This window comes from Microcaecilia unicolor, chromosome 4, assembly GCF_901765095.1.
Source record: "Microcaecilia unicolor chromosome 4, aMicUni1.1, whole genome shotgun sequence".
Classification (NCBI taxonomy): domain Eukaryota; kingdom Metazoa; phylum Chordata; class Amphibia; order Gymnophiona; family Siphonopidae; genus Microcaecilia; species Microcaecilia unicolor.
Genome location: NC_044034.1, coordinates 67330228 through 67795831, shown reverse-complemented (window position 1 = coordinate 67795831; position 465604 = coordinate 67330228). Strand labels below are relative to the sequence as shown.

Below are 465604 nucleotides of genomic sequence, written 5' to 3'. Positions count from 1 at the left end.
AGTTAAGGTGTGTTAAGTGCACAACCTCTGTGTTACTTGTTGGAGGTGCAGAGTAACAGATGCTACTAAATAGTTAACCAACATATTAATGCAGAGAAGGTGTATCTAACTGGTCCCACATTATCTGCCACATTAACAGTTAACACACAGTAACAAGCTCTGTGTTAACTACAAGGACAGTCCCTGCCCATTATGTGCTTCCTAATAGAAGAATCCATGTTAGTACATGATAGCTGCCGTGTTAAAATATTAAACAGTTAACACACTGTTAATGCAGAGCCACATGCACTTTTAGTGCACATTAAAAGCTGCATTAAACATCTAGCTCTGCTTAGTAAATATGCCCTTAAATGTTAAAAACCTGACTATAAGCATTGGTTTAATATGCCAGTTTAATAAGTAATTTTAACACTAGTGCTGGGGTTTACTAAACCGCTAGTGAGCTGACTGTGCACTAGTGCTGCTGACACAGCCCATTTACTTTGAATGGCTGTGTCGGCAATGCCGCACGGAAGCCGCTAGTGTGGTTTAGTAAACAGCCCTCTAGGTGTTTTTATACTCAGTTTCAGGACTTCCAAGCTGGAATTCCTAATGAAGTTTGACAAAAGTTTTGATTTATTTAGGGAAGCAAATTGGTTGATTTTTTTTTCTGGTATTAAAAAGTGATTAGAGGGCAAATTTAAGGATGACTACACATGTATAAACAAGTACATAAGAAGCGTACCTTGATTTTTCACTTCAATATTGTTTTACTAGAAATTGGATTTGTTTTGCATATGCTTTATTTTTTCTTTTAAATTGAGGGTTAGTGTGAAGATAAAGTGTTAATAGGCCATGGAGCTCATTTTTTAAAGAAAAAAACGTCTAGCAAGTGGCTTAAAGCAGCATTTGGACGTTTTTCTCACAAAAACATCCAAATCAATATTTTCAAAACCTATTTTTTAGATGTTTTTCTATGCTTTTCATCTGCAGTGTGTCCAAATCTCAAGGGGGCGTGTTAAGGGAGGGATTTCCTAAGTCTTAGACGTTTTTCAGCCATAATGGAACAAAACAAAACTATAACTAAGATGTTTTGAGCTACACCTAAATGACTAGATGACCACTGGAGGGAATCAGGGATGAGCCTCCAATACTCCCACACTGACTCCCTCCCACCCCCCCCAAAAATGTGAATAAAAATATGACTTACCAGCCTCTATGACAGCCTCAGATGTTATAACCAGGTCTATTAGAGCAGCATGCAGGTCCCTGGAGTAGTCTAGTGGTCTGTACAGTGCATTATGGAGTGGGGGACCCAGGTCGCTATCTCCCTATACCTGTCACACTTGTGGTAGAAACTGAGACCCCTCCCAAAGTCAAAAAACCCTACTAAACCCACATATAGGTACCCCCTTTACCCAAAAAGGCTAGTGTACAGTGGGGGGGCAGTAGGTTTTGAGTGGGTTTCGGAGAGCTTAGGGGACAAGATAAGGGAGCAAAGGTTATCTGTTCCCTTCTCCACTACTGCCAACTCCAGACTTCGCGCCTTCTGTCTCACTGCACCCTACGCCTGGAATAAACTTCCTGAGCCCCTACGTCTTGCCCCATCCTTGGCCACCTTTAAATCTAGACTGAAAGCCCACCTCTTTAACATTGCTTTTGACTCGTAACCACTCGTAACCACTCGCCTCCACCTACCCTCCTCTCTTCCTTCCCGTTCACATTAATTGATTTGATTACTTTATTTTTTTGTCTATTAGATTGTAAGCTCTTTCAGCAGGGACTGTCTTTCTTCTATGTTTGTGCAGTGCTGCGTACGCCTTGTAGCACTATAGAAATGCTAAATAGTAGTAGTAGTAGTAGTAGTAGTAGTATTAGATGAGTGTACCTGGGAGCATTTTTATGAAATGCACAGAAGTGCCCTCTAGGGTGCCCCATTGCTCTCCTGGGATGTCTGGGGTCCAGTCTGCTAAAATAAATGCTGGCTCCTACATCCCAATGGCTTGATTTTCTACATTTTACACTGATTGGGGGGGGGGGGGGGGTCAAAAATAGACCCCCCCCCCCCCAAAAAAAAATGTCCAAAGCACAAAAGCTTGTTCAAACACTGTTTTGGGGAAAAAAAAAAAGGATAGACGTTTTTCTTTTCTTTTTTTAAATAACTTTTCCTATTCAGATTTTGGATGTTTTTTGCAAAACATCCAAAGTCGAACTGAAGACGTCATATCAAAAATGCCCCTCTATATGTATTTAAAATTGCAACCACTGTAAAAGTTGGTTGACGCTATCGGCTCTATCTTACAGCGCAGTAAGATTTTGCAGTTACCACACAATTGCCAAAAGTAAGATGCAGTAACTGCAAACCTCTGCATTAACTGTTAGAGGTATCCCCAGCAGTTTCCTATTCAGTTAACACATTGCAGATAACGTAACACAGTTAGCTACACCTGTTGATCCTCTATGCATATAAGTTTATGTGACCTGAGCTGAGGCATTTCCAGGGTGAAGTTTGAAGTTACATGCATTAACCTGAAAATTTGTGGAAGTACAAGTGTGTGTTTTGGATAAGTTTCAAAGAGAAAATATGTGCTTTCCCTGTGCACATACCTGCTACACAAGTTGGCTGGCCTGTTTAATTACCCTCATAGGGTGTGTGTCTGTACCTGCTATGCGACATTCTGAAATATTTCAGTATCCATAGAGGCATATTTTCAAAGCACTTTGGGAGGCTAAGTTCCATAGGTTTCTATGGAACTTTGGGAGGCTAAGTGCTTTGAAAATATGCCTCATAGTATGTTTTAGAAGTTTTTTTTCCCAAAGGATTTGAAATATTTGGCAGTTGTATTATCACATGAAGTATAAAGTTGTTCAATATAGAAACCTGCTTCCAACAGCTGTTCATAATTTCTGTAGATTTATCAAACTGTTGTAATATTTCTCCTGGCATTTTCTAGTGGTCATTGCATCTTTTAAGTTTGCTGTAGCATAATGTTAATAATTGACCTGTGAACAAAAATATAACTATAATATACTTTATTGGTTATCTTTATGCATTGTTGCACATGAAATTGGGATCTACAATACCCTTCCATACTGTTTGAGCAAATGAAACGATAAACCAACAGAGAGCTCTGAAGTGAATTTTGCAGGCAATATGATTTAGACACAAGAAAGAGGATGTCGAGATTCACTTCAGGATGTTTCCAGATCAGAAATACAGCATAGCTCCTTAAAATGAATGTGTGTTAGAATGGCACGGTTGATGCTTAATCAGCTTACGGGGTTTCTCGGTTTAGTGGATTAACAACATTCCAGTGTATCAAACCAAAACATATTGTATAACATAGGAGATTGTGTTTTTTTAAATGTACAAATGCCTAAGGAAGTAGTGGAACTATGAAGGAACTAATATTTTATGCAGTTAAAAGCATTCCATTATATGGGGGTCACATATTTGAATTCTAATTTTGTTTATTTAGAAGTAAAAGTCAAATTAAGCATATTTTGTATCAAGAAGAGCAGTAACATTTAGGAAAAATGTCCAAATAGATATCATCAACTGAGTTCATGTAAGTTTCAAAAAAACAAAAAAGAGAACAGAAATTAAAAGTCTGGCTGCTAAAGAGTTGTTAAGCTGAGCTTCTGATGCCATTTACCCTGTGTACTTCAAGCACAACCGTTTCAAGTGTAATGGTTCGATCATTTCAATGTCGTACCAAGGACTTGCTCCTAATTTAAATGACAGATCTTCCTCTTTTAATGGCCTTTCTGGGGTTTTTTTCCATTTGTATGTTCGACTGCATCAACTATTTGACTGCAGAAGTTGCTCTAGTAACAGTAAACTCATAACCCAGGGAAGCAGAGCCTGAGAAGAGACCTTTCATTGCACTGATCAGAGCCCAGCATTCGCACAAAAGTCACCAAAGCAAAATAAATCATCTTTCAAAGAATTCCTTTAATACAAATTCCATGGCATCAGACCAATTTTAATCTCCTCTACTGTTCTTTCTTCTGCTCCCAGATAAAAAAAAAACCCTAGTATAAAATGTTCTGATATTCGACTTTGTATTAGTTTATCTGTTTATCCTTCTGTGGAACTTTAAAGCCAAAGGGCATTTTGCCATAAGAAGCTCTTCTATTCTCGTTCTCCAATTTTGTACATCTGGCAATTATATTCAGGAGCTCCTCTCTGGATGGGTTTTGTAAATATTGGGACTTGCATATAGATGTAAATATATGGACAATATTTTGGCAAGTCGTTTTTTAAACGAATTATGCATTGGCATATGCATCTTTAACATGTGAGTGATGTTGTATTTGTACAAATCAGGATACAGTGCTACAGGATATTCATTGGCTGTTGACAGCTGAAGCATGGTGTTGAGCTGTTCAGTAATTTGCTCTTTATTTGCTGAAGTAATCTGGTGCAAAAACAAGTTGCAATGAACATGTTACTGTGTAATAAAATTAATCTATTTTCTGGAAGTAAACTCAAGATTGTTTTTGGTCTTTTATTTTATACGCTTTCCATTAAACAATGTGCAGTGCAGAAGTCTCACAGCCATACATTCTTCTGAGCACATACAAGTATATAATATTGATCTGTAGACGAAATTAAATATCACAACATTTTCATGCCTGTTTTGCAAACCACTGTGCAGCAAATATTAGCTGGCTTAAACATAATTGCCTTTGCTGATCTTATGCTCCCCTATACATGTGTATATTTGGTTGAACCATAGAATGTAAGTCACATAAACATACAGTCCCCATATCATAAGATTTAATCTCAAACCTTTATTATCAACTGTGCTTATTACAAGATGAAAATATTATTTATATGTGCTCAGAGATTCTCTTAAAGACCATCACAGACCGATCAATGGTCTTATATTGTCCAACAGCCTCTAATCATTGCATAAGTTTTATTTTTTTGTGTGTGCTAATACATGCCATATTTTTATAAATTCTCAGTGATAAAAATAAACCACAAGATTTTATCATTGAGAGTTTATAAAAATATGGCATGTATTGACACAAAAAAAGAAAAATTATTCAATGATTAGAGGCTGTTGGACAATATAAGACCATTGATCAGTCTATGATGGTCCTTAAGAAAATCTCTGAGCACATATAAAAAATATTTTCATCTTGTAATAAGCACAGTTGATACTAAAGGTTTGAGATTAAGTCTTATGATATGGGGACTGTATACATATGTGATTGATGTTTCTCATATATTAAGGCCTTCCCTTGATTTTTGTTGGTGTATTGCAAAAAAGAAAAGTGGCATACCACTTTATATATATTCCAGGAACTGTTCTAGATATTAGAATATTTAAAGCCCAATTTTGTATAGGTCAAAACAGAGATAGTAAGCCTTTTGTAAAACACACTGCAAATTGTTTAATGAGGGCCTCTTCTCCCAGTGCAGTAATGCTGACAAAGCCCATTCACTTTGAATGGACTCCATTGGCATTGCCATGCGGGAACTGCTAGCTTGGCTTGATAAAAGAGGCCCTGAATGCAGAGCCTTCTGTAAAGTACGTATATAGCAGACTTGCTAAATCATTGGGACTGAGGGATACCCCTGAGGCCAGTGTGCGAACAATTAAGTTTCAGGTCTGTGGCTAAAACAACTCAATTCTCCCAAAAACCTTCTTTTCTAATGCACGCAGACTAAAAGCGGTCCCCTAATGGCACGCTTAATGTTGATAGTACTAGTAGGCACAGCAAATTCAAAGGCAAAACCATGGCTGAGAGTGTTCTGAATTATAATGAGGAATGTCAAGTCAAGGGGATCCACGCCTTCCACAAAAATACCAAAGCCCAACACACAAGGGTGGAGGTGAGCAAATTCCAAGAAACCAGTCCAAACAAGGAATTAGAGCGTCAAAGTGAGTTTATTAGGACCCTACAGGGTTCTTGTTTCAGCATACAAGCCTTCCTCAGGGGTCAAATTGCATCAGATTGCAATGGCACTGCTGGGAGCATATGAGCCTTTATAATGGCACAATAGTAAGGCGCTGCATCTGTGAAGTGACAGGTCTCGAGATATGCTCCCAGCAGTGCACTCTGATGCAATTTGACCCCTGAGGAAGGCTTGTATGCCGAAATATGGACCGTGTAGGGTCCTAATAAACTCTGACGCTCTTATTCCTTGTTTGGGCTGGTTTCTTGGAATTTGCTCACTTCCACCCTGAATTCTAATGAAGCATAGGTATCACAATGAGGTGGGCTATAGGGGCCATGGTCCCACCATTATTTTTTGCTAACACGGTATCAGCAGCTAGAGAGCCTGGGAGCAGGGTAGCCTCTCCAGTCAAAAAGGTGTATCTCCACCCCTGAGAAGAATAGATAAACAATGAGGCAAGTAGTCCATAAGAACAAAGTGAAATAGTTACAAAAAGAATCAAAATGTTTTCACAGGTTTCACCACTCATGGAGGGGCATTTTCAATATGATTGAATTTAGACATTTTACAAAAACATCCAAATTCAGAACAGAAAAGTAGGTCATTTCCAGTGTGAGGTGGTTCCTCCGGGATCCAAGATGGCTGCTAGCACTTATGGTTAACTGCACGCTCTGATTCCTCTCTGCCATTATGCCTAAACGAAGAGAGAAGAGTATTGCCCGATTTACCCCACTACCTCCCTCGATTTCCGGACCGATGGATCGGTTTGTGAGCCAGCAGGGGACTGCAATGCAGATCGGAAGAGGGCCCTCGCTGGACGCCGTTGTTTTGGAGGAGTCGATGGCGTCCTCCGGGCTGGATACAACTTTAAGCCCCGATCATAGAGCTCCGCCCCCGCAACCGCCGATCACAAGTTCGCTGCTTCAGGGAGAGCAAGGCCTGGCGCAAGAACGCACGGTATCTGCACTGGGTAATCAGTTTCAACTAGATGAGGCGCGACGAACAAGATCGAGTGAAGAAGCAGGGGAAAGAGACGAAAGCGGAGAGCCGGTGGAAGACTGGGAAAGCATATTTCCGGCGGAGCTGTCTAACAAGCCAGTGGAGGTAACTCTAGATTCCCTTTGGGAATTAATGTCCCAATTGGGGAAATTATTTCTTGCTCAAGCAGTTAAAGGAACTCAGAAATTAAAATCCTTAGAACAAAGGGTGGAACAGAATGAAAAAACTCAACAAGTTTTGGTAACTCGTATGGATAAGTTAGAACAAGAAACAAAAAAAATTGAAAATCTCCAAATGACTATGGTAAAAGATATTACTAATTTAAGACTGAAAGCTGAAATATATGAGAACCACATGAGAAACCTTAACTTGAGATTCGTAAATTTCCCAAGAATTCAGATGATTCAACCGGCTGAAATGCTGAAAAGATATTTGAGGGAAAATCTGGGAATTCCTCAGGAGAATATTCCACCCTTTACTAAAGTTTATTATCTCCCTAACAAAAATACTACTCAACAAAATCAACAGGAACAAAGACCTGAAAATTTATCACAATTTCTAGAGACTTCAGACACTGAATTAGCCACAGCGGCCACTCTGGTGGCAACTGTGGCGTTGCAACATGATAAACAGTGGTTGTTCTCAATGTTTTTTCAACATAGGGATACACTGTTTTTGGGTTTAAAAATTTCCTTGTTTCCTGATCTCTCTAGAGAAACTCAACGTAAACGAAAACAGTTCCTTATTATGAAACCAGCAATTCAACAGTTAGGAGGGGTATTCTTTCTGAGGTATCCATGTAAATGTATTGTTAGGTTTGACTCTGTTAAATACGTTTTCTTGGAACCCCACCAGCTATTGGCTTTTATTGCGTCTAAAAGATCTTCTAGACAGCTTTAGAAAAATTTAGCACTCCCTTCATAAGTGTTTTTTCTTTCTTATAACTATTTCCTTGTTTTTCCTCTTAGTTTAAAATCTTGGATCCCTTTGTTAGGACTTGAGTGTTTTGCTAGAATATTTCCATTTGGAAGAATGGTAATATTGAATTTTGCCTGTTTGATTTACAATTGTAGATGTACACTATCCTTCAAGTTGTACCTTGAATAACAGTTTGTAAAAATATAAATAATAAAAAAAGAAAAAAAAGAAAAGAAAAGTAGGTCATTTTCTACAAAAAAAAGAGTCTCTTTTTTCCTTTTGAAAATGCTCTTTGGAAAAACGCTTTATAATTTGGACGTTTTATTTTTTGGTCCATTTTCAAACAAAAAACGTCCAAATGCAAAACGTCCAAAATACACAAGAAAATCCACAATAGAGTGAAACCATTCACATATTCTAAGTGTGGTAAAAGCTTTGGTTGTAATGTAAATCTCAAAGTGCATCACAGAGTCCACATAGGAGAGAAACCATTTGCATGTATAGAGTGTGGTAAAAGCTTTGGTCAGAAGGTAACCCTCATAATGCACCAAAGAACACACACAGGAGTAAAACCATTTACATATTCTGAGTGTGGTAAAAGCTTTGGTTGGAAAGAAAGCCTGACAGCGCACCAGAGAATCCACACAGGAATTAAACCATTTACATGCACTGAGGAGGTAAACGTTTCAGCTGTATTGGGACAGGTAATTAGGGAATGTACCTCTTGCTATGAAGTATGGAAAAATAGCACTCTGGTATTTAGATATATGTAATGAGACCTCCTTTTTATCTATAGATCTGAATTCAAAGCCCAAATCAACTGATAAACAATACAAAAGGCTCAGATGTTGTAAAAAAAAAAAAAAAATACAAAGCTTGGCATCAGGTAGAACAGTGGAAAAGTGACATCCCAGGAAAGTAATAGGGCATCCTTGGGGGCACTGCAGTGGACTTTATAAAATGTTCCCAGGTACTCATCTCACCATTGCTCCCTTACCTTGTCTGCTGAGCCACCCAAAACCCACTACCCCCAACTGTACACCACTACCATAACCCTTACAAGTGAATAGGGCACCTATATTTGGGTACAGTGGGTTTCTGGTGAATTTTGGAGGGCTCACAGTTTCCTCCACAACTGTAACAGGTAGGGGGAGGTAGAAGCCTGGGTCCACCTGTCTGCAGTGCACTGCACCACTACTAGACTACTCCAGGGACCTGCATGCTATTCTAATTGACCTGAGTATAACATCAGAGGCTAGCAAGTAATATTTTTAATCACACTTTTTGGGGGGGGGGAGGGGGGAGAAGGTTAGTGACCACTGGGGGAGTAAGGGCACCTTTTTGTGTGGAGTGGAGGAGTAGCCTAATGGTTAGTGGGTTCAATATAAAAACAGGTCTAGCTCAAAACGGCAAAGTTTTAGTCCTGGATGTTTTTGTTTTGTTTCATTATGGCTGAAAAATGTCTGTCTTAGGAATGCCCAAGTCCCGCCCTGAACATGCCCCTGAAATGCCCCCTTGAGATTTGGACGTACTTCTGACGGACTTCAGAGAAAAACGTCTAAAAAGAGGTTTGAAAAATCTGATTTGACAGACATGTCACTTTTTGGACGTTTTTCTCTTTTTAAAATTAACCTGATGGTCTCCTCTGTGAAGTGTGCTCTACTTCAAACTCATACATCTTAAACACTTCTCTGCAGATTGGACATTGGGCACATTATTGAGGAGTATAGATTGGAACTTCAGTCTCCTCTATGTTGGTCAGTAGTTCATCTCCACTTTATTAGTCTTTTAAGTGTATTCTTGAAGAACATACTTTAGCTTCTGGGCATAGGTTGAGTCCTCTACTTCGCTCCTCTCACTTTCCAGGCAAACAGGTCTTCTGTGTACCACTTCTCTCTTGTGGATCCCCCGTCAGAAGCATAGCCAGGTTGTGAAGCCAAGGGGAGCAGAGAGGCATGCATACACACTGTGTAGGTGCAACAGACACCTGAAAAATAGGCACCATCACTGTCTGAAGTTCACTTGGGGGTGCAGTTGCTCCCCTGGTACCCCACCTATCTACACCACTGTCCAGAGGCATAGCTTGGTGGGTCGCCAGGGGAGCTGCTGCTCCCCCAAATAGACTTCCAAAGGTATAGGCAACTATTTTTCACATGATCCCTCACATTTAAAATACGCACCTGCACCCTCAACCTGGCTACGCTACTGCCACGGTCCCCAGTGCTCCTTTGCTCTTAACATAGGAATGCTGATCAACATCCAAGAATGGGGCCCTACTCTTGTCTCATCTTCCCAATAATTACTCTCTCCTCTTTTATGGCACTCTGTGCCTCAAGGTACAGCTGTGGATCAAACTGACAACCCCTGATTACTTCAGTCTTTTTGAGAAGAGGCCTCTCTCAGTATGTACCAAGGGCCAGATGTGAACCAGATTGGCAACCCTTGTGCCTTTCTCCATTTGCCTTAGCCTCTAGACCAGAGAGTCAAGGATAAAAATAATAAGATGTAAAAAAGGGAAATGAAAGGATATATTTGGGGAATTACATTAACCTGCACTGTCAGGTTTAAGGACATGTGTGCTCAGAACATAAAGACCAGATATTTAACTTTAAAAAGTTTATTTACAACACAGGTAATGCAATAATATTAAGAAGAGGCAGTTTTTAGGGATCTTACACAAGGGAAATGTGCTACAAGATAGAAAGTCTGAATTATAAATTAGGCTGGATTAATAGTCACTCACTTTGATGGAGGCTGCTGGTTGGAGTGATGAAGGAGGTCCTTGCTGGAAAAGAAGTCTTTTTGTTGCAGAGTTGTTGCTGGAGCCTGGAGAGAGTCTTATCTTGGATGTGTGTGAAGTCCAGCAAGGCCCAGGGATTCAGTGAAGGTCCATAGAGGTACAGACCAGGAAGCAGCAGAGAGCAAACTAAAAATGTTCCAGGCTTTTTATAATTTTTTGTTGGACCATAAGCTGAAGTCAGGTGGGGTGTATTTGATCCAATGAAAACTCACGGATAGCTGAAAACTAGTTCCATCTAGTTTTGAGATGGAGCATGGTAACTAGTCACATGTTTTAATGACATCATAAGAGTTTCTGTCTGGCTCCAGAAGGTATCTGACAGGATTAAAAGAGTCATGGGCTCCTGTTGTCAGATTAGGTAGGTAGATGGGCTTTTTCAGTCTCTGAGTCATTGTGAGTTTCATCCAATCCTTTTGATTGCTCTCAATATGCAGACTTTTGTTCTTTGGAGATGTGGTGATTTACGTTTTAAGTATCCACCCAGCTAGCTTTTGTTGTACTGATATCTGTGGTCTTCAGGAGGAAGGGTGAAAATCAGACCAGTTTATCTGATACTGCTCCAATAAGTCTTTGCAGCTGTATATTTTATATATATACATTTGTATCTGATTCCAGCAAAATCAATAACTCTGAAAATTCCTCATATCATGCTACAACAGCCCCTGATGACTTCAGTCTTTTTGAGAAGAGGCCTCTCTCAGTATGTACCAGGGGACAGATGTGAACCAGATTGGCAACCCTTGTACCTTTTTCCTTTTGCCTTAGCCCCTAGACCAGAGAGTCAAGGCTCATGTGGGCCCCAGAGTGGGGTAACCCACCTCCAGGGAGGAAGGAACATGGCTCCTCACTTAACTCAGTTTATACTTCCATCTAAAAGCTTAAGCTTCAATTCTATTGGGCCATTTTCTCAGGATAAGCCACTCCTATTCAGATTTGACTGACACCTTTCTGGAGTAGGGGCCCAGAATGTTCTTCCTGCAACTGTGCAAGAAAGCACATTTTGGCAGCATGTTACATTTATCAGGCTGTGTGGGAACAAAAACCACATGTTTTGACAGCATCTGTTTTAAGAACAGCTATTTAAAAAAAAAAAAAAAAAAAAGTTACAAAGGCAGTATCACTTGAGCAGTACTTGTGCAAGTGGTAGATTTTTGCCATACACATGGAAGCAGGAGATTTTGCAAAACTGTACATCAAAGGGGAGCCAATTAAGGAGCCAAGCTCTTTAATGTTGAAGGTGCTTTTGAACATCAGAAGGATAAGTGCACCTCCTCCATCCCCTCCCCTTTCACAATCACTCTTCCAAACCCCAGGTCCAAGCAAGCATTTAGCTGACAGTTCTGCGTGCCACGAAGGAGGTAGAAATGCAAATAGAGGAATTTTCTGACCTATGTATGTGTTTCCAATGCAAAATAAGAAATACACTTATATAATTTTAACATCCAGTCATAACACATAGCCTTGAAATATGTGCTACCATGGAAATGCATGTGAAGTAGCTTTTCTAAAAATTACTATTTATACATGTCTACATATTTATAATATGACCCTTCTATAAAGATGTTCTGTATATGGCTTACAGAAAGATGTAGTTGGCTTCTTTGTAGCTCCTATTTCATATGTTGTGGAAAAGATTAAAAAATAACCAGACACATCACCAGTGATTAAATATTGCTATAAAATACTGTAATAAGCTATTATACACAAAAACAACTAATGGAACACATATCACACTTCTTACTTCACTACACACAATCAGGATTTAGACCCAACTTCAGTACCGAAACTGTAAATTCAGACGAATCTTAAGCACAGGTAGGAACATTATCTTACTACAATTCGACATTTTCAGTGCATTTGATGTGGTAGATCACAACATCGTATCTACAATTCTTGATGCAGTGGGTATCTGCGGAGTTGTTCATAAGTGGTTCATGGGGTTCCTCAAATCCAGAATATAAGTTCTGGATTTGAGGAACCCCATGAACCACTTATGAACAACTCCGCAGATACCCACTGCATCAAAATGGGAGGATCCACCTCTCCAGTCTGGTCCCGACTCTAGAGTTCCACAGGGTTCTCCAATATCTCCCATTCTCTTTAACATCATGATGGAACCCCTAGGTCGCATCCTAGAGCCTAAAGGTTTGCAATCTTTTATACATGCTGACGTGACTATCTTCACTTTGACACTCAAATTCAGGATATCCTCGCCAACATTCAATCACAGACCAGTTTTACCATAAATCAGACAAACTATCCATTGGAACATAATTTGAAAATTCTTCGGTTCATCATCAACCAACTTTTATCATGTGAAGATAAAGTTAATTCTGTAATAACCAGAACCTTTAGAACTTTATGGAAGCTGAAAAGAAACAGATCTTTCTTCCCATTTTTTTACTTTTCATTCCCTTGTACAAACATTAGTCATCTCACAATTGGATTACTGCAACTCAGTCTACTTAGGGAATAAGGAATCCCTCATCAAAAAAACTTCAAACTATCCTAAATACTGCTGCTAGACTTGTATGCAAAGCGTCAAAATTTGATAGGGCATCCCCACTATTATCGAAATTACATTGGCTACCAATCAAAGCCAGAATTATCTTTAAAACATGTAAGTTCATCTATAAAATTATCTATGGCATGAGCCCAGATTACATGATGAAGCTGATAAATTTTTCCATTGATAGCAATTAACTAAATAGCAAATGTTATGATATCTTTATTTGTTTGCTCTTTTCAAAATTTCACTGTTTATGTTTTCTTCATACTTGTTAAAATATATATTGTTCATACTTGTAAAAAATATATTGTATGTATTTCTAGTCTTAATTATTGTAAGCCATATAGAACTGAATAATTAGCATTCGATTATGTGGGATATAATCTCCAATAAATAAATATATTAATTAGAAATAAAACAAATGTGCAATAGGCTCATGGCTATATTCATACTGCTAATAGTATTGGTTCTGTTTTTAATATACCAACTTTTGTGGAGGTTGAGAATGTGGTTTCCATAATGTGTTCATGTACTGCCCCTACAGATCCCCATGCTAATTACAGTTCTGGGTGGGATCTGCTTGCACTGCTAGACTATGTTCAGATCAATGTAGACAAGGGTCAGTAGGTCTCTCTTCTGACCGTCAATCTCTCAGCTGTCTTTTGGTCTTCTTGACCATTCTTTCTTGCTTCATAGACTTTTAGATCCATGACTCTCAGGTACTGCGGTACTACACGGAGCATAGATCTTTCAAAGTACACTGGTCTGGCTCCTGCTCCACTCTCTATAATCTGCCTTGCAGTGTCTCTCAGGGCTGTTCTTGGCCCTATTCTTTTTAAATATCTTTCTAGCCCTTCTTATTCAGTCCCTCAGATGTCACCCAGTTCCTTCTTTTCTTGGGACTCTTTGTTCCCTGGATTAATTTCTGACAAATCTTTGAAACTTGATAAAATTGCAGATTGGTTTGCTGCAAATGATCTGAAGTTTAATCCATCAAAGATAGGTGCTGTTCTGTCTTCCTGGTATATGCCTTTTATTATTAACATAAGACAACTAGATCCAGATTTGCAGGACAGGGTTGATCCAGTCCTGGGTTTACCCCCACTGCATGCAGGGACTTGTAGTTCTGAGTTTTCCCCATTGCATTCCCTAAGAAAAACAAGACTACAACCCAAGACTGGATCAACCCTGACCTGCAAATCTGGGTCCAGTTGAGAGCCTTACATTAAAAACATAAGAATAGCCATACTGGAGCAGACTGATGGTCCATCTAACCCAGTATCCTTTTTCCAACAATGGCCAATCCAGGTCACAAGTACCTGGCAGCATCTCAAAGAGTAGCAAGATACCATTACACAGACCTCAGAGATAAGTAGTGGCTTTCCCCATGTCTATCTTAATAGCAGATTATGAACTTTTCCTCCAGGAACTTATCCAAACCTATTAAAAGAACCCCAGATATGCTAACTGCTGTTACCACATTCTCCATCAGTGAGTTTAAGGGCTTAACTATTCTTTGAGTGAAAAAATATTTTCTCCTATTCACTTAAAAAGTATTATCATGTAACTTCATGGAGTGTCCCCTAGTCTTTATACTTTTTAAAAGAGTAAACAATTGATTTATGTTTAACCATTCTACTTCACTCTGTATTTTGTAGACCTCAAGCATATCCCTCCTTTGTCTCTCGTCTCCAACCTCTTAAACCTTCCCTCGTATGAGAGAAGTTCCACCCCCTTTCTTTGAACCTTTTCTAATTCCACTGTATCTTTTTTGAGATACAGTGATTAGAATTGAAGATTCTTGGGTTAACCCTAGATACACATTTAACATTTGATCCACATAAATCCAGCCTGGTGAGAAAGTGTTTATTTAAAATCAGACAGATCCATTCTGTTAGTTAATTCCTAGATTTAAAAGAAGGCACTACATCTTTTCATCCATGCTCTTGTCATTGCCAGTTCAGATTAGTGCAATTCTCTGTATCAGGGATTAAAACTTGCTCAGATTAGGAGGTTACAATTTATTCAGGATACTGCAATGAAGCTATTACTTGGAGTTATGAAATTTGACAGGGTTATGCCTTTTTTTGCAGATCACTGGCTTCCGGTATTCTTCTGGAACCAAATTGCTCATATTGATCAACAAGTTTTCTACAGTAGAGTATTCCCTTTCTTTTACATTGTGCTTTTACCTTAAATTACTTGAACATCTTTGCATTCTTCCAATCTCCTCACTGCTCCCTCCCATTTGCACATTTTTACCTTGATGACACTACACAATTGTGTTCTAGTGTTACTGCACCTTCTCTGTGGAACAGTGCCAAATAGCCAATTTTGGTTGGGCCTGAGCCCAAAGTAGATAAGCATCACCCTCCTCCTACTCTTCATCCCCTTCCCCGCCCCTTTTCTAGCACCCCCCCCCCCCCAACAACTCAAAATCCCCAAGCTGCTGATGCTGGCATTCTGCACATACTTAGGGGATCTTTTACTAAGGCGCGCTCACGTTTTTGGCGTCCGCTAAAATTGTAGGTGCACTAAACATTAGAGACGCCAATGCATTCCTATGGGTGTCTCTCATGTTTAGTGTGCCCACAATTTTAGTGCGCACTAAAAATGTGAGCACGCCTTAGTAAAAGACGCCCTTAGTTTTTGTGCATACATGAAAACTGCGCATGCATGGAGTACCAGTGTCAGTGGCTCAGGGATGCTGCTGCCGACTGCTAAACTTGATCGAAGAGAGTTCTGGATGCCTTTGGAGGAAGTCCTTAACTGTCATGGGCCAATGTTAGACAGACATGCTAGGACCCAGGTGAGAAAGTAAGGGTGCCCCCCCAACCCTGATCTTCTCACCTCCCTGCCATCACTGGCGGACTCAACAAATATGGAACAAAGGATCATAAATTAGAAACAAAAATATGTAGACAAACACTGAATTGAGAAGCTCAAGAAATTAAACTCGACATGCACGGGGGAAACAAAATCAGTAATGTGTCTTCTTTTATATTGAACACAATAAAAAAGCTATCTGCAAGGCACATTTCCCAAAGCTATATAACAATAAGGTGAGTGAGGTGTATACAAAAATAAATCTAAAAAAATAACCTACTGATGAAAAAAATGCATTTATCACCAAACAGTCCTAATATTAATTTTAATTTTAGGAAGGAAAAGTCTCAGAAAACACGGTTGGAGCACTAAAGCAAACAATGCTTGTTTATTTTCTATCATGGGCAAAAACCTTCCAATTCTTTTTGTGAAAACATATGTATCAAACCTTCAAAAATAATCCATGTGTTCTGTTCTCAAAAATGTTCAGTCTAATGCAGAGAAAAGGCTCCAGGGTGGGCTACACACAGCGTGAGTGAATCACTGCTGTTACCAGCCCCTATAAACAAGTACACGGAGGGGTGGCGGTTGGGAGAGAGAGTTGAACAGGGGGTGAAGGCAGAGAGGAGGATGCTGGACCATGGAGGCCCCTTGTAACCCTAAGGCCCAGGCAGCTACTCAGTTTGTCCCCACTCATCAATCTCAGGGACTGAGATTGGCATAGCCTTCAGAAACACTGGTTAAGCACAAGGAACCGTAGAGACCTCAGAGCAGTGACTGGGAGATTATGACCCCCAAGGGAAGTGGTGTTAATATATGCAGCAAGGGGAGCACTTGTATATGCAATGTTCAAGTTCTGGGCTAGCCACTCTCTTATTTTGATGTTTCTGTTTTCTCTGGATGTTCAGCTCCCACTCTAAGTTGCTGTGTGTACCTAACAAAGGCTCACATAAACTGTATTGGCTCCAACTAATATTCTACATATTCAGTACGATTCCAATTATATGGACTATCCTCGGCAGGGTGGGGTGGTCTTGATAATCGTAAATCCGGATGATTGGACATATATAGAGCACACAATAGAACACTGTATATTGTGTGCTGGGGAAATGGAGACAAGGAGGTCATGCGCTGCTACTGTTCCCACTTCAGCACTATATACAGTACTCCGTTGAGTGCCGGTCCGGATAATTGGAGATCTGATTAATCAGTGTTCGAACAATTGGTGTCTGTGACAGAACAGTGTGTTATAAGCCTATAAAATTGCTTTTATTAATTCTTGAAGTGCATTTCTCTAGTGTGAACAGCAGGTGGTGCATGTTATGTTTTAAGCTGTTACAAAGAACTGACTTTTCTTTCTTTTAGTTAGCACACAGATAAAGGAAATGCCTATAGTGATATAACCAGCTTTTTGTTTTTGTTTTTTAAACTTGTTGACTGGGTTCTGATTGGCCCAGGAGCTTTTTTTATTTAGATTGTACTGTAGTCGTCCCCCCCCCCCCCCCCCCCCCCCCCCCCCCTGTTTCAGCCTGGGAAAAGAGAGAGAGAAAACTCTTTGCTGAAGCCCTGTAAAACTGTTATATTTGATATCTGGTGAGCAGCTATATGTCCTGATCTCCACAGGTACTTCTTAGAAAGTAAACAAATGTTTAGTTAGTGTTATAATTGATCCATATTTCACTTACCTTTTATTGTTTGCTGATTGCACATTTTTCTGTACACTGTTCAATTTTTAAAGACAATAAGCAATTTAGTTTATTACCTCTTTGTATGGACTGTTTATCGGTAGGAGTCTTAATTGTAAATCGAAGAATCATTCACAAATACTCAGAGACAAGTAGCTAGAGAAAGATGGGAGCGTTTTCAGGTGGCTTTTGAGAAAAGTAAATATCAACGAGCATCATGTTATCTTCAACCTCCCTCTGGTGGTAAATGGAAGAACTACGTTTGAGAGAATACAGCTTCCATAGCTTTGCTAACAAAGAAGCCTTTTTACTGAAGATTAGCAGTCGCTAATAAAATTAGCATGCTCTAAATACTGCATTTCCTATTTTATATCTATGGGTCTTAGCACATACTAAGCTTTAATAAAAGGACCCCAAAATAAATTATTTTGCTGTTCACAAGGGGCTGATGCACAAAGCTTCCCACATGGCTACGGGTTTAACATTCTTTTACCACAGTATAGAAAAGCAGAAAGGGTTTCAGCGTGGGTGTTAACTTGCGCAGAAACCTAAACCACACACGGCATTAAAATGAATGGTAATGCGGTCTTTAGCTATTCTGCGGTATGCAAAACTTAAAAAAAACAACACAGTTCTGGCTGCATGGCTACCACAGGAATTTAAGGGTCCCAAAAAACAACAAGGCAAACGATCTGCAAAATCCAATATGGAAAAAGAAGCCAGCAGATCAATATAACATCAGAAAGATTTTATTGAAGATACCGTATGTGAACAAATTGCCCGACATAGGCCCTGGTGGGCGAAACACGGCCTGTGTCGGGCAATTTGTTCACATACGGTATCTTCAATAAAATCTTTCTGATGATATATTGATCTGCTGGCTTCTTTTACCACAGGAATTTAGCCTGGTCCAGGGCAGCATAGAAGGATTGTTGGAGCCTCCAGCCCCTGTGTTTGACAAGTCCGGGCTTTTGACAGCCCGGACCTGTCAAACAACTGCAGGAGGATTGTGCTCAGGCACAATACCCTTATGATCAGAACTAATAATGTGCTTAAATTTGCATGCTATGAGCTCTGATCATAGCGGCATTAATGCCTTGTGCTATACCGGCACTAATTTTAGAGCACTGTTTGGAACAGTGCGAGGCTTCTGATCATCTGGTCCTTAGTGTGGCAGCAACTACTCCTCAATCAGCCTGAGTTTATTTAGCCACTTTGGGATGCCCCTCTCCTTCAAGAGTCCCAGCAGGGGTACAGGCAACCAGAGACCACTTTCCCCCTCAAGTCAGAGCCTTTGTTACTTCTAGCTCCACCTCTCTTGTCAATCAACTAACAAATGCACTTTCTTTCTACAACACACCCCTTAGGCTGCACTTTCTTCCCACTAGAGTTGCCAATTCCACAGGTTGCCCGCAGAATTGGGTGGGTTTCGTGCGACCAAGTTTTTATTTTAAAGACGCAGGTCGTGGGATATTGAGCGTTTTTTTCTGCCATGGTTGCTGGTTGGGTGGTTTTCCTGTGGGGCTTCTATTGGTCCAAATTGGACCAATAAAAAAAGAAATGGTGTGGCCATTTCCAGAGGGAGCCCTTTCTGCCTCCTATTTAGGTAAGCCCATGGCGCTAAAAAATTAAAAATAATTTTTTGGCACCAGAAATGCCACATGTTGGGTGTTACGCTGTGACCAGGACATGGCTCCGGGTGTGGGAGGTGATAAGCACCCAGGCATGGAAGGCAGGTGCCATAGCCTTACCTTGAGGGCACGGACCACCGGATACAGTCTCCTGTGGTGTTTCCCGCGGTCAGCGGGTTCCGCCAGTCGCTCCAGTGCCTCCTCTGTTTCTGGCCGACGCTGCTCCTGCTTCTGGCTTATCTTCCTCCTCTCTGTGGCTGGCAGTAGGTTTCCTTCCCTCTTCTTCACCTCTCAGGTCTGGCCCCTCCCTGTGATGTCAGGCGCGAGGCTGCTTCAACTCTCGGCGGCCATTTTGAAACGCCAAGAGCCGGACTCACACAGGATGCAGTAGGGCAGCTAGCAGCAGCGCTCCGGGCAGGAAAGAGGGGGCTCTTTCTTTCCTGCCCCGAAGAGCGAAGAGGTACCTCTAGACCACCAGGGATAGTAGCGTAAGGGGAGGGGAAGGGAGTCCCGCGCCCACCTCCGCCCCCGCCCGTTGTCCAGAAATCCGGACAAACGGGCAGGCTGGCCAAATCCGTCCGGACACCTGGACATGTCCTAAAAAAGAGGACATGTCCGGGTAAATCCGGAAGTAAGGTAACCCTAGTCTCTAGTAGCTTTTGAGTGCCCACTTCCTCTCTAGTCCTGTTGGCCACCCGAACCCAGGGGCTCAACTGCTGGTGATCTCTGCAGGTGAAGCGTTGGGCTTGTTGACTGCTGGTCCTTCTGGACCTGCTTAAGTGCTCACTTAACCTTCCATGACAGTGGGAGTTCGCACTACCGCTGGGTTCCCACGGCAGCCTGGTGGTAGGGCCGAATCACCACAGGCCAAGCCCATTGTACCGTCTTAGACTATGAGGATCATTTGTGAAACAGACAAATGTCCAAAAAGTGTCATAAACCACTATTTGAACGTTTTTCTTATCAAAATGTCCAAATCGGTATTTTCAAAACCTATTTTGCAGAGGTTTATCTATGCAGTTCGTCTGCTGTGCGTCCAAATCACAAGGGGGCATGTTGGGGGCATTTTGACGGCGGGATTAGGGTGTGCCTAGCACTTGGATGTTTTACAGCCATAATGGAACAAAGCAAAAACAACCAGGACTAATACTAAGAAGTTTTGGTCTAGACTTGTTTTCAGAACGAATACGGCACAAAAAGGTGCCCTAAGTAACAAGATGACCACTAGAGGGAATCAGGAGTGACTCCCCAATATCCCCCGGTGGTCACTGACCCTCCCCCCCACCAAAAATGTGAATAAAATATGACTTACCAGCCTCTATGACAGTCTCAGATGTTAAAATCAGGTCTATTAGAGCAGCATGCAGGTCCATGGAGTAGTGTAGTTGTTAGTGCAGTGCACTATGGAATGGGGGACCCAGGTCTCTATTTCCCTCTACCTGTCATACTTGTGGTGGAAAGTGTGACCCCCCCTCCCCAAAGTCACTAAAACCCTACTGTACCCTCATATAGGTGCCCCCTTCACCCATAAGGGCTATTGTAGTGGTGTACAGTGGAGGACAGTGTGTTTGGGTGGGTTTTGGAGGGCTCAGGGGACAAGGGAGCAAAGGTGAGATGTTCACCTGGGAGCATTTTCATGACCTGCACAGGTGTCCCTCTAGGGTGGGATGTTTAGGGAACCAGTCTACTAAAAATGCTGGCTCCTTCTACATCCCAATAACTTGAATCTCTACATTTTGCACTTTTTTTTTTTAATGGACCAAAAAACAAAACATCCAAAGTTTGAAACCTTGGTCGAAACAGTATTTTTGAAAAAAAAAAAAAAAAAGATAAGTTTTTCTTTTTTGAAAATGACCTTCTTTCCTATTTAGATATTTGATGTTTTGTGCAAAATGTCCAAAGTTGGACTTAGATGTCATATTGAAAATGCCCCTCCATGTATCTTTGTAAGTCTAAGGGCCTCTTATTAAGCCACCCTAGCAGTTCCCACCTGGCAATGCCGACGGTGCCCATTCAAAGTGAATAGGCTTTTGTCGGCTTTACCGCACTGGGAGCCGCTAGTGCGGCTTGATAAAAGAGAACCTAAGTGCTTTGAAAATATGCCTCAGACTTAAAGAAATAAATACATACAACAGAACTGGATAATGTTGGCATATTTAGACTGACTCTGCACAGGATTTCTGCATGAAGGAAGTTCTTCCCTCATTATTCAATACCTGTCTTTGAAGTAGTAATAATAAAAAAATATGAAATGCATGTTTATAATATAACATTACATTCCACAAAACAAAAGGAGCAAGTTCCCAAATACCATCTTTTTCTTTTGATGTACCCACAGGAAATAAGATATTAAATGCTTCCAGGTTTCAACGTGATTAATGTAAAACAAAAAACAACATTGTACTTATAAATAGAAACTCTGAATGTTGAACACCTGATTCTCATGTCTGTTTTGGGGGCCCATTACTAGGTGAAAACAACTCTGCACAAATACATGGAGTCCCTATAACCAGCCCCTCCAAATGACACAATGCTTATGATTTAGAACTAATTACTACTCTAACCGATGAAACCGATACTTCCTCTGTGTACATCAGTATGTTGCAGAAGTCGGCATGTTTGAAAATATGTAAGATAAATAAAAGTGCTACCAACAAAAAAGAATGACAACATGGATATAGCAGCTCACAGGTTTTTAGGTTTGCTTTGTTTTGGGTGTACAGGGATGACGGCTACAGGGGTGGGGGGAGGGTGAGAGAAAAAAAGGGGAGATTACACTCCTTGGCTTCAGTTTTTTGATGTCATGTCATGTCATGTCATGTCATGTCATGTCTCAATCTAACCTCCTTGGACGCGATGCTATTGACTTTATGATGTCACTAACCAAAAAGGTTAGATAAAATAGGAGACAAAGTAAGCCTATTTATTTATTTTATTGCATTTGTATCCCACATTTTCCCACATATTTGCGGGCTCAGTGTGGCTTACAATACATTGTAAATAATGGAAATGCAGTTTGTTACAATCAGTTATGGATTCCATTGTGAGAAGTTAAGCAAGACGAAGTCAAGGTGTCGTTAGGGAATAGGACAAGGAAAAGAACAATGGAACAATGGAAAGAGACAACGGGATCATCGGGTCCTTTTATGAAGCTGTGGTAAAAGGGGGCCGCGCTGGTGTCGGCACATGTTTTTGGCACGTGCTGAGGCCCCCTTTTATTGCAGCAGTTTAAAAAAAAAAGAAATGGATGGGCAGCAATTTAAGCTCTTGCCGTGCACCCATTTTGGATGGAAGCATTTACCGCCACCCATTGAGGTGGTGGTAAGGGCTCCCATGTTACCCCAGTGGTAACTGGGCAGTGCATAGAACTGCACGATTACTGCACACTGCCCAGTTACCGCCGGGTACACACCGGTGGCTCAGAAATGGCATGCACAGGGGTTGGGAACCACCGTCTGGTGATACTTCCCTTTTAGAGAGCGGTAAGCCTGCATTGGGCTTACCACAGCTTTGTAAAAAGGCCCCTATATGAGCTGAAGCCAGTAGGCAGAGCTTGCCGGTAGTAGACAAAACTTGCCGTCATTTTAGTATACCCAAAACAATAGCAAATGCTATTGAAAACAATAGCAAAAGATTATTAGAAATAAGGGACTGCCTATAACAAGTCTAAAGCTGTTCCAGTTGGATAAGCAGTACCTTAAAAGGTGGAGTACAAAGGATTTTTTAATGTATTTGAAAGCTTCCCATATCTAGAAATAAATATCACTAAAACAGCTTCAAAAATTATGGTAGCTGGTAGCAAAAGCAGTCAACTCTGTATTTTGTGCTAAGTTTTCTAAACTATTCTATATAATACAGATGGCCAAATTTCACTGATGGGTTCATCATAACTGTTGTTGTAATCTGCCTTGGGAAGCCTGGTGTTATAAAGATGGAATAGACTAAAATATCAACCAGTAATAAATAGTAGAAATAAACAATATTAAGCACATTTTAATAATATACCATGGCATTCCACAAAACAAAAGGAGCAAGTTCCCACAAACCATCTTTCTCCTTTGATCTAGCCTAGGCACAGGAAGGAAAAGATTTTAAATGCTCCCAGGTTTCACCTAATTTTGTTTAGTATGGGATAAAAATGTCATAAATAAGTAAATAAATAAATAGAATGAAACTCTGAATGTTGAGCATTTGAGTCTCATAACATGATATCTGTTTTAGTGGCCCTTTACCAGGAGAAAAAAAAATTCTCTGCACGAATGTAACACACATGCTAGAGTGTCCCTATTACCAGCCCCTTCAAATGACCCATCGATTCCGACTACTACTCTACCTATGAAAAGTTCTTCCGTTATTATACTTCCTCTATGTATAGCCGTATCAAGGAGGTTTGATCCGTATACTGAACAAGCCAGCACGTTAAAAAAAATATTTAGATATTGGAAGCTTTCAAACAAATCGAAAAACACTCAAATAAGTAAAAAAAAAAAAAAAAAAAAGGAAAAAATATTTTTCCACCACCTTTTAAGGCACTGCCTATCCAACTGGAACAGCTTTAGAATTTTTACAGCTGGATCACGCATTTATTTTTTTAAAAATCTTTTGATATTGGTTTGGCGTGAGCTAAAGCTCCGCCTACTGGCTTCAGCCTCTATAATGACTAGATAAGCGTAAGACCACCTCTTCACCACTTTGTTCGTACCGTCTGCTGTTTTCAATCTAACCTCCTTGATATAGCCGCTGTGTCATTGTTTGCGACGGACGGACGTAAGAATGGGTCACGTGATACGGCAGCCCTTCCGGGCCGGCACGTAGTGCCCATGTTGCCTTTGCCTTAGTTGCGTGTATTTAATCCGGTAGTTTTTTTTTTTTTCCTTCGCGAGAGTTGTAGGCTGGTACCGGGGACGAGTTTTCCGCTGTGGAGAATGCTGGGCAGCGGGCGTGTGTTGGCGGCCGTGTGGCGGACTGGTTCCTGCCGTTTGCTTAGCACCAGCTGGTACCCGGTGGGTGCCGCCTTCAATGCCCGAACGACCCAGAGAAAGCTGGAGCTGTCCAGCGGCAGCAAAGGGGTGAGAAGTGGCCAAGCCGTGGTGGACAGACAGCAGGAGGCGCTCTAGAGCCTACCTGACCAGCACCTCTGTCACCTCGCATACTCGTAACAGAACCAGCAGACTGCAAGGTTTAGGTTGTTTATGTGAAATTCTATTCAGGTCTATTTAATTCCTGGAAATGTTTAAAGTGGTGGGAATCTTTTTCTGCTTGGCCATCCCCACTATTTATAACCAATGAAAGTAATCGGTGTCTTTGATCAACTACCAAACAGGAATGAATGAGCATAGCAAAAACTGAAAAAAAAGACTTTAAAATAGTATTTGCACATATCTTACTAATTTTCTCCCAAAACGTGTAAAAACTGGATGACAGAGGAAAGAAAGCCAATTGAAAAGGAAAAAAAAAAAGGCAAAATGCTTTCATTATTTTGAAGAAAAGCAATAGAGAGTGCGCTTTTTAAATGTAGCTGCTTACACAGCTCAAGGCTATTGCATTATTAACAATTCCAAAGATACCAAGTCGTTTAGGTCCAGGCTGGAGACTTTTCAGTCAGTCCTGGCTTTGAACTTGCATCCCAAAGCAATGTGGGATTTGTACTTCTTGATCCTGTCCATTTAAATCAGTGCTGTAATGCACCAGGGTGGGTTGGTCAGAAATCCAGGACTGTCCTCAAATCTCCAGCCTGAATATGGATAACTTGGTAGCTTTGCAATCTAGGTACAGTAAATCCCTTCTGATAGAGCCTACGGTCTAAGTGGGTACCTACAGGGCCGTTCTGGGGGAGGGAGGAGATGAGTAGGTCCAGCTGGGTGGGAGCTGCATTTTAGGGGTCCATGTAGCACTAATTTTCTCTTTGCTTGGCAAAGACACAGATGCATTCCACTGCTCAGCATCTCCCTAAGGTCAGCCTTGGGTACTTGAGGCAACAGGCCATGAAGTGAGTTGCCTAAGATTGGAAAGAAAGGAAATGGGTTTCATTTCAACCTTACTTTCTGTTTGTTGTGGGGGGGGGGGGGGGTTTGGCACATTGCTCTAACTGCTAGGTTATTTTTTTAACCCTTTTGTTTCCCAAGAACCAATTTACAAAATTGGTGCTTGAGCTAGAGTTTTGGTAATCGTGCTAATCCAAAATGTATTTTAATAATCCTGCCTGGTACTCTACCTTGTACTATCATTACAGTTCATAGGTTGGGGCACATGTTGTCTTAATGTCATTTTTGCAATCCAAGTCTTACACCTATGGAACTTACTTCCTACATCTCTACGACTTCAGTTCTCCCTTACCGGATTCAAACCCATTGCATTTTTGCTAGCACTCTCCTTTATTTGCTGGCCCTGGGGTTCCCTGAATAGATGGTTTATGCCCGCCTTATGTTTTCCCTTTCCTCTCTATTCTTGTCAATGGAATTCTACCCATTTCCCTATACACATCACTGTGTTTTGCTGTTGATCACAATATAATTCTTAATTTAAATGGTTCTCGTTTTGGCAGGAAAGCAAATATTAATAAACTTGGATAGCTTGTTAGGTGCTGCTGTCTGTAATTCGAAAGCCATTCACTTGAAGAGTGGCTGAAAGCAGAATTCTGGAATCAGCCCTGTGTTATATAACAGCTGGTCTGCACATATATCCCCTTTAAGATGCAATGTGTATTAATTTATCACCAGGAATTGCATCTCTGCTGCAGATTCTCACCTAGTTCTGTCTTAAACACCTTAGGGCACAATCTTTTTTTCATATTCCCATGCACCCTAGGAAGAGGATAGTGATCGTACTTCTTATCCCATGAGCCTTTTATGAGGAACTTAGTCAAATACCTTTGAGGACTAAACTTGAACAAGCTTGGTTTATGGGGATTATTTTGATTCCTATGGATCGTATATGGTATTTTATTCTGATGTTTATTATTGTTAACTATATAACATTGTAAGCCATTTTAATTAGAAAGGCAGCATGTAAATGATTTTAAATAAATAAATTGATTCACCTTTGTACATGTGTTTATTAGCCCCTCAAAAAAAAATCACCTGCAGATCTGGCTTCTGCTATTTTTCAGTGAATGAATGTGGAGCAGTTTAAATCAGTAGTGCTAGTGTATGAACTTGCATTCTTCGTGTTTCTTCCCTCTGGTGCTTATTCTTAAAGTCTCCTTTCTTTCATACATTGCATTACTTGTACTTTACGTTGCTTTGGAATAAATGTCATTTGCCTTTTATTAAGCCATACCCTCTCTTTAAAAATCATATTCTATAGTTAGCTGTTGATGTTCTATCACAGCAAGGCAGAATTATTGATATGGGCTGGCTGTTAAGGTTGCCTGTCCTTTAACACTCCCATTTGGGTTTGTGTCCTTTAATGCTAATGGAATCTTTTTTTTTTTTTTTTTTTTGTCATCCTGTTGAGACACTGAGCATTGGCTTTCCTAAAGTTCAGTGATACATAGTTTAAACTCTTCTAGTATCTGGATTAAAAAAAAAATTATCAAGCAACAACATTTTTTAATTGCAATAGTGTACTTAAAAGTGTTTTTGAAATTCCTTCAGCTGGAAGTACTAGTAGTGCATAGTGAGGCACCTTTTGCAATAGCACTGATTTCTTGATGTTAAACCTTTATGTGTAATGAATAAGTTCATTCAATTCTATTGATTTGGAAGTGATTGAACTTGTTCATTAGAGTCGCTCCGAATATGAGGGTCCCTGATGTAGAATTAATTATTTTTGTATTGCCGGAGTGTACCTGGTGGTAATTGGGCAGTGCCGCACGCTGCCCTTACTGCCTCCTCAATGGGTGACAGTAAGGGCTCCCCCCTGAAATGGCTGTGTGGTGAGTGCTTTACTTGCCACCCGGCCATTTCCTGTCAGAAAGCAAGACTTCCCTTTTACCAGCTGTAGTAAAAGGGGGGCATTGGTGCACGTGTAAAACACTCGCCAATGCCGGCCCCCTTTTTGCTGCAACTTGCTAAAAGGGGACCTAAACCCTGGCCACCTGTCAAGATATGTTAAAAATGTTTTTGTTTCTTTAGAGCAGGGGTGGGCAACCACAGTCCTTAAGGACCACAACCTAGTCGGTTTTAAACATTTCCACAATGCATATACATGAGGTTGATTTGCATGTAATGTTTCCATTGTAAGCAAGTAGATCTCATGTATATGCATTGTGGAAATCTCGAAAGCCCGTCTGGATTGTGGCCCTCAAGGACGTTGTTGTTGCCCACCCCTACTTTACAGTGTACTACAAGAAGTCAAGCGATTGAATGGATTTGCTACTGTAAGGAAAGTGTTTGTAGCTAGTGATTACAAATAAGTGAATGTGGTTTATTTCTACTACTACTACTTAACATTTCTATAGCGCTGCTAGGGTTACGCAATGCTGTACAATTTAACATAAAAGGACAGGCCCTGCTCAAAGAGCTTACAATCTAAAGGACAAGTGAGTAGATGATACGATGGGGGCAGTCAATTTGGGGCAGTCCTGATATCCTGAAGGTAAGAGTTAGGTGCCGAAGGCAGCATTGAAGAGGTGGGTTTTAAGCAGAGACTTGAAGATGGGCAGGGAGGGGGCTTGACGTAGGGGCTCAGGAAGGTTGTTCCAGGCATAGGGTGAGACGAGGCAGAATGGGTGGAGCCTGGAGTTGGCAGTGGTGGAGAAGGGTACTGAGAGGAGGGATTTGTCCTGTGAACGGAGGTTTCGGGTGGGAACATAAGGGGAGATGAGGGTAGAGAGGTAGTGAGGGGCAGCAGATTGAGTATGTTTGTAGGTAAGAAGGAGGAGCTTGAACTGAATGCGGTAACGGATTGGAAGCCAGTGAAGTGACCTGAGAAGAGGGGTGATATGAGTATATCGGTTCTGGCGGAATATAAGACGTGCAGCAGAGTTTTGAACAGATTGAAGGGGGGATAGATGGCTAAGTGGGAGTCCGGTGAGGAGTAAGTTGCAGTAGTCAAGTTGGGAGGTAATGAGAGCGTGGACGAGAGTTCGGGTGGTGTGTTCCGAGAGGAAAGGGCGAATTTTGCTGATGTTGAAGAGGAAGAAGCGACAGGTCTTGGCTATCTGCTGGATGTGTGCCGAGAAGGAGAGGGAGGAGTCGAAGATGACTCCGAGGTTGCGGGCAGATGAGACGGGGAGGATGAGGGTGTTATCCACTGAGATAGAAAGTGGAGGAAGAGGAGAAGTGGGTTTTGGTGGAAAGACGATGAGCTCAGTCTTGGACATGTTCAGTTTCAGGTGGCGGTTGGACATCCGTGTAGCAATGTCGGTTAAGCAGGCCGATACCTTTGCCTGGGTCTCCGCAGTGATGTCTGGTGTGGAGAGATACAGCTGGGTGTCGTCTGCATAGAGATGGTACTGGAAGCCATGAGATGAGATGAGGGAACCCAGGGAAGAGGTGTAGATTGATAAGAGAAGGGGTCCAAGGACAGATCCCTGGGGAACACCAACAGATAGCAGAATGGGGGTGGAGGAGGATCCATGGGAGTGAACTCTGAAGGTGCGGTGGGAGAGATAGGAGGAGAACCAGGAGAGGACAGAGCCCTGGAACCCGAATGAGGACAGTGTGGCAAGGAGTAGATCATGATTGACAGTGTCAAAAGCGGCGGATAGATCGAGGAGGATGAGGATGGAGTAGTGGCCTCTGGATTTGGCAAGGAACAGGTCATTACAGACTTTAGAGAGTGCTGTTTCTGTCGAGTGTAGAGGGCGAAAACCGGATTGAAGTGGATCAAGGATGGCATGCGAGGAGAGAAAATCAAGGCAGCGGCTGTGAACGGCACGCTCAAGTATTTTGGAGAGGAAGGGTAGGAGGGAAATGGGGCGATAGTTGGAGGGACAGGTAGGGTCAAGTGATGGTTTTTTGAGGAGAGGTGTGACTACGGCGTGCTTGAAGGTGTCAGGAACAGTTGCGGTGGAGAGAGAGAGGTTGAGGATAAGACAGATGGACGGGGTGACAGTATGGGAGATGGTATTAAGTAAGTTGGTGGGGATGGGATCAGAGGAACAGGTGGTACTTTTCGAGCAGGAAAGAAGGCGAGTGGTTTCCTCCTCGGTGATGTCTGGAAAGGAGGAGAAAGAGGCCTGGCTTGGTTGGTCGAGGGTTAAAGGTTCTCCATGGTTCTCTGATGCTTCTTCCTAATTATAAGAAGAGTTACTTGCTGGTTTCCTTTCTTGTATGGATTACTAGTTTATTTTTTAGTGAAGACTAAAACTTTTTTCTTTTATGTTGATATCTTACTTTTCGGAGAATAAAATGCAATACTTCCATAGCATCCCACAGATCAATCCAGAGACTTGTGGGTTATATCCCTGTACCAGCAGGTGGAGATAGGTGGAAGTTAGACAATAGCGTCAGGGGAGTTTGAGAATTGTCTGCAGCAGAGTGCACTGGTCAAGCAGTGTGCCGCAGGATCTCAGTCGGGCGATGGCGGGGTAACGCTGGATAATGTTTTGGTGTGAGTCTCAGGGCCATCTTTGCTGCGGGCGCCATTTTTTCAGTCCCGCCGCATTTGGATCTGTTTTCAGCATGGTTAGATCTAAGCTGGGGAGATGATGCTGTAGGTGCCTCTGGAACTGAGGCTGCTCCCTTTTCTCCAGAATTTGTGCTGTTGATGCACAAAGTTTTCCTTTTAAAATGCTCTGGGGGAGGGGGGACGTCTTAGGGTTCTACTTCTTTACCATCTCAGCCAAGGCCTTCTTCCTCTCAGTTTGGAGCTGGAAGACGCTGCAGATGCAGAAGAGGCCCTTTTTCCTGAGCTGAAAGGGCTGAACTTATGACCGAAAGTGGTGAACTGGATAGAAAACTGGTTGACCGAGAGGTGGCAGAGGGTAGTGGTAAATGGAATCCGCTTGGAGGAAAGGGTGGTAAGCAGTGGAATTCCTCAGGGGTCGGTGCTGGGGCCCATTTTGTTTAATATATTTGTGAGAGATATTGCTGAAGGGTTGGAAGGAAAGGTGTGCCTTTTTGCAGAGCCTTTTTGCGGATGACAGGAAGATAGCCAATAGAGTGGATACCCTGGAGGGAGTAGAAACGATGAGAAGGGATCCCTGAAAGTTAGAAGAATGGTTGAGGATCTGGCAGTTAAAATTTAATTCCATATACACAGCTGAAACCGTTGTACTCTACTTCAATTACTTATTATTTTTTTGTTTTTATACTTGCAGTGAATCACACATCAAAAAAGTGATAGCATCAAAGAAGTGATAGCATAAAGCTAATGTGATTGAGTGCTCAGTAAAAACATGCTGCTATGGCTGGGCTGCTGGAAAGCAAGCATGAAATAATCAAAACATCATTGCACTCCTGCCCTACCACCCGCCAATATGCAAAAAAAAATCAGCTGTGTATATGGAAGCATATTTGTGAAACCAGAACGTTGTGTTTACCCCAGAGTTATCTTAGTTAAAATTTAATGCCAAGAAGTGCAGAATGATGCATTTGGAGTGTAGAAACCCAAAAGAGGGATACCGAATAGGAGGGGAGAGATTAGCAAGCTCGACTCAGGAGAGAGACCTTGGGGTGTTGGTGTCGGAGCATATGAAGGTGAAGAAACAACGTGACAAGGCGACGGCCATGGCTAGAAGGATGCTAGGCTGCATAGAGAGGGATATTACCAGCAGAAGAAAGGAGGTGTTGATGCCCCTATACAAGTTGTTGGTGAGGCCCCACTTGGAGTATTGTGTTCAGTTTTGGAGGCCGTATCTAGCTAAAGATGTAAAAAGACTGGAAGTGGTGCAAAGAAAAGCTATGAAAATGGTATGGGATTTGCGTTGCAAACCGTACGAGGAGAGACTTGCTGACCTGAACATGTATACCTTGGAGGAAAGGAGAAATAGGGATGATTTGATACGTTCAAATATTTGAAAGGTATTAATCCGCATACGAACCTTTTCCGGAGACGGGAAGGTAGTACAACTAGAGGACATAAATTGAGGTTGCAGGGGGGCAGACTCAGGAGTAATGTCAGGAAGTATTTTTTCATGGAGAGGGTGGTGGATACGTGGAATGCCCTCCCGCAGGAGGCGGTGTAGATGAAAACGGTAGTGGAATTAAAACATGCATGGGATAAACACAAAGGATTCCTGTTTAGAAGGAATGGATCTATGGAATCTTAGTGGACATTGGGTGGCAACGCTGGTATTTGGAGAATAAAACCGGTGCAGGGCAGGCTTCTATGGTGTGTGCCCTGAGAAAGGTAGGGACAAATCAAATTCAGATATACATATAAAGTATTACATACCATGTAAAATAAGTTTATCTTGTTGGGCAGACTGGATGGACCGTTCAGGTCTTTTTCTGCCGTCATTTACTATGTTACTATGGATCTCCCTCAGGGTCTACAGAGATTACGGAGGAGGCTGATTTGCCACCTGAGGAAGGCCCCACCGTGGCACGGCTGTTCTGCAGGGAGGAGCTTCCCACCCTTATTGTTTGGGCACTGGAAATTTTGCATATTTCCTTGCCGGAAGCCTCTTCTGGTCCTACTACTTCTCCCTCTATCATGTCTGGTACTAAATCCCCAGCCAGATCATTTTATATTTCAGCCCAGTGGGACATGCCGGACAGTGACCTCAAGGTGGCACGGTCAGTGGGTCACCTGTATTCATTTCTGATGGCGGACTTTGAATCCCTTAGACTTCCCACAGTTGATTCTTTGATTACAGCGGTCACCAAAAAGACCACTCTGCCGGTAGAGGGAGATACGGCACTTAAGGACCCACAGGACCATAAACTGGAGTCCTTAAGCTTTCTTTTGAGGTGGCAACGCTAAGCCTTCAAGCTTTGGTGTGCGGATCCTATGTGTCTCGGGCGTTTCTGTCGTGGATTCAACAAGCCTCCCCAATGGAGGAGCTTGTTAGCTTTTTGCCGGCGCATGAATCTGGACTCATGTACTTAGCAGATCTTCTTTATGACCTTTTGTGAGCCTCTGCCAAAGGGGTTTCCCTGGCAGTCATGGCACACCGTTGGATATGGTTGTGGCCTTGTGCGGCGGACGTGGCTTCCACATCTCGACTGGCGAGGCTGCCTTTCCGTGGGGAGACATCTTTTCGGAGAAGATCTGGAAAAGATTGTTAAAGTGCTGGGTGACTCCAAAGGTCAGGGCCTCCCGGAAGATAAGCCTAGGTCAACATCGAGGGAAGGAATGCCCCACTCTTGGTTCAGAGAGACAAGGTGCTACCGCCCAGGCTGAGTTGGTCCCTTCCAGAAGGCTTGTTTTGCCCATAAGACGCAGCTTTTTCGCAGTGAATGCTGTGCCACGACCTCAGGCTCTAGAGCACAGCCCGTGACCACAGCTTCCCAATGCTGGGGCCTTGCCCATCCCTTCCGGTCATCTGGGTACATTTGTCTCTCTTCCTGGGGGAATGGACCAGGGTAACCTGACGAATGGGTCTTGGAAGTCATCCGAGATGGCTACAAACTAGAGTTTGCACGCCCATTGGCAGATTTCTTCTTCGAGTCTCCTTGCAAGTGCCTTGCCAAAGTGAAGGTGGTTCAGCAAACACTGGCAGGCTTGCAGTGATGGGGGGTGGTCCACCTGGTACCGCTGTGGGAGGTAGGGTAAAGATGTTACTCCATTTACTTCGTGGTCCCTCAAAAGGACAGCTCTCTCAGACATGTTCTAGACCTCAAGTACATAAACAAGGCCTTGTAGATTCACCATTTTCGCATTGAAACCTTGCGTTCGGTGATTGCTGTGGTGCAACCAGGAGAATTTTTGACAGCCCTCAATCTCAAAGAAACATATCTGCACATCTCTGTATTGATCTGTGGGACACTATGGAAGGGAAAATGAGTTCTCACCTGATAATTTTCTTTCCATTAGTCCCAACAGATTAAGCCAGAGGCTTGCCCTTTGTTACTTCCGTTGTCTGTAGGGTTTCAATTATATGATAGTTTCTGTACTGCAGAGGTGCCTTTGTTTGGTTTATTAAAAAAAAAATAAGTTAGTGAAAGTGCATTGATGTTGCTCCTGCTGCAGTGGTTGAAAGTCCTCATGATGTTTCTTAGGCAGGAGAGCATTGTTTCTTTAGAATTTCCTTCCACTGCTTTGGTATCAATCATACTGAGGTTCAGATGGCTGCACATGACTACACAAGGAGGTTTAATAAACAGGTATGGAAGTGAGCCTATCTAGTCCACTGTAAGCAAGGAAGCCAATTTGGACAGTTTGTTTCCCCTTCCCAGCGCAGCCGTCATCCCTGTTTACTCAAAACAAAGCAAGCAAACCTATAAGCTGCTGCATCCACATTGTCGTCTTTTTTTATTGTTGGTCCATTTGTAACAAGTGTAAAGCTGTTTCAGTTGGATAGGCAGCGCCTTAAAAGGTGGAGAACAAAAGTTTTTTTTTTTTTTTTTAACCTATTGGCCAACTTTTTAATTTATTTGAAAGCTTCCCATATATACCTGCACCCTGGTTCACAAAATCATCTATGGTGAATATTTTTAAGCTGTTTTAGTGATATTCAATTGTTATTTCATGATATTTACATATATATATATATATATATATATATATATATATCAATTCAATATCACTAAAACAGCTTAAAAATATTATAGCTGGTAGAAGCAATTTTAAACTCTGTATTTTGTGCTCATTATTCGACACTAAATAAATAACACTGTATACAATACAGATGGCCAAATTTCAGTGTGGATATCCTGTTTCCTAATGGGTTCATCTTAAATGTTGTAATCTGCCTTGGGAAGCCTGGTGTTATAAAGATGATTCTACGTATTAAAGAGAGTTTGCAGGTGTCTCAATAAACAGATTAAAGACCATGTATCAAAAAATGAAAAATGTTGTCATTCAGTGGTCTCGTGGTACTTAGCTCTGGGCTGTGGTGGCTAGCAGAAGTAGGCTGTTGATAGTGTACCCAGAGAGATGTCTAATTGTTTCAGTGAAAATTCATGACACCATCCCGTGTCACCCTTCGACAAGTGCGCCTATCATTCTGGGGTTGGAAGTTTTAAGTGGCAGACAGTGCAGGTTGGAGGCGTGATATAAGTGTGTGTACACAGAGGGATTCTTAAGTTATTAAATGTTGATCTGTGTATAGCTTTTCCAGGGTTTTTCCCGTTTTTTCAGTTTTGAGGGTAAAGGTGTCTCACTTTAATTAATAATATTAGTGTAGGAGAAGGAGAGTTTTTATACCACTCGTTTTTCTCATTTATATATGAGTTTTTGCTTGTGGCTTTTTTTTTCTTTTTCCCCTCACTCGGACCAATGATAGTACTCCTACTCCTGACTATAATAGTGGATGCTATAATACTTCTAGTATTTTCCCTATTAGGAGCTCTGAGGTTCCCTGTTGGTTAATTTTGAAAGTAAGGATTTCAGAGGTTTAATCCTAGAATTACAAAGGGAGTCACATGCAAAACTTTGGTTTCAAACTCTCTTTAATACATAGAATTTACATTGAATTAGTTGAATATCCCTGTTCAAATTTAGAGTGGTTATAAAGATGATGAAATATATTGAAATTAAATGGAAGTAGAATTAAACTCTCCTTTCATTGGGGCACATGGAATCACATCTTCATCTGTTTTGTAGAAGTTTACCTTTTAGATACACAAATGGATTATTCTGTTGTTTGAGCATGTTTTAGGGACAAGTGGTTTATAAGTCAAAAATAATAAAAATATTTTCTGTCCAACAGATTTCTCATTTATTGAAACATAACTAAATGGGCTATAAGCCCCTAATGAAGTCCATTGGTTTTCTTATTTTGTTCTTGTGATGGCTTATACTGTGCTAAAACTGGAAATACAGTGAGACAGAAAAATAGAATTCAGTAACATCCAAAACGTATTTTTTATGTTTTAATTATCTTTATTAAAAGCAAAACATGTTGGTTGATAAGCTTCATACAGAACAAGAAAAAAAACAACAGTAAACCATCCAACATGGCACAACAAAAACTTTTACAGGGAACATACCCCAAGAAAACTTCCCCTCCCGTACTTCCCTCCCTCCCTATAAGCCCACCTGCCTGTTTCCACCCACCTGAATAACACAACAGATGTACAGATCAGTAGGACTCAAAGCATTTCATAACAAGCACTGCCTCCACTGTGTGCAGATCTCCCTCATGAATATTCATTGTCAATATCCTGACAAACCTGACTGCCTTGGGTTACTCTAAGATCAGGTTATCCTAACTACCATAAGAAACAGACACAGTTGTATAATTAACATAATTTTATTTGTATTTGGGTAATAACTGAGAAAATGCTATTAAAAATTATATTATAAAGCATGAAGTTGACTTGGTTAACTTCTGCAGTATATCACCCAGTAGTAAATAACAGTAATAAAAATATTAAGTGCATTTTTATAATACATCACTGCATTCTTCAAAACAGAAGGAACCAGTTCCCACAAACCATCTTTCTCTTTTGATCTAGGCACAGGAAAAAAAAAAAGCTTTCAAATGCTCCCTGATTTATTTATTTATTTGTTACATTTGTATTCCACATTTTCCCACCTATTTGTAGACTCAATGTGGCTTACATAGTACCGGAGAGGTGTTTGCAGACTCCGGTGTGAACAAATACAAAGTGATGATGTGGTAAGATAAAGTTCATGTGGACATCCACACTAGGGAATCGTAGAACGGAAGAGTTGTGTTATGTCCATTACGTGCTTTAGTTTGGTTGTGTTGCAGAGGTCAGGCATTTAAGTTGGATTAGTAGGGTATGCCTTTTTAAACAGGTTAGTTTTTAGTGATTTCTGGAAGTTTAGGTGGTCGTACGTCATTTTCTAGGCTTTTGGTAATACGTTCCACAGTTGCGTGCTTACGTAGGAAAAACTGGATGCGTAAGTTGATTTGTATTTAAGGCCTTTGCATCTTGGGTAGTGCAGATTTAGATATGTTCGTGTTGATTCGGATGTGTTTCTAATAGGTAAGTCGATCAAGTCTATCATGTATCTCGGGGCTTCACCATAGATGATTTTGTGAAACAGGGTGCAGGTTTTTGAAGGCGATGCGTTCTTTGATTGGGAGCCAGTATAGTTTTTCGCGGAGGGGTTTTGCACTTTCAAATCGCGTTTTTCAAATATAAGCCTAGCTGCCCTGTTTTGAGCGGTCTGAAGTTTTTTTAAGGTTTGTTCTTTACATCCCGCATAGATTCCATTGCAGTAGTCTACGCGGCTTAGTACCATTGATTGTATCAGGTTGCGAAATGTTTCCCTCGGGAAGAATTGTTTCACGCGTTTGAGTTTCCACATTGAGTGGAACATTTTCTTTGTTGTGGATGCCACTTGGCTGTCTAGTGTTACGTTACGGTCCATTGTAACGCCGAGGATTTTCTGGCTGTCTGAGATAGGAAGAGTGTGATCTGGGGTGTTGATGCTTGTGGGGTTGTCCGCGCTGTGTTGGGATGAGAGGATGAGACAATGTATTTTTTCTTTATTTGAGTTTTAGTTGAAATGCATTTGCCCATGAGTCCATGATGTTCAAGCTGAGCTCGATTTCATTGGTGATTTCTGTTTGGTTTTGTAAGGAATGTATGTTGTGACATTGTCTGCATATATGAAAGGGTTAAGGCCTTGGTTGGATAAGGACTTGGCAAGTGGGTTCATCATTTAGTTGAATAGGATTGGTGATAGCAGTGATCCTTGTGGTACTCCACAGCCTGCTTTCCATGGTGATGATATGTTTGAATTTGATTTTACTTGATATGTTCTTGTGGTTAGGAAGCCCTTGATCCAGCTAAGTATGTTTCCACCAATCCCGAACTTATCTAGTAATCTTATTAATATATTATAGTTTACCATGTCGAATGCACTAGACATGTCGAATTGGAGGAGAAGGATGTGTTTGCCTGTTGCTATTTCTTGTTTGAATTTGGCTAGAAGAGTGAGTAATACTGTTTCAGTGCTGTGTAGGGGGCAAAAACCTGACTGTGATTCATGTAATATTGAGAATTTGTTTATATAATCTGTAAGTTTTTTTTGTTACCATGCTTTCCATCAGTTTGACCGCCAACGGAATAGATGCTACTGGACGGTAGTTAGTGATTTCATTTGTTTTTTTTTCTTGGTATCTTTTGGTATTGGGGTGAGTAGGATATTGCCATTTTCCTTAGGGAAGAGGCCTTGCTGAAGCATGTAATTTAGGTGGGATGTGAGGTCTGCTATGAAGCGGTTTATGGTGGACATCATTAGGTAGCTGGGAGAGGTATCTAGTTTACAGTGAGTATTGGAAAACCTAGTAATTGCCTGTGTAACTGTTTTGACGGTCAGGAGGATGAAGTTTAACCAGGTCTGGTCTGCCGGGTATTTCAACCTAATACATGTTAAATGTGGGAAATGAATGTCATAAATAAATAAATAGAAACTCTGAATGCTGAGCACCTGATTCTCATAACATGATATCTGTTTTAGTGGCCCATTACCAGGAGAAAAAAAATCTCTGCACAAATATAACATGCTAGGGTGTCCCTGTAACCAGCCATAAGTACATAAGTATTGCCATACTGGGAAAGACCAAAGGTCCATCAAGCCCAGCATCCTGTTTCCAACAGTGGCCAATCCAGGTCACAGCCCCTCCAACTGACCACTGGTTAAGATTTATAACAAATTACTACTCTACCTATGAAAAGTTAATCCGTTATTATACTTTCTCTGTGTCCATCCGTATGCTGCACAAGCTGGCATGTTTGAAAATATAAGTGAGATTAAATAAAAATTCTACCAACAATAAAGAACGACAAGCTGGATGCAGCAGCTCATAGGTTTGCTTGCTTTGTTTTGAGTGAACGGGGATGACAGCTGTTCTGGGAAGGGGAAACTTAGACCAAATTGGTTTCAGCGTTCTGACGTCACTTCATCTCCTGTCTATTAATGCTCCTTGTGACCACATATAGCAAACCTCTGAAGTTCTCTCTATCTCCACCTGCTGGTAGAGGGACATAACCCACAAGTCTCTGGATTGATCTGTTGGGACTAATGGAAAGAAAATTATCAGGTGAGAACTAATGTTTCCTTTATTTATTTATTTGTTACATTTGTATCCCACATTTTCCCATCTGTTTGTTGGCTCAATGTGGCTTACATAGTACCGGAGAGGCCTTTGCAGGCTCTGGTGTGAACAAATACAGGGTGGTGTTGTGGTAAGATCAAGATCATGTGGCACAGCCACATTAGGTAATCGTAGAACGGAAGAGTTGTGTTATGTCCATTACTTGCTTTAGTTTGGTTGTGTTGTAGAGATCAGGCATTTAAGTTGGATCGGTAGCGTATGCCTAGTTTTTAGTGATTTCTGGAAGTTTAGGTGGTCGTTTTCAAGGCTTTTGGTAATGTGTTGCACAGTTGTGTGCTTATGTAGGAAAAACTAGATGTGTAAGTTATTTTGTATTTAAGTCCTTCATCCCTACTGAACTGGTTTGTCAGACATAATATAACTTGTGTACAGCAATTACTAACTAATATAATTCTTATGCATGACCTTTGTCTATAGTTAGGACATGTAGTAAATGCATATTTAGAACATGCAGTAATGGGGGTTCTCTATGGGCAACTGGAAGCAGCCTCACTATCCCTCCTGCTATCCCTGCTGATGTATTTTCCATCTCTATTATGAACTGAGAGGAAGAAGGCAGTTACTGGTGTGGAAATGCCTGTGCATAAGTAGGAAGACACCCCCACCTGACAGGCTTCCCTGGGCTTTTAGAGGAGATAGACATCCCATGTGGGAGTTGTCATGGTTGATGTCCAGCAAAGACCCAGTAGTGTGGCTGCTTTCCCTGCCTGACCATGGAGAGCAGACTTGAATAACACTGGAAAATACTTCTTCATGAGAGGGGTAATGGATGCACTGAAAGACATTTTTTGATGGGCAATATATCAAATACTTAATAAACTTGAAACTTTAAAAGATTGAAATAGACTCAGGATTCGTAATTGCAGAGAAATGAATGGAAAGTCCAAGATTAACTGTGGCTTATGGTCAGTGATGGATTTATAACCTTGGCTGCCCTTAGCAACAGCATATGTGGGTTTCCCCCTTTCATATGTTTAGAGAGCAACAAGGAAGAACAGCCATAGTGGTATAGTGCTGCAGCTGATGTAAGATAAAGGACTTGTGTGAGCAGAGTGGTGGCCCATAGATACTTGCTGTCTTTGTCTCCAAGTAACTCTGCCCATCCATTGGCACTGCAACAGGAAGTGAATTGGGCAGACCACAATCTTTATTTCCTGCCTGTTTGTTTCTTTGATGCTTATTTTTATATGCCTTAAAGAGAGACACATCTGACATACTGAGATCCCAGTCTGGAATCGCAGGTTCCTCTCGGGAAATGTACGAGTGTGTAAAACAACTGAGCTGCAGCTTCCCCAAAATGGTATCAAATACACAAGACCTAAAAAGGTTGAACACATACATTGTATCTCTTCGTATTTCAGGGTCTTTTTGGAGTTCCTGAACTCAGCACCCCAGAGGGATTTCATATAGCCCAAGAAAGAGCACTGAAGGAGTCGGAAGTGTTGGTGGAGAAAGCATGTGGTGTGTCTCCAGGAGTCCAGACAGTGCGCATCTTTGATCAGCTTTCTGATGCACTTTGCAGAGTAGCTGACCTAGTAAGTGATTCATCTCAGTAATTTGCTGATAATTTTGATTGCTTTCTCTTTCTTCTAATTTTGCTAAAGCTTAGTTTCGGCCCTACAGTAACAGTAAAATGGCATGCATGAAAAATAATGACATGGTAGATTTTACAGTTGCTTTAGGTCAAAGAATGTTTTGATAAATACAGTAACCCCCCCCCCCCCCCCCCCCATAATGCGTTCCGCAATAATGTAAATTTGTATATAATGTGATCATGCCATGGCTCCCTTTTTTTTTTTTTTTTAACATATGTTTTGTATTTTCTATAGCTTGTCTTTTCAGCGCTTCATTTAGGGCAAGGTCTGGCTATGCAGCTGAGGCCTGCTCCCTGTGCATGTGTGAAAACCAGTTTGGTTGAGGCCTGGATATGCAGGGGAAGCCTGGCCCCCTCCCCCCCTCACCCCATGCATGCATAAAAAACACTTTGAGGGAGGTCTGGCTATGTGGCTGAGGCCTTCTCCTCCACTTTGAGCGGGGGAAGCCTGGCCCAGTTCAGCCTTCCCTTCCCACCCCACTCCACCCCTGTGCATGCATGAAAACCACTTTGAGTGGCTGAAACAGAAAATTCAGCATTAGCCATCTCATAAGTGGCAGTCTTTTTACTACTCAAAAAAAAGTTATCCACCCTCAGTCAACTGAACTGTGGTAAGCAGCAAACTCACTTGGACAGAGAACTTAATATCAATGAATCTATTATAAGAGTGTGGAAGAAAGAAAAAGAAAAGCTGTGAAGTTTACCCTATGTTTTTGAAGAGGAAGCTAGATTACAGAAGAAAAAAATTAAAATAGGTAATGATGAAAACTTGGATTTCTGGCTATATCAATGGTTTGTCCAAGCTTGGTCCCAGTAACAGATGGCTCGATAGATTTATCAAACAGCATGCTATCAGTCAAGCCTTTGTCTCGGGGGAGCTCTGTTTAGTTGCCAAGGATGCAGAAATTCTTACTCCAGTGAACTTAAACAGCTGGAAAAAGGTGAGTACACTGAGGATCAGGTGTACATCTGCAGTAAAACAGGACTGTGTATCAAAATGTTATATGATCATATGCTGGAAGCTATGACTTTAGCAGGAAGGCCTTAAACAAAAGAAGGACAGAGTGACCATTTTTGTGTGAATAACTCTGGCAGGCATAAAAGTAAATGAACTGTCCTGTCAGCTCTGACGTTTATATAAGCAAAGATAATAGCTGCATACCACATGTGAAAGATGCTTGTATATCATACAATTTAAATTTTGTATCTTGAAAACCTCAGTCAAACGGAGCTGTGGTGCATTTGTTGGTTCAAGCAACCACTCTCCTATCGTCACCAGTCTTAATTTTTTTTAATTTAATTTTTTCTTTTGCCGCTTTATATTTTTATATATATATAAAGGTACTTCACCAATTCCCAAATACTATTGTAGAGAAATAAAAAAAAAAAAACCTTAAGTCAATAAGATAGCTTTCACTTAAATTAAATGTATCAACTCCAGGAGTTATGTTTTGTCCAACATGTCATGTTTCACCACTCGGCTGTGTCAAGGATTCCTCCCCTGAAAAAAATATATAAGAAATCAATTCTGCTCTTCCATATCATCAAGCTGATCAATCCATAGACTGGTGGGTTGTGTCCATCTACCAGCAGGTGGAGATAGAGAGCAAACTTTTGCCTCCCTATATGTGGTCATGTGCTGCCGGAAACTCCTCAGTATGTTCTCTATCTCAGCAGGTGGTCGTCACACACAGCAGCAGCAGCTCTGGCTAGGCCTCCAAGCCTAATTTTTAGGTTTTGTTGAGTGCCTGGGGTTGAGGGCTCTTTTGAGCAAGTGCAAACCTGGTGGTGCCAGGTCCCTCCTTTTCTCCCCCCTCCCGCTGGCTCCGTTAAAAAAAAAAAAAAAAAAAAAAAAAAAAAAATTTTAAACGTCTTTAAAGGCGTTTATTTCGACGTTTATTTAAGCGTCTATTGCAGCTACTCACTGGGACACCAGGTCGTTACAACTCGGAGCGGACAGCAGGTACTTTTACCTTTTTATAGCGGGCGGGGGTTCCCCGATTCTTCTCCTCGTGGCACATGGCGTCGGAGGGCGAGGGCGCAAAGGGTCGCTCCCCGGGTCGCTTGAGCGCTTCTAGAGGGGATGCGGGGGTCTTAAAGCCTGATTCGCCCTTGTTGGGTGGCAGTTTCGTGACCGATGAATGTCCCGGTCCTTCCTCCGGCGTGGCGGTTTTTCCCGCCATAAACGCCCATCCCCCGCTCCTCGCCTCCGCCATTTTGGCCGGCCACGCGGCTCGGACGGCTTCTTCTTGGGCCGCCCTTGAGGTTGGAGACATTAATGCCATGAACGCCCTTAATTTGGGCGACGGCACAGAAGCGGCTAAAGTTAAGAGCCGTTCTTCCCGCGCGGCTCCTTCGCGGAGTTTCGCGCCGGACGCCATTTTGGATGCGCAGCAGGCCTCTCCCCCGCTGTTGCGAGCGCCGGTTGAGAGTGCGCCTAGGGCTGTTGCCCAGGCTGCGGAAGTGCACAGTCTGGGGGGTTTCTCCCCCGAGTTTGTTTTGCTGCTGCATCAGGCCTTCCTCATGCACAACGCTGCCCCCGCTCCCTCGTCTGGTAAAGAGGTTGAGGTTCCCAGAGGTAAACGCCCTCGGGTTGATTCCCAGGCCTTGGAGGAATTTGTCTCCTCCGATGTAGATGAGGGCAGCGTGTCTGAGGTCTCCCAACGGTCCTTTGCGGATTCCTTGGAGGAGACGGATCCCCGCTCGGATGGAGCGGATGACCCCTCTGCAGCGCGGCTTTTTCGCCCAGAGGATTTGCCCAACCTGTTGTTACAGGCCATGGACACTTTGAAGATTTCCTCTCCGGAGGACGTCTCTCCCTCAGCCCCTGTTGGCTCTGCCATTATGCTGGGGACGAAGCGCCCGCCTAGAACCTTCCACGTGCATGATGCCATGCACACCTTAATTTCGGCTCAATGGGATGTCCCAGAAGCGAGCCTTAAAGTGGCTAGGGCTATGTCCCGCCTCTATCCTTTGGCTGTGAGTGAACGTGAGGCCTATCTGTGGCCTACCGTGGATTCTTTAATCACTGCGGTGACTAAGAAAACGGCATTGCCGGTGGAAGGTGGCACGGCCCTAAAGGACGCCCAAGACAGGAGATTGGAGGCGGCCTTAAGGTCGTCCTTTGAGGCGGCTGCTTTAAGTTTGCAGGCCTCAGTTTGCGGCTCCTATGTGGCCAGGGCGTGCCTGACTATGGTGCAGCGGGCTTCCCCCTCGGATCATTCCTTGAGGGATGATTGGCCAGCCCTGGAATCGGGCTTAGCCTATTTGGCAGACTTGCTGTATGATGTCTTGAGAGCCTCAGCTAAAGGCATGGCTCAGACAGTCTCTGCGCGGCGGTGGCTTTGGCTGAAACATTGGTCTGCTGACCACGCCTCTAAATCCCGCCTGGCTAGGTTGCCTTTTAAAGGCAAGCTGCTCTTTGGGGTCGAGCTGGACAAAATCGTGACCGATCTCGGCACGTCTAAGGGCAAGAAGTTACCAGAGGTCAGGGCTCGGGCTAGTGCTCGTCCCGGTACCTCCAGAGGACGGTTTCAGGAAGCCCGTCGGTACCCGCCCGGGCAGGTCGGGTTCTTCTGCCCCCTCTTCCTTTAAGAGGCATTTCTCCCCCAAGCAGCGTTCCTTTCGCAGAGATCGCCGTCCCGGAGGTGCTCCCTCCGGTCCTCCCCCAGGGTCTCGTACCCAATGACGGGGTCTTGGTCCACGCCCCAGTGCAGATTGGAGGACGGCTGTCCTCGTTTCTGGGCGAGTGGACCACAATAACTTCAGACGCTTGGGTGCTGGAAGTCATCAGAGACGGCTACAAGCTAGAGTTCTGCCGACCCTTAAGAGACGGGTTTGTACTCTCTCCCTGCAAGTCTCCGGTCAAAGCTGTGGCAGTGCAGCAGACTTTGGACAATCTGATCCGCCTGGGTGCGGTCGTTCCGGTGCCAGAAAGTCAGCTTGGCAAGGGGCGTTACTCCATTTACTTTGTGGTACCAAAGAAAGGAGGTTCTGTCCGGCCTATCCTCGACCTCAAAGGGGTCAATCGGGCCTTGAAAGTGCGGCACTTTCGCATGGAGACTCTCCGCTCTGTTATAGCGGCAGTGAAGGCAGGGGAGTACCTGGCTTCCTTGGACATCAAGGAAGCGTACCTGCATATTCCCATCTGGCCTCCTCATCAACGCTTTCTGCGTTTTGCAGTCCTGGGCCGACACTTCCAGTTCAGAGCCCTCCCGTTCGGGTTGGCTACTGCTCCGCGGACCTTTTCCAAAGTAATGGTGGTCATAGCGGCCTTCCTGCGAAAGGGAGGAGTACAAGTCCATCCTTATCTGGACGACTGGTTGATCCGAGCCCCCTCTTATGCAGAGTGCGGCAAAGCTGTGGACCGGGTAGTTGCTCTTTTGAGCTCCCTGGGATGGATCATCAACTGGGAGAAGAGCCAGCTGCGCCCGACTCAGTCCCTGGAGTATCTGGGAGTTCGATTCGACACCCAAGTGGGCAGAGTGTTCCTGCCAGACAATCGGATTGTCAAGCTTCAGGCTCAGGTGGACCAGTTCCTGGTAGCCTCTCCTCTTCGGGCTTGGGACTATGTGCAGCTGTTGGGCTCTATGACGGCCACGATGGAAGTAGTGCCCTGGGCCAGGGCTCATATGAGACCACTACAACACTCTCTGCTGCAGCGCTGGACTCCGATGTCGGAGGATTATGCGGTGCGTCTTCCCTTGGATCCAGCAGTGCGCAAGGCGCTGAGCTGGTGGAGGCAGACAGACAAGTTGTCTGCAGGAATGCCTCTGGTGACCCCAGAGTGGATTGTCGTCACGACGGACGCCTCATTGTCGGGCTGGGGAGCCCACTGCTTGGGAAGGACGGCGCAGGGGCTCTGGTCTCCTGCAGAGGCGAAGTGGTCTATCAACCTCCTGGAACTCAGAGCCATTCGGTTGGCGCTTTTGGAGTTCATCCCGGTACTGGTGCTGAAGCCTGTACGGGTACTGTCGGACAATGCCACGGCTGTGGCCTATGTCAACCGCCAGGGAGGTACCAAGAGCGCCCCTCTAGCCAAGGAGGCTATGAGTCTATGCCAGTGGGCGGAAGCGAACCTGGAACAGCTGTCAGCGGCCCACATTGCCGGAGTCATGAATGTCAAGGCGGACTTTCTCAGTCGCCATACCTTGGAGCCCGGAGAGTGGCAGCTATCTGCTCAGGCGTTCTTGGACATCACGAAGCGCTGGGGCCAGCCGAGCCTAGATCTGATGGCGTCATCGGCCAATTGCCAAGTGCCGCGCTTCTTCAGCAGAGGACGGGACCCTCGATCCCTGGGAGTAGATGCTCTTCTCCAACAATGGCCGACACAAGAGCTTCTCTATGTGTTCCCACCCTGGCCCATGTTGGGCAGGGTCCTAGACCGGGTGGCAAGACATCCCGGCAGGATAATCCTGGTGGGTCCGGATTGGCCCAGACGTCCCTGGTATGCGGACTTGATCAGGCTCTCAATCGACGATCCTCTGCGGCTGCCAGTGGAGCAGGGCCTGTTACATCAGGGTCCCGTGGTGATGGAGGATCCCTCCCCCTTTGGTCTTACGGCCTGGCTATTGAGCGGCAGCGTCTGAGGAAGAAGGGCTTCTCAGACAAGGTCATCGCCACTATGCTGAGAGCGAGGAAACGCTCTACTTCTACTGCTTACGCCAGGGTTTGGCGTATCTTTGCAGCGTGGTGTGAAGCAGGCTCACTTTCTCCCTTCACTGCTCCAATTTCTTCAGTGTTGGCGTTCCTGCAAGAAGGTCTGGACAAAGGCCTGTCGCTCAGTTCCCTTAAGGTCCAGGTAGCGGCTCTGGCTTGCTTCAGGGGCCGCCTGAAGGGTGCTTCCCTGGCTTCCCAGCCAGATGTGGTGCGCTTTCTCAAGGGAGTTAATCACCTGCGCCCTCCTCTGCACTCAGTGGTGCCTGCGTGGAATCTCAACCTGGTGCTAAGAGCATTGCAGAAGCCGCCGTTTGAACCCTTGTCGAGGGCATCTCTGAAAGACCTGACGTTGAAAGCAGTCTTTTTGGTGGCTATCACTTCAGCCAGAAGAGTTTCCGAGCTCCAGGCGCTCTCATGTCGAGAGCCTTTTCTGCAGTTCACTGAGGCAGGAGTGACTATTCGCACAGTGCCTTCCTTTCTGCCCAAGATTGTTTCTCGCTTCCATGTGAATCAGCAGCTCTGTCTCCCTTCCTTTCGTAGGGAGGACTACCCAGAGGAGTACTCTGCTCTTAAATATCTGGATGTGAGACGAGTCATCATCAGATACTTGGAAGTGACCAATGATTTCCGGAAATCGGATCATCTGTTTGTCCTGTTTGCAGGTCCTCGTAGGGGTCTGCAGGCTGCTAAGCCTACAGTGGCAAGATGGGTCAAGGAAGCCATTGCAGCGGCTTATGTGGCCGCAGGGAAGGTGCCGCCTATCCAGCTGAAGGCTCACTCCACAAGAGCTCAGGCGGCCTCGATGGCAGAGGCCGGTTCCGTCTCCTTGGAAGAGATATGCAAGGCGGCAACTTGGGCTTCGGCCCATACATTCTCCAAGCATTACCGCTTGACTGTGGCTGCTCGGGCGGAGGCCCGGTTTGGAGCTTCAGTGTTGCGGTCAGGGATTTCTATGTCCCGCCCTGGGTGAGTACTGCTTCGGTACATCCCACCAGTCTATGGATTGATCAGCTTGATGATATGGAAGGTAAAATTATGTATAATCATACCTGATAATTTTCTTTCCATTAATCATAGCTGATCAATCCATAGCCCCTCCCAGATATCTGTATTGTTTTATTCTGGTTGCATTTCAGGTTCAAGTTTACTCTTCAGTTACTTCAGAAAGACTTCGTGTTCAAGTTTTTTCACTTGGATTCTTCAAGAGTTAAGACGAGTTTGTGTTACAGTGAGCTGCTGCATTCCTCTCCCCTCCGTTTTACGGGGCTGGATTGAGACTTATAATTCTGCCGGCACTCCCTCCCGCTTCGTGCGGCTGTAGGGCAGTTTTGTACCCCTCCCGCTTCGGCGGTGTTCGGGTCAGTCAGCTCCTCCCGCGGTTGCGGTTGCAGGATAAGCCAGATCCCCCCGCATCGGCGGGTGTGGTGTCCCTCCCCCGCTCCGCGGGGATGAGCTGGACGGATTCCCCTCCCCCACTTGTGTGGGGATGAGCTGGGTTAATTCCCCTCCCCCGTTTCGGCGGTGGTGAGCTGGGCAGAGTGTCCCTTCGTGGGTGTAATTCTCTAAGTGCTGAGTCCTGCGGATGGAGCTTTGATATCGACATACTGAGGAGTTTCCGGCAGCACATGACCACATATAGGGAGGCAAAAGTTTGCTCTCTATCTCCACCTGCTGGTAGATGGACACAACCCACCAGTCTATGGATTGATCAGCTATGATTAATGGAAAGAAAATTATCAGGTATGATTATACATAATTTTACCTTAAAACCTTGTAGTCAAAATTTTCATTTTTTTTTATTTACCAAATAGATAATTCCTTCATCCATGGTGGCACTATGTACTTCTGATCCATTAAAGATGGTGACATTCTTTAACAGCTAATATATGAGATCAATTCTACTCTTAAAACCTTATAGTTAAACTTTTCATGCTTTTTATTTACCAGAAATAACCAGTGAAATCAATGATGGTCTGAACATCATGGACTCTTAGGCAAACTCATTCCAAAATACTGAAAAAACACACTGCCTCATCCTCTCATCTCAACATAACAATTACAAACCCACAACCATAAACACCCCAGGACACACACTCCCTACTTCAGACAGCCTAAAAATGCTCGGCATCACAATCGACCGCAACCTTACTCTCGAGAGCCAAGTAAATACCATAATAAAGAAAATGTTCTACTCAATGTGGAAACTCAGACAAATAAAACCTTTCTTCCCGAGGGATACTTTTCGAAACCTAATACAATCAATGGTCCTAAGTCATGCAGATTACTGCAACGGAATCTATGTGGGATGTGAAGGACAACTCACAAAAAAACTCCAGACTGCCCAAAACACAGCAGCCAGACTGATACGGTAAAACACGATTCGAAAGTGCTAAACCCCTGCGAGAGAAGCTGTACTGGCTCCCAATCAGAGAACGGATCATCTTCAAAATCTGCACTTTGGTCCACAAAATTATCTATGGCGTAGTCCCAGGATACATGACAGACCTCATAGATCTACCAACCAGAAACAGAATTGGATCATCACGATCATACCTAAATCTACATTACCCAAACTGCAAAGGACTAAAATACAAAACAACTTGTGCATCTAGCTTCTCCTACATAAGCGCACAACTATGGAATGGACTCCCAAAAGCTGTGAAAACAACCCATGACCACCTAAACTTCAGGAAATCACTAAAAACTCACCTGTTCAAAAAGGCCTATCCCACGTAAATCCCCACACCCAGCAACACAGCATAACCAATGATCATACTGAACAATCTACAATCTTCATTCCCTTTGACCCCATGATGCCTGATTCACACCTACCTCATTTGACCACAGCATAAACTTGTATTTGTTATCGACCGAATTGGCAAATTCCTTTATGGTACTATGTAAGCCACATTGAACCTGTAAATAGGTGGGAAAATGTGGGGTACAAATGTAATAAATAAATATGGACTTTTAGCTGCATTGATTGTGAGACCTCCAGGGACAAGGAAATACAAAAGAAAAGATCTAATTTTCTGTACTTTATCAACAAAATAATTAGCCAGTTCATTAGCAGAAGGATAGTAAATTTCAGAAACCTCAGTTACCGATGATGATCTGGTAAAAATTGTAAAAAGCATTTTTAAATTCAAGTTATTCTTTCCTATTAAAGCTTTATAATACAGCTTTTTGCCTCAAACTGCCTTTTGAAATTTTTGAATCATTTTATGCCATAACATCTTCCTCTGTGGATCATCTGTCTTTCTCCAAGCTTTTTTTCCAGCTTGTGACAGGATCTTTTTAGATCTCTTAATGAATCTCTTAATAACTTCCATTGGAAATTGATCCAAAGCCTCTCCCACAGTTGTATTCCAATCTAACAACATAGTAAATGAGGCCTCAGCAGAATCAGATTATCACAAATATATGATTAAAATTTATCTACTGCAATTTTTCTTCTGGGAGCCAGATTGGGGCTTAGTGGTTAGAGTGGTGGACTTTGGTCCTGGGGAACTGGGTTCGATTCCAGGCACAGGCAGTCCTTGTGATTCTGGGCAAGTCACTTAACCCTCCATTGCCCCAGGTACAAATAAGTACCTGTATATAATATATTAATCCGCAAACGAACCTTTTCCTGAGATGGGAAGGCGGTAGAACTAGAGGACATGAAATGAGATTGAAGGGGGGCAGACTCAAGAAAAATGTCAGGAACTATTTTTTCACGGAGAGAGTGGTGGATGCTTGGAATGCCATCCCACGCGAGGTGGTGGAGAGGAAAACGGTAACGGAATTCAAACATGCGTGGGATAAACATAAAGGAATCCTGCTTAGAAGGAAGGGATCCCCAGAAGCTTAGCCAGTGGTGGGAGGCAGGGCGGGTGGTTGGGAGGTGGGGATAGTGCTGGGCAGACTTATACGGTCTGTGCCCTGAAAAAGGTACAAATCAAGGTAAGGTATACACAAAAAATGGCACATGTGAGTTTATCTTGTTGGGCAGACTGGATGGACCATGCAGGTCTTTTTCTGCCGTCATCTACTATGTTACTATGTTATATTCACCTACACTGGGTAACTTACCTTGAGCTAATACTGAAAAAGGTGTGAGGAAAACACAAATAAATAAATAAAAATCTGTTTAGATGGCTGATTAGCATGTGTAAATTGTATTTTTTAGCTGTGCAAATCACCCTCACTGAATAGCAGCTGAACCAAAGCTTAGTTAGAAACACATGAAACTGAGGGGAAGGAGAAAGTGGTCCTGTCAGGATTGTGAACATGGTTGTTTCCATGATAAACAAAACTGAAAAATCAACGCATTCCAAGTATCCAAATAAACAGAAGCGTGAGGCAGCTTCAGTATTTATATGTATAGAAGGAGATAACCATAGAATAGTAGAATAAACTTCCCAGAGCTTACATGAAAGAACAGACTTGAGAGATGTCTCCAAAAATGATATAGAAATAAAGGCCTGCAGATATTTTACAGGACTAACTTAATACATTTCTGATAAGCTTTCTAAGAGCTACAGTTCTTGCAGCAGGCCACTGCAGAACGAGCTAAGGATGATATTGCCTGAATATCTGAGTAATTTCTAGGTTGGATTACACCATTACTGTTTGTTTTCAAAGCTCTCATTTGAAAGGAAGGCTGGATGCGGTAATGTGTTTAGAAAAGGGTGAGAAAGTTAAGAGAGAAAAGAGCAAAATTTACAGCGAAGTCTTATAATGAGTGAGAGGAGTAGTGTCTTATTGAGTCCCTTTGTGTTTGTTTCAAAGTGTTTGTTTGATCACTTTAATTTCAAATTCCTTATGTTGGCAGATAGTTCAGGTCCCTTTTCAGTATCTTGCTCATAAGGTCATCAGCCCTGGTAGTGCTGGAACCCACTGGACCTAGGTAACATTTGGGAGTGAATTGAAACCACTAAATCTTCAGGCTCCCAGGAGCCGCAAGGTGCTTTGGCAGTGTTATATGAGCTTTAAATCAAGATATTTGATCAAGCCAGCTTGTGACTCTGTTTTCTAAACAACACATAAAATCTATACAACCGAAGATCTTAGTCTGCAAGAAGGGAATTTCTCTTAGCGTTGGTTGCTTTAAGCACTGCTAGCCAGTATTGATATGCTGCTTTTGAAGATTGCAGCGTATCATGATTGATACAGGCTGTTTAGAAGCAGCTAAAACACATATTGAGTTGGAGTCAGTTTACATTTTTATTCTTTTTAATCCAGTGGCAGTTGGAAAGAATTATAAATAAATAAATAAATAAAAAGGCAGCAAGACTGTTTGGATGGCAAAATAAGTCTTTCAAAATGTAGCTGGAATGGGATGAAACTTGGCAGGTTGGAAAAATTGGTAAATAGACATACTAATTTCAAAATTAGTAGACTGAGGGTTCTAGAGAAATAACCTCCCTTCCATATCATCATGCTGATCAATCCATAGACTGGTGGGTTGTGTCCATCTACCAGCAGGTGGAGATAGCAATCCTTTTGCCTCCCTATGTGTGGTCGTGTGCTGCCGGAAACTCCTCAGTATGTTCTCTATCTCAGCAGGTGGTGGTCACACACAGCAGCAGCTCTGGCTAGGTCTCCAAGCCTAATGTTTAGGTTTTGTTGAGTACCTGGGGTTGAGGGCTCTTCTTGAGCAAGTGCAAACCTGGTGGCGCCAGGTCCCTCCTTTTCTCCCCCCTCCCGCTGGCTCCGTTAAAAAAAAAAAATTTTGGGCGTCCTTAAGGGCGTTTATTTCGACGTTTATTTAAACGTTTATTGCAGCTACTCACTGGGACACCAGGTCGTTACAGCTCGGAGCGAGAAGCAGGTAATTTTTACCTTTTTATAGCGGGCAGGGGGTTCCCCAATTGATCTCCACGTGGCCTATGGCGTCGGAGGGCGAGGGCACGAAGAATTGCTCCCCGGACCGCGTGTGCGCTTCTAGCGGGGATGCGGGGGTCTTAAAGTCTGATTCGCCCTTGTTGGGTGTCAGTTCGGAGGCCGGTCAGTGTCCCGGGTCTTCCTCCGGTGCGGTGGTTTTTCCCGCCATAAACGCCCATCCCCCGCTGCTCACCTCCGCCATCTTGGCCGGCCACTCTGCTCGGATGGCTTCTTCTTGGGCCGCCCTTGAGCTGGGAGACGTTAATGCCATGGCAGCCCTTGATTTGGGCGACGGCAAAAAAGCGGCTAAAGTTAAGCGCCGTTCTTCCCGCGCGGCTCCTTCGCGGAGTGTCGCGCCGGACGCCATCTTGGATGCGCAGCATGTTTCTCCCCCGCTCTTGCGAGCGCCGGTTGAGGGTGCGTCTAGGGCTGTGGCCCAGGCTGCTGAAGTGCACAGTCTGGGGGGTTTCTCCCCCGAGTTTATTTTGCTGCTGCATCAGGCCTTCCTTATGCAAAACGCTGCCCCTTCTCCCTTGTCCGATAAAGGGGTTGAGGCCCCCGGAAGTAAACGCCCTCGGGTGGATTCCCAGGCCTTAGAGGACTCTGTCTCCTCTGATGTAGATGAGGGCAGCGTATCTGAGTTCTCCCAACGGTCCTTTGGGGATTCCTTGGAGGAGACGGATTCCCGCTCGGATGGAGCGGATGACCCCTCTGCAGCGCGGATCTTTCGCTCAGAGGATTTGCCCAACCTATTAGTGCAGGCCATGAGCATTTTGAAGATTTCCTCTCCAGAGGACATCTCTCCCTCAGCCCCTGTTGGCTCCGCCATTATGCTGGGGACGAAGCGCCCGCCTAGAACCTTCCACGTGCATGATGCCATGCACACCTTAATTTCGGCTCAATGGGATGTCCCGGAAGCGAGCCTCAAAGTGGCTAGGGCTATGTCCCGCCTCTATCCTTTGCCTGAAAGTGAACGGGAGGCCTTTCTTTGGCCTACCGTGGATTCTTTAATCACTGCGGTGACTAAGAAAACGGCGTTGCCGGTGGAAGGTGGCACGGCCCTAAAGGACGCCCAAGACAGAAGATTGGAGGCGGCCTTAAGGTCGTCCTTTGAGGCGGCTGCCTTAAGTTTGCAGGCCTCAGTTTGCGGCTCCTACGTGGCCAGGGCATGCCTGACGATTCTGCAGCGGGCTTCCCCCTCGGATCCTTCCTTGAGGGCTGATTGGCCGGCCCTGGAATCGGGCTTGGCTTATTTGGCAGACTTACTTTATGATGTCTTGAGAGCCTCGGCTAAAGGTATGGCTCAGACAGTCTCTGCGCGGCGGTGGCTTTGGCTGAAACATTGGTCTGCGGACCACGCCTCTAAGTCCCGCCTGGCTAAGTTGCCTTTTAAAGGCAAGCTGCTCTTTGGGGTCGAGCTGGACAAAATTGTGACCGATCTCGGCACGTCTAAGGGCAAGAGGTTACCAGAGGTCAGGGCTCGGGCCAGTGCTCGCCCCGGTATCTCCAGAGGACGGTTTCAGGAAGCCCGTCGGTACCGCCCGGGCAAGTCGGGCTCCTCTGCCCCCTCTTCCTTTAAGAGGACCTTCTCCCCCAAGCAGCATTCCTTTCGCAGAGACCGCCGTCCCGGAGGTGCACCCTCCGGTCCTCCCCCAGGGTCTCGTACCCAATGACGGGGTCCTGGTCCATGGCCCAGTGCAGATTGGAGGACGCCTGTCCTCGTTTCTGGGCGAGTGGACCAGGGTAACTTCAGACGCTTGGGTGCTGGAAGTCATCAGAGACGGCTACAAGCTAGAGTTCTGCCGACCCTTAAGAGACGGGTTTGTACTCTCTCCCTGCAAGTCTCCGGTCAAAGCTGTGGCAGTGCAGCAGACCTTGGACAATCTGATCCACCTGGGTGCGGTCGTTCCGGTGCCAGAAAATCAGCTTGGCAAGGGATGTTACTCCATTTACTTTGTGGTACCAAAGAAAGGAGGTTCTGTACGGCCTATCCTCGACCTCAAAGGGGTCAATCGGGCCTTGAAAGTTCGGCACTTTCGCATGGAGACTCTCCGCTCTGTTATAGCGGCAGTGAAGGCAGGGGAGTTCCTGGCATCCTTGGACATCAAGGAAGCGTACTTGCATATTCCCATCTGGCCTCCTCATCAACGCTTTCTGCGTTTTGCAGTCCTGGGCCGACACTTCCAGTTCAGAGCCCTCCCGTTCGGGTTGGCTACTGCTCCGCGGACCTTCTCCAAAGTAATGGTGGTCATCGCGGCCTTCCTGCGGAAGGAAGGAGTACAAGGCCATCCTTATCTGGATGACTGGTTGATCCGAGCCCCCTCTTATGCAGAGTGCGGCAAAGCTGTGAACCGGGTGATTGCTCTTTTGAGCTCCCTGGGGTGGATCATCAACTGGGAGAAAAGCCAGCTGCGCCCGACTCAGTCCCTGGAGTATCTGGGAGTTCGATTCGACACCCAAGTGGGCAGAGTGTTCCTGCCGGACAATCGGATTGTCAAACTTCAGGCTCAGGTGGACCAGTTCCTAGTAGCCTCTCCGCTTCGGGCTTGGGACTATGTGCAGCTGTTGGGCTCTATGACGGCCACGATGGAAGTAGTGCCCTGGGCCAGGGCTCATATGAGACCACTACAACACTCTCTGCTGCAGCGCTGGACTCCGGTGTCGGAGGATTATGCTGTGCGCCTTCCCTTGGACCCAGCAGTGCGCAAGGCGCTGAGCTGGTGGCTGAAGACAGACAAGTTGTCTGCAGGGATGCCTCTTGTGACCCCGGAGTGGATTGTCGTCACGACGGACGCCTCTTTGACGGGCTGGGGAGCCCACTGCTTGCGAAGGACAGCGCAGGGGCTCTGGTCTCCTGCAGAGGCAAAGTGGTCTATCAACCTCCTGGAACTCAGAGCCATTCGGTTGGCGCTTTTGGAGTTCCTCCCGGTTCTGGCGTTGAAGCCAGTACGGGTCCTGTCGGACAATGCCACGGCTGTGGCCTATGTCAACCGCCAGGGAGGTACCAAGAGCGCCCCTCTAGCCAAGGAAGCCATGAATCTATGCCAGTGGGCGGAAGCGAACCTGGAACAGCTGTCAGCGACCCACATTGCCGGAGTCATGAATGTAAAGGCGGACTTTTTCAGTCGCCATACCTTGGATCCCGGAGAGTGGCAGTTATCGGCTCAGGCGTTCTTGGACATCACGAAGCGCTGGGGCCAGCCGAGCCTAGATCTGATGGCGTCATCGGCCAATTGCCAAGTGCTGCGCTTTTTCAGCAGAGGACGGGACCCTCGATCTCTGGGAGTAGATGCTCTTCTCCAACAGTGGCTGACACAGGAGCTTCTCTATGTGTTCCCGCCCTGGCCCATGTTGGGCAGGGTACTAGACCGGGTGGCAAAGCATCCGGGCCGAATAATCCTGGTGGGTCCGGACTGGCCCAGACGTCCCTGGTATGCGGACTTGATAAGGCTATCAGTGGACGACCCTCTGCGGCTGCCAGTGGAGTAGGGCCTGTTGCATCAGGGTCCCGTGGTGATGGAGGATCCCTCCCCCTTTGGTCTTACAGCCTGGCTATTGAGCGGCAGCGTCTGAGGAAGAAGGGCTTCTCAGACAAGGTCATCACCACTATGCTGAGAGCGAGGAAGCGCTCTACTTCTACTGCTTACGCCAGGGTTTGGCGTACCTTTGCAGCGTGGTGTGAAGCAGGCTCACTTTCTCCCTTCACTGCTCCAATTTCTTCAGTGCTGGCGTTCCTGCAAGAAGGTCTGGAGAAAGGCCTGTCGCTCAGTTCCCTTAAAGTCCAGGTAGCGGCTCTGGCTTGCTTCAGGGGCTGCCTGAAGGGTGCTTCCCTGGCTTCGCAGCCAGATGTGGTACGTTTTCTCAAGGGAGTTAATCACCTGCACCCTCCTCTGCACTCAGTGGTGCCTGCGTGGAATCTCAACCTGGTGCTAAGAGCCTTGCAGAAGCCGCCTTTTGAACCCTTGTCGAGGGCATCTCTGAAAGACCTGACGTTGAAAGCAGTCTTTTTGGTGGCTATCACTTCAGCCAGAAGAGTTTCCGAGCTCCAGGCACTCTCATGTCGAGAGCCTTTTCTGCAGTTCACTGAGGCAGGAGTGACTATTCGCACAGTGCCTTCCTTCCTGCCCAAGATTGTTTCTCGCTTCCATGTGAATCAGCAGCTCTGTCTCCCTTCCTTTCGTAGGGAGGACTACCCAGAGGAATACTCTGCTCTCAAATATCTGGATGTGAGACGAGTCATCATCAGATACTTGGAAGTGACCAATGATTTCCGGAAGTCGGATCATCTGTTTGTCCTGTTTGCATGTCATCGTAAGGGTCTGCAGGCTGCTAAGCCTACAGTGGCAAGATGGGTCAAGGAAGCCATTGCAGCGGCTTATGTGGCCGCGGGGAAGGTGCCGCCTATCCAGCTGAAGGCTCACTCCACTAGAGCTCAGGCGGCCTCGATGGCAGAGGCCGGGTCCGTTTCCTTGGAAGAGATATGCAAGGCGGCAACTTGGGCATCGGCCCATACCTTCTCCAGGCATTACCGCTTGACTGTGGCTGCTCGGGCGGAGGCCCGGTTTGGAGCTTCAGTGTTGCGGTCAGGGATTTCTATGTCCCGCCCTGGGTGAGTACTGCTTCGGTACATCCCACCAGTCTATGGATTGATCAGCATGATGATATGGAAGGTAAAATTATGTATCATACCTGATAATTTTCTTTCCATTAATCATAGCTGATCAATCCATAGCCCCTCCCAGATATCTGTACTGTTTATATTCTGGTTGCATTTCAGGTTCAAGTTTAGTCTTCAGTTCCTGTTCAGGAGGACTTCGTGTTTAAGTTTTTTCAATTGGATTCTTCAAGAGTTGAGACGAGTTTGTGTTACAGTGAGCTGCTGCATTCCTCTCCCCTCCGTTTTACGGGGCTGGATTGAGACATAAATTCTGCCGGCGCTCCCTCCCGCTTCGTGCGGCTGTAGGGCAGCTTTGTACCCCTCCCGCTTCGGCGGTGTTAGGGTCAGTCAGCTCCTCCCGCGGTTGCGGTTGCAGGATAAGCCAAATCCCCCCGCATCGGTGGGGTGGTGTCCCTCCCCCGCTCCGCGGGGATGAGCTGGACGGATTCCCCTCCCCCACTTGTGTGGGGATGAGCTGGGTTAATTCCCCTCCCCCGTTTCGGCGGTGGTGAGCTGGGCAGAGTGTCCCTTTGTGGGTGTAATTCTCTAAGTGCTGAGTCCTGCGGATGGAGCTTGGATATCGACATACTGAGGAGTTTCCGGCAGCACATGACCACATATAGGGAGGCAAAAGGATTGCTCTCTATCTCCACCTGCTGGTAGATGGACACAACCCACCAGTCTATGGATTGATCAGCTATGATTAATGGAAAGAAAATTATCAGGTATGATATATAATTTTACCTTCCCTTCCCCCTCCCCTCCCCCCCCAAAAAATTCCTAATACATTTTTGTGAGAGAAGGTGTTCCATTTTCTGTAGCATAGAAACTTATATACAATGAAACATAGCAGTTTGGAATTTTTCCTTTCAAACTGCCTCACTGGTCTCTAGTCTCCCAGTCCCCCAAACAGCCTGTACCCAAAAAACTACCTCCTCATCACTGTTCCCATACCCCAAAATATTCTCTCATAACTGTTTCACCACCCTGAAGACGGACCCTACCCCTAAAAATTACGCCTCCCCAACTATGCACTGGATGCTGCACTACCTCGCAAAAAGCCATCATCCCCAAGTCTCTCTCCACACATACACATAACACATACAGAGCACACTGTGAACACATCACAAAGAGTTTACACAACAAAAATATATACACATAGAAACACATCTACAGTGCACAAGGGCAAAGTTAAGGAGGTGGCAGACCTAATCAAAAAGTTGGATACCATCAAATCCCATGCACTGCCTCCACTGTATGCAAATCTATCTCATGAATATTCATTATGGATATCCTGAAAACCTGACTGGCTGGGATGCCTCCAGGATCAGGCTTGGGAATTACTGGCATAGAGTTTGCAACTCTGCAGCAGCCTCAGTGTTTCCAAGATCCTGCTGGCTTCCATAAAAGAGTTTACTAAAAGATGTTCGATTTTTAAATGGAGGAGGTTTGCCATCTGATGTGAGGGCAAGACCCTAGAATCCTCTCACTTGCATTACACAAAACCTGCTTGAATACCTCCAACACTTCTGTTTGAAGACCAACTCTGTAAGGGTTCACCTCAGGGAATCACTGCTTATCACTGGGTAGGAGGTAAGCTCATCTCTGTTTAGCCTCTAGTTGTCCACTTCATGAAAGATTTGCTGTTGACTACTACTACTACTACTATTTAGCATTTCTACAGCGCTGCACAAACATAGAAGAAAGACAGTCCCTGCTCAAAGAGCTTACAATCTAATAGACAAAAAATAAATAAAGTAAGAAAATCAAATCAATTAATGTGAACGGGAAGGAAGAGAGGAGGGTAGGTGGAGGCGAGTGGTTACGAGTCAAAAGCAATGTTAAAGAGGTGGGCTTTCAGTCTAGATTTAAAGGTGGCCAAGGATGGGGCAAGAAGTAGGGGCTCAGGAACTTTATACCAGGCGTAGGGTGCAGCGAGACAGAAGGCGCGAAGTCTGGAGTTGGCAGTAGTGGAGAAGGTAACAGATAAGAAGGATTTATCCATGGAGCGGAGTGCATGGGAAGGGGTGTAGGGAAGGACGAGTGTGGAGAGATACTGGGGAGCAGCAGAGGGAGTACATTTATAGGTTAGTAGAAGAAGTTTGAACAGGATGCGAAAACGGATAGGGAACCAGTGAAGGGTCTTGAGGAGAGGGGTAGTATGAGTAAAGCGACCCTGGCGGAAGACGAGACGGGCAGCAGAGTTTTGAACCGACTGGAGAGGGGAGAGGTGACTAAGTGGGAGGCCAGCAAGAAGCAGATTGCAGTAGTCTAAACGAGAGGTGACAAGGGTGTGGATGAGGGTTTTTGTAGAGTGCTCGGAAAGAAAGGGGCGGATTTTACGGATGTTGTAAAGAAAGAAACGACAGGTCTTGGCAATCTGCTGGATATGAGCAGAGAAGGAGAGAGAAGAGTCAAAGATGACCCCAAGGTTTCGAGCTGAGGAGACAGGGAGAATGAGAGAGCCATCAACAGAAATAGAAAACGGGGGGAGCAGGGAGGTGGGTTTGGGGGGGGGGGAAATGAGAAGCTCGGTTTTGGTCATATTTAATTTCAGGTGGCGTTGAGACATCCAGACAGCAATGTCAGACAAGCACGCTGAAACTTTGGTTTGGATGCAAGGTGAGATATCAGGGGTAGAAAGGTAGATTTGGGAGTCATCAGCATAGAGATGGTAGGAAAAGCCATGGGATGAGATTAATGAACCAAGGGAAGAAGTGTAGATAGAAAAGAGGAGGGGACCAAGAACAGAACCCTGAGGTACGCCGACAGGCAGAGGGATAGAAGTAGAAGAGGATCCACCAGAGTGAACACTAAAGGTGCGGAGGGAGAGGTAGGAAGAGAACCAGGAAAGGACAGAGCCCTGGAATCCAAGTGAGGACAAATCCACTTGTCAGACTTCCACCTGTATCATGGGCCCTCAGCATCATCCTCACCCAACTGATGAAAGCATTTGAGCCACTTGATTCCTGTCATTTGAATTACCTGTCCTGGAAGGTCTTGTTTTTGGGTGCGGTCACTTCAGCTCGCAGGATCAGTGAACTTCATGCCCTAGTAGTGGATCCACCTTTCCTAAGGTTTCATCATAACCGAGTATGGTTTATTCAAATTTTTTGAATTGCCTTTTTTACAAAGTACTTTAAGGTGATATACAATAAAAACAAATCTTAGAAAAGAACTCCATGAAATCATAGGAGAGCAAAACTATTCATAAAAAGAAAAAATTCAAACATCTTGGCAATAAACAATAGCATTTCACATTTTTATCCAGAAAAGAATGCATGTCATTCATTAAAAGCTTCCATGCAGAAATGGGTTTTGAGACAAATTTTAAAATGTTTAAAATAGGTTTCTGCATGGATTGCAAGGGGCAAATTGTTCCAAAGGAATGGAGCCATAAAATAAAAGGCACTTTTTCACCTTGACTCCAGTAGGTCTGAGATGGATTGGGTAGAACAAGTCTATGGTCATTATTAGAACGAAGGAAGGGGATTGTTAATTTCAAGAGATAGTCGGGTGGTCCAGTACGGAATGCCTAAAATGCCAGTGTGAGTATTTCAAATTAAATCCTATGCTTTACTGGGAGCCAGCACAATTTTCAAAGGAGCAAGGTGAAATGATCGCCTTTTCTAGCATGACATAGTACACATGCCATGGTGTTTTGGAGTGTTTGAAGTCTTTTAAATTCTAATTAGGAATGCCTGCATAGATAACAATTTAGTAATCAAGCCGTGATCCTATAAATGTGTGGTACAATGTATGTAAAGAGTTGAAATCTAAAGAACCTCAAACTGATCTCATTTTCCAGAGAGCATGGAACCCAGACTTTATATTTGTGAAGCTTAATTTTGAGTCAGATGACTCCCAGATATCTAAATTGACTTACTGTACTGAAGTACCAAATAATATAGGTGTAATCAATGTAACAGGGGCATGGCCTGTAATCCAGCATGCCATAGTCTTTTTTTGGATTTAGAACTAACCAATGGTTTTGAAGCCATCTGGCTATGTCATCCAAGCAACTTTGGAGGGGACCAAATTAAGATTGTTTTTTGTGGTGTAGTGAAAAAGTAGTTGCCCATGCCTGAAGAGTGAATTAATGCAGCAAGAGGGCTCAAGAAGTATTGAAGAGAATTGGAGAGATTATGGAACCTTGAGGGACCCCACATGATAGAGAATAGGAATCAGATTTATTATTATGCATTGAAACCTTTAATGAACGATTTTGAAGGAAGGAAGTAAACCAATTAAGGACTGAGCCTTAAAGACCAATAGAAGCAAGACGGTTAAGGGGCAGATCATGATTAATAACATCAAAAGCAGAAGATACGTCTAGTGAAATTGCCAAGGCAATAAATCCTTCATCCAGTGTACTATAAATCTAACTGACAAGAGAGACCAGCACCATTTCTGTGCTAAACCCCTGCCTGAATCTGGATTGATGACCATGGAGTATCAGAACGGCTTCTAAATGAGTTTGAAGTTGAAAAAAAAATACAACTTTTTCTAATAATTTAGACAAAAAAGGCAGATTGAAATGGGACAATAATTGGAAGGAGTTAGAGGGTCAGCTGTTGGTGTCTTGAGAATGGGCCTGACCATGGCTGATTCCAGAGAAGCAGGAACAGTTCCTTCTTCTAGACTGTTTGTTACTAGAAGCTGAACTATAGGTAACAGATCAAGGGGAGGGCACTTTGATCTAGGATGAAGGTATAGGATCAAGCAAACAGGTGGTAATATACCTGAAAAGATGTAGTTCTGTGCACACATAAGTTTCTTTCTAAGGTGGTGTTGGGAGTTCCACCTTTATTGCAGGACAACTGACTGATCATTATTCCCAAAACCTCATGCCCATTCTGGCGAAAGCGCACTGCTACATTGTTGCATGTTTTGCTATGAAAATAGAATAAATACACTCAATTCCTGATTGAAGTGATGATTTATTTTATATATTTTATTCCTCCTATATTAGGCTGACTTTGTGAAAGTTGCCCACCCCAATCCTGCGTTCCGAGAAGCTGCTGAAGATGCCTGCAGAAGCATTGGCACCATGGTTGAGAAGTAGGTTATCTTTACTCTTGATTTAGATTCAGACAGAAGTATGTGGCAACTACTATTGGAAGCTTGGAGAAAACGATATTTGGTTAGTTTGATTTTAGGTTGATTGTGTATCTTTTGTTCAGTGAACATTATGCAAAGTCCTATTTTAATAATCATTTGTTATTGATGTGGAGTGAGACAACAGGTTTATAGGTAAAACTATTGGTTTTCATTGTACTACATCCTCCTGAAGCTCTAACCTAGGGGTGGCCAACCTCGGTCCTCGAGGGCCACATTCCAGTTGGGTTTTCAGGATTTCCCCAATGAGATCTGTTTGCATGTATTGCCTCCATTGTATGTAAATAGATCTCAAGCATGTTTATTGGGGAAATCCTGAAAACCTGGCTAGGTTGCAGCCATAGGGTCCGAGGTTGGCCACCCTTGGTCTAACCGATAGACCTTTCCTTTTTTTTTTTGCAGTAAATAAACTATAGTTTGCAGTGTGCTACTGTTTATCATGAGGTTTGGTTGGCTCTCCCAGAAGTTATCACAGATCCAGTTCTCTGGAGATATTGTAGAATGTGGGGCTTGCTGTAGAGGAGATTGAATGTCTGTTCAATTTCTGGGTGACCATGGTGGCATTCTAAATGGTAAAGGAATGACTCCATACATATAATTATTCCCTCTCACCTGTGATGACATTTATCATGGGTTCCTATTGACAAGAATCCCTTGGATAAAAATAATCTTTGAGAAAGCTGTAGCTTTACCTCTCTACCATATCCTGATGTGATATTTACCCATTCAGTATTGGGGTAATTAAAAGCATCTATTATTGTGTTGCCAAATTAGCTTCCATAATTTCTGTTATTTCATAAGAACAGCCATACTGGGTCAGATCAATGGTACATCTAGCCCAGTATCCTGCTTCTAACAGTGGCCAATTCAGGTCACAAAGTACCTGACAGAATACCAAATAGTAGAAAGATTGATGCTACTGATCCCAAGGACAAGCAGTGGCTTTCCCCATGTCTATCTCGATATCATCATCTTTCTCTTCACACATTGCCTTATACTAATGTGCATTATCATAAAATGACACACAATTTTACTATTTAATGTGCATAAAGGGGTCCTTTCACTAAGCTGTGGTAAAAAGTGGCCTTAATGCACTTACCATAACCAATAAAAATGGTCTTTTTCTATTTTCTGTATTAATGGCCATGTGCTAATGTTACCATTAGTGTATAGCCATGAAAACAATTAGTGCCTGTACGCTTAACACCACCCATTTTGTAGGCGGTAAGGGCTTGCACAGTATTTCTGTGCTAATTAGTTAGCGATGTAGCTGTGCTGAAGGGCGGGAATGTCTGCTTTCCACCCTCCACAGACATGACCCCTCAAAAAAAAAAAAAAACGTTTTTAGCTCACAGCGCATGCACATTTGGCTCTTTCCACAGGACGCCTGCGGGCATCCCACAATACATCATTTTAAGCTGCGTTAGGTGCGTGTTAGTGCCAGTCACAGCTTAGTAAAAGGACCCCTAAGAGACAAATGTTGTGTGTTATTCCCTTAATGTGATTTAGTAAGTACACCGATTAATCCTCAGTTTGGTCAGGCTCTATATGTTTGAGTACTCCAGTTGCTTTGAATGACAGTATAACACAATCTTTTTTTGCAGTTGAAAGATCAAGAAAGAACTGTTCTTAGCCTATGTTCCAGATGCTGTATTTGATCTCAACCAAATGATAGGAAAAATGGTCCCCATCTGTTAGCTTGTTTGCTGGTTTCATTCTGAAACTAAGCAGTTTCATGTCCACAGTGGTGGTCCAGTGGCCAAGTTCCAGGTTCTCTGCCTGAGATGAAGGGCCAAATAGGAACCATCTTCAACCTATGACTCAAAACTTATATTTGATTATAGCTGAGAGAGATTTATGTGTATATGAAAGATGTGTTTAGCAATGTGTATGTTTTTTTTTTTCCTGGAAAAGGTTAATTTGTTTTGGATTGTATTCTGTGTAACAGTGATGCTTTGCTTTATAGCTTACTCAGTGCTTGTGGTAACCTTTTCTAATTCTGGTATTACAGGCTTAATACTAATGTAGAGTTGTATCAAAGTCTAAAACAGTTGCTGTCCAATGAAGAAATTATGAATTCCCTAGATCCAGAAAGCAGGTAGGTTTTTTGGTTTTTTTTGTGTGTGTGTGTGTGTTTTTAAAAATTTTGGTTTCAGTAACTAGGTTAAAAAAAAAAGATGGTTCAATAAGTATTGAAGTCAATTTCTAGAGACAAAGGGGCCTCTTTACTAAATCTTAGCATGCGTTATTGGACATTAGCATATGCTAAGCATCACGTGACTTATAGGTATAAAATAGGGCACGCTGTGCTTTAGTAAAAAGGGAAAAGGCATGGATGACGTCAGAAGAAGGCGGGACACTGAGCGAACCAATGGAAGGCTAGAGACGTCGGGACTGGGAGCGCTGCCTCCTTCACTGACGCTGTGCTGCCGGAGGAAGGTAAATTTAAAAGAAAAAAAAAGGAAAGGGATCTTGGGGGGGGGGAGAAGAGGGCGGGCAGTTCCTACATGGGAGCGGGAGGGGCAAGGTAAGCACGCAGTGGCGGCGCCCCCCAGAGGATGGCGCCCCCCCTGCAGCGCTTACCCCACTTACCGCATCGGCACGGCCCTGCCCACAGCTCTCCCCCCCTCCCCCGGACACAACACATGCAGTGCACACAACAGAGATATTTTATCATGAGCCATGCTCTGCTTGTTTTCCCTACTTGTTTTATTATTATTATTAATTTATTTTTTTAATTTAACTCATGCCTTTTCATTGGTTGTTCAAGGCAAGTTGCAGTCAGGTACAGCAGGTAATTCCCTAGCCTTAGAGGGCTTATTATCTAAGGGGTCCTTTTACCAAGCTGCAGTAAAAAGGGCCCTGCCCTAGTTGTGGAGGTTATTTTTGCCACACGCTGCGGCCCTTTTTCCTGCAGCAGATAAAAAGGCCAAAAAATGGCATGGCCATGTGGTAAGATTTCACCTACCATGTGGCAATGCCGGGGGGTGGGTGGGTGTGTCACTTACCACGCATTGAGGTGGCGTTAAGGGCTCCCGTTCCAACCCGACTACTGCTGGGTTAGCTCAGCGATAGAAAATTGCTTCCTATTTTCCCTAGCGGGACAAATGGCGCGTGCTGGGGCTGGAACAACTACTGTGCCCGCGTTGGGCTGGTGGTAGTTCCAGATTAGCATGTGGTAAGCCTGCGTTGGGCTTACTGCCACTCTGTAAAAGGGCCCCTAAATTTGTATATTATAATAGTAATCACAAACCTTGTGCAACTAATATCCAAACCAAACAAGATTCAGGTATTTCTTAAAGATATAATTCAAAACTATTAATACAAAAACAATTTCTTTCAAAATGAGATAAAATATGTTTCTCCGAGGACAAGCAGGCTGCTTGTTGTTACTACTGGGTGATGTCCACGGCAGCCCCTTCAATTGGAGATCTTCACTAGCAAAGACGTTTGCTAGCCCTCGCATGCGCACGCACACCGCGCATGCGCGACCGTCTTCCCGCCCAATCGCGCTCGTGTTCGTCAGTATTCTTTTTTCTGCGGCTCGGGACGGCTGTGTTTTCGTCGTTCTGTGCCCTTAGGAGACCCTCGCGCTTTTGCCGCTTTCTTCCGTTTGGAAGTTTTCTTTTTCACTTTAAAAGTTAATCGCGTTTGGTTGTTTAAAAAAAAAAAAAAGCCTTATTTTCGAGTTTTTTTTCCCCGTCAAGTTTACTTTCGCTTACGAAAGTGGCCCTTTTGGCCACCCGTATGGGTTTTCCTTGTTGTTGTTTGGTGCCCTTTGCCATCATCGCTGATTTTGACTTTGCCGTCGTGATTTTTTCCGCCCATTTCTTCGAAGCCTCCCAGCGGCTTCAAAAAGTGCGCCCAGTGCAACCGGGTTATCTCGCTCACTGATAGGCACGCTTCGTGCCTTCAGTGTCTGGGGGCTGGGCACCGTCCTCAGGCCTGTAATCTCTGTCTTCTGTTGAAGAAGAGAACTCAGGTGGCGAGATTGACCCAGTGGAACGTCTTGTCCGGGGCCTCGCCTGGTGTTTCGACGTTCACAGTATCGAGGTCATCGGCCGGTGCATCAACGTCTGCGGTATCGAGGTCATCGACCGGTGCTTCGGCGTCTACGGAACTGGGATCATCGTTTGTACTGATGTCGTCGGAGGGTGCCTCTTCGTCAGCAGCGCAGGTGAGGGCTGTCCATTCCCCTGCTGGTGGCAGTGAGCCCTCGAGTAGGTCTCCGCCTGCCTCGAGGGCTCCTGCGGTACAGCCCCCCCCCCCCCTCCCCGGGGTCAACCTTCTTTGGACCCGGCCCTGAAGAAGAGACGCTTGGATTCGACGTCCTCCTCGTCGGTACCGGGAGGTTCTGGTGACATGCTTCGTGTGAAAGCAAAGAACCATCGGCACCGGTCACCTTCCCGACGTGGTACCGAGAGCTCTGGGTCGCCGAGGGATTCGGCACCCACTAGGCATCGACGCCGGGAGGACCGCTCACCCTCCATTCAGGAGGTGTCGATGCGCTCTACCTTGGACAGCCCGGTTCCGCCTCCGCGCCCCGGACAGATTCTCGGCCGGACTCCCTTCCTTCCTCGACAGCTGCTCTAAGCGAGAGCCTCCGGGCCATCCTTCCAGGGATCCTGGAGGAGCTGTTGCGACCTTCTCCTCCGGTACCGGGGGTGCTTGCGGCGCCGGTGCTGTCGAGTGAGACGACGGCTGGCCCCTTGCCCGTCTTGAGGTCTCCGATACCGGTACCGCTTGTGGTGCCTGCGTCGGCTGCCTTCCAGGCAGACTCCCCGACGACATCATTGGAGGGAGCTTCATCGCTGCCGCTGCGGGAGTCTTATTCTCGACGTTCCCACCGTGGCCATGCGTCTATGGAGTCGAGGCAGGCACGGTTTTGGACCAAAGTTCATGAACTGGTGTCCGACACTGATGGTGAGGCCTCGTGGGAGGCAGAGGAAGACATCAGATATTTCTCAGATGAGGAGTCTGATTCTTCCTTCTGATCCCACTCCCTCCCCTGAAAGACAGCTTTCTCCTCCCGAGAGTCTATCTTTCGTGGCCTTTGTCTGGGAAATGTCTATGGCCATTCCCTTCCCTTTGGTTACGGAGGATGAGCCAAGGGCTGAAATGTTTGAGCTTTTGGACTATCCTTCGCCACCTAAGGAATTGTCCACAGTACCCATGCATCATGTCTTCAAGAAGACACTGCTGGAGAACTGGGCGAAGCCGCTAACTAATCCCCACATTCCCAAAAAGATCGAGTCCCAGTATCGGATCCATGGGGACCCAGAGTTGATGCGGACTCAGTTGCCTCACAACTCTGGGGTTGTGGATCTGGCCCTTAAGAAAGTCAAGAGTTCTAGGGAGTATGTTTTGGCGCCCCCGGGCAGAGACTCTAAAACCTTGGATTCTTTTGGGAGGAAGGCCTACCATTCCTCAATGCTCATAGCCAAAATCCAATCTTACCAGCTCTACACGAGTATTCATATGCGGAACAATGTGCAGCAGTTGGCCGACTTGGTGGATAAGCTCCCTTCTGAGCAAGCCAAGCCTTTTCAGCAGGTGGTCAGGCAGCTGAAGGCGTGTCGTAAATTCCTGGCCAGGGGTGTTTATGATACTTTTGATGTCGCGTCCAGGGCCGCTGCTCAATGTGTGGTGATTTGCAGACTCTCATGGCTGCGTGCCTCCGACCTGGGGAATAGGATTCAGCAGCGGATTGCGAATTCTCTTTGCCGGGGGGATAATATTTTTGGAGAAAAGGTCAAACAGGTGGTAGAGCAGCTCCACCAGCGGGACACCGCTTTCAACAAATTCTCCCGCCAGGCGCCTTCAGCATCTATCTCAACTGGTAGACGTTTTTATGGCGGAAGGAGGACTGTTACCTATTCTTCTAATAAGCGTAGGTACAATCCTCCCTCTCGCCAGCCTGCTGCCGAGGCCAAATCCCAGCTCGCTCATTCTCGTCAACAGTGTGCGACTCAGCAGGCCCCTGCGGCTCCCCAGCAAAAGCAAGGGATGGGCTTTTGACTGGCTCCAGCAGAGCATAGCCAAAATCAAAGTGTCCGTGCCGGACGATCTGCCGATCGGGGGGGGGGGGGGAGGTTAACATTTTTTCACCAAAGGTGGCCTCTCATAACCTCCGACCAGTGTGTTCTTCAAATAGTCCGGCTAGGATACTCCCTCAGTTTGGTTTCAAAGCCTCCAAATTGCCCACCGGGAGCTCAATCCTTCAGCTTCCAGCACAAGCAGGTACTTGCAGAGGAACTCTCCGCCCTTCTCAGTGCCAATGCGGTCGAGCCCGTGCCACCGGGTCAAGAAGGGCTGGGATTCTATTCCAGGTACTTCCTTGTGGAAAAGAAAACGGGGGATGTGTACCATCCTAGACCTAAGGGCCCTGAACAAATATCTGGTCCGAGAAAAGTTCAGGATGCTTTCCCTGGGCACCCTTCTTCCCATGATTCAGGAAAACGATTGGCTATGCTCTCTGGACTTAAAGGATACTTACACTCATATCCTGATACTGCCAGCTCACAAACAGTATCTTTGATTCCGTCTGGGAACACGGCACTTTCAGTATTGTGTGCTACCCTTTGGTCTCGCCTCCGCGCCCAGGGTGTTCACAAAATGCCTGGCTGTAGTCTCTATGCAGACTGGGAGTGCACGTGTTCCCTTACCTCGACGATTGGTTGGTGAAGAACACCTCCGAGGCAGGAGCTCTATAGTCCATGCAGATGACTATTCGACTCCTGGAGCTACTAGGGTTTGTGATAAATTATCCAAAGTCCCACCTTCTTCCTGTTCAGAAACTCAAATTCGTAGGGGCTCTGCTGGAATCTCAGACTGCTCATGCCTACCTCCCGGAAGCGAAGACCGACAATCTTCTGTCCCTTGTTTCTTGGGTACGAGCGTTGCAGCAGATCACAGCTCGGCAGATGTTGAGATTGCTCGGCCACATGGCCTCCACAGTGCATGTGACTCCCATGACCCGCCTCCACATGAGATCAGCTCAATGGACTCTAGCGTCTCAGTGGTACCAAGCTGCTGGGGACCTAGAGGACGTAGTCCTACTGTCCACGAGTTTTCTTCAGTCCCTCCATTGGTGGACAATTCGGTCCAATTTGACTCTGGGACGTGCTTTCCACATTCCTCAGCCTCAAAAGATGCTGACAACGGATGCGTCTCTCCTGGGGTGGGGAGCTCATGTCGAGGGGCTTTACACCCAAGGGAGTTGGTCCCTTCAGGAGAAAGGTTTACAGATCAACCTCCTGGAGTTACGAGCGGTCTGGAACGCTCTAAAGGCCTTCAGAGATTGGCTGTCCCATCAAATTATTCAATTTCAGACAGACAATCAGGTTGCCATGTATCAACAAGCAGGGGGGCACCAGATCTCGCCCCCTGTGTCAGGAGGCCGTCAGAATGTGGCTTTGGGCTCGCCGGAATGGCATGTTTCTTCAAGCCACGTATCTGGCAGGCGTAAACAACAGTCTGGTCGACAGATTGAGCAGGATAATGCAACCTCACGAGTGGTCGCTCAATTCCTGGTGCGCAAGATCTTCCAAGTGTGGGGCACCTCCTTGGTGGATCTCTTTGCCACTCAAGTCAATCACAAGGTCCCTCGGTTCTGTTCCAGACTTCAGGCCCACGGCAGGCTAGCATCGGATGCCTTTCTACTGGATTGGGGGGCGGCCTCCTGTATGCGTATCCTCCCATACCTTTGGTGGGGAAGACTTTGCTGAAACTCAAGCAGGATTGAGGCACCATGATCCTGATCGCTCCCTTTTGGCCGCATCCGATATGGTTCCCTCTTCTTCTGGAATTGTCTTCCGAAGAACCGTGGAGATTGGAGTGTTTTCTGACCCTCATTACTCAGAACGAGGGGGCTCTTCTGCATCCCAACCTCCGGTCCCTGGCTCTCACGGCCTGGATGTTGAGAGCGTAGATTTTGCCTCCTTGGGTCTCTCTGAGGGTGTTTCCCGAGTCTTGCTTGCTTTCAGGAAAGGTTCCACTAAAAAGATTTACTTCTTTCTATGGCGGAGGTTTGCCGTCTAGTGTGACAGCAAGGCCTTAGATCCTCGCTCTTGTCCTACACAGACCCTGCTTGAATACCTTCTGCACTTGTCTGAGTCTGGTCTCAAAACCAACTCTGTAAGGGTTCATCTTAGTGCTATTAGTGCATACCATTACCGTTTGGAAGGTAAGCCGATTTCTGGACAGCCTTTAGTTGTTCGCTTCATGAGAGGTTTGCTTTTGTCAAAGCCCCCCATCAAACCTCCTACAGTGTCATGGGATCTCAATGTCGTTCTCACCCAGCTGACGAAACCTCCTTTTGAGCCACTGGATTTCTGCCATCTGAAGTACTTGACCTGGAAGGTCATTTTCTTGGTGGCAGTCACTTCAGCTTGTAGAGTCAGTGAGCTTCAAGCCCTGGTAGCCCATGCTCCTTATACCAAATTTCATCATAATAGAGTAGTCCTCCGCACGCACCCTAAGTTCTTGCCAAAGGTGGTGTCGGAGTTCCATCCGAACCAGTCAGTTGTCTTGCCAACATTCTTCCCCCATCCGCATACCCGCCCTGCTGAACGTCAACTGCACACATTGGGCTGCAAGAGAGCATTGGCCTTCTATCTGGAGTGGACACAGCCCCACAGACAGTCCGCCCAAATGTTTGTTTCTTTTGATCCCAACAGGAGGGGAGTGGCTGTGGGAAAACGCACCATATCCAATTGGCTAGCAGATTGCATTTCCTTCACTTACGCCCAGGCTGGGCTTACTCTTGAGGGTCATGTCACGGCTCATAGTGTTAGAGCCATGGCAGCGTCAGTGGCCCACTTGAAGTCAGCCACTATCGAAGAGATTTGCAAGGCTGCGATGTGGTCATCTGTCCACACATTCACATTGCATTACTGCCTTCAGCAGGATACCCGACGCGACAGTCGGTTCGGGCAGTTGGTGCTGCAGAATCCGTTCTGGGTTTAGAATCCAACTCCACCCCCCTAGGCCCGTTTTTATTCTGTTCCAGGCTGCACTCTGTTAGTTGGTTGTTAGGTCAATCTCAGTTATGTCCTCGCCATTGCGAGGCCCAATTGACCATGTTTGTTGTTTTGAGTGAGCCTGGGGTCTAGGGATACCCCAGTAGTGAGAACAAGCAGCCTGCTTGTCTTCGGAGAAAGTGAAAGCTACATACCTGTAGTAGGTATTTTCCGAGGACAGCAGGCTGATTGTTCTCACCAACCCGCCCGCCTCCCCTTTGGAGTTGTCTTCCCTTGTCTTTGTCTTTGCTATTTACTGGACTGACGAACATGAGTGCGTTCGAGCAGGAAGACGGTCGCGCATGCGCGGTGTGCGTGCGCACGCAAGGTCTAGCAAATGTCTTTGCTAGTGAAGATCTCCGATTGAAGGGGCTGCCGTGGATGTCACCCAGTAGTGAGAACAATCAGCCTGCTGTCCTCGGAGAATACCTTCTACAGGTATGTAGCTTTCGCTATATGTGTTAATAAGTGTACATGTGCCCAGTGACATTTCAATTAGAAAGCGCCCTATTTTCCATCATAGAACTTCACATAATAATTATTTCAGTTTTCCACAAAAATAAAGAAAATAAAATCTAAAGATCTAAGGGGGTATTTTACTTAGGCGCGCTGGCGTTTTTAGCGTGCGTTAAAAATAAGCAAGCACTAAATGCTAAAGGCACCCATAGGAATACTTTGGCATCTTTAGCGTTTAGCATGCGCCTATTTTTAATGCGCGCTAAAAACGCCAGCGCTCCTAAGTAAAAGACCCCCTAACAAACTTATTTCAAGTGTGCCACAGATTTTACCATAGGAGCATCTTATTTTTGTTAATGATGAAAACAAGTCAGTTAAAAAAATCTCAAAAGAAATCAAGAACTTCCCTGATGAGGATCCATATTTCACCTAAGCTTCTTCAGGGGGATCATGAATCAACAATAATATATCTAAAAAATCAAAAACCCCAAAATGTATGTTCAATAAAACGCTGCTCATGCAAGAAAGAAAATCGTGGTTTATTGGATAAACTCAGAAAAAACATCACCACTTCACATAGTATGCTGTTGCCTCTCCTCTTGACTGCTTTGGATTCTTTATTCTTGTACCTCTTTTTTCCATGCCGACTATTCAGATGGACAAAATATATGTATTTGGTTCATCTACAAAATATGCCATGAAATCACTAGGGGTTTTTGTATCTTAAATGGCTGGAAAATAACACCTAAATTTCAAATTTATAAACACTTAAGTGCAATATAGTAATCCTAAACATACTCTTGACGCTGCCTTTCATTTTCTTTCTTTTAGAAGAGTAGCTGAACTTTTTATGTTTGACTTTGAAATCAGTGGAATTCATTTGGATGAAGAAAAGGTAATGTTTCCCTTTAAACCAGGATAAGCAGTGGTACCAGGTAGTTTAAACTCACTCTTTTTAAACTGAAAATAAGTAGTTGCTCGACAAATCTCTTTTATAGCAGACAAGTAAAAAAGGCCCGTTTCTGAGACCAATGAAATGGGAGCTAGCAAGGTTTTCATCGGAATGTGTATGTTTGAGAGAGTGTGTGTGAGAGTGACTGTGTGAGAGAGAGAGAGACAGAGTGAATGTGCGAGTGTGTGCGTGGCATAGAGTGAGGCTGTGTGTGTGAGAATGAGAGTGTGCGGCAGGGGCCCCCCCTCCATCTCCCACCCTCTTTCCCCCTCCCAGTTTCAGTGTCGTGGCCCCCCCATCCCTCCACCTTTCAGGGTCGTGGCCCTCCCTCCTTCCCACTGCCACGTTCAAGCTGGTTCCTTCCCTCGTTCAGGCTGGCAGGCTCTTTCCCTCCCTTCCTCCGACGTTCAGGCTGCCTGCCTGCCTGACTCCCTCTCTCCCTCCCTCCCACGTTCAGGCTGGTTCCCTCCCTCGCTTCCTCACGTGTCAGTTCTCTGCCCTCGACGTCATCGCGTTGTTAGGGTGGGGCGATGGTACTCCTGCCTTATTTCTTGCAGGCAATGTGTGTGAGGTCACGATCGGGTGGGCGATGCGATTCGTTGACCTCCCCCCTCCCAGCTTCACTGTCGTGGCCCCCCCCCCTCCGCCTTGCAGGGTTGTGGCCCTCCCTCCCTCCCACTGCCACGTTCAGGCTGGCTCCCTCCCTCCCTCCCACGTATAGGCTGGCTTGGTGGCTGGCACGTTCCCTCCCTCTCTGCGACGTTCAGGCTGGCTCGCTCCGTCCCTCCCACGTTCATGCTGCTTTCCTCCCTCGCTTCCTCCCATGTCAGTGCTCCGCTCTCGATGTCTCGTTGTGACGCGAGGGCGGGGCGATGGTAGTCCTCATTTCTTTTTTGCAGGTGATGCGTTTGATGTCACGAACGGGTGGGCGATGCGATTCGTGGAGTGTAACTGCTCCGCCCTCGACGTCATCACGTTTGACGCGAGGGCGGGGCAGACACTCATGGAGAAAAAGCGATTTATACCATGACATTTTAGAACGTTGGGAGACTTGAGGCTTCATTAGAACGTTGGAGGTGCATTTTATATAGAGAGATTTTGGTGATCAGAAACAGTCTTATCCCCTACAATAATTCTCATAACACGTTTGACAGGATTTAAGTGGTGTGACAAATTATCTTTGTAACAGATGTGTTGATTCTCAGAGACTTGTCTCCTCATGTGCTTGCAGAATAATTCATATGATTACACTGTGGGGTCAATATTCAGCAGCAGTTAACCAGGTAGGAGCAGCTCCTGCTGACAGGATCCAGCACAGATATTAAGTGCCATAAATTCTGTGTCGACTCGTGGTGGCCTTGAACTATGTTTAGTCTTCAGTCAGGCGGCTAATCGTTGAGAGAGTGGCGTCCATAGCTGCTGTTATTGTATCGATCCATTGCATTGCTGGTCTTCCTCTTTTCTGTTGATCTTCAGCCTTTGCCAAGCATGATGTCTTTCTCTAATGATCTTTCTGTTTGTATAATGTGTCTAAAGTACAAATATCAAGTTCTTGTCATTTGAGCTTCCAAGCAAAACTTAGGTTTGATCTCTTTCAAAACTGATTGTTATTCGGTCAGTCCAGGGTATACACACTATTTCTTCTCCAGCACCATAATGTGAAGGCATTGATTTTCTTCCTGTCTTGCTATTTTACTGTCCAAACTTTCACATCCAAATGGCTTTATTGAAAATACCACAGCTTGAACAAGTAGAATGTGGAGATAACATCTTCTAAACTTGAAGATCTTGTCTAAGTCCTTCATAGTCGTTCTGCCAAGCATAATACATCAGTGGATTTCTTAACTGCTTGTTGTCTCATTATTGATCCATCTTATACCCCTAAAAAACTTTTTTTACTTTTCTTTTTTTCTATTTCTTTAAATTTTATACAAATATATAATAATCATAGCACTTAGCTTTTAAGTAACGTTCAGCAGCGATTTTTCTCCTGAGTCCAACCCCCGCCAACATGGCCAGGTTTCGAAAATCTTCATCAGGGAACAGGTTCGCTAGGAAAAAAAACCCAAACATAAGTATTCAACTAACTCACCAACTTGTCTTGCCAACTAACCTATATTAAAGTTACCATTTGAAAACTTGTGAACACATATAAAAAAATGGCTGCAGCGTCTCTCTTCATCACAGCCACTTAAATACGCTACAGCTGATCGTGACCTACCAACTCTGATAGGACCACGTAATCCTTCTACCAGCCAATCAAATTAAAGACCACCAATCTAACTCCGAATTTAATCCTTGAGGATATAACGTATTCAGTTGAAAAATCCATCTTTGCTCCTTATAATTTAGCAATGAAACAGCATTCCCACCCTCCCAACCCAATTGAATATGATCTATAATTCGCCACTTTATATCTGTAATCTGATGATCTTTATCAATCCAGTGCTGAATCAGAGGAGCTGTTAATACCTTGTTCTTAATCCGGGATTTATGTTCATTGAGTCTGATCTTAATCACCCGACTCGATCTTCCTATATATATCAGTTGACACGGGCATATGATCGCATATACATTATTATGAGAATTGCAATTAGTTCATGTTCGTGCAACAATCGGGCGTACAGAACTTATAGGTGTCCATATTGTTCCTTCAATGGTCAAATCACACCATTGATATGATTGACATTTATAATGTCCAATCTGAACAGAGGATTCCATCGTATAGTCCAACCTCTTATAGGTAAACATTTCTCCTAAGGTTTTACCCCGTTTAAACGCACAGATTGGATGTTCAATAAAACATGCATGGACCTGCAACATTGTCCAATTCCTGTGTATGATCTTATTCAACTCCGAACTCAAGGTAGAATATGGAACCACCACAACCAACTTATCCTTATCTTGTGTCATCTGATATTGTAATAACAAATCTCGGCAGGAATATTTTGCTCTCAAATATGCCTTCTTAACAACAGAACGAGGATACTCCCTCTGGCTTTAGCTTCTCTACGTTTCTGAGCAATTTTGAAAGTTCTTCAGTCATCCATTTTAACCATATTTGATTTTTCAATTTTTGCAGGGATTTTTCACTTTCTTCTAATACAACTTTCTTGATGTCCTCCCACAACTCTTTTGATACTCTGTCATTAGTATCCAGTGTGCTTTCATGGGCAGTCTGTTATCAATAGAAATCAAACAAAATAAAACATGGAAAAGAAAATAAGATGATACCTTTTTTATTGGACATAACTTAATACATTTCTTGATTAGCTTTCGAAGGTTGCCCTTCTTCGTCAGATCGGAAATAAGCAAATGTGCTAGCTGACAGTGTATATAAGTGAAAACATTCAAGCATTACTATGACAGTCTGACAGGGTGGGAGGATGGGGGTGGGTAGGAGGTATGCATGGGGACATCAAAGCATATCATTGATATTCTAACAGGATGGGTGTGGATAGGTGAGGGGTGGGGTGATCAACAGAGACATACAGCTTTATGGTTTATAATGGGCTAGGAACTCCAGATCCTTGTTAAGTCCTTTCTGTTGTGTGTTAAAATATTCAATCATTCTGACTTCAAAGGTCTTACGTTCTTGTATGGTTTTAAAGTTACCTTTCAGTGTTCTCACTGTGAAATCACTGGTACAGTGTCCTGGTTCTGTGAAGTGCTGTGGGGTGGGGGCCCTACTTGACTGTATTGTTCATGTGATGTCTATGTAAATTGAATCTTGTCTTAAGCATCTGGCCTGTTTCTCCAATATAGCATCCTTCGTTACATTTTTTACACTGAATGATGTATACCACATTGGATGATGAGCAAGTGAAAGATCCCTTTATGTTGAATATCTTTCCTTTGTGGGTAACTGTGAGGTCCTGTGAAATATTTTGGCATAGTTTGCAACTGGATAAATTACAGGGACGTGTGCCCTTCTGTTCCTTTTCAGTCTGTGATGGAAGTTTACTTCTGATTAGCTTGTGTTTTAAGTTGGGTGGTTGTCGGAAGGCCAGTACTGGTGGGGATGGGGATATCTCTTTCAGTAATTCATCCTCCTGGAGTATAGATTGTAGATCTCTTATGATTTTCCTCAGTTTTTCCAGCTCTGGATTGTATGTCACTACAAGGGGAATTCTGTCTGTGGATTTTTTTCTCCTTGTACTGTAGCAGATTCTCCCTGGGTGTTTTGAGGGAGGAGGCAATATTCTTGGAGATTATTTTGGGGTTGTAGCCTTTCTGTTTGAAGGATGCACCAGGGGCGTAGCTACGGGTGGGCCTGGATGGGCCCAGGCCCACCCAGTTTGGCCTCAGGCCCACCCACCAAGATCCTTACCCTCTACCACTGTTGCCGCAGCGCTTCATTTAATGCTGTCGGCGGTGCTGTTGCACAGTCTTCCACCCCCCGCAGCAGCGCTTACACTTTGCAACTCTACAGATGCGGCACTGACGTCCGACGTCCTGCTCCGGTGCCTTCCTTCTGCCGCGCTGATCTAACTTCCTGTTTACGGAGGCGGGACGCGGAAGGCCCGGAGCAGGACGTCGGAGCTGCATCTGTAGAGTTGCAAAGTGTAAGTGCTGCCGCGGGGGTGGGAGACTGTGCAACAGCAGCGCCGACAGCATTAAATGAAGTGCTGCGGCAGGGGTGGGAGAGGGTGAGGAAGTCAGTTGATATTCTCTGCGGATAGATCCTAAGCGCTCTTGTACAATCTAACATATGCATTTTTCTTTGACTTATCAATGCTAAATAGTAGTAGTAGTAGTAGTAGTAGTCTGCGTAACGTGGTGGGTAAAATACAGGAAGCAGTATTGTCTGATTGAGGTGAAAATTAGACACTACTTTAGGTAGGAATTTCAGATGGGTGTGAAGTAACACTTTGTTGTGGAGTATTTGTGTAAATGGCTAGTAATATACCAATGCTTGTATTTCCCCTATTCATCTCACAGAAGTTAGAGTGAAAAGACTATTTTCCTAGTCACATATTTAAGATCTGTAGTGTCCATTGGCATTGGCTCAAGGGGTGGCCAAGTTAATGCACTGAGGACTAAATTGAGATCCTAGGGGTGGAGTATAAATTGGAGGGTGGAGATGTAGTAACCCCTTCATGAAGCGTTTGGTGATAGGATGTTGCATGTGTTTTGTGTTATCTGTTGCATCATGAAATACTGTCAATGCAGCAAGCAGAACCTTTATTGAAGAGTAAGATAGTCCCGATCATGACAGATGAAGGAGATAGTCTAAAACTTTTGTTACGAGTGGTGCAGGGGTCCAGTTTGCGTTGAGTACACCATTTTGACAAATATGATCATTTGGTCATTTGGAGTGGAGGAGTGGCCTAGTGGTTAGGGTGGTGGACTTTGGTCCTGGGGAACTGAGGAACTGAGTTTGATTCCCAGCACAGACAGCTCCTTGTGACTCTGGGCAAGTCACTTAACCCTCCATTGCCTGCCGCATTGAGCCTGCCATAAGTGGGAAAGCGCGGGGTACAAATGTAACAAAAAAAAAAAAAAAAACTTTTCTGGATGCCAAAAGAACTTGAATGACATTCTGAGGAAATTCATCTTGTGTTAAGTTTCGGCTGCAGGACAAGCCATGCCATCAAATGAAGTAGCTGGCCTTGGTTCTTTGTTATTAGATCTGGATCCTGAGGTAGGGAGAATAGATGTTGAGAAGCTGGAATAAAGACACTGGATGGAAGGATGGGGAGAGAAAGAGGGGAGACATTGGAAGGATGGGGAGAGAAAGAGGGGAGACACTGGAAGGATGGTGAGAGAAAGAGGAGAGCAAGAGGAAGGGGCATGGGGAGAACAAGGGTGAGAAAAAGATGAAAAGCCATAGGCAGATGAAGGAAATTAAAGAATGGATAGTAAGAATGAATTAAATCTGGACAGAGAGAGAGGCTGAAAAATATTGAAGAAAGCAAAGAAAAAGAAGAGAAAAATGACAAATGGTGCAGAAGAGTTAAGCGAAAATGAAGGAAAGCAGAATCTAGAGACTGGGAGCAACACAATGAGAAAAAGTAAATGGCCATACAACAAAGGTAAAGAAAATAATTTTATTTTTAATTTAGCATCAAGTAATATGGTACCTGTGTTAATAACGTTTCAGAGAGCAATACTTCCTTAGGTCAGGAGAGGATACCATAACAGCATTATACTGACCTGAGGCAGGAGGTTTTGGCCTCTGAAAGCTCATTGAAAAGGGTGTTAGGCTATTAAATAAATTATTTTCTGAAACCTGATGCACTGAAAAGCAGCACTTTACCCCTATGTGACAAATGCATCTGATTAGTGTGACTAAATTTTGATGGGGGAGGGGGATAGAGAGAAAATTTTGTGCCCACCCACTTTGGGTTCAGGCCCACCCAAAATTGGCAGTCTGGCTACGCCACTGGGATGCACTCAGGCTTTTAAGGTGTCTGTCTCTGTCCCCTGGGTCAGAACAGATACGGTGGTATCTTGTGGCTTGGCTGTAAATGATGGATCTTTTTGTATGTGAAGGATGGAAGCTGGAGTTGTGGAGGTAGCTGCATCTGTCTGTGGGTTTCTTGTATATAGATGTTTGTATACAGCCATCACTGATTGAGACCGTGGTGTCCAAAAAATTGACTTTTTCTGGGGAGTAGTCAATTTTGAATCTGATTGTAGGATGGTATGTATTGAAGACAGAATAAAATTGTTTCAGAGTTTCTTCACCCTCCGTCCAAGTCATAAAAATGTCATTGATGTATCGGTAGTATTTTAGAGGTTTGGTCTGGTGTGTCCAATAAAAAAGGTATCATCTTATTTTCTTTTCCATGTTTTATTTTGTTTGATTTCTATTGATAACCTTAAGAGTGGACTAACACGGCTACCACACTCCTCTACTTAAGATGGGCAGTCTGTAAATTCCAGTGGTATTAATCTAGGGCTAAAACTTTATCTTTTCTAAATTTTTCAATATTTGATGTCCTCAAATTCATTTTTGCTTATACCCTAGAGTCTGTGTGTAGTTTGGGGAACTCACTGGGGAGGGGGAGTGGGGGATGGAAGGGGGATGGGTGGGGAGGGGGGTAACAGGGAGGGAAGGGGTAATAAGTAAAATGCTGTGGAGATCAGATAGATATAAAGTTATTATATATAGTTGTATAAAGAGTTTTATTATGACTGTATAGGTTCTGTTATGATGGAGACATATGCTGTATGGTGACTGACTCCTCACGCAATAAAAAATATTAAAAAAAAAAAAAAATTTTCTATTTCATATTGTGGCGATATTGTATGTAGTTTACTATACCATACTTTGTATTGTTGTTTGAATATTTTTACTGCTGTAATTCTCTATTGCTTCTATTTGATTTATTCTTACTGTACACCGCCTTAGTGAATTCTTTCAAAAAAGCAGTAAATTAAATCCTAATAAATAATAATTAAAATTTTAGAAGATACTTGAAGGAAATATTACTTTTAGATATTGCTGACATTGTTGTTTTTGATCATTATTATGTTATGAAGTCTCTAACTCAAGTTGGTCCCATCCAACTTACTCTTTCCTGAGAAATTCCCCTATCTCAGCAAAGTTAGTTCTTTTGAAATCTAGGACTTTGTCTTGAATAAGCCCTCTCCTCCTTTGTCTTAATAGTGAACCACACCATTCGGTGGTTGCTAGATGCCAAATGCTCTCCCATTGTAACATCAGAAACATTCTCCTCGTTTGTGAGCACCAGGTCTAGGATAGCTCCATCTTGCGTCGGTTCTGTTACCTACTACTGAAACAATTCTTCCTATAGAGTATCCAAGATCTCTTTGCTTCTAGACGACCGTGCAGCTGGGACACCCCAATTGGCGTTCCCCTTTCCTAGCTATTTTGTGGATGTCTTCAATTAAGTGTCTGTCCATTTCTTCTGACTGTGAAGGTGACCTGTATATTACACCAAAGTAAATACATTTTTCTTTCCCTCTTACAAGTTTAACCCAAAGTGCTTCTTCCGTACCCCATTCGTCCTGCTATTCTGTCACTTTAATATTATTTTTAACATATAATGCCACTCCTCCACCCTTTTTTCCTACCCTGTCCTTACTTAATTGATTATAGCCAGGTATGACTAACTATATCCCAGTCATGGCTCGCTGTGTGAACCATGTCTCCGTGACTGCAACTAAATCCAAGTCTGCTTCTATCATTGCAGCCTCTAGAACCAGAAATTTGTTTCCCATACTATGGGCATTGGTGTACAAGGCTCTCCAGATGTTAATTTTTTTTCTCCCTTTTCTATAAGGGTATTTGATGTCTTACCTTCCTCAGGGTTATTAATCACTTTGGGGCTTTTCTCATCCATCCCCGGAAAATGTAGTTTAAAGCCCTGTTTAGTAGTTTAGCTAGTCTCTTACTGAAGACACTGTGCCTTCCTTGAAAGATGGACACCATCACTGCACAGTAGCTCTTGGAAAATCATACCATGGTTTAAGAAACCGAAGCGCTTGCATTGGCACCATCCACGCAGCCACACATTTAGCTCCAGGATGCAAGCTTCCCTCAGTCATCCCTTTCCTTCAACAGGAAGGATCAATGAGAACACCGCCTGAGCATCTAGGTGCTTTACCCTCTGATCCTGAGCCAAGAAGTCACATTCGATATGTTCAGTAGAATACCTAGCAGTGTCATTTGTGCCAATATGGATGAGCAGCATAGGATAGTGGTCATTAGGCTTGATGACTCTAGGCAGTCTTTCGCTACAGCTCAATTGTTGGCACCAGGCAGACAGCAACCATTACCTTCCACTTCTTATTGGCCACCAATCTAGTGGCTTTGGGATTATTGATCATTGTCTCCTCTTGTTTTTGAGATATTTTCATCTCTTCTGCCTCCAGGGCTGCGAACCAATTCTTCAGTTCAACAGAAGATGGAGGTGGGGGATTGATTTTGCAGGATCTGGTGACCTGTGTCCAGCTGTCCTCTTTCTGCTCAAGATCTTCTCTCCCTTTGCTTGAGATCCCCAATGTTTCAACATGCATCTCCTGGATGAATTTCTGGTTGTCACATATGCTTCTTAGTTTTGCCACCTCCTCTTTTAGTTCTTGTACTTCTTTCATGAGGGATTCAATATGCATACATTTATCGCATGGAGCCAGAATCTTGCCTTGGACCAAGCATTCAGTCTGCACAGGGGCAATTGCTGTAATGGGAACCACATCTTTAGGGGTACGGTGTTGCTTTGCCATATTTCAAGTGTAGGAGCTTTTGTGCCTGTGAATCGAAGGAAATGAAAGGGCTACCGATTTTTCTTAACACCTGTTCTGAGGGATACAGGAAGCAGGTAGATTTATTGTGAGATATCTAGGAACTTGCTCAGATTTATTCTGTGGGTGTAGTTGCAGGAGGAGGTAGGGGAGGCAGCAGGCCCGGCTGGAGGGAAGGTTCTGGTATGTGCTGGAGCCATGCCACCTCACCCCAAACTTTGTCGCCTTAGGCAGATGTCTATCCCACATAGTGACAGAGCCAACCCTACTGATATTACTGGGACACAATACAAAATATTTCCTGAAGCTTTGCATTGTGTATATTCTCCTGTTCCTTTTCCTAGAAGGTAGTCTTTTCCTGCCAAAGTTTATATCCTAGGTTAATAAATCTGTTACTTTGTAAAAGTCAAAACCAGCTTCATTTTGGTCAGCTTACATTTACTCTAGTTTTTCAGTTCCCTAAGTTAGCCAGGGTTGGGGTCGGCCATTGTGTAATGGCGACACCCAGTGGCTGGATTTGTTGCAAAATTCCAGAATGAACCCTGGTTCCTGGCTGTGAGTTGAGGACTGTCACTGCTGTGGCTGGATTAATGTAAACTGGGAGGGGATGTAAAACACAAGAAGAAAGTCCTTAATAGTTGTGAGTGAGGCAAAAAGAGAGACAGCAACAGCTATTACTGCCTGTAGTGTGAACAGTTCTACTTCCTCTTCTCACAGATACTATTCTGATTTTATTTCCAGAATAAGCATGAAATCCTAAGGACTACCCTGAGTTGTTGTTTTTTTTTAATCTTAAAACAGTGTGGAGCGTGTTAAGATTCAGTGGCCTTTATTGTAGACTTTTCCATAATGGGATAAAGGCCTTTTTGAGTAAGCTCCAAAGTAGCTTCAGCTGCTGCATGGTATTATTAAGACAGTTGCAGGCATATTTTCAAAGCACTTAGCCTTCCAAAGTTCCATAGGTTTCTATGGAACTTTGGAAGGCTAAGTTCTTTGAAAATATCCCTGTTGGTTTACATTATAGCCTTCTGAGTTTTGAAAAATTCCTTCTGCCATCCCATTACATCTCCTGGAGTCAGCAGCAGCAGCTTTGGTTCTGACAACTTTGATAAACTTGGAGCAGTCATTTCCTTCATGTCTCTGGCCCTCCTTGTCTTTCATTTAGTGTACTAATGTTTTTCCTGACATTTGTGTGTTTGTGTGGTTTCAGGTTGTCATGTTTTGCGTGCATGTGTAGACTGGTTCATTCGTGCAGGTGTGAGAGAGCCTCTGCAGCAGCTCAGAACTAACAGGATGGCCTTTTGGCTAAAGCTGTAGAGAGAAAAAATAAAACAAAATTAAACTTGACTGAAAGCTTGAATGCATGTTCTTGGCTTTACTGGGTCTTGCTTGTGAAGTAAACTTGCTGGCCAAATACTGTTGCTGGCAGTTACATTTACAGATAAGTCCAAAAGCAACCACTACTACTAATCATTTCTATAGTGCTACTAGACGTATGCAGCGCTGTAGACATTATATACAGGTATTTTCTCTGTCCGTAGATGGCTCACAATCTAAGTTTTTTTTATACCTGGGGCAATGCAGGGTTGAGTGACTTGCCCAAGGTCACAAGGAGCTGCAGTGGGAATTGAACCCAGGCCATCAGGATCAAAGCCCACTGCACTAACTATTAGGCTACTCCTCCCATTTCAGCAGTGCTGAAATGGGCTCTTGAGACTTTTAGAGATTTGATCTGAAACTTGAATTGTTTATTCATGGAGGTACGGCAAGAAATGCATGATAGTCAAAGAGAAAAGAGTAAGAAAAGGCTTTTTAGGGGAGAGGTAAAAAAAAGGTTTGGGTTGAAGAACAGAGAGAAGAGATCAGAGAGTTGGCTGAAGAATAAAAATATGGCTAGGGCTTATGGTTAATATGATCACTATCTTGTTGGTCCAAAATTTCCATTTGCCAGTTGTAGCATTTTTAGATGCAAAGAATGTACTCAGGTAACTTGATTAGTCTTCATGCTCAGAATCTTATTAACTGGACAGAATGCTTTTAGCCTGATAAAATAAACATTTTACTTCTGGATATAAAATAGTAAAACATCGTTTAGCACTTTGGGCACAAATCTGTGAATAAGAAATGAAAATGTTGGCCTTTAATTTCAAGTCAAGACTGTGGTAAATGCATTGCTTTCCATCTCTCTAGATTAAAGTAGGGCCTGCATTATTCTGGCTGAAGCTCTCCAATTAAGTGTGGTATGCATAAGGTTATTAAAATGGTACCGTTACTCAGAGGCATAGTACGATACTGGAAACAGATAATACAATACGTCTCTGGCATTTGGCAAACCAGGTGGCAATATAACTCGGGACTGTTTTTGGGCCATCCAGTATTTGTTCACCCTATACCAACTGGATTTACAGCTTTCGTGCAAAAGACTATCATAGTTGCTAAGCAAGTGATCCTGTCGGAGTGGTTATCACATCAGTACCCATCTTACTCCCAGTGGTGGGCTCGTATGATATCGCTTATGCGAGTTGAACGGATGGGAGTGATAGACTTTAAATCCAAGACTGGGCTGCAGTTCCAGAATACTTGGAGCCCATTACTAAGCACCATGACCTCGGCTGCCAGGAGCAGATTGTTGAACTTTTAGCTGTGTCCTGGTTTATGAATGGTAATAGAGGGTGGGGGGAGGAGAGGGGAAGGGTATGGGAGGTGGGAACTAAGGGAGAGGGAAGGGAGGGAGGGAGGGAGGGGGGGTGTTAGTAGGGGCGGAAAGTATGTTAAAGCTTGTTGACAATTGTTGGTGATATCTGTACCTGTAAGGAGTCGCATTTGATATCCTGTCATGTAACAAATTCTTTAGTGGTGTATGTACAGGTTATTGATCTTTAATAAAAATGATTTATCACTAAAATGGTACCGTTACCTTTAAGCTTTTTATTTTTTATTTATTCAGCAGTAGAAATGTGGAGTAGCATTTTAGAAAGGACTTCCAACTCAGAAAATGGACATCCATCTCATATGTATTTTAGAACAGGATACAGTCTATTCTAAAATATATGTGAGATAGACATCCATATGCTGGAAACATCCAGCATGAACTTCCATTTTACAAACTGAAATGTCTAAATTATGAACATGGCAGCATAGGAACGTCCATCTTATAAAATGGCCACGCACGTCCATTCAGATCAGAGGAGTAGCCTTATGGTTAGTTGAGAATCGAGGGACCAAGGATCAAATCCCACTCCAGCTGTTTGTGACTTTTTTTTTTTTTTTATTTGAGCCCTCCAGGAACAGAAAATATACTTACTGTACCTGGATGTACACAACTTCAGTAGTCTTCAGGCCTTCAGTTGTCTTATATAGTCAGGTACAATAGGTATTTTTCTGTCCCTGGAGGGCTCACAATTATATTTAAAAAAAATAAAATAAAAGCCTACTGAAGTGAGATTTGCACCTGGGTCCCTTGGTCCTCAGTCGACTGCACTAACCAGTAGTCTACTCAGATCTGTATATTATTATTTGTTATTTGTAGCATTTGTATCCCACATTTTCCCACCAATTTGCAGGCTCAATGTGGCTTACATTTGCCGTAATGACGGATGCCATTTCGGGTAGTAGAATTGCAAAGGTTATTGCGTATGGTGCCTACATACATGATAACATATATGGAACATAACTTATATGGAACAGATCATGGTATATATATATACCATGTGCGTACATACATGGTAGAGGAGAGTAAATATGGTATTGCCTGAAGGTTTCAGGGTGATACATTGCATTATAATCTACATTAGGTCATCGACTGTAGAGAGATCTTGTTTTGCATAAGGTCCATAGTACCGGAAGCTGTCATAGAGCCTGGTATCTCTTGCCAGTTTCACATTTGGGGGAGAGGAAGGGGAGCAGCAACCTCTGGGAGATTAAGGAGGTGTTGTGCCTTAATTTCTCCAGTGGAGAGCTGCTCAATCAGAGCACCTTTCTGTAACCTGGCTATGACAAGTACCAGCTCTAAATACAGATGTCCATCTTTTTAGACATGGATGTCCCTTCCCCTTTTTGATTGAAGTTGGATGTCCGTATTTTGGGCCCTCAGCTCCGCCCAGAACATACCCAGACCATTCCCCTTTACCATATGGACATACTGTAGTGTTCAACATCCATATCCAGCTTTTGCAATATGGACATCTAAATGCTAGTTTTCAGATGTACTTAACAAGACTAGAGCTTCTAAAATAACCATCATGGTGTCTTTGTGCTGTGGCCTTCTCTGGAATAATTAGCATATTCTGCCTTTCCAGTTAATGCCTACTTTGTGTATTTTTTTCCACTACAGCGCACAAAGGCAGTCGACCTTAATGTTAATATTTTGGACTTGAGCAGTGAATTTCTGATTGGAACTCATCTTCCCAACAAGATTGACAAGCAGGTCTTGCCTGATCACATTTGCAATAACTTCGCATTTGATGGGAACTACATTCAAGTTAGTGGTCTCCATGCTGATTCCCCAAATGACCTGGTGCGTACCTTCTTGTTAAAATGTGTGGTTAGATATTCAAGTTTATATTACATTAGATGAGGGCATATATGATTATGCCGTGGCAGATGTCTAGTCAGAACAAACGCATGCTGGACTAGAAGGTACTCTTAATTACGGGTGCAGGGGGACATTCTATAAATGGTGCTCAAAAGTGGGCGCGGGAAAAGATATGCCCTAAGCACTATTCTAGAAAGGGTGCAAATTCTTTATAGAATAACACTTAGCACCGGATTCTGGGTTCTAGTCTTAAACTTGCTGACCCATTATTCTATAACTGCGTGCAATGTTTTGGAATGCCCCTGCCCCTCTCATGGCCACTCCCCCTTTTGGGTTGCGTGCTATGGGATTTAGGCACCCAGCATTATAGAATAGTGTGCAGCCAGATGTGCACACAAATCCTAATTAGTGCTAATTAACATGAATAATTGGTTGTTAGCATCCAGTTATTGGTGGGATGAACAACTTGTTGGCCAATTAATTGCACAATCATCTCAGAAGGGGGGGGGGGAGGGTTAATGTTTACTATGATTCTGTAACCCATGAACTTACCACAGAATCTCTCCTTTTTTTGTGTTTTTCATTCAAAAAAACTCTATTTTATATTACTAATCACCTTACCTAGTTTTGGAGATTGTTCTGTAAAGTCTAACATTGATTTAAGCACATGGAGCAGGCAAAGCAATTGTGAGCATTGGAACCAACTTTTCAGAATTATTGGGAGTGCTAAACCCAATGAAAATTTCCTCTCCATGGACACAGAGTTTATTCAATATTGGAGGTGCTCAAGCACCCACAGAGCTGGCTCCTATGGTTGTGATCCTGTAAATTAGAAGGAAAACTGTCTTCTGTGAGTAATTAGGGTCTAAGAATATTGGTGCGTGGGTATCTGAAAGCAGTTAGCTGGAGGGGTAGTAGATTTAGAATTCAACATTACTGTGTATGTTTAACAAATGTAATTTAGCAATGGATGAATGTGGACAGGTGAAGACCATCTGCTTTTCTTGGAAATTTGCACGTTAATAGTATTTTAAACACCATCAATCACTACCATTAAGTCAAGGATCATTTATAAAGGAGATTCTAAGAGGTTTGATATCAGTACATTTGAGTAGCTAAATAGTTGCAACAATATTCTTTTCAGTTTTGTGATACTTTTATTTTTGACATGCGCAGTGATTTCCACTATTCATGACATATTGTAAGCCACATTGAGCCTGCAAAGAGGTGGGAAAATGTGGGATACAAATGTAATAAATAAATCTACTATAATAAAATGCACCCTCAACGTTCTGAGGACACTGACGTCACTGCAGGCACTCACACACCGGTTCGTAAGTTCATGATGGTGAAGCCACAACACTCACCATGTCTTCATGCCCCGCCCTCACATCACACGTGATGATGTTGAGGGCGGAACACGTATACAACAAGGCAAATGAACGCACGGGGAGCAGTAGGGAAACAGGCGGAGCGTGTTTCCCTACTCCTCCCCTTCCAACAAATCGCAGCCGCCGAGTACGTGCCCATCACCCCGCCCCTTTAAAGGTACCGCCCCGCCCCCTCTTCCCCTCATCACCTTCCCTCCCCCCTGTCACCTCCCCTCCCCTTACGCCACTATCCCTGGTGGTCTAGCGGTACCTGTTCGCTCGGGCAGGAACGAAAGAGCCCCCGCTTTCCTGCCCGGAGCGCTGCTGCTAGCTGCCCGGCTGCATCGTGTGTGAGTCCGGCTCTTGGAGTTTCAAAATGGCTGCTGAGAGTTCAAGCTGCCTCGCGAGACTTCAACTCTCGGAGGAACGGGCCTTTTTTTACTAGTAATGTCTTCCGATTTAAGTGCTAATACACAAGTGTATATTAATACTGCAGGTACACCACAGAACCTGCCTCAAGCTGCTGGAGAAAACTAGATCTCTTCATTATTTCTGAAAATATTTTATTAATCATTTCAATATCTGATCAAGAGGGAAATTTAAAGCGAAAAAAGAGGTTATATAGAAAAAAAGAAACATTATTATATCACCTATAAATAAGATCTGTTTTAAGTTGCAAAGTCCAGAAAAATGAGAGGAAAAACAACTTTTTGGTGTACGCTCTTTAAATCGCTAGGCAGCTTATCTTAAATAAATAATTCCAAATTGTTTCTTTGCAATCTTCTTGATTCTGGATAATACTTTAGTTTTATGTTTTGTTAATTTCCGTGCTTAAGTTTTGAACTGTTTTATTTCAAAGCCAAAGGCTGCAAGTATTTCCTCTTCTTGCTTCTGTCATTCAAGTGCCAGGAAGAGCCTTAGTGCGGAATTTTTCTGAAGTATCCTTAGTGAGGATGCCTGACTTTAGTTGGGCGCTATGGTAAACTGGACATGCCAGATATGAGGAACTCTGAACATTCTTATTTCTTGAATTTGGAGTGTTGCGCTTTGCATTACAAAATCAGATTCTAGAATGCTTATAAACAGCAATTAAAAAAACCAAAAAACACTGGCCCTTTGGCTTGGAGTTAGCATGCCTACAGCATACTAGTTTTTAAACTGTACATTTATTGCATATTTTTCTGGTTGTGTCGTTGAAATCTTGAGTGTTCAGGTTAAATAAAGTCATTAAATAGAGAAAGCATTCCTGATGATAACTGATGTTAACAAATGCTCCATAGCAAGATATACACGTTCAGTGCAGGAGTTCATTTTTTTAAATTAAAGTTTTATTAAACTTTTATATAATAGAATAAGGAAACAGTACCAATAACCAGAAAAAATTCAGTAACATAACATACACATGAAGTCAGGTACATTATCCCACGTCGAGAAGGGTAAGCATGCAATTACAAAGAAAAAAAAAAAAGGGAAATCAAAATAGAACCAAACCTAACTATGCCTGGCCTTCTTTGCTAGCAAAGGAGTTCCTAAGATTATAAGGACAAAACCCACACCCTTATCTTACATTACACTATTCAATTCCCTTAAGAAAACTCTCCAACTGAGTAACATCAAATGCAGTGTGTAATCTTTCTCTTGTCAACACTTACAGGGGTACCTCAAAGAAAAAAAAAATAGCTCCCATGAACCTGTCTCTTTAAGGCCAGAAATTGTTTCCTACGAAACTGAGTGGCACAAGCCACATCAGGAAAGATTTGAGTCCTTGGGCCACCAAAAAAAAAAAAGTCAAGAATAAAAATGTTCTTAACATCAACATTTTTTGGGTCTCTGATGCAATGATGTAATAAATGCGTGTTTATTACATCATCGGAACTTTCAAGGAAATTTGTCAAGTACAAACTGGGCTCAACCAATTTTATCAAAGCCTTCTTCCTGTGATCCTGCAGCCCATGAATGCAGAGAGACATAATAACTTTGTGAAATCATGATGATATCAGTGTGTGACAGTTTCAACACCTCTTTAAAATACTATCTCAACAAGAAACCAGAAGACAATCTGGAACGCAATGAATTAAACTCTGGAATTCATTGTCGGAAAATGTGGTGAAGGCGGTTAGCTTAGCAGAGTTTAAAAAGGGGTTGGACGGTTTCCTAAAGGACAGGTCCATAAACCGCTACTAAACAGACTTGGAAAAATCCAAAATCCCAGGAATAACATGTATAGAATGTTTGTACGTTTGGGAAGCTTGCCAGGTGCCCTTGGCCTGGATTGGCCGCTGTCGTGGACAAGATGCTGGGCTCGATGGACCCTTGGTCTTTTCCCAGTATGGCATTACTTATTTACTTATGTACTTATGTACTTATGAATTTTCAAACTTCTCCATACCAAAATGTATAGAAAGGCTGTCCTTAATTGCCAAAGTCCCAGCTGCCTGTACGGTGACAACTTGAGGTTCCAATCTCTGAATCCTCTTATTCATCATAATAAAGTGCTTATCAAGCTCTTCAAATTTCTGCTCAGACTCTGGTGTGAAATTACACAGTTGATGTACCTGTGTCATAATCTTAGTCTCAGTCTTGACGACTACAGCCCATATGTACTGGAGAGTCACATTTTGGGTGCCTTGCAGAGGAGGAACCTCCCTTCAAGGAACCAGAGAAACAGACTTGGATTTAACCATCACCTGGAGAGTTACCAGATGCTCTGTGCATCATTCCCTGCTCCTTCCACTTCCACTAGACCAGCAGTTTGAAGAGAAGGTATTCGGGTAGGTAGAGGAGTCCTTTCTGGTGAGCTAGTTGAAGCTCCATCAGGGGAGAAAGATGTATCAAGATGAAATAATTTACAACAGGCAATAAATGTTTGTCCATAGGTCCTCACACAGGGGTACTTACAGTAACTGAACTCTTTGTCTTTGCCTTCCTCTTCCTATCCCATCATTCATGGAGAGGTCTGTCGCTCCTCGGTGCTCCAAGGGCACACCCTGCAGCCGCATGTGGCAGGCACTGCTGCCTTTTAAGATGTTCCAGGGGCACCACCAAATGACATCACTCTCCACTCTGGGGTCCTGAATTAAGCTGGAAATACTTGGGGAAGCAAAACCAGCGGGTCTCCTCCTACCAACTCCTCTTTGGGTAGCACGCAGCCATCAGGAGTAAATATTTATGAAAACATTTAGAGGTCCTTTTACTGAGCCATTCTAGAAAGTGCCTGGCGCACCTAGCGCATGGGTTTGCTATGTGCTCCGGCCACTTTTCTAGCATGACTGAAAAATGGCCCTCAGCCAGCTTTTTTTTTTCTTTTTTGAATAGCCACATGCTAATTTCCCCATTAGTGATTGGCCATTATCACCATGAACCCTTACTGTCACTTATTTCGATGGCGGTAAGGGCTCCCCCACTAACCATGTGCTAATCGGGTAGCACACGATAATATGCCCGTGCTACCCCGATTAGCGCAGGCATGCCTACTCTCCGCCCCCAGACATTCTTCCTGCGATAGAAAATAAAAAATATCTTCCAGTGTGGAATTAGCATGTGGTAAGCGGAACACTACTGTGGGATGCCTGAGCGTGTCCCACTGTAGTGCTCTTTCAGTCAGTGGTAGGCTCACTGCGGCTTACTAAAAGGGTCCCTTGCTGAGTCAAGATAGTACTCAGATGTGAACCATCATTCTGTCTTAAGTATTGCGAATATGTACGGGGCCTTGAAAGTCTTCCTACCTTTGCACACATTTCTTTTGAAGAGAGCAATAAACTAGGAAAAATGAGAACAGTTTATCAATGTATTTGTGAAATGAAAAAGAAATTCTAGTCACAAATAAGTATATTAAATGATGCCCGTGGGCGGATACTAATGGATGCATCAAAAATCAAAGATGGAAAGAATATATAGAAAATCTGTTAAAAAAAGAGACTAATACGTATCATAAGTGGACATTATGTACATACCAGAACCATCAATTTTTAGAAGAAGAAAGATCAGCCCTAGGATCACTTCCAAGAAGGAAGGCTACTGGAAATGATGGTATTGTAATTAAACTACTACAGATGATAAGTCTGTTGAGGTGCTCACCAAACTTTGCCAAGAAATCTGGAAGACTGTGCAATGGCCATCTGAGTGGAAAAGATAAGTCTACTTAATTACCAATAAAAGATCTGATAGTTTGCAGAAGCTATTGAACAATTTCCTTAGTGCTATATGCATTAGAGAATGACACGGGGACCCACGGTAAACTGCGGTAAATCCGTAATAAAAATATTTTTTTGCCAAGGTTTACAGCAGGTGTGGGAGCAAAACCTTTTACCACCTCAGCGGGAGCGATAAAAGCTTTGCTACCACAGTAAAAAATAAAATCCGCGATTACCACGGGTCCGGCATCTCCCCTCTCCCTCCTTCCTTTGTTCTTACTGTCATGACACTAAGGAGATTCCCCATAGGCCTGTTCTGGGGGCGTTCCCTCCTCTGCTACTCCTTCCTTATGATCAACTATTATCTTTAACTATGACAGTAGGAGCAAAAATGAGCTTCGGAACTCATGGTGAACACACTGATGTCATAGACAGTTTCTGCCTTCTAGGATCAATCATCAACAAAGGCTCCAGTAGTCAAGAGAGATGCTGCAGGATAGCACTTGGTAGAGGTGCTATGAAGGATTTGGAGAAGATTTTCAAGTCATGTGATGTTTGTTTACCAACAAAGATTCAAATTATGCAGACTTTGGTTTTATCTATTACACTGTGTGGATGTGAAAGTTGGACCATGAAAAGCAGGACAGAAAGAACAGTGATACATTTGAGTTGTGGTACTGGAGACAACTGTTACAAATACCATGGACTGCCAAGAAATCAAACAGATGGGTCCTTGATTAAATAAAAATTTGAATTCTCACTAGAAGCTCACATGACTAGACTGAAACTATCATATTTAGGCCATATTCTGCGACAGCCAGAGTCCATAGAAAAAGCAATTATGCTGGGAAAAGTTGAAGAAAAAAGAAGGTATGGAATAGAGAATGACACGGGGACAAAGTTTGTCCCCATCCTTGCCCTGTTCCCATGGGCTCTGTCTTCATCTGCAGAAGCTTGGAACAATTATGATTTTATATTTAATTCTTTGTATCAAAGTATTAAAAGGAACAATATGCTGGGAACTATTGTGTATAAATTACAAATTGAAAAAAATAATAACTGTGAGCATCTATAATAACCCTCCTCAACACCACCCTCTAACCTTCCAACCCCAACAATAGATAATTTCTACTACCCCAAGGAATCCTAATCCACCCTGTTAAAAATGTCCAGAGGTACAAAATACAACCCATTCTGTATGCCTTAGAGAGGAGATGTATGCCCTCTGACGCACTGTTATGATTTTTTAATCTGTGGATGAATACATCATCAACAATCTCAGGATTCTGTCTAGCTTTCCTGTCTTCCACAGTCCTTCCTGTCCCCATTTCATTCTCTAGTATGGAAGACCAGCAATAAGATGGATTGAAACAATCACAACAACAATGAATGCTACATTAAAAAGCCTCTGTACACAAATAGAAAGCAGGAGTTTCTGTAGAAAGTCAATCTATATTGTCTGGCACACACATGCACAAGGTTATTCCTGCCTCAGAGCAAATGTAACTTCTGCAGGAGCTTTTGGGGAGGCAGGTTGTACCTATGCGCCTTAAAAAAAAAATAGGCACAACATATGTGCCTAGCAGGCTTATTTTCGAAAGAGAAAGATGACCACCGGAGGGAATTGGGGATGGCCTCCCCTGACTCCCCCAGTGGTCACTAACCCCCTCCCACCAAAAAAAAAATAACTTTAAAAACTTTTGCCAGCCTGTGTGCCAGCCTGAAATGTCATACCCAGCTCCATGACAGCAGTGTGCAGGTCCCTGGAGCAGTTGTTAGTGGGTGCAGTGGACTTCAGGCAGGTGGACCCAGGCCCATCCCCCCTACCTGTTACACTTGTGGTGGTAAATGGGAGCCCTCCAACCCCCCCCAAACCCACTGTACCCACATGTAGGTGCCCCCCTTCACCCCTTAGGGCTATGGTAGTGTTGTACAGTTGTGGGTAGTGGGTTTGGGGGGGGTTGGGGGGCTCAGCACACAAGGTAAGGGAGGTATGCACCTGGGAGCAATTTTTGAAGTCCACTGTAGTGCTCCCTAGGGTGCCCAGTTGGTGTCCTGGCATGTGAGGGGGACCAGTGCACTATGAATCCTTGCCCCTCTCATGACCAAGTGCCTTGCAGTTGTTCGTTTTTGAGCTGGGCGGCTTTGGTTTCCATTATCGCTGAAAACCGATACCGCCCATCTCAAATCCGCCCAAATCCGATGCATTTGCCCGGCACCAACCGTATTATCGAAACAAAAGATGGACGCCCATCTTTTTCAAAAATACGGTCTGTCCTGCCCCTTCGCGGACCTGTCCTCTGAGATAGTCGCCCCGTCCGCGTTCGATTATGTCCCTCTATGTATCTTTCCTGCCTAGGGGTTCAGTTATAAAATTACCCTCTTAATATGTTTTCTGGGGGGTTTTTTAAAATAACTTTTATTCAAAATTTTCAATATATAAGAAAAGATAAGTAACATTCAATTAAGTAAAATTTTCAACCCCCCAATACAATCGTCAACTCAACCCCCCCCCCCCCCCTAGAAGAAACCCCATCCCCCTAGTTCCAGAACTCTGCAACTGAGGGCGCCCATTGATGTTTTTTGATTTTTAATAAGTATGACATAGAAACAGAACATAATCTCCATCTCACATCCACTTATCACAGACCCTAATTGATCCTTTGCATTACCATCATTTTCCCCCACTTCCAAACATTGGCTGAACCTACCACTTAAAAATATTTTTTGCCTTTTGACTGCCAGTACTCCATTAGCCAGTGATGGTGGTGTATAACCAACTGGTCTCCAGTGGACACAACTTCGAAACTTTTGAGCACAATATGCCTTTCTTCATATTACTTACCAAGGCTCCATTTTCATAAGCAAGTGCATTGCTCAATGCATGCTGAACAGAAAGCTGGTGAATTTTGTAGCAGTCACCAAATATTGGGCCCCTTTTACTAAGCAGTGTAAGTGTCTACGCGTGCCCAACGTGCGCCAAAACCACTCGACTATTGTGTGGCTCTTGCGGTAATTTCATTTTTGGCACGCATCCGATACGCACGTCTGAAAAAATAATTTTTATTTTCTGGTGCGCGTAGCGGACGCACACAGGTCATTACCACCCAAATTCTTTACCGCTAGGTCTATGGCTGGCGGTAAGGTCTGAGACCCAAAATGGACATGCCACAATTTTGCCGCACATCCATTTTCGGTGGGGGGGGGGAGGACTTTTTTTATAGGTGTGCTGAAAAATGATTCTGCGTGTGTTCAAAACCCGCGTCTACACTACCACAAGCCATTTTTCAGCACGCCTTTATGAGGTGATGTTATTAAGCTGCAGTAAGCGCTAGGGCAGCTTGAAAGGGCTTATTGCGGTACATGCTGAGGCGTCCTACAGTAAAATCCCAATGTTCATGTGCAAACTATGTGCTAAAACAAATTCCTCAATTTTTCTTGGAGCATGTCTGGGGGCGGAGAGTGGGCATGACAGCGCAAACCAGTGCAGCTACATTAGTGCATGCTGATTAGCATGGGATTATCATGTGAGCTCTTACTACCTACAAATTTGGTGGCAGGAAGGGCTCGCACACTCATTTTTGTTAATGGCAACATTAGCGCATGGCCATTAATTGGGAAAATCAGTTATTTTCTGGCTACTGTAAAAATGACCTTAGCACGTAAGAGAAACCCTTGTAAGAGTGCGCTAAGGCCATGTTTTACTGCAGCTTAGTAAAAGGACTCCTGCATCAGTAAACAGCAGAATTAGGGTACCGTGCACCCAGTTCACTCTGGCTTTTCTCTCATTCTTAGTCTAGGAGAAAAAAAAGCTTTGGTGAATGAAGTCCACTGAGTGGTTTCAGAGCACATCATTCCCTGCTGATGTCATAATGCCAGTGATATAAGAATTGCCTTTATGAAGCCAATTTGTGACATTTCAGGTGACACGTGCTATAAGGTCTTGCTTATTTCTAGCTTATCATCATTTAGCGATGCGGCTGCCTGTGCAAATGTGTGGCTTTTCGTCAGTGTCTATGAGTGAACTGTATGGTAGGTACATGTTCTTAAATGTAAAATGGTCATTTATCAATTTAACGTAATAGATTTTAGTATATGTTTTGAATTTTTCTAGAGTAATTGAATGAAGTTACTAGAATTGGAGGAAAGCAACATGAGTAATGTCCTAGTCAGTGGGACACTTTTCTGAGTTTTTCAGTTTACATGGATTGAGGGAGTTCCAGAAAACAGTCTGGCAAGCGGCCTGCAAGTTCCAAAAGGAATGAAGGCATTGGCGCAGACAATGGTGATTGATAGCAAAGGAGACTTTATTGGTAAACTAACTATGAAAAATAAAATGCCCAAGATGGCCATGTTTCGTGGCCCAACAGATTTATGATGTAAATCATTCACTTCACCATAGGTATTACAGGACCTCCAACCTTCGGGGGGGGGGGGGGGGTCAGCATAGTGACTACTCTGGAGGTTGGAGAAAAAAGAAGAAAGAGATGCCAGCCTCTCCCTTATTATCGCCACCGTGTCTTGCATGGAAGTTATTTTTTTGTAGTGAGAGGAAGGGGTGGCACGAGTCTGTTTTTGTAATTTGTGCCCTTTTGTGGTTTAATCGACTTCATATACCATCTTTTCTTGACACATTTCAAGGTGGTTTACACGTCAGTTTAAAATAGAAAGGATATAGGAGCGCCACTTCAAAGAGAAGAAAGTATAAAATAAAAGTAGCACATTGACACATAACATGGTACAAATTATTTTAAACAAAAAAAAGCAGAAGTGTCCCCCAAACAAACAGCCAAAACAACAAAACAAAAAAAGATGAGAGTAAACCACTGTTGTTCTAACACTGGATATTTATTAGCAGTCAATCAACTTCATACAGTAAAATAACTTGACGCAGTCCTGCGCTTCAGCGCCATAGGCACCTGCCTCGGGAATTGAGTAAATTCTGCAAAGATGGCACAACATACATACATGTTAATAATATGTAAAAAAAATAATAATAAAAAATATGTATAAAACACAACCTAAGGGCCCTGTTTACTAAGCCGAGTTGCAGGCGTGCTACAACTTTAGCTGAGAACAGCTGTTGGAATAGCACGTTTGTTCTTATATCACTCATTTGTATTCTGATACACGTTCTCCTAAATGTATAGCTTTTGTATGTTGTTTCTCAATGTTCAATAAAGACTTCTAAAAATTAAAAAAGAAAACCCCACTATTAAATGGAATTAAAATTCTTAAATAAACACTATATAAAAGAACATCATATTAAAAAAAATACAATTTATTTATTTGTTGCATTTGTATCCCACATTTTCCCACCTATTTGCAGGCTCAATGTGGTTTACATAGTACCGGAGAGACGTTCGCAGACTCCGGTGTGAACAAATACAAAATGTTGTTGTGGTAAGATAGGTTCTCATGGAACAGTCTCTTTAGGCTATCATAAAGCGCAAGGGTTGTGTTATGCCATTACGTACTTTGGTTTTGATGTGTTGGGGAGTTTGAGCATTTAAGTTGGATCGTTAGGGTATGCCTTTTGGAACAAGTTAGTTTTTAGTGATTTCCGAAAGTTTAGATGGCCGTATGATGTTTTCACGGCTTTCAGTAATGCGTTCCACAGTTGTGTACTTATATAGGAGAAACTGGATGCGTAAGTTGATTTGTATTTAAGTGCTTTGCAACTTGGGTAGTGGAGGTTTAGGTATGTTCATGATGATTCGGATGTGTTTCTGGTTGGTAGGTCTATGAGGTCTGTCATGTATCTTGGGGCTTAGCTGAAGATTATTTTATGACCTAGGGTGCAGATTTTGAAAGCGATACGTTCTTTGATAGGGAGCCAGTGTAGTTTTTCAAGGAGGAGTTTTGCGCTTTCAAATCGTGGTTTCCCAAATATAAGCCTGGCTGCCGTGTTTTGAGTGGTCTGAAGTTTCTTTAGGATTTGTTCTTTGCATCTCGCATAAATTCCACACTAATAGGGAAAATATTAAAAAAAATATGAAAAGGCTATATAATTTCCTATGTAAAAGAAATGACGAATAACCGTGACAAAATTAGCCATTACAAGAAAGGCCTGTAGTCATTTTCTGTGTTTAAACCATGCGGTGTCATTGAATTCAATGAAAAAATCCACGTTTGTTCTGAATCAAGGTCACCTCGTCTCCATCTTGGTCTAATGACCTTAAAAACAAAATTTTAAGATCCCTAATGGAATGTCCAAATTGGTTCCAATGTTCAACCAGGGGTGCTGATTCAATATTCTAACTTATACAGCTATGATGTTCAATTACTCTTATTTTAATCAGACGTTTTGCTTATATAAATATGACAAGGACACACAATAATGTACACTACATTAGACCTGTTTTAATTTAAAGTGTGATTTAACTTATATATACATTTTGTAATTGGATGAAGGGATTACTTTATATCCAAAGAGACAGACATTACAAGGCCGACACTTTTGATAGCCCCGAGGTTCTTGTATCTCTACTGGTAAAGTTATCTTAGGAAGTAGAGAGGACTCTAAGGGGCCCTTTTACTAAGCCGCGTAGCCGCCTACACTCACCCAATTTGGAGTTACCGCCCGGCTACTGCGTTGCCCGGGCAGTTATTTCATTTTTTATGCATGTCTGCTACAGGCACCTGAAAATAATTTTTATTTTCTGGAGCGCGGCAGAAACTGGGCGGTAATTGTCATTCTACGTAAGTGCACATAGATGATTACTGCACAGTTACCGCATGAGACCTTACTGCTAAGTCAATGGCTGGCGGTAAAGTCTCTGACCCAAAATGGACACGCGCCTGTTATTATTTTGTTGCACATCCATTTTTGGCAAAAATGTTAAAAAAGGCCTTTCTTACAAGCATGCTGAAAAATGGATCTGCATGCGCCCAAAACTTGCGCCTACACTAGCGCAGCCCATTTTTCAGCGCACCTTAGTAAAAGGACCCATAAGTAATTCTTCAATTTCTTGGCTCTAGAGTAAGCTACATCTGTTTATTGTTCTTAAAGTAGTTGTACCCCTCAAGTATATGCCAATGCCTGTATATAATTCTGCATATATTTTTTGCTAAATAAATATCTAAGGGGGGCATATAAAATCAGGACTTGCCTTGTGTCAGTAAAACTTCTCTATCAGTGATTGTTGGCTCTGTGAAATTCTACAACAATGCTATTTGTTGGGATATTCCTTTTGTTTTAAACCGAGAAGCCATGGTCACAGCCTGTTCTATTATGAAAACTGGTGTAATGCAGATATGTATTCCAGGCTGTAGGTTTCTTGTATATTATTGTCTCAATAGTGTTGCCAGTCTTTTTAACAAGTGCATCTAGAAAACTGATCTGATTGTGATATGACATTTTAAATTTTAAGTTGGAATTTCTGGAATTTAATCATGAATGAAAAAAATTCCAACCTCTCTATGCTGCCCTTCCATATTATAAATATATAATCTATATAGTGTTTGAACAGATACATCTTCATTTTCAAATGGATGGTCTTTTAGAAAGGTGGTTTCAAAAGTGGCAACACAGAGGTTCACTAAATAAGGAGTTGAAGTGCCTTTAATCTGCTGTTAGTATCGGTCTTCAAACTGGAAATAATTCTTGGTAAGAGCAATTGTAGCAAAAGTTAAAATCATTAATTTGGTATCCTCCCATAGGTGGGTCCTGCCTTTCACAGTGTTCTCAACATTTAACAAGGCTTCCAATTGGGGTATGTTAGTGTACACATAGTCAATATCAGGGGGTCACCAGAAAGGGTGTCTGATAAATCACAGTACAAACTATTTAAGATGGTTTAATTGTTTTAAAACTTGTGCATCAGACTTATTCTAATGTTACTATACCACTTTACACCTCCCTCTGCTTCAGGGGTGGACAACCATGGTCCTTAAGGGTCACAACCCAGTTGAGTTTTCAAGATTTCCACAATGAATATTCATGAGATCTATTTGCATACAATGGAAGCAGTATATAGAGCATATAGGCAGGGCACCAGATTAATTTCAAGCAGGCACTAGTGTCCTGACTGTTTCATGTGTTCAGTTCTGCTATAAATGAGCAGATAGTCCTCTTGGCTTGGAAGTGAAATCTCATCACATTGCAATCTCTATAGACAATGCGCTGTAAAGGCCTGCCTCACCAGGTATTACCTTCAAAACAGCTGTGTGGTCTTCCCTTTTTTACTTTTCAACATAGCATTAATTGGACCAGTCCTTGGCAAAACACAGGGCCTTAAGTCAATAGCTGCTGGTTTACTTGAGTATGAGCTAACAGCTCTCACAACAGACTTTGTGGGCAACTCAATAGATGAAAATAATATGAAACAGTACAGCTATAATCTTGGGAGTCACCCGCACTGTTCATGGCAAGGACATGATGTCGGATGACATCACTCACTTGTGTGCTGTCTATGGTAAAACTCCTGTTACAGGTAACATTGCGTTTTTTTTTCCTTTTTCCTGAGCAGGTTGTATAATCTTATTAAGGAAGGCTTTATTTTCTTATGAACTTAGGTGCGAGAGGCAGCATACAAGATTTTTCTGTACCCAAATGCTACCCAGCTTCGCTGTTTAGAGGAATTGCTTACCAGCAGAAATCATCTGGCCCAGCTGGTTGGATATCCTACCTTTGCCCACAGGGCTTTGAAAGGAACAATGGCAAAAAATCCAGGTATGGTTTATGTAATGTTGTGGGGGGCATCTTATGGAAGCTGTAGTACTGGTAAAATGATTTGCTTTAATACTTCATGATAAATCTTATATGTGATTTTTTTTGTTTGTTACATTTTGAAATCAATTGACATGAGGAAATTACATTGTTCCTAATGAAATATACCTGTTAATGTTTTAGTCAGATGCACTGTAAGGGCCTGATTTATTAAGCTTTTTTTCCATAGACACAGAATGACAGAAATTAGAATGTGAGGGGCCAATAGCGAGTTCACTGATTTTTATATAGATAACTTTAACTGGATATTCCGTGTAATTAACTGGTTAAGTTCCATTGGATGACTTTTATCCTGCTGCTTTTGCACCCTGACTTAACTACCTAAATTTACCTGGACAGCACCGTCAGCCTAATTTAGAACTGTGTTCCCCAGAGCGCCTCAGCGTTCCTCTTGGAGAACTGGCCCCTGGCTATAATATCAAGACCTGCAGAGTTCTTCCCCTCTGTCTCCTGTGTCCCGAAACCTGGCCATGGCAGCAGCACTCCTTGGCTGTGTCAGTGGGTGTTAAGCAACAGCTGAGACTCCCTGCTCATGCAGGGCTCCCTGAGCCTTGTTCTCACTGCGACCCAGTTGAGGTTTTTGGATTTTTCCACAGATTTATGTATGAGATTTGCATACACTGCCTCCATGCAGATATAGAAACATGACGGCAGATAAAGGCCATATGACCCATCCAGTCTGCCCATCCTCTGTAACCCCTAATTTTTCCTGTTCCTAAGCGATCCCACATGCTTATCCCATGCCTTTTTAAAATCTGTAACAGTTCATTGAATAGCTCATGTAGTTGCAAAGTCCACATGTGCTTTTGACTCATGGATCTTGTAGATAATCTTGAAAGGAAAACCATATAATTTAATTTAATTGCAGTACTTATTTTTGGCCTTTTCAACCAGTATGAAGATATAAAGCAGAGCATAGTGCATAAATAAAACTGTCCAATTAAAATAATCATCTTAACATAACACAAATACTTAAAACATTAAAAACAAAAGAACACCTTCCCTCCAAATTAAATCCCTTTATGAAACTTTAGAATGCTGTTAAATCATCAGGTTTTCAACTACACTGGAATTGTAGTATTCTTGGATCCCCCTAAATTCGAAAGGTAATTCATTCCATAAACTAGTCATTACTCCTGAAAAAGAATGATTTATAGATTGAAACAATTCAGACTGAGGGAAGAACTAATTTCTGTGCTTCATCTGAGCATTAAGTTCTAAAAAGAGTATATTTGGGCTCCCCTCAAATGAAAGAGTAGTTTAAACCAAATACGATCTTAATCTTGAAAAGCTGTAACCAATATAATGAAACTAACAAATGGGTAACCTTGTCCCCATTGTGAACTATGTGCAGTTAAGCTTCCTGCAGCATGTAAATATTCATCAAAAGTGTAGACATGTCCTTTTCCTGTGGTGCCATCTTGGGTTATCTTTTTATTTATTATTTATTACATTTTTAGTCTTCATCTACAATTCTGAGTGGAGTACAAAAAACATACACAATCATATACATCAAATATGACATTTTACGACTATAAACCTCACATAAAAGCAAGAAAACTATTTTCAAAGCGCAGCAGTCCTAATCAACAATTATCTTTTAAGAAGATTAAACGCTCGCTGAAACAGCACAGACTTTAAAACCTTTGTAAACTCATTCAAATTCTTCAAGGCCCTTACCTCTAAAGGTAAGGTGTTCCAAAGCCTTGGTCCTGCAGTGTAAAAAATTGAATTCCTATATTCATCAAGATATAAATGATGGAACATCTAAAGTATTACAAGATTCAGATCTCGGTGATCTTGATGGGTGATGCAAATGTAAACTAGATGCAATGACAGGAGAGATTTTATTAATCATCACTTTAAAAACTAGCAACAAAATTTTGTATTGGATCCTATAATCGACTGGGACCCAATGCAAATGAACAAATGCAGGAGTTATATCCCTAGGTGTATGTTTTTTAATATGAGCAGAATTTTCATGCAGAACATTACATATAGGTTTTAAAATATAATCTTCACATGCTTTTTTTCTTAACTAATTTTCTCCCCATTATCAGTACCATCCGTCCTCTGCCCAGATCTGCACACTGAGGAATTCCACACATATAGTTTCAGTTGGACAAAGTGTGGCAAATTTCAAACAAACAAATTTTAGTTGGGTAAATGGCTTTGAAAATGGTCATCTCCATTCCCTAAAAAATAATAGAATACAATTGTCTAAATATTTGTTTGAGGAAGACAGTTCATCTGTGCACAGCTTTCCTTTCCTTCCCAACCAAATGTATAGCATTATAGGGATAATTTTAAAAGGCTTTCCATGGATAAAACCATGTTTTAGATGCAGAAAGGGCCTTTTAAAAAAAAATTACCAGAGTTTTTATGTAATCTTATGTGCAGTGTCGTGATAATTGAGTTAATTATCTTATGTGCAGTGTCATGTGAAAATTGAGTTAATTTACTGTCGTTAATTACTTTCTTGCAGTTAACTACTTATTCATGATACCAGTAACTGTAATTAATTACTTTTGAAGAATAACTAGCACAACATGACATGACAGAGGATGTGGTTGGCATGAGTTGGTCAAACCTCCTTGAAATAAGCATGAAGAGGTGAAGTTGTGTAATATTCACATTGGGGTTGTGTGTAAGATGGATATTTTACCTCTTCATGTGCCATAAGACTTTTACCATAAGTATTCTTGGATGTGGTGTCGGTAAAGGAAAAGCAATTAGTTATTCTAAGCAGGTAACTGTAATCAATATTCAATTATTTTCCTAAATGGGCAATTTAATTACTGTAGCTCAGTGGTTCTCAAACCTGGTTCTGAAGGTACCTCAGCCAATCAGTTTTTCAGGATATCCACAATGAATATTCATGAGAGATTTCTATGCAGTGGATATGGCTGGGGTGCCTCCATGACCTAATTTGAGGATAACTTTAAGCTGAGAAGTAATTAGTAACTGTAATTTATTTTTATTTATTTGTAGCATTTGTATCCCACATTTTCCCACCAATTTGCAGGCTCAATGTGGCTTACATTTGCTGTAATGGCGGTTGCCATTTCCGGGTAACAGAATTATAAATGGTATTGCGTTAAGGTGCATACATACATGGTAACATATATGGAACATAACATATATGGAACAGATCACGGTATATATATACACCATGTGCATGCATACATGGTAAAGAAGAATAAATTATGGTATTGCATGAAGGTTCCTGAGTAATAAATTGGATTGTAACAAACATTAGGTCATAGAGAGACCCTATTCAACATAAGGTTTAAAGTGGTATTGCTTGATCTGGGTTGAGATCCACTGCCCTAATGGTAGTACTGTATGAGCCACCATTTTGAACCCTGGCACTTAATGGAGGAGCAGCAACTGGGGATTGCTTCTGCTCTCCACTAGATCACTAGGGAATCTCCCAGTAAGAGCTAGGGGGTAGGGGTCTGGTGAAGGTGCTGGACAGTGCTGAGAGGTGCTTTGATCATATCAGGGGTTTTGGAGGCCTCTCTAAAACCTTGCACCTAACCTTGGAGTTGGCATTTGTTCATGCCTTGGGGCTAGTGGAAAAGGTGACTTGTAAATTTTTTTTTAGGCATGGCTCATTTGAAGCCTCCGCATTTCAAGGATCTCCAGGGGTAAATAGCAGCTTTCTAAAATAGCATTTACATGTGTGTACCACTATTTATTGTGGAGATGCTTTTAGACCTTCTTGGCACCTCTGTTGTCTTTATAGAGCAGCCCCAAAGTAGGCACCTACTTTGCCTTTCAACGTAGGCAACCTGATATAAAATTACCCTATATATTATTACAATAAATGATGTTCATTTTGTTTGTGTTGTGTTTACATTTTAATATTAGAGAATGTGATGACTTTCCTGGAGGAACTGTCTGACAAGTTGTGTGAGAGGTGAGTCTGTTTTACTTATTTAATTTCTCCCCCCCCCCCCCCAAGTAGATTGTTTTTTAGTACAACAGATTATATGTGTTTTCTTTAGAGAACTATTTCTTTAACATGCGACAGACTTTTTATAGAATCGCTTTGTACTGTGAAGTACTGTAGATATGTACCTACTTACTACTACTACTTAGCATTTCTATAGCGCTGCCAGGGTTACGCAGCGCTGTACAAGTTTAACATGGGGAAGGACCGTCCCTGCTCAAAAGAGCTTATTACTTAGCGGTAATTCCCTTTTTTCTCAGTTACAAATCTTTGTGTGGTGTTACTGTTTGTTATATTCCTAAAGAAGATCATTTGCAGTTCTAAAATCCATGGGAATAACCATATTACCAAGAGAATCATTACAAACTTCAAACTCAATGGGTATGATAAGTCTATTTGTGGCCAATGGCATTGCACAATGAATGAACCAATCGGATCATGTTTCATAAAATTGTTTGCTATATTCTACCTGTTTCTTGGTGAAATTTTATTTTACAAATGTTTCTATTAAATGAAAATAGACCATTCTTAGTATATAGTTTACAGCTAACCTTTTGATATAGTAAATTAATGAATGAAAGAGCAATTAGAGTTTTTGTCCCCTTAACCTACATAGAGGGGCCCATTTAGTAAGGGGTTGCCACTTGGCAACCCAGAACTACTGCCGGCCTAACATGGCCGCAGCAGTAGTTCTGCCTCGAGCTCGTGCCATTTCCTGCACTACGGAATTTTTTTTCCATAAATATTAGCACAGTGCTAACCTGGCCATTCGCTGCCCGGTTACCATGGGAGCCCTTACCACCTCAGTGGGTGGCGATAAGTGCTCCCTCCTGCATGTCCATGCGGTAAGTGCAATTTTACCGCATGGCCATGTCAATTTTCGGCCTTTTTTTTACCTGCTGTGGTAAAAAGAGCCCTGATACACAGCAAAAACAACCACTGCTGCTACCGCAGGGCCCTTTTTACCGCAGCATGGTAAAAAGGCCCTAGCGTGCCCACTACTCATTACTTTTCCTGCTAGTGTGAATTTATTTTTCCTTTTTTAAAAATTTTCTTTTGGCCTGTCATTTTGATGCTAGTTATCTGGAAATGCAGAAATGTAGGACATAAAAGCAAATCAAAGTACATAAGTTTAACAGGTATTTCTTAAAAGTCCAGTAGCAAAGTCACATTTTTACCTTGTATCAGGTTATGGCTGATGTCCTCCTAGTTTTCTGTACTGAAGGTAAATCTTTTGATGATAACATTTGAAAATTTTGTTTTGCAGGACAATGACTGATTTTGAAATGATGGAAGAGATGAAAATGAAGTTAAATCCCACTAGTTCAGTAAGTTAAATTTAATGTTACCTCTGTTTTTATTTCTTCAATTTAGGTTTGGAGAAGTACAGCACTGAAAGTGCACAGAATGAGAAAATAACTGGGAAGCTATTTGCTTGAACTTGCCCTGTACCTCAGGCTGTGGTGTACAGTGTTGTAGTATAAGGAGATCTGGATACAGATCCTCCATCTGTCAAAACCAAGGAGTGAAAGAAGACAGCTGCTGCTTAGGAAATTAGGCCTAATCCCCCAGATTCTATATAGTGTGACTTGAGTTGCACATGCAAATCCCGTTGTAGTCTGGATTTGTGCACACAATCAGTCGGCACTGATAATTGAACTTAAGAAACAATTATTGACACTATTTGGCATTAATTAGAATTTCCATATCATCAAGCTGATCAATCCATAGACTGGTGGGTTGTGTCCATCTACCAGCAGGTGGAGATAGAGAGCAAACTTTGCCTCCCTATATGTGGTCATGTGCTGCCGGAAACTCCTCAGTATGTTCTCTATCTCAGCAGGTGGTGGTCACACACAGCAGCAGCAGCTCTGGCTAGGCCTCCAAGCCTAATTTTTAGGTTTTGTTGAGTGCCTGGGGTTGAGGGCTCTTTTGAGCAAGTGCAAACCTGGTGGTGCCAGGTCCCTCCTTTTCTCCCCCCTCCCGCTGGCTCCGTTAAAAAAAAAAAAAAAAAAAAATTTTAAACGTCTTTAAAGGCGTTTATTTCGACGTTTATTTAAGCGTCTATTGCAGCTACTCACTGGGACACCAGGTCGTTACAACTCGGAGCGGACAGCAGGTAATTTTACCTTTTTATAGCGGGCGGGGGTTCCCCGATTCTTCTCCTCGTGGCACATGGCGTCGGAGGGCGAGGGCGCAAAGGGTCGCTCCCCGGGTCGCTTGAGCGCTTCTAGAGGGGATGCGGGGGTCTTAAAGCCTGATTCGCCCTTGTTGGGTGGCAGTTTCGTGACCGATGAATGTCCCGGTCCTTCCTCCGGCGTGGCGGTTTTTCCCGCCATAAACGCCCATCCCCCGCTCCTCGCCTCCACCATTTTGGCCGGCCACGCGGCTCGGACGGCTTCTTCTTGGGCCGCCCTTGAGGTTGGAGACATTAATGCCATGAACGCCCTTAATTTGGGCGACGGCACAGAAGCGGCTAAAGTTAAGAGCCGTTCTTCCCGCGCGGCTCCTTCGCGGAGTTTCGCGCCGGACGCCATTTTGGATGCGCAGCAGGCCTCTCCCCCGCTGTTGCGAGCGCCGGTTGAGAGTGCGCCTAGGGCTGTTGCCCAGGCTGCGGAAGTGCACAGTCTGGGGGGTTTCTCCCCCGAGTTTGTTTTGCTGCTGCATCAGGCCTTCCTCATGCACAACGCTGCCCCCGCTCCCTCGTCTGGTAAAGAGGTTGAGGTTCCCAGAGGTAAAACGCCCTCGGGTTGATTCCCAGGCCTTGGAGGAATTTGTCTCCTCCGATGTAGATGAGGGCAGCGTGTCTGAGGTCTCCCAACGGTCCTTTGCGGATTCCTTGGAGGAGACGGATCCCCGCTCGGATGGAGCGGATGACCCCTCTGCAGCGCGGCTTTTTCGCCCAGAGGATTTGCCCAACCTGTTGTTACAGGCCATGGACACTTTGAAGATTTCCTCTCCGGAGGACGTCTCTCCCTCAGCCCCTGTTGGCTCTGCCATTATGCTGGGGACGAAGCGCCCGCCTAGAACCTTCCACGTGCATGATGCCATGCACACCTTAATTTCGGCTCAATGGGATGTCCCAGAAGCGAGCCTTAAAGTGGCTAGGGCTATGTCCCGCCTCTATCCTTTGGCTGTGAGTGAACGTGAGGCCTATCTGTGGCCTACCGTGGATTCTTTAATCACTGCGGTGACTAAGAAAACGGCATTGCCGGTGGAAGGTGGCACGGCCCTAAAGGACGCCCAAGACAGGAGATTGGAGGCGGCCTTAAGGTCGTCCTTTGAGGCGGCTGCTTTAAGTGTGCAGGCCTCAGTTTGCGGCTCCTATGTGGCCAGGGCGTGCCTGACTATGGTGCAGCGGGCTTCCCCCTCGGATCATTCCTTGAGGGATGATTGGCCAGCCCTGGAATCGGGCTTAGCCTATGTGGCAGACTTGCTGTATGATGTCTTGAGAGCCTCAGCTAAAGGCATGGCTCAGACAGTCTCTGCGCGGCGGTGGCTTTGGCTGAAACATTGGTCTGCTGACCACGCCTCTAAATCCCGCCTGGCTAGGTTGCCTTTTAAAGGCAAGCTGCTCTTTGGGGTCGAGCTGGACAAAATCGTGACCGATCTCGGCACATCTAAGGGCAAGAAGTTACCAGAGGTCAGGGCTCGGGCTAGTGCTCGTCCCGGTACCTCCAGAGGACGGTTTCAGGAAGCCCGTCGGTACCGCCCGGGCAGGTCGGGTTCTTCTGCCCCCTCTTCCTTTAAGAGGCATTTCTCCCCCAAGCAGCGTTCCTTTCGCAGAGACCGCCGTCCCGGAGGTGCTCCCTCCGGTCCTCCCCCAGGGTCTCGTACCCAATGACGGGGTCTTGGTCCACGCCCCAGTGCAGATTGGAGGACGGCTGTCCTCGTTTCTGGGCGAGTGGACCACAATAACTTCAGACGCTTGGGTGCTGGAAGTCATCAGAGACGGCTACAAGCTAGAGTTCTGCCGACCCTTAAGAGACGGGTTTGTACTCTCTCCCTGCAAGTCTCCGGTCAAAGCTGTGGCAGTGCAGCAGACTTTGGACAATCTGATCCGCCTGGGTGCGGTCGTTCCGGTGCCAGAAAGTCAGCTTGGCAAGGGGCGTTACTCCATTTACTTTGTGGTGCCAAAGAAAGGAGGTTCTGTCCGGCCTATCCTCGACCTCAAAGGGGTCAATCGGGCCTTGAAAGTGCGGCACTTTCGCATGGAGACTCTCCGCTCTGTTATAGCGGCAGTGAAGGCAGGGGAGTACCTGGCTTCCTTGGACATCAAGGAAGCGTACCTGCATATTCCCATCTGGCCTCCTCATCAACGCTTTCTGCGTTTTGCAGTCCTGGGCCGACACTTCCAGTTCAGAGCCCTCCCGTTCGGGTTGGCTACTGCTCCGCGGACCTTTTCCAAAGTAATGGTGGTCATAGCGGCCTTCCTGCGAAAGGAAGGAGTACAAGTCCATCCTTATCTGGACGACTGGTTGATCCGAGCCCCCTCTTATGCAGAGTGCGGCAAAGCTGTGGACCGGGTAGTTGCTCTTTTGAGCTCCCTGGGATGGATCATCAACTGGGAGAAGAGCCAGCTGCGCCCGACTCAGTCCCTGGAGTATCTGGGAGTTCGATTCGACACCAAGTGGGCAGAGTGTTCCTGCCAGACAATCGGATTGTCAAACTTCAGGCTCAGGTGGACCAGTTCCTGGTAGCCTCTCCTCTTCGGGCTTGGGACTATGTGCAGCTGTTGGGCTCTATGACGGCCACGATGGAAGTAGTGCCCTGGGCCAGGGCTCATATGAGACCACTACAACACTCTCTGCTGCAGCGCTGGACTCCGATGTCGGAGGATTATGCGGTGCGTCTTCCCTTGGATCCAGCAGTGCGCAAGGCGCTGAGCTGGTGGATGCAGGCAGACAAGTTGTCTGCAGGAATGCCTCTGGTGACCCCAGAGTGGATTGTCGTCACGACGGACGCCTCATTGTCGGGCTGGGGAGCCCACTGCTTGGGAAGGACAGCGCAGGGGCTCTGGTCTCCTGCAGAGGCGAAGTGGTCTATCAACCTCCTGGAACTCAGAGCCATTCGGTTGGCGCTTTTGGAGTTCATCCCGGTACTGGTGCTGAAGCCTGTACGGGTGCTGTCGGACAATGCCACGGCTGTGGCCTATGTCAACCGCCAGGGAGGTACCAAGAGCGCCCCTCTAGCCAAGGAGGCTATGAGTCTATGCCAGTGGGCGGAAGCGAACCTGGAACAGCTGTCAGCGGCCCACATTGCCGGAGTCATGAATGTCAAGGCGGACTTTCTCAGTCGCCATACCTTGGAGCCCGGAGAGTGGCAGCTATCTGCTCAGGCGTTCTTGGACATCACGAAGCGCTGGGGCCAGCCGAGCCTAGATCTGATGGCGTCATCGGCCAATTGCCAAGTGCCGCGCTTCTTCAGCAGAGGACGGGACCCTCGATCCCTGGGAGTAGATGCTCTTCTCCAACAATGGCCGACACAAGAGCTTCTCTATGTGTTCCCACCCTGGCCCATGTTGGGCAGGGTCCTAGACCGGGTGGCAAGACATCCCGGCAGGATAATCCTGGTGGGTCCGGATTGGCCCAGACGTCCCTGGTATGCGGACTTGATCAGGCTCTCAATCGACGATCCTCTGCGGCTGCCAGTGGAGCAGGGCCTGTTACATCAGGGTCCCGTGGTGATGGAGGATCCCTCCCCCTTTGGTCTTACGGCCTGGCTATTGAGCGGCAGCGTCTGAGGAAGAAGGGCTTCTCAGACAAGGTCATCGCCACTATGCTGAGAGCGAGGAAACGCTCTACTTCTACTGCTTACGCCAGGGTTTGGCGTATCTTTGCAGCGTGGTGTGAAGCAGGCTCACTTTCTCCCTTCACTGCTCCAATTTCTTCAGTGTTGGCGTTCCTGCAAGAAGGTCTGGACAAAGGCCTGTCGCTCAGTTCCCTTAAGGTCCAGGTAGCGGCTCTGGCTTGCTTCAGGGGCCGCCTGAAGGGTGCTTCCCTGGCTTCCCAGCCAGATGTGGTGCGCTTTCTCAAGGGAGTTAATCACCTGCGCCCTCCTCTGCACTCAGTGGTGCCTGCGTGGAATCTCAACCTGGTGCTAAGAGCATTGCAGAAGCCGCCGTTTGAACCCTTGTCGGGGGCATCTCTGAAAGACCTGACGTTGAAAGCAGTCTTTTTGGTGGCTATCACTTCAGCCAGAAGAGTTTCCGAGCTCCAGGCGCTCTCATGTCGAGAGCCTTTTCTGCAGTTCACTGAGGCAGGAGTGACTATTCGCACAGTGCCTTCCTTTCTGCCCAAGATTGTTTCTCGCTTCCATGTGAATCAGCAGCTCTGTCTCCCTTCCTTTCGTAGGGAGGACTACCCAGAGGAGTACTCTGCTCTTAAATATCTGGATGTGAGACGAGTCATCATCAGATACTTGGAAGTGACCAATGATTTCCGGAAATCGGATCATCTGTTTGTCCTGTTTGCAGGTCCTCGTAGGGGTCTGCAGGCTGCTAAGCCTACAGTGGCAAGATGGGTCAAGGAAGCCATTGCAGCGGCTTATGTGGCCGCAGGGAAGGTGCCGCCTATCCAGCTGAAGGCTCACTCCACAAGAGCTCAGGCGGCCTCGATGGCAGAGGCCGGTTCCGTCTCCTTGGAAGAGATATGCAAGGCGGCAACTTGGGCTTAGGCCCATACATTCTCCAAGCATTACCGCTTGACTGTGGCTGCTCGGGCGGAGGCCCGGTTTGGAGCTTCAGTGTTGCGGTCAGGGATTTCTATGTCCCGCCCTGGGTGAGTACTGCTTCGGTACATCCCACCAGTCTATGGATTGATCAGCTTGATGATATGGAAGGTAAAATTATGTATAATCATACCTGATAATTTTCTTTCCATTAATCATAGCTGATCAATCCATAGCCCCTCCCAGATATCTGTATTGTTTTATTCTGGTTGCATTTCAGGTTCAAGTTTACTCTTCAGTTACTTCAGAAAGACTTCGTGTTCAAGTTTTTTCACTTGGATTCTTCAAGAGTTAAGACGAGTTTGTGTTACAGTGAGCTGCTGCATTCCTCTCCCCTCCGTTTTACGGGGCTGGATTGAGACTTATAATTCTGCCGGCACTCCCTCCCGCTTCGTGCGGCTGTAGGGCAGTTTTGTACCCCTCCCGCTTCGGCGGTGTTCGGGTCAGTCAGCTCCTCCCGCGGTTGCGGTTGCAGGATAAGCCAGATCCCCCCGCATCGGCGGGTGTGGTGTCCCTCCCCCGCTCCGCGGGGATGAGCTGGACGGATTCCCCTCCCCCACTTGTGTGGGGATGAGCTGGGTTAATTCCCCTCCCCCGTTTCGGCGGTGGTGAGCTGGGCAGAGTGTCCCTTCGTGGGTGTAATTCTCTAAGTGCTGAGTCCTGCGGATGGAGCTTTGATATCGACATACTGAGGAGTTTCCGGCAGCACATGACCACATATAGGGAGGCAAAGTTTGCTCTCTATCTCCACCTGCTGGTAGATGGACACAACCCACCAGTCTATGGATTGATCAGCTATGATTAATGGAAAGAAAATTATCAGGTATGATTATACATAATTTTACCTTACACGCACTAATGTCTAAGCGTAATCTCTAAAGTGATGCGTGTAAATTCTAAGACATGAATCTGAAAGGGGGTGTGGCCATGGGCAGGTTGTGGGCGTTCTAGAATTTATACGCACTGTTATAGAACATGCCCATTCTGCACTTAATTTAGGTGGCAGCTCTTACACCAGGTTTACATTGGCGTAAATGGCCACCATTAAATATAGTCGCAGAAAACGGGTGTTGGGTGTATTCTATAAACTACACCTAGATTTGGGTGTATTCTATAAACCATGCTTAAATTTGGGCATGAATGGAGGAGTAGCCCAGTGGTTAGTGCAGTGGACTTTGATCCTGGGGAACTGAGTTCGATTCCCACTGCAGCTCCTTGTGACTCTGGCCAAGTCACTTCACCCTCCATTGCCCCTGGTACAAAAAATAAGTACCTGAATATATGTAAACTGCTTTGAATATAGTTGTAAAAACCTCAGAAAGGCGGTATATCAAGTCCCATTTCCCCTTTCCCCTTTATAGAATACGCCTAGGTGACCAAGGCTTTCGGTGACTTTGTTTTTGCTTATTGGGGTTCGAGTGGGGAAGGGGAAAGGGTTGATTATAAAAGTTGGTGAGGCTTGTATGTATTGCAGTTTATAGTTGTCCTTGCTGGGCTGTGTTATTTTCTTTGCATCTGTCTCTGTTCAGTTTGCTTATACAGCACAATGTTTACATGTTGGCTTACCAATAAAAATTGTTTGCTACTAGAATACGCTTAGGCATATTTTTTTTTCGGCGACGATTTTTTAGGTGTGATATATAGAATCTGGCCCAATTATAATAATTTTCCAAACTTTCTTCCATTTTATCTAGCATTATAAAGATGAGAATGTGATTGTTATCTCACTGTGAACTGCTTTATGGGTTATCGGCTTGATATACCATTCTTCATCAAGAGATAACAGAGTGATTCACAAATTAAAATCAAATAATTAAAAGTCATAGTAGAAAGGAATGCCAGTGTTTGACAGGAAAGAAATTAAGGTAAAGAGCATGAAAGTAAAAATTTATATGAGACAATAGAGGACTGACAGAAAATAGACCACACAGAGATTCGCTAGAGTCAGTGGATCCTGGAAGGAACAACCATGTCCACGTTCAAATTAAAATCCCTCTCAAATAAGTCTATCTTCAGCAAGGACCTAAGTCTTGGATAAGATGGCTCTAAATGTATATCACGAGGAAGGGAATTCCATAAGGAAGAGGCCAAATAGGCAAAGGCTTTATTTCTTGTTGATTGGTAGTAAACTTCTTGTACTGAAGGGATCTGAAGGCACAGGTCACCTTATGCCTAGAATAGACTTCCTGAGCCCATACGTCAAGCCCCCTCCCTGCCCATCTTCATATCCTTACTCAAAGCCCACCTCTTCAATGTTGCTTTTGGCACCTAACCATTATACCTCCATTCAGGAAATCTAGACTGCCTCAATTTAATTGACTACACGTTTTTGTCCTTTAGATTGTAAGCTCCTCTGAGCAGGGACTGTCTTTCTGTGTTAAACTGTACAGCGCTGCGTAACCCAGGTAGCATTTTAGAAATGTTAAGTAGTAGTAGGTCATCAAGAGCGAAGGGCTCTAGATAGAGTGTAACTCTGTATTGCTGGTGACGAGTAAGAGAGTGTCAGAGTATAGGAATTCTTGCATGAGTATAAGGATTTTAAAGTGAATGCCTAAAGCAATGAGTAACCAGTGGTGTTGAACGAGCAATGGGGTGATATGGTCGAATCAAATGGCCTTTGACAGGATACGAACAGCAGTATTTTGAACAGTCTGAAACTGACAAACAACATGTTTAGGAAGGCCTGAGTAAACAATATTACAGTAGTCTAATCATCATATCAAGAGAGAATAGTGAATAGTCTTTTCGGAAACTGAGTCAAGGAATGAACATACAAGCCTGAATTGATGGAGAGAAATAAACTCTAACAGCAGAGATATGGTGAGGGGAAGTAAAGTTCTTGATCCAGGATGACTCCTAGGTATCTAAAATGTGTGGCCAGGTTGATAGGGGCACTGTCAAGAATTGGGGCTAATGAAGGCAAACGAGTCGCTGGTGATCCATTGAGCAGCAATTTTAGATGAATTAAGAATAAGATCATTGTCTCTAAGCCAAGAGGCAATTACAGATAAGGAATTAAATTTAGTGAGATTGGGTGAAAGGGTTGACACGACATAAGAGCAAAATGCCTTCAACCAGCATTAATACCTAAATCTTGTATAATGGTGGTCAGTGGGCTCAAGAAAATATTAAAGAGAAGAGAACCTTGGGAACACCTCAAAGAATAGGACATGGGGTAGAGAACGTTGAAGAATGAGACACAGAGAATGAATGGTCAGTAAGAAAAGATTGAAACCAAGAAAGAACAGTACCAGTAATCTGAAAGACATTTGGTTGCCTATGATAAATACAGTGGTAGTCTGAGTCCTGTTACCACAATTTAGCAGTAATTGGTATCCTTCTTTGCAGTTTTCTCTGGGAGTCATTATGATAGAATTGCCCTGGAGCTCATCAGATGATTTATGCAGAAGATCAAGGTTTCATTCCTGGGCCAGATTCTGCATCTAGGTTTGACTGTTGAGGCTACAGAGGGCACTGAGTACCTAGGATTGACTGTTGAAGCTGCAAGGGGGATGGATGGAGTCTCGGCTATCTCTCACTGGTAGCACTTTCTGACCAGACTTGAGGCATATTTTCAAAGCACTTAGCCTTCCAAACTTCCATAGAAACCTATGGAACTTTGGAAGGCTAAGTGCTTTGAAAATATGCCTCTTTAGTGTCCACATTAGCCATGTTCTGGCCATGAATAACTATCATTGTGATTGCTTAGAGGAGGGTTGTTTTTTTTTTTTTTTTGGGGGGGGGGGGGGGTTATGGATGGAGTGGTATAAAAATGTAGAGCATTAAAGCTTAAGTAGTTATGAATGAACACTCGTGGTACCATAGCCCTCAGGCCAGTGAGGGTTCCAAGCACATCTGAGGCCTGTTGTCTGTAAATGTGGTTGGATGTCAAAGATGGGGTAATAAAACGAGTGGGAGGGAGGTTTGAGAAGGAGAAAAAAAGGCTGTTTGATATTTTGATTTTTTTTTGGTGGGGGGGAGGGAGGAGGTGGTGGTACCGTGAGCCATTCCGTTTTCTTCTGCTGATTAGCTTCTGGAATATCCTTTTAACAGGCTTAGTAGGAAACTATGGCGCAGAATTGTCCTGTAGATCTTCACTTGCATTAGTCATTGCTTTTAAAGCAGCTGACAGCTATGGGCAGAATTAGACTTGGATATTCAGTGCTGGGCCATATTCAGACCCTGGCATTGAATATCCTAGTTCTCGCTGGACCCGGAAGTTGCAGGTGCTGCCCTGATATTCAGTACTGGCATCGGCATACCTAATTGAACAAAGATAGGACCACATAAAAAGCAGTCCTATCTGTTCAGTTTGGTATGTGGCAGGGGTTCTCAACCCAGTTCTTGGGACACACCTAGGTTTTCAGGATACCTACAATAATAAATTTGCACAAACAGTATTAAAGTGCTAGAGTTCAAATTGTCTCTGTCGTAGGCAAAATATATTGTTTTATGTTATGCAAACCTCAGTAGTGCATCTAAAGCCTCAAATATTCTGCCATGAGAATTAAGCACTCAGTTTGTCATCGGTCTTCTTATAAACTGTATTGTTCTTTTATCTTTATAACTCACATATTGTGATTAAGTATTGAATATGTTTTTGTTATATGGTAATAATAAACTTAGCTTTGTCGGCCAGGGGCAACAGTCCGGCATGCTGCATGTTTCGCATAAAGCATTTTGAAGGACATACCCCACATCTAGCCAATGCTCCTCATCTTGCTGACCAATCACTTATCTTTAAAAACCAGAACCACTGCTGACATAGCCAGTGTTTCGAAACCACCTTCAGGGAAGTGGCCTATTCTATCTGCTAAAACATGAAACAATGTTTTAGTATCCAGCAGCATTCCTTAAATTCACATAACACTAACAGAGCGGTTCTTACTAATCTTTAATCCAACATGCTGTTGCTCCTTCAAATTCTCAAGAAAGATGGCACTGGTGTCTAGTCAGCGTCTTAAGTATTTGTCATGTGACACCAGACACAACCTGATTGGATAACAGTACTCTTGATATTATCAAATCAAAGACCACCAGTCCAGTTCTGCATTAGACCCATTGAGCTGTACTGAATCAAACTGAAATATCCAACATTATTCTTTATAGTTCAAAGAATATTCTATGTTGCCACCCTCCCACACTACGTGTATGTTATCAATGACTCTCCTGCGAATGTCTTCTCAGGAATGATTCAAAAACTGCAACTTCAACAGTGGAAGAAAGTCCACTCAAAGATTTTAGGTAAACTAGCATTATTAAAGTTTAAATGGCTGGTGGTAAGGAGGTTTTTCAGACCAGTGATTAATTCATCGCTAAAAAGTAGTTATTTTGGATCATGTCTGAGTTTGTGGCAGAAAACTCTCTGCGATTTCTGAGGTCTTTTCCTCCTGCCATACCACTTGTGAATATTTATTTTGATTGAAATATTCTTTGAGTGGACTTTATTCCAGTGTTGGGGTTGCAGTTTTTGAATTATTACTTGTGGGAGGTTTTTTTTCCATTTTTTGTTGTGTTCTCCCAGCAATGATTACATTCCATTCAATGTTGGACCAGTGGGGCAGATAAAACTTGATTCACAATACAAGACTTTTGTTCAGTCAAGCGATTTTTCACTGGTCTCGCAGATTGCCCCACGGGAACAAGGGCAAATTATGATATACAAAATATTCCTAGGTGTACAGGTGTTTGAACGTTCTAATACCCGTTGATGTGAACATAGATGAATCCATTCAGCGCCTTCAATTGTAAAGGGGCACCACTGACAGCCACTACATTTAAAATGTCCCAATGCAACCTCATCCTGCTCAGGATAATTAATTATTTTATAAGTAAGATGTTCTCCAATTGCTTTACCCCGTCAAAAAGCATATATGGATTGCTCATTGAAATATTCATGTACCTGCAATATATGTCAGTGCTCACATACCAACGATGCAATTTTGGGGCTCAGTGTAGAAAAAGGTAGCACCATCACTAGCACATTCTTATCAGATTGTATTTCAGTAGTAAATCCCTCTGTGTATATCGTGCCCATAAATAAGTTTGCTGAAGTATCTTCAAAGGGTATCTTGATACAAACTTCTTGTAGAGCTTCACAGATTGCAACTTAAAATCATCCAAGAAAGAACAAATCCTATGCAAACGTAGAAATTAGCTTATAGGTAAACCTTAAGGTGGTATGGGTGGAAACTTCCAAAATGTAAAAAAATGTTTCTAGCAACTGGTTTTTGAAACAACGTAGTACAAATTCTCCCTCCATCACCAAGCAACAACACATCCAAGAATTCCAGTGAAGTAGGATGAAGCTGCATAGTAAATTTTTAAATTTTGCTGTAAAAAAATTTATCCATTGAAAAAAGGTATGTAACTTCTCTACACTCCCACTCCTGTCTATTAATGCAGATGTCTCAAACTTCAAAAGCAAGGGCAGTAAATTCTCAAGATGCCTGAAGAATTGCCCTTAGTGCCCCTGGTGCTATAGGGATGAGCTGTGACCAGAGACGGCCTGTGCAGACCTTGTTGGACCGGCTGCTGCTTTAGAGATGTGTTGGGGTGGAGGGGAGGAGCAAATAAGCACAAATAAAAATCCAAACAAAAGAAATATATACAAATGGCAAGCAGAAAAGTGAGAAAAAAGGACCAAAAAATGACCCTTAATAATATTTGAAAAGAAATCTGAAGTACAGACAAAATACTTTTAAAAATTCTCCCCTTTCCCTCCACACAAAAAAAGGAAGGAAAATTATTTTGCCACGTTGCTAAACAAATTTTATTAGGCACCTAAGTATCTTTATCAAGACACTTGCCAAGTCAGAGGCAGGTTTTAAACTAGGTTCATGTAGGGATGAGGGACATGTGTCATCACAGTAACAAGAGTGACTAACCAGAAGAAATTCCTTGACAATGTGCACAGTAAAGACACAGGTTGCCTGCAGGGCCCGCAGCATTGGGCCCACTGCTTCTCTGGGTATGAAAGTGGCGTTGGGTTTGCGTGCTGCCATTAGCACTGCCTGACCCAGAAACAGGAAGTTGCATTGAGCGCCGATGTAACTTCCTTTCTGGGTCAGACAGAGCTAGGCAGCATGCACACACTGACGCTGGTGCCACAGCCACTTTCAGACCAGGAGAAGCAGCAGAGCAGGAGACCAGGTAATTTTGTTAATTGCAATTTAAATTTTTGTCACTCACATTAAATATTTAGCACTTTAATCGCTAAAGTGAATGGGCTGTGTCAGCATTAGCGCACGGCAGGTACTAGCGTGGCTTAGTAAATAGGGGTAAATCTTTAGCCCTAATATCAAATCAAATAAATTTGTTCCTTGTAGGGAGTGTAATATGTTTTAATAACAGCAGAGGGAGTCCTTGGCTAACATTACTTTTCCAATATTAAACCATCAGTAAATAGTAGTATTAGAATGTCTTGTCATGGTTCATGATATGCTAAATACAAGTAAGTCTTTCAAGGTAATACATTTCCAGGGTGTTGGGTGTCAGGTTCATGACCAGAGTAGAATGATAGTTCACTCTGTTTCAACAATATTTTATTCTGTACAAATTTAATCCCACAGACACACTGACTCTTTCCACAGTAGTGGCAATAGTTAAAGAAAACATTTTGGTGAATACTGAGGTGCGGACACAGTCTCAGTCTCTGAAGCACAGAATCTGATGTCTGGTAGCTTGCTAGTGCTGTGGTGTGTCTAGGTGCCAGTAACCCCTTTTCTAATCCCAATGACCATTCTCATTCAGATGTATTCTGTACCTTGTCCAGATAAGTGCAACAGAGTCATTCAGGTCTCAGCTGCAGGACACTGGCCTCTATTACAGCAAGTCATTGGTTGAAACCATGCCAAGCCTTACATTTTTGTTTTTGCGTGAAGGATGTCCCTGACAAGCACTTGGACTTTTTTTTTCCATTCCGATTCCCTCACAGCAGCCCCAACGAGAGGTGCAGACCTCCCGTTAGGTTTTCCACAGTAAGAGGATCGGAAAACGGTAGTGCATCCCATACACATAATATTAATTTGCTCATTTGCATTCCGTTTTCGTTAGCTGCTACCATGACAGGAAAATGACTCGGAGAACCCTTTTGTGCATGTCCTGGTTTACTACTTGCGCGTTAAACTGGCTAGAACCAGTTTAAAAACCACGTTGCTGGCTCGTTTAGTGCATCTGTCCCTAAGCCCATTTCTAGTGTGGCCATCAGAAAGAGCTTTTTTTTTTCCTATTTGTTTTATTAATGGTAGTGTACTAAATGGTGGCATTAGTGAGCGGCTGTTTAAAAAAAATTATCATGGGAGCACTTACTGCCTGCTATTTAGGACATTAGGGGCACATTAACCAGTTAACAGGAGGTAATGTGTATACACTGGCAGATTAACATAAGAATAGCCATACTGGGTCAGATCAATGGTCCATCAAGCTCAGTATCCTGATTCCAACAGTGGCCAATCCGGGTCACAAGTACCTGGCAGAAACCCAACTAGTAGCACCATTCTATGCTGCCAATCCCAGGGCAAGCAGTGGCTTCCCCCATGTCTTATCTCAATAGAGGAGTATAGTATTTTCCTCCAGGAACTTTTCCAAACCTTTTTTTAAGGGCAGACTTCTACTGTCTGTGCTCTGAGAAAGGCAAGGAAAATCAAACTCAGGTATACATATAAAGTATCTCATACCATGTAAAATGAGTTTTATCTTGTTGCGCAGACTGGATAGACCATACAGGTCTTTCTCTGCCGTCATTTACTATGTTACTATGTTACAGTGTTGGATAAAGTCACAATTATATTTTATAGACTGTTTTGAGAGGATGTAAGTTTGTATTTGTCCCATTTAATGTATAATTCCCTCATTAAGTGGCTAACAGCATAAATTCATTTTCATGTGAGCTACCTAACATGAAAGTGTAACTTATCTCTGCATTAACTGTTAAAAGTGGCAAATAGCCCAGGGCAGTTACCTAAACCTTTTGAGGTGGTGTCAACTTCATCACATTTCTGCCATGGCATATTTAAAAATATGTTTTTCTCTGCATAAACTGAGTGGAAAAATGTTAATTTAGAGGTTTTGTAATTAACTTGTGTTAATTTTGGCAGTTCACATGTAGTGACTGCAAAGCCTTACCTAACTTTAGTAAATAGGTCCTTAAATTGGCTTGCCTGTAACTTAGGTGGGCAACCAGCGGCCTGCAGATCATTGAAAGTATACACAGAAAATGTCATTATCCAGAACATTGGCAATTTTAAATACTATATTTTCAGAATAGTCACTCTAACAGTTTGTTGCTATCATTTTTAGCCCAGTTTCTACTTACTTATTTGAAGGTCTATGTTTACATTTCCAGTTCTGACATTAGGAGGCATATTTTCAAAGCATTTAGCCTTCCAAAGTTCCATAGAAACCTATGGAACTTTGGAAGGCTAAGTGCTTTGAAAATATGTTAGTAACCTTGTGACCCACCAGGGATAGTACTGACATTCTATTCTGTTGTATTACAGTTCTTCTATACCGCTTTCGTATATTTCTCAAAGCAGTTTCCAATAACAGTAAATATCGCATATAAATTATAATTCGTATCTTATGTCTTCCAACCCTAATTCTACAAAGTGAACAAATATGTTTTTAAAACCTTACGAAAGAGACTATAGTTGGATATTGTTCTAATTGATAATGATAATCTATTCCATACTTCAGGACCCTGAAATGAAAAAGATCATTCCCAAACAGATTTCAATTTCATTTCCTTTGTTCCTTTGTCAAGTATCACATATTTTTTGCGCTTCTCAACTGTCCTCTTGTACCTAAAGGAGGTACTAATTGCCCTACCATAGCTGCATTCATGCCATAGACAGATCTATATACTTGACAGGCTGTCTTAAACTGAATGTGGGATTCTACTTTCAGCCAATGCAGTTTTTCCAATAAAGGGCTGACTTCACTAAATTTCCATAAACCCATATATCAAGCGAACAGCTCTAATCTGCATCAATTGAAGACTGTACGTTTGTTGTTTATTGATATTATAATATAATGAATTGCAGTAATCGAGTAAAGGTGTCAAAGCCACTTGTGCAATCTTGATAAGCTTAGGGATGATCTAATTGCACGAAGTCTAAGTGATAAAAGAACTTCTTGACAAGGGCATTGATCTGGAATTTGTAAGTGAGTCTAGTATAATGCCCAGTACTTTAGATTTAGAATCTATCTTTAAGGATATATCTGAAGAAAAAAGTTATTTCATTAGAAATTTTTGATAATCTCCTAGCCATGCTAACTTGGTCTTTTGAGTATTGAGCTTTAAGAAATTTTTATATATTGTTTCAACAACATAAAAATATATTCCAATGTTTTCTGAACAGGGCAAAGAACAAAACGTTTCATCAGCATATGACAAGAAAAATATACTCAATGATTGCAAATAATTCCCCAAGTGACTTATGTAAACATTGTAAAGATATGGTGACAATGGGGATTGCCATATCATTTATAAATATGTTAAATAGTACCGGTCCCAGTACAGATCCCTGCAGCACTCCACTGTTCACTCTCCTCCATTGAGAGAAATGACCATTTAACCCTACCTTCTGTTTTCTGTCCAATAACCAATTCCTTAGGTATCTTGTTATAAAATAATCCTCTTTATGCTAAATGTAGTAGGTAGCACTTAAGTATCACATTAAAGCATTAGTGTTTCATAGATTTTTTTTTTATGGGTGAGTTCTTTTATACTCCATGAGACTTTGTGTGACTGTAGCCATAATTCCATAGTCTCTCACACTGTCATTACATCATGGAGATTCCCTGTGCAATTATTTGACTTGAAGAGGGTTCAAGGACTCTCGATTGAAATACCACAGTGCAGGATATCATTACAGAAGTGTGAAGAAACAAGCACACCAATGTGAAAGGAAGTGTCTGCAAATTGGAAAAAGTCAATTGAAGGTTATTAAAAGCAAACTTCAGTTTAAAAAAAAAGTGCTTATATGGTCCTATCGGTCCTATCATCTCTATATATAAAAGGCACCACCAACGTTCTAAATGAAGCCTCCAGCCGGAAGTGTGAAGGGGGAGAGATATCCGGTTTCCCCATGAGTGTCTGCCCCACCCTCGCTCTCTCTGTAACACAAACAGTGAAGGAAAACACAGCAAAGCACGAAATCAAATCGCTCTCTCTGTAACAGTGAAGGACTCAGAGGGGGAAGGGGAGAGAGGGCAGAAGCCCTCACTATCTCTGTAACACAAACGCAGCACAGCAAGAAACTTAACACTGAAGGACTCGACTCCGAGGGGGGAGGGGACAGACAGCACGGGGGAAGGGAGAGAGGGCAGAGGGCAGGGACACACACACTCCCACATGCACACAGAAGAAAACCTTGCTAGCCCCCGTTTCATTTGCATCAGAAACGGGGCTTTTTTTACTAGTGTGTTAATAAAAACCCAACACGTTTCAGCAGCAAACTGCTTGCATCAGCAGCATGCTTGATCTTTTTTCTTAAGGACATATAACACACCTTAAAACAAGATACTTAAGGCATAAAGGTTGCTCACACTGGACTCCTCGAGACCAGTATGAGTTGCTCTAAAAACAGCTGAAAAACACTTGTTTTGATGATTGAGGCTGGGTTCATATACTGTCTGTATGTGTGGATCATAAAATTAAAAACTATAATAAGATTTTAAATGTTTAAAATGTTTAGAACAACTCGGTGCTCTCTGTTTGCAGTTGCCAAGGTTTTTGTGCTGTAGCTTGTGTTCTACAGTCCTCTAACATATTCTGTTTCTAAATGGAAAAGTTTTGTAACATTTTGTATTCTACATAATTGTGAGACTTGGACCTTCTTTTAGAAAAGTAGAACATGCTCCTGGAAAGCTTGAAACAGGCCACATAGCAAGCCATTTCTGCTCTTGCTATTTGGTTTGAATTCAGCATAGTCTGAATATTTTCCAACACCCACTTTCTTTTGGAAAGCAGTCTTCCTTGTGTGTGTTTGGTCCTCCTTTCCCCCACTTTTTGCACCAGAAGCTGTGCTTGGGTGACTCTGCAGAACTTTTGACAACCTGAGGGCTGAAGAGAAGTCTCATCTGAGACCATCCCTCAATATAGCTGTGTAACTGGTTCTCCATTGTAGCGTTGGTAAGTGTCATCGCCTCTACTACCACCACTACAATCTTCCCTACCTCCCTGAGCCTGAAAGTGACATCTTAACATTGCCCATAGGCACAGCCAGGCCTGAGATATAAAGGGCTCTAGTTCTGATTGCTGTTCATGTGGGCCCTTTGTCAGCTGAGCACTGCTTGCTTTCTTCTTTGTAACCTTGTCATATGTTTTGCACACCTTGTTGTATTTTTATATTCATTGCCGGAGTAATTTTTATGAAGAACTTCTGATTTTCACTCAGATGTAGGCGTTTATAAAATTGCCTGGGGTACATGTGAGTAAAAGGTATGCACTAACCGCTTGTTGGGATTAATTTTATAAAATCACTTTCACGTGTTTGTGGGCTCATATAAAATAATAACCACCTTGTCATGATGGTCCATACTTTGCCAGTAGACATGTACAAGGACAAAGTTTGTTACTACGTAGTATGTAGAATATAAAGAAGGACATTTTCGATATGATGTCTAAATCTGATTTTGGACGTATTGTGGAAAACATCTAAAAATCCAGTATTGAGAATGGCCATTTTCAAACCAGAAAAAGGTCTAGCTTTTTGTGTTCAAAAATGGCTGATAGATCTTTATGTGCTCCGTGTGTCTATCTCTTTGGACCATTTTTGAAAATAAAACATCCAAGGGAAAAACACACAAAAGCAAGCCATTGGGTGTATGGGGGCCCAGCATTCTTAGTAGACTGGCCACACAGACATCCCAGCAGAGCAGTGGGGCACCCTAGGGGGCACTGCAGTGGACTTCACATAAAAGCTCCCAGGTACACATCTCACAATTACCCCCTCACAATATATGGTGAGCCCTCCATAGCCTACCACAAACCTACTGTACCCACCTGTGCATCAGTACAATAGCCCTTGGTTCTGCAGGTATTAACTATATGTGGGTGCAGTGGGGTTTTGTAGGACTCACACGTACCTCCACAAGTGTACCAGTAAGAATGGGATATGTACCTGGGTCCCCTTCTATCTAGTGCACTGCACCGACCACTAGGCTACTCCAGGGACCTGCTTGCTGCTCTAATAGGACTTGCCATAACATTGGAAGCTGTCATAGAGGCTGGTATATTTCGCATCTTTGGGGAATGGGAGGGGGTCAGTGGCAACTGGGAGACGAAGAGGGGGGTTATGCCTTGATCCCCCTCCAGTGGTCATTTGGCTATATAGGGTACCTTTTCGTGATAGTCATGAACAAAATAGGATTAGACCAAACCATCTAACTTTTAGCCCTGGATGTTTTTGTTTTGTTCCATTATGTCAGAAAAATATCTAAGTTTTGGGAATGCAAGTCACAAACAATACCTTTCTCATATAGTATGCAAAGTACTATCCCTGTGGAGTACAAAAAAGAATGAAAGAGAGAGAAATCTCAGCACCCACGCCTCCACCCATACAGAAACACTTACTGCGTAGAAAGGACTTGAACAGGGTCAAATCTCTTCACTGGCATAAAAAAACCCTTTCTACCCAGTAAGTGTTTCTGTAAGGGTGGAGGCGTGGGTGCTGAGGCTTTTTTTCCCTTTCATACCTTTTTGTTCTCCATAGGGATATATATAGTGTTTAAATAGTACTTTGCATACTATATGAGAGAGGTATCATTTGTGACTTGTATATATACTCTTTCATCCTCTTTATTACTGAACACGTTTTGGGAATGCCCATATCCCACCCCCAACATGCCCTCTGTCATTTGGATGCACTACATGAACTGCTTAGAAAACTGTCTTTAAAATAGGTTTGAAAATAGCGATTTTGATGTTTTGGCAATCAAAACATTATCTATCTGACGCTTTGTGCTGCTTTTTGGACATTGTTTTCTATTTTGAAAATGAGCCCCAAAGTATGCTAATTTACATGGGTCCTTGAATAATGTGCGGACACTTACAACTGCTCAAGAATAGGCGTAATTTCTACTGATAGGCATCTGTGTCTTTATAACATAGCACCTAAGTAGGCGCCTGCTTGCCTTCTTAAACCAGATTTCCATATCATCAAGCTGATCAATCCATAGACTGGTGGGTTGTGTCCATCTACCAGCAGGTGGAGATAGAGAGCAAACTTTTGCCTCCCTATATGTGGTCATGTGCTGCCGGAAACTCCTCAGTATGTTCTCTATCTCAGCAGGTGGTGGTCACACACAGCAGCAGCTCTGGCTAGGCCTCCAAGCCTAATTCTTAGGTTTTGTTGAGTGCCTGGGGTTGAGGGCTCTTTTGAGCAAGTGCAAACCTGGTGGTGCCAGGTCCCTCCTTTTCTCCCCCCTCCCGCTGGCTCCGTTAAAAAAAAAAAAAAAAAATTTTCAACGTCCTTAAAGGCGTTTATTTCGACGTTTATTTAAACGTTTATTGCAGCTACTCACTGGGACACCAGGTCGTTACAGCTCTGAGCGGCAAGCAGGTAATTTTTACCTTTTTATAGCGGGCAGGGGGTTCCCCGATTCTTCTCCTCGTGGCATATGGCGTCGGAGGGCGAGGGCGCAAAGAGTCGCTCCCCGGATCGCTTGAGCGCTTCTAGAGGGAATGCGGGTGTCTTAAAGCCTGATTCACCCTTGTTGGGTGACAGTTTCGTGACCGATGAATGTCCCGGTCCTTCCTCCGGCGTGGCGGTTTTTCCCGCCATAAACGCCCATCCCCCGCTCCTCGCCTCCGCCATCTTGGCCGGCCACGCGGCTCGGACGGCTTCTTCTTGGGCCGCCCTTGAGGTTGGAGACATTAATGCCATGAACGCCCTTAATTTGGGCGACGGCACAAAAGCGGCTAAAGTTAAGCGCCGTTCTTCCCGCGCGGCTCCTTCGCGGAGTGTCGCGCCGGACGCCATTTTGGATGCGCAGCATGTCTCTCCCCCGCTCTTGCGAGCGCCGGTTGAGGGTGCGTCTAGGGCTGTAGCCCAGGCTGCGGAAGTGCACAGTCTGGGGGGTTTCTCCCCGAGTTTGTTTTGCTGCTGCATCAGGCCTTCCTTATGCAAAACGCTGCCCCTGCTCCCTCGTCTGGTAAAGAGGTTGAGGTTCCCAGAGGTAAACACCCTCGGGTTGATTCCCAGGCCTTGGAGGACTTTGTCTCCTCCGATGTAGATGAGGGCAGCGTATCTGAGTTCTCCCAACGGTCCTTTGCGGATTCCTTGGAGGAGACGGATCCCCGCTCGGATGGAGCGGATGACCCCTCTGCAGCGCGGCTCTTTAGCTCAGAGGATTTGCCCAACCTGTTAGTGCAGGCCATGGGCATTTTGAAGATTTCCTCTCCGGAGGATGTCTCTCCCTCAGCACCTGTTGGCTCTGCCATTATGCTGGGGACGAAGCGCCCGCCTAGAACCTTCCACGTGCATGATGCCATGCACACCTTAATTTCGGCTCAATGGGATGTCCCTTAAAGTGGCTAGGGCTATGTCCCGCCTCTATCCTTTGACTGAAAGTGAACGTGAGGCCTATCTGTGGCCTACCGTGGATTCTTTAATCACTGCGGTGACTAAGAAAACGGCGTTGCCGGTGGAAGGTGGCACGGCCCTAAAGGACGCCCAAGACAGAAGATTGGAGGCGGCCTTAAGGTCGTCCTTTGAGGCGGCTGCTTTAAGTTTGCAGGCCTCAGTTTGCGGCTCCTATGTGGCCAGGGCGTGCCTGACTATGGTGCAGCGGGCTTCCCCCTCGGATCATTCCTTGAGGGCTGATTGGCCGGCCCTGGAATCGGGCTTAGCCTATTTGGCAGACTTGCTGTATGATGTCTTGAGGGCCTCAGCTAAAGGCATGTCTCAGACAATCTCTGCGCGGCGGTGGCTTTGGCTGAAACATTGGTCTGCTGACCACGCCTCTAAATCCCGCCTGGCTAGATTGCCTTTTAAAGGCAAGCTGCTCTTTGGGGGTCGAGCTGGACAAAATCGTGACCGATCTCGGCACGTCTAAGGGCAAGAAGTTACCAGAGGTCAGGGCTCGGGCTAGTACTCGTCCCGGTACCTCCAGAGGACGGTTTCAGGAAGCCCGTCGGTACTGCCCGGGCAGGTCGGGTTCCTCTGCCCCCTCTTCCTTTAAGAGGAATTTCTCCCCCAAGCAGCATTCCTTTCGCAGAGACCGCCGTCCCGGAGGTGCTCCCTCCGGTCCTCCCCCAGGGTCTCGTGCCCAATGATGGGGCCTTGGTCCACGCCCCAGTGCAGATTGGAGGACGGCTGTCCTCGTTTCTGGGCGAGTGGACCACAATAACTTCAGATGCTTGGGTGCTGGAAGTCATCAGAGACGGCTACAAGCTAGAGTTCTGCCGACCCTTAAGAGACGGGTTTGTACTCTCTCCCTGCAAGTCTCCGGTCAAAGCTGTGGCAGTGCAGCAGACTTTGGACAATCTGATCCGCCTGGGTGCGGTCGTTCCGGTGCCAGAAAGTCAGCTTGGCAAGGGGCATTACTCCATTTACTTTGTGGTACCAAAGAAAGGAGGTTCTGTCCGGCCTATCCTCGACCTCAAAGGGGTCAATCGGGCCTTGAAAGTGCGGCACTTCCGCATGGAGACTCTCCGCTCTGTTATAGCGGCAGTGAAGGCAAGGGAGTACCTGGCATCCTTGGACATCAAGGAAGCGTACTTGCATATTCCCATCTGGCCTCCTCATCAACGCTTTCTGCGTTTTGCAGTCCTGGGCCGACACTTCCAGTTCAGAGCCCTCCCGTTCGGGTTGGCTACTGCTCCGCGGACCTTTTCCAAAGTAATGGTGGTCATCGCGGCCTTCCTGCGAAAGGAAGGAGTACAAGTCCATCCTTATCTGGACGACTGGTTGATCCGAGCCCCCTCTTATGCAGAGTGCGGCAAAGCTGTGGACCGGGTAGTTGCTCTTTTGAGCTCCCTGGGACGGATCATCAACTGGGAGAAAAGCCAGCTGCGCTCGACTCAGTCCCTGGAGTATCTGGGAGTTCGATTCTACACCCAAGTGGGCAGAGTGTTCCTGCCAGACAATCGGATTGTCAAGCTTCAGGCTCAGGTGGACCAGTTCCTAGTAGCCTCTCCTCTTCGGGCTTGGGACTATGTGCAGCTGTTGGGCTCTATGACGGCCACGATGGAAGTAGTGCCCTGGGCCAGGGCTCATATGAGACCACTACAACAATCTCTGCTGCAGCGCTGGACTCCGATGTCGGAGGATTATGCTGTGCGCCTTCCCTTGGACCCAGCAGTGCGCAAGGCGCTGAGCTGGTGGATGCAGACAGACAAGTTGTCTGCGGGAATGCCTCTGGTGACCCCGGAGTGGATTGTCGTCACGACGGACGCCTCTTTATCGGGCTGGGGAGCCCACTGCTTGGGAAGGACAGCGCAGGGGCTCTGGTCTCCTGCAGAGGCAAAGTGGTCTATCAACCTCCTGGAACTCAGAGCCATTCGGTTGGCGATTTTTGGAGTTCATCCCGGTACTGCTGTTGAAGCCGGTACGGGTCCTGTCGGACAATGCCACGGCTGTGGCCTATGTCAACCGCCAGGGAGGTACCAAGAGCGTCCCTCTAGCCAAGGAGGCTATGAATCTATGCCAGTGGGCAGAAGCGAACCTGGAGCAGCTGTCAGCGGCCCACATTGCCGGAGTCATGAATGTCAAGGCGGACTTTCTCAGTCGCCATACCTTGGAGCCCGGAGAGTGGCAGCTATCGGCTCAGGCGTTCTTGGACATCACGAAGCGCTGGGGCCAGCCGAGCCTAGATCTGATGGCGTCATCGGCCAATTGCCAAGTGCCGCGCTTTTTCAGCAGAGGACGGGACCCTCGATCCCTGGGAGTAGATGCTCTTCTCCAACAGTGGCCGACTCAAGAGCTTCTCTATGTGTTCCCGCCCTGGCCCATGTTGGGCAGGGTGCTAGACCGGGTGGCAAAGCATCCCGGCAGAGTAATCCTGGTGGGTCCGGATTGGCCCAGACGTCCCTGGTATGCGGACTTGATCAGGCTCTCAGTCGACGATCCTCTGCGGCTGCCAGTGGAGTAGGGCCTGTTACATCAGGGTCCCGTGGTGATGGAGGATCCCTCCCCCTTTGGTCTTACGGCCTGGCTATTGAGCGGCAGCGTCTGAGAAAGAAGGGCTTCTCAGACAAGGTCATCGCCACTATGCTGAGAGCGAGGAAGCGCTCTACTTCTACTGCTTACGCCAGGGTTTGGCGTGTATTTGCAGCGTGGTGTGAAGCAGGCTCACTTTCTCCCTTCACTGCTCCAATTTCTTCAGTGTTGGCGTTCCTGCAAGAAGGTCTGGAGAAAGGCCTGTCGCTCAGTTCCCTTAAAGTCCAGGTAGCGGCTCTGGCTTGCTTCAGGGGCCGCCTGAAGGGTGCTTCCCTGGCTTCGCAGCCAGATGTGGTGCGCTTTCTCAAGGGAGTTAATCACCTGCGCCCTCCTCTGCACTCAGTGGTGCCTGCCTGGAATCTCAACCTGGTGCTAAGAGCATTGCAGAAGCCGCCTTTTGAACCCTTGTCGAGGGCATCTCTGAAAGACCTGACGTTGAAAGCAGTCTTTTTGGTGGCTATCACTTCAGCCAGAAGAGTTTCCGAGCTCCAGGCGCTCTCATGTCGAGAGCCCTTTCTGCAGTTCACTGAGGCAGGAGTGACTATTCGCACAGTGCCTTCCTTCCTGCCCAAGATTGTTTCTCGCTTCCATGTGAATCAGCAGCTCTGTCTCCCTTCCTTTCGTAGGGAGGACTACCCAGAGGAGTACTCTGCTCTTAAATATCTGGATGTGAGACGAGTCATCATCAGATACTTGGAAGTGACCAATGAGTTCCAGAAATCGGATCATCTGTTTGTCCTGTTTGCAGGTCCTCGTAAGGGTCTGCAGGCTGCTAAGCCTACAGTGGCAAGATGGGTCAAGGAAGCCATTGCAGCGGCTTATGTGGCCGCGGGGAAGGTGCCGCCTATCCAGCTGAAGGCTCACTCCACTAGAGCTCAGGCGGCCTCGATGGCAGAGGCCGGGTCCGTCTCCTTGGAAGAGATATGCAAGGCGGCAACTTGGGCTTCGGCTCATACATTCTCCAAGCATTACCGCTTGACTGTGGCTGCACGGGCGGAGGCCCGGTTTGGAGCTTCAGTGTTGAGGTCAGGGATTTCAATGTCCCGCCCTGGGTGAGTACTGCTTCGGTACATCCCACCAGTCTATGGATTGATCAGCTTGATGATATGGAAGGTAAAATTATGTATCATACCTGATAATTTTCTTTCCATTAATCATAGCTGATCAATCCATAGCCCTCCCAGATATCTGTACTGTTTTTATTCTGGTTGCATTTCAGGTTCAAGTTTAGTCTTCAGTTACTTCAGAAAGACTTCGTGTTCAAGTTTTTTTCACTTGGATTCTTCAAGAGTTGAGACGAGTTTGTGTTACAGTGAGCTGCTGCATTCCTCTCCCCTCCGTTTTACGGGGCTGGATTGAGATTTAAATTCTGTCGGCACTCCCTCCCACTTCGTGCGGCTGTAGGGCAGCTTTGTACCCCTCCCGCTTCGGCGGTGTTAGGGTCAGTCAGCTCCTCCCGCGGTTGCGGTTGCAGGATAAGCCAGATCCCCCCGCATCGGCGGGTGTGGTGTCCCTCCCCCGCTCCGCGGGGATGAGCTGGACGGATTCCCCTCCCCCACTTGTGTGGGGATGAGCTGGGTTAATTCCCCTCCCCCGTTTCGGCGGTGGTGAGCTGGGCAGAGTGTCACTTTGTGGGTGTAATTCTCTAAGTGCTGAGTCCTGCGGATGGAGCTTTGATATCGACATACTGAGGAGTTTCCGGCAGCACATGACCACATATAGGGAGGCAAAAGTTTGCTCTCTATCTCCACCTGCTGGTAGATGGACACAACCCACCAGTCTATGGATTGATCAGCTATGATTAATGGAAAGAAAATTATCAGGTATGATACATAATTTTACCATCCTGTTATAAAATTGTTCTCCATGACTGCTTTTACCTGGAATGCATATCGGTGTTCCTGAGGTGGGGTTGTGACTTAGATGTATATTTGTTAAAATATATTTGCAGATTTGTGTGCTACTGGGGCTGGTTCTAGGAGCTTATTTATAATGGTACCTATGAGCCTGTGTTGCCTTTATAAAATAAATGTAATGTAGATGCCTCTTTTGGCATGCCTCACAGTCACCCTGTTATAAAATTCAAGCTACTTATGTATATTTTGGAGGAATTGGTGGGTAATACTTTCTCTTACTTGTTTTATGTGAACTTTTTTTGCAGCTAGTATTGCCAGCCTGCTGCTGTAGTTTGTTTTTTTTAATACAAAATATTGTTAAATATTTAAGCTTAGTCTAAGATTAATGGTCTTTTTAGACTGAAAATGTTTTGTACCAGATAAGGAGGTGTAGCTCAAAGCATCTGTATCACACATTTTCTCTATCTTCCACCCCATGAATCACTGGCCAAAAACTGACCTGTCTATAGCTCAGGCTGTAAAATTATATATTGGCTCTTTGTGATATATGTAGGTTTTTATTTCAGAAATTAAAGATTAGATTTTGTTGTTGCAGAACCTGATGCCTTGGGATCATCCATACTATAGTGGTGTCTTGCGTGCTGAAAGGTGGGTTTCATGATTGTGCCACTCCTGTAATCATATATTTGTATGTTATTAGCTTTGCAATACACAAAGGATTGGAAAATAAGTATTTTCTAAAGAATTTTTTTTTGTATAAATGGGTTAGGATTCTAAGTGAAATCATTTCCTTTGCAACAATCCTAGAGAAGAGCAGCTGTTTCATCATAGCCAGCATTCTGGTTAGCAGAAGGGTTTCCTATTAACTACACAATTACAATTTGCAAACTGTAGACTATGGAAAAGGAAAGTCTGACTTAACTGGAATGATCTGTACTTTCTTGGCACCTGGAATAAAACAAGAGAAATGCTTTTATCTTAAAAAGGAGGCAAGGCTTCAAGTGTAAAATTACATATTAAAAACTTGTGTAGCTCAAAACCACCAACCTACCAGCTGTTTGGATTTCTTAAGACTCTTCCAGTTTTCCTAATACCATCACTAATTAGAAAAATTCTTAGACCACTTGTGGTCATTTGCTGTAAACGTCCTTTAGTCAGCTCTGTAATCCATTCAGAAGAATCTTATTATTAAAAAGCCCGATATAAAAAAAAAAAAAAGCTGAGCTCCTAAATTTGTGCTCCTCAGTTAGGTTTCTAAGTGTGTGCTCCATTTTCTTTTTTTTTCCCTTTAACCTTTTCTTTTTTTAGCTAAATTTTTATTTAACTTTTCTAAACAGAAAACTCCACACTCAGCAGATGCACTTGGTTTCTTCAATGAATCCACCCCTGACACATCCAACATAAACAACCAGCTCTCTACCCATTCCCTACATGTTTGCCCCATTTTCATCCAGATTTAGAAGCATTGGTTTTCAGCTGAAAATTCATCTTAATTTAGGAGCTTAAAGTAATGCTCATAAATTTAGGCCTGCCATTCATTTAACTAGACTTATGAGCCCAGTTTATGAGAGTTTTCTGAAAATCAGTGCAAAGTCGTAACTATTTTTCTTTGACCTAAATCCACCTCAGTTGCCATCCATTTTTTTATGCTCCTAAATTTGGGAGTTTAGTGAAATTTTGAGTATTAATTTAAGTACTTTGCCCTAGTAAGTTTTCAAAGAGGCCAAGTTATAAGCATAGCTCTCAGAGGCTAGGAGTGTAAATCATTTGAATATTGAGCCCATTTTATTTGCTGTAATGTTTGGTTCAGTTTGAATCAGAGGTGCCTCATGTCCTCCCCAATAACTCTCTGATCTTTTATGTACTGCCAGAGAACTTACTGTACAAGTTGCTGTCTTACAGGCGAGATTCTGATGTGTTCTTTTCACATTTGTATAAATTGTATTTGGTAGCAGTCAGTGGCTGCTCGTAATGGTATGATGTTTTTTTTTTTCTGGTTATTGGGGGTGGGGGGGGTTGTATTCACATAGAAAATCAGTGAAAAACAAATCTAGAATTTAAGTAATAGTCTAGGGACCCTGTTTACTAAGCTACGCTAACATTTTTATCTCACGCTAAATGCTACAGTTGCCCATATGTTCCTATTGGCGACTTAGCATTTAGCGTGTGCTAATCATTAGAGCGCTAAAAACACTAACGTGCCCTTAGCTCCTTAGTAAACAGGGCCCTTAGATTCTTCAGTACAAAACAATTCCGTTAGTGTGCGCTAAGCTTTAGTAAGAGCCCCTATGTTAGGACCAAGAACACTTTAAGAAAGAGAATTCTTATCTTACTGTGGACAGTACAAATTAAGCTGTGAACACCTGATAGCTGTAAAATATTTTAATCAGCTATCAAACCAAATAAGCAAATTACATTTTTTTACAATGGACACATTTTGTTAGTGTGTTACTTTGCTCATTTCTTTGGATTCTACCTACCTCCCTTCATCAGAGTAAATTGAGCTTCTGCATAATACATTAATTAAAATTTCATGCAAAGTGATACCAGTGATCTTTTTCTCTCTGTGTGTTATTTTCTAGTGAACATACTCCTCTGTTGTTTGGTATGTTAATTAGAAAATTCTGACTCAAAGTAAAAATACCTAGCACAGAGAATTGGAATGGATTTTGTTGGGAAGTTATTTCTGTCATCATAGCTAGCAGCCCAGTGTATACTTCCCCTGCCCAACGGAGTCACTTGATATCATTATTTTTATTCATTTTTAAGGCCAAGTTAAGAGAAAGGAGACCACTACCTAAAATATTTGCTGTATTTGGACAGCAGAGGGTGCTTTAAGATTAATACATGGAACACCAGGCTTTAAAGATAAGATACTTTTAATTTTTTTCGGTGGTTTGTTTCCCTGTGTGCCGCTACTCTCTCTTAATAGAAATTTGAGTTTGTTTAGGATTACTGAGGAACTCTAGCTTACTTTCTGAAAGGAAAGTAGCTTCAAGTAGCTTTATAATCAGATTGAGCAGGTTGAACAGTGTTGTATGCATTTATAAAACTGCCACAGATGAGGGAAGATATGATTGAGGACCTGGCTTGGCCACTGTTGGAAACAGGATACTGGGCTAGATGGATCATTGGTCTGACCCAGTATGGCTATTCTTATGGTTTTTTTTTTATGGAGTGAGGGTTAGATTAGTGGTTAGAGTGGCAGTCTGAGGATCATGGAAGCTGAGATACAAATTCCAGGATGCTCTTTGTGATCTTAGGGAAGACACTTACCTTCCATTGCCACAGTGCTCTGCGAATATATAAAGGACGTTTACATGTCCATTGCTTGTGTAAATGTTTAGAATACTAGCCAGTATGCTGCCTAAGCGCTATTCTGAAAATGTGCACAGTATGTATTTTCAAGGAGCGCCTATGCATGGGTGGTTCATAGGTGGGACTCCCACTTACACAGGTCACTTATAAAATACTTATGTGCATTTCCATTGTGTTTAGGTGCCTGCATTTACACCAGCTTTATGGCTTGTGTAACTGCAGGTGCCTAAACGTTAGGCACACCAATACTGGGCTACACTAGTATTTCTTTAATGGACCCTAGGGTCCAATACAGGATAGGCTCCTGCCACCTACTCTCAGGACACCAAACTGGAGGTGCCCAGTTAGACAATTGTCCCCATAAACATAAAAATGCATAAATGTCTAAAATAATAGCACTTAACTGTGTATGTGCACACATACCTGTGTAAGTGCTAGCATGGCACCTTGGAGCTATTCTACGAATATCTATATTGCATAGCGTGTGTATTCAATAGAAAAGTTAGAAAATAAAAGTACATAATAAGAAAGAAAGGAGAGGGAGGTAATTGATTGCCTGGTCTGTCTTGGGGGTCTTCCCTTGACCAAAAGCCTTGCTGTAAAGGTGGAGTTTTAGGGCCTTGTTAAATTTAGGGAATGATGACTCGGGTTGGATTGTAGTATTCGAAGACTGTAGAAGACAAGACTGAGAATAAGGTGTAATAAGCGAGGCCAGACCAGATAGGCTGAATTACTAGTATAGATGACTTTGTGGGTAAGTGTCTGTCAATATCTTAAACTAGATGCAAAATGAAATTCGAAGCTAGTGGTGCTGCTAAAGCAGTAGGGAGATGTGATCAGATCTATGGGCATGGCAAAGGAGGTCAAGATAACCATGGCAGCTATGTTACTTTCTAAGAAGGGAGGTAAATCCTCCAGGTTATACCCCAGCAAACACCTCATAGGGTTCCCCACCCATGATTTGTCTGTCCAAAAGTATCTTCCATACTTGTTCTCAGAACTCCTATACTGCCCTGCACTCCCACCACATATATTCAAATGTTCCCAGGTCCCCTCAGTCTCCAACATGCCCCCTCCCCCACCCAAGCCCATAACATACCCTTTTACCTTCTCTGGTATCTCACAATTGTAGAACAAGAGTGTATGTAGCAGTGAATGGCCTCCTATACATCCCTGTCCAGTCCTCGTCCTAGCCATTATTCCCGTAACTCATATGGTTGCTATACCCCTTTGTAACCTCTTTGTCCAGTTCGTTGTAAATTTTCCACATAACACCCTTAGTAGTATCGCATTTAAAAAGAAAAGTCTCTAGTGCCACAGATTCTCTGTGCAAGGTCTCCCTGACAGATCCCATAGCTGAAGTATTGTAAAAATGGTATTCTCTTGCATGCTAATGTCATAGCTCATGTTAGTAACCTTGATCTGTGAATTCCTCTGCACTGCATCTCCCTCCATTTATTATTTAGATTTATAAACCGTTTTTTAAATAATAGCTCAGAACAATTTGTAGTAAAACAAAATAGTGGTTCTAACTTGCATTAATTCATGAAGGCATATTATTGTATTTCATGCACATTATTAATACAGCGTTTTTCAACCGGTGTTCTGTGGCAGGTCCACAAGTGTGACGCGGGAGTTGAGGGTCAAAGTTTTCTTGTCTCTAGTGGTGGGTGGCAAAGAGCAGTGATTCATATAGCATGCTTTTACCAATCCCGGAGCCTTCTCCCTGATGTAACTTCCTGCTTCTGCATAGGCGGGAAGTGTCAGAGAGAAGACTCCGGGGTTGGCGTGAGGAGGCTGAATGAATTGCTACTCGCTGTTGCCGACCACTAGAGACAAGACAGCTTTTTAAAAGGTACACCAGGGGAGGGGGGTACAAGAGAGACCAGGGTAGATGCCTGGCTGCTGGTTGGAGAGGGCACAGAAGGGAGAGATGCTAGATTATTTGCGAGGGGTGAGGGGAAAAAAGGTAAATGCTGGATTTTTTTTTTTGGGGGGGGGGGTAGAAAAGGTAAATGGATTATAGATATAGCAGAAAATATCGGTCTCTTCTCTCTAGTTAAAGCTGTGTCCTATATTCTTGTACCTTCTGGCTCCAAATCTGTGTTATAGCGCTAGTCTGTTGCTTAAGCTTGCTTAAACGTAATCTAGATGTCCAAAAATATTTTTAAATGCATTCTGTTTATATCAAGCCATTTAAATGTTTCAGAAATTGTTGCACCTTCACTTCCGCCTACCTCCGCCCACCCCTTACTTCTCAGGACAGTTGCCCAAGTAATCCTGATGCCCCTTTCATGCATGAGCCAGAGGAGAACTTTAGTCCAGTGCTGAACCCTTTTATGCCATTTGAATGCGAGCAGGGTCTCCCCCTTTTGTGTACTTTGGATGCCATTAGTTTGTCTTTTCTCTCCCATGGCCCTGGTACGTCACCTCTGCAATATTCCTGTACTCCATTGACACAGTGGTTTTAGTCAGCAGTCTCCTGAAGCACCAAATTTCAGAAATATTTCATTCTCAAACTAAAATAGTAATTTCAAAATGAATTCCACTAGAAAACTGTATATCATTACTCACTGACACATTTTGTGGTCAATATTCATGCTGTGTTGGTCCAGAGGGGTCCTAAGGGCAGGAGCACGCCCACTCTTTCCTACCTGTAATGGCTGCCTCAAAAAAAAATGGCTGCCTCCACTGGCGATCCTAGGTCGGCTGCCACCTGGGGTGGATTGCCGCTGCCCCCCCCCCCCCAGCGCAGCGGCGTCTTCCCCCCCCCCCAGGGTGCTGCAGGACACCCCCTCCCCCGGTGCATCAAGCCCCCCCCCCCCCCCCCCGGGTGCATTCTTGTCTGCTGGAGGGTGCAGAGAGCAGCCGCGCGCCTGTCTGCTCACTGGCTCCCTGCTCCAGAACAGGAAGTAATCTATTCCAGGGCAGAGGGAGCAGGGAACCAGCGGAGCCGACAGGTGCACGGCTGCTCTCTGCACCCTCCAGCAGCATGCACCTGGGGCGGACCGCCCCCACTGCCCTGCCCTTGCTACGCCACTGGCTGCCTCAACCTGTAGTGGCAACTTCGTGCTACTTGTGAGTAAAGTAAGATTGCCGCTAGAGATTGTGGCAGCCATTTTTTTGAGGCAGCCACCATGAGTAAGAGCAACTGGGCATCACTCCTACCCTTGTGACCCCACTGATCCACCAGAACTTGTCAAGGTAGGCTTGGGAAGACTTATGGGATATGATGAAGGGTTGAGGTGGGCTCAATTTAGCCTTCTTGTCCCCAAGGAGGTGAATCGGAAAGGGGGCTTGTGTTCTACTGAGGGGGGGTATTGGAAAGGGGGTGGAGACAAGAAGGAGGATGGCAGCACTTTAGGCAAGTAGCCAGAAGTTAATCAAGCACAGGCGATATTCAGAACTTTAGAGCAGCATGTTTAGGGGAGGAGTTTCAGCAGTGTGTGTGGAGTCACAACTTGCTAACATTTTCTCCTGAGCATATGCAAATGGCAGTGGCCTCAGTTTAGGTGCTGTATCTGCAGGATTCATTCTAGTATTTTATAAGGCACAGTGGTGAAATGACTGCATTGTGCATTCAAAAAGGAATGAGGACAACTTGCACATGCCGGTAGTTACAACTCTAACCACATTGCTGGGCAGAATAAAAGTACTGAGTGGATTATTTAGCTAGGGGATAGATCACGGTTTACTAAGGTGTGTTTGCTGTTAAGTTAGTATGGAAAGGCATGTGAATTTGATGGAGACTGTGTCTTAGAGGTAATGCAGAGAGTTTACTGCACTTTAACTTTAATGCAGCAAACAACATGGCACAGTTAGTGCCATCTGAAGAAGTTTAACCAACTGCATCACATTAACTGCAATGCATTTAGGGGACAATTGTATAAGTAGTTACCTCCTTTCAGGCACCCCAGTGCTATGTGGTGAGAGCCTATTCTATAATGGCATCCAGATACCCAGATTGCATTATAGAAAACTAGCATAACCCAGCATCTGTGCATCTTACGTTTAGATGCCTGCAGTTGGGTAAAACTGAGGATAGAAAATGTGTCATTTGTACATAAAAGCACATTATACACAGGCTTAAAAGCCATAAACATTGCTTATGTAAAAAAAAAAAAAATCCCACCTATTTTTTCCCTGAAATTTATTGTGGACATTATCCAGACTTAGGTGCTTTTATTTTACAGCCTTTCATGACTTAAGGGAAGAAATGGAGCATTGCATGGCTGTGTATAAAATACACTCCACTGCAACATAAAACATGTTCTTAAAAATAAAATTCAGACCTTTTCTTAGCAGTAATATTTATGTATGTAGTGGCACCAGTGCTTTTTTTGTGCCGGTACGCAACGGTACGGCGTACCGGCACCTTTCTCCTCCTCCCCTCCCCTCCCATTACTTCCAGCGATTCTCCGCCTCTCTCATGCCCTCCCATCGACGTGCAGCGATTTTTCCGTCCCTCCCCTGCCCTCACCTCTCTCATATCCAGCGATTCTTCGTCCCTCAGCGTCCTCCTTCACTGCCTGCCAGCCAGTCGGACTCAGAAGCGAACGGTGCAGGCAGCGATTGGCTGGCAGCGTCGTAGCTTCCCTGCGCAAGTCCCGCCTACAACTTCCTGTTTACGCATAGGCGGGACTTGCGGAGGGAAGCTACGACGCTGCCAGCCAATCGCTGCCTGCACCGTTCGCTTCTGAGTCCGACTGGCTGGCAGGCAGTGAAGGAGGACGCTGAGGGACGAAGAATCGCTGGATAATATGAGAGAGGTGAGGGCAGGGGAGGGACGGAAAAATCGCTGCACGTCGATGGGAGGGCAATGGGCATGAGAGAGGCGGAGAATCGCTGGAAGTGAGGGGAGGGGAGGGAGAATCGCTGGAAATCAATGGGAGGGAAGGGCAGGGGAGAGAGAATTGCTGGACATGGGATGGGAGGGAAGGGCAGAGGTGAGAGAATTGCTGGACATGGGAAGGGCAGGGGAGAGAGAATTGCTGGACATGGGATGGGCTGGGAGGGAAGGGCAAGGGAGAGAGAATTGCTGGACATGGGAAGGGCAGGGGAGAGAGAATTGCTGGACGGGATGGGAGAGAAGGGCAGGGGAAAGAGAATTGCTGGAAATCAATGGGATGGGAGGGAAGGGCAGGGGAGAGAGAATTGCTGGACATGGGATGGGAGGGAAGGGCAAGGGAGAGAGAATTGCTGGACATGGGAAGGGCAGGGGAGAGAGAATTGCTGGACATGGGATGGGAGGGAAGGGCAGGGGAGAGAGAATTGCTGGACATGGGAAGGGCAGGGGAGAGAGAATTGCTGGACATGGGATGGGAGGGAAGGGCAGGGGAGAGAGAATTGCTGGACATGGATGGGAGGGCAGGGATGAGATAATTGCTGGAGATGGAGGGGAGGGCAGGGAAGAGAGAATTTCTGGACATGGAGGGGAGAGAGGAGAATCGCTGGACGGGGAGGGGAGGACAGGGAAGAGAGAATTTCTGGACATGGAGGGGAGAGAGGAGAATCGCTGGACGGGGAGGGGAGGACAGGGAAGAAAGAATTGCTGGACATGGATGAGAGGGGAGAGAGGAGAAATGCTAGAAATGGATGGAGAGGAGAGCAGGAGATAGAGGAGAATTGCTGGACATGGATGGATGGAGGAGTTGGCTAGGAGAGAGGAGAAATGCTGACTTGGATGGAGGAGAGGGGAGAGAGAATTATTGCTTTATATGGATACAGATGAGGGAAGAGAGATGAGAAATGCTGGACATGGATGGAGGGAAAGAGAGAGGAGAAGTGCTGGACATGAATGGAGGGGAGGAAAGAAAAAAGAAGATGCGCATGGATGGAGATGAGGGAAAGGGAAGAGAGGAGAAAAACTGCACATGGATGGAGAAAATAGGCAAAAGCTGGAACCATGTTATACCTCCTCCAGTCAATTCCATGGAGGAGGACCCAGCTTTTACTTATGGATGCAGGGCAACAAAAGAAGAAGAAAGGAGGAAAGTAAAGAAATAAATGGAAAGGAAGCCCTGGAAACGGAGTTAAGAGAACAGATAGAGAGCAGCAGAATCAGAGACTGGGACCAATATGGATAGAAAAACAAAGTCACCAGACAACAAAGGTAGAAAAAAATCATTTTATTTTCATTTTAGTATTTGGAATTTGTCTTATTTTGCACTGGATATACTGGAGCTGTAACAGCTTACAGAAATTATTTATAATGAAAAAAAATCACATTATTTTTTCTCCTATACTAGTATAATATTTTCAATGATGTCTGTTTATATGCGCTATGGCTGGTATAAGGGGTGTGGCTAATGTGGGTGTGGCTATAATAGGGGCGGTGCCATGTGTGGTGACCCCGCCCACAATGAGTACCGGCACCTTTTTTTCTACAAAAAAAGCACTGAGTGGCACACAAGACAAGCCACACGGTTGGTCACAGTCTTGGTACAAAGTAGTAAAGCTTAAGGTCTTGAGCACTGTACTAAATAACAGCCAGGGTGTTTCTTTTCCAGGGAGGGGACTAGAAAGTCCTAGTAAGGAATATGGAATCTAGAAATGGAGTAGATCCATACTTTTTGTTTTCAGATGTCATGGTAGTAGAAAACTACTGCTGGAATGGATTGTAAGGATATCATTTAGCTATTCCAGAAGAGGCAGGTGATTATTATTTATTTATGACATTTATATCCCACATTATCCCAAACAAGTTTGAGTTCAATGTGGCTTACAGTAAACAGTATTGGATACATAACAAAGAATAGTGCATAAGAAGGTAATTTGTTGTAAGAATCCAATTTTACAATACAGTTTCATAAACGTACTGGGATAGCTATGGATGTTTCACAATTAGAAAATCTATTATGAGTGAGAAATTGTACATAAAGCAAAGAGAAAGTTAATGGTAAATAGAGTAATAACCAGGTAATAATTAATTGTTTGAGATATGGTTGTTCTTTGTGAGGGTTTGTTTGAATAGGAATGATTTGAAGATTTTGCGAAATCTAGTATATTCCTGTAGATTTCTTAATTTGGTGTGTAAGGAGTTCCACCATTTGGTTCCTAGGTAAGTGAAATCTGCAGAGTGGACAGTTTTGTAGATCACGTTTTTTTGCAATTTGGGAGGTGTAGTCTGAGATAGTTTCTTGCCTCATATTTAGTGTTTCTTTGAGGTAAGTTTATTAATGGTACCATATGGTCTGGAGCTGTGCATAATTTAAAAGTGATTTCTTGCTTTTGATGGGAAGCCAGTGTAGTTAGCTTAGCAGAGTTTTTAAAAGGTTTGGATGACTTCCTAAATGAAAAGTCCATAGACCATTATTAAATTGGACTTGGGGAAAATATTTCTGGGATAAGAAGCATAAAATGTTTTGTACTTTAAGGATCTTGCCAGGCAGGGCTTTTTTGAGGGGGTACTTGGGGGTACTGAGTACCCGGCACCTTTTCCATTGGCTGCTAAAATTGACCCATGGTCCCCAAGTTTTAATGAAAGAGCTCAGGCTCTACACACCAATTCTGCCTTGTCATAGGTTCTGTGACGGGTTGCAGGGGGCCTGGCTATTGTGGGGAGGGTCCCTCAGTGATTACCTCCACCACTGAAGGGTGGCCTAGCATTTGAGTACCGGCACCTTTTTCACTAGAAAAAGTGCAGTGTTGCCAGGTATTTGTGACCTGGATTAGCCACTGTTGGAAACAGGATGCTGGGCTTGATGGACCTTTGGTCTGTTCCAGTATGGCAATATTTATGTACTTACTAGTAAAAAAAGGCCTGTTTCTGTGAGAGATGAAACGGGCGCTAGGAAGGTTTTGGTGTCCACGAGCCTGCTGTCCCCCAACCCCCCTCCAGGCACCTGTCCGCTCCGTGATGCGGGTTCCATATGAAACATGGCCGCTGAGGGGCATGGGGAGATCGCGTTTCATGGAATGTCAGTGCTCCGCCCTCGTCGTCATCACGTTGTGACGCGAGGGCGGGGCACACAGTCATGGGCAAAAAGGATATCTCGACGCTTCACACTTCCGGTTGAGGCTTCATTTAGAACGTTGGGGTTGTGAATTATGTGCAGATGGGGCGTGGCTGAGGGCGGGTCTATGAGTGACAGTGAGTGGTGCATGAGTGAGAGTGAGTGTTGCTGACAGCCTAGCCTACCAACAGTGCAGGGCTTCAGAATGTTGCAGGTGAGAATTATTTATATACATGTACTTATGATTAATAAAGGGAAAGCACTTTCAAAACGAGAGATTTTGTATATGAACCTGGCTGCAGTGTTCTGAGCTGTTTGGAGTTTTTTTAACAGGTACTCTTTACAGCCAGTATATATGGCATTACAATAAACAAATTATTTTTTGCAGGTGCGTTCTCCAGAATTTCACACAGTATTCTAGATGGGGCCTCACTAGAGATTTATACAAGGGTACCATCACCCTTTTTTTTCCTGCTGGCCATTCCTCTCCCTATCAACCCAAGCATCCTTCTGGCTTTGGCCGTTGCCTTTTCACCCTTTTTGGCCACCTTGAGTTCATCAGACACAATCACCCCCAAGTCTCGCTCTTCTTTCGTACAAAGAAGTACTTCACCCCCTGCACTATACCTTTCCCTTGAATTTTTGCAACCTAAGTGTATGAACCTGCATTTTTTAGCATTAAATCTGAGTTGCCAGTTGCCTGGACCATTCTTCAAGCTTCACCAGATCCCTCCACATGCTATCCATGGCCTCCCAGCTGTCTACTCTATTACAAAGTTTGGTATTGTCTGCAAGGAGACAAACCTTACCAGATAGTCCTTCCACAATATCACTTACAAAGATGTTAAAAAGAGCCAGCCCAAGGACTGATCCCTGCAGTACACCACTGATAACATCCTTTTCTTCCGAGCAAAGTCCATTTACCACTACCCTCTGTCTCCTTCCACTTAGCCTGTATTTAACCCAGTTGGTCCCTTTTGTGCCCATACCAAGGGCACTCAGTTTATCAATCGCCTGCGCGGAACCATGTGAAAGGCTTTCTAACATCCAAGTACACCACATCTTGTGCCCTTAGCCAACTGTTTGGTAATCCAATCAGATTTGTCTGACAAGACCTGCCTCTAGTGAAACCATGCTGTCTTGGGTCCTGCAGTCCATTTGATTATAGAAACATCACCATCCTCCGCTTTAGAAGTGGCTTCCATTAGTTTATTCACCACTGAGGTCATGTTAATAGGTCCGTAATTCCCAACCTCCCACTCTTATGCAGATGGACCACCTCCCACTCTTGTGCAAATGGACCACATCCGCCTTTCTCCAGTTCGCTGGGACCACTGCAGACTCTTAAGGAAGCATTGAAGAGGTCAGACAATGGAGCCCCCAAAACTTCCCTTTGAGCACCCTCGGATGTATCCCATCAGGCTCCATCGCTTTGTCTGTTTTTAGTTTAGCTATCTCCTCATGAACACAGTCTTCTGAGAACCAAAGTGGCTGTCTTTTCCTCTTACTTTTTCATAGTTTTCTAACATGAAGGTTTGTCGCCTTTTAAAAGAGTTCCTTTCAGTTTTGCCCACTGCCGTTCTAACCTTCAGCTATTCCTATCCAACTAACCTTTTCTTGAGATATTCCCCCATCTTGGTAAAGTTACTTCTTTTGAAGTCTAGAACCTTCAGTCTTGAATAAGCCCTCTCCTTCATGTGTATTACTATTGTGTTAACATTGATTTGGTGATTGCTAGATGCCAAATGATCATCCACCATAACATCAGAAACACTCTCTCTGTTTGGTAAGCACCAGGTCAAGAATAGTTTTGTTCCTCTTGGGTTCCATTACCAACTGATGGAACAATTATTCCTGTAGAGAATCCAACATCCCCTTGCTTCTGGACGATCCCACGGCAGGAATGTCCCAATCAATGTCCAACATATTAAAATCACCTATCAGTAGTACTTCCCCTTTCATGGCTATCTTCTGAATGTCTTCAATTAAATCTGTCCATTTCTTCTGATGTGCACCACCACTTAGCACAAGTTCTTAGTAAATGGGACTTGTTATACAGGGTATCCGGTGAGCAACCACCTGGACAATTTCCACTCGCCAATTGCCCTCTCCACAATTGCCATCTAGGCCAAATCCCCCCTGACCATTTCCCATCTTGAGGTGTCAATTGCCACCTCCAGAATCCCGTCCAGTAAATTCCCACTCAAAATTATATATTCTTACATTTTTCGTTGCTTGATCGGGCTGTCCCGGCAGGTTTTGCTCCATCACTATTGACCACGACAATCTTTTTTAAAGCTCTTACAGAGTATGCACAGTGTTTCTTGCTATACAGTTTAGTTCTTGGTAGTACAGTGTTTCAAAGTAAGGCATTTTTTATATTCTTCTATATCAGCGGGGGACTTTCCGTTACTTGCTGTTCTCATGTTTCCTTTTTGGGTTGTGGTATAAGGCAGTGATTCCCAAAACTAGTCTTGGATTCACCCCAGCCAGTCAGGTTTTCAGGATATCCACTGTGAATATTCATGAGAGAGATTGTATGTACTGCCTCCACTGCATGCAACTCTATCTCACTGTGGGTATCTTGAAATCCTGACTAGCTGGGGTACCTCCAGGACCAGGTTTGGGAACCACTGGTATAAGGTGTATGTCATTTGTCATCTCGTGCTCTTTTATATACACACACATTCACCGTGGGTGTTTTAGTTTTTTAGTCTTTGATCATCCCTTGATGTTCAGTAATAACACATTTTTCCCCACTTTTTGTTTAGAAGTATGTGACTATTTTTTTTGGTGTTGCTGGACTTTTGTTTGTGATTTTCTTTTTTTTTTATTATATGTATATTAAAGTTGCCTTAATTATGTATTATTTTTGGTTATTCTCTATTCATATTTTTATTCCATTACTGTTTCTCATATGGTTAATAGTCTCGATATACCACCTTTCTAAAAATCAAAGTGGTTTACAATCTATAATAGAAAAGAATGCCAATAAAAACAGGAAAGAATCATCTATACATGCCTTCCATCCTAACATTCACACTGCTATAACATTAACATCAGCAAAAAGGCAGTACTGGTGGCAGGTTAGCAGAAGCACACATGTGGATTTCATTTTTAAGTCCTCTTGCTTTAGTAAAGGATTTACTGGTATTAGGTAGTTTTCGGGTTTTTTTCTTAGATATATTAGCGTGTAGAAGTATATTTAGTTATCCAGAGGGTAATTGGTGGGTGGGGACTGTCTGATGAGAATTATCCAGGAGGGAACTCATCTAGAACTGTTGTACAATCACACGCATTAGCTGTCATGTGTGTTAATAATCTTAGCTGGAAGTATTCATGTTTAACTTTATGGTAATTTCACTTTTTCTTTTCCCAGTGGAAAGACTCTCATTTATTAATTCTCGCAATCCCTCATCTTTTTTAACCATGTCCAATATAGTACAAACAGCTACTTGAACTATTTAGCTTCAGAATAACATGATACTGCACACCCTTGGAAAAAATACATTTTCAGTGGAGACATTTCTCAAATTTTGATATTTTTGTTTTGTTTGGGTCAGAAAACATTTGTCCTATCTTTCATTTGTGTTTGAATTCATACACCCCTGCACTGTTTTCCTCATAGCATTTAAAATCCTGTGTTTAAACTTTAAACTTTTGTATGGCAGTTTTCTGCCTTATATGATTACAGCGTTAAAGATAAGACATATTTTGGTATCCAACCAACTCTTATTAAAAAGATTGAGATCCCTAAAGCTTCTTTGATCCATTTGTTTTTATCATAAAAAAAACCTTTTTACAACAATAATTCCTAATCTTTGGGATTCATTGCCTTTTCATATTCGATGTGAAACTAACTACATGCGTTTTTGTAAATTGTTTTGTTTTCAAAATATTTTTATAAGCATGGTTAGGTCTGTTGAATAAGTTTCTATTGTATTGTGCCCAAACTGCAGCCATTCGACTGCTTATTTGTGAACCATTTAGACCTTTGGGTAGAGGCGGTATATAAAATTTCATATTGTATTGTTCTATAATTAGTTGTCATTTATGGGAGGGGGAGGGTGACATTTCATGCTTAATAAAGGTGCTGCTACCATTTCTCAATAGAACAGGTGCAGCACAGATGGACAGTGGCAGTGGAAGTGTATGTTTTCTCACACTGCCCTGCCAACATGACCCATCCTTGCTGTGGACTGACTGGGTCTAAGGGTAAGAGAGTTTCTGCCAGGACTGCTCAGTACTTACAGATTCTGTTTTGGGCACCTGTTAACTAGAACCAGGACCAAGACCACCAGTGCATTTAAAAGTTATTTTTTTCTAAATATATGTAATGCTGTGTGGAAAATTTCAACCTAGTTGACTCTGTCACTTGATTAGGATAAAGTACACCATAATATTTGCACCAGTTTGTATACTCCTTTTCATTTTTTTTTTTTTTGGGGGGGGGGGGGGTTAGGGTTGTTTTTTACACTCCTTTTTCTTAAGAGGGCAGTCTTCAACTTTCCCACTAATTTTGTAGGCTTTCAGGTACTGTAAACAGTTTTCAAAGTGAAGCTTGCTTTCTCTCGGGACAAGCAGGCGTATTTATTCTCACAAGTGGGTAATGCGGCACTGCTTTGCCTGGTCTGGAGCTTATAACAAGCTTTACAGAGCTTTGTGAGCGCGAGACACGCTCCACCATGTTTTCGTGAGTGCCTTTTAGTTCTCTCCATAATATTCATTGCTAAAGATCCTGCTGCCTGACTCTTTTCCATGGCTTATTGGATCTTCTCTATTTTGATTTGAGTATTGTTATAAACTACCCTAAGTCTCATCTTCATCCTGCTCAACAATTGGAATTCATTGGAGCCCTGTTTGATACACAGCAGGTTCGAGCTTTTCTCCCAGGACCGAGAGCTGACACTGTAGTTGCTCTGGCTTCTCAGGTTCAAACCTCGCAGTAAGTCGCAGCTTGGCAGATGTTGAGGTTGTTGGGCCACATGGCTTCCACAGTTTGTGACACCCATGCCTTCACATGAGATCTGCCCAGTAGACCTTAGCCTTCCATTGATGCCAAGCTATGGGACATCTTGTGGATGTCTTCCTAGTGTCTCCCGAGGTTCTTCACTCTCTGTTCTGGTGGACCATTCAATCCAATTTGGGACTACTGTTCCAAATTCCTCAGCCTCAAAAGGTACTGATGACGGATGCATCTCCCTTGTTTGGGGGGGTCATGTAGATGGGCCTCAGGGAGCCTGGTCCGTTCAGGATTCAGGTCTTCAGATCAATCTTCTGTAGCACCAGACGATCTGGAATGCTCTAAAGCCTTTCAGAGATCGGCTGTCCAACCAAATTGTGCTCATTCAGACAGACAACCAGGTTGCAGTGTATTACACCAACAAGTAGGGGGCACTGGATCACGCCTTCTGTGTCAGGAGGCCATCCGAATGTGGTGCTGGGCTCACCAGCACGGCATGTTCTTTCGGGCCACTTATGTGACTGGCAAAAACAACAGTCTGGCCAAGAGGCTGAGCAGGGTCATTCAACATGGGAGTTGCCTGTGAGATATTCTGAGTGTGGGGCACCCCCTCAGTGGTTCTCTTCACTACTGAGCTGAATCACAAAGAGTGGCATAATCGAACGGGGACCACCATCTCTAAGGGCGCCCATCTCTAAGGATGTCTCGGTGAAGGGGTGGGGAAACCCGTATTATTGAAACAAGATGGGCGTCCATCTTTCATTTCGATAATACGGTCGGGGACGCCCAAATCTCAATATTTAGGTCGACCTTAGAGATGGTCAACCCTGGTTTTTGGTGATAATGGAAACCGAGGACGCCCATCTCAAAAACGGCCAAATCCAAGTAATTTGGTCATGGGAGGAGCCAGCATTCATAGTGCACTGGTTCCCCTGACATGCCAGGACACCAGCCGGGCACCCTAGGAGGCATTGCAATGGACTAACTGATGCACTAACTGAATGGAAAAAGGCATGCAGTGGTCACTAACCACCTCCCAGCCTGAAAAAAAACAACTTAAAAAAAATTTTTTTTTTTTTTTAAGAGTATGGGTGAAGGATGTCCTTCACTACGCCTCCACGACGGCAGTTGAGGACATCCTTCGCTATTTATTTAGATTTGGCTCACACCTTTTTCAGTAGTAGCTCAAGGTGAGTTACATTCAGGTACACTGGATATTTCTATGCCTCCATCCCTGCAACGGCAGTTGAGGATGTCCTTTGATATGCCTCTGTCCCTGCGACGGCAGTTGAAGACGTCCTTCGCTATGGCAGTTGAGGACGTCTAAAATGTAGATGTTTGTGAGAAGATGTCCATGCCTGGATGTTTCTGTGAGAAGGACGTCCATGCCTGCTATACTTCTGACACCCCCTTTATTTATTTGGATTTTGGATCACAAGCAGCAACAGTGGGATTTCAACTGGCCACCTCTGGATTGCAAGACCAGTGCTCTAACCACTAGGCCACTCCTCCACTCCTCTTCCTTGAAATTTGGCCATCCCTGTGGGGGGGGGGGCAGTTGAGAACGTCCAAAATGTTTGAAAGAAGGACGTCCACGCCCTCATTATGCCTCTGCTGACACACACATACTGCTCTCCAGGGACCTGCATGCTTCCCCCCCCCCCCCCACAGGAATGGCCAAATTTCAAGGGAGTGGAGTGGAGCAGAGGAGTGATCTAGTGGTTAGAGCACTGGTCTTGCAATCCAGAGGTGGCTGGTTCAAATCCCACTGCTGCTACTTCTGATCCAAAATCCAAATAAATAAAGGGGGTGTCAGAGGCATAGCAGGTATGGACGTCCTTCTCACAATCATCCACATTTTGGACGTCTTCAACTGCAGTTGCACGGACGGAGGCATAGCAAAGGAGGTCCTTCACCCATACTCTTAAAAAAAAAAAAAAAAAAAAAAAAAAAAAGACAAAAGTTTTTAAAGTTGTTTTTTTCAGGGTGGGAGGTGGTTAGTGACCACTGGGGGAGTCAGGGGAGGTCATCCCCGATTCCCTCCGGTGGTCATCTTGTCATTTAGGGCACATTTTTGTGGCTTGGTCGTAAAAAAAAAAAAAGGACCAAGTAAAGTCGGCAAAGTGTTCGTCAGGGACGCCCTTCTTATTTCCATTATCGCTTGAGGATGCCCATCTGTTAGGCACGCCCCAGTCCCGCCTTCGTTAAACTTCCGACACGCCCCTGGGAACTTTGGTCGTTCCCGCAACGGGAAGCAGTTGAAGACGCCCAAAATCGGCTTTCGATTATACTGATTTGGACGACCTTGAGAGAAGGACGCCCATCTCCCGATTTGTGTCGAAAGATGGGAGCCCTTCTCTTTCGAATATAAGCCTGATAGTCCCTCAGTTCTGTTCCAGACTTCAGGCTCATGACAGACTAGCATCGGATGCCTTCCTACATTGGGGGACAGGTCTTCTGTATGCATATCCTCCCATTCCTCTTCTGGGGAACACTTTGATGAAACTCAAGCAGGACCATGATCTTGATCGCACCTTACTGGCTGCAGCAGATCTGGTTCTCTCTTCTTCTGGAGTTGTCCTCTGAATATCCATGGAGATTGGAATGTTTTTTGACTCTTATCATGCAGAACGAGGGATCTCTTCTGCATTCCAACCTTCAGTCTCTGGCCCTCACAGCCTATATGTTGAGAACCTAGAATTTGCTTCTTTGGGTCTGTCAGAGGGTGTCTCCTGGATCTTGCTAGCTTCCAGGAGATTTCACTGTTATTTTTTCAAATGGTGGAGGTTTGCCATCTGGTGTGAGGGCAAGGCCCTAGATCCTGTTTCCTACCCTACACAGACCCTGCCCACACCATCCTTAAGACACCCCGCCCCCATCTGGCCTACTGTTATAAAATCCTTGGTCTCTACTACTACTACTTACTACTGCTTATCATTTCTATGGCGCTACTAGATGTACGCAGCGCTGTACACTTGAACATGAAGAGACAGTCCCTGCTTGACAGAGCTTACAATCTAATTAGGACAGACAAACAGGACAAACAAGAGATAAGGGAATATTAAGGTGAGGATGATAAAATAAGGGTTCTGAGCAAGTGAATAAGGGTTAGGAGTTAAAAGCAGCATCAAAAAGGTGGGCTTTTAGCTTAGATTTGAAGACGGCCAGAGATGGAGCTTGACGTACCGGCTCAGGAAGTCTATTCCAGGCGTATGGTGCAGCAAGATAAAAGGAATGGAGTCTGGAGTTAGCGGTGGAGGAGAAGGGTGCAGATAAGAGAGATTTACCCAGTGAACAGAGTTCCCGGGGAGGAATGTAGGGAGAGATGAGAGTGGAGTGGTACTGAGGAGCTGCAGAGTGAATGCACTTATAGGTCTTCATGTTCAAGTGTACAGCGCTGCGTACATCTAGTAGTGCTTTAGAAATGATAAGCAATAGTAGTAGGAGTTTGAACTGTATGCTGAAACAGATAGGAAGCCAGTGAAGTGACTTGAGGAGAGGGCTAATATGAGCATAACGACCCTGGCGGAATATTAGTCGTGCAGCAGAATTTTGAACAGATTGAAGAGGAGAGAGATGGCCAAGTGGGAGACCTGTGAGAAGCAAGTTGCAATAGTCTAAGCGAGAGGTGATAAGAGCGTGGATGAGGGTTCTGGTAGTGTGCTCAGAAAGGAAAGAGCGAATTTTGCTGATATTATAGAGAAAGAAACAATAGGTTTTAGCCGTCTGTTGAATATGTGCAGAGAAGGAGAGGGAGGAGTCGAAGATGACCCCAAGGTTACGAGCTGATGAGACAGGAAGGATGAGAGTGTTATCCACAGAAATAGAGAATGGGGGAGGAGGAGAGGTTGGTTTAGGGGGAAAGATAAGAAGTTCAGTGTTGATCATGTCTCTAGTGGTAGTGGTCCAGGCAAAATCAATCCCTAGTCACTCCTTCCTTTACCAGTGCCATCATCCAAAATGGCCCCTACAATCCTTAACAGTATTATCATGTTACTACCATAGGGGTCATGTTTCTATATAAGGGCAAAGGGAGGGGTTCTACAACAGGTTTCCCTTCATGTTGGGGGACAGTTCTGTTTGGAGGTAAGGGACTTGATTGAAGGAGCCACTAAAAGCGGTTTCTGCTTGAGGTCATGCATGCTGTGGCTTCACTTATTTGCTAAGTTTGCCACCCCTTTTAAAATGTGGCCTGGAAGCATTAGGCTGCAGCTTGTCTGCCCATTGCTCTCAGGCGGTAAAACCGTAGCTTTTTGCTGCAATTATTTTACTGGATATAATTTGGCTTGTGGTGTAATCCACGTTTAGAGTATTTATATAGTATCGAGCTGTTTTACATGTATTTGCATGTTTTCCATGTCATTATTGTGTAACATGGGGTAATCTAAATAACGCTGTGTTATGGCACTACAACCAGTATTAGAGTCCTTTAACATGCATTATATGGCAAATAATATATGTTGATATCGTAAATAAACTAGTTTGATGGAAATTTTATTATGAATAGCAATTTTGTAGCACTGTATAGTATATGTACTGGCAGTTTTCATGTCCTTTCATTTGGTTGAGCGTTGTTTCTCTTTGTAGGTATAATATAGAGCCGAACTTGTACTGTCCATTTTTCTCTCTTGGGGCCTGTATGGAAGGTCTGAGCTTGCTGTTCAATCAGCTCTTAGGAGTATCTCTGTATGCAGAGCAACCTGAGATAGGAGAGGTCTGGTGTGAGGATGTCCGCAAGTTGGTGAGTCAAATATGGTCTATATTGAATTAATGGCTTCTGGAACATATGACTAAACATATTTGAAAATTGCTTCACTTGCAATGTATATATCACAATATGCAATCTGCATTAATTATTGTATTTGCTTTCAATTTTCTATATTTAAAATTCTTTAAGTGGGTTTCATGAAGTTCACCTGAAATTTCAGAACAGTACCTTAGTCACTGAATATAATTGATTTAGCTTGACTGATTTGTCAAATGGCTCGAATACATCCATACAGGTGCTGTTGGTGAAACTGTTCAAAACATGGCAATTGTTATGTCATGGAGAAACTTAAACAGATGTTTTGATTACTTAGCTTCCCACTATTCCAGAAACTGTGGGATAGTTGCCCATCAACCAGCAGGTGGAGATAGAGAACTGAAAACTGAGCTGAGACCTCTCTCTTGGCATCCAGTCCAGCTCCTCAGTATTTTCTCTCTCCAGCAGGTGGGTGGACCTCTGGTTTTGAGTGATTTGCTCTTGGTCCAGTTGGTCAATTGGTCCCCAGTTGAGCTTTGCATGTGGTTTGAGTCTGCAGTCCTATCTGGATGTCTTCAGATCCCTGTCTCTGGTGCCCCGTGAATTTACTTGTTCCCCCCACCCCCTTCACCTCTCCCCTATTTCCTGTGGAGCTCTCCTTTTTCCAGCACATCAACTTAAAAAAAAAAAGAAAGAAAGAAAGAGGTTTAATGGAGAGCTTGGGACAGAGTATCAGTCCTGTTCCTTTCTCATCTGGGTTAATACTTGTGGAGACTGAACTTGGGGGGAGCAACTTGCAGTGGTAAGTCCGAGTAAAGTTTGACTCAGAACTGCTTGGAAAGCTGCAAGTTCTGCTTGGTCCTTAGTAGTGGGTAATGTTATTTCATAAGTGGGTGTAAATTGGGGTAGAGAATTTGCTAGGTACTGTGTTCCAGGTAGCATGGGTGTGGTGAGCACACATAACAGGAGGGCTAAGCACTTCATGTTGGTAGGTGACATCCCTAGTGTTTTAGCGAGAGATGTATGAGTATGGGGGGTAAATTCTAATAGCCCCTCTTTCAGTAGGATCTGGGATTTCGAAAAGACCATATATTTCCAAGGGTTCCAATCCAACCTCTCTGATGAACAGGATAGGAATCTCAGCAGTGCCCAATACGGTGTATGTAATTACCCAAAAATCTACGACGTCACCAGTCTGTGGTCTTATTAGGAGGTCGTCTGTTTGTTCAAGGTGTAAGCCGAAGGTGCCTCCAAACAGTACCTGAGTGTGTATAACCGTACGGCTAGGACCTAATGTCCAACTGTCAAACAAAGGCTCACACAGTATGTGGTATCGGGTGAAGGGGTCCCAATTGGGATCGTCTTCTGGAGCAGGGTCCCAATGAGGATGAAGTAATTCTCTTAGATATTCTGGGGGTTCGGGGATCAAGTGTGCACTTAAATTTAAAGGCGACGGTGGGGGAGAATCTGGTGGAGAAGGCGGGGTGTCTGGAAAAATCTGGGACATATATGGATGGTCAGTTAGGCGTGTTGAGCTGTCTATGAGGACGAGTGACTGGGACGGTGATGTGTGGCGTAACTACAGTAGTATTCGTGGGAGGAGGAGTGTCAGTAGTATGAACCAAAGAATAAGGAGGAGGGGTGGGTCGTAAATCAAACAAGGTAATATTATCCTCAAAAGTACTTGTACGATTGGGGACAATATAGACCGAGCTACTAATAGGAGTGGGAACACTTGTAAAATACAAAACAGGAGGATCAGTGAGGCAAGGAGTAGTTGCAGTGGTTTCTGAAGGATAGCGTTTCCGGCAGGCAAGGTAACGTTGCCAGTGGGAAAGGCGGTAAATGTGATCCAAAGATCAAAAAGGTAACTGTCAGCAGTATAGGTAAACAAGACAGTGAGAAACAAAACCAAACCCATACACAGTAGAATCATGCACAAGAGTCCATCAGCAAACAGTCTGGGCGATGGGAAGCAGAAGAAAAGGGTGTACTGATGTAACACCGTAGCTGAAGAGTGTCAATTTTCACAGTTGTAGTACAGCGAAATTAGCTGGCTTGATTCGGAAAGTACAAATGTAGAATGTCGAGCAGCTCACAGGCGTTACTGTGCAAAATGGTTACTGTTGAAAACACAATGGACTGTTGGTGTACCGGATTCAACTGTCCTGCTAAGTTGCGGATTTGGAGAAGATCTTCTGCCAGATTACGGATCCTGATGAGACGGATGCGAAGATCCACGTAGGGAAGTGGAAGAGCAGGAACTGTGGGAGGTGGAGGTGAGGATGGCAACTCACGTACGGGTTCGGATATGGGTGGTTGTTCAGAGGGTGAGTCTGGAGAATCTGTGAAGGTTTGGAGGACTATATCAGCCAGATCAAGGAGTTGCGATGCAGGAGATTGGATAATGTGGTTGAGTCTTTGGTCAAGTTGATCCAAAAGTGTTGGGTGCGGGGTCGGTGGTCTCGGGCTCAGTGGCGGAGGTGATCGGGTTCGTGGTGAGACTGGTCTCTCCAGTGGCTGCTGTGCTGGAAACAGTGGCGATGGAGATGGGGTTCGTGGGAACATCAATGGAAACATCCAGGAGACCTGATGGGATATTCGGATAAGCTCGTATATCTTTCAGGTGGACCCAAGATGTGTGGTCCTCCAGCTTTGCTGCTGTGGCTGACAAGGCTTCTATCTTGAAGGGCCCAACATAGATGGGATCTCGCCAGGTCTTGTGCGTATAATAACGCCGGTGCACTAGATCACCCACTTTGTAAGGGGGGGATCTAGTGTCATCACAGGAGGGTTCCTGACACCGCTTGGAACTGCATTGTGCTGCATTTGTGACAGTTGGGGGGTGAATGGCAACTCCTGCAGAGGCAGTTAAGCAGTATTCCTGCTGTGGAACCCACTGGCTGGCATCAGGGTGTTGCAGTACGTGCAAGCCAGGAATCACGCTCGATGCAGAGGAAATGTTCAGCGGCAGCATGTCTTCGGATTTGGCACAGCATTCGAATGTGCTGGGGACTTCAGACTCTCCGGCAGGGCCAGTGCACAGTTTGATGCAGGAGCACGTGGGAACGGGCGCCATTTTCTCGGGGCTGACTGGAATGATCACGTGCTGAGCACAGCCACCATTTTACAGCCTCAGGACTCGACAGAGCATTCAGCTTCATCAGGATCTTTGTTTTCTCCTGAGTTTATATTGCTCTTACACTTGGCCTATTACTGCAGCAGGGACAGTTGGAGTTGTTCTGAGGTGCTTCAGTTTCTCATCTCACTTATGTTACATTACATCCAGGCTTGTAGCCCGCTAACACTTTACAGTTCTAAGTGGGTTCCAATCAAGGAGACCAATACAAAAGATAAGAGAATCATATTGGATGCAAAATTTTCAAAATAAAATGGGTTTTTAAAAACTTCCTAAATGACGGATAGGACTGTGATAAAAACAAAAGAAACAATCCTGCAACATCTTTCTATAAGCATATTCCCTGAACTGCTAGTAACCCTTCAAAAAAATCCTAACATTTTCTTTCCTTTGACATTCGGAAATGTAAAGAAATTATCAACATTACACCTCCGAGCTCCATTTAGGGGTGCAAAACAAAAGTGAGCAAGCATATAATTAGGGATCTGCCCTTGCAACACTTGAAAGAGAAAAAAAGCTAGTTTAAATGAAACTCTGACTGCAATCAGCAGCCAATGAAGTTTAAGGTAAAAAGGAAGGACACTGCAAACTTGGATTAACCAAAAATCAATCAGTGTTAAACCTTCTTAACAAACCCTGCGAACAACCACAATAGTCGAGATCAGAACAATAAGAAATCACTCACATGGCTGGGTTCAAAAAATTTCCTATTTGTACGAAGCTTCTTCATCAGAACCGCCCCCCCCTTCAACACACACACACTTTTTAACTATAGAATTTACCTGTGGTTCTAGTGAAATTGAACTATCAATTTGAACCCATAAAATCTTAGTATTTGAAGAAATCTGGAAATCAACATTTGATAGTGAGCGACTGAAGAATTTGTTCTGGTCTGGAATGAAAGCATAAAAATTGTGTTTTCTCTGTATTTAAGTTTTAACTTGTAAAGATATAGCCACCCTTCCTCATGGAATGCAGGAGGTCGAAGCTGGCTCAACAGATTCATCTTCTCCTCAGTCAAGGCAGGCCCAGTGTCTGGGACTACATCCAGGTTCTGGGGTCAGTGACAGCAGCGATGGAAATTCTGCCATAGGCAAGGGCTCATATGCGACATTACAGGAGTCTCTTCTCAGCCGCTGGTCTCCGGTGTCAGAGAAGTACACCTTCATCTTCGTTGGATTCTGATTGCCAGGTGGAGTATGCAGTGGTAGTTGTTGCCCAGGATTTGACCATCAGAGCTCCCTTTCTGAAGCATTTTATCGCCCTTTGGGAATGGTAAAAAGCCTTGTTCTTGCGGTAACAAATCCTTTCCTCCATTCCCGTCCTCCTCCCTGCAGGCGTCATTTACATTTTCCTGCAGCTGGTAGCGATTCACAGGCCAGCACCATGTTCTTCCTCTTGCTGTGTCCTGCCCTCTCTACTGCAACTTTCTGTTTAGTGTCAAAACAGGAAGTTGCAGTAGAGACAGCAGGATGTGGCAGAAGGAAGGCCATGTAGTCAGCCTGTGACTGTGAACTGGTGCAGGAAATTTTAAGTTTCTGGGCTTCATGTTTGTTTTTCCTCATAGTACACAGAGGGGGGCTGGGGTGACCTGCAAAAGAGAGGAGAAAAATAATATTCACATTCACAAAAAAACAAGTTCCATGGGTGGCCTGCCATCCCTTCCTATGCAGCTTTTACAGTACTATTCTACCGGGTCCTTCTGCTTGATGCATGGGATAATTAATGCACTAGAGCCACCCTTTTCAGGGATGGGGACAAACTTTGTTCCTGTGCCATTCTCTAGTTTGGAGCTCAGGGCAGTGCAGAATCCCTTATGCATCTTCACTTCCTTTCTGGCCTAATCCCTGATCTTTCTCCGACAAAGTGAGGGTGGTGGCTTATATCAACAAGCAAGGTGGGACCTCACCCACATTCGTCTGTTGCAGTGGTAGCGGCCTCCCTCTTTAGTTGGGTAGAGAAAAAAATCTGCTTGTCGATAGCTCACATCTCTGGGTTCTGGAATGTGGAAGCATATTTTCTCAGCAGGCACTCCTTGGACCTGTGAGAATGGGAACTATCCATCCAGGGTTTTTAGCTGATAGTGGACCGATGGGGTTCTCCGCTTCTGGACTTGATGGCAATGAAAAGGAATGCCAAAGTGTCCAAATTCATCCGTTGGAAAGAAGTGGGCTCGATGGGGGATTGATGCCCTACTGCATCCCAGATTGGAGACATATCTACTGTATGTCTTCCCTCCTTGTCCCATGGTAGGCCATGTGTTGAAAAGGATCACATTGTACCAGGGTTGAATAATTTTTGTAGCCCCAGATTGACCACAGATCTGATTCAACTGTTAGACAGGGGTCCTCTCCATCTTCCACAGGTACACTGCCTACGGAAGCAAGGTTCGGTGCGCATGGAAGATCCATGCCCTTTGGTCTTTTGACTTGGCCAGTGAAGGGGCTCGGTTGAGATGAAATGGTTATTCTAATTCGATCATTGCTACCTTGCTTCAGGCTCTGAAACACTCTACATCCATGGTGTATGTGAGAGTTTGGAGGGTGTTCAAGGGCTGGTGTTCTGCGCATGAACTTTCTCCATTCCCTGCTCAGATCCTCATATCTTAGCGTTTCTCCATGCAAGTCTTCAGAAAGGATTGGCATTGGGTTCTCTAAAAAAAAAAAAAAAAAAAAAAATTCCGGTTGTGGCTTTGGCCTTTTTCGGTGGCTGACTACAGTAGAGAATTCTTGCAGGTCACCTGGAAATCGTTCGTTTCTCGCAGGGAGCGGGCCTTTTGCAGCCTCTCTTTTGTATGATATGACCGGAGTGGAACCTTTAATTTAGTTCTTCGTGCTCTTCAAAAGCCTCCTTTTGAGCCACTCTTGAAGGCCTCCTTGAAAGTTCTTACGCTGAAGACAGTGTTCTTGGTGGCTGTTGCATCGGCACCTAGGGTTTTGGAGCTTTATTTTCTCTCTTGTTAGGATCCCTTTCTCCGCTTTTCAGAGGCGGGGGTCTCCCTATGCACGGCTCCTTCCTTTCTTCCGAAAGTGGTATCAGCATTTTATCTCAGTCAATCTGTGGAGCTTACATCCTTTCGCAGAGAGGACAAAGAGACTTGGTATTCTTTCTTGAAGCTTCTCAATGTGTGTCGAATCCTCATTAGATATCTGGAAGTCATGAATGAGTTTTGCAAATTGGACAGACTGTGCTTTTTGGTAAACAGAGGCTTGGCCTCATGGCTTCCAAGTCCACAATTGCATGATGGCCAAAGGAGACTATCGTGTCAGCTTACTTTCTTGCAGGAAAGTAGGCTTCTCAGGTCTTGCAGGCTCATTCTATGAGGCGTACCTCGATATCCTGGGTGAAGACTTCCCTATGAGGAAAGGCTGAGAAGGTTAGGGCTCTTCAGCTTGGAGAAAAGGCGGCTGAGGGTTGATATGATAGAAGTCTACAAGATAATGAGCGGAGTAGAGCGGACAGATGTGAAGCATTTGTTTACATTTTCAAACAACAACAAAACCAGGGGACACAAGATGAAGCTAGAATATGGTACATTTAAAACAAATAGGAGAAAGTTTTTCTTTACTCAGCGTGTAGTGAGACTGTGAAACTTGTTGCCGGAGAATGTAGTGACAGCAGCTGACCTTACGGAATTTAAAGGGGGTTTGGACAGATTCCTGAGGGAAAAGTCCATTGAACATTATTAACTTTTTTTTTTTTTTTTGGGGGGGGGGGGGGGGGTTGTTGCCGGGTTCTTGAAGCCTGGATTGGCCGCTGTCGGAGACAGGATGCTGGGCTTGATGGACCCTTGGTCTTTTCCCAGTATGGCGGTACTTATGTACTGTTTTCTGCAGATATTTGCAAGGTAGGGACATGGTCGACACTGAATACTTTTGCCAAGCAGTACAGGGTGGATATTGCAGCACGCTCAGAGGCCAGTTTAGGGCATCGGTCCTCAGGGCAGCAGTGCCAGGATCCCACCCACTCTAGGGATTTCTTTTAAACATCCCACAGGTTCTGGAGTAGTGGGAAGCTGCGTAATGGAAGGAGAAATTGTCATACCTGATAATTTTCTTTCCTTAGCCCTTCCTATTATTCCAGAGGCCCAGCCAAGTTTTTTGAGATGTTTAGTCGATTGTTACCTTGCATGGTGCTTCCTGCATGTCTCTTGTTCTCTACAAGTTGTCCAGAGATGAGAGAAGTTCTCAAGTGTTCGTTCATGTGGTTAGTGTTAGGTTAGCGAGTTGTTTAAGGTTGTTGTGTTTATTCTGAGTTTCTCCTTACTGCTTGTCTATGTAAATACTGAGGCGCTGAACTGGGTGCCAACAGAGAGATGTCTCAGCTCAGTTTTCAGTTCTGTATCTCCACCTACTGGTTGATGGACATAACTATTCCACCTGTCCTGGAATAGTGGGAAGGACTAATAGAAAGAAAATTATCAGATAAGTCCTAATTTCTCTTTCTAAAGTGTTAATTGGAATTACTAGTTGCAGTATGAAATACTGAAATTGGAAAGCAGTATGGCATCAACAGATTAATTTACTGGGTTCTTGACAGTTATGTTTATTCAACAATAGAAAAAAAATTAACACACAAAACCCACCATGGCTAAGTTTCACCTGTAGGTGCTGTATCAGGGGTCATAAAACACACTTACATATTTTTCTTCTATTATAGTTACAATGCAGCAACGCTAGTAGTGGTTGAATTTATTCTGTTTTGTGCAGATTCTGACACCTCTGATTGTTAGGAGGTGGAAAAGTTCTGGTTGCTGACATGTTTGTTTATTGTGTACTTGGTATACCGCCTTTCTTGCGCAGTCAAAGCAGTTAACAGTAAGCAATACATGCATCTAGCAGAGTGGAACTAGATAGATGGGAGTCAGTGAGATCTCTGATCCCTTCCATTCCCCCTCCCTCCTCCTCCTCCAACACCTCGTGCTTATGGTGATATCTACAGTAGGCAATGGTTTTGGGGACTGAGCCAACATGTACTCACATGCTCCACTTCCTATATGGTAACCTGGAAGAGGATAGGGCCCATGAATGCATGCCAGCGTATTCCCTGTGCTTGCTTTTTACCTGCTACTATGACTACAATTGAGATCTTGAGGGATGAGGTTAGAATTCCACAGCAGGAGAAAAGGATGAGAGAGCAAAATTAGATTAGAAGCCTGAGGCCCCCCCCCCCCCCCCCCCCCCCCCCCACACACACACACACAGAGTACTTATTGTCTTTACAGAGTTCTGGTTTCTTCAACAGCACCTGTGGGAGGATCTGAGAACTCCTGCAGGATCATACTTCATGCAACCGGAACAGGCTATTCGATAGTGTGGCCTACCTTGGTTAGTGCATTGAAAATTAACAGCAATTCCTAAAACTCCACATGGCTCATGAACGGAAGCTAATGTAGCTCCTTCAGAATTCTGCTCTTCAGTGGTAGTAGGAAGTAGGTCCATTTTGGCTGATTTGTGGGGAAAATGGGAATATTGTTCTTGATTGCTGATTCCCCTGAAATAAAGGTTCAACACAATGTACAAATAAAACTAATCCTAAGTTAAACATAGCACAATTGATATAAATGATAGGCATGCTAGTGTGTTTAGCACGTGTGAAAAATTTGCGTGTGCTAACGCTAGAGACACCCATAGGAATATATGGGTGTCTCTAAAGTCAGCGCGTGCTAATAATGCTAGCACACCTCGGTAAACAGCGCCCATAGTAATTAATTACAGCATTCAAAAAGATAATTTTTCATCTGTCTACGAAATTTCAAATAGTTCACCTCAATTCTAATAGTTAATGGAAGAAAATTCTATAGCGGTATGATGACAACTGTGAAAATGGTATTAAGTATCCTAAAAAAATGTATTTTACCATAAGACAAAGGACATAGATTAAGCTGTTTAAGCAGCCTAGAAGATGAATTTTGAAATGCGAAGTAGAACCATAAATAATCTGATACAATAACAAAATGCTTTAAATAAAACACCGCTCCCAGAAGTCAATGTAACATCTTCATATAGCTCAAAACGTTAGTAAATCTCATCACTTCAATTAATCTCACAGCAGTTTTTTGTATGAGTTGAAGCTTCTTTAGATATTTAGGGCTGAGCCCCCAAATACAGTATGTTATAATAAGATGTGAACCAGAAGAGCAAGTGCCTCCTTAATGAAAAAAACATATCAATCTCAATCGCCTCATGCATATTTATTGTGGGTATCCTGAAAACCTGACTGGATAGGACTAGGTTGAGAACGCCTGGTCTAGCCTATATGTGATGATGGAAGGAATCAATATGGCATAATTTTTTTGTTCCAAAAATAGCTGATCCAGTAAAAAGTTACTTCATAACTCTTGCTATCTGGAAGTTGCAGCAGCCATTTTGACTGTGTAGACAGCATGCGCAGGAGAAAGTGGTGATTGCTCCTGTCCTAATTTGCCACTAGGCCATAAATGTGGTACGGTAGGCCTAGGAGGGGGTTCGTCTCATCATGATGAAGGAGCTCTTTCAGTTGGGGGGGGGGGGGTGGCAGCAGCAGCGGAGGAGGATCAGCACCATGGAGGAGGGAGGGATGGAACGGAAGGGCAGGAATGCCAGACACCACCAGGGAAGGGAGAAGGCTTGAATGTAAACAGAAATGCAATTTTGATGTTTTTTTAGCCAAAAACTCTGTTTATATTTGAGTATATACAGTACATGCATATGTTGCAGCTCTGCTTCAGCTTTGCCCCTGTGCCCAGATCATGTAAAAGTATACCTGCTCATGTCACTATTACTACTACTACTGCTACTAGACATATGCAGCGGCTGTACACTAAACATTTAAGAGAGAGTCCCTGCTCAACAGATCTTACAATCTAACCAAGACAGGCAAGCAAGACAAATAACGGATAAGGGAATTATTTAAGGTGGGAATGGTGAAACAGACAAGTGGATAGGAATTAGGAGCTAAAAGCAGCTTCAAAAAGGTGGGTTTTTAGCCTAGATTTGAAGACTGCCAGATCTGGAGCTTTTAGAATAGCCTTTTTCTGTATAGAAAACATTTGTCATAAAATTGACCCCAAATTGACTGCAAAGGAAGCAAGGCTGAAAGCTGTTTGCTTGGGAAAATGGCTGTTTGAAAAGTACCAACCCATCCTGTAGACAAAAATGTGCACAATTCTGTGAATTTAATTAGACTATCAGGCCATATTGTTTCGGTTTGATTGAAGCTGCCACCCTAAGTCATTACTTAGTTTGCCTAATAGTTATGCTGTCCTTGCCTTTAATTTTTCCTCACAACTCCCCCTCCCCAATATGCAGCAATATTTCTGTTCATTTCTCACTCCTTTCCTGTCTCTGCACCTGAGGGGTGGGGGGAGAGGGGGAGGAAGGAGGGGACAGTATTCCCTCTTCCATTACAGTCCTTTCCCCTTTGTGTTCTATTACTCTCTGTCTCAATCCATTAGCCCTCTCGTTCTCCTTTCTTCAACCCAGCTCAAATCATTCAGACATTCTTCTCATACTTCTGAAGCCCTATTGCAGCCCTCTCTCCTCCTCAAGTGCCTGCTGCTGCTGCTTCTGAGGCCCTGACTAAAATGCATCTTTTGAACCTTCTCCAGACCCTAGTCAGGGTCAGAGTTCCCCCCCCCCCCCCCCCCCCCACCACCACTACTACCATTTTGTCCCAGTTGGGATGTTTCCTCCCAATCTGGTCTTTCCCCTTTGCTTCAGGGGCCAAAATTTAACTGAACAAGTGGAATATTAAAAAAAAAATTCTTTTGCAGTCTGCACCTGATGCTGATCACACAAATGGTTTTGAGTATTGGCTTCATAATTTTAGGTACAGAGACAGGGATTTGGGTGAAGCTGTGTAAAAATAATTACAGACCTTCCTTAGGTTAGCTACTAATTATCTTTATAAAATTGCAAAATGAATGTTAAAGTTCTGGTAATCAGAAATTGGTGCAGGATTCAGAAACCAGGTGATTGTGTTTCATTTGGCTGAAATTGCTGCTGGTGTCTCACCCAATTGATATTAAGAGGTGTCCTTGCAACTAAGATGCACAACTCATCACAGTATGGATTTGGTTGTTTGGTCCAGGGGAAGGTGAGGATGATGGAGCTCTGCATGCTTACTCTGTTGAACAGTTGGCCAGATGGAATCAAAGCAGGATTTTTAAGCACAACTGGTGAATGGCTGATGCATATGGTTATATCACAAAAAACGTTCTTCCTTTAAAATATTTAATTTCTTTTATTACAATACATATATCACATAAAACCACTTATGCTGTGTAAGTTCCGGAACTTGCCCAGTCACACCCTTCACTTCACCACCCATTCACATAAACCTTGTGTGGGCACATTTCTATATATCCATAATCTGTGTACATGCTCCCCAATTGTTGTTTCCTCAATTTCAAATCTTCCACTTGTGTCTTAGATATCGTCCTTAAAGGTTCAAATTATAGTCCTTTTAAATCATAAAAATCTTCTAAATCACATCAAGCAGGAGCACAGTGTTCACAACAAAGTCTCTCCAGCACTCTTCTTGGAGTAGTGTTAGTTCAGCAGAGTGAATCAGTGCAGTGTGTCAAGGGCTTCCTGGAATTTACATACTGTTTCCAGACTTTAAGCACCTTCTAACTCTTCACACCTTCTCTCTTTTGTTCCTCGATGCGAGACCGCATTTCGAACACTCCTCCTTCTGAACTAACACTACTCCAAGAAGAGTGCTGGAGAGACTTTGTTGTGAACACTGTGCTCCTGCTTGATGTGATTTAGAAGATTTTTATGATTTAAAAGGACTATAATTTGAACCTTTAAGGACGATATCTAAGACACAAGTGGAAGATTTGAAATTGAGGAAACAACAATTGGGGAGCATGTACACAGATTATGGATATATAGAAATGTGCCCACACAAGGTTTATGTGAATGGGTGGTGAAGTGAAGGGTGTGACTGGGCAAGTTCCGGAACTTACACAGCATAAGTGGTTTTATGTGATATATGTATTGTAATAAAAGAAATTAAATATTTTAAAGGAAGAACGTTTTTTGTGATATAGTTTTGGGATCTGTTCTTCTAGTTTAAATATTTATCCCCAGTAATATATATATATGATGCATATGGTTGACATTGTTGAGCTGACGTTACAGCTATGGAAGAGGCTGTTGCTGTGCTGCAGAAGATAACTCATTGACCAAGATGGGGTTTTGGTTCAGTCTTCTCAAATCCCATTCTGGTAGACTGTGGGCCCTGGATACCAGCGATAGTAAACATCTGCCTATATGCAACTTGGAAACTTTATACAGTTGTAGCAGAAATATGGGATGCTGAAGTTGTTACATATTTAGGGGGTTCTAAGACAACTGTACTTTTTTGCTGGTTATTGGTTGTTGCTCTGAGATGGAGTTTGCAAAGCTTGGGGTGATGTGGTGGTTAGCTGCTGCCCAGGTGGAATTGCTGAACATGCTGGTAGATTCAGTATTATGCCAATTAGATGGCCCTGATACATAGCTTGTTGATCAAATGTGACAGCAGTACCTGAAGGTATTTGCCTGTTGCCATAATTCAACAAGCTCTAAGCCTCAGGACTGTCTATTTGGCAAAGTACAAAATCTACAAGCATGTTTTCAGCGGCCACTTCCCCCTCTAAGCTGCAATGAAGGATTCTTTTCCTGCTCACCAGCACTCAAAATCAGCTTGTTGGCAGTGAGTGTATTTTAAAAAGCTTGGACATGAAGGTACTAGAAAGAACATATTTATTTCATACCATAGAAGTGATGGTTGACTGCATTTGGTTTCAACTGACTGAATCTTATTGGCATCTTCTTGGCTGCTATCCATGCTACGTGTCATAAGATCCCTATATTTCTCTTGGCAGTTGGTGAGAGGGAGCAGAAAATTGGTTCACCCTGGAAGCTGAACAACTTTCCACTAAATAAGATTTCAGAAGATTCTGATAAATGGGACTTCTGTCATTTAAATCTGTTTTTCTTTCAGTTCCAAACATCTCCAGCCATTCACACAAGCACAGGACAAGAAACATCTGGAACAGAATGAAAGTGGAGGACATGCACTTCTGGGAAGAATAACGTAGCACTACCTTATGTCGCTGATTTATGGTTTGTTTAACATGTGTGTGTATTTTTTCTTTGCTAGGCGGTGGTGCATGAAAATGAGGGATTACTGGGATACATTTATTGTGACTTTTTTCATCGAGCTGACAAACCTCATCAGGTAATAACTTGCTCTAGTAGACAGCTGAAAATATAGTCAGGATGCAAATGTTATATTTTAAGACTAACCGTTTCAGATACCACCACCCAAGTTGGTTTTGTACTTTTTAAGGAACTTAAACAGATGTAGACCAGTTCAGAGGTGTCAGAGTTCTTAGTCCCTAGATTCTGTTTTTTTTTTGTTTTTTTTTAAGAGAAATACTCACAATGCAGCTTTAAAATCTAGGTTAATTGAAAAGAATATTGTCCCAGGAAATCAGTGTATTTTACACACTTTGATGTCATGAGGAATATAGGCTGAGTACAAAGAAACATATCTCTTTATTTTTAATATAAGAACTGCATATGCCATAATCTATGGGTGTTCATCTTTTTGTTTGAGAGAGGCTATATGTGAAGAAGTGGAACAGATAATGAACATCTTATCAAACAATGGACTTTGGGTTCCTTGAGATAGCAACTTGCAAAACATGGTCCGTTTCTGGACCCTATAAGATGTCAGTTGCACAATTTTGTTTATTCCACAAATTGATAGACGATTGTTACATTTGTATCCCACCTTTTCCCACTTATTAGTAGGCTCAAGGTGGTTTACATAGTTCTAGAGAGGTGGTTACAGACTCCGGTGTGAACAAATACAGTATAGGGCTTCTATTACAGTGACAAGTAGAGTAAAGAAGTATTGGTAAATAGGTTGGGGTGACTCAGACAAAATGTTAGGGTGTGATCATGCATCGGGGTTGAAAACTGTCAGTTTCCTGATTAAAATGCCATATTTCATTATTCGGTGTTTGTCAGATACTGTGGGGTATGCCTTCTTGAATAAGTGAGTTTTTAGTTTTTTTCGGAATTCTAGATGATTATTCCTAGATTTCAGGCGTTTTGGTAGAGAATTCCAGAGCTGTTTGCATATGTAAGAGAAACTTGACGCGTATGTTGATTTATACTTCAGGCTTTTACAACTTGGGAAGTGAAGAGTTAAGTACATTCTGGCTGATTCAGTTGTGTTTCTAATAGGTAAGTCGATTAGTTCAGACATATAGCTCGGAGCTAGACCATGTATTATTCTGTGAACAAAGGTATAAATCTTGTAAGCGATATGTTGCTTGATTGGTAGCCAGTGTAGTTTTTCCCGGTGGAGTTTTGCGCTTTCAAATTTAGATTTTCCATAGATAAACCTGCTCTATAGTTTCCTTAGGATTTGTTCCCTGCAACCCGCATATACTCCATTGCAGTAATCGACATGTGTTAATACCATTGTTTGAACCATGTTGCGAAAAGTTTCCCTTGGGAAGAATTATTTTATCCGTTTGAGTTTCAACAATGTGTCAAACATTTTCTTTGTAATGGCGGTGGCTTGGTTCTTTAGCGTTCGGTTGCTGTCAATAATAATGCCGAGGATTTTCAGGTTATCTGAGATTGGAAGAGTGTGTTCCAGGGTATGTATGTGGGGTAGTTTATAAAATGTTGAGATGAAAGAATAAGGCATTGTGTTTTTCTTTGAGTTTTAGTTTGAATGTCATAGCCCAGGTATCCATTAGGCTTAGGCTGTTTTTTATTATATTGGTGATTTCTGAAAGGTTCAGTTTGAAAGGTATGTATATTGTGACATCATCCGCATACAGAAAAGGGTTAAGGCCCTGATTGAAAAGAGACTTGGCTAAGGGGGTCATCATTAGGTTAAAAAGGATGGGTGAGAGAGGTGATCCCTGAGGTACTCCGCAGTTGGTTTCCCAGGGTGGAGAGATGTTGGAGTTTGGCTACTTGATATGACCTTGTGGTTAGTAACCCCTTGATCCATTTGAGTATATTCCCTCCGATTCCTATCCTTTCGAGTATACTTAGTAGTGTATTTTGGTCTTCTATATCGAATGTGCTAGACATATCGAATTGAAGTAGGAGAATTTTTTTACCTAGTTCAATTTCTTGCTTGAATTTGGCAAGAAGAGATACCAGTACAGTTTCTGTACTATGGAGGAGTCTGAAACCGGATTGTGATTCATGAAGTATTGAGAATTTGTCAATATACTCCGTGAGTTGTTTGGCTACGATACTTTCCATCGATTTGGTTATCAGTGGGATGGATGCCACAGGACGATAGTTGGTGATACCATTTGATTTCTTCTTGGTGTCTTTTGGTAATGGTGTAAGTAAAATGTTGCTTTTGTCCTTGGGGAATAAGCATTGTTGGAACATGTAGTTCAGATGGGATGTAAGATCTGCAATGAATTGGTCAGGTGGTGATTTCATTAAATAGTTGGGACATGCGTCGAGTTGACAATGAGCAGATGAGAGTTTTCTGGTTACCTGTGCAACTATTTCGTCTGTAGTCTGGATGAAGTTTGACCAAGACCGATCTGCAGGGTATTCTCCAGAGTGTGGGTCTAGTTCATCATGGAAGGTATCAAGGTTAATGTTTTCATGAGACATGGTTTTGCGTATGTTAGACATTTTTTCTTTAAAATATTTGGCAAGTTCTTCTGCTGGTGGAATGTCTGTATTTGATATGGTAACTGGTTTGGTGTCTAGTAGTTTGTCCAGTAGTTTGTATAATTTCTTCATGTCCTTGAAGTCAGTTCCAACTTGTGCTTTACAGTAATTCCATTTGGATTTATTTATATCATTTTTGTATTTTCTTTGTGATTCTTTCCATGTGTTTAGTGTTTGGGCATTTCTATTTTTTCTCCATGCTCTTTCAAATCATCTAGATATTGTTTTTAGTATTTTCAGATTGTTGTTGAACCAAAGTGTTTTATTGGGTTTGTATGAGGTTTTTGTTCGTATAAGTGCTATTTCATTTAAAATGCATCTCTTTTCCCATTCCGCGAGGAAGTATTCAGAATCAGCTAAAACTGACCAGTTGTTGTCATATATCGATTGCCAAAATGTTTTTGCATCTACGCAACCTCTTATATTGTAAGTTGTTTTTTCTGCTACTTGGTGATGTCCCTTCTTCAGCCAATGTAAGATTAAGTTTAGTTTGAAGTGATCGGACCATGGAATGTCCAACCATTTATATTCTGTTGTTATGAAGTTTCGGTCTGTTGTAAATTTATGTACAAGTAAGTCAAGTGTGTGATATTTTATGTGGGTGGCCATTTGAAGTCCCACAACTGGAAGAATTCCATGCATTCTTGTACACCATTTGTGTTTGGGTCTTCTAGGTGGAGGTTAATATCTCCTAAGACTAGTACATTTGAATTAGATGTATAAGTAGTTGATATGAAGTCCATGAAGTTTGTCTGGGCATCGTTTCATTTACCTGGTGGTCTGTAGAACATGATTCAGATGGTCAGATAAGGTTTTATGTTGAATCTTGATTGAGGCAATTTCGAGTTGAGATGTCATTGACTTTGCAGTGGTCTCAGTGATGAAATGAGATCTGTAAATTAGGGCGATACCTCCTACTCTTTTTCCCTCTCTGGTCCAGTGTAGGATTTTGTATCCTGATGGGCATAGGTTCAGGATTATGGTATCATTTTGGTCATGAATCCATGTTTCGTTGATGAACAGTAAATCAGTCTGTTAGTGTTTCTGTTTTGTGTACTGCAGATCTGGCATCAATGTAATCTATTTTAATTATATGGTATAATTCTACTATATTAGGGATTGTGGTGACTTTTATTAGTTGTCGTTTTTTTACTGGTTTAGATTTTGTTAAATCCTTTTTTCCCAGTTTGTACAGTTTGATCGTAATCAGATGATTTTCTGTTGTAGGTTCTATTGTCAGTTTGATGGAAGTTGATGCATCTGGTTGTGTAGTATGGGTATTATGTTATATTCATTAAGAGGTGTGGCCATTATTGTTTGGATCAGAGTTATGGAGAAAAATCCTAAGAATAATTTTACTGTGTTCATATTGGCTCCTGTAGTGGTGTATTGATTCAGCAGTTCCCTAAGGTCTGTGAGAGTGGTAGATTGCGGTCCGGTGGTGTCGCTACTTGGAGCTCCCAGTTTGATATAAGTTGAGGGGCGTGGTCCAGCAGATCCAAGACCGTGATCTGGTGGTTCCCAGTCTGGTTTATATAGGCCGCTTTCTCCTGTCTTGAGTGCTGGAAACTGCTCTCCCAATGTACAAAGGAGCAGACCGAGGATTTTGAGCAGGTGAAGAGCTCAGGAGGCAGCACACATTCAAATAATAATAAAGTTAGTGATGTCACCCATCAGTATCTGGTTTATAGAGGACGCTTTCTTCCTGTTCTGAGTGCTGGAAACTGCTCTCCCAATGTGCAAAGGAGCAGAGGGCTTGAAGCAGGAGAAGAGGTCAGATGGCAGCACACATTCAAATAACAATACAGTTAGAGATGTCACCCACCAGTATTTGCTTTACAGAGGCCAATTTCTCCCTGTTCTGAGTGCTGGAAATTGCTTCCCAATGTACAAAGGAGCAGAGGAGTTGAAGCAGGAACACACGGAGTTGAAACTCAGCTATGCCAAGAGTTTTGAGACATCCAGTGATGACAGAAAATTTGAATTCAAAGTCCCCAACAGCTTTTATAAGTAAAAACTTTTGATGTGGTATACACATTTCAAATGTGAGAATGGTGATTGTTGAGACAATTCGTTGTTCATTTTCAGAGTAGATGGATATCTTAAAATGCCTAAAAACATTGAAATCCTGATTTTGGGAAGTCAGAATTGTGATGATTCTCACAGCAGTTCGCCTAAATAGCAAGGGGGTGCATGTTGTGGGCATATTTTGGGTGGGATTAGCAAGGGCCCAAAAGTTGGATATCCAACAGGGATTTTCGAATGGGAAGAAATGTCCATGTCTAAAAAGGACGTTTTTATCTAGTTCTGTGTTAGTCACTTCCAAGTTACAAAAAGTTGCTCTAATTGAGCAGCTGACCCCTGAAAGTGAAACTGGAAAGGAAAACCAGGCTCTGTCAGCTGCATGTATTATGGCCATTCTGAACAAAGCAGTAACCAGGTCAGAGGAGCAACCTAGTGGTTAGGGCAGTGGTCTGTGACCCAAATGACCCAGATTCAAGTCCCACTTCAGCTCTTTATTTTTATTATAATTCTGAGCCTTCCAGAAACAGAAAAATAATCTAAATATATAAAACACTTGCAAACCTGAAGGCTATTCAGGTACAGCATGTATTTTTCAGATTAAAAAAAAAGCTATAGTGAAGTTTGAACTACAGCTGTACTGAATATTCATATTCGATTCAATTCAACCTTGATTAGTGCCCTGAATACATTATTCATATTCAGCTGAATAGTGATTTAAATGAATACGAATAATCCAGGGCTCTACTGTGCTAAATCCTACTGAAATAAACACTTGATCTGTGATTTCATTTTGCTTCTTTTATTGTTTGTTAAAGCTCACTTCTCGTTATTTGTATTTGATATTCGATTGCATAATATTTTTCATTATTCATATTTGGCCAAATTATTGGCGTTAATTGGCTTAATTGGGAGTTATGTGCACATTGGTACCCAGTCAAAATAGCCCCGACAAAAAAGCTCCCAACATAATAGCCCTTGACATAACAGCCACTGTCAAAATGGCCTGCCTACAATATAGCCCTTGACAAATTAGCCCTCCGACAAAAGGGCCCGATCAGGCTGCCCAGAAGATGGCACTGCATTTTTTTCCTAATAATCTTACCTTGCCAAACAGGATAAGGTTGGTAAGACTATGAAAATGATGACAATATTGGGGGTTTTTTTTTTTAATTAGCATGTTGATGGAAGAATAGTTTCCTTAAACAGCAGAACAGATCATGAATACCAGTTGGTAGCTATAGAATTTTGTTTATATATGCTTTATACAATGCAAAATTGGTAGGAGTCTTTATCAGTGAAGATTTCACTAGTAGTTTATCAACTTTTTTTGTGATGTTATTTTTTTCTAAGGGGCTATTTTGTTACAAAGCTGTTTTGTCGGGGCTATTTTGTCAGGACAATTATGTCGGGGTGCCATGCACATCGTATTCTATAATGTGTGTGTAACTCCTGTACTGCGTAATTTCAAGGGGACATGTTTAGGGGCGTTCCTTTGAGTTGTGTGCATTTTTGTAGAACACGCCCACTGCACGCCTAATTTAGGCACCGGCATTTACCCCTGGTTTTCAATAGGCTTAAATGCAGGTGACTTAAGTTAGGCGCTATTCTATAAAGTTCGGATGCTCTTTACAGAATAGAGTTCCATGTATAATTTTTTCTGTGCTGATTTTTTTGGTGTGATTTACCGAATGTAGTCCAGTATGGAGAAACAGATGATCAGTTTTTAATCTATGGTAGTTCCACTTTATACATATGAGCACACAATAACATCAATATTAAATGAATTTCTTGAACTGTTATATAGCAATAATAATTACTTGGTAGTACCTGTAGGATATTTCATATCAGTTTTAGTGGTTTCCTTCAGGACTTACAATTGATTCCCCTTCTTTTGGTATTTTAGAACCTATTAAATTGACAAAAAGTAGTAGTAATAATAAAGGACACATGCTTTCTGAGGATGGGTTGCAGCCAAAGCCAGTATGTTTTAGTGTTTAAAATTACCCTTGAAATGTTGATGTATATCTGCGAAGAACAAACCTCCTTATGAAAATAGCAAGCTCAAGCTTGTGTGGATGCTATATTTAGCCCACTTGCTGCTGTTCTATAGAGATGGGGTTTTGAATACCATATTAAAGGAGGAAATGTAATGATCTGTAGTTTCTGCGTTTACTATAAAGCATCGGGGTCCTAATGCATGATTTAGCATGCAGTAACCTTAAAAATACACAAAAGCGGTTAGCATGTTTGTGCATTAGATGTTACCATGCCCTAAACCGTGTGTTATCAGCCTAGTGAACTTTAGTAAAAGGGCCTCGTAGAGTGCATACAGGTGTTTATAGTGATTTTAGAGTACTGCAATTCACAAATGTAGGTATGTTGGAGTGCAGTTTTAAAGAGGTCACATTCAGGATATGGTTTGGGTGATACGAAAGATTACATGTGACTTCCCATACAATAGAAAATATATGTGTGTTTAAAAAAAATGTCCTTATCAGCTTTTGCAACCACTTCTGAGGCATGCATACATTTCAGCAAAGTGCTCATTTCTGACAAAGCTTGAAGTGAATGATTGTGCTTAGCCCTTTGGTAATTTCTATCACCTCTTAAAATGTAAAACCTTGCCTGTTGGAGTTTTGCTTCTTAATTTGCTGCACTTACTATCAGGGCTGGCTTAACCTAAGTACCAGGTGAGGTACTGATAATAAAAGGCACCAAATGCTCATACCTGTGACATCGGCCCCATAGATTAAGCCAGCCCAGAACTTGGATATAGTTTGCCACCCCCCTCCCCCAAACGGTACAGAACACTTACTTGCACCCACCCTCCCACAGACCTGCCCTTCTTCCTGTTGCTGCATCTGTCAACCTAAAAAAAAAAAACAACAAACACAGCAGCTGGCACAGAGCCCTCTCTATCATTCAGCCAGGCTCTACCATTCAGCCACTCCTTCTGATGCATACTTCCTGCTGCCATGGGGGTAGGCCATGGGGGTAGGGGGCACAAAAACAAAAATTGGCTCAGAGTACCACAACCTCTTAAGCCAGCCCTACTTATAATTGCAAAAATCGTCACCTACACATAAAAATGGTTGGAGAGATGCTGCTCTTTTTCTGCACATGTAGCTTTACGAAATTGAAGCTCCCACTGTCTTCACACTGCTTTACAAAATGCTCCATGTTTGACAACACCTTTTGTAAAGTCCTCTGGGAAAAGTGAACATCCCAATCTAGACATTCCATTTCCTGTGTAGAGTCCCTATGCAGCATTGTTTATATTGTCCCAGACGCCCTACTGGGACGTCAGTTCATTAACTAGAAGATAGTGTCACATCGTGGAGGCATCCAGGCCTCCACTCAGCTTCTGAGTTATCACAGGATCTTATGTTAGAGTACTATGCAAGCATATGATATATGATCTGTTAGTGGATTAGTTGAGCACTTGAGCCAGTATTGCCCCCCCCCCCCCCCCCCCTTCTTTTTTTTTTTTTTTTTTAAACAATACATGCATGCTGATTTTGTTATTCTGCTGTGTAATTGTTTAAACCATTTCCAGCATTTGGAGAGTGAAGATGACATTGAAGTAACACATGTGGATGTTTTCTGTCTTTGGCAGGATTCCTAGGCTAAACTTTTTATGCTCTGCAAGTGCCTGTATTTTTTCTTCATAATTTTCTGGCTCTCTTCTGAGTCTCTGGAGCCATGAATTTGGGCTGCCTCTTTTGGTATGCATCGATGTGCGTAGAGGTGGAATTAGGTTGTGAAGCCTTTTTCAAACGAACAGATTTCTGTAGGATGCTGAACTTCCTGTGTAGCAGTGTGTTGTTTGTGCTGCTATTGGTGGTTCTTCCTGTTGTGCTGCTGGACATGGTCCTGCTTGTTCTTCATATTTTCTTTACAGATCTGAGCTCAGTGTTTGTTCTTGGCATGTGTGTTATGCAGACAGTGGAGTTGGCCATGGACCCTAGCTGTATTAGTGGCCCTATTGTGTGCTGCACTCTACATCATTGTCTTTTGGCACGGTTTTGTGAAGTCTGCTGCCCAGAGGGGGTTTTCAGGTATAGATCTTGCAAGCTTGCTTGTTTGGATTTTCTCAGCATGCTGACATTTGCTGCACAACTGAGGAAAACAAGTCTATCCTTGTTCTATGAGGCATCCTTAGGAATCAGAAGAACAAGGGAAGGAGGATATTCTTGGTTCTGATTTTGAAAATCTGGTAAAGTATTTTAACTGGAACTGATTCTGGAAATTAGGCTTGTGCCTCCAAGACAAATTTGATCCCCCTCTGATTTGGAACCAGGGGTTGAAGGGTTCCCTCGACCGAGGAGTGGATGAAATTGATAGGCTTGTCATGAAAGATGGTGTAGCAAATTTGAATAAACAAATATGTATCTTTACTGTGCTCCTTCTCCATTGCTAATAGAAGTGTCTATATTGAACCCCATTTGAAAGTAAAGCTATCAAGATGTTGTTTAATCTATTTATAGACCACGTAATCCCAACAATTGGTCCAAATCGGTTTACTTCCCAACTATTAGAGTTGCTGTTGAAGCCCAGTCCTGCCCATCCTGATCTCTCTTTGCCATTTTGGGACGCAGATCATGGAAATCTGCCTGGTACCATCCTTACATCCACACTGCTCCTGCCCATCACATCAACTGCCATGAGGTTGTTACATTTAGTTTTGAATCCATCCTTCTGGTTATAGCTACTGTCTTGTCACGTTGTTTTGCCACCTTTGGATCCTCAGACACTGTCATCCCAAGATCCCCCTCTCACAGTCTGTGCATATCAGTCTCTCGACTCCTAGCAGATTCAGCTGCTTTCATTTTTACTTCCCAAGTGCATTACTCTGCACTCCTTCACATCAAATTTTAACTGCCAAACATTAGACCATTCTTTTAATTGTTGTGGATCACTTCTCATTTTGTCCACTCCCTCTGGGGGTGTCCACTCTGCAAATTTTTGTGTCATCTGCAAAAGGGCAAACATTGCTTTGAACCCTTCAGCAATGTTGCTCACAAATAAGTTGAATAGAATTGGCTATAGTTCAATCCTTGAGGCACTCTGCTACTTGCCGTTCTTTTCTCCGAGTGAATTCCATTTACCACCATCCCGTATCTTCTGTCAGTCAACCAGATTGCTTGACAGGGTTCATGGAGGAAGAGAACCAATTGTACCTGATGTCAGAGAAGACAAATCACATGAACTGAGATCTAGTTGTGTTGACCTCATCTTGAAAGAATGTGTTCATAATCTAACTTTCTAAATATAACAGTAATTGAAAACATTCTCAATAACTGAATCCTCTTTCATGTATTCGCTTATATAAATTAGCCGGTGTGGCAAAACAGGGAATTTTCCTGCTTTTAAATTGTATAGCTATTTTTTATGATGTGCATTTCCCTTGTTTGGCTAGCAGATGGTGTCTGTCCTTTGTTTGTAAAGTTGTTACAGAAGTAACATTTTCTTCTTCCTGCCTAAGCTGAGAATTAGTCTGTACCTCTGTTGGTCAGAAGCCCCTCAGTGTTTATGCTCTGGGCTCTGATTGAATCTGCTGGAAATCTTTAATCTCAGAGTTGGAGTGTGGAAGGTACAGACCTCTATACAGAGACTCTGTCCAGACTGTGAGCAGTTAATTTTCTTGAACTCCCCAGGTACTACTCAGGTAGTGAATAAATGTTTAGTTAGTTTAGTATTGATCCCTGTTTAATGTAACTGTTATTGTCTGCTAATTACACCCTATTCATTCATTCACTGTTCTAATTTATTATGATAATAAATCAATTCATTTATTAGCTCTGTTTGTCCTGGACTGACTAAGAATCCTGGTGATTTGTGTTTTGGGTCTGTGGGTGCTTTCTAGGAACTGTGGGACCCCTGGAAGTGTGGCCCCCTTGTCCTTAGAAACCACTTGGGAATTAAGTTGCGGGTGGGAAACTCGCCCAGAGGCAAACGAAATCCAGCAGGTGGGAGGAAGGGTATGCCAGAGTAGAGCACTACACAGGTATTAGTGGGCCTGAGCAGTGCTGGGACAGACCATCTAGGTGGCCGCAGGGTTAGCCCCAGGTGGGTGCTAAGCGTTCCATGATAGCCAGACTTGAGATCCTTGAAGTAGTAGTTTTGCTGTTCCAAATACCTAATGTATTTTATTTGGGCCTTTCCACTGAAGTATTCCACCATGTAATTACTGTATCACTATCACAACTGTTATATATTTTCTCTCTTTTGTCTTTAAAGGATTGCCACTTTACAATTCGAGGAGGCAAATTAAAAGAAAATGGAGAATATCAATTGCCTGTAGTGGTTCTTATGTTGAATCTGCCCCATTCAACCAAAAGCTCGCCAACATTATTAACGCCTGGTTTGATGGAGAATCTGTTCCATGAAATGGGCCATGCAATGCATTCCATGCTGGGACGTACACGTTACCAACATGTGACTGGTAAGGTTCAACAACAGTGAATTTGAACGAAGAATTTTAATAAAATTTGGTTTAATTTTTTTTTTTTAAAGATCTAATGTGGTAGATCTGATGGCTTTGCTTTGTATTACTTTTTCATCTGTTTTATGATCTAACCTGTAAAGCCTAATGTATTCAAGGGACAGTGAACGAGCAAAACACTTTCCTAAGTCAAGCTCTAGATCTTCTGTAGGGCTTTATACTACGAGGGCCATATTCAAAAGAGTTTTCTGGGTAAGTTTGGAAATTGGGTTTCAACTACACCCCTACTGAAGGGATAAATTTTGTCTGGGCAAACCATTGAATGCACAGAATTTACCTTTATAAAACGAGGCTTTGTCAGGGTTTGTGGTTAGACTTTATCCTGCTATTGCTGATATTCAGTACAAATTGAATAAACAGTAAAGTATGGTTGAAGTAAGGGCTGTGCTGAAGTTATCTAGATAATTCAGCAGTAGACTTAGCTGTAAGTCCTGCTGAATATTCAGATCAGGTTATCCAGAAATCTTCCCTGCTGACTGGCTTTTTGAATATAGGACTCTAAAGGTTAAATTTATTCAGTGGAGGTTTTCCTTCCTATTTTCAGGTATGGCCTCTCATCTCCCCTCCCCCCTCAAAGCTTTCAGATATCTGTTTTCAGTGGGGAAAAACAGCTGCTCTGTAATGTGGGGTTGTATCCATGGCTTTTGGACTGTCTCTTGTAGGGCTCTTTCACCAGCTGCCCTTATGCTAAGACACCTCCTTATCACACTACTTAAAGAAAATAACTTTGTAACACCACCAGAGTGATGCACTTCCATCTGTTACTCTCACTGGCAGAACCTAAACACAGTTGACATCTGGCTTCAATCCAGTTTTCAGCTGATGTATCCATTTAAGGAGGTCCGCTGAATATACCATCCTAAATTTTGAGGAGTAAGTTTTTAATTTAAATTAGGAAAGGTATTTATGCAGTTCTGCTAAAACAGGTAACTGAATATCAGTACTGTCTGCTTACCCTTTAGCCTTACCCCTGGAACAACCTGACCCTCCCTTTTAAGTCTGGATAACTTTTGCCTGGGTGTTAAGGTGTCAGGGCCATTGTTATGTAGCTAGTGGTCCAGGATTTTTAAAGCCAGTGACTTTTATGTGTAAATAAATGTTTTCTATATTGATCCCATCTTTGATTGGCCCATAAAATTAGCATGTCTCTCTCACCACCTTCCAGTAACTATTAAAATTGGCCTTGTTGCTCTTGTAATATTTCTGTTTTTTTCAGAATAATTAGATCTACAGAAATCATGTGGACCAAAGATCACAAATGTCTTGTCATAGGGAAGATAATTTTATAACAGGGTGTCCAGGTAGGAAAAGCACATAGGTGTGTATTTTGCATTTATTTTATAAAGGCGACATATGCACCTATGTACCTAAGTAACCCACCAGAAAGTAGGTACAGGCATTGGTACCTGGAGAAATGACCCACTTCAGTTGGCACAGATGCATGCATATTTTATAACATATGCGCTTATCTCGCCTAACCTCTGCTACTGTGAAAAATTATAGGAAGACCTTAGGAAATTGGAAGACTGGGCATCCAAATGGCAGATGAAATTTAGTGTGGACAAATGCAAAGTGATGTGCATTGGCAAAGAATAATCCAAATCATAGTTACCCGATGTTAGGTTCCACCTTAGGAGTTAGCACCCTAGAAAAAGATCCAGGTATCATCGTGAACAAATACACTGCCAAAAAAGCAAACAGAATGCTATCAATTATTAGGAAAGAGAGAGTAAATAAGACCAAGAATACTATAATGCCTCTATATTGCTCCATGGTATGACCTCTCCTTAATGTGTGCAATTCTGGTCACCGTATTTAAAAATAGGGGAATCAGAAAAGGTTCAGACTGGCAACCAAAATGATTAAGAGGATGGAACTCCTAGCATTTTTTTGGCTGCCAGACTGGAGGACTCTACAATGTCCCTGTAGGCTTCCTCTGTGTACCTCTCTGTCTCCCTCTGCTCCTCCAAGTCTGCTACTCTAGCCTCAAGAGAATGGACTCATTCTCTGACAGCTAGGAGCTCTTTGCATCGAGCACACATGTATAACCTCTCACCAACTAGGAGATAATCATATATGTGACACTCAATGCAAAAGACTTGATAGCATCTCTCTCGCTGCTGGACTGCTGTCTGCATCTTAGTAAAAGGGGGGGGGGCACTAGACCACCAGGGGGAGGTCTCTTCTGTTGTGGGGTAGGGTGGTTCATCAAGTCATCTTCCGTCAGAGGGGAGGTCATTGGGTATGGCCTGGGGGGTGTCTTCTCTGTCGGAAGGGAGGGGTCTGTAGTTCCACTGGACCTCCAGCCCCTTGGAATGTTTGACAGATACAGGCTTTTTTTTTTTTTAACAGCCTGGACCTGTCAGACAACTTTTGTGGTAGGATTGTGTCTTGGGTGCAGAAGTATCCCTATGATCAGGGTGAATAGCATGCCTAAATTTGCATGCTATTAGCTCTGATTTTAGGGGTGTTAATGCCCCATACTGTTCTAGCACTAATTTTAGAGCCTTGTGTTTGGGTGGGCAGGCTTAGGTTTGACAGGTCTGGGAGAAAATCCCAGACCTGTCAAACCTCTTAGTCTCCACCATTCCTCCAAACCCTAATGCCAGCTCTGTAGTGGTGTAAGGTTTGCATCAGGAGCAGCACTCTTTTTTTTTTTTTGGCATGCTGCGCGCTGATTATGAGGGAGGAATGCGCGAGACCCTCATTTGCATGCATTTGCATGCAGTTAATGATCAGAGCCGGCGACTGCGTGGCTCTGATCCTGGGGCAAAGGCTAACATGGACCATTGGCCTCTAGTGCCCGTTTTTGCTTCTGATGATCTGGGCATAAGTCACTCCCAATCCCTTTCAGGTTGAGATTCTGGGAGTCTTTAGCTGGCGGGGCTTGGGGATCCCCACCAGCCACATTGCTTCTGTGCCGCTATAGGGTGGGTCTGAGTCCAAAGCAGCTGGGCCTGTGTCCATCGGTTCCACTGCTATGACATACATTTTTTAACACTTTATTGCTTCTTATTTGCACCACATATCAAATGCATTTGAGCAAAAACAGCACTTATCTGGAAACCCGAAGGGTCCACGGTTTCTCTGAACAATGCTGGCTTCCTCAGGGGTTCAATCATACATCATAATTGTGCTAATACTTAACATTTAGCATTCATCTTGTGTCGCTCTTGCACAGAGATGAGTGCTAAGAACAAACATTGAGTATGAGCACGATTATGATGTATGATTTAAATATTTATTTAAACATAAGTTTCTGCACAAGCAACTTAATTTAAAAATGGAAAGGTTTTTAAAAGATGACTGATGAATGAAAAACAGAGAACCGCGTGTAGAAAGACAGTTATCTTTCATTGCACTTGCTGAGGTCTCTCTTGCCTCTCTATAAAATAAAAAAAAAAAAAAAAAGTTGTGCTTTGATCCAGTTTAACCAGAAGAAATTAGGGTGCACTGTTTGTGTAGAGTTCACTAAAGGCTCTGTTTACTAATGTGTGCTAGCGTTTTCAGTGCGCGCAAAAAATTAGCACACGGTAATGCTAGAGAGACCCATAGGAATACATGGGTGTCTTTAGCATTAGCATGCATTAAAACACTAGCGCGCCTACAGCACACCTTAGTAAACAGGGCCCTAAGTATTTACACTTTGTGATTTCACTGAACAATTAGTTGGGTACTATTTTTTGGGTGTGACAGGGGTTTGGGAGGTATGGGATTGGAGGATCAGGGGTCATTTTGGGGGGGGGGGGACTGGGAGTATCGTGGATTTCAGGGTGTCACTAGACACCAGGGCAATTTGTTTGAAGGAATTGGGGGAGGGGGTACACTAGATACCAGGACATTTGTGTAAGGGATTTAGAGGATTGGGGGGATGCATTGTGGAGATGAATCCTTGCCTAGCAGCAGGATTTTTTCTTTTGTCTCCCTTCCTGTCACTGGCCTTCATGATCCAAAGCCCCGCGCTATTCCGAACAGCGCTCTAAAAATAGTGCTGGAACAGCGCAGGGCTTTACTGCATAGATGATCAAAGATAATTCATGCAAATCTAAGCAGCGCAATTATCTTTGATTATCATGTAGAAGTGCAGGCGAATTGTGCCGAGCATGCGCTCAGCACAATCCTCCCGCACTTGTTTGACAGGTCTGGGCTGTCAAAACCCAAACCTGTCAAACAGCCTGCCCCGAGGCCCGAACAACGGGGGCTGGAGGTCTGGTGGGTCTCCAGCCCCCCCCAAACCCCCTGAAAACGTCGTGGCCGCCGCCAGCCAAACTCTCTCCCACCCAGCTCCAGCCCACCCCAACTCCTCCCCCTCCCCCAGCGGTCTCCTTTCAATCCCTGGTGGTCCGTGGTGACAACCCCCTTCCCGCCCCCCCTACCTTTCGTTGGAGGAGGGACGCAGCCTGCCTCCCTCCTCTTCCAGTCGCCGCCGCCGCAAAATGGCGCCCAGCCCCGCCCATTGCATCCTGGGATGCGCTGGGCGGGGCTACAGACCATGTAAGGGAATCGCTGGGGTGGGGGAGGAGTTGGAGTGGGAGAGTGTTTGGCCGGAGGCGGCCACTTCACAATTTCTGGGGGTTTGGGGGGGGTGGAGACCCACCAGATCTCCAGCCCTCCCTGAACATGGGGGTGGGGGGGTGGGATCGTCAGGGGGACCGGAGGTCCTCCGGACCTCCAGCCCCCTGTTCGTGTTTGCTTTGTGGGGGGGGAATGGTGGCCTGCCAGCATGCAACTGCATGCTGGACAGGGCTCACCATTCCTCTCCAATGATCCGCAAAGTCTAACGCCAGCTCAGAGTTGGCGTTGATTTGCCGCGGCCAGCAACCCAATCTTTGGCACGCTGGATGCTGATCATTGGGGATGAATGCGTTAAGCGCTGATTAGCATGCATTTGCAAGCTACTTGCGCTAAGAGCCCTGTTTAGCATGCATTTGCATGCTACGTGCGCTAAGAGCCCTTGAGTGCATTGTTTCAGGCGCTCGAAGGCTCTTATCATGGGTTGGCAGCAAACTCCGGCGCTAGTATGGCGTTAACAGCCTCTAGCGCCGGAGTTTGCTTTTGATCATGAGGGCCTGTGTGAGCCAGCCACCACTCATGCACTAACAGGAAGGGGGATGTTTAAAAATGCGCAGATAACTGCTGGGGTGTGCATTGTATTTTTCTGAAAGTGCACACTTCTAATTTGGCAGTAATTTGAAAGCTTGCTGATTTCTGTATCTCCATGCTATATTTTTGCATTAGAAGCCATGCGCTCAGCAGCTCTAACCCGTGGTTTTCTGCTTCATCCCCTTTTTTACAATCATTTCCCACCATCATAGCAGGTTCAGTATTTTTTGTTTTATTCATTTTTTTTGTGAGGTGATTTTTAATTTCTTACAATTGAAATGATTTTTAAGTCACAAGTATTTATTAATTCAGGTTGCTTTGTTTGGGGGGGTGGGGGGGGGGGGGGGAACTTGCATGGAAGCAAAACAGTTCAGAGTGGAGAAGTAGCCAGTTCTGAAGATAAGCACCATGGATGCTTCTCTATTGACACCTTGGGAAAATCAGTTAGCCCTCCATTGCCTCAGGTAAGCCGCATTGAGCCTGCCATGAGTGGGAAAGTGCGGGGTACAAATGTAAAAAAAAAAAAAAAATTAGATTGAAAGCCCTCTGGGGACAGAGAAACATCTACTGTACCTGAATTGTAACTGGTCTTGAGTTCAGATTTGAAGGTGAATAATTAACTCCTTAAAAAAAAAAAAAAAAATCCACACCCAGCTTGTGAACTGTAATCTGATACAAGCATGATAAAAGATACCCTTAGGAACAAAAGAATTCAAAGAGCTGCTCTCCCCACTTCAACAGATGGCTGCTTGAGTCTTTGCCCCAGGGGAGAGAAGAGATCATACATTATTTCTGCCCATACTAGGGGGAAAGGGCAGTGCTTGTGGGAATACATAATCTTAACATACTCAGGGTAATTACAGCCTTCTTTGCCCTTTGATGAATTGCTATTGGTAACAAAATCGGACTAGTGCTTTTCTTGAAGAAAACATCAGTAAAGGATATAAAATCTAGTTTGATTCTTTTCTGTATCATTTGATTGACCTTTGAGTGCTATCGCTTCTTTCTTTTCTCTGGAGTTTAACCTGTACAGTACTAGATGAACTTACTTTTGGCATCAGCTTTTTTTTGTTTTTTTTTAATACAATTGTCTGAGTAGTGTCCTTTTGGGCACGAGTATAAATATGTTGTTTTTAGGCTTCTGCGAATGGCGTCATGATTGTTGCAGTTCTCTGGGTCTTGCCACATCTGAGTAAGTGGAATTGACATTTCAGCCATCGTGTTGTGGTCTTCTTCAGAGTATGCTGTAAAGTCTGCAGTATCTTATATATAGTGGATTCTCAAACCTGATTGGCTAGGGTTTGAGATGGGTAACTTTAATGGAGACAAAGGGCTCATCCTAAATAAAGCATGGCAACCGCTATTTCAAAGAACTTTGGCGTAAAAAAAGACTAGTGCTGAGAACAAATGATTTTCATTCTCATTCCCACCAGAATTTAAAATTGTGGCCAACAAACTTTCCTTCAAATTCAAATTTGTGACCAGCGAACTTTCCCACCTCAATTTCCTGCCAAACTCTCCTTCTTTCCTGAGGAAACCACCCATCTCAAACTCTGGCCAATAAGGTTTGAGAACCTACCATATATAAAAACAGACTGCAGAAGTTGCCAGGTGGGTGGTTTTCCCGCCCAATTGGGCTGGTTTTTAAGAGAGAATGTGGGAAATTTTCGAAGGCTGCGGGAAATTGGGCTTCTTTTTCGCTGCAGTTGTGCTGGTTTGGGCTCTTTTCCGGGGCTTCTGTTGGTCCAATTTGGTCCATTAGAAGGCTTTTCCGGGGCGGGGTTGACATCGGGGGCGGGGTTAATGACATCAGAGGTGATGCCAGGGGCGGGGCTGATGTTGGAGGCGGGGGTCGATGGCATTGGAGGCGGGGGTTTGACTTCGGGCTGGTTTAGGGCTGATTTTGGGTGGGGAAAATTTTTCCCATCTGGCAACTTACATCAGTTCCACTTACTGAGATGCAGCAAGAACTGAACAGCTGCTAATTCTGTTTTGCTCTTCTACCACCTATTTCAGTATTCAACAGGTACCCAGCACACAGCTTCTAACGTAAGCTTTCTGCAAAATTTACCACGGAGATGCAAAAAATCAATAAGCATACTGCGGCCTTAAAAAGTGAGCAAACTGACCCTAGTTCTCAATATTTTGATCGATAAGAGTCACATGATTTCTCAACTTGAGATTCAAAAGCCTCAAGTGAATTTTTGGAGCTTTTTTATAGTTTAGATTTTTTAAAATGTAACTTAGCGTGTCTGCCAGGTTCTTCACACTCCTTTGATTTTTCAGCTAACCCAGGAATGAGATCTAGATCATGAGCCTTCATTTTCTTCTATTTCACATCACCTCCCTACTCAATTAGCCCATTCATTGCTGCAGCAGTCTTGAACCTGGAGCCATGAACCAAGATTCCTTCTAAAATTCTGTAGGCTCTGTCTAGCTACTAGCCCCCAGATTCTGCATAGGTCATCCAAATTTGGGCATGGATCACAGATGAATGCGTAAACTAATCAGATGGTAATCAATTATTGGAGTTAATTGACACTTGGCATTGATTAGGAGTTAAGAATGCATTTGCCCTATGCTCTATTCTATTACATACATCTCAGTGTGCAACTCAAAAAGGGGTGTGGCCATGGGAGGGGCATAAGTGGGTCTAGGGTGTACCCATAAATTAGGTGCAGCGTTATAGAATACTTGGATTTGCATGCCTAACTGCCATCAGTTGGGCGTGAGCATTTACACCAGCTATTTGGCAGGCGTAAGTGCTGATGCCACAAAGTTAGGCAATCCAAGCTACAATTTTGTACTCAGTCTGGCCCTAGATGTCATTGTCATTGGGCAATAACTGAGACTCCCTCTCCCATCTCCTCATAGCATCTCCAGGTCCCACTGGCCCAGGGAAGAGTGTCTTTTCCCAAGAGTTGAAGCCATGTCCATGGGCCAGCACAAGACAAATATTTGAATGTTCAGTTAAAAGTAGAATTTTGGAACGCCTCTCCATTCTAGTACGGTACACAGAGTGGCAAAGTTTGTTCAAGTGCATTACCATATTTTACTGGTACTTCACAGTTTAAAGGTATAATACAATGCCTCGTTCTGGTTGGTCTTACTTAACAATGTTGTCAAAACTTGTCCTAAAGACATAATAGACCTGCAAACAAAAGGGATAGCTACACCAGGTGTGCTTTATTTATTTCACAGCTAATCAGAACAAAGTTGCAATATTTTCTTTTTGACCTTTGCCATTCATGAAATGTTTTTATGCCCTTAGCAAAAGAAACTTTAAGATCAATTACTGACTTCAAAGAGGAGATGCTTTTTTAACTGTCCATTTCATATCATAAATATTTTCAGAACTCCTTCAGTAAACTTGCATGTTCAGTAATACCTTAGTTTTGTGGGAAAATTCCAGGTGAGAAAAATAGCATAATTCACACTTAATGAGGCTTTTTTACTAAAGAACTGAATTTGTGTTAGGAACCACCTTGTGCACATTTTATCCATGTGAGACATAGTGCACCAAGAAACCTGGGGGTCCTTTTACCAAGCAGGAAAATGGGCCCAGCGCTAGTGGCAGGGGCTGTTTTTCCCGCAGGCTGGGCCCCTTTTTTACCGCAGCGGGTAAAAGGATCCCAGGTATACATGGCCATACAGTAAGAGAACTCTTACCGCATGGCCATGCGACAGGGAGCCCTTACTGCCACCATTGAGGTGGCGATAAGGGCTTCTGCGCTAACCTGACAGTAACTGGGCAGCACACAGCGATGCCCAGTTATTGCTGGGTTACTGCCATGCATGCCATTTCCCTGAAAATGGCATGTGCTTGGGGCAGGACTACCACCCGCAGCTGTGTTGGGCTGGCGGTTGTCCCAGAAAAATGAAAGATAAGCCCACGTTGGGCTTACCGCCGCTCTGTGAAAGGCCTCCTGGTGAATAATTTTGGTTCTTCTGTACTCCACCATACGTAGGTTTCTCATTAAACCCTTTTATGGGATGAATGTGAGATGGTTTCTTGCTATTTTCTATGTGGTAAAAGTTCATATCTGAAAAACAGAGAGGGAATCCAAAGCACACCCAAAGGAGCAACCAACCAAAAGAAGCACAAGAAGCCTTCAAGGTAAGGAAGTGTCAACTCAGAATTCTATTGGTCAGACCCACAAGAAGCCTTCAAGAGAGGAAGCGTCAACTCAGAATTTTATTGGTCAGACCTGACACTGTCCGTGTTTCGGGGACACCGCCTGCGTCAGGGGTCTAAACATAAAAAATTAAAAACAAATATGCAAAAAAATCTTTTAAAAACACATAAAAGTAGGGAACAAGTAAACTAATATCAAATACATAATGGTAAGCGTAAAAAATATATTATAAAAGCACAAAGAATGAATAACATTGATAATGTATAATAAACAATATTAAAAGATAAAAATAGAAAGCTGCTGGAAGTAGACGTATATAGAGATAACAAAAATAATAAATGGAATTTACATGTGAGCTCATACTTTTCAATGATCACAAATCCAAGGGTGTCAAATCAGTGAAAAACGCTAAATCTGAATAAGAAAAATGCCAAAACTAATTATAAACGGAAAAATGAGATTGGGTGTACAGATAGTGCAAAAATCTTATCTAATGAATAAAAGATATTGTAAAGTGAACGTGAATGCAGTGTTAGAGATTCTGAAGATTCTTAATTGTGCTTCAAAGTGAGCGTGAGTGCAATGTTGCACGGTGGCTAATGAGAACGAGTATACAGATGGTGAAAATCTGGATTTAATAAATGAATGAGTTCAAAAAGAATGTGGATACATTATTACAGAGAAAATAAATATTCTTAACTGTTGCTTCATGTGAACATAACATGCAATGTTGCAAACAGTGAAAGGGAACAAAATGAGACCATCTATTGAAAAAAGCTTCAACTGTGTTAAGGGAGATGCCAGCAAAGAGTGGTACAGTGATTAATGAAGAGCTAGTGCTGTGCCTGTAAATACTGAATTAAATAATGCTGTGCTAGAAAAACTAAAAACAAAATTAATCACAGAGCAATACCTGAATTCACACAAATGAGCTGAAACCGGCGCAGGTACTAAAAAAGATGGAGGACAATGAGTGTGTGATCATGTTTTGCAGCTGGAATTCACACTCCTCTCGCCGCTGTTTCTCTTCCCGTCCCATTTCTCTCACCGCAGCTGGTCTAACTCTATTGCTCTATCATGTAGATCTGCCTAGTGTGGCATCTGGCCCTGCCAACGCACAAGCCGTTGTCCACAAGGATCTGGCCTCCCCTCAAGAGAAACTCTGCGCAGGCCAGTCCTGCATTGTCTGCTTGCTGAGACCTTCTGATGCTTTTGTGTTATTTCAGGCATCTCCAGTGTCTGCTGGCTGCTGCCAGTTGCCATCAGCATGCTACTAATCTAATGCTACCAAAAAAAAAAAAACTGGAAGGGACCCTGTTACGTGCTGTACTTGTTTCACTGTGCTGTGTGTCTGGAGGTTACAGATAAAAGACTCTGAACCACTTAGTGGATGGTGACCCTCACGCCACACACTGAGACTGACAATCCCACCGCCAAAAGCGGTTAGGTGCACTACTGCCATTTACATTTATGATTGTACACTTACCCTCATGGGTAGTAGTGTTCTATAAATTCAAATGTGCAATTGGCACTTAAATTAGGCAATCTGTTACAAAATGAGGGGGATATTTCTTTATAAAATAGGACCAAGATGGTGCCGTGAGAGAATGTATGGTACGGCTGCTCTGCAGTAAGTTCAGGCTGTTTGAGGCCACGATGGGGAAAAGGAAGGCTAAGCTGTGTATGTACCCTTCTGGATCCAGTGAACACCCCCCCCCCCCCCCCCCCCCCCAGTATGGTCTAATCGACCTTGAATCTTTCAGCAGTTCAGCCATCTTTGGTGGAACTGACCGCTTTGGGCTGCCCTGGCAACATCACGGGGCTTAGCTTGGAAAGGCCATCATTGAGCCCCATACTGCATGCTGTAGTGCCTCAACCTTGAAGTGGAATTGTAGGTTCATAGAATGTGTAATGCTGGAGGAATATGTCTGACGGTCATCTGTGGAGGGGTCCCATTGGTTGTGTCTTCCCTGCTTGGATAGGGAACACCATTGATCAGGGGAAGGATTGAAGGTCTCCAGCCTGGATTGCAGGGTCAGCTTCCTTCTGTGGAGTTGAAGTGTTTGCCAGAAAAAACCATAGTCACTTTGAGCACTTTGTGGGAGGCTCTTAAACAGCTATATAACTGTATTCAGCTTCACATTTTTCTGTTAAATTTGATAATAGTTCTCAGTTATTAGGTCAGACTTTAATGCAAGCTCAGCAGACAATCCGAGTGAACAGAGAGTCAGGTATCTGATATGCAAAAACTAAATGTCCAGCCGTCTAAAGAGAGTAAAATGTTAAGAAGACTAGAATATTTAGAAACTGTTGGAAGAAGCAAGAATCTCTCATTTTTGAGCTTCCCAGGTCTCCCATTAATTTCATCAGTGTGCATGGTTAAGAGATACTTGTATGAGCTATTAGGAGTCTCAGAAGATAACTTACCATCTATTGAAAGGGTGGTGTATTTATCACAACCTGGTAGAGGAGCATTTGGTGTTAGACCACAGGAAAATTCTCAAGTAAATCCTCTAAATCTGACAGAAATTTTAGTCATCTTTGAAGCTGGTAACTGGACTACGTTATGGGGTAACATTTGCATTAGAGTCTTTAATGATAACAATTTGGGGGGTCTCATGTCCGTATACTTCCAGACTTATCTAGATGAAAGGAATTCCTGGCATTGATGCCAAGAATTCTCGTCTTAGGCGGTACTTTTATGTTTAAATTTCCTTGTCCATGTTTTTTTTACTTATAGTAGTTTTTTTAAAACCCTAAATAGCTCATAGATTTTCTTGTTGCTAGGGAATTTAGTATAGTGGAAAGTTTGCCCATGAAATTATATCCTGTACCAGCTGCTGTTGACTCACTAAAGACCCTCTCTTAAGTGTAAGATTTAATCCTCCTCTTTGGTTTTTTTTTTTTTATTATTTTCTTTCTTGGTCCCATCCATTTTAGGCTAAAGTGTGTTTATTTTCCTGTAGTTGATTGATTAACTAGATTTCTGATTTCTGTTTACATTTATTGTGATTGTTAACATTTTAAATTGATAAAATAAAAATATTAGGTACATCAAATGCACCTGTGTTCTTTCTGCTTAGATGCCCATTTATACAATTACACGCCAACATCTGGACTAAGGGCCCTGTTTACTAAGGTGCACTAACATTTTTGTTCACACTAAAAATTAGCACTCATTAATGCTTGAGACACCCATAGAATAAATGGATGTCTCTAGCATTACTATGCTCTAAAAATGTTAGGGTGCCTACAGCGTGGCTTAGTAAACAGGGTCCTAAATCTTTTTGCCTCCAAATTATTCCTTGGATTGTTTCTTCACCAACTTTAGGGGTCCTTTTACTAAGGTGCCCTGAATATCAACCTGTGGTAGTGTAGTGCGGGTTTTGGGTGTGTGCAGGTCCATTTTTTTAGCGTGCCTGTAAAAAAGGCCTTTTTAAAATTTTTGCCGAAAATGGACATGCAGCAAAATCAAAATTGGTGTGTGTCCATTTTGGGTCTGAGACCTTTTCCTGCCAGCCATTGACCTGGCGGTAAAGTCTCACGTGGTAACCGTGCATTAATGACCTACGCATGTCAAATGACAAAGCAGATCGATATAAGACAAACAATAGTTTATTATTGTAAATGTAATGTACAGATCAGCCCGACACAGGCCGTGTTTCGCCCAACAGGGCTGCTTCAGGGGCTACACAATGATCTTTTACTGCCAAAATATGGTGAATATGTATTGATGAAAACAAATGTACAGAAAACTGCAACCATTGGTCTTCTAAAATATGTTGGAGAGTGTTTGAACGGCGTTCATGTTACTACTCCTTTTCGTTTATTCAATTGAGCTTTTTTTTTCAACATATTTTAGAAGACCAATGGTTGCAGTTTTCTGTACATTTGTTTTCATCAATACATATTCACCATATTTTGGCAGTAAAAGATCATTGTGTAGCCCCTGAAGCAGCCCTGTTGGGCGAAATACGGCCTGTGTCGGGCTGATCTGTACATTAGATTTACAATAATAAACTATTGTTTGTCTTATATCGATTTGCTGTGTCATTTTTCCACCTTGGAGTTTGCAGATCGTCTGCCCTTTTGTTTTCTTGGACCCTATGCATGTCAAATGCCACTTGGCATATGTCCGATATGCGCGTCTGAAAATAAAAATTATTTTTTGGACGCACACCAAAATTGAAATTACCACAAGAGCCATGCGGTAACTGGGCAGTAACTTCATTTTGGCGCGTGTTGGGTGTGTGTCGACGCTTACGTAGCTTAGTAAAAGGGCCCCTTAGTTTCTAGATTCAGCTTTTGTTAATACTAAAATTGAATCAGCCGATATTTAGTATGGCTCCTGGCCCCTTTTAAATAGCACTTAACTAGCTAGGTGCTAATATTTGGCTGGTTATCTTCTGGATATTAGCGCATAGCAGCTAACCAGCTATATCGCACGATATGACTGACTAGCCATGAATATTCCACGCATTGCCAGCTAAGATTGGCAGCCAAATCAGTCCACCCAAATAGTAGGCCTCTCTTTGGCCACAATAACCTAACCGGTTTATTGTGCTGAATATTGACTTGGCCAGTTAAGTTTAAACTGGCTAAAAAATACCGGGTATTCAATGCCAGTCACCGGAAATGGCCCTGCATTGAATATCCAGGCTTAGTGCCGATCGGCGGGACTTAGCTGGCCTGCTTCCCTGTGGGCTGAATATCGGCTGGGGAAGAGTTTAGGCTTTAAATGTTTGTTTTTTTCATTTCTGTAAGATATAGATCAATAAATTTTAGTCATTCAGGCACCACAATGCCTTTTAAGTCAGTTGAGAAGTCTGGACTTGACAGGGGCCTCATTAATTTATAAAGGGATAATAGCAAGCAACAAATCCCTAATGAAAGACAAATTGCATCAGAATGTATTTTCTCTGTTTTGCTTGTCTTCAGTTATTTTTCATGTCCATTTAATTAACAGGAACTCTTTGGGGGGGGGGGTTGTCAGGTTATCTGAAAAAATATTGCTTAAGCTATGCACATTCATGCTTCAGAAGGGGATATCCTGTAAAATGAATTTAAAAGAACAAATCTTGTAAAATGCATGCAAAGTTGCAAGCAGTTAAGAAAAACAAATGAGAATTGTGTTTTGTCCAGACTTTGATTTTAATTATGGTTGAAGTTATATTAAGAGCATTTGAAATATCATTTTTGTTCCATTTTAGGTCAGTTTGTCTTGAACCTAGCTTTGTTTATAAAGGGTGTGACTAACGGAATTAAAAGATGCTTAGCCCAGCTGTACAAATATTTTCTCTTACTTTTTGCTTGTGATTTATAGAAAAATTGGGAAGACTCTCTTTAAAAGCTTCCCAAGCAGTGTGGACAATAAAAAGTTAAACAATGAGATATTGACACTGTGTTACATTGGAGAGATATCACAGTTCACTGAAAGCCATAAAATCATTAAGCAATAATCATGGCTTTTTTGATTACAGTAATAGTAATATAGTGCATTATTTTATAGGAACCAGATGTGCCACTGATTTTGCTGAAGTTCCATCTATCTTGATGGAGTACTTTGCAAGTGATTACAGGGTGGTCAATCAGTTTGCAAGACATTATCAGACTGGCCAGGTATGACAATCTTACTTATACCATTGTTTGAGAAAATTTGCCTAAACAAAATTGGCATAAAAAAAACACACACTTAGCATGATTCTATAGACTTTGCCTAAAGTTAAGCACAATTTATAGAATATGCTTAAGTGTCCGATGCCATGACTAAATTTAGATGCAGCCATTTATACCAACTGAAACCTGGTGTAAATGCCTGTGCCTAAGTTCCGCATTGATCGGGCATAGTCTGTAACCGTGTGCTTTTTAGGAACGCCCACAATACACCCATGGCCATGCCCCTTTTCAGATCCATGTATCGCGAAAATACTTACCTGTAGCAGGTATTCTTTGAGGACAGCAGGCCTTATATTTTCACAAGTGGGTAACAATGTGCTACGTTGCCCTGTCTGGGCTTTATAATAAGCTTAAGAGCTTTGTGGAGCGCGAGACACGCTCCACCTCGCATGCGCGGGTGCCTTCCTGCCTGCCGCAAAAGCGCAGTTACAGCAGTTAAATACTACAGCAAGAAAAATAAAAATAGGAGGCAATGCCTAGGAGAGGCGGGAGGGTTTGAGAGAATATAAGACCTGCTGTCCTTGGAGAATACCTGCTACATGTAAGTATCTTTGCTTTCTCTGAGGACAAGCAGACTATTAATTCTCACAAGTGCGGTATCCCTCGCATCCAGGCTCACCGAAAACAACAAACTTCGGTCAGTTGGGCCTTGCAATGGTGAGGACATAACTCAGATTAACCTAAAACTATATACAACTGAGTGAAAGTACAGTCTGGAACAGAATAAAATGGGCCTAGGGGAATGGATTTAGATTCTAGACCCCAAACAGATTCTGCAACACTCGTGCCAACTATCGCATCGGGTATCCTGCTCAAGACATTAATGAGATGTGAATGTGTAGACTGAAGACCACGTCGCAGCTTTGCAAATTTCTTAAGTGGAGGCTGATCTCAAGTGGGCTACTGACGCAGCCATAGCTATGACATTGTGAGCCTTGACATGACCCTCCATTGTCAGCTCTAAGTGAAAGAAATGCTATCTGTCATCCAGAGATTGTGCATTTCCCGATGGCGACCCCCATCTTGTTGGGATCAAAAGAAACAAAAAGTTAGGTGGACTGTCTGTGGGGCCTTGTCCGCTCCACGTTGTAGGCCAGTGCTCACTTGCATTCAGAGATATGCAAGGTGCAATTGCCAGGATGGGCATGAGGTCGGGGAAAGAATGTTGGTAAGACAATCGACTGGTTCAGATGGAACTCCAACACAACCTTTGGTAGGAACTTAGGGTGGGTGCGGATGACTACTCTGTTATGATGAAACCTAGTATAAGGTGCATCCACTACTGGAGCCTGAAACTCACTGACCCTATGAACTGAAGTAACAGCCACCAAGAAAATGACCTTCCAGGTCAAGTACTTCTCATTGCATGACCCTGCTGAGTCTGTGGGCTAGACTGCTGTTTTTGCCATCACAGCATGTGGCCTGAAGGAACATGCTGTGTTGGCAAGCCCATCGTCTCATCCGAATGGCCTTCTGACACAGAGGGTATGATCCGGTGCCCCCTGCTTGTTGGTGTAATACATTGTAACCTGGTTGTCCATTTGAATGAGCACAATTTGATTGGACAGCCGATCTCTGAATCTCTTTAGAGCAATCCAGAGCTCCAGGTTAATCTGAAGACCCATTTCTTGGAAGGACCATGCTCCCTGAGTGTGCATCCCATCTACATGAGTTTCCCAAACCAGCAGTGATACATCGGTCGTCAGCACTTTTTGAGGCTGAGAAATTTGGAATGGAAGTCCCAGGGTCAAATTGGATTGAGCAGTCCACCAGAGTAGAGAGTGAACAAGGTCTGGAGACACTCTGATCACATCTTCCAGCTTTCCCTTAGCTTGGTACGACTGGGAGGCTAGGCTGATCTCATGTGAAGGCATGTTATGGGTGTCACATAAACTGTGGAAGCCATGTGACCTAACTGCCTCACATCTGCTGATCTGTGACCTACTGAGAGGTTTGAACCTGAGATGCCAGGGTGACTGGGATGTCTGCCCTCGGTCCCAGGAGAAAAGCTTAAACCTGCGTATCTAACAGGGATCCAATGAATTCCAATTGTTGTGCAGGGTGAAAATGGGACTTTGGGTTGCTTATAACAAAACCTAGGAGCTCCAGCACCTGAATAGACCTCCGCATGGACTTCCGAGCACCGTCCTCCAACATGCTCTTCACCAGCCAATCATCGATGTAAGGGAACACATGGACTCCCAGTCTGCATAGCGACGCTGAAATGCCCTCCCGCGGGAGGTGGTGGCGATGAAAATGGTAATGGAATTCAAACATGCGTGGGATAAACACAAAGGAATCCTGTTTAGAAGGAATGGATCTATGGAATCTTAGTGGACATTGGGTGGCGACGCCGGTATTTGGAGAATAAAACTGGTGCAGGGCGGACTTCTACAGTCTGTGCCCTGAGAAAGGCAGGGACAAATCAAACTCGGATATATATATAAAGTATTACATACCATGTAAAATGAGTTTATCTCATTGGGCAGACTGGATGGACCGTTCAGGTCTTTATCTGCCATCATTTACTATATTACTATGGTAAAGGCTCTGGAAGCTGATGCGAAGCCAAAAGGCAACACACTGTACTGGTAGTGATGTGTTCCCAACCAAAATCAAAGATACTTCCTGTGGGCTGGAAGTATCGGAATGAGAGAGTATATGCATCCTTTAAGTCCAGAGAGCATAGCCAATCATTTTTCTAAATCATGGGGAGAAGGGTGCCCAGGGAAGCCTTCCTGAACTTTTCTTTGACCAGGAATTTGTTCAGAGCCCTTAGGTCTAGGATGGGACGCATCCCCCCTGTCTTCTTTTGCACAAGGAAGTACCTGGAATAGAAACCCTACCCTTCTTCCCCTGGTGGCCAATTATCGGCGCTGATTGGCTAGTTAATTAAGTTGTGTGCATAAAACAGAATATTCTCCACTGCATGGGCCTGTAGAAGGGCGGAGAGTTCGACTACATGGGCCTGTAGAAGGGCAGAGTGTTCCTGTGCAAGTTCCTGCTCATCCTGAGAGCTGAAGTAATGAGCTCTCGGTGGGCAATTTGGAGGTTTTCAAAGCCAAGACAGACAATTTGGAGAACCCACCGGTCAAGGTTATAAGGGGCCACCTTTCATGGAAAAACTTAAGTCTTCCCCTGAATGCCAAGTCATCTGACACACACACACTTTGATAGCGGCTGTGCTCTGCAGGAGCCAGTCAAAAGCTCACCCCCTGCTTTGACTGGGGAGCAGCAGGGGCCTTAGGCACATGCTGTTGATGAGAATGAGCGAGCTGGGGTTGGGCCTGAGCAGGCAGTTGAGAGGAAGTGACGTACCTACATCTCTGTGAGTAGTAGGCCACCCCTCTTCAGCTTGCAAAAAGACCTCTTGACTGAAGAGGCTGATGCAGAAGGGGCCCTGTGGGAGAGAGAAGAGATAGTATCACTGTCCTTTTTGATTTGGTCAGCGACCTCCTAAACCTTCTCTCCAAAAAGGTTATCCCCCTGGCATGGGGCTTTCACCTACTTCTGCTGAACAGACTGTTCCAAATCAGAAACACGCAGTCATGAGAGTCTGCGCATTGCTATACTTTGAGCATAGATCCTGGAAGCTATGTCAAAGGTGTCATAGGTGCCCCTGGCTAAGAGCTTTCGACACACCTTCTTCTTGGCCAGCTGGCACACTACTGACTCGGCCTGTTCTGGTGGGAGAGAGTCCGCCAAGTCCATCAGCTTGCGCACTGAGTCCCGCACGTAGACGCTCATGAAGAGCAATGAGGCTTGGAATATTTTCCTCCCAAAAGAGTCCAAGGTTCTAGCTTCTCAGCCTGCGAGTGCCGAGGCATAGTTCTTAGAACTCCTGGCTCTTTTGAGAGCGGATTCCACCACTATGGAATTGTGAGGCAACTGAGGCCTATCAAACCCAGGTGTGTAGTGGATCCAATACTGGGTGTCGATCTAATTAGGCATGACAGAGGAGACTCCCAGTTCCTGTTGAAGACTTCCTGGAGTACCTCTTGGAGAGGGACAGTCACAGGCTCCCTAGGAGGAGACATATGTAGCCCAGGACCTCAAGCATCTTAGCCCTGGGCTCGTCCTCCACTTCCAAATGAAATGGAATAGCATCAACCATTTCCTTCACAAAAGAGGGAAATGAAAGGCTCTCTCCGGAGGAGATTTTCTACTTTCAAGCAGAAGGATTCAGAGGGGATGCCATAGGACTTGTCCTCCAAATAGTACCTTGGATCCTGACTCCCAGGAGCATTCTTCATCAGTGTCAGAAACTCCTCATGGGAGGGCTGAGACTGAACCTGCCTTGACCTTGAGAAGCCATGTCCTTGAGAGGGGCGTCAAGGAGTTGGCTCCTGCCTCGACTCCAGCGAAGCTTCCTCCACCGATGTCGAAGGGGTACCGGCTTCGGTGGCAATCAACACCGGGGCTGCACACAGAGCCTGCGTCAGAAGCTGAGGACAAAGTGGGGCCACAATGGCTGTATGGCAGGCACAAGCACCCCTGATACTGATGCACATCGTTGCAGAATGCCATCCAGCAGCTGAGGGAGTATGGCCCGGATACACTCATCAAGTGCCGGCTCCGAGACAGGCTGCAGAATTGATGGGGCCAAGATGAGAGCCAGGTCCTGGCTGCCTGGAGACAGGCGCATAGGCACCTCCTGGATAGAGGGAGAGTGATCCTCCTGGCACTGACGCTTCTTGGGTGCCGAATCCCTCGACACCCCAGAGCTCCCAACACCATGCATTGAGGATAACCGATACCGATGCTTCTTGGCCTTTGCCCGAAGCTTGGAGTCAATACTCCTCGGTGTCAACGAGGATGACATTGAATCTTCACGTTGCCTGAGGGTTGGGTCCCAGGGGCCCTGTCCAGCAGCTGGCATAGAGAGAGATGGAGATCCACTCGACACACCACTGCTCCCAGTGCCAGTGGGTCTCAAAGCAGCCATACGGAACGACGCTCCTAATGCCGATGCAGTCTTCAGCCTCGATGCCAAAGTCGAGGACCCTGATCTGACTCCAAAAATTCTCTCGCATTGAGCCTGTCTGGCAACCTGAGTCGTCGTCATCCAAAGACATAGTTGGCAGGGCTATGGTCGGGCCCTAAGCACTGAAGACACCATGAATGAGTGTCTTTGCTAGAGATTGTCCGATTGTACCGGGAACAGTGCTTAAAGCCACTGGGAGCTTTAGTGGACATGGAAGGGAAAACTTCCAAAGTGAAATGAAAACACGTGATGGTGCATGAAAAAAAGGCAAGGCACCACAGAAAAATACACAGGAAAGACCCGACTGGAGAGTAGGCCTAAACACAGCCTAAGACACGGAAAACAAAGGAAACCTAAATCCTGGCAAAAGTCAACTAAAAATGTACGGAAGAACAAAAGGTAGAAAAGTCTGAAAAGGCACAGTGAAGTGCTCAAAAAGAAGCCAAAAAGGCACCAAAAAGAAGCTCTTCCGAACCGGGCATGAAGAGAAACCACAGATGCAGTCCTTTCTTCAATGCGGTAGAAAAACAACTGCGGTAACCACACCCTCGTGGCAGATGGGAAGGCACCCGCATATTTGCAGTGTGTCTCGCACTCCACAAAGCTCTTAAAACTTGTTATAAAGCCCAGACCAGGCATCACGGCACGCGTTACCCACTTGTGAGAATTAATGGCCTTCTTGTCCTTGGAAAATGGAATTTACATACACCACTTTATAGAATATTCTTAGCAAGTTGTGTGTGTAAATTCTAAGTGCCAATTAGTGCCAGTAATTGCTTGTTGAAAGGCCAATTATCGACGCTGATTGGCTAGTTAATTAAGTTGTGCGTGCAAATCAGAATATGCTCAGATCGCACTGTATAGAATTTGGGGTTACATGCTTATTTTTGCACAGTTAATGAATCCTGTGAAGCGATGATTTTGATTTATGCTTATCTCAGAATTAGACTGCAGTTTGAATGCACCATTATTCTTATCCTGTTAGACCAGCCCAGACTAAAGGGGGAATGTATCAATGTGGGCTACCATTAAGATGTGTTATTTTGCTTTTCACCCTAGTTATTAGTAACCAGGATGCATTGCATAAAATGGGACTTGTGCTAAAATAACATGCGTTAGTTACTTTTTGCTGGGGCGTTATTCGCCTGCTCCCAGCCAGGGCCCACCTAGCCTTAAGGTTAGGTAAGCAGCGTAAATCTGACTGTGGCCCAAGGCTCACCTACCCTGAGTCATGACAGCTTGGCAGGTGAATATTTCATCTATCCTAGTCTTTTTACAGTAAAGCCTCAACCAAACTTGGCCCTTAGCACTCTCAAGGTTTTGATTGCAGCCCGGGTCTGTTTTAGAAGCAAAGTTAAGGCCATTTAGTTGGTGGTGCACTTAGACATTTCCCTATTTTTGTGAGGTGTTTGGCCTCCCATTCACCAGGTAGTAACACAATGGGATGTTAACTTGGTCCTGAATTCCTTGGTGGGTACCCCATTTGAGCCATTAAAGTGGGTGACTGTGAAGGACTTGACCCTAAAGGCAATATTTCTGGTGGCTATTTGCACCAGGCATATTCAGAGTTGTAGGTGCTTTCGTATTGGGACCCATGTCTGTTGGCAGTGACACGATGTCTCTGAACAATTTCATTCTTCTTACCAAATGTCTTCTCATGTTTTCATGTGAACAAATCTGTCTCCCTTCCAGCATTCTCCAGAAGGATGTGTCTCTAGGACCTTGTACAAGCTGGACATCTGCAGGACCATAATTCAGTATCTGGAAGTTACAAACTCTTTTCAGAAGTCTGATCAACTTTTTTTTTCCTGTTAATCAGAACTCATAGTGGCAAGACAGCATCAAAGTTTTCAGACTGATTGAAGTGATATATATTCTGAATTGGAGGGTGGTTCCAGGATGTCTTTGGATGCACTTTGAGGTTGCAGGTGATGACCTAGGTGGAGGCTGGTGCCATTGTCCTGAAGGGAATCTATAAGGTGGCAACTTGGTGGTTGTGAATACTTCTTTGTTATGCACTACGGGATCATTGTCTAGGCTGGAGAGGATATCACTTTTAGTAAGGTGGTGTGGAAGGGAGTCATCTTCCACACGGAAAGTTAAAGCTTGGGTACATCCCATCAGTCTGCACTGGTCTAACAGGATGATAAGGAAGGTGAAATTCATACCTGCTGGATTCTTTTGCTTGATTCCCACTGGACCAATTCAGATCCCACTTTGGAAGACAGTAGAATTTGTGGTTTTTCTCATCTTTGGCTGTCTTGCTGCAGCTATTTCTGCAGAGGTATCTCCTTAGGGGAAATTCAGTCTCTGCCTCCATCTGCTGGTTTAGCAGGAATCAAGGAAAGGAAATTAGCAGATAAGAACTTTCATCGCTATATGGCAGACCCAGCTAAAGAATGCTATTCACTGAAATACTCTTTCCAGTGATGAGCTTTGTCCACAACGTTTCTCCATAACAGCTCTGTTGCTGCTAAGTATTGATTGCAGCAGTGCACCTAGTTCCACTCAGCGTAAGTGGGGAATCTATAGTAGATCTCATACCCTGCAGACAAATAGCACAGATCACAGGCTAGCTTTTATTAGTCGATTACAAGTGGGATTTAAAAAAAAACCTTTTATTTTGAACATTTTGCATCATATCACCTTTTGTCTGTCATGATTTGGATGTGTAGTCTACTACAAGGTAAATATTAGAGCATTACGTAAGTAACATTCAAATGTTTTTCTTTATTCAAGCCACTGCCAAAAGCCATGATCTCTCGTCTCTGTGAGTCTAAGAAAGTGTGTGCTGCAGCAGATATGAAGCTTCAGGTATGTGCATCTTTAATGTAGTATTCACAAAACACAGTGCAGTGGAATGAAAGTGCATTGTACTAACCAGCATTAAAACTGGGTGGTAAAACAAGGTACCTGACAATCTTAAAATTGGCATCAGATCAATATTCAAAATGTGACGGCATTACCATAGCTGTGCTAAAGTTGAGTTACATTGACCCTAAAGGCTGTTCCTGCAGGCCTTACAATCTAAGTTTGTATCTGAGGCAATGCAGTGTTAAGTGACTACCCAGAATCACAAGAAGCAGGAGTGAAATTTGAACCAGGCTTCCCTGGTTGTCAGCCGAGTACTCCTTCACTCTAGGCCATGCTCTGCATATCAGTTTCCCGGAGTTAACTGGACCAGAGTGAAACAATAGTTGCTACAGGGAAACTTGTATTCTCTAGTCTTGGAAAATGATCAGTTCTGTAGTCCATGATCTCACTCCTCCCAACTGCCAGAAGACTTGAGCCTTCACAGCCTTTGAAGAATCACAGTTTCTCCTTTATTTCTGAAAGTTGCAGACCATTAGATTTCCTCCTTTCTCAAAAGTTGTGGCCCAAAAACTGCTCCAATATGGCTTTATCAGCGGATCGTCCCCCCAGATATGAAAGAGTGCCCAGCTGCCTACACCCATGCTAGCAGCTGTCAACCATCATGAAGCTTATGTGGATATGTTGGGAAGTCATATACCACCCATAGAGGTGTTTAAACTCAATCTCCACCAAGTTTACAGAGATGGAAATTTTGTTGGTGCTATAAATAATCTTATTTCATTGCCTTTGCTCCAGAACTTCCCCCACATCTTGCTCCCACCTCTTCGTGCGCTTGGGCTTCACATCTTCCCCATTCCTCAGTGCTTTATGTATTCTTGAGCGCAGACTGCACTGCCCAGTACCTCCTTTGAGGATCACCTCAAATGTTGGCTTTAAGACTATGTATTCAGAGTTTCTCTAGTTGCTATAAGAATATTTTCTATTTTGGAAAAATATATATTTTAAGACCTGATATTCCTTTTACTAAGCTGTGGTAAAATGTGACCTTAACATACCCTTATGCGAGTCTTTCTCACGCATTAAGGGGCCATGTTACCACAGAAGATTTAAAAAAAAAAGGCCGAAAATTGACGTGGCTATGCGGTAAAATTGCATTTACCGAGTGGCCATGCAGAGAGGGAGTACTTACCACCACCTATTGAGGTGACAGTAAGGGCTCTTGCAGTAACCAGGTAGCGTATGGTGCTGCCCGATTACTGCCAGGTTAGCACTGCACTAATTACGTAAAAAATTTCTGTAGAGCTTGAAATGGTGTGTGTTCAAGGCAGAACTACCACCGGCAGCCACGCCGGCAGTAGTTCCAGGTTGCTATGCGGCAACCCTTTATTAAAAGGGCCCCTAAAGCTATTTTTACCACAGACAAAAAATGGCCCATTTTCCTAATTAATAGCCGTGCTCTAATGTTGCCTTTAGCGCATGACAAAAACACAGAGAAGAGGAAACTCTGCAGATTATACAGGAAACCCAGAAAGAGCAGAGGTGGCCAAAAATGTAGACAAAAAGTTGTTTCCAAAGCTAGGGAAAAAGATAAAAACACATATGCATATGAAAGGGCATATTTTTTTTTTCAAAAAATATTCCCTTTTAAATACTCAAGAATAAAAGAAAACTAATCATAGTACAACTTGAAATATGCTATACTAAGGAAAAGAAAAAAAAAGGAAGAAAGGAGGGGGGAGAAGGAGAAGGGGGGAACATGGAAAGGAAAGGGGAGTGGTAGGGGAACAGAAGAAAAGAGTTACAATGTAAAAAATACTTTAAATCTATACCACTTTAAAAAAATAAGCACACTAAAATATCAAATTGTCATAAAACCCAATATATATGTGTGTAAAAAATGTATGATCTAATGGATGTCCAGCAAACAAAAAGTATAATCATTTATTTCTCCAGAAGCTTTCTAAAACACAAATAGAAACCTAAATAAGCTTTGAAGTAAATAGTAAAAGTGGATGACCAGTGTCAGCTCTGCTGTCGGCACTGCTCTAAACTATATCTGTTTGTGTGCCAAATTAGCAAGCCATGCTCCATAACAAACAAACAAGAAAAAAGGGGAAGGGGTGGGGAACTAGTGTCGGTTCTACTCTTGGCACTGCTCTAAGCTATCAAATATAATCATTTTGTTTCTCCAGAAACTTCCTAAAACTAAAACAAACATAAATAAACCACAGCTCCGCTCTCGGCACTGCTCTAAAATATATCTGTTTGTGTGTTTGCCAAGGCAGCAAGCCGGGCTCCATTACAAACAAAGGAATTTTGGTGCCGTCTAATATTAAAATTACGAGGTGTACCAAAGATGTCACAACATATCTTGAGGCAGTACTGTACATAGATATGGTCCCTTTTTGTTCACAAGCCACTAAAGACATTATCCATCCCTGCACACTTCTTTGGAGATACCACCCGTGTGATCGGCAATGAAATAATAAAAGAAAATAGAAATCATATCAAATAACCGGCCAATAAAAATTAAAACTGTTTTTATAGATAATTACTTGTTTTTGAAAATGATTCAATGTGGCACGAAGACAAATAAATGCTGCGTTTAGTGAAGCAGTATGTGTGTATATGCTTAAAAATTAAAAAAACTGCCCTGCTCAATACATCCTAGAGATCAATATTAAAGGCAAGTGAGCAACTTACAATTCTTTGTTAAATTGTGAGCGGTTAAAGAAAAAATATCCCTACCTACCTCAGAGCAGCGAGGTGTTCCAATAGACACTATACCTTTCACACTAAGAGGGTCTTTTACTAAAGTTTAGCTCGAGTTATCTGCAGCAGGGCCCATGGGAATAAAATGGGCACTACTGCAGATAGCTTGAGCTAAGCTTTAGTAAGAGACCCCTTAACATTTATGAATGCTTCACATGCAACACTTGCCTTTTAAGGAACCAAAATGCACCAAAACACTGTCAAGGGGGTGGTTTTTAACCCATAACTGGAGGATAAAAATTGAGTATATCGAACAGTTATTTGCCAGAGATTTTATTTATTTATAGGAGTGGGAAAAGTGAATAATAGAAAACAGACTCTAACATAAGTTTATTTGCCTAAATATGAGCGTATCCATCTAGCAAACATATTATGTAAATATGTTTAAATTTTCTGCATTCACAAGATCACTCTTATGTACAAATAATGAGATATTATATACTGACGAGCATGAAAAAACAGGTAGTCATCAGAAAAAAGTGTTGGGTATACATAGAGGGGAAAAGGAGAGGAGGGGGAGGATAGGGGAAGGAGAAAATAAACAGAGGGAAGGTAAGAAAAAGGGGAAAGGGGAGGGGAGGAAAGGGAGAAGGAGAAAACAGGAGAGGAAGGGAATGGGAGAGAGGGGAAAAAGGAGGAAAGGGGGAAGAGAATGGGGAAGGAGAACAGGAAAAGAAAGAAGAAGAAGGGAAAGCGGGGAGGAAAGAGAGAGCAGAATACAGGGAAGAAAACCAAACTGGGGAAAAAGGGTCAGGGGCAAGGACAACAACAACAAGAGGTAGCCAGAGAGGAAAGGGCCAGATTGAAATTACTAGGTAATTAGCGAAAAACTGTCAAATCCAATTTATGATTTAACCCTTTAGGTACAACTGTATCAAGATTAAAAATAAACCTTGCTTGTTCTCTTAAAGGTTGCTGATCAGTGTTGCCGCCTCTTCTAGCTACATTAACTTTCTTAATCCCAAAGAACTTTAGAAATCAAAAGTGTGGTCAGGCTCCAAACAATGTTCTACAAGTGGAGTTGATCTTATAGTTCTCTTGATGCAACATTTACGTTCAAGTATTCTAGTTTTCCCTGTTCTCTTAGTTTTCCTGATATAATAAACTACAGGGACAAATGCTGATGGTTGGTGTAACAATGTGAGTAATGTTTTATGTGAAACTTCTGTCAAAACACTTTAATAAACAGGGAATATGACATACACTGCAATTGTCACAACAATAATGACCATTTCTTCAACTCTCTCTACTGTTAATTCTGGAAGTAATTCTGGTATAAGCCTTTCTTTAAGATTTCTATACCTTGAGTATACTGTGATAATCTTTTTATTCCTAAAATGTTTGTGTTCTCCTAGTATGTACCAATTTCTTTTTATAATTTTCGATATTCGATTAGCCAGGGTAAAAAATCTTAGGGTACACACAATGTCAACATCGTTATTCTTTTTATGACCTTTTAGAAGTGTTTCCCTACATGCACTTTTAGCTTTAATATATCCATCACTAATGTGTTTACTCGGATGCCTTTTATTTTGAAATGTGTCCATCATGTCTCCAGCCTGTTCATATTTGTTGAAATCAGTTCACAATCTAAAGCTGTGAATATGGTAAATTTTTTCAAGATAATAAAGGATTTCTATTTGGCTCTATGGTTTTGTCTCCTTTTTTGGCAACCTCTGCTCTTTCTGGATTCTTCGCCATTGCATGTGGCCATGAGCAAAAATTAGCACTTGAGCCCTTACCACACTAACGAGTTAGCATGTGGTAATGTGGCTGTGCTAATTGATTCACACTGTCACACCTACTCTCTGTCCCCAGATCCCCCCCCCCAACCGAGAAAAATTCAGCTATGTTTTTTAGTGTGTGGTTCGCATGCGCACATTGGGATTTTACTGCAGAATGCCTCAGTACATCCCATGGTAAGTCCTTTCAAGCTGAGGTAAGCGCTCACTAGTGCTTACCCGCAGTTTAGTAAAAGGACCCTATAGTTAAGTGCCAGTACCAGTGCTTAAATTTGGGGTCCTTTTACTAAACTGCATGAGAGAGGGGCACACGCCAGGGGCCCTTTTTACTTCAGCGGGTAAAAAGCTCCCCAAAAAATGACCATGCAGCAAGATAACTCTTACTGAGTGGCCATGCGGTGGGGAGCACTTACCACCACCCACTGAGGTGACAGTAAGGGCTGCCGTGGTAACCCATCAGTAACCGGGCAGTGTGCACTGAAGCCCAGTTACCGCCTGGTTAGCACCATACGATTAAAAAAAAATTCTTCCTGGCATGCTGGAGATGGCACACACTCAAACCAGAACTACCACTAGTGGCCATGTTGGACTGGCGGTAGTCCCTGGTTAATGTGCAGTAAGTCCGTGTTGGGCTTACCAATGCTTTGTAAAAGGGCCTCTTGTGTATCGAGCATACATCTAAGCAGCAGCTGCGTCACTGTTCATACACATAGGTTAGGTCTGCAATTTTGCAGGAGTGACTTGTGTGAATAACAAATGCTGAAATTTGTTACTACGTATGTAATTTTCTTGCTGGTCTCTGGTCACTGCTACTCCCACCTCCTGATATATGCATAAGTTTAATGCATAGAACCCATGATGTGGTCCTACACATAAAATTATATGTATATCTGGTATAGATGAAAAAAGAAGGGCTTAAGCGTCCAATATCAATGCAGATAATTTAAGCCTTTTTTTCAGTATCAAGTCCTTAGTGAACAGCTTCACTATTTCTTAAATTCTAGGCAAAAATGCATCTATATTTTATTTCCTATGTAGGTTTTTTATGCTGTTCTTGATCAAATCTACCACGGAAAACATCCTCTAAAGAAATCAACTACTGAAATTTTGAAGGAAACGCAGGAGACATTTTATGGACTGCCATATGTGCCTAATACTGTGAGTAGAAAGTTTTTAATCCCAGCTTTCAAAAGATTAAGTCGACGCAGGTGTAGACTGACAGTGATCTGGGCCCCCGGGTACTAAGGGTCATGGGACCCTAACCAGTTATCAAAATTGATTAAATTAGATGGAAGCTAGGGGAAAGAGGGCCCCCTACTATAGTTGCTGGAACTTTGTTCACTTCTCTATTGTCCTAATGGTCAGTCTGCCACCAATTAGAAGTGTTGGGTGAGGGATGGTATGGGTGTTTTTTAATTGACTAAGGCAGTGGTTTCCAAACCTGGTCCTGGAGGCACCCCAGCCATTCAGGTTTTCAGTATATTCGTAATGAATATTCATGAGAGAGATCTGCATGCATTGGAGGCAGTGCGTTTGAATACTCATTGTAGGTATCCTGAAAACCTGACTGGCTGGGTTGCCTCCAGGACCAGGTTTGGGAACCAGTGGACTAAGGTAAATAGAAACAAAAAAACTGATGTTTGCTCACTTTCCCTAGTGTGTGGGTAAAATGATTGTCACTATCTTAAATCCTACACAAGATATCAGTTCTCGGCTTCAGTTAGGGCTTTATGTATCACTGCCGTGTTTCACATGAAGCGATCTACCAAAAATGGGGAATAACTACAAATGTTTGTTTTTTGGTGAATTATACGGTGGCAATGTATAGGGTGACATCATTTTCCCTGTCCTTCTCATAGACCCTATTTGATTTTCAGCATTACTGCCACTCTTATTTGTAGGGATCCTCAATGCCTGTCTTACACTTTTGTTGAATACAAATTTTATTTTTGCCCTCCATTACTGCTACGAAGAACTGATCCCATTCATCCACCGTGACTGAACCAAAATTAATTTGGGCTCCGAAAGGCAAATTGTGGGGAAAAAGTGAATATCAGTTGTCATACGAACAGATCTTTAGAAGGTGTTACATAATATAATTAGACCTACCACCTAGGAATGCCAAAAGATCATCCCGCACATTCCTTGATCTGCATTTCCCCAGTTGCAAAGGAATGAAATACAAACTAATGCATGGGTCAGACTTCACGTACCTGAGCACACAGTTATGGAACGCACTGCCGCGCAGCTTGAAATCGATCCACAAAAGAACGAACTTCCGCATATTACTGAAGACCCATCTCTTTGATAGAGCATATCAAAAAGATCAACCCATGTGAATATGCACAACTCGCCTATCTAACTTCAGAACTGTTTCTTAACATCTGCTTGTATACTATTACTTTGCTTTTATCATCATGCTACCAAGATCATGTAATACTAAATGTTTATTTTACTAACATTCTTCCACTAATGATGTATTGTAAGCCACTTTGAGCCTGCAAAGAGGTGGGATAAGGTGGGATACAAATGCGACAAATAAATTACATATATATATATATATATATATATATATATATATATACAAGTGTTAAATGAAAAGTAATGCCTCCACTTCCATAATTCACCAACAGATGAAAGCACTGATGTGCTATTCCTTTTCTCTTTATCTTTTAAATCTCTTCCTTCACCTCAGATGGTGAGACATGTCTGTGTGAAGAAGCTGTTTTGCTATTGTTTGTGAAATGGAAGCATGCAGTGAACACTCATTGGTGTGATTTAAGCAATTTGCTGTGATAGAATTTCTGACTGTTGATGAAGTCCATCCAATGTAAATTCACTGCCATATGCAGGTTGGTTATGGTGGTGACAGTGTTGATGTGAGTACTGTGAGTCACTAGCTAAAGTATATAAAGATTGTGGACCAGGAAAGGAGGATTAGTGTGATCAGAAACAAAGTAGGTGACAGCAGCAGATGAGTCTCACGTGAGAAAGGTTGATGAACTCATAAAGGACAATCAGAGGATCATTCAAAATGTTACATTGCAACCCTGAAAACTTTGAAAGGAGAATTGAGAAGAGTTTGGACAGTTCGTTGCAACATGACAATGCTAGACATCACACAGTACGAAACACCACAGAGGCAATTGTGAAGATGGGTGTCTCAGTCTTACCCTGTCCGTCATACAGCCCAGACTTAGCACCATGTGATTTCCATCTTTTTCTAAAATTGAAGGAATACCTTCGGGGGCATCTGTTCAACTTGAATGAAGAGGTGGAAAGGACTGTAAGTAACTGGTTGAAGAGAAAATGTGTGGTTCTGTCATGACTATTGTCCATCATTGGCAGAAATGTGTGGCGCATGGTGGCGACTATGTAGAAAAGTAAATACATGTAATAAAAGAGCAAGTTTCAAGCATTTTTTTATTCATGACAATATTTTCCTTTAAACATAAGCTATGGAGATGGAGGCATTATTTTTCAATTAAACCCTGATACACTTGAGAGAAGATTATTGGCTATGCAACAGGAGTAGCCACCATTGGTATTCTGTTAAAACCTTCCTCTCCACCTGCAGTGCTGCCTGTAAAAGGTTTTTAACCAAAACATATACATGACTTTTATTTGCCACCTGGAATCCTAAACTTGAGTATATTTATTCCTGCCTACATTCTGCAGTAGCTGTGCAACTTCTATTCATTCATTTGCATGTTTGTTTAAACACTTTTGAGGCCTGTTTACTGATGTGCGCCAGACAGCGTGGGACTTAGTGTGCTTTGTTATTGCACAAGCATGATGATTGTGAGGTATGAGAGCAAGTTATGCCTCTCCTGAGCGGCATTAGCAAACTGTGCACATGAATTGTGTTTAGGATTCAGAAGGTCGGGTTTGTCATCTCACCACTGCCTTGAGCAAGGGATACCTGACGTGACGGCCGGTTCAAGCAAACTGTCCTGCAGAATTTGTTTGGTGTGTAGAATCCCGTCTAGGCCCAGTTTTGTTCTGTTCCAGGCTTCATCTCCACAATTGGTATATAAATAGTTTCAGGTTAATTGATTTACAGGCCTCGATGTTTCAAGTCCCTGTTATCCTAGCATTGTTGTTTTCAGTGAGCCTGGCAGCTAGGGATTCCCAGCTATAAGAATATGAAGGTCTGCTTGTCCTCGGAGGAAGTGAAGTTACTCACCAGTAGCAGGTGTTCTCCGAAGACAGCAGGCCAAGTATTCTCTCATTCCCTCCCACTTCCCCTTGGAGTTGTATTCTTTAGATTTCTGAAATGACCGCGAGACCCGCATGTGCATTTTGGGTGGGAAGGCACCAGTGCACGCGAGGTGGGATGCTGCTAGAAAGTTCTCTGTTAATACCACTAATCAGCATCCGCACCAGACTCCATCTGATGATGTTGCCCAACTATGAGAATACTTGGTCTGCTGTCCTCTGAGAACACCTGCTAGAGGTGAGTAACTTTGCTTTACTGTCCGATGGTTCAGAACCAATTAGTATCAGACATGTACACATTAAAGAAGTTGAAACCTCAACAGAGAAAGTAGGGAAAAATTATTTTAAAAAGTATTGAGAGAAAAGATGAACAAATAAGGAGTGAGGAAAATAAAATAACGTAATTCTTCCACGACCCTCCAGACCGGTCAAGACGCGTGGGTTATGTCCTCCTACCAGCAGAGGGAGACTGAGAAACACTGAGCTTTTGAATACTGTATACATAACCTGTGCAGTACATCCACTAGCCAGTATTTTCTCAGTCTCATCAGAGGTAGAAGGACAGCCTGTGCAGTCTTCAATAGTCTGGTGAGGTAGTTTGGATACTAGGTCACGGGGACTTGTTGGTTTCCTGACCATTTTCTGTTTCTTGGCATACCCTGTACGTGTGTTTAAAAAAAAAATCATATTAATAATTAAGTGCTTCGGGGCCCTGGGTCCGGTGGGGCCCAGTGTTTTTCCCCTGGGATGTCACACCTATTTTGGGTCCCTCCCCCTGTGCTGCTCTCTGTTTTGAGATCCTGGCAGCTTTGTGCCTCGGCTGCTTTCCTGGTACTGTAGCCTTGAGTGCCTCACAATTCTCAGCTGCCAATTTATGTTCCTGTTTCTTTAAGAGCAACAGTGAATTTTCTCCTGCTCGGAATGAACGGAGTTTCAGTTCTTGGTTAGAGCGTGAGAGCAGCGCGAGTGTGTTGAGTGTGTGAGAGATTTTGGGGCCGTTTTGCGCAGCAGTGGTTTTTGCCCTCGTGTTTAGATGGCGGGCAAATTGCTTCGGTGTCGTGCGTGCCGCGGTGTTGAATCCCCAGGAGCACAGTGTCGTCTTTGTGGCGAACCAAAGCAGGCGACGATGGCGGCGGCTCCCCCCGAGTTAACTGCGGAGGTCCCGGCAGTTTCGGGAGTTGCTGGGGCAGCGGAGACGCCGCTCGGGACATCAGCGGCGGTTCCGGTTTTGGCGGGAATGTCCGCCATTTTGTCGGCGGTGCGCACTGCGGATTCAGCGGTGTTTGGGCCCGCTCCCCCTGTTTTGGTTGCAAAAGGCCCGTCGGAGGCTCCTGGAGGGGTTGGCTTTTCCCCAGAGTTTGTGTGGACCCTCTATCAGGCATGGAGGACGGGACCCCCCCCAATTGGAGGAGGGGGCTAGTACCTCGCTAGCAAAAAGACCACGGGTGGATTGGTCGGATGACGGGGAGTTCTTTTCTCCGGGTGGTTCTGACGTGGCGCTTAGTGAGCTTGGGGACCTAGAGGGGTTTGAAGGCTCGCAGGATGCGGAGTGCTTGATTCCTGGGGAGAATCCCTCGGTGGTTCGTATTTTCCACAGGGATGAGCTGTCGGAGCTTATAGATCAGGTGTCGGCCACCCTTAAGTTTGATCAGCCAGAGGTGGCCATGGGGGAGGCTAGACAGGTGGACCCCTTAGTTAAAGGTATCCAGCGGAAAGCCCGGTCCTTCCCCATGAACACGAATCTCCGGGATATGGTTTTTCAGGAGTGGAATGCTCCGGATGCGCCATGTAAAGTCGCGAAAGCCATCCTCTTTTATCCTCTTCCGCAGGAGAATAGGGATTCCTTTAAGGCTCCCACAGTGGATGCCGTGGTGACGGCAGTTACTAAGGCCACGGCAATCCCGGTAGACGGAGGTACCGCTCTCCGTGACCCCCAGGATAGGAGGCTGGAATCATTTCTCAAGCGTACTTTCGATCTGTCAGCTCTCGCCTTGCAGGCCTCGGTGTGTGGGGGCCTGGTAGCTCGGGCGTGTTTTCGCTGGGCCGAGAAACTTCTGGATGATTCGGTGGAGGTTGGTTCCTCGGGGGTTCAGGAGTTAGCCAAGCTGGAGATGGGATCGTCCTTTTTGGCGGACGCTCTTTATGATTTATTGCGTGCTTTGGCAAAAAATATGGCTATGGTAGTGGGGGCGCGTAAGGCCCTCTGGTTACGCGGTTGGGTCGCGGACGCGGCCTCTAAGGCTAAGCTGTGTTCTCTTCCCTTCAAGGGGTCCATGCTTTTTGCTGAGGAATTGGATAAATTGGTGAAAGGTCTCAGTGATGCCAAGGCCCCTCGTCTTCCGGATTTTCGTCCTAAGGCGGCTTCCAGGGGTACTTCCTCCCGAGGTCGGTTTAAGGAGGCTCGTCGGTATAGGCCAGGGAGGTCTAGTAGTGGGTCTTCTAGAGGTCGGTTCTTCCAGCGCACCCAGTCCTTTCATGGGAGTCGTCGCAGAGGGCGTGACATTTCCGCGGGAGGTCAGGTTTCGGGGCGTAATTCACAATGAAGGTGTGCGGGCCCAGGCTCTGGATCGGGTAGGGGCTCATCTGAGTCTTTTTTTTTTTTTTTACCAGAGCTGGGCCCAAATCACTTCAGATCAGTGGGTTCTCGAGGTGGTGCGAGACGGATATGCACTGGAGTTCGACAGTTCACCGCCCGAACGGTTCTTGGAGTCGCCTTGTCATTCGAGGCTCAAGCGGGCAGCAGTGCGGGACACTTTGGCTCGTCTTATCAGGCTGGGGGCATTGGTACCAGTTCCCCTCGCTCAGCGCGGCTCGGGCTGCTATTCAATCTATTTTGTGGTTCCGAAGAAGGAGGATGCCTTTCGGCCTATCTTAGATCTAAAGAGAGTCAATGCATCCCTCAAGGTTCCCTCGTTTCACAAGAAAACGTTGCGGTCAGTCATTGTCGCGGTTCAGGACGGAGAGTTTCTAACGTCTTTGGATTTGACGGAAGCTTATCTCCACATTCCTATTCGTGCCGCTCATCAGCCATTTCTTCGCTTTTCGGTATTAGGGAAGCACTTTCAGTTCTGTGCTCTGCCTTTCGGACTAGCAACGGCTCCCCGAACCTTTTCCAAGGTTATGGTGGTAGTGGCGGCGGCCTTGCGGAGGCAGGGTATTCTGGTGCACCCGTACCTGGACGATTGGCTGATTCGGGCCAAGTCCAGGTCGGAGAGCGAGATGGCTACTGCTCGAGTGGTACAGTTTCTTCAGTCTCTGGGCTGGGTAGTGAACTTCGGCAAGAGTCATCTGGTGCCGTCGCAGTCTCTGGAATATCTGGGGGGTTCTTTTCGATACCAAGAAGGGTCGAGTATTCTTGCCGGGTCCCCGGATTCGCAAGTTGCAGGGTCAGATTCGTTGGTTTCTGGAGGAATCAGCACCGACAGCCTGGGAGTATCTGCAAGTCCTGGGGTTGATGGCGGCCACCATAGAGGTAGTTCCATGGCTCCGGGTGCATATGAGGCAGTTGCAGTTAGTTCTTCTCAGTCGTTGGTCACCACTGTGTCAGGAGTTGGACATGCGTCTTCAGCTGTCAGTAATCCCAGGCCTCAGTCTCCGGTGGTGGCTAGACACAAGCAATCTGGAAAAGGGAATGCCGTTGGAGGCCCCGCAGTGGGTGGTCCTCGTCACAGACGCCAGTCTATCAGGCTGGGGAGCTCATTGTCTGGGGAGCTCATTGTCTGGGGCAAGTGGCTCAAGGTCGGTGGACTCGGAAGCTCAGTGGTCCATCAATCGGTTGGAAACTCGGGCCATTCGGTTCGCGCTTCAGGCCTTTCAGAGTCTTCTGTTCCGGAAAGCGGTCAGGGTTTTCTGCGAAAACGCCACCGCCGTAGCTTATGTCAACCGTCAGGGGGGCACAAAGAGTCAGGCAGTTGCGGAGGAGGCAGCACTGTTGTGCCAATGGGCGGAGATTCACCTTCTAGCGCTCTCCGCGGCACATGTGGCCGGAGTGGACAACGTGGACGCAGATTACCTGAGCAGGCATACTCTAGACCCCGGAGAGTGGTCTCTGCATCGGTCGGTGTTCGATCGCATTGTGTCGGTCTGGGGGCTTCCCATGGTGGACCTGATGGCAACAGCCCGCAATGCTCAAGTTCTGAGGTTTCTCAGCCGTCGGAGGGACCCTCGAGCGGAAGGGATCGACGCTGTTCTGGTGCCCTGGCCTCAGGAGTTGCTGTATGTTTTTCCTCCATGGCCGTTAGTCGGACGCGTAGTTCAACGCATAGCTTGGCACCCCGGACGGGTGATCTTGATAGCCCCGAATTGGCCGCGTCGGCCGTGGTTCGGAGATCTGGTACGGCTGGCGGTAGCGTACCCTCTTCCGTTGTCAAATTCAGTGGTGTTGTGTCAGGGACCGATAGTTATGCCAGATCCGGATCGGTTCTCGCTTACGGCCTGGCTCTTGAGAGGCACAGGTTAAAGCAGAGAGGTTTTTCGTCCAGAGTCATCGCCACGATGTTGAGCTCTCGTAGGCAATCTACTTCGTTGGCTTACGTCCGGGTCTGGAGAGTTTTTGAGCATTGGTGCGCAGGTAGACAGATTCCTCCTTTTCGTGCGTCGGTGACGGATGTATTGGAGTTTTTGCAGGATGGTATGGACAGGGGTCTGGCCTTGTCCTCCTTAAAAGTACAAGTGGCAACTTTGTCCTGTTTTCGGGGGAGGGTTCAGGGGAAGTCTTTAGCTTCTAGTCCTGATGTTGTTCGTTTTTTGAAGGGTGTTAAGCTGCTGCGGCCGCCTCGGTGGCGGATGGTGCCTCCATGGGATTTGAATCTCGTTCTGGATGCTTTGGTTAGGCCACCGTTTGAGCCCTTGGTTTCTGTTTCGGACAAGGATCTTTCCTTAAAGACAATTTTCTTGGTGGCTATTACTTCGGCTCGGAGAGTGTCGGAACTTCATGCTTTGTCTTGTAGAGAACCCTTTTTGACTTTTTCCAAGGAAAAGGTTTTGTTGCGGCCAGTACCGTCCTTTTTGCCCAATGTGGTTTCAGAGTTTCATGTTAATCAAGTCATTTCCTTGCCAGTTTTGGGTAATTTTGCGGGGGATGCGGAGCAGCGTCGTCTGGTAAAGTTGGATGTGCGGAGAGTCTTGCGTTGTTATATTGCCAGAACTCGGGAGTATAGAGTTTCTGATCGTTTGTTCGTTCTTCATGGTGGTGCAAAAAAGGGCGCGGCAGCCTCCAAGGCAACGATAGCAAGGTGGTTAAAGGAGTCGATTGCTTCAGCTTATTTGCTAAAAGGTCACTTGGTTCCTAAGGAGTTTTCGGCCCATTCTACCAGGGGAATGGCAGCCTCTTGGGCGGAGAGTAGTATGATTCCTCCGTTGGATATTTGTCGAGCGGCGGTTTGGTCTTTGTTGCATTCCTTTGTTAAGCATTATAGGATTGATGTGCATGCCAAGGAAGAGGCAGGCTTTGGGGCTGCAGTGTTGACCTCTGGCCTTCGTGGATCCCGCCCGTAGGATCTTTACTGCTTTGGTACGTCCCACGCGTCTTGACCGGTCTGGAGGGTCGTGGAGGAAGGTGAAATTAGATCTTACCTGCTAATTTTCTTTCCTCTACTATTACTACTACTATTTAACATTTCTAAAGCGCTACTAGGGTTACGCAGCGCTGTACAATTTAACATAGAAGGACAGTCCCTGCTCAAAGTGCTTACAATCTAATGGACAAATGTACAGTCAGTCAAGTAGGGGCAGTCAGATTGGGGCAGTCTGGATTTCCTGAAAGAGTTAGGTGCCGAACGCAGCATTGAAGAGGTGGGCTTTAAGCAAAGACTTGAAGATGGGCAGGGAGGGGGCTTGGCGTAAGGGCTCGGGAAGGTTGTTCCAAGCATAGGGTGAGGCGAGGCAGAATGAGCGGAGCCTGGAGTTGGCGGTGGTGGAGAAGGGTACTGAGAGGAGGGATTTGTCCCGTTAGCGGAGGTTTCGGGCGGGAACAGTAAGGGGAGATGAGGGTAGAGAGGTAATGAGGGGCTGCAGACTGAGTGTATTTGTAGGTGCATTTCCAGGAAACATACGTGAACCTCTAGACCCTCCAGACTGGTCAAGGCTCGCCCTGTCTGTCTGTATGGATTTTAGGCCAGGAGGTTTGCTTTGTCTGTTGATATTTCTTGGCAGCTGTTGATTGTTGTGTCTATGGTTTCAGACTCTGTTTTACCAGTTTGGTTGGTTTGAGTCTGGACAGGTGTGACGGTGTTTGGTAGTCCACCTGTGGAAGCACACACAAAAAGGGACACAGTAAGAGAAATAAAGAAAGTGTCCAGTTGGCAGTGACCATGTACAGGGTTGCTTATTATAGTTAGTGTTTATGGTTTCTCTGCTTTGTTAGTTTTATACTGGCTGGTGGATGTACTGCACAGGTTATATATACAGTATTCAAAAGCTCAGTGTTTCTCAGTCTCCCTCTGCTGGTAGGAGGACATAACCCACGCGTCTTGGCCGGTCTGGAGGGTCTAGAGGAAAGAAAATTAGCAGGTAAGATCTAATTTCACCTTGGATTGTTGATGAAGGGCCTGGCTAGCTTTCCAGCCAATGTTCCTATCTTTTGTCAGATAAAAGATTTATCAAGAGAGAAAAGCATAAAGGGGAACCTTTCGATCACCAGAAGCAATTGTGGCTGCATTTCTGCTCCTTCGCAGGATCTTGAGGAGAAGGGGTTTACTCTTTTGAGCACACACCTCTGGCTACCAAATCACTTGCTCACTCTATAGCTTGTCATTCTTTATCTCATTTGAATTGCATCATTAGTTTTAGTCTAGTGTAATTTTGTTATGTTCAGTTGATATTAATCATAATATAGCTTTATCTGTTGAGCAACCTTACTAGCAGGATTCCATTCAGTACAGTGTCCTAATGCTCCCTGGAGGCAAAATGTTTGGGAGGGTTAAGAAACGGAGGTTAGTTTGTGTCTTTTTTTTTTTTTTTTTTTTCCCCACTGATGTTTATTGAATTTTTAATAGGAACTCGAAATACAAGCCAAACTCCAGTAGCAAGACAGTTTTACAAAACCAACACTACATAGTCACAATAAAGTGCTAACCCAAACCTAATTTAGTATGCTATGCCATACTTACGGAAACAGCTTACGGAATACTTGGATAAGTTCTCAATACTGCACGATTCACAATCAGGATTCCGCTCCCACCATAGCACTGAAACTGTCCTAGTCACTCTCCTGGCCAAATTCAAGCAGGAAATAGCCATACGCAAAAGCATATTTCTCTTCCAATTTGACATGTCGACATGGTAAACCACAACATAGTACTGAGACTCCTTGGCCACTTTGAGATTGATGGAAACGTACTTAATTGGATCAAGGGCTTTCTAACCACCAGAACATACCAAGTAAAATCAAACTCAAACATATCACCACCGTGGAAAGCAGCCTGCGGAGTACCTCAAGGATCACCATTGTCACCAATACTCTTCAACATGATGATGATCCCACTGGCAAAGTCCTTGTCCAATCGAGGTCTCAACCCATTCATCTATGCAGATGACGTTACAATCTACATTCCCTTCAGACAGGACTTGACAGAAATAACCAGTTAAATTAATGAGGGCTTCAACATTATGAACTCCTGGGCAAACTTATTCCAGTTGAAACTGAACACTGAAAAAACACAGTGCCTCATCCTCTCATCACAACATAGCAAGTACAAACCCGTAACCATAAGCACCCCAGGACACACACTCCCTACTTCAGATAGCTTAAAAATACTCGGCGTCACACTCGATCGCAACCTTGCACTCGAGAACCAAATAAATACCGTAATAAAGAAAATGTTCTATGAAATGTGGAAACTCAAACAAATAAAACCTTTCTTCCTGAGGGAATTTTTTGAAACCTAATACAATCAATGGTCCTAAGCCATGCAGATTACTGTAACGGAATCTACGCGGGATGTAAAGTACAACTCACAAAAAAACTCCAGACCACCCAAAATACAGCTGCCAGATTGATATATGGTAAAACACGATTCGAAAGTGCTAAACCCCTATGAGAAAAGTTGCATTGGCTCCCAATCAAAGAACAGATAGTCTTCAAAATCTGCACTTTGGTCCACAAACTTATCTACGGTAGTCCCAGGATACATGACAGACCTAATAGATCTACCAACCAGAAACAGAATCAGATCATCACGATCATACCTAAACCTACATTATCCAAATTGTAAAGGACTAAGATACAAAACAACTTACGCATCCAGCTTCTCCTACATAAGCGCACAACTGCTGTGAGAACAATCCGTGACCACTTAAACTTCAGGAAATCACTCAAAACACCTCTTCAAAAAGGCCTATCCCACCGATCCAACATAAATCCCCACACCCAGCAACACAGCATAATTAATGATCGTACTGGACAATTTATAATCTTCACTTCCTTCGACCCCATGACGCCTGATCCACACCTATCTCATCTGACCACATTATAACTTTGTATCTGCTATCACCCGAATTGGCAAACGCCTCTACAGTACTATGTAAGCCACATTGAGCCTGCAAATAGGTGGGAAAACGTGGGGTACAAATGTAATAAATAAATATTGTTGTTTGAATATTTTTACCGCTGTAATTGTCTTTTGCTTATGTTTGATTTATTCTTACTGTACACCGCCTTGAGTGAATTCCCTGAAAAAGGCAGTAAATAAATCCAAATAAAATAAATTATCACTCATTTTAATGCAGTATGCAGCCATGTTTCCTACATGAGTTAACACCCATGCTCAATCCCTTTCTGCATTGCTCAGCTAGTAATGTGCATGTTAGCCCTGCGATAACTGCGTAGTTAAGCACATGGTAGCTTTCTTCATTGACCCTTGAGATTTGGTAATTCAAAGTACTCAGCAAGACATGGGAGAGTAACTTATTCTTTCCCCCTCAGAGAGGCACAGCAGTTCATCAGCTTTGCTACTGCTGAATTTTATGTTCTGCCGTCTGTTGACATATAGGAGTGTCTGTGGTATAATCAAAGCTGTTTCTCGCTGTCAAAACTTTTATCTGTAACTCCTGTCATCCCATCTCTTTGCTTTTGCAAACATGCCTCTTTCAATCTGTAATACAAACCTTCTGTTTTGTTTTGCGATTTTGTTCCTTGTGGCAGGGCTGTGGTGTTTCTGCTACTGTGTGACATTCTCACCATCTCCTTTTATCTCCTGCTTGGTTCTAGCACACAGTCTTTGATTTACTGCCAGCCTTGTCTGACACTTGTCCACAAAGTAGATTTACAGGGCCCACTGCCTTCAAAATTAGGGACAGGACTATTATACTACCATACTTAACACTCAGATGCACAAATCCCTTGGTTACTGTGGTCTTGCTTGTGATAGGTCACAGATAGATGGACATAATCTCTGCATAATCCATTCTTGCTTTAAGTTGTTAAAAATGAATAAATATCAGTGCTTTTTCATTAAACAAAGTGCAATGAAGCACTGAATTTCCATCTATCAAAGTGCTTCTTACCCTCTTTAAATAGTTTATTATTTTCTTTGTTTTCTACATCAGTTTGCACTGTTCTGAGACTATTGACGTGTATTGGCTTCATTTGTTTTTGCATGCATAAATATTAGTTTTTGATTTAAAAAGTGGCTGCACAGCACAGTGCCATAGCTGCACAGCACTCTCGATAAAATGAAATTGATGCTGGAAAGCTGTTGCTGACTGGGAACTATTGAATAGGGTCACAGGAACCTAGGCAGCAGCCTCATTTGTTTTGGTGGAAGTTTTGGTTATTACAAAGCACAAGATAAGATTGGGGGGGGGGGCAGGGGGCAAAGGAAGGGATGTGGGATTATGTGAGAATTTGTATGCCCATTTAGCCTGGACTGAAGAAAACAGGTGCAGAAGACCAGAGATTCTGACTTAGATGAACAATATCGTGCTTCTAGAGCTGGCAGCTGGGATACATCCTTAGCAGTGTGTATTGGAATAACTGGACAGATTGGATGAGTCACATAAGGGTCTTTTTACAGAACACACTACTGATTATCAGCACACCGAATGCGAAGAAGCTCATTCAGTTCCCATGGGCTTCTTTGCATTCAGCGCACACTTATTGGTAGCACCACTTTGTAAAAGGAGCTTATAGTCTTTATTTACCATCATGTAGTATGTTACAGATATCTAGACTTTGATGTTATTTTTTATATTTTACTCGTGCACATCTGCTGTTTTATCCTATCTAGGCTCTCTTAGTGGGAGACTGACAGGCTAAACTGTGCACTGGTTTTGTGAGGTGACTAATTTTCATTGGCGGGTACATTAATCTGTGAGTAAGAATATTCACCTCACCTAGATTTCAAATTAGGATTTGTTTCCATTTTGAAATATACCAAGTTGATTCACTAATAATGTATGGAGCAGTCATATTTCCAACAGATCATCCAGCATAACTACAAATCATCAAGCAAATACATGGAAAGGAGAATAGGTAGGGGGATAGTTTTGTTGGCATGGGGGGGAGGGGTTCGAAACATGCTGGAGGTAATGGTTTTATCTGGTTTGAGAAACTTTGTTTTACTGTGACTTGTATGTAATGTTTATTATCATTTTTGTTGTGTTTTTATGATGTACACTCTAGGATATTACTTTAAAGAATGTGATTTATAAATGCAAATATATGACAGCAGCTAAACATCCAAGTGTATTATTACTAGTAAAAAGGACCATTTCTGACACAAATGAAACGGGCGCTAGCAAGGTTTTCCTAGGAGTGTGTATGTTTGAGAGTGTATGTGAGAGTGACTGTGTGAGAGAGAGAGAGTGAATGTGCGAGTGTGTGTGTGAGAGAGAGAGAGTGAGTCTGGGTGCGAGTGTGTCTGTGAGAGAGTGTGTGTGTGTGAGAATGAGAGTGTGTGCAAGTGCGTATGTGAGACAGTGTGAGAGAGAGAGAGAGAGTGTGTGTGAGACACAGACTCTGTGAGACTGAGTGTATGAGACCAAGAGAGTGTGTGAGTGACTGTGTGACACATAGAGAGTGAATGTGGTACAGTGTGAGACAGAGTGTGTGAAAGACATTGACTGTGAGAGAAGAGAGAGTGTGTGTGTGACAGAGATGCCCCCCCCCCCCCTCTCTGGTGCCTGAGCGTTACTGTGCAGGACGCTGAGCTCTGGCTGTGCTTCAAGGAACTGACCAATCCTATTTAATAGAATGCACCTCCAACATTCTGAAGCCGAGAAACCTCGTGTGGTTGGTCACTTCTGCTTGTGACGAACACGGAAGTACGTGATGTCAGTTCAGGAGATGGATACAGAGAGCAGGAATGCCTCAGCCATGCAGTCAGCTTCAGAATGTTGGAGGTGCGTTTTATTATATAGGATGCAGCAAATGATGTTAATATAGAGATAATGACAGCAGGGATATTCTCTCATCTCTTGGTAACATTAAAGCATTATCTATGCCTGTGATGCAGTTTAATATGATCCAAAAGAACATCACAATGCAGAAAATAATGTTAGTGCAACAGCTGGAGAATTGGTCTCTTAAGATCTGAGTGTGGCTTACTCAGTTATTTGAGATCAGAAGGAAAAGTAGCCAAAAAACACATTGTGAAATCTCTGGAGTGAGTTTTCAGCAGGATGTCTAGCAGACAATTTGAAACCTCTAACCTAAGTATTTTGAATTATATATATATATATATATATATATATATATATATATATATATATATATATATATATATAAGCAGCGCTGCATGTTTAGTTAGCACCACTGAATATACTGGTATGTATATAAGCTCTGCATGCAAGTGCTGAATATCAGCCACCATATGTTTAAGTTATATGTCTTGAAAATACCACCAAAGTGGAGAAACCAGGACACCACTATGAAAAGTCACAAAGGAAGCAAGAGAGTAGGGTGTCTGATGGCACTTTCAACCCAAGGAACAAAATGAGAGGCGTCAGATCCTAATCCAATCCGATTGTTTATTGCAGTCAAAGACCTCTAAGACTTAACATGGTGCCATGTTTCGGCATTTCTGCCTGTGTCGGGAGTCTGTTTTTTTGTTCTAACATCAGACAACTGAACATCTTATTCTCACAAAGGGGCTCTTTCTAGATGAAAAACAAAACAAAACGCTTATGCCTTATGGAGGCTGCCAATAGTATAAGTGCTTGATAGAGCAAAGTCTATGTTGTGCTGAAAAATTTGACTCCTTGTTTTGTTCCTTGGGTTGAAAGTGCCATCAGACACTCTAATCTCTTGCTTCCTAAGTTATGTGTCTTGCCAGGTTGCCTGAGTTATACTTAGTTTTCAGATGAAACAACAAGACGTATAATCTATATTGCCCGAATATCGATTGGGGCAATTTTATAAGTGAACACCTCCTTTTGGGTGTCCCAATGCCACACGGTAAGAGCCTATTCAATGATGTCATCTAGCGCCCAGATTCCATTATCAAATAGTAATGCAAACGGGCATCAGTGCACCTTACATTTAGGTGCATGTAGTTACACCAGCCATAGACCTGGAGTAACTGGGCACACTTAAATGTGGCAAGGGCACGCAGAAATGGGAAGCATTCTCATATCCCATCCATGCTCCACCCATGTGTACACACCCCTTGCATTTGCATGCTATACCACTTAGGAACACCCTTACAGAATGGCACTTATGGCTACATAAGTATTGCCATACTGGGACAGACCAAAGGTCCATCAAGCCCAGCATCCTGTTTCCAACAGTGGCCAATCCAGGTCACAAGTACCTGGCAAGATCCGAGAGCAGTACATTTTATGCTGCTTATTCTAGAAATAAGCAGTGGATTTTCCCCGTCCATTTTAATAATGGTCTATGGACTTTTCCTTTAGGAAGCCATCCAAACCTTTTTTTAAACCGCGCTAAGCTAACCACTTAAACTAAATTCTCCGGCAACAAATTCCACATGTAAATGCTAATTTTTTTTGTATATTTATGAGCACAAAGGGACGCACACTCCTTGAGCGCCTTGTCTTTTATATGTATAAGAAGCGCCACCCTCGGTATGTCCCTTTTTCTCTATGTGGTATTTCAGATGTGTAATGCATTATAAAGATTCCGCACTGTCTATTGGGCCCCATATTTCTAATGTTCTTAGATGTGGATTTTACAATCTATGCCAATTACAGATGGTCTGCATATGTTTCAGTAAGGAAATCATGCACATGTAGATTCATGCATTTTATATTTCTAGAACTGGATTACTGCAACACTGTTTATGCTGGTATTCCTGCATATCGCTTGAAGCAGGGGCGTATCTGAACTTCAACGGTAGGGGGGGCCAGAGCCGAGGTGAGGGGGCACATTTTAGCCCCCCCCCCCCACTGAAGACGACACCACCACCACCTCCAACTACTTCAACCCCCCCCCCCTTGCCGAAGACGACGACACCACCACCAGGCTCCAACTACTTTGAACCCCCCCTCCCGCCGTCACTCCGCTGTCGCGCCTCACCTCCCTTTGCTAGCGGGGGAACCCAACCCCCGCCAGCCGAAGTCTCCTTCCTTCCTTCCTTTGTTTGGGTTTGGTTTCTGACGTTCTGCACGTTGTACAGGGGGTTGGGGTCCCCCACCAGCAAAGGGAGGTGAGGTGCGACGGCGGAGTGATGGCAGGAGGAGGGGGGTTGAGAGGGTCATCGGTAGGGGGGTCCAGGGGCAAATCTACAGGGGCCAGGCCCCTGTGACACCATAGCAGATATGCCCCTGGCTTGAAGTGCTTACAGACCTTGCAAAATATGGCAGCGCATTTCTTATGCCGAGCCTGTAAGTTCGATCATACCCATCCTCTGGTTTTGGTTACACTGGTTGCTAGTGTCCTTTCTATTTCCATTTAATATACTTTTATTGATTTGGGGCCTTGCGTGAACATTCTCCTGGCTACCTGGCCTCCTTAGTGATACCCCTTCTGTATTACGCTCACAGGGTAGCCCATGTTTGGTTCTTCCTTCTGCTGTGGCTAGACTTGAAATTACAAGACATAATGCTTTCTTCTTCTTGGCACCATTTTTGCGGCATAATTTTCCGCAATGCCTATGGGAGGAAGGAGTCTCTTACAAGATTTAAGTCTTCATTAAAGACACAATTTTTTCATCTGGCTTTTGGTGATGGGGACAGGAGGTTTGACAGTGATTGCGGGTACTATCTCAGGTTCTTGTCCCTCATCCTTTTCTCTTTTTGTTTGAGTGTTTATCTTTCCTGTGATTATATTGTAGTTATTTTCTATTTTTGTATTTGTAAGCCGCTTTGGTCTGCAAGTCAGTTAACAGTGAAATATCAAGAATAAATAACCTAATCTAATCTAAAGAATTATACATCTAGGGGCAATTATACATATGCACTAACATTTATACGCCCATTACACACATGTTTCAAATAATGGTATTTATGCACAAAAACATGTGTAAATGGCAAAATTCCACCTAAGCATTATTTTGCAAAGACTCGCTTAACTTGCATACCAGGTTTTTGCAAGGGGGGTTATATACATGGGTGGAGCATTGGCAGCGCTACCACTTTGTGTAATTTATAGAATATGGTTCCTACCAGCCATCCTTCAGATGCCTAGTTGTGGGTACCCTGTTATAGAATTGCCCTTATAATTGTGCTGCATTGTTAGAAAATAAAATTGTTTGGTGCAGCATTGAACATATATATATGTGTATGTGATGCCCTGAGCGAGAGTTGTGGGTGGGCCAGTGAAATAACACAGCCGGACAAAGGGATATAAATGAAAACAAGTGTTTATTTAATTGAATAGTGAGGCCTGTTATATCGCAGGGCCAGGAACACAACGTAAAATGTATCTGTAGTTCAAGAAGCACAGTCTTAAGCAGGCCTCTTGCTGGCAGGCCCAGAACACAGTCAGTTCATCTCCAAGTTCTAGGGTCTGGCTCCAGTCTCAAACAAGAAACAAAAGTGGCTTACCTCAGTCAGGTCACAATCATTAAATGTAAGTTGTAGTGAGCGGAGCTTCGATTCATCCTTCCCTGGGCCTCCTTAACCTGAGTCTGGCCTTGTCCTTTATATTACCTGGTTCCGACTCCACCCTTCCCAGTTCACTTCCTCCCGGGGCAGAGCTAGTATTCTTAATGTGGCTCAAGCTATCTAAGGAACTATCCTTAAGGGTGAGGGGCAGTGTTCTATAAACCCCCTTACATTGTGCTTCTGAATATCAAATCTTTCTGTCTGTCCATGCCTAGCCCTTATTCTGTCTTAAGCACTTTAGGCCTGCCTGGAAAATCTTTAAACGCTCTATTTCTTTTTCTACTACAAGTAGCTGATTGAGATATCTTTTGCATCTTTGAGTAATGTGCATCGCTTGAGCACTTGAAATAGTCTCTACACACTGGAGAATTTCTCCTATTACTTTATTTCTCTGTGACTCATGTCTTTTGTGGCTTCTCTTTTCCGTCTTGGCTTGCAGTTCAAGTGAAGTTTTTGATTTTCAGCCATTCTTAAGCTTTGAAGATTGTTCTTCAGCCTCTGTCTTTGCAATGTTCCCTCACTTTGCTACCAGGGGAATTCTGCCTCAAACACATGTTATAAATAGATGAGAAGGATATTGTTGCTAAAAGAACCTCAGTTACTGCCCATTCGTGCCTGTACAAAGTATAACCACTTTTTATAAAATGAATTACCAGCACTTGTTTTATGTCTTTTTTTCAGCTGTAATGGAAGTTACTATACATCTAATTTGGATCATTCTCAAAATACAAATAAATAGATATTATAATTGTTACAGATATAACAAAGTATGTAAGGTTTGGTCTGGCCTGCTGCACAACATATGGTAGAGAGGAGATCCATGTCTAATCTTTCAGTGATTTTCAAATTTCTTAGAAGGAGGGAGGCAGGAAAAGGGTTTCCAAGGATTGGCAAACAATCGTACCCACAGCTTCTCTTCTTTCCATAGCATCTGTACCCTGAGGAAGTGGGATGTGGGTGGATTGGAGGGGGGGGGGGTAATGAGGGAGGGATGATGCTCTCTTGCATTTTGCACCATCCCGTATAGTCTCCTCTCATCTATCTCCCCTTTTTCGCCCCCATCCCCTCTCATTCCACTCTTGCCTCTTACTCTCCCCTTCACCCCTTTCAGTCTTATCTTACTCCCCTCTTTCATTTGCATCTCTTCCCTAGACCTGGAGCCCCAGAAAAAGTGCATTGCATACACACATACTCTAGCCTTGCAGTCCCAGGAACTAATGCACTGTGGATTAAGAATTGGTTATTGGACAGAAAATAGAGGGTAGAGTTAAATGGCCATTTTTCTCAATGCAGGAGGGTGAATAGTGGAGTACCACAGGGATCTGTATTGTGACCGGTGCTATTTAACATATTTATAAATGATCTGGAAATTGGAACGATGAGTGAGGTGATTAAAATTGCAGATGACACAAAACTATTCAAAGTTGTCAAAACGCATGCAGATTGTGAAAAATTATAAAAGACCTTAGGAAACTGGAAGACTGGGCAGCCAAATGGCAGATGAAATTTAATGTAGACAAATGCAAAGTGAGGCACATTGGGAAGAATAATCCGAATCATAGTTTTCTGAAGCTAGGGTCCACTTTAGGAGTCAGTACTCAAGAAAAATACCTAGGTGTAATTTTCTGTCTGTTGTGTGACTGTGGCCAAAAAGCAAACTGGATGCTAGGAGTTGAGGAATGCAAAATAAGACCAAAAATATTATAATGCCTCTTATTGCTCCATGGTGTGACCTCACCTTGAATATTGTGTTCACTTCTAGTCACCGTATCTCAAAAAAGATATAGCGAAATTAGAAAAGTTTCCAAAAAAGAAGAGCGACCCAATCATAAAGGTGATGGAACTGCTTCTATATGCGGAAAGGCTAAAGAGGTTAGGACTCTTCAGCTTAGAAGATAGCTGAGGGGGGGATGTTGAGGTTACAAAATCCTGAGTGGTGTGGAGCGGGTAGAGGTAAATCGATTTTTTTCACTAATTCAAAAAATACAAAGATATTGCGTGGAAATACTTTTAAAACAAATAGGAGGAAATATTTTTTCACTTAAAGAATAGTTAAGCTCTGGAACTTGTTGCTGGTGGATGTGGTAACGGAGGTTAGCATATCTGGATTTAAAAAAGATTTGGACAAGTTCCTGGAGGAAGAGTTCATAGTCTGTTATTGAGATGGACATGGGGGAAGCCACTGCTTGCCCTGGGATTGGTAGCATGGAATGTTGCTACTAATTGGGTTTCTGCAAGGTACTTTTGACCTGGATTGGCCACTGCAGGAAGCAGGATCCTGGGCTAGATGGATCATTGGTCTGACCCTGTATAGCTATTCTTATGTAATATTCTAGGTCCTGCAGCACTTGAGCAGGGAAGAATATACATTCTCTGCCCTATAATCACCTTGAGTAGGAGCTTCTCTCTTGGTAACAAAGGTACCCAACCCATGACAGCTACAAGCCAGAGCTGGGCTGTGATAGGGATCAGGGATGGTTGAACAGATTCACTTTTGGCAGTCTGAGGAGTCCTGGATTTTGGAGCTGTGGCTATTCCCAGCTACATTTTTCTCTCGTCTTATTCCTGAAGCTACTGCCAGTTTTATGGCAGAGAGAAGAAGCAAGAGGCAAATCTGAGCAATGGGAAAGCTTGGCAAGGAAAAAGAGAGAAGGAAGGAAAACTGAGAGGCCAATACAAAAACTACCCTGGGCAACAGCGCAAGGTTATTGAGAGCTATATGTGAGCATTAGACTTCAAAAAAAACTAACTTTATTCAGATGGGGTTTACCTCAAGGAATTATTGTCTGGATGGGAACATCTGAAAAAAGTTATAAAGCAGTGGGCAAAACTGAAAGGAGCTATTGTAAGGGCAACAGACCTTTTTGTAAGGAAAGTAAATAAAAATAACAGGAAAAGGAGGCTACTTTGGTTCTCAAAAGTAGTAGCTGAAAAGGTAAGATATAAAGTAGGCTAGCCTTTATAAAAATATAAAAATACAAGAGAGTGCAGAAAGAAGAAGACAGGGGACTGTCACAAAATGCCTAGCCATCCGCCAGGGGTTACCCCACGGCCACTTAGAGGGTCTGTCCCCAGAACAGCTCAAGTCCGCCTGCACCTGCCGCTTGTGCTCTGTACTAGCACCATCCTTCCACCGACTGGGTCACAACCGCCTCTGGGCAAGTTTACCGCTCTTAAATTATCCCCAGTGATTTCTGGGTTACTGGAGCCACACTCCCAGTGGCACTCACAGGCCCAACACACAAACCACCAGTATTCTATATCGGTCCAAACAAGCAGAAAAATGTGTTTATTCCCAGAACTCACTGTTCCAACAGTAAAAAGTAACTGAAAAGTGGATCAGTTAGAAAACTAACTAAACATTTGTATACTTCCTAGAAAGACCTGGGGAGATCAGGACATATATAGCTGTTCACCAGTTATGTCTGATAACTTTGTGTTTTACAGGGCTTCAACAAAGCTTTCTCTCTGTCTATTCTCCCGGGCTGAAACTGAAGCAACAGCCAGCATCTGCTGAGTAATTTCAAACTCCAGGCCAATCAGAGCCCAGAACAGTCAAATTTCAAATAAAAACTGTGGTTACATCACTACAGGCACTTCTTTTTATCTGTGTAGCAACTAAAAGAAAGAGAAGTCAATCCTCTGTAACAGCTTTAATCATAAACATGCACCATCTGCTGGACAAACAGGAGAAATACACATCAGACATATTTAAGATGGAAAAATATCCAAAACATTTTACAGGCTTAAAACACACTGTTTCTTCACAGGTACAATGTTTGGAAAAGCTAAGAGAAGCTAATAGAGTAGTCAGGAAAGCAAATATGCAAATAGAAGAAAAAATCACCAATACAATTAAAATTGGGGGAGGGAAGACATTTTTTAGATATGTTAGTGATAGGAGGAAGTTCAAAAGTGACTATGTGAGAGACTCAAAGGTGAACGGGAGGAATATGTAGAAGCTGATAGAGAAGACAGAATTTCTTAACAAATATTTCTGTTGTGTGTTTGCTGCTGAAGGGCCAGGAGCAGGACTGCAGAAGACAATCACAAATAGGAATGGAGGGGTGGTAGTCCCTGAACAATTTTCAGAGGATTGTGTTCGTGAGGAGCTGGCTAAATTAAAGGTGGACAAAGCAATGGGACCTGATGGCACACATCCGAGGGTACTGAAGGAACCTAGGGAAGTTCTAGCAATTCCGCTGGCTGACCTTTTCAATGCTTCTCTGTCGGGAGTGTTCCCAGAGGACTGGAGAAGAGCAGATGTGGTCCCTCTCCACAAAAGTGGAAGTAAGGAAAAGGTTGGGAACTATAGGCCAGTAAGTTTGATTTCTATGGTAAGTAAATTAATGGGAACGCTTTTAAAACAGAGAATAGTAAAGTTTTTAGAATCCAATGGATTACAGGACCTGAGGCAACATGGTTTCACTAGAGGCAGGTCTTGTCAGACAAATCAGATAAATTTCTTTGACTGGGTGACCAGAGAGTTGTATCGAGGGAGAGCACTAGATGTGGTGTATTCAGATTTTAGCAAAGCCTTTGACACGGTTCTGCGTAAATGACTAATAAATTTATTTATTTATTTATTTATTTGTAGCATTTATATCCCACATTTTCCCACCTATTTGCAGGTTCAGTGTGGCTGACATTGTTCCGTAATGGTGATCACCAATTCCGGAAAAGAGAAAATACATAGCTAAGATGGATAAATAATCCGAGTGCCCTCGGTATGGGCCCTAAAGTGACTGGGTTAGGAACTGGTTGATTGGAAAGCGACAAAGTGTAGTGGTAAATGGAGCTCAGGTAAATGGAGCTCATCCTGAGCAAAAGGATATTACTAGTGGTATGCCACAAGGTTCGCAATATTGCTGAAGGGCTATCTGGTAAGGTTTGCCTCTTTGTGGATTATACCAAAATATGTAATAGGGTAGACACCCCTGATGGTGTGGTAACATGAGGAAGGACTTAGCAAAGCTAGAGGAATGGTCTGGAATTTCGCAGCTAAAATTTAATGCAGGGTCATGCATTTGGGCTGCAAAAGCCAGAGGGAGCAAGAGAGTTTAAGGGTGAAAAATCTTTGTACACGAAAGAGGAGTGGGACTTGGGTATGATCATATATGCTGATCTTAAGGTGGGCAAACAGGTAGAAAAGGTGATGGCGAAAAGCTAGAAGAATGCTTGGGTGCATAGGTAGAGGACTGGGCAGTAGGAAAAAGGAGGTGATGAGGCCTTTATATAAGACTCTGGTGAGACCTCATTTAGAATATTGTGTACAGTTTTGGAGAGTACACCTTCAAAGAGATGTAAACAGGATGGAGTCGATCCAGAGGGTAGCTATTAAAATGGTCAGTGGTTTTCATTATAAAGCATTTGGGGACAGGCTTAAAGGTCTCAAGATGTATACTTTGGAAGAAAGGTGGGAGAGGGGAGTTATGACACACATTTAAATCCTACAAATGCACGGGAGGGAGTCTCTTTCAGTTGAAAGGAAGTTCTGGCATGAAGGGTGGAAGTGATGGAGATTAAAACAATATCTGAATTCAAGAGAGCTTGGGACAAGTACATAGGATCTCTAAGGGAGTGATAGGGAGAATAGATGGCATGGATAGGCAAACTGGATAGGCCATATGGTCTTTATCTGCCTACATTTTTCTCTGTTTTCTATGATGGCAGATCTTCCTCATGAATCTTTATGCCAAGAATAACTATTAAACTATCCCCCTGTGAATGCAGGGACCTTTCTGGAGTGTAAAGTGTCAGTCTAAATGAATACAATTATATAGTCAAATACATTAATAGTGGAATGAAAGAAAGTGTAAGTCTATCCGTACATTTCTTTCTCTGGTTTGTTTCTCCATTTTCATTGACTATAATAAATTATTCTTGGCACTACAATGCATTTCTCTGCTAACCTAAGTACAATAGATGTTTCTTCAAAGTGTAAAGCACTTGGTTAAATAATTTCCAGATTGTTGAGCTGAAGAATTCTGTAAGTAGAATATTACTACATTTGTTCAGCAGATTTTGTGTGAGGAAACCCATGGTGGGGCCTACAGTTACTAAGACCCAGGTGAGCTACTGTTCAGGGCAGGTTTTTAGCAGAGCGCAGGTAGAGTGAAAATTTACACATGATTTTTTTAAATGACTTGCACTTACTTTTTTCACAGATGGTTTACGTAAAGTGGTGTAAATGTATGCCACTTCAGTTTTTATGTGAGTTTTGCAAGATTTATGGGGCACTTTTATGGAGACACGTGGAGGGGCATTTTTAAAGGACATCCAAGTCAGAATTGGGGTGTCCTGCTCATAATGTTAAAAAAAGAAAAGTCATTCTTTCAGCCATTTTCAAACAGGAAGTACGTCAGGGTTTCCACTTTGCAGATACTTGAGAACTTCCAAAATGAGTGCTCATTTTACAAACCAAAATGTCCAAATTATGAACACTAAAAATTCATGGACAAGGACATTTGTCTGGCAGTATTTTTACAGAAATTGCCACACAGATGGCCTTGCAGAGCATAGGGGCAGTTCAGTGGTCAGCACAGTGGACTGTAAACCAGGGCACCCAGGTTCATATCCCCCCTACAGCTTTTTTATTTTAGATGCTGAGCCCTCCAGGAACAGGGAAATACCTACTATCACTGACTGTACACCACCTCATTAACTTTCAGGCTTGCAGGTGCCAAAAATATTTAGGTACAGTAGGCATATGTCTGTTTCTGGAGGGCTCACAATTTGTAGAGAATGCCCATAATACCTAGTGCTGTCATAGAGGCTGCTATTCCTTTCCGGTTTCACTTCCAGGGGAATGGGAGGGGAGCAGCAGCCTCTGGGGGATTCATGAGTGGTCATGAGGGAATCCTTTATAGAAGGCATGGAACCAAAGAAGCTTAGTGGTGATTAGATGGAACGTTCTGTGCAGACTTCTGTGGTCTGTGCCCTGATCATTGCTGGACAGATTTGGGCTGGAGTGCGGCTTCGATGACAGATTCAGAAATTAGAGAGCAAGGCCAGTGCCTTCTATGGTCTGTGCCCTGAAAGTGTCAAGGACAAATCAAGATCAAGTATACATATCACATCATACTTTATAATATGAGTTTATCTTGTTGGGCAGACTGGATGGACCGTACATGTCTTTATCTGCTATTATCTATTATGTTACTATGCCTTAATCCCTCCAGCGGTCAGCCGCTCAATCGCAGCATCTCTTTGTACCTTGGGTGTGACTGAAACAGGTGTAAATAAAAACATCCTTTTTAGACTTGGAAGTTTCTTACTGTTCGATTTTCGCTGTTGGACGTCTTCATTTCAGCCCGCTCTAGTCTCGCCACCCAAAACACACCCACAACACATCTCCTTGCTATCTGGGCGAACTGCAGTGTAGGACATCTAAATTCTGCTGTTCTAAAATTGCAATTTAGATGTTTTGGCAGATGGATTTTTTTTTTCCCATTTTGAGACGTCCATGTGCTTAGGCCTGAAATAGACAACACCCCCCCCCCCCCCAACCTCCCCACAGATGACTTTATATAAAATTGCTCTCTGCATGGACTGTTTATATCCATTTCATCTGCTTAGTTAAAATATTACTGCCTACATATGGCTCCCTTTGTATTTATTGGTTGAGACATTTAACAAATAAAAGCATTGATAGGACATGGATGGACCTAAGGTCTTTATCTGCCGTCATCTATTATATTACTGTATCATGAGTGACAGACATTTTTAATTGCAATTTTCAAAAAGATTTACAAAGTAAATAATTAAGAAAACATAATGTATAATAGAGTACATTTAAAAAATAGTTAATAACCCCAACTTCATCCCCTATCCGCAAACATCATCATATGGCTATATAGCCCTGACAAAACCCCCAGTCTAGTTCTTACCATCTCTCTCTCCCCCCTCTCCCCCCCAAGACATACAAACAGACTTCAGGCACAGGCAGTTCCTTGTGACTCTAGGCAAGTCACTTAACCCTCCATTGCCCCATATAAGCCGCATTGAGCCTGCCATGAGTGGGAAAGTGCGGGGTACAAATGTAACAGAAATAAAATAGATACTATTGGAGATTCTACAAGGAATGTTGCTACTATTGGAGATTCTACATGGAATGTTGCTACTATTGGAGATTCTACATGGAATGTTGCTATTCCACTAGCAACATTCCATGTAGAAGGCTGCGCAGGCTTCTGTTTCTGTGAGTCTGACGTCCTGCACGTACGTGCAGGACGTCAGACTCACAGAAGCAGAAGCCTGCGCGGCCACATTGGTGATCTGCAAGTGCCGACTAGGGTGGTGGACTTTGGTCCTGGGGAACTGAGGAACTGAGTTTGATTCCCACTTCAGGCACAGGCAGCTCCTTGTGACTCTGGGCAAGTCACTTAACCCTCCATTGCCCCATGTAAGCGGCATTGAGCCTGCCATGAGTGGGAAAGTGCGGGGTACAAATGTAACAGAAATAAAATAGATACTATTGGAGATTCTACAAGGAATGTTGCTACTATTGGAGATTCTACATGGAATGTTGCTACTATTGGAGATTCTACATGGAATGTTGCTATTCCACTAGCAACATTCCATGTAGAAGGCTGCGCAGGCTTCTGTTTCTGTGAGTCTGACGTCCTGCACGTACGTGCAGGACGTCAGACTCACAGAAGCAGAAGCCTGCGCGGCCACATTGGTGATCTGCAAGTGCCGACTAGGGTGGTGGACTTTGGTCCTGGGGAACTGAGGAACTGAGTTTGATTCCCACTTCAGGCACAGGCAGCTCCTTGTGACTCTGGGCAAGTCACTTAACCCTCCATTGCCCCATGTAAGCGGCATTGAGCCTGCCATGAGTGGGAAAGTGCGGGGTACAAATGTAACAGAAATAAAATAGATACTATTGGAGATTCTACAAGGAATGTTGCTACTATTGGAGATTCTACATGGAATGTTGCTACTATTGGAGATTCTACATGGAATGTTGCTATTCCACTAGCAACATTCCATGTAGAAGGCTGCGCAGGCTTCTGTTTCTGTGAGTCTGACGTCCTGCACGTACGTGCAGGACGTCAGACTCACAGAAGCAGAAGCCTGCGCGGCCACATTGGTGATCTGCAAGTGCCGACTAGGGTGGTGGACTTTGGTCCTGGGGAACTGAGTTTGATTCCCACTTCAGGCACAGGCAGCTCCTTGTGACTCTGGGCAAGTCACTTAACCCTCCATTGCCCCATATAAGCCGCATTGAGCCTGCCATGAGTGGGAAAGCGCGGGGTACAAACGTAAGAAAAAAAACCCTGATTTACCCCCTTCACCCTCTGTCCCCCACATACATCATCAAGGAGCCTCTGTGTCTAGATTTCTGCCTGCTGGCTTGTCACCCACTTCTGTCCTTTCTGATGAATGGTATGATAAAGACTGGAACAGAAGACAGCATGGCCCCCCCTTCTCTCCACTCAATAAATCTAATTAACCAGTCAAAAAAATCTTCAAACAGAGGGGGTTCGAGTTATCAAACTAGTCGTATGTGCACCCAGCCCTGCGCTGATATACTATTTTTATACTTCTCAATTTAGCAACAAACACACTTCCATTTTTTACCTCAGTGCTGACTCATTTCATAAGAGCTAGACAACTCTTGGCTCATTTGCCGCCTCATTGGTCATTTAAACATTTATTCATAGTACAAAAACCTTTTTGAACTTTTTTTGTATATGTTTAAGTCATAAATGCTACTTAATAGTAGTTGCTGGAACTATAGCCAACATGTGGCATATTTCACAGAAACGCATCAGGGTTCAGTCCACTGCCAATTTACCACATCTATTTACTGCTTTACTCAGCATCTGTGTGGTGGTGCATTTTGCAGTCCATTGCAAAATTTGTTTTGTCATAATATCTGGAGTAGAGAGTTTCCTAAATCTAAGGAAATACATTTTCCATACTTCTGTATTTTTAAGAGGTGAGAAATCTGGATAAGGTTCAACTTAAGCAGTGGACAGAAAATCTCAAGAAAAGAATTAAAATTGTTTTGGCAATCCTGGCTGGTACAGAGTTTCATCCAGGTACCCAAACTCTGAAGGATAGTTCTGAGTTGTGCCTATTGGGATTCCAAGGAGAGAGAATGAAAGATTAGAGGCACAGTTTCAAGGAGTAAAGTACGAAAGTTCCTCTAACAGCAATAGGATCCTCTTAATCCCAAATAGGGAAGGGACACCTATTGTGTAAATTTCATCTCATAGAGATTCTGTGGCTTTATGTAGAAGACTTCTAGTTGTGTTGATAGCTACTTCTACAGGAAAGTGTGTACTTCCCAAAGTATCACAACCCAAATATTCTACATCAGTAAACTTTGTTTTGATCTTGAACATCCAAATCTGTATGGAACTTGTTTTTGAAAGAAATTGGAGCGTCACAAGAACACCAAGGGCCCTGAAGCTTTGTTTCCCCTTAATGAAAGAACTCAAGGGGCTGCACTTCAGTGGCATAGTCACGGGTGGACCTGGGTCCACCCAAAATTCTTGCACACTTGTTATTGGCTGGTGGGGCTCCCCAAGCCCCACCAGCATGCAGGGGGTCCTCTGGCAGCAAGAACAGCTCCCTTTCCTACTTGCTTCAGCTGATGGCACTGTGTACATGCTGCTGTCGCTCTCGCCTCCGCCTGCCGCAAGTGCTCAGTTTTCATGCATGCTTGAAAACCAAGCATGCACAAAGGGACGGGGCAGCAGCAGCATGTGGAGCGTGCCACCAGTTGGAGCAAGAAGTCTATTCTTGCTGCCAGAGGACCCCTGCAGCTGGTAGAACTTGGGGATCCCTACCAACACAGGTATTGACTGTAAAGTTTTGACGGCACGGGGAGGGGGGGGGAGTTGTGGAGATTACAGTACATGGGCCCATCCAAAATTTGAGGTCTGGCAATGCATCTGCTTCACTAGGATCACTGCAGTCAAGTTTGCATGACTATTGTTTAAGATTGTGCCTTTTCTGTGATAGCTCCTTTCTGCTCCTTTCTTGTGGACATTCATCTAGAATGGGACTATCTAACATTTTGGAATTTAGAGTGTATAGTTTGAATATCTGGTTTGTTTGTTTTGTCTTTGTTCTATGTTGTTTTACATTTGTCTATTTTTGAGAAAAACTTTGAACAACTTTTTTTTTTTTTTTTGGGAAGGGCACTGTATAAATGTTGAAAATAGATGAATATCAAGGCTTGTGAATATTTGTGATGAGCCTTCATAATGCATTATTTATTTCTTTGGATTTTGTTCACACCTTTTCATCGGTACACTAACTGAAAGGTTGGTGTCAGCGGCCATGCATGAGATATGTACACTTGTTCTCTGCCACTTGCGCTAGTATTCTGTAAAGTAGGCACCTACTTTATAGGCTTAGGATAAATGCCATAACCCACCCTATAATAGGTGTCCTGTTATAGAACTCTTAATATGGTGGGAGAGCAGTTCAAACATGGCCATCTCTGTTGAAACTTCCAAAAACAGGGTTAATTATTACCAGTTTTGATTACTTACAGTATAATGTAATTTAATTCTGGCATTAATAATCCACTTAACCATCATGTTCAAGGCGGAGGACAATCACATATTATAAGCAAGTACTTTCTCTGTCCCTTGAGTGCACATAATCTCAGTTTTTGTACCTAAGGTAATGGAGGGTTAAGTGACTTGCCCAGCGTCACAAGGAGCTGCAGTGGGACTCAAACCCTGGATGCTGGGATCAAAGCCCATTACATTAACCATTAGACCACTCCTCCATTCTATAATAGTGTTCTCAATATAGACCAGTAAAGGGATGTCCCCATTATATGTGATCAGAAAAGGTACGTGAAAGACTAGAATGTTTGCAGATATTCTAAGGGCAATTTTGAGTAGCCTACCTTGTTTAAGTACCAGGCACTTTAAATCCGTGCACACTGTAGGTAGTTTCCAAAGAGAAACCACCCGCATTGTTTCCCCTTTGAAAATTAGCAACCACAAAGTTATGCATGTTAAAAATCCCTGTGTACTTTGCCCGTGCTATTGTATGGTAATCAAGCAGGGGCAAAAGAGTGTGTCTACAACTGAAACTAAAATACATATGCTATTGTTTTACTCCCCTGAAAAAAACCCACCCATACTAGGTTAAAAGCCTGCATGTGCTTTAGCTACACAGAAGGAGCCAGATTTCTGCCAGATAAATTTACTAGGGCAAATGAGATTGAAAATTGCCTCCTAAGTTGTGAGCTGAGCAGTATGCTTATACGTAAGAAAAACTAGTAAACTGCTATCCCTACTAGTTTAAGTATATTTGGTAAGTTATTCAGATTTCTGCCTATTGAATGACCAGACTTTGTTGCCCACTTCAAAACATTTTTTCATGGCAGATATATTAAAGGTATGCAGTTCAACATGAGTATTAAATTATCTGGCTTTCTCTTTCATGTTAGTGTAGGACAAAGTACAGAGAGACCAGGACATGGTGGGGTAGAACCTCCATTCTGTGGTTTTGCTGAAAAATGGTTTAGGATGGTAGCCAGTTGGTGTCTGTGTACTGTGATGAGAGAATTTATTCAGTAAGGATCAATATGCCAGCTTTCGGCATACATTTCCTCTTGCAAAGGTGTATAGCAGTAAAGTTCACCATTAAACCATAGCTTCTCTTCTGTGGCTAGTTCAGTGCAGAAATCACACTTCAGCCCCACTGCGTTGACACAGTGCAGTAAAGAGAACTATATTTTGAAGAAGCAGAACCACAGTACTATGGTATACTGTCATCTTAAAAAAAAAAAAAAAAGTGCTGCACCCACATCAGAATGAAGGTGTTTCTCTGCCAATATGCCAGCTGCTGACTGAATACTCTGGCTCTTCCTCATATAGACACTTCATTAGAGGGATGATTTTCCTGTAATGTTCAAAATCTAGGTTTCCATCCACATTCCTCTATTTTTATAAAGACTAGGCTAGCGCGTGCTTACCGCAGGTTAGAAACACCTAGCACAGGTTGTACTGCGGCATCCTGCAGTAGTTTTGGCATGCTTCCCACTTGCTAAAAAAATTATTGTTTTTTTAGTGCTGGGAACATGTTTGGGATTGGAAAGTAGGTGGGGGCATTGCCATGTGCCAACCCATTAGCGTGTGAGCCCTTACTGCCTAGAAAATAGGGTAGTTAAGGGCTCATGCGTTAATGGAAATTTTATCATGTGGCCATTATTGCCAATATACAAAAATCAGCCATTTTATCCCCATGTTAAAAAGGTGGCCTCAGCTCACAGGCTGCCTTTTAGCGCAGCTTAGTAAAAGGGCCCCTTAGTTTGCATTGCACTGTTTTCAACATTTTGGGATGATTTTGAACAGTCTGCCTAATTTCAAGGTATGTGCAAACCTGTTAGCACATCTCTTGTATCTGATTTTCAAAGAGAAACTTCCTAGGGGATCTTAGATGGCGTCTGGGAAGGTCGCATGAACGCCAGCTCCTGTACTTCCTCCGCAAATCACAAGCGGAATTCTTACCTGTTTAGCGATGGGGAAGAGAAAGGGAAAGCCTGGGGTACCCTGCTCCACGGGTCAGGCGAGTTCCCTTGCCGCTCGTCAGACGACACTGGAGGAGTTGGGTCTGGTTCTTCAGAGGACTCAAGCTGGCGCTTCGAGGGGCCCGACTGATATCTCGGACCCCAGTGCAGAGGGAGTGACATTGAGTCCCCCTCTGAGGATAACCCCCCCCACCGAGGCCCGGAGGAATTCTGTTGGCGACGGAGAGCCAGCTGATAGCGGCGTCCGGAAGTGAGGCCCCTGCGGTTGGTAGTGGAGACCCCATGGCTACCTCGTCGCCGATCGAAACATCTTCACAAGCAGGTCTGACGCCGAGGGCATCTCAGCCTGTACAAAGTCAGGACGAGTCCTCCGAGGGAAATCGGGAGATTGTGAAACCTGCGGTTATCACAATGGACTCTATTTTGGAGGCAATTCAAGGTTTAAACGGCACACTACTCCAGGTTGCAGAATCTTTAAGAGGAGATCTTGGAAAGTTATCACAGGCTCATCTTGAGCTATCCGGTAAGGTGACTGAGCAAACATCTAGGATGGACTCCATTGAAACTGAGGTAAACTCCAATAAGAACTTTATTCAAACTATTATGAAGGATAATAATGTTCAAAGGAAAAAAATTGAATATATGGAGAACCAGCAGAGGAGGAATAATCTTCGTTTTTTTTAATTTTCCTAAGTCCCCTTTAATTCCAGCCAAAGAGATGTTGAAAAAGTATTTTATTGAAGTTCTGGGGATCCCCCAGAAGCTTTTCCCCCTTTGACTCGAGTTCTTTACATCTCTGGGGCAGGAGTTGGGAATATACAATCCCCTCAGCTAAATTTAACACAGTTTTTGGAAAATTCAGTGGAGGTTATCACAGAGAGGACGACATTGCTGGTATCGTTTGCTTTGGAACTGGACTGTAATAACATTTTCAGGTTGTTTTTTCGCCACATCTCCACACCTTTTCTGGGCTCGAAAATTCAGGTTTTTCCTGATCTCTCTCGAGAGACACAAAGAAGAAGGAAAGATTTTCTATTATTAAAAGCAAGGGTTCTACAATTAGGTGGGACCTTTACTCTTAAGTTTCCATGTAAATGCTATATTTCCTTAGAATCCACTAATTATATGTTTTTTGAACCCAGAAAGCTTACAGCGTTTATAGTAAGTAAGGAGTAAGGTGTTGTTAACTTGGATTGTATAAATCGGCTGCCCCGACTTGAGTCCTTGCTCTTCCCTGTTTATTAAGATTTATTTGTATTTTTGTAGGTTGAGGTGGGATTCCACTTCATTCCTGTGTTTATGTACCTATATCTTGGATTAATAGTTTGTGGACTAATATAATATATTGCTTTTCCTAGATATATGATTATGAAAACTAGATTTGTGTAATATCAATTTATGTTTATGACATAAATGTAATGAAAAATCAATAAATAATTTTTAAAAAAGGAACTTCCTAGGTAGATTTGCAGTAAAAATTAGCTCATGTTTTGCACCATCTATTTCAGTGCTTCTCAACTCGTCCTCGGGGCACACACTCAGCCAGTCAGATTTTTAGGATATCCACAATGAATGTGCATGAACTAGATTTGCATGGATTGCCTCCTTGGTAAGCAAATCTATCTTATGCATATTCATTTTGAATATTCTGAGATCCTGACTGGCTGGGTGTGCCCCAAGGACTGGTTTGATAAGCACTGATCTATTTATTTGTTTAAAACACTTAGAGGGGACCTTACTAAGCTGCAGTAAAATATGGGTTTATTTGGCAGCTTTAACCATAGTGGTAGTGCTATGATATTATCACGAGGGGTTGAGGGGTTCTGTTTTGAACTTGGGTGATCCCTGCTCCTGCTCTTCCTCCCATCCCCGACTAGCCAGCAGGGAAACCCCCTAATAGGTGCCAGAAGGGATAGGCATTTCACTGTCTGGAGGGGAGGGGAACAGAGATGGTGTTTATAAAGGGTCAAATGCAGAGACCATCAGACCCCATGTTTGTGTCCCAATGCTCATCAGGGAGGAAAGTTAATCTTTCCATGAATAAAGCAGCATGAAGCTAAATACAAACTGTTATTCGAGTTGCATAATAGTGACGTGCTTTGTTCTTTGTATCTCATTTTTCTTGTGTTGACCTGGCAAAATGCATGTTAAGGGCAAAATTAATCAGTGTTACAGTAGTTAACACATTTAGGACTAGATTCAGTAAATGACGCCCAGATTTGGCACTGAAGAAAAAATGCACGTTGAGCACTATTTTGTAAACGGCACTCCAAGTTGGACGCAGTTTAGAAAATAGCACATAGCACTGTGATGAACTCCCAATTTTGGGCATGAGGATTTACACTAACTGGATCCTGGTGTAAATCCTCACGCATAAATTAGGCACAGATTCCCCCAAATTCTGTAATACCGAGTGCATCTTCAGTGAACACCCCTTACCCACCCATGCCCCTCCCATGGCCATGTCCCTTTTCAGTTGTCCGCAAATCCAAATTGTTGCCAATTAGTGCCAATAATTGATAGTACCCAATTATTAATTGGCTCATTCCTCAAATTTCATTTGCAAATTGGGTGCACACCCAAATCTGCGCATGAGTTTTTGAGCACCGTATGTTGAATCTGGGGGTTAATAACTACTCCTCCTAGATCCCATTTTTCTATTTCCAGAAATGTTTAAAGTGGTATACAGTCCTGTTGGCCAGTTTGGAGTTTGGTGGGATTGTAAGCTCTTTGAGCAGGGACTGTCTTTCTTCTATGTTTGTGCAGCGCTGCGTACGCCTTGTAGCGCTATAGAAATGCTAAGTAGTAGTAGTAGTAGTAGTAGTGGTGGGAGGATGTTTAAACAGTGTTATATATGAATTTGAAAACATTGATGTATGTGCATTGTTAACTCACTCAGTTTAACCTTTTACATAGTAATATAGTAGATGACGGCAGAAAAAGACCTGCACGGTCCATCCAGTCTGCCCAACAACATAACTCATATGTGCTAATTTTGTATATACCCTACTTTGATTTGTACCTGTGCTCCTCAGGGCACAGACCGTACAAGTCTGCCCAGCACTATCCCCGCCTCCCAACCACTGGCTCTGGCACAGACCGTATAAGTCTGCCCAGCTCTATCCCCGCCTCCCTACCACCAGCCCCGCCTCCCAACCACCGGCTCTGGCACAGACCGTACAAGTCTTCCCAGCACTATCCCCGCCTCCCGATCTTGACCAAGCTCCTGAGGATCCATTCCTTCGGCACTCCTTTTCTGCTCCCACTCCTTCCCAGAAGAGCTCTTTTTATTCTAGGTAAAAGTACATACACCAGTGTTCTTCAGTGCAAGGGCCAGGGATCAATGGGTGGCACCTGGAGACTTCTGGGGAATTGTCTTTCAGGGGGGGAGGGGGTTGTGCTGCTGTCACGTATCCAGACTCAGAATAGAAAAGGGAAAGTGAATTGGGGGGGGGGGGGTGAGCCACATGCTTTTGAAGGGCAAGGCATTTCTCAATAGACAAAAGAGAATGTACATGGAAATGCTCACAACCTCTCTTCCCCAATGAAGTGGTAGGATTGGATGTCATTGATTCATTCTATTCAGCAGTATCATGGCTCCACATGGGAAGATATTTGGCAATTTGGCAGGTCTCCCAGCTTAAAAATTAATGAAGACCACTGACATATACAATAAAAGCTTGTGTCCACTTTTAGCCATTCTGAGGTGCATGTACCCAGCCAGTCCAATCTACCTGGGTAAATACTTATTTACAGTTGTATGCAAAAGTTTATACACCCCTAGTCAAATTGTTTGTTTAAATGAATCCCTAAGTAAACAGAAGCGAACACAACCTTTACATAATACACATTCCAAATGCAAGAACAGATTCTCATTATAGGGAATGTTTGGAAGTGTTTTTTCTATCAAAGGGAGGGGCTAACAAATTATTGACAGTAGAGTGTCCAGACTTTCATCTGCCATATTCAGTTTTCTAAAACTGAAAATGTATTAACATTTATAGAAAGATGTCATATTTAACTTTCAGTCCCATTTTAGACAGAACATAGAAATCAAAATTGAGACATCTAGGTCGAAACATGTCAAAGTCTGATAGTATTTTAGAAAAGAATCTGCTGACATATGGCCTTTTGTAAAATACATGTAGGACTGCATGTGTATGTGCTGGCTATGTGCAGCAGGACAAGCATTTTACATTTTTCAACGTTTAAAACATCAGCAGAGACAACTAGGCAACATACATATCTATGTATCATCATGCATTTCTTTTCAAAGCCTGCACGTCTAAATGTACCCAGTTACATACAGAGCCCACAATCGTTGAGCACAGTCAATTTTGGGGAGAAAAGAAAAACCCACTAGAGGATTAAGAAGTTGACCTCTCCTAATCCTACCTGTAGAGTGCTGCCTAAAACAAGCACCTTTACAAAAGCTATACATACCCGGGAGCAGCTATAAATCCTAACATTGATCATGATGATCATAGACATGTATTCCATTCTGAAATGGGGAATACACCCCCTTGCCATTTGCATGCATTGGATTATTGAATATAAACATGTAAATTACAGTATGTACATGTCTAGATAAGAATAGGACTTCTAAAATAGGGCCTTTGCATTAGCAGATCTTTCCTTAGGGATTCACAAGTTACCTGCCGGTGAGCCTAAGGTTTTGTACACAACTGTACCTGAGTAAATGCTTTTCAAAATTGGCCTTTCTGCTGTAATATATGTGCTTACCCCTAATAAAAAGAAAACTGCTAACTTCTATGGTTGTAGGCCAGTCGTGTCCAGATGATTAGCTGTGCAGGAATAGCAGTGGCTATACATGGTGGGAGCATTCCTCTAGTGATTTGCTTTACCTGGTAAGTTTAAAATGGAAAAACTAATATGAATTTTAAAAAATGCATTAGTCTCAAATTGTTAAAAGGGAGCACTACAGTACTAAAAGAAGGCAAGTTGAGAGGGGTATATTTTATTAATTAGGTGGATAGTCCATTTTCAATAACCAACACCCAGTAAAGATGTCCAAAATACAATTTTTTAAAATGTATGTATAGATTTCAATATAACTCTCAAAATGCTCTAGCAATAGGAATGGTTATTCCAAGAAAAAAAAAACCCTGAAAATTATAAAAACTAACGGACAAAAATCAAAATTATAAAAATTCATGCATTTCCATTAGACCACAACTTATAAGGGGCAATGAAGAACAGACAACAAAGGAGAAATAAAACATGGAAAGAGAAAATAGGAAAAGGCGTGAAGGCTCATTTTGTATAGGTCATTGAGAGGGGAATTAAGACGTACCAGTGGGACATGCTGAATTCTCAGCTGATCAGATGCTAGCAAGCAGATATGATTTATCTGGTGTCCCAACAAGAGCAATGATTAAAAAAAAAAAACTGCAAAAAAGTGTGCCCTGAGCCCTGCAATTAGTATAACTGCAGCCTGGAACATCACAGGTTCCTAGTTGTAACATAGTAGGTGATGGCAGGTAAAAGACCTGTGCGGTCTATCCAGTATGCCCAGCAGTCACACTTATTATCAATTCATGATTAAGTCAACAATGAATGTGATATTGTATACTTTATCGTGAGTCTTTCTTTGGCATTTCTGGGACATAGACCATAGAAGTCCGCCTGGCTCTATCCTTATGTTCTACCTACTGGAGTTGCCATCAAAGCCCACTCCAACCTATCCAAATTCATCTTGTCATAAAAGACTGCCCAGCACTGTCCTCAGTTCCAGCTACTGAAGTTGCCATTGAAGCCCTTTCCAGCTTATCCTAACCAGATTGTCATATACACACACAGACCTACAAAGTCTGCCTGGCACCGGCCTGAGGGCCCCTTTTACCAAGCTGCAGCAATAACACAGATTGGAAGGAATTCAATAAATGATGCCCAGTTAGGTGCTGGGATGATCCATGGTAAACTAATATTCTGTAAGGGGTGCTTTTGGGTGAAGTGGAGGAGTGGTGTAATGGTTAATGCAGTGGCCTGAGAACCAGGTTTAATTCCCACTGCAGCTGCATGTGAACCTGGGCAAGTTGCCTAACCCTCTATTGTCCAAGGTCAGAAAAAAAAAACCCCCTTAGAGTGTGAGCCCACTATGAATAGAAAAAGTACCTGTATTATAATGTGTAAACCATTTTCATTGTACTGCAGAAAGGCAGTATATCAAATCTCTTCCGCCCTTATCAAACATATCTTAAATTGGCCTTTACAGAATACTTGCTTAGTGTGTATTTAGGGGGAGATTCTATATATGATGCCTGAAAAATCTGCATGGAAAACAATTACACCTAGGCGTATTCTCTAAAGTACGCCTTATAGAATTGGCTTACATTTCTGCATGATATGTAGAGTATGCTGAGCGTTTTGCATTTGACCAAATTTAGTCGAGGCCATTTGCGCCAAGTGAAACCTAGTATAAATGCAGGTGCCTAAATTACACGCAGAGCAGGTATATTCTGTAACCATGTGCGTAGTTTTTTGGAATGCCCATGACATGCCTATTTCCCCGCCCATAGCCATGCCCCTTTTGGATGTGTGCATTAGAATTTAGGCGCAGTGCATTACAGAATACGCTTAGCAAGTTATGTGCGTAAATTCTAATTATTGCCAATTAGTGCTCATATTTGCTTGTTAAGCACTGCTATCAATGCTGATTGGCTTGTTAAGTCAATTAGCTTGTGCGCATTGTTATAGAATACGCTTGGATTTTGGTGCGGAACTCTGGGCACAATATATAGAATCCAGGGATTAACGCATAACTTTGGGAGCAAGCATTTACACCTGCCTTTGGCCTAATGTCTTGGAAGCCCTCCTCCCCACAACCCAGTGGCTGTATGGTCAGAAACTAGAATACCTTCGATATTCATTTCTAAAACATTGGGCATTAAAGACTTTAGATATTAAGAAATAATCTATCCTAGTATAGGTTGAATATGGAGTGATCAAATATCCTCCAAGGATTAACCAATCTACATACATTCCTTCATAGTAAAATGTAAGACCTTGCTTTAGTAGGTTTAATTTTACAGTTAGGACTCCAACATGGCATCAAGGTACACATGGATCCTCCATTTTGACTGAAGGTTTCTGGAAAACTGTGAATTATCTACATGTACGGCTCACATATTGATAGGTGTGTATTTGGATACACAACCTTTTTAAGAGCCTTTTCTCGTGCTTAAAATATGTTTTACACTCAGAAAATACTCTATATCTCCACTCTCCCAAAGTGTGGGAAAAGTCCTGCTTGTAGAGCTTGTATGCAAGTAACATTACCCACGGGTTAAGGAAGCATTCTCAGGGATGAAGTTGGGGGTAGGGGCGTTGCGCGTACCTACATTCATTTGAAAATTAAAATTTAACTTTCAGTCCCATTTTAGACAGAACATAGAAATCTTTTATTGCTTCTTTTACTGCAGGGATACTTTGTCCCCTCAACTGTGTCTTTTCAGTAATCTTTTAGCTTGAATGCATTTTTACCACATTTCTTCATATATCTTGCTTCTGAAGACCTCTCTTTTTTTTTTTTTTTTTGACCCATACTAGCTTCTAATCCAAGAATAACTTGTGTGTAGGACAATGATATAATCGGCACCCATATTTAAATGCCGCTTGCACACATAACTATACAGAATACTACACATGCGTGAAAGTGCCAACAGGGCCCTAAGCACCATTATGTAAGGGCGCATATAAGTGGTACAGCGGGTAAATGCAAGGGGGCATGCACATGGGTGGAATATGGGCAGAGCTCCCACTTATACATGTAACCTCTAGAATATTGTAAGTTACATGGGTCCCTGCTGCATTTACATGAACGCAGTTACACCAAGTCTATGGCTGATAGAACTGTGGAAATGTAAATGTAAGGCATGCCAATACCGAATTACGCTAGTATTCTTTTTTTAATACTTTATTTATTGTGCACTAATTTGGTGTACATAGAAGTCACAGTACAGCAGTCAAACGGGAAGTGCTACAACTATACACCAATGTCGCACTAGGAAACAGTCTTCTCATAACCAACTAACAAAACAAAAACAACAGGAAAGCCGAAGAGTAAGTGCAGATCATGCCCACCTCCTCCCAATTCTGTCTTATCAGGGACCTAGGGAAGGGTATTCCCCCCCCCCCCCCCCCCATCAGTGCCTCTTCCTTGTTCTTTTCCCCCCTTTCCACTGAGTAATTCACCACCCCTTACTCACATATTCGCAGAACCCTGCACACCCACCAGCTCCCTACCCCTATTTACACTAGTATTCTATAATTGAAACTAGGTACCCAAATGCAACATCAGGACACATAAGAACATTAGAATAGCCACACTGGGTCAGACCAATGGTCTATCTAGCCCGGTATCCTGCTTCCAACAGTGGCCAAACCATATCACAAGTACCTGGCTGAAACCAGATGGAGGCCCCCGCATAGAATTGCCTCCATAATATCTAATTGGATGAAGCTACTGGCCAGCCAGGAACTGAAATTGAGGAATTTTAAAAACAAGCAGGACTGGTGAAGTAGACTTCTGCAAGGGTCCTTTTTTATTTTATTTTTTTTAATCATTTCACAGCTGAATGCATTCATAAATGTAGAGTAACATTTTCCTCTGATACCACAAATGTGTTCAGGTCTAAGATATTGTTTGAGACTAGTATACTCACACAATGACTTTGGCAGTTGTGATATGGGAACTGGTTTGCATTGTTTCTTACCAGTACGACTGTTGCTTAATGAATAGCTACATTGTTCTATATTGTCCTTGGATGCTCTCCATAAGCCTAAACCACTCATGCTTTCTTTGACGATTTTTTTTCCCCTGAACGCAGTAAAACGAGTTAATGTATAAACAGCCCATAACTTGGCACTTACCCTCTACGTTGAATTATACATCAGCAAATACACTGGGCAAAGTGCTGAACAAAGGAAATTTTATTAGATCACGGGTGGGCAACATTTACACAGAGGGCCGCATTAATGTCGGCACTACACCTAGAGAGCTGCAGCATTATATATTGTCGGAACCAGAAATGCGTAGAGTTCTGTAGACCACCTGTGATTGATAAGTAAAAATGTAACTAAAAATGATGAAAACTGCTAGAGTGGCTATTCTGAAAATATTTGTAAAATACAGTACTGTATTTTAATTCGCCAAAACTTTGGTTAATGGCATTTTCTGTGTATTTCCCATGGCCTTGGGGGCCACATAAAATTCAGTGGTGGGCCTCATTCGGCCCACTACTGCGTTAGATCAAAGATTCAACAAGTTGGGAAAGCATGTAGAGCATTGCTTATGGAATCTTCCAATTTGCCTGCGTGTGTGTATGCATACGTGTGGGTGCATGTATGTTTATATCTGTGTTGCCTCGGGGGCAATTTCTCTGAATGGGTTATTTTTGCACATTGTTCACAATCTTTTACATTCAGTATAACTATTTAAGGAGGAAAGACTTCAGTGGCCGCATATACCCAAATAAATTCAAAGGGATATGATAAGCCTCACAATAGATCCACCATCATTGGTCAAGAAAACCTCCTCCTACCAGGGGCGTAGCCAGACACCCAATTTTGGGTGGGCCTGGGCCCAAGAAGGGTGGGCAGAAGAACTCCGCCTTGTCCCACAAGTGATTTGGTCTCTCCCTCACTCGCCTGCATGCCATATGGTCTCTCAAACATCCCCCCATCCCCTGCATACAATAGCAGCTTTTCACCAGCAGCGAGCAGCAACTAGTACACACTGCTCATGTTGACCCCCACAGCCTTCCCTCTGATGCAACTTCCTGTTTCTGCATAGGCGGAAGTATATCAGAGGGAAGGCTGTGGGGCTGGTTTTGAGCAGTATGTATCAGTCGCTACTCACTGCAGGCGAAGATCTGCTATTTACAAGGTATGCAGGAGGAACAGTTGTTGGGAATGTTCGGCTGCTAGGGCTTGGGGATCGTTGCCATCATAGGTGTGCTACCACTGGGTGGGCCTGAGCCCAAAATGGATGGGCCTGGGCTCACCCGGGCCCACCCTTGGCTACGCCACTGCCTCCTCCTACTACTACTACTATTTACAAAGTTAAATATTATAGTGTAACATCTCACACCAATAACGCAAGTAGCATATTAGTCATCACACAATAGAGGCAGCAAAAGTATATATAGATTTGGATGGCAACTTATTTCAATGAGTCTATAAGGAGTTGTCCGTTTCACCAAATTATTCTTCGGGAGCTCAGCCACCAACCAAGCCTTGCCATTAAAATGCTGTACTGCTAACAAATAGCGGTCCTTACTCACTGCTATTTGTTAGCAGTATAGCACTTTAATGGCAAGGCTTGGTTGGTGGTTGAGCTCCTGAAGAAGCCTAATTTGGCAAAATGGACGGCTCCGTAGAGCCTCATTGAGATAAGTTGCCATCCAACTCATATCTATTTGTGCAACCTCAATTGTGTGATGCCTAGATATGCTGCTTGCGTTATGGTGTGAAATGTTACCCTATAAAATTTAAGGGCTTCTTTTACAAAGCTGTGCTAACGATTCCTGCACTGCAAATGAGAGGAAGCCCATTCACTTCCTATGGGCTTCCTCTCATTTGCCGCGCGGGAATAGCTAGTGCGGCTTTGTAAAAGAGGTCCTAATTTTGTTGCACTATTGTTGTTAGTTTTACAAATATGGTAATAGGACGTTTTGTTGACCAGTGATTGTGGAGCTATTGTGAGGCTAATTTCTTTGGATATATGCAACCACTGAGATGTTTCCTCCTTAAATAGTTATATTGAATGTAAAGATTCTGAACGGTGAGCGTATATTGAGAGTGGTATAGTACATATTTTTTAAGTCCCCTAGATCCATCAATTGTAGTTGTTCTGGACATTATTGTGTGGCAGTTGCATGGAGATTTTGGGCATGGAGGCAGTATGTAGAGAGATATAGCAGTTGTAGAGCTGATGCAGTTTATGGTTGGTGAGGCAGTTGCAGGTATTTTTGAGGGGTGGGTCCGTTTGCAGTATAGTGGAGTTTTTAGAGTGGGGCAGTATGCAGGTGAGGTGTCAGTTGCAGGGAAGGGGTTATGACAGTGGAATGGTGGAGAAGTTGCAGAAGGGTAATTTTGGAGGTTGGGGCAGCAGGGGGGATCGGTTTATGGATGGTACCTTGCAGGAGGCAGTTTGTGGGGTGGTGGAGTAGTTGCAGGGGAGGTTTTTGGGTGGTTGGGCAGTTGCAGGGAAAGTAGTTTTAGGGTTTGGGATAGTTTGCAGGGTGGGGGGGCTTTTGTGGGAGTGGCTTGTTTGGGGATGGAGCAGTTTGCAATGTGGTGGGGCAGTTGGCAGGAAGAGGATGGTATTGGCAGAGGGGGCAAATTCTAGGGGTGGGTTCAGAGGGTGTTGAGACATTTACTTGGGGAACAGGAAGTAGTTTTGGATTACGAGTTGTACGGGTAGATGTGAAGCGTCTGTTTACGCTTTCCAAAAATACTAGGACTAGAGAGCATGCGATGAAGCTACAATGTAGTAAATTTAAAACAAATTGGAGAAAATGTTTCTTCACTCAACGTGTAATTAAACTCTGGAATTTGTTGCCAGAGAATGCTGTAAAAGCGGTTAGCTTAGCGGAGTTTAAAAAAGGTTTAGATGGCTTCCTAAAGGAAAAGTCCATAGACCATTGAGAGGTGGTAGTTTTTGTTGGGGGGTTTTTCATGTGGAATCTGTTGCCAGAAGATGTGGTCAAGGTGACTAACAGAGTGGAGCTCAAAAGAGATATGAACAAGTTCCTGGAGGAAAGGTCCATAAAACATTATTAGTTGCGTACACGTGGGAAAGCTATCACTTATCCCTAGGAATGAGCTATAAGAAATAGCTATGTGTTTTTGGATCTGCTGTGTACTTGTGACCTGGACTGGCCACTAATGAAGGCAGGATGCTGGGCTCGAAGGACCTTTGTCTGATTGGGTGTGGCTTTATCTTATAGAGTCAGACTTCCCACATGATAGCACTAGCATAGTGCATTACTCTACAAAGCTTTTAGAGATTTATTTACATTTCTCTGGCTTGGACTCCATCAAATGATGACCCATATATGTAAGGACTTAATATCCTGCTGTCCTCAGAGAACACCTGTTAACAGGTAAGCAAAATTACAGTTGTATAGAAAATAATTATAAAATATTGAGTTCCAAAAGCTGGTTTCCATGTCTGATCATTACAGTTTGCTTTTCCAGAGCTGAGCATTTTCTGAAGTGATTGTAATGGGTACTTGTATTTTTCTGCTCTTTATATTGCAGGCATGGCAGTTGAGATTTAGCCATCTTGTAGGATATGGTGCCAAGTACTATTCCTACCTTATGTCCAGGGCTGTAGCTTCAATGGTGTGGAAACAGTGTTTCATGAAGAATCCATTTGACAGGTAATGAAGAGAAAATGCAGAAATCAATAATGGGCCCAATATTGAGTCCAAGGCAATCAACGACTTTGACAGCACTGACTGTCACATGCACAAAATCCAGATATTCAATTCTGAACCAGCAACCTACATTGAATATTCAGGTCATTGATGGCTACTGGAAGTTATCCAGGTGCCGGCTGATATTCAGACTGATACCTAGATAGCAACACAGATAAAGTTAAAACGAACTTTTTGCTGACCTGACTTTAACTGGAGACTTACTGGTTAGTGGACTGAAAATCACTGCTAACCAAGTAGATCCTGGCTACACCCTGATTCCACCTCCTGACTGTAGCACACTGACTGGATAAATGTCGCAGTGGTCTGCCCAGGTATTTAGTGGCACTATCCAGGTAAGGGTCACTGAATACTGGTTATGGCCCAGTCAGTGAGAAATAACTTTGTAGGTGCCTTTCATACCTAGTGATTTCCCTTTCAGTATCAGCCCCAATATCTTTTTCTTGTTCCTGTGTGTAATAATCGGTTAAAATTTTAAAAAGTTAATGACCATTAGTTCTCCCACTAAAGTTAAAAGCACTAGTGTTCATAATCAATCAGTCATCACTTGATAATAAAACTTTGTGTAACTCCCTTTTTGCAGAGTATTCTCTGAAAAAGACATGGATCCATCTTTAGAGACAGCTGAGCACTAAAAAGTTGCTGCCGAAGTATCTAGAATGTGGATTCTGGGATGGGAGCATCATAAGGCCTTAGGAGACTGATTATTCAGTCTCTTCTAGAAAATATTCTACACACCAAACTTTATTTGATGCCAGAAACTAAACAAGGCAGTATTCATATGTCACGGCCAGCTTTTTTCTAAAGCTATGGATGATTTAAAGGATAAGTTACAAATCACTAATGTTGTAGTACATCTGCGATTTCATTTTTTAATTTTTTCAGTACTCTTTAATTTCTCAGTTTGCTCTTTTTTTTACAGCTTCCAGGTTCATGGAGATCTGTTTGTTAATCTGATTCATGACCATTAAGTACCATTTCAGGCATGGTTAGCTCCTTTACATATTCCTCATTAAAGACCAAAGCAAATAATTCATTTAGTCTCTCTGCCATGGCTTTGCCCTCCTTGAGTGCCTCTTTTACCCTTTTGATCATCTAATGGTCCATCTGACTCCCTGATGGGCTTCTTGCTTCAAATGTAACTGAAAAAGTTATTATGATTTTGTTCCCTTGACAGCAAACTTCTTTTCAAATTCATTCGTTTGCCTTTCTTTTGTTTTGTTTTTGTTTTGTTTTGGGTTTTTTTAAAGGTCTTTTTATAAAGCTTAAAGAAAATCATGAACGGTATAACAAAGAAAGCACTGAAAGCAGTTATACAGAGTGCTTAAATAATGCAACATTTAAGACCCAGTATAAACTGCAAACATATCCCTCAACTTTTTTAAGATAGCGATTTCCCTCCAAAGCTAACCAAACAAATCCACCCATCCCTTACCTAACACCCCTCCTTCTCATGTCACTGTTATATTCTAGTCTTTTTACCACCAAAATTATTATGTTCAAGCCACTCACAATTTGGAGTGATAAAAGACTAAGGCCACGTATGAGAAAAGCAAATTATAATTACTTATCAAAGTATAGATACAATCAATAGTTTCTCATGGGAGGACAGCACTGCTACACATAGGAGTTATCTGTAACCGTCTCTCCAAAGTATTGTTCCAATTCAACTGCTTATATACCTTTATTTTAGACAACGCTTCACATAGGTTTAGCAAGTTATCTTCCTCAAAGATCATCCTGTTTTCTATCAACACCATCTGTTTCCCCTCTGTTGCTAAACCACTTTTTTTTGTCTATTCATAATTGCTCCTTTCTCATGCCTGCTTGCACGCAGGAATGTCTTATCCAGTGCTTTTTTTGTAGAAAAAAAGATGCCGGTACTCATTATGGGCGTGGTCACCACATATGGCTCCACCCCTATGATAGCCACACCCACATTAACCACACCCCCTATACCAGCCATGGCGCATATAAACAGACATCATTGAAAATATTATAGTACTATAGGAGAAAAAAATAAAGTGATTTTTTTTCATGATAAATAATCTCTGTAAGCTCTTACAGCTCCAGTATACCCAGTGCAAAATAAGACAGCCAATGTAAATTCTCAAATTGGACATATTACAAACACTAAAATGAAAATAAAATGATTTTTTTCTACCTTTGTTGTCTGGTGACTGTTTTTCTTTCCATATTGGTCCCAGTCTGTGATTCTGCTTTCCTTTGTTTTCGCTTAACTCTTCTGTGCCATTTGTCATTTTTGTCTCCTTTTTCTTTGCTTTCTTCAATATTTTTCAGGCTCTCTCTCTCTGTCCAGATTTAATTCATTCTTACTATCCATTCTTTAATTTCCTTCATCTACCTGTGGCTTTTCATCTTTTCCTCACCCTTGTTCTCCCCATGCCCCTTCCTCTTATTCTCCAGTCTTTCTCTATTCCCCTTTTCCATCCAGCAGCTCTGCTTTCTCTCATCCTTCCAGTGTCTCCCCTATTTCTTTCTGCATTCTTCCATCCAGCGTCTTCCCTCTTTCTCTCCCCATCCTTCCGTTTTCCCTCTCTCTCTCCCCATCCTTCCATCCAGCGTCTTCCCTCTTTCTTTCCCCATCCTTCCGTTTTTCCCCTCTCTCTCCCCATCCTTCCTTCTGTTTTTCCCCTCTCTCTCCCCATCCTTCCATCTGTTTTTCCCCTCTCTCTCCCCATCCTTCCATCTGTGTTTTCCCCTCTCTCTCCCCATCCTTCCATCTGTGTTTTCCCTCTGTCTCCCCATCCTTCCATCTGTGTTTTCCCTCTGTCTCCCCATCCTTCCATCTGTGTTTTCCCTCTCTCTCCCCATCCTTCCATCTGTGTTTTCCCTCTCTCTCCCCATCCTTCCATCTGTTTTTCCCCTCTCTCCCCATCCTTCCATCTGTTTTCCCCTCTCCCCATCCTTCCATCTGTTTTTCCCCTCTCTCCCCAATCCTTCCGTCTGTTTTTCCCCTCTCTCCCCAATCCTTCCGTCTGTTTTTCCCCCTCTCTCCCCAATCCTTCCGTCTGTTTTTCCCCCTCTCTCCCCAATCCTTCCGTCTGTTGGTTTCCCTCTCTCTCCCCAATCCTTCCCTCTGTTGGTTTCCCTCTCTCTCCCCCCAATCCTTCCCTCTGTTGGTTTCCCTCTCTCTCCCCCCAATCCTTCCCTCTGTTGGTTTCCCTCTCTCTCCCCAATCCTTCCCTCTGTTGGTTTCCCTCTCTCTCCCCCCAATCCTTCCCTCTGTTGGTTTCCTTCTCTCCCCAATCCTTCCCTCTGTTGGTTTCCCTCTCTCTCCCCAATCCTTCCCTCTGTTGGTTTCCTTCTGTCCCCAATCCTTCCCTCTGTTGGTTTCCCTCTTTCTCTCTTTCCCCAATCCTTCCCTCTGTTGGTTTCCCTCTTTCCCTCTCTCTTCAATCCTTCCCTCTGTTGGTTTCCCTCTTTCCCTCTCTCCCCAATCCTTCCCTCTGTTGGTTTCCCTCTCTCCCCAATCCTTCCCTCCCCCCCCCCCCCCCCCGCGACACTCCGGGCGAGTCCTGCGCTTAGTTTTTTTTTTTAAGACTCAGAACGCGCGAACGATGCAGCCGGCAGCGATTGAAAGAGGCTGTCTGGGCTGGCGTCTGCGTCGGAGCTTCCCTCACCCTCTGCGAGTCCCGCCTTCGTTGTTACAACTTCCTGTTTCACGGGACTCGCAGAGGGTGAGGGAAGCTCCGACGCAGACGCCAGCCCAGACAGCCTCTTTCAATCGCTGCCGGCTGCATCGTTCGCGCATTCTGAGTCTTAAAAAAAAAAAAAACTAAGTGCAGGACTCGCCCGGAGTGTCGCGGAGGGGGCGGGCAAAAAAAGGTGCCGGTACGCCGTACCGTTGCGTACCGGAACAAAAAAAGCACTGGTCTTATCAGATCATGAGTTTCTGGTTCACATGCTTATCAGTTTTTGCCCTTTGGCCCTGTTCCATGGTGCATGACCTGTGCTCATTTTTTACATCACTCCTCCCAGGGTCCACTAGACAACATAAACCCCTCCCCTAGGAGAGGTTTCATAACAACACATTTAGAAAATGGGAAAGGACGGGCTTCTAAATTTGTTCCCACTTATCCATAGTCTTGTTATTCTACACTGTACGCTTTTCCATATTTGAAATGTACCAAAGTTTAGTAATCCACTGATAGGTAGGTGGGACTCCTTCTGACTTCCAGGCTGTTGCCTGGGTCAATCAAGCTGCATTAAGGCAATGCTGAAGTAACCGCTGTTGTCATTTGAAGCAAATCTGGTGCACATATGTCAAATAAAAAGATACCAGGGTCCCATGGTACTGTAGCCTGTAACTAGGTCTGAAGCTTATATTGTACCTATTTCCACTAAACTCTCACTTTAAGACAAGTCCACCAAATGTGCCCCATGGGTACCCTGTCCTTCACAGTTCCACCAAAAAAGTGGAGAAACAGAAAGGAAACCTGATGAAGCCTAACCAGAGTGAGATTCCACCTATATAAAACACCATTTTCCCATAGATTGGCTGCCCTCGATAAATGAGACAGCTTCCATCACCTTCTAGTTACACTCCTTATAACTGGTTCCTAATTCCCTTTCCTATTTAAACCTATGTGACAAATTAGGGGACTTCATATCCTGAAGATATCGATATAAAATGTAATCAATTTACAAGTATTATAAAAATCTTCACAAAGATTCTCTAAGAAAGTATTCTTTGTGCTGAAAAGAGGCTTTATCTTCTGGGATGTTTAAAAGAATGAAAAAGTTGCAAGTAAGCATATTAATCTTGCGCCAATAATTGGTAATCACGAGCTGGCTCTTCTAAAGGGATCAAGTCAGTGTCATTAAACAGTTGTCCTCAAGTAATCAATTTATTCCTCTTCCAACACTTAAAAAAATCCTGTACTCCTGGAGGAAAAAGTGGATTATCTGTAATTGGTGAAAATTTAGATAGATGGAAATCACGCTTCCTGTCCATGCCAATCTAGACCTATAAAGCTTAGCAAGTAGGTGGGCAAGTGGAAATGCCTGTCTCAATCGGGAAGGCAACCAGAGCAAGGAGGACAACTGTCCAGGTCCTGCTTCAGTTTGTTCTACCGCAGTCCACAACTTAAGCAGATGTGCTTGAAGCCACTCAACAGCTGACCGTGCCTGAGCTGCCCGATGGTAATGGGCCAGGTTAGGAACATCAGTATCTCTCTTGTTGCGATCCCTGTAAAGAATGCTTCTAGGTAGTCAGGGACGTTTAATGTGCCATATAAATCAGATTATACAGTGCTGTAAATATGATAAAGTCTTAAGTATTGAGATGGGCAAATCTTGGAACAGGTACAGTAATCTGAGTAAAATATTCATTTTGACCATAGCCATATGACCAAACCTGATCCCAATGATTAAGATCCATTTGTATTTCCCACAACAAAGCAGGATAATTAACTTGAAATAAGGCCAGATACTCCGCTGTAAGATGTACCCCCAGATATTTAATTTCATGTTCCACCCATTTAAATTTTTAAAGGATCGCTTTAACAAGGCTAATGTAGCACTAGGTAAATTATAACTAAACATCTCCAATTTGCTCATATTTACTTTAAAGCCCAAAACAGAAGCATATTGATTCAGAACTTTTAATAAATTTGGTAAAGAAGTATGAGATTTGGTAAGGAAGAGCAAAAGCATTATCAAACAGTGCAATTTTGTTTTCCACAGTACCCAGACCTTGAATGTCAGGGTTCTTCCAAATTGTTGCCACCAAGGGTTCCATGATGACAGAGGACACCCTTGACATGTTCCAATACTCAATTGAAACAGTTTATTTATTCAGAACTCGCTATATCGCTTGAACTAACAAGTAGGGCTAAGCGGTTTACAGACTAAAATTTAAATAGTGAAAAGAACTCCATTAATCATAGATTAGGACAGAGAGAAAAAAGGTACATACAAATGGTTCCAGGTAATGTGCTGAGTCCAACCCGATTCACCTCAAGGTCCAAAACCTTTCAAAAAAAGCCACGTTTTAACTTTTGTTCTAAATACTTTTTAAAGATGATTCACTGTGAATCCCAGAGGACGTGAATTCCACAGCACTGGGGCAGTAAAGAAAAAAAGCACTATGTCTTGTAGACTCAAATTGTGCTATCTGTGGCCCAGGCAGGACCATCCTGTGATCATTTAAAGACCTGAGGACAAGCATCGGGGAATAAGGAGTAGTTAGGGATGCAAGATATGGTGGCATTCCCACCCTGAAAACACAAAACGCCAATAATAAAATTTTAAACTTAACCTGATAGGCGACTGGCAGCCGGTGATGGCTTTAAGTAAAGGAGAGACATGGTCAAACCTATATTTCCTGAACACCTGCTGACCCCTTTCCTTTAACTTATGTATATACATAGTCATTAATTTTGTTTTGTTTTTTTAGTAAAGCTTCACCCTTTTTGCCTGGCACTGAATTCTGGCTTACTGGTCTAGGTTTCCCAGGTCACCCTTGGTGCCCTTTTAAAACTGGTGTTACATTGACCACCCTCCAATCCTCCGGTATTGTGGCCATTATGAATAACTTACAAGTTACTTGTACCAGGTTAACAGCTTCATTTTGAACTATTTTAGGACTCTGGGGTGAGTTCCATCCGGTCCTGGTGGTTTGTTGCTCTTCAGTTTGTCAGTCTGAAGTATTACATCATGCAGAAGTTGCTCCAAATCACCACCAGGAAATAAGGTTTCCAGTGTGGGTATGACCCCTCCTCAGTAAAGACCAAGGCAATGAAAGTATTTACTTATTTACATGTATAGACCACATCTCTGATCCACCCACAGCACCCTCTCAAAAGTCCCAGTAAATAAGTGAGTTTTCAATCCATGTCTAAATGCATAGAAAGTGCTATAACCATTTGGCTGTTTAATATAGTAACATAGTAGATGACTGCAGAAAAAGACCTGCACGGTCCATCCAGTCTGCCCAACAAGATAAACTCACATGTGCTACTTTTTGTGTATACCTTACCTTGATTTGTACCTGTCCTTTTCTGGGCACAGACCATATAAGTCTGCCCAGCACTATCCCCGCCTCCCAACCACCAGCTCCGCCTCCCACCACCGGTTCTGGCATAATTTCTTATGATGTTATGAAATCTTGGTCACAAAAATACTTTTCTGTATCTATTTCTCCCCTCCCCACCCCATATTCAAAATGATTTAAGTAGTCAGCGACCGCCACTGACTGGTAAATCGCAGATAACCAGCTATCCACAAATATTCAATGGGGGTTATCTTCGCTGAATATTTCTGGTTAGCACGTAACCATGAGCAGGCTATCGGGGGCAAGTCAAAGTTATGCCCCAATAGTCAGCGCTGACCGGGCAAGGTTAGCACATGGTAGGACTACATGAATAGCAGTCCTATCATTTTAGCCAGGCATATGCTGACCAGCCAGCGAAAACTAGGATATTCAATGCCGGTCACTAGAAACAGCCTGGCATTGAATATCTGGGGTCAGCACCAACTATGGCACTTATGCAGCTGCTTCCCGCCGGCTGAATTTCAGCCCCATTTTGCTTTATAGATGAAAAAAAATGTATCATCATTTCTGAAAGCTAGAGGGGTTAAAGTAAAACTTTTCCAGATTTATTTTTAGGTTGTTTTGGAATCATTTTTGGGTACAGTCGTGCTTCATTTGTGAAATGCAATAAAATCCGAAGAACTTGCATTCAGTGAGGTTCAACCTTTAATATTTAATGACATGGAAATATGTATTGTACCACTTGCTAAAAAGCTGGATTGAGTAAAACCATTGGATTCGTATTTTACCAAAAATATAATTAATGATTGTGAATCTGAGTACCATTGAAAGCCTGTCTTTTCCAAACATTGGACTGGTGAAGCTTAGAGGAAGCAGGAAGTTTAACCATACTGTTATAACTCCTGTTTGTATAACTTCCATGTTGTTTATTTTGTTCCTAGGCAGAGCAGATACCTCGGACTATTTCTAAGAAGCTATTGTATCTTGTAAGGCAGGGGTTCTCAACCCAGTCCTGAGGACACACCTAGCCAGTTAGGTTTTTAGGATACCCACAATGAATACGCATGAGACGATGATGATGATATGTTGCTTGTATACCGCCAACTCTCGCCAAATGGTGGTTCAAAGCAGTTAACATTCAAACATTATTGGAAAAAAAAGAAATTAAGCATAAAATTTCTTAAATAAAAACACCTTCTAAAAGAAGTATAAGAAGGAATTGCACGTAACACAGCAGGTAGTGAGAGCCAGAACTGTATAGCCTGAAAGCTAAAGGAATTATCCAAGATTTTCTTAAGCCTGATCCCCACAAATGATGGAAATAAAGGTAGAAATGGATTTCTGGATATAGAAGACTTTCTAAGAAGAGGAAAAGCAACCAAATTTAACAGATAAACAGAGAACAATCCATTAAACATTTTAAACACAAAATAGGCAAACTTAAAATAGATTCAAACCTGTACAGGAAGCCTGTGTAAAGAAATCAAGGCCAGGGTCACTCTATCAAACTTATTCATATGAAAAATAAGTTTTGTGGCCGTGTTTTGAAGAATCTGGAGCTTAGCATGTAATTTGACTGTAATAGTAGAATACAAGGTATTACAGTAATCCAGATGAGTTAATGCCAATACTTGAACCAAAATAGAAAAGTTGTCCTTATCAAAATAAGGATGTACATTGCGAAGCTGTCCCAGTTTAAAAAAACACTGTCTCAACAGTATAATTAACTTTTGAGGTTCGAGGTAGTTGAGTCCAAAATGAAACCTAGCACCTTAGATGTTTGCTCAACTTTTAACAAAAGATCATTAGAAATTGTAAGTACATCTGGAATAAGTGCAGTATAAGTATCTATCCAGAGGATTTTTATCCTTGTTTAGTTTAAATCCATGGACAGAACTGAAGTATTCGATAATGGATATACAAGAGGCAATATTAGACAACATAGCAGAGTGAGTTTCAAGCCATAGGGATCAATACCAGCATATCATCCACATATGAATAAAACTTAACTTTCAGAGAAAACTTAACTTTCAGAGGTGAAATTCCTAAATCAAATCATGCCATATAGATGTTAAATAAAATAGGAGATAAAGGCAAGCCGTGTGGGACCCTGCAAGACTTGCAGTGTGTGCCTGTACAAACCACAAGTCACATTATGGTTTTTACATAATAATGAGCTGTTTACATGCATTTGCATGTTTTACATCTCATAACTATGCAACCCGTGATGACCTAAATATCACTGCAGTAAGTTGTCCAGTTGCATTTGGGTCCTTTAAATTATGTTAAGGGGCAAATAACGTGACTTAAAGCCCTAATGCAGCTTGGTATCTTCCTCCCTCAGTGCACTAAGGTAACTGTCCAGATAAAGTTAGGACAACAAAAAAATCTATCCTGATTTGATCCAGGTGCCAGTCTGGTTATTGTTGGCACCGAGGAGGTTTGATTGACAGGAGACAGCATCACATGACAAGCCATCTACACCCAAAGAGGTTTAATTGCTTCCCTATACAGCTGCCGCCATCTTGATACACTCAAAATACATTACTTTTTATGGTGGCAAGCTCTGCCTACTGGCTTCAGGCTAGATAATGGGCCAAGCATGCTCCCGCCGTATCCTGTCAATTAAACCTCCTGGGTTGGTATTCAGATAAGTGCCAGTGGCCGCTTTATACCTGGATATTCAGTGCCGATATTCTGTATGTACCAGCGCTGAATATCTGGGTATGAAAAGTCCACAGCAGCCAGTGTTTAAAAAAAAAATGAAAAACAAAAGCTGCCCCCTACAGGCTGAGTATTGATCCAGAAGCGTTTAGCTGAAGATAATGTTCATTTTACAAAGGGAAACATATCCAGTGCATATTTTCTCTGGCTAATGGTTTGTTTTTTCTTGTCTCTTTGAGAGAGAAAGTTACTGTTCATTATTAAGAGAAAGAAATGTGAAATAAATATTCTTTTTAATGCCTTCGACAAACAAGCCCATTGAACAATTTTAAATTAATGTATTAACTTTCAGGGGAAAGGTAGCAGTTCTTTGTTTAGAAAAATGTAGATGAGAATGTATTTTGACATCAAATACATCTTAACTTCATTCAGAGTAATGTAATTTAAAATCTGAACTACATTTTTGGAATGGATATTTGATGAAAGCAGTCATTGTTTGGAGATGGCAGCTTTCATTAAATCTGTATCAGTGTCAGCACTGTAAAGAAATTTGAGTCAACAGGCACAGTCATGACTGAAAGCTGAGCAGGTTGAGAATGCAGGTGGCTGTAATAATAACCTTCTGTTCCTGCAGGACAGTGGGTGAACGCTATCGCAGAGAGATGCTGGCACACGGTGGTGGAAAAGAACCCATACTCATGGTTCAAGGTAAAGTAAAAAGCATGGATTCTTTTATCCTCTGGTTGCCTGCCATTTTTATTTTAATCTCTTGGTATGTACTTTTGGCAAACACCTGCTGTTGTGACTAGATAGCGATCAGAACTTTTAACCTTTTCTCTTCTTGGCCTTTCTGATTGAAACAAGGTCTTGAACTATGACTAGTGTTTCAGGGGAAAATAGGGTTGGGCTTCTCTAATTCAGTCAAGTCGTTTGCCATATCATAAAGAGAAAAAAACCATCAATCTACATTTTTTTTTTTGCTGTATGCTATTCTCTCTCTCTCTCTCTGCCTCTATCTATCTGTAGATATACTGTATATATATAGATATATATATAGATATAGGGTAAGGCAAAAAAAAAGATAACCTAGAGTTGTTTTGCTGTTTTCTCAGCAACTGCTTGGAATTTCAACATGAAATTTTACAGCTTTACTTGTTACTATCTTATACTTATGTGCTGAGTCGAATACTACTACTTATCATTTCTATAGCGCTACAAGGCATACGCAGCGCTGTACATCATACATAAAAAGACAGTCCCTGCTCAAAGAGCTCACAATCTAAGTAGGACAGACAGACAAAACAACTAAGAGGTAAGGGAATTAAAGAGGGGAAAAAAGGGGTACAGGGCAAGTAAGTAGTGGTTAGGAGTCAAAAGCAGCGTTAAAGAGGTGGGCTTTTAGCCTGGATTTGAAAACGGCCAAGGAACGAGCTAGACTTACAAGGTCGGGAAGTCTATTCCAGGCTTGAGGTGCTGCGAGATAAAAGGAACAGAGTCTGGAATTAGCAGTAGAGGAGAAGGGGACTGACGAGAGGTTTATCCACAGAACGGAGTACCTGAGGGGGTGCGTAGGGAGAGACAAGAGTGGAGAGGCACTTGGGAGCGGTAGAGTGAATGCATTTATAGGTCAGTAAGAGAAGTTTGAATTGAATGCGGAAACGAATAGGGAGCCAGTGAAGTGACTTGAGGAGAGGACTAATGTGAGCATAGCGACTCTGTTGGAAAATGAGTCCCGCAGCAGAGTTTTGGACTGATTGAAGAGGAGAAAGGTGACTAATAGGGAGGCCGATGAGAAGCAGGTTGCAATAATCTAGGCGAAAGGTGATAAGAGTGTGGATAAGGGTTCTGGTAGAGTGCTCAGAGAAGAAGGGATGGATTTTGCTGATGTTATAAGGAAAGAAACGGGTTACAGACTTTTTAGAGTGACTACCCAGCAATTTTCACACTTTCAAAAATGTTTGCACTTTAAATCTAACATTATTTGGAAAAATAAATGGGGTACCAGATTACTGTTAATGACGTCACAGTGACTAGACTTTTGTCTGGGGAGCAATGTTGGAGGCCTATCACAAGTTCCAGCCAAAGCTGCAAACAATCACCAAACTCAAGTAAGCACTGCAGATGATCTGGGACAACTTCCCTTAGGAACTGATCGACAAAAGTGTTTGTTAAAGCTGGGGGTGGACACTTTGAGCATTCACAGTGACTGCGAAATTCTGACACATTGTTAATTATTGTGTTTGAATTACATTATTTTACTGTGTTTTAGCTTGAACATTTTTAATGCGCAAAAATCACTAGGTAGTAATCCTAAAATGTCAGTAACATCAACATAGATTAAGATGATTAAATGTTGTCTAATAGTAATACATAAGTGTGACTAAGTATGTAAAATTTCTCATTGAAATGCCAAGCAGTTCCTGAGAAAACGCAAAAAAACTCTAGGGGGGTTACTTTTTTTGCCTTACCCTGTATATATATTAATATATTTAATTCTAAGAATATTTCAGATCAGAGTTACATTTTTCTGCAGCAGCATCATCATAGGATAAGTAAACATAAAGTAGGTAGGATTTTCAGTATTGGTATTTTATACTGCAGGTTTCATTAAGAATTGTAGTCTGTATATATACTGCTTTTTTTTTTTTTTTTGCTAAGGTGAACACAGCAGTGGGACAAACACACTAGAAATATCTTACAACTGGGACTCTGCTTGTGGTATATTTTGCTGTGAAATATGATTTTCTATGTACCGTTTGATTCTTTTGTGTTCAAAAGTATGCAGTATTCCTAGATGAACTAGGGATTGTAGACCACAGCACCCTCCTTCTTCCAGGGTCAATGCTGACATGGGTCCTGTCCCCAGATAATTACAGGGCTTTGAATTCTTGGTTGGCTCATAACCTACTTAACAGGGCTATATTGCATACACAAGGATTTTCTTCTTCTTTTTCAATTTCTTATTAGAGGTCCTTACTTGTCAGGTAAGAATCCCTGTCATGGTATCCCAAGGAGAAACATCAGGAATTTGTTTTCATGGAAAGGGTGGTGCAAGAATGGTATGCCTTCCTGAGGGTGGATATTGGTGTCCAAAACAAGAATGGAGCTTAAGAGGGCACGAGATAAGCACAGTAGAGAACTGCTTAATTGGAGGACCTGTCTATAACCTGGATGTGCCAAGTTCCAGGTCTAAATATAGATGTCCATCTTTGTTCTATGTTTGTGCAGCGCTGCGTACGCCTTGTAGCGCTATAGAAATGCTAAATAGTAGTAGTAGTAGGATTCTTAGTTGCTAAAAATGGAAGTAACAGCAAACATGACCTTATGACGTGATTGAATAATCATAGCACTGTATTTGCCTGGTTTGCCAGTGGGTTTTGTGGCTTCCAGAATATATTACAAGAGGTTATTATGAAATGTAAGAAGTCAGCAGTTCCACAGGCATCCATGAGGCCAGGTTATTTGATATGCATGGATGATAGAATCGAATAACATGTGATCTCTTGCAGGCTGCATATGCTGTTCTGTAATACTAGAAGTCCTAGTGAAAAGGCAGGTGTTCACATAGCCAGGTCTGCCTGATAGGTTACAGAGGGACCTGGGATGTTCACTATGATTGGTGGCTATGTAGATCATACTGTGATGACAGAACCGAATTAGCAGCTGGGTTTGATTAGTTTTCTAATCAAGGATCAGGTTAAGGGCAATGCATTTGATACATTGCTTTCTATGGTACAACCAAAGCGGTTTACATATTATATACAGGTGCTTTCTCTATCTCTAGACTCACAATCTAAGTATGTAATCTCACAATCGGAAGCCTAGTGGAAATGGAAGCACTCATGTAGTCAAGTTAGCCCAGTTGGCTACACAGGGGACTTATGAGGCCAGATGTTTATGCAATGGCCACACTGGTGGTGTTGGGGTAGACTCTTGTGATTATGTCTGTGAAAGGTGGGTACCAGTGGAAACTAAATGGGGATGTTGTAATCTCTAAGAAGAATCTTATAATGCAAAGGAGGAAAACCAAAGGGACCATACTGAGTAAGAAGAAATCTTGCAGGTGGTCATATGCTGTAGCTTGCAGCTGGAATATATTTTTCTGCCATCATTTACTGTTATATTGTGATAAGCAGATCTTTTCAACTACTTTTCAGTATATAGCAACATAAGTTTGGAATTCTCTTCCATTAACATCCTTATAATTTCGGATTATTTGGTTTTTAGGAAAATTTTTAAAATGTACGTTTTTAACAAATACCTTCTGTCTGTTTAGAATGACTTTACATGAAGTTAAAATGATGATTCTTATTTTGTTAGAAATTTAATTTTTGATTCCATTTCCATTTATTCGTATTTATATCCCACATTTTCTGAACAGGTGTCCAGGTCAATGTGACTTATATCATAACAGTACAGATACAGGTAACAGTGTTATTACATGAAACTTAGTACATTAAAACCATGGGAACCTTGAATTAACTCTTCAGGTTTTGTCTTCTTTCCTCTCTCAATGGCGCCTTTATTGTAGGATCAGGTTCCTAGACGTCTGCAGTGTATTCTTCATGCCATGAGGTCCTGCAGGGCTCGGTACTTTCTCTTTTATTATTCAGTCTTTTCCTAAGTCCCTTAGCCACTCTTGTATAGTCTTTCAGCTTTAAATTTTACATTTATACAGATGGTATTTCATTGGTTCACCTTGTATCTCTCTTAAACATTGATCTGAAACCTCTACAAGCTTGCCTCTGGCTGACTGGCTATTTCAGAACTCTTTAAAGTTAAATCCCAAAAAGACAATGACATGCTCGATAACAGGTTCTTTACCCATACCTGACACTGTTCCAATTCTTTTTGGTTTACCACCTACACATGTTACTCACTTTCATTACCTCGGTGTTTGGTTTGATTCTCAATTATCCTTTGTCAAGCATATTTCAGAAGTTATTTGGTTAGGATTTGCTACACTATGTTCACTGCATACCATTCATTTTTTTCCTTGATTTCCAATCTTTACATACTGCCTTACATACTGCTCATGGATTACTGCAATGTGATCTATGCCTGTTTACCACAATCCCAGTTAAAAAGACTCCAAACACTCCGGAACTATTCTTTCTTTGTAAAGTGAACAGGCGAGAACACACCTCCCCTTTATTGTACCAGTTACACTGCCTTCCAATTAAATTTTGGTTCCTTTTTAAAATTCTAACCTTAACTCGTAAGGTATATTATTCTGATGTCCCATCTTATCTTTCTAATTTGATTATCCCTTATACCCCTGCTTGTCAACTCAGATCTCTTGATTCATATAGTTATTCTTAACCCAAGGCAGATTAACTATCAGGTTACTAGACGTTCAGCTTTCTCTTCGTTTGCTCCTTTGCTCTGGAATAGCCTGCCAGACACTTTGAGATCTGAAATGTCATTCCAGAAATTAGTCTCATTGCTTTCAGAAAGCTTTTGACTAATTTGTCTGTTTCTATTCACACTTTGGTCCTTGGCCCTGCAGCTCTCAAGCCTTTCAGTATGTATGGATTGTAACTTTGGTCTTGTATGATTGACAGTCCACTGTCCTATCCGCAAATTGAGTTGTTTTCAACTGTATTGTAGTTTTATTGTAAACCGCTTAGCTCCTCTTTTGCTTTTAGGCGGTGTATCAAGTTTTAATATACATAAATACATGTAATCTGCACTGAACTAGAAGGTTGTAGTGGAACATAAGAATGTATCAGTCTGGGATAGGGGGTAATGTCCTAATGTGGATTAAAAACTGGTTAAAAGATAGAAAACAGAGAGTACTGTTAAATAGTATTCTTAATGGAAGAAGGATAGTGGGGTTCCCCAGGAGTCTCTGCTGGTAATGCTGCTTTTTAACATATTTATAAATGATCTAGAGATGGAAATAACTAGTGAAGTAATTAAATTTGCTGATGACACAAAGTTGTTAAATCGCAAGAAGATTGTGAAAAATGTGGACACTTGGCATCCAAATGGCAGATGACATTTACTGTGAGTAAGTGCAAAGTGATGCATGTGGGAAAGAGGAACCCAAGTTAGAGCTACATGATGCAAAGTTCCTCATTAAGAGTCACCACCCAGGAAAAGGATCTAGGTGTCATTGTTGATGATACGTTGAAACCCTCTGATCAGTGTGCAGCGGTGTCTAAGAAAGCAAATAGATTGTTAGGAATTATTAGGAAAGGAATGGAAAACAAAAATGAGAATGTTATAATGCCTTTGTATTGCACCTTGAATACTGTGTGCAGTTCTGGTCACCGCAACTTAAAAAAAATATATAGCGGAAATAGAAAAAGTACAGAGAAGGGTGACAAAAATCATAAAGGGGATGGGATAACTTCCCTGTGATGAAAGGCTAGGGCTCTTCAGCTTGGAGAAGAGATGGCTGAGGGAAGATATATAGAGATCTATAAAATACTGAGTGAAGTGGATCGGGTAGACGTGACTTGCTTTTTTACTCTTTCCAAAAATGCTAGGACTAGTATTTAATTAAGCTACTAAGTAATTAATTTAAAACAAACCAGAGAAAGTATTTCTTCATTCAGGGGGTCTTTTACTAAGGCGCACTCACATTTTTAGCGCGCGATAAACAGAGATGCCAATATATTCCTATGGGTGTCTCTAACGTTTAGCACGCCTATTTTTAGCATGCACTAAAAACGTGAGTGCGCCTTAGTAAGTGACCCCCCTCAACGTGTAATTAAACTCTGGAATTCATTGCCAGAGAATGTGGTAAAAGCAATTAGCTTAGGGTTTTTAAAAGGTTTGGATAATTCTCTAAGAGAGTCCATAAGCCATTATTAAGATGGGAAAATCCACTGCTTATTTCTAGGATAAGCAGCATAAAATATGTTTTACTGTTCTGAGATCTTGCCAAGTACTTGTGACCTGCATTGGCCACTGTTGGACACAGGATACTGGGCTTTATGGCCACGCTTATGTTCTTATGTTATAACATAGATATGATGCTAATGCTTTTGTACAATACAGCTTACTTTGTAACTGAGGGGCCAAGTGCAGATATATAGATGGGGACAAGATGGGTAGTACAGAGTCAGTTGAGACAAATAGATGGTTGGCTAAACTCGGGCAAGTTCTGTGTATAGTTAAACAAGATATAAGGAATTGGTCTAAGTTACCATGTGTGTAGCAAGCTAGTCCACATGCAGAATGAATAGTTAATCACCCTATGTATTAAAGGCTTAGGAGAAGAGCCAGGCTTTCACCTGCTTCCTGAAGTAGACATAGTCTCGAGTTAGATGTAGCCCCTCTGGGAGTAAGTTCCAGAATGTGGGCGCTACTCCTCAGAAGACTTCCCTGGTGGGTATCACATCATGCAATTTATTTTGATGAGGGTACAGATAGTGATGCTCCTTAGAGTTCTCAAAGGTGTGTAAAGGGCTAACTATTTATTTATTTATTTATTTATTTATTTATTTATTTATTTATTTATTGCATTTGTATCCCACATTTTCCCACCTCTTTGCAGGCTCAATGTGGCTTACAATACATCATGAATGGTGGAAATCTTTAAGAAAATAGACATGTAGTATTACAGAAGGATCTTGGGTAACATAATAATGAAACATGATAGTAGTGTAACAAGCAGATGTTGTAAGACAGTTCTGGATATATGTGGAGGAGTTCACATTTCTTGATCTTTGTGGTATACCTTGTTAAAGTACTCTGGCCCATTTTGTCTGAGGAACATCAAACATAGAGTTTAAATTTAGCTCTGTAAGGTACTGGCTGCCAGTGTAGGTTTTGCAAGAAGGGTGTGATATGATCTCACCACTTGCAGCCTTCTATCCGTCATGCTGAAGCATTTTGAATTAGTTAGGGCTGATGCAAACTCTTTGGTTTGACAGTGTTCAGGGCATTACAGTAGTCTAGTCGTGATTTTATGGCATGGACCACTGTCGTCAGACTCATTTCTTCAATATATGGAGAGTGATTTTGTAGAGAGAATTTTTAAAGGTTGTTTGAATTTGTGGGTCAGAGTGAGTGATGAGTCTAGGAGTATCCCAAGATTCCTCACATGATTTTAGGAGGAGTTCATACTTCCCAAAAGATATTTTGAAGTCAGGTATTTGTCCACTTGTGTTAGGTAACCAAAGAATCTCTGTTTTACTTGGGTCCCATTCCTGAGTTATGGTTAGACAGGCAGTTTACTGAGAGCTGTGGGTAGATCTGGTTCAGTGGCTATGAGTAGTTGCATATCATCAGCATAGGTATAGAATTTTGTGTCCATTGACTGAAGCAGCTTAGCCAGAGGCTGAGTCACCATACAAGAAGATGATCCTGGAGTCATTTTAGTTCATTGACATTTTCAGCTTTAGATTGTAAGCCCTTTGGGGACATGAAAATACCTACTGCCCCTCAGTATAACTCGCCTTGAGCTACAGTGTGCTACGGTTGTCAGAAAGGCAAATAGAATGTTAAGGATTATTCAAAAAGGAAAAAATCAAAACTGAGAATATCATACCTCCGTGTAGGTCTATGGTGTGACTGCACCTCGAGTATTGTGTGCATTTCTCATCACTCCATCTTCAAATGGTATAGTGAAACTCTAAAAGATTCAGAGAAGGTCGACAGAAATAATAAATGGGATGGGGCACATCCTTTATGAAGAAAAGCTGAAAAGGTTGGGGCAGTTCAGTTTTTAAAGAAACAATAGATGTGATATGATAGAAGTTCATAAAACCAGGAGTGGGGTGGAACTTTTGAATAGGGTACAGTTGATTAACTTTTTAAACAACACTAAAACAAGAGAACATTAAACTAACAACCAGCAGGATGAAGACCAAATAAGAGAAAATATTTTTCATGCACCCCAGAATTAAGCACCAGAATATGTTGCCAGAGGATTTGGTCAAGGTGATTAATGTGGCATGGTTCAAAAAAAGGTTTGCAGGGAATAAAAAAGCAGCAAGATATCTAAAGACTCACTGCATTTTATTAAAATGCAAACGGGAATGGTCCCAGGTGTATATATCCAGACTTCAAAATCAATTTTTTATAAAACAGCCCGGCATGTTTCAGTGTTACTGCGCCTGTGTCAGGGGCAATATTGAACAAATTATGAATCCAATACTTAAATAACTGGCTTTAAAGTTAATATTGACAAAATGGAATCCTTACATTTTAATATTAAAACCACAGATTTTCTTACATTTCCCTTTACAGTGGCAAATAGGGGGTTCAGATACTTGGGTATCATCATCACATAGTATCAAAGACTTGTTCCGTCTTAATTATGATAAACTTATTAAACAAATCCAAGCAGACTTAGACCAGTGGCAGACTCTTACATTAACATGTTGGGGCAGAATAGAAACCCTTTGGATGATGATCCTCCCCAAATTTTTATTCTTATTTGAGCAATTACTGATAGCTATTCCTTCTAAGCAATTCAAGCACTGGGGCAAGCTACTGAGAGGTTTTGTGTGGGGAAGGAAAAGACCCAAGATACCGTGGCGCACATTATAACAGTATAAATTATCAGGCGGTTTGGGGGTTCCTAACCTCAAATGGTACTACCAAGATGCCATAATAAAGGCTGTTAGAGACTACTCCATAAAATGCCTCCCAACACACTGGATTCAACTGGAGAAACACTGTATTTTGTGTTTTTAATTCAACAAGGCTTTATGAAATAATAGCAGAGCAATACAAAAGGTAAACTGCCAAAAACAAAGCACACAAGTGAAAACATACTGGAACCACAATGCAAAACCCATATTCCCCTACTCTATATTTGACTTCAGTGAAGTGCAGAGTAGAGACTTGAGTGGCAAAGATTACAAGATCAGTGAGCACATGTTCCTTCAACCTCTGCGAGACACTTGGGACCAAGTGAAAAAGGTTTTTCAGATTGCAGGTAGAGCGCATCCATTCAGTGCACTTAAGGACTACTATCCATGGTCTACGGGCTATTTTACTTCTCTTAGAGAAAGACTGAAGGGGGCAGGTTTCGAACTCTGCAGAGACCTGATGCCCCACAATTCCATGTTGTCTCTTAAATAAGTTACAAGAAATCCTGCAGTGGAAAATCCCATTTTTAGGGCAGGGATTTTCTTTTCATCAAAGATGCTAGACATAACTTGCAAATGGATCCCATTAGAGTAGAAATGACGCTGTTCAAATCATCTCAACACAAGAAATTCCTTTCTAAGATATATGCATTACTAGACAGATAGTACCCATTACCCAGTCCTCTACAAAGATAGATTGAGAGGAGTGTTTAAGCAATCCTTTGAGTGATTGAGTTTGTATACACCAGTATGCCCATAAATGAACTACTGTAATTCATTTGTAATCAACTACGGTATCAAATAATACAAAGAACATATTTGACTGTGGGGGGGGGGGGGAGTAGGATATGGTAGTAAGGGTCTATGCTGGAAACAGTGTGGACAGAAAAGTACATTCTGACATTTATTGTGGGACTGCCCAAAAATCCACAAGTATTGGCGCGTGGTATGGTACAAAGTAAGAGCTTGGACTGGTGAGGATTGGACTTGAAGAAACAAGCATGTCTGTTAGGTTTGTCGCCAAATTGGTCCATCAATGGTGGGCCACCCAAAAGGGTGTCTCATCTGCTTATACTGACTGCAAAAATGGGAATTGTCAGATCATGGAAAGATGAATCAGGTTCATCGTTGGCCCTGTGGCAAGGGATCCGTGAAAAAAACTCCAACTATATGACAAGCTAACTTTGGAAATTTGTGGTGATGAGCATGAATACACCAAGGTGTGGAATGTTGTACAGACCGTGTCTCTGTTATAGGACAATGGTCTATTGTTTATCATAAAGAGTAACTGCAGTACGATAGAATTTACTGGATTAAACCCCCCCCCCCCCCCCCCATATGATCAGGCTGCATTTATTTCCTATGAAATTATGATTTACAGCAGCACTGTTTATTATCATACCGAATGCTGCCACTGTTTTGTACTATAAAAGTTGGGCCTTTTAGGATTGCTTTCTGTTTACTTTCTATGTGGGAGAGAAGGGCAGGAGGGGAAAATGTGGATTTGGGGTGAGCATTTTGTATCACTCTCATCTTAATTGTTCACCCATTGTATTCCACGGAAATTGAATAAAGAATTAACATTAAAAAAAAAAAAAAGATTGCCTAGGCTGTTTCGTATACTTTTTGACAGACCTTATATCTATGCTGTGTGGTATCAGGAAATTCATACTATTTTGGGTATGTTTTGCAGACGTTATGTTGTAGTAAATTACAAGTTGTAGAAAGGCCTGATACACACCATGAACTTTGTGATGTTATCGAGCAGAGATTAAATTCATTTGCTTTCCAAGGGGCAGCAAAGTGAAGTATTTGTGACCATACATTCTTTGCTTAGAGAGTAACCCTTTTTTAAATCTGTCACGGTATGTTATGCTTTCCAGATTACAACCTCTGTCCTTATTATGAACCAGTCATTGCTGAAAATGTAAATCCTATTTTAGTAGAGACATTTTATTAGAATCAGTTATGTGCTAGCCCAGCGGCAGTGCTGTGGAAAAGGCCCACAGTTCGACCCTCAAGCTGTGTATACACTCCTTGATTTAGCTGGGAATACTGCAGAGGCAGCATTCAAAGTCATTAGGGAACTGTGGTTATTGCTTAAAGGTGACATCAAGAAACTGGTTCAGGTTCATGGTTGCAGGATGATTCTGGAAGAAGTCCTGATGCATAATCCATGGTTCATGGTACTGGACAACTGCTACAATGACCAGACTAGAACCAATGAGGGAGATATATAAAATAGGAGTAGCATTCTAAAGTAATTGTTATTGCAGACTCATGACACCAGATCCGGGACTGGTTCCTGTTTAGCTGGAGACAGAAAGGAGCAGAAGGAAATTGTTAGGGTAAAATAAAATGCCTAACAAACACCCAGTTGTTAGTTTTGCAAAATTTTGAAATTGCTGATTGAACATACTGGGTAAAAAAAAATACAGAAATGCATTTTTGTTATGTGCAAGATGCATCTGGAGTGAAAAAATAATACAATTTGTTGTGGAACCTCAAGTGTGAATATTATTGCTTTTTGTTTGTTGTTATATCTCATTGACATCTAAGAAGATCACCTGAGATAGAAAACCTGAGGCAATACACTATGGAGTGGGCATTAACATTTATGTGCGCATACCTGCATAAATGATTAGAATAACAGCATATATACATAAATGTTGAAGTTCTGCCTAACTGCTGTTCTGTAAATGCGTGCATATGTTACATAGAGGCCCTTTTACTAAAGCTTAGCGTGCGCTAACGGACATTAGCATGCACTAAGTGCCACGTGGTCTATAAGTATAAAGTATAAACATAGGCACCCCGTATAAGAGGCTTGGGGAGGCTAAGCCTCCCCAGCCCAACCATTACCTTCTCCTGCCTCCTGCTTGAATTCGGTGCAAGAAGGAAGTTCGGAACAAAATTGTATCTTCCTTTCAGTGCCGGCGCCAACCCCCTCAGTTCTTTTCTTACCTGTCGCCTGACTCGCTAACTAGGGACCTTAAGGCTCCTTCCCCAGCGTTTGCGGCTCTGCCGGAACCTCCCCCTGTGATGCACTTCCCGCTGCCATTCCGGCAGCAGAGCCTGGTTGTGACTGTGAGCCTGAGTGTTGCAGCACGCAGCTCTTTACAGTCAGTCACCGACCGAGCCAGGGAGGGAGGCAGCGGATCAAGCAATCACCGAAGTGGGTAAGTGTTGGGGGGGGGGGGAGGAGTATTTGGGTCTCTTATTTATTGCTTTACTTTGCTGAACAGAGAGGAGGAGCAAGATAGTTGGGCAATGTTGGATTGGGGCAGAGAGAGAGAGAGAGAGCTTTTATAAGTCAAAATAAATATTTTGTTTCATGCAGATCTCTTTTGTTTAAACATAACTAAATGGGCTATAAGCCCCTAATGCAGTCCATTTTGTTCTTGTGATGACTTATACTGTGGCAAAATTGAAAACTCTTATCTCTTCTGGTCATTAATAAAAGAGCTCATTGTGAACACTATCCACCCTAAAAGGCTGTTTGTGCATAGTATTTTGCGGTTGAAGGATTGTGTGTTGGCCTTACTGAGGTGACATCAACACTTTAATTTAATTTTAGTTTGTCATAACATCAGACATGGTTTTAAAATATTTTGGAGGATATGATGTTGAATTGTACCATAGATCTGTATGTGATTTAGTGTTGGTAAGTGATTGAAATAATTGAGTTTAAAATATGTCATTTATGATATATATAAATCCATTTTTACATGCACATAGAAGCATTACTTGTCAATAACCAGCAGCCCTTCCTTGGGATTCAGTCTCTTCTCCACCATGACAAATTTATATACCGAATACATTGCAAGAAAACTTTCACTTGCTAACCTTCAATCTCACTAATTAGGGTGGTGCTTATAACTTTTCACATTTGGGATGTTGTACTTATTTTTTTTTCTGTGTGTTATCAGTCAGTTATGGATGTAAGCCCCAACCCTGGCACCAGCCCTAACCCCGCCCCCTTTAGCCTCCCCAAAGAGTTGGGCCACTGACCGCCTATGAGTATAAAATAAGACATGCAGCATTTAGTGCATGCTAAACTTTAGTAAGAGGACCCCATAGTGTGTATTTGACAGGTGAGTGTACACGTAAGTAGACTGGGTGGAACGTGAGTGAGACTCATGTGCATTACATACACTGTTCCCTCTAAGCTGGGCATTGCTGCCAGTGGGGGGCAGTGCTTCAATATTATGTCTTTCATCACTAGGGACAGGCAGGTTTCCTGGATGCCTGCAGAGCTTGCCTGTTTGTCACTATTGAAAATGTGATGTTGAAACAGTGCGTTATGCTGGCATCTTAGAGGGAACAGTGATTACATATAGAATTCTGTAAGATATATACAGTCCATTCTCACTATTCACTGGGGTTAGGTTCCTAGAAAACCCCATAAATACCGAAAACACAAACACGGAACCATTAATCCTATGAGAAAAAGGGAGTTTGGTTCCTGTGCAAAAGTGTACAGTGAGCACCATAAACTCATCATTTCTTGTAGTCTTCTTGTAAATATCTTATTATATTGTGCATTTTATAAATATATTTTAAACACTGTTTTCTTTTGTAAAAGCACAGTATATACAGGTTTTGGGTGTAACAATAATCACACACTACTCTATGAATATCTTCTTCCACATGGGAACATACTTTCATTTGCACTTGCAGTACACTGTGCAGGCCACGAATAAGCAAAGATGCCCGTGAATAGCAAGAATGGCTTTACACTTTATCTTCCATGAATAAGCAAATCCATGAATACGGAACACTCGGATAGTGAACAGCATGTACATATTTTCAGCATTTAGGCATAAGCAGTTATGCTACTCAGTGGCTGGCATAGATGCAGTTAAATTATAGGCACTTATTTCACTTGTTACACTAGAATTCTGTAAAGGAATGAAGATGTATGATTCCTTTTATAGATTAGGTGCCCTGGTATAGAATTACCTACCCCCATGGGCCTTTAATAGTATCATAATGCTGATTTGTAAATGAGACCAGATACATTTTCATTTTCTAAGGGATTGTGCAGTATATCACATTCTTTCTATAGGAAATAGTACATTTATGCAAAATATATTGTTTGTGCCTACTTTATGAAGTGAATCCTGCAGAAGCTGGAATTTGTTTATGAAAGTTTATTTGTAACCCGCCTTGTTGGCGGGATATAAATCTTAAAATGGTGCAGTTCTTAGGGTAGTGGTTATCTTTCCTGGCACAGCAGTAATCTGAGGACAATCAGAAATGATTCTTGTGGCCAAGATAACCTATAACCTTTATGAAATAAAGATATAAACGTTAAACAGGAGTTGAATTAAATCTGTCTGAAATTTTTACAATAAAACTAGACAGCTAAGTTTGAATGTTTGTTCATTTGTAATAATTTGAATTAATCCCATTTTATTCAGGATTTTGGCTATAGATTATTAACAATTGAACATAATAGGCCTGATTTTCTAACAGGGCACCTGTATGAAAAACCCACAAAAGTGCCTATATTATGAAAGATGATATAAATTTCCAAACAGCCCCACTATCAAACTATTTGGCAAATTTTTTAAGGATGATCGTATACTGTCTCAATGCTGTGCCCTCATCTAAAGCCTATCTAATAAGAATCCAGTCTACTTTTCTCCTCCAAAAAAAAGATTCCTCAGACTTTTCCAGCACCTTAGCCTGAAACAGGGGCATAGCCAGACACCCAATTTTGGGTGGGCCTGGGCCCAAGATGGGTGGACAGAAGAACTCCGCCTTGTCCCACAAGTGATTTGGTCTCTCCTTCTTTCGCCTGCATTCCATATGGTCTCTCAAACATTCCCCCTCCCCTGCATACCTTTTAAATAGCAGATTTTCACCAGCAGCGAGCACACACTGCTCATATTGGCCCCAAAGCCTTCCCTCTGATGCAACTTCCTGTTTCCACATAGGCGGGAATACGTCAGAGGGAAGACTGTGGGGCCGGTGCGAGCAGTATGCATCAGTTGCTGCTCACTGCAGGAAGATCTGCTATTTACAAGGTATGTACGAGGCACAGTTGTTGGGAATTTTTGGCTGGTGGGGCTTGGGGATTCCTGCCAACCACATTATAGGTGTGTTGCTACTGGGTGGGCCTGAGCACAAAGTGGATGGGCCTGGGCCCACCCTTGGCTACGCCACTGGCCTGAAAGGGTACGTTTGCCACATGTTGATCATGTTCACATTTTAAAGGGTCCACAGGAGCTTTCTTCAGGGTCGGAGTCACTATATACTGTGTTTCAAAACAAGAGGGAGCAAACATTTTCATGATTAGCCATTAATAATCTTCAGCATATTCTAGCCATATAAGTAAGACTCCTGATTTTCTCTTTCTGCAAAATAGATGCAGACAGAACTCAGATTCCATTGTTAAGTGTACTTAACTTTTTATCCTTTTCAACCCCCACAAGATCAAAAGAAGCTAACAGCACTCATTCCAGTACCACACTCGGGATCTCTCCATTCATTCTTCTGTCAGCATCTTGGCCTGGGATTACCTTTTTTTAAGGGACCCCTGTAGATGTGTGGTGATGGTGTTTCAGGGCAAGAAATATGTATTCTTTGACCCTTTCTATTTTGATTTTCTTAATAAGGGTCAGAAGAAGAATTGCAGATATGTGAAGTTAAGTAAATTGAGCTTCTTTGTGGAGTATTTTTCCTGATTTCTTTATTTATCCCTTAATTTAGTTTTCCCTCTCTTTGCTCTCCATTATGTGTACATATGAATGTACCTGGAATACTATTTAGTTGGTTGTTGTAGAACTTGGTTTATTTTGTTTTTAAATTTTAGAATGCAATATGGAAAAAAAAATAAAGAAAATGAGCAGTTTGGGGAAGAGATGGAAGCCTTTGTCTCATGTAAAGTTCTGTCACTGGTAATAGAGGATTACATATGGTTGGAAAATTCTTGCAGTGCTGTAAGCTCCAGTATGCACTTTTACTGTCTTTGTGGAATTGTTAGAGTTTCTGGCATGCACTTATTTTCAATAAACATGTTACTGCTCAAATGAAGACAATGCAGGGGACCGTCCGGTGACATAATTAAACAAAATTGTTTCCTTTCAAAAGGGCAAAACTTCAAAGTAGAAAAGGTGAACCGTGGAGTTGCCCTAGGCATGGGAGAGACTTTTCTAGAAGAGTCAGACTATGAGCTCACAAGATAGTTGAAATTATAAGAAACCCTTACTATGGGTAATTAGCATTTCTTGTTTAGACTGTAGCTCAGTGTCAGCTCAGTGCTGTCTATAAATCATGTTTTATATTAACGGAATCACTTTAGGTTCTTTTAGAATTTATTAGACTTATTACCTCTGCTCATGCTAGTATAGGTATAGTAGCATCTCAATGCTTCTACAAAACAAACATTTTAACCTTTGAAGTATCTGGTTGAACCGTTTTACTGCTTTGTTTGGGTCAGGACAGAACTTTTACCTGTGTTTGCTTTTGACATTCTCTTTGGATTGTCACTCTCAGGTTTACTATATAACGAAATCTGAATAGAAGCTTCAAAATCAGTATTCAGCTAAAAGGATCTGGGTAACTATGTGGATATTCAATCCAAATCCACTTAGGCTTAATTTCCAGAATTGCCCAGTTAAGTTCAGGCTTGCTGTTTGCCAGATCTCAGTTACCCAGGCAACTTTGGCCGACCAAAGATGAATCTGATCAGAGACAATATAAACATAGAAATGGAAATGTAAGACTTCTTTGTAAAATATAGCAAATATTGAGTTTAATATATGAAATTTTTTTAGATTGATAAGACCTTGTAGAAAAGTAGAAGTCTAATGTTTGTCCAGTGTATCTCAGAAAGGTGCTTCAACTTGTTAAAGCCAACAATTATCAACATGGGGTCCTTTTACTAAAGGTTAGCTTATGTTATCTGCCACAGGAGCCGTATTATTCCTATGGGCTCTGCTGCAGATAACACGTGCTAATCTTTAGTAAAAGACTTCTATATTTCAGTGAACATTTATAGCATATGTCTAACAATGGATTAGCTCTTCGACTCATGCTAGCTTGTCTCCAACCTACTTACATCGGGAAAGTTGCTATGTCCATATATGGAGAAAAAAGTGAGGCAAAGCTGCTACACAGAACTGATGAAAAGAAAGAGTGGCGGTGGAATTACAGGTGCAGTTTATTCTCTCGCCTATATATCCACAAGGCCAATAGGTATCATTAAAATACATAAAACAGCTAATTAAAAACATGTCACAAAGGAAAATGATTACAGATCCAAAACTGAATAATCCAACTCTCAGTACCTTCCAAACTTCTTTACACCCTTGTTCATTTTTCAGATTCTACTGTCTAAAAATACAGTTAAGAATGCTTTAAATTATGAGTTTGTTGTACTGATCTACATATCAAATAATAAATCATTTTCATATAAAATGAAATGGAGCAAAAAAGAGTTCAGTAATTACCACACTATGGGGCCCTTTTACAAAGCTGCATTAAGCAGCTAGCATGGGTACTACCATATTTATTTATTTTTATTTTATTTGTTATCATTGTATCCCACATTTTCCCACCTATTTGCAGGCTCAATGTGGCTTACATAGTACCGTAAAGGCGTTCGCCAATTCCAGTATGAACAAATACAGTAATGTTGTGGTGGAATAAGGTTCATGTGTAACAGTCACCTTAGGGAATCGTAGAGAGGAAGAGCATCGTAGGGAGGAAGAGTTCTTATATGTCCGTTACGAGCTTTGGTTTCGTTGTGTTGCAAGGTACAGGCATTTAGGTTGGTTTTTAATGATTTCACAGCTTTTGGTAATGCGTTCCATAGTTGTGTGCTTATGTAGGAAAAGCTGGATGCATAAGTTAATTTGTATTTGAGTCCTTTGCAGCTTGGGTAGTGGAGATGAAGGTATGTTCGTGTTGAGCCTGTTGTGTTTCTGGTTGGTAGGTCTATGAGGTCTGTCATGTATCCCGGGGCTTCACCGTAGATGATTTTATGGACCAGGGTGCAGATTTTGACAGCAATACATTCTTTGATTGGAAGCCAGTGCAGTTTTTCACGTAGGGGTTTGGCGCTTTCGAATCGCGTTTTTCCAAATATAAGCCTGGCTGCCGTGTTTTCAGCGGTCTGAAGTTTCTTTATAATTTGTTTTTGCATTGTGCATAAATTCCATTGCTGCAGTCTGCATGGCTTAGTACCATTGATTGTATCAAGTTGTGAAATGTTTCCCTTGGGAAGAATGGTTTCACGCGTTTGAGTTTCCATATGGGAAATGAAGCTGCTATAATGACATCATGTGTATACAAACGGAAGCAAAGTTGGCTTGTGAGGCTCAAAGGGCAACAACTCTTAAAAAAAAAAAAAAAAAAAAAAACCATTTCTCATTAAATCTGGAAAAAATGTGTCTCATAACGGTGCCAAACGCAAAAGTATATGACATGTCAAGGCTATATATCACACAATATAATTCCTAATATTAAAAAGCCTCACACAGATCAAAATATATAGCACAGAATAAAGTGAAACAATAGCAGTACTGAAACCAAGTTAAAATACCAATTGACATAAAAAGACACAGAGATAGAAGTAATATATAAACAGTGAATCTTGAAGAATACTTAGAAAACAGTATGCATGATAAAAGCACAAAACGCCAAACATGCAAATGAAGACTGTGTCACAGCAAGACAATGTAATATATATCAGGAAAGGTAGCACTGTTTGGTAACCAAAATTATTAAAACAACTGTATAATAACAAATACATAATGCTGGAAACAGGTGTATAGAAGCACCAAATGCAAAATATATGAATAAAAGAATGTAACACAAAAAAGAATGTAAAAAGATGCATGATACAAGAACCAGTAGAGCAGCAAAAAATGGAGAAACATAATCTACCATAAATTGTTAAACAGTAATGGTGAGAACTAGAATGGTAGAACAAAAAAAAAAAAAACCATATGCATAGGCATTAAAAACAGTGCTAGAAGCAAATGTAATATTGAAAAAACTAAAAAGACAGAACACTATAGTGCATGGTGTAGATATATTGAAATTAGGATGTAAAAGTGTAATACTGTTCCACTAGGTATAAACAGTATCCAAAGCATTGTTACAATTAAAAACTGCAAGGCTGGAAGTAAAAGAACACTATAAATGTGATCCAACTATATTATGAAAACAGGAATATATCAAAAATAATTGGTGCTGTATATCCAAATATCTTAAACTATAGATATGAAAAAATTAAATACCTTACTGAAGTCATGCAAAGCAATCAGCTCAAACAGCACAGCATGAGTGTCCAAAAAGGACTGATGGCTGGGTGCCAAAACCCATTTCTGTGTATTAAAAAAAAACATGCACTATGTGAAAAATGAATACGGATAAGATGTAAAGAAGATTTAAATCAATGTGTGACTACTAGGAAAAGAAACCACCAATATGTACCAAAAAAGATGGAATATTGGAAAAGTACAACACAACCTAAGAAATATGTTTATAAACAATAAAAAGAGATAATGCTGATAATACAGATTGGTGAAAATGTCATCATAAATAAAAAGGTGCTGGAAAGTGCTGTGTATTTAAGTGGAAATAACATCATCAAAGTGAACACTCCCAAGGAAACGTAAAGTGTCATATTGTGATGATGCGTTAAAACTAAAAGCAGAGCACACAAACAATTAATATATTCATGGTCAGCTGAAATACAACAAAAATAAAGCAATGGGTCATAATAAATCAGATATATAAACACATCAATTCCATATATAAAATAATAAATATGTAAATTGTCAAGTAAAATAAAATTAAAGATATAGATTATACAACAATATGGTAATATTTACATCATCTGCAAATTTATTCGCCTCACCTGTCATTCTAATTTCCATATCATTTATAAATATGTTAAATAGCAGTGGTCCCAGTAAAGATAATAAGTACATAAGTATTGCCATACTGGGACAGACAGAAGGTCCATCAAGCCCAGCATACTGTTTCCAGCAGTGAACAATCCAGATTACAAGTACCTGGCAAGATCCCAAAACAGTACAATACATTTTATGCTGCTTATCCTAGAAATAAGCAGTGGATTTTTACCAAGTCCATTTTAATAATGGCTTATGGACTTTTATTTTAGGAAGCTATGCAAACCTTTTTTAAACCCTGCTAAGCTAACTGCTTTTACTACATTCTCTGGCAACAAATTCCAGAGTTTAATTGCACGTTGAGTGAAGAAATATTACCTCCGATTCAATTTAAATTTACTGCTTTATAGCTTCATTGTGTGCCCCCTAGTCGTAGTATTTTTGGAAAGAGTAAACAAGTGATTCACATCTACCCATTCCACTCCACTCATTATTTTATAGACCTCTATCATATCTCCCCTCAGCCATCTTTTCTCCAAGATGAAGTGCCCTACCCCTTCAGCCTTTCCTCGTAAGGTAGTCATCCCATCCCCTTCATCATTTTCGTCTCCCATCTCTGTACCTTTTCTAATTTCACTGATATCTTTTTTGAGATGGGGTGACTAGAATTGCACACAATAATTGAGGTGCAGTCGCACCATGGAGCGATACAAAGGCATTATAACATCCTCATTTTTTATTTCCATTCCTTTCCTAACAATACCTAACATTCTATTTGCTTTCTTAGCCACCGCCACACACTGAACAAAGGGTTTCAACGTATCATCAACTATGACGCCTAGATCCCTTTCCTGCTCGGTGACTCCTAATGTGGAACCTTGCATTATATAGCTATAGTTCGGGTTCCTCTTTCCCACATGCATCACTTTGCACTTGCTCATGTTAAACGTCTGCCATTTGGCTGCCCAGTCTCATAAGGTCCTCGTGTAATTTTTCACAATCCTCTTACGATTTAACAACTTTGAATAACTTTGTGTCGTCAGGAAATTTAATTACCTCACTAGTTACTCCCATCTCTAGATCATTTATAAATATGTTAAAAATCAGCGGTCCCAATACAGACCCCTGGGGGACCCCACTATCTACTCTTCTCCATTGAGAAAACTTACCATTTAACTCTACTCTTTGTTTTCTATTTTTAACCAGTTTTTAATCCACAATAGAACACTACCTCCTATCCCATGACGCTCCAATTCCTCTGGAGTCTTCCATGAGGTACTTTATCAAATGCCTTTTGAAAATCTAGATACATAATATTGACCGGCTCACCTTTATCCACATGTTTATTCACCCCTTCAAAGAAATGCAGTAGATTGGTGAGGCAAGATTTCCCTTCACTAAATCCATGTTGACTTTGTCTCATTAATCCATGATTTAGAATATTCTCTGCAATTTTGTTCTTTATAATAGTCCAGCACCGACATCAGGCTCACTGGTCTATAATTTCACGGATCACCTCTAGAACCTTTTTTACAAATCTGAGTTACATTGGTCACCCTCCAATCTTCCAGTACCATGCTCGATTTTAAAGATAAATTACATATTACTAACAATAGTTCTGCAAGTTCATTTTTCAATTCTATCAGTACTCTGGGATGAATACCATCCGAATCAGGCGATTTGCAACTCTTCAATTTGCCAAATTGCGCCATTACATCCTCCAGGTTTATAGAGATTTAATTCAGTTTCTCTGACTTGCCAGCTTTGAATACCATTTGTGGCACTGATATCTCTCCCAAATCTTCCTCGGTGAAGACTGAAGCAAAGAATTCATTTAATCTCTCCACTATGGCTTTATCTTCCCTGAGTGCCTCTTTCACCCCTCGGTCATCTAGCAGTCCAACCAATTGGCTTCTTGCTTTTAATATACCTAAAATAGTTTTTACTATATGTTTTTGCCTGCAACGTAGTCTTCTTTTCAAAGTCTCTCTTTGCCTTGTTTATCAGCACTTTGCATTTGACTTGCCATTCTTTATGCTGTTTCTTATTATTTTCTGTTGGATCTTTTTTCCATGTTTTGAAGGATTTTCTTTTAGCTCTAATAGCTTTCTTTACCTTATTTGTTAACCATTCCGGTTGTCATTTGGTCTTCCTTCCTTCCTTTTTAAATCCTTGGCTTCCGGGATGGTATTTTTGATGTTCTTCTAGCCAATGACATACAAAAGGTGCTGATCCAATTTCTCTATTAATGCAGCTTCGATGTTCCACAATTCTAGTCCTAAGCATATGTTTAGTTTTATCTACATATAATAGGCCACAGGGTCATTTGATAACATAAATGACTAGACTAGAATTGCATGTGCTATAGAAGTTTAATGTATATTTTCTACCTGTGTTGGCATGACTAAAACTGGATAAAGTCAATGAATGTTTTCAAACAGAGCTGGAACCGCAAGCTGCATGGCCAGTATGTATGGGAGTGAAATTATAAATATCAGAAAGTGCAGAAGGAACCAACCAGTTTCTCAAATTATGATTCCGAGAATAGGTGATAGTGGGTATGATATACCTAAAGCATTGAGGAGACTGAACAGTATGCCAGTGTTTCCTTATAATTTGGCGAATATTCTGTGTCAGGAAAAATGGAGAGTACATTCTAAATCTGGGGGATTTTTCTTTTTTCACCAGTTTTTAAAAGATCCTCTCTCTGTTATCATGCCTTTAGGAAATCTTCCTTAGTGCACTGCTGGGGATAACCTCTAGGTTGAAATCTTTTTGCCAAAGTCTTCGACTGATGATAAAATTCCTTAGGGTCTGTACATAACCTACGAATTCAGGAGGATCCTGACTGATAGCAGATGAGTCACTCCTTGCCTAGAGGAGGCCAATGGGTGGCTCTGAAAAGAGCCATCGGGGGCAACCTGGCAGAACTGGGACCTGGGGAGGCTCTGAAAATAGTCCTTGGGAGCAGGTGCGGCCAAACCGGAACCTGGGGTGGCTCTGAATACAGCCCTTGGGGGGCATGACAGCAGAACCCAGGACCTGGTGTGGCTCTGAAAAGAGGCCTAGGGGCAAAGCAGGAACAGATGGAGTTGAGGCTAAAGAAAAAGCAAGGTAGATTGGAGACTAGGCACGACAGTCTGGTGACAAGGCAAAGCAGACTGGAGAACTAGGCAAGGCAGGAAATGAAGCAAGCAGGGCAGGCTGGAGACAAGACAAGGCGGGTAGGTGAAGGGGTAAGCTGGTGGCAAGGTAGACAAGACTAGATAAGGCAGGCAGGAGGTGAGACAGGGAGGGAAGGCTGGAGACAAGATCGAGACCAGGAACGAACTGGAGGCAGGAAGATCCGTTGCATTTGCAATGGGGAAGTCGCATCTCCCCCAATGATGTCACCTCCCGGTGCTGAGCCTGCACTTTTCTTCTGTCCCTTTAACTCCCCAAGATTCACACGCACGTGCACCCTCAGGAAACCAGCATCTGTCGGCAAGGCACAGAGGGTGTTGTGTTCATGGTCGGTGGAGGTCATGAGGCACTGGGTTCCGCTAGCTAGCGTGATGTGGGGAGATCTGGAGGCAGAGCCGGCAGTGGGATGTGTCCCCCAGAGCAGCAAGGTGAGCCAGGGTGTGGAGGCACGGTGCAGAACTTGACACAAAGTTTGGAAACCATCCTTTTTCTCCGAACTGATGGAATTTTTTTTAACCTAACTGTCCTGGCTAGATCACTTTTAGGGGTATATTGTTCTAGCTTTTGTCTTAATAGGGTGCTGTTTCCTTCAAAATGCAAAAAATAAAAATTAGCATCTTAAAATTCTCATGGTTAATGGCAGCCAGCGTAAGAAGTCCAAAAGTGGAGTGCATCCCATCTTTTACTACCTGTTTTAACTTTCGCAGCTGTGTTTTGAATTAGCTGTAACCTTTTAAGGGATTTTTTGGAAATCCCCATGTAAATCGCATTACAATAGACCAGATGGTAAAGGACCACTGCCTGCATAAGAACTCTAAGATCTGAGTAATGGATTAAGGGTCAGATTCGGTAAACATAGTGAAGATTTTAAAGAAAGCTTTTTTTAACTACCACACTCACCTGATCATCTAAAGAAAGAGTAGCATCAAGGAGAAAAGAGAATCAAACTCCCTCTCAAATTAACTGAGACAGAGGAAATCTCAGAAAGCTATTTTCCCACCCAAAACAATTGTCTGGATTCAGTTTTAAGTCTACTAGTTAAAAGCCAGTTCTGGACTTGAACAAATACCCAATTCCACCTTGACAATACTCTGTTTGATTTAGTCCTTCACCTGAATCAATACCTGAGTGTCATATGCATACATATCATAAGAAAAACCTCCAATGTGAGATTATATACAAAATCTTCAAAACAAATAATTTACAAAAAACTGTTATATTGTGCTCATATCATGCAGTGGCGCTAGTCCATCTGCTTCAGTTTAGTCACTGCACAAAAACATATAAAGCAGCATAGACTATAAAGGTACTTGGATTACTTATCTTGTGTGGTAGTGGTGAATAAAGAAACAGTTCCCAGAATAATGTAATTTTTTTCTTTTTGCTTTTTAGTCTGGTTTTTTTTCCTCTCTTTGTGTGCCATCAAGAAGTCTTATGAATTGTAAATAGTTTTTTTTTCAGGAGAGGTACCTGATCCTGGCTGAATATTCTCAAAACTCCAGAAAGGAATGGGTTGGGCAGGGAGTTTCTTACTGTTCTGAATTCTAAGAACAGAAGTATCTGATACACATGTTGCTCAGTGACCATTACAAAATATTATTTTGTCATGTTCCAAGCTTGTTTTATTTTAAACAGCAGCAATATCAATGCATAGTGTTAAACTATGTAAAAGTCCAATAGCAACAGGTCATTTCAAGGAATATTACGTGTACAAGCTATACCAGGTTCCTGTAGTCAGGTCTCAAATAATTCACATTAGCATTATCAAGGTGCTCACACAAAAGTCAGAATCAGAATTCCAGAAAGCTCTGAAGTTGTTGATAATGAGGAACCATACCCCTGGAACCAGTCTTGGTTTTGTTTGTTTTATTTTAGGAGAATTTGGTTTGCCAGCAGACTTAGTACAGGGTCTTCTCATCTGCATTAACTTCTGCCAGGGCCTTCCAGTGGTTTAGGGTAAAATATTTGTCTCCCAGCCAGTCAAGCTGCTAGTTCAAGAGACAGTGGTGTCCCATCCTGAAGTACTATGGGGTGTGTGAGACCCCCCCCCCCCCTGCATCTCTAGCCCTCCCTGAACCTGGGGGGGGATCATCGGGGTGGACCTCCAGCCCCCCCTGTCACTGGGGGGGGGGGGGTTGGTTTAGTCACCCACTAGGCCACCAGGGACCCTTTTCTGGGGGAGTTAGGGGGGCTGGAGACCCAATGGATCTCCAGCCCTCCCTGAACCTGGGGGGGGGGGACCAGAGGTCCAGCGGACCTCCAGCCCCCCTGATGCTGGAGGGAGTTGGTCGCCCACTAGGCCACCAGGGACCTTTTGCTGGGGGGAGTTAGGGGGAGCTGGAGACCCACCGGATCTCCAGCCCTCCCTGAACCTGGGGGGAGGGGATTGTTGGGGGGACCGGAGGTCCGCTGGACCTCCAGCCCCCTGTCGCTGGCAGGTTTGCTTTTGGGGAGAATTGGGGCCTGCCAGCATGCAAATGCATGCTGGACAGGGCTCACCTTTCCTCCCCAATGATCTGCAAACCCTAACGCCAGCTCGGAACTGGCGTAGGATTTGCTGCAGCCAGCGACCCAGTCTTTGGCGCGTTGGCCACTGATCATTGGGGATGAATATGTTTAGCCCTGTTTAGTATGCATTTGCATGCTAGTTGCGTTCAGAGCCCTCGAGCACGTTATTTCACACGCTCAAGAGCTCTGATCATGGGGCATTAGCAAACGCCGGCACTAGTTTACTTCTGATCATCCCCCTGCTAGAGATTCTTGCAGATAAATGTGTCTATTGTTGAAAACTTTTGAAAGGTACTAAAGATTATACTGAGCATCACCCCTTAATTTGATTATAATCCCTCTCTTAGATGGGATAAAAGTGTGCTAAGGGGGGGGAGGGAGGAGAAATTTATGCTATTTACAGAACCAGAAACCTGAAAAGTAGCAGCTTCTAGTAGGTAAAATTAAGGTGGTTGTTTTAGAAGCCCTATTTGCAATTTATATATGTAAATACCTGTGTTTACATGTGCATCTCAGATACACATGGGAAACATGATTTTACAAAGCCAGTATTTTCACATGTAAGGCTGCACTATGTGCAGATGGAAAGGGGATGGGATATAAGTAGAACCAATATGTACGCATGTGTTCCTCTTTCTAGAAAGGGAATTGCACGTTGATGCCTTAATATATCATTGTCTGAATGTACTGCTGCTCCCAGTTACTTATTTTCTAAAAGTTCTTGTTTTATTTAGCCTTTTTCAGGAAGATTAGAAGGGATCTCCTTAATTTTTCATTGGTTTTTTTTTTCCCTCAAAAATTTAAGTACAGAAATATTATGGCCTTCATAATTGAGGATATATACATGTTTAAGTATCGTGGCTTACAAGTGTAAGTTACTGAATTCCTTCAGTTGGTGTTTTCCACATTGACAGTAGTAAAAGGAATGCTCCTGCTGCATCATGTGTGTGTTCCTACATGTAACCTGGGTCTCCAACTAGTTCGGTTCTCCGACTCGGGCCACAAACAGAATTTCTCCTCTCTTTATCAGCTCACTCCTCACACCTCATCCAGTCCTTCTGATTCGAACTTGGGCGCAGGCCAGGGCTGGATAAAGATCCAGAAATCCGTAGGATGTTAAACTGGGCTTAATTCTACTAGTCTGAAAGCCATTTACTACTACTACTACTACTACTATTTAGCATTTCTATAGCGCTACAAGGCGTACGCAGCGCTGCACAAACATAGAAGAAAGACAGTCCCTGCTCAAAGAGCTTACAATCTAATAGACAAAAAATAAAGTAATCAAATCAATTATTGTGTACAGGAAGGAGGAGAGGAGGGTAGGTGGAGGCGAGTGGTTACAAGTGGTTACGAGTCAAAAGCAATGTTAAAGAGGTGGGCTTTCAGTCTAGATTTAAAGGTGGCCAAGGATGGGGCAAGATGTAGGGGCTCAGGAAGTTTATTCCAAGCGTAGGGTGCAGCGAGACAGAAGGCGCGAAGTCTGGAGTTGGCAGTAGCGGAGAAGGGAACAGATAAGAATGATTTATCCATGGAGCGGAGTGCACAGGAAAGGTGTAGGGAAGGACGAGTGTGGAGAGATACTGGGGAGCAGCAGAGTGAGTACATTTATAGGTTAGTAGAAGAAGTTTGAACAGGATGCGAAAACGGATAGGGAGCCAGTGAAGCGACTTGAGGAGAGGGGTAATATGAGTAAAAGAATACTCTGCACACCAAGGGATTGTAATTTTATGCAAAACTTAACAAACTTTGCAAGGGCTGTAAATCCACTTTTTTTTATATACAATCAGCATTTGGTTTAAGAGGTTTTGGTCCATCCAAGATACAGCCTTATTCACTATTCAACGGGCTCCAAATAGCAACTCAGAAGTACGTACAAATAAACAGCACCTCCAGTTCATCTCCTGTCCTTTTGGGCTATATAATCCAAGGCTGTTCTGATGGCAGTGGACATTACCAGCAAACTCCTTCAGTATCAGACCTCCTGTCTGTCCTTACTCCCAGAGTTGCACCTCACCGGGCTGCAACCTCTGGTCCCACACATGATTTTCCCTGTTCCCGCTCATGCGCAGGGCTCCCCTTGCCTACCCAGAGCACTCCTCTTTACAATTACTGCATTTGGCTGACAATAACTCCCCCTATATCCAGCCGCAGGTTATCTGTCCTTTCCAGGAAACCCTCTCTCCTTTTAGGGTCCTGGTGGGGGTGAAGGCAACCAAAGACCATGAGCACAAGCAAACAGGAATTTTTATTACCTTCAAAATCCACCTCCACTGTTAATCATATAACAAACCCATTTCCCTCTGCAAGTTATCACTACAACACTCCCCTTGGGCTGGGCTTCCCTCCCACCCACTCTCCCCAGTAACTCCAGGGAAAACCCACACCACTCAGTAATCCCCATATAGGGCTACATTCTATATATGGTGCCTGAAAATTCCGTGTGGGGGAAAAAGTTATGCCTAGACATATTTTTTTTTGTTACATTTGTACCCCGCGCTTTCCCACTCATGGGCAGGCTCAATGCAGCTTACATGGGGCAATGGAGGGTTAAGTGTCTTGCCCAGAGTCACAAGGAGCTGCCTGTGCTTGAAGTGGGAATCGAACTCAGTTCCTCAGTTCCCCTGGACCAAAGTCCACCACCCTAACCACTAGGCCACTCCTCCACAAAGTACGCCTAAATTTTGTAGAATAGACTTAATTCCATGCGCCAAGTGGCCTTCCACATGTCCAATGTACATCATGTTTTGTTTGGTGCAAATCCGGATACCTAAATTACACACTCAATGGGTGTATTTCTATAATAATGCGCATAGATGTTAGAAATGCCCCACCCGTGTCCACACCCTTTTTTCAACTATGCAGTTTAGAATTTAGGTGCACCAAGTTATAGAATACACTTAGTGAGTTGCGCGCATAAATCTCAATGCTAATTAGTGATGCTAATTAACACCCAATTAAGGACTTCCGGTGGAGGCATGGAGCGGTGAAGACGTGAGACAGAACTGCTCCGGGGCGCATATTTAAATCGGCGCTCGTAGAAGCGAACACCCACCCAAAAACCGAAGCAAATACTAGCAAAGACATCTACCACATAAATTGGCTGGAGGTGGTGGCTGAGGATGGCTGCGAAAGCGGCTCGAAAAGATCTTAAAGAAAAAGCCCGCGCCGCGGAGAACAAAATGGCGGACAGGGCCGCGCCAGCATCGCCGTCGCCAGGCACATCATGGGCTGCAGAAATCACGGAAGAGGTGAGGGCAGCGGTGGAACAAGCGGTGGGCAATAAATTGCAATTAATATTAGATAAACTAGAAGGGCTGACTGAGAAGCACACGCAACTGTTTACCGAGCTTCAGGAAGTGCAGCGTAGAGTCGGGATAGCGGAGGAGGATATCCAAAAGGTCTCAGAGGAGCACCCGAGAATGCGGGCGCGCCTTGCAGAGGTGGAGGCAAAGCTCGACGATCTCGAAAATCGTTCGAGACGGAACAATTTGCGCCTTGTGGGGCTGCCTGAAACCCTGCCTGAGCGGAATCTCTGTATATTTTTAGAAAAATGGCTGCCGACGGCGCTTAGCAATGAGGAGTTGACAACAGCATTAAGGGTGGAAAGAGCGCACAGACTTGGCCAGAGGAGAGAGGATACAGGCAGGCCTCGAGTGGTGATCCTGAGGATCTTGAATTATGCCCACAAAATGCTCATCTTACAAGAACTGCGTGCAGGAAAGCAACTGGAATACAAAAGCAAAAAAATCCTATGTTTCCAAGATTATTCCACTGCAGTGTCCACAGCAAGAAAGGGCTTTGCACCGCTATGCACCAAACTTGTTGGGCTTAAATACAGATTCAGCCTTCTATATCCAGCTAAGCTCAAACTGCTGGAAAATGGCCAAGCAGTCTACTTTGAGAAAGTGGAGGAAGCAACTAAATATGTAGACCGGATGCTAGCCAAAGAGCGTGAGGGATGAGATAAAAAGGAAGCTTTATTAAGGAAAGAAGAGATTACACTGAGCATTGGTCGCAGGTCAAAGGCCTCAGTGGAGATGGACTGGTTTATACAAACGCGAAGTATAGTCATGTTTGGACTATATGAATATTGTTATGCAAGTTCAGCAAGTAGCAAGTTATAAGGGTGACTGGCTGGTTTGTATCGGGAGAAGAGCCGTTGCATACTTTTGTTGTTTGAATTTTTGAAAGTTTGTGGTTGGCTCAGTTGCTGGAAGCATCAAGGACACTTGGAATAGCAGATAACTAATGTCAGAGGCAAGAAGGAGGAGCAGCGGACATAAAGGATGCAGACAGTGGTTGTTTGAATCTCCACTGGGGAGTTACTGTGCGCCAAGTACAAGCAAAGTGGAAAAATGTGGTTGTTTGGGCTAACAGACATGGTCTTTTGAGGACTACAGCTGGCCAAATGAATACTGGTACAGTGCAGGGCTGGCGCAGCTATGAGCCTGAGGAGAACTGAAGGTATTTGCGAGGGACATGAACAGAAGAGACATTTTCGTTTATTTGGTTTTAATATAAAAAGCTTGATGAGAAATAAGCATTGGTGACGGAGTGGGTGGGTGGGGATAGTCACAGATACGTGAGGCGCCCTAGCCTTGGAAATCAGGAAGTTCTGCCAATAGGCAAGGGACGACAGATGATGGGTATAGAGGGAGAAGGAGATACGGGGGGGGAGGGAGGGAGGATGGGAGGGAAGGGGAAGGGAAGGGGAGAGGAAACCCTTGTATGCATGGAATTGGAAGGAGAGAAGTATGAAAGAGAATTTCGGGGTGGCCCAAAGAAGCATGAGGGAGGGGAGGGCGGAGGCTGGGACGCTCTCTCTATGTGTAAGAAAGAAGAGTGTACGTAAAGCTTTGCAAGTAAGACACAAAACTGAGAGAGGTGTGACATGACAACATTGCAGTGCATAACATGGAATGTGGGGGGCATTCACTCACCGATTAAGAGGCAAAAAATCCTGAAAATGCTGAATGATAAAAAAGTGTCCATAGCGTTCTTGCAGGAAACACATCTTACGAGGGATGAGCATAAGAAGTTGAAAACCTGGTGGGTGGGAGAGATATATGATGCACCAGCAGTTGGGAAAAAGGGGGGAGTGGTGATATTGATAAGGAAAAACTTGAATGTAGAGGTTAAGAAGGTGGTGGCTGATAGAGGGGGGAGATATGTTATAGCTTCAGTGGTGGTGGAGAGACAGCCACTCCTGCTATGCAATATATATGCTCCCAATACCTATGATAGGAAGTTTGTCACTCAAGTCACACGCACAATCCATAGTCTAGGTGATATACCCTTATTGGTAGGAGGAGACCTGAATGATGTAATGGACCCGACTTGGGATAGGTCTCAACCAACTGGGAGGGATCTGGCCAGAAAGGAGAGAGGTAATTCTAGAATTTGTGACATGTTAGAACTGGTAGATGCATGGAGAATATTACACCCGGTAGACAAAGATTTTACGCATCTTTCCAGAGCACACCAAACGTTATCTAGAATAGATTATATATGGATCTCTAGAGAGCTACTAACAAAAGTGGAGGAGGCGCAGATAGGTCCCATAACGATTTCTGACCATGCATGGGTGAGAGTTCAGATTAAAGTAGGAGAGGGAGGATATCAACTAGGATCTTGGCGGTTTCCAACTTATCTTTATCGTGACCCCCAGTTCTTGCCCTTCCTGGTGGAGAAATGGAGAGATTATAGCAACAACAATGAACAACATAGGGTAGATCCTATACTCTATTGGGAAGCGGCGAAGGCGGTACTACGGGGGGATATAATATCCTATCTAGCTTTTAAAAAACGGGCCAGAAATAGGGAGGTGACGAGGCTGGAAAGACAGGTAGTAGCGCTGCGGAAGAAATATGGGATACATCATGAACTAAGATTTAAAAGACAGTTACTGGAGACACAACAGGCCCTTAATGAACTTTTGCACGAGCAAGCGCAAAAAACGAACATATATTATAAATACAAGCTGTATAGGTTTGCTAATAAAAGTGGCAGACTGCTAGCTCGAATCGCTCATAGGCGACTTAGTGCTAAAAAAATACTTGTAATGGAGGGTAGTACGGGAACACGGGTAAATACAGGTGAAAGTATAGTTAAAATACTGGGGGACTTTTTCGGCAGCCTATATGCAAAACAAAAAGACCTAGTGAGACCTAGCGAGACTTATCTTCATAGTGTGGATCTGCCACAGATTTCAGAAGAGGATGCAGAGGTACTAAATGCTCCTATTACAGAAGAGGAGGTAGTCCTTGTAATTAAAGGGAGCAAATTGGGGAAGGCACCGGGGCCGGATGGCCTGAGGAATGAATTTTACAAGCTTCTAAATAGTGAGATCAGTCCTGTATTGACCGAAGTATTTAATGATCACATACAACAAGGACAGCTGCCTAGACACCTAAATAGAGCGCAAATCAGTGTATTGCCAAAACCAGGTAAGCCAACTGATAAACCAGACTCGTATAGACCAATATCGTTGCTAAACACTGAATTAAAACTTTTAGCAAAGATATTAGCAAACCGGCTAGCAAGATGTTTACCATCACTAATTATAGACTCACAAGTGGGGTTCACGTGTGGGAGGGTTATAGCTAAGAATATGCGTAGAATATGGGTTGCCTTGGAAAAAATAAGAAATGATAGGAGCAAAGCCCTGCTTATTAGTTTCGACGCCGAAAAGGCGTTCGAGTTGATTGGACTTATTTGTTTGCAGTGTTGGAGGCCTATGGGATCACAGGCTCATTTGCGAGGGCAGTAAGAACTTTGTATACGAATCCGCAGGCTCAGATATTTGCTAATGGGCTACGGTCTGACTGGTTCCCAATAAAGAGAGGCACGAGACAAGGATGCCCATTGTCGCCTCTACTTTTCATATTGGCATTGGACCCTCTTCTCAGAGAAATCCAATCCAATGCTGATATTCAGGGAGTCCAGATACGTGATCATAGTTTTAAAACAGCAGCCTTCGCGGATGATCTACTGGTATTAATCACTGATCCAAAACGATCTATGCCACATCTTATGGAAAGTTTAAAGGAGTACGGGGAATATTCGGGATTCAGATTGAATTACCTGAAGTCTGAAGCACTAGCTAGTCATGCAGAACTCGAGGGAGAGTGGGGAGATAGATTCCCTATAAGGTGGGCAAGGGGTTCCTTTAGGTATCTGGGAATACAGCTCCCTATGGACACCAGACAAATTTATGACTTGAATGTCGCTAAATTACTAAAGGATACTCAGGAGCAATTATCCCGTTGGGTTGGGCTACCTGTGTCCCTTATGGGCAGGATACAACTATTTCGAATGATACTTTTCCCGCGCTGGCTTTATGTACTACAAGCGTTACCGTTACGCCTGGGAAGGCGAGAGCTGGTAGCTTTGCGAAAACTAGTAGTGAAGTATTGCTGGGCTGGTAGAAAACCTAGGATGAAGTGGCAATATCTAATAGGAAATTGGAGGCAAGGAGGATTAGGCATTCCAGACATGAGGATATATAATCAGGCATGTTTATTGAGACATTTGAGGGATTGGGTCCTTGATACAAACACTTACACGGATGTGAATCTAGAGAGGGCATACTTCCATCCTTGGCACCTGAATTACCTACTTCATGTTAGAAGGAAAGGGCAACTACCGGAAAAAGCTAAAGATAGTATGTTGCTGGGACCGCTATGGCACGTGTGGCGGGAACTGGTACAAAGGTGGGGTCAGGATCCAACGGCTAGCAGACTATTACCTCTTGTTGGGAATAAGGATTTTACACCGGGCAGTGATAATGCAGTGTTTCGTGCGCTTCAAGGTCAAGGGGTGGAACTATTGGGTAGCTTTCTCAGAGACGATAATACTGTGATTTCCATAGTCGACTTTCAATGTAAGTGTTCAGGGGGGCCACTGGGGATATTGGCTTATCATCAGCTCGCCCATTACATACTTAGCATCCCAAAGGAAGGACTAACTCATAGCTTTGAGACTAAGCTGAGGGAATTTTTGGAAGGGGATGCGTTGGGGCAGGTCTCTGTATCTTGGTTTGTTAGAGAGCTGGAGAAAGGGCTACCACGGAGGAGGGTAATTGAGGTGGCGATGAAGTGGGGAACTGAAATTCATAGGAATATCTCTGAATACCACTTACAACAATCATTGAGGGGCATGCAGAAGGTGATACATAGTGCAGAGTTGCAAGAGTGTCATTATAGAATAATACATAGGGCATACCTCTCGCCCAGAAGGGCATTTCATGCACGGGTGGCAGAAACGGATGGGTGCCTAAAATGTGGACAGGGCGGTGCAAATTTAACACACTGTATATGGCAATGTGCGACCATAAAGGCATTTTGGAGGAGAATAGGCCAATTTGTAAGGGAGGTTACAGGATGCCCAGTTCTAATCACGTTTGAAAGAATGCTGCTGAGTGGGCCTGAACAATGGGGAATAGGGACACAGGGAGAAAGAATGTTCCTGAGCAAATCCTGTATAGTGGGGAAAAAGTGTATTATGAATCACTGGATACTGGACACCCCCCCTTCTTACTGGTACTGGCGAAATAAAATGCATCAATTGATGTTATGGGAAGCGAGAGGGGCGAGAGTGACACCAAAACGACAAGCACGGTTTTTGACGGTGTGGGGACAGTACATAAATTTGATTTCACCGAAAGCAAGAAGTCAAGTGCTTAATGGGCTGCCATGGGGAAATGGAGAAGATAGGTCGAGATAAGGAGGAACCATGCAACAAGGGGGGGGGGGGTTGGGAGGGAGGAAAGGGATAAACTTAAGCTTTGGTCAATAAGATTGAGACTAAGGTATGCTTGATGACAGAATCTTTGAACCAACAGAAGGTATGATAAGGAAATGGGGGGGGGGGAGAGGGGAGGTAGGGAGGGGGGGGAAAAGAGGACCGTTGATAAACCAGTTTATGTTAGCCTACTGTTGATAGCATTATGATAGGAATTGATGTACAATTGGATAAAGTGTTGTACTATTTTGGAGTATACTCAATAAAAATGCGTTAAACTAAACAGGGGGAGGGGGGGGAGAAAAAGATGCTAGAAAATATTGATGATGCAGTTACGATGTATGTATGCAACTGTGACCGGTGCCTATGTTTACAAAGTGATTGAAATTACTGATGATGTTCACGCTGTTTATTATCATCAATAAAAACCGTTGAAACATAACACCCAATTAACAGTGTAGATTAGCTAATTAACAATTAAGTTATGCACATTGTTACAGAATATTCTTTGAATTCTGCATGGAAATTGAGGTGCCATATATAGAATGTGGGGGATAATGGGGGATTACATACATATGTTTTATAAAAGACTCTATGCCGGCAGATCCTTTTCTAACATATTTCTAGAATTGTACATATCCCAACCTGGACATATCAGTTTAAATGTCTACATTCTGTCTAAAATGGATCTGTAAATCATTAGAGAAGTAATGCAGAACTCCTTTAATGGTTTAATATGGCATTTAAACCTGACCAGAGATGAACCGGAAAGCTTGTCGTCTCAAAGCATTCTCAAGGTATGTTTTATGGCATATGTATGAGCATAGGAATAAACTTGGCAGTGTCCTCATTCAAGAAATTAAAGATATACCTTCGTGGTCTCTAATAAAAAGATTACATGGGTGATCTGCAAAACGTCTCCTCTTTAAATTAGTACTTGAAGGGTTCAGATACTTGTGGATCAAAATAGAGGGATCCCTAAATGGGGGATCAAAACCAAACACTTCAGCTCAGAACATCAGTGAACTGACTTTTTGCACATCTAAGAAGGTATGGAAGATAACCTGCATTTAGCAGCAGTTACAACCCTAATACCTACTGGACCACTTCTAACTTTATATGCCATTATTTACTGTGTTAGTATTTCATGATCTGTTTAAAACAGATGACTCTGTTATTCAGAAGTTCAAAAAGGATATCAGGAATTGGTGTGACATGCTAGCTCATGGCCAAATAGGACAAATGTACTGAAAAGGGTTTGCCTTCCATCCTTATTTCAGCTTGTCCTATATAATATTCTTCTATCATATTTCTAGATTTGAATAGTGGTATGCAAAGCTTTATAATCAGAAGGGAAAAAATTGTGTGTGTCTCTACTAAATTTGAAAAATTTCTATAGGGCATCTAAATTGACTTCAGCAGGTGTTAAGTTACTCACATCCCAGTTGAAAAGAGATGCTGTTATTATATATTTTATATTATTTTAAAATTTGTACACCAATGTGATCTTTTAAAGTTAAAAAAAAAACCTAGCGGTATAGCAAATTCTGTAAACTAACTGTAAATGCTTAATTACATTGGAATTTGGCAACAACACTCCAAGTAGATTCATACCAATGTGGAATGCAGAGTTTCAAATTAATCTTTGTTTAATTGAATAGTGAGCTATTTGACAGTAGGAAAAAAAAGTATGGCAAATGAAATTGTACATATAAGCATCTTTTATCTGTTCCTTTGTGTTGAAGAATATTCTGGTTTTGTGATTTCCATTTACATATGTGTAAGTTGTGGTGAAGAGTGCAGATTTTATAGCCATTCATAGAGATGGAGGGAATTTCTATTACTGAATTTACAGAAACAGAGATCATCAAGTCAGATAAAGACCATCCATACCACCTACTCAGCTTTACTATTCCATCTGGGTCTAAAACATCAGATCATATCACTCCTATGCTTTTTTAATCACATTGACTGCCTATAGCAGCACGCATGACTTTCAGTCTGTTGTTTTGTTTATAAATTGTTTTATTTTCAATGTCCAGTTTATCTTTGCAATAAGTTATAGAAATATATTCCTCAGTGGAGTTCTTCACAGAAAAGTCTTTTTCAACTTCCCAATCTTGATGTCATGAAACTTTCATCCATTAGGAAGTGTGTATTCTGTTATACTGATCCTTCTCTTTGGAACTCTTTGCCTGAGGAACTTCAAAATTCTTCTTCATACACTGTATTATGTTTGATTTATTGCCGATACCGTTTGCCTGGTATTGTTGAATTTAAAATTTTGTATTGTAAGTGTTATTTTATGTAACTGTATTTGTAAACCACTTTAGCACTAAGTTATAAGGTGATATAATAAAATGAATAAATCCAATCTAATCTAATCCTCCAATCCAGCACACATCCTCTAAATTTATCCTTTGCTTTCTTGACTTCTGATGCTACCTCTGTTTATGCCACCTCCTCTGGAAAGCTGTTCCATGTTTCTACCACCCTTTCTATATTAAAAAACAAAACAATTTCCTTTGCCTGAACCCTACCTCCTTTGGCCTCATCCCTTGACCTCTCATTCTATAACTGCCTACCCACTGCCTTTATTTCTTGGAAGTACTTAAATGTCTGTATCATATCCTTCCTTTCTGCCCTGTATAGTATTCTGAAAGTGGAGAAAAATAGATTTTCCTGTGTCACCACCTTTCTGTCTCTTGAGGATGTATAAGTGTAGGGGGTTAGACCCCTGCCTGTATAGCTATAATACAGAGCTTGGCTTGACAACCTCCTTGCAAGTTATACTTCATAAAGTGCCTCAATGCAGAGTGAGCTTAATTGGCAAGAACTGTTTATGACCACTTAGCCTGATGCAACACCATGACAAGTATTGTATCAGGAACTTCTTGGCCTATGACAAGTACTAAGGACAAGATAACGTTAGTCACTATAAAGTCCGGAGATTTCCAAGTTCCTCAAATAAGACCAAGAAATGAGGTAATAAGATTGTCGGAGCCTGAGTTCCCTGAACTGGAACTTGAATGATGTAAAATGGATATTCTTGGAGTTTCCCGAATCAGAATGTTGTTAACATTTTAACCCTCCATTACTCCAGGTACAATAGTAGTACAATGTACTACCAAGAGGTGCATTTTTGAAAGGGACGTCCAAGTTTCGATTTGGACGTCCTTGCAAAATGTCCCAATCCAGGGGCGGGGAAACCCGTATTTTCGAAACAAGATGGGCGTCCATCTTTCATTTTGAAAATACCATCGGGGACGTTCAAATCCTTAAATTTCACCGTCCCTAGATTTGGATGCCCCTAGACATGGTCGTTTCTGATTTTCGGCAATTTTCGAAACCAAAGATGTCCATCTCAGAAACGACCAAATTCAAGCCATTTGGTCATAGGAGGAGCCAGCATTTGTAATGCACTGGTCCCTCTGACATGCCAGGACACCAACCGGGCACCCTAGGGGCACTGCAGTGGACTTTATAAAATGTTCCCAGGAACATAGCTCCCTTACCTTGTGTGCTGAGCCCCCCAAAACCCACTACCCACAACTGTACAACACTACCATAGCCCTTACAGTTGAAGGGGGGCACCTAGATGTGGGGTACAGTGGGTTTGTGGTGGGTTTTGGAGGGCTCGCTGTTTCCTCCACAAATGTAATAGGTGGGGGGGGGGGGGGGGGCTGGGTCCACCTGTCTGAAGTGCACTGCAGTACCCACTAAATCTGCTCCAGGGACCTGCATGCGCTGTCATGGACCCGAGTATGACATCTGAGGCTGGCACAAAATATTTTTAAATATGTTTTTTGAGGGTGGGAGGGGGTTAGTGACCACTGGGGGAGTAACGGGATGTCATCCCTGATTCTGTCCGGTGGTCATCTAGTCATTTTGGGCACCTTTTTATGTCTTAGTCGTAAGAAAAACAGGTCCAGGTGAAAACAGCCAAGTGCTCGTCAGGGACGTCCTTTTTTTTCGATTATGGGTCAAGGATGTCCAAGTGTTAGGCACTCCCAAGTCCCGCCTTTGCTACACCTCCGGCACGCCCCCTTGAACTTTGGCCGTCCCTGCGACGAAGTGCAGTTGGGGACGTCCAAAATTGGCTTTCGATTATACCGATTTGGACGTTTCTGTGAGAAGGACGTCCGTCTTCTGATTTATGTCGAAAGATGGGCGTCCTTCTCTTTCAAAAATGAGCCCATTAGACTTTGAGCTTACTAGGAACAGACACATTACCTGCAAATGAATGAATGAATAAATAGGCGTTAAGGACACCGATTGACTGGTTTTCCTCCCACCTATCAGATCACTCCTTTCATATGCTTGAATTGAGCAGAGCTCTTCCTCGTACTCCTTATAGTGTATCTCAAAATTCTATTCTTAGTCCTGTTCTTTTTCATATATTTCTGTCACACTTGGCCACCTTAATTCAGTCTTTAGGATTAGTTCCTTTTATGTGTCCTTATGATCTTCAGCTTTACCATTTGATAGTTCATGCCCATCTACTATTGCTCGGATCAATAATAGTTTATTCATCACTGCTGGTTGGTTACGTACACACAGATTAAAGCTCAATTTTAATATGACTGAGGCGTTCCATCACTGTGTTTCTTGCTAATTTAAAGATTGAAGATAGTCCAGTGAACTTTAGATTTGTGTATTAGGTGTTCATCCTAATCAAATGTAATTTGATGCTTATGTTTCTTACGTGGTAAAGAATTGTACTTTTGTACTAAAATCAATCAGATTAGTTCTTCAACTGTAACTGCAAGGCATTAGCAGATTGGTTTACAGTAACACTTTGCTGCAAGGTCTACTCTTTCTACTATAAGTTATCTACAGCTGATATATAAGAATTGCCATACTAGATCAGACAGATGGTCCATTTAGCTCGGTATCCTGCTTCCAACAATGGCAAACAAGGTCACAAGTACCTGACAGAATCCCAAACAGTGGCAAGATTCCATGCTACTAACCCCAAGGGATAAGCAATGGCTTTCCCCATGTCTGTTTTAATAGAAGATTATCTCACTGTACACCGCCTTGAGTGAATTCCTTCAAATAGGCGGTAAATAAATCCTAATAAAAAATAATAAATAAAAATATTTGTCTGTATCATGTCACCCCTGTTTCTCCTTTCCTCCAAGGTATACATGTTCAGGTTTGCAAGTCTCTCTTCATACGGTTTGCAACACAAATCCCATACCATTTTTGTAGCTTTTCTTTGCACCGCTTCTAATCTTTTTGCTTCTTTAGCAAGATATGGCCTCCAAAACTGAACACAATACTCCACGTGGGGCCTCGCCAACGACTTCTAGAGGAGCATCAATACATCCTTTCTTATGCTGATTATACCCCTTTCTATGCAGCCTAGCATCTATCTGGCCATAGCCGTCGCCTTGTTACATTGTTTCTTCACCTTCATTTCCTCTGACACCAACACCCAAGGTCTCTCTTCTGAGTCGAGCTTACTATTCTTTCCCCTCCTTTTTGGTATCTCTCTTTTAGGTTTCTGCACCCCGTTCTTCACTCTGCACTTGTTGGCATTAAATTTTATCTGCCAGACACTCGACCATTCTTCTAACTTTTGGAGATCCCTTCTCATTGTTTCTACTCCTTCCAGAGTATCCACTCTATTGGCTATCTTCTTGTCATCCGCAAAAAGGCAAACGTTTCCTTCCAGCCCTTCAGCAATATCTCTCACAAATATATTAAACAGAATAGGACTCAGCACCACCCCCTGAGGAACTCCACTGCTCACCTTCTTTTCCTCTGAGAGGATTCCATTTACTACCGCCACCTGTCTGTCAACCAGTTTCCTATCCAGTTCACCACTTTTGGTCCTAAGTTCAGCCCTTTCAGTTTATTCATGAGTCTTCTGTGGGGGACCATATCAAAGGCTTTGCTGAAATCCAAGTAGATTACATCTACATCTAGCACCCCTCCTAAATCCAGTTCTTTGGTCACCTAGTCAAGTCAATAAGATTTATTTGGCAGGATTTTCCGTAGCGCTCCCCTTAGCGCACATCCCATATACTGCATCTCAACTATCAAAAACCCCATATGCAGCATATATTGCTCTTCACGCACCACCACCTAAGACACACCACTTATGTCACATATTTCCCTTCGCCCACCATAGAATGCATACACCCTCTCACTCACCACACACAACCCTGTCAACTAACAAAAAACTTAGACCACCCCTCACCCATCCCACACACTACTCTTCAACCAACACATCCTACGCTCCTCAGATACTACACGCCTCACTCACCACGCAATCTGTACCACACCACCCAATTATCCTTGCTCTTTACACCTTCTTCCACCACTCTCCTTTTACATGTCCTCTTTCCCTCCCTCCCTCCCTCCCTCATGCACTATCCTCCTTTGTTTTCTAGCTCACTCATTCCCTTACACTGTCCTTCCTAGACATACACAGCCTCCCAGACACAGACATTGTTTCTGCAGTTCTACACCAAAAAATATAAATATAGATATAAATAATGTGTATGAATCTCTATAATACAAACTTGCACAAGAATACTCTCTTTTAACTGTGTTTTTTTTTAAGTCTTGTATCTCATAACACTTGGCATGAAAGAATTTTAAAACTGTTTTTTAAAAGAGTCCTTGGTCATGGATAGGCATAACTATAACTTAGACAAAAGCAATTAATGATATCTTGCTTTCAATATCCATTCATGCATAACTTAAAAACAAATTAAACCAAGAAGGCTGGAAAGTCCACCTCGTGCCTAATGTCTTGTTTATCCTTTAACAAAGAGTTCCCTGTAATGCTGCCAAGCTCAGAATCAGATGAGGTTGTATGTAAGGATCAACAAAGTTCTTGTTCTCAGACATGTTTCCTAAGATATGATTTATATTAACACTTCAGTGTATAATAGGGATCAAGTTTGGGATTGGCTCATCTAAGATACAGCTCCTTCCCATTCCTTTGGGGAGTGATAAAAGGTGAAATGTTGATATGGATGGAAGGAAGAAGGAACTGGAAGGTGGAAAATAATTTCATAATGCGTGTCTGAAGTCGTGTTTTAAAAAGTCAGAGATGTGAAAATTCAGAAGACTTAAGAATAGCCATACTGAGTCTGACTAAGGACCATGAAGCCCAGCATCCTGTTTCTGATAATGGCCAGTCCAGGTCACAAGTACCTGGCAGATTTCAAAAAATAGATTGATTTTTTTTCATTTCGATGGATAAGCTATGGCTGTCCCAAGTCTACCTGGCTAATAATATTTTATGGCTTTCCCTCCAGGAACTTTTCCAAGCCTCTTTTGAACTCTGCTATTTTGGTAACCAAAAGCACATCTCCTGGCAACAGATTTCAGTAATTAATTGTAGGCTGAGTGAAAAAAATACTTTCTACAGTTTATTTTCAGTTTTATGGCGTGTACTTTTCTTTTAATGTTTGAAAAGATTAATCAAGTGTCCCTTTAGTCATCTGTCCCACTCCTGATTTTATATATTTCTATCACATACCCTCTCAGTCATCTCTCTTCCAATTTAAGAGCCCTAACCTCATTTGCTTTTCTTTATAATGAAGGTGTTTTATCCAGTTTTCATTTTTCTCACCATTCTCTGGACCTTTTCTAGGCCAGCTATATCCTTTCTGAGATGGGGTGACCAGAATGGCACCCTACTCAAAGTAAGGTCGCACCATATACCTGGACAGAGGCATAATAATCTGTTTTGTTCTCCAGTCCTTTTTTTAATAATCTCTAACATTTTGGGGTTTTTTTTGTGGGAGGTTTTGGCAATAACAGCATATCAGGCTGAAAATTTCAATATACTATGCATAATCACTCCTTGACCTTTCTCTTGGGTGGTGACTTCTAATTCTTGTTATTTTTTTCCTATGTGCATCACTTTGCTGCTGTTCACATTAAATTTCATCTGATTTTTAGATGCTCAGTCTCCTAGTCTCACAAAATCTTTTGCTGTTCCTCATAACCGTCTACTGTTTTAATGACTTTGGATAATTTGTTTAATCTGCAAATGTGTCCACCTCACTTGTTGCTCCATTTTCAATATTGCTTATGATGATGTTTAAACAGCCTAGGTCCTGGGACAAACCCTTGGGACACTCATTAGTGGCCTTTTTTTCCATTTAGAAAACTGAAATTTATTTCTATTTTGTTTTCTGTCTTTTAACCAAGTATCAATCCACAATTGAACACTGCCTCTTTATGCTATGATTTTTTTTTTCATTTCCTGAAGAGCCTCGCCTGAAGGTCATTGTTAAATGTCTTCTGAAAATCTAAATGCACCCTATCAGTCGGATCACCTTGAACTCCTGACCTGTTGCTGCAGTAAAGTTCATATTAACATTTATAGCTACTTGGAGTTCTGAAGTTAATTCAAATCTTTAATCATTTATTTATACTGATTACTCGGTTCATAGAAATAGGATGTCTGTCCTTGCACTGATGCAGTTCATCTCATTTTTTAAAAACAGGATCCAAGTTGTGATTCTTAATGATATGAAATCTAACCAAGGTCCAGTTCTGTGGAGAGTTCCACAGGATTCCAGAGCTGCCAAGGGGGCTGACCCACTCAGTAGGAGATTTAGGGCCCCACCCATTACACCACCCATGGCACAGCTGATTAACGGCCAGAGGCAAAAGAAGTGGCCTCCCCATCCAGTAGCAGCAGGTAACAGCTTCATAAAATGTCATCTCCCACTGCCGCAGGATCAGCAGCAGGAGATGACGTTTTATGAAGACATTTCCTGCTGCCGCTGGACAGGGAGGCCACTCAGTGGGAGATCTTCGCTTCCCAGCAGGAGTACAGGAGATGACTCATGAAAGTGGGAGACTTGCAGGTCTGGTATTCAGCAATTTCCTCTGTACTATTTAATACTACTCCCCTCTTTGATTAGAGGAATTAATTCAGTCTTCTGTTACCAAACTTTATCTGCTGATGAAACATAGCTTTATCTGCCATGGAGAGGAATGCAAACTGAGGCCCAGAGTATATGTCAGCTGTTAACAACTAGATGGCAAAAGATATGCTGAAGATAAATCCGGAATGTGTGCAAGAGTGTGTGCCAGACTCTTTGGATTTAGCTAATGTCTGTCCACAAATGGGATTCTGAGTGAACCATAGACTCGTCATAGAATTCTGCTTCGGATTCACTCTGTGGTCTGTAATTGCTGTTATTAGGAAAATATGTTTTTTTTATTGTGTCAAGCAGACTTAATTAAGGTAATCTAGGCAGTTGTTGGTAGACTGGATTATTGTAGTGCTTTCTTTGCAAGACAACCCAAAATATACAGGGTTTACAGCTGGTACAGAGTACAGTTTCTCATATGATTGCTGGTTGTGGGATAACGCTTGCTCTAGAGCATCTTTATTGGTTACCAGTTGCCTTTAGAATTTGTTTTATACTGATCTATTTCCCATTGAAAGCACTGGATGAGGCTGGAGAGCTATATTTGGAACTTGTTTGTGTTGGTATTGTCCCAGGCAAATATTACACTCCTTTTGGTTAACCCTTCTTAAGAGAAGGCCTCTAATGGCATTCTTCCACATTTATACAGCATGCTTACAACAGACCTCTGAGCAATAGATGATTTGTTGAAGACCCCATTACTTATGGAGGCTTTGGCATAGGTGGTGGTACTTAAATATTGTGAGATCCCCAGATGGATGCTGGTAATATTTTTATTTCTTAGTTATATGAGTTTGCTACAAGGATATAACCACAGGTGGGCCTAGGCTTACCTGATCTATCAACTTTTGCTCCAGCCCACCCAATAGCCAAATGTGCCAGGCGTGTAATTGATGGGGGATCCCAAACCCTGCCAACCGAAGAAATCTGGAGCTCCAGCAAGTCAGATAAAGCATGAAAGTCAGCAGCAGCAGGTTGGACTGCTGATGCCAGCACTGTGAGCATGCTTGTGATGCTGACAACAGGGGGGTCAACATGCTGCTGCTGCTGCCGCCTACCGTGCTTTAGCAGACTCGGGGCAGCTCTGGGTTTCTTGAGTTGGCAGGGTTTGGAAATCTCTGCTGCCTAATATATTTTTGATTTTTGATTTTCTGGGGTGAGGGGTGCAGAGAGAAGAGGAAACAGGAGGCAGAGGAAATGGGGTGCCTAGTGTCCATCCATATTAACTTTTGACCCCATCCCCCCTCTCTCCCCTCCACTTCTCTCAAAAAAAAAAACTTGTTTCTGGCTACAGTACGTCTGTTATCAGTGGCAGTTAGAAGACCTATTTTATTAGAAATGGGTGTTTGTGAGTGTATGTATGAATTCATATGTTGCCCATGCATTATTATTTTATTACGTTTTATATATTTAATTTATGCAACTTGCCTGGAGCATAATAATAAACAAGAGCAAAAGATACAGCACTGCATAAAATAAAGATTCTGTGTGTTAACCTTTTACATTACATTTCAATTCTACTTAGACATAGTGGAGGGGGGGGGGGGGGGGTTCTCCAGGATATTAACCAGGTGTGTCGGAGTTATTTCATGTTGACACTTGTAGAAAAAAAAATGTACCAAGTTAAAAAAAAAAAAGATACAGCAAATATGCTCTTTACTGGTAACTCCTCCCTAGTGCCTGGGGTCCTATTCTGCCTCCCTGCTTTTAAGTTGCCAGATTCCACACAAGCACATTCAAAACATTTGTGCAGGCCAACTGGCTGTACCCAAGAAATATGAAGAGGTATTAAATAACTACTAGTAATCATTCCTAAAGAATCTCTACTTGTTGAAGGCATTTGAGACTGTAATATGTGCGCTAGGTATATCAGTAGGAAAGGGGACAGCTAGGTCATATTTATGTTGGCAGGTTTACAAAGGGAATGAACCACTTCAAAGTAGCACAAAAGTTTATAATAAGTACTGGCTCATTATAAAGAGACCTGATTACTTTGGCAAGCATCCTTTTTGTAAAGGTTTTACAAATATTAATAGAGGAAACAGCACAGTGCATATATATGCATTATACAGATATTGCATCAGACATTTCAAAACTACATTAGCTTTTACTATTAACCTTTAAAGACGTACATTTTCCTTAGAACTTAATTCAATTATGGAATTTAATGCAGTGAGAAGGTTTCATTCCAGAGTTGGCTGCCTAAGAAGGAGAAGTTGGATCCATAATAGGTTTTGTACTTGAGACATTTGCAATTGGGGTAATGTAGGTTGAGGTACAGTGGTGGAAATAAGTATTTGATCCCTTGCTGATTTTGTAAGTTTGCCCACTGACAAAGACATGAGCAGCCCATAATTGAAGGGTAGGTTATTGGTAACAGTGAGAGATAGCACATCACAAATTAAATCCGGAAAATCACATTGTGGAAAGTATATGAATTTATTTGCATTCTGCAGAGGGAAATAAGTATTTAATCCCTCTGGCAAACAAGACCTAATACTTGGTGGCAAAACCCTTGTTGGCAAGCACAGCGGTCAGACGTCTTCTGTAGTTGATGATGAGGTTTGCACACATGTCAGGAGGAATTTTGGTCCACTCCTCTTTGCAGATCATCTCTAAATCATTAAGAGTTCTGGGCTGTCGCTTGGCAACTCGCAGCTTCAGCTCCCTCCATAAGTTTTCAATGGGATTAAGGTCTGGTGACTGGCTAGGCCACTCCATGACCCTAATGTGCTTCTTCCTGAGCCACTCCTTTGTTGCCTTGGCTGTATGTTTTGGGTCATTGTCGTGCTGGAAGACCCAGCCACGACCCATTTTTAAGGCCCTGGCAGAGGGAAGGAGGTTGTCACTCAGAATTGTACGGTACATGGCCCCATCCATTCTCCCATTGATGCGGTGAAGTAGTCCTGTGCCCTTAGCAGAGAAACACCCCCAAAACATAACATTTCCACCTCCATGCTTGACAGTGGGGACGGTGTTCTTTGGGTCATAGGCAGCATTTCTCTTCCTCCAAACACGGCGAGTTGAGTTCATGCCAAAGAGCTCAATTTTTGTCTCATCTGACCACAGCACCTTCTCCCAATCACTCTCGGCATCATCCAGGTGTTCACTGGCAAACTTCAGACGGGCCGTCACATGTGCCTTCCGGAGCAGGGGGACCTTGCGGGCACTGCAGGATTGCAATCCGTTATGTCGTAATGTGTTACCAATGGTTTTCGTGGTGACAGTGGTCCCAGCTGCCTTGAGATCATTGACAAGTTCCCCCCTTGTAGTTGTAGGCTGATTTCTAACCTTCCTCATGATCAAGGATACCCCACGAGGTGAGATTTTGCGTGGAGCCCCAGATCTTTGTCGATTGACAGTCATTTTGTACTTCTTCCATTTTCTTACTATGGCACCAACAGTTGTCTCCTTCTCGCCCAGCGTCTTACTGATGGTTTTGTAGCCCATTCCAGCCTTGTGCAGGTGTATGATCTTGTCCCTGACATCCTTAGACAGCTCCTTGCTCTTGGCCATTTTGTAGAGGTTAGAGTCTGACTGATTCACTGAGTCTGTGGACAGGTGTCTTTCATACAGGTGACCATTGCCGACAGCTGTCTGTCATGCAGGTAACGAGTTGATTTGGAGCATCTACCTGGTCTGTAGGGGCCAGATCTCTTACTGGTTGGTGGGGGATCAAATACTTATTTCCCTCTGCAGAATGCAAATAAATTCATATACTTTCCACAATGTGATTTTCCGGATTTAATTTGTGATGTGCTATCTCTCACTGTTACCAATAACCTACCCTTCAATTATGGGCTGCTCATGTCTTTGTCAGTGGGCAAACTTACAAAATCAGCAAGGGATCAAATACTTATTTCCACCACTGTAAGTTCGCGAAGTTTCAGACATGTTTCTGGTAGGAAGGTCAATCAGATTGAGCATATAGCCCAGAGATTCACCGTGAATAATCTTGTGGATTAATGTGTGCACCTTGAAGTTGATTCATTCTCGGATAGGGAGCCAGTGAAGTTTTTTACGAAGAGGTGTTGCACATTCAAATCGTGGTTTGCCAAAAATGAGTCTTGCTGCTATATTTTGGGCAGTCTGAAGTTTTTTCAGGATATGGGTCTTGCAGCCTAAGAAGATACTATTACAGTAGTCGGCGTGGGTAAGTACCCTAGATTGTACCAAGTTCCGGAATGTTTTCAGGGGGAGATATGGTTTTACGCTTCTCAGTATCCACATCATGTTGAACATTTTCTTTGTAGTGGATTTTGCGTGATTTTCGAGCGAGAGATTGTTGTCTAATGTCACTCCAAGGATTTTTAGGTTGTCAGATATGGGGATTGTGATGTCAGAGGTCCCTGTCTCTACGCGCCCCCCCCCCCCCCCCCCAAAAAAAAAATGTTTAACATATCTCTTTTGTGTCTTTATACTCTGATTCAGTGTTTGCTTTCCTCCCTGGCCCCACCATCCAGCATCCCTCCCCTTCCTCCCACACACCCCTAGATCCAGTATCTTGCCCTCTTTCCTGCCATGACTTCAGCATTTCTCTCCCTCTTTTCTTCATCCTCACAGTCTGCCATCTCTCTCTTTCTTACACTTCTCTTTCCTTTCCTCCCACAGTCCAGTCTGTCTCTCCCGTCCCTTTGCCCCTTCCCACAGTTCCTGCATATCTCCGTCTTCGTTCCTCCTTCCCTCCCTCTGCAGTTTTTGAAATTTACTTTATTGGAGGCAGCAGTGACTCATACAGGCTGCCTTCAATTGGTTCAGGAGCTTTCCCTGTGCCGCATCATGGCTGCTGTGTTGATGCGACTTCCTGTTTCCGCATAGATGTGAAGTGGCAGAGAGAATGTCCTGGAGCCAACTGAAGGCAGCCTGTGTGAGTCACTGCCAATAAAGTAAGTTTGAAGGACTGCAGGGAAAGAGAAAAGAAGAAGGAGAAACTCCAGGCCCAGACCTACGAGATTGGGTAAAGGGAAGGGAGAAAGAGATACCAGACTGCGGAGGGGGGGGGGGGGCTGAGGCATGGCTACACCTCAACCAGACACAATAGAAGGACCTAAATTACAGAACCAGATATAAAATATAAAAATTTAAAATACAGACAATAAAATAAAAAATCAACTTGCAATAAAAAATTTAACTTTACATTAAAAATAACAATTCACATATAAGGAATGTAAAGGAAGTGCATAACTAACAAAACAGTAAGACATAAAATCACTAGAGAGAATGCTGGAGGACAGCCCTAAGACAGTGATAGTTATATAAAAGAGCAAGATCTTAAATACAAAATCTATTCTGAAAGGAAGGCTAATGTGAAATAGTAGATTTTCAATATTGCCTTAAAATGGCTGAGCAAGGTCTCAAAATGGATGTAATATGGTAAAGTGTTCTATAAGGTGGGGGCTATGAAAGTAATACAGGTATGATACGCACAATCCAGGTGTACTTTGCAATGGGATGGAATGACTAACAAGTTTTATTGAGAGGAGCGAAGAGAGTATGTGGGGGTATATGGTATGAGAACATTGAAAAGAAATGGAGATGATCCTGAGAAAATGGCTTGTTGGGCAATAAGCAGAATCTTAAATGGAATTCTATATGCAATAAGAAACAGTGCTCTTAGATGAGCAATACATTACTCTAGCAAATTATTTTTCTCCCAGCAGAAAACAGAAATATTGTGAATGAGTTGAATTCTCCTTAAATGAATAGTAGGTAAACTTTGATATCATTTATTGTTTATTACACTTTGATATACTGCCAGACTTTACCAGATCACAGCGGTTTACAATTCTAATAGAAATAATAGAAGAAAAGAACTTTGTTAAGATAGGAAAGACCTAATACAATCATACCAAAGATATACATAGAATATCTTATCATATATTGCATTATATAATGCAGCTGAATCAATAAATTCTCCTCGCCCCATCAACTTGGACATCAAAAGCCGGAGTGAAAAATTTCCCTCTTTTCGAATTGATCTCGGGAGTCTATCCGAGGCCCACGAAGAGTGTGTTATGTGCAATAAAGTACACACAAGCCTGCTGTTTGGAATGAAAGGCATTAATCTTATTGAGATAAGTAGCGAATTGATCTGCTACCAAAGTTTCTGCCATTTTGGATATGAAAGGTAAATTTGAAATGGGTCAAGATGGTCTAATTTTAGATCTTTGAATCATGGACAAATGGAGGACTTCTCTTCTCCCTTTACCCCCACCCCTCCCCCATCCCCCATCCCATCTGTCAGTCTCCATCGTCTCTCATGTTCCTGCTATATGTTCAGCCTCAGACTGCTTCTGATTATCTGGCCTGCATGGTCTCCACTATCTCTTTGGTCTCTGATCTCAGTGACCCCCTTCTTCTGATCTTCCATCCCTCGCAGTCATCTGCTGATTCCTTGTTGTCTCTGACCTTCCAGCCTGGATGGGCCACTGTTGTTTGCACCAGGGAGGTAGCCAGACACCCAGTTTTGGGTGGGCAACACCCCCCCCCCCCCCAAGCATCTCTTCTTCCTCTCCCAGGTGATCAGATAGTTGCTTAACTCCACTCCCAGTACTTTTAATTCCTATTGGTCTTTGCCAGCAGTGAGCAGCAACTCATTTCCCTTGCTCATGCTTGTGTTCATGCCAAGCCTTCCCTCTGACACAACTTCCTGGTCCCATGAACAGGAAGCTGCATCATAGGGAAGGCTTGTCCAGTGCAAGCAGGGGGATTGTGTTGCTGCTGGTGAATAACTAAAGGATTTAAAGATACTGGGGAGGGCATGGAAGTGGAATTAAGTGACCCCCTCCCCCTCGATCTCCTGGAGGGATAGATACTGGGACTCTTTAGCTGGCAGAGCTTGGGGATCCCCACCAGCCACATCACTGCTGTGCTGCTGCTGCTGGGTGGGCCTGTGCCCTCACGTGCCCACCCATGGCTGTGCCACTGGTTTGCGCCCTGTCTCCCATACAGGATAATTTTGCTTCCTTATCATCCTGCTAGCGTTTCGCTATGCTGCTTCAGGGCGAGAGCCTTGTGAAAGTAGCAAGAGTGCACCGTTAGGAAACCCAGATGGTAGTACCCTGAAGCAACATAGCAAAACGCTGGCCACCGTTGGTTGTCGTTATGGGACCTGTCGCTTCTTTCTCTATAACATCAGCACAATTCGCCCTTTCCTCTCTGAGCACACCACCTGAACTCTCATCCACTCTCTCATTACCTCTCGCCTTGACTACTGCAACCTACTCCTCACTGGCCTCCCACTTAACCATCTATCCCCCCTTCAATCCGTTCAGAACTCTGCTGCGCGTCTTATCTTCCGCCTAGACCGATATACTCATATCACCCTTCTCCTCAAGTCACTTCACTGGCTTCTGATCAGGTACCGCATACAGTTCAAGCTTCTCCTACTAACCTACAAATGCACTCAATCTGCAGCCCCTCACTACCTCTCTACCCTCATCTCCCCTTACGCTCCTACCCGTAACCTCCGCTCACAGGACAAATCCCTCCTCTCAGTACCCTTCTCCACCACCGCCAACTCCAGGCTCCGCCCTTTCTGCCTCGCCTCAACCTGTGCTTGGAATAAACTCCCTGAGCCCATACGCCAAGCCCCCTCCCTGCCCATCTTCAAATCCTTGCTCAAAGCCCACCTCTTCAATGTCGCCTTCGGCACCTAACCATTATTCATCTATTCAGGAAATCTAGACTGCCCCAATTTGATTGACTGCACTTTTTTGTCCTTTAGATTGTAAGCTCCTTTGAGCAGGGACTGTCCTTCTTTGTTAATTGTACAGCGCTGCGCAACCCTGGTAGCGCTTTAGAAATGTTAAATAGTAGTAGTAGTAGATATAGCATGAAGATGGTTTGGTGCAGGACTGCCACTTGAGCGGAGTTCTGAAAGATAAGTGCTATTCTTATTTGTGCTTATAAAAGTGAACCATATACTACAGATGGTTGTTCAGGAAAATTTTTTATGCCTATGATGAAAGTTTCAGCTCTGAAGGTTTTGAATGACCTGGAGCTCCTTTGAGGCTTTTTTCTTCCATTTGTCCATCTGTTTGGATTGAAATATTATGGCTTCCTATGATTTTTGAGGGAACTGAATTTGTTTAGATTTTTGTATAGTACTACCGAAAAAGACATGAGCTAAACCAGAATCCTTTCCATTCCCTTGCCTTACTTCACTGATAAGCCCCTGCTCTGTTTTCAGTTTGTTCCAGATATTTCTAGATTACATAAAGTAGTAGCAAATATTTCCAGAACAGCAGAAAGAGGCTTTGATGTGTAAGGAAATAGGAAACAAACAAAAGGCTTCACTGAAAATTCATAGTAATGAGAGGAAGGTTTTCAAACTCAACTCTTTGGTCCCTCAAACTTTGTAAACGTAAATAAAATAGGAATATACTGTATGTTTTGCTTTCTCAGACAACAATAGGTGGGGCCTGAGACATACAAATATAATTTCCATGGAGCATTTATTCTCAATACATTTAGGTCAATAATTATAACTATATTTCAAGCCAAAGGAGATATTTCCACTGTCTAAAACACCATTGTAGTGTCTGAATAATCTGTCTTTACATGCTCATATCTGGGCATGGTAAGTTTTGCTTTTCATCCCTCTAAAACACGTAATAAGATAACCACTAGTTACAACTGAGTAATAACTATTCAGCCTGTTTTTTTAAGGACTTCAGAAGGAAAAGCTACATAACAGCATATATTATTTGTGTGAGTATGTGGAGATGAACTTGCTTATGTTTTCTCCCCTGGGGAAATGGCTGCTCGTTTAATTGCCACTGCAGTTTACATTGAATAATGTTCAACTCTTTAGCTTAGGCTTGCTGTAATAAAGGGTGGATGGCATAGTACAACAAAACACTATTATTGTTACGATTGGTTTTACTCCTCGGGGAGTTCTGTGCCACAGCAACTGCCTTGTCTTACTGGCAGCAAAGGCAATATAGCCTCACTGGCTGCTTTATTAGGAACGGTAAGAGGGGTGGAGGAGTGATGGGTTTGTGTAGGGAGTGTTTTGTTTGATTGGATCTATTGAAACTGCCTTCAGTTTTTGAGGACATCTGTTTAAAGTTGGGTGTTTTTTGTTTAAATTTATATATTTTTTTTTGTTACATTTGTACCCCACGCTTTCCCACTCATGGCAGGCTCAATGCGGCTTACATGGGGCAATGAAGGGTTAAGTGACTTGCCCAGTCACAAGGAGCTGCCTGTGCCTGAAGTGGGAATCAAACTCAGTTCCTCAGGACCAAAGTCCACCACCCTAACCACTAGGCCACTCCTCCACTTAATATTAATATTACAGTAGTTTCAGGAGATTTTAATGTTCACATAGATAGTATGTTGGATAGAGTTGTTTCAGAATTTGTAGATCCCATGACTGTGGTATATTTTGCCCAGTAGGTTGATTTTCCAACAATGAGAGCAAGCATACTCTGGATTTGGTTTTTAGTTCTGAATTTTAGCATTATTTAGACGGTTCTAGGTTACGAATGCTAACAGGGCCATCTCTGATGAGATGCAGCATTTAGAGAATACTTCCTTAATGTGGAAAGCTCATATTTGACTAATGGCCCACTTGAATTATTGCAATGCTTTGCCTCCAGAAATTTAGAAACCCCCAAAACAGTTTCCCAAAGTGGGTTAGTTTTGCATAAACTATGACAGGAATGAACCTCACTTCTAAGCCAGGGTATATGGAGTTAGATCTCGTCCCTCAAATTTACTGCTAATGCTCACCGTAGTACTTGCATTGTGCCAAAGAGAGCTTTCTTCTGGAGATCATAAGATGTAACATGGATAGTCAATTTATCCAGTTACGCTTGGAAGTTCTTTTTTTATCAAGCCTGTGGCACCCAACATGATGGGAAATATTTCCATATCTTTCTTCCATATTTTCTTGGTCTCACACCTCATTTCTTGGTATTTGACGATCTACTGTCTCTCCATGCAATTCACCGAGTAATTGCTTGGGACTGACATCTCTATAATCCATGCCATTCTGGTGTTTTTCTCTTTTACCACTGGATCAGGTTTTCTGGTATCCAGCTTTTTATCAGTCGGGATGGGGATGTCCCAGGTGATAATGACCTCTTCGTTTTCCACAGTTCTCTTAGGGCCCCTTGTACAAAGGCATGCTAGCGTTTTTAGTGTATGTTAAAAATAAACGTGTGCTAAATGCTAGAGATGACCATATATTCTTATGGGCATCTCTAGCGTGCCTTTGTAAAAGACCCCCTAAGGAAAGGATCATGTATCTAATGCTTTTCTTCTGTGATAGTATTGCAGTGATGCTTATAGTTGCATGGCAAATATGAACATGTAACTTTTTATCTTAAGGAATTTGATTTGCTCCTGATTTCCAGTCGTATGAAGTTTAAGGCATTTTTCTTAACGTTTTGGATAATTTGTGGTGTGGTTTCACAGCATTTCTAGAAATTGCTTTTTCAGTTTTGGTTGAGCAGGAGTTTTTTTTTTTTGCTTTTTACTATGTTTATTGTCATCTGTATTTATAGGTATGTTAATTGTAAGTCAGTGCCTATGTGAAGTTTAAATTTCTTACCTTGATCCATAAAGCCCACTATATCCAGTCTCCACTGTATCTTGCAAATCTCTTGCTTCCTTATGTTCCAGGTCAGACTCTTAGATCATCTCAAGCTGATCTCTCTCTTGCACTCTCTTCAGGTTGGATGTTACTAGAGAGACAGCTTTCTGTATCTTGGCCCAATCTATGGAATTCCCTACCTCTTCTTCCTCTCCCATCCCCTATTTATGACTTCTTTAATCCACTCTGCCCTCTGTTTTTCAATCCTTTAGCCCACCCCACCTTCTCTTTCTTTCTGTTCTTGCCCCTCTCCATATCTACTAGCAGCCATGCATCCCTTTCCCTCCAAACTGACCCTTTTCTGTCTCTTTCGCTCTCTCCTCTTTTTTTCAGTCGCCTTCTGTTTTTCTAAGGTTTCAGTTTGGTTTTTATTGTAAAGTGCTTTGATACACTGTAGCTTTAAATGCAGTATATCAAGTTACTCCAAATAAATAAATTGCTGTAAGCCACGGAATTTTCTTGTAATGGAGAGCTATAAATTTTCACTAAATAAATACAATAATGGAGCTAGAGAAGAAGCATTGGTCAGCATGACTGATGGAGTAAGCAAGAGGGGCAGTATCAGGGCAGAGTGTGAGAATGTGATCTGGATCTGGACAGAGAAGTGGGATTAGAGAATTAAAGCCTGAAGGTGAGCCAGAGAACAGGGGGTCTGGATGGGGAGTGAGGGAGAGCTTGGGAGGGGGGTGGGAGAATTAAAGCTGGTGGGAGGGGGAGTTTGAACTAGGGGTATAGCCAAGCCCTCCATTTTATTGGGGGGGGGCAGTTGTGAACTGGGGGAGCAACATTTCCTCCCTTCTCCCCATCATTAAAAATGACCTTTGCTGGCAGGGAAGCGAAAGCCCCACCAGCCAAAGAGATTCGCTGCCCCGGCTGCTCCCCTCTTTCTCCTCATGCTGCTGCAGTAGAGAGTGTCAGTGGCGTATCTCCAGCCACTGGTACCAGGATGCCTCGTGCACACTCAGTTCACCCAAGAACTGAGAATGTGCGAGGATCCCAGCATCAGCGACTTGAGGCAAGCCACCAACTTTATCTTTACTGCAGCGTCACAGAGGAGGGGCAATGAATCTGCTTGGAAGGCGGGGCATCAGCATCTTCACTATGCATTTAACAGGTGCTGCATGTTTGGAGGGAGCCTGAATCCAAAGTGGGGCCAAGGCCCGCCTTCCCCAATGACTAAGAAAACAAGACGGCAATCGGTCTACAAGATCCAATGTGGAACAGAAGAAAGAAGCAGACCGTATGAAGAAAAACAGTTCCTTTTATTAGTTGTTCAAAGCTCCCAAGACTCACAAACCAGTGCCCAACATGGCCATGTTTCGCTAAAATTACAGTCTGTGTCACGGGCAATGAAAACTGATTACCTTCCCATGTTTCCCAATGGACTTCTCATCTGTTTTCATTGCCACGAACCTCCATATTCACACTACTTGAGTTAGTGACCTTTTTAAAGCTGTTTTTATTTAGTTTTTATAATTTTGATGTCTTGGTGAGAGCATCTCTGAATGTTTTGAGGAGTCTGTGTACATTTTTAATCTTATTTTTCAAAAGCAATTCATGCATTATGTACATGACTGCAACATTTAAGGTTGGCTGTCACGGTAAGTTTGTTTTTATGGTTTCAATGGACCCGGGAAGAGACACATTGAAGTTAACAGATTAATTTTGGTCTTTATATCTGTTTTATTTGTAGAGGTGGCTGTAGTGATACTACTACTTATCATCATATGTAAACCTTTTTTAACCGATTCTAATTTATTGACATTTTACTCTTGTTTTTAGTTGTAATCTGTATTAGTGACGTTTGTAGTTTTACACCAGCTGTATCAGCCATCCTCATTGTTTTATAGGTTGCACCAAGTTGAACTTCTTAGTGTTTGTTTTATAGTTTGCCTCATATTTTTATTTACAATGTGGTTTATTACTTCTTGCCATGTATATTAAATTTAATTTGGGCTTGAAATACCGCCTTTACTTTGCTAGCCAAAGTGGTGCACCATCATACAAATTTAAAAGGAAACACGAAAACAACTCCATAAACATATAGGAAAGAACTGAGTCATAAAGAGTACATTCATTCAAAATTAAAAACATACAAAATCAACTAAAAATAGTAGTTAAAATTATCACCTGTGTGCTGCAAAGACAGGTCAATGCCTAGGAAAGGAAATTAAAGGCCATATGGAAAATGTGAGTTTTCAGTAAGGTTTTATTATTAAAGAATCTTTTTATTGATATTCAGAAATCAACAGAAACACAATACAGAATGCAAAAATGGAAAAGACAACATGTGCAACAACCCTCCTACCCCCTAACAAATCCTCCCACATCTCTGCTCCGAACAGACAGGAACCATGGATGGGACGATCAAACTCTTATGTTTGAGGTCTGGATTCTTATGACCGCAAACCACTGGCCAAACATTTTGCATCAAAATTTAATAACAAGATAGGCCGATATGACTCGGGTCTCTCCAGGTCCCTTCCAGGTTTTAAAAGAACTATAATCTGAGCCATTCAAAGCGAAACAGGTCATAGGAGCCAACTCTGTGGGTGCTTGAGCACCCTCAATATTGAGAAGATTCCTTGTATGCGTCCAGGGAAGGGTTAATTCCACTGAGCTTAGCACCCCCAATAATTTTGAAAAGTTGGCTCCTATGAATCAGGTAACAATCCCTTATCAGGTCAGCATTAAAAGCTACAGTGATGACGGGGGTGGTGTTGTCCCTTAGCAATTTATAAAATTTGATCCAAAACCCATCGGGACCAGACACCTTGTTTAGTGAGCTCCAGTTGATGGCCAATTCTACCTCCTCCACTTGGATTCTGGCATTGAACTTCTCCAGAACATCAGAAGAAATCTGAGGTAATTCAGTGCTAGACAAATAAATGTCACTATGCAGATGGGACTCAGCCAGATTAGAATACAAGTCAGCAAAAAAAAAAGTTTTTAAAAGGTGGTTAATACCATCATCTGAGTGAATTAAATCCCCCATTCTGATCCCTGAGAGCCAGTATTTTGGTGGGACCTCTGGAATGCTTCACAAACTTTACCATCAAACAACCATTTTTATTTGCATATTTATATAAACAACATTTATAATAAGCTGTAGACTTTTGGGTCGATTGGTGTATGAATGAATTTAATGCCTGTTGTGCCTCCAAAAGTAATGTTTTGTACTGAACAGTGCGATGTTGCCCATATAATTTACGCTATACTATAAGCAAGCTGAATGCTCTCATCAGTTATGGAGGAAAGACTTCAGGTTCCCTGCTTTCACCCTAATTGTGCTTTCCTTGGTAGCAGACTGCTTCCTATCCTGTGCAGACCATCATCTGCTCTATTAGGAATAGGTGCAGAATTGTCATAAGTCAGAAAACCTCCGTTTAGAGCAATTACAATTAACCTCTCTTATTTATTACTTAACTTCTTATGCTGTAGGGAAATACACTTATCTGGCCTGTAGCAGACTCGATTGGGAACGCTCAACAGAGAGCCCCTTTCTCCAGTGCTTCTTCAGGAGCTGTGCCCTTGGCTACTAAGTCTGCGTTTTTCAAGTTTACCCTGCAACAAATATATAAGCATAACCATTTTGAGAGTGGATCATTAGAGTAACCTTATAGAGAGATGTGCACAAAGATGCCTACCTTTCAAAGGTCCTGCTCGTTTCTACTACGGGACTCCTACTATCTAAAATGGGCGGCAGGGTTTTTAAACTCGACGCAGTCTCTTCCTTCCGGTCTCTACAGACCTGATTCTTAAAGGGACCTTACTCTTACCCACATTTATCATTTTTCTTCCCCTTTTTATATAAATAACAGCCCTTGTGTTCCTTAAGCATGAAGGTGGTCCCCACCTTGATAAAGCACTAATAATACTGCTTACTAAGAGATTCCAGGAACCTTAGATGTTTCCAGACCAGGAGCCTGAGATGGCAGTATATAGGCATATTCCAACCCCACCATTTCTTCTGCAAAAGGATTCAATAACAGTACTGGTCTATCTTCAGGATAGTCCTTAAGTATGGGTGTAGTCCCAACCTTTGAAAGGAGCATTAATACTGCAAATTATTATATTCCTGGCACATTAGCTGTGTCCAGAATGGGAACCTGAGATGTCAATATGTAAGCATATCCCAACAGCAACAGTCCCTCTGTGGAACCCCCCCCCCCCCCCCCCCCCCCCCACAGAAACACTGACCAGTCTGGGTGCAATGACACAGGTCCCAGCTCCCACTGCAACACGTGGTAAACTAGGAGCCCACTATGTTTTGGAAAAAACTGGCATAATAAAGGCTGATATGCTCCATTCCACTCGTAAAAGAAAAAACATCAGGCAAATTGCACTTGTCCATCCAGAACAGTAGGGACCCTCAGTCACGGAACCCAGATTCCATCTGTACTTGCTGCACTAATGCCTGGAGGTTAGTCCGGAGTCATAATAATCAGCTGGTCCACAAATGTAGCAGCCTGAACAGTGGAATCAAATATTTTTGTAGTACCATTATTCGATCACAACTTGGTATTTGCTACAGATTATGATTCAAAATCCACAACTTGCAAATAAAGTTAACTCTGAGGGGCATAATTGAACGGGGATGCCCATCTCTAAGGACGTCCCGGCGAAGGGGCAGGGGAACCCGTATTATCGAAACAAGATGGATGTCCATCTTTTGTTTCGATAATACGGTCGGGAATGCCCAAATCTCAACATTTAGGTCGACCTTAGAGATGGTCATCCCTGGTTTTCGGCCATAATGGAAACCGAGGACACCCATCTCAAAAACGACCAAATCCAAGTTATTTGGTCGTGGGAGGAGCCAACATTCGTAGTGCACTGGTCCCCCTCACATGCCAGGACACCAACTGGGCATCCTAGGGGGCACTGCAGTGGACTTCAGAAATTGCTCCCAGGTGCATAGCTCCCTTACCTTGGGTGCTGAGACCCCTAACCCCCCCTCAAAAAGAACCCACTCCCCACAACTGTACACCACTACCATAGCCCTAAGGGGTGAAGGGGGGCACCTACATGTGGGCACAGTGGGTTTCAGTTAGGTTTTGAAGGGCTCACATTTACCAGCACAAGTGTAACAGGTGGGGGGGGGGGGGGGGGTCTGGGTCCACCTGCCTGAAGTGCACTGCACCCACTAAAACTGCTCCAGGGACCTGCATACTGCTGTCATGGAGCTGGATATGACATTTGAGGCTGGCATAGAGGCTGGAAAAAATGTATTAAAGTTTTTTTTTTAGGGTGGGAGGGGGTTGGTGACCACTGGAGGAGTAAGGGGAGGTCATCCCCGATTCCTTCTGGTGGTCATCTGGTCAGTTTGGGCACCTTTTTCAAGGCTTGGTCATGAAAAAAAAATGGACCAAGTAAAGTTGACCAAATGCTCGTCAGGGATGCCCTTCTTTTTTCCATTATCGGCTGAGGACGCCCATCTCTTAAGTATGCCCCAGTCCCGCCTTCACTACGCCTCTGACACGCCCTTGTGAACTTTGGTCGTCCCCGCAACGGACTGCAGTTGAGGGTGCACAAAATCGGCTTCTGATTATGCCGATTTGGGTGACCCTGAGAGAAGGACGCCCATATCCCAATTTGTGTCAGAAGATAGACGTCCTTCTCTTTCGAAAATGCCCCTGTCTGTGTCCCCATTTTTCTTTTTCTTTATGACACAGAGTTAACTTTATTTGCAAGTTGTGCATTGTGTAGTACCATTATGCAAGATCCTGAGTTCAGCTGGGTAGGCTTAATGTAAATCGGATCTGATTTTGCACCAGCTTGGTACAAATCGGGGAGAAAGCCTTTCTTGCTGAATAGTCCTGAAAACACAGGATAGGTTTGCCATCGTAAGTTAGCACATTCCCTCCTCTAATGGCTTACAAAATGTCTAGTTTGTGGGCAAAGTTCAATAATGTGATAATTACCATCCTGGGCCACATTGCACTGTCTCTCTTGGGATCAAGATTCTGGTAAACCCACTAATCGGAGGTTATTTCTCCATGAGCAGTTCTCCAGTTCGTCTAACATTTCTTCTATACTCCGCAGCTTGGCTGCAACCCGAGGCTTATCCATTGCTAAGATATGCAGTGTCCTCTACATCCCCGACTTTCTGCTGCACTGCCTGAATATCCTTGGTTAAGGGTGGTAAACCGATGTTCCAACATGTCCAGCTTATTTATTATTAATTGAAGTTTCTTACCGACTATGCCATAGCAGCACTGACCTCCACAATGATTTCCACCCCCCACTCGGAGCTCAGGAATGGTGATGAAGGCACTCTCTTTTCAGCCATCTTGGAATCACCCAATGGCCTTTCTCCTTCTCCTTGTTTTTCAATGCCATAAACACATGTTGCAGATACCATCAGTCCTGGATGCTAGAACAGTTCCAACACTAGTATGCATATAATTAGGGGTCTAATGCCACTGATTAATAGCAGATAAGCCATGGGGGATCAGGAGCCTTCTGACCTCCTGCCTCGCCACTGCATGCCCCTATTGGAACTTCAGTAAATATTTAAACCGGGATAGGGAGAGCTCAGACCTAATTTCCAGAGGTAAATTGTTCCATAGGTGCAGGGCCAAAAAATGGAAAGTAGCTTTCCTTGTAGATTCGTAATGTGCTGATTTTGGGGACAGTAAAACCAAACCATTTATATGGTGTTTAGTTTTTTTTTATGAGTTTAAATATAAATCTATGAAACAACACATGTACCTGGTACTAAGAACTTGTATGAATACATATGTGTTTATTGGATTATTTATTAATGTGTTGTTATGTTCAGTGTTAGTTTTATTATAATAATAATCAATTCCAAATAACATCAGTTTAGTTCATGTCTGAGTAACGTTGGTGCCACAGAAACATAACTCGTATCTAAATATCCCATCTTCCATGGAAACATTTAAAAAAACAGTTATATCTTCATATGTAATGGTAATATTAATATGTGTTAAGACATTTTTCTACCTTTTACAAAGCAGGTTAGTTTTCTTTTTTTTTCATTTGAGTTTGTATGTAATAAAGTTTACTTTGCCCTCCTCCATCTCATAGTCCATGTGTCTCTTCCCTTTCTCAACCCCCCCCCCCCCCCCCCCACCTGGTTCCAGCATCTGTTCCTTTCCCTCCCTCTTCATGGTACCTCAAAGACTTGATCACTTCCTGTAGCAGCACTGCAACAACTAAATCAGCCTGTCTAAGGTTAGAAGCAGGCAATTGTATCAGGGAAGTCAAGAAAACGTCAAAGAGAAGGCTGAAGCCCTAAAACGGGCAGTTTTAGTTGCAATGCTAATACCAGCAGCAATCAAGTCAAGTTAGAGGGGCCGAGGGGAGGGGGGGGACAAATGCTAGGGAGGGAGAGGGACAGATGCTGGAATTGGGAAGGTGGGGGGGAGAAAGAAAGGAGAGATACTGGACTTGCGAGATGGAGGGATGCAGGAGGTGCTGCTATGTTGAACCTTGGGGGGCGTGGACAAATGGAGAGATGCTGGACCCAGGAGTTGGAGGGAGAGCGCTAGCTGTTGGACCAGTTGAGGGAGGAGTGGAAAGATGGGAGAGAGAGAGAGACTGACACTGGACTGGATGAAAGGAAGAGAGAGGGAAAGACATTGGACATACAGTGGTGGAAATAAGTATTTGATCCCTTGCTGATTTTGTAAGTTTGCCCACTGACAAAGACATGAGCAGCCCATAATTGAAGGGTAGGTTATTGGTAACAGTGAGAGATAGCACATCACAAATTAAATCCGGAAAATCACATTGTGGAAAGTATATGAATTTATTTGCATTCTGCAGAGGGAAATAAGTATTTGATCCCCCACCAACCAGTAAGAGATCTGGCCCCTACAGACCAGGTAGATGCTCCAAATCAACTCGTTACCTGCATGACAGACAGCTGTCGGCAATGGTCACCTGTATGAAAGACACCTGTCCACAGACTCAGTGAATCAGTCAGACTCTAACCTCTACAAAATGGCCAAGAGCAAGGAGCTGTCTAAGGATGTCAGGGACAAGATCATACACCTGCACAAGGCTGGAATGGGCTACAAAACCATCAGTAAGACGCTGGGCGAGAAGGAGACAACTGTTGGTGCCATAGTAAGAAAATGGAAGAAGTACAAAATGACTGTCAATCGACAAAGATCTGGGGCTCCACGCAAAATCTCACCTCGTGGGGTATCCTTGATCATGAGGAAGGTTAGAAATCAGCCTACAACTACAAGGGGGGAACTTGTCAATGATCTCAAGGCAGCTGGGACCACTGTCACCACGAAAACCATTGGTAACACATTACGACATAACGAATTGCAATCCTGCAGTGCCCGCAAGGTCCCCCTGCTCCGGAAGGCACATGTGACGGCCCGTCTGAAGTTTGCCAGTGAACACCTGGATGATGCCGAGAGTGATTGGGAGAAGGTGCTGTGGTCAGATGAGACAAAAATTGAGCTCTTTGGCATGAACTCAACTCGCCGTGTTTGGAGGAAGAGAAATGCTGCCTATGACCCAAAGAACACCGTCCCCACTGTCAAGCATGGAGGTGGAAATGTTATGTTTTGGGGGTGTTTCTCTGCTAAGGGCACAGGACTACTTCACCGCATCAATGGGAGAATGGATGGGGCCATGTACCGTACAATTCTGAGTGACAACCTCCTTCCCTCCGCCAGGGCCTTAAAAATGGGTCGTGGCTGGGTCTTCCAGCACGACAATGACCCAAAACATACAGCCAAGGCAACAAAGGAGTGGCTCAGGAAGAAGCACATTAGGGTCATGGAGTGGCCTAGCCAGTCACCAGACCTTAATCCCATTGAAAACTTATGGAGGGAGCTGAAGCTGCGAGTTGCCAAGCGACAGCCCAGAACTCTTAATGATTTAGAGATGATCTGCAAAGAGGAGTGGACCAAAATTCCTCCTGACATGTGTGCAAACCTCATCATCAACTACAGAAGACGTCTGACCGCTGTGCTTGCCAACAAGGGTTTTGCCACCAAGTATTAGGTCTTGTTTGCCAGAGGGATTAAATACTTATTTCCCTCTGCAGAATGCAAATAAATTCATATACTTTCCACAATGTGATTTTCCGGATTTAATTTGTGATGTGCTATCTCTCACTGTTACCAATAACCTACCCTTCAATTATAGGCTGCTCATGTCTTTGTCAGTGGGCAAACTTACAAAATCAGCAAGGGATCAAATACTTATTTCCACCACTGTAGGTAGAGAGAGAGGGGGAAAGATACTGAACCAGGCTGTTTAACAAGGCCAGATAGAAATTCAGAATTTAGGTTGGCATTCTGTTTGCCAGCTACAAGAAGCTCTACTGATGTCAAAATGTGAAGCAGACGAGTTCTAGTTTTAGAGGCTTTCTGCTTCCTGTTTGTTTGCTATGTACTAATTCTGAGTTTTTCTGCTTCCCTATGTAGGCATGCTTCAGAAGAGTCCCTCCATTGAAGAGTTTGTGGATACCCTCGTTTCTGATTTAGATCCTGACTTTGAAACATTCCTGATGGACTCTGAGTAATATTGGAACCAGAAAAACATTTGTGTGGAAGAGTGTACATGAAGTAACTACCACCGTGATGAATTGTGTCGTTTTTCAGTTTTCATATATGAAACAAGGAAACTCCTTAATTTAATGTTATATTTTAAAATAAAAATTGTTTTCGTACATTGTAATAGCCATGCTCTGCATATATAGTTATGACTTATTTTTTGTATGAATTAAAAATCCTCTCTGTATTCATCTTTTTTTTTTTTTACTCTTAATTTAGGGTGTACAATAATACAAAATCCAAGAATATTGTTTTTAAGAAAAATCAGGGATATAATACATTTCAAAAGCAAATTCATCTTTTTGTCAATGTTTAACAATGTGTGGAAAACCTTTTTTACTTTTTATCTATGGTAATTACTATTCTGTTAATTCTTGCATCTGTTCTACCTTTAACCAGTGTGTTTTATTAATTTTTATGGCATACTGTATGCTTTTCTGTATTTTTCCCAGTTGTATTTGGTTGAGTTTTTCCTCACTGGTAGAACTAACCATTATCGTCTCTATCACATCTCCTGTTCCTGGGCCCACTCATTAAAAATGGTGATAGCCCATCAGTGTTCCCCTTCTCTCAGTTTATTTTATTTGGAAAGCTAAAATTTTTCTTTTGTACTGTATTAGCACTGGATTGACCCAGCTATGGATTCTTAAAAGCATAGACAGGTGTTTTCTTTCTTTCTTATTAATAATACACATTTTCTGTGGAATTTGATACATAGATTAGGGAAACTTCTGAAATTGTTTGCAAAACTATGTGCGACTATGAAGACTATAGGCAGCATTTTAAATTAAGCGATTTTAGGTGATTGTTCATAGTAACATAACATAGTAACATAGTAGATGACGGCAGAAAAAGACCTGCACGGTCCATCCAGTCTGCCCAACAAGATAAATTCATAAGTGCTACTTTTTATTTGTACCTGTCCTCTTCAGGGCACAGACCCTATAAGTCTGGCCAGCACTATCCCCGCCTCCCAACTACCAGTCCCGCCTCCCACCACCGGCTCTGGCAAAGACCTATAAGTATCCACCACTCTCTCCATGAAAAAGTACTTCCTGACATTTTTCCTGAGTCTGCCCCCCCTTCAATCTCATTTCATGTCCTCTCATTTTACCGCCTTCGCATCTCCGGAAAAGATTCGTTTGCGGATTAATACCTTTCAAATATTTGTTAATACCTTTCAAATATCTATGCTTAAATACAGTGATGCATATTTTCAAAGCACTTTGGGAGGCTAAGTTCCATAGGTTTCTATGGAACTTTGGGAGGCTAAGTGCTTTGAAAATGAGCTTGAGTGTCTACCAGTCATATTTAGATATGTGATACACAGAAACATGCAAAATGATGACAGATGAAGACCATATGGGCCATCCATGCTACTAAATTCTACAGTCTCTTCTCCTTCAGAAATCCTATTCTTATCCTGTGCTTTCTTGAATCCAAACATTGTCTCTATCTCCACCACATTGATTGGGAAGCTGTTCCATGCATCCACCATTCTTTCTGTAAATAAATATATCCTTAAATTACTCCTGAGTCTATTCCCCTTTCACCTTCATCATATGACCCGTGTTCCTGAGCTTCCTTTCCACTAGACGAGGCTTGCCCCCTGTGCATCTATAACTTGGAGGTATTTAAATGTCTCTGTCTTTATCTCCCTTATCCTGCCTTTCTTCCACTTTGTACATATTAGAGCTTTAAGTCTGTACCCATATATTTTTTGCTGAATATCACACTGACCATTTTAATAGCCGCACTCAAGACCATATATCATTTTTAAATTGCGGTCTCCAGATTTGCTTATGGTATTCTAAGTGAGGTCTCACCAGAGTCATACAGAGTCGGTATCACCTCCTATTTCCTACTAGCCATTCCTCTGCCTATGTCCCCAAGCAGCATCCTAGCTTTTATTAGATTGTAAGCTCTTTGAGCAGGGACTGTCTGTCTTCTATGTTTGTGCAGCGCTGTGTACGCCTTGTAGCGCTATAGAAATGCTAAATAGTAGTAGTAGTAGTACTTTTACTGTCACCTTGTGTTACCTATTTGGCCATCTTGCGATCATTAGATATGATCACCCTTTATCCTGCGTTTCTTATGTGCATAAAACTTCACTTCCTATAGTGTACCACTTCTGTGAGGTTTTGTGGTAAAGGCCAACCGAATTTGTACATTATTGTTTTTCTTCCTCCTCCCCCCCCCCCCCCCCCCACCCCACATCTTAAAATCCCCAGTGGTCTAGGCATGTAGTTGTGGCAGGAGCTATTCCCCAGTTACTCCTGCCCATTACGGCTCTACATAAGAATGGCCATACTGAGTCAGACCAGTGGTCCATCTAGCACAGTATCCTGTTTTGAAAAGAGGCCAATCCAGGTCACAAGTAACTGGCAGGAACCCAAATAGTAGCAACATTCCATGCTACCAATCCCAGGGCAAGCAGTGGCTTCCCCATGCCTGTCAATAACAAACTATGGACTTTTCCTCCAGGAACTTATTCAAACATTTTTTAAAAACCCAGATCCGCTAACCACTGTTACCACATCCTCCGGCAAAGAGTTCCAGTGCTTAGCTATTCGTTGAGTGAAAAAAATATTTCCTCCTATTTGTAACTTCATTGAGTGTCCCCTAGTCTTTGTACTCTTTGAAAGATTAAAACATAGATTCATTTCTACTTGTTCTACACCAAGTATATCTCCCCTCAGCCGTCTCTTTTCCAAACTGAAGAGCCCTAACCTCTTTAGCCGTTCCTCTTATGAGAGGCGTTCCATCCACTTTATCATTTTGGTCACCCTTCTTTGAACCTTTTCTAATTCCGCTATATCTTTTTCGAGATATGAATGCTCCATGGAACAATACAGAGGCATTATAGTATTCTCTGCTTTCAAAAAGGCTGCCACAACTGGTGCATTGCTCTTACCCTGACTATACTACTAGCCCACCAGGGATAGTAAGGGAGCCCTTGGGGGGGGGGGGGAGCTACTATTTTCATTGCTTCTTTTTTTTGTACTGTGATTGCAAGTAATACAGTTATGATCTTGCACAATAATTTATATGGTACGTAGTGTGGTGTAAATGCTTTTGGTACAAAATTTTAGCAGAAATTTAAGTCTGAAAATTTGGGATGATAAGCTCCTTAGGAATTAGCCTCTCTGTGGAGTTATGATGTCAGCTGTACTCTAAGAGTGGCTCAAAGTCAGATACTGCAAAAGCATCATGGCTTTTAGTTTCACTTTTCATTAGCTGCAGTCCATATGTGTGGAGGCTATTTTACTTGGGCATAAAATATGATCTTTCATTATTTAAATTATCATATTCTGGATTGAATACTGTGCGTTTAGCAGAGGGATGCAGACTGCAAGCTCTGACAATCCCCAGTGGCCTTCACTGGTTTACATCAGGGCTGCCAGATTTAAATAATTTTCCCAGCCCAAAACCACACACCCGCCGCCCCCGCTGACATCAACCCCCGCACCTGCCGTCATCAGCTCCATTCCCGCCGTCACCAACTCCACCCCTGCTGTCACCAACCCCGCCTCCACTGTCATCAGCCCCGCCCTTGACGTTAACCACCCCCACTCCCCCTGATGTCATTAACCACGCCCCCCGCTGGGCGAAAAACCGCAGCCGGTCGAAAAAAAAACGCCCAGCCAAAATAAAATCAGCCCAAAAAACCGCAACCCATGGCGGTGAAAAATTTCACATAACGGGTCGCGGAAAGCCGCCCAATTGGGCGGGAAAACCGCCCATCTGGCAACTTTGGTTTACATTCACACAACCAAACTTGAGGTTTCAGGTGATGAGTTTCAGTTGTAGTTTCAGTTTTGGCCAAGAGTTTTCAGGCAGTTACAATGGCAGTTTTGGTTTTGGCAAAAACTGAAAAAAGCAGTTTCAGTTAGCCTCTATTTTGCAGCCCAACATATGACTCTGTAATTTTTTTTTTGTAGCATTCATGAGGTAACTTTATAAAGTCATTCCTAGGCATATGTGGCTACATAAGTGTGCAAATGGCCTCTTATAAAATTCTGATGAGCATGCACAGGGATGGAGTTTGGGCAGAGTTTCAAGTACACGTTCAGGTTATTAAATACTTTGAACTCTGGAGCAGGTATAAGTGATCACACCTACATTCTCTGCCATTTGTGCTAGTATTTTTATAAAGACAAATAGGCAGCTGCCTCCACTGCATGCAGATCTCTCTCATGAATATTCATTGTGGATATCCTGAAAATCTGACTGGCTGGGGTGCCTCCAGGACCAGGTTTTGAAACCACTGGTCTAGAGTATGAAGCGTAGCTTCTGTAGATGATGAATGAGGCTTTGGGAAATATATAGGAAGTGTGGTGTCTTGGTTAAGGTGGAATGAAGAAAAACCTTAAGGAGAAACTTCGGATGAGTTTGAAGAACCATTTTGATAGGAAAAAAATCTTGTATAAGGTGGTTAATGAGCCAAGGCCTGTACCTCACACCCATGTGTCATGCAGAGGTAACTGTTAGTAGAAACAAAGTTTTCTAAGTAAGATGTTGTAGGAATGCAGAGGCCGTGGGTTCAAAACAGGGAAGGAGAAGTTGAGATAAGACTAAATTTAATAAAAGTAATCCGTACAGGAAAGTATATGTATGTATTTTTGTTGGGACTAGAGGACCAAGAAAGTCCCACAAATTGGTGGGTGCAAATGAATCAAGCCTTTGAAGAAGCAGCGAATTAAGGATTGGTGGCAAAAGATGATTGATCTGAATAATGATATGAAATTGCAGCTAGATGAACTCTGATAGATGAAGATTTTAGACCCAAGTTTGATAAATGGAGTAATATTGAAAGAGAATTGGGATGGAACATATAAATGGATCATGATGATATTCTATGCACCAACTGGTAAATCTTTTCCATTTAATTGAGTAAGATTTCTGAGTAGATGGCTTAATAGCTGCTTGCAGAACATCTTGGACTGTCAGAGTGCTGCAAGATGCCTGGATTCACCATGCTGTTAAGGTGCGTTTCTTCACATTTGGGAGAAAGAAGCCTTCCTGTTTAGTCAGAAGTTGTGGATGTGTGCCCAGGAAGCTAGGTTTGTCTGATGAAAGCTTGAGTAACCAGGAGAACCAAGGTTGTCAGGCCCACCTTGGAGCAATGAGGATTAGATCTGCTGAGTCCTGAATAGCTTTCCTGATTACTTTTGATAGGAGAGGAATTGGAGAAAAGGCATGAAGAAGGCCTATGTTCCAGGGAAGGGCAAAAACATCTATCTGAAGACTTTGTAGAGATGGAATTCTGGTACAGAACTGACTGCATTTGGTATTGAGATCTGTAGGAAAAATGTCAATTAGAGGGGTGTCCCACTGATGGAAGAGTTCTTTAGCTGTCTAAGGATCTGTCGTCAAGTTTGTTGGAAGTTTCCAGAATGTAAGAAGAATGAAGGAATGACTGGAGTTCAAAAAAGTTGTCCAAAACTTTTGTGTGCCTCCTGACAAACGTAAGGAGCCCATGCCACTCTGCTTATTCAGGTAAAACATGGAGGCATATTTTCAAAGCATTTAGCCTTCCAAAGTTCCATAGAAACCTATGGAAATCTTGTGATTCAGACTTTGTCTAAATTGATCCCAATAAGACTTGAGACCCCATTGAATAGGGCACATCTGAAGTCTTGCCATAAGAATTATCATTGTGGTCGCTGACATGTAACCCAAAAGTATGAGAAGAACTCTGGCGGTACATGTCTGTGAATGAAGAATGGAAAGTATGGTCTGCAGATGATCTTGAGGGAGGAAAAGCCAAGACTCAATGGTGTCAAGAATTGCCCCAATGAATTGGAGAGATTGCGTAGAATGTAGTACGGATTTTTCTTTATTGATGACAAATCCTAGTGATTGAAGAGTGTGAGTCTTGTAATTTGAAGAACTTGAATTAAATCTGGTCTCGAGCAGAGAAATACTAATATTTGTTTCCCTCTCAGATAAGCGGCAACTATCGCCAGTGTCTTTTTGAATACTCTGGGTGCAGAGGAGAGTCCAAATGGGAGGACTCTGTACTGGAAATGTGAATTTTGAAATGTAAAGTGGAGATATTTCCAGTGTGTTGAGTGGATAGGAATGTGAGTATAAGCATCTTTCAAATCCAGCATCGTTTACCAAGAGCTTTGAGGAATGAGAGGCAGAATTGATTGAAGAGTGTGCATTTTGAACCTTTCCTTCTTGATAAACAGATTCAGTTGTCTGAGACTGAGTATGGGTCTTAGTCCTCCAGATTTCTTTGGTATAATAAAACACTGGGAGTAAAACCTCTGAAGCATGGGGGATGGGTGGACTGCTTCTATAGCTTGAGATGCGAGAAGGGATTGAATTTCTTCCTCTAAGATGGTAGATTGGAAAGTAAGGGTTTTTTTTTTTTTGTTGATAGTAGGAGGGGAAGATAGAGGAAGTCATAAAAATTTATTTTCTAGCCTTGTAGGACTAATTGAAGAACCCATTTGTCTGTGGTAATATTTTGCCAAGATTGGTAAAAGGAACGAATGCAACTTCCCATGGATAAAGTGTCAAAAGCCAGGGGTAGATTTTTAAGCTCCTTGTAGGTGAAACAGTCCTCTACCTGGGTAACTGCATCCCTTTGTCCCCAAAAAGGTTGCTCCTAAGGAGGGAGCATCCGCAAGTCTGTAATGAAGGTCATCTCTGAGGCCTGAGACCCGCAACCATACTATGCAGTTGGCGGCAATTGAGATTGCACCTAGACATGAGGTGGTGTCATATATATTTTTTGCACTCTGCATCTATTTCATGGTATTTTATAACAGACTAGTAAAAAAGGCCCGTTTCCAAAACCAATGAAACGGGCGCTAGCATGTGGTTTTTTGTGTGTGTATGTGTCACAGAGTTATTTTGTGTGTGTGTGTGTGTGTGAGGGTGCGGTGTGTGTGCTGGTTGTTGATGTGTGTCTTTTTTTGTTATGTTTTTTGCTTGGGGGTTGAGGGATGTGCTGTGCTGGCAAAGTGGGTTGGATTGGTGTGTGGCTTTGAGGGTGTGTTTCTGTTGTATTGTGTGTGTGTGTGGTTTTGTCTGTCAAGGAGGTTTGTGGAGGGGGGTCTTTTTGTTGGTGAAATGTGGTTGTAGGGGGGTCAGCCTTTGTTGAGTGTTGGGTTTTTTTTCCATGTTTTTTTTTGTGTTGTGCTGAGGCAGCAGTGTTGTTTTAGATGGGCGGAAGGTAGAGGAGCACGTTCTTTGTCGGTATTTTTTGGCCGTTTCAGGGCTGCTGTAGGGGAATGCTGGAAGAGAAATGTGCTGTTGGAAGCAGCGCCATCTTTTTCCATTGGGCTGGGGTTCTGGGCATCCTGGAGGTGAGTGATGGCTTGCCTGAGGACGGGGATGGTTGTTTTAAGTTGGCGGAAGGGAGAACAGCACGGTCTCTGGCCGTCGAGGGGTGATCCGGTATGTTTGGTCCATTTCAGGCCGGCTGCTGGGGAATGCGGGAACATTTATGCGCTGCAGGAATCAGCGCCGTCTTTTTCCGTGTGCTCGGGGAATCCCCGAGGTGGGAGACTGCTTGCCTGAGGCTGGGGATGGTTGGGCACGTCCTTGGCCGCTTCGGCAAAAGGGGAAGAGGAAGGGGGTGGGGAGTTACCTGCAGCCGCCTGAGAAACCATGTATTCTTTGTTTGTTTTGTATTATTAGTTTGCATTTCTGTTGAAGAAAGAGTGGATGCCTTTCGAATGATGGAGGTGGTGCATCGGTGTGCGGTTGTTTCGTTAGTTTGGCAGCCAGTCTCCAGCGATTCCTAGGCAGGGAAGGAGTACTCCTCCCCCTTCCTTGGTCGCTGTTTGCTGCTGGCTGGGTCGCGGGTAATCCTTCCAGCTGGGCCGCAGCTTGTCCTGTTCGCCCACTTCCCAGATGGTGACGGGCACGTTGTTTTCCGGCTCCTCTGACTCCATGTCAAGCGATCCCAAATATAGTCTGTGCTATAGGCCCTCTGGCACTCTTCAGTACTGGCATTAGGCATTTAAAAATGTCTCCCCCGGTCTATTTTTGCACATACCCACAGCAGGAATATTCTTCTCTCGTTCCAGCGGTGGTTCTGTGCTCTCCGTGCTGCACAGATAATGAGCCATTCTGCTGGGGAATGCTCCTCCCTTATTGTCACATAGTTTCCTCTGATTGGTCCATCTTACGTTGCCTAGTGTTGCCTGGGAACGGTGTTGTGATGGTCCTTTGTGTTTCAGAATGTTGAGGGTGTTTTTTCTGATTAGTCCGTCATGCGAGGGCGGGGCAGAGAGACATGGTCAGTGTTCTGGCTTCACCACCATGAATCCATGAACCCTTCAGTGAGTGACTGAGTGACTTCAGAACGTTGTCTTCAGAACGTTGAGGGTGAGTTTCATTATAGTAGATAATTACTGCGTATTGCCAACCGAGGACTTTGCGTTCAGAAACTTCTAAGTTGCTTGTAAATGGTAAAGTGAACATTTTGAAATATGCTGCAACTGCTGCAGCATTTTCGATTTCAGGTCCTCAGGTGTGGAATATTTTGCCTGGATATTTAAGGCTATGAAGAGTATGGAACGTTTAGAAAAAGTCTGAAAACTTGTTTGTTAAAGCATGGGGCTGAAATTACTGTGATGGACTAAGCTTGAGCAGTTTTTTTTCTTTTTTGTTATGTGGATTTTATTATGTATGTTTTTATGTAATCCACCTAGATGTAGGTGGAATAGAAATTTTTCAATAAAATAAATAAATATTTGTGATGAGATGAAAAGTGATTTCCTCCATGGCAGATAAGAATGCAGACAGTGGTGTCAGGAGAGGCAAAGAAATGGATTCTAAGGCGGAATACAGCTTGGAGTGTTGCAAATGTAAAATCTTTAATTGATAGACTGCAATCCTGGAGGCCAACATAGGTTTTGGGGTTTGTTTGTTTTTGCAGCTTTCTCCACCACATCCAAAGTCTTTGATTCCTTCCCTGGTCTGACTTTGGGGGTTTCCCCTTAATAGAATTTGGAGGTAGTGCTTTTCATGTGAGCCTTTGTAACAGTCTCCTGAGGGACTGGCTCAGTGTCAGCAATCATAGGTACTCCTGTGGAGCCCATGGACGGTGAGTGTACAGAAGGTGTTCCTGTATTTAAGCCCTCTGGTACCAAATCTTGGCTCTTCAGGTCGGTATAATTCAGTTCCATGGTGACATTTCAGAGTGTCTGGTGGAAAAGTTAAAATTGAAGTGACTTTGATACTCTGCTGAGTGGGGAAGGCAGGGACAGACTTGATTGGCTGCTGCTACTTTTCAAATAAATTAGGCAGAGAATGTTTAACTATGCAGCCTGTGGAAAAGCCTAATCATGTGTGTCTGCATTATGCTGTGACGCAAAGAAAAGCATTTAGCTTAGCAGGGTATAAAAAAGGTTTGGATAATTTCCTAAAAGAAAATTCCATAAGCCATTATTATGATGGACTTGGGGAAAATCCACATCTTGTTTCTAGATAAGCAGCATAAAATCTGTTTTACTCTCACCATGGAACGATACGAAGGCATTATAACGTACTCATTATTGTTTTCCATTCCTTTCCTAATACCTAACATTCTATTTGCTTTCTTAGCCGCCACTGCACACTGATCAGAGGGTTTCAACGTATCATCAATGATGACACCTAGATCCCTTTCCTGGTCGGTGATTCCTAATGTGGAACCTTGCATTACGTAGCTATAATTCAGGTTCTTCTTTCCCACATGCATCACTTTGCACTTGCTCACATTAAACGTCATCTGCCATTTAGACACCCAGTCTCCCAATCTCATAAGGTCCTCTTGTAATTTTTCACAATCTTCTTGCGATTTAACAACTTTAAATAACTTTGTGTTCTCAGCAAATTTAATTACCTCACTAGTTACTCCCATCTCTAGATCATTTATAAATATGCTAAAAAGCAGCGGTCCCAGCACAGACCCATGGGGAACACCACTATCTACCCTTCTCCATTGAGAATACTGACCATTTAACCATACTTTCTGTTTTCTATCTTTTAACCAGTTTTTAAATCCACAATATGACACTACCTCCTATCCCTTGTTCTAATTTTCTTATTACAATAAGCTATTCCTAATAGGCAGTTCACAGGCTACCAGAGACACCTTCCTGCCATACTACTAACAGCTCTACCTCTGTGCTTCAGAATTCCTGAGCCAAGTAAATGGCCATTATCTGGAGAACTTATGGCATGTTTTCTCAAGCTGCAGGAAAGATAGTGTGGTAGATTTTGGAGGATATTCAGCTCTGGGTGTGATTAGTGATTTGTATGTGTCAGAATGTGCTGAATAGCAGCCCTCATATTCTTCTCTGCCATTCTGTTTGGATTCTTTCCATAATTTTATATAGTAACCATAGGTGCTAGCTCTGTGGGTGATTGAGCACTCTCAATATTGACCAAACTCCTTGACTGTGTCCAGGGAGAGGTAATTTCCATTGGGTTTAGCACCCCCCCCCCCCCCCATAATTTTGAAAATTTAGCTCCTATGATACTAAAAGAATGTGTCTTATCTTGTTCCTTCTTATTTGAGCAAAAATGTCAAACTTTGCATCATCTTCATAAAAATGTCTCTCACTCCAAAGCATTCCACTTAGGAACTTATGTATGTGTCTAACAGACAGATTGCACTGTTTCACCTTTACCTTCCTTTAGGAGCTGTGCTACTAAAATATTGTTGTTGTGCCCCTCTTAGTTCTCATCTTCCAGCTCTTATTAAACATTGCCTGTAAAGAAGACATTCTATTTTAATTTCACATGCCATATGTGACAAGCTTCAACAGCAAGAAATGCATTTGCACTTCAATTTTTATATAAAATTCATGTGGAACATATTTCAAACTCATTTGAAGAAAAGTTCAACCTTATTTTCCAAGAAGTAACATGACCTTTTATGCTGGGTGATGGCCAAAACCAAAATTCTGTCTTCAGCCTTCATTCATCATTGTGGTTTAAGACCAAAATTACAGACAGAACGAATAGTTGGCACTCTCTTTTTTTGTGACTGCATGTGTTTTCTGCTTCTGCAGTGCTCCCACTCCCTCCATAGAGAAGATGATAGGCCCAGTGCTTTTGAAAGAGCAACATCTATGGGTAAGATTTAGAATGCATGTGTGCTAGGTTATGAATAGAGGTCCATAGCCCCTTACCAAGGACTGTTGCTATAATGAGAGGGCTATAGACGGAGAGGTATGAAAGTGAATGGCCGTAGTTGGTTTTCATCATTAAACTTGGACAAATTTTCTAATAAAGAGAAACAGTGAGAATCCATCAGCTCAAATGAAGAAAGAAGCAAATGTTTTAAATAAAAGGCCAGCAACAAGGACAATCTATGTTATGTTATATTTGTCCGCTGCTTCCTTGGATATAGAGCAGCCTAAAACTGTCCACAAAACATAATACCACAACTAATTGTATATTATAAAAATGCGTCAAAAAAATTAATACCAAAGCACAAAAACAAATTAAAAGCATACAAGAGGCTTGGTCTTCCTAAAACCCAGGCTGGCAAACAGGAGCAGGAGCTGATAGAAAGGCTGAGAACATGGCAAGCACTAAGACAGTGACCGAGGCATGAAGCTGAAGAAAGCTGTCTGCTATTCCTGCACCTTCTGCCTTTGACTAGTTGTGGCCTTCAGGATGCAGAGCTGTCAAGTTACCCAGTTCTAAACTGGAGACTTTTTGGTCAGGCCTGGTTTGAACTTAAATCCCAAAGCAGTATGGAATTTGTAATGCCTGGGCCTGCCCATTGAAATCAGTGCTGCGAGTCCCATAATGCATTGAGATAAGTTGGTCAGAAATCCTGGACTGACTCAAAATCTTCAGCTTGGAACTGGGTAACTTGGCATTTCTGAGAATGATCCAGTCAGTAGCTAGAGATGGGGAGACACATTTTCCAATTCCAGCAGTAATTAGGGAGGGCAAACACTGAGAAGAGAGTGTAAGAGACTGTTGTGTGGAGGGGGCAGTCAGATGAGAGAGCAATTGAAGGTGGGTGCACAGTGAGGCAGGCACCACCAGCTTTAAAACAGTGAAAGTCCAGGGCAGTTTAGAGTAGGAGAATATGAGGCTATTTGAACTACAGTTGAGCAGGGAGGTTGGGGGAGATTACCTCTGCTTCTGTTGATGCTGGTTTTCTTCATTCACAGTAGCCAAGGCCATTAACTAGAGGCCAACCGAATTTTGGTTTTAGGTATGGTGCCAAAACTGGCCCAAAACCATTTTTCTGTTTGGTTTTGGCCAAAAGCCTACAGCCATGGTTTCAGTTTCAGCCAATACTGACCATTTATTTTTGGTGGAAGCCAAAAATATGTGCTTTGTCCTGTTTATCTATCTCCCTCCTTCCCTTCAGAACAGGAGTTGCCTTTAACCCCTGCCCACCAGTAGGGGCTCCTAGGGGCCTACCACACCAACCGTCCCTAATACCAAAATACACCTCCAACACTACCCTATCTACCACCTTCTTCTCTAATTCCTCTTTTAATCTCTGCTTATCACCGATTGTATCCAAGATCCTGCCATCACTATGTCATAGCAACACGCTGTAAGCCACATTGAGCCTGCAAATAGGTGGGATAATGTGGGGTACAAATGCAATAAATAATAATAATAATATCTTACAATCCCTGGCATTCTAGTGGTGTAATCAGGGCGGGAGTGATCCGCTGGCTGTGCTCTCAAAATGGCTGTCATGACTTCTAGTGGCAATCTTGGAGACTACTACAAGAGGTTATGGCAGCCATTTTGAGAGTAGAGCTGACTTGGGCAAGAGCGACTGGGGATCACTCCTGCTCTTACTACACCACTAGACCACAAGGGATTTTAAGGCAGTCTGGGGGGGAGGCTACTCTTAGCATTCTTTTTGTGTGTGTGTGTGTGTGTGTGTAATATTTGTGATTGCAAGTGATGCCATTATGATCTTGCATAGTAGTTTATATAGTATATAGAGTGCTCCAAATAAATTCTTTTGATATAACAATTTAGCAGGCATTTAAGTCCATAAGGGGCCCTTTTACTAAGCTGCAGTAAAACGGGCTCTTTGCTGAGGCCCTTTTTACCACAGCGGGTAAAAAGGACGAAAAAAGACATGGCCATGCAGTAAGTGTCTTACTACATGGCCATCACCACCCATTGAGGTAGCAGTAAGGGCTCCTGCTTTAACTTGGCGGTAACTGGGTGGTGCGCAGCACTGTCCGATTACCACTGTGTTACACCCCGCAGAAATATTTTTTTAAATATTTCCACTAGCACTGAAAATGCCGTTCACTGGAAGTGGAATTACCACTGATGCCGCTCCAGATTGGGGATGATAAGAACCTTAGGAATTAGTCTCTCTGTGGAGCTATGGCATCAACTATCAATCTAAATGTGGTGCAAAGTCAGCCATTGTAAAAGCACTGTGACTTTTGGTTTCAGTTTTCATTAGCTGAGGTTCACGTGGGCAGAGGCTATTTTGCTTGGAGGAAAATATGGTCTTTCATTATTTAAGTTATTGTATATATATATATAGAGAGAGAGAGAGAGAGAAAAGTACTTATTTTTTTTATTTATTCTAGCTTGGATACTATTTGTGTGATTCTAAAGAATGTCCAGGCTCTGTTGAAGACGCAGTGTTTTAATGAAACATGCAGAAGCTAGATTGTATAAGAGAGGAATTTGCAGTGATTGTTTTCATGCACAAGTTCTGGTCAGCTTTAGTGTTAGTAGGGAAATGATATTACAATGAAATTAAGTTTATATATTAGAACATAATTTAAGAAATGTGCTTTAATTGTAATTTTTCAGAGCATAGAGTTCTCATATTTGGTAATGTCAATGTGATTTTTTATTCTGGATTGTGCATCAGTCTGGTATAATGGCCGGAGTGTATAGACCAGTGTCTGGGCGCCTTTATTTTAGTAAGAATCTACATCATGCTTATCCTTTAATTAAATAAAAAATGGGAAATATCTCAGTACTACTTTTTCTTGTTACTTGTGTACAGTTTGCATATGCATAAAAAGCTGGTAATCATGATTTTTTTTTTTAGACATTCTCACAAAGGTCCTTTCTCAGAGAATATTTAATTATATATGCATTGACTTGGGATCCTAAATGTACCAGATTTGTTGAGGTCTTTGTTAAAATGATTCTACCAGTTGTCAGTCTGTGCTTGCAGGTCCAGGGACTGGAGTGTAATCTCCTGTAGGTTAAGTAGAGGGTTTCCATCTGCAAGCTCTGACAATCCCTAGTGGGCCTCATAGGTTCACATTCACACAACCAAATTTTAGTTTTTGGTTTCGGTTTCTGCCCAATCCAGACAAGTTTCGGCTACAGTTTTGGTTTTGGCCGAAAGTGGTTAGACAGTTTCGGTCTCTGTCAGCCTCTACCAGCAAATTCCTTCCAGAGCTGTCAAGTTACCCAGTTCCAGGTGGAAGACTTTTTGGCCAAACTAACATCCCAAAAATAGTGTGGTTTTTGCAGTCCCCGATTCTACCCATTGAGATAAGTGCTGCAGATCCCATAATGCACCAGGATGGGGCTATCAAAAATCTAGGACTGGCTCAAAATCTCTCTGGGCAACTTCACAGCTCTGTCCCTCACCTTCCCCTGCAGACTTGTAACATGGCTTCTGGGCATAAGCAGACATGCCAAGTCACATGCATTAGGTGTGTGACACATATTTGAGCCCCTTCTTAAGCTCACATGAATAAGAGCACTACTCAGACACATTCTGGCTCCTTGTGGTCTGGCATTTCTCTCTATCTCTTTCCTTCCCTAGTGGTTGGTGAATAAACACGTGAACATGTGGATAAAAGTAAGCTGGTCGATATTATGTATCTGGGTTTTCAAAAGGCATGTGGCAAAGTACCTCATGAAAGACTCCTGAGGACATTAGAAAGGCACAGGATAGGAGGCAATGTCCTATTGTGGATTAGGTGTTATCATTGATGAGACGTTGAATCCCTCTGCTCAGTGTGCAGCGGCAGCTAAGAAAGCAAGTAGAATGTTGGGAATTAATGGGAAAGGAATGAAAAACAAAAATGAGAATGTTATAATGCCTTTGTATCACTCCATGGTGCAACCACACCTCAAGTACTGTGTGCAATTCTGGTCACTGTATCTCATAAAAAGATATAGTGGAATTAGAAAAGGCACAGAGAAGGGTGACAAAAATTATAAAGGGGATGGGACAACTTCCCTATGAGGAAAGGCTAAAGAGGCTAGGGCTCTTCAGCTTGGAGAAGAGACAGGAGATATGATAGAGGTCTATAAAATACTGAATGGAGTGGAACAGGTAGAGGTAAATCGCTTCTTTACTCTTTCCAACAATACTAGGACTAGGGGGCACACAATAAAGCTACAAAGTAGTAAATTTAAAATGACTCAGACAAAATATTTCTTCACTCAACATGTAATTAAACTCTGGAACTCGTTGCCAGAGAATGTGGTAAAAGCAGTTAGCTTAGCAGAGTTTTAAAAAGGTTTGGATAATTTTCTAAAAGAAAAGTCCATAAGCCATTATTAAGATGGACTTGGGAAAATTCATTGCTTATTTAAAGGATAAGCAGCTTAAAATCTGTTTTACTCTTTTGGGATCTTGCCAGGTACTTGTGACCTGGATTGGCTACTGTTGAAAACAAGATATTGGGCTTCATGGGCCTTTTGTCTGTCCCAGTATGGCAACACATGTTCTTATCCCTTACGTGATTAAGTTCGATATTCAGCACATAACCGTCCAAGTGTACAGAGCTGCATATGTCTAGTAGCGCTATAGAAATGATAAGTAGTAGTAGTAGTAAGTGAAATCGGATAAAGATAGGACTGAGTTTTATGTAGTCCAGTTTGTCCGGTTAACTTAGGTGGTTCAGTGCTGAATGTCAGCACCTAACTGCATAAGTGCCAATTCCACCTCTGGACTGCCCACAGAATTGCCAGTTATGGCTTTGTAGTTAGTGCTGATGTTCAACAGCAGTAACCAGTTAAGGGAGGAAGTTCTCAACATGTGCTACCATTAGGGTGGGTTGTTTTAACACAAATGGTGCTGTTTAGCACAGGGTCTCATTTTATGCAATGACTGTAGCCCACGGTAGCCCATGTTGATAACTCCCCCCTCCAAGTGTCGCTATCAGCAGATAGCCCTGTGATTTCACTGGAATCTCTCCTGGTCACTTAAATTGCCTTGAATATCTGCCCCTAAATAAGTAAGAGGTCCTTTTACAAAGGCGTGCTGAAAAGTGGCTTGCAGTAGTGTAGACGCGGATTTTGGGCGTGCACCAATCCATTTTTCAATGCGCCTGTAAAAGAGGCCTCTTTTTTTCCCCGTAAATGGATGTGTGGCAAAATCAAAATTGCCGCGTGTCCATTTTGGGTCTCTAACCTTATCGCCAGCCATAGACCTAGTGGTAAAGAATTTGGGCGGTAATGACCTACGTGCGTCAGATGCCAAAAATGAAATTACCGCAAGAGCCACGCGGTAGTCAGGCAGTAAGTTGATTTTGGCGCATGTAGACGCTTACGCGGCTTAGTAATAGGGGCCCTTAATGCATCTCCTATATTTTGCCTCTGTCAGCAGATGACCATTACTTGCTGCTTGGGGGGCAGCAAGCACCTAGGGTCATCATGCTGCACTCACCATAGCCTTGTTTTTATTGGTGTAGCTTAACAGATGTACCTTGCATAGCCATAAACTCATGAATAGTAAAGAGAGGGTAATAGTGTACTTTTCTTCACTGTAGAAAACAAATCTCTGTAGGAACATTAAAACATTGTAATTAGGTTAAAGTCCAGAGGAAGCTTGAATTTTATGTGTACTGTAAACTATCAATTAGGAAGCAGACAAGAACAGTTAATTAAAAAGTTCTAGTTGAGTATATTGCGGGCACTGCCTTACAAACATGCAGTACAGACAAAAAAAAAAACACCAGGGATTATTATAAGGTTGTATCAAAAGCATTCCTCCTGAAGATCCCTATCATTAAGGTCTTCTGCAAGTGAAATATGCAATTAAATAAACTTACATGATAATGCTTCTGTTTTATATGATAGACTTGTTAGGATGTCATTAGCATTTTGTATAAAGTCTTGTTTTCAAAGATATTATTGGCAGAGAGTGGGACAAAACCCATTAGAACAGGAGTCCAAGATGCCTCAATGAGTTCCATAGATCAGTGTTCCTCAAGCCATTTCTGGAGTACCTCTTAACCAATCTGGTTTTCAGGATATCAGCAATAAATATGCATGAGATAGATTTGCATGCATCTTCACTGTGAATATCCTGCAAACTAGACTAGCTAGGGGGCAGTCCAGAACCGGCCTGAGAAACTCTGCCTTGAGTATTTTTGGAGGGGACGGGGAGAGGAGAGGAAGTGGTTTGGAGGGAATACAGAAACTATTACAAAATGCCTCCTGTAGTCGACCATAATAAGAGAACCAACCAAAATGTAACCGCTGAAGGTTTGTTTTAGTAATGCATTTGATTTTTAATTGCTTCAATAGCACTTAAACCTTTGGCTGGGTCTATTAACACAGAATTATTGAGGGTTATTAAGCGTGCCAATCATTCATGTTGGTCCATGTGACGTTCTTACTTTGGCATTTATTTTAGAAGTATATTTGGTGTTTTTAGACATTTATATTATATACACATCTAAATCCCGATTTTACAACGCTTGGATCTAAAACTGGAAAACATGCAACAGCAAGGGGGTGTGGTGTGGATGTGCTTTAGTTGGAATAAAAACAGGGCCAAATAATAAATGTGCATTCCCCATTTCAGAAGGAGGATGCACATCTGTCAGGCTTTACACCTATTCCCTGGGACATATCGGTGTCAGAAATAATAGAGTGCAGTAGTCCATTAGAGGGATCAGAGGAGGTTAGTGTTTGAATCCCCAGTGGTTCCAAAAAGCAAAACTGGCATATGCTGTCAAACTCACTGACAGCTTGGAGAGCCATCGACATGCAGATTTCTAAAATGGCTGGCATGCCTGTGTATGTTTCAGCACACAGACATGCATGTCCTGGAATACCTACGTAGACATGTATGTGCCTACTTTCCTTTATAGAATAGGCACCCTCTAGATGACCAAATCTAGGTGCACTGTCATGTCCATTTTTAATGATCCAAAATGTAAGCACATAGTGACAAATTTAGATGCTGAACACTTTTAATTTTCAAAGGGGTCAATTTCAGAACCTGATTCTTAAAGTTACGTCCCTAAACTCTTTGAATAAGTTACTGTGTTACCATGTGAAAAACAGTATGATCACAAGGATCCCCCCCCCTCCCCACCTAACCCCATTATTTTATATCAGGGGTTCTCAACCCAGGACACACCTAGCCAGTAAGGTTTTTAGGATTCCCACAATGAATATGCATGAGATTGAATTGCAGACAGTGGAGGTAGGACAGGCAAATCTATCTCATGCATATTCATTGTGGGTATTCTGAAAACCTGACTGTCTAGATGTGTCCCAAGGACTGAGTTGAGAAGCCCTGTTTTATATTACTCAAAGCACAGTATATCAGACATAGGGCATACTCTGCATGGATCATGTGCCCTAAAGGCCAAGTAAGATTTGCCACCACCTATGCCAAAACTCAATATAGATTAAACTGCACCCTGTCCCTGCTAGTACAAAGTGTGCATTGTATTGCTTTGTTATGCAGTACCCAAACCCTACTCTCTATCTGGACAAAAAAAACAAGTCAGCACACACTGTACTCTTTGTGTATTGTAAAAAGGTGGCAGTGCATAAGGTGAAATGTGCTGCAGGTACTAAGCAATCTAAACTATTCACCAAAGTTGTGAGAGGGGGAAGGGAAAGCATTGGAGGAACTTCGTAGGAATGCAAGCCTAAGGCCCTTAAACAGCCCACAACAAAGACATTCTTCATTGCTGAACTCATAGGTTTGTCTACCTGCTGCAAGGAAACCTGGACATTAGTCTATTTAATGACAATGTAAACAGAGAAAATATTCTGAGGCAGACTTCAGAACATTGTTTCCAAGGAATGATACAGCTTACTTTGCCATTAAAGGGAAGAGGTTTGATATACCACCTTTCTGTGGTGTAATCAAACTGGTTTACATATCTTATATGCAGGTACTTCTGTCTCTAGTGGACAATCAAAGTTTATTTGGGGGGGTAGTGGCGTAGCCACAGGTGGGCCTGGGTGGGCCAGGGCCCACCCACTTAGGGGTCAGGCCCATCCAACAGTAGTATACATTTAGCGGTAGCTGGTGGGGATCCTAAGCTCCGCCAGCTGAAGACATCCCCCTGATAGTAATTAAAACTCTGCTCTCCATGATACTGGCACCTGTGCATGCTCAGTTTTCAGCGCATGCCTACTGCAGTCTGCCAAGGTGGAAAGAAGCGTTTTCCCGCCAGCTCAGATATTTTTCTGGTGGGGGTTGGGAAGAACACTTTGTGCCTACCCATTTCTTGCCTAGGCCCACCCAAAATCTGTTGTCTGGCTACGCCCCTGGGGGAGGGGGGTTGTACCTGAGTCAATAGAAGGTTTTTAAAGGGCCCTTTTACTAAACTATAGCAAAAAGTGGCATGTGGCAGTGCGTGTCTTTTGGTCATGCGCTGGGCCCCTTTTTTACCGCGTACTGGAAAAGGGGCCCTTTTTTAAGGGGCCAGAAATGGATATGTGGCAAAATAAAAACCAGAGCCCGTCCATTTTCGGCCTGAGACCTTACCGCCACCCATTGCCTTAGCGGTAAGTTCTCATGCCCTGCCTGGGCAGTAAAAATTTAGAATTACCGCCCGGGACACGTGGTAGCCAAGCAGTAAAGCCAATTTGGCATGTGCTGGACACGCATAGGCCCTTACAATCCTTTGTAAAAGGGTTCCTAAGTGACTTGCCCAGGGTCAAAGGGAGCAGCGATGGAAATTGAACCCTGGCCCCCTGGCCTTAGGGCATTGCACTAACCATTAGCCTACTCCATGCTGTTGGCAATAAGTTAATAGTGAAGCCAGTATTCTGCAAAAAGGCAAGTAGTAATGTTATCCAGGCTCCTGTCGGGGTATTAAGATTCGGGAAACTAAGACTCTATAATATGATGTGAAGATATCTATATGTACTGGAAGAGTCCAGATAAGTAACCACTATAAGCCTGCCAGTATTTGCACTGTTATGTGAGTAGTTATATATGCAAGAAAGGCAGTAGGAACTGCCATCAACAGAAGCTGATAATCTTGAATTTTGAAAAGACAAGATAAAAACTAAAAAAAGAAGAAGCAGCTTATAGGAAAAAAAAAGGAAAATTATTACAATTAAGATTGTGAGCATTTGAAGGTAGGAAGGGGGTCTTGTCAATGACTACAAGTTGTCACAAAAGGGTTCTCACCATTGAGTGAGCAAAAAGAGATTACCCAGTGACTATACATGAGACTTCCCCCTATAAATATAAAAATATAAAAAAAAATAAAAAATATAAGAACAATTAAAGAAAGAACATAACAGTAGTTCACTCCAGATTATTCTATCTACCAATAAGTGGTTTATTTGATAAGTAATAAGTAGATTAGAATTGCTGAGATTTCACCATTATCCAGATGACTTTAAACCAGATATTCAGTGAAATTTAGCCAATGAGCCTTCCAATAAACATATCTGGTTCAAATTTTCCAGATATCTTTCAAGCAGTCTTTTGTGCAGACTGACTTGTTTGCCTAATTTTATCTGGCCAACACTGAAGATCAGCACTGAATGGACAAAGTTTTACTCCACCACAGGAATGCCGCCCCCTAGTTTTATCTAGTTAAATTTAATTGATTTTATTATTTTTAGCATGCTTTTCTCAATTCAGTTCAGAGGGGATTACAAATAATATCTTACAACTAAGGCAATCATACAGTACAATAAAATAAATTACAAAAACATGGTATTATATAAAAGTCATCGTAAATATTTTTTTGAACAACCAGGTCTTTACAGATCTTCTAAAAGACACATAATTATTTTCCTGTCTTTTAGCCAGAGGAAGATCATTCTGTTCACATGAAACTTTACAATTGGCCAGACCAAATTTAAGCAGAGAGTGGAGGGGTAAAGGGAATGGGAAGAATATTCAAATCTTTGATTTTGTATGGTGTACTGAAAAGTTACAACATCAAATAACAAAAAAATAATCCACTAACTGAAAAATAACAAACAAAATAAATTTTTTGAAAAAGGAAAGAAGAAGCCTCAGAGCTCAAAATCTTGATTTAAACCTATGTTTTACTAAGGCGCATTATAATTTTTAACGCACCTACAATTAGCGTGCGCGCTAACCATGTAGGCACCTATCGGGATATTATAGGTGCATACACGGTTAATGCACGTTAAAGACACTAATGCACCTATAATGCGGCTTAGTAAACTGGGCCCTTAAAGAGTTCAGCGGATCTAATTGACCTCCTCTTCATCATTGGCAAAAAAAAAACTTCTGAGCAAAGAACTTTATACTTTTTAATTATCTGTTTCTGTTCTTTTATAATACAGTTTTTTGCTGTTTGAAATCTTTAATATGCATAATACAACAAAGCACTTATCTCAAGAAAACTCATGTCAAGTGCAGGATCAAGCCAACATTCATCAAGCTATTCACATGCCCCCAGGCCAACAATGGCCAGCGTTTCGCTTAGCTGCTTCAGGGTCCCAGATGGTGAGGCATCTATTAGCAACACTCTTGATCCTATAGGTACAGTTTAACATCAAAGTTACAATTTTGTTTACAGCATAACAATATTAAAATGAACAAGACAGAATGAAAGAGGAAAACTTGAAAGTAGCAAATTGAGACCTAATAGTAGAACTACCATGAAACAGTATCAAAAATATACACATTTAACAGCACTGAAATTCAAATAACAGAGATATAATACGATGTAAGCATTATAGTAATGGAATATCTACCAAGTACACAATTAGAACATTCAAATAGCATTGCTATAATACTAATGCTTTTCTACAATATAGTTTACCATATAGCTGAGGGGCCAAGTGCAGATATATAGATGGGGACAAGATGCATGGTATAGAGTCAGTTGAGATAAATAAATGGGTGGCTAAACTAAAGGCAAGTTCTTTGTACAGTTAATCGAGGTATTAGGAACTGGTTTAAGTTACAGTGTGTGTAGCAAGCTAGTCCAGATGCAGAATTGGTGTATAGTCAGTCACCTTGTGTATTAAAGGCTTGGGAGAAGGGCTAGGCTTTTACCTGCTTCCTGAAGTAGATGTAGCCCCAATGGGAGTAAATTCTAGAGCATAGGGGCTATTCCTGAGAAGGCTCACTGGCGGGTAGCACATTGTACAATTTCCTTTGATGAGGGGACTGATAATGATGATCCTTGAGAGGATTTTATCAGTCTCAAAAGCATGTAAAGAGCTAACTTATTCATTAAGAACTCTGGCCCATTTTGTCTTGATGGAGTTCTTTTGTAAATTTCTTTTTATTTTGTATGTATTGGTTAACCACTCTGATTATGTTACGTTGGCCCAGCAATAGTTCTGGGTTGCCGTTCAGCAACCCTTTAGTAAAAGGGCCATTAAAAACAGAAAATATAATAATGTCTCTTTATTGCTCCTTGTAAATTGTGTGCAATTCTGGTTACCACATCTCAAAAACGATATAGTGAAATTATAAAAGATATAGTGAAAGGTGAGCAAAATAATAAAGTGGAATGGAACCACTCCCTTATTAGGAAAGGCTAAAGAGGTAATATTTTTTTCAGCTTAGAGAAGAGACAGCTAAGGGGAGATATGATAGAGGCCTATAAAATCATGAGTGACATATAACAGGTAGAAACAAATCCATTGTTTATTTTTTCCAAAAAAAATACAAAGACTAAGGGACAAACCACAAAGTTACTAAGCAGCACATTTAAAATGATTCAGAAAAATATTTTTTCACTCAATTATTAATTAAGCTCAACAATTCATTGCCAGATGATACGATAAAACTGGAGGAAAAGTCCATAAATCTTTTTTAACAAGGTAGACTTGAGGAAAGCCACTGCTTATCCCTGAGGGAAGGTACCATGGAATCTATTTACTTTCTGGGACATGTGATCTGGATTGGCCACTGTTGGAAACAAGATACTGGGCTTGATTGACCTGGGTCTGATACAGTATGGCAGTTCTTAGGTTCCTATGGATTTAGTTGTGATCATGGAGGCTTGGTACACAGAGAATGATGACTGGGATATAGTTATACTGGGCTATGGGTGTGAGGTTTAGGTTTCGGGGTTATAATGTTCTGTCTTAGTTGTAATGTTGGTGGGATGTCTGTTCCGCTGCTTTGATCTATACCATTGTGGGGTTTTTACCTGCTTGTAGGTTTGCTGTGTTGTGAATTTTAAAGATGCTGAATAAAAAAATTTTCAAAAAATTATACTGGACTATATAATATGTTAAGAAAGGGCAAAGCAGGAAGAAAGGGATGAGAAACGTGCTATATATACAAAATAATAATAAAACAATAGAACTGCAGGGTTTACGAGATAAGGAGGCAACACTGGAGGCTAATCAGCAAAAAGTGAAAGGAAAATCTGTTTATATTGGTGTAATATAATGGCTCCTTTCACAGACACAACCAATAGAGATTTAATTGAAGACATTCGCAAAATTGCTATAACGGGGAAGTGCTATTGCTAGGTGATTTCAATTTGATGAGTGTTGTCTGAGATATCACAGCTGTAGTGTCTTCTAGAAGGTAAATTTTCAGCATTGCACACCACCCTGCCTGAACCTCAACTCCAGCCTACCTACTAGCAGCAGCCCTAGCACACTCTCAATGGCAGAGACAGCCCTGGCACAGCATGGAGGAGTGGCCTAGTGGTTAGGGTGGTGGACCTTGGTCCTGAGGAACTGAGTTCAATTCCCACTTCAGGCACAGGCAGCTCCTTGTGACTCTGGGCAAGTCACTTAACCCTCTATTGCCCCATGTAAGCCACATTGAGCCCACCATGAGTGGGAAAGCACAGGGTACAAATGTAACAACAACAAAAAAAAAAGTCTCATTCAGCTCAATCACTCCAGCACTGCCCCTCTCTTTTCCGAGTATTCCCAAATCTCTCCCCAGCTAGCAACATATCCCCTTTCACTCTTTTCTCCATTTCCTGCCCAACATCTCCCTCTGTCACTCTCTCTCTTACTATCCTCTCTGGTCCTAGCCTAGCATTGCCATTGTATCCACCCAGCATGTGTCCCCCATCTCTCCTCCTCTATCCTTCAAGATCTGCCCCTGCCTCTCCATCTCTTCCAGTATCTACTTCTGGCCTCCCTCCTATTCCTTATGGCCAGGATCCATTATTCCCATCTCTCCTGCTCTATATTCCTCTTCCAGTATGTGGCCCCCCCTGGCTTCCTTCCTCAACATCTGGGACTTACCATATCTCCCTTGGTGTAACAGCAGGAGAAGCCTGTGCCACATCTCCTGATCAAGGGGTCTTCAACAGCAGAATTGCAATGCAAGCACATTCTAAACGTGTGCTCGAAGGCCAGCACTTCTTGATGCTAATCCCATGCATTGTAAATTTAGCATCAAGACCTGCTGGTTTGTGACCACATGTTTAGCATTGTAGTGTTGGCACTGAAGACCAAGAAAAAAACAAAGGAAGCTTTCACAGGCCCTAGCTGTGCTGCCTGGCTGGCTGACCTGCCCTGCAGAATCTTCAGTGGACAGCAAAACAGCAGATCGATGGAGCAAAGAAGGGTCCAAGTTTTATTCACCGTGTGAAAACATAATTAAAAGCCCAACATGGTTATGTTTTGCCCTTTCCAAGGGCTGTGTCAGAGGCTATAAAAACCAAGAGATGTTTCTAGTATCGCTTAATAGTAAAAACGTAACTCCAAAGCAGCAGCAATTTCATGGAAAAGGTGAAACATGGTCCTGTTGGGCTTTTAGTTTATTTAATTATTTATGTTTCTACGTGGTGAATAAAGCACCATTGATCTGCTGTTTTGTTGTCCATTGTGGATTGCTTGCCTGTCTTTCTGGGACCCTGCAGAATTTTCAGCCTTCAGGGCTTGGGGATCCTTCCCAACATGCTACTGCATCTGTACAACTTAACTACCTCTTCAGCTGGCAAAGGTTTGGACAAGCTCCTGGAGGAAAAGTCTATAGACTGCTATTGAGATAGATAAGGAGGAAAACCACTGCTTGCCCCTGGGATCAGTAGCATGAATCTTGCTACTGTTTGGGATTCTGTCAGATACTGGTGACTTTAATTGGCCACTGCTGAAAGGAGGATAGATAGATGGACCGTTGGCCTGACCCAGTATGGCCATCCTTAAGTTCTTATGAATCCCCACCAGCACACTGCTGTGGCCTGCAAGTGGCTCAGTTATTTTATTGCCCCGCAAAATTTGGCACTTTTTTTAAAATCTGGGTGGTTTAGATTTTTTAATGCCAGAGAGGTGAGCACAATTGTCCCCGCTATCATTCTACCAAATGAGTTATTAGCTTACACACATGCCTCAGAGCAGGGGGAAAAGCTGATGTCTAAATTTTATGAAGTACATGTGTAGTTCTGTTGCAAAATTGAAAATACATATGTACTTTTCAGGACTACCCAAAGCATGCCCAGAACACACCCCTTTAGAAAACTAGATGTGTGGTGGACAAGCTTGTGGAAGCAGCAGCTTTTCTAAAATCACTACTTGCAAGATGAGCCGCCGAGAGACAAAGCAAATAATCCTATGGGTCCCCCTTCAGCAACCAAAGTTTTCTATCAAATATGATCTTATCTCAGCATCTGCAGTCCTCCTCCTCGGACCAGTTGTCCGTCTTCTCTCCTGCTGCGCTTGTGCTGTGTGCCGGCCAGGACCAGGTAAATGCGTTAACTGAGTCTTCTTTGCCACTGCAGATCCTTCCTGTCACAGTACTAGTGGAAACGGGAAGTAGTCACAGTCAGAAGGAGGCGGGAAGAGTGAGGCAGGAAGAAGGACCTGCAGTGGCAGAGAAGACAATGTGTTAACGCAATAACCCGTGAGCAGGAAACCAATGAATGCAGTCGTCTATCTGCTTGGCTGCCTGTGCTAGCGCCACCACCAGGAAGCCTTGCCAACATGGCAGTAGCGCCAGGCCCCCCTTGTAGGCCAGGCCCGGGGAATCTTGCCCCTGTCCCCTCCTCTCTGCGGCCTTGCTTGCTAGCGTTTACCTTTATACACTTGTAAACCCACTGTTTATCTGCAAATGCCACTCATGCCTTCTAAAATTACCTCCCATATTTTGTGAGTCTAGATAAAAAGGTGGGATTGGGAAGAAATGACTATTCCTGTGAAAAGATTGTTTTACCCGTACTCCACTTGAATGAAATCATTTATCAAGAAAATATTTTGTATTTCAGCTATTTTTGAAGTTAAGATTATGCAATTTTAATAGAAATAATGTCAACAACCAAGCTGTTGCTAGTATCTTTCTCTGGACTAAATACATTTCTGATTATCTTTTGAGAGCTACATACCATTCATCAGGCCTGTGAAGTGTGGTTTTATACAAGTGATATATGGCTACTTTATAGTTCTGGCAGAGAAGGAGGATACCACATACATCAAGGCTGTCTGTATGATGTATGCCACCATCAGTTATATTTTCTGAAAGGAACAAAAATGGAGTTTCAGCAATGGATGACAGTTCTTTTCTCTACATCCAGTTTTTGTCTATAATCACTTCTAGATTGGAGAATTACTACTAAAAAGCCTTAAGCTCCATACTTTTGCTCTAGTTCAAGATGTATCTGAATATGGAATCATTGAAAAAAAAAGTTTTATCTATTCCTATAATCCATGCAGTTCCATGAATATGTTTACCATTGAGAAAGGGATTATGAGTAAATGCTACTACTACTAACTACTACAACTATTTAGCATTTCTATAGCGCTACAAAGCTTACGAAATGCTACAAAGCTTACAAATGCTACATGGAAGCCTTGAGCATTTTCCACCAATAAAACGTCCTTGGATTCAGTGGCATAGCTAGGCAGCCAGTTTTGAGTGGGCACAAATTTTTCCGTCAGCCTCCACCCTCCCTCCGCTCTCCACCCCTTCCCTGGCACCTCCCAACTCAAAATATAAATACTTTAGCTAATGAGGATCCCCTAAGGTCTGTCAGCTGAAGACTTCCTACAAAGGTAGCTAGAACTCCCCTTTACCAAGCTTGGCAGACAGCAGAAATGTCCATGAGCCTCCAATGCCAGCACCCCATGTGTGCTCAGTTGGCTGACTTTGGAGGAGCAATGCTGGCAATGCTTGGGGATCCCCACTAACTACAGCAAGGATCAGGGCCAATGTTAGATATGCTAGGGCCTAGTTCAGGAAATAAAGGAAGGCCCCCCCCAATCCCTTCTCCTCTCTGCCTCCCCTCTGTTCTCTCCACTTTCCTGTACTATCATACTGACAGACCTTCACTAAATACAGAACAAGGGATCACAAATTAGAAATAAAAAATACATAGACAAAAATTGAACTGGGAACCCCAAGAAGTTGAACAGCATATTCTGCAACACTGGAGAAATAAAAAGGGAAATACATTTCCTTTTCTAGTGAACACAATGTAAAGACATCTGCTATATATATTTCCCAATGCTAACACATTTCAGTTAATAAATTAAAAGTAAAATGCTTTTTTCTACCTTTTGTTGTCTGGACATTTATTTCTCATCATGTTGGTTCCAGTTTATCTTTTCTGTTTTCCCGTCTATCCTCTGCTAATTCTCTTTTAAGCGGCTTCTGTCCATTTGTATTTTCTCCTCTCTCCTGTCGTGTTCCATTCCCTCACTACACATGCCTATAACACATTGGTCTTTAATTTTTAGATCTTTTCTATCTTTTTTTTCTTTACTTCCTCTCTGTTCACCCTCTTTCTCACCCTTCTCCTTTTATATACTTTTCAGCTAACTCTCAAATTCTATCTCCTATCTTTCCACTAGCTCTCCCATTCCCCATTTCACTCCTTCCCCAGCCTTCCATTCCCTTTCATCCTAATATCCCCATTACCTTATTTCTACCCTCTTTAATCACTATTTTGCTCTCATTCATTCCTCCCCACCCCCACCCCTGGCCTCTTCCACATGGTTCCACCATTCCCAGCATCTTCCTCCCTCTACCCTTCTAGCTCAGCATCTGCTCCCTCTTTCTCCCCACCCTTATAACCTAGCTCCACCCCCAAGCTTCTTCCTGACTCTTTTCTCTTCCCTCCGCCCCCCTTCCCCCATGATCTAGCATTTCTCCCTCTCTCTCTCTTTCCTCCCTTCCATTGTCCAGAATCTCTCCTTCAATTCCTTCTGCCCCTGGATCCAACATTTCCCTCTTCCTCCCTCTCCACAACGTGTCTATCTCTCCCTCTCTCTCCTCCACCCCATGTCTATCACTTCTTTTCTCTTCCCTAGTCCTTCTCTCCCATTGTCCACCATCTCTTTCTTTCTTTCTTTCTTTCTTTCTTTCTTTCTTTCTTTCTTTCTTTCTTTCTTTCTTTCTTTCTCTCTCTTCCTTGCACCCTGGGTCCAACATCTCTCTCCCCCCATGCAGCATCTCTGCCTCTGTCCCCTCCTTTGCCATGTCCAACATTTGTCCTTCTCTTATCCCTCTTCCTGCAATGCAGCATCTCTCTCTCTTGCCCCCTCCCCATACAGCATCTCTTACCTCTCTCCCCTCTGTGCATCTCTCCCTCCATCCCCATTCAACAATTCTCCCTTTCAACCCTAGTTCCCACCTGTTGGCCAGCCTTTCCCTAGCAGATCCCTGATTTAGATCTCTCTCCCCCCCACCAGTCTACCTTAATGAGCTTCTTTCTTGTAAGGGGAAGTAGCAGCGGCAGTGATTCTTACACACTACCTGTGGCTGACCCCAAAGCCTTCCTTCTCTTCCGGATCACCTGCAGGCATTGTGTAGGAATTGTTGCTGATGCTGGCAACACTTTGAAGAGAAAAGATTATTAAGGGAGGGAGAGAGGGAGATGCAGGATCGCGGGAGCTCAGCTTGCTTTCCCCATGCCGCCTGTCAAGTGTGCACCGCTGCTGGGTGGGTCTGACTCTGAGCCCAAACTGAGTGGGTCCAGGCCCACCTGTGGCTACTCCCCTGCTTCTGTTACAAACACCTTTTGGCGATAAAGAGGTTACAAGATATCAGTCAATGTACTATGACTCCTGCTCTTAAAAAGGGGGTCTCAATAAGGATGTGCTGGTGAGACACAAAAAATATTAACTCAATGTGATAACCCCTAAGAAAATTTTTTTTTCCCCATCAGTGAAGAATGGATTTATATGTTTAGCAGCAGTTGCTAAACCTAAAAATCTTTTTAATATCAAGTAGTCATTTTGCTCGATATTAAACAGACTTGTAGGTTTAGCAACTGCTGCCAAACATATAAATCCATTCTTCACTGATTTTCAAAGGCCCGATACAAATCCCTGTAACTATCTTTGTACTTTCTGGATAGTGTTGGAGTGGAGTTAGGGCAGAACAACTAGCTACACAGATAGCAATTATTAACCACTGCCAGGATGGCTAAGTGGTTTACTTTAGACCTTCAAATAAAGTACAGCACTCCTAAAATAAAGCACTTAGCTACACTTACAGCCATTGTACTGCTGCTTATATGTATAGTGGCATTGAATATATGATTTTTTTCTTTAAATACCACAGCTAGTATTTTAAAAAATACGATCACAGCCACCTCTGAAAACCTGATTCTTTCTAATAATGACTTTTTTTCATTTGGTAAATACTGTCAAGGCTGAACTAAACCACAGCTATTTTTGTGTTTTCGTAAGTTACATTATTGATGATTCACTTTACTTTTGTTACAAAATTCTGCAGGCCACAAAGTCATTTCTTCAAATCAAAACAACTTCTTGTCACAATCTGTGATCTGTGCTCCCATGGCTGTAGATCAAATGTGTCTTTCGTTTGCAAGGCCTCCTTTTAACTTCCCTTCTCTTTCCACATGAGGCTTGCAATTATTAAATAACAGGCCAGAGCTTACTCCCTCTCCCTCACCCAGCCCCAATCGTAGCTTGAAACACAGGTGTTGAAAGAGAGATGCCACGAAGCATTAATACAACAGAAACGCATTAACAACATTAAACCACAATGTATTAAGACTTAGTACATTTGCTGTGTGGAATGCAACATAACCAAGGGTTTCAGTTGCTGTTGAGGAAATTCAGATGAGATCTGTTTTCAAGTGGAAACGATTTGATCTTAACATAAACAATGTGGGTTTTTTTTTTTTTTAAAGAATAACTAAAATTAGATTTCCTACCTATGCTAACATAGTGTTCAGCTGTTGGCTGCTTAGGTTTAAGCGGGGTATAAGTTTTATAAATAAATAGTGGTTATTAATGTAAGAAAGGCAGCAAAGATATACAGTATTCCTAGATAGGATTTCCACAATAGAGTATAGCCACATATTGAGTGGGATGGGGATGGGACGACTTCCCTATGAAGAAAGACTAAGGAGGCTAGGGCTTTTCAGCTTGGAGAAGAGACGGCTGAGGGGAGACATGATAGAGGTATATACAATAATGAGTGGAGTGGAACAGGTGGATGTGAAGCGTCTGTTCACACTTTCCAAAAATACTAGGACTAGGGGGCATGTGATGAAACTACAGTGTAGTAAATTTAAAACAAATCGGAGAAAATGTTTCTTCACCCAACGCATAATTAAACTCTGGAATTCGTTGCCGGAGAACGTGGTGAAAGCGGTTAGCTTGGCAGAGTTTAAAAAAGGGTTAGACAGTTTCCTAAAGGACAAGTCCATAAACCGCTATTAAATGGACTTGGGAAAAATCCACAATTCCGGGAATAACATGTATAGAATGTTTGTATGTTTGGGAAGCTTGCCAGGTGCCCTTGGCCTGGATTGGCCGCTGTTGTGGACAGGATGCTGGGCTCGATGGACCCTTGGTCTTTTCCCAGTGTGGCATTACTTATGTACTTATGAGTGGTGTTCCCAAGAAGAATCATTCTTCATGTTTAGAAGTTTAGTTTTTTTTAAAGCGGTAAAGTATGCACTAACTTTGATATGTTATAGTCTTCCTGCATGGATGTGGCCACATAGGTGTATAAATGACCTCTTATACAATACTGACTGATGCAAAAGTGCACACTATGAAATGATGGGCACATTCCTTGGCAGTGGGCACGTAAAGGGGTGCAGTTTGGGCAGTGCATGGGTGAAGCATGCAAGTGCACACCTAGATTATGTAATACTATAATTTATGCACATGTTGGACAAGTATTGATGCAGACTAAGACGAGTGTAAATGTCCACACCAGTCATTTACGGTAGTATTTTATAAAAACAAAATAGGTACCATTATAGGGATGGTCTTACACACAAGTGGACTAACCTTCAAGTTTGCTGATTTGAAGCTTTTTGGATCTAGTGCATCAAGACATCAATATTTACTTATGGACAAGTGAACTAAGCTAAAAGTCAATGAATTTTTCAGACTTTTGCACATGATTGAATGAGCTATTCGGCTATTCCCATTGGCTACATGGACAACTGGGCTAACCACCTTGGGTGTGAAAAATGGGTTATGCCCACTTGTCCAGGGCCGGCTCAAAGGATAGTGGTGCCCTGAGCCAACTTGCTTTGGCAGTGCCTTCCTCATCATATTGCTTCTGACACCCCTTTCCCCTCTCGCAAGTCATCTCTCCTCCCTTCCCCGGTTCACTCTCTTTCCCTATCATCTGTCCCCCCCTTCCTGTGGGTCTAGGAGTTCTCCCTCACCTCTCTCACACCCCCATGGTCCGATATAGTTTATGACAGTTGCCAGCAGTAGTAGCAGCATGACAAACTGCCTTTGGCCAGCCCCTAGGTCTTCCCTCTGCTGCTTCTCACCCACAGGAGATTGCATCTGAGGAGGAAGGACACGGCACTATGGGAGTTAAGCACTCTGCTTTATAGAGCCAGATGCATGCACAAATTTTAATGAGCGTCAATTAACTACTAATTGATTGTCAGTACCCAATTATTGATGATTAAGAGCTGTTAGCCAATTAAATTGCCTATATTTCTCAGCAGAGCGCCCAAATTTGGTTTATGGTTTAAATGTATTTGATATACCACTATTCATAAATACAGCATAGAGGATCAGAATACAAAATAAGTCTTTGGAACAGAAAAGAGGAATAAGAACAGCATCAATCATTCAAGGGAGATAGATCAAAAGAAGGTTGACATTATCAACATGCAGTCAAGACAGAACACAGGTCGTAGGTGCCCAGTGCCAGGCAATGCTCATTGAATATCTCTGAATATGGATTTGGGTGCTATATATAGAATCTGGGGAATAATTTATAGCATTTTTTAAGTTATTGCATAAGTGTGCATCCACCCAGACTCTAAGCATGCAAATGCCCATCTGCAGACTGCAACCTATTGATGATATACCTGACTTACCACATAATACACAGCTGAATTATTATTATTTATGCATGCATATATTCACATTTGTACATAAATGGCTTGAAAGCTGGCATTTACATGCATACCTGCTGCCTATTTTTAGGCAGCTCCTTATAGATTTACTTGATTAGAAGATTATTCTATAAGGGGTGTGCCTACTTTTTTTTATAGAATGCTAATGTAAGCCACCATATGCATGCCTGCTTTTCATCAGCCATAGAGCTTGTGTAAATGCTTGCACCTAGATTGCAAAAGAATACATGTAGATTATATAAGATTTTACAGCCTATATGTGTAAGTATGTGCCCTGTCCACGCTCCACCCAAACCTGCTCATGTGACTGCCCATCTGCAATGGCTTATTATTCAAGGTGCATATGTTGCATATGCAGCCCCTGTCAGAATACAGATAAGCTGTCTGACATCTCTTACTTCCCTTCCCAGCAAAGCTCAGCAATTCCCCCCCAAACGCCTTTAAATCACCTCTGCTCCAGTTTTCACCCATCAGCGGCAGCAGAACTCATAGGCTGCCTATGCCTGCACCAGGATTTTCTCTCACTTTGATCCATCCTGCCCCTTCTCACATGACTTCCTGTTTTGTGAAGGATGAGATGGTTCAGAGTAGAGAAAGTCCCGGTGCAGGCATAGGCGGCCTATGAGTGCTACTCCACTGCTTGACAAGACTGGAGTGGAGGAGATTTGAAGGTATGAACAGAGGAGGGCTGTGGGGGGAGGAGGGCCACAGGGCAGGAGATGCACCCCTGCTCATCTGCAAATTACACGCCATTGCATCTTGGCATGTACTTACAGAATACTGTAAATCTGGAAGATGTTTAGTTATGCGTATAAATGACTAGAATATCTGCATTTATGTGTTGTTCCTTTTTAGAACAAGGTGGCTCCTTGTAGAATTACTGCCCTCATGTGCAAATAAAAATATTTTTAGCCTTCACTTTACAAAGAAATTGAAAAGCCCCTACTTGCAATTTTTTCAGCCTTCTTCAGATGGTATGTGTTCAGAAAGTTTACCTCATCTGAGTAGTGCAAATGTTCGATTCCCGGCCCAGGCAGCTCCTTGTGACTCTGGGCAAGTCACTTAACCCTCCATTGCCTGCCGCATTGAGCCTGCCATGAGTGGTAAAAAGTGTGGGGTACAAATAAAAAATAAATAAATAAATAAAAATATCAACTATCCAACCTTTCATTATTACAGTAGAGAACCCTCTAGCTGGCATGGTTAGAACCAGATAATGGAAGCTGTAGATCAGGGGTAGGTCACCATAGTCCTTGAGAGCCACATTCCAGTCAGTTTTTCAAGATTTCCACAATTAATATACCGGAAACTGATTTGCATGTACTGCTTCCATTGTATGCAAATAGAGGAAACATCTAGATCTGAATGATATACATGTCTAAATGTTGGTATCTACACTTGTAAACCACAATCAGGGCTTCTAAAATAAGGGCTGTACTGTAATGGTGAAAAGCTGGATATATGACACGGTCATTTGTATTAGTTAAGAGGGAGAAGACTTTCAGCACAGATATCACCTGATGATGACTGACACTAAAACATGCACATGTGAAGGATGCTAGAATTAAAGCTGGTGCTTAGTTCATTTCTTTTGAAAGACAAGAATAAAAATACTTTTATTTGGACATCATAAACAAAGAGTGATTCATCTTAGAAACACTAATTTTGAATATGTGACTGTACTCTAGTGTGGAAGCCCTATCTGTTGCTGGTTTTGACATATCAATAACCACTACACCAACTAATCATCAGTCAGTGTAATTTTTAGTAAATCTATTTAAAAAAAACCACAGTGTTTATGTTGAGCTCTGTTTTCAAGTGAAAACAATTCAATCTTCTCTGGATTTCCTCAACAGCAAATGAAACCCTGATTATGTTGCATTCCATACAGCATTGCGGTTAAGGTTGTTAGTGTGTTTCTGTTGTATTGATGCTTCCTGGCATCTCTCTTTCAACACCTGTTTCAGGCTATAATTGGAGTTGGGTGAGGGGGAGGACGAAAGCGCTGGCCTGTTATTTAATAATTACAAGCTTCATGTGGAGAAAGGCTCTGTTTAGCTCAGAAGGCAGGAGTGGCCTAGTGGTTAGAGTGGTGGACTTTGGGCCTGGGGAACTGGGTTCAATTCCCACTGTAGACACAGGCAGCTCCTTGTGACTCTGGGCAAGTCACTTAACCCTCCATTGCCCCAGGTACAAATAAGTACCTGTATATAATATTTAAGCCGCATTGAGCCTGCCGTGAGTGGGAAACCACAGGGTACAAATGTAAAAAAAAGGAGACCTTGCAAGACAAACTTAAACAAGAGTCATGAGAGTACAAATCACAGATTATGATGAGAAATTCAATTTGAAATTTGTTATGTTGTTTGTACAACATGTAAAATAAATAATTATTGTGAGATGTGCGTGGACATGGATTGGCCACTATTAGAAGCAGGATACTGGGCTTAATGGACCTTAGGAAGCAACTTCTATTTAGTTTAAGCTCAAAAGGGCATGTACATATGAAAATTGCCATTGCTAGAAATAATGGCCCCAACACCCAGCGGCACTTAATCAGGTAGGAATGGCTCCTACCCAAATTGGTGCCACTCACCAGGGCCAGCCACTAATTTTCAATGGTGTTTAGATAATGCTGTTAAAAATAATTACTGACTGCGCTGGTACTATCCAGGTAATGCCAAAGTGGTCTGAAGGCAGACCCATAACTTATCTGGATACCACCAATATGGGAAAGGGAAAGGGGATGGGCTTTGATATACCTCATTTCTATGGTTACAATCAAAGCAGGTTACATATTATATACAGGTACTTAGTTTGCACCTGGGGCAATGGAAGGTTAAGTGACTTGCCCAGAGTCACAAGGAGCTGCAGTGGGAATTGAACCTGGTTCCCCCGTTCTCAGGTTACTGCACTAACCATTAGGCTACTCCTCCGCACCAGTATCCAGAGAAGTAAACTAGCTATCCTAACTTACCAGAATGCTTACCTCCATATTGGCTCTGAATATAGGTCATACCAGGATACGTTCTGGCAGGTGGCTTATACTTCTGTTCACTACCAGTATTTGGGTATTGGCTGGCACTACATATCTGTGTATAAGTTTAAACACTACAGGGGGAATGATTTTAATAAGAAAATCATTTGTAGAGGTTATTATTAGAGCTGTACCGAATAGCATATTTTATCATTCGGCCTAATATGAATAATGAAAAAAACATTTGTCCAAAACGAATATTGAATATAAATAATGGGCATTGAGCTTTAACATAAATAATAAAAGAAGCAATGTGAAATCAGAGAACAAGTGTTTATGTCAGGCGGATTTAGCACAGTAGAGCCCCAGCTTATTCGTATTCGAATTTAAGTCACTGTTTTAGAAACACAGAAACATGACGGCAGATAAGGGCCAAAAGGCCCATCCTCAATAACCACTAACTCTTCCTTTCCTAAGGGATCCCACGTACCTGTCCTACACTTTCTTAAATTCTGATACAGTCCTCATCTCCATGACCTCCACCGGGAGGCCATTTCACACATCCACCACACTTTAGCGTTCTTTTGTTTAATCAGAATATCCACACTAAAATAACGTGGCCTCATTTTTTGTGTTTGTTAATAATGTAAGCAGGAGTCTTTGAATATATTTTTTAAACTGTCTTCCTCTGCATCTGACCAGAGGTATAGCCATAAGAATATGAGTTATACCATGTAGTGCTTGGAATGCCCTCCCGCGGGAGGTGGTGGAAATGAAAACGGTAACAGAATTCAAACACACGTGGGATAAACATAAAGGAATCCTATTCAGAAGGAATGGATCCTAAGGAGCTTAGCCGAGATTGGGTGGCAGAGCCAGCCAGTGGTGGGAGGCGAGGATAGTGCTGGGCAGACTTATACGGTCTGTGCCCTGAAGAGGACAGGTACAAATCAAAGTAGAGTATACACAAAAAGTAGCACATATGAGTTTGTCTTGTTGGGCAGACTGGATGGACCATGCAGGTCTTTGTCTGCCGTCATTTACTATGTTACTATGTGTGAAACCAAATGTTTACTGAATCCAGCATCCTGCTACCAATAGGGACCAATATGGATCTTTCAAAAGTACCCAGCAGATCTCAAAACTCACATCTATTTGTCACTCATTCCCAGGGTTAAGTGGTGGCTTTGCTGAAGTCTGTCTGGCTAATAATTGTTTATGCATGGACTTTTCTTTCAAGAGTTTGTCCAAACAGCTTAAATCCAGCTATGCTAGATGATATCCTCTAGCAAAAAAAGAAAAAAAAAGTGTTCTGAGTAAAAAATACTCTCTCTAATGTCTTAAATCTGCTATCAATTAGTTTTGTGGTGCTCCTTCTCCTACTCCTTGGAAAAATAGTTTTCAATATATCTGCTCCATTCCACTCACTATTTTATAACCTCATATAGCTTCCCTCAGTTATTTTTTTTCTCCAAGCTGAAGAGTGCTAAACGGTTTAGCTTTTCATTGTACATTAACACCTATGTTTACTAAGCGGTGCCATAGGCACTTTAGCATTTTTAATGCACATACATGGTTTACGCACGTTAAATGCTAATGCGCCTATAGAAATGTATAGGCACGTTAGCGTCTAATGTGCCTTAAATTTACAGGTGCATTAAAATTGCTAACGTACCATAGTAAACATACCCCTTAGAGTGTTGTTCCATCTCCTTTATCATTTTGGTTGCTCTTCTCACTATATCCTTGGATGACTACAACTGCACACAATACTCAAAGGGCAGCTGCACCATGAATCTATACAGAGGCATTATGATATCCTCTGATTTATTCTCCATTCCTTACCAAATAATTCATAACTTTTTGTTGGTGTTGTTGTTTTGACCACCACCAAATCCACTGACTCATACTTAGTCACATCTTCAAAGAATTTGAATAGATTAGTAAGGCACAATGTCCCTTTGCTAAATCCATGCTTGCTCTTTCTCATTAAAACACATTTATCCCTCACTTAACAATAGCTTCTACTATTTTACTCAGCAATGTCATCAGGTTTTCAGTCTATAGTTATTTGGGTATCCCCTGGAATCCTTTTGAAAATTGCATGATAGGGGCCACCCTCCAGTCTTTAGGTGTAGAGGGAGCCTGAAATGACAAGTCACAGATCACTGTGTCCATTATTGATAGTTCATTAAAATTTGCTATACTGCTAAGACTAACTCGCAGATTGCAGCAGTGTACAAAACGTTTTAAAAATGCATAGGAAAGGAAAAGAGCTACAATATATTGATAGGAAAGGAATTTACACACATACCATGCTCAGATAGGGTAGAGTAAAAAGAGGAACAGTACATAGGCTGTGGAAGAGGGGGAGGAACTGGAGAATAATGGATAATAGGTTTTCTGCTGTATTAGCTTTACTTTACTACATTGGCGTCTGCCTCTGTGGTGCGTTGTAAGCCACATTGAGCCTGACGCTGTTGGAAAACTGTGGGGTACAAATGAGATCATTAATAAATAAATAGCGTACAGGACAGCAGTGGCTACTCCCTGGTAGGACCAAATGCTTGGGTAAAAAGCCAGGCCTTAAGCCCTGCTTTATCTTGTTGGGCAGACTGGATGGGCCGTACAGGTCTTTATCTGCCGTCATTTACTATTACTAAATGAAAGTTCTGTGCAGAGGTAAAGGGGGAGGCAGTTCCAAAATGCAAGAGACATGTGTGGACAGATTCTGCTTTTCTTTGAATGTGCATTTAATATGGCAAGTAACTGCGGGGTGTCCTTGTGTCAAGATGACCGACTGAATGATTGTGGAGATTGTAGTGTGCTAGGAATGTGTCATGTATTGGGCTGGAAAAAGGGAGAATGAAGGGGGGGGGGGGGGGGACAGCAGAAGTAGAACAAGATGCACAGGGATTGGAGTATGTATGGGATTGGTCTGGATTGAGGGGAGGTTTGGGATAGAGGGGAGAGGGGTAGGGTTTGAGGAAGGAACAGTTAGCAGATGTAAAGGAACCATGAAGAAATTCTGATTTATATTAAAGTCTACTGGGTGCTCAGAGATTACAGTGCTGGAAGAAGGCTGCACATCCAGCACTTACTTAGGATCATTAGGATGGTATATTATGGGAAATGCATATATCCATGGGTGTGGGATGCCTAATGCAAGAATGATCATCTGGAATGTATCAGGTATTGGATCTCTGCTCAAAAGATCTTAACTGAATTGAGGAGGAAAGTGCACCGGGCATATTTCCAGAAAACTTGGCTCAATGCTGAATAAAATTAAAAATTAAAGAGATTGGATTAAGGAGGTTATTACAGCTTCTTCCACAGGAAGACGAGCTGAGGTAGCTATACTGACTGGTAAGGGTTTCCCTTTTATGGTGGAGACAGTGGTAGTTGACCCAGAGGATCGCTACATGCTGGCAGTCCTGTCCTGGCAGGGTAGCATTCATTTAAGTGCCCAATGGGTTAAGGCTTGCAAAAGTTGTTTGGCCTGCAGCACTGTATAAGATAAGGAAATATTGGATTCTCCCACCTCTGTTAGTATAAAAGTCTCTTTCACCAGCTCTGTTATTTGGTATACTTCCAAAGATCGCATATAATGTTTCACTTGTAAATAAGCAAAATGGTCCAATTGTCTCAAAGTATATGTATGATGCAAGCACGTAGTTGAATCTTGAATTACTAACTGGAAAGGTCTCAGTAATAATACAGAATGTTAAGGAACACTACTGAATTTGGTTTGACTTTGTTACAACAAAAGGGCGAATGGGTGGGGTAATAAAGGTATAAAATTAAAAAACCCTTTATCTGGCATTTGTGTGATCATCGTCTGGAAGCACCATAAGAGATACTGGTCCCAATATTCAAAATTATTTACGCAGGTGAGAGGTCACAACAGCTGTTTTCTTAGGGAAGCTGCAAAGGACAAGCGCGAGGGGGTTTTGCTCCTGCCCCTGATGACTCCACGGACCACTCAGGATATCAGATAAGCCCACGGGATTTACCTAGACCACAGGAGGGAGGTGGGGGTATGTTCAAGGAGGGGGTGGGGGGTTCTGAATGGAGATGAGATAGGGGAGGTGAGAAGGAAGGAGGAGGATTGGGGGGACTTTAATAAGGAGAAAAGGGTTATGAGTCCTGGTCGATATTCAGCCAGGACCCGCATAACCATCTTATGTGGTTCCTGGCCAAATATCGGTCCATAACCACATAGGCCCTGTGGCCAGCATCGGTCAAATTAGCCCTGGGGACCAGGCATAGCCTGACACTGAATATCTGGGGCTAATTTAGCTGGCCACATTCAGCATTTTAAAAATTGTTGACTGCCACCGGCTGAATATTGGTTGGAATATTCTTTGTTGCTGTTGTGAATCTTGTTCAAATCTGATTTGTGTTAACAGAATTACTGGTTTGTAGTTTCAAGCTGTTAATTTAATCCATAAAAATGTAACCCCTCCCCCTCAACCCCCAAAAATGATTAGGGCCAAGTATATTGTAAAGTGGCTGAAAATGCACTTCATAGTTCACAGCCTGCCTGGCCCTAAGGGGGCAATTCTCTAACAGGGCACCTATCCTATAATGTCATCTGGGTGCCCCTATTCAGTTATAGAAAACTAGCGTAAACTCGCATTGGAAAGGCTAAATTTAGGTGTGATCATTTACATCAGGTCGTTCGCTGGCCTAACAGCATCATGCAATGCATGTAACTTACAGTAGTCTACAAGTTGCAGGTGTAAGTTGGAGATACACTGATGCCACTCCCATGTGTACAACCTTTACAGTTACGCACTGTAGCACTTCTGTGCTATCTAACAGAATAGTGCATAGTGCACTTAACTTGTGCAAGGCCAGTGTAACTGCATGCACCCAATTACAGGATTATCTTAGTTGTATGCTCATTATTGCCTAAACCACCAGCCTTCTGGACAGCTTCTGCTGCCGCTTTGAATCCCATGTTTTCTTTGCCTCATCTTCCCAAACAGCTATTCAACACAGCTCCCTTTTTCAGTCTCAAACTGGATGACTCCACTTTGTTCATGGCAGTTAATGAAAAGGTACAATATATGCTTTTAAATTAAGTTCCTATTATTCACTCTTATCAGTTGACTTGAAATCTTCATACATAAGTAACTATGTTAGTCTGAAAACATTCCTTTAGATCGGGCACTTGAGAAATGGAAAAATCAGGGAGAATCTAGATGACGAGGTTGGAAATAAAAGATTATATTAATCCTTTCATTCCTATTCATTTGAATATATTTAATGTTATGCTGCTATGTAATAACTCCATGGCCTGCAAATCACAAACTTAAACAATTTGATACACAAACACAATTTAAAACAACAACAAATTTCCCAAGAATGCTATTTACATAAAATCACCTTAATGAAGTCTATAATACAATCAGGCAGCTAAGTTAAATGTGTTACAGGTATGTGTATTCTACATTTATATACAATATTACTTGCCATAAGAAATATCAATGAGACCAAATTTAAAAGAGTTAAATACAATTCTTCAATAACTAGATAAAAATAATCAAGTTATTTTCTTTAATTTCTCCTCATGATAAAACTAGTTGCTGAATAAGAGCTGTATTACAGTACATAGTGTAAATCCCAATAGAAAACATATTAATAGTGTTGGTGTACATATATGATAATGTAGCAATTCGTTAAAGTGTACTAAACAAACATCAGTAACTGAAGAAGACTGTGCCATGCCCTAGCAATTTTACAATTCGATCACTCAATATTCAAAGTGATTTAAGTGGGCAGGAAAGGTCATGGCAGCCATTTTGAAAGCACAGCCGTGACAGGCAGGTGTGAGTGCGGGGCATTCCTGCCCGTTCCTCCACTAGACCCTTAGGGACTAGGCAGGTAGGCTCAGGTGACTCCAGGGGTGAGGTGTTGGTGATGTTCCAGGACGGAGAGAGAGTATTCGGGGGGGGGGGGGGGGGAGTAGGATGTTCTGGGAGGGAGGAAGGCCTGTTCCTTCTAGAGATTTGAAGGGAGGGAGAGAGAAGAGATCGGGAACTGGCCAGATTCCATTACTTAGGCCCTTGTGTTCTCTTTGGTTCAAAACTGGCTTTTGATCAAGTATCTCAGGTTATTTACTGGATTCTCTGAATCCGTTCTGTCAGTCAATTTTTGGATTTTCCCACTCTTCATACCCTTATTCACACTTTTGTCATTTCTCGAATTGACTAACATTATCTATTGTTGAATTTCTTCCTATCTCCTTCATCATCTCCAAACCCTCCATAATTCTGCTGCAAGATTTTTATGTAAAACAAAGCACTGGGATCATGTAGCAAAGCATTGGGATCATTTCATCCTCTCATTCATCTTTACTGGTTACCTGTTCAATTTAGATGTTAGTTTAAGGTTCTATGTTTAACTCACAAGGTTTTACATCTCGGCTCGCCATCTTGTCTTTCCTCTGTTATAATTCCTTATACACCATCTCGTCTGTTGCATTCTCTATTCACATTGCTTGGTTCTCCCCTCTTCAAGACTCTCTCATTATGAGTCTACCCACAGTTCTACTTTTTATCATAATTTCTTTGGAATAATTTACCTCCATATCTTAGGTCTGAACAATTTTTCCCTAAATTTAAGGCTCTCCTAAAAGCACACTTTCTTTTTTTGAACTAGCTTTCTTTGTTTCGTTAACTTTGAGTTCTTCCAAAACTTTTTTTTTTTTTTTTTGGGGGGGGGGGGGGGGGTTCTGATTTGTTTCAATGATTGGGATGTGGAATACGGAAAGTTAATTGTGGGTCGTGGGCGCTAAATTGTGCTGTGTGACTAGTCTTTATCTGTCCTCTGTTATTTGGCATTCTTTTCTAAGAGTTTTATTGTAATATGCTATGTTCTCAATAATGGCGGGTTATCAAGCATTTTAATAAACAAACATAATATCGGCTGGGACCGCATAAGACCTGGTGGTCAGCAAAAGGTGAATTAGTCCCAGTTATTCAGGGCCAGGGCCAGGGCCTGGACATAGCCCAGTACTGAATATCTGGGGCTATTTTTGCCTGCAGCGGTGAGTCACAGACTGAAAATTGACCAGAAATACATTTATATAAACATGATGCTTTGCAGGTGGTAGGGCGGTCACAGAGGGCTATATCCCTTTATAATCTGAAGAAGCAACACTTCTAGCAATGGATGTCTGGATTAAATATATTTTTAAATCAATTGTGAAGCCTTTAACTATTCAACTGACACTGATTTAGTTTAATACCTATCTAGCCATCATTGTCAATTTATATTTCACTTTTATTATGTTTTCTTTTAAAATTTAACAACCCAAGCTATAAACATCACAGAACAGTCTTTATATTTAAATAAAAATGCACCGTATTTTCTAAACCCTCTAAAATATATTCTTTATATACCTTTTTGGTTTTGTTTATTAGAATTTTTCATGAGAAGGGCAACATAATGACAAGTCAAAATGCTGAGCGGGCTGGGGGGTGGGGGTTGTCTCTACTCACACAGTCTGTTTAGTTGGGGCTTTCAGAGAGCTATAAAGAAGTCATCTTATTTTTTGTAATATGATTCTACTTCCCAATTTCAGGAATTAATGGTACAGTTTTAATACTATTAAACTGTGCATCACTTTGAAAAAGAAATGAAAAGTGATGCACTTAGGGAGTAGAAATCCACGGGAGACGTATGTGTTAGATGGTGAGAGTCTGATATGTACAGGTGGGAGAGGAATCTTGTGGTGATAGTATCTGAGGACCTGAAGGCGACGAAACAGTGTGACAAGGCGGTGGCCATAGCCAGAAGGTTGCTAGGCTGTATAGAGGTGTGACCAGCAGAAGAAAGGAGGTGTTGATGCCCCATACAAGTCATTGGTGAGGCCCCACCTGGAGTATTGTGTTCAGTTTTGGAGGCCGTATCTTGCTAAGGATGTAAAAAGAATTGAAGCGGTGCAAAGAAAAGCTACAAGAATGGTATGGGATTTGCGTTACAAGACGTATGAGGAGAGACTTGCTGACCTGAACATGTATACCCTGGAGGAAAGGAGAAACAGGGGTGATATGATACAGACGTTCAAATATTTGAAAGGTATTAATCCGCAAACAAACCTTTTCTGGAGATGGGAAGGCGATAGAACTAGAGGACATGAAATGAGGTTGAAGGGGGGCAGACTCAAGAAAAATGTCAGGAAGTATTTTTTCACAGAGAGAGTGGTGGATACTTGGAATGCCCTCCCGAGGGAGGTGGTGGAGATGAAAACAGTAACGGAATTCAAAAAAACGTGGGATAAACATAAAGGAATCCTGTTCAGAAGAAATGGATCCTCAGAAGCTTAGCAGAGATTGGGTGGCAGCACCGGTGGTTAGGAGGCAGGGCTAGTGCTGGGCAGATTTCTACGGTCTGTGCCCTGAAAATGGCAGATACAAATCAAGGTCTTGTATACCTTTAAAGTAGCACATATGAGTTTATCTTGTTGGGCAGACTCGATGGACCGTACAGGTCTTTTCTGTCGTCACTTACTATGTTACTATTGTTTTAAACATTAAAATGAAGTTATCAACAAGCCGGGAAAGCATTCAGAGCATGGCTCATGGAATTCTTTCCAACCTCTCTGCACGTAAATGCGTATGTGTGTGCATGTAGGTGTTTGTGTGTTGGTGTGTGTGCATGCTTGCATGTCTGTGTGTGCTTTCTGTGTGTCTGTGATGAGGAAAAGAAAGGAGAGGGGAAGGCAGTTTGAAAAGTGCAATTCCTTAATCAAGTTATACTGAATCAGTGTATGTATACCGCAGTTGTTGGGACTGCTTCTCCTATTGAAATATATTGGAGCATTTTTTGGAGAGGGATCATTACTTCTCCCCCCCCCCCCCCCCCCCACGTAGAAATTTAATTTCTAAAGCACAGATACTTCCTCCCTTTCTGAAATGAGAGGAGCAGGCAGGCAATTTGAAAAGTGCAATTCCTTAATCACAACATTACTGTTATGTACACTGCTGGACCCATTTCTCTTCTGCACCCTACTACATGCAGAAACATCACTTCTGTAGGCCAGAATCTTCATTCCAGATAATCTCCTCCCTTTTTGTAACTAAAGCTGCTTTCCAGGCCTCCTCTCCCACTGTCTTCCAATTGGCTGGACCCTACTTAGACAAGGATGCACAAAAGCCTCCACAAAACCTCACCTGGTAAAAGTTAACAAGTTTGACATAGCAAGCAATGCTTGAAGGAAATCGCATGCAAATGAGCTGTTCAGTAAGAAAAGCACCAGCGCATGTGTAGAACAGTCACCCGCTAAACAGCACACGTGAAGGACAGTTACTTGCTAAGTGTTGACAGTATTCATATGCCCAGAACAGCCTGTGCTATGGATGTACCTCCACAGATTCCATGCTTCACATGGCTTTCATACACACATAAGCAATAAATCACCTGGGGTGTTGAAGTTTCTTTTAGTGGGGTTCCATGCCAACTTTCATGCCCCAGGGATTACTTATAGGCACATGTATGAAAGCCATGTGTAGCTTTCTTTTCAAAACTGCAGGTGCCATGGGTGCGCCTACACAACGTGCTTTTTGGTTCTAGACAACTTCTTCACAGTGCTGTTATGTGCGGGACACACACGTGTAAATAATATGACAGCAGACTGCTCCACCGAGAAGCCACCGCCATGCTACGACATCTCATGACCTCCCGTAAAAATTTGCTCGTTAAAGGGAGGCTGTCCTTCCTGTGCATTGCTCAGAAACAGCAGTGCATCACTCAGGATGCTCATTTTAATATCAGCTTGTAGGAATATATTTGCATACGATTCTCGCTGGCTGCTACCGTGAACAGTAAAAACCACGCAGGACCCCTTTGTGCATTATTTGCTGAATAATGTGCACACTAAACTGGGTTGAACTGGTCAAAACCAGATATTCCTAGCATGGTAAGCTTTGTAGATCACGCCCTTACAGTTTCTGCTGCTAATTACAATGGAAGCAGGCAAGGCAGGCTCACTCACAAAGTTAGTAGAGGGTGGGGTGGAACTAGAGAACTGCAGATAGAAGTTTTAAACTCAGAAAAATATCCAGATGTATTACCCATTCTTCTACCTTCTGGATATTAATATAAATTTGATGACCTTTGAAAAAGGCCAGTTTGCAATTCTAACCTTGTGCAAACTTAAGTTGTCCATAACTTGGTCTGGCTCTGCCCATGGCAATAGATGTTACAAAGCAACCAATAAAAAAACTGTATGATTCTTGAAGTAGTTTTCATTGTAGAATTAACAAAGAAAATGAAATAGAGGGCTAGTGAATAATGTACATTCCCTATGTGTATATCTGTGAGGTCTGCATGTATCTTGACTGCTTGTATATCTCTGTACTGGGTGTGTGCTGAGCATTTGTTGTGTCTGTGGGTGGCAATTGTGAGGCAGCAAGTTAAAGGGAGTGGGGGCAGTTTGTATCATGTATGGGTAGTCGTAGGGGATTAGGTTTTGGGAGTGGGGCAGTTTAAATGGATGGGGCTGTTTGAAGAATGGTGCGGAAGTTGTGGGGCTAGTTTTTGGGTGTAGGGGCAGTATATGAGGGTGGTGAGGCAATTACAGCTGGGTAGTTTTTGTGCTTTGAGAGCAGGCTGGGTTGTGGGGCACCTGCAAGGCTAGGGGCAGTTTGGAGATTTGAAAGAATAGGTAATTCCACTGCCTTACTCTATTCTCTAACAGCTACATTTCACTCTTAAGTTTATATGCTACAGAACTAGAACTCCTTTTCCAACAGAAATGCACTGGCCCATCTTTGATGTTTATTTCTCCGGAACCCCTATCCAATTGGACTCATTTTCAAACTCAATGTGTGTTTTTACCAATTTCATTGTATGTGCACTCCATCTTTGATTTCCTTGCCCACTCCTCCCCCTCCCCCCAAGCAGAATGCTCAAGTGGCTCTAGAGAACCACACACAGTGTGAGGGCTAGTAAGCAGTGCTCCCTTGGTATTCCTCAGTAGCACAACACCTTTCTTCCCAACTGAGCTTAACAGATGGGGAATCTGAACTCAAATCTCCTGCACTGTGGTGTGAAATGAACTGGCCAGAAATACTTTTTTTAAACACATCATTTATGTACCAGGAAATTTTCTTGGTTTCCAAGTTCTGCCTTAAAGAGATTTACTGTACAGAAAAGCCTCATCTCATCAACTGATGATGACCGTCACATAAATAAAATTGTTAAGAAATCTTTTTCGTGGTTATAAGTCCAGTAAAATACATCTTATGCTTAGTCTAGCTAATGATGTACTTGGCAAACCGCTGACTACAGCTTCTGTCTTCTGTTGCTATATTCTACTGACCAGTCTAATGCACAGACAACATTCTGTTTGTTGTATATTTACATAATATTCTTAGCTTCAAGTTCAATTCTGAAGCTTTTCAGACATCTGAGGAGAACAGAAGCTTGCTGATGGAAAAGATGCAAGCACAAAAAAAGCGTCTTCTATCTTCTCTAAAGTTCCTCCTTGGGACTGTAGTGTATAGCTGTTATGGCTCAGATGCAACTGCATAAAGGCTGCCAGTTTCTTTCAGTTGTTTTTGCTGCATCATAATGCAGTGAAGGTCAGTCATATTTGTCCCATAATCAATCGCAAAGATGATATATGGCAGCAGAAGGCTTTCTGGTGCAAAACTTTCTAAGAATCCTAAAAGAAATTAGTGCAACAATAGTTACATATATGCATTGGTCACTTAATCTGCACTCAAAAAGCATGAAAGAACAGAGTCTAATAACTGAAAATACTGTGAGCATCAACAGAGAAATTTAGAGGAGGATCTTTTTAGAAGGGTAAACTCACCAATACTACTTCAAGAGAACTGTTAGTAGAAGTGTAACCCCTACTCTAGTGCTTCTGTAATGTATTTGTATTTTACAGTCCACATCAACCAAAAGACTATGAAGGTAATTCTACAACTGGATGCCTCCATTTAAGCACCAGAGGACGCATGGTAGGAGTCTATTCTATAGAGACACCAGGCTGTTCAGATTCCATTACAGAATACTAGCATAACCAGATAACAGTGTGCCTAATATTTAGGCATCCGCAGTTACACCAATAGATCTGATGCAGGAGGGACACACATAACTTACTATATTCTGTAACTTGTGCCTGTAAATGGGAGCTCTGCCCTTGTCCCGTCCATGCTTCACTCATGTATCCACCTCTCTTGCAAATATGTGCCACATACGTTTGTAAGTTAAGTGCATATTTGCAGAACAGCACTTAATTGCCCTGCTGGCACTTTCATGGATAAGCACTAGTATTCTAGACATTTATGTACACAATGGGTGCATAAATGTGGGTACCTAGGTTATTGAATTGCCCTTCATAAGGCTGATATTCATAAGGCCTCCAAATGGACACAACTTAGCTTCTAAATATATTTTCTGCTGCAACACTATGCAGCTAAGAACAGTCCTAAATTTCTGAGGCTAAAAATTGGCTGACAAGATTTATACTTTCCATTTGGCTGGCTGGCGTAGGCAGCTAAATCTTGTTTTCTCTCCCTACCTGAGGAATGACTCCAGCCCTACCCATGTTTTCAACTAAACTTATTCATTTAGGTACAAGGGATGCCAGGTCAAATTGAGAACTTTGAAGATAATGTACTAATATGCATTAAAGTGCATGCTAAAACACTAACATTTATCTGTGACAGCACACAATATTTAGCATTTCAGCATAAAAGGCACCATTTGCCAAATGTATGAACACAGTTAACACAGTTTTGTGCATAAGTTTCCACATAACAATTCTTATTTAATTGCTCCTGCAATGCAAAATCATACAAAACAGCTCATTAACTATTAGCATGCAGCAAAAATATGTGAGAAATTGGCTTTGCAGATCATTTTCACAAAATGATTTACTACACTTCAATGACATATAGTTAAAAGTATTTTGCAATATAATTTGCAGCTAAACTTTGCTGTTTTTCATGTTCATCTCAGTAGAATAGAAGCAAATGGAAAATCTTCAGTATTGGCCTATTTGAGAGTTAGATGGGCTGCCTGCTTTGAAAATCAACCACTATGTAAGCTTTTGCACAGTTATTACTGCTACAAATCCTGATCACCACCTCCACCAAAATCATTTCCATGGGTAAAACAATTTCCAAAGTCACTTTTGCTGTGTGCTATCACTTGAATTTCAAAGAGCTGTTTGTCTTTGAAAATTAGCTTGCAGACAGCAACAACCAGTCTAAGAATTGCCCCGTAAAAGCATGCAAGTGCATAAATATAAAACTTCATATTACTAAGGGATACTTTTACTAAGCTGTGGTAACAAATGGCCACAGTGTGCCCTTATAAGGATCATTCCTCCGTGCTAAAGCCATTTGTTACTGAGGCTGTAAAAAACCCCAATTTGCTATTTCATTAAAGGCTGTGAGCTAAATGCTGCTATTAGAATGTGTCAAAATTTAAGGGCACTTCTCTACTAAAATATAAATTCAAAACAATGTATGCAGTAGAGGATATCAAAAAGTACAAAATGTAGTTAGAAGTACGTCATGTTTATATGATTTTAAGGCATATTTGCTTGTACTTTGACAGATGTGGTGAAGGGCTCCCCCTTGACAAAGCAAGTATTGCGAAACAGGCTACCTGTCGGGGTTTGTGAGCACACCTGCTTGAAAATGTTTATATAATGTTATGAATAAAGAGTGAAAAATTCAAGTATTGGTAGGTTGGGGGTAAAAGTCAATGATTATAATATGTACACGGCAAGAGGTTCACTGAGGGAGTGAAGTGACACCAGCCGTTGAGCACATATGAGACTTACCCGTTACAACCTGCTGTAACATTTTGTACTTTTTGATATCCTCTACTGCTATTAGAATGTGGCCATTTTGTTACTGCAGGAGCATTTACCAGCATCTATTTTGTAAGCAGTAAGTGCTCCTGAGCTAACCAGTTAGCGTGTGGTAATGCCGATGCCCTAACTGGTTGGCTCAAGAACACCCACAAATAAAAAGAATCCCAAAAAATATTTACCATGTGGTTAGCGCGCACACATCCCAAAACTAACGAGTGATGCTTTAGCTGCTGTGCTAGGTGTGCGTTAACACCTAACACAGCTTCGTAAAAGGACCCCTAAATATTTACATTACAATAATTAAATGTGTATTTTCCTCAGCACTATCACAGAGACTGGTGTTTTTCTTGCCAGTTTTAATTAAATTTAATTTTGGAATTTATAGTCCGCCTAAACTTTAAGCTCTAGGCGGAGAACAAAGTCAGATTCAGAAAGAGGTTGAACAGTTGAAACTCACAAAACCTTAAGAACCGTTACATTGAAACAAGAGAATACTGTTACATTAAACAAAGGGAAATATTGTTACAATTTGTGTGTGTGTGAGTGAACAACGTAGCACTTGGTAGCCAAATAGAAGTAACAGATTAATGGAATGACCAGATCTTTTGTTTATATATATGTCTGCGGCTCTTGCTCGACTCCCCTTATAGCCCCTTGGAGTGAATCAGGGAGTTGTACAGTCACTAGGATGGGTTAATTTGTGGCCCCATAGTATTTATGGAAAAGCCAAGTTTGTAAATTTCTACGGAAGCTCAGATAGTTTGGGATCCATTTGATCTTTATTGGTAACCCGCTCCCATAGTTCTGCACTCTTGCCTATCAGTGTTGTATTGGATGTTCTTTAAAGGTGACAGACTTGTTTGTTGAGGATACCAGTCTGGTATCAGTTACTTGCATGAACATTTGTAGGTAGTATGGGGCTATTCCGTAAAGCACTTGAAGATTAAGGTAAATAGTTTAAATTCAACCTTTGCCTTGCAGGGAAGCCAGTGCACTTTAATCAGGGATGGAGTGATCGACCCAGTATCCTCCTACTATTAATATGCATGCAGCATTTTGGATTATCTGAAGCTTCCTTAGTAATTTATCTTGGATGCCTAGATACATGTCAGTGAGCATTAAGACTAGTGCTTGGATCATTATCTGGAAATGTTTTGTTTCCAGGAAATGTTTGATGTGGTAGGGTAGCTTCAGTTTGTAGAAGCATTTGCATATAATGGAGTTTATTTGAGTGGCCATGGTAAGGCAAGAGTCTATCCAAACCTCTAGAAATTTTATTGCTTGTTTTAAGGTAATCATGGATCCTGCTAGACTGCGCAAGAGTGTTGGTGAGATATGGGAGTCCTTCTCTAACCACAGAATATTGGTCTTATTTGAGTTTATCTTTAAACTTCTCTCAAAGAACCAGGAAAAAAGTGAGTTGAAAACATCATCTATCAGCTCATAAGCAGAATATAGATCAGTCCAAGGGAAGAGAAGAATGATGTCATCCGCATACAAAAAAAATTTGATCCTATATGGTTCCAGCACTTCCCCTATGTCTCTCAGGTAACACAGTGACATAGTAGATGACGGCAGAAAAAGACATGCACGGTCCATCTAGTCTGCCCAACAAGATAAACTCATATGTGCTACTTCTTGTGTAGAAGTTAAAGACAAGACGTTTAAATATTTGAAAGGTATTAATCTGCAAATGAACCTTTTTCGGAGATGGGAAGGCAGTAGGACTAGAGGACATGAATTGAGGTTGAAGGGGGGCAGACTCAGGACTAATATGGAATGCCCTCCTGCGGGAGGTGGTGGAGATGAAAACGGTAATGGAATTCAAACATGCATGGGATAAACACAAAGGAATCCATTTTAGAAGGAATGGTTCCTTGGAATCTTAGCGGAGATTGGGTGGCGACACCAGTAATTGGGAAACAAAACGGGAGCTGGGCAGACTTCTATGGTCTATGCCCTGATCGTGACTGAATAGATAGGGATAGGCTGGAGTGTAAATTTTAAGGGGCTTTGACGTTAGCTTCAGAACTTAGTACAAGAACAGTACTGGGCAGACTTCTACGGTTTGTGCCCTGAGAAAGGCAAGGATAAATCAAACTCGGGTATACATATAAAGTAACACATACCATCTTGTTGGGCAGACTGGATGGACCGTACAAGTCTTTATCTGCCATCATTTACTATGTTACTATGAGGGCAATCCTTGTGGGGCTCCACATTCCATAGACCAGGAGTGGGATAATGAATGCTACCATTTTACTTGGATTGATCTGTGTTGTAGGAAGCATGTGAACCATCTGAGAGCTGCGTCTGTGATTCCTACTTCAGCTAGCATCTCAAGTAGAAAAGTGTGGTTCACTAAATCGAATGCAGTTGATAGATCCAACTGCATTATGAAGATCTGCTGGTCCTTCTCCAGCAGTAAGAGAGATTCAGATAGGAGCCCAGCTATTAATGTTTCTATGTTATAGCCTGGGCAGAAACCCAATTGTGAGTGGTCCAGGAGACCGTGCTGATCTAGAAATTCTGGAGTATTGTAGCCACTACTGCCTCCATTATCTTTATAAGTGTAGGAATATTAGCCACTGGGTGGAAATTATTTAGTGAAGTTCGATCGAGAGGTTCACCATTTGAGTGGAGTTAGAACAATGCCACCAATCTCTCTAGGAGTGTACTATATGTTTTGATGTGTGCTAGTATTGATGGAGGAGCTTCTTTAAGTAATTCTGCCTTGCAAGGGTCGAGGGTACAGGAGCCCTTGACGAATTTGTTCAATATAGATTTGAATTCCTGAAAGTAACGTGTTGAAGGAGGCCCAGTGACAGTCCACTGGTCTGCTGTCCTCCAGGCATTGCTTTTCCTTCCTCTGTGGGAGTGGTCATTTTTATAGAGTTCAGCAGGTTATTCATTTTGGCCTGAAAGTGGTCAGCAAAGGCATTGGCGGAGAGGTTTGTATTTTCTTCCATCTGTGTAGGGTTTGTTAGTTTAAACTAGTTGAAACAATGCCAGAGAGGAGTTGCAGCTGCTAGTAATCCTTTGAGAGTAGTATTTTTGTTTTTCTGTTCTAATCATATTTTTGTACTCCTTAATTTGCAATCTCCAGAGCTCTCTATCCTGGGGTGCTTTGGAGTTCATCCAGGCCTATTCAAGTTGCCTTTAGTTCTTGGGTGTGCCATGGATTTATGAATAATCTTTGGACCTTTCTTTCTTTCCACGTGTAATCTCATCTAATGTTGATTAGATAGTCTGGTTCCAGTTGATGTTAGTTCCTCCAATGAGGTGCTGTTTTTGTAGTTTTGCAGATATCAGGCATCTATTTTACCTCTGAATGTAGTTGTACCTCTTTTTTGCTTGAAGTGTGTTTTAATTCTACAGGGTCTCCCCAATGCTGACCACTGTTTTGCGATGCCTTGTCCCGCTGCCTCAGGGAGTAATGACCTTCAAAAATTGTTCCAGGGTTCAATATCAACCTCCACACTTTTTCAAAGGTCATTACCCCATGAAGCAGCAGGACAAGGCACCAGAAAATGGTGGTCAGCTTTGGGGAGACTCTGTAGAATAAAAGTATACGTTAAGTGACCTTTTATTTAAAAATTTTTAAAAACCAGTGCATTTGAATTAAAGTTTTTGGAGGTTCTTTTTTAAAGCCTACGATTGAAAGATGGAGGTGTGTACAATAATAGCACCCGTCGGGTTCTGAGGCTTTTTTCCTCCTTCTATAAGAGAATACATTAAGCGTATATGGTAACATTGATAGAACCATAAACACTGGTTTGGTGAAGTTTGATTTGGATTTTGATGCAATAAAACTATGCAAATTAATCAGGCTCTGAGCAGTTGGTGGGAGGAAGACTGGATAGGCCATATGTGGTCTTAATGTGCGGTTGATTTCTATATTTCATGATTATGCACTGTGGGTATCTTAAAAACAAGATCCATTTGTGATCCTTGTGATCTGGAGATGTGTATCACTTGGTTATTTCCACAAAAGTGGAAATAAAGCAGAAAGTGATTTAAGCACTTTGCACAACTAATTACAGTTATCTAAAGACTGCTTCTTTCAGTCACCAACTGAATTAAATATTTGGTAGTAGTGCTATATGAAGAGAAAATAGTCTCTGGGAAAAGATTCTCTGAAATTCCTGTTTACTGCTAATTACCTTACCTTGTTATCACCATTTCTGATGTCTATAACTGTGTTTTCACACTCTTGGTTTAATTGGATTTCAACAGGTGATAGGTTCAGAGTCAATGAAACATCTGGACTTGAATTTTCCTCAAGAAAATCAATAGATTCCACAGAATTTATGGAGTGAGAATGAAGTGAAACAAATAATCCACCAAGATCTTTGTCATGGTCTGACTCCAAAGTAACTCTGTCTTTAGTCTCTGAATTGAAAGAATTGTCTTCCCTTTCTGTATGTTCTGGATACGATTCACAACTGTAGACCATATCCTTGCCAGACAAGGCTTTTATGAGAGGCCAGGCTTCTGCAAGCTCTTCACTTGCTGAGTTTGAAATAGATCCCTCGAATGCTGGAATCATTTCTCCTAAAGAATCTGCATTCCTGTAAAATCAAGAAAAAGCTGAAATGTAGTAAGTCAAACACCATTAGGGATCCCTAATGCAGACAACTGGGTTTGGTTATGTAAATGCTCATAATGATTTGGGGTAGAATGGAGGCAAAGCATATTTTAAAAATAATAACACGTGATTAAGCTAACCATTGGCCAAAACATGAACTCATAGGGTCCAACCAACATATCTGCCTGCTCTATCTACAACTCTCTTTTAAAATAATCATATAACCACATCAATCTGAATCTGTCATAAGGTATTACTTATGGAATGGAGGAGTAGCCTAATGGTTAGTGCAGTGGCCTGAGAACCAGGGAAACTTGGTTTTGATTCCTACTGCAGATCCTTGCAACTCTGGGTAAGTCACTTAACCCTTCATTACCCCAGGTCCAAAATAAGTACATGTATATAATATGTAAGCTGCTTTTTAACCACAGAAAGGCAGAATATCAAATCTCATCCCCTTTTACTTAACAATCTATTCTTGATGGTTTTTGTTAAGGGGATAAGGTAGAAATAAAAAGGGCAATTAGCTAACCTCACAAATAGCTACACAATAGCAGAGTGCAAAATGTAATATTAAATTTTGGCATACACAAAATTTTAAATTGATTATATTCAATGAATGCCCTACATGAAGATTATTAGCATGTATATCATCCCAGAATCTCAATCAAGTAACTCTATTGATTCTTATAGAATGTTGCTGACATTTCTATCCCTCAGGGCTGAAACCATGTTATCTGGGGTTTTTTTTTTTTAATTACTGGAATTATTTACCTTTCCAACAGATTGAGTGCTCTCTGTGCTGAAAATATTCTGAATATACTGTATTTAACAACATGACTGAACCCTGTCTGAAACATTTTGTCAAGAATTCTGCTAAAATACGCTAAGGGAACTGACCTTTTTCATATATAAATCTTTCACTTTGTTTTAGAGAATAACAAAGCAGTAGCAAGCTGATCTTTCTCTGCAAAAAATACACACAAAAAACCTGACCTTTTGCAAATAAACTGCAGCAAGCCATGTTATGTTTTGAAGGATTACAAAGTATTAGCAAAGAATAAGTTCTACAAACACTTTAAATAGTTTAGCAGAAAAGCAAGTGTATAGTATCCCTAGTTACAGCACTTCAGCAATATAGATGCAACCTTCCCCAGAATCCAGGGTTTTAAGCTGAAGGAACTAATTAATATATCAATAAATACTACTTAACTATAGTACGTTTCAGAGAACTGCGATACTGGGAAGTAAAGAGATTTACATAATTAGGAATCGATAACCAAAAGATTTACAAAGCTAAAATCAGGTTTTACTGCGCTAAATCAACCTTGTTAAAAATATGGTCCCTCTAACAACCTATGGGTAAGCTGCACTAAAAGGTGGCCTGCGCTATGACTAGCGCATGGATTTCCACGCATGCTGAGGGTGCAGCAATGTAGCTGCACTAATCAATTAGCACTGGGCATGCCTACTCTTTAGCGCCTGGGAAGAATACGCAGATGCCAACACTATCACGGGACACCTGAATGCATCCTCCGGTAGTGCATTTTCCCACTTGGTAAGCTTGCATTAATGCTTACTGCCACTTAGTAAAAGGACCCCTATATTTGTGTGGCTGAAATCACAGCCACACAAAATGTTTACTGGGTAAAAAAAAGGGGGGGGAGGGCTGGGTAGGAAGTGTCCCTGGGGCAGGCTTTTGAATTAACAGTGTGATGTATTTGTATCCCTTTCCTACTTGATACTGTAGTTCCTTTCTACTCTTCATATTTTTGAAATTTTAGTTTTTGTGCACCACCTTGGTCTGCCAGAGAAGCATGGAGTATGTGGATGGATAGTGCCAATGGCTTCCTGATATATACTAGTCCTAATCCTGACCCACCAACTATTATATATTGTAATAAAATAAACCACCTAAGGCACACAGATGAAAAAGAGTTGCATATGTTTCTATGTTATGTTTTGACAATTAAAGATACCATTATACAGATACATCTATAAAGATTCTTGGAGCACTCTGATCAAACCCTGATTTTTCGGTCCTATATTTCCAGTGCTGTTCAACACTGCTTCTTCCAACTTACAATAATTCATTTAGTAAGTCTTCTATTCATGAAAGCTGCCCTACAAATCCTAATCTATTCACTTGTAATGTCTAGTTGGGATATTGCAAGTCTTCTATATGATGCAAGAATTACAGATGTTACAACACCTACAAATGTCCAAAACATGGCTATGAAGTTATTGTCTGGATCTATGGAATATGATCATGTGACCCCCCCCCCCCTCTCTTGCATGAAGAACACTGGCTATCAACATCTCGTAGGATCTCCTTCAAAATCTTATCAATAGTGTATAAGGTTTACTCCCTTGTACCTCTCCTGTTTGTAGATCCTCTACTCTCAATCCACAATTCTCAGATCTACCCAACAGCAGGGGCGTAGCTGCTATGGGGCCACGGGGGCCTGGGCCCCCGTAGATTTGGCCCTGGACCCCCCTGCCGGCAACCCTCTCAACCCCCCCTCCCGCCGCCTGCTACCTTTGCTGGCGGGGGACCCCAACTCCCGCCAGCCGAAGTCTTCTTCCTTCGTTTGGTTTCTGACTGAGTCTGACGTCCTGCACGACATGACTCACAGAAACAGAACGAAGCCCAGCAGATCGTAAGGCTTCGTTCTGTTTCTGTGAGTCTGACGTCCTGCACGTTGTACCCCGCGCCCGCCGTCGCCTACCTTTGCTGGCGTGGGACTCCAACCCCCGCCAGCCGAAGTCTTCTTCCTTCGTTTGGTTTCTGACTGAGTCTGACGTCCTGCACGTTGTACGTGCAGGATGTCAGACTCAGTCAGAAACCAAACGAAGGACGAAGACTTCGGCTGGTGGGGGTTGGAGTCCCCCGCCAGCAAAGGTAGGCGACGGCGGGCGGGGGGTCAAGAGGGTCATCGGCAGGGGGGGAGGTCAAAGTTGTTGGAGGTGTCGGCAATGACGGGTGGGGGGGAGGTGTCGGCAATGGGGGGGGGGGGAGTTAAAATGTGCCCCCTCACCTTGGCTCTGGACCCCCCTACCGTTGAAGTCTGGCTACGCCCATGCCCAACAGTATTGTCTTTCCCATCATTCAGATAGATTTGTTTTGACTGTCAGAACCAAGAGTTTTAGTGTTGCAGGCCCATTTTATGGAATGCCCTTCCTCCCCATTTTCATTTACAGAGGTCCTTTGAAAAATTCAAGATTTGAATAGAAACATTTCTCTTTCTAGATTATTTGCCCACTAGGTTCCCCCTGCACCTGTGTCTTGGGGTCTGTTTGGGAGAGTCTCGGGAGGCTGACCATTCGGTCTGCTTTACAGTAACTCTGTTCTCCTCCTGTCCCACCTGAGAATGAACTTCTTTTCCTCTTTTTGCCTATTAAGTTAAATTTGTATGATTATTGTAAACCACCCTGAAAGGTTTCTCAAGGGGAGTATATCAAATATATAATAAACTTGAACTCCATCAACAGAAGTATTTTGCAAAATATTTACAACATGTTTGCAGTGCAAATTCTTCTAAAGAGTATCCGCATCACACCAACTAAACCCTATTCAGCAAAACTTTGTGTATATACTTTATATTGTAGCACTGCTGGAGAATTTCCACTTAACCAACTTTTTGCATCAACAAAACTGAAATCTCTCTTAAATGGCCTAATTCACTAAGAGGGGCATAATCGAACGGCCCAAGTTTTCCTGAGGGCGTCCTCGCAGGACGTCCCACGAAGGAGCAGGAAAACCTGTATTATCGAAACAAGATGGGCGTCCATCTTTCGTTTCGATAATACGGTCGAGGACGCCCAAATCTCAACATTTAGGTCGACCTTAGAGATGGTCGACCTAAATCTTGAGATGGTCAACCTTAGAGATGGCCATAATCGAAACCGAGGACACCCATCTCAAAAATGACCAAATCCAACTCATTTGGTCGTGGGAGGAGCCAGCATTCGTACTGCACTGGTCCTCCTAACATGCCAGGACACCAACCGGCACCCTAGGGCACACTGCAGTGGACTAACTGATGCACTAACTGAATGGAAAAAGCCCTTCCCTTACTGATCCCATAGCGATTCGGAAAGGAACGGGCATGCATGAAGGAGGGGAAGCCAGTGCAGAGCAGCCAAGCATTATGCGTGGCTGCTCTGCACATGCCAAACACGGCTTCATACATGCAGACAAGCTGCGTGTATAATAGCTGTCTACAACCTTAAATAAATTGCCATCTACAACCTTAGAAAAATACAAGTCCAGGTGAAAACAACCAAGTGCTCGTCAGGGACGTCTTTTTTTTTTTTTTTTAAGAGAATGGGTGAAGGACGTCCTTCACTACGCCTCCGTCCCTGCATAGCAGTTGAGGATGTCCCTCGCTATGCCTTCGTCCCTGCGATGCCAGTTGAAGACGTCCTAAATGTGAGAAGGATGTCCATGCCTGCTTTGCCTCTGTGAAAAGGATGTCTATGCCTCCTATGCCTCTGACACCCCCTTTATTTATTTGGATTTTGGATCACAAGTAGCAGCAGTGAGATTTGAACTAGCCACCTCTGGATTGCAAGACCAGTGCTCTGACCACTAGGCCACTTCTCCACTCCACTCCCTTGAAATTTGGCCCTGGGAGGGGGGGGCAGTTCAGGATGTCCAAAATATTTGAAAGAAGGACGTCCACGCTTTCGCTATGCCTCCGCTGACACACACACATACCTCCCCCCCCCAGGGACCTGCATACTGCTGCGATGGACCTGAGTACGACATTTCAGGCTGGCAAAAAAGTTTTTAAAGTTGTTTTTTTCAGGGTGGGAGGGGGTTAGTCACCACTGGGGGAGTCAGGGGAGGTCATCCCCGATTCCCTCCAGTGGTCAGCTGGTCAGTTCGGGCACCTTTTTGAGGCTTGGTCATAAGAAAAAATGGACCAAGTAAAGTCGCCCAAGTGCTTGTCAGGGACGCCCTTCTTTTTTCCATTATCGCTCGAGGACGCCCATCTGTTAGGCACGCCCAAGTCCCGCCTTCGCTATGCCTCCAACATGCCCCAGGGAACTTTGGTCGTCCCTGCGATGGGAAGCAGTTGGGGACCCCAAAATCAGCTTTCGATTATGCCGATTGGGGCGACCCTGAGAGAAGGACGCCCATCTCCCGATTTGTGTCGAAAGATGGGGGCCCTTCTCTTTCGAAAATAAGCCTGATTGGGTTTCTTTTACAAAGCCATGCTAGCATTTGTGGGATACAAATGTAAGAAATAAATAACTAATAAATCTGATGATATCAATCTATTTAAAATAAAACTGTGGGGGCAGCACCATTAAGACTAATAGAAAAGCCTTTCTTTCAGAGCTTTTTTATAGTATAAATTGACTTATAAGGGAAATCTTCTTGTGCTTATTCACAATAAATCATATAAACATGAAATTTGATTATGCTTGTCTTTCAAATGCAAACTGAAGTAATTTCACTTGAAAAATTGTATAATTTTGAAACTTTATTTAAATGTAATAAAAAAATGACAATGAAATTTGATAAGCATGCAAATGAGATTAAGTTACCTTTCATGAAGTGTGCTGTGGGAAGGAAAACTGCAGCTAGCCCTGGTATTCTCCAGGCTACAGGTCTCATCATAACATAGTGATGGAATTAAATGAACTGGGCCTAAAAGAGAAACAATGCTTTAAGAAGGATGAAAAACATTTTCACTCATCTAAATTAACCATTTGTATTTTGCTCTGGATGTACTCCTTCTCTCTGTGAGCTGTCCTGAAGGAAATGAGAAAAAGATCCAGAACTGTAAATTTTGGCACCTACAGAACATGAAGTTCCACTGGGCCTAACATCTCTCTGTATCTGGAATTAATGGGTTAACTTATTTGGATTTTAGCACCCATCTTCTCAGTAGTAGTTCAAGGCAAGTAACATTCAAGTACAGTAGCTAGAGTGCTAAGAAAAGGTTTGAGAACTAACTCCATGTATAATAATGAAACCTTTGCTTAATTTAAACCAGTTTTTCCTTATGTAATAAAAAGAATATAATGTAAATTAAGCAAGCCCATGTTAATGAAAGACAATAATGTATAAAGTGTAAACAATAAGACTATTTCAAAATCAGTGTGTGAAATTGTAGGTGAATCCCTAGTTCCCTTAAAAAAAATCTGAGGAACAATTAAGCTAACCTACAGAGTAAATCTGCACTATTGAGTTTGGACATCCTGTCCTATACACTCTTCACCATAAATGTTCATGCCAACTCATCATGCCAAGATCCAAAAAATTTCAGAGACCCTGTAAAAGAGTAGTTGATGATCATCTGTCTGGACACAGTAAACAGACCTTTCAGAAATATTTGGGGCTCCACCCACCCTTCCACTGTCAAGACAAGACATACAAATAGAAAAAAGATGACTACAGTGACACTCAGGTGCAGTTTTTCTGCCAATATCATCAAGAGCAAACTGGAAAATCATTCACAAAGTCACAATGAACCCCAGAATAACATCTAAAAATCTACAGGCTTCTCTCGCTACAGCTGATGTAAGGGTTCAAGTGTCAACTGGAAGAAACCACTACTCTAAAAAGAACATTACTGGACCTCATCACAACTGTAAAGGATGGTGGAGGAGACATTATGGAGTGGGGCTGCTTTGCTGCATTAGGACGTGAATCGCTTGCCATCATTGATGGAATCATGAATTTTGCTTTATATCACAAAATTCTAGACAAGAAAGTCAGACTATCTCTCTGTGAGTTGAAGCTGAGCTTAAAGTGAGTCATGCAGCAAAAAAAGAAGTCAAAACATCTCAGTAAATATATTACAGATTGGCTGAAGAGAAGATTTATTTTGAATTGATCGAAGTCTCAGTTTACACCCTACTGAAATGTTGTGGTTAGACCTGAAGAGAGCTGTTCAAATATCACAGACTGAAACTAGCTACGTTTGGAGGAATGGGCCTACAAACTCCAAGGTCAATGTAATAAACTGATCAACAAATTACAGGAAACATTTAGTAGAAGTTATTGCTCCTTAAGAAGGTGCCACTAGGTACTGAATGAAAGATTCACATAGTTTTTCTCACCAGGATATTTATTGCTGAATAATAATGTCAATGTATCCTTTTTTCCAAGTTTTTTTTATTCAATACAGTTATCTTTCTTTCTCATTAGGGTTCAGATTAGGATCTAATTATGTTTTGAATATATTTTTACTAAAATACTTCCCTGTTCCCAGAAGCTTACAATCAGTGGTGCAGCCAAATGGCCAATTTTAGGTGGACCTGAAATTTTCTCTCTCCCCCCCTCCTCAGTCTAGCATATCTCAGTCTCTATTCTATGCCTCACCCCACACACGAACTGTCATCTCTCCCCATCTCTCAAACCCCCCCCCCCCCCATGTAATTTTTAAAGTTTCTCTTCACTTTTGGAGGGTGCTAGCAGTCAAAAGTGATTCACACATGCTGCTTGGGCTGGCCCCACAGCCCTTCCCCCGATGCAACCTCCCGCTTCCGCATAGGCAGGACTGCATAAGAGGGACAGTTCTGGTTGTCAGTGACCTCTGGAAATGACAAGAAGTTTTAAAAGGTACACAGGGGAGGGGGTAGGGTGGTGGAGAGAGAGAGGGAGAGATGCTGGATCATCAGAGAACAGAGGAGGGGAAAGGAGACAGAGAGGTGTGGGGCTTCAGCTGTCAGGGCTTGGAAATCCCTGCCAGCCACAGCAAGGGGTACACTGCTGCTGGATGGGCCCAAGCCCAAAATGAGTGGGCTCTTTCCCCCTTGTAGCTATGCTACTGCTTACACTTAAAGGGGCCTATTTACTGAGCTACGTTATGGGAAACACCACATGGATATTAGCCAATTAACACAAACTGGCAATGACAAGCATTATTTGCCAATAATGCCACTTAATGCAAGCAATTCCTGCCTAACACATTAAAAATTAATGAACTGCTTTCACATGTAAATGTATGCAAAGCAGTTCATTATTATATAAAATGTCTACCATAGCTTGTATGATTAGTGGAATGCTAACATCTCTGGAGATGGTGTTAACTTTCCCCTGGGAGCATGTGGACATTAATGTGTAGCCCGATGCTCCCAAGGAGGAATTTAAAGAGGCTGGCTTATTGCATTGAATATACCCCTCCCCAGTCCAAAGCATATCTCCCCTTCCCCAGGCTCCAATGTGAGGTAAAGTGTAAATTAATAATCCAAACTCTTCAAGCCTCACCCCTTTGGTGGTCCTCAATCCTCCCCCTCCCTCACTACCCAAGGACTATGCCTGGAGGCCTAGCTGGGGAAAAGCCATTCCTGGTTGCTCCTGCTCCAGTGGCTCTATTCTCAAAAACAGTGATGTCTGAACCCCTAGCAGTAATCTCGCAGTACTACCCATTAGATGTCAAGCCTAGCAATAGTACCACAAGACTACCACTGTGGGCTCAGGCAGCACCATTTTAGAAAAAGAGCTGTTGAAGAAGCAACCAGAAATTGTTCCTGACTCACTAGAACTCCCCCCCATTCCCCGCCACCAAAGATAGCCAGTGGGTACCAAGGGCAGTGGGTAATGAATGCTGGAAGAGTCCCTGTAATTTTTTGAACAAACGGGTAGGGGATTACACATTTCCTTACCTTGTACGAGGAGAGGGAGATATGACCGTCTTCATTACCCTATCACTGATTTTGGTGTAAGAGGGTATTTTAATTTCTCTCTTGGCCAGAAAGAAATACAGCATTGTGACTGGGCATGCACAATGTTCCTGGCTACAGTAATACAAATAAAATAATCACAGGATTCACTAGACTGCAGTACTGAGGAACCATAGGTTAGTGGATCCCACAAAAATTTTCCTTTGCTAAATAGCAAATAGACATGCTACTTTACTGTAGGTTAACAAATAAACCTTCAAGTTTGCACCTGAGGCAATGGAGGGTGAAATGAATTGCCCAGGTTCACTAAGAGCATCAATAGAAGAAAAGATATGTGGCTTCTTGGTTTTCAGTTCACTGCTCTATTCACTAGGCTAATCTTCTACTCCACCCATCTTTAGCAGTCATGTTAAAGGTGTGCTGCCCTTGTGGTAATGTACTGAACTGTTAACTGCAAGAGCTATCTTCATTCAGATGAAAACCACTTTAGTTAGAGAACACAAATTGGTCTGGGACAATTAGGTTTCATGTTTATTAGGATTTGATATACCACCCATTAGTACAACTTTAAAAGTAGTTTACAATTAATGTGGTCTACCTTTTCAAAGTTATAAAGGGCAGCCTATTTTTAGGCTCCAAGAATGTGCCTATTTGGAGCCTATTGTGGTTTTTTTTTAACTAAACTGTCTTGGAGATTAACTGTATGCACTTCAGCTGTCTGTCTTATAGCTTGTGATTTTAATACAGCCTGTATTAGATGGCCTCCATAGGATATCAGAACTATTCATTTTATTTAAATGTTTACCCATTTCACATTTTGCTTCTCTAAAGGCAGGAAACAGAGAACGAACAAAACCGGAGTGGCCCTGTGCACTGATAAACAGAAGAGACGGCAGGAGTAACATGACTCCTTTATGCAGTACCACTGGAACCAGCACAAACCCTCTTCCTCTAAATTTGTAATGCTTAATAAACAATTCATAATTTTTCTACCTACATACTGTGAATGGTGTATGTTTTTGCCCCATTTAATAGAGCATAATAAGTCATGCTAAAGTCAATAGATTAATGTTCTTGTGACAGCTAAGAGTGGAAAAAATTCAAAAGTCCAAGTGCTTTCCTCTTTTTAAATAAGATAGTAATGTATGTGGCAGGTCTACCGGGCACTGTGATTATTATATATCAGCACTGTGTGATAAAAATGTATTGTGACAGTGTGTATCCAGGCCTAGATTCTATATATCATGCCTAAAAAATCAGCACTGAAAGAAATACACCTAGGTGTATTCTATAAAGTACGCCTAAATTTAGGTGTACTTTATATAATACACCTAAATTTCCACACAGATTATAGAATATGTCTAAATTTCCACACGTATTATAGAATACAATGCGTGTCCATCTGCACAACTAAATTTAATCGCAGCAGTTGCGCCAAGTAAAACTTGGTGTAAATGCTGGCACCTAAATTAGGCACGGACCAGGTGTATTTTATAACAACGTGCATATGGCCCACTCATTCCACACCCCCTTTTCAACGATGTGATTTAGAATTTACGTGTATCACGTTACAGAATATGCAGGACATCAGGACGACTCACACAGAAAGAGAATCCTAGGCTTCCACATCAGCTGCAGCAACGTGCTGACCTGGAGACCAGCTGAAGAGGACCGGCTGCTGGGGGTTGGGGACCCCCCCCCCCCAGCACAGGTACCCAATGGCGGCAGCGGGGGAGGGTTAGCGGCGGCGGGAAGGGGGGGGTCGACGTAGCTAAGCCCCTGACTGAAACAAATGGGGCTGACTGCCATCACCAATAAATATATTTAGCTTGGAAGGCTGTCAGAATACTGCATATGTATGGTGAGTTTATCCTAGGGAATAAGTGGAGCTGAGAGTATTAGTATGTCATCGTTTGTTTTCCACTTTTACTCAATTTTTTTTTTTTTTTTTAGTTGGGTAACTATATTTATTTTGACCTTAATACCTGCTTTTACATCAAGCGATAACCAATATAGTTCTCCTGTTATTCACTCTGAAGACCAATTCTGGTGAATTGAACCTTTAATAGTGTGTCTATTTTCTAACACACTCAGCCCCAAACATCAGGAAAATATTAATAATCTGAAGTTAACACCTTTAATTAAGTATAGCAATTCAGCTGTTGGATATACAATCAGCATTATTTATGTTCCCATGTTATGCCCTTGAGAAGGCCTAACTTACCACAAGTCTGTGCTGGGTTTTGCTGGCACTGACAGCATGTTCTGTGAGCACATTCATTAATCCATGGTCTGTCAAAGCATGACAATTCAGAACCATTGTATTGAATATCCTGTGATCTCAATGACCCTTTAGATAAAATTCAAGGTTATAAAAGACAGATTAGTCAACTCTTCCTATTCATAAAAATTTAACAATGCCCCTACCAAATTAACACTGTACACTCAAGTTCTCACAGGGTTTCATTTTCAACAGTGTGGGTACACAGTTAAGCAAACTAGGATCTTATTGCATAGAAATGCATGTAATCACTTGAAACTGTACATTGCAACTTTAAAGAGGAACTTACAGTGACATGTGGCTCAAGTGACCAGAAGCTAGCTCTAGTATATACTAGACCTGGACTGAATCAGATATTGTGGGTAATGAAAGCTAGTATCCATACATTTTCAGATTAAAGTTTGGGGTCTACTAATAAAATGGGGCCCATGCTACTTCCTCTTATGCCTAGGTGCAGGTTATTCCTGGAGGAAATCTGCACAAATGCACAATAGAGAATTCTCTCCAGGTACAGAACTATCATTTTCTTCACAGAATTTATGAAGAGCTGAATCCAGGAAGAACGGAACCACCCAGACTACTGTTCTTGTCTTCCTGCACAGTATGACTCTCAGATTATGGGCTGTGTGGTGCCTAACATATTGTGTTGCTTTTTTTCTTTTTTTTTTTTACATTCAGGTACAGTAGGTATTTCCCTGGAGGTTTGCCTTCTAAATCTGTACATAAGGCAATACAATGTAGGGATCAGTGGGATTTGAATTCTGGTTTCTGTGGTGCTCAGTCTGCTGTGCTAACCACCAGACTATTCCTTCACTCTCCTTTTCTTGTAAAACTTTGAGAATAGCACAGGATTTCAGGCACCATGCAGCTCATAATCTGAAAGATTATGCAGAGGATGGCAACTGTTATAGATCAATAAGAACAAGAGAGAGACAAGAGAAACACCTGATAGTGGCTGAGAGATGGGAGAAGCAAAACGTTAGGGGAGAAAAGAGTTAGAGGTGAGGGTGTTGGGGGAGATCAGCTGGGGGAGGAAGGAAGAGTATTTATTGGGGAGAGAGGGACAAAATTAGGAAGTGTGTGTTGGAGGCATGAGCTGGGGAATGGCGGAGAAGTGTACAGTGGACAGTCATCTGCCTTCTAGCTAGGACTTCTGGATTTCAGGAATTTTTATTTGGCATTGGGGGAGCTCATAAGGAACTGCAAGCAGCACTGACTTCTTTCAAATGCTGATATGTATAGGAGTGGCTGTATTACTGCCAGTATTAGCAACTGTAAGAAGTCAGTATTGCATACATCTTGTTCTTTTCTGGCTCTCTGAACTGCAACAGCAAAATTACTAAAAACCAGAACTCTTGAGGGAATGCTACAAAACATAGAAATTTAGCATATTGGAGAAATTTGACACTTAAGAGTATTAATTTAATAGAACATGCAAAATGTTGCGGAATTTTAAATACTTGCATAGAATTATCAATGGTTATTCTATCAAATTTTCCCAGGAGTAACATGTGCATGGTCATTCACAGGAAATTAATTTAGAGTACAGAACTCTATAAGTCTAATGACTAATGTATTTTTCAGAAATGACCAGTGTGTGTTCTTTGTGTACATCTTATATCAAATTTGCTGTGTGTTTAATTTAAAAATGTATATTGGGCCAATATTTAAATCTGCTGATGATTGTGTATTTTTAAACACCACCCGCATCATTTATAAAAATACATATATTCAGCATGGCTATACAAATAGGCGGTAGTGCTGATTATTTGTGGAGAGCGCCTGCTGCTGGCAGCTATATGTATAGCAGCAATATCCAGCAGCTAAATGTATAACAGAGGTTGAATTTAGTACAGTCTTTTTCTGACCTAACCCAAACCACACAGCTATCTGGATAGTGGCTGAATACATCACTATATCACTATAGTGTATGTATAGCTATGCAGAATGCTCTCTCTCCAAATCGTGTCAGAGCATTTAGAGGAAATTTTGATAGCACTATTCATATAAGAACATAAGAATAGTAACATATAGTAACAAAGTAAATGACGGCAGGTAAAAAGACCTGTACGGTCCATCCAGTATGCCAAATAAGATAAACTAATTTTACATGGTATACAATACTTTATATGTATACCAAAGTTATTTGTCCTTGCCCTTCTCAGGGAACAGACCGTAGAAGTCTGCCCAGCACTGTTCTTGTACTAAACATTCTGAAGCTAACGTCGAAGTTCCTTAAAATTTACACTCCAGCCCATCCATATCTACTCAGTTACGATCAGGGTACAGACTGCAGGGTCAGGCCAATGGTCCATCTAGCCCAGTATCCTGCTTCCAACAGTGGCCAATCCACCAGTACCTGGCAGAAACCCAATTAGTATCAACATTCCATGCTACCAGTCCCAGGGCAAGCAGAAGCTTCCTCCATATCTCAATAGCAGACTATACACTTTTCCTCCTGGAATTTGTCCAAACCTTTTTTAAACCCAGATACAATAACCGCTGATACTACATCCTCTGGCAACAAGTTCCAGAGCTTAATTATTCGCTGAGTGAAAAAATATTTCCTCCTATTTGTTTTAAAAGTATTTCCATGTAATTTCATTGAATGTCCCCTAGTCTTTGTACTTTTTGAAAGAGTGAAAAATCAATTCACTACCTGTTCTACACTTCTTAGGATTTTGTAGACCTCTGGTAAAAAATTGCAGGACTCAGAAGTTTAACAGTGGCTACTAAACATATATGTCCCTTTGAATATTGACCCATATATCATTAGTGTTTTTGACAAATTTTGTATGAATTTGGAATAGCCAGCTTTGTTTTCATTTGTTTAAAATGACAAAAATATTTGCAGGGCGAACATATCCCATAGGAATGGCTAATATTTAATGCTTATGTTCCTCACTATGAAGCAGGTGAGCTATGCTTTCCATAGAATTTACCTCAATTTGTAAACTTGAAAATAGGAAACATTCATTTTCACTAGCACAAGCAAGCTTATTGTTTCACACAGCAAAGATTGGTAGATCGAGAGAGCAATATTTGCCTTCAGCCCAAAAGATAGATAATGTTAAGCAGTAGGAGAAAAGGTCTTACTACAGAGGGCACTGGAGGCTGTCCTGTAATGTGTATGTGTGTGGGGGGGGGGGGGGGGGGAGGGCGGGCTGAACTCTAACCTTGTTCTACCTGAACTCTAACAGCTCTACCTGATATAGGGCTGGGTTATGTTATAAGCAGGAAGTGACTAGGGGGAAGGAAAAGAAAACAATGAAACCAACCTATGTTTAACAAAAAGCTTTAGAGCAGGAAGGAGGAGCAGATTCAAGATTAAAGAGAACTGTACCTTAGATGAGGGGCCCCAATTAAACAGGTCAATGTAATATCTATTATTAAATTTCTGAGGAGAAAATATGTTCTGAGGAGGCAGAGAATCCTGGAACAAGTTGTGGGTACACATTTGGGTACTGAAATTTCAAATCAATACAGTTATGTCTGAACTACAGCAAATTTAGCAAATTACACAAAATGATAAATTTTAGCATCAAAAATTCTCTACAAAGGATTGCTAAAATAACACTTACTATTTGTGTCCTGCCATCAGTGTTCATAGTTCCTCAAAAGATAATAAATATTGGTAGAGCTCATGCATTCTAAGATTTAGCACAACCGTTCCAAGTAAGTACTGGCGGTATACGTTTTAAGTCAGAGTTTTAGCTGGATACTTACAGCTAGGCTTTTTTTCCATGAACTGTCTCTTGCAGTAGATAACACAAAGGATAAGCAAGGCCAAGAGCACAGTAGCTAATGCACTGCATATTACAGCAGCCAGAGCAGTGTCCCGAGGGCTAGAGGCGGTAGATGGGATCTTCACAAGATTTACTTTCATGGCACCTATAAGTAGTTAGTTAAAACACACAATTAGGAGCTCTAGAATTAAAAACTTAGACATTCTGTACATGAAAGCAGAATAGCAGACATGCATACAATAAGGAAAGGTATCTCCATTTCTCAAATGTTGCCAACAGATCTAGTTTACCAGATATTTTGGTGCAATAATTAATTGTGCCCTTTGGTTATGCTTAAAATCAAATTTGTGTGTGGCCTTAATAGTTGGAGCTGGTTACCCCAAGTGTTTAGCAAGCTGGATATAATATACAAGCTGTATAGATGACAATGATTTCTAATGAGTGTAACAAAGAGAGGGAACCAAGTACAAAAAGACCAAACAAAAAAGAAGAGCACAAAGGGATTTCACAGTAAGAATACTGAAAGGTAATTTTAAAACAATACAGGAACGTAAGACCTTTGAAATAAGAAAGATTGAATATTTTGACACCCAACAAACAGGACTTAATAAGGATCTGGGTTTTCTAACTCATAAAACATAAAGCTGTTATTCTCTGTTTATTTATCTGTTTATTACCCTCCTCTCACCTACCAACACCCATCCTGTTAGAATATCAATGAAATGCTTTGATGTCACCATGCATACCCCCACCCTCCCACTCTGTCAGACAGTCAAAGTAATGCTTTGATGTTTCTCTCATATATACTATCTGCTACCTCATTTGCTTATTTCCGATCTGAGGAAGAAGGGCAACCTTCGAAAGCTAATCAAGAAATGTATTAAGTTATGTCCAATAAAAAAGGTATCATCTTATTTTCTTTTTCATGTTTTATTTTGTTTGATTTCTATTGATAACCTACTGAGACATAAAAATCCACCAGGCGATATTCAAAGGCGTTTACACGGTTAACAGGCGCTGATAACTGGATAAGTGCTGGCAAGCAGAATTTTCAGCGGCACTAACCAGTTATTGTTGTTGAATATTCCCTCTGACCGCCTTAGCATTATCTGGATAGTGCCGTGGTCTGTGAATAGAACCAGAGGTTATCCTAGAGGCGATATTCAGGCCACTACCCAGATAACAAATTGCATAAAGTTAGGCCAGCAAAAAAGTTGGTCAGTGTCTGCTACCGATGCTGAATACCCTGTGTCAGCCAACTTTCCCAAGTCCAGCAACATTTTGAGATGGCCCAGTGTACTGCCATGTAGAAGGTCTGCAGTACAATGCCCAGAATGGTCCATTCACACCTCAAGCTGGTTGAAGATAGGGAAGCTGAGAAATAGCGTTCATATCCTCCTTGGATTTATTCATGCATTTCAAAGCTTGATTGATTGTAGAGTGAAAAAAAATATTTCTTCAATTTGTTCTAAAACTGGCACCTGTTAGTTTATGCTGTGTACCATACCACCCTGAAAAGCCAAAACACAATAACTGTTGACAATGTAAATATGAGAAAGTCCAAAAACCATTTCTTTGAATAAATCCCTAGGATGGAATTCTTGACCAAAACTAAGACAGTACTGTGGTTCTGGCTTTACATATCTCCCATTTACCAAGAGATACTATGTTTTGGACTTTTGCTATGGCTTGAAAATGCATCTAAATGTTAAATGGTTTCTATACTAAGATAACTATAGGCCATCTGGTTAGTTAGCTTAGTTTTGACAAACATTTGAGTTACTGTGTTCCGGCTTTTCAGGGCAGCATAGTCCTGATAGAATTAGAAGCCCTGTTTACCTCTTCTACCCTGCTCATGATTTTATCTTCTATCATATTCCCTATCAGTCGTTTAATTCTCCAAAGAGCCCTTTTACTAAAGCTAAGTGTGCGCTAACAGAATTAGTGCACGTCAAATGCTAAGGCACATAACGGGCTTCTTAACACTTAGTGCACACTAATGTCCATTAGAGAACACCAAGCTTGTGCAAAGCTTTAGTAAAACGGCCCCCATGTTGAAGAACCCTAATCTGGTCATTCTTTCTCCATAAGAGATCTATCCCATCCTGCTTTTTCATTTTGTCACTGTTCTTTGTAATAATTCTAATTTTGTACACAGAATTTAAGTTGCAGTCACACTATGGCTCTAACAGGGGTTATAATATTTATTTGTTTTATTAACCATTGCTCTCTGAATAATTCCTAACATTCTATTTGCTTTTTTTACTGCTATCACACACTGAGGACTGAAAGTATTGTCTACAACAGGGTTGTCCACCTCGGTCCTTGAGGACCGCAGTCCAGTCAGGTTTTTAGGATTTCCCCAATGAATATACATGAGATCCATTTGCATGCACTGCCTCCATTGTATGCAAATAGATATCCTACATACTAATTGGGGAAATCATGAAAACCCAACCTGGCGAGGGACAAGGTTAGACATCCCTGGTGTACAACGATTAAGATCATTTTCCTGGGTGGCAACTCCTACAACAGAACCTAAGATTATTTCCTATGTGATCACTCTGCCCTTGTCCACATTAGATTTCATCTGCCATTTTGGTGCCCACTTCTCCAGTCTGGCAAGCTCCTCACAGCCTTCTTGTGTTATAACTACTTTATGTATTTATTTCCACAATTTCTATACTGCATTATCCATAGTACTAGGTGGTTTACAATTTAACATTCATAGTTAAAAACAAAACTTATTACATAAAACAAAACATCTAAAATAATGTGCCACTGTAGTTAGTTGTTTTTTTTGTTGTTGTTGGAACAGAAAAGCTGAGTGAGAATGACGCTGAGATCCCATGACACTGGTGGAGGTTTGACAGGGGGCTTTGACAAAAGCAAACTTCTCATGAAGCGAACTAGAGGCTGTCCAGAGATAGGCTTACCCTCCACACATTGATGATAAGCACTAATTGCACTAAGGTGAACCCTTATGGAGTTGGTCTTAAGACCAGACTCTGGTAAGTATAGAAGGTATTCAAGCAGGGCAGATTCTGATAAGTGTAGAAGGTATTCAAGCAGGGTCTGTGTAGGACAAGAAAGGGGATCTATGGCCTTGCTGTCACACCAGACGGCATACCTCCTCCATTTAAAAGAATAACACCTCTTAGTGGAATCTTTCCTGGAAGCCAGCAAGACTCGGGAGACACCCTCCGAAAGACCCAAGGAAGCAAATTCTAGGCTCTCAACATCCAGGCTGTGAGAGCCAGAGACTGGAGGTTGGGATGTAGAAGCGAACCCTCGTTCTATGTGATGAGGGTTGGAAAAAACTCCAATGTCCATGGTTCTTCAGAGGACAATTCCAGAAAAAGAGAGAATCATATCTGTTGTGGCCAGTACAGCGTGATCAGAATCATGGTTCCATGGACTTGCTTGAATTTCAACGAAGTCTTTCTCACTAGAGATATCGGAGGATACGCATACAGAAGGCCTGTCCCCCAATATAGAAGGAAGGCATCTGATCTTTCCAGATGCGTTGGATGGGTGTTGGCGACGCTGTGGTCAAAAGGGTACAATGGGTCACGTGTGGTGGAGCTGCAAAAAAATTAATGCTTACTGGAGGGCGATTCATTTTCGGCTACAGAAATGGCTGGGGTGCAGGGTGCCACTGAGTCCACTGGTGTTCCTGTTTTCAACCAGGATTGCTGGTCTCTCATCTGCCCAACAGTCATTGGTAAACCAGGTGGTGGGCACTGCCAGGGTGGTAGTGGCTTCCCATTGGCGGAGAGAGGGGGTGCCCCCAAAAACAAAATGGCTCCATAAATTGAGGTATGTGAGAGAGATGGAGAGATTGATTGCTGAGCGCAGCATCAGTTGGGTACTTGGCAATCGGTATGGCAATATATTCCTCCTGACGCTCTGTAATTATGGACCATATGCTCAGAGAGTGTTCTGCATGGACATAGCTAGCCGTGTCTTCTGGGAGAGAGACAGGGGTGGGAGGGGGCAGGGATTGGATGGGGAATTATTATACTCTGGAAAAAAAAACTCTAAAAAATTATTGAAGTTTGGTAATGTACTTGTAAGCCAGTTGATAATGTTACTTGTTACAATATAGGCAGTATTATGAGACTTCTTGTATATGTAATGCAGAAGTGCTTGCCTGTTGCTTGTATTATGTAAATTTTGTTCTAGTTCACTGATAATAAAGACTTCTTGCAAATAAAAAAAAAAAAAGAAGGAAGGCACCTGAAAACAGTCTGCCGTGGGTATGAAGCCTGGAATAGAACTGAGAGACTTTATGGTTGATTTGAGTGCAAAAAGATCCACTGAGGGGGTGCCCCACGCTCGGAAGATCTTGTGGGCTATGCCCATATGAAGAGACCACTCATGCGGTTGCATTATCCTGCTCAGTCTGTCGGCCAGGCCGTTGTTTACGCCCGCCAGATAAGTGGCTTGGAGAAACATGCCGTACTGGCAAGTCCAATGCCACATCTGGACGGCTTCCTGATACAGAGGGCAAGATCCAGTGTCCCCCTGCTTGTTGGTGTAATACATTGCAACCTCATTGTCTGTTTGAATTAGAATAGTTTGACAAGACAGCCGATCGCTGAAAGCCTTTACAACATTCCAGATCGTCCATAGCTCCAGGAGATTTGTTTCCTGGGAGGACCAAGCTCCTTAAGTGTGAAGTCCATCTCTATGAGGTCCTCATCCCAGGAGAGATGCATCCGTCATCAGCAATTTTTGCGGCTGAGGAATTTGGAATGGAACTCCCAGTCAAATTGGACCGAACTGTCCACCACTGAAGAGAGCATACAAGCTCTGGGGACACCTGGATGACATCTTCTAGAATCCCCATGGCTTGATACCACTGAGAAGCCAGGGTCCATTGAGCAGATCTCATGTGCAGGCATGCCATGGGTGTAACGTATACTGTGGAAGCCATGTCGCCCAACAATCTCAACATCTGACGAGCTGTGACCTGCTGTGATGCCCAAACCTTGGACACTAGGGAAACAAGATTGTCCGCATGCATCTCTGGGAGGTAGGCTTGCATAATCCTCATGTCGAGCAGAGCTCCTATGAACTCCAATTGTCGAACAGGATGGGACTTGGGGTAGTTGATAACGAACCCTAATAGTTCTAGCACCCAAATAGTCATCCGTATGGACTCTTGAGCACCGTCCTCTGAGGTGCTCTTCACCAGCCAATCGTCGAGATAAGGGAACACATGAACCCCCCCCCCCCCGACTGTGTAGCGACGCTGCGACTACTGCTAAGAACTTGGTAAAGAACCTGGGAGCTGACGCAAGGCCAAAAGGCAACATGTGGTACTGAAAGTGATGTGTTCCCAGCCAAAAACGAAGATACTTTAGGTGGCTGTCGATACTGGGGCCGCAAGTGGCGCCAGCTTCAGGACTGAGGGCCAGGTGGGACCGCAGCGGGAGGTATGGTAAGCGCAAGCACCCCCGATACCAATGCATATCGCTGCATAAGGCCATCCAGATACACTCATTGAGGGCTGCCATCGGGAAAGACTAGCGTCGGCTGAAGCACAGGCTGAAGAATCGCTGGGGCCGGTGCAGGAGCAGGATCTCAGTTGCTTGGAGACACATGCGTAGGCACCTCCTGGATAGAGGGGGCGCAGTCCTCCTGGCATCGATGCTTCTCGGGTTTCAAATCCCTCGTTGTCCCGGCACCATGCATCGAGGGAGATTGCTGACGGTGCATATAATGTATGCATTATCCCTCGGATTCTATATAGCTTTACTAAAGTTGCGCATGCAAATCCTATTATATTCTATATTTGTGCACTCAACTTAATTAGTTAACAAGCCAATCAGCACAGATAATTGCCAGCTAACAAGCAATTATTGACACTAATTAGCATTAATTAGAATTTACATGCAGAACTAAGTGTATTCTATAACGTAATGCACATACATTCTAAGTTGCATAGTTGAAAAGGGGTGTGGAATGGGCAGGACAAGGGCTTTTCTAAAATCTATTTATTCATTTATTTGTAACACTTGTATCCCACATTTGCCCACCTATTTGCAGGCTCAATGTGGCTTACATAGTACCGTAGAGGTGATTGCCAATATTGGTATGAACAAATACAGAGGGAAGCTGTGGTAGAGTAAAGTTCATGTGTAACAGACAGATTTAGGATTATAAGGAAGAAGAGGTCATTTATATTCAAGCGAGCTTTGGATTTGTTGTGTTGCAGAGTTCAGGCATTTAAGTTGGGTCGTTCGGGTATGCCTTTTTGAACAAGTAGGTTTTTAATAGTTTCCGGAAGTTCAGGTGGTCATATGTTGTTTTCACGGTGTTTGGTAGTGCGTTCCATAGTTGTGTGCTTATATAGGAGAAGCCGGATGCGTAGTGATTTATGTTTGAGTCCTTTGCAGCTTGGATAGTGGAAATTTAGGTATGTTCGTGTTGATCTTGATGTGTTTCTGATTGAGAGGTCTATGAGGTCTGTCATGTATCCCGGGGCTTCAGAGTTGATGATTTTGTGGACGAGGGTGCAGATTTTGAATGTAATACGTTCTTTGATTGAGAGCCTACTACTACTATTTAGCATTTCTATAGCGCTACAAGGCATACGCAGCGCTGCACAAACATAGAAGACAGTCCCTGCTCAAAGAGCTTACAATCTAATAGACAAGAAATAAAGTAAGCAAATCAAATCAATTAATATGTACAGGAAGGAGGAGAGGAGGGTAGGTGGAGGCGAGTGGTTACAAGTGGTTACGAGTCAAAAGCAATGTTAAAGAGGTGGGCTTTCAGTCTAGATTTAAAGGTGGCCAAGGATGGGGCAAGACGTAGGGGCTCAGGAAGTTTATTCCAGGCGTAGGGTGCAGCGAGACAGAAGGCGCGAAGTCTAGAGTTGGCAGTAGTGGAGAAGGGAACAGATAAGAAGGATTTATCCATGGAGCGGAATGCACGGGAAGGGGTGTAGGGAAGGACGAGTGTGGAAAGATACTGGGGAGCAGCAGAGTGAGTACATTTATAGGTTAGTAGAAGCTTGAACAGGATGCGAAAACAGATAGGGAGCCAGTGAAGCGACTTGAGGAGAGGGGTAGTATGAGTAAAGCGACCCTGGCGGAAGACGAGACGGGCAGCAGAGTTTTGAACCGATTGGAGAGGGGAGAGGTGACTAAGTGGGAGGCCAGCAAGAAGCAGATTGCAGTAGTCTAAACGAGAGGTGACAAGGGTGTGGACGAGGGTTTTGGTAGAGTGCTCAGAAAGGGGCGGATTTTATGGATGTTGTAAAGAAAGAAACGACAGGAGAAACGACAGAGAGCCAATGTAGTTTTTCTCGTAAGGGTTTTGTGCTTTCGAATCTGGATTTTCCATATATGAGTCTGGCTGCTGTGTTTTGGGCAGTTTGGAGTTTCTTTATGATTTGCTCTTTACATCCCACATAAATTCCATTACCTTTTGGCTTGTCTTGATGCATATTTGTATTTTCTTTGAGTTTGTTTCCATGCGTTGAGTGATTGTTCATCTTTTAGTTTTTTCTAAGCTCGTTCAAGCTTCCTGGATTGTGTTTTTAGTATTTTTTAGTTCTTCGTTGTACCATGGTATTGAATTTTGACTATATGATGTTCTTGTTTGTAAGGGTGCTATTTTGTCTAGTATGTTTTTGCATCTTGTGTCCCAGTCTGATAGGTAGTATGTAGAGTCCGTTTGTGCTGTCCATTCATTATTGTACACTTGGTGCCAGAATATTTCCGGATCTATTTGGCCTCTTGTGTTGTATGTTCATGTATACGGTGTGAGCTCTTTTTCCGCCATAGTAGAGATAGATTTAGTTTGTAGTGGTCTGACCACGGTGTGTTTGTCCATTTGATATCTGATATTATTAGGTTTTGGTCTGTGGACAGTTTGTGTGAGATAAGGTCGAGTGTGTGCCCTTTGATGTGAGTTGCTTGGATGTGTGGCAATTTAAGGTCCCATAAGTGGAGGAATTCCTTGCATTCATGTGCGTTGATAGAGTTTGGGTCTTCTAGGTGAAGGTTGATGTCTCCCAGTATTAGTATACTGGGATTGGCTACGCAGGTGTTTGATATGAAGTCCATAAAGTGCGATTGGCATTCGTTCCAGTTGCCTGGAGGTCTATAAAACAGGACACAGTTTAGTTGGTCATGTAGGGTGGTGTGGTGTATTCCGATTGATGCTATTTCAAGTTGGAGAGTTATGGACTCGGCAGTGGTGACGGCAGAGAAGTGTGATCGATGGATTAGATGGATTATGCCTCTGCCTCTCTTTTCCTTTCTGGTCCAATGCTTGATTTTGTATCCTGGGGGGGCAAAGGTCTAGGATTATCGGGTCTTTTTGACCATGGATCCAAGTTTCATTGATGATCAGCAGGTCAAGGTTTTCTGATGTGATCCAGTCTGTTATTGCTGTGGTTTTGTTTACTACAAATGTGAATGGTTATAGAATACACCTGGTCTGCGTGTAATTTAGGCGTTAGTATTTACACCAAGGTTTACCTGGCGTAACTGCCTGTGACTAAATTTAGTCACGTGGATGAGCACTTGGCGTATTACATAAATCATGTGGAAATTTAGGCTTATTCTATACTTTCTAGAATACGCCTAGGTGTATTTTTTTTCAGTGTGGATTTTTCAGGCGTCATACATAGAATCTAGCTCTATATGCATGAAAATATGGCAAATTAGTACTGCATCTGTTGCAGTTGATAATCTAGAGATATCTGTTTAGAACTCATGAACCCCAGTAAGGTATATATTTTAACTTCTGCTTTAAAATCTTTAATTTTGCTTTCCACTGGAAAATAATTACTTTTTAAGTCTTTCACATAAAGCTGTTCTTTCTTTGAAACACAATCCCAAACAGCAGCTACAGTTGTAAAAAGTTATAAGCTGAGACTTTTTGCAAATGAACCTTTTTTGAGAAAAACCTATACACATTCCTGTGCACTGAAGTAATGTGGTTGACAAGTTAGGTCACAATCAATACAAGATTAACAAACTGCAAGAAATACCTATTTTATTGGCCTAATCAAATACATTTATGGCTGGTTTTCAAAAAGTTATGCTTCATTGATCAGATTAATATATTTTTAGTTTCCCAGATTGTGATAAAAAGAGTGTATCAAAGACAGTCACAGTTTATTAAGTTAGTCCAATAAAAAGGTAGAAGCTGTAAGTTGTTTGTTAACTTTTATTTCTATTTAAACCACTTTTCACAGTCTGTACCCAATTATTATATTGCTTTATTTGAGAAGTTGGGAAACTGTTTTTAACATTTACAAGAGGGTGGCCATTTACACACATGGACCACATCCAAAAGTCCATGTAAGCCACAACTGTGCTTCAAGTACTGGCTGGAAAGCTATGTGGTGTACTAACATATAAAACAAAAACCTTCTGAAAGATTTTGTAAGAAAAGTACCACCATTTGTTCTTTGTTTATAATTACAGAATGCTAGAAAGTTAGTGATATTTTCCCAAGGTTTAATGTTATGGAAGTAAGCATCTGCATTCTCTGCTCACACGAGTCTTTATGGTGTAAACATGAACTAAAATGACTGGAAGTTTCAAATACACACTATACTTCAAACAGATAAGTCTGATTTTCTTTTTTAAAGAACCTAATGTAACTGCATATTTAAAAGCATACGTCAAACTATCTTTAGAGTAGGAGATTCTCAGTGACGGCCATAAAAAATAAGGCTTAGTTGTCAAGATATTCATAAATACCACAGATATTTGTATACATATGAACCAAGAATTAAGCTAATTTGTACTGCTTGGTTACCCTAAAAATCAGACCTGCTTGTAGGTCTTGAGAGCTGAAGGTTCTACAATTAAGGAAAGAAACTTTGCAGTTGCTAAAGCACACTTCATAAGTAATTACTTTTGCACAAATTTGACCTGGATTGGCCACTGTTAGAAACGGGATGCTGGGCTTGATGGACCTTTGGTCTTTCCCAGTATGGCAATACTTACGTACTTATATACTTGTTAATTTAGAATTCAATGACTTCAGTCTATGGCTCAATTTTAAATACAGTAAAAGAAGTTAAGGTGCAAGTTGCTAGCCTGATGACTTGCAGAGCTTATTGCCTCTTATTGTGAATTATTAAAACCTCTGAATGAGCCAACCTGACCAACATCTGCAGTTGGATGGGATGAGTGAGGCCCAATGCATATGTCTCCCATTGATCCAAATACGCCTTGCTGCTATACACAGCTGAATGCTGATTCTGCTAGGACTCATCCATCCCTCTGCCCCCCCCTAACCTCTTTTCTCCTTGTTTTGCTCTCATAGGTGAAGATCACAGATGATGGATGGTGTGAACTGTGGGAGACTCATTCATGTTCACACCATCCATCATCTGTGATCCTCACCTATGAGAGCAAAACAAGGAGAAAAGAGGTGGGGGGAGGGGGAGACAACCAAATTCTAATGAAGTACTTCTACCACTCTGATATACGACATGTAGGTTCCAAGCGCTACCCACTGGAATACCAGATGCAGGAGTGTGTCCTCTTTAATTCAGCTTTCTGTCCCCCGCTTCAAGGGCTTACTTAAAGACTGCAGTGAACAAAATCTGCTCAAGGTGTAAAGGCCTTGCTGGTCCAGGAATTGCTGCTAATCCTTAGGCTTCAATGACATTGTTCCTTAGGTTCCATATTGAGCAGATGACCAATTCAAATACTGTCAGCAATGGAATCCTCTTGGTTGTGTCCACTTGGTCAACCTTGGACTGCAGAACATACAGTAGCAATCTCAGGAGACTGGCGCTGGAAGTCATGGCAGCCATTTTAATTGCAGAAATGGCATGGGCAGGAGCAACTGGGAATAGCTCTTGCCTGACTAGCCACTAGAGCATCAGAGTGATAAGGTAGACCGGGGGGGGGGGGGGGGTCAGGGGTCTATGGGTGGGTCCATGTGGGGGCTTCTTCTGTTCGGGAGGGGGGTATAGAGTGGGAGCTCCTTCAGTTTAGTGGGAGGGGGACATAGCAGAGGAGGCATGGAATAAGGCCTGTTCTCGTTTGGGGGCTGGGCCAGTTTTGGTTTCAGCTGAAACAGAATAAAACAATTTTGGTTGCCCTCTACACTGTGGCAAAGGCGGACAGGGAGAAGGCTATCTGAAAGAATACCATCTTGAATCTGTACTCTACAAATGCTGGCAGTATTTGCCATACATGACGTACTCATGTGTGATGGGAATCCAAAGTAGACCAAATCTCTTGCACCCATCTGAGTATTACTCTTTTACCATGAAACCCAATATCGGGTTAGGCCAATAGTGCTCTTTAACAAGAAAGCTGGCCAAGATTGTGTGGATCATTCCACAGGAGACACCCAACTGCCTGACAAACAATATGATAAAATACCATAACTGAACTCTGCTGCCACTCCTCGCCAATAAGCAAGCTTGTCATACAGCTGTATCTCTAGATACAGAAGGCAATATTCAGGAAGCAGACAGGCATTAAACTTATTTGGATAAAGTTATCCACACAACTTTTACAAAATAGTCAGCAGGATTAATCTGGATAACTCTATGGCTAAATAGCTGTGGTTAAAGCTGCCTGGATAACCCAGTAGGCCTTCACTGTGACTAGACATAACAGGTTAACTTCATCTGGCCAATGCTGAATCAGTGTTGACTACATTAATTTTCACCACATCCTAACCCAAACCACCCTCAATGTGGATAAATTCTATGTGGGAAACAAGTTGCTCTAATAAAAATTTACCTGCTCGGTAGGGGGCAAATTTAAAACCTCAGGGATCAAATTTCATCTAATATGCTGCCCTAAGTTGAGCTGCTGTCAGGGTTTAACTTAACTCAAATATTCAGAGTGGCCTAATGGTTAGAACTAGGGAAGAGTGGTTAAAATCCAACTGTGCCTTTTTATGACCTTGACAAGCCACTTAACTTTTCATTGCCTCAGGTACTAATTTAGTGGTGGTTTCTTAGGGACCAGGAAATACCCACTGTACTTGTATGTTAATTTGCCTTGAGCTAAAACTGAATAAGGTGTGAGCCAAACCAAAAAATACAAGCAGCAGCAGCAGCACTCAGAAGGCCTGAACTAAATGTTTAAGTTACCCATTTAAAGTGCAATTCTATAACTGAGAAATAGGCTCAAAACAAAGAAAAAGTAGGGGAGGACCAATCCAATTCCAACTGAAATGTAAAAGAAATACATTTATAGGTCACACTCCTAGCGCTGTGTTAACAAAAAAACACTCCAACTCTTCCTGCAGCATGGCCTGGAGCCAATCCTTGGAGGCAGGCATTGGTAAAGGCAGGGTTGGCGTCTGTTTGGTGATAGCCTGCATAGATGACTGTGCTGAATCAGAAGGTTGTCCCAGTGATTAAGAGATTGGTGCACTGGTACTGACTTCACAGAGAGGGAGCTTCTCTTGCAGCACCAAAGCTTCTTGGGTAATGAGGGTGCCAATGATCTGGGGTTCCTGGCACTGTGCTTCAAAGGGGACTGATGTTGGTGCTTCTTTGCGTTCACTTGACACACAATATTAGGGTGACGGTGATGATGATGTCAAATCCAGATGTGTACTTGGTGTAGGGTTCAAAGCAAATTGGTCCAACAGGGACCTAATGATGCCAGATGTCAAGGCAGGAAGTGACCTCCTCAATGTCGGTGCACCCCCCCAGTGTCCGATGTAAGTCCTCCAACCTTACAGACCGAATCCTTCAATGCCAATGGATCAGTTTTAGAAGGGCCAAAAAGTTTCTCGCACTGGATCTCTCTACTTTTCTGGGTCCATGCATCTAACTTCCCCTACCTGGGATTCCAACTCTGGAATGCTCTACCTAAACACATTCGGTCAATTAATGAATATCTTCCCTTTAGGAAATTATTGAAAACCCATCTATTCAAACAGGTTTACCCAAGTGACCCGACCAATCATAAGTAAACATAAGCAAACCATCTATCTACTGGTTCAAATAACCATTAACAACGATTCAGAAAATTCTCCTAACCTTCTTATCCTCCATGTTCTTCCCATCTTCTCCTTTATCGCTCCACCGCCATACCTATCCCTATCTTTTTTCTCATATCTCTTCTATCCCATTTACTCCTTCTTCATTTGTCCTATCACATACCTCCTTTGTTGATTTTGATACTATAGATTGTATTCTCTTGTTACTATGTAAGCCGGATTGAGCCTGCGATGAGCGGGAAAGCGCAGGGTATAAATGTAATAAATAAATAATAAATCTATTTATGCATGCATGCAGTTTTCAAAACAATTTTACATCAAGTATCCATACCTTGAATAGAAACTAGAAATTAACTTTAAAGAAATATTAAATTTATACAATCTATTCAAAGAAATCCAACCTAAAATTCAGGTCCACAAATTGAGGAGCGAGGCAAAATAGCCTAAGAAATTTTAGAGAGAGTACAACACAAATTCAAATATATCTTGTAAAGGAAATATTTCTGCATTTTAAAACAGAGAACACAAATAGAGGCCTTGTGGTCAGGGCCTAGGCATGACAGACACCAGTTATGGGGGTCAGCCCCAGAAATGACTCTCTTGCACCTAAAGCACCGCTTAAAACTACTGGGAGTTTTCTGTGACACTGAGGAAAAAATAGCTGATGCAAAATCAAACAGCTCAATTATGAAAAAAGTGGAAAAAAAATCCCCTATCCTGGCCGGTGCTTGGGCCTAAGCGGGCCTCAGGAGCTGCGAAAAATACAAGGAAACAAAGTTGCTAAAAAAAAAAACTAAACAAAAAGGGGTAATGAGAAATTATTGAGAAAACCAAGAAGCATCACAAATCTCCTCTAATTCAGAAAAGAAATGAAAACCTACCCCTTCAAAAAATTTTACAGATAATCACAGAGATACCATCGCCTTCCTTTCAAATCTACTTCTTCAAAAACTATATGAATAAACATCATCAAAACTCTACAACTAAACACAAAAGCTACCACTACCTTTTTCTCTTCAAATCTATCTCTTCAAAAATTCTACAAATAACCTCATGAACTATAGATGCTCTCTCCATATTGCACAACACTATTGTAACTCCACCAAAATGTAAATTGTAAGCTACTTTGAACTGAAATTTGTTTTTGGATAATAGTGGGATAGAAGAATGCATAAATAAATACAAATAAAAGGAAAAGAATGAGGAAAAACTCCATACCATAAGGGAAGATACTCTGAAAAAAATGAAAAATAAATGCAGCTCTGTGGAAAAATGAAGACTGCTGATCCTGCTCACTCACATGAGGGAGGAAGGCACTCATGCATGTGAGGTGCAATGCTGCCAAAGGCTTCTTAAAGATACAGATCACTGGGTAGCACCTGCGCTAGGGCTCCGTCAGATGATTTAAGCCATATGGGAGATACAATGTCTTGCTTGTCCTCGGACAAACCATATTACATGAGGCATCAGTGTACCAGGTGTCGCTCCATATTTTTATACAAAATCTCAGTATACACCACTTAGTATAACTGAAGATATAGACTAAAACATATAGGAGAAAAAGTACTATTTTTCTTAAAATATTTTTTTCAATGTTCTAATGGTGCTATATGGGAATGAAGTCAGCCTTTCATGTGGTATGTTATCTGTGTTCTTAAAATCTCAAACAAAGTCAATATATTTAATAGACTTCTTGGAATTATCAGTTTAATCAATAAACTCCACAAAACAAGTTAAATAATAGGGTATTAAACTTAGATTAGTGATTAATAATGGGGTCTGAACTGGCTCCAAATTATGACAAAGCTAGAAATGAAAGATAAGATTTCAGCATTAACAAATATTGATTTTGGATAAGAGAAAAGGGCACACATTTGGAAAAAATGGCAAACTTTTCTTAAAATTAAAATCTAAAAGCACCTAAATATTAGAATACTGTATATAAGTTTTAAACTTGTTGCTACAGAATTTAAATGAAGATTGTATCAGTAAGGCTACAACTAAGGCTTCTAACACTGTCAAAGAACAATGGGCCTAAATCTCAGTCAGGGTAGTCACTGTTTAAGTACATAAGTACATTCGTGTTACCATACTGGGACAGACTAAAGGTCCATCAAGCCCTGAATCCTGTTTCCTATAGTAGTCAATCCAGGTTACAAGTATCTGGCAAGATCCCAAAACAGTACAATATATTTTATGCTGCTTATCCTAGAAATAAGCAGTGGATTTTCCCCAAGTCCATCTTAATAATGGTTTATGGACTTTTCTTTCTTTATTTTATTTTTATTACATTTGTACCCCGCACTTTCCCACTCATGGCAGGCTCAATGCGGCTTACATGGGGCAATGGAGGGTTAAGTGACTTGCCCAGAGTCACAAGGAGCTGCCTGTGCCTGAAGTGGGAATTGAACTCAGTTCCCCAGGACCAAAGTCCACCACCCTAACCACTAGGCCACTCCTCCACTCCACTCCACTTTTAGGAAGCCGTTCAGACCTTTTTAAAACCCCACTAAGCTAACTGCTTTTACTACATTCTCTGGCAACAATTCTAGAGTTTACACATTGAGTGAAGAAATATTTTCTCCGATTTGTTTTAAATTTACTACTTTGCAGCTTTATTGCAAGCCCCATAGTCCTAGTATTTTTGGAAAGGGTAAACAAGCGATTCATGTCTACCCTTTCCACTCCACTCCTTATTTTATAAACCTCTATCATATCTCCCCTCAGCTGTCTTTTCTCCAAGCTACAGAGCCCTAGCCGCTTCAGCCTTATCTTAGAGAAGTCTTCCCATTCACTTTATCATTTCTGTTGTGCTTTCACTACTGTATCAGACTTGACCACGCTAGAAAACCTTGTTATAGTGTTGTAGCGTCCACTTTCCAGAATTATTTACCACTCTATATTTGTCTGGAAGCATCCTTTGAGAAGGAGAAGGTCTTGCCTGATAATTTTCTTTTCATTAGGCCCTCCCACTATTCCAGTACTGGTGGGATAGTTGTGTCCATCAACCAGCAGGTGGAGGTAGAAAACCGAAAACTGAGCTACGACATCTCTATCTTGGCATACAGTTCATCTCCTCAGTATTTACGTAGACAAGCAGTAAGGACAAACTCAGAATAAACACAACAACCTTAAACAACTTGCTGACCTAACACTAACCAGAGGAGCAAACATGTGAACCTCTCTCATCTCTGGACAGCTTGTGGAGGAAAAGAGGAAGCACCATGTAAGGTGAGATTTGTTATTTGACCCATTACTTTGCAAAGACTAAACATCTCAGAAACCTCAAGCGGGCCTCTGGAATAGTGGGAAAGAAAATGATCAGGTATGACCTAATTTCTCCTTCCATTACATAGCTTCCCACTATTCCAGAACCTGTGGGATGTTTTAAAGCAATCCCTAGGGCAGGTGAGATCCTGGCATTGCCACCCTGAGGACCGAAGCCCTAAAACTGGCTTTCCAGCATGCTGCAACATCCGTTCTGTACTGCTTGGGAAAAGGTATGCAGAACTGACCACATCACAGCCTTCCAAATATATACCCGCTGGAGACAGTAAGGTAGTCTCCGCTCAGGATGTCGCTGTATGCCTCACTCAACGTGTAATTAAACTCTGGAATTCGCTGCCAGAGAATGTAGTAAAAGCGGTTTGCTTAGTGGGTTTTTAAAAAAACGTTTGGATGGCTTCTTAAAGGAAAAGTCCATAGACCATTATTAAAATGTACTTGGGGAAAATTCACTGCTTATTTCTAGAATAAGCAACATAAAATGTATTGTACTGTTTGGAGATCTTGCCAGGTACTCGTGACCTGGACTGGCCACTATTGGAAACAGGATGCTGGGCTTGATGGACCTTCAGTCTGTCCCAGTATGACAATACTTATGTACTTATGGTTAGCCCCTTCACTGTGGAATGGGCTGCCTAAATATATTAAAGCAGAGGAGAATTTTAAAAGATTTAAGGTCATTTTAAAAATGTATTATTTTCAATTAGCTTTTGATATGCGGATAGATAATGTTAAGGTCTACTAAACTTCCAGAGCATTATGGTTTCACATTTTATATCTTTTTTTTTTTTTTTAGAATAGAGGTATGAATGCTCTTTATCTTGTTTCTGTATTTGTATTTTATGGTTTTGTAAACTGCTTAGATGCAATTATGGCCTGGCGATATATAAAATGTTTAATATACAACCATATTATGGAATGTGGGGGATATGCAGCTAACTTACACACCAAGATTTATACCAGCTTTCAGTTGTCATGCCTAAAAGTTGGGTGTGAATCCCAGAGATAGGTGCCCTTTACAGAATAGCGTGTAACTCAAAGCACCGTTTATAGAATAGCGCTGGGCAAGATTTTTGTTTGGCCCCGAAATTTGGGTGTCATTTATAGAATTCCCTCCAATATGTGTAGGACCTAAAGATGTTTCGTAAAACACTTAGAGAGTTAGCTATTGATGTCTGTTACAGCCCTACAGCTATGTGCTGAGGGGCAAGGTGAACTTGGGGTTGAATAGGTAATTTCATTGTCTCTTTTTGTTAAATTACTCTACTTATTTACCAAAGTCAGTTTAGACAACAGTATAGCCTTTTAAGTCTCTCTTAGGGGTTTTATATAGTGTTTCAGAGTTTAGTACTTTAGGTTGCATTTTAGAGACGGGCATAACATCAGTTTAGAGCTCAGATACCAGTTAAGGGAAGCCTCTGTTTAGTGTTTAATTCCCACCCTCCCAAACCATCTTCCACTTATCCCAAGGCTGATCTTTGATTTATAGGCTCTCCAGCCAATTAGGTGGTAGACACAGTGGCGTAGTTGACACCCGGGACCGGTCATTTTTTAACACCCCCCTCCAAAATCCAGTACTAGGCATACCGAGAACACAAAACATTCAGGACCTATAGAGCAATTCTACCATACCATAAGCAGTCATTTCTACGAGTCACACAAGGAAAAGGAAAGCACTAGGTCCCGCCCTCGCGGAAATAGGAAGTTACCTCAGAGGAGGGCGGGACCCAGTGAGTGAAGGCCCGACGACGAGGAGGAGAATGGAGAATTACTTCATTTACAAGCAGGGCAGACGCGAGGCGCTGCCTGCCATGCCGCTTCACACCTTTTTCTTTAAAGGCAGGTGGCTGGAGACGAGGGCTGATTGCAGCGCCAGCGGAGCACCCCCCCACCCACTGACACCCGGGGTGGACTGCCCCCACCACCCCACCCTTGGTACGCCACTGGGTAGACATTGTAGATTGAAGTAGATTTTGGGGGGGGCTTTTCTTGCAACAAGTGCTGTGCCTGATGTACTTATTTTAGGAATGGGTAAGTCTAAATTCTAATGTTATATTGCTGGGAAAACTGTTGCTTTATTATTATTTTTTTTCTTATCTTAGTAGAAAGGACATAGTTTAATTTTCTCTTTAAGGAGCTTCTTTGCTTACTCCAGGATTTTTCTTTTACCTCCAATACGAAAGGAGAGGTGACCTAAACAATCTTGTCCTTGCACTTCAAAGGGTTAGACCTTACACAAAAGAAGACTGCTGCTATTTTTAGCCTACAAGATAGCTGAAGAAAAGTTAGGGACTATGGTATGGCGTTTCCTGTTTTCTTTCTATAGGTGCAAATACTTCTGCAACTGCAGTATGGCTGGAAAACATCATGACACCAAAGCTGTTACCCCAGTTACAGCTTCTGCCTCTATGCAGACAGAAATTGTGATCCCAGGAGAGGGGCCAATTCCATATGCAAGATGTCTTCAGCCTGAATCCCTCATGAAACAGGCAAAAGAACAGAGAGGAGGTGACAAGGTTGAGAAGTATCCGTGAAAATAACACATCAATGAAATGCTTCATGAAGCATCAAAGATTTCCAGCAGTAGAGAAAAAGTGATGTTCCTGAAAACAATTTTGCAGCAAAAAGTTGTCAGTATTTTTCCATCCCAGGAGCACTGGGTTTCAAATCCATTGTCTGATGCTCCCAGGAACCTCTTAAAAGGGACTAGTGCTCTAAAAAAGGAGCTGATGCCCTCCCCCCCTCAAGACCCCTCATCACATCTCCCTCCTCAGCTGATAGATTTCACCTGAATACAAGGCCTCCTTCCCAGTGATCTCTGTTTCAAAGATCACCCCCCATGATGTCACTCAAAATACACAAAAACACCACTCAATCCTCTTTTAGGTCTGCCCCCCCCCAGCACCTACCTTTAGTAATCCCTGGTGTTGAATATATATGGCCGCCCCTTGCCCTCAGTAAAATACAGGTCAATGGCTCAGGCTCAGGCTCAGGCTAAAGAGCTGGCCTCTACAAGCAAATGGCTCATAATAAGAGCTGGGCTTCTCTTAAAAATCCAAAGTCATCTCTGATACAAAATACATTTTTCTGCAGCACAAGCTGAACTGAGTTCTCAGGGAGCTGGCACGGGAGGGGGTCCTTTGCTCTTATAAACATGCCTGGGACTGGCATCAGTGAAGAGTCATGAGAAAGATGTTTTGGGTTAATGAAAGTAGATAAGGGGGTAGATGTACGTAGTTAGAGAGTACTCAGAGGGAGGGGGGGGGCTGAGAATAGCTGAGAAGAACAGAGTGACCGATGAAGTCATCTTGCCAGCAGTGCTTTGCATCCCTTTTGTGTATAGTTAGAACCTGGGACCCAATGAAGTCACCCTTATCGGTTCCTTATCAACTGATAAGGGATAGCAAGTTCTGCTGACAAAGCTGGATCCCACTGGAATTAATTGGGTTGAGACAGTATAAAGGAAGCACCCCGAGAGGTGTAAGATGCAGAGGCAGATACAGAGGCAGATGCAGATGCTGATGGAGGAGAAAGACAGAGCACCACCGAGAGGTGGTGTGTGATTCTGTTCCACTGTATGATTGACTGAATTGCTGGTATCATCATTATTGGGTAATGTATCAATGCTAATTAATACTAATAAACTATATCTCTTTAGCTAATTAAAACTGGGTTCCTCTTTAATTACAGACTTAGCTACGGCTGAGTCTGTACCGAACTGCCATGAGCAGATTCAAGGTTGGGAAAGCTAGATATTTGGAGGGCATATGTAACTTTGCCCAGAGAGATGAAACGGGCCACTGCTTCCGCTGCCTGATTAGTAAAGGCAGATTCTAAGAAAATAAACAGTGTCTAGTGGGGTCAGGGCAGGAACGATCCTCACTTGCTCCTGTCCCTTGCTAGAGCCAGGTTCAAAATGACAGTTTACCTATTTCCTGGCACTCCTATGTCTCCTTTTTTGTTTTTTTAATCAACATATATTGTGAGATCCTGGTACCTTTTTGCAGTAAATTATGTACAATATTTAGCTAAGGAGGTCACCTTCATTAACAAATGTATTCAGAGAAGGTTGTATACATACACACATACATACACACACTCGCTCATCAACACCTGGCTAAATTTATTAGAGAATGCTTTTCCCCTCTTTCCCATGACTTGAGGAAAGGGTATTTTTAACTTCTGAAAGTTAGTCAAAATGTTTTAAGGTAATCCCATTAAAAAAAAAACCATTTACCTTATTTTTTTGTTATGGTTTTATTTACCTCTTCAGCCAGTCATCACCCAACCCCAGAGCTTGTCTGCCATATGCCTACTCCTACGCTAGCCTGCTGTCTCTTCAACCCCGCTTCACCGCTGGAGTCTCATGGCAGGATGAACATGTGCACGGGCACATCCACTGCTGACAGACATAGAATGTATCCTTCCCTGACAAAATTATTTAGCTATTCATACTGCAATCACATTTTAATCACAGCTATGTGGCATTATAATAATTATAAAAACTATATTAACATACTTCTATTTTACCTTTAACAACTTAAAGGTAAAGGCAGTCCCTTCTATGCAAATGACATTTGGGGGCTGTCACTTGTTTGACAGTTTCTTGGTAGACTAATAGCAGGGTGGTCTGCCATTGTTTTCTTTAGTCATATTTTCCCCTCTCCCTCATCCCTCCCACCCGTTACGTTCCTCACCTGATTCCAGGCCTGCGCGGCTGGTTCGCCGGCGAGGTGCGGTCCGGCTGAGATAGCCGGCTATTTTGGATGTGGTTTCTCCAGGATGGGTCTGTTTTGGTTTCCTGTTTCTGGCAGCCGTCATCTTGGTTGGATCAAGGACAGCAGCCATCTTGGCTAGCTCAGGAGGGGGCAGCCATCTTGGAGTAACGAGGTCAGGAAGGAAGCCCATATTTGGACATAGGCACCTCTGCTGATGGGGGCAGCCATCTTGAATCAGCTGCACATACTTGAGCCTAATTCCTCCACTACTTAAGGCCCTGCCTTCAGTCCTTCGTTGCTTCGGACTCAATTGTGTTTGAGGTTCACGCCGGTGCTGTTTGCCTTCAGTTCCAGTGTTCCAGACCTTGGCTTGTTTCCCTGCCTGCCTTGGACTGTTTTTGACTACTCGTTGCCTACAGATTTACCTGGCTTTTGGACTGTGTCTGTTTGCCCACCTGTTCCCTGGGAGTTGAGCACTCAGGTTCGGGCAGCCACCACGACTTCTGGAACCGGCGGGGTTGCACGACCACTGACCAGACAGGTGGGCAAACAGACACAGTCCAAAAGCCAGGTAAATCCGTAGGCAACAAGTAGTCAAAAACAGTCCAAGGTCAAGGCAGGCAGCAGAACAAGCAAGGTCTGGGAAACAAGCCAAGGTCTAGAACACTGGAACTGAAGGCAAACAGCACCAGCGTGAACCTCAAACACAATTGAGGCCGAAGCAACGAAGGACTGCAGGCAGGGCCTTAAGTAGTGGAGGAATTAGGCTCAAGTATGTGCAGCTGATTCAAGATGGCTGCCCCCATCAGCAGAGGTGCCTATGTCCAAATATGGGCTTCCTTCCTGACCTCGTTACTCCAAGATGGCTGCCCCCTCCTGAGCTAGCCAAGATGGCTGCTGTCCTTGATCCAACCAAGATGACGGCTGCCAGAAACAGGAAACCAAAACAGACCCATCCTGGAGAAACCACATCCAAAATAGCCGGCTATCTCAGCCGGACCGCACCTCGCCGGCGAACCGGCCGCGCAGGCCTGGAACTGGCTACTCAGGAACTGACCGAAATGGGATGAGTGGCTGAACTGGCCAAAGGTCAGCTACCTGAGAGACATCCCAGTGTGGGATTTGAGCTCAGGTCTTATGTACAAGTAATAAAGTGTCTTACTGATTGCCTCACAAGGCCAAACAACTTACAGGGGGGAAACTATCAATGTGGGCTACTGTTAAGAATTGTTATTTTACTGTTAACCTGAGTTATTAGCAACCAGGTCTCACCACATAAAATGGAACCTATGTTAAAATAGCATGAGCTAGTGGTAAACTAACACATCTTAATGTTGGTCCACATTGATAACCATGCCCCTTAAAGTATAATATTCTTCTAAAATTCATACTACTGTATATAAAATTTGATATTATGTCAGAATTTTAAAAAATATAAACATCTGATCTGCTAGTTTTCCTATATGCAGACAAAGTGTGTGCAGAGAATTAAAGAAACCCCTTAATAAATTAGATCAGTGTTAACGAGAACCCTTGGCTTTATGGGATACATTTTACAACATAACAAAAACTGTATGTTTTCCAATTCAACTCTTTTTTTAAATTCTCTGACAACAAATTGTTTTGGGAAATTTGTATATATCTTCCAAAATGTATAATGTCTGAAAGGTTGCCATTGTATATATTACTCACATAGAAATACATGTCAATAATTACCTAGATTTCTGGGGTTCTTTTGGGTTCAAATATCAATTATAAAGTTTAACTAGTTGTAGAAATGTGATCAAACACATGCAGACAGCAGAACCTACTAACAAAGGAGATTAAGCAACTTTTTGGAATGTAAATAACACTTCACTGCAAATGTAAAAGCTATAGGGATCATATGTCACATTCTCCACAGAGACCACAAAGAAAGTCAAATACTCATATCTAGATCAAAGCAAGGTAAATGTCTTTAAGGCAAAAGGGTTCCATTTCTTTATTGCTTTAAGTATTCAAAAATATCATGGTAACTTGCACAAAAAAGGCTCTTTAAATTGCAAAAATGTTTAATTAAAACAAAAAATATGACTTTTGGAGGCTGTGCTTAAGATTCAGATTAGATCAAAATCCAGAAAGTCTAAACCATAAGGAACAATTACTTTCAATTATTTGCGGATGGATATGCTTTTTTCCACCATAGACCAAGGAAAGTGCAACTTTTACATAGCCGAGGTAAACTGCAGATTACAAAGACACTTTTTCCCAGATATACCTGCAGCTGATTTTCAAAATTAACTGAGTTGTTTATCTTTAAAAATTAACATGACAAAATATTTTGCACCTGACAAGGTGGAAGTGAAGATGAGCTTTAGGGCCCTCTTTACTAAAGGTGCATGCTGTCTTGCTCCCTTGCCTCCCCAACCAAACACACCCAGCTAGAAGGGTGCGCACAGTTTACGCTGAGAAGAGAAGGACAATTTTTCAGACAGGACAATATACTGGAGTAAATAGCTTTGAAAATTACCCTCTCAATTAGAATAATCCTTTGGTAAATCTGGCCTTTGAGTTATACATTAACTTAAAGGCTCAGTTTTGAAATCCTTACATTCATACTCTTCTCTTTATGTTTCTTAGATCTCTTGTCAAACAATCTGGGAAATTTAATCCACTAATGTTTAACATTTCACTATTTTAAATAAGGCCCTTTTACTAACCCCTATTGGGCTCATTTTTGAACGAAAAGGACTCCCATCTTTCAACATATATCGGAACATGGGCGTCCTTCTCACAGGGTCATCCAAATCGGTATAATCGAAAGCCAATTTTGGACGTCCCCACTGCTTTCCGTCGCAGGGACGGCCAAAGTTCAAGGGAGCGTATCTGAGGCATAGCAAAAGCGGGACATGGGCGTGCCTAACACTTGGATATCCTAGACCCATAATCGAAAGAAACAAGGACGTCCCTGACAGACGACTTTACCTGGTCGTGTTTTTCTTACGACCAAGGCACAAAAAGGTGCCCGAAATGACCAGATGACCACCAGAGAGAATCAGGGATGACCTCCCCTTACTCCCCCAGTGGTCACTAACCCACTCCCCACCCTAAAAAAATATCTTTCAAAATACTGATTACCAGCCTCTATGCCAGCCTCACTCATTTCCATCACAGCAGTATGCAGGTCCCTCGAGCAGTTTTAGTGGGTGCAGTGCACTTCAGGCAGGTGGACCCAGGCCCACCCCCCTCCTACCTGTTACATTTGTGGAGGAAACGGCGAGCCCCCAAAACCCACCACAAACCCACTGTACCCACATCTAGGTGCCCCCCCTTCACCCCTAAGGGCTATGGCAGTGTTGTACAGTTGGAGGTAGTGGGTTTTGGTGGGCTCAGCACTCAAGGTAAGGGAGCTATGTACCTGGGAGCAATTTATGAAGTCCACTGCAGTGCCCCCCTAGGGTGTCCGGTTGCTGTCCTGGCATGTCAGGGGGACCAGTGTACTACAAATGCTGGCTCCTCCCACAACCAAATGGCTTGAATTTGGTCATTTCTGAGATGGACGTCCTTGGTTTCGATTATCGCCGAAAATCAGAAATGACCAAGTCTAGGGACGACCAAATTTAAGGATTTGGATGTCTCTGATGGTATTTTCGAAAGATGGACGTACAACTTGTTTCGAAAATACGGGTTTCCACGCCCCTACATCGGGACGTTTTGCGAGGACGTTCATATCAAAACATGGACGTCCCTTTCGAAAATGCCCCTCCACATTTAATAAGCCGCACTAGCAATGCTGACACAGCCCATTCAAAGTGAATGGGCTGTGTCAGCATTAGCGCACCGCAGCCGCTAGCACAGTTTAGTGAACAAGGGGGTAAGTGTGGTAAAGTTTTGTACATTGCATGCATTAGAGGCAACAATTAACGTATGTTAAATGCATAATCTATGCACCAACCATTAGCGGCATTCCCAGCATGTTTCTACACAGTTATTGCACAGGATATAAGTAACCACAGTAGACATAGTAAAGAGATGTAAAGCATAACTATGCATGGAAAAAAAATCATTACTATATAAACTGAATAACACAGCTTGCGTGAACACCACAAGATGTATTATTCTTGGAAGAATATGCAAAGTAAAAGCTGGCATTATTGTTCTTGATCAGAAGCAGATACTCCCAAGCCACTACTTAAAGAGGACAGGCATGGATTTCCCCCTATCCCTGATAATACCCCAGCAGACATATGCCCCTCCTGAAGCCTCCCCCCATTACATATCACTCCCTGAAGAGCTTCCCTTTTGCCCCAGACACCTACCCTTCTCTTAAGTTCTCACCCAGGTGAAATTCTCTGGAGTCTAGTAGGATTGGGTCAGAATCAATCCCCAGATGCTACTGCCCCTGTTGGTACCTGGTTCAAAATAATGCCAGCCACTACTAGTGCTAGTCTTGCAACACTACTGCTAGAGGTCAAACTGCCAGCAACTTGACCCCTACTGGTAGTACTGAAAGACTATTGCTAGTAGTTGTCAGTGTCATTTAAAACCCAGCACCGGCAGGAACGACTGGGGATTATTCCTGCCTAACCCAACTAGACCAGCAGCGTCTTTAAATTTCAGTCAATACCACATAAACAGCCAATTTTATTTCTTTTTTGCGATCTAGGGGGAAAAAAAAGCTGTATATCAAAAATGGGCCAATGAAGCCTATTTCTCACATTCGTTTTCAAAATTCTTGCAGTTAATGAGCTACTTTACATGAATTTGCATTGCAGCAACTCATTAATGCCAAATTTAAATAAAGATTTGTGTAAAGCAAATTGCATGGACATTTACTGTTGCAAAGTGTACTTCTGTGAAGTGACTTCAAAGAAGTTCACTTTGAATGAAGAAAAATGCAAAATGCCAGCTTTTTGGCAGTTTTGCTTGTTTCTAGGTGGCTTGCATTTTGTGTGAAGTCAAATCATACTTACAAGCTCATTTTCAAAGCACTTAGCCTCCCAAAGTTCCATAGAAACCTATGGAACTTAGCCTCCCAAAGTGCTTTGAAAATATGCCTCTTAAGGACACAAGGCTTTAATTAAGGCATCTTTTTTCCTGAGATAAGACAAATAATAGATAACCTGTTAACTTTATTTAGAAGGTTTACAAAGGCAAAAGATAAAAACAAGAAAAAAGATTTAAGCAATTAAGATAATAATCAACTGCTACTTACCAGTTCTTAGAACTCCTAATCAAGGTCTTAATCCCTGGAGAAGGGTCTACCTCACCTGCTCTGATAACCTTATCCCCCCCTTAAACTATTAATTTATAATAACAATAATCTTTTATTCTTATGTTTTGAAGACCGATCCGGCAGCGGGGGAGAGTCAGCGCCGGCAGCGGGCAGGCAGGCAAGACTGGGAATCTTTCCTGCCTGCCCCAAAGAATTCGCTGGGCAACCTGGGTGGCTGGGGGGGGGGCAGGGGAGAGAGGAGAGTCGCTGGACATGGGTGGCTGGAGGGGGGCTGGAAGGGGGGCAGGGGAGAGAGGAGAGTCGCTGGACATGGGTGGCTGGAGGGGGGGCAAGGGGAGAGGAGGGTCGCTGGACATGGGTGGCTGGAGGGGGGCAGGGGAGAGAGGAGGGTCGTTGTACAGCGCTGCGTATGTTTAGTATAGCGCTTTAGAAATGATAAGTAGTAGTAGGTGTTGCGGTTATGATCAGCTGATGTCAGGAGAGACCTGTGACGTGCCGCGCATGCGCAGAACAGCTGCTCTCTTCTGCGCATTTGCGAGTGAGTCGGTCACCTCTCATTTATATAGTTAGATTCCACAGCAGTACTTAAACAAATAGAGCCACTGAATATACTTATAAAGTTAAGCACCAGGGCAAGTGCTTAATTTTAAATGGTGACTGCCCTGGCTGAAAATCAGGCCTATGATGTACAGTTATGTTTAGGTGATCATTTGCAAGATCTTAGGGGAAGGGTCTAGAGGCCTAAAAGTTAATTGTAGTAGTAGTAATTGAGGTGGAGGATGTAAGACTAAACACATGCCTAGGGAACTAATACCTTTGCACAGTCCCTGTTTTCCATCTCTCTGAATGCCACCAAGTCATTAACTTCCTGGCTCCAGCAATGGCAGCACTCATAGGCCCTGTCTTTTATACAGATGTTTGAAGGTGGCAAGCCCACTGGTAATATGAGTATGAGATGATGCCTTCTCTACATTCTATTCACGGTTTGTGGGGTAGGGTGCAACAATGGAATGCAAGATTCACAGGGAGTAATCTGAGGCTCTTAAGCAGAAGACGATAGGGAAGAGAAAGGGGATGAGTTAAGGGGTAGGGGACTGAAGAAGAAGAATGAATCCAGATTCACGAGGGTCAATGTGAAGAACATGGAGACTGATTACAATTTTGAGGAGGGGAAAGAGAAAGGGAAAGGGAGTGATTCCAGGTGCAGGAGTTGGGAGGGGTGGAAAATAAGTGACTCAAAATTTGTGTCTAGAAGGCGGTGGGTGGGGAAGTTCACATACCGTCTCTGATAGTACTAGTCTAATTTTGTAATATGCCTGCTAGCTGACAGTAAAAATTAAAAAAACCCCAAAAAGACCCCTATTAGATACTGTGAGTAATGGTTCCCCATTAACTCTTCTATACATTTCATGATTTTATAAACCTACATTGTGTCTCCTCTTCGTTTCAAGAACTGTACAATAAGGTGTACCAAAATTAAATGCCAAAAAAAAAAACAACTGAAAAAAAGGGGAATGCTTAAGCAACAGAATAAAAGATATGTTATTGGATGACTGGGTTATCAGATTTTTCTTTTAAAAGTATCTGATAAAGAACCACTCCACAGTTTCACTAAAAAGTATACTGTTGTTTCACAAATAATTATAAACTTCACAGCACTTGCAAAACAAGAATAGAAACAGATATAAAACGGCAACATTGAGCCACAACTTGTATCAACGTAAGGCGTACTCACAGTGAGGTTCATAGGTAGGAGGGGAGTCTCCACAAGGAACACACTCCATGTCTTGAAAGCCACCCAACTTTGTCTTTCGGTAAAATCTAAAGAATAAGAGAATCAATATTATACTGCTAAAGGCATCAATCAGTAAACAGACTAGTATAATACCTTAATAACAACCCTCCCACTAAGCTCATCAATTCTTACAAAAATTATTTTCCGTAGATTGTAATTGAGATAATCACAACCAATTGAAACATAAAAAATAACCAAATGATTATGCCTAATTTACTTTTATATTTAACTTGTACAAATCAATTGCATAACATTTAAACTGTCGTAAGTACCTTTTACTTTTTGTTTCTGTTTTCTTTCCCATTATAAAATATTGAGGACAAAAGATATGTTAAACCTAGTGGCATAGCCAGAAATGATTTTTTTGATGGGATCCAAGGTTAACCTGGGGGGACAATAGGCAAACAGGTCCAAACCATTCTAATTAACAAACAATGCCTTCAAGTGAATCTGACAATGGATTTCTATTTAAAATACTTAAAAGTCTATTTCAAGACTTACCAATGGTTTTGCCAGGGCAAGTGCCACCTCTTTTGTTGTCCCGTGCATACGATTACTGTGCTGGCCCCCCCACCCCCATCCCTTCCAATAAATTCCTAGCGAGCCCTTTACGAGCTTCTCTTTTCTCCCAACAATAACTTCACTAAAGTCTGGAAACCCTTTACACTTGTTGCAGTCTGGCGAGTAAAGCTGCTAGATTTCAACATGACTTTCCTTCACTGCTAATTTCCAGACATTCCCCCTCATTCTATAACTTGGTGCTTACATTACACACCAACCGCTGGATTCTATATATTGCGCCTAACGTTCCGTGCCAAAGTCCAAATGTATTCTATAACAATGCGTGTAACTTAATTGGCTTAACAAGCCAATCAGCATTTTTTACAGCACTTAACAAGCAATGACCATTAATTGGCAATAATTAAAATGTCCCTGCATAACTGACTAAGGATATTCTATAACGCACAGCGCCTAAATTATAATGCCTGGAGCCAAAAAGTGGGTGTTTCATGGACGTTCCAAAATTTACAGGTACTGTTATAGAATATGCCTCTCTGTGCCTAAATCTATGCGCCAGTATTTACACCACGTTTCCCTTGGTGTAAATGAATGCACATAGTTTTAAGCGCTGGGGTATTAACTAAGCATATTCTATATACCTCACCTAAATCTAGGCACCACTTGTAGAATACACTTAGGAGGAAATTTATTCCATGCCAATTTTAAGTCGCAATATATAGAATCCAGGCCAAAGTATGTGCGTAAGTAACAGAATACTAACACTTACATACATGACTGTTACAGTTATATGTGTAAGTGCTAGATAAGCGTTAAGCGGTACTCCATAAATTTAACACACAACTCACTTAATGCATAAAAAGCAAGATGGCATACACAGGGGGGAGGTACGTGGGCAGGGTAAGGCATGGCAATGTCCAAAATCTGCGCATGTAATTTACACACTAAAGTATCACATTTACATGTGTTAAGTGGATACACCTAAATGTAGGCACATGGACGCCAACTTATGCTAGTATTCTGTAACGGAATCTGCACGGCCAGATACCACTACAGAATTAATGCTTAGTGTCCTATGTCTAGGTTCCAAATTTGTAGCGCGCAGTTATAAAATTTATCCCCAAATGGGGGTCAATTCTAAGGAGGATGACAAAACGTAACACCAAGAATGTGTGTGTAAGTGACCAGAATACCGGTATATACACAGGTATGTGTGCATTTGCACTGTCAATATTCCAGCTACACGCTATTCTATAAAATCGCTCCTAATTGCGATGCACATTTTGAAAGTAGATATACACATGGGTGCAGTCTGTGTAAAGTGTAGGCAGGGCAAATCACTACATACAAATTATAGAATGCTATAATTTCCATGCATTTTGTAGTAACATAAGCATGAACATATACACAAGCTCTATGGCTCGTAAAGGGGATCGTCTACAAAAGTGCGATAGCGTTTTTTAGCACGTGCTAGAACTTCACGTGCGCTAAACACTAAGATGCCCATAGGAATATAATGGGCATCTTAGTGTATGCTAATTTTTAGCATGCCTTTGTAAAAGGGGCCCTAAGTGCTTGCGCCTAAAATATATGCTAAGCTAGTATTTTATGAAGAAAATAGGCACCTGTTTCCCTTTACAGAATAAGCTCCAAACAGGTACATCATGTTGATTACTTTCCCCCCTTAAATGACTTCAACTGGTAGAATATGAGGCTTTCTCCAACCAATAACCAATCACTATAGGCTTCTGCTCTTCAAGCCTACAGTGACTGTTTAGCTGTTTTCCATGGTGTCTGATGCCAGACTTTAAATATGAGTGACATGCTTTCTAACACTGTGAGAATCAAACAACCATGGAGCATTGTGAGGTGAAAGAGTATATTGAGGTTTTATATTTAAAAAATGTTTGAGCATGACAATGATTTCACTCTTCTGTTTTTGTTTTGATAGCTTTTTGTTCCACAAGCCTTGATGAAGGTCACGAAACTCTGGCCATGGTTGGCTGTGGAATAGAACCACTTCATTGAAGAGTCAGTAGGTTTATTGAAGGCTACTAGTTAAGTAAAAGCTCATGTTTTTGAATTGAAATGATTTACTATTAAACATTTTGGGGAGGTTTTTCAGCCTATGATGACGCTGTGAACTCCTAGATATCATGTGGCTTTTAGACTTAGTCAGTTGAGGTTTTTCCTTCCCCTTTTTTGTATAAAACTGAAGAAATTTAAAAAACTAAAAATGTTTAAAAAGTATAAAAATTTAATAAGTACAAAACTTACTGATATATACTCATTCGGAGAGGAATTCTATTGATACAAGAATGATATAATTATCCTCGGGAATCCCTAGTTGTAAAGTTGCAGTGAAGACACACCAGGTGCACCTGAAGCCAGCCAATGATGACAAACCGCCAGCCCCCTTCCCCTGCATTGACTGCAACCTGCACGAGGGGCAGCTCGAGAGTGTCTTGGATGCAACCAAGTTAAATAAAATGCAACATGCAAATCTCGATCATGCACGCAGCATGCTAGCTCCGCCTCAGTCAATTGATGAGTGAGTCCTCCTCCTCCTGCGCAAATGGTGACATCATGTGTGATGGGCAGGGAATACATGCTTGACAGGGAGAACTTAGTTTGGCTGGAGTTTGGGCAGGGAGAAGAAGCAGCCACAGTTCAATTTACCATGGTTGCAGGTGTTATTACCGCTCCCGCGGGGCAGTGAAAATAACCGCTGTTTGCACCCGTGGTAAAAATCTGGCAATCTTTAGTGTCCCCATGGTTTTACAGCAAATTACCATGTTTACCCACTCCCGTATCATTTTCTACTTCGACCTAATTAATCATAATGTTCTGCTTCAAGTTTTAGGTGAATTAGGGATAACAGGCACAGTGTTAAACTGGATGGAAAGTTTACTAAGAATAAGAACATATAAAGTTAAGATGTCTGGAATACTATTTGATCCATGGGCCATAACTTTCAGGGTGGCTCAGAGATCCCTACTTTCCCCCATTTTATTCCACGTTATGATGAGTTCCCTAGGAAATACATTAAAAGAGGAGGAAGTAGAGATATATATTTATGCGAATGATATCACTCTTTTGGTTACACTTCTGGAGTCAATGTCTGACATTGAAGAAACATTGTGTGGGGTTTAGTTGAGAACTGGGTATCCTGATATCTTCTGAAATTAAATAAAGAGAAAACTAAATTTGTGGTTGAGCTCTCTTACAGCTGTTATTACCATGCGATAACATCAAACTGAACGGAATGAGCTTCCCAAATCTTCTTTGAAGGGTCTAGGTATTATTATTGATCCAATGCTATCTTTTGTTTACAGTTTAATAGTTTGGTAATGAAATTTGTAGTGCTGAGGAAGCTCAGAAAGATTAAACACTTATTTGAACAGTTTACAATACTAGTTCAGGCTTTACAGCTAACACAATTTGACTACAGCAATGTTATTTATAATGGCTGCTCCAATTCTTTAATTAAAGAAATTACAAACATTACTGCATGATTACTTTATCCAGCAGCAAGATATGACAGGGCTACACTGTTGTTATATCAACCACACTGGCTTGCAATTAGACAATGAGCAATTTTTAAGCTATGTACTATGATTTTTAAATGTCTGTATAGTGAAGCTCCACGTTATATGGCCCTTTTATTACCTCCATTGTAGGCCAAAACAAGAGAGCCTTATGTATTTTCTTAATTTTCATTTTCCAGATCCGAGAGGAGTGAGATATGGAAAGATTTTTGAACAATCTCTGCCTTATCAGGTGACAAAAACCTGGAATGTTTTCCCAGATGTAATACATATGGCTGTGGACTGTGGTTTTAGCGAAAAAATCCCCCTTTTTTTTTTATTTCAAAGATATATATATATATTTTTTTTTTATTTGTTTTGACAGATAAACAGCACATTTATTTATTTTAGTTACAATAAGACAAGTAAACCTTACAACCAGAAAGGTAATGAAGAGCAAAGCAGCCAAATAAAAGGGCTCTTAACTTTGAGAGTTTGGAAACAAGATAGTGTTATGCATGGGTTTACATAATTTAATAACAAAAACTTTTGTGTACAAGTCCTCCACAGCAGTATTAAAGCATTCCCTCCTCTAAAGCAAAATATCCTTAATTTTACATGTCCGAAGTAAATTAAATAATGAAATGCACTGTATTCCAATAGCATGATAGGGATAAATACAGAGTACATGCCCAACATGAGTGTTTTAGGTTTTCATAAGATATTCCAAAATGTATACATTAGGCTAAATTTAATGGAAGAAAATGACTATTACAAGCTGAATAGAGTTTCATTTTTTTGTCCAAACAAAAAAAAAAAATTTTGCAAATATTTTACTGACATGGATTTCCATACTTTGGAAGGTTCAAGGGAAATCTTGCACTGTTTGCTTTTGAACAAAGCTATTTCAGCTTAATTTATAAGCTCTTACTCATTTCCGAGCTTTTGTGCTACTCTAGTGTAGACGGAGATTCAAAGATATTTTAAAGTAAAAATTTAGAATAATTTTGGTTTAAATAGTTTCTTATGACGTGTGAGAATTTTATGATTTGTAATTCCTAGTAACTAACCAGCTGCATTTAGTTATAACCTGCAATGAACTTTATAGTATCTAGCAGAATATAAATTAAATCTATCTACTTCTTCTGCATGTGAAGGCCTGTATATTATACTCATGTAAATAGTAACGTGGAGGGGAATAATCGAACGTTGCCGGCGAAATAGATCGCCGGTGATCTATTTTGGCGGTGGCGCAACAGCTGGCCGGAACCGTATTATCAAAAAGACGGCTGGCCATCTTTTGTTTACAATAATACAGTTTAGGCTGGCCAAATGCCTTGGATGTCGCTGGGTTGGAGATGGCCGGTTTTGTTTTTCAGCGATAATGGAAAAAAATGTCGGCCACCTCCAACCCGGTGACATCCAAGGCATTTGGTCGTGGGAGGAGCCAGCATTTGTAGTGCACTTACATGCCAGGACACCAACTGGGCACCCTAGGGGTCAGTGTGGTGGACTTCAGAAACAGGTCCCAAATGCATAGCTCCCTTACGGTGGGTGCTGAGCCCCCCCCCCCCAAACTCCCTACCTACAAATGTGCACCCACTAAAAGTGCTCCATGGACCTGCACACACTCAGGCCTCTAGGACTTGTTGCTGCTGTATAACCTTGGCAGGCACAGCAGTTGACACCTGAAGACTAATGTCTTTGAAAAAGTGCTTTATTTGAATAAGCACCTTTACTCACAGTTAACTGCAGATCAGAGGTTGTGCCCCACTGGCAAAGAGTCTCCCTGATACTGAGATTAGCAGTAGGTCCAAACTGGCAGAATGCTGTACAATGCCCTCTTTCAGCAACATTCAAGGTAATAACGTTTTCTAACGTGGGTAACACATGAAAGGGATCTAAAACTGGCTTACAAAAATGGCCACTACCTCATGGACTACCGGAAACAAAACAGGGCACACTTTGACCCAGTTAGAAGGAGGGAAAAGCACCATGGGAGTAGAGCCCAGTACCCTACACCCACCACAATGCATTGCTGATGTGACTCTGCAGGGCACCTAACAGAAAAGGTGTCACACTCACCCGAGAGCCACATTGCAACCATGGAAAGGCTGTCAGACGATACAACACATTCTGCTGTCATGGAGGTGGGTACGGGATTTGAGGCTGGCATACAGGCTGGCAAAAAAGGTTTTCATTTTAACTTTTGTAGTATGGGAGGGGGTTGGTGACCACTGGGGGGAGTAAGGGGAGGTCATCCCCAATTCCGTCCGGTGGTCATCTGGTCAGTTGGGGCACCTTTTTGAGACTTAGTCGTGAAAATAAAAGGACCAAGTAAACCCGGCCAAATGCCGCTTAACACCGCTTTTTTTTTTTCTATTATCGCCGAAAGCCGGCCATCTGGTAGCCACGCCCATGCCCGCCCATGCACCGCCTTCGCTGGCGACACGCCCCCTTGAACTTTCGCCGGCGAGGCGACGGGAAAGTGGCGATGCTGTTAAAAAGCCAGCTTTCGATTATACGCTTTTAGCCACTTTTGCGAAATCGCCGGCGATCTCCCGATTTGTGTCGGAAGATCGCCGGCAAAATGTTTCGATTATAAGCTGGATAGTAACATAGTGGATGACGGCAGACAAAGATCTGAACGGTCCATCCAGTCTGCCCAACAAGATAAACTCGTATGTGCTACTTTTTGTGTATACCTGAGAACTATGGTGAACTTTGGAGGGCTTTGCAGGAGGAAGAAGTGAGCTGAGTTGGGGATACAAACGAGCATGTATGAGGACACTCTTCCTTCTGTCCAATGTGGACCTTGCTGCCCCCTTGCCACACTGATCTTATATTCTACTTATATTAACTAGAGCAGGAAAATGATAGCTTTTATAAATGCCTGCTTCCTCCTCTGCTAATGCCTACCCACAGTAAAACACATGCTTCTACTACTACTACTACTAATAGCAATAATCATTTCTATAGTGCTACTAGACACACGCAGCACTGTACACATTATATGTAGGTACTTTCTCTGTCCCTAGAGGGATCACAATCTAAGTTTTTGTACCTGAAGCAATGTAGGGTTAAGTGACACCCAAGGTCACAAGGAGCTGCAGTGGGAATCAAACCCAAGTCACCAGGATCAAAGCCCATTGCACTAACCATTAGGCTACTCCTACACTCTGTGCTGGAAGCTTCATATAGTTTAGCAAGACCCCCTTGGTTAGGGCTATTTTATTTTTGAAATTGTGTATTGATACATTGATTAGAAAATTAATTATTGTAGCAATTCAGAGAATCTAAAATAACAGGAATGAAAAGGATTAAAATAAAAATAATTATAAATTTGCTCACTTGGAATTATTTTTTTTTTTAACAATTAGGTCATTGTGAAATATGGTAATATTAAGTGAACTACAAAGACTCTTTGAAGAGAAAATAAATCAATATGTGACTTACCCAGGCAAGCAATCCCCACATACAGCATTGTTGGTAGCTGAACAGTTGGCCTTCTGAAACCGGTTAACCAGAGCACAGTCCAGGCAAGCTTTACACTTCTGAAAGCCCCAATCCTCTTTGAATCTATTCAGCCTGCATGTCATGCACTCTGCATCCTCGCCATAACCAAAGCCACATTCCTATAGGGATTAATAGACAACAACCAGACATTCAAAAAAATGAAAGAATATATGAAAAGAGGCTGCTGGGATAAAATGAAGACATAGTGGAACCACAACTGTGAGTGGTTCTTTCTGGGGACAAAAGCAGTGCTTTTGGCAGGTTCAGATGTGTCTTCTATTGCTAATCATCTCTCTTACTTCTGTAAGCAACACTTACTCATCCACTTTATTTAAGAAACTGCTCAGCATTTGAATGATAAAAGGTTTCAAGAACTCCCACTGATACATTATTACTAGCTTATGGTGGAATTATTGAGCTGCCCGTTTTCTAATTAAACCAGACGTGAATGTTCAGTAGCTGGGAAAACTGAAGTATTGAGTCACTTATTTCTTTTACAAAGAAAGTACATACACATTGATATTGAAGGTTCAGGGCTACACTGAACAAAGTTAATTGCTAAAGAGTGCACTGCACTTTAAGAGCTTTGAAACCCATCTATCAAGTACTATACAGCTCTAGTTAATCACTAACAAGGTATTACATGAAGGATGCTTGTCCACTATGGATCATTTTTAACAAACTTAATTAGATTTAACTGAACCTAAAGATTTCCAGTAGAATTTGAGGTCTCAAATTTGGTTTGAATGCAATCAGGAATAAATTTAGTTGAAACTAAATGCTATGAACATGCCAGTCATGTGGTATGTCGGATTATTGTAGCCCATACCGGCAGACAGTAAATAGTTCCAGCCCCACTTTTGGCACATTTATAAATAGAAATTACTGTATGTATTTCTATAATGTAGGTTCACAGTGCATATGGGATATGGACACAAAAAACGCCAGTGTAAACAAATTCTGCTTTGCTTTGTGCATCAAATATATTCTCCACTTTTACGTCTGGAGCCTTATTTGCGACCCCTGAAGCAGGTGGCTGTGTCCATTGAAACACAGCCCATGTCAGGTCTTTGTGGCTGGTGCTTTCAATAAAGAATTTTCTTTGATTCATCCACACAGCTGGTCGTCATTTGTGTCATCATCTTTGTTGTACTGACGTAGAGGCTTTTTCCTGTTTGTGCTTTTGACTTTGCAAAATAAAAACTGCATAAAAGTCCTAATCTAGCAATAGCTATGCCTGCCTGGTACGAAGGTGGCAGACTTCATATGTCTTCTAGATAAGACTTTAGGCAAGTGCTGTGATGAAGTCAGCTGCCTTGATACATGTGGGTACCAATAACGTAGGAAAGTGTGGGAGGGAGGTTCTGAAGTCAAATTAAGCCTTTTAGGAAGAAAGCTGAAATCTCTGAAATGCTCCCCATTCTATGAAAAGGACCCAAAAGACAGGCAGAGCTCCACAGATTCAATGTGTGGATGAGACAATGGTACTGGGACGAGAGATTTATAACTGGGTGACATTCTGGGAAAGATGAGCTCCACCTTAAACCAGGATGGAACTAGGCTGCTGACATCAACATTTAAAAAGGAGATTAAACTCGAACCTGGGGGAAAGCAATCTATCAAAGTAAACGGTTTGAAAAAAAACGTATTTTGAAGGATATCTTCAAAACAGGAAAGATGGGCATAGTGATACTAGTTTAGTTTATTAATTTATTTATTTATATTCCACATAATTATTAGGTGGATTACAAAATACATAATCGTAAAATAAAACACACACACACACAAACAAAAATTAAAACAAATACAGCCACACTCTCTTGTTTCTGCTACACAATAATTAGTCTCTTCAGTCAACTATAAAATAAGTTCAGTTCTTCAAATCGTAAATGCTTCCGCAAATAAATATGTTTTCAGCAACTTTTTAAATTTACTTGTATTCCCTACTGTCCAAGGGAGTTGTTTACTAAAGCTTAGCTTGAGTTATCTGCAGTAGGGCCCATAGGAATAAACTGGGCCCTGCTGCAGATAACTCAAGCTAAGCTTTAGTAAACTAGGGGGCTAATCTGCTCCGGCAATGAATTCCACAATCTTGGCCCCACTATTTTTTTGCCTTGTCTCTTCAAAATGTATCTTCCGCAAAGCTGGAATAGATAATAAACCAGTCCCTGCTGATCTCAAAGACCTATTTAGCCAATAGATCTGGACAGCAGTTCTCAAATAATAATGAGCATCACAATACAAAGCTTTTTAAACTGAATTATTTTCTCCACCATAACCAATGAAACTCCTTGAGTACTGGGGAAATATGCTGGAAATGTGACAAGCCAGAGGTAAGACATGCCACAGCGTTCTGGACAACTGGCAATGCTCTAATACTAGACTCCACCAAGCCCAAATATAAACCAGACCACTCGCTACCAAACTTTGAACCAACAATTTAAAATCCTCCACAGGAATATAACCCTTCAGCCAACTAAGGTTGCAATAAAGGCAATACTAGACCAAATGCTTTTAAATAAAGAGAAAACAGATTTGAAAGATTGCAAATTATGACTGTCAACTGCTGAAAATGTTTTTAATAGAAACAGAAAATACTGTTTGAAGTGTTTATATACAAATGTTAGAAGCCTAAAAAAATAAACATGGGAAAGTTAGAATATATAGCATTTAATGAAAAGCTAGCTATAATAGGGATCTCTGAGACCTGGTAAAAGGAGGATAATCAGTGGAACACTTTCATACCAGGGTGCAAATTATATCAGGGTGACAGGGTGGATCAAATTGGTGGAGGGGGTAGAGCTATATATGTTAAAGAGGGTCTTTAATCAAATAAAATAAATGTTCTTCAGGAAAACAAACATACACTTTGGAAGGATAGAAATTCCACCTGTAAAGGGAAAAAGAATAGTGATGAATGAGGTATGCTACGATGCACCTAACTGGCATGAACAGAAAGATGTTGACATGGATAAGAGAAATAAGAGAAGCTAGGTGATGGAAAGATTTGTTTGTAAAATTCAAAAATGGTGGACAAAAAAGATTTCAGGTATTCAAAAGACCCCCCCCCCCCCCCCCAACAATTCAGTAAAAGGGAGTCAATGTTTTCAAGTGACTAATCATTTAAAAAAAAAAACCTCCACCATTCATAAAATTATAAAGCAAAAAGCTCAAAGACCCTCCATCAATTTGCACACTGAACTTTGATGGAGGGTCTTTGAGCTTTTTGCTTTATAATTTTATGAACGGTGGAGGTTTGTTGTTTTTTTTAATGATTAGTCACTTGAAAACATTCAGCACAAATTCAATATCTGAAAAACTTTAATCAAATCAAAAAATACTTATCTTCCATAAATTGGGGGTTCCTATAAACCCACTCATCCAACAAGGATCCCTATTGCACCTCACAGCTGATTCAGGGAAAACCACTGAACCTGCTCAATGCAGAGCTTGAGAAACCAGCATATCACTTTCATATTCTCCCTCATGAAACCGTCCTGTGACTTTGCAACTCTAGACAAATAAGACACTACTTAACTAGCTGTCAGGGGGTAAACACTACTACTACTACTACTATAAATCATTTCTATAGCGCTACTAGTCGTACGCAGCGCTTTACAATTGAACATGAAGAAAAGACAGTCTCTGCTCAAAAGACCTTACAATCTAAATCAGGACAGACAGACAGGACCAATAAAGATAAGGGTAGGACAGACAGAAGGACACATAGGGAAAGGGACTATTGAAGAGAGGAAGACAAGATAAAGGTTATGAGCAAGTGACAAGTTAGGAGTCAAAAGCAGCATCAAACAGGTAGGCCTTTAGCCTGGATTTGAAGGCGGCAGGGATGGAGCTTGATGTAATGGCTCAGGAAGTCTATTCCAGGCATAAGGTGCGGCGAGATAAAAGGAACGGAGTCTGGAGTTAGCAATGGAGGACAAGGGTTCAATTAGGAGAGATTTGCCTAGTGAACAGAGTTCCTGGGAAGGAGTGTAGGGAGAGATGAGGGTGGAGAGGTAGCGAGGGGCTGCAGAGTGAATACACTTATAAGTCAATAAGAGGAGCTTGAATTTTATACGGAAACAGATAGGGAGCCAGTGAAGTGACTTCAGGAGAGGGCTGATATGGGCATAACGACTTTGGTGAAATATTAGTCGTGCAGCAGAACACTCTCTCAAGTCAAAAACAAAATGAGCAGGTCAGAGCAAATGATGACTAGCGACTGAACATTACAAGTGAATCATACAGTGCAATGGGGAGGGGTGGGCTAAAGTTTGATCTATTATTCAGAAAGAAAAGCACTGTGCATTGAAAACGGGGTCTTTTACTAAGGCATGCTAGCATTTTTAGCGAGTGCTAATATTTAGGGTGGGCTAAATGTTAGAGACGTTCATATATTCCTATGGACATAACTGACATTTAGAACTCCCTAAATGCTAGTGTGCACTAAAAACGCTAGCACGCCCATAGTCTGTATTGTAAGTAGTCTCAATAAAATCAGTGATTGCTTAAAATATAATACGTTAGGTTTATGTTTATTTATATTTGATATACAGCCAATCACAAACAAGTCTTAGCAGTTTACAAATAATAAAACATAAAATGAAAAGAACTCCATCATTAAACAGGACAGACCTATCCACTCATACCAAGAATCAATCAGACCACATCATATCCCCCATCCTCCATCATCTAAACAGTAACCTGCTGTTTCCATCTGTCTCACATTGCTAGATGAAATCATAATACCTCATCCTGAAGAAGCTACCCCAAAAGCTTGTGTAAAATAGTGTTTTAATAAAACTTAAATCATAGCAATGAATCTTCATTCCTAATAACTGGCAGTAAGTGGTTCTATAAATGTAGAGCTAGCAAAAACAAAACAAAACTAAAAAACATTATTCATAGTGATAGCCCTACGAGCAATAACTAGCAATGGCGATGATCATCTTCTAACTGCAAACGTCCTGCGGGCATTTATTTTATATACCATCTACAACTAAGTGGTTACCAATAAAACACATATAAATTAAAAAGAACACACAATACAAAATATCATATAATAAACTATGGCATCACTAAGGCAGTAATAATAAATAAATAAATAAATAATAAATAAATAAAAAGTTGTTTTAGTACTGGTGTAAATGACCGAAAACAAGGACAACCTGATATAAACCCAGCCACAGCATTTTGTATAAATTGCAACACTTTTAATTTTGTAATTGGCATCCCCAAGTAAAGAGTGATGCAATAATCCAGACCACTAATAACAAGAGCCAGTACAACAAATCTGAATTCTCATCTGGAATACAACCTTTCAGTTTATTCAACAATTATAGTTTGAAGAAAGAATTTTATTTTACCACATTACAAACCTAGGGCTCCTTTTACAAAGCTGCACTGGTGATTAGCGGTGCGCCAAATACGACAAAGCCCATTCATTTCTTAAGGGCTACGTTGCACGGTAATCACTACCATGGCTTTGTAAAAGGAGCCCTTGATGTTTAAATGAAAGTTGAGAATTTATGATAACACCTAAATTTCACACTTGATAAACCACCTGGATTCTGATTCCATACAAATCTATAGTCTTGGGAATTAGATCTTCATATATTTTCCCCACTAACATCCACTTCTATTTTGTCCACATTTAACACTAATTTACTACTTTTCATCCATTCAACAACAATTTGAAGTATCGATTGAAGATGCTGTATAGCTTTATCTATGGTGTAATCAAACAAAAAGAAAAATTGGATGTCATCTTATAGTGTATGCTCAGGGCTCTTAATTTCAAAGTGGAACCAGATATATATGCTAAATAAAATAGCCAATAAGTCCGAACCTTGGTAAGGTGAGTCAAAGAGCAATTCTGAGAAGACTGCCATGTTATTTGCCAATGGAAAATCCAAACTCACTGTTTCCTATTTATCTACAGAAGGGGCATAGCCAGACCTCGAGGTGGGAGGGGGCCACAGCCCAAGGTGGGGTTGCACATTTTGGTCGCTGCCCCCCCTCAATGCCTCGCTGCCACCTACTGCTGCCGCTGTAAACATCTTGGCTGGCGGGGGTCCCCAACCCCCACTAGCTGAAGACTTTGTGTGCCGCCGCATTGCCTGCCCTGCTCTCTCTTCCCTTCACATCGGGCACGCTCTTTTTAGTGAAACTCAGCATGCTCAATTTCGCTAAAAGGAGTATGCCCGATGTGAGGGGAAGAGACAGCAGGGCAGGTAATGCGGCAGCGCTGCTGCAGACCACAGCTGGATGAAGTCTTCAGCTAGCGACGGTTGGGGACCCCCGCCAGCCAACCAGGGGCCCAGAGCAAATTTGGGGGGGGGGGGCCCAGGCCCCTGTGGCACCACCTAGCAACGCCACTGATCTACAGGACTGGATAGACTACTGGCAAGGATGCTTTCAGGGTGTTAATTTTCTTTTGGAAATATTCTTCCAAATCTCTGGAGGGGGTGTAATGTTGCTTAACCCACATAAATCAGAAGCCATTTGGTTTTCAGTCACCTGACTCCACTGTCTTTCTAGTCTTGTTTGCTCAATATCCCTATCTCTGTTAAAGAGTCTATTCATTTTTGGTGATGCAGGATGGAAAAAACCTTGATTGTGTTACTGAAAATCAGGCTGTTAGGCCTACCTGATTGCTAGAAACACTGCCTCTTTAAAACCATATATTTGCTTCTCTGACTAAGAGACTGCTACAAGAGCATAGTTAGAGCATATTTCTGCTTTAGTAAGATTCTTCCCTGCATAATTCTGTTATCAGCTATGCCAGGAGCAGACAGACACACATGGCACAGCAAATTGGGAATATCTCCTGGTTGTCATCACATTATAGACACCTGTTGTAAACAAATTTCTCCATGTTTCTGATTGGCTAGAAGAGCCATACACCTCTTGGGTGCAGAGAGTACAATCTCTATTGTATGATTTTGCTTGTTGGGACTCCATCTTAGGTTGCATGCATTATCTGTAGGGACTCTGCTACAACTTTGCTGAACTCTCTGGTATAGATGCCTCGTGATTTAGGGCTGGTGTCTAATCTACTGCTGCCCTTGCATTCCCTGGGGCAGAAGCAAAGAAGGTCTGCTGTTTCTGCACTTATCTGCCTGCTGTACTTATTTCTTAATTGTTCTACTTGTCATCTGGTGCAGGCAGCTACATTGCCTTGAATAAAAAAACAAGTCAGAAGATAAAAGCCAAATGGCCCATCCACATCATCCACTACCTCTTCCTCTCCCTAACAGATCCCACATGCTTGTCTCATGCTTTCTTCAATTCAGACAGTCTTTGTCACCACCACCTCCACTGGGTGGCTGTTCCACACATCAACAACTATTTCTGTAAATATTTATTTAGATTACTCCTAAACCTACAACCTTTTAACTTTGTCCTATGCTCTCTCATTAAATGCCTCTTTTGCATTCCCCCTCTCCTGCCTTTCTTACAGAGCATACATATTGAGGTCTATAAGGCTGTTCCATACACTTTATGAGAGACACCACTGAGCATTTTTGTAGCAGCCCTCTGGAACAACTCTATCCTATTTCTATCTTTTTGAAGGTGCAGTCTCCAGAATTGCACACGGTATTCTAAATGGAGCCTCATTAGAGACTTATACAAGGGCACTATCACCTCCTTTTTCCTGCTAGCCATTCCTCTCCCTACGCACGCAAGCATCCTTCTGGATTTGACCTTTGTCTTTTCTACCTGTCTGGCCACGTTAAGACTGTCAGTTACAAATCGCCCTCAAGTTCCCCTCTTCTCTCCCTACAGGGAAGTACTTCACCGAGGGCACTCAGTTTATGTCACCTATGCAGTACCTTGTCAAAGGCTTTGCTAAAATTTAAGTACATCACATCTAGCGCTCCCCCCTAATAAAACCATATTGTCTCGGGTCCTATAGTCCATTTGACTCTAGAAATCTCACAATCCTCTGTTTTAGAAGCGTTTCCATTAAGTTACTCACCACAGAGATCAGACCAACAGGCCATTAATTTCCACCCTCCTCCTTACTTCCACTTTTGTAGCGAGGAACCACATCTCTCCAGTCCTCCAGGACCACTCTAGACTCTAAAGAAGCACTGAAAAGGTCAGACAACGGAGCCGTCAGTTCGAGTACCCTCGGATGTATCCCATGCCCCCTCACTTTGTCTACTTTTAGCTTAGCTAGCTCCTCACAAACAGTCTTCTGAGAACCTGCCCAGGTCTATCACATATCCATTGGCATTTGTTTTCTGCAGTCCTACTCCTGGCTCTTCACCCATGAACACAAACAGAAATATCTGTTAAGTAGTTCGGCTTTACCCTCATCAGCTTCTACGTATTCCTCCCCTTCACCCTTGAGCCACAAAATGCCATCTTGGCACTTCTTCCTATCACTTACAAATTTGAAAAAATATCTTGACCAGGAGTGGCCTAGTGGTTAGGGTGGTGGACCTTGGTCCTGGGGAACTGAGGAACTGAGTTCGATTCCCGGCCCAGGCAGCTCCTTGTGACTTTGGGCAAGTCACTTAACCCTCCATTGCCTGCCGCATTGAGCCTGCCATGAGTGGGAAAAAGTGTGGGGTACAAATTAAAAAAAAAAAAAAATTACTGGTATTGGAAAAGGTACAGAGAAGGACGACAAAAATGATAAAGGGGATGGGACAACTTCCCTATGAGGAAAGGCTAAAGTGGCTAGGGCTCTTCAGCTTGGAGAAAAGACGGCTGAGGGGAGACATGATAGAGGTCTATAAAATACTGAGTGGAGTAGAATGGGTAGACGTGAATCACTTGTTTACTCTTTCCAAAAATACTAGGATTAGGGGGCACACAATGATGCTACAAAGTAGTAAATTTAAAACAAATTGGAGAAAATATTTCTTCACTCAACGTGTAATTAAACACTGGAATTCATTGCCAGAGAATGTAGTAAAAGCAGTTAGCTTAGCGGGGTTTTAAAAAGGTTTGGATCGCTTCCTAAAAAAAGAAGTCAATAAGCTTGGGGAAAATCCACTGCTTTTCTAGGATAAGCAGCATAAAATGTATTGTACTGTTTTGGGACCTTGTCAAATACTTGTTGGAAACAGGATACTGGGCTTGATGGACTTTTGGTCTGTCCCGGTATGGCAACACTTATGTTCTTAATTCTGTGACTCCTGATTTACTACCTGCTTATCTAATTGTTTGCTGATGAATAATTGGCTGCACCTGCATATCACCAACTGCCAATAAAAAGCTAAAAGCTATCACTACTAGGCAATTTGTGAAGATCTTTGATACAGAGAAGAGTTCAAATGGCAATACCTAGTGCCAGTTGTCCTCACTTTGATACTCAAATCTGAGATACTTCCAGTTAAGGGTGAATGGAAATCTGTAAGTATCCTTGAGGTTGAGGAATGCTAGCCAGTCATTGCAGCAAAGAGGAAGAACAGTAGCATGGTAGTTCATTTTCAGTTTTTCCTTCTGGATGTACTTGTTGAGGTCTTCCTCGTCCCTTCAGGAATAAGGAAATGCCTTCAGTAAAAGCTCTGGTCCATCTTCTCAGTGGGGGTAGAGTGAGGAAATTCTTCTTGATTGCAGGAGAATTTTTATAACTCTTGAACCCAACTCCACAACACTAGTATTACCCAAACACCAATCTTTTCCCCACATCTCTTACTATTGACCTACTCTATGTAACAATGTCATCTCTGATACTTTGTCTCTTGCATTGTATTAATTCTGTGATACTTTGTACCACACCCTATGTAACTATGTCATCTTTGATACTTTGTTCCATACTTTGTATTAACTCTGTGCTACTTTGTACCATTCCATGTAAGCTGGCCTGAACCTGCTATCAAGCGGGAAAAAGAGGGGTATAAATGCTACAAATAAATAAATAGAGATTGATGGATGGTGAGGCAAGGTACGTTATTTTTATTTTATTGGTTACATTTGTATCCCACATTTCCCCACCTTTTTGCAGGCTCAATGTGGCTTACATAGTACCGTAAATGGCGTTAACCGATTCTGGTATGAACAAATACAAGGTATGAACAATTACAAGATGATATTATGGTAGAATGAGGTACATGTATGGTAAATACAGTTGGGGGGAATTTAGAGAGGGAGAGGAAGAGTTAGGATATGTCCATTACGGTGTTTGGTTACGTTATGTCACAGGTATCCAGGTTTTTTATGTTGGGTCGGTGGGGTATGCTTTTCTGAACAGATCTGTTTTTAGTGCTTTCCGGAAATGTAGGTGGTCGAGCGTAGTTTTTACTACTTTTGGTAGTGCGTTCCATAGTTGTGCGCTTAAGTAGGAAAAGCTGGATGCATAAGTGGATTTGTATTTGAGTCCTTTGCTGCTTGGGTAGTGGAGGTTTAGGTATGATCATGCTGATTTTATGGTGTTTCTGACTGGCAGGTCAATGAGGTCTGTCATGTATCCCTGTGCCTCGCCGTAAATAATTTTATGTACTGTCGTGCAGATTTTGAAAGCGATACGTTCCTTAATTGGAAGCCAGTGCAGTTTTTCTCTGAGTGGTTTGGCGCTGTCAAAACGCGTTTTTCCAAATATAAGCCTAGCTGCTGTGTTTTGGGCGGTCTGAAGTTTCTTTATAATTTGTTCTTTGCATCCCAAATAGATTCCATTACAGTAGTCTGCGTGGCTTAGTACCATTGACTGTACCAGGTTGCGAAATATTTCCCTCGGGAAAAATGGTTTCACGCGTTTGAGTTTCCATATTGAGAGAAACATTTTCTTTATGGTGGAGTTTAGACAGGGACCAGAGCATCTCTTTAACAAGGCATACCACAAAGACCAACAAATATGAATTCCTTCACATATACCCAGAACTGTCTCTACTATTTGCTTGTTATATTAATATCATGCTTTTCAGTATCATGTTACCCAAGAGCCTTCTGTAATACTAAATGTTTATTTCTCATGTATCTCTACTATTCATGATGTATTTATTGTAAGCCACATTGAGCCTGCAAAGAGGTGGGAAAATGTGGGATACAAATGCAACAAATAAATAAAATATAATAAATCAGTATCTGTGTAAAGTTTATTTTATATCCATGTACAACTATCTGCAGTACCTGATTAGGGACCAAGAAAATTTGATACAGTGTATGTGTCCTCCTATCACCAGATAGTCAAAATCCTGGGTTAGGCTTGGGGTTAGACTGCTGCTTTCTATCATATGGCTGTTGACATTGGGCACACTGCTGCGTGGATGGATATTGATCAGGACAACAAGTGTATAATGAATACTGCCTGTGCAGACAGTATTGAGAAAAGTAGGGCATTTTGAAAAATGTTGGGTAATCCTTTCTAGATGAGGAGGGAACATTGAGTAGATAATGCACATATGGAATCAGTCCTTGATCAGGTTTCACTGTTCCTTTGGCTTTCTTTCCAAACAAATTATCTCCTAAAACACAGGGTATCTGCAAGTCAGAAGTGGATGTGGTCCAGGAAGCTAGATGCTCTAAGTCACATTATTTTACCTGTGCAAATGGCGACTGTGGTAGTATACGATTAGGAAACCCAATTTCATATAGAATGGAGTTCAGATGTCCATCAGGGCTTACTCAATTCCAGCAGGCGCACAGACTTTTATAAATACCTGCAAGTGTAGGAGTGCAAGTGTATTGACCAGTATGTGTAGTGAGAACAGCCATTTAGAAAAATCAACATGACTAAAATGAATGGCACGATCCCAGCAACTTCCATCTGCAAGTGGTGCCATGCTCACATGTAGCTGCCCCATTTTACAAAACTACACGTATAAGTGCAGCAAAGTAGTAAGGCCACATTTGGTTTCATTTTTGTGCAGAATTCTGCAAAGCAGCCACTATCGGGTCTGTACTCAGACTCCCTCTCTCCACGGAGACTGTCTGTCAGGAAAAGGAGGATGAGTAGGAAGTGAATCACTGCACATTGGGTCACTTCCTCCTTCTCTGCCAGCTTACCCCTGTTTAGGTAAACCATGGGGCAGAAGAGGAGAGCTAGTGGGGGCAGAATGTGGTTTGTGCTAATGGTCAAAAGGTAAGCCAGCCTCCTCAGTATCACTCCACTATAATGGATGTAGACTCCAAACCTGTTTGTAGTCTAACTCTTGACTTGAGGAGGCCTAAGGATAGTCATCGATGTAGAAAATGGGGAAAGATGATTTGCCCTCTATGAGGTAAGCCCACAGGATGTTGTACTAAGAGGCATATTTTCAAAGCACTTTGGGAGGCTAAGTTCCATAGGTTTCTATGGAACTTTGGGAGGCTAAGTGCTTTGAAAATGAGCCTCTAAGTCTTGCATCATGTACTCTGAGCCACTACCATGACTGAGGGATCTCCCAAGATCTGGCCTTGACTGATTTGGAGGAACTGTTTCAAGAGGTGGATCAGAAGGCTTTGTCCTGGTAGTCCTGGCTGAGCTGATTGGCCCTGGCTAGGGACTGGAAAAGGGGGTGCTCCTGGCTGAGATAACTAGCACTGGCTGGGGACCGGGGGAGGGAGGCATAGAATGTTATCTACTAGGGTCTTCCTGGCCTGTAGAGGGCAGTGTGCAATCTATGTGCAGTTGTTTGGGGCTTTAAGCTTCTCCTGGAAGTCCGCAGATGCACATGAGCAGTCTATTGGATCCCTACTTTTTGCTGCACTATTGATCGACAGATTGCCAGGAGGCAGAGTCCATATGTGCTGCTGTTAAGGATGCCACTTAAGAGCTGGAATCCTCAGGTACTATAAATGGGTCCATTGGGTCTGGGGCTTTTTTTTCTTGGCCAGCTATTCCTTCTAGTATTAGTCACTACAGCTGCTTCCACTTTTTTTTTTTTTTTTTGGTGGAGATTTACAAGAGATTTGCCTATCTGGCTTAGCAAATTAAAAAGAAAGACCTAGGGGAAGGTGAAGCTATGTTAGCATAGGAAGTATTTTGTTTCTCAATCAAGTTAAAATTTCTCTAATATCTTTTCTTTAATGGAAAAAATTGGGGGATGTTCAAATGTTCAGTTGAGACAAACCTAGTGTTTTAGCCAAGAGAAAACATCAAATACAGCATCCTGTAAAACCACACATTAGTTAAATATTGACTCAGAAAAAGAAAAAAAAAGTCTACTGATTCATCATTTCCACGTTCCATAGCATTTGGAAATCCTTTGAAGTCTCTCATTCAAGCATTGACTAGTTCATCACCCTAACTATGTTACAGTTCAGTCCAGCACAACAAATGAAGTGGCCTAATATCTGAAATGATTCCATTTCCAGATTTTAAATACCACATAGCTAGCGATCATGATGGTAAAAAACACAATCTATGATAGTAAGAGTCAATAATGAACAAAAAAATAGTAGTACCCTTACAATCCTGTTAACATGCTACTATTTCTTATCATTTCTATAGAGCCACTAGATGTATGCAGTACTGTACACAAACATGTAAGAGACAATACCTGCTCAACAGAGCGTACAAATCAGTTCAAGACAGACAAACTTTTGACACTGCTTATGCTCCCTGTGTCAGCTGAGACTGGAAATGCTGTGGAGGCAGCATTCACAGCCCCTGGGGAGAAAAATCCAAGTCCTCAAACAAAGGCACTGTGGCTGAAATTAGGGCTTGAGACTGGAAGATTCCTAAAGGCATCCTGTGTACAGATCCCCAACTGAGGGCTGTCAATGCAACAGAGGGCTAGGTCAGTTGAAAGGGAATATAAAACAAAGGGAAAATGTCAAGGTAGTCAAAAATGAAGACTCATGGCACCAGATTCCTGCTCTGGTTCCAACTGAGCTAGAAAAATAAAGTAACAGGAGACAGCTGACACCCTCTCACCCAAAATGGGATTTCCAAAGACTTGAACATGTACAATATATGCTAACTTACTAAAAGGGTACTTTTACTAAAGTACATTTGATTTTGAAGTTACTGTGGCTTAATGCAGAAAATTAAAGCACAGAAGCTGCCAACAGGGGCATAGCCAGCCCTCCAATTCTGGGTAAGGGGGGGGGGGCCGCAACGCATCCCCTCCACCCCCACCCCACCGTGTGCATCATAAATACCTTGCTGACGGGGATGCTGAAGCCTTGCCAGCCAAAGAAATCTGGTGCTCAAGTCGCTACTACTACTACTACTACTACTATTTAGCATTTCTATAGCGCTACAAGGCGTACGCAGCGCTGCACAAACATAGAAGAAAGACAGTCCCTGCTCAAAGAGCTTACAATCTCCTCCTCCTTGTGCTGCAGTTGTAATGAGGAAGTCAGAGACATGCCTCCAGCCACCAACACTGGGACTCCCCAAACATGTTCAGTTCTTGCACAAACTGAGCATGCACAAGGAAAAGTCCTGGCGTCAATGCCTGGAGGCACACCGCTGACTTCCACATTACAGCAGCACTATAAGGAGGAGGAGAGCAGCTCAGGCACTGAATTTATTTGGTAGGCGGGGCTTCAGCATTGCCACCAGGCATTTGACGGGGTGCTGCAGGTTTGGAGGGAGCCTAAGGCCGAAGTGCGGGGATGGGGAGCAGGACAGCCCAGGCCCCCAAGGGCCCCTCCCTCCTGTGGATACGCCACTGGACTGCAAATCTAACACAGTAATTATTGGAGGTGTACCCAGCATATTCCATTGAAGGTAGTTTGTGAACAGTTGCATTAGCATGTGGTAATCAGGTTGCAGTTAGTGCACAGGCAATTCCTATTTAGGAGGCAGTAAATAGTCCCATTCTAACTGCGCTACAGTCTGTTAGTGCAACGCATTAACTGATGTATACTCTCCACACCCATTCTCTGTACATGACCTGCCTAGTTTCACCCACAACACAGAATTCCTTTATGAGCAACTCAGTTCATGGTAACCTTAAAAATACAGCAAAAACTGTTAGCATGTTCATGCATATGCATGCTTTTAACTACTTTAGAAGGAGATGTTTCCAGGGGAATGTTTAGATCAAAGGAGATGTTTCCAGGACAATGTTTATAAAGACTGCATTTTCTACTTTATGTCCGTAAGTCCATTTTCGGCAAGAATTTTAAAAAGGCATTTTTTGTAGGTGCGCTGAAAAATAATTCTGCGCGCCCCCAAACACGTGTCTACACTACCGCTGGCCCTTTTTCAGCGCACTTTAGTAAAAGGACCCCTTGGTAAAGAATTAAAAAAAAAGAAGAGTATATAGATCCAGATAAAGGCACAATGACATTGTTTAGATACCCTAGTTATAAAATATCATGCTTTTATACTCCTTTTAATATTATTTTTTATGTTGCTAGAAAACAAAGAATGGATAAAGAATGAGAAACAATCCACAATGTCAGACCACAACAGGACTACATATGAGGTGAGGCATTCTATTTACTAAAATGTGTTTTTACCATACTTTAGGAGTCAAAATAGCAGCCATACTGGGACAGACCAATGTTCCATCTAGCCCACTATCCTGCTTCCAATAGTGGCCAATCCACTGCAGTAAAAAGTGGCCTTAGCATGCTCTTATGAGGGTCTTTCCTGTGACCTATGGCTATTTTTACTGCAGCCATAAAATGGCTATTTATATTTTTTATATTAACAGCCATGTACTAATGTTGCCATTTGCACACAGCCATTTGTAAAAATTACCACATGAGCACGTACTACTGCCCATTTTGTAGGCGATAAGGGCTCACATGGTATACATGTGTTAACCTGTTAGAATGCGTTAATGTAGTGCCAATAGATTAGTGCAGGAACGCCCACTCTTCGCCCCTAACAAACCCCTTCAAAAAATATATTTTTTACTACATGGTTAGCACGTACAGATTTGGCAGTTACAGCAGAACACTTGAGTACACCATTTTAAGCTGCATTAGGTGAATGTTAACATCTAATGCAGCTTATTAAAGGGGTCCCTTAGTTTTCCTGCCTTCACTCTCTGAATATGAGATCTACTAAAGCCCTTAAGTCCCATATTCACTGTAATGTGTATTCTCGCAGCCAGGCACAAATGTATGAACCAGTAACAAAAATGTACACAGATTAATAGGCACCCAGTCAAAGATGAAAAAAGGAGCAGCTAGTTTCAGATGCTCCCACTACCATCCGTGGGGATACCCTGCCGCCCCCACCCCCCATGTGGACCATACTCCCTTTTGAAGGAATCCCCTGACCTATTTCCCCCTTCCCACTCAGCCAAACCACCCCTCACCCATGCCTTAGTTAGCAGTAATCCTCAAAAAACAAACAAAAAAAAAAAAACAACCTCCCCCTCCCCACTACTACTACTACTACTACTATTTAGCATTTCTATAGCGCTACAAGGCATACGCAGCGCTGCACAAACATAGAAGAAAGACAGTCCCTGCTCAAAGAGCTTACAATCTAATAGACAAAAAATAAATAAAGTAAGCAAATCAAATCAATTAATGTGAACGGGAAGGAAGAGAGGAGGGTAGGTGGAGGCGAGTGGTTACAAGTCAAAAGCAATGTTAAAGAGGTGGGCTTTCAGTCTAGATTTAAAGGTGGCCAAGGATGGGGCAAGACGTAGGGGCTCAGGAAGTTTATTCCAGGCGTAGGGTGCAGCGAGACAGAAGGCGCGAAGTCTGGAGTTGGCAGTAGTGGAGAAGGGAACAGATAAGAAGGATTTATCCATGGAGCGGAGTGCACGGGAAGGGGTGTAGGGAAGGGCGAGTGTGGAGAGATACTGGGGAGCAGCAGAGTGAATACATTTATAGGTTAGTAGAAGAAGTTTGAACAGGATGCGAAAACGGATAGGGAGCCAGTGAAGGGTCTTGAGGAGAGGGGTAGTATGAGTAAAGCGACCCTGGCGGAAGATGAGACGGGCAGCAGAGTTTTGAACCGACTGGAGAGGGGAGAGGTGACTAAGTGGGAGGCCAGCAAGAAGCAGATTGCAGTAGTCTAAACGAGAGGTGACAAGGGTGTGGATGAGGGTTTTGGTAGAGTGCTCGGAAAGAAAGGGGCGGATTTTACGGATGTTGTAAAGAAAGAAACGACAGGTTTTGGCGGTCTGCTGGATATGAGCAGAGAAGGAGAGAGAAGAGTCAAAGATGACCCCAAGGTTTCGAGCTGAGGAGACAGGGAGAATGAGAGAGCCATCAACAGAAATAGAAAACGGGGGGAGCGGGGAGGTGGGTTTGGGGGGGAAAATGAGAAGCTCGGTTTTGGTCATATTTAATTTCAGGTGGCGTTGAGACATCCAGGCAGCAATGTCAGACAAGCACGCTGAAACTTTGGTTTGGATGCAAGGTGAGATATCAGGGGTAGAAAGGTAGATTTGGGAGTCATCAGCATAGAGATGGTAGGAAAAGCCATGGGATGAGATTAATGAACCAAGGGAAGAAGTGTAGATAGAAAAGAGGAGGGGACCAAGAACAGAACCCTGAGGTACGCCGACAGGCAGAGGGATAGAAGTAGAAGAGGATCCACCAGAGTGAACACTAAAGGTGCGGAGGGAGAGGTAGGAAGAGAACCAGGAAAGGACAGAGCCCTGGAATCCAAGTGAGGACAGGGTATCGAGAAGTATGCTGTGATCGACAGTGTCAAAAGCAGCGGAAAGATCAAGAAGAATGAGGATGGAATATTGACCTCTGGATTTAGCCAGTAATAGGTCATTGGAGACTTTAGTAAGCGCAGTTTCGGTTGAGTGGAGAGGGCGAAAACCAGATTGTAATGGGTCAAGAATAGCATGTGAGGAGAGAAAATCAAGGCAGCGGCGGTGAACAGCACGCTCAAGTAATTTGGAGAGAAAAGGAAGGAGGGAGATGGGTCGGTAATTAGAGGGACAAGTAGGGTCAAGTGAAGGCTTCTTAAGGAGAGGTGTGACCACAGCATGTTTAAAGGCAGCAGGGACAGTCGCAGTGGAAAGTGAGAGGTTGAGAATGTGACAGATAAAAGGAATAAGAGTAGGAGAGATGGCATTAAGAAGGTGGGTGGGAATGGGATCAGAGGAACAGGTGGTATATTTTGAGGAAGAAAGGAAAAGTGTAGTTTCCTCAATAGTAACTTCAGGAAAGGAGGAAAGGGAATGAGGGGAAGGAGAGAGAGGGGAACGGACTAGTGGAGGGAGAGCTGGTGAGGTAGAGAAAGCAAGGTTTATCTTTTGAACCTTGTTGTGAAAGAATTCAGCAAGGGTCTGAGGAGATAATGAAGGGGGAGTTGGGGGAGGGGGCACCTTGAGGAGAGAGTTCAATGTGGTGAAGAGAAGTCGAGGATTAGAGCCAAGAGAGTTGGTCAGTTGGATATTATAATCCTGTTTGGCACGTAAAAGAGCAGATTGGAAGGAGGTCAGCATGAACTTAAAGTGTAAGAAATCAGCAAGGGCCCGAGATTTCCGCCAGAGGCGTTCGGCGGAGCGGGTACAGGAACGTAGGTAGCGGATATTAGAAGTCAGCCAAGGTTGGGGTTTTGTACGCCTTACAGGGCGGGTCATCAAAGGTGCAAGAGTGTCTAAGGCAGAGGATAGAGTATTGTTGTAAGAAGAAACAGCCTCATTGACAGACGTGGATGGAGCAAAAGTAGAGAGGAGGTTTGAAACATGGGAGGATAGAGATGAAGGGTCAATATCGTGAAGATTCCTAGATAAATTAGATAGGATAGGACGGGACTGGGAGGGAGGAGATTTAAGTGTGAAAGTTATAAGATGGTGATCAGAGGAGGGATGATCAGAGGCAAGGAAACTAGAAGGTGAACAGTTGGAGGAGAAGATGAGATCAAGACAGTGACCATTTTGATGAGTGGGGGAGGTGGAGCATAGTTGGAGATTAAAGGATGACGTTAAAGCGAGTAACTTGGAAATATAAGAGTTGGAAGGATCATTAGCAGGAATATTAAAGTCACCAAGGATGAGAGAGGGTGACTTGGGTTCACTTGGGTGAACTGTCCCGAATATCAACAAATATCAGTCACCAATCCTCCTCCCTCTTCACCAAACAATGGGACATGAGAGGGACCACCGCAAAAAAAAAAAAAAAAAAGAGAGAGAGAACCCCACCTCCCTACAACACCCACATAGGTGTGGAAGGCATAGTTCACAGTCCGGTATTAATATAGCTTTTTTAAAACTGTATTTAAAATCAAACTGTTAGCTCGTAGTGATAACAAATTAATATAGGTCTCTCAAAGTTCTCGAAATAGTTTTAACCTCTTACGGGAAGATTTTACCATCTGTTTCTCATATAGCATCAGTGCACGTAGGTGACTGCGTCAACTCAAAAAAGAAGGGGACACATTACCAACCCACACACTCAAAATTGTATCCCCCCCCCCCCCCCACTAACTCCACTTTACAAATAAAAAGGTGAACACTTTTCCCTGAACTTCCAGAAACTTACAGTTGTCCAGCAACCAACCAGTTGGAGCAAAAGGGAATTTTTGATATTTAAGCTGCTCTAGATACAGTATCACTAATCCACAAAAATACTTTACTTTAGGGCAGGCCCACAAAACATAGAAAACAGAGTTAGTCTGGCTCCCACATTTTAGAGAGGTCGGAGTAGTGATCTTTCCTGAATAATATGCTTGTTGTTGAGTGAAATAAGCCCTTAACAATATCCTAAACTGACATTTCTTTAATTCTGCATTTGCTGAAAGTTCTGGGAGCCTCCTTATAAGGTGGTAAAAATCAAGTGCTTCTGGTGTTATACCAAGATCCCCACTCCAGCGCCTATGCAAAGGCTCAAAGTCCTTGTGGGGAGATATCTGATATAAATCAGTACAAAGCTCAGACAATGAAACCACCTCCTATTTGCTCAAAAAATTCCCTCAAATGGGAATAAAGCATCAAACGATGTTTATCCAAGGAACTCACATAGTTCTGAAGCTGACAGTATATGAATGCATCTCTCGGGTGTCTCTGTGTGTACCATTTAATTTCTTCTTAAGTGAGCAATGTTGCGTCTAGATGTATAACATGCATTATCAATGAGATACCCCACATCTTGCCAGTGTCTGACTACTGCTGAGTCTAAACCCGGAGGGAACCCAGTATTACCCCACAAAGGGAGAAGGTCTGAAACTTATGAATGCCCCTCCCCCAACAACACACCAACTCCATCCAAGTATCCCTAAGGGACCAAATTAAAATACTGCTCTTCAAGAAAAAAAATGGTAAATGGCCCACTGAACAGAATTTCTGCATGAAGGAAGCCCTTCCCTCATTATTTAATACCTCACTACATTCCACAAAACAAAAGGAGCACGTTCTCACATGCCATCTTCTTAGATGTAGGGACAGGAAAAAAAAAAGATGTTAAAAGCTCCCAGGTCTCAACCTAATTAAATGATTTTTTTTAAAATTGTACTTATAAATAGTAAGCTTGATTGTTAAGCACCTGATACTCATAACATCTGTTTTCATGGCCCTTTACTAGGCGAAGTATGTAACAAAAGAGAGGGAACAAAGTACAAACTAAAGTCCAAACAAAAAAAACACAGCACCACGGGCCTTTAAAAATGGAACACAGTTCTTTAATGAATGAGCCTTGACAAAAAGACCCGACACGGGTCGTGTTTCGGTGACTAGCACCTGCGTCAGGGGTCACCAGTGATGACGTGGAAAACTTGGGGAATAACTCGAATATATTCCTCTACAATATATTATTCCTTACCCCACGTCTCATGTAGTAAAAGCTACAAAGCACCAAGGCACTTTCACTTTCTGTATCAAAATTTTACTACATGAGACGTGGGGTAAGGAATAATATATTGTAGAGGAATATATTCGAGTTATTCCCCAAGTTTTCCACGTCATCACTGTGACCCCTGACGCAGGTGCTAGTCACCGAAACACGACCCGTGGCGGGTCTTTTTGTCAAGGCTCATTCATTAAAGAACTGTGTTCCATTTTTAAAGGCCCGTGGTGCTGTCCTTTACTAGGCGAAAACATTTCTGCACGAATACAGGGAGTCCCTATAACAGCCCCTCCAAATGACACAATATTGGGGCTCATTTTCAAAGCACTTAGACTTACACAGTTCCATAGGTTACTATGGAACTTTGTAAGTCTAAGTGCTTTGAAAATACACATTAATGATTTACAATTTAGAACTAATTACTACTCTAACTGATGAAAACTAATGCTTACTTTTTGTACATCCCTATTCTGCACAAGCCAGCGTGCTTGAAAATATAAGTGAGATCAAATAAAAATGCTACCAACAATAAAGAACGACAATGTGGACAGAGCAGCTCACAGGTTTGCTAGCTTTGTTTGGGTGAACGGGGATGACGGCTGCACAGAGGAGAGGGAAGGGAGACTACTAACCTCATGGGCTTCAGCCGTCATGCTATCTCTGGTTCTCAATCTAACTTCCGCAGTCAGCTCTTTCCTACTCGCTTCCCTTCCGGCTCCCTGCACTGCTGCCTTCCTTCACTTTTTGGGCCACCGGCAGTGTCAATAAGGTAAGTAAGCACACTGCCTTTCCTGCAGCCAGACGGCAGCAATTCATCAAGGCCAGCTCCATGGCCTTCCTCCTGCCAAGTGTCGCCCTCTCTACTGCAACTTCCTGTTTGACGCTAAGCAGGAAGTTGCAGTAGAGAGGGCGGGACTTGACAGGAGGAAGGCCATGGAGCTAGCCTGTATGAATCACTGACACTGCTGGCTGACTGCAGGTGGCACCCGCAGGGAGGAGAGGATTTTTTTAAACACGGGAACAAGGCTTTTTACTGTTCCCAAGGGGCAGTTTTGTTCCCGCATCTGCAGGAATTTTTTTACAGTGTTTCTGTTACTGTGGATTTACCGTGGTTTACCAAGGTATATCTGCTGTAACAGTAACTGTCATTCTCTAGTCCCAACATCACCAATACATTTACCAGAGGTTTCCCTGGTTTATGACGGGTGCCATGAGCTTCTACATCAGCCCCTTGATTTAGACCACAGGTCTAAACTGGGAATCAGTACTTGCAAATTCATCAGGGTACGGGCAAAAGCCAACATGGATACTTTTTAATTTAGATGTGGCTTCCCCTTGTAAAACAGTAAGTATTCATCTAATTTTGAGGCACACCAAACCTATACCTCTGCCATATTTCCTTTAAACCTCTGCATCTCAAGGCAGTGTACATGTTCAGATAGCATCTATCTAAAATCACTATCTGTCCATGTATGTGATCTAGATGTGTTAATGTTGTCATTTACACATCTAGATATTTATAAAATGACCTCCATAGTATACATGGAGATTTCCAGGAACACCTAGTTCCAACAATCTTGTCCTATCTTAACATATGCCCAATGCACACCATTCTTTTAAAAAGGGAGCATGTTGCTGTGATGGGAGGAGAAAATGTCAACAAACACTTCTAGAATTCAGCTAATAGCCTTCACTAGACTTTTTCCTATTATATGCAGATAACTAATAAAAGAAGAAAGAAGAGAATATGTGAAAATCAAAATAGGAAAAATTCTATTTTATAAATCACTGATCATTATGCTGCAGAATAAAAAATGAAACAAAACATAGGGCCCTATTTACTAAGGTGCGCTAGCATTTTTAGCCTCTAGTACAGCTTACTAAGCAGGACCCATAGGCTTTTAGTGCTGACGGCCATACCTTTGACAACTCTGTTCCTGGTCCACACTGTCTGCACTGGATACAGTTCCCAGTATGATCCATAAATTCATGTTCTCTACAATCCTCAGTCTCTGAATTGACACCACCTAACTAAAAAAAAAAAAAAAAAAAGAAAGAAAATTTAAATGCAGAAATTCACTAATTCATCCAGTACTCATTATTCACATCCACATTCAGTCACATGAATAAAAAACCCTTTGTGGGATTTTTCCCCCCTATGGCTACTATTATTTCCTGGGATGAGTATGGCTATATGTTGCTGTCACTAATAAATTACAATCTTAACAGCACTAAAATAACCGCATGGTGCAGTGGTTACAACTCTAAACTGCATTGGAATGACTACATTGAGTTTTAAAGACAGGGACAACCTGCATTGAGAAGTGCATAAAAAACAAATCTTATAGCAATGGGAAAGCTGCATTGCTTTCCCAAGAAAGCACTGGAGTATCCTGCACAGAGCCACCACTGATAAAACCCAAAAATATCAATGAGCACAGACGATTCAGTAATTTTGGTGGCTGTGTAGATTGTTACAAAATGTGGTAGTAAGGGGTACTGGATACTGGACTGGAACACTGGTCTTATAACAAGGCCACCTCATAATTCTTACATGGTTACTTGTAGCAGATCGTTTTTTATTGTTTTGGGGCACTTCTTGTCCACAGTTTAGGCATTTGCAGTTGCTGGCATCTGCCAGAAAATGAAAAATCAGGAGGAAGGAGTCAAGATCATGGCACACTAATCTGCTGGAGTTTGGCATTCTTTTGCTTCAAAAATCCTGTCTAAATTATAAAAAGGTCAATTTTCAAGCTTACCAAATTTGAAAGGGGAAATACACACAGATTTTCCCTTTAAAAACTGTTGCAGTAAAAGTATCTTCAGACTTTTGTGCCTGCCCCTTTTTCCAATTTAAGATTTACTGACGTTTCAAAAGATTAGAATGAAACAAAAATGCATAAGAAAGAGAATAATTCAGGAAAACAATTTTTACAAGGGGAAATAATTAGCAAAGAATTTCTCCAAAATTCCCAACTAGTGGCAGAGAAGAGCAAACCAATTTAATAGTGCCACATATCATGATTTCCCCAACTATCAGTCTGCTGGTAACAAAAAGGAGAGCTAAGGTATTTATTGCCAATCACCTCAACTTTAGCTGACTGATCATTCAGAAAAATCTTCATTGATTTGGCTCAAAGAATACAAACGCTTTCCCTGGATACTTAACATGTACAAGAACATTTTTTTAAAAAGTCATTCCTGAGGAAGCTGTCAGATTAACATAAGAAAATCTTTATGAATAGAATGATTAATAGGAAAAACATCTGGAAACATATTGTTTTCAGAGCCATGAAACAGTATATCCATATTCGTAAAAAAAATACACTTAAGAAATATACAAAGAGGAGGGAGGGGAGGGAAGGATGAGACAAATGTGAAGAAGGAATTATATAATGTTGGTAAGATAGGATACATGATGTTTTTCAGTAGTAAGATATTCCTTGTGTGACTGTATGAGCAGTGATGTCTCCATATTGGTGTAAAATTTACATAAAATCTTTAATAAAATATGTTAAAAAAAAAAAAAAGAAATATACAAACATAGAAGCCCTATTAGCTTTCTCCTGCAGAGATGTTTCCCCAACATGTCTATTACAATTCAGCATATTAGAGACTCAAAACGTCCATCCCTTCTCACCTATCCTAGGTCTCCTAAATCAAATCATATAAATCAACTAACGAAGGTGAAAACATTTTTTTCAGTGGACTACTTCGCTACTGCTTGTGAGTGTTGTGGTTTTAAAAAACTTCAATCGGGACAATCTTGATCTCTTTAGTTGGAACTAATCTGAATATTTTTAATTGGAAAGACATTTGGCAGGATTGCTGCACATTTCGTCAAGAACTTACATAAATATTGCCATACTGGGACAGACAGAAAGTCCATCTTGCCCAGCATCCTGTTTCCAACAGTTGTCAATCCAGGTCAAAAGTACCTGACAAGATCACAAAACAATACAATACATTTTATGCTGCTTATTCTAGAAATAAGAAGTGGATTTTCCCCAAGTCCATTTTAATAATGGTCTATGGACCTTTCCTTTAGGAAGCCATCCAAACCTTTTTTAAACCCCACTAAGCTAACTGCTTTTACTACATTCTCTGGCAACAAATTCCAGAGTTTAACTACACATTGAGTGAAGAAACATTTTCTCGAGTCGTTTTAAATTTACTACCTTCTAGCTTCATTGTGTGTCCCCTAGTTCTAGTATTCTTGGAAAGAGTAAACAAGCAATTCACGTCTACCTGTTCCACTCCACTCATTATTATAAAAACCTCTATCATATCTCCCCTCAGCCATCTTTTCTCCAAGCTGAAGAGCTCTAGCCACTTTAGCCTTTCCTCATAGGGAAGTCGTATCATCCCCTTTATCATTTTCGTCGCCCTTCTGTGTACGTTTTGTTGGAGCATGAAGTTTAAGTGGGAAGTGAGATCTGTTGTGAAGCGATCGGGGGCGGATTTTAGTAGGTAGCTGGGACAGGTGTCTAATTTGCAGTGAGTGTTGGAGGCTTTGTTAATCGCCTGGGCAATTGTTTCAGTGGTGAGTAGAGCGAATTTTGACCAGGTTCGATCCACTGGGTATTCTCCTGAGGTTGGGTCCAGGCCATTGATGAAGTTATCAATATCGGTGGTGTTCTGAGGAAGATTGTTTCGTAGTTTTACAATTTTTTCGTTGAAGTAATTGGCAAGTTCCTCTGCCGATGGGATGTCTGATTTGGTTGTGGTGACCAAAGTAGTGTCCAGTAGTTTATGTACAAGTTGGTATAGTTTCTTCGTGTCTGTGATTTGGTCCTGTTTTGGTTTTACAGTATGACATTTTGGTTTGTCTTATTGGGTATTTATATTTCCTTTGTATTTGCTTCTCAGCGTTGAGTATGTGATCGTCTTTTATTTTCATCCATGCTCGACTGACCCACGGACCCTGAGGAAGAAGGCGAAACTTGGGCCGAGTCGGGCCGTGGACGGGGTTTATATGGCTGTATTCCGTTTGTGAGACTGCCCAGAAGTTTTCTAGCAGCAAGCTAAGTACCCATGAAGTTTAATTTGATTGAAATAAGAAAATAGAAGTGGGTTACTTAATAGAGGTTTTTGAGCCAGTGATGATCGGGTGGTGCTCCCTAACGTTGTTTTACAACACAAGGAGCACACGCCAGGATTGAGGCTTTTCCTCTATAATCTAAATAGAATTCATATTTGACGCAATCAATATCTATTTAGGAGTCTAAAATTATATGTGTGTTGATATATGAAAGATTCGACTGCCTATTGCTCCGTTGGTGATTATTATTAGGAGTGGCCATTTAAGATCCCATGAGTGTGCGCTTATAGAGTTTGGGTCTTCTAGGTGAAGGTTGATGCGTCCTAAAACTAATATATTAGAGTTCGTTACACAAGTGTTTGAGATGAAGTCCATGAAGTTTGACTGGTTTTCGATCCATTTACCTGGTGGTCTGTAAAACAAGACACAGTTCAGGTGGTCAAGCAGGGATTTGTTGTGGATTCTAATTGAGGCAATTTCAAGTCGGGTTGTTATGGACTCGGCCGTGGTATTGGTGGTAAAGTGGAATCAGTAGATTAGTGCTATCCCTCCGCCTCTTTTTTCCTTTCTGGTCCAGTGAGTGATTTTGTACCCTGGGGAGCAAAGGTCAAGGATTATGGGGTCCTTTTGATCGTGGATCCAGGTTTTGCTTATGAATATCCAGGCTCAAAGTCAGCTCACAATTAACTATAAGTGACTTAAAAAAACGCTGACTGCCGAAGGCTTAATAGTGACCAAATTAGTTTTTAATCCCAACCAGAATATACCCCCAGGACCGTCCTTCCCAAATATGACTAAAAATAGGTGACTTGTGGAGCCCACCTATACTTTTAGCAGTTGGACTGAGGAAGAACAAATGATACGAAGGCTCACTTTTGCCTGAAAAGAATCAATCATAAACAATGCAATAAACCATGCAGTCAGCTGAAAGAGAAAATGAATCCCTTGCTCTAAGCAATGAAATGCTATTTAGTAGTGGGGATTGCTGAACATGCACAGAAGGACCTTGGAGTTTTTCCTGGAAAGTTCAGAATATATAACCTCAATGATGTCTCTTGTCAGTGTGAGTCAGTTATTTATTTTGTCTTCAAAGAAATATGTATTATTCCTTCTTTAAATGCTTTTCATTACACTTGAATTATTGAAAACTGAGCTATCTTTACTCTGCTTACCAAATATGAGAATAGAAGCATTAACATCTTCACTAGTTGAACTTTCTTTCTGAATCCTTCCCAGCCCATTTCTTCCGGTTAAATGTTCTTATCGTGATGAGCTAAATAAAGAGCAAACACAGAAATAAATAATTTAAATCTTAGATGCAAAACAAGAACTTAAGATTAGCATTTGTTATCCATCGTAAATATATAAATGTCATTTCTCTTCCTTTCACAGGAGTGCATCAGAAAGAGAACCCATTGCAAATAATCATTTTAAGGTAATTTTTCATTTCAGAATGAAAATAATTCATTAGGCTTACGTATTTAATTAAGAGATGAAGATCTGATTAGACATTTAGCATTCTTTGTTAACAATTTGGAAGACATCATATTAGATGATCTCAAACTTCAAGAACAGCACAATATGACGTGGCCATATTTAACAAGGATTTTTTCATAATCTGTGCTGGTGCATGGATTAGGCCCAGTACTGAGTAATGGGTCAAATTCAACCTGCCATGGTCAACAACTTAAAATTTTCTGACTGCTGCCAGTTGGAAATGGGCCCCCAAAATTTTCATTCTGGTGCTGCACCAGCTCAAAGGTATGCATAGAATTTTAAAAAGTGCTTGTTTCTGCTAAGGCTCTCATTAAAAGGAGTAAATCTCCTTAAACCCCATTTTTTTAAATTTCTCCCTTAACCCCCCAATTCTATAAAAGTGGCCAAAAATTGTACATGCAAATTTAGATACATTCCCAATTTGCATGCGCAATTTAATACAATGAGCCAATGAGTGCTAATAATTGGCTTTTTAACAATTATTGGCAGTAATTAGATTTAATTGGGACTAACGTATGTAATGTTAGGCGTGGGATCCATGCCTAAAATTTACGAGTGGTCCAAAAAAGGAGCCACAGGAATGGAAGGGTCATGAGCACGTTGGGGGTGTGGTTTTGACTTACGTGCATAATTACAGAATGTGCGCTCTACACATAAATTTAAGCAAAGGTATTTGCACATTTTCGTTGGCGCAAATGGCGGTGCCTAAATTTATGCATGACCTCTCCACTTAAGCATTTATTCTATAAATCCCATCGAACTTTAGATACAGCATATCAGTGGCGTATCTACAGATGGGCTTGGGTGGTCACAGGCCCACCCATTCTTGCCTCAGGCCCATCCAGTCTAGTGGCGGTGCCTCACTCCCCTCTCTCCTTCCCCCTGCCCACAGGCCAGCATCTGCCCGTCTGTCTCTGAACCTCCTCCCCTCCACTCCCCGGTCTTCCTCAGAGCCACTGCTGGTAGCAATTCCTATAGGCAATATGCGGCAGCCTTGCAGGCTTTCCTCTATTGTAACCCACCGTTGATGATGTCTTCCTATTTCTTCACTGGCAGGGATGCGGTAGAGGGAAGCCTGCAGGACCAGTGCAGGTTGCCTATAGGAATTGCCACCAGTGATGGCCCTGAGGTAGGCCAGGGGGCAGGGGGTCCAGACAGAGATGGGAAGATGCAGGTGAAGTGGGGGAGTAGATGCTGGTCTGGGGCAGAGGAGAGGAAGAAAGATGAAGACGTGAGTAGGGGCAGAGGAGATGGAAGGAAAGAGAGGGGAAAGAGAAGGATGGAGGGATGGAGGGAAAGGTTAAAAAAGAATGTATGCTTTTACGAGAGTGGAAGTGGGAAGGGCCCACCCAGGTTAACTTTGGGCCCACCCAATATAGCAGGTCTGGCTACGCCCCTGCAGCATATAGAATACCGCTTAAGCAGGGGTTTTTTTTTTTAATTTTGAGAAGTCTTTTATTGACATTCCAAAACACAATGAACACCATAACAACAAAATTATACAGAAATTCACAAGTCCTGGTCTTGGAATAGCTAAGAGAAACATCATACAAAACACTTCTAACCATTTTTTGATGGTTATAGAAAAAAAGAATACTAACATACTAACATTCCCCCCCCCCTCACCACATGAAGCCAAAATCTAGTCCAGGATAGGAGCACCAGACCAGTCCCCCGCACAATACCACCCCTCAACTCTCCCCACCACAGACCCCTTCAACACCTACCCAAAAGAACAGTGTTGCAGAAAAGGCCCTCAAATAGATTCCCACTTAGTAAGAGTATGCTTTTGCACAGCCACCAAATGATCCATGTCACAAATGTAACAGCGCTTAGTCACACATTGCACTAATGAGGTCACCTTGGGTTAATTCCAATGGGTGTCCAGGGCCACTCGAGCTGTGCTCATAGTATGACATACCAGCAGAGCTTGTGATCTAGTAAGACCAGGTGGCTTCCAGGGGAAGAGCAACACACAGTGGGATCCCACAGAATCAGGAGTGCCAACCAGCCCTGTAACTGGTATTGAATAGCTCTCCAATAGGCCTTAGCCTTGACACAAGTCCACCAGAGGTGTTCCATGGTGCCATGTTCCCCACAGCCCCACAAATGCAAAGAAGACACACCAGGAAACATATGATGCAGTCGATCAGGAGTACGGCACTATCTATACATCACTTTAACTGCATTTTCCTTGAAAGGAGCAGAGAAAGAGACCTTCGATAAAGCCTTTTCCATGATTTTCCAGCCACCATCCTCAATATTCAACCCCAATTCAAGACTCCAATTAAAATCGATACAATAGGTAAGGACGGAACTGTTCCACTGATATTTATTCAGACAGGAAATCGAGCCCTTTGTACCTCTAGAGTCCTCACAAAGGTCCTCCAAAAAGGAGTCTTCTCACAATACCTGAGATTTAAACTGCGGGGCCAGCAAGCACATTGATCAGTAACAGGAAGATGATAATCCCACACCAAGGTGAGGAAAGAGATCAAAGACTTCCTCAAAAGGCTGACCCCCAAGTAGCCAAGCCCAACAAGGTTCAGCGAGGAAACACATTAGGGAAGAGACCCCAAGGAAAGCGGGGATTAAAAACTATAAGTGTAAGGTGTGGAAAAACCTGATTAGGCTTAGAAAAAAAGGACATCCCATTAGTAAAAAGTGGTGAGAATTGAAGGACAAAGGTCTGCAGGTAGAGTGCAAAACTTACGGGGAAACCACAACAGGTGACACAGGGGACGAGACCCCACAAAAAACTGCTCCAAATGAACCTAAAGCTTATGAGGCTGAGCCTGGAACCATTCAAAGGCTGTCCTCGCTTGGGCAACCTTATAATACCAAAAGACATAAGGTACTGAAAAGAACCCCCCCCCCCCCCCCCTGCCATTAATCCCGATTTAAAAAAAAAGTGGGGAAGACGAGGTCTTTTATTATGCCAAATAAACCAGATCAACCGATCCTGAAGACCCAATAGAAACCTCCGAGACAAGTGTAGGGGTAAAACCTGAAAGAGATACATCAAACGAGGCATACCAGACAAACCAAGATAAATCCAACAAATCCCAACACTCGAGATCCCGATAAATTTCCTGGACCAAAACAGGATAATTAACAGAAAACAAGTATTCAAAGTGACTCCCAAATTCTTAATCCCCTTGGAGACCCAACAAAAGGAAAAAGATCACTGTAAGGCATCGAGAGTCACCTACAGTACCCTTACTTCCATAGCCTCGGTTTTGTGCAAGTTAACTTTGAAACTCAATACCGCTAAGTATTCTGAGATTACCTTCACAAATTAGGAAAAGAAATCAAAGGCCTGGTCAAAGAAAACCGAACATCGTCCACAAAAAGTGATCATTTATATTCTCGGCCCCCAATATGATCCCCAACAATATCAGTGCTAGAACAGACCACACTAGCAACTGGTTCCATGACCATGGCAAAAAGCATGGGAGAAAGGGGGCACCTTCGACAAGTACCCTGGGTAAGGGAAAATAATATTATACTCAATCCCTCATCTTCTTCCCTCTATCCTTTACCATTTCCCTCCCATTCTCCTTCCCTTTCACCTATCATATCCTTGTCTACCTTCCCTATTCTAGTTCATTACGTTCTTTTCACATGTCCTTTGTAATGCCTTTCATAATGTAAGTAGTTATGATCATCACAATTTATAATACTGTTCCTACATTTCCTTGCTTTTACTGTATTCTTTACCATGTAAGATGCTTTCTTTTACTATGTAAGCCGCACTGGACCTGCTGTATGTGGGAAAGAGCGGGGTACAAATGTAATAAATAATAATAATAAAGCCAAATTACCTCCACTGACATGAACATAAGCCCCTGGAAAAGAATACCAGCCCCAGAAAAATTAACTCAACCCAAAGCGTTCCATAATGTTATCCATAAAAGGCCAATGGACTCTGTCAAAGGCCTTCTCAGCATCAAGGTTGACAAGGCACAAAGGTATATTCTCCCGCTGAGCATAGTAATAAAGAAAATGTTCCAAGCAATGTGGAAGCTCAAATGACTAAGACCCTTCTTCTCAAGAGAAACCTTTCGTTACTTAATACAATCAATGGTCCTAAGTCATGCAGATTACTACAACGGAAACTACGTGGGATACATGGAACAACTAACAAAAAAAATCCAGACCGCCCAAAATACAGCAGCCAGATTGATATTCGGCAAAACACGCTTTGACAGTGCTAAACCTCTCCGAGAAAAACTGCATTGGCTCCCAATCAAAGAACGGATCATCTTCAAAATTTGCACTCTGGTCCACAAAATCATATATGGTGTAGTTCCAGGATACATGATAGACCTCATAGATCTACCAACAAGAAACAGAGTCAGTTCTGCTAGATCATACCTAAACCTACACTACCCAAATTGCAAATGCAAAACAACTTACACATCCGGCTTCTCCTACATAAGTGCACAACTATGGAATGGCCTCCCAAAGCCTGTGAAAACAATCCATGACCACCTTAACTTCCGGAAATCACTAAAGACCATTTTATTTCAAAAGGCTTACCCAATGACCCAACTTAAGTGCCTGAATCCAGCAACACAACGAAACCAAATCCCGTAATGAACACTATATAACTCTTCTTTTCAATGACTCTCCTAATGTATTTGTAACACATGAACCTCTTTGATAATAACATCACGTTGTATATGTTTTCCATCGAAGGCAACTAACGCCTCATGGTACTATGTAAGCCACATTGAGCCTGCAAATAGGTGGGAAAATGTGGGGTACAAATGTAATAAATAAATAAATAAAAATAAATAAATAGTAAAGCAAAGCTAGTAAAGCAAATTGATCAACCTCTGTACATTGTCAATCGCCTGTCTAAACGCACTTGATCAGGGTGAATGAGAAAGGAAAGGACCCCTGACAAACAGTTCACCAGCACTCTGACCAAGATCTTCACATCAGAATTAAGCAAGGATATAGAGCAATAAGACGCATACTCTGCCTTGTCCTTTCCAAGATTAGGTAAAACCGCTATACAAGCTTCCATCATGGAAAGAAGCAAGGCATCCCCACAATGCACTCCATTAAGAACTTCCATCAACAAGGAAGCCATATCACCTGTAAAGAGCTTCAAAATTCACTGGAGAGACCTCCCAGGGCTGGAGCCTTATCAGTGGGCAAATTCTTAAGAACTGTGTGAACCTCCTTTGGAGTGTCAGGGCCCTCTAAACAAGCACGTTGGGTCTCAGTTAACGTAGGGAGGGCCTGAGCAACAAAAGGCATGTGCCTACATAATGCACCACCCCAAAGGCTTTGAGAAGGAGAATGTAGCTGCCCTACAGAGACAAGGAGAAGAGGAGAAATACTAAAATACCTACTGTACCTGAATTTACAGCTTTGATAGCTTTTGGGCTTGCAGGCGGTATCTATAATAATAATAAAAAACATGGCTTTAGGCTGTTCGTGACTGGGGGCCCGTGACTCCACCATGGTTGTCAGCTGAGAACAAAACAGAAACTGGGGAGTCACTCTCCTAGGCAGTCTCTTACAAGTCCCCACTCTCCCACCCCAATCGCTACTCTCCCCTTCCACTCAATCCACCCCATTCCTGAGCTCCTACTATCCTAGTAATGCTATAATAATGGGTGATTTCAATTACCCTGATATTGACTTGATAAATGTTACATCAGGGAGTGCCAGGGAGTTAAAATTTCTAGATGTAATAAACGACTGCTTCTTGGAGCAGCTGGTCCAGGAACAGATGAGAGGGGGAGCCATTTTGGATCTGGTCATTGGTGGCGTGCAGGGCACAGTGCGAGAGGTGGCAGTGTTGGCTCCCCTAGGAATCAGTGATCATAACATGATCAAGTTTGAGCTACTATCTAGGATGAACCCGCAAAGGAAATCTACTGTACCTGCATTTAATTTTTGAAAGGTGAATATAATAAAATGAGGAAAATGGTTAAAAAAACTAAAAGGATCGGTTGCAAAGGTTAGGATACTAAATAAGGCATGGATGTTATTCAAAAATACCATCTTGGAAGTCCTGTCCAAGGGGTGGTAGCTGTTCTAAACTGAGACCCAGATCCTCCATAAAGTGGACTCAGTTGAAGATTGTTTGATGAACTGTTTGATGAAAGAATTATCTGCTTGAATGAATAAGGAATATTAAGAGAAGTATAATTTGCCTAAGAAGTGGCTAATTTGCATATTTTTGTGACGCCTGCTAGTACAATGTTGTGTCCCCCAGAAAAGGTGCCCTGAGGGTGTTGCATAAGTATACTGAGACTGCAACCTCTTTTTATGTGAAATGTCAAAAGTAGCAAGTCAGGATGGCTGATAACTGAGGAACAGTCACCCTGCGTGGAAGGAGGACCCCTTTATCCAAGTAAGGTATGAGTAGCTACGGTTACAAGCAGTTTCTGGGATCTTTTATGGAAGTAAAACTTTTGTAATGCTTCTGTGAACATCCTAAGTGAGTTTGGAGGCTTAATTGAAGGGCAGAAGTCCAAGGTTAACTGAGGCCTCTGCAGAAATTGCTTCAGGAGCTCTCTCACTGATCTGAACTAGAGAGAGAAAGTATTGCAAGTGCATCTTTATGTGGTGAACTGGAGAACTTGCATTATGACTGCGACTGTCTGAGGTGACCAAATCCCAAACGTAATCTCCAGTGGGAGAGGAGATTAGATGGAGTGGACCCTTGGCTATAAGGGGCTCATGACAAGATACACTGTATAATATCTGACCAATTTCCACAATATTTTCTTCTTATATATTTATGCCTTTTTGAAGGAATTCACTTAAGGCGGTATACAGTAAGAATAAATCAAACATGAGGAACAATATCACAGCAGAAAAATATTCAAATAATACAAAGTATGGCATAGTATACTACTTACAATGTCAACAATACATAATAGAACATTTTAATTGACAGTGTAGGGTATAAGCAAAGATGGAAGAAGAATTAGAAAATAAGGTTACTAATTTAAAGAAAGTTGCACATGAGGTCAGAGAGACGGTTAAATATTATCTCAGCTAGAGTAGGAGTGGATAAACATGTCCTGCTGCAGTATGTGCAGCCTGTGTCACTCATTGGGTACATAAGTGAGACTAACAAGTTAGTTACTTCTTTCATTAAGGGCCTGGTTGAAGAGCCAAGCTTTCACTTGCTTCCAGAAGTAGAGATAGTCTTGTGTTAAGCGGAGCCTTTCAGGGAGTGCATTCCAGAGTGTGCTCCTGCTGTAGTGTGGACCTTACCTGAAGTATAGATTTGAAGCAGACTTGAGAAAGATTTTAATAATGTACCTAAAATGTATTTGTGCTGCCCCAATGTAAAATCCAAACACGTTAATCATTACTGAGCTAAGGATCCTATCAGCAACAGATTCTAAAACTGATAGAAATCCCACAATTCCAAAATTAGGAGTTCCACATTTATAATCACCCAATCAAAATCAGAATATTTGTAACTTGAAATAAAATAAAAACAGGACTTTCTGAAAGCCTATACAAGTTGTCTGTTACAAAATGTATGCATTACATATGATGCCAAACTAATGAAAATTTCCTATTGACTGGTTTCAGCCCTGAAGATTATATCTCATTCAAATTATTCATACCTATCAGAGCTTCCATTGAAAAACTGTGAACATCTGGATCCTTAACTTCACAGCATTCAGGCAAGATTAATGGCTGAAAAATGCATTCAGATCTTTTCTTCAGGCCTGCACAGGGCTGCCTGTGGCTTTGCATCATACAAGCATTGATCTTATAATCTCAATAGGTTTCTGCTTGAAATACCCCTTACAATACATCACAGAAGTGATCATGTGCCTCAAAGACTGTGATATCAATGATTTAACTTTTAAGTAGTGCATAAACTATCTCCTCTGTTGAAGAAAACTTTTTTAAAAAATAACCCTTAAGTACTAACGATATCACTAATTCTGATATTAAGTCTAAACAGAAGATAAGCACGTACTAATTAACTTGATGTACCCTGAAAAAAAATCTAGCAAGAGAACTATATATATATATCTATGTAATCTCTGTTAACATATATAAAAAAGATAAAAGAACAGGAAGTCCTTGGTATTCATCTCTTTTCTAATTAATGTACAATAACTGAAGGAGGCCCAATGGGCCTGTGACATACTGTAAATAAGACCTAGATGTGATTCCCAGACCTGATTTTTGTTCCTTTAATAAGAACTGGGGACATTGTGGAGGCAGAATTCAGAACAGATGTTCTGGCCATCACCTAACAAACATTTACCGACAGGTTCAAAAGTATATATATGCTGGGTGTGGTGGTGGGTTTGTTTGTTTTTTGTTGGGGGGGGAGGAGAGAACCCAGAAGATGTACTCTGCTATAGCCACATATCTATATAACACATTTTAAATCCAAAGCCCTCCCCCTTTTTGTTAAAAAAGAAGTACAGAACGATCAAAAGTAAAGTTAAGAGATAAAGTGCACACATACGTAGATATAAATGCTTTATCTTAAAAAAAAAAAAGGTCTATTTCTGTAGTATAGATTTCTGAAACTATTTGCTATCACCTAATAATCATACAAAGAAAGCAAAAAACGAAACACTGTATCTGAGCTTAAAATGTTATAATTCAGTTTTAATCATATTACCTTTCAAAACACATTTTCCAAATACATTTCTTACCTGATATTGAGTAAGTCTGATCCTTAGAAAGGCATATCTGAAGACGAGACTTAAGCAGCCTGAAATATCCTTGCTTATCTTTTGAAATGGCCGAGTAAAAGATAATACAAGGTATAAAGAAACAAGCTGAGTAAAAAGAGGAAACAAACTTCTGTTTAAGAAAACAAACTACGGCCTCCTCTTACTAAGCAGCAGTAAAAAGTGGCCTGCAGTAGTGTGGGTGCATGTTCGTGGCACACGCACTGGGCCATTTTTTACCGCAGCTGGGAAAAATGGAATTTTTCAATGGGCCGGGAAATGGGCATCCGAGTAGCATGCCCCTATTTACAGCCTGAGCCCTTACCGCCAGCCATTGACCCGGCAGTAAAGGCTCATGCGCTACTTACACAGTAATCATGCAGCGCCCGCCAATGTGGCCGTGCTGCCAATTACCACTGGGAACGCCCCCCCCCCATGGTAGAAAATTATTTTCTACCGCAGGAACCAGAGCGCGCCAACTTCAGAATTACTGCCAATTACCGCGCGTTAGCCCTACCACTGCTTTGTAAAAGGGCCTCTACATTAATAAGTAATACAGAGTAACTTAGTCAACAGCTGTGACCAAAGCACTGTTCAAATGTGCTAACAGCCATGACTGGCATTAGGGAGATGGAAATACAATCTGCTGGTGGGCTTTGGGGCCCCCCCTGCAAGATTTCTACCCTTGGCCCCAGCCTGTGTAACACTGTTTCCTGCCAACAGCTTAAAAACTATTGCCAAAAAAAATGTAGATGTTGCATGCACTTAATAAGCTGCCACTAGGAAAATGTGTTCCCTTTTGGTATAAACTGGCATAACACGGATGCCAGCTGCATTTCTAATTCTGCCAACTGGAGCCAATCCATTAATCTCTGTACATTACATACTCTTTGTATATTTGTAGCAAATAAAGACTATTGTTTTGTTCTGGGGTTTTTTTTTTTTTTGGTCACGATATGGAAGCCCTTTGTCTAATATTTGTTCATTGGCTTGAGCTATTTTTATTAGAGGCATAAGTGTTCGGAACATTAAGACATTTTCTTAACTTTAACCTGTTTTACACGTGAGGACCAGGTAGACAAAAAATCTTTATTAAAAAGATAGTGGATAGTTGCTGATTAAGACGTGGTTTTCTTTCTATTGGCTGTATGTAATTGGCGTTCTCGACCCCCCAAGACAGGCACATGTTGCAGAAACGTGGCTGCGTTGGATCATCAAAACCTCCATATGGCCAAGATAGATCACACATTTGGCTTCCAAATATCTTGTGGAACTTCTGTGGTCCTGGTGTCCCTCCCTGTGTTGTCACCACTCTTAAGTGCAAGATTATGACATAATAACGTATTAAATATAGCCTCAAGCAAAGAAATACAAAAGCAGTTTATAGATTGTATTAGAGACAAGAGAAACCATAGATCTCCCCTTTGCTACATCTGGCTTCCCTTCAAGTTCTGGGAGAAGTAGTATATATCACTATTTGTTCAATTTTAAATAGAAACATTTGAGCGCTATGTCAGAAGATAGATATCATTAAAAAGGTTTCCAAGTTCAAGCATAAACTATGCAGTGCGTATGTTCTTATGCATTTATATTACATTGACACAGACTGTTTTTTTGTATTTCACAAGATGAGGTATAAATTATACAACAAATACCAATTTTACTTCCACATGTTAATTTGTCACACAACCAATGCGTCATAATAAAATGTTCCTATTTCAGTTGCTGTCAGCATTCTCTGTAATTTTTTGCTTTCAATACAATTATACTTTTTGAATTGTTTGGGGGAGGGGTGATCTATGGGGGCCTACATGAAGATGAAATTATTGATTACTAAGAAAATCAGCCTCAAAGTTGGCATTATTTATAAATCCTGCACAGTCCAACTGCTACTTCTGGGCTTCAAAAACAGTAAGTATATTATTAATCATTAAAACAGCGCTAGTCACAAAACAAGAATATAATCCTTTAATTTACACATTGCACAAGAGCTTATAAAATAAATGCAATGTTAATGCAGTGAAAATTTCAAATCACCTGAAGAGCAGTATGACCTATTTAGCAAATGTATATCAAAACTATAAAAGTCCCACAGTATGAAAGCTGCCCTGTTACAAATACCCTCAAATGAATTATAATGAAGTAAAGCAGAGGGAGGGGAAGAACTAGTGTTTATCAGAAATGTAATAGAACTGATTGTGGGGGAAAAAAAAACCCAGAGGTTGGTGGGCCAGCAGCACCCTACTACCTATGCAAGTGGTGCCCTCCACAGGGCACAAAAATGGCCAGTAGTCCACCATATCCTCTCATTGGCAGTGGTGGCGGCCGTGGACAAGTTGCTCAGGACTCTCAATATGGTCCTCTGCGAGGCACTTGGTAAAGTACCCATAAGATTGAATCAAATTAATGGTGGAGCAATTGCACAACCTGCTCCACCGCCAACTGAGTTTATATATTGCCCATTATAATACTAATAGAATAGCCAGAGGCAATTCATCTGAACATGCAGCGGAGTTTTAGCGTATTTGCCACCAGTACTTCCAAGACATCAGTTTACGTATGTATACGAACAAATACATTAAACAGCTTTCTATTGTACCCTGCCAATCACCCCGCCCGATATAGACAAGGATAACTTACTACAATGCTTGTGGAAAGCTGGACAGGATCAGGACCACCACAGATACCCTCATTAGGGAAAACCGTACACTTCGGCTGTTCTGCAGGAATCAACGTGGATTAGGGGAGTGCAAGAATTACGTAAGAAAACATCATCCAGTATCTGTTGCTGCCGGCAAAACAAGAGACTTCACTTTCCAGCAGCAGCACTTGCTGGTATCGTGTCTTGTCCTAGTGGCAAGGCGCACCCCCTTCCTCCCTGCTCGCTCACACCGCTGCGGACGAGAGGTTTCTAGAGGCTCCGCTGCGGTTATACCTGCCGACAGGTTCCTCCCTGCGCCCCCGACCGTCGACAATGAAGTCAGGCCAACCGGCACCGACGAAATACTGTGATGTATGATGTGGTGACTTCGCCGCTCGCTTCTTCCCCAGCGGTAACCGACTCGGCTTCCCAGAGCCAGAACCTCTGGCTCTAACAACAGCAGCAGCACCCCCTCGCCTGTAACCAGGGAAACAGCGCGGCAACCCTACCTCCTGCAGCCAGCCTCAACCAAAGAGTAGCGGCAGCTGGGATCACGTGGGCGAAAAGAGCCAATTCGCGGTTTCAACTGTTTCCATTCCGGCGTGACACGAGTTCGTTCAGCAGAAGTCGGCGGCGCGCGGTAAAAGCAGAGGGGAGATGAGAGGGTTTGAAATGGTGTTGCTAGAAAGTGAGCCAGTCATGGCGCGAGCGCTGCTTATGTTTTTTACATGAGAGAACGCAATGTTTGGTGGCACAGACCCTAATGAGAGAAGATAAGCCGCCAGCAGCGCCAAGCATAAAGTCCAGCCCCTACTCATTTTGCTGTAGCAGCTGGATCCTGTCTGTTCCCCCTCACCCAACAGCCCGACACATTTTTTTTTTTTTACTGCTCAGGAGCGTGTAGGGGTACTCGAGTGTTTGACAAAGTTGGGGAAGTGGTTAGCTGGATGCTTAAAGAGGCGGCATAAGTATAGTGTGAAAGACTCGTTTTGTGTATATAAAGATTTGACTGGATGTCAAACCCTATAACACAGTCCTAACCTGGAGGCACCCCAGCCAGTCAGGTTTTCAAGATACATACAATGAATATTCATGAGAGATTTGCATGCAGGGGAGGCAGTGCATTGTGGATATCCTGAAAACCTGACTGTCTGGGATGCCTCCACCACAAGGTTTGGGAACCACTGCTATAACATAAAAACATAAGAGATGTCAAGTTACCCAGTTCCAGCCTGGAGATTTTTGTGACAGTACTAAATTTATGACCACCACCATCTTGGTGCATTATGGGATTTGCACTATTGATGTCAATGGGCAGGATCAGGTATTACAAAACTCACATTGCACTGAGATTTCAGTTCAAA

At 42.4% G+C, this 465604-nt stretch overlaps 2 protein-coding genes across 2 annotated transcripts; one reads left to right on the top strand and one right to left on the bottom strand.

The window, feature by feature from the left end:
* Positions 1–24046: 24046 nt before the first annotated feature.
* Positions 24047–322546, top strand: MIPEP (mitochondrial intermediate peptidase). Its single transcript, XM_030200312.1, has 19 exons — positions 24047–24330; positions 39713–39886; positions 61101–61189; positions 63258–63344; positions 71554–71617; positions 85221–85403; positions 99442–99598; positions 103529–103577; positions 104878–104938; positions 130958–131010; positions 151186–151339; positions 164616–164693; positions 175448–175652; positions 190461–190570; positions 198351–198425; positions 203978–204097; positions 247956–248077; positions 258451–258524; positions 321609–322546. Exons 1-19 carry the CDS (start codon positions 24187–24189, stop codon positions 321704–321706), a joined length of 2097 nt encoding a protein of 698 aa, XP_030056172.1. The 5' UTR covers positions 24047–24186; the 3' UTR covers positions 321707–322546.
* A 43470-nt stretch (positions 322547–366016) lies between these two features.
* TNFRSF19 (TNF receptor superfamily member 19) lies at positions 366017–464764 on the bottom strand. The gene is made up of 10 exons (XM_030200311.1): positions 464240–464764; positions 452591–452691; positions 448298–448408; positions 425717–425895; positions 418155–418240; positions 390225–390389; positions 386442–386567; positions 381131–381233; positions 375155–375557; positions 366017–368814 (listed from the first exon to the last, which is right to left on the bottom strand). Exons 2-10 carry the CDS (start codon positions 452657–452659, stop codon positions 368806–368808), a joined length of 1251 nt encoding a protein of 416 aa, XP_030056171.1. The 5' UTR covers positions 452660–452691; positions 464240–464764; the 3' UTR covers positions 366017–368805.
* Positions 464765–465604: the final 840 nt, after the last annotated feature.

What these genes read in the sequence shown, in the direction of transcription:
- TNFRSF19 (XM_030200311.1), bottom strand. Translation starts at nt 452,659, where the DNA reads ATGGGCTGGGAAGGATTCAGAAAGAAAGTTCAACTAGTGAAGATGTTA. An exon ending in TGTGGGGATTGCTTGCCTGG is followed by an intron (nt 418,241 to 425,716) that starts GTAAGTCACATA and finishes CTTATTCTTTAG; the next exon opens with ATTTTACCGAAAGACAAAGT. An exon ending in TCCTACCTATGAACCTCACT is followed by an intron (nt 390,390 to 418,154) that starts GTGAGTACGCCT and finishes AACTACTTATAG; the next exon opens with GTGCCATGAAAGTAAATCTT.
- MIPEP (XM_030200312.1), top strand. Translation starts at nt 24,187, where the DNA reads ATGCTGGGCAGCGGGCGTGTGTTGGCGGCCGTGTGGCGGACTGGTTCC. An exon ending in TTCATTTGGATGAAGAAAAG is followed by an intron (nt 71,618 to 85,220) that starts GTAATGTTTCCC and finishes TTTCCACTACAG; the next exon opens with CGCACAAAGGCAGTCGACCT. An exon ending in GAGCTGACAAACCTCATCAG is followed by an intron (nt 164,694 to 175,447) that starts GTAATAACTTGC and finishes TTGTCTTTAAAG; the next exon opens with GATTGCCACTTTACAATTCG.